Source organism: Symphalangus syndactylus, chromosome 5 (genome assembly GCF_028878055.3).
Source record: "Symphalangus syndactylus isolate Jambi chromosome 5, NHGRI_mSymSyn1-v2.1_pri, whole genome shotgun sequence".
Classification (NCBI taxonomy): domain Eukaryota; kingdom Metazoa; phylum Chordata; class Mammalia; order Primates; family Hylobatidae; genus Symphalangus; species Symphalangus syndactylus.
Window position 1 is genome coordinate 137,537,489 of NC_072427.2, and position 523,158 is coordinate 138,060,646.

At 36.3% G+C, this 523,158-nt stretch overlaps 1 protein-coding gene and 1 pseudogene across 3 annotated transcripts; both read right to left on the minus strand.

Moving 5' to 3' along the window:
* Nucleotides 1–16,669: 16,669 nt before the first annotated feature.
* PIK3C2G (phosphatidylinositol-4-phosphate 3-kinase catalytic subunit type 2 gamma) lies at nt 16,670–420,027 on the minus strand. 3 transcript variants are annotated; one of them, XM_055280504.2, is made up of 33 exons: nt 419,968–420,027; nt 400,109–400,864; nt 395,955–396,030; nt 391,582–391,739; nt 388,602–388,716; nt 363,317–363,419; nt 356,363–356,433; nt 352,359–352,422; nt 338,571–338,693; nt 333,768–333,801; nt 329,993–330,188; nt 314,556–314,678; nt 306,770–306,901; nt 296,119–296,233; nt 286,704–286,834; nt 278,424–278,612; nt 257,320–257,413; nt 254,314–254,408; nt 183,192–183,372; nt 180,262–180,369; nt 175,667–175,759; nt 174,082–174,211; nt 168,230–168,366; nt 166,195–166,364; nt 132,288–132,444; nt 124,089–124,198; nt 107,657–107,846; nt 107,050–107,171; nt 103,487–103,595; nt 75,933–76,008; nt 60,583–60,677; nt 24,519–24,644; nt 16,670–17,206 (listed from the first exon to the last, which is right to left on the minus strand). In XM_055280504.2, exons 2-33 carry the CDS (start codon nt 400,125–400,127, stop codon nt 17,054–17,056), a joined length of 3,795 nt encoding a protein of 1,264 aa, XP_055136479.2. In that variant the 5' UTR covers nt 400,128–400,864; nt 419,968–420,027; the 3' UTR covers nt 16,670–17,053. The 3 variants fall into 3 exon arrangements, with proteins under 3 accessions (XP_055136479.2, XP_055136475.2, XP_055136478.2); XM_055280500.2 differs by having other exon boundaries at nt 395,955–396,037; XM_055280503.2 differs by lacking the exon at nt 314,556–314,678 and having other exon boundaries at nt 395,955–396,037.
* Nucleotides 420,028–490,649: 70,622 nt separating this feature from the next.
* On the minus strand, nt 490,650–490,829 carry LOC129483836 (uncharacterized; annotated as a pseudogene).
* Between the last annotated feature and the right edge of the window lie 32,329 nt (nt 490,830–523,158).

A 523,158-nucleotide genomic window follows, 5' to 3' on the forward strand; every position in this document is an offset into this window, starting at 1 on the left:
CCATTTATGTATCAATGGATATTTAGGTTACTCCCCAAGCTATTGAGAATACTGCTGCTACAAACATGGATGTACAAATATATTTTCAGAAGCCTGCTTTCAGTTTTTTTGGTATATATTCAGAACTGGAATTGTAGGATTATATGGTAATTCTATGTTTAAGTTTTTGAGGAACCACCAAACTGTGTACCACAGTGGCTATACCATTTTATGTTCCTACCAACAGTACACAAAGCTTCTGATTCTTCCACATCCTGACCCTCACTTGTTATTTTCTGGTGTTTGTTTGTTTGTTTGGTTTGGTTTTTGATAGTAGCCATCCTAATGAGTGTGAGTGTTATATCATTGTAGTTTTGATTTGCATTTTCAATGATTAGTGATGTTGAGCATGTTTTTATGTGCTTACTAGCCATTTGTATATCTTCTTTGGAGAAATGTCTATTCAAGTCCTTAGCCTATTACTTAAACCAGGTTGTTTGGCTATTTGTTGTTGTGTTTTAGGAATTCTCTATGTATTCTGGATATTAATTCCTTATAAGATGTATGATTTGCTAATATTTTCTCCCATTTTGTATATTGCCTTTCTCTCTGTTGATAGTGTTTTCAGATGTACAACATTTTTCAATTTTCATGAAGTTCAATTTCTTTCTTTTTTCTTTTGTTGTTTGTATCTTTGGTGTCATGTCTAACAAATCATTGCCAAATCCAACATCATAAAGCTTTTGTCCTGTGTTTTTTTTCTAAGAGTTTTACAGCTTTTGCTGTTACATTTAGGTACTGGATATATTTTCAGTTAATTTTTACATAGTCATCCTTTGGTATCAATGTGGGATTGTTTCCAGGACCTCCTATGGATATCAAAATCCACAGACGTTCAAATCTCTGATATAGAATAGCATAGTATTTGCATATAGCCTATGCATATCCTCTTATGTAGTTTAAATAATCTCTACATTACCTATACTTGATGCAACGTAAATGTTATGTAAATAGTTATTATACTGTGTTGTTTAGGAAAAAGTGCTACATTAATTAATTCTAACAGTTTTTCTGGACTCATTAAGGTTTTCTAAAAACAAGATCATATTATCTGTGAACAAAGATAATTTTGCCTCTTCTTTTCAAATTTGGATGTCTTTTATTTCCTTTTCTTGCCTAACTGCTCTGGATAGAATATCCAGTACTATGTTGAATGAAAGAGATGAACCTGTTCACCCTTGCCTTGTTACTGATCTTAGAAGAAAAGCTTTCAGTCTTTCAACATTGAGTATACTATTCATTGTGGGTTTTTCATATGTGGCTTTTATTATGCTGAGGTAGTTTTCAATCTATGTCTTTTGACTGGAGAGAGTTTAATCCACTTATATTTAAAGTAATTTCTGATATGGAGGCACTTCTGTCATTTTTCTATTTGTTTTCTACATGCCTTATAGCTTTTATAGTCCTAATTTTTATCTTTGCATTACTGTCTTTTTGGGTTTAGTTGATTTTTTTTGTAGTTAAATATTTTAAGTATTTTCTCATTTCCTTTGGTTTTTATTCTATATGCATTTTCTGTTTGGTTACCATGGGGATTACATTTAGCATGCTAAAGTTATAACTTTCTAATTTGATTTTATAACAGCTTAACTTCAATAACATATGAGATTCCGCTCCTTTACAGCCTATACCTCATTTTTCAGTTATTGATGCTTCAAAATTACATCTTTCCACATTGTGGGTCCAGATATATAAACTAATAATTACTTTTAATGCCTTAATGTCTTAAATTATGTAGAAAACAAAATGTGTAGCTACAGACCAAAGTTACAATAATACAAATTTTTATAATTGTTCATGTATTTACCTTTACTGTGGACCTTTACTTCTTCACAAAGCCTTTTTTTTAAACTGTGTAATGCTCTTTTATTTCAAAGTGTAAGGCTACCTTTAGTGTTCCCTGCTGGGTAAATCCAGGGTCATAAATTTCCTCAGCTTTTGTTTATCTGGGATAAACAAAATTTATTTCTCCCTCATGTATTAATTTTTTAATTTCTCCCTCAATTTTGTGTTTTTTAAATATTGTACTTAAAAACCTTTACTTTAGGTTTAGAGGTACATGTTCAGTTTGCTATATAGGTAAGTTGCATGTTGCAGGGATTTGATGTACAGATTATTTCATCAGCCAGGTGATGAGCATAGTGCCTATGCTATCTAGGTAGCATAGCATAACTACTTAACTCCAATGCGTAGTTTTTCAATCTTCACCCTCCTTGCACTTTCCATCTTCAAGTAGTCCGAGTGTCTGTTGTTCTCATTTTTGTGTCCATGTGTACTCAAGATTTAGCTCCTACTTATATGGGAGAACATACAGTATTGGTTTTCTGTTCCTGCATTAGTTCAGTTAGGATAATGGGATAATGGCCCCCAGCTCCATTCAGGTTTCTGCAAACGATATGATCTTGTTTTTTTTTAATGGATGTGTAGTATTTCATGGTGTATGTGTAATTCATTTTAAAAAATCCAGTACTGTTGATGGGCACGAAGATTGATTCCTATTGTCTTTGCTATTGTGAATATTTCTACAATGGTAGAACAATTTATATTCCTTTGTGTGTATATCCAATAATGGGATTGCTGGGTCAATGGTAGTTCTAAGTTTTTTGAGAAATCACCAAACTGCTTTCCACAATGGCTGATCTAATTTCATTCCCACCAGCAGTGTATAAGCATCCCCTTTTCTCCACAGCCTCACCAGCATCTGTTATTTTTTGACTTTTTAATAATAGCCTTTCTGATTGGTGTAAGATGGTCTCACATTGTGGTTTTGGTTTGCATTTTTCTGATTAATAATGTTGAACATTGTTTTATATGCTTGTTTATCCCTCATTTATGGAGGACAGTTTTGCCAGATATAGGATTTATGGTTGACAGTTGTTTTTCTTTTAGCACTTTAAATATATAATCCTACGAAAGGTCCTTTTTATGTGATGTGCCACTTCTCTCTTGCTGCTTTCAAGATTCTCTCTCTCTCTCTCTTTTTTTTTTTTTTTTTTTTAGTTTTGGCAGTAGGATTATAATGTGTCTCGGTATGAGTCTTTTTGAGTTATCTCATTTGGAGTTCATTAAACTTCTTGGATGTTTATATTCTTGTATCTCATCATACTTGGAAATATTTGGGGTACTATTTCTTCAAATAATCCCTTTGCCTCTTTCTCTTCTTGTAGAACTCTTACATTGGGTATGTTGTTCTGCTTCATAATATCCTGCAGGTTGGTTAGGCTCTGCTCACTTTTCTTAAATCTTTATTGCTATTCCCCAGATTCAGTAATTTCCATTGTTCTGTCCTCAAGTTCACCAATTCTTCTAACTGCTCGTATGTATACCCTTCAATTCTTCTAGTGAATTTTTGTCTTCAGTTGTACTTTTCAGTTCCAGAATTTCATTTTGGCTTCATTTGGGTTTTCTATATTTTTATTGATCTTTTTATTTTGTTTATACTTTGTTTTCTTGATTTTCTTTACATCTTGCTTTACTTCTTTGACTGTCAGTTGTTTTAAACTCTTTGCATAGTAAATATTTCATCAGGTCTTTCTGAAGGACAGTTTCTCTTGGTTTATTTTTTTCTTTGAATGAGACATACTTTCCTGTTTGTTGGATGCCTTGTGGTTTTTCTGTTGAAAACCATATATATGAATCTAATAATATCATGTCTCTGGAAATCAGATTCTTCTCCTTTCCCAGAATTTGCTATATCTGTTCTGTTTTAATTGATATAGGCTTCTCTGTGCCAAGGACCAGCCTGAGGTATAAACCTAAGGTCTTTTCTGGCCATTTCTGAGTCTATACCTTTCTCTGGGCATGCACAGTTACTTTCTAATTTCCTCTATATATGTGGTTGCTTTTAATTTAATGTCCTAGTCTTTAATGTCTGGCTCTCAAAAGGGGAAAAGGAGAAAAACTAAAGGTGCTGAGGCGCTGGACCTTTAAACCCCCCTGGATCTCACTTCAGCTGGAGAGGGAAGGGCTTGCAACAAAGGAGGAGATGCAACAAAACTTCCCACCTTTGTGTGTGTCTCTGCCTTTGTGATCAGAGCATCAATCGGATAACAGAACACAGATCCCTGATATTTAATGGACAGTATCCTTATGGCTCCTGCTGGTTTCGGCAAGCTGTGTGCAAGCTGATCCAGAAATACGCACAGCTGCTTGCCATGGAGGAGGAGAATGGGGATGGATAGCCACTTCTGAGTTAAGAGCTGAAATTGACCTAAATGTACTGAAATTTACTATCCAGGTCCTCTCCTGGAAGGTGCAAGCAAGGCTTCAATAAACTCCAAGGTTCCAAAATATTTACCTCAGACAGATTATGTCAGTGTAATTGTTCTCTTGGTGGGGAGATAAATTTTTCGTGCTTCATACTGTGCCATCTTCCCAGAATTCTCTCCAACATTTGTTTTTTACATTTACTTATCTTTGGCGGTGTTCTTTATTTCTCCATGTAAATTTGAGTTAGCCTAGAGTTCTTTTATTTCGGTCCAAAGGACTCCCTTTAGCATTTCTTACAGAGTAAGTCAACTAGCAGTTACTTACTCAGTTTTTGTTTATCTGGGAGAGTCTTAATTTCTCCTTTATTTTAGCATTAGGTGATATACATAATGCTAAATGACGAGTTAATGGGTGCAGCACACCAACGTGGCACGTGTATATATATGTAACAAACCTGCACGTTGTGTACTTGTACCCTAAAACTTAAAGTGTAATAATAGTAAAAAAAAAAAAAAAAAAAAAAAAAGAATGAAGAACTATTCCATAGTAAAGGAGACTAAAGAGGCCTGACACCTAAATGAAATGTGTGATTCTAATGTAGATATCCTTTCACTGTAAAATACATTATTGAGACAATTGATAAAACTTGAAGGAAGTCTAAGCATTAAATGATAGTTATGTAATTTCCTGATTTCGATCATGGTATTTTGGATAAGAGAGAGAATATTCTTGTTTATGAAACGTCATCTCTAAGTATGCAGGGATGATAGAGTATCAGGTCAGCCACTTAATCCCAAGTGATTCAGGGAATAAAGAGTTCTTTATCCTCCAGTTACAAGCGTATGGCTGTGGGCAGGTTATTTTGTCTTACTACTTTTGTTTCCTCATCTATTGTATGGGGCTAGTGATAGTATCCATCTCTTTGCATTGTTATGAGATTAAATAAGATGGTAAAGGTAAAGTGGTTATTTAGTGCCTTGTTAAAGTTGGCTAGTTTTTGAGTACCTTTATATATTAGCTCCAACTATAATATGAGAATTATGGTTACTGTTTATTTTTTACCTTTCTCCTTTTTGGCCCACTTTTAGTGTGTCTTCCCTTCTGCCCTACTGTTTCCTGTCCATGTTGGTTTCCTTTCCATAGCAACTCTTGCCTCTCCAACACAAAGCTTCATGCTCCAAAAAGCACTGAGTCAGATGGCATGAGTTATTCCTTGCTTGATTATAATATCTTCACCAATAGAAAGAGATAATTTGTGTGAAAGGTAAATGTACAAAAAATATACAAAAATCTCATTTTTACAGGTTCCATAATGCAAATTTTTTCCATTCAAATAGAATAATTCACTTTAGAACATTTTCGAAGGTGAATTAGATTCTATTGTAGTAAATACCTAAGCTAAAGTATAGCATTCTCTCCCTTTTTACTTTCCATGAAATAGAATATGTAAAACCTTCTAAAAGAATTTATATGCATAACTCAAGCCATCTATTCCAAATACTTAAATTTTAAGTTACATGTCGGTTATGCATGTATGTAATACTGGTACTTTAATGCTATTATTTATTAAGATATTGATTTTCTATAAAAAATTTCTCCTTTATTTTTCAAAAATAGTTTTTGTCAAATATAAATTTCTTGTTTGATGGTCTTTTCTTTTAGCTCTTTGAATATGCCATATGTCTGGCCTCCATGGTCTGTGGTAAGAATCAGCCATTAATCTTATTGAGGATTTCTTGTGCATAATGACTTGCTTCTCTCCTGCTGCTTTTATGATTCTTTGTCTTTTGCTTTTGACAGTTTGATTATAGCGTGTCTCATTGTGAATCTTGTTATGTTTATCCTCGGATGTAATTCATCAAATGAATTGATGTTTTGGACCATTATTTCTTTAAATATTCTTTCTGTCCTTTTATCTTTTTATCTCTCTTATCTTCTGGGATGCCTAATATGCAAATGTTAATATACTTGGTGGATTTCATAGGTCTCTTAGGATCTGTTGATTTTTCTTTATTCCTTTTGTTTCTCAGATCAGGAAATCTCAATGAACTTACTTTCAGGTTTGCTAATTCTTCCCTCTGTCTGCTCAAGTGTACTGCTGAACTTCTTTTGTGAATTTTTCGTTTCAGTTGTTATAATTTTTTAATCCAGAATTATTTTTGGTTACTTCGTAACATCTGTCTGTTTATTGAAGTTTTCCATTTGAAGTGATATTATTCTAATGGTTCTCTTTAGTTCTTTGTATGTGGTTTCCTTAAGAGCTTTAAGCATATTTAAATAGTTAATTTAAGGTCTGTCTAGTAAGTCCAATAGATGAGCTTCCTTAGGGATAATTTCTATTACTTTCATTTTTTTTTCTGTGTATGGGCCATACTTTCTTATTATTTGCACACTTAATAATTTTTTGTTGAAGACTGAACATTTTGAATATTATAGTGTGGCAACTCTAGAAATCAGATTCACTTTCTTCCTTAGGGGTTTGTTGTTGCTGCTTATTATAGTAGTTGTTTGTTTAGTGCTTTCTCCCAACTAATTTTTTAAAAGTATGTATTCATTGTTGTGTCTGAATTCTCTTTTCTCTTAGCTTAGTGGTGGTCAGCTAATGATCTTACAGAGATTTCTTTAAACTACTGGAGCCAACAACAACAAAAAATTAGAAATCTTTCAGCCTTTGCATATGGGCTCTGTCTGAATGTTGAGGCATGCCTTCAGCACTCAGCTTGTAACCTTACTACTCTGCTATAATCTTCATTTGTGCTTTCACAGAGCCTGAGGGTCAGCCAGAGACAAGAGCTCTGGATCTTCTCAGGTATTTTCTGAGTATGATCCCATCGCTGGGCACATATATGGTCATCTAAATCCCAGGTATTTGTGGAAACTTTTCAGAGCCCTTATTCCCCAAAACATCTAATTTCCCAGTCTTTCACCCCAGGTTTTTCTGTTAGTAAATTGTTTGTTCCAACTATTATTCCTTGTCCCCAGCAGCAGTGGCAAATACATCTGCCTATAAATATTTCAAACAAATTCTCCCTGGGTAGTCACTTCAGCACTGGTAGAGATTTGAGTTAGATAAAATAAAGACAAACCCTTTGGGCTTGTTTTTTTGGGATTACTAGCCAAGTCAAAACAACCACAATTCTTTGTGGTCAGAATGAGATCTATTTTACTCTCTGTCATATTAGGACCCTATACAAAAAATGTGAGGTGTTGTCATTAGGGCCGCCTTAAAAAATTGAGCTGGGAGCAGGAGATGGGGCCAGAGAAAGTTTAACATCACACCTCTCTTACTGAAATTTAACTCTCTTTTCTTGATTAAGCATTCATTTTGTTGTTGCAAAATTTGATTGGTTTCAATTGTTCTAATAAAGTTGATTCTGACTGTTTTTGCCTGTATAATTGTGTTTTTGTTGTTGTTGTTGTTGTTGCTGTTGTTTGAGACAGGGTCTTGCTCTGTCACCCAGGCTGGAGTGCAGTGGCATGATCATAGCTCACTGCTAACTTGAACTCCTGCCTCAAGCGATCCTTCCACCTGAGCTTCCCAAGTAGCTGGGACACCAAGTGCATGTAACCATGCCTGGCTATTTTATTTTATTTTTTTTTTTTTCAGGACAGAGTCTCGCTCTGTCGCCCAGGCTGGAGTCCAGTGGTGTGATCCCGTCTCACTGCAACCTCCGTCTCCTGGGTTCAAGCAATTCTCTGCCTCAGCCTTCCGAGTAGCTGGGATTACAGGTGCCCACCACCATGCCCAGCTAATTTTTGTATTTTTAGTAGAGACCATCTTGGCCAGGCTGGTCTGGAACTCCTGAGCTCATGATCCACCCGCCTCAGCCTCCTAAAGTGCTGGGATTACAGGCGTGACCCACTGCGCCCAGCCAGCTGGCTAATTTTTTTTAAATGCTTTTTTGGTATAGACAGGGTCTTGCTATGTTGCCCAGGCTGGTCTCAAACTCCTGAGCTCAAATGATGCTTCCTCCTCAACTTCACAAAGTGCTGGGATTGCAGGTGTGAGCCACCTTGCCCAGCATGTTTGCTGTTTTTGTGGAAGAATGGAACTTTAGACTTCCCTACTTCACCATTTTTGCTGATGTCACTCTCCTTTACTGGTATTAACAACTTATATTAGAATTTGTCACAATTGATGAACCAATATTGATATACTGTTATTAGCTAAAGTCTACTTTAATTAAAATTTACTTACTTTTTACCTAATTCAAATTTACTTAGATTTTCTGTTTCAGGATCCCATCCAGGGTACCACATTGCTTAGAGTAGTCATGTCTCCTGAAGCTCCTCTTGGCTGTGACAGTTTCTCAGGGATTCTTTGCTTTTGATGATGTTGACAGTTTTCAGGAGTACTAGTAAAGTATTTGGTAGAATGTTGTCAATTGGGATTTGTCAATTCTGATTTTTTTTTTTTTTTCATGATAAGGTTGGGGCTGTGAGTTTTTGGGAGGAAAACCTCAGAGGTAAAGTGCCACTTTCATCACATCTTGTCAAGGGTACATACTGTCAACATCACTTCCACTGTTGATAGTGACCTTCGTTACCTGCCTGAGGCAGTATTTGTCAGTTTTCTCTACTATAAAGTTAATGCCCTAATCCTCTTTTCCATACTGTATTCTTCAGGATGACGTCACTATGCATAGCTCATATGTAAGGAATGGGTAGCTATGTTCTACCTTTTATCAGGTGCAACAGCTCCATAAATAATTTGGAATTCTGTGTGGACTTTATTTCTTTGTCCCTACTTATTTATTTATTCATTTATAGCAGTGTGGATTCATGGATAACCATTTTATACTTTAGGCTATAATTTAATGTTACTTACCCAACTTGTCCCAGCTTTGGCCATCGGGAACTCTTTCAGTTGGCTCCTGTGTCTTTGGGAATATTTTTTTCCTTCCGCTGGAGGACCACTGGAAGCAGGTTCTTTACCTGAAGCTGCAGTTGATGTTTCTGATACATTAGAGTCTAGTGATGATTAATATTTTCACCCTATGATCTCCAAAACTCTTTCTCTTCTTAGCTTTTAAATTTCACAAATCTTTAACAGTATTTTCCTGTTATGGTCTTTTTCTCAACAAGAAACATCAAAAGCCTCTGGTATTTTTTTTTTCTTTTATTGTTTCCATATACTTTTAAGACTGGTTCGGCTGGGTTTATAACTTTTTATTCAGCTTCTTATATGGGTCTGTTTACTTCTTTATTTCACGTAGGGATAATGTTGTTTCCCAGAAATAAGTGTCTTTTTTCTTTTTCCTTTCCCTTCACTCTCTGACCAAAACATTTGTTTTTCCAACTTTCCACTCTCAAAATTGTATCTTGAGAATGTCCCACATTAAGAGAGATGAAGCCGGTGAGTTCGATGTTTGTCACCTATCCCCTGTTCAAACAAGTCTTGATTATCTTGATCCTTATGAGTAGGAAAGTCCCACGTAAAAGATAATCTTATCAGACCAAGAGCTCATCCAGACCAAGTATTCAACTGGAATCATCTTGTCTGATTTCCCTTTAGTAAGTCCTCTCTTTGCTTTACTTTTATGTGGAAAAACAGTTCCACAAATTTCCCAAATATTTTTCCTCAGGGAACACCCGTGGCAATAATTTTGCTCCTTTGGAGTTGACACAGATGCGTTTTCATCCTTTATACTAATTTTCCTGGGATTTCGGTCTGAAATTGGACCAAATTTTCTTAACCATTTGAAAGATCTATCCCAGTTTTGAAGGAAAAGGTGATCTGATTGTTCTTACAAAAATGCTGATACTTTAAGAAGAATTTTAAAAAGCAAGTGTGATTCTAAGCCTTTCCAGGACATCATTATATCTGCTCTCCAAGGCTTTTCCTTTTTTTATCTGATAGATTTTTTTTTTTTTTAGGTACTAGCCTTTCTTTTGGAAATGGCAACAACTAAAATGTATTGCTCTTTTCTATTAGCTTCTTCAAGAGAAGTTGGACCTGAGTATATTAACTTTTTAACATTATAGTTATCTCTTCCGGCTACTAGCATTTCATTTCCCCTTCATATCTGCCCAGTCTGTGTTTTGAGATCCCAATATTTCTTTTAAGGCAGTATCTTTCTCATTACTACTCAGTTTGACACATTCTATTTTATTTTCCTTCTTCCACTACTGTTGCTCTGATCCTAAGAAACCATCAGAAAATGAGGCTCTTTTTTAAGCTACTCAGGTTATTTCTTGTTTCTTGGGGTAAATCGGAATCATGGAGCCAGAAGGCTGACAGGTATAGTCCTTTAAATTGCTTTCTCAATTTTGGGGCATGCAATAATCTCAGTCACTTATTTCTGAACCTCAGCCTAGGAAGAGGGCATTTTCTCTTTATATAAAGAGTTCCTATATTTTGCTTTATATGTTAATAAAATCCACTTCCCTCCTATGATTGCAACTGTAGTTTGAATCTCTGAACTCTAATAATGAGTGTCTTTCCGTTAATTATTAAACTCAGAGAATAGCATGCACACATACAAAGGAACATAATTTGGTGAAGTTTAGGTAATAGTCAGGTATACCTGTGTCTGGAGTTAAGAATTTTAAGCTACAAATTTACTAGAGCTTGTAACACATTTTGAATTCAGTCACTGTTCAAATATCAGGCCTGGCAGGTGAGACTTGGCCAAGAAGCCCATTGCATTGAGAGTATTCAAGATTTTGTGCTGGGAAATAATATATACATAAATTTGTAATATTTGTGTTACATCATGAGAGTCCAAGTTGCTGAAAAATTGCTTTTGTCACTGGAATTTTTCCTATGTAATATCAAATCTTCACTTTTGGCGTGGGTAATATGTGACTAATGATGGCTTCTCAATAATCCATTTCCTCTGGGAATCAACTCCTGACCCAAACCATGCTGCCAATGCTGGGAGTGGGTCTCTGCTACTGCAACCAGTTTGTTTTATGATATTAGTAGCCAGGCAATGATCTATAACCTCATTTATTTTTTTCTAGCCTGTGCTTTTTGAGATGTCTTAGTTTTTGCAGAAGTTTCGAGGCGACTTTAAGGATGAGAATGATAAGTAGGGGTTTGAGGGGGTGACTGTGTGTCCAAAGCTTCCAGCTCCCTCATCCTCACTTAGCCTAAAATCAGTGTCTCTCTGTGTGTGTGTGTGTGTGTGTGAGACAGAATATGTATATTCTGAACATATATATATATATATATATATATATATGTTCAATGTAAGATTTCATTTGAATAGAAAGATATGTTGCTATGAGACAATTGAATGTTATTACTCTCTAGAGACATAATAATTCTTTCTTTCCCACCTCATTAGGCTTCTAGTAGGGAACAAATAAAATATAAATATAAAAAGCCTAAAGGAACTTTGCAACATTGTATGAATGTGAGTGAAGACTGGGGCCTTGCTTTTCTTGTACTGGTGTGCCATTCTATCATTTGTTTAGGTAATAATTTACACATTTTAAAAAACATTGTGCCAAGTATTTGTGGGGCTGGGACAACACAACAGATGATGACCCAATATATTAGTTAGCTAGGACCGCTGTCACAAAGCATCACGCACCAAGTGGCTTAAGCAACAGTATTTTTCCCCCACAGCTTTGGAGGCTGTAAGTCTAAGATCAATGGTTGGTTCCTTGTGAGGGCTGGTAGGGAGAATCTCTGCCATGCCTCTTTTGCAGTTTGCAGTAGTTTTCTGGCAATCTTTAGCATTCCTCGACTTGTAGATGCATCGCTCTAATCTCCACCTTCATGTTTATATGACATTTTCCTTCTGTGTAGATCTGAAACCTCATTACTCCCTTTCATAAGTATATCAGTCATATATGTGACTGGTATATGGGACTGGCGAATTAGGGGACAACCTCACTCCATATGATCTCATCTTAAATAATTACATCTTTAGTAACCTTTTTTCTTTTTCCCAAATAAGTTCACATTCTGAGGTACCTGGGGTTAGGACTTCAACATATCAGTTTTGGGGAGTACATGATTTAGCCATAATACTCACATATCATCTGCCTAACTTTAAAAGTTATACATTTGGGTTGGTTCCAACTGTTTGCTATTGTGAATAGTGCCGCAATAAACATACGTGTGCATGTGTCTTTATAGCAGCATGATTTATAGTCCTTTGGGTATATACCCAGTAATGGGATGGCTGGGTCAAATGGTATTTCTAGTTCTAGATCCCTGAGGAATCGCCACACTGACTTCCACAATGGTTGAACTAGTTTACAGTCCCACCAACAGTGTAAAAGTGTTCCTATTTCTCCACATCCTCTCCAGCACCTGTTGTTTCCTGATTTTTTAATGATGGCCATTCTAACTGGTGTGAGATGGTATCTCACTGTGGTTTTGATTTGCATTTCTCTGATGGCCAGTGATGATGAGCATTTCTTCATGTGTTTTTTGGCTGCATAAATGTCTTCTTTTGAGAAGTGTCTGTTCATGTCCTTTGCCCACTTTTTGATGGGGTTGTTTGTTTTTTTCTTGTAAATATGTTTGAGTTCATTGTAGATTCTGGATATTAGCCTTTTGTCAGATGAATAGGTTGCAAAAATTTTCTCCCATTGTGTAGGTTGCCTGTTCACTCTGATGGTAGTTTCTTTTGCTGTGCAGAAGCTCTTTAGTTTAATTAGATCCCATTTGTCAATTTTGGCTTTTGTTGCCATTGCTTTTGGTGTTTTAGACATGAAGTCCTTGCCCACGCCTATGTCCTGAATGGTATTGCCTAGGTTTTCTTGTAGGATTTTAATGGACAGCATTAGGAGATATACCTAATGCTAAATCACGAGTTAATGGGTGCAGGAAATCAACGTGGCACATGCATACATATGTAACAAACCTGCACATTGTGCACATGTACCCTAAAACCTAAAGTATAATAATAAAAAAAAAAGTTATACATAAAACAAACTAACAAAGAAAATATGTTTTATTCTCCTCCAATAATAAATATAGTTTTTTAAACACCTGGAGAGATGAGCTTTTTGGAATCCTTAGAGATCCCTGCTGAGTTATGATGGAATGGAAAGAGCCGGTCCTTATCCTCAAACTCCTTCATGCCCTGCTATTTATTCCTGCCCCTGGCTCCATCCTGCCCTGTGGTCACCTCATGCACATGTCTGTGAACAATCAACTGGCACATTCCAGTGACATTCATATACCCTGCAAGGAGCCTTCCCTTGGTTATCCTTGGAGCCCAGGCATTGCTCCCATTGGTGGTGAGTCTGACTTCAGATGAACGGATCTAGAGAAAAGGCCTTCAAAGGCTGTTCAGGTGGGAAGTTCCAGGGTCCTTAGGTACCTAGACTGTGGTCTAGGATGAGAGCTTTGGGTGTTTCTGAGTCACAACTAGAGAAGGCAGGGTTCTTTATGGTGAGGACATCAGGGCAAGAACTTCTCTTGCCTGGATCTAAGTCTGTACTGTCAGTGAACTAAACTTCCTGATAGTCTTATAGCTAATTGCCTAGTGAAGGGAGACAAAGCATAAATAATAAGCAAAATACATAAGTAAATTATATAAAATGTTCAAAGGTGATAAGTGCATAAGATAAAAGTGGTGTAGAGTAGGAAAGATCTGGTGTGTTTCCAGGGACAGGGCAGCTTGCAATATCTCACATAGGGTGTTCAAGGTAGGCCCGGCAGAGATGGAGACATCTGAGCAGGATTTGAGAGGGGTAAGGGAGCTAGGGAAATGGATACAGGGCACAAAGGCACATTTTGGGAAGAAGGAGTTGGCTGATCAAAGATCCCAGGGATGAAGCGTGCCTGGAGTGTCCAGGAGACAGAAAGGAGGCCAGTGTTGATTGAATGTTATAAGCATAGGAGGATATAATAAGAGTTAAAATCAGAGAGATGAGGATGGGAGGTCAGATCACATAGGGCCTTTTAGGTTATTTTAAAGGCTTGGGCTTTTACTCTGAGATTAGAAGCCCCTGCAGAGTTTTGAACGGAAGAATGATCTAACCATTCCAATTGCTGTGTTGAGAATAGAATATAAGGAGCAGAGTAAGCACAGAAAGGAGGAGACTGTTTAGAAGGCAATTATATAATCCAGGCCAAGGATGAGAGCAGTAAGTTGGACCAGAGTATTTTCAGGTGGAGAGTGATAAGTGGTTGGTGACTGGATTTGGGAAATATTCTGAAGGTGGAGCCAACAGGACTTCCTGATGGACTGGAATAAATACACACACACACACACACACACACACACACACACATATTTATATTCCAGTTACGTAAATATTAGGTATTTCATGTATTTCAAATGAGCCCATATCAGCTCTCATATCAAGCACTCAAAATTTTCAGTAAATAAATGTATAGACTTTTATGTGTTTATATGGTTATGTAAATGAGCATACAAAATTGCTTAATTTTTTTTCATACACAGGAATACATTTAATTAGCAAGGGTTTACATTTTTTCAGTAATTTGAATGGCAAAGATTTAAAAAAATTCCTATGTAATTCTCTTAAAAAATCTGTGTGTATACACACACACTATATATATATATATATATATATACAGAGAGAGAGAGAGAGAGAGAGAGAGAGAAATTTGGGTTAGCTTCAAGTTTTTTGCTCTTAACAACTGAATGATGGATTTGACATCAACTAGGAGGGGAAGGGATGTGGATAAAACAGGTCTGGGGGAAAAGAACCCTAATATTTTCCCTGATCCCTGTGTACTTTTGGAGATACTGAGTTTGGGATATTTATCAGCAATTCAAGGGGATATTGAGTTGGCAATTTGTTACTCATCTCTGGAATCTGGGAGGTATTCTGGGCTGGAGTTATAAAACTGGGAATCATCAGTATTCAGATGATATATAAAGCCTTGAGAGATGAGATCATTAAAGGAGCTAAGCTTGATGGGAAAGGGGAACAAGGGGTGAGCCCTGGGACACTCCAGCACTGGAGGTGGCGGAGAGGAGCATGCTCCCACACAGAAGACTAAGAAGGAGAGATAAAAAGGAAACGAAGCTAAACTAAACTATAACTAAAAGGAAGCACAAGAGGATGTAGGGTATTGGAAGCCAAATGAAGAAAATATATCCAGGAAGATAGAGTTACTCATTGTATCCAATACTGTTGACAAGTAAATCAGAATAGTTCTGAAAAATAACCTTTGGATTTAGCTAATTGGAGGTCAGTAGTGATCTTGACTAAAGTAGTTCCATTGAAGTGGTGGGAGCAAATACCTGCTTGTAATGGCTCTAAGAGAAAATTAGAGGTGAGAAACCGGAGGCAGTAAAGACAACCATTTTGAAGAGTTTTGCTGCAAAGAGGAGCAGGGTAGTGGGTCAGCATTTGGCAGGGAAGTGGGGTAACGAGAAAGTTTTAATTTTTTGGTGGGAGACATAACATCATGGTTGCATGGTGTCCAGAATTATCCAGTAGACAGTAAAGAAACGATGATTTGAGTAGAAGAGGATTTCAGTAGCAATGTTTTGGAGTAGGTCAAAGGAGACGGGATCAAATGTACAAATTGGGAGACTGGTTTGGGATAGGAGCATGGGTAGTTCTTCTCTGGTGATAAGCAGAGAGGTGGAACATGGAATTTGCTTACCTGGATAGATGCAGTCGTGGCAATCTGTGGCGGTTTCTTTTGACTGATTCTAATTTTTAAGTGATGTAGGAAACAATGCCATCAGCCAAGAGTGAGGATTAGGGGAGGAGTTGCTGAGGTTTCAGCAGACAGAAGGGTGTATAATTGTCCAGCAGAAACGGAGAATAATGGACTAAGAACATACATACAGAATTAAGGGCTCACTTGACTTGCATGATTGTATATTTCAAATGAGCCCATATCAGCTCATATCACACACTCAAATAATTTTCAATGAATACATTTACATGCTCATGTGATATATAGGAGGTGATGGGAAAAAGCTTAGATTTTTTTTCATTCATACACAGGGAAACATTGAATAAGCAGGGATTTAAATTTTTTCAGTAATTTGAATGGCAAGATTTAAAAAATTTTTTGATTGTTTTAAAGAATGTGGCATAGTGCATTAAATTTTACCCACTGTGCAGGTGGAAATCTGTGGGATTGTTTGCCCTGGTAATGGTGACTATGAAAGTAGGTTCAGAAGTAGGAAAATAATGTGCACAGATAAGAAATTGGATCAGAAGGGAGAGTTTCAGAGTTGGACATCTTGGAGTCCAGGCATAACCAAGTGTAAATCATGTCTCTGGGTGTGAGAAATCCAGTGACAATGAATTGATTGGTGGTGAAGAGGGTGAAAAACTACAAAGAAGTTTCTTCCAACAATCGAATTTAAGAATTTCAGGATTTATGTTTTGGTTTTCTGATAGAAAATAATATAGCATTCTGCTGAAATATACCAATTCCCTCAATAAGTAAGATTATGAGTAGGTATAAGTATATATAATTTAAATTTTAAAAATTGATTACAGATATACCTAGATCTTGAATTAATTGATGAGGTTTATTTGACTGTCTTTCTTATAAAATACATTAAAAATACTGCTTTTAACTGTAGGCACACAAAACAAATGTAAACCTATGTTTAATTTAAAATATATTAAAATGATTTAATAAAGGTCCTTTATGATTTTACACATGAAATTTCATGCAATCAGTACTTCACTGAAGGAGAAAAGATTATGAAAAAACAATGAAAGCACGAGTAGAAAATAAACAACACAAAAGACTAATTCTTGATTGTTTTCTGTGTCCTTAATACCCTGTGCTGTCTTTGACAACAAAGATGCCTTACTTATGTGATTCAGAGGCCCAGAAGTGAAAAAAATACAAGTAGTTAATGAATAATGCATATGTTCATTGCAGTGGTCAAATTATACTGTTTCCTAATGGATACCATTTTTCTTCATCGAGTGGGACACTACAGAGTCGGATGTTAATTGCTCCCACAAATACAGTTTTACTCTTCACAATAAGCATTAAGACATGTCCTTGGAGCTCGGTGACTTCATCATATACTACCTAAAAAGGGAGAAAATAATGAAAATATAAATCAGAAATGCTTAAATACATCTCTTTTTTGAAAATTGCTTTTAATAAAAAAATTAGCTGCTAATATCTTGTACCCTGGAATAGATAGGTTAATGTCAGACTCTTTTATTTCTAACTTTTATTCTGAAAAGCTAAAGGTTCTGCTAACATAATAGAGTTTAATGACAGGCTATTTTTGTAAGAATCCTAGAATTTACTGATTCCACTAAGAATTGCCCACTCTATATTTAGAAAGATGGTAAATTACTCTCTAGGAAGAAATTTAAATATACTTCACTTTTTATACCCCATAAATATGTACAGCTATTATGTATTCATAAAAATAAAAAGAGAACATCATTCTTCTGTGTTGAAGGTTAATGAGGAAAAGCAGACCATTTTTTTTTTTTTCAATTTTAGATTCAGAGGGATAGATGTGCAGGTTTGTACCAGGGGTATATTGCATGATGCTGTGGCTGGGCTTTTAATGATCATGTTGCCTAAGTAGTGAACATAGTACCCAATAGGTAGTTTTTCTACCCTTGGTCTCCTTCTTCCTTCTTCCCTCTTTTGGAATCCCCAGTCTTTATGGTTCCCATCTTTGTGACCATGATACAGACCGATTTCTATGATTTCCCTGTGCTACTTAAATGCAGCACAATGATATTTTCTTGTACATATGCAGAAGTAATACTGTGGTTACTTTTATTTATTCAAAATTACTTATTTTTAATTATGAAAATACATGTTCATTAAATAAAATCTGCATGAAACAAAAAAAAATACCAACAAGGAAGAAAATAATTGGAATTTTCACCATTGGGAGACAATTACAGTTAACATTTTGATGTTCTTTTGGTTTTCTATGTATAATCACTTATTCAGAATCTGACTTGTAATTATGCTGTATATACAGTTTCATATCTTCTTCTTTTTTTGTGACTTTTTTTTCAAAAGGAATCTGTTCATCTGTCCTTTTATAATGTTCAGGAAGTAAGTTACAGGTCCATCAGCAACCTGCAGTGGTAAAGCAATGTAAAGGCATAGTACTGCTAAGAAATTCGTTATTTATCATGAAAGGAGGAGAGAACTGAGTGGAAATCTGGCATGGTTACCAGGGAAATGTCTTAGATCACGTTTAGAAAAGGAATTTCATATGCTGCTACAAACTTGCCTGCTTTTTACAGCCAAGTCACAAGATAGAAACTTTCTCAATATATGCCAAGAAGAAGCAGAGGAGACAACTTGAGAGGGCAGCCCTCTGAGTTCACTGGGTGGCCTCCCCTGTGAGCATGGATTTAGTTTCCAGTACTTTGTATGGCATAGGCTTACCTTTCATTACGTTATCAATGAAATTCAGTTCCAGATCAGTCTGCTAGTGGCTCTGAACAATGATTCACTTACCAAGTAAATAAGTTCAATCAAAGGGCATGAGATACAATATGATATGCGAATGCGGTCTACCCTGATCCATGTGAGTGCTTTTGGCTACCTCTTCTTCCAGAATTTTACTCTCATTCCATGCAGAAAATTATGGTTTAGTTTTCCAGTGTTGCTCATTCACAATGATATTTTCTTGTACATATGCAGGAGTAATACTGTGGTTACTTTTATTTATTCAAAATTACTAGTTTTTTAATTATGAAAATACATGTTCATTAAATAAAATCTGCATGAAACAATTTCCTTTCATCCATTGAGTTTTCCTGGGATAATAAAGGATTTTAAGAGTTGCCTTAAAAATCTCAGAACTTACCACTGTAGGTTCCACCTACACTGAATTACCACCACTGTAATTCATGTTTTTTAACAACTGGATGCCCAATGCTGCCTGGAAATCTTTCTAGGACTTCAGAGTAAACTCCTTTTCCTTTTCTCTTAGTGGGTATTTTGAGCTGTCTGAACTATTCTCCATTTTTCTTCCTGCATCATGTTCAGCTGATGAACTCCTCTCTTATTTTACAGAGAAAACAGAGAAAGGAACCCTCAAAGTGTGACTGTATATGATGCAGAAAAATGGGGATGTCTGGCTAAGGACACTGTGACACTGTGAATTGCCTGAATAAGTCATAAATTGTAAGTTTTTAAAAAACATAACAATAATTTATATTTTCATGAATCTGTTGTCAACTGTGTGTTTTCTCATTTGTATAATGATGATAATAATCCTTACCTTTTAGTATGTTAGGGAGGAAGAAATGACATAATGAATATAAGCCTTGCTACAAAGCCTGGAACATATTAGACACCAGTAAATTATAGCTGAAAAAGATCCGTCAAATACACAAAAAGGAACAGTTGTTTCTTAGTATTTTGCATCAATTGACTGGAGAAAACCCTTCCAGAGAGAATTGAGTCTTCCAGGTATTTAGCAAGCTGAAAGCTTCAAGAAACGACTTTAGGAGTTATTTGCTTTTCTGGTTCAAATACAAACATCTGAACTTCCAAAGTTTTTATTATTTAATATATTTTTTCCCTCTCCTTCATTAAGAAAAGTTATTTTCTTAAAAGTGACTGAAGTTTTATAAACCTGTAATCATTGCACATTATAGATGATAAATATCTATTCTAATTGCTTTGGTGCATCCATAATGTTGTTAAATAGTAAGTACTCTTTTTAACTGAGCAAAGAATAATTAGTGGCTAATGTTAGCGAAGTACAGAGATGATTATATTCTTTGAGACCTTTTCGTCAAAGGATTTAATATATATTCTGCATACTCAGAACAAAAAAAAAATGGTTCTGGTACATACTCAGAACCAAAAATAAATAGCTCTTTTAATTTCTTTTTCTAATAATTTTTACCTATAGGCATGAGCTAAGTCTTTACTACCTTCTGACAAATAACTAAATGTGTGGGTTTGGAATTATTACATCTAATAGAAAACACTTAAGGTAATTAATATCTATTAACATATACTGAACATTCCAAGAATTTACTGAACATTAGTTGACACAAGGGTCTAGTAAATAATTCTAAAGTGTATTTTCATGATTGAAATGAGAGAACAATAAGATAGGAACTGAAGTGTCTCTAGTGCTTGTGGAAAGTGGTAGAGGAGGCAGGATAATGAAAGAAAGAGTTCAAAAGTGAGAACAGGAGTACTGCGTGGGTGGAGACAGGAAGGAATAACACAGCATAGTGTAGTGCGGTAACCATGAGCTTTGGAATCAGGCAGTTCTGGGCTTGACATCTAGTTGTGTGACCTCTGGGTCACATTGTCTTCACTTACAAATACAATTTTCATTGTGTTGAAATTGCAATAAGATTATAACACAGATAACAATAACTATAGGTTACTGAGTGTGCCATATACTTGGCATTGTGCTAAGTAATCACTGTATATTCTGCAGGAGATTTTAAGGCATGTAAAATGCATAGAACGTTCCTGTTCTGTTCGTTCTAATTTTCCCTTTATACCTTACAACAGAATAATATATAAGAAAAGGTTACAGTATACAAAATATATTGATTATAAGCATGTAATTCTGTCATAGGGTAGAAATTCTGTATTTCTAATGAATCGTGTGAAAAATGATGGTTTTTAACAAGATGGCAAAAGTAGTGGTGTGGAAAGAGGCTTTGGAGCCCGGAATCCCAGCTCTGCTTCTTCAAGCTGTATGGCAGTTCCCTGAGCACTCACACCCCCAGCCCCAGCCCCATCTTGAGACCAGCCATGCCTATCACTGGGATTTGTACATGACGGGTTTTCAGGGAGACTGCTGATGAAGCCTATTGGGGCTCACTCTGCGAAGTGTCAAATAGACAAGCTTGGCCCTGCATCAAAGCCTTAGTATGTGAAGGGTGGAGACTCTGTCACTTGTCTATGTCCCCGACCCAGCCTCTCTCATCTCTGGATATTAAGGAGAAAGAAGGATAGGAATAAAAATAAAAAGAACTATTTTCACAAAAGGCTTTGTAAGACATTGGTATGCAATGTAATATCTTCTTTGTACTCCTGTAAGAGATTTATATAAAGAGGAGAGTGAGGTCATCCTCTCCCACTTCAAGAACAGTACACAGCTTTTACAGTTTGAGAAATCCCAGCTGTGGTGAGTGGTTGATGCAGCAGTACTCAGTGAGGTGGCAGAAGCGGAGGAAAAGTTTAAAACAAGGTAGATGCCCTGTGATAACTCACTGGGCTCTCTAGTAAGCACTGGGCTTATTGGTAAAGACATCTAGTAAGGTGTTCTTGAGGTTGCACACAAGCGATTGAGGAATTTGACACAAAGATGGGATCCTACATCGCAACTGAGGGCAAGAGAAAGTAAAATCAGAGTTAACATCTAGTGTGCTTCTTTGCATTTCTTATAAATATTCTTGTTGTGTTGATAAAGACACAGAATGAAAAAAATTAAATTAACCATTGTTGCCTTTTTTTCCTTTTGGCTCTTGGAATTCAACCAGCTTCTTTGCCAGAATTGTTTATATGATTAGAAACCTCTTACTGTCCTAATGACTACCACTAAAATCGTCACTTATACACACACTACTTCACATTTTTGCTTGATTGGACTGTGTTCTCATTGGAATTGCCTATGCGTGGACCGTGGTTTTTGAAGCAATTTAAAATGTGTCCAAAGTAGAAAGTGTCTATTCATGCGACAAGTATAGATCAATTGAGAAAGATTTGTAGTGATTTTTAATCAGTGGGCTATGGATGTGTGAGGACCTAGGTATTGCAAGCCCTCAGAAAAGTTATGTGCACAGCAAGAATTATAAAATAATCTTCCATGAATATATATTTACTACGGTTTTCTTATAACACATAAAGCTTGAAATAAATAAAACACAAGTTTATTTAAATTATTCTGAATTGTTAGTGGTTTCTTGTTATTATATGTTTTCTTATACTGAAAATGCTCACATCTAGCACAGGGTCTGAGAAGTTTCTTGATAGTAGGCATGGAGACTTGTACTCAAAAAGTATGAAAAGAAACAGTGATATGTTGTTGGGAAGTGTACACTTCTCACTGTTGACATCATGACAAATAATAGTGTCAAAATATTTTTCCTTACTAGTTTAGAGAATCTCTCTCTCTGTATATATATATGCAGTATTTACATGCATTTACATTTTACACACACACACACACACACACACAGTGTCACTTATAAAACTGCCCCGAATATTTATTACACATCTTTTTAGAGGTAACTAAGTGTTAAAAGTGTTAAAAAGGATAAGACATTTACCCCGCCCTGGAGAAGTTTATGATATACTAGAAGAAAAACCGTGTAGGACTAAAGAAAGGATTATAAGTGTGGTGTGAATCCACGAGGTGACAGTGTTTGCAGAGTTCACATCTGAGGTCAGTCTCAAAGCAGGCAGAGAAGGGCAGAGAGAGGTGAATGGTGGCATGAGTTCTGTCACAAAATCCTACAGTCCATTCAGGGAATGACAAGCTGTCTGATGTGATCTGAAAATATGGCTAAGTATGGGACAACAAAAAGATTGTAAGAACACAAATATTCCCAACTGATTTTTGACAAAGAGGCAAAAGAAATTCAGTGGAGGAAGAACTGCCTTTTCAACAAATAGTGCTGGAATAATTGGTATCCACGGTGGGGAAATAAAGAGCCTTGACTTAAACATCACATTTTGTTAAAAATTTAACTCAAAATGGATAATGTACTTAAATGTAAAATGTAAAGCTATACAACTTTTAGAGAAAAATATAAGAGAAAATCTTTGAGACTCAGTGCTACGCAAAGAGTTTCTTAGTTTTGACACCAAAGGTACCACCTATAAAAGAAAGAACGAATGGAGGAAAGCCTGGTCTAAAAGTGCCTATGAGACATTCAGATGGAGCTCCCCAGTAATCAGGCAGAAGTGTGAGAGAGTCTGGGCGTGATGGCTCATGCCTGTAATCCCAGCATTTTGTGAGGCTGAGGTGGGAGGATCACCTGAGGTCAGGAGTTCGAGACCAGCCTGACCAACATGGCAAAACCCCGTCTCTGCTAAAAATACAAAAATTAGCTGGATGTGGTGGTAGGAGCTTGTAATCCTAGCTACTTGGGTGGCTGAAACAGGAGAATTGCTTGAACCTGGGAGGTGGAGGTTGTGGTGAGCTGAGATTGTGCCACTGCACTCCGGCCTGCTTGACACAGAGTGAGGGGCTCCATCATAAAAAAAAAAAAAAAAAGCTTGAGAGAGAAGCCAGGATTTTAGGAGTAAATTCAGATGCAACCTACCTATAGGTTTTAAATAAAACTTTGTGGATCCATAAGATAATTGTGAGAGTATGTACAGGAAGAGGAGATGAGGGTGGATCATGCGACTTCAGCAAACAATAATACTTTAAGAGAAAGAATAACAATGAAGGAAAATGAGAGAGTAGGTAGAGAAAATGGAAGAGAATTAAGAAAAGGTGCAACTCAAAAAGCAAAAGGGAGGTTTTAGGAGGTGTGGTCAGTAGTGCTGCTGTATAACCGATCTAGGCACGAGAGCCTGAGGGCTCTTTGGATTTCGCAGTTAGGAGTCTATTGATGCCCCTTGAATAAAGTACTATCAATAGAGGTCAGAATCCACACTGCAAAGCATTCAAGAGTGAAAGGGAGAGATGAAGGGAAAGCAGGTCATGTGGGTTAGTTTTGGAAAAGTTTGGAGGTGATAGGGAGGGAAAGAAAATTTGCTTAGCAAGCCTGAGTTGGGGAGTCTTTTGTTTTTTTTTTTTAATATTTCTGACTGGAGGATCCTGTGGATGGGACAGCCATAAGAAAAGGAACACAAATAAGCAGCTGAGCAAGGTGCAGAGGAGATGGGAAAGGATGGAATCAAGAGAATAAATGTAGGGACTTGCCTTAGAAAGAAGTTAGGGAATTGAATGTTCAGATTGCACATTACAAATAAATTAGCTATTTATAATACACATTAACTTCCATTTGTATTTTGTATTTTTTTTTAGTTTTTCAAAAGGGATTTTATGAGATTTACTGTTATACCCAAGGTAGTATATGATAAAATTATTAGGTAATGAAAATCAGGTAAAGGAGAATAAGGTTAGAGAAAATAAGATGAAGTCAGGAATAATGTTAGTATGCAAAACAAGTCTTGGGCCCTTGCTGGAGGTTAGCCATAACTTGCAAATTGGTTTATAAGAGCTTTGAAAGCAGTATCTGTATTTTCCAGTGCCCATAGCATCTAGAAGAGGGATCAGTATACTGCGACTACTTTGGAAAATATCTTTCCTTTATGAAATAATGCTGCCAATTACTGCAAATTTTCCATATTTGGTTGTTAAGCTGAAAAATGGTAAGAAAAATACAAAATGACTGGACAAAAGATGACTCATACTTACAATTTCATTGTAAGTGGGGTCTGTACATTTTGGAACAGATTTTGTTTTCCTCCTACGAACTTCACTGGGATATGGTAAAAGATAAAATTCAACATGTGCACTGGGCGCAGAGCCATCTGGGAGATGCTGCAAAGGAAAATGGTTATAAATATTAATGCATGTTGCTATCAAAGAAAACAAATACAGAGCTACTAAATACCCAGACCAAAGGCAGGATCAGGATTTATTGCAGTCACTTTGTTGATCTGAAAATAAGAGAAAATCAAAAGAAATTCATCAATGCTAAAAGATAATTCCAAACCACAGTTTAAAAGAGTAAAGCTGGCCATCTTACATTAAGTGTTGTGTCAGAGAACTATATTTAAAGTCCATTACATATAATTTAGTTTTTTGCTGTAAAATCTAAATTTGCATTTTGACAGATATGGTCAAGAGATAAATATTAGCCACAAGCAGAGACAAAAATGTAAGTGCCTCAGGATGCCGTACACCACTTTTGAAAATTAAAAAATTCAAGTTCAGTATATAAAATGAGATGTAGCATTTAATAATATATATGTATATTATATAATATCATATTTTAAAATAAAATATAATTAAAATATTAGAGCTATAACTTTAATATACGTACAAGATTTAAAAATAGTTATAATAATTTTATCATCTAAATTACTCTAAATTATGTTGGACAATCCCTTCGTTCTATGGTGCTCCAAAAGTTGCCTAAGGAGTTGCTGAATAGCATGGCTAAATGGGTGGATCTCTGAACCTCCACTCCCCAGTTCTTCCTTAAACTTTCTCCTCCTCAGCTCCCCATCCTGGCTTCAGAACTTGTTTCCACCTTTTCCATCTTGCCTTCAAATCTGTTATGGATATGTTAATTTCTAAATAGATCATTTGAAGAATGACTCCCCTGTTTCAAAAATTTGGAAACCATCATACTTGAAAGAAATAGATTTTACCTTTGTGATCTTGACCAACTGTAGAGTAAATGGTACTAAAACTCTGAATGTCTAGTTTTATAAAATGAGAACTATTTGTATAATTTATATTTAAAGCAGATGATTTAAAAGTAAAACTTGAGGAATTAAGTTCTAGTTTTGTTTACTAATTCTATTAAATCAGTAATTTTCAAGAAATATATTTTAATGCTCTGAAATACAGTGATATTCACATGTGAAAAGCCAGTGCACCCCCATACCCAGCTCCATTAGCTTTAATTTCACATCTTTCTTCAGAACTCAAAAAAGCATATAGTAAAGCAAGAAAATATGATATATATTATTATAGGACTAAATTTTATTCAGTTCTAAATTACATATTAAAAATTATATCATTAGACAGTTTTGGTTTTTATTACAATTATTAACAAACAAGATAAAATATATCTGGACACTCTCATTTGTCAATATGTTAAGAATGAGGACCGGTACTTTAGTGGAGCTCAAGGTACACCTCTGCCATTTGATATCCTCCCCCAGGAGGGGGAGCACTGAAATCTATCAACGGTATAATGAAATCTTCAGTGACACAGAAAGAAGTTGCTATTAATATTTGGGAGTAGATTTTTTTTTTTTTTTTTTGGTGAGAAGAATGAAGTAGTAAAAGTGTTTCTGCTCTGTTTAACTCTGTCTTATCTGTTTTGGAACTTGAGGATATCCTGCCTATAATCCCTAGATACTGCAACTTAGTGAGTAAAACATGTTTCTGGAAATGGATTTTCTGATTGCAAATCTGGGCCCCCAAATTTGCCAGCTATGTGGCTTTAGACAGGTGCGATGGTTAGTTTTGTGTGTCAATATGGCTAGGTCATGGGATGCCCAGATATCTGGTGAAACATTATTTCTAGATTTGTCTGTAAGAGTGTTATGTGGCTCAAGCACTGCATAAATGACCTGAAACTTCTATGTGTGCCCTGAAGGAGACCCTTATCTCCTGTACCGTGGGGCTGAGATTGCTTAACACCAAATGCAGAATCTCAGCTTGACACTGGTTGAATTACAATGCAAGTTGAATTCCACGCTTCACAAAGTGTCTACTGTTAAAGTGAAGCATTGATGAGATTCTGTAAGTTGGATGGGGGTTGTGTAGAAAGTTGCTGATCACGTTTGGGACATGGAGCTCGTAAATTCTGATGAGTCTTCTTTTCTAGTGGAAGTGGCCTCCTTGTCCTCAGTGGTATCTCCTTCTCTACTTCATCTCCACCCTCTGAGAGCATCAGCTCTGCACTGTCTGAGCAAATAGTGATAGCCTCCTCTGAGGCAGCTGCTATGCAAGACAATTTTAATTTTCCTGAGAACCCCTTTACCTCTACCCCATCTCTCATCTCTCTCTGCTTCTAGCCCTATAACCAAACTCAAATCTCAGCTGGCCTCTAAGTTGAGGTTCAAAGTGTGACCCATGAAGATGTGTGCTACACTCCAAAAGAATTACTTGAGTTTTCTAATTCTTACAGACAGAAATCTGGGTAACAGGTGTAGGAATGGATACTAAGGGTGTGAAATAATGGTAGAAAAAACATAAAGTTATATTAAGTTAAATGTTTTTTTTGTTTTCCCGGGCTCACTAAGCAGAGATCCTTCATTTAATATTGAAGCTTGGGGAATCAGAAAGGGTTCTAACAGGGTGCTGCGTTGGCTGACACACGGACCAAAAGGTGCACAGGCTGGACCAGCCTTGATTTAATGTAGCGGAAAGGATTAAAAGCATAAGGAGAGAGGATTCGTCATATAAGACCCACACTGAGAGTCATCAAAAGACACAATTTTCAACAACACTGTGAGAAATAAATTTGTGAGGGGAGGCCCAGCATCCTTGAAAAGCTCTGTGATCGCTCTTCTCTGTAGGCCAAGCCTCACAGTAGGACCTGCAGTCACTGAATTGGGAAACCTAAATGCAATGGGGGTAATTAGACCCCAGTGTGGCAGGGGCCAAGTTGCCTTGCTAAACTGCCAAGGTCAGGGTGGGTGTGGTTACCATAGCAGACAGCAGGGCCAAAGCAGCTATCAGAACAGTCTGATTCCTGCAGTTGCATGATGTAGGCTAGATTTTACGTATTCCTTGAAGTGAAATCAATAGGAAGACTACAAATTCTTATTTCATTTTTTTGTTAAAAAAAAAAAAAAAATCTAGGTCAAGTGAATAAAATCTTACCCGAATCATAAAAACAGAGACTCAGGGCCTCTCAATTAATTCCTAGACTTGAGTCAGCTCACAGATCTAGAAACCCTTGAATGAAGGAGAGACTGGGTCCCCTTGAGGAAAGACTCTTGGATACTATCCAAAATTTGTACTGTTAATCTTTATTCAGAGGGACCTATGGGTTTTTACCAGGATAACTGTGAGCTAGGGGAAAGGATATAATCAGATCTTTTGGGAACTACTGGACATTGGCTCTCAACTGACACTGAATTCAAGAGACTCAAAATGTCACTGTGGACCACCAGTCAGAGTAGGGGGTTTATAGAGGTCAGGTGATCAATAGCATTTTAGCTCATGTCTGTCTCACAGTGGGCCCTGTGGATTCTCAAACCCATCCTATGGTTACTTCTTCAATTCTGGGAGGCATAATTGGAATAGACATAGCAGCTAGCAGAGTCCTCACATTGGTTTCCTGACCTGTGAAGTGAGGGCTATTATGGTGAAAAAGGTGTAGTGGGAGCCACTAGTATTGCCTCTATCCAGGAAAATAATAAACCAAAGCCATGTTACTGGGGGGATTTCAGAGATTAGTACAACTATCAAGGACTTGAAAGACACAGGGGTTGGGGGTGAACCCCACCACATCCCCATTCAGTTTGCCTATCTGGCTATATGGATGAATCTTGGAGAATGAGAGTGGATTATCATCAGCTTAACCAAGAAATAACTCCAATTGCAGCTGCTATACTGGATGTGGTTTCACTGCTTACACAAATTAACACATCTCCTGATACCTGGTATGCAGCTATTGACCTGGCAAATGCTATTTTTATTAATACCTGTTAACAAAGACCACCAGGGGTGCAGTGGCTCACACCTGTAATCCCAGCACTTTGGGAGGCCGAGGTGGGTGGATCACCTGAGGTCGGGAGTTCAAGACCAGCCTGACCAACATGGAGAAACCCCATTTCTACTAAAAATACAAAATTAGCTGGACATGGTGGCACATGCCTGTAATCCCAGCTGCTTTGGGGCTGAGGCAGGAGAATCACTTGAACCCAGGAGGCGGAGGTTGCAGTGAGCCGAGATCGTGCCATTGCACTCCAGCCTGGGCAACAAGAGTGAAACTCCATCTCAAAACAAAACAAAACAAAAACAAAGACCACCAGAAGCAGTTTGCTTTCAGCTGACAAGACCAGCAAGTCACCTTCACTGTCCTACCTCAGGGGTACATCAACTACCCAGCCCTATGTCATAATCTAGTTCACTTGCTAACACACTGGTCCATTACATTGATGACATTATGCTAACTATAGACTTATTTGTGAGGATTTTGCATGTCAGAGGGTGGAAAATAAAGCTGACTAAACTTCAGAGGACTTCTATCTCAGTGAAATTTTTAGAGGTCCAGTGGTGTGGAGCATGTTGATCTCTCCCTCCTAAGATAAAGGATAAGTTGTTGCAGCTGGCTTCTCCTACAACCAAGAAAGAGGCAAATGCCTAGTGGGCCTATGGGATTTTGGATACAACATACTCCTCATTTGGGTGTGTTAGCCTGGCCCGTTTGCTGAGTGACCTGAAAAGCTGCTTGTTTTGAGTGGGGCTCAGAAGAAGAGAAGGTTCTGTAACAGGTCCAAGCTGCTGTGCAAGCTGCTTTGCCACATGGGTTACATGATCCAGTAGATCTAATGGTGCTTCAAGTGTCAGTGGCAGAAAAGATGATGTTTGAAGACTTTGCAAGTCCCTCTGGTGAATTTCACCACAGGCCCTTAGGATTTTGGAGCAAAGGCCTGCCATCTCATGCAGATAACCTGTCTCCTTTTGAGAAATAGCTCTTGGCTTGCTACTAGGCCTTAGTGGTGACTGAATGCTCAACTGTGGGCCACCATGTCGCCCTGTGCCCTGAGTTGCCCATCACTAATTGGATGTCATCTCACTCATGAAGCCATAAAGCTGGGTGTGCATCACAATACTCCATCAGCAAGTGAAATTGGTATACACATAATCAGGCCTGAACTGGCCTTGATGGCGTGGCACATTAAGTTACATGAAGAAGTGTCCCAAGTGCCCATGGTTTCCATTGCTGCTGCACTGACTTCTTTCTTCCAGCCTGCACCCATGGCCTCATGAAGAGTTCCCTGCAGTCAGTTGACAGAGGAAGAGAAAGATGAGGCCTTGTTTACAGATAGTTCTGCATGATATACAGGCACTATCTGAAAGTGGACAGCTTTAGCACTACAGCTCCTTTCTGGGACATCCCTAAAGGACAGTGGTGAAGGAAAATCCTCCCAGTGGGCAGAATTTCAAGCAGTTCACCTGCTTGTTCACTTTGCTTGGAAGGAGAAATGGCCAGGTGTGTAATTATATAGTGATCCATGGGTTGCAGCCAATGGTTTGGCTGGGTGATCAGGGGCTTAGAAAGAATGTTATTGGAAAATTGGTGATGAGAAGATTGGGGAGGAAGCATGTGGATAGGTCTCTCTAAATGGGCAAAAAATGTGAAGACATTCCTGTCCCATGTGAATGCTCACTGAAGGGTGACCTCATCAGAAGATTTTAATAATCAAGTGGATAAGATGAGCCATTCTGTGGATACTCATTAACCTCTTTCCCCTGTCACCCCTGTCATTGCCCAGTGGGTTCATGAACAAAGTGGTCATGGTAGTAGGGGTGGAGGTTTTCCTGAGCTTAGCAACATGGACTTTTATTCATCAAGGCTGACCCAGCCACAGCCACTGCTGAGTGCCCAAAATGTCAACAGCAGAGACGGACACTCAGTTCCTGAGATGGCATCATTCCCCATGCCAGTAAGCTATCTGGTGGCAGGTTGATTACATTGGACTGCTTCCATCATGAAAAAGTGGTGTTTCTTCTTACTGGAATAAATACTGTGAATAGGGATTTGCATTCCTTGTGCAGTTTCTGTCAGAAGTACTGTCCATGGACTTGTAGAATGCCTTATCCATCACAGTATTCCACGTGAGGAGTACGTTGCCTCCAAAATCCCATAGGCCCACTAGTCATTGTGCCTCTTTCTTGGTTGTAGGAGAAGCCAGCTGCAACAACTTATCCTTTATCTTAGAAGGGATCTATCATCATGCTTCATACTACTGGACCTCATTGTTTATGATTATGGGACTCACATCACAGCAAAAAGAGCATGGCAATGGGCCCATGTTCATGGACTTCACTGGTCTTACTATGTTCCCCACCCTCCTGAAGCATTTGGCCTCTACAGAATGACGAAATGGCCTTTGAAGACTTAGTTACAGTTCAAGCTAGGTGGTGATACCTTGCCAGGCTGCAGCAAGATTCTACAAAAGGCTGTGTATGCTCTGAACCAGCATCCAATATATGGCGAGATTTCTCTGATAGCCAAGATTCACAGGTACAAGAATAAAGGGGTGGAAATGGGAATGGCACCACACACTATTATGCCCAGTGAATAACAAACAAATTTTTGTGTCCTGTTCCTACACGCTTATACACTACCAGCCTAGATATCTTAGTTCCTCTAAACTGAATCATAAAAACAGAGGGGAGCGTTTCCATTGGGAGGCACAACAATGATTGCGTTGAATTGAATGTTAAGACTTCCACTCAGCCACTCTGAGCTCCTCAAGCCTCTGAACCACCAGGCAAAAAGGGAGTTACAGTTCTGGCTAGAGTGATTGATCCTGACTAACAAGGGCAAATTGTTCTACTACTCCACAATGGAATTAAGGAAGGGTACTTCTGGAGTACAGGTGATCATTTAGGGCAACTCTTAGTATTACCACGCCCTGCAATTAAGGTCAACAGAATACTATAACAGCCCACTCCAGGCAGGATCTCCAGTGGGTCAGACCCTTCATGAAGGTTTGGGTTACCCCACCAGGTAAAGAAACATGACCAGCAGAGGTATATGCTGAAGGCAAATAGAATAAAGGATGGAAGTAGGTAGTTATAAATACCAACTATGACAACGTGACCAGTTACAGAGATGAATATTTTAAGTATCATGAGTATTTACTCCTTATTTTGTAATGAACGCTTAGTATGTATAGCAAATATCTTTGTTTTCTTTCCTCTTTTATTCTCTTATGTAACATGTGTTTATGTATGTATTTGTTATTTATGTTATTACATCATACTTTATATTAATATCATAGTACTTAAGCATTATTAATTATACATCATAGTATTTAAACTATGGAATGTCAAGGAGAACAGTAAACATCACTCAAGGACTTTACCTCTTTTTCTGAGGATGGCATTAGCATGTTTTTGGTTGTATGGAGCAGAGTTGTATTGTGTTTGGCAGAATTATGACATTGTTATCTTTACTTGGAGAGTAAGTACTGTTAAGGAGATATATATGAGTGGCAAGTTGACAGGGAGTGAACTTGTGATGGTTAATTTAATGTGTCAACTTGACTCATTCACAGGATGCCCAGATATCAGGTTAAATATTATTTCAGATATCAGGTTAAACACAGGGTGTGTCCGTGAGGGGGTTTCCAAAAGAGATCAGCATTTGAATCCAGAGACCCAGTAAAGTAGATTGTCATCCCCAGGGTGGGTGGGCATTATCTAATGCATCAAAGCCTGAATAGAATAAAACAGTGAGAAAAAGATAATTTATTCTTCCTTCCTGTTTCAGCTGGGACAGCAGTCTCTTCTGGTCCTCTGGGACTTATACCATTTGTACTCCTGGTTCTTAGGCCTTCAGACTTTGACTGGATCTACACCACCAGTTTAGTTTTTGTGACTCTTCAGTTTGTGGACAGCTGATTGTGAGACTGCTCCAACTCCATATGTCCATAAGCCAATTCCTCATGATCAATCTCTTTATGTCTATATTGATGTTTATGACTATGTCTGTACTCATATCTGTTTTCTATATCTCTATCTGTGTCCATGTCTATACTTATTATTGGTTCTGTTTTTCTGGTGAACCCTAATACAGCAGGTATCTTAACTTTTCAGCGGATGTTTCCTCATCTGCTAAATGAGGACAAAAATAATGCCTATCTCATAGGATTTTTAAGATTAAATAATATACCATGTAATGTGAGGACAGTGCTTAAGCAGTAAGGCTGAATAAATGTTGACATTATTTTTATTTCCTAGGAATTAAACATGAATATACTGTATGTACTGATTGGATAAGGTATCTCCAATGTATTATGACATTTATGTAGAGCAGGGTTTCTCAGTCTTGGCACTATTGGCCCGTTGGGACAGATAATTCTTTTAATTCTTTGTTGCAGGGGGCTGTTCTGGGTACCATAGGATGTTTTCACAGTGTCCCTGGCCTCTACCTACTAGATGCCAGTACTGTCATCTTCCCAGTTGTGACAACTGAAAATGTATTCAAACATCGTTAAATGTCACCCAGGATACAAAACTGACCCCAGAGGGGAACACTGATGTAGATGACTCCCAAATTAGAATCTCTAGTTGATCCCTAGGATCCCAGCCTAGAGATCTGTGAATATTTCCATCTGGATGTCTTCTTAGCATTCTTACACTCAATAAACTTCAATCTGAATCTATCTTCTATTCCTCCTCACTGTTCCAAAACAGATTTTCCCAACGAATTGGACTTTGTTAGTACTGCTACCCAGTTTTCCTTGTGCCCCCCCATCCTTGATTTTCAAATCTACTATGTGCCAAGATCGAACACCTTCTTTTTTGCTTTGGTTCATCTGCCATCACATATCTTTATTCCCTGACCTATTATAACTGGATTTTAATACTTTTTAATCTTCTAATTTTCCCACCCTTTTCCTTCATTCATTCTGTATACCATTGGTGTATTGAATCTTCCCATAAGACTGCTTTGATCATGTCCCTTTTCTTCTCTAAACATTCAAGGATTCCCCACTGTATGAAGAATAAACTCCACATTACAGAAGAAGAAAATCCATTTGTATAGAGCCTTTTCCCAGCATTAAGTAACACTCAAGGTTTGGGCTTCTATTTCCAAGTTATTAGTGTCTTTGACGAGGTCCTTGAATATTGTGAAGATTTTAGAATGATAGAACAGCACAGGTTTTAGTTGAAGTCGGGGATGCATTAGATGTAAGCAGCAGGCTTAGTTTGTCCTTTAACAGCTTTAAACACAGACATTGATTTTTCAAATCTTTAAGAGAAACTTCTCTTCCCCCCAATGTTGCTGTCTTCTCAGCAGTAATTTGTTTTTCTTCTTACTAGCATCATATCCTCTTCCTTAAATGTCTCGAATAATTTATTAAAGAAATCACTAGCTGTCTCCTCATCAATACTTCTCATTTCATCCTTTGCCCTTATGATTATGCAAATTAAATTTTACTTTAAAATGATTAAATAACCCCTACTTGTCTAAATGTCTTACGCTGCAATTTTTTTTTTTTTTTTTTAACTCTGGCTGCATTTTAGACCTTCACAAAGACTTAATACTCCCCTGAAGAATGATTAGGGTTAGAGATACAGAATTCTCAGTCTGACCCTCAATCTAAACAATGAGAAGTTTCCTTATGTCATCTAGAGGACTTCCTTACTCACGGTAGGTTGAAATAAAGTAGCAGTACTCTTTTCTTTTAGAATTCCAGCTAATAATATTACTGTGCTCAGAAAGTAATATGAAGTCATCTAACTTTAATTCTTTTTGCTCATACCAACAGTGAATTTGATATATTCTAGATTTGCTGTTAAAACATAATTTTTCAATGTTTTAAAAATAGTTTTATATGTATGTCATCTTCCTCATGAGATACAAAATTATTTAAAGGGAAGGTCTATGTTTTGTTCCACTCCTTCCCCGACTCCACATTCCCTTGGAGCTTTGCTCCATTGGTTATTCACTACCCTACTACCCTAACCCCATCCTAGATCCTTCTTTCTAAGTTGTCAATATATTTTTGAATCTTCAATTAAAATTTAAAAATTTTTGATGGAAATCAGGCTTCCTTTCATCTTATTCTTTTGTTGTTTTTGTTTATTTTGTTTTTGAGACAAAGTCCCGCTCTGTTACCCAGGCGGAGTGCAGTGGCATGATCTCGGCTCACTGCAACCTCCGTCTCCCAGGTTTGAGTGATTCTCCTGCCTCAGCCTCCCGAGTAGCTGAAACTACAGGCATGAGTCACTATGCCTGGCTAATTTATTATATTTTTAGTAGAGACAGGGTTTCATCATGTTGGCCAGGCTGGTGTCAAATTCCTGAACTCAAGTAATCCGCCTGGGATTACAGGCATGAGCCACTGCACCTGGCCCCCTTCATCTTATTCTTTACTTTCCTAGTCATGCCTTCCCTTCATAATGTTCCTTTCTTTTATAGCAAATCCTTTCCTTAACACAGTGCTTGGTAGAGGGTGGATACTAAATAGTTATTAAATGACTGAGTGAATGAGGTGTGTATTAATAATATTTAGCTCTTTGAAAGTACTTCAGAGTTATTTGTTGAATCATCATTTGTAATGTAATATAAAAGAGATATTTCATTGAAATAGTTTCTCTTCTCTATTGCAATATTTCTTATTGTAATACCAAGGAATAAAATGTCTATCATAGGGTAAAGTGAAAATATCTTGGGTTTATCCTAGGTGTTTACCCTGAACAGCTAGCCATCTGAAGGCATGTCTCTGATAGAAGTGACTTTCTCCTGCACATCATTTGGATTCTGTGGCTAATCAGGAGTAATCGTGTCAAAGTCTGCTTGTCTCAATGCTCCACTTCTAAACTTTTGGCCTTATCCTATCTCTGAGCCAATATTAGGCAATTATACGCCAACTACCCTTCCTTATCCCCCCTACTCCCAACTGGAGCCAGACTTTATTTGTAACATCATTATTCCAACTTAGTCTCAGAATTAATCCTTTGTCACCATCCTCCTCACTTTCTTTTAGAGACTTCATCTCTAATTGTATTCCTTCCTTGGGGCCTTGTTTACTCCTCTGTGATATTCCTCATCACCTCTCCAGGTTTCTCCACCTTAACTCCTTGAAAATCTAGGCAATAAGCACAAGAAGTTCTTAAAATCTCATAGGGGCTGATGATGACCTGGCCATTTCTTAGGGATCTTGTAGACAGAGACTGTGAGCTAAAGTTACATTTCTGTGCTGTATTCCTGTGCACTCTCTCGTATCTGTGCAAGTTCTCCCCACCTTGCCTCTCTGTTGTGCAGTACAAGGAAGGAACAAAAGGAAATCAGCACATTCCTTTGCTCTGGTGATATTAAGTTATTCAAAATTTATTGGAGAGGCATCGTATGGTGACCCATGGTTAGGTCAGGGGGCTGAATCCATGTTAACACCAAACATTCTCCACAGAGGGAATTAGTATGTTTCATTCAAGTTTGCTATTATTTTGTCAAATATATGTAGATGCTCTTGTTACCACAATTTTAATATTTTTAAAAGCACTGCTACATTTATAGTGGTTTTAAAAATTATTTTATATTTCTTAAATTATCAGATTTTTTTTCCAGAGACGGGGTCTCACTACATTGCCTCAGCTGGCTTCCAACTCTCTGGCTCAAAAAATCCTCCTGCCTCAGCCTCCCAAGTAGCTGGAACTACAATGCCACTGTGCCCAGATGAATTATAAGATATTAAAAAGATTTCAGTGACACTTGATAGATAATTTTCTCTAAGTTTAAAAAGGTGTCCCACTACTTGGAAAGATTGGAAATGAAGACCTTAGGATCTTCTTAGAATTCACTAGTGAGGATACTTCTTTCTCAACTGAAGAGTAGAATACAGGGGATTCTTAGCTTAGTTACTATTTCAGGTTGCAAAACTTAAAATGTATGATGCATATTAGTAATTGTTTGTTCACAATGTTGACCTCTAAATGGTATTGTTTTAAGTACATGAATAATTAAATATACCAATCTTCTGCCTTTGTTTCTTGCCCCAGATTGCATATAGCATTTCAAATGGCTTTCAATGCTACTATTGTTCTTATCACCAACAAATTAAAATTATCTTAAAAACATGGTTAATATATCAAAACAGAAAAAAAGCAGTAGCATGTTAGTACAAAAACAAAGCACATTTTAAACTGTTTTTAAAGTAAGTGAAACATCTAATATTATGGGGTATGCCAGCAATTCTTCAGTATTTTCATATGTGTATATGAGGAAAATATTTATTTTGCATTCATAGTAATAATAACAATAATAATAGCTATCACATAATGACTATTTACTATATTTAAAGAACTCTATTAAAATAATCCTCAGGCCAGGATTATCGGCTTCAGTTTATCGAGGAGGTTTTTCTATATAACCTATGTTCCTAACCACTATCCTATATTGATTCACTACAAAGAAAGACAAAGAAAGAAAGAGCACTTCTAGATCAAGTTTTACCAGGAATGTGATGAAGATACAGACGTGGTTTAAAAATATCAGATGCATTGGAAACTTCTGTAGATTAATCTAAGGCTTAATTGTATTTAATAGGTTATTATCTTTTCAATGAATAATTTATGAGAATTTTTCATCTTTTCTTTAGCTTAAGTGTTTCCAATCATAGGATAATATAAGCTTTAGTGGAAATCAACTGATGATTAAAATATGGTGGAACTATCAAAACTGGAGGTCTATACCCGAAACAAAACAACATAATATAAAAGCATTTTCTCATCTGTGTGCCTGTCACATTGCAATTTTTAAATTCAGGTTAGCCATCATGAAAAGGGTCTGTTTATAAAACAATAGTGTATAATAAAAGCACTTGCGATATGATTTGTTGTGTGCCTCAGTTAAATGGTAGAATGAATAATGGCTGAGGAGTGATGTCAGCAAGATGGGGCAGAATAGGAGGTCACCTACTTCTATCTCCTTACAACAAGAATTCTGCACCCATCCACAGGCAAAAGTCTCTTTGTGGGAGCCTTAGGATTTACATAGGATTTTAAAACCCTGGCAGACCTAGGAGGGTCATTTTGAGAGTGCAGACCTGCACCACGGTGGGAGACCTGCTGGTCATGGTCATTGGTTCAAGCCTGGAAACAACCCCATCCCCCAAAGAATTTGGCTACAGCCCTGTTTAGACTTGACCCTACAACCAAAACTATTTTCCAAGAAGTCTTGTAGGAATCATACACATTGGTGCCTTTAAAGAAAGGTTTCTATGGGCACCAACACTGGTCTCCACAGTGGAACCCAAAGTTACCCTATAAGTTGGCTCCAGCCCTCTTCAGTTGTGGTCCCAGCTTAGTACTGCTCACATGAGGAGACTAACCCATCTGAGCCTCCTGTCTTGGCTACAGTCTCTCTCTGCCACAGCCTGAGAGATATCCCACCCACACAGAGGACTGCTGGGAGACTCATCTATCTGAGTCACAGAATAGTGTCTGTCCCACAGCAAATCCTGAAGGGGCTCAATCTCAGCTCAAGTCTCTCTCATTGCAGTCAGGAAACTATCCCAAAGGAATAAAAATCTGCTGGAAGACTTGCCCAGCTGACCCTCTGAGAGAGGTTTCTGGCCTTCATTCCACAGCAGATGCTAAAAAGGCCCTATCTTGTTTCCAGCTCCTCTCTGCCACAACCTTGTAGTAATTTTGCCCATGTATAGAGAATTGCTGTGAGACGAGCCGGTCTAAGCCACTAAAGCAGGCCTGCCAGCATGTGTTCCAGGTTTGAAAAAATGAGCATGTTCCTGAGAAAATCTCAACAACCAGCCGACACTACCTCTGCCACACCAGGGAGTTTAATTAGTGCTCCCTGTGGCCTCAAAGCCCACCCTCAGACCTTACCCAGAAAGGGAGGAAAATCTCAACCATGTGTTTCTTAGTTTTTTTTTAAATTTCCATAGATTATTGGGGAACAGGTGGTTATATGAGTAAGTTCTTTAGTGATGATTTGTGAGATTTTGGTGCACCCATCACCTGAGCGGTACGCACTGCACCCTATTTGTAGTCTTTTATCCCTCAGCCCATTCCCACCCTTTCCTGCTGAGTCCTCAAAGCCCATTGTGTCATTCTTATGTCTTTGCATTTTCATAGCTTAGCTCCCACTTATGAGTGAGAACATACCGTGCTTGGTTTTCCATTCCTGAGTTACTTCACTTAGAATAATAGTCTCCAATCCCATCCAGGTCGCTGTGAATGCCATTAATTCATTTCTTTTTATGACTGAGTAGCATTGTATCATATATATATACATATGCACGATATATGTATACATATCACAGTTTCTTTATCCATTCGTTGATTGATGGGCATTTGGGTTGGTTCCACGTTTTTGCAATTGCAAATTGTGCTGTTATAAACGTGTGTACAAGTATCTTTTTTTGTATAATGACTTCTTTTTCTCTGGATAGATACCCAGCAGGGGGATTGCTGGATTAAATGGTAGTTCTACTTTTAGTTCTTTAAGGAATCTCTACACTGTTTTCCAAGGTGGTTGTATTAGTTTGCATTCCCACCAGCAGTATAGAAGTGCTTCCTGTTCACTGCATCCACGCCAACATCTACTATTTTTTGATTTTTTGATTATGGCCCTTCTTGCAGAAGTAAGGTAGTATCACATTGTGATTTTGATTTGCATTTTCCTGATTATTAGTGATGTTGAGCTTTTTTTCATATGTTTGTTGGCCATTGGCATATCTTCTTTTGAGAATTGTCTATTCGTGTCATTAGCCCAATTTTTGATGGGATTGTTTTTTTCTTACTGATTTGTTTGAGTTTGTTGTAGATTCTGGATATTAGTCCTTGGTCAGATGTACAGATTGTGAAGATTTTCTCCCAGTCTGTGGGTTGTCTGTTTACTCTGATGACTGTTCCTTTTGCCATGCAAAGCTCTTTAGTTTAATTAAGTCCCAGCTATTTATCTTTGTTTTTATCACATTTGCTTTTGGGATCTTGTTCATGAAATGGCCTACCCCAATGTCTAGAAGGGCTTTTCCAATGTTATCTTTTAGAATTTTTATAGTTTCAGGTCTTAGATTTAAGTCTTTAATCCATCTTGAGTTTATTTTTATATAAGGTGAGAGATGAGGATCCAGTTTCAATCTCCTACATGTGGCTAGCCAATTATCCCAGCACCATTTGTTGAAAGGGTGTCCTTTCCCCACTTTATGTTTTTGTTTGCTTAGTCGAAGATCAGTTGGCTGTAAGAATTCGAGTTTACTTCTGGGTTCTCTGTTCTATTGTCTATGTGTCTATTTTTATACAAGTACTATGCTGCTTTGGTGACTATGGCCTTATAGTTTGAAATCAGGTAATGTGATGTCTCCAGATTTGTTCTTTTTGCTTAGTCTTGTTTTGACTATGTGGGCTCTTTTTTGGTTCCATACAGATTTTAGAATTGTTTTCTCTAATTCTGTGAAGAATGATATTTGTATTTTGATGGGGATTGCATTGAATTTGTAGATTGCTTTTGGCAGTATGGTCATTTTTATAATATTGATTCTACCCATCCATGAGCATGGGATGTGTTTCCATTTGTTTGTGTCATCTATGACTTATTTCAGCAGTGTTTTCTAGTTTTCCTTGTAGAGGTCTTTCACCTCCTTAGTTAGGTATATTCCTGAGTATTTTGGGCTTTTATTTTGCAGCTATTGTAAAAGGGGTTGAGTTCTCGATTTGATTCTCAGCTTGGTTGCTGTTGGTGTTTGGAAGAACTACTGATTTGTGTACACTAATTTTGTATCTTGAAATTTTGGTGAATTCTTCTATCAGTTCTAGCAACTTTCTGGAGGAATCTTTGATATTTTCTAGGTAAACAATCATATCATCAGCAAACAGCAACAGTTTGACTTCCTCTACCGATTTGGATGCCTTTTATTTCCTTCTCTTGTCTGATTGCTCTGGCTAGGACTTCCAGAACTTTGTTAAAGAGGAGTGATGAGAGTGGGCATCCTTGTCTCATCCTAGTTCTGAGAGAAAACGCTTTCAACTTTTCTCCATTCAGTATTATGTTGGCTGTGGGTTTGTCATAGATGGCTTTTATTACACTGAGGTATGCCCCTTCTATGCTGATTTTCCTGAGAATTTTAATCATAAAGTGATGCTGGATTTTGTTGAGTGTTTTTTCTGCATCTATTGAAATGGTCATATGATTTTTGTATTTAATTCTGTTTATGTGGTGTATCACATTTATCAACTCGCTTATGTTAAACCATCCCTGCATTCCTTGTATGAAACCCACTTGATCATGGTGGATTATCTTTTTGACATGTTGTTGGATTCAGTTAGCTAGTATTTTGTTAATGACTTTAGCATGTATGTTCATCAGGGATATTGGTCTGTAGTTTCCTTTTTTGGTTGTATCTTTTCCTGGTTTTGGTTTTAGGGTGCTACTGGCTTCATAGAATGATTTAGGGAGGGTTCCTTCTTTCTCTATCTTGTGGAATATTATCAATAGGATTGGTACCAATTCTTCTTTCAATGTCTAGTAAAATTCTGCTGTGACTCCATCTGATCCTGGCCTTTTTTTTGTTGTTGGTAATTTTTAAATTACCATTTCAAGCTTGCTGCTTGTAATTGGTCTGTTCAGGGATTATAAATCCTTCTGATTTAAGGTAGGAGAGTTGTATCTTTCCAGGAATTTATTCATCAATTCCAGGTTTTCTAGTTTATGTGCATTGAGGCGTTCATAGTAGCCTTGAATGATCTTTTGTATTTCTGTAGTGTCAGTTGTAATATCCCCCATTTTGTTTCTTATTGAGCTCATTTGGATTTTCTCTCTTCTTTTCTTGGTTAATCTTGCTAACGGCCTATCAATTTCATTTATATTTTCGAAGAACCAGCTTTTTGTTTCATTTATCTTTTGTATTGTTTTTTTGTTGGTTTCAATTTCATTTAGTTCTGCTCTGATCTTAGTTATTTCTTTTCTTCTGTTGGGTTTGGGTTTGGTTTGTTCTTGTTTCTCTAGTTCCTCGAGGTGTGACCTTAGATTGTTTGTGTTCTTTCAGACTTTTTGATGTAGATGTTAAATTTTCATATTGATTTCCTTTTTGACCCTATAATCATTCAGGAGTAGGTTATTTAATCTCCACGTATTTGCTTGGTTTTGAAGTTTCCTTTTGGAGTTCATTTTCAGTTTTATTCCACTGTGGTTTGAGACAGTGTTTGATATAATTTCCATTTTCTTAAATTTATTGAGGCTCATTTTGTAGCCTATCATATGGTCTATCTTGGAGAAAGTTTCACATGCTGTTGAATAGAATGCATATTCTGTGGTTGTTGGATGGAATGTTCTGTGTATGTATATATGTTGTCTGTTTATTCCAGAGTATAGTTTAAATCCATTGTTTCTCTGTTGACTTTCTGTCTTGATGACCTGTCTTGTGGTCTTAGTAGAGTATTGAAGTCCCCCACTGTTATTGTGTTGCTGTCTAGACCTCATTTCTTAGGTCTGTTAGTAATTGTTTTATAACTTTGGGAGCTCCATTGTTAGATGCATGTATGTTCAGGGTTGTGAGAGTTTCCTGTTGGACAAGGACTTTTATCATTATATACTATCCCTCTTTGTCTCTTTAAACTACTGTTGCTTTAAAGTTTGTTTTGTCTGATATAAGAATAGCTCACCCTACTCACTTTTGGTGTCCATTTGCATGAAATGCCCTTTTCCAGACCTTTACCTTAAGTTTATGTGAGTCTTTATGTGTTAAGTGAGTCTCTTGAAGGCAACAGATAGTGAGTTGGGGAATTCTTATCCATTCTGCAATTCTGTATCTTTTAAGTGGAGCATTTAGGCTGTTTACATTCAATGTTAGTATTGAGAGGTGAGGTGCCATTCTATCATTGTGCTATTTGTTGCCTGTATACCTTGGTTTTTTGTTTTTGGATTTGTTTATTAAACTGTATTTTTGTTTTATAGGTCCGGTGAGGTTTATGCTTTAAAGAGGTTCTGTTTTGATGTGTTTCCAGGATTTGTTTCATGATTTAGAGCCCCTTTTAGCAGTTCTTGTAGTGGTGGCTTGATTCTCTGAGCGTTTGTTTGTCTGTATCTTTCCTTCATATATGAAGCTTAGTTTCACTGGATACAAAATTCTTGGCTGATAATTGTTTCGTTTGAGGGGGCTGAGGATAGGGCCCCAATCCTTTCTAGTTTGTAGGGTTTCTGCTGAGAAATCTGCTGTTAGTCTGATAGGTTTTTCTTTATGGGTTGCCTGGTGCTTTTGTATCACAGCTCTTAAGATTCTTTTCTTTGTCTTAACTTTATAACCTGATGACAATATGCCTAGGCAATGATCTTTATGCAATACATTTCCCAGGTGTTCTTTGTGCTTCTTGTATTTGGATCTCTAGGTCTCTAGCAAGGCTGGGGAAGTTTTCCTTGATTATTCCCCCAAATATGTTTTCCAAACTTTTACATTTATCTTATTCCTCAGGAACACCAATTATTCTTAGGTTTGGTCATTTAACATAATACCAGACTTCTTGGAGGCTTTGTTCATATTTTCTTGTTCTTTTTTCTTTGTCTTTGTTGGATTGAGTTAAAATTAAAAGACTTTGTTTTCAAGCTCTGAATTTCTTTCTTTTACTTGTTCAATTCTATTGCTGAAAATTTCCAGAGCATTTTGCATCCCTATACATGTGTTCACTGTTTCCTGAAGTTTTTATTATTTTTTATTTATGCTGTCTGTTTCATTGAATATTTCTCCCTTCACTTCTTTTTTTTTTTTTTTTTTGAGACGGAGTCTCGCTCTGTCGCCCAGGCTGGAGTGCAGTGGCGCGATCTCGGCTCACTGCAAACTCCGTCTCCCGGGTTCACGCCATTCTCCTGCCTCAGCCTCTCCGAGTAGCTGGGACTACAGGCGCCCGCCACCACGCCCGGCTAATTTTTTGTATTTTTAGTAGAGACGGGGTTTCACCATGGTCTCGATCTCCTGACCTCGGGATCCGCCCGCCTCGGCCTCCCAAAGTGCTGGGATTACAGGCGTGAGCCACCGCGCCCGGCCCCTCCCTTCACTTCTTATAGCATTGTTTTAATTTCCTTATTTTGGGCTTTGCCTTTCTCTGGGGCCTCCCTGGTTAGCTTAATAACTCACCCCCTGAATTCTTTTTCAGTTAAATCAGGGATTTCTTCTTGGTTTGGATCCATTAATGGTGAACTAATATGACTTTTGGGGGTTGTTAAAGACCCTGGTTTTGTCACACCACCAGAGTCAGTTTTCTGGTTCCTTCTCATTTGGGTAGGCTCTGTCAGAGGAAAGGTCTAGCGCTGAAGGCTATTGTTCAGATTATTTTGTCCCATGGGGTATTTCCTTGATATAGTACTCTCCCCCTTTTCCTATGGATGTGACTTCCTGAGAGGTGAGCCACAGTGATTGCTATCTCTCTTCTGGATCTAGCCACCCATCAAGTCTACCAGCCTCTAGGCTGGCAGTAGGGGTTGTCTGCAGAGTCCTGTGATGTGAACCATCTATATGTTTCTTAGCCATGGATACCAGCACAGTATTTGGGGTGTGTCCTGTGTCCTGCAGGAGCAATCTGCTTCCTTCAGAGGGCCTGTGGGTCCTTTTGAGTTTCCTGATTTATTCCTGCAGTCATTCTGGAGCAAAAATTCATGATGCAAGCCTCCACATGCTGCCCTGCCAATTGGAGTTGGAGCTCCAATCTAGTCCTGCCTCCTGTCCACCAAGATACCCAGCCCTCTCAACCATGTGTTTCTACCAAGCATAGAGGTTGGTCCATTCATCCCAATCCACTCAACCTAAATGCCACTCCTTGAATTCTATCCCAGGGCTGAACTCAAATAATACATTCCTCTGGCCAAAAAACAAGCCCTATGGTTCGTCCTGATAGGAGGTGATTGCGGTGCCCATCCAGAAGTTTATCCTAACTGCAGAACTCTGCCAGTGGTCTTGCCATACAGCAGAACCTAGCCAGTTCCCCTACACAAATTCAAAGCAAAGGTAGCAGCCCAACCGTCTAGAGAACCTGAAAGCAAGCTCTGCCTGCCCAAGGTTACTACCAGCTGACCCATCCAGAAACATAGGCTAGACTAAGTAGAGAAGGTCTATCACTGTCAAAGAACACTTGTAAAGGCCAGAAAAGTTGGCTGCCTTCACAAATGAACAAACACCAATGCAAGGACACAGGTTTACAAAAACCCAGGTAATCATGGCATCTCAAAAAGAAACCAAAAATGCTCCAACAATGATGCCCAAAGAAAGGGATATCTAAGAAATGACAGAAAAATAATTCAGAATAACTCTGTAAAATAATTCAATGAACTCCAAGAATATATGGGCAAAAAGTAAAATTTGGAAAACAATACATGAACAAAATGAGAAGTTTGAGAAAGAAATAGAAATGATTTTAAAACCCCAAAAAGAAATCATAGAGAAGAATAATATAATGACTGCACTGAAAAAATGCAATAGAAACTTTCAACAGCCAGTGAAATCACACTGAAGAATCAGTGAGTGTGAAGACAGAACATTTGAAATTATCCAAGCAGAGGAGCAAAAAGAAAAAAAAGGAAGGAGGAAAATTTATGGGAATGTTGGTACACCATCAAGAGACCCAAGCCATGAGTAAAAGGAATTAAATACAGAGAGGAGGAATACAAGGGTCACAAAGCATATTTAAAGAAATAATGGATGATAAGTTCCCTAATAATGAGGAAAAAAGCTAACATCCAAATATAGAACCGCAGAAATCTCCAATCAAATTCAGAAGTCAACACAATATATAAGAATCAAACTATTAAAAAAATCAAAGAAAAAATTCTGAGAGCAGCAAAAGGAGTCCCAATTCAACTACCAGAAAACTTCTTAGCAGAAACCCTTCAGTCTAGGAGAGAGTGGGATGATATAGTAGAAGTGCTGAAAGAAGAAAAAGCCTACCAACCAAGACTATTTTACTCAGAAAATTTATCTTTCAAAAATAAGGAAGAAATGAAAACTTTCCCAGACAAACCATGCTATGGGAGTTAATCATCACTAGGCTTGCATTACAGAAATTACTAAAGGGAGTTCTTTAAACTGAAAGAAAAATTTGTTAGCTAATAACATGAAACTTATGAAAGCATGAAATCCAATGGTACAAATAATACCAAACAACATTCAGATACTCTTAAGACTATAATGGTGGTGTGTAAAGTAATATTATCCCAGGCACAAAGACAAAATTATTAATAAGAACTATAGCTAAAATAAACTGTCAAGGAATACATATTACAAAATAATATATATTCAGACATAAAGAACATAAAATGGTGTGTGAGGAGAAAAATATCCTCACTAGCAATTCTCTAGACTAACAATGAACTTTCCAAAAAGGATATCAAGAGAATAATTCCATTTGCAATAGCTACAAAAAATATTTAGGAACAAATTTAACAAAGAGGCAAAAAACCTGTACACTGAAAAATATAAAACATTAATGGAAAAAAACTGAAGAAAACACAAATACATGGAAAGATAGCCTGTATTCATGGATTGGAATAATTAATATTCTTAAAATGTCCATATTTCCCAAAAGTGATCTACAGATTCAGTGCAAACCCTATCAGAATTCCAAATTCATTTCTCATAGATAAAGAAAAAAAGGAATCCTAAAATTCATATGGAACCACAAAAAACTCCAAATTGCCAAGGCCATCGTGAGCAAAAAGAACAAACCCTGAGGCGTCATACTACCTGATTTCAAACTATACAACAAAATGATAGTAATTAAACAGCTAGTACTGGTGTACAAATAAATATATCAACCCAATGGAACAGATTAGCGAGCCCAAGAACCCCCACATGTACAGTCAATTGATCAACAAGAGTGACAATAACATACGATGAGAAAAGGACAGCCTCTTTAATTAATGGTGTTGGAAAAACTGGGTACTCACATGCAAAAGAATAAAATTGAACCCTTATCTCACACCATACATAAAAATCAACTCAAAATGAGTTAAAGACTTACATATAAGATCTTAAACTGTAAAACTATGAGAAGAAAAGTCAGAGAAAAATCTACATGACATTGGTCTGGGAAATGATTTTTTAGATTTGATCCCAAAGCACAGACAACAAATGCAAAGATAGACAAATGGGATTACATCAAAATGAAAAGCTTCTGCACAGCAAAAGAAACAATAAACAATGCAAAGAGACAACCTATAGAATGGAAAAAATATTTGCAAGCCATATATCTGATAAGGAATTAATATCCAATTATATAAGGAACTCAACTCTACAGAAAGAAAACAATTCAATTAAGAAGTGGGTCAAGAAACCCAGATAGACATACTTCAAAAGAAGACCTATGAATGGCTAACAGATACATAAAAAAATGCTCAACATCACTAATTATTAGGCAGATGCATTAAAATTACAACGAGACATCACCTTACACCTGTTAGAATAGCTATTATCAAAAAGACAAAAGACAATTATTGACAAGAATGTGGAGAAAAGGGAACTCTTGTCACTGTTAGTGGGAATGTAAATTAGTACAACCATTTTTAAAAACAGTATGGAAGTTTCTCAGAAACTAAAAACAAGATTGCCATATAAGCCAGCAACCCCATTTCTGGGCATTTACATGAAAGATTTGAAACCAGTATGTTGAAAAGATGTCTGCACTCTCATATTTATTGCAGCACTATTCACAATAGCTATGTTATGAAATCAACCCAAGTGTCCATCAAGTAATGAACACATAAAGAAAATGTGGTATTTGTGTACAATGGAATATTATTAAGCCTTAAAAGAAAAGAAATTCTGTCACTTACAATAATATGAATAGAACTGGAGAATATTATGCTAAGTAAAATAAGCCAAACACAGGAAGACAGATACTGCATGTTCTCACGTATATGTGGAATCTAAAACAATTGAACTCATAGAAACAGAGAGTAGAATGGCAGTTAACAAAGGCTAGAGGTGTGGGAAATGGGGAAGTGATGGTCAAAGGTTACAAAGCCTAGTTAGACAAGAGAAATATGGGTTTTTTGGAGATCAATAGCACAGCATGCAGAATATCACTAATAATTGAGTACTGTACATTTCAGTATCACTAAGAGCAAGTTTATAATGTTTTAATCACGAATAGTTGAATATTGGAGGTGATATGTTAATTAGCTTAATTTAATCATTCCACATTGTGTTAAAAAATCATAGTATCACTTTTGTATTTATGTCCCCCATACATATATACAACTATAATTTGTCAATATCCAATATAAAATAAATGGTAGAATAATCTTTCCAACGTGTGTGTGTGTTGGTTGTTAATATAAAGGTGGAATAATTTCAGGTCTTTATGATTTAAATTCGCATGGTCTCGTACTTCATTTCACATCAATTTAAGCCAGTAACAAGAATCTTATGATAAATAGGTGATTTTCAATAATTATTTTCTAAAAATAAGTTTAAAAATCTAACCACCGTGTGTCTAGCACTTTGCATGATTGTAAGAGGGCACAAAAAGGAGATCAAAATAGCTTCTGCCTTCAAAGAAGTAACAAATTCACTGGTATAATAACCTTGTTATATGTATATATGTTAATAACATATATATATAAAACATGTTATACACATATATGTTAATAACATATATATATAAAACATGTTATACATATTTAATCTTTGACTTGACGAAGTTATCAACTGGACAGAAGTCACAGTCTAGTAGATATAATTCTTTTTCTAACTCAATACATACAAACTAAATTTCTTCTAAAAATTCAGCATTCTAATTAGATCCCAGATTTTGTCACTGAAGCATCTGGTGAAGTTGGGCAAGTTTTTCTATTTCTCTATTTTAATAACATGTAAGAAGTAAGGTTTTAAACTTCATTTATTTTTTAGAAGGTACTAAATACCAAACGCTGATGAGTTGTTTATGAGCTAGCAGGCAAACTCTTTGTTTTTCTTTTTTGTTTTTTGGTTTTTTTTCAAATTGCTTTGAACTGCCTTAAATGATTCCAAATATCCTGATACTCAGCCTCTATTCCCAGATGCTGAAAAAAAATTGTACAAATAAGAGAAGATGAACTATCCATTGTTAGTGATTATTGAGAAACTATACAAAACAGATAAAATACTGGAATATTAAATTCATGTATTTTTCTTACTACAGGAAGAAGACAGATTGAAAAAGAAGAATCTATTAATTTAGAGGTAAAATATAACCATTTTCTACCTATATACCTTAGATGCTTATCTTTATCCTGTACCACTAAACAGTTTTATCATGGTTTAAAGAAATATATAGGTATGCGACATGAGCGTGTCACTAACCTGAGAATGAATGTGTCAATAATGTGAATATGCTGGATTAAATAACCAAGATTAAGAGGGACTGGAATGATGAACTGTATCCAACAAGGTTAAAAATGATAGATTGAAGATAGATTGAATGTCAGTTTCTTCTTTTGGGTGTAGAAAACTCACTTTGCAAATTCAGAATATAAAAAAAAGTTGGCTTAGCAATAGCACTTGGGAAAATTTAAAGAGTTATGAATGAGTATAGGTTCAATACATGTATATGCCAGAGATTACTAGCTGCACCCTACAGTATGGTTATCTATCTATCTATCTATCTATCTATCTATCTATGTATCTGTCTATCTATCTATCTAATCATTTATCTATCTGTCATATGTACAAGAAGCCCACTTTAAATGTAAAGACAAAAATAGGTTAAGAATAAAAGAATAGAAAAGCTATACCATGCAAGTATTAATCAAAAGAAAGCTGAATTATCTATATAACTACCTGGAAAAGTATTTTGGAGGGCAAAAAATACTACTAGAAATAAAGATTTCATTTTATAATGATGACAGGGTTAATTAATCAAGAAGACACAATCTTACATATGCATGCAAGAGTGACAAATAAAAAATTAGAGGCCAGGCGCGGTGGCTCACGCCTGTAATCCCAGCACTTCGGGAGGCCGAGGCAGGAGGATCACGAGGTCAGGAGATCGAGACCATCCTGGCTGACACGGTGAAACCCCGTCTCTACTAAAAATACAAAAAAAATTAGCCGGGCGAGGTGGCGGGCGCCTATAGTCGCAGCTACGCGGGAGGCTGAGGCAGGAGAATGGCGTGAAACCCGGGAGGCAGAGCTTGCAGTGAGCCGAGATCGCGCCACTGCACTCCAGCCTGGGCGACAGAGAGACTCTGTCTCAAAAACAAAGAAAAAAAGGAGAGATTTTAATACCTTTCTCTTAATAATTCGTAGAACTAGTATACAGAGAATTAGTAAGTCTATAAAAGACCTGAACAACATAATCAATGTGACTTAATTGACTTTCATAGAACCCTCTGTTTAACAACAGATGAACTCATATCCTTCTCAATCGGACATGGGATATTTACCAAATGTGTCATGCCTGGGACATAAAACAAGTTTCAATATATTTTTAAAAATTAAGGTGCCGGGCACGCGGGCTCATGCCTGTAATCCTAGCACTTTGGGAGGCCGTGGTGGGGGGATCACGAGGTCAGGAGATGGAGACCATCCTGGCTAACACAGTGAAACCCCGTCTCTACTAAAATTACAATAAATTAGCCGGGCATGGTGGTGGGCGCCTGTAGTCCCAGCTACTTTGGGAGGCTGAGGCAGGAGAATGGCGTGAACCCGGGAGGCAGAGCTTGCAGTCAGCCAAGATCACGCCACTGCACTCCAGCCTGGGCGACAGAGCGAGACTCCGTCTCAAAAAAAAAAAAAAAAATTAAAATCATACAAAGTATGTTCTTTGACCATAATGTAATTATTAGATATTAATAACAGATACATCTCTGGAAATTTTCCAAATACTTGAAAATGAAACAGCATGTGTCTGAATAATCCAAAGACAAAGAAAAAATCAGAAGGGAAATTAGAAGAATTATAAACTGAAAGAAAATGAAAATATACCATACGAAAATATTGGGAAAACAGCTAAAGCATTACTCAGAAAAAAATTATAACACTGATTACCTATGTGATAAAAGATGAAACATCTCAAATTGGCCTTAGCTTCTGTCTTAAGAAATTAGAATGAGATTAAAATCTTTAGCTTTTTTTGTTTGTTTGTAGAGTTTGTCTGCTTGGAGCAAATTCTTTGTGTTTTTTTATTAGAATATGTATTTCTTTCTCCTTTGCTGCTGAGGATATTTTCTCTGGTGGTAGAATTCCAAACTGACAGTTCTTTCCTTTTTTCCCGACATTTTAAAGACGTTCCACTGTCTTCCACCTTCTGCTGTTTCTCCATACTCCATATTCTCTAGACTACATTATTTCATTGTTCCTCCATATACCATATGTTGTTTTTCTCTGTTTCAAGATATTTTTAGATTGTCTTTGGTTTTCAGCAGTTTTATGACAATGTGTCATATATAATTAAATAATATATAATTAAATTTATGTCTTTCACTAAGTTTCTGGCTATCAATTCTTCAAATATTTTTCTGCCCCAATCTCTTTCTTCTGTCTTTCTTGGATTCCAAAGGCACAAATGTAAGATCTTTAGATATTTTCCAACAGACTCCCAATCTTCTGTCCTCTTTTATTTCAATCTTTTTTCCTCTAGGTTCTTTAGCTTGGATAATTTCTATGAGTCTATCTTCAAGTTCACTGTCATCTTCATTCTTCTCTTGAGTCCATCCAGCAAGATTGGTCATTTTAGGTATTTTATTTTTCAGTCTTTAAATGTACATTTGTTTTGTCATTTTTAGTTCTTGCCAATAATTCCTAACATTTCATTAATTTCAAGTGTGTTTTTTTCTTACCTCATGGAGGATAGTTATTATAGCTGCTTTAAAATGTTGCCCAATAGCTCCAAAATCTGGATCACTTCAGAGTGTATCTATTGTCTTTTCAACTGAGGATTGTTCATATTTTCCTGGGTATTATATAAGCAATTTTGAGTTGTATTGTGGATATTTTTAATGTTATGTTGTGGAAACTCTGTGCTGTTGAATCTTCTGGAGAAAGTTGACATTTTAAAGTAGGCAATCAATCTAGTTATATTAGGAATATAAATTCTGTTCTAACTTTTGTTTTCTGGTGTTCAAATCTCAGTTCAATTTGCAAAGGCTTTTTGGTTCTGATATAAGTGTGTCCTGCTCAATAGCAGCTCAGGGGTTAGGCTGAGAATTGTGTAGATTGATACACAGTTAGTGCACACCCTTCTGTCTTTTATCAGGGACTTTCCTATAGTCTCTGGCAAACACAGGCCACGTTTCTTGGTTCTTTCAGTCAGAAACACAAAGTTTCTGTTGGAGATTTTGCTGTCAAAGCTGCCACTACCATCTTGCTGCTCTGCAACTAGGGTCCAACCTCAGGGCACAGCTCTACAGGCACATAAGTTAAAAAAGAAAAAAAAAATGGAAAGAAAGCGTCCTTATGTGGGTAAAATCTCCAAGTTCTGATTTCCTTTCACAATTTGCCTCCTTTTATTTATTTTTAAGGTGTCTTATATAGTTTTAAAAAATATATTTTCATAAATTATAGTTGTAATCAGTAGGAGGGATGGGCTGTGGTGGTCTTATGCCACATGCCACAACCGGAAGAGCTAATTTTAATTCTCAGCACATACATAATAGCCTATTATAATCAGCCTGTCAGAGGTTTCACATTACACTTAATATCTTTTGCTCTTTATCCTCTTTCATTTAGCTAGGGGATGCCTCCGCTATAGAGGGTGTGCCATGTACAATGTAGCCACTATCCTTGGGGATATTTCATGGATACATAAGAAGATGCTCAGGTCTCTGGCTGGAAATTGTTTTTAATGAGCCAGGCAAACATTTGAAGAGTCTTTCTGGGCAGTATCTGGCAAGAACAGGTATAGCCTAGAGGTACATAGCAGAAAAATAGACTGCTAATGCTATAATACAATCTAGAATCAAAAATAAGGGCTCATAATTGTGAAGGCTTTAGATTTCAGCCCTTAGTTATGAGATCTTAGAAAAACATTTAAACTTGCTGAATTTCAGTTCATTATTTTGTGAATATGCGTACAAAATTTTCTCTCTTTTGGTGAAACATATATAAAAGTGACAGTTCTTGGCATACATGGTATAGGCAAAAAAGCTTTTCATGATATTCATAGAAAGCAAGTGAAACTGAAGATAAAAAACCTGGAAAAGTCAGAGAGTCTATAGTTTGTATAGAAGTCACACAGCAAGGAAGGAATGTATCACGTGTTTATTTGCAGGATTCCAATGAGTTGAATGATAGGTGACACTTTTTTGAGGTAATCTCTGTGTATGCACACTTACAAATTTTTACAAGGACAAGTAACTGAGATAGGTGGTCAGTACAGGTAGACTGCTTCCTCAGATGGCAAAAATCTCCCCTGAAGGAAAACAGAATCCATAAAGCAGGAGAAAGAAGATTCTGCCACTCAGTAAGCTAAAGGGATGAGATAAAAGGACTTGAATGTTTTTGGGAAAATGAAGGCCTATCTGCAGTAGATTCGAGTTTTAACTCAGGAATTGCGTGACTCCCAGCATTTACATTTTAATATTTGCTGTTAATAAAAAGTATTTTAACTACTGGACAAAAATAAAATTTTTAAATCTCTGGAAATTATTTAATCCATTTTGTATTTTTTGCATATTCAAAATATAGTTCTAATGAAATGACTCTTTTAAAACAATTTTATAAAACAAAAATTTTCAGCTTTTTGCTATTCTCCTTAGGTATGTACTTGTTCATCAATCTTTAAAGTTCTTTATTGCTTCTTTTGTAGGTTAGAACTTTTTTAGGTCAGAATGTAAAATTGACGGAGATTTGGAGAAAGGGCAGAGATTAGGGTACAAGACTGTCAGAAAAGAACAGAGAGAGAATAAATGAAATTTTAGTCATGTGGTGACCTATCCATTGATGGCTATGTCATCTGGAGAGAAGGAAAGTGTTCAGGGTTTTTGAACATTAAAAATAAAAGCCCTCCATAAGAATTCACTTTATTTTTTAAGTGAGACGGATGTTAAGATCAAATATTTGACATTTGACCATCTTTAGTTTAGTGTCAAGTATTATAGGTAGCTGAATTCACAGATAAAACCTATTGATTTATAAATATAGCTTAAGCTTTTCTGGATTCACATTTTTCACATGATGTACACTTAAGCAAACATTTGCTTATTTAACAACTGTGTGTTAAGGGCATAATATTTTGCTAACCACTGTATTCAAAATATATTTTCCACAGTTTTTTATACTCAGCGAATTCTCAATACAATTGAAACTGCAGGATAAATTAAGATAATCCAAGTTTTAAGAGCTGAGATAAGGCAGTGAATATCAAATAGATGGTGTATATAGTAAAGTTTCCAAAGAAGAGAAAGGTCACTAGGAGCAGGAGTGACCCAGGAGCTTCAGGGAGGATGAGCAATTTGACCTAAGCCTAGAAGATTACATTGGATATAAACAGTAAATAGAAGGTAAATAGATGTATGATCTAGTCAGATAGAATGAGTCGTGTGTGTTTAGTTAACAATGAATGGTCCTTCTAGATATAAGACAAATTTTGTGTTGAGAGGTGAATATTAGAGGTAGGTTATAGCTAGATTGTATAGTACTATAAGGTATTAAGCTAAAAAATTTCAAATTTACAGAGACTCTGTTAAAAATTTTTATTGATATAGTAAAATGCAATCTTAGGATGTTTTGTGCAGGAGAGAATTAGAGAAGAAAACAAGCAAAGGAATATTATAGCAGCCAATCAAAGTAACCCATAGATGAATGAATAGAGAATGTTGAATAGGATTTTGAGAATAATAAAAGTAATCTAAAAGAAACTAAAAGGATTTGTTGATGATTATATATATGAGTAAAAGAATGAATTGAAATATAGAAAAAAAAGTAGAGCTACCATTTGATCCAGCAATCTCACTACTGGGTACCTACCCAGAGGAAAAGAAGGCATTATATGAAAGGCACTTGCACATGTATGTTTATTGCAGCACAATTTGCAATTGCAAAAATATGGAACCAGCATAGATGCCCATCAATGAACAAGTGAAAAAAAATGATATATATATGTTAGGAATATATATATATATATATATATATGTATATATATATATCACATTTAGGTGTGACCATTGAGTAATACTACCATGAGATATATCTCTATATATATAGATATATCTGTGTGTATGTAGATATATATACACATACACACACACACACACACACCATGGAATACTACTCAGCCATAAAAATGAATGAAATAATGGCATTGGCAGAAATCTGCATGGAGCTGGAGATCATTATTCTAAGTGAAGCAACTCAGGAATGGAAAACTAAACATTTTATGTTCTCATGTATAGGTGAGAGCTAAGCTATGAGGACACAAAGGAATAAGAATGATATAATGAACTTTAGGGACTTGGGGGGAACGGTGGGAAGTGGGTGTGAAATAAAAGACTACACATTGGTTACAGTGTACACTGCTTGGGTGACGAATTGCACCAAAATCTCAGAAATCACCACTAGGGAACTTTTCCATGCAGCCAAAAAGCACCTGTTCCCTAAAAAGTATTAAAATAATAAAAGAAAAGAAAATTAATTATAGAGAAGTTTTGATCAGGAATTACTTGATGATGGTGGAACAATTTATAGAAATATGTAATTCGGAATGAAAGATGGTTTCAGTGGTAAGCAGAGGACTATATTGTATAACTGTTCAGTTTAAAGAGATGGCAAGATACTGGACTGTAAATGCCCATCAGGCAGTTGGAAACATGTAAATGAAGGTCAGAGAAAGATTGAATGTAGAGATATAAATTTAGTAGTAATTCATATTATCTTTGAAGTTTCAAGACTGGATAAAATTTCTTAGGAAATTGGTTTCAAAAGTTAAAGCCCTGAATACTGGAAAATCTTCACATTTAAGAGCTAAGGGTAAAGCCAACATTTATTAAGCCACTACACATACATCTATCTTAAATTTACAAGAGCCAAGAAAGCCTCAGAAATAATGCTGTCCAAGTGGTTTAGAGAATGTGCAGACACAATTCGCTCGGTGCCAATGTCCAGTGAAGTTTCATGAAAAAGCTGGTAACAAAATGTTCAAAAAGGAAGGGCTGGTTAAAGGTGTTTGTTGGCTGTTAGAAAGAGGTCAGTGATAACAGGTTTTAGAACAATTAATGGTTTATTTCATTAAAAAATAATAGGTCATCTTTGAGGGTCAATGTTTCTTTGGCAAAAAAAGTCATGAAATGCAATAGAATATCCAGATCTGGACAGGTAATCTTCATTATCCTTTGCTTTGTATCTTATTCTTTGAAATGGTAGACCAATGTCAAAATGGGCCAACTCTGGAAGAACAATGTTTATTCATGGAATGGAGGAAAAACACATTTGATAAGATGATTGTTATTAGGAAATCATCCTTTATTTTAAAAACTGACATTTATTTAGATTGAAGTGCATCTAGGATGAAACAAAGACTAATTTCCTTTAAGAATCTAGATTTTAAAAAACAACAAAAAATTAAGACTATCAGAGGACTCAGCCAAGTTAATTTTAAAAAGATATGCCGAACATGTTGTTTTTAAATGTCAAACATTGCCATTGTCTGTGCTTTATTTTCACAACCCTCGACTGTTATCTTCACCAAGTCCAAGTGTTGTCTTTGTTCTACATCAAAGGCACCACAATTTACTTGGTGCCAAGTACCGAAATCACCACATTGTGTGTAGAGTGCCATTTGGGACATTAGGGTACTAGCCACTTGGGTTATTTTTTCAAAGTAGTCCATGAACCATTTGCACCAGAGAGCCTTCTGGAATGCTCATATTCTGCAGCAGGAGAGAGGAAAAAAGTCTAGAAATGAAAGAGACGGTAGAGGAATCCATGGGACCAAGAGATGCCTGTATTGTGCAGATGCAGATAGACCAATCTATACTTACAGAATCAAAATTACTAGGAGTGGCACCTAGAAATATGTATTTTAAAAACAAGAACCCCCAGGTTACACTCAGACACATTAAAAATGTAAAAGAAGAGTTTAAATAAAAAAATTAAAAGTAATACAGTTTTAGTGTGTGTGGGGGTTCTTGTTTGACTCTACTTCTCTCTCTCTCATGTTACTTTTCATATAGAAACTACTTTTCCCATCTTTTGTCTTATGAAAAGATTGAAGGTACCACATTTGAGTTCTCTTCTATCTTTCCTGACATTTCTTGCTCCTTGTTTTAAGAGCCTGAGAAAGTGTGGGTAGATTCAATGTCAGAAGAGAGCTTCATCCTATTGGTTATGTTTAGCACCTTCTGGAATGCGAATATTCTGGAGCAGGGAGAAGAGAGCAGCCTAGAAACTACACAGACTAGAAAAAAATCCATGAAGTCCGCAGAAAATGCATGAAGAGACATTGTATAAGTCAATGGAAGAGAGCGTTTTAAGGAAGGATACATGGAAAAGTGCTAAAGTTTTTAAAAATATTTCAAATCTAACTGTGTTTTATGTTTCTTTGTCATATAAACTGAAATCGTGTTTAAAAAAATCGTGGCCAAGCTTTTAAATACTTGCACTACTTCATCAGTCTCCGTGTGCTAGAGTGAATCATATTGTGATGCTTTGAAAGAGAAAGAATTTTAGCAATTTTATTTTAGCTTGTGATCTCACAGGAGAAAAGTAACTCTCAGAGCAAAGCTTCATAGATTTAATAAAAGATAAACAACACTTTTCATCAAAATATTAAACATAACAGAACTCTAGGCATAATGATTCATTTTAATATTAATATAAAATCAAGCACAATGTTAGTCTAATTATTTTGGTATGTGAACATACTAAAGGATCGACAAATAAATAACAATTAGCTAAAACTTGAAATTAGCAAATAAAATACGTTGAGAATTTATAGATGGATTTTTATGTCACTTATAGTAGAAAGTTGTTTTAAGCAGAAGAAACAAAATAATCATTTAAAGGAAGCTGTGGAAAATGCAATGCATAACTTTGCTGTGATGATTTTTGGAAGATGAAAACATCCTAGTCCTTAGTTTTTCACATGAGAAGTAGGTCAACATTATTTTATTTAACCAAGGCTTCACTGAGTACTTACTATATACTTGGCCCTATTCTGTACACCTTGGGTTATAGCAGTGGCACAGGGGAGGAAAGAAAATAAAGTAGAAAAGAAAGATTAAAAGTGACAAGAAAGAGGAGCAGTGTTGTAGTTTTACATTTGGGAGTCAGATAGGACTTTACTGAAAAGGTGACAGTAAAATACAAGCATTCGGGACATGTGAGATTGAGCCACGGAGAATATTGATCCATGAGCTTGGGAAGAACATTCTAGGTAAATGGAGTAGCAGATACAAAGGTCCTGGGGCGGCAACATGCCTGCCATATTCAAGGAACAGCAAAGAAGGCACTGAGGCTGGCGTGGCGTGACTGAGGGAGTCTGTGGTTGGAGATGAGATTAAGAGGTCAAGATGGCAGATTGACAGGGTCTCACAGGTCATTAACAAGCACCTTGGCTTTCACTGCAACTGATATGAGACTCCTTCCCCCAAAGGGATATGAAGAGAGGAATGACAGGATCTGACTTTCATTCTCAAAGGAACATTCAGGCTGCTAGATTAAAAAGAGATTATAAAGAAGGACAGAAGCAGGGACAACTGTTAAGAAACTACAGCAGTAATTCAAGTAAGAGATGCTGGTGACTTGAACCAAAAGTGCAAGCAGTGGAGGAGAAAGTTGGTGTGTTCCGGATTTATTTTGAAAGCGGAATGACAGAATTTGCTGGTAATGTGGATGTAGCTTGTGGGGAAGGAGAGGAGTCAAAATGACTCTAGGGTTTTAACCTGAGTAACTAGAGAATGAGGGTGCTATTTACTGAGATGAAAAAGGTGGCAAACGATGTAGGTTTAGAGGGGCAATCATGAGAAGTTTGGTGCATATTGAGTCTGAGAAACCTATTATACTAAAGGTGTTGATAGTCAGCTGTACATATAACTCTGGATTTCAAATGAGATTTCCAAGCTGGAATTGTAGATTTGGAAAAGAAAAACAAATAAGTAATGTTTAAAGCCATGAGGCTAGAGGTAGAAAAAGAGAAGAGGTCTAGGATTGAATTTTAAGGCACTAAAATCTTTCAATGTTAAGAGATTAGGGAGAAGAGAGGAACTAGCAAGTAAACTGAGAAGGCAGACTGAAACAAATATTACTACATCGTTAATAGCTCTTTTTGAGGGCATTGGTAATGTAGAAGTTCTCATGGCCCTAAGTGTTTTTTCACATTTTTAAGGGTCATTTGGTCATTTTCTGTTTACCTGTAACTTGGTCTCAATCTTAAACTCTTGCTCTTTCCCATTCACTCCTCTTATCCCTGCTTCATGCTTGCATCACATTCATTTTGAAGATCTTCATTGGTACTGTAATTTCATCTGAGTGTAAAGTGCATTTTTGAAAACTGTCAAAAGTAATTTGGTGATTCATCTGGTGAATGAAATGGGTGACTAGGTTGGTTAATACCGCTTTTGATAAAAAACTAGGAGTGACCATTGAGTAATATCACCAAGTTTACGGTGTGGTTTACATGCCCAGTCTAAAAGCAATTCCATCAGGTGTGCTCTAAAATGTTTTGAGCAGTGATAACATTACTGGAATAAATATATCATTTCTAAGAGGACTATGTTCAAGGCTAATTTTCATATATGAAATACATATATATGTTTTGTTAACTTGATTAACAATATTTCTTAATATTCTATTGTTTTATCATATATGTTTATATAGTTGCTTAAAGTCCATCAACATGCATGTAGCCATAAATAATGTCTAAGTGAATCTTCATTTTGCAATGTAAGGGTTTCTTAAAAAACTGCTATTCTCATTTAAGATGATTATCTAATGAAAAACAATGGAAAATAATTGTTTTAATTAGTAAAAGATTTGCAAGAAAATGTTAAAATATTTGCCCAGATACTACAAAAATTGCTGATAGTGAACACCAGAGGTTTACAAACATGCCTTCTTGGATGTCTGACTAATAATGAATTTGTAATGAACGTATTCTCTTCAAATTATGCCACTTATTTGTTCACCAAACAAATATTTATTGTTTTAATATGTTACGGATGCATGTCATATGGAGAAGAGTTTGCTCTTTTAGATCCTTCCAAATGTATCCTCAGAGATTTATATGCACAAAGAAGAGAGCAAAAATTGTGTTACTGACTTTCTCCACATCTGATATAGTCTCCTGGGAAGTTATACCACGTGGAGAACCCGTTTTGTCTAGGCTCAAGGAAGATTAAAATAGTTGGTGAGGTTTTATGTTTTCCTTCTATGTTTACTGCACCCCAACTCGGGTCATTAGTCACTCACCCTGTGACAAGAGAGGAAAGCTTCCTCTCTTGATGATATGGCCAAGTTACCATCATTGCCTCTGACTTGCCCCAACCTTAAGTGGCATGTAATAGAGAGTGGAACTTTTAGTTTTCTTTGGAGGCTAACTACAGATTTTGTTCTAGGTTCTGGGATGGGGAAACGGAAACAAAGATGGGGTTTCCATTCTCAAAACACTATTATTTTTTGAGGAGAAGGAAATATGCATAAGGAATTACATCACAATATAACTGTATGATGCTATAAACTCAATGTACAATGGGAGTTTGGGGGAGAACCCTAAGAGTTCTTGGTTTCAGGGAAGGTACTAGCTTGATGCAAAGAGATGGAGTGAATTCTCCACCAAGTTCAGCATGATGAGATAGTTGGAAATCATTGGGACCCCGTCTTTTTTCTTTTACCCTTCAATCCTCCAGCTAATCCTGCTTTTTCAGAGCCTTTTCCCTAGTCTTTTTCCTGACATTTTGAATAAAGTTTAATGTTCATTCTAGGACTTTCCTTGTGAAGTATTTTAGAGTCTTTACCCCAAGGATCACAATCATCCTGAGGCAAAAATATTGTAATTGGCTCATTGTTCCTTACTTAAACTTGGCTGAGATACCCATTCCTCTAGCTAATGTTGACACTAATTGCCCAAAGGAGGTAAGTGATTTCTGAATGTAGGCTTACATGTTTCTTATTATACACAATAAACTTACGATGTTTTTCATGTGTTTCACTAGTATGGTCAGCTTCATATCCTCGTAGGATATGACTAACTGCACCTTAGGCTTCTTGTCTGGAAACTTCTCACCTGATAAAAGAATAGAATTTCAGTGAGTTCAGTTGGAAAAAGCTCAGCACAGGAGAAATCAAACATTTAAAAATGAAAACAGGACCAATAAATAATAAGTAGAAGAAACATTCTTCAGATAATGTTGAAGAATCTTAATGCTCTTCAGGAGGCAGAGTTAATTAGATAGAGATGGGATTTGTGTCTAATCTTTAACTCTTCCCCTAATATTTCATATTTTGTTTTGATTGATACCATTATTTTCTCAACAACTTAAGTTTAAAACCTCAGTGTCATTTTTGGCTCCAATTTTCTCCTTAGCATTCATTATAATGAGCTTAAAGTATTAGAAGTCATGGAGATTAAAAGTGTGGCCTTTAGAAATCAGTGAACCTGGGGTTCAAGGCCCAGCACTACTATTCATGACTGTGTCATCATGACTAAATTAATCAACTTTATATAAAATGGAAATAATAGTTACTTTTTGAGATAGGTGGTTGAGATGATTAACTGATAAAACTCAAAAGTTGTCACATAGTAAGTGGTCAATTTGCACTAATCTCTTTTTTCTCATCCCATAGCAGCTAATTCAAACTCATACAAACGTTTTGCCTAAACTACTAGGACATTCATTCACTCCTCCCACCCCCTGCACAGAATCCAAATCTATTTGTATACCATTACCAATGTAAGTTTCAGACAGCTTTCATAAGATTATTTTTTGATCAAAATGCCTTTCATAGATTTCCATTGCTTATGAAAAAAGGTCTAAATTTCTCAGCCTTGTACTGTAACTTCTTATTTCTGTTTTATTTCCCACTTTTATTCTATACTTTCATTCATATGTTTAGTTCTACAAGCAGGCTCTACTATTTCTTTCTAGTAGTTTCTTATATTATTCCTTTCGATTAAAATGATCTTGTTAACCATTTTTGTCTGTTGAACTTCTACCTTTCTTCAAAGCTTAATTAAAATGTAAAATAGTTTGTGTGGTCATCTCTCCCTGAACTCTCCTAGCACAGCCCTTATCGTGAAATATTACATTATAATTATTTTATATGTCTCAATTTGTTTAGGGGATTACAATCTATCTCAGGGCTTACTTTTTACTCCTATATCCCCAAGGGGCAAAGCCAATGCTTACTCCATAATGTGCACATTAAACATTTATTTAATAACAAGAATAACCTTAATTTTTCTTTTGAGTTGTATCGCAACATCGTTAAAATGAGAAATTTAGTTTTTTTAATTAAAAATTTATTGTTTACTGCCCAAGGATTAAACATAATTTATAGTTTTACTAATATTTCCCTTATAATCTCTGGTTGTATGTTATCTGGGGGAATTTAGAGATCAATTTATTAATAACAAAGAATTTGTCAATGGTCATCAGAAAGTCAATCTTAACTTTCTAATCTTCTCTAATATTTGAAAATTATACCTGAGCAGTGTAGTTATACCTGATCAGTATAATTTTCAAATATATAACTTCTCAAAGCCTTCTACATGTTTATTTGAGTAATTTATACATAGTATGAGGTGATATTAATTTTATTGTTAATAATACGGATTTCTGACTTTGAAAAGGATGTTTTTTACAATTGCAATGGTAATATAGTAAAAAATCACTTATAATATCTTGATTACAATAACTAGGAGAGACTATATAGACTAACATAGAGATACTATGAGTTAATTCTGAGTAAGACTGAAGTAAATTGCATTTCATAATAAAAAGATGTTTGGTATAAAGGTGCTAAAAATGCTGATGACGTTTTGAGGCACAATGAACATTATATTTGAATTAAAGAGTGGAAGAATTGTTAAGTAGACATCCAATGTGTTTAATCAGAGAAGTTTTAATTCAAAGGTAGAAAATTAGCATAAATTTGTGATCGACTGCCTATGTAGTAAAAGTACAATTGCCACTTGAACTGACTGAAGATTATATTTCTCCCTCCACCTCTTGTGCAATATTAGTAACTAAAGTATCCATCAAAACATGCCAGAGTTCAGAACCCAGTGAAAATTCACATCACTAGGAATTGACACTCAGTAGTCAATGTAGTAGTAAGAGTAGAGAGGCTTAATATTTCTGTAGCTTTTCAGGCTAAGAGCTTTATGTACAGTAACCCATTCAATCATCAGAGCAAATCTATGAAATTTGTATTATCTTCATTTTACACGAGGAAACTCAGGCACTTGGTCCAAGGTCATAGAGACAATAAATGGTGCAGGTTTAAGTGATCTCCAAAGCCTGTGTTTATAAGTGCCTGGTTTATAAGCGTCATGCTGTAGAGAGTCAAGAATGGCAGCTACAACATAAGAAAAACAGGTTAAATGAACTCAAGAGGGACATTTGTGAATAGCTTAATATGTTCAAGAAGATGCTAGGATATTTTGGTCTTCTGCTTCCAGTTAGTCTGAGGGATTCAACTATGCTTAGATTAACCATTTATAGTAAACCCAAGAGCTGTTAAAATATTTTTGATTTTAAGGATGATTGTGTTGAGATGCTTGATGCATGGTACTACAGCAGCTAATACACTGCTTATTATGCAAAATATGTCCATTGGCATTAGAAAATGGTATTTCAAAATTTCACTTTTTTCAGATGATATATTCATCTGAAGAAGATTTTAAGTACACATAAAAAGTCTTCCTAACATCTATCCACCCAGTTCTTCCATCATTATTTTATTAGTTTCCAATATATCTCTCCAGAGGGATACATTTTCAGGGGGAGTTGCTTCATATTTGCAAATATGGATAAGTAATTCTATTTCACTCTTTTTAATAAGCATAGTGTATTCATCATTCTCCACAAAGATCTTGGAGATATTTTCATATCAGTAATACATATAATCTTTATTTTTTAAAATATAGGTTCTTAGTATTCCATTATATGAAAGTACTATAACCAGTTGCTAATTCATGGGCAGGTGGGTAGTTTCCAGTGTTTTGCAGCTATTAAAAATCATGTTGCGTGAATCGTTTTGTACCTGCATCATTCTGTACCTATACATAAATATCATAGGATAAACTTTGAACATCAGAATTGCAGGTCAAGGGTATTAGCACTTGTAATTTAGACGAACATTGCCAATTGCCTTCCATGGAGGTTCTAACAATTTGCATTATTACCAGCAGTGTATGAGTGTCTGCTGATTTATAACCAAGCTTGTTAATTAAATTTTTGGGGTTTTGCCAATCTGATTAGAAAAAAATGGTATCGGTGTAATTTAATTTGAATTTATCTGAGTGAGGTTGAGTATCTTTTCACTTGGTTAAGAGCCGCTTGTATTTTCTTTTTTGTAGGTTATCTTTTTATACTATTTAGTTAATTTTTTATTTGGTTGTTGATCTTTTTCTTACCATGTTCTACATGATAGTTAGGTGTTAGATAACAAATCCTTTGTCTGTAATGAATTGCAAAAATTTCACCCATTTTGTCATTTACCTTTTTATTTTTTTGACTTTGCTGTAGTGCTTTATGGCATGCAGGGGTGGTTATGGCTTCTGGATTTGGAGTCATAGCTATAGTAATTCATTTCAAGATTATAAAAGAGTTTTTCTGTTTTCATTGTCACACGTGTGATTTCATTACTTACATTTAAAATATTTCCTCCATTTGTTACTTATCCTGCCATATGGTATGAAGTACAGTATTCCAACACCATTTATTGAATTTTCCCTTACAGTTTTGGTCACATACTAAACTCCTGACTGTATTTGGCCATACAGGTATTTTTCAAAATCCTGTTACATTGCATTTATTCATCTGTTTATGCACTGACACAGCACCATTTTAATTATTGAGGTTTTATAATATGTTTTGATATCTAGTGGGCCTTGTCTTCACTCATTGCTCTGTTTTTACTAAGCTTTTCTGTTTTTTCTTTGTTTTCTTTGTTTATGAGCTGTAGAATTAGGTTATCTACTTGGAAGAAAACCTGTTAATATTTTTTTATATTTATTACATTTCAAAATTAATTGGAAATGTATGATGTGATGTCTTTAAGATGTTGAATTTTCCTACCTAAGAGGATAATGTCTATCATAAATAAGAGAATTCAACAAAAGTATCAAATACAAAATTGATATATAGATATCAATTATATGTTACATATAGACATAAATTTATTATATAAAATGTGTAATTTAGATATGTATATAACAACCATTTATTGAACAGGGCGTCCTTTCCCCCTTGCTTGATTTTTGGCTCTATGGAAGATCAGATGACTATAGATGTGCAGTTTTATTTCCCTAGTTTACATTCCCACTAGCAGTGTAGAAGTGTTCCCTGATTGCCATACCCATGCCAACATCTACTATTTTTTAATTTTTTTATTATGGCCATTCTTGCAGGAGTAAGCTGGTATTGCATTGTGGTTTTGATTTGCATTTTCCTGATCATTAGTGATGGTGAGCATTTTTTCGTATGTTTGTTGGCCATTTGTATATATCTACTTTTGAGAACTGTCTATTCATGTCCTTAGCCTACTTTTTGAGAGGATTATTTGTTTTTTTCTTACTGATTTGTTTGAGTTCATTGTAGATTCTGGATATTAGTCCTCTGTCAGATGTATAGATTGTGAAGATTTCCTCTCACTCTGTGGGTTGTCTGTTTAGTCTGCTGACTGTTCCTTTTCCTGTACAAAGGTGCTTTAGTTTAATTAGGTCCCAGCTATTTATCTTTGTTTTTATTACATTTGCTTTTGGGTTCTAGGTCATGAAATTGTTGCCTGAGCCAATGTCTAGAAGGGTTTTTCCAATGTTATCTTCTAGAATTTTTATAGTTTCAGGTCTTAAGTTTAAGTCCTTAATCTATCTTGAGTTGATTTTTGTATAAGGTGAGAGATGAGGATCCAGTTTCAATCTCCTACATGTGGTTAGCCAATTATCCCAGCACCATTTCTTGAAAGGGTGTCCTCTCCCACTTTCTGTTTTTGTTTTCTTTGTCAAAGATCAGTTGGCTGTAAGTATTTGGGTTTATTTCCAGGTTCTCCATTCTGTTCCATTGGTCTATATGCCTATTTTTGTACCAGTACCATGCTGTTTGGGTGACTGTGGCCTTATAGTATAGTTTGAAATCAGGTAGTGTGATGCCTCCAGATTTGTTCTTTTTGCCTAGTCTTGCTTTGGCTATGCAGGCTCTTTTTTGGTTCCATATGAATTTTAGAATTGTATTTTCTAACTCTGTGAGGAATGATGGTGGTATTTTGATAAGGATTGCATTGAATTTGTAGATTGCTTTTGGCAGTATGTTCATTTTCACAATATTGACTCTACCCATCCATGAGCATGGGATGTGTTTCCATTTGTTTGTGTCATCTATGATTTATTTCAACAGCGCTTTGTAGTTTTCCTTTTAGAGGTCTTTTGACTCCTTTGTTCAGTATATTCCTAAGTATTTTATTTATTTTTGGTTTTTGCAGCTGTTGTAAAAGAAGTTGAGTTCTTGATCTGATTCTCTGCTTGGTTGCTGTTAGTGTATAGAAGAGTTATTGATTTGTGTACACTAATCTTGTATCTGGAAACTTTGCTGAATTCTTTTATCAGCTCTAGGAGCTTTCTGGAGGAGTCTTTAGGGTTTTCAAGGTAAACGATCATATAATCAGCAAAGAGGGACAGTTTGACTTCCTTTTTACTGATTTGGATGTCCTTTATTTCTTTCTCTTGTCTGATTGCTCTAGCTAGGACTTCCAGTACGATGTTGAAGGGGAGAGGTGAGAGTGGGCATCCTTTTCTTGTTCCAGTTCTCAAAGGAAATGCTTTTAACTTTTCCCCATTCAGTATTATGTTGGCTGTGGTTTTGTTGTAGATGGATTTTGTTACATTATGTCCCTTAATGCTGATTTTGCTGAGGGTTTTTTTTTTGAGACGGAGTCTCACTCTTTCTCCCAGGCTGGAGTGCAGTGGCACAATCTCGGCTCACTGCAAGCTCTGCTTCCTGGGTTCATGCCATTCTCCTGCCTCAGCCTCCCAAGAAGCTGGGACTACAGGCACCCACCACCACGCCCAGCTAATTTTTTTGTATTTTTAGTAGAGACAGGGTTTCACCGTGTTCGCCAGGATGGTCTCGATCTCCTGACCTCATGATCCACCCACCTCAGCCTCCCAAAGTGCTGGGATTACAGGTGTGAGCCACTGCGCCCAGCCTGTTGGGGGTTTCAATCATAAAGCAATGCTGGTTTTTGCTGAATACTTTTTCTGCATCCGTTGAAATGGTCATGTGATTTTGTATTTAATTCTGTTTACGTGTCGTATCACATTTATTGACTTGCATATGTCAAACCATCCCTGCACCCCTGGTATGAAACCCACTTGATCATGGTGGATTATCTTTTTGATATGTTGTTGGATTTGGTTAGGTAGGATTTTGTTAAGGATTTTAGCATTTATGTTCATCAAGGATATCAGTCTGTAGTTTTCTTTTTTGGTTGTGTCCTTCCTAGTTTTGGTATTAGCATGATGCGGGCTTCATATAATGAATTAGGGAGAGGTCCTTCTTTATCTTGTGGAATAGTGTCAAAAGGATTGGTACCAATTCTTCTTTGAATGCCTGGTAGAATTCTGCTGTGAATCCATCTGGTCCTGGATTTTTGGTCAGTAATTTATTAACTACCATTTTAATCTCACTGCTTGTTATTGGTCTGTTCAGGGTATCTAATTATTCCTGATTTAAGCTACAAGGGTTATATTTTTCCAGGAATTCATCCATGTCTTCTAGGTTTTCTAGATTATGTGTGTAAAGGTGTTCATAGTACCCTTGAATGATCTTTTGTGTTTCAGTGGTTTCTGTTGTAATATCTCCTGTTTCATTTCTCCGTGAAGTTGTTTGGATTTTCTTTCTTTTCTTGGTTAATCTTGCTAATGGTCTCTCAATTTTATTTGTGTTTCCAAAGAACCAGCTTTTTGTTTCATTCATCTTTTGTATTTTTTTGTTTCAATTTCATTTAGTTCTGCTCTGATCTTGGTTTTTTCCTCTCATCTGCTGGGTTTGGGTTTGGCTTGTTCTCATTTCTCTAGTTCCTTGAGGTGTGACCTTAGATTGTCTGTGTGCTCTCTCAGACTTTTTGATGTAGGTGGGCTGGGAACTTTCCTCTTAGCACAGCCTTAGCTGTATCCCAGAGGTTTTGATAGGTTGTGTCATTATTGTCATTCAGTTCAAAGAATTTTTTTAATTTCCATCTTGGTTTCATTTTTGACCCAATACTCATTCAGGAGCAGGTTATTTAACTTCCATGTATTTGTGTGGTTTTGAAGATTCCTTTTGGAGTTGATTTTCAGTTTTAATCCATTGTAGTCTGAGAGAGTGATATAATTTCAATTTTCTTAAATTTATTAAGGCTCATTTTATGGCCTATCATATGGTCTATCTTGGAGAAAGTTCCATGCACTGTTGAATGGAATGTGTATTCTGTGGTTGCTGGATGAAATGTTCTAGGTATATCTGTTAAGTCCATTTGCTCCAAGGTATAGTTTAAATTCACTGTTTCTCTGTTGACTTTCTGTCTTGATGACCTGTCTAGTGCTGTCAGTGGTGTATTGAAGTCCCCCACTATTATTGTGTTGCTGTCTATCTCATTTCTTAGGTCTATTAGTAATTGTTTTATAACTTTGGGAGCTCCAGTGTTAGGTACATATATGTTTAGGTTTGTGATAGTTTCCTGTTGGACAAGGCCTTTTACCATTATATACTGTCCCTCTTTGTCTCTTTTAACTGCTGTTGCTTTAAAGTTTGTTTTGTCTGATAGAATAGCTAACCCTGCTCACTTTTGGTGTACATTTGCATGAAATGCCTTTTTCTACCTATTTACTCTAAGTTTATATGAGTGCTTATGTGTTAGGTGAGTCTCCTGAAGGCAGCAGATCGTTGGTTGGTGAGTTCTTATGCATTCTGTGGTTCTGTATCTTTTAAGTGGAGCATTTAGGCCATTTACCTTCAATGTTAGTATTGAAATGTGAGGTACCATTGCATTCATCATGCTGTTTGTTGCTTGTGTACTTTCATTTTGTTTTTTTTTTGTTTGTTTGTTTTAGCTTTTTAGCTTGCATTTTTGTTTTATATGTCCTGTGTGATTTATGCTTTAAAGAGATTCTTTTTGATGTGTTTCCAGGATTTGTTTCAAGATTTGGAGCTCTTTTTAGCAGTTCTTGTAGTGGTGGTTTGGTAATGGTGAATTCTCTCAGCATTTGTTTGTCTGAAAAAGACTGTATCTTTCCTTCATAAATGATGCTTAGTTTCGCTGGATACAAAACTCTTGGCTGATAATTGTTTTGTTTTAGGAGGCTGAACATAGGGCCCAAATGCTTTCTAGCTTGTAGGGTTTTTGCTGAGAAATCTGTTGTTAATCTGATAGCTTTTCCTTTACAGGTTAACTAGTGCTTCTGTCTCACAAGTCTTAAGATTCTTTCCTCTGTCTTAATTTGGATAACCTGATGACAATGTGCTTAGGAGAAGAACTTTTTGCCAGGAATTCCCAGGTGTTCTTGGTGCTTCTTGTATTTGCATGTCTAGGACTCTGGCAAGGCTGGGGAAGTTTTGCTTGGTTATTCCCCCAGATATATTTTCCAAGCTTTTAGAAATATCTTCTTCCTAAGAAACACCGATTATTCTTAGGTTTGGCCATTTAACATAATCCCAGACTTCTTGGAGGCTTTGTTCATATTTTCTTTTTCTTTTTTCTTTGTCTTTGTTAGACTAGGTTAATTCAAAGGCCTTGTCTTCAAGCTCTGAGTTTCTTTCTTCTACTTGTTCAATTATATTGCTGAGAATTTCCAGAGCATTTTGCATTTCTAAAAGTGTGTCCAAAGTTTCCTGAATATTTGATTGTTTTTTAAGCTATCTATTTCCTTGAATGTTTTTCCCTTCACTTCTTGTAACATATTTTGGATTTTCTTGCGTTGGCCTTTGCCTTTCTCTGGTCTTTCCCTGATTAGCTTAATAACTAACCTCTTGAATTCTTTTTCAGGTAAATCAGGGATTTCTTCTTGGTTTGGATCCATTGCTGGTGAACTAGTGTCATTTTTGGTGGGTGTTGATGAGTCTTGTTTTTTCATATTACCAGGGTTGGTTTTCTGGTTCCTTTTCATTTGGGCAGTTTCTGTCAGAGAGAAGGTCTAGGGCTGAAGGACATTGTTCAGATTTTTTTGTCCCACGGGGTGTTCCTTGATGTAGTACTCTCCCCCTTTTCCTGTGGATGTGGCTTCCAGTGAGCTGAAGTGCAGTGATTATTGTCTTTCTTCTGGGTTCATTTACCCAGTGAGCCTACCTGGCTTTGGGCTGGTACTGGGGGTTGTCTGCACAGAGTCCTGTGATGTGAACCGTCTATGGATCTCTCAGCCATGGATACCAGCATCTGTTTTGGTGAGGTGGCAGAGGGTGCAATAGATTCTGTGGGGGTCCTTAGCTTTGGTGGTTTAATGCTCTTGTGCCGATGGCCTCCTGTCAGGAGGTGGTGCCTTCCGGAAAGCATCAGCTGTAGTAATGTGCAGGGGGACCAGCAGTGGGCGGGGTGCTAGAACTCCCAAGATTATATGTCCTTTGTCGCCCACTACCAGGGTGGGTAGGGAGGGACCATCAGGTGGGGGTCGGGCTAGGTGTGTCTGAGCTCAGACTCTCCTTGGGCTGGTCTTGCTGCCACTGCTGTGGGGGGTGGGCATGAGGTCCCAGGTCACTGGAGTTATGTGCCTAGGAGGATTACGGCTGCCTCTGCTAAGTCATGCAGGTTGTCAGGGAAGTGGGGGAAAGCCAGCAGTAACAGGCCTCACCCAGCTCCCACACAAACTGAATGGCCAGCCTCACTCCCACCGTGCCCCCCTGCAACAGTCTGTTTCCAGGTGGAGGGTGAATCAGGCTTGAAAAGTTGCCCAAAGCTTTCCACCTCCCAGCAGCAAAAGAAAAGGGCTTTAGTTCTTCCCCTACCTGTGAAGTCTCCAAGCTGGATTCGTGCCATCCCCTGAGTTCTGGCCAGGAGGCTTCTAGCCCCATTCAAATTGTTACAAAGTTCAGCTAGAGAATTCTTTCTCCCTGTGCAGTTTTACCCCCTCCTCTGGCCACCCCACTGATGGATCCCTGTGGTGCTAGGCAGGAATGGGCTGCCTGGGGACCCAGTGAGCTCACAGGGCCTTTCGGCTGCTTCCTCTACCCCTGTATTTCCCTAAGCCCAGCTCTCTAATGTCTAGTATAGTTGAAAGTCAGGTAATGTGATGCTTCTGGCTTTGTTCTTTTTGCTTTGCTATTTGGACTTTTTTTGTTGTTGTACCACGTGAATTTTAGAATAGTTTTTTCAAATTCTGTGAAAAATGACATTGGTAATTTGAATGAAAAAAAATTCCATGCCCATAGACTAGAAGTATCAATATCATTAAAATGGCCATACTGCCCAAAGTAATTTATAGATTCATCATTAACATATTATGGTTAACTATAGTCATCCTACATCCTATGTAGTATAGAACCCTAGATCTTATTCCACCTATCTAGTTGTAATTTTGTATTCTTTAAAAAAATCTCTCTCCATCTCTCCTTTACCCCCACCTTTCTCATCCTCTAGTATCCTCTGTTCTACTTTTTACTTATTTGAGATCAACGTTTTTAAGCTTCCACATGTGAGTGAAAATATATGGTGTTTAACTTTCTGTTCCTGGCTTATTTCACTTAACATAATGTCCTCCAGTTCCATCCAAGTTACCACAAATGACAGGATTTTATTTTTTTTAATTTTTATTTTATTGGTTGTTTTATTAAGAAAGTTCATTCAATTTTATCAAATGCCTTTTCAGGGTCTATAGAGGTGACCATGTGATTTTTATCCTTAAAATCTATCAATATGATAATATGTATTATATATTATGTACAGTACTAATATTGAACTGTTCTTGCATTTCTGTCATGGTGAATTATATTCCTTTAGTGTGCTGATGGATTATTTTGGCTAATATTTTATTTAGAATTTTTCATTGATATTCATAAGTGAGATTGGTCTGTGATTTCTTATTTGCCACCCTTGTAATCCTTGAAGCTATTGGTGTAAGTACTTTATGTACATCATAAAAGTAATATGGAAAATTTTCTTTCTTTTTCTCTGCTCTGGAAGTGTTTAAGTAACTGTGAAATTGTCTGCTTTTAAAGAGTTTGGTAGAATTCCTCTGGAAATCATCTGAACTTGGTACTTTTTGAAAAATGTAAAAGTTTTGCTTGCATTTTGAAGCATTATATTGTATTTATTTGATCAAACTTAATCTTGTTAGAATCATCTTCTCTGGACCAAGTAAATTTTTTTTTTCCTTGAAAATTATCAATTTCAGACAGATTTACAAATTTATTTTCATGGAGTTGAACAGGAAGTCTGTTACTATTCTTTAGTTTCACCTTTCTATGGTTAATTCTTGCATTTCCTTTTGTATTAATATTTGCGTACTTGTATTACTCCCCATTTTTGATTAGGTTAGATAGTGACTAATTTATTTTATTATTTACTTTTTACTTCTGATTTGTTCCAGTGTTTTCTTTGTTCTAACTACTTGAAATCTACTTTTATCTTTATCCTTTTTTTGGTTTGTTTGGTTTGCTTTGTAACTTTTATTCCAATATTCCTCTGAGCATAGTTTCACCTTTCATGGTTTCTGAGATGTAGTATTTCACTATTGCTAGTCTTTAGAAATTTTGCAAATTTTTTCTGTAATCCTTTTGATCCAACAGCTGTTCAAAAGATTTTTTTTTAATTCCTAAACTTAAGTGTCTTCTAGTTTTCTGAAAATTTCCATTAAATTTTCACTTTGTTAAAGTGATTAAATGGTTAAAGAATTTCAACTACATTATTTTTACTTTTTGGACTTTATTGAGCTTTTTTGTAGTCAAATATATCATCTATTTTATAAACTTTCATAGGCATTTGAAGAGAAGATACATTCTTTTTTCAGGATAAAGTTTTGACTTATTGACTATTTTTCTATAACTCTACTTAGTTTTTTCCATTTGGTCTTTCATAAATCAAGATGTGAATTAGAGTATCCTACTACTAGTGTGTTTTTATGTGTTTCTTCTTGTGTGTTCAATAATTTCTGCTTTATATATGTTGCTGTCATATTATTTGATATGTAGTCATAACTGTGCCTATCTTTATTGAGAATTGTACTCATTATAAAATTCCCTTATTTAATTCAATGCATTTAGCCTAAATTCCTTTTTCTTCATCAAGATTGTGACCTCTGATTGAATTTTCTCTGCTTTGCCTAATATACCTATGGCTATATTTTAATTTTCAACCTTTCACAATCACTTTGTTTTAGGTGTGTTTTCACATAGAGTTATGATTTTGCATTTTTATTCCAATTTGAAAAAGAACTTCCTTAATAGATGAGTTAAGCCCATTTATACTTATTAATATAATAGATTAGTTTTCTGTTAGGTCTGTTTTAATGCTTTATATTATTATTTTTATGATTTTTAAAGAAAGTCTTTTGCTAAGTAATTTGCTTTTATTTTCAGGTATTTGTGATACCTAAGAAAGTTGTTACTTTTGTTTTAGCAGTTGCCTTTATTTAAAGCCTTAGACTTTTTATTTCTTTTGACAATACTTGTTTCATAAGTGAATAAAGGTGAAATTAGTGTGCACAATCTTTCTAACTCTATTTCATCTACCACCCAATTATATTCAATGTTGCGATTTTTCTTGGTGTTTTGGTGTTTCCCTAACACAGATACAGATTTTTTTATTGCTTGATTTCTTTGATTTTAGTTATATCCTTCACACTGAGATGTTAGAGATGAGGTAATTAGAGAAAGCCCTCTAACTCATCATTTTTTAATCTTTTTCTTCCCAGATCAAAGTAAAAGTCTAAAATATTTTTCTAATTAAAAACATGAGGTCATACAACACAGCAAAATGGCTAATATGTTAAAGCTTTCAACTGAATGTTTCAGAAACAACTTAACACAAGTATTTATTTTTAAATAGTTCTATTCTTACACTGCTTGGCCTTTCACATCATTAACATTTTAATTGAAAACCTGAGTACCATACTTCGAGCCATGGTTAATTGATCTGGGCTGTGCCAGAGCAAGTAGCTAGACCATTAACTAGTGAGACCCTGGCACGTAGATGGCATGGCCTCAAGTTCTCTTTCAAATTAACATCTCAAATGGGAGGTAGTGATATGAGGTAATGATTGAAAGCTTGTGTTTGCAATCATTTGTAATTATTAATGGTGCTTAATCATGCTCATTAACTCATCCTCTTAACCCTGACAATTGCTGTGTTTGATCGTGTTCTACTCCATTACCTATGTTATTATTTCTGTACCTTGACAAATAACTATCTTCTGTGTGTCAAAGCTATGTAGTAGTTGTGGGTAGATAATTTTATTCTACTTTTTTGTGGAGATATTATTTGGTATGTAGGCTATATTAATTTGGGGAGAATGTATAGCATCATGTCATTAGAGTTAAAGAATATACACTTAAAATAAAATCCAGCAACTTTTTTGGTTACTGCTTTGTTGAGTCTGGTATCCATAATATTTAGTGTAATAATTTGTAGTTTTTTTGTTCCAAGTGATAACTTTAAGATAATTTTAGTGGTTGGGAGGCCTTGAATTTCTTGTGCCAGGACATTTACACATGAAGTAATCAGTTTACAAAATCAGCATGATTTTGATAAGGACAAGAGAGAAAAAACCAAAATCAAAAATTATTTTACAAACGCCATGCTACCTTGATAGAGAATATCAAGGTGTCCTCCATAGTTGTTCTGTCATCAATCATTTATTCAGTAATTATTTTTGAACAACTATAGTAGGCCAGACACTGTGCATGACCCCAGGGATACAATGGTGAGCCATATGGACATGGATTATCCCCAATGGATTTCTAGTCTACAGATAAACACACAAGCGAGAATTATCACGGCAATAAGTGTTTTGAAGAAATAACATTCTAGGACTGTATAGCAAAGACCATATTCTGCTGGAATGCCACGATGAGAGTTTTGATGTTTATCCAAAGGGCAAGACCAGCTACATAATCGGTGGGGCCCAGTGCAAAATAAAACTGTGGGGATGCTTTTTCAAAACTTATTAAGAATTTCAAGACAGTGGCAGCAGAGTATTAAATCAAGTGCAAGAACTTTTTAAGCACCCTGCCCTGTGTGACTGTGCAGGTCACAAGTGGATACAGCTGGCCCTGCCTAAGGACAATCAGAAGCCAAAGAGAAGGTTTAAGTAGAGAAGAGAGATGATTGAATTGGCATTTGAAAAAGATAAATTCCTTAAATTCCTCAATTGTTCTCCCAAGGCATGTTTAGTTAGTGAGTAAAGGCAAAGAGTATTAGTATCTCCCAGATTTAGAGTTAAATATTGCTATTATTTTTCTAAGTCATATCCCTAGATACACAGGTATCTGGAATCTGCCCTCTTAATTAACTTGCAGAGGTAGTAAAATGGTGAAATCTGAGTTTTTTGCTTAATGTTTTCCTAGGTTAACCAACATTTTAATACACTCGAATGATTTCACCTTGTAATCATTTAACAACATACACTTATTTTTAACTAACAGACAGGAATAGTGCTTAAAATAAATATTGTGCTTCTTGCTTACAACCAGCTAATGTTCTGTGACAAAAGAACTAAGAATTCAAAAACATGAAAAGGAAAATAATTTGATTAGCACAAGAAGGAATAACTTCCTGCTAATCCTTGCTTGTTGTAATAATTTGCATATTGTGCTAGGAAATATGTGTTCTGTTGCTTTAAGATAATAGATGATATTTAATATGTAGCCGATAATCTAAATGTATTGAGAATCAAATCTTTTGTCACTCATAACTGCTGAAACAAATCTTGAATATTCTATGATGTAAGAAATAAAAAAAAGTTCTCAACCATTTTAGTTTTTGCAATAATAAGCCTAAATTTTTAATGTGTGCAAATGTATTTCAAAATATCTTTCAAAGAAATAATCTTATAATCAAAATAAAAAAGTTTTGACAGTTGTCTGCAATTTAATTTCTTGAAACACAGAGAAACAATTTTCTTGAGAGACTTTAGTGACAGAATAGAGTCAATCTTTCATCAAAGCCCCACACCTCTAGAAATCTACAACCTCATGTTTTATTTTTTCAAAATCTGGATTATTCAAGTTTATGCTATGGAAATCTACTCTTAAAGAGAGATTTTAATTTAAAAATTGAAAAAAATTAGTTGTGATATTTTTTGTCCAATTATTTTGAAAATCACTGTGTGTAATATAATGACAAATTTACTTACCTAGGTACACAAGTGATGATTCTTCAACTGTTTGTTGCACAGCCTCAGAGAGGAAAAAGCTAAGTACACAATCACTCTGAAAAATAAAACGAAACATAATATTTCTTTATTTCCTATATTTGTTACTCCTATTCATTATTACATAAAATTGCCATATATATCATTTTAAAATAGATAGCTGTTATAGATTCTACAAACAGAGAGAAAGTATATTAGAAAGGTTTATTAAGTCAATGCTATCATCTTACCATTAAGTTAAACTAAACTTTTGTGTGATTGGAGGTCAGATTACTTTCTATTTCTTGAAGAGGTTCAAGTGTGCTCTGCTCTTGGACCTCATCATAGATGTCCACATTCTTGAATTTTACAAATATGCATGCATTTCACATCTCAATTTTCGAAAACAAGGTGTATCCTTGGATGGCCTTTCTGAGAAAAATTACTGTGAGTGGGACACAGATGCTCACTTAGTGAGTAACCATTACTACTAAAGTTTCAATTCTAGGAATACTCGCTGAGTACCGACTACACTCAGAGCACTGAGGAATATCAGGAGATATTTCAAGACAGAAAGATGCATAAGGTATTCTCTCTCTTTAGAACACAATTAAGTGGAGAAAACAGATTATATTACTTTAATAAAAATTCTAGTTATAAATAATTTCACTATGTACAGAGAAGCATGCTTCTCTTTTAAATAGGGATAATCACAAATTGACATTTAACCTGATCTCCAAATGAATGGCTAACTGGGAAGTCTGAGAATAGCTTTTCCTTAGTAAAACTGGCACATATTTTGTTGTAAGCTACTGTATGACCAAAGTAGCCCTCTCCATGAGATCTTACATTATTATCTAAGGGGCACCAAAGAATAATTGATTATTTCCTTGGACTACCTTTCATAGGCTGATGCCATAGTAGTTGTCAAAGCTGCCTGACAGCCTCCCTGTTCTTTTCTCTCACTCTGACCAATGGTTGTTTCTACTCTTCCCCAGGAGACTTTAACTTCCAACTCTGACTCCTTCTCTGCTAATGACTATCTCTACTTCCAAGAAAATAAAAGGCAGATGGAAATTCCTACACTTCCTGCCATAAAATCTACAGACACACAGCTTTCTATCCTCTTACAATGGAAAAAAAAATGTGTCTTTCCATCTGTTATAGTTGAATTATTTCTCCCTCCCAAATTCATATCTTAAAGTTCTAATCCCCAGTACTCCAGGACATGATCTTATTTGGAAATAAGGTCATTGCTGATGTAATTAGTTAAGTTAGGATGGGGTAATACTTGAGTAGAGTGGGCCCCTAATCCAATTGACTGGTGTCTTTATAAAAAGAGGAAATGTGGACACACTCATAGAAGGAAGACAAGGTGAAGAGACATAAGAAGAAGATGATCATCTACAAGCCAAGGAGAGAGACCTGGAATAGATTCTTTCCTCATAGGCATCAGAAGGAACCAACCCTACACACATCTTTATTTCAGACTTTTAGCTTCTAGAACTGTGAAACAATAACATTGTGTTGTTTAAGCCACCCAATTTATAGTAGTTCATTATGGCAGCCCTGGAAAACCATCTAATGCTGAGCCCTTTATCTGTGTCCTGGATTCTATTAGTTCCTCCTCAGGAACCTTGTAGAAGATTCCCATCTATATTTTAGCTACTTTACCCTTCTTCCTTTTTTCCTCATCAACATAAAATATGGTCAATTCTGTCAGTTTTAAAAACTAACAAACAGGTGAGTCAAACCACCCAAAATATACTCACACACAAATCGAATTTTGTCATTAATGCCCCTTGCAAATTGTGTGTTATTTTTCTCTTCCCTGATGCAAACAAACCTATGGGAAGAATTGTCTGCGCTCACACTGGTTCCACTTCTTCAAGTTGTACTCACTTTATGATCAACTACATTCAGGTTTCTGCCACTAAATGTCCTCTGAAAAATGCTCTAATTATCTTCTCTAACAAGCCCTCTCTTAAAAAAATACATATATATATATTTCAAAACCAATGGGAATTTCCTTTGTCATGATATAGCTATTCCATTTTTAGTGAATTCTGTCTTGTCTTTGCTTTTATATTGCATGTTCTCCCAAGTGACTGTCTTCCCTTTGTCTTGCCATCACTTCTGAGACTTTTTTGTGGTCTCCTTTTCCTTTTGCTTATGATTTAAGTGTTTCTCACTTCTAGGCCCATCTCTCTTATTACTCTAATATATCCTTTCTGGGTGATATTATGATCTTTGGTGACATCTATAACGATGCATAAATCTAAACATTTATTCCAGATTTGTCTCCTAAACCTAAGCCCTCTATCTCAAAATATCTTTTTATTGGTTCACTTGACTCTTCTAAGCACAAATCAAACCACAAAGTGTACCACTAAATACTTTTTCCTTTCCTTCACCTCAATTTGTTTCTTCTCCTATGTCCATGCTCAAAATAGAGGGTACCTACTTGGACTCTCTGTTCTCCTCACCCCATACATAAAATTAATTGCTAAATCCTGTGGATTGTACCTGCTAAATAGCTCACCTATTCATCTTCTCCTTCCAGGTATACTAATATCATCTAGTTCCAACATCATCAATTCTCATCTATGTTATAGCCTTCATGCTTATCTTGGGTCGTTTATACTTATCTTGCTACCCTTTAATCCAATCCATTCTCTACACAATTGCTCAAAAGATCTTTCAAAATGAAAATCTAATAATTAACTGCTTAAAACCTGTAGTGATTCTGCATTACTCTTAAGAAACAGACCAACTGCTGAACAAAGCTTGTAAGACTGGTCTTGACTGGGATCTTGCTCGTTTCCCTATGTTCTTCTCTCACCCTTTCTCATCTGGTGCTTAATATTTACTTTTGCTGAATTAAATTTACTTTCTCAAATGTGTCATGGTCTCTCACCTCTTTGTCTTCCTACATTTTCCTTTCTCTTTCTTTTCTGCCCCTATCCACCCATTTGCCCAGGGTTTGTCATGTTCCCTTTTCTCTATTCTTGTTAATCTTAGTAAAATACAAGTACAGAGATTGTGACTTATTCACTTATGCTCCTCTTCAATAAAACAGTGTTTCTTTCAGTAAATACTAGTTAACAGAAACAAACTGATGTCTGTCTTCAAATGTAGAATACATCAGTTTCAAATGCAGATATTCATATCTGCATAGCAGTTTTTGCATCATTGTAAATCAGTCACCAGTTTTCTTCTATGTATCACTGTAAATTAGTCAATTGCCAGTTTTCATCTGTGAATTGATCTCTTGTGAACTTGTTTAATAGAAGTCTACTTTTAAGAAATGGACTCATATTCAAGGAGATGACCGAGTCAAGATTTTTTATTTTGAAAGCGTAAAATCAAACCTCAGACTGCAGAATCTGTTTAAGGGAATTTGACCTTCTTTGGCCTTTTGACAACTAGTGAATTACTTTTCTTTGGTGACATTTTGACCTCACCATCCAATGGTTATTAAACTTCGATAGTAGGCAAGAAATCTTTCCAGTTAGTGTCTGAAATGTCACTACTAGCTAATTATTCCCTTGTGTTTACACTGTCATATCCTTCAAGTCCTCATTTATAATTCTGGGTATGGTTGACTAAATACTAACTTCTTGTTATAACAAGATGATTTTCTCTCCTGGGAATAAACAAACAAGATCCAGAGTCAAGAGAGGGATAAATCAATAAAAGAGATGAAGAAGGTACAAAAAGTAATATTACTGGATCTCAAAATGATCAACTTTTAAATTTTCTCAGACTTGACCTTGCTTATATGTATGCATCCCACAGCTTTTTAGCACAGTGCACCAATAGATAGTCTGAAGATTTATAGAAATATCAGTGCTACAATTGCTCTCATTAATAACCTATGCCAGTGTTCTCCACTGGTATTGACCTCCAAGCAGTGTTGCCACATTTAGTAGTGTAGGTTGGATACTGCACAACTCTAAGGGGCCATTTTCACATAGTCTACGATGTATGCAGGATGGTTCCCCATATGTAGGGTTACCAGCTAGAGTAATAAAAACAGAGGGTGCCCATACAATATTTTGGACATACTTTTACTAAAAACTTTATGGTTTATGGAAAATTCAAATTTAACTGGGTAACCCGTATTGTATCTATCAACCCTACAATATGAGGTGTTTGGAAAGTATGTGGTCATACTTTTGATTGTGTCAAGGACTGGAGGATACGGCTAGAAATTAATGGGCAAGGTCACTTATCCTAAGTGTCCTGAAATACCTAGAAGATTCTCACATTGTGAAGAATGTTTCTTTTCTGTTTAATTCCTCAAGTGGTTGTAGTTTCCCAGGTTAAAAAAAAAAAACAAAACCAAAACTCTGAATTTAACTACTGTATACGATAAATGAGAAAGTTGGATACCAGAGAGAATAAATGATTGTTTGGAATCAGTACAAACAAAACTGGGACTGTTTGGTTACCAAGTCCAGGCTCACTCATGTGACCACTGAAAATGGACTATAGAAGTGAAGAGTGCTGTTGGGGGGCAGGCAGGAGAGAGAAAGAGAGAACTTCGTAGGGAACCTAGAGCACATTCCTCTTCTAGCTTAAGGCTAGTTTGACCTATTTATCAATGTAAAGAAGAAAAGCATTACAATCATGTTTGTTTTAAGAGAGATGAAAATGGAGCATTGTGGGAAAAAGAAAAGACAGCAATTAGCCTTGGAGAATGCCATGGGCAAAATTCCTTATGTGCTAAACAAATTGTGTTCTCTGAGTGCTCCATTCTTCCTCCCCTTTAAGTCTCTGAATTGGTATCTGTGTTCCCTCTCATTTTCTTAATAATCCTTGTCCCAGAAGAAGGTGGGGTAGGCATCCTCTTTGCATTTCCTTGCTTCTCTAACCTCTATTTTTTCTTCCTTCATAAAAATACCCTGATTTGAATAGCATGTCTACTGACTATACTGCCTTCTACCTCTTGTTAACGCACTTGCCTGCCAGTCTTAGGTCACTGGAATTCATAAAGATGCTATAATTTATTTTAATAAAGAAAAATCTTAACCTACATTTCTCTGCACACTCTTTCATCTTTAGAGCAAAGCTCCTGCAAGGATTGTTCTCTGCTTTCTATCTCAAATTCCTTGCTTTACATTCTCCCTTAAACAATTCCAATCAAGTTTTTGTTCCTAACATTCCCATCAAACTGTTTTTCTTTTTTTAATTTTAAAATCATATCTGATTTATTAATAGATCCATAAATAGATCTCCTGATTAAAACTTTAATCTTCTTTCTTTTTTTAAAAACTTTTAAGCTCAGGGGTACATGTGTAGGTTTGTTACATGGGTTCCCTGTAGTTATTTTTTCTGATCCTCTCTCTCCTCCTAACCTCCACCCTCAAGTAGACTCCAGTATCTGTTGTTCCTGTCTTTGTGTTCATGTGTTCTCATAATTTAGCTCCCACTTATAAATGAGAACATTTGGTATTTGGCTTTCTGTTCCTGCATTAGTTTGCTAAGAATAGTGGCCTCCAGCTCCATCCATATTCCTGCAAAGGACATGATCTTGCTCTTTTTTATGACTGCACAGCATTCCATGGTGTATATGTACCACATTTTCTTTGTCCAATCTGCCATTGAGGGCATTTAGGTTGATTCCATTTCTTTGCTATTGTAAATAGTGTTGCAATAAGCCTACACATGTATGTGTCTTTATGGCAGAATGATTTATATTTCTTTGGGTATATATTCAGTAATGGGATTGCTAGGTCAAGTGGTAGTTCTCTTTCTAGCTCCTTGAGGAATCACCATACTGCTTTCCACAATGGCTGGATTAATTTACACTCCCACCAACAGTGTATAAGCATTCCTTTCTCTCTATAACCTCTCCAGCACCTGTTATTTTTTGACTTTTTAATAATAGCTATTCTGACTGGTGTAAGATGGTACCTCATTGGTTTTGATTTGCATTTCTGTAATGATCAGTGATATGAGTAATTTTTCCTGTGCTTCTTGGCTACATGTATGTCTTCTTTTGAAAAGTGTCTGTTCATGTCCTTTGTCCACATTTTAATGGAGTTGTTTTTTTTCCTGTAAATTTAAGTTTCTTGTAGATGTGCATATTAGACCTTTGTCAGATGCATAGTTTGCAAGTATTTTCTCTCATTCAGTAGGTTTTCTGCTTACTCTGTTAATTATTTCTTTTGCTGTGCAGAAGCTCTTAAGTTTAATTAGATCCCATTTTTCAATTTTTCCTTTTGGTGTGATTGATTTTGGTGTCTTCATCATGAAATCTTTGCCTGTTCCTATGTTCATAATGGTATTTTTTAGGTTGTCTTCTAGGGCTTTTATAGTTTTGGGTTTTATATGTAAGTCTTTATAACATCTTGAGTGGGTTTGTATATGGCATAAAGAAGGGGTCCAGTTTCAATCTTCTGCATATGGTGAGCCAGTTATCTCAGCAGCATGTATTGAATAGGCAGTGCTTTCCCCATTGCTTTTGTCAGGTTTGTCAAAAAACGGTTGGCTGTAGGTGTGCAGCCTTATTTCTGGGCTCGTTATTCTGTTCTATTGACATATATGTCTGTTTTTTTTTAAATCAGTACCATGCTGTTTTAGTTACTGTCTCCCTGTAGTATAGTTCTGAATTTGGGTAATATGATGCCTCCAGTTTTGTTTCTTGCTTAGGATTGGGTTGGCTATTCAGGTGTTTTGTTTTGTTTTGTTTTGTTGTTTTTTTTGTTTGTTTGGTTGTTGTTGTTGTTGTTGGTTTTTGGTTTCATATGAATTTTAAAATAGTTTTTTCCAGTTCTGTGAAGAATGTCATAGGTAGCTTGACAGGAATAGCATTGACTCTGTAAATTGTTTTGAGCAGTATGGCCATTTTAATGATATTAGTCTTTCCATGAGCATGGAATGTTTTTCCATTTGTGTGTCATCTTTGATTTCTTTGAGCAGTGTTTTGTAATTATCATCGTAGAGATCATTCACCTCTCTGGTTAGTTGTATTCCTAGGTATTTTATTCTTTTTATGGCAAATATGAAAGGGATTTCATTCTTGATTTGGCTGTTAGCTTGACTTTGTTGGTGTATAGGAATGCTACTCCTTTCTGTATGTTGATTTGTATCCCAAAACTTTGCTGAAGCTGTCTGTTAGCTTAAGGAGCTTTTGGGCTGAGACAATGGGGTTTTTGAGATATAGTATCATGTCATTTGCAAACAGAGATAGCTTGAATTCCTATCTTCCTATTTGGATGCCCTTTATTTATTTCTCTTGCCTGATTGCTCTGGCCAGGACTTCTAATACTATGTTGAATAGAAGTGATGAGTGAGGACATCCTTATCTTGTGCTGATTTTCAAGGGGAATGCTTCCAGCTTTTGCCCATTCAGTATGATGCTGGCTGTGGGTTTGTTATAGATGGCGTCTATTATTTTGAGATAGGTTCCTTTGGTATCTAGTTTATTGAGATTTTTTTAAATGAAGGGATGTTGAATTTTGTCAAATGCCTTTTCTGCATCTATTGGGATAGTCATGTGGTTTTTGTGTTTAGTTCTGTTTATGTGATGAATTACATTTATTGATTTGCATATGTTGACCCAGCCTTTCATCCCAGGGATAAAGCCTACTTCATTGTGGTGAATTAGCTTTTTTACGTGCTTCTGATTTGGTTTGCAAATATTTAGTTGAGAATCTTTGAATCAATGTTATATTGGCCTGAAGTTTTCTTTATTTCTTGTGTCTCTGCCAGGCTTTGGTATCAGGATGATGCTGGCCTCATGGAATGAATTGGGGGAAAGTCTCTTCTCAATTTTTTGGAATGGTTTCAGTAGTAAGTATACAGCTCTTCTTTATACATCTGGTAGAATTCAACTATGAATCTTTCTGATCCTGGGCTTTTTTTGGTTACTGGGCTATTTATTACTGATTCAATTTCAGAGCTCATTATTGGCCTGTTTAGGGAATTAGTATCTTCCTGGTTCAGTCTTGGGATGGTGTCCAGGAATTTATCCATCCCTTTCAGGTTTTCTAGTTTGTGTGCATAGAGGTGCTCATAAGTAAGTCTCTGATGGTTGTTTGTATTTTTGTGAGGTCAATGGTAATGTCCACTTTGTCATTTCTAATTGTGTTTATTTGGATCTTCTCTCTTTTCTTCTTTGTTAGTCTAGCTAATGGCCTATCTTACTAATTTTTTCAAAAAATTAACTCCTAGATTGATTGATTGTTTGAGGTTTTTTGTGTCTTGATCTCCTTCAGTTAAGCTTTGATTTTGATTATTTCATATTATTTGGTTATTTCTTATCTGGTTACTCTTCTGCTAGCTTTGGGGTTGGTTTGCTCTTGATTCCCTAGTTCTTTTAGTTGTGATGTTAGGTTGTTAATTTGAGATCTTTCTAACTTTTTGATGTCGGTGTTTAGAGCTATAAATTTCCCTCTTAACACTGCTTTAGCTGTGTCCCAGAAATGTTGGCATGTTGTAACTTTGTTCTTATTAGTTTCAAAGAACTTCTTGATTTCTGCCTTAATTTCATTGTATACCCCAAAGCCATTCAGGAGTAAGCTGTTTAACTTCCATGTAATTGCATAGTTTTGAGCAATATTTTTAGTCTTGATTTCTATTTTTATTTTGCTGTGGTCTGAGAATGTGTTTGGTATAATTCTGGTTATTTTGAATTTGCTGAGCATTGTTTTTTGTCCGATTGTGTGATTGATTTTAGAGTATGTGCCATGTGGCAAATAGAAAAATGTATGTTCTGTTGTTTTTGGGTGGAGAATTCCATAGAGGTCTGTTAGATCCATTTGGTCCAAAGTTGAGTTCAGGTCCTCAACATCTTTGTTAATTTTCTGCCTCAATGATCTGTCTAGTACTGTCACTGGAGTGTTGAAGTCTCACACTATTATTGTGTGGGAGTCTAATCTCTGTGTAGGTCTCTAAGAACTTGCTTTATGAATCTAAGTGTTCCTGTGTTGGCTGCATATATGTTTAGGATAGTTAGGTCTTGTTGAATTCAACACTTTACCATTATGTAATGCCCTCTTTTTTTTTTTTTTTTAATCTTTGTTGGTTTAAAGTATGTTTTGTTGGAAATTAGGATTACAACTCTTGCTTTTTTTTTTTCTGATTTCCATTTGCTTGGTAGATTTTCTTCCATCCCTTTATTTTGAGTCTATTGGTGTCACTGTGTGTGAGATGGCACTCTTAAAGATAGAATACCATTGGGTCTTGCTTTTCTATCCAGTTGACCACTCTTTTTAAATGTGGTATTTAGCCCATTTACATTCAAGTTTAGTTTTGTTACATGTGAATTTGATCGTGTGATTTTGTTGTTAGCTGGTAATCATGCCACCTTGTTTGTGTGTTTGCTTTAGAGTGTCACTGGTCTGTGTACTTAAGTGTGTTTCTGTATCATCTGTTAATAATGCTTCCTTTCTATATTTAGTGCTCCTTTCAAGATCTCTTGTAAGGCGGGTCTGGTGGTAACGGACTCCATCAGCATTTGCTTATTTGAAAAGGATCTTATTTCTCCTTCACTGAGAAAGCTTAATTTGGTTCATATAAAATTCTTGGTTGAAGATTTTTTTTCTTTAAGAATGTTGACTACAGGCCCCCAGCCTCTTCTGGCTTATAGATTTTCTGCTGAGAGGTCCACTGTTAGCCCGATGGTGTTCCCTTTGTAGGTGACCTTCCCTTTCTCTCTAGCTCCTTTTAATATTTTTTCTTTCATTTCAATCTTGGAAAATCCGATAATTATGTGTCTTGAGATGATCATCTTCTGTAGAATCTTGCAGGGGTCCTCTATATTTACTGAGTTTTACTGTTTTCCTCTCTAGCAATGTTGGGGACGTTTTCAATTGATTATATTCAGAAATATATTTCCAAGTTCTTTGCTTTCTCCCCATTCCTTCAGAGATGTCAATAATTCATAGATTTGGCTTCTTTACTTGATTCCATATGTCTCAGAGGTTTTGTTCATTTCTTTTCATTCTTTTTCTCTTTATTTTTGTCTGACTGTCTTATTTCAGAGAGCCAGTCTTCAAGTTCCAAAATTCTTTCTTCAGCTTGGTCTAATCTGCTGTTAATATTTGTAATTGTATTGTAAAATACTTTTAGCATGTTTTTCCACTTTATCAGATCTATTAGGGTTTTTAAAAATACTGTCTGTTTAGCCAGGTATGGTGGCTCACGCCTGTAATCCCAGCACTTTGGGAGGCCGAGGCAGGCAGATCATGAGGTCAGGAGATCGAGACCACGGTGAAACCCTGTCTCTACCAAAAATACAAAAAAAAAAAAAATTAGCTGGGCACAGTGGCGGGTGCCTGTAGTCCCAGCTACTCGGGAGGGTGGGGCAGGAGAATGGCATGAACCCAGCAGGCGGACTTTGCAGTGAGCCGAGATCGCGCCACTGCACTCCAGCCTGGGCGACAGAGCGAGACTCTGTCTCAAAAAAAAAAAAAAAAAAAAAACTGTCTATTTTATCTGTCAGCTCCTGTATTATTTTATTGTGATTCTTATGGGTTGGATTTTGCTGTTCTCCTGAGCATCAATGATCTTTGTTCCTATCCATATCCTTAATTCTATTTCTGTCATTCCAGCCAACTCAGCCTAGTTAAGAACCCTTGTTGGAGAACTAGTGCAGTCATTTGGAGGACATAACTGGCCATATGAGTTGCTGGAGTTCCTGCATTGGTTTTTTCTTATCTTTGCATGTGGGTGTTCCTTTAACTGCTGGGCTGCCTCTGATTAAAGTGGTCAGGCAGAGGAAGGGTAGTTGTGCTGGAGTCCCAGGTTGGGAAGCCCTGCCTAGTAAGAAGTGATGACCAGGACCTGTGTGGCAAACAGCATGTCCACTTTTCTGTGCGGTGGGTGCTCTGTGCTGGGGGTCTAGACTAGCCCTGATCTCCATAGCCTCTCCAGAGCCTGGAGACAGCAGGATAAGGGCTGCAAAACAGCAGAGGTGGCAACCCACCCCTCCCACTGGGAGCTCTGTCTCAGGGAGTTGCAGAGGTGTTACTCTCTCGATGTTCCTAACGAGGGATGGCTGGAGACTCGGGCCAGGAGGACCCACCCATTGAGGAGATACAGGGCTGGGGACCCATGTAACAAACAGTCTGGCCACTTTTCTGTAGGGCTGCAGTGTGCTGGGGGTCTGCTCTAGTCCCCAGTCACCTTCGATTTTTCAGCACCTACAGTGAAGGTAGCAACAGCAAAAGCTTTGAAACAGCATAGCCTCTCTTGGAGCTCTGTCTGTATCCAAGGGAGGTATGGACTTGTTGCTGGCCTGAACACACTGACAGGGGTGGTTGTAGACCTCAGTCAGGAGATTCTGCCCAGTGAAGAGAAATAGGATTCAGAATCCATATGAAAAAGTAGTCTGGCTGCTTCTCCACAGAGCTGCTGTGCTGTGCCACGCGACTGCTCCAGCCTATAGTCACCCCGGACTCTCTAGCGCCTGAAAACAACAAGAGCTAAAGCTGTGAAAGAGCAAAGATGGCAGCCCGTCCCTCTCTGTGGGAGCTTCCCAGAGAGGCTTGGAACCACTGCCAATTAGAAAACACTGGTGAGAGTGGCTGGTGATACCAGCTAGGAGGTCCTGCCCAGTGAGGAGAAGAGGGGTCAGGGTCCCACATAAAAAAGAAAAGCAGTCTGACTGCTTTTTTCTTAGGGTGGCTGCACTGAAGGCAGTAACTGCTAAGGCTGCAAAACAGCAAAGATGGCAGCCCACACCTCCCTCTGGGAGCTCTGTCTCAGGGAGGTGTAATGCTGCTACCAGTGCCTGACTGAAATTCTCAGCCCGTGGGTCTCATCCTGCCAGGTTCTGAGGAAGCGGAGCCTGCACACCATTGCTGCTCAGCCTCCTGGATTCAGCCCCTTTCTTAGGGGTATGTATGGGAGTCTAACCTTTCGCTTTGCCAGAGTTGCAGCCACTTTTGCTGGGAAGCCCGGTATCTAAAGCTCCTGGTGCTTCGCGTGTGTCTTAGTGGCCGCTCCGCCAAGGTTCTGCGTAGCTCAGTCTGTCCGACTGCAGGCCCTGGTGGAGTGGGTCCACGAGGGGATCTCCTGACCCAAGGGTTGCAAAGATCCATGGCAGAACTGTGGTTCCTGGGGTTTGCTCACTCACTTACCGTTTCCCTGGGCTGGGGAGGTTCCCCTGTTTCTGTGTCACTTCTGAGTGGGCGGTTGTTGCTTTTCTCCATTCTCTGTGGGTTGACTTGTTTTCTTGATGAATCCCAATGCGTGAACCCGGATGCTTCAGTCGCAGGTGCTGTATTTCCTTGCGCCTTCTATTTCTCTCCATGAGAGCTGTGCACACTAGCTGCTTCTAGCTGGCCATCCTGTCCAGCCTGCTTTGAAACTGTTTTTCTTCATTTCACTAATCATATCCATTTTTGCTTAATCCAGTGGTCAGTTCTCAATTTTTGACCATCAGTAGCATTTGACACAGCTTATTATCCCTTCTTCTTTGAAATATGCTTTTCTCTGAAATTCCAGGCACCACAGCCTTCTGGTGTCCAACTGGTTGCTCCTGCTCAGCCTCCTTTGTTGATTCTCCTGTATCTCTTCAAGCTTTAAAATTGGGATTCTGCACAGTCTAGTCCTCAGACTGCTTCTTTTTCATATTTACACTCTCACCCTAAGTAATCTCATCCTGTCTCATGCCTTTCATAATCAATTATTTGCTGACAACTGCATTATGAATATTTCCAGCCTAACTTCCCTCCTAAACTCGAGATACATGAATCCGCCTTCCTACTTGACATCTCTGGAAGCCTTATGGGCAACTCAAATGTGGTGGGTTTAGATTCAAACTCCTTGCCCCACTCTCCATTCCCAAGTTTTTGCCATCACAGTAAATGTTCAGCCAATACAAGCTTGTCAGGCCATAAAGGCACATTAGTGGTTGGCAATCATCCTGACTAGGTCAGTGCTTGTGCACTAAGAGTTGTTACATATTTGGAACACTTCTCCTATGTAGAGCGTTAAATAGTTGGTGAATAAATACACGTTTGGGATTTTTCTTAGGGGATCTAAAGTTACTGTCCTTTGATATCAATGACTCAGCTAAATGTGTTAAGCTAAATGAAATGCGCTATGAGGTTTTATGTATATATATATATGTGTATATATATATGTATATATATGTATTTTTTTCACTGTCTGAGTACATATGTTTATCTAATATAGGATTTTCAATGTCTAATAATGTGCTTTTAAATTTAACAGTGCAATCAATAAAGAACAAATTTGAAACCCAATTGAATAATTTTAAATTAAAATCTTCATCGGTTTATAGTTTAAGTTCAGATATTTTGTTTGCCAATTATGTTAAGTCATTTACAATTTAATATGATTGATTTTTTGAGAGAGTTGATCAATTCAAAGTTACTTAAAACGTAAGTGCTTTTCCTATGTCATCTGAACATATTCTCGGTATCAAAGACTGCAGAGTTAAAGTACTTGCAAAGGCCAGAAGTAATGTAATGTAACAGTGAGATCAATTTTTTCTTTCTTTAAAAATAGCACATTAAGCATTCCCATTTATTAACTGGTCAGCCAATATCTAGAATTGGCTGCAAGATTTAGCTTTAGTGAGTTAAAACAATAAGCTAAAGCTATCTCTCTCAAACACGATGAAGTGCTGTAAAAATGTGAATTTAAAAATGAATTTCCATAAGAGTTTTAAATCAAAGTTGAACAGTAATTTTATTTTATTGCTTTTTTTATAAAGCAGTGTGTCAGAATGTCCAGTCTTTAATGTAGTTCAACCCACTATATTCATATTAGAGTTACATGGAAGAATGACACTATGAAGAATAGTGAACTTCTAAAGAATCCTTTACAATTCTAGTTTAAAATGTCATCGACATTTTAGTAGACTGTGTAAAGTAATCTTGGCTTTACTGATGGTACACATATGACATTTATCCTGCATGCAACATAATCTCAGCTAGCTCCAAATAAGAAAAGAGCAATGTAGTGACAAATGTAGTAATTAACATCTGGGTTTACCAAGCAGGGAACAAGAAACATATGTTCACGATTAAGATAGGATTTATCCATTTGGATTTATTTTGACATTTGATTTCTGCTTTAAAAAACTAACACTGCTTAAACCTTAAGTAATATCAATTTCTTATTTTAGGGAACTTCTGGTAATGAACAACAATACTGAGAAGAGCTAAAGCTCACAGTGAATATGGCTTTAAAAATTTTAAAAACAACAGCTGTTTGAAGATCTCAGCTAACCTCAAATATGGGTACACATTTGTTTAGGTACTGCTACCATTTCGTATTACTTTTATTACATGTTTCTATTACTCTCTTTTTTTTTTTTTTTTTTTTGAGATGGAGTCTCGCTCTATTACCAGGCTGGAGTGCAGTGCCATGATCTTGGCTCACTGCAACCTCCACCTCGGGGATTCAAGCAATTCTCCTGCCTCAGCCCCCCAAGTAGCTGGGACTACAGGTGCATGCCACCACACCCGGCTAATTTTTGTATCTTTAGTAGAGACGGGGGTTTCACCATGTTGGCCAGGATGGTCTTGATCTCTTGACCTCATGATCCACCCACCTCAGCCTCCCGAAGTGCTGGGATTACAGGTGTGAGCCATCACTCCCGGCAGTTTCTATTACTCTTTATAAAGATCTTATTTAGTCCATAACACAATTCCACCAAAACAGAGCAAAATTTAAAGAAGCAAAAGGAATTCTTGTTAGTACTACAAGAATGAACTTGAATGAACTACAAACACTGAAAGAAAAAAAGTTTAAATCCGTTTTGAGGAAAAGAGTGAAGCTAAAAAACAAGCCAGGTAGATATGGAACAAGGATGTCTAAACTGATCAACTGCATTAGAAGAGGTATTGGGATATCCATTTTCTTTTGTCAGTTGCGTGCATGTGTGAGGGAGAGAGAGAGACAGACAGACAGACAGAGAAACAGAAAGACAGAGAGATCTCAGAGATTTATAGGCATCCCTCCACCTGGGCTGCTCTTGTGTCTTTAGAACAAATCCCCAGAGACCTCTTGCCCATCTAACTTAACCAATTCTGGCCTTTAGAGCAGTCTCTTTATCTCATTCCCTTGGCAAAAGTAAGACTGTTTATAATTAAGAATTATACTAGAAGGGCACATAATAATATTTGATATTAGCAAGTTAAGGTTGTACGATTTCATGTTAAAGCTACATTTTCTACTTCATTTTCTTCCATTTTTCCACTCACTGTCATGTTATTTATATTAATGTCTGTATTTATTATAGTATTGTAAACTCAATGAGAGTAAAGTATATATTGCATTATTTTTAATCTCTAATTTCTTGTCTGCAACCAACTTAAAGCTCTTAATCAAGAGTGTTACATATAGCGTCAGTAAAAATTTAGTCTTTACAAGTTATGTAATGATGTAAAATAATTTTATAATTGTTATAAATAGATATATAACTAAAATTGGGGTGTGTTTTAGTGTAGAAGCATATAGGATTATCTTTACTTTTCCTATGTTATCATAAGACAAGCAACTATAAAATGTGAAAAACATTTTAGAAGAATTTTTCTAGAATCAGAGATGCAGATTATTCTATTATGGAAGTATTCAGCATAAATAGTATAGATTCAAGTTTAATCTCTTGTTTTATTAGCAAGAGGAAAGAAAATTTGTGAATACATGAAAACATCTTGTAAGCAGTTCATATCACTTAAAATAGTAAAAATATTTATGGCACATAGTCTACATAGATTCTAATGTTTATGTAGATAACTATGTTAATATATGTGAAAAAAGGGAGCTGTATCGGTAATACAAAATTTTAAAAATCTGAAAATAACATGATTTGGTTTGGAATTATTTATGTGATCTTTAGGCCAATAATGTTTCATTTAATCTTAAAATTATGTTTTTATTTCCTGAATATAAACAAACTGACTTAGGCAAGTGTCCATAAACATATGGAGATGCATAATGCTTTTATGAGGACCAACCTACTTGCAGATAATTAAAATCTGACTACATTATGCATCACAGAGAGCATGAGTGATTAGTTAGGTCACACTGCTTATTACTGCTGAGCAGCATCTGATGACATCATGACTGTTCCATCACAATATAACTCATATAATGAATATCATCCCAAGTCCCATAAAATTCCTTTGTAATATAGGAGAAAAAAAAATCCTAATGTGTGAAGTTATAAAAGTCTTTATGAGGCCACTGGTGCATATCAACATAGACAGAATATAGACAAAGACTGTAAGCTTCTTATGGCAGCCTTGTGTCTGATTCAGCTTCCTACTTTCTGGGGTACAGTTTCCCAGACCTGGTTGTGCATCTGAATCACTAGAATTATTGAAATACAAGACAGATACCTAATATACCACCTTCTACCTTTAGAACCAGCATGTTTAAGGATGGGGCTCTGAACAATCCTTCTAAAATCTTCTCAGTTTATTCTAAAACAATTGGTTACCAGGTACTATTTTGGCATCCCTGGCCGGAGGGTATAAAATGTAGGCAATCAATAAGCATTTGTTGAATGACTAAGACAGTGATTTTCAATGTGGCAGCTAATATGCTGAGGCTCCTCAGTGTCCACATTTAATTTTTGATGACTTGGCATCTATTAATATAGCACTACTTTATTTATTTTGTAGTCCAGAAAGGGCAAATAATAAGTGAGATGTAGATTATACATCTCAGGAAGGTATGGTACCCTAAATATTCATTATGCAAAATCAACTAAGTTAATTACCAGGATGATACCTTGGGAGAAGCTATTATATCTATAATTTTAGCTTCTTTTAGTATGAGACTATTATGGAACAAGACAGGATTCCCCTCCTTGAAACTCCAGTGTTAGAAGATGGCTGAAATATTCTCACTTGGAGTATTTTTAGGCTATGTGACTTCACAACAGTACTTCATGTTTGATGATATAAATGCCTTCTCCCATTAGATTTCAATTCAATTCAATATAAAAACAATGTAGTGCCTGGAATTTCTTTAGCCTTGCGTTCCATAAATACTGACCAATGGAGATTAAAAGAGACACAAAAGAAGACAAACACATCTCTCCTCGGGGCCTCTAGGGTAGTACTTTAATTAGCACATTTGTAAATGTGGATGTGATGAAAACTGCAAGCTATGTTTGGTGTTGGTTTTGGTCTTACGTCCCCATGCAGCAATGAGTATGATGGACAACAATATTCATTAAGCCTTGCTGTGCTGAACTACACCTTTACAAAAAACCTTCTCTGCCTGTACGTGCCTGGCTTCTTTGCTTTCTGCTCTCATGACAGCCCTCTGCTAATACTTCCATCTTAACCCATCCTGTGAGATTTCATAGCAGATACATTTAGGAGTTTCCTATTGAAAGTCTGCTGCTTCCAATATTCACCTTCTTCACACCAGTCCCAGAAATCAGATGCCTTTTTACTTTGCATTTATTGGCCTCAGCTTACATAGCCCAAACCTGACAATTTCAGCAGTTGCTGGACAGGTATTGTCTCCAAACAGCTTTATTATAATCAGTAAGACTGCCCTCAGCATGCAAAGATAACAATCCATCCACCATTCCCTCAGCACTTTCCTTTACAGTTACTGCCATATCCACAGCCCTTAACCACAGTACAAATGAACAGACGTGACCTTCAGAGATGTCAGCATCAGTGAGGGACATTAAGATGTCAACATTCTATGTGCTTCTTTAACATGCAAAAATCACTTGGAACCCAATGTGATGAATTAAGTTTCCTTGATTCTGTAGGGCAGAAGCTTTAGTCATGATTCATTCTCCACTGACTGAGACAGAAAGGCAAATATACTAAAACATGTCATATAATTTTATATTGAGAATGCCCATAAAATATCTTGCTTTCCTATTGTTTTGTTAACAATGTTTTCAACAATTATTTTATTTTACTTCTTTGTTTCCTCCTACTACTAACATCATTATACTCTCAGTTTCCCTATTACACTATTCTATCTTCATAGTGAGTGAGCACATACTGTTCATTTCTTTCCCTTTGCTCATAACAGATACATTACAAATGCGATTTGCATAATCTGAGTGATCTTTCTGGAGGACACAGTCATGACTTGGCGTGCTATTACCATTCATCCTTTCTGCCCATGGCCAGGCAATGTTTCTGGACATGGCACTAGGCAACCAGTGCAGCCTACCCCAGAGCTGGCAGTGAAGAGGATTCCCAAGATCATTCTCTACAATGCCAGAGGTCTCTGTCATGACATTCATGTGGGATTATGCACTGAAGTGAAGGAAAATATTAAAAGTACTATGAATATTTATTTTGTAATAACATTCAAATTTCTTTTTCTAAATTTTTCATTTTCTACAAGTTTTAAAATGTGTGTCACTATTTGTATAGTAGTTTATGTATAAAACATATTTAAATGAGTTATATATTTTGGAAGCATGAGCAAATTTTTTAAATAAAAACTTTATAAGATATAAGCATAAACAAGTTTAGAGACCATGGCTAATCACTTCTCAGATGCAATCTTTCAGTCCTTTAGGTTTTCAATAGCAGCAGAAGTTTTATAGGCTAATATGTGCTAATGATTTTGTTATTCATTTACTCATACAAAAACAGTAATAAACATTGGTAAGAGTATTAGTGCTAGACATGGGGTAAAAATAGAGATAAATATAGTCATTTTGTTCTTTAAGTTTCTAAACAGGAGAAAGCGTGTAACCATAATGTTTTGTTTTTGCAGTTCTCTTTGCCTAGCATGACTTTTCCCGATTTCTAGTTACCAACTGCTACTTGCCCTTTAATATCATCTTAAATGCCATACCATCGGGGATGCCTTCTCTACGTCACTTGGAATTAGTTGAGTACACCTCCTTAAGTGCTCAGGCAGTTGCCCTTTGACACAACATAGCATCTCCAGCTGAGAGTCTACCAGCCTTGAAATAATATTGCAGCGCAATGTTCTTGTATCAAAATTTGCTAAGAATCAGTAATATAATAGATTACTTGAGTACCTGCTATATTGGAGGCCAAATGACTGACCATATTTAAACTGAAAAATAAATGGGAAGATATTTATTGTCTGAGACAATGGTTCTCAAATACTACCATGTATTGAGATCTTCTGGAGGACTTGTTAAAAACAAAGATTGCTGGGTCCCACCCCTTGAGTTTCTGATTTAGTAGATCTAGATAGAGCCAATATTTAACATTCTTACGTAAGTTTCAAGGTGAGATCCCCAGCACCATGTAGGAACTATAATTTGAAAACCACCTGTTTTCTTAGTAACTGCTGAAAGAGATCTAAAAGTTTTACCTCTTCTTGCTCCTGACTATATGCAATCTAATGCAGTCCTTACTGACAACTCAGGTTTTCTCTAACAGTGCTTAGGACCCCTATAGGATTTTCTTCTTTAAATACATCTATTTATCATTAAACCACAATATTAATAAACTAGGAGGCACAGCAATAAGCCAACATACTGAATTAGTGAGCCTATTTTACACTTAGGAGGCTATTTTGTATATATGCATTGATATATTTTTTAAATTTAGTACTTTTTAAATATATACTGATTCAATCTATTATATAGAATGTAACAAAAGAAATTTAAACCACGACTTGAGATGTAATTTCATCTAAACGCTTTCCCAAGATTCAAGTGGAAAAGAAAGGTTGTTTAACTGACAGCTGAGACAAAAATAGAGCTCTTTTGCCCTTTAGTAAGTTCTAGTTATGGGGTTAGCTGTTTTCCTACTGTTACAATGCCTGTAATTTACTTTGAAATATGTCTGCATGTGCAAGATGGTATTATATATATGTCTCTTAAGTCAAGGTATAACCCAAGTGCTGCTGGCATTTAATCAAGATTGTAGAGTTGAGTCTAGTAATGACCTGTTAATGCACTAATCAAAGATGCACAATTGGGGCAGTGGTATGGGGATGGAAAAAGGAGGGGGCTTTTAGTATTCTAATCAAGAAGCCCATTCTAGATGCAGTCAGTACATGTGCTTCTGTTATTCACTCGGAACTTGATAATAGGCATTTTAGTAATTAGCAAACTGAATGTTACAGATGAGTTTTTCTTTATAAAAATGGTGGCTTATTGACTAGTCGTGTTAATATTAGAAATGGGTTCTCATGGGTGACATTAAAGTTATCAAGATCTGAGGACTAGCTAAAAATATTCTATAACTGTTCTTCACTCTTACATCAAAAGCCAAAAAATTCAAAAGGCCTTGTACTCTTTACTTTTAAGGATAATGTTTCAGATAAATCACTAAAAGATCCTGTGTCTATCCAAGAACTCTAGAATATTCTGTTAGTTGGGTGCCTCCCTATGAAATGTAGCATTCATCTCAAATAAGATGAGTCCTTCATACAGGATGATGATATGAGAACCTAACAGTAAAGAAAATTAGAGCTCCTTTTAGCATTCAGAAGTTGTATGCTCTGTGCATATATTGAGTATCTGTGTGTGTTTGTGTGATCTTAAAAGCCTTTTTTGATCCACATGTGAGATGGGACAGAATTAGGGTTTGGCATTTCCCTTCAATTTTCTAGGCTATTCTCAGAGCCACTGGTGGGTAGCAGCAAACAGCCCAGTAAGAAATCCTTTAATACTTTTTGGGCTGGAAAGTGACCACAGACTGAGGCCCTATAATAGTAACCTATGAGAGAATGGTTATCATAGAGCACAAGAAAGAGATGGAGAAGCAAAATGGCAGCTATCTCTTAAAACCAAGGGTAGCTTGGGTGATGGCTACAGTTTTAGTCTCCATTTTCTGGTGATAGTAGGTTAGGCCATTTTGTCCAAATATCCTAATGAGAATAATTGAAACAGCTGGACATTTGCTTTTTAAACTTTGCTGGAAAGTGTTAGACAGCCAACAAGATAGTGAAAAATTACCAGGGTAGGATCTGGAAGGCAGACACAAATTCAAGAATGTGGGTCCAGGATTTGGCACTGCTTCTCTGTTGTGGGTGTTTACTCACACAAGTGGGAGCAGTTGAGAGGCTGAGAAGTTAAGCAGCACTTTTGACCACTTTGCAGACACAGGAGGAAAGGAAATTGAAGCCAGGACTTCCAGGTAGGCTCCTGGTGAATCTGCCTCTCCTTGGGTCTGGACCCCAGAGGGCTATATCTGAGGAATAAGGATGAACCAGAAAGAGGCCCTCACAAAGGCTATAGCTCGGTTTCGAATAATCTGAATTGCTGCAATTGAATTTTGGCAATTTTAGATTGCTAATATCCCTATATTTAATTCTTTTCCACACTAAGATAATAGTAACCTAGGTGGTAAATTATTTCTGCAAAGTATATTGCAGTATAATATCTGGCCACAATAAAAAAGAAAATAACTAAACTCACAAGTGAACAAGACTACATGATTGAAAATCAGTAGAAACATTACACATTAGAATCATACATGCAGTGATTCTCAATAGTGGAGTTTTAAGAAAGATTTAAAAATAACTATGCTTACTATTTGCAGATATAATAAAAAAGGCTGAGATTTTCAGTAAAAATGGGGAACTCACATAAAAATGGAAATCATAACACTGAAAAACATAATGTTTGAAATTAAGAACTCAAAGAATGAGTTTAATAACATATTAAACACAGATAAAAGAGAATTAATAACCCAGAAGTTATGTCAGAAGAAGCTACTCAGAATGAGGCATGAAGAGACAAAATAATTAAAATATACAGCAGTAAGAGTAAGGAGTAGGAGGCATAAAGGATATAGTGAAAAGGTTTAACATATATGTTATTACAGTCCTAGAAAAAGAGAAGAGATGGTACAAGCAATATTTGAAGTCATAATATCTGAAAACTTTCCAAAACTGATGAAAGACATCATAGCACAAATTCAAGCTCTGAAGCTCAAGTATGATAAAAGGAACAACATTACATCTGAGCAGATTATAGTAAAAGTGCAAAAAACAGAAGCAGATATGTATCAGCAGATTATATTTATATATATCACCAGATTATATTCATATATATCAGCAGATATATGGATATAGCTACCTATATAAAGCTTTATTATATAAATTTTATATTTAATAATATAAAGCTTTATTATATATTACATATAGCTTTATATATATCACATTATATATAGCTTTATATATATCACTTTATATGTAAATATATATTTTATATAATTATAAGGCTGTATGATATATAGCTTTATATATAAATATATATTTTTATATAATTGCTATTAAAATAGTATTGTCAGCAAAAATATCCCTCAAGAATAAAAGACTAAACAAATGTTGATTATATGAATTAAAAAATAACTACTTCATCAGTTTATAGATACAGATATAAATGTACATTATTTGTAAATAATATAAGACACAAGTGGGTTAAATAGGCATAGGGCTCTAGGACCTTGTATCGTTGGGAAGTTCATCAAAATTCTAATTTATATTAGACTTAAATAGGTCAAAGACACATACTTTAATGTCTATGGTAATTCCTAACAGTAAAAGAGTTTATAACTCCTGAGGTTATGTAGGACAAAATGGAAAAATAAATACTAAATTTAAAAAAAGAATGGAAGAAAAGAGAGAGAGCATTAGGTGATAGACTTGAGTATAACATATACACATAGACACATGCACACATGTATTTATCCATGACAGTAGCAAATGTAAATAATTAAGCAGTACAAGTAAAAGATGAAAATTATGTTACTAGATTTAGAAAAAAACCCATCTGTGTGTTGCTTATAAGAGTGATCATTGAAATGGAAAAATATGAAATGATGAAAGTAAAGCAATGGAAAAAGTTGTATCATGCAGACACTAGCCAAAATAAAGCTGGCTTGGCTATATTAGTAATACAGAAGAAAGATTTTTCAGACAAAAGGCATCGTTAGAGATAGGAGAGACACGTGAACGTTAGTGAAAATTTCAATATAATGGGAAAAATATAACAATTCTCCATGTAAGTGATCCTAATAACAGCCACAAAACATATAAAGCAAAAATTAACAGGAAGATAATGAGAAGTAGTTAGATGTATAAATATAGTGGAATATTTCTCAAAACCTCTACTGGTACAAACAAACAAAAATCAGTCAAGATGACAATTTGCACTAATATACACATGTAGAACACTGCTTCTCACAATTACAGGGTGCATTCTTCTAAAGCATGCATGGAATTTTTACCTAAACTGACCATATTTAGGACGATAAAACATCACAAAATTTAGAAAAAACTGAAACTATAGGTGTGTTCTCTGACATACTTAAGCTAGAAATAAAATAACAAAAAGAGGCTAAATATGTTGAAAAAATTAAAAAGTACTTCCTAAAAATCCATGGCCACAAGAGAAATCACAATGAAAAGTTTATAAATATTTTGAAAGAATAAGAAAGAAAATATGGTATTGTATATCAAATTTGTATATACAGTATTATATAGAGAGATTTGTGGGGTGCAATCAAACCTTTACTAGAAGGGATTCGAATTTTAAACGTGTAAGTTAGATAGGTTGAAAGTAAAGTTAAGCAGCCATCTCTATAATTTTCCATATAGGTTGAAATTTTCCATATAGGTATAATTTTCCATATAGGTTGAAAGTAAAGTTAAGCAGCCATCTCTATAATCTCTATAATTTTCCATTGCCTTGGCATTCATTTTGAATATAAGTTGCACTTTCAAATACTAGAAGAAAGTCTTAGTCATCTTTGACAGTTTTCGGTTCTCTGCCTTCGAGCTCCTTGATGTGGTTGATCCAGATATTTCTTATACAACTACCTCCTGGTGACCATCTCTCTATGGGTCAGATAGATATAACCTTCTTGACTCACTCCACTCATACCCACACACTGCTTGCATTGCATAGATATGCTACAATGACTACCTTCAGTCACCGTTCAACTCTATAGAACCTGTGCCTGCTTGCTCTAAATCCTCTAATTGGAACTCCCTGTGGGAAACCTGCTTGGATAATGCCCTAAACTGCAATAAACGCTTTGGCCCACAGGTCCCTTGCTCTCTCTCTCTTGTTCTCTACCTGCTGCTTGAGTGTGTGTATTAATAAAGTGTGCATCTCAGGCAGGGCACAGTGGCTCACACCTGTAATCCCAGGACTTTGGGAGTCCGAGGCAGGCGGATCACCTGAGGTCAGGAGTTCAAGACCAGCCTGGCTAACATGGCAAAACCCCGTCTCTACTAAAAATACAAAAATAGGCTGAGTGTGGTGGTGGGCACCTGTAATCCCAGCTACTGGGGAGGCTGAGGCGGGATAATTGCTTGAACCTGGGAGGCAGAGGTTGTGGTGAGCCGAGATCACGCCATTACACTCCAGCGTGAGTGATGAGCAAAACTCCGTCTCAAAAAAAAAAAAAAATGTGCATTTTATTTATGGATAAAGAAGCATTACATGAAAGGCACATTGTAAACCTGAATAAAGGAGAAGAGCCGTTGATCATAGATCACCCCAAAAGATTCACACATTTATGACATTGAGGTAGGGTATGTTCTTACTAAGAAAATACTGATACATTTCACTTCATTAAATTAAGCATTTCTGTTCATCGGAAGACATGATAGAGCAAAGGGACAAGGTCAGAGTAGAAGAAAATTGTTTTCAATCTGTTTAAATAATGAAGAACTTCTATCCACAATATATGAAGAAATACACCTTCTAACAATTTCAACCAAGAAATGAATCAATAAATGAATGTTAAATAACTCAATAGAAAAATGGTAAAGAGACATGAACTGGCACTTCGTGAAAGAAGATATCCAAATGACCAAAAAACATAACAAAAAGTGTTCAAGCTCATTAGTAACAGGAAAACGCAAGCTAAGAGGTCAATGAGATGCACACCAACCAGAATGGCCCCAATTTAAAAGATTAAAAAGACCAAGTATAGAAAATTGGAAAATGTATTTATTGCAAATGAGAGAACAAACTGGTCATTATAAGGTTGAAATAAGTATATCCTACCATCTGGAAATTGCATTCCTGGGTGTAGGAACAACATGTGGATACTGAGTCATGCATGTGAAAGAATGTTCGTAACAGTATGGTTTGTAATAGCCCCAAACTGGAAACATTCCAAAAGTCTATGTACAGAAATATCTACAGATGAATTGTAATATGTTTGTATAATAAAATATTATACAACAACAAAAATCCATGAACCTTGGAAATGGGCTATCACTGCATTGTCGGCTTAAAACCAGTCATTCTATTATTATTTGTTAGTTCAGGTGTTTGAGAGGGCTCAGCTGGGTGTTCTGCGTGGGGTCTCTGATGAAACTGTGATCATTTGGTGGTTGGGGGATGGAGTCCCAGCTGGAGACTGGTACAGCTGCTGTTGCTTAGATATCTCTCTTCGGATTTGATCTTTTTGGTTTCTCTGCCTGGCAGACTCAGGGTAGGTCAGCTTGCAAGATGGCATCTGAAGGCTCCCGCAGTGACCATTCCAAAAGAAATTGTTAGAAGGTGCGTGGCATTTTCTAACCTATCTTGGAAGTCATAAAGGGTCACTTCCACCATATTCTATTTGATGAGCAAATGACAGAAGCCCTCTTGGGACCAAGAGGGTGGGACACAAGCTGCCTCCTCTTGACGGGAGGGTGGCAAAGAATTTTCAGACATGTTTTGAAACTACTGCACGGTTACAGGGGTGTTCTTATAATTTACCCCGGAACTGTTTAATTTTCTTTTGTGGATGTTTCTGAGTGTGTTTACATTTTACAATTTAAAGGTGAAAAAAAAATAGTAAGAAGAACAATGTGCTAGTCTAGTAAGGAGGGCCAAGATCTACCAAAGTGGTGAGGGGCATTGTACTTCACAGTGTTTTTAGTTCCTCATGACTCCTGGGATGGTTAATTTTGTCTGTCAACTTGGCTGGGTCACAGTACCCCTATATTTGGTCAAACATTATTGTGGATGTTTCTGTGAAGGTGTTTTTTTGGATGAGATTCATATTGAAATTGGTAGAGTTTCAGTAAAGCATATTACTCTTCCTAATATGGGTAGGCCTCATCCAATCAATTGAATACCTAAACAGAACAAAGACTTACCTCTGAGCAGAATGTCTTGGGACTCAGATGGTAAATAATCTCCTCTGGTCTCCAGCCTGCCAGCCCACCCTACAGATTTTGGATTTGCACCTCCACAATCATGTGAGCCAATTAAACAAATTTCTTCTTTTCTCTCTCTCTTTCTGTCTCTCACACACACACAGACACACACAGACACATACAGACACAGAGACACACACACACACACACACACACAATTTTGTTGGTTCAGTTTCTCTGGAGAACCCTGACTAACAAGCTCTCTAAGGCCTAGTTTTAGTTTCTAACAACTTGGGCTTGCGTCCAAACTCTTACCTCACAAGAATGCTGAGATCCATCAGAGCTGTGTCCTTGCACGTTTTCTTAGATCCCTGTGATAGGCAGAATAATACTCCCTACCAAAAGATGTTCATGTCCTAATCCCTGGAAACTCTGAATATGTTACCTTACATGGCAAAAGAGACTTTGCAGATAAAATTACGTTAGGAATCCTGAGATGGTGAGATTATCCTAAATTACCCAGATGGACACAATGTAATCACAAGAGCCCTTCTGAGAGGGAGGCAGGAGGGTCAGAATTTGAGCCAAAGAAGATGTGATGACACGATCAGAGGTCAGAGTGTGCCACTGTGTCGCTGGAAGAGAGCCACAAGCCAAGGAACACAAGCAGCCTCTAGAAATTGAAAAGATTCCAGAACCAGCCCACTAACATTTTGATTTTAATTCCATAAAACCTGTTTTTCAAACTTCTGAATTCCAGAACGGAAAGAAAATTGATATGTACTGTTCAAAGCCACCAAGTGCGTGGTAACTTGACACAGCAGCAACATATTTTAATTTTAAGAATACGATTTCTTTTTGGTTTTTCTCACTCATAATTTTTCTTACATTGTTGAGATACTTCCCCAGACCACCTCTGTTAAATCCTACTCAGCGTTAAAGGCTCAGCTCAGGTGCCCGCTTCTCCTTTATTATTGCATTGGGAATGATTCTTACTCCTCTAAAACTCTAGAACACTTCACAGCACTGATCGTCCATTTATCACATATTATTTCATTGAAGTTGTTTGAAGTCAAGGTTCTATACTTGTTTTGCTGCTCCACAGTTTTCAGTTCATGTATTTTATACAAATTAGGCATACATATTCATTGGATGAATGAACCCAAAGAATGTTATCATAAAATATTATTATTATTAGAGACTGAATCTGGATCTGTCACCCAGGCTGGAGTGCAGTGGCACTATCATAGCTCACTGCAGCTTCCAACTCCTGGGCTCAAATGACTCTTCTGCCTCAGCCTCCTGAGTAGCTGGGACTACAGGCATGTGTCACCGTGCCTGGATAATTTGAAAAATTTTTTGTAGAGATAAGGTCTCGTTTTGTGGCCCAGGATTGACTTAAACTCCCGGCTTTAAGCAATCTTCCCACCTTGACCTCCCAAAGTACTGGGATTACAGATATAAACCACCACACTCACATATAAAATATAAAATAGTTGATGTTTTATGTAAAAATAGAAAAATAAATTATAACATACGTTTGTAACTTCATGTGATCCATTTAATATCTGTTCCATGTAATGATTTAGATCTCTGAATCTTCTGTGATCTGAATTTGTAAAAGGTAGGTGCCACCAATGAGGAAACCTGTTTTAAGAGAAAAAAAAAGTTATCTTCATTAGTTTGAAAATTGGCCTTTTCATCTTAGGATTGTTCACGAAGTTACAGCTGTATCAGATGGAAGGGCCAACGAAAACATTTGAAAAAGTCATCGTCTATGTGATTAATCCTCAGAGTTTTATTAATATGGCTGTGGTCATTCATGCCATATTAATGGTCATTAATATTAATACTAATTTAATTTAATTTGACATTAAATTAATTTATATGTCCCTTCTTACTATATTTATGGCAGACCACACATTTTGTTTTTTAAACATATGTGGGGTCTTAAAAAAAGACTGTCTGAAGTTAATGGTTCAAAATTTTTCAAAAGGTTCAGATTGTGTTGTTTCTTCTGGGTTCACTAGAGACACCATTACATTAACTAAATTAAGCATTTTAGCAAGTGACATATGCTTACATCTGCTCTTAGCCTTCTAGAAAATAGTAATACTTTCCCAAAGAGTCTGACTACTTGCAGAATTTCCTTTGCACAATCTGATGATTCATCTTGATGGGTTGAATTTGATGAGGACCAATTATTAGGTGGGATGACCGGTAATGGGTAGCATTTGGTAACATATCTTGCTGTCTACATATACCCTTTCAGGAACTACCTAGCAGCCTCCTCTGACTCCAATCATACTGCTGCCTCATCCACACTTCTGCTTCTTTGGTAGGAACCACAGCTTGGCTACCATGCTTGGAGGGGGAATGAACATGGAGGATAGTAAAGGACAGTCAGCAAAGATACAGATGTATGTGATAATTTCATGGCACCCCACTGATTACTGTTGGAAATGTCAGGAAAGTCCAAAACTCTATGCTTGTATATTTTAACAATGAACATTTTATTTTTTAAAGTGTCTTGCAGACTCTAAGACTTAAGAGTCTTTAAAATTTTTTATCCAAATTTAATCATGAAAATTAGTACCAGTATACAATCAATTGAGCATATAGCATAGAAGATAGATAGATAGATAGGTAGGTAGAGAGATAGATCTATATTCTATATATCTATATATGCATGGTATTTTTGGGGGAGAAATGAATTTGATAAATGAGAGATTAGGCTGGTTTTAAGTATTAATTCATATGTCTGTGTGAATTTTCCTTGTTGGTAGAACAAAACAGAAGTCTACGTCAATTCTGCTACTTTGTTAATATTTTTATAGATATATGTACTAAAACATCTTATGTATAAATAAGTACATGAAAGTTGAGGAATGCTTCTATAATACTGTCATTTAATTGAAACTTCTTTGAATTATATGTCAAATACAGCAGTTATTGAAAATTACTTTTTATGATCTTTTGTCTGACAGTATCATCATATCCTCCCTCAATTTCATTCGCAACAAAGATTAGAAAACATCTAACAGATTTGATTTGATGTTTGATTATTAGAGTAATTCATTTTCTCAATACCAACACCAATATTTTGATTTGCCCTTTTGTCTGGTCCTCAGAAGTTTCTATAGCCTGATCAATGTACCAAAATAAAATTGTGGATGGTTGGGAGAAGAAAGTCAACTCCCGCCAAGCATATTACTTTTCTAAAAAAGATTATTAATTTTAAGGAATATTTTCATGTCGTGTACCCCTGGAAGTTACCCAGAAACACAAATCGCTGATTTGAAGTCCACTGTTCGATGGTATGAACTGATTAAAATTTCATTCTTCATGACTGACTTTCTGATCATGCCTTCCAGATGACATTTACATAACTCTTGTAGGGCTTCCCTCAGTAAATTTAGAAGTCATAGGGAATCTTCATCCTTTATTTATGTGCATCACTGTAAGCCTGGGTCCCTTTGTGAGTGTCAGCATGCAAACAGTGTTCAGGGAACATAGGACAAAATGTTCCTTGCCTCCACAGGTTGCTTACACAGTTTGAAAATCAATGTAAGAACCTCCAGGCAGCAGTAATGAGCAAAGCAGAATCCCAACAAAAGCTGAAAACTGAAAAGAGGCCAATTGAGATAGATTATTAGAATTTTTAAAGTTTTACAAGTTATACTGATATGTATTGGTGAGGTACAGTGTAGAATAGAGACATTTTTGAAAAAGGATAGCCATTAAACAAAGATTAACATATTCTTCTCACTTATTAATTAGTAGGATATCATGGCAAACATTGATGTTGAATGTGGTATTTGCAGCCAAACTTGAGATTTTTTTTTTTGCCTGTGTCTCTTTTTTTCAGTTATTCTATCAGATTTTTTGATAATTCTAAAACTTGATGTTACTTCTAAAAGTTTCCAGAATGACTTTACCTCCCTCTCAGTCTCTTGAGTGTGTTCTTAATTTCTGGACTTCCTGATGCTCAAAGCATCTGAATTTCAAAAATCCCTGTTACATATGCCAGTACAGTTTTTTTTTTTTTTCGTGAATGTGAACTACTCAATTTTTAATATTGTGCAATATCTCCCTATGCACTAACTTTGCTTATATTTATATTTTGGAAGGTGACTAAATCCTGAAAGCTGAGTAAAAATCCACATGTATCAAGTATGCCAGGTAAAGTATAAACAATTACATCATAAAAGGACCATTTACTTTACCTAACAAAAATCTCACTGTGGATAAAACATCTGATTAACCTAAATGCAATATCATAATTTCTGGAAAGCTCACATTTTTAAAATCAAGATACACCTTTTTTATAGACTGAAGTCTATGATCAAAGTTTGACTGCTTCTAAGTGATGAATTTTTGAAGGGTTATTTGAATAGCAGTTATTTTTATGATATTTTTAGTTTGCTTATGTTTAACATTTTTCCATTATAACATAAATGAAAATAATGATTTCCAAGATGCCTTCAAAATGAACAAAATAACAAATTCAATTTAGATAATGCAAGTTAATAATTTAAAAGTTAAAAATTAATAGCAACAAAATGAGTTAGTAATATATGAATTGATATAAATACATTTACATTTTTTCTGTTATTGAAATTAAATATATATTTAATAAGTATATATGTAATTATATATAATTAAATATGTATATTAATAAGCCTATGTATATATAGGCTTTATATTACAGTTATTTGTTGAAAAAGTAAACATATCCAATTTTCTTCTGCAATTTCAATTTCAATTGTATTTTTATAAAAAATAACTAAGAGGATTAAATTAAAAACAGGCAAATGAGACTATTTTCCCAACAATCGAAGAAAAACGATGTAGCTTTTGAAATTGTCTGTCTACAAAATCAATGACTGGAAGTAAAAATAAAATTGCAAATCTTGTTCTGTTTTATGAGACAAAAGATTCTTCACTCTGAGAGCAATTCAGACTCTGCTGGGATAGATTCAATGGCATTGGAGTCAGAATACTGTGTTGCTCACAAATAGAAAATCCCATAACCATAATTTTTCTTTTTGCTCAAGGACAAGTACTGAAGGCAAAACAATGTAAAAGGACAGTGCCTTACTCTGGGAGAGTCAGTGATGCAAACTGCTTCTGAAGTTGGCTGTGAAGTTTTGAAAACTGGTCAAATGATTTTTCTATCAGGCCTGTTTTGTTGTTGCTGTATTTCACCTGGATCAGATACAGCTGCAGAAAGTAAATAGATAGAAATCAAAAGATGGCAATATCAGCCTGTGATACATTCTAAAACACGATTTTATGTAAACCAAACAAAGGAAGAACCTTTCTGCAAAACATTATCATAAAAGCTAGGAGATGCATTTTGTAAAGGCAAAATTACCTATAAATAATATCTAAGAGTATCATGATCGTATGTGCTAGGAACAGATTGCCTAATTTTTGCTTTTCTTGTGGACATTTTAATTAGTTCTTGATTTATACTCTACCACAGGGCAGGAATTGTTCTCTTTGATGGTTCCCTACTCATAGCTCTTGTTGTTATGATTTTTCCTTGGAACATCCTCTTAATGACACTTCTGCTTAAATTGTAAATTATTTTTCGTTTGCATAGTAAAAAATTAGGCTATAAGAAAGGTTGTGTAGCATAGTGAAGAGAAGTCTGAGATAAAGTCAAGTGATACGTAAGTCAAGATGATGGGCTTTAAACTTACATTACTGGATTTCTTGCTGAACCCTAAAATTGTTGCTCTTTGAATCGACCTAGTTGTATTCAGCAAGCAGGATTCCTGAGGAAAAGTCTGTGAAGTAGATTTGGCAGGGCTTATGGCTGACATTTGTGCAAGTGTGTGGATCAAGTTATTCAATTTAACAGGGAAACACTCCAGACTTTCCTTTATTTTCCTAGAGAAATGTAAAAGAAAAGACAGTGAGTAACACTCCTCTGCATCTACTTATTTCATTTATGATCTGTTTCTTTGTGTTTGTCAGTGTGAGGGGACAAAGCCAAGAGCCATGCATGTTTATTTGGAGCCCAACTATTAAATGTTATTTGTATAAACTTCAAGTTCGCATCTGGAGTTATTAGCAAATAAATATACAAGAAACTCTTGTGATGAAATATAAAACTGTAGTTGCTATAGTGTATAACTACATTTTAAAAAGATTTTGTTGTGGCCGGGCACGGTGGCTCACATCTGTAATCCCAGCACTTTGGGAGGCCCAGGCGGGTGGATCACGAGGTCAGGAGATCGAGACTATCCTGGTTAACACGATGAAACCCCGTCTTTACTAAAAATACAAAAAATTAGCCGGGCGTGGTGGCAGGTGCCTGTAGTCCCAGCTACTCTGGAGGCTGAGGCAGGAGAATGGCGTGAACCCGGGAGGCGAAGCTTGCAGTGAACCGAGATGGCGCCATGGCACTCCAGCCTGGGCAACAGAGGGAGACTCCATCTCAAAAAAAATAATAATTTTTTTTGTTTATTTGGGGGAATTTTAAAAAAAATTAATTCCAGCTTATATTTATTTAAAATATTTACAAAATTCCAGAAGTAACGCAAATTCCAAGAAGCCTAGTAGCTATTCCCATACTTTCTACCCTATTCTTTCCCTTCCCTTATATGTAAACAGTTTTAACACTTATGGCTCAACTTTCATTGTTTAATTTTTAATTTAAATTGTATTTTTGTATTTTTTATGTTTTTCTATCTTTAAAAAAGGTAGCATACTTAAGTACTATATTGAACAGACAAGTATTTTATATAAAATATTTTTCATTCTTTGTTTTTCTTTGTTTTTGGTGTTTTTATTTTTGTCGTCTCTGCTTTTGAAAGGTTTTTTCGTATTTAAGAAAGTTTGCATTCTGATGGTATAATAATTTATTTCTATATTTTCCTTTACCTCTTCTTTTTTGTTATTTTTAATTCATTCTCTATTGAGAGCAATATCGAAATCAGCTAATAGCTTCTATTTTTATACTGTTCGTTCCCTTTTCTCCAGTATCTGACTTGTGATATTACCCTTTTAATCTCGGTTAATACCATAAAGCAAACAGTATGCTTATTCTACTTTTAATTTGTGCTTCCTAGCCCCTACTTCCTTTTTTTTTTTTTTTTTCCAGAGATAGGGTCTTACTCTGTCACCCAGGCTGGAACACAGTGGTGAGACGGTAGCGCACTGCAGCCTCTGAATCCTAGGTTCAAAGGATCCTCCCTCCTCAGCTTCCTGAGTAGCTAGGATTAGAGGCATGTGCCAGTATGCCTGTCTAAACCCACCTCCACTTTTTATTCACCTACAATTGTACAGTACAATTGGACTATATTGGATAGTATGTATACTAAACACACTTTGCAGTTTCTCTTATAACCTTCACTTAATTTTAAACTCTCTACCAGTCCTTATGCCCACGTCTCTACAATCACTTTGATTACCTGAAACTCATGTTCCAGTAAATTCTTCAAGAAGTGCTCAAGGAAATAAGTTTCTGAATTCTTGTAAGCTGACAACAGTTGATCTGTGGCCTTTATACTTGAAAGTTAGTTTGCCTGGATATGACATCATTAGCTCACATTTTCTTTTTTGAGTGCCATAAAGCTATTCTATTTTCTTCTGGAATAAAGGATTACTATTCAAAACTCTGATGACGTAGTAAATTATTTCCCATATAAGCGAGTTAGTCTTCGGCCTACATGCTTAAAGAAAGTTTCTCTTTCTGCAAAGTTCAGTAGTTTTTCTAAAACATGCTTCTGTATTGGTTTTTCTGGGTCATTTTTTTAAATAGTGCCCTTTCAATATGTAATTTCAAATCCTTTCACTTTTGAAATTTTTTTCTTAAATTATTGTCTTAGTATTTGTTAAAATACTAAATATGCTATTTAGTTTTGATATAGTTTTATATATTATTTCATTTTCTATTTTTCAGGGACTACTATTATATGTACATTGGATCTTCATTGCCTTTCTTTATTTCTTTTTTATTTTAAAAGTCCTCTCTGTTTTCACCTTCTTTCTTGAGGCATTGTGTGTTTTGTTGTGTTTGTTCATTCCCATGTCTCTTCTAGCTTATTGTTTGTAAAATCATGTTTTCTTTTATTTCTAATTCTTTCTTGGGTTCAATCACTTCCTTTCTGAGGTTTCCTGATTGTGGTCTATGTTGTTCCTTCATATATTTATCATTTGCTTAATTTCTTTTATCTCAATTAAATATAAGGATACAGTTTATCCTTTTGGTGGGCATGTCTTTCTGGCCCACTTTTTTTGTAAGGATATTATTTTGCTTCTTATTTCTCTTTTTCTTGTTGTAATTCTATATGACTTTCAACCATGGTTATTTTTCTTGTTCATTTGTATATAAAATGAGTATTCCTGAACTTTCAGGAAGGAGTAGAGGATTTTTTAGGGTCTGGGGCTTCCTTTTCTGTTGCTGTCACATAGTGATTAAAAAAAAAATGATTTTGGCTAGGTGCGATGGCTCCTGCCTATAATCCCAGCACTTTGGGAGGCTGAGGCCAGTGGATCACCTGAGGTCAGGAGTTTGAGACCAGTGAAACCCCGTCTCTACTAAAAATACAAAAAATTAGCCAGGCATGGTGGCAGATGCCTGTAATCCCAGCTACTTGTGAGACTGAGGCAGGAGAATTCCTTGGACCTGGGAGGTGGAGGTTGCAGTGAGCCAAGATTGTGCCACTGCATTCCAGCCTAGGCAACAAGAGCAAAACTGTCTCTCTCTCTATATATATATATAAAATTTCATACAATACATTCTGAGATATTTCTCCTTTGATCCCCTCCCTCCAACTTTTTCTGGACTTTGATTTTCCCTTTGCTAATATTATCTCTTGTCCACGCAATTTGGATTATATGTCCAACAGTTTCTCTTCAGTGTGAGAGAGACCTTTTTCTTGGAAGAAAGCCCCAGTTAAAGTTGAGAATTCATAGAATGCCTAATCTTTTTATATTTGCCACAGAACCCTCACCCTTGCCTGTGAAATAGAGTATGCAAAAAGTACTTCCAATTTCAACTGCTTTTCTCAAATTAGCCTGCTCAGCTTCCAACAAATAGCTGTTGACTCTTTTGGAGTCCTGCTCTCAGGTCAGCCAGAGTACCTGTGGTTTCCCTTAGCTTCCTTCTATCCCAATGCTTGTACCACACAAATCTTGTAATTTAATGGTTTGCCTCCACCTGCTTTTATTGTACGGTTCTTTGGGTATACCTTGTTGCCTAGTTTTGTCATAAATGTTGTCCAAGCTTTTGGATTTTGCTATCCTGGTTGATTTGCCTGTTATATGTAAGAGATTTAGGGACATTTAAAAACTTGGCATTTTAGCATATATAATTCAAGCAACACAGGAAAATATAAAGTAAAATGTGAAAGGTTCCCTTTTTCTTTTCTCCATGGGAGGCCAGTGCTCCTCCCCAGAAATAACCACTGTAAGAAGTTTGACATCATTCTTTTTTGAACTTTCTCTATATATTTGTGCAAACACACAGACATGCAAACACACAGACATGCAAACACAAAGACATGCAAACACACAGACATGCAAACACACAGACATACACATTGTCCTTATTCCCATTACATGCCAGGTGCTATTCTAGTGATAGGATTTAGCAATGAACAAAAGAGACGGAAGTTTTTTGCCCTCTTAGAGTTTGTATAATCTAAAATTCTGATAGTAATTAATCAAGTAAAAATATAAAATTTGATAAACTAATACATATTATAAAAGAAAATAGGAAATAGGGAGAGGAAATATGGGGGTAGATAATAGTTTTACAATTTTAAATAGGATGCCCACTGAAAAGTGCTCATCTCACTGAAAAGATGAGCTGAATGATTTGACAAAGACCTTAACTTGCCATGAAAGTAGGCCATGGGAATTCTGATGAAATGCATTTTAGGCAGAAGCAACAGCTAGTCCACAAGCTCAGAAGTAGATGAATGACTAGAGTGTTTAATGAGCAGCAAGAGGACGGCAGTGTGGCTGACACAAAGTGAGCAGAGAAAGAAGGGAATCAAAGACCTAAAGGGCACAATTGCATAAGAACTTCGACTTTGTGTGAGATGAGAGTTAGAGAAGAATCACAATTGTATGTAATGTTGCAAATTTTTTTTTGTTAACTTAATAATATATTTTACAGGGAAAAATTAATAGTAACTGGTACATAGTAAGTGATCCAAAAATATTTGTTGTATGACTAAACTACCTTTCTAATTCAGAACATAGCATTAAATCATATTTTTAAATGGCTACATGGTTTCTCTAAATATGGGTGAACAATGTTGAATGTAACAATTTTTTAAATTGCGAAGACATTTTTTTCTTTACTGTTTAACTTTGTCCAAAACCAAGGGTCTGTATATACACAAGCCTGTTTCTGGCCTCCTCATTTTGTTGCATTTATCTCTTTGTCTATCTCTGTGTCAGTATTACACTATCCTAAATAGCTGGAACTTTATAGTACATCTTGAAATCCAGAAGAACGATTATTTTACCTCATTTTCTTTAGGGGGTTCTTCACTATTCTAGGCCCTTTGACCTCCTAAATACATTTTAGAATTAGCTTATCAAGTTCCCCCACACACAAAACCAACAGGTAAGGATTTTGAATGTACTGTATGCAAATTACAAATCAATTTGGAGAATATTAACATCTCTATAGTATTAAGACATTCAGTTCACGACTGTGGTATATTGTTCTATTTAGTTTGGTCTTGCATATTTTTTGTTGGAGTTATTCTTTGGTTTGGCATATTTTGTATGGCGTAAATGCTATCTTTACTAACTTTTAATTCATATTTGATAATATATGAGTAGATCTTTAACTCTTATTAATTAACAACATACTGTGTAGTCATGTAACCTGCAAATAATGGTAGTGGCTGTTTTTGTCACTCTGCACTGCTAAGAAACTTCCACTTCAATATTAAATGGAAGTGGTGATAGCAACCATTTTTGGTGTGTTCTTGATTTCAAAGGAAAAACTTTCAATGTTTACTGTTAAGCATAATGTTTTCTGTAGGTTTTTAGCTATATGTTAATGACATTCTTTTCTATTTCTATTTTTTTCCTAAATGAATGGTTCTACATTTTATTAACTACTTTTCTGTATCTATTTAGGTGATCATATATTTTCTTTTTAATTTTTAAAGTACTGAGTCTTAAATGTTTACTTTGTAACCACTTATTTTACTAAATTCTTGTTATTTTGATTTGTTTGTGTGCGTGTGTGTGTGTTAATTCTCCGGGATTGTATTAATTATTGTATTATTCACTTGAAAAAATAACTGCATAACAAAGTTTAATTAGAGAGCTTTCTTATCAATATAGAAGATACTATCTTTTCCCCACCATTAGTGAGAATGCTTATCATTTTTAACTTTTGAAAGTATGATGCTTATCTAAGCTTGGATCTATTCTGAGTGTACTAAAATTTTCCAGGAGGAATGGATGTTGAATGTAATCCAATATGACTTTTCTGGGTTGGCATCTATCAAAGTGATCATGCAATGCCTTCTTTACAACTAATCTGCCATGTCCTCAATGTTAAAAATGTACTTCAATTATGTTTAATAATTTTCCCTTCAATTTCATAAAAATTCAAGGCCATTTATCTTGTTCTGGTCTTAAACTTTTTTGAATAAATTCCAAATTTTTCCACTATTATACATCAGTTTAGGCCAAAACTTGCTAAGAAAGTTAAAATATGACTCTGATCCCATTATTCATCCCAGTGTTCACCATTTCTAAAGACGTTGTTTGCACTTACGAATTTGCAGGTACACAGTGCAGTACAAAACATTATTTCTTCATCAGCACTTTAAAGACATGAGGATAATAATAATAGTAGGAGTATAATATTAATCATCATTTATGGAGACTCTACCATTCATTCATTGAACATTGATCCAACAAATATTTACTGAACACATTTTATTTGCTGGAGTGAAAAGCTTTAGGGTGATAGCATGTACTCACTTCTCATGAAGATATCAGTTTTAAGTTTTGTGAATCATAAATTTTAAGTTTTGATGAACTCACCCTCACAAAATCTCAACTATGCCCATACCTTATTCTTACATTGCCCAACAGTTAGGATGTAAGAAGGCTGAAAATGAAGGGTGACACTTTATGGTCAGCCCACGGTTTGGGGACAGACTTTCACTCAAATCCATCTCCTATCTCTCAGGTGTCAGACTTAACGGGTCAGACAAAACAGTGTTGTTAACTATGATTGGACTTGGGACTGGGGCTCTGAGTGTAGTAGGTTTCAGGCCTCTGTGAGCATCTAATTTATCCAAGTAATAGCTCCCTGATTTATTTTGTTTAATGGCAGCATTAGCAGGATTATGCTTTGGATTATCCTTATATTACAGGAATAAAGCAGCAGCTGGGAGGATTTTAGCTCTTAAGTTTCCTAAGGGAAGCCTCCCAGCAGTGTTGATAAACACTTTTAACCCTCCCTTGCTAGGCACTATTCTATGTGCTGGGAGGTAAAGAAGAGAAACCAGATTTCTGCCCTGAGGAAGTATATATCCCTTGGCAGGTAGTACACTAAATGCTTCATGTTAATCTTTTCATCCTTAGAGAAGAGCAGTCAAATTATTTCAGCAATAGATAAGAAAATGACCAGGAGAAGTTAAATGCATACCAAAGGTGACATCACCTAAGAAGTAGTAACTGAAGAATTCTACTCATGTTTATCTGATTCCTTAGTCTTTGCTCTCACTGTGGATTTTAAAAAGCAAACAATAATTCAATTTTGTCTTTCAGAGAAAAATAAGCCAATAACTTGTGGAATTCTCAGGTGGATCAAAGGTACTAAGACAATGATCCTTTGATTTTTACATAGAAATAACCCTTAGGTAAAAAAATGTAACATAATTCTAGCTGCCAAGGAACATAGTCTAAAGGGACCTATAATAAGCATAAAATTTCTTAAGTCTTAGGTCCTGTCTTAAAAAGTGTGTACACATTGTATTCTACTTCATAATATATGCACTTTTTATATAAACTGAGTATTTTAATTGTTTATCATCAGAAACAATTGCTTCTAATAGGTTTCCTAGCACTGTGTGTGTGAATGGGCAATTGAGTCTATCAGTCTCAGAAAACTGAGTTGAATCCAGAGCTCTGATCTTCTGTGTCAGGTTCAGCATCTAGGCAGATTATTTTTTCTCAAATTAAATATAAATTCACATTTATGTTGATATGTGACTACAAATGGCAAACATTTTTTGCTACTTTATGAGCTACATCAGACTAAGCATTGAGAAGAGATGACTGATGCCATTAGCAGTTGAACGAAGGTTCTTAGGCAACACCTGATGGAGATGTCTACGAGAGCATATTTCGATTTACAGTTTAAATTGTGCATATATTTGGCAGTTGGATAGAATAACTGTTTCAATGGTCAGTCTCTTTAATAGTCACAGGAAAATATTTCTCATAAGGCTTCTGTGAAGGAATTTGCATGAGAACATTATTTTACCACTGATACTATGAGTTTATAATATATAAATACAGGAAGAGTTGCAATTGACTCACTCCCCATGAACAAATTTCTTCATCTAAATCTCAAACTTCGTTTCATTGCAGTATTCTGGCATGTGCAAGAAACACATTACTTTGTTTTTTGTACTGAAGTTACTGACTGAGTGTCCAGCTTTACAAGTCACTCTTAATCATTCAAGGGGAACAATGAATTAATACAATTTTGTCATAGTTTCTTTTATCGCATAAAGAAAAATAGTAGTTCGGCATTGAATTTGTAATCTCTGAAATATATGACCAGTGCTTTCTCTTACTTAAGCTTATGAAGTATGCTTTCGGATAATTCCTATTTTACTACAAATTTATACTGCACTAAGTATTCGAAAACATATTTTTTAAGCAAAAAAATTTACTATTCCTACATGAGCTCAGTGACAATCATTGTTAATGTATTCTGGGTACATGATAAAATGATTCATTTCTATGCACTTTTATTCTTAAAAATTCAAAATTGCACGCATAGAGAAAAGAGCACATGATGATTTTGGTTGCACATGTATGTAATGTGTATATACACATTTGACTCCAAACTTTAAAGTTTATGTTCTAATCCTTTAAACAAAATAAGATGCTAAAAAGGATATGTCATATTAATCATTGAGGCTTTGATAGCGTGGTATGCCAGTTTGAGAAACATAGCTATAAGCATGTAGATGTTTTTCTTATGATGGTCTTTCAACTAATCTGAAGACACTAAAGTTAAAGAACATTTATATTTATCTGACAGTCAGGACATTAAGAGTTCCATATGCAGGACTTTTTTCCATATGATTTGGCATAGTTGTGTCCTGGGAAGAGCACTCATTATGCGAGGAATAAACCTTGTTCTAATCTGTACTCACTAGGTCTACCTATTGTCTCAAGAAAGTCATTGTTGAACAATTTCAGGATATTCAACTGTTGCATCTATAAAATGTAGTTGATGACTCATGCCGGTGATCTCAAGAAAGTCATTGTTGAATGACTTCAGGAGACTCAATTGCTATATTTATAAAATATAACTGATTACTAAACCATGCCATTTCCCAAGATCATTCATAGGATCAAATTAGATAAAGGAGGAAAAGTCTTTGGAAATGAAATAGTATTATGCAAATATTATTTCAGAAAATGTACTACCAATGAGTAAAGAAATAAATGCATATGAGTCTAAAAGGTAGCAAACTATACAAAGAGGGATACAAGAGAAAATGAATGTACAAATTTATTGTTAAAAGGAAACTGGGTTGTGGTGCGCTCTCGAACTCCTACAAGAGAGATATGAGGTAAGGATTAGAACAAGCAGCATCTTTAGCGTTTATTTTCTTATTTTCTTTCTTCTCCCCATCCCCTTTCTCCTGCTTTATGGTTTATATATTGGCTTAAAGACTAACAAACTTAAAGGTCTTTGTTGTTTTCCAAGTTGAGGTTTCAAGTCTTCAGAATTCATGCTACAAGTTCAGCTAGTCTTACGTAAATGTCATCACAGGCACCAAACTGCATTCAAACAAGAGTTTTGGGCTGTGGACTTGGCTGGGAGTGGATCATTCTTTTACCTTTTTAGATAGATGCCTTATGAAATTGACCAAATCAGAACAAACTGAATCAAGGAACCAGGGAAGGGTTGATGGGCTAGTCTTACTATGAATAAAGTGATATGCCAGTAAAATGATATTCCAGTTTTCAGTTCCCACTCCCAAAGCCATCTTATTTTATTAATGATATGAAAAGGAAGTTGTATGCAAAGCAAAAAAATAAATCTTAAAATCCAACAGTAAAGAAAAATCAATAGTGATAAATGGTGCTATAGTTAAGGTAATAAAAATCTTTAAAATGTGAAAAATATGTTTCAAAATAGTAAATGATTGTAGCCTAATTGCTTGTTAAATCACTGGTATATAGTAATTGTATGCAATGCGTAGGGTCAGAAATACCAATGGGGATTAACAGATACAGAGCGCTGTTGGGCATAAAACAGCTGTTGGGAAACAGCGCCATCTGGACTATTCATCTTTTTTCACTAATGATTTTTGGTACTCTTGGTGGGTACATTAAACTTTTCAAATGCTTTTAACCTTTAGACTGATAGTCTCCTGAAGAGTTTACGATATCTTTTTTCAAAGCTTAATAGCTAAGGTGTATCCTGACTTGGAATTCAGGCAATTTAGGCAAATCTCAGTTTAATTCATATAATTCAAAAACAGCATTTCCCCTACTGCAGAAATTTAGAACAGCAACCACACTATCAAACATCATAATGACTGTGACTGGGCCATGCAACTTAGGAAGTACAGATATTATGAGTGTTTGTATCTGCAGTTAAAAATAGTTTATAAGTTAATTTAGTTCAGGTTTGTTATTATAACTAAAAATAATGGGAGACTTTCACAATGAGAGGAGAAATTCTACTTGTTTTAATTTACATTTTCCTTTGAATCTGCTTTCTTATTTAGGAAAAGCTGGACTTCTTGATTGTTATTTTCTCTTGGTTCTGTGTCCCCAACTCCCCTTGGTAATGTTTATTTCTGTAGGTATCAATTGTTAAGCTAAGACAAAGGAAAACATTGGCTCTTATTTGTGGAATTATAACCACAGTTTGCATCATAGTAAAAAAAAATAAGAAAATTTAATGATAAAAGTATACAAGGATTTGCATTTCCATCTCATGTGCTATTTCTCAGCCTTGAAGAGAAACAAGATATAAAATCATTGAACTATGTTTTAAGACATTTGAGCATAAAGAGTCTTGTCTCCCACCCTAGCCATGTGAAATAAATGAGGAATGAGGGGAACAAAGAATTTCTGAAATTGAGTCTGCAAACCCTCAGTGGTGCAGGGACTCTGGCTCCTGTGTCTATGATGTGGAGGCCAGGTGCACTCTCTGGATGCCATCCACATTTCCAACGGCTTCAAAGTTGTACTTGTTGGATGGTCACTGTGCCTGTTCTCCCTAATGGCCCCTCCTAAGACTTCTCTCACAGCTCAAAGTTCACAGAAGAAGCTCTAGGCTATTTTTCTGTGAAAGGGTGGCCTATGATAGGAATACGGCTGGGCAACGAAATCAACTGTGGCTTCACATGAAGGAACTTGTCCAATAAGGACAAAGGCAACTAGTTAGGTCAAAGAGTTTGCCTCTCTCTGGAATTTACACTGGGGAATATTGGGCAATGGGCAGGGAACAATAGAATATGCTAAGCAGAGGTAACCAGAGTAGAAGGCCTGTGTGTTTCCACTAGAAACTAGCCAAGCCCTATTGGTTTCTGGGATTTGTTAGCTTACAGTTTGACTCCATGTAGAGCCTTTAATCTAAGGCTACCAGACAGGATTCTTTTGCTGTCAAAATAGCTCATGAATGCAAACAATTTGTCTTTTTGTTTTGGTTTGGTTTTTGTTTTTTGAAGTGTGAGGTTTTGTTTTGCTTCAAGCTGGCTTCAGTTTTAGCTGAAGGGCAGATCATATACTCGCTAAATGAGAATTTATATGGCAGGCCAAGTGGAATATCTAAGCTTACGTGAAAAATGTCCTCTCACTCTCTTGGAGGAGAAAATAGATAGAATGAAAAGCACTATCTGTATGTGGGAGGGGAGGTAGGCAGGGAAGTTTATGCTTAATGATCCCAGTCTGGTCTGTGAAATAGGTTAGCTCTTTACGAGGACAGCTAACCCGAGGTTTGAGAGTGATTGAAATTTCTGAAATAACCCTTTTGGACAACATTTTAACGGATGGCTGCCTTTGTTGCCTAGCAGTGGTCTCTGCAGAGATATTACATGAGAGTATCAATTTGCAGTGGACTGAGTCATGATACTTTCTTGATTCTATTCAACAGCACTCAGCTGTAAGGGGACTGGAAGAGAGTAAGGAAAACAGAGAGCAGTTGATGATGATGTGAAAAGCATTTGTGGCCAGCAAACCAATTTTACTTTCCATTTTCCCTCTAAATACCATTAAATGGACAGAATTTTTAATGCCACACAGTATGCAGCATCCCCTGAAACTCTTAAGATCAGCTCTTGACCTAGAATGGATATGTCCAGGAGTGAAGAAAAATCTTGGGTTGTTCATAAATAGAGTACATCCTCCAAGAGGCGGGAAAAAGCTGTTTATTTCTTTCTAGTCTCAAATAGGGTCAAGGGGGCAGCCTCTTAGTGCTACTATTGTAGTCATGACCAGGGCACTTAAAGTAGCCCCGTCTGTTATGTCTCAGATGGCTTGGTCTTGGCTTGGGATCCCAATCTGTGAGCCTGGTGGAGAAGGGAGAAGGAGTTTTCTTGTCCTACTTTTGTCTGTAACTTAGTAGTTGTATCACAATAAACAGTGGCATAAAATACTTTTAGCCTATCAGAACAAAGAAATAAAAAGAACAAAGAGTTTAAATATAGAGGGGCTCATATTATATGTATATAATATACTTTTAGCCATTATCTATGAATTAATGCCACTCATTGAAGCACCAAGACACCAATAATGGATCTATGACAAAATTTTTTTTTTTTTTTTTGGTAAATTATGGCAATGAGGTCTGCATTTAGTCTGCCTAAGTTTTAAAATCCATGTGATGTCAGAGAACACAGCACAAAATAACAATATTATTTACACAAAGTAAACAAGTCTACATAATTTTTAACAGTTATTTGAGACATGGGTATCCTGTTATTTAGAGTTCCATTAAAGTTGTTTTTAATTATCCCAGGCTACTTTCATAAATTCACTCTATTCATTGTTTAAGGATTTCCAAAAGTCATAATACATAATTTGTTTCAGAAATTTATAATATACAAATGATAGATCTCAGGAAACATTTCTAAATGGTAGTTACAGTTACAATTAATGGAGGCTGCTGGCCCCTCTGTAAGAGTTTGTTCATAGTGCTAGATGGGATGTGTGATAGAAAAGATCCTCAGTGCTTGATGTATATATGCTGAGCAAGAAACAGAGAAATTGAACAGATATGCTATTTGCACATGAAATCATATCTAAAAATAAAGGTATGTAATTGAGACTTTAAGATTAAAAAATATGACTGAGATGGGCTCTTGGAAGTTAGGGGATAGTGAGCCTCATGGGATATTTCTCTGAGAAGAAAAAAAAGTAGAGAAAGGCTCATGGCATTGTGGAATGGGCCACAAAAGGAAAAGGAAGGAAGGTGACTTCCAGGAAGTCAGCAGCCAAGTTGCCATTTATTAGGGGTCTCTCAAGGCTGCAAAGCAGATCTGGAACCAAACACCCAGGGGACTCCTGGTGGTAGCATAGAGATAACAGTTCCAGGAAGGAACTTCTGTTCTCTGCTGATGCTTGAGGTATTCCGGATAAGAGGATTAGTGCCTGAGAAAGGGTGAAGAATATATCTTTGTTAAACTTCAACCAATGCAGGCTCTGAAAAACCTTGAGAAGACTGTGGTCTGAATTAGAAAGCAGCACATTCCTGAGAGCCCACATATGGAAGAGGTGATTTTGAGCATAGAGAATGTTCTCTGGTAAATTATTTAACTTCCCTGGGGTCTCAATTCACTAGTATAAAAATGTAGATAAAGATATTAATACCTCATAAGATTGTTATGACAGTTAAATACATTACTGTAAGAAAAGCACTTAGAACAGGGCTTGACACACAAGAAGCACTGCATTAAGTTGTAGTTATTATTATATGCTTTTTATATACTTGATATTTGATGTTTAAATTGTATTTTCTGTTAAATAGGGCTCGTTTCATATTCAGATATTCTTGGAAGTGTGAATACATTCCCTGCTTTACTTGGGAGAAATTGATGTAGCTCATCAATATATTAATTAAAGTGATATACAAGACAGTATGTAATTCAGTAATAAATTAAGGACAGCACAAAAGACGGCATGTTTGGGAGAAGTATGGAAGAAAAGACTGGGGAGTACTGGAATGATCAGATAAGGTTTCATGGATGAGGTACTAGCTGTCCAGAATATCAAGGGATAGGTGGGATTAAAGGTTAGATCAGAATCTTCCTGTATTCCAGAAATTTTATGATTCCACTGGAGCATTTCTAGTGAGGCTAACAATGTGAGTTTGTTAAACAAACAAAGCAGGAATGAATGTACATGGAGAGAACGGCCTACCCAGAAAAGGATTCATGTGGAATAATGGAGACAGGGGGCAGTTGGTTGGATAAACCTTGACAAAGACAATCAGATTATAAGGTCCTAGGAAGTGAGAGATAGGAGATGGCACACCAAGGAAAATTATTGAACTGAGAAATGATGTGTCTTAGTTTACATAATTTGATGACTTTTAAGGCTTCAGTGGAGAACAAGTTCTTTATTCCAAAGTCGTAGAAGAAGTTTAATTAACAGAACATACCACATAACATTGGTAAGTGGGAAGATTGGCCTGGCAGAGGTATGCAGGCAGGATCACAAGGTCCGCCTCACTGCCATGAGGTTCTAGCTTCAGATCTACTTCCACATTAGTTCATGTCCTCTTGAATGGGAAGGGGAGATGAGTCACCATAGGCAAGATCATGATATCCAAGATTATGCTCTTTACAGATCTCGGTGTGTCCCATGAAGTAGAGGGATATGAAGAGATGGAATTCTGGCAGATGAATAAAGCCTACTTACATTTTTCTTTTGGCCAGGGCCTGAAAGAACTTTTTTCATCCAAATACATATATGGCTTTTCTTTTTTCAGGATGGACTAATAGTAAGCTACAGCACTATAATTGTTCTGCCCACACAATGACACATCTCGAACACAGGCCTTGCAGCCCAGCTTTGCATTCCTTTTCTCTACCTTCCCTAGCTCTCTCCATGTTCCTCCTTTGTCTTCCCAACCAGCCCCACTGACATGTCAATCATTGTGTCTGCCATGCTGCAGCCATTTTAAAGAAAAGAGTCCTACTCGGATCCTCTCCTGAAGGGATACCCGAGGGGGCTATTTTTGGTACCATGTAAACCCACCTGCATGGGATGGAGTTTTGTACTCGGGTTAAACAGTCAGAGGGGAAGGAGTAAGCTTCTGCTGATGTGGTCCCTGGAGCTGCCTTCAATTCTGAAGGACCTTCCAGACTCTGTGACAGCTGCCCTTCTGTTCTTCTTGAGGCTTTCCCTGGGTTTTCTCATGCAAGGCACCCATCCCCATTAGTTGAGATAACTGTAGGGTTCCTGATCCTTGAAATAAAGGGTCTAAAATACCTCCCCAAGTCTTCAAGCTAATGTCTTTGGCCACAGTCAAACATCAATTACTTGGGATTTTGTTAGTAGATGTAAACAAATGCTTCTTTCAGAGGTCATTGTACTATTAAAGGGCATTTTTCAAGACTAAGATGACCTGCTGGACTCCCTTAAGGGATCTCTAATGAACTAGATAGCAAGAAGGTAGGGGTTTTTTTTTGTTTGTTTGTTTTTGTTTTTGTTTTGTTTTTTGCAACAACTCGTCCTGGAATTCCATAATCGTATCATATAATTTCCAGTATAGAGTACTGGAAAAACCCAGGACTAGAGGGACCAGACACTGTTTCTTTCTACTTCTACTAATTATGGGCAAGACAGTTCTCTGTATCTCAGTTTTCTCATTTGAATGTCTATTGTCAGAATAAATAAACTATAAGGGCTCTTCCAGCTCTAATATTTTGTGATTCTGTCACATTGCCTCTTTTCAACAACAAGGGCAGCACACCCATTCAAGTTCATGAAAAAGAAATCCCTAAGCCGAGTGAAATTCCCTGAGTGTGTAAGACATCCCCAAGAAGCCGCACTGCCACCACTGGAATGGGAAGCAATTTCTTGCTGTATATTCTGGAAGGGTGAGAGAAAAAGTAAAACCTGGAAGAGGTTTTATTATAATCATGATTTTCTTTAAAGCATACATTCCACTTAAAAGAATATAATCTCTGTTTATAAATTTCCAGTGGAAAATATTAGAACAATTAAAAATTAGACTCAAGACCACAATTAAGAGGTTACAGGAAAGAAAGAATGCAGTTTTTCTCTCCTGTTTGTAGGAAAATAATTACTGCTAACATTTATTGAGCACCTAAAATTTGCCAGGAATTATATATCCATTTAAAAAGAAAAATTCAAAAAGATCTTATAAAATGTACTGTCCTTTTGACCAGATTTGGGGTCTAATTGATATTCTTCATATTCTGCCCAGATACTTGCCTTGATATACATCAGTGTTTTGCTAGACTTGTTTAATAAAAAATAGATTAAAAGTAGAAGAGAGTCACGGGTCTTTGACCAAATATCCCAATATTTGTATTGTCTTATATATGAAAGTAGTGAGTACATATCTCATCATAAATATCTTTTTCCAAATTGTTTTTCTGGACATAGTTCAAGTAGAACAACCAATTTATTTATGTCAGCTCTTGCTCTTTTCAATGACCTCTTATTGAGCAATCTGTTAGATGAAGAGGCTGGTTAACAAACAATGACATGCTGCAGAAACACTGACTAAGGCCTTCTGCTAGACATTCACATTGCTTCCTTTCTACTCTTTGGAAAAGGGAACACAAGCTTGTTCTAGAAACAACAGTTTCATACCAATGACTGGTCAACCTGAAATCATCTCCACTGTGGAACATGTGTCTGCGTACATTCATGCATGCATGCTCACACATTCATAGCTAATCTTACTTGGTAAAATGACTTGTTGCTTCCAGGTCTGTGTCTTGCGGACGAAGATTATTATACACATATTTCAGGTCTTGAATTCCACTTAGCTCAGGCAGTCCTGCATATAGCATCTTAACCACAACAAGAACAAGCAAAGCAAAAAGAAGACAGAATAAATGCAGATACAATCACGCTTACTTGATTAATTCAACCCAGAGACATCTAGACCCAAGTTTGCACGGCAATGTCTTTCAGTTTATATACACAAATGCATATATGTTCATGCGTTTTAACCTCTCCTATTAAGTAGTAGAGACAACAGCAATAACAACCGTAATAAAAGAAGCACTATAAGTGGAACATTCTTGTAGATTAATAATTCAGTTTTATTCTCATCATAAACCAGTGAAGTAAGCATGATATTATCCCCATGTGAGAATCTGTGGGCCAATCATTTAAAATCTATGTGATTTTGAGAAAGTTCCTTAACCTCTTTGAGTCTTCATTTTCTCATTTTTAAAATAGATACAAAATAAGAAAGAGGTTTATACAGTACAAAGTATTACACAAAAGTTACATAATAATACCCATTTTAGAGAAGAAAAGCTTAATCTCCAGAAAACTATAAGTGATATGTCCAGGTCAAATGATGTGCAAACATAGAGTATAAAACTCACCGCTCTGGTTTTTAATCCTATGTTCTTTTATGACTCCGTGATTCTCACTATAAGAATACAATTTTCCCTACTTAAATGGTGACTGTATTTACTAAGGCAATAAGTAATAAGGATAAATTATATAAGGTATTTTCCTGCTAATTATCAGGAAGATATTTGGTTTATGTTACAGTGTAGACTGAAGGAATTATAATCTCTTTAGTTGTAGACTACTTTTTTCTAAGAAAATAATAGAACTTTCTAAACTAAATTTGAACTTTGCAAAAAAAAATGAAGACTGTTATCAGCACTTCTATGACTAAGATGATAAATTATTTACTGCTCTGGAATAAAGGCCCTCTTACAATAAGAAGTTAAGAATGATACTATCGATCCTTAAAACAAAGGGTAAAGTGAGAATGTGGACAAAGGGTAAAGTGAGAATATGGTTTTGGAAGATGGGTGAAATTGTGATTAACTTGCTGAAGTTCAAATGAGAAAAAGAATGGTACAAAAACTATTCTTTTTTCCCACCATCCCACCCAGGCTGAGGAAGCAGCATATATAGGAAAGCAAGACATACAAAGGAAAGCAAGATGTCTTTAATGTGTCTGCAGAAGGAAACCCAGGCTGGCTTTCTGGAACTGAGTATTACGTGGGTGAGCAGCAAGAGATGGGGATGAAAGGCAGGTAGGATAAGACATTCTGGCAGCATTAAGGATTTTGTACTCTATCCTAAAGTACAAAAAAAAACAAGAAAGCTCTTTAAGTGTTTTAACATGAGAGTAAGAGATTTAATTGTGTCTTGAAAGATCATTGTGGTTACCTATGGAAAATGGACTAAAATGAGGCCCATTAAGAGGCTAGATTAGGAGACTGGTTAGGAATGAAGATCAGTCATTGGATTTTAAATAAATGTAGAGAGTAGAATTGAGAAAACTGGGAGATAGATTGGAGATATTGAGAGGGCCCAAAGCACATGCTGTAATACAGATTTGACCGTCTTTAGCATATAAATGACAATTGAAACCAAGGAGTTGGATGAGGGAGTCCTGGAGAGTTGTCAACTCTCTCTCCTCCTGGATGATCTATTAGCATCTTAAACTCATGACATCTAAATTACAGCAAATTCTCATTCTCTTCTCACATAAACTTTTCCTTCTTTTTTTCTGTTTCATTTACACTGCCACCACTGCCCAACTAACAAGAAATTCATATCTTCTTTGATTCTCTCTTTTTCCTAGGTCCTATAATCAATGACTTCATTCTATTAAAAACACTCCTCAGCAGTCTCTTGTATTCATTCCTCCTTTTCATCCTAATTATTCTTGTACGAATTCAAAGCCTCATCTTCGTTTGCCTAGATATCTTGAGTAACTTTTATCTTGTTCTCCAATCCTTATCTCTTTAATTACATAAACTCTGTTATCTGCCTAAGATCCCAGCTAGATAATGGTACTTCTTCATTATAAGCATACAAACTTCTAGTTTGTCAAGTGTCTAGGTACTAAAGTCTAAAGTCCTCATTCTGGTCACAAATGTCTTTTATAATCACACTGTAACCTATCACTCCAGCCTCATCTTCTACAGAGATTTCCATCTATGGCACAGACTGGGCACACTTGATTACCTTCATTTACTAAACATCATGCCCATGCTCAAAAAACCTCCACATATACATTTTTCTCTCAGCTGGAATTACCTTTTCTCTCCTTCTTTGTCTACTGAAATTCTTTTTCAAGGCTCAGCTTCCTCCTTGAAGCATCACTGATCCTCTTGATGAGATTTAATGACTGCTTTCTTTGTACAATCATATTTTGGTTCTACTTCTTTCACAGTACTTATTGCTTCCTAGCTTTTACTGTGTTTTGTTCATATGTGTGTTTGTCACATTAGATCTTAAGTTCTTTGAGAACAGGAACTGGATTTGTATTTAATGTTGAATTGTGTACACTGCCCAGCACGGTGCTTTGTAAATAGCTAGATTTTAATAAATGTCTGGGATAATGAATGCATGAATAAAAAAATACATGATTCAGGCTAAGGTAACCAAAGCAGCATGGTACTGGTACAAAAATAGGCACATAGACCAATGGAACAAAATAGAGAGGCCAGAAATAAGGCCGCACAATTACTATCATCTGATCTTTGACTAAGCTGACAAAAACAAGCAGCGTAAAAAGGACTCCCTATTCAACAAATGCTGTTGGGATGACTGGCTAGCCATATGCAGAAGATTGAAGCTGGACCCCTTCCTTACACCATATATAAACATCAACTCAAAATGGATTAAAGACTTAAAAGTAAAACCCAAAGCTATAAAAATCTGGAAGACAACCTAGGCAACACCATCCTGGACATAGGAATGGGCAAAGATTTCATGAGGAAGACACCAAAAGCAATCGCAATGAGAGCAAAAATTGGCAGGTGGGATCTAATTAAACTTACGAGCCTCTGCACAGCAAAAGAAACTACCAACAGAGTAAACAGGCAACCTACAGAATGAGGGAAAATATTTGCAAGCTATGCATCTGACAAAGGTCTAATACCCAGCATCTATAAGAAACTTAAACAAATTTACAAGAGAAAAACAAAAAAACCCATTAAAAAATGGGTAAAGGACATGAACAGACACTTCTCAAAAGAGGGCATACATGTGTCCAATAAGCACATGAAGAAAAGCTCAATGTCACTGATCACTAGAGAAACGCAAATCAAAACCACAGTGAGATACCATCTCACACCAGTCAGAATGGCTATTACTAAAAAGTTGGAAAATAACAGATGCTGGCAAGGTTGCAGAGAAAAGGGAACACTTACACACTGTTGGTTGGAGTATAAATTAGTTCAACCATTGTGAAAAGCAGTATGGTGATTCCTCAAAGAGCTAAAAGCAGAACTGCCATTAGACACAGCAATCTCATTGCTGGGTATATCATTCTAGCATAAAGACACATGCACACAAATGTTCACTGCAGCACTATTTACAATAGCAAAGACATGGAATCAACCTAAATGCCTATCAATGACAGATTGGATAAAGAAAATGTGGCACATATACACCTTAGAATACTATGAAGCCTTACAAAAAAAATGAGATCATGTCTTTTGCTGGAACGTGGATGGAGCTGGAGGCTATTATCCTTAGCAAACTAATGCAGGAACAGAAAACCATATACTGCATATTCTCACTTATAAGTGGGAGCTAAATGGTGAGAACTCATGAACACAAAGACAGAAACAACAGGCACTGGGGTCTACTTGAGGGGCAAGGGTAGGAGGAGGGTGAGGAGCAGAAAAGATAGCTATCAGGTACTGGGCTTAATACCTGGGTGATGAAATAATCTGTACATCAAATCCCTGTGACAGAAGTTTACCTATGTAACAAACCTTCACATGTACCCCTGAATCTAAAATAAAAGTTTAAAATAAGAGAGAAAAAAATACTTGATGCTATTAGGCAATGAAAACCTACAATTAGCAAATTTAATGCTGACTACTAAACTTAACAAAATCAACCATAGGAAGACACATTCCCGATAGCCACTAGAATCTAGATTAGGTTTTATCTTACTAATTCTGTACTAAGGGGTATAGAGACTTCCATGTGCTCATTGAGGCAGATTTCTTCTTTATCACACCATAACTGTCCATTTTCTAAGGACAGCCTTCTTCTGTAAGGTCTGAATTGCATTCCAGTTTCTCTGGATACCCTGAATTCACACCTGCTTGGTTAGAAGTCTATCAAATATTTCTCCGGAAAGTGGACCCTATACTTACTCGTTCCCTTGCCAACACCCACACACATAACCCACACATGTCACACACTAGCTTCCAAGTACAGACTGCTTCATACCAGATGAACCTATAATAGTTCTCTCCCCACCATGTATCTGATTAAAGGTAACACGTGCCAAGTTTGCCCTTATTAATGTGTTCTATTCCTTGGAGAGGAGACTTTGAGTGTTGACTCGCAAATCACGGAGTAAGGATGGCCTCTTAGCCGGGTGCACTTAGCTATGTCTCTTCTCTGACCCCTAGTCACATGGTTCAGGTGCCTCCCACTCTAGACTGCATGGGTAATAACTTTAATTGGGGCAATACCAAGGGAAAGGGAAGCTAGAACAGGAAGTGAACAGATACAGGTAATGAATAGATATGTCCCTTTTTAAAGGTCAGGAAAATTTTTGAAGTCTTTACTTCTGTTCTCTTAAGTCCAAATCTATTTTAATAGTTATGCTCAGAAAAGCAGACACTCTTCCCCATCACATAGAGAAGTTAGGAAGATTTCTGATGGGAAATATCTGATCTCACAATGGGTGTGATAAACATTTTAAACTGGGCAAATGGTCTCTGTGTTCTCTGGGAGCCTTCCATAATAGCTGATATTGATTTTTTAATGAGAGAAAAGCTGATGAAACACAGGCTTTTATTTTCGTGAACTCAGCCGGCAACACTCTTGGGTCTCCTACAGATGTTACTTTTAAGCAAGATGGGAATTTCATGGATTACTTTTTTCCCCGCTTTTCTCGGGAGTAAATAAAAAGCAATATGGATATCTGGAGACATGCTGCTCTTTACCAAGGATGAGCCATTAACTCTGTAGTGGACCCACCAAATGTTTGTGGCCCATAATCCTGGGGACTGATCATTTGCACAAGTTAGAATTTATGACCCATGTCAAGTTATTTCTCAAGTTGTAACTGGGTCATGGTAAGTAGACTGAATTCTTTTTAAAGAATTTAACATAAAAGAGTCAGGTTGAGACAGAATTAATGAATAGATTACATACGTAAGTAGAAAATAGTCTTTCACAAATTTAAACTTGGTTTTATTTTATAAGAAGCTATACCAAAGAAAGTATGGCCCTGAAACCTTCACTAAATGCTTTGATGATCTACAGAGTCCCATAAGATACACAATTGAGAAGAAGGAGTTGAATGGTAAATGAACAGAAACTGAGGTAATAACACAGTGCTGTTTTACATGTATTTGTTCATTAGTGTAATTGGTCCACATTGCTTCTGATCTCTATTTCAATTTCTGTGAGAGCCTAAATCTAAGATTATGTGTTTACTCTGGATTAGTGCCTTCCACTGCCAAATTTTCTTCCTTAGCCTAAAAGAGGTGAATAAATAGAGCATAGAAGTTTTTTTGGATATACTATATTCCAGAAATTTTCAACAACTGATTAATGATAAATTATTTTAATACTTATGAATAAAATACCATATAGTTATTTCTTTTAAATAAAATACCACTATATATTCTCTTTGGTGATTGTTTAATATATCATGAATCTTATGCTGAATGCTTTGTTAAGGTGTGTAGAAAAGTTTATTAAACAAGAGAAAAAAAGCCCACCGATAGCTTTCTGAAAAAGCTGTTCTTTCACATTATTTTAACATGCTCAGTTTTCATCAGCATAATTTTAATGTCAATGTCACCTGCGAAACAGCATAACTTATATTTGTACTTTTCTGTTTTGGGTTTATTTTTGAAATATCTGGAGCAGGTTAAAGCAGTTGTTAAAATTTGGTACTACTCCTCATATGTAGTTATTTATATCATTATAGGCATTTAGAAATGCTGGATACCTCGGTCTTTTGTGTAAATAAATTTTATCTTCCTCATTAAGTTGAAAATTTTAAGACTCTGGGTCCCATATGTGAATGTATCCTTGCAATTTCTAGCCTGTGGTAAACACTCAAGAGCTCATGAATTCATGAGCTAGAGCCTGCTAAAGTCCAAGGAGACATAGACTTGATACTACCTGGATATTTATTATTTAAATGGGGTCAGAATCACAGACTTAATCCTTGTAGGGTTTTTTGTTTGTTTGTTTGTGGTACAGACACATTATAAACCGTAGTCATCTCATACTTGCAAAATGGCATAATAGAACTGGGAGATAGAATGCAGATTTACCAATAAGAATCCTTGGCTATTACTGAAAAGCCAACTTGAAGATTTTGGAGATGAGTAGAACTTTGTATATCCAGTTTGCAGAAGAAGAAACCAATATCTTTGCATATGAAGGACATGTTTATAATATTTTTAGAGATATTTATCTTTCAAGGCAAAGTGGAGAGAAGTAAGGTGAATACGTTGTTTGAAAGTTAAAACAAGAATCCAAATCAAATCTTCCTTGCAACAAAGTCAACATTTGTTCTGTACTAAGCAATGGAACTTTTCTGTGGTGATGGAAGTTTCCTATCTGTGCTGACCAATATGGTGCCACTAGCCAAACGTGGCTACTGAGTACTTGAAATGTGATCAGTGAAATCGAAGGATGGAATTTTAAATTTTGCTTAATAAAAATTAATTTAAATATAAACAAACATGTGACTAGAGTATATTACATTGGACAGTGTCCTTATAAATTAACAAGGATCTAGTATAATAACATAAATGGATTGAAGTCTACTAAATGGCAAGTACTGTGCTAAGTGCTTTATGTTAATGATCTGTTAGGGTTGTTATAAATTTTAAATCAATTAATACACACGAAGCAATTTAAATCAATTAATGCACACAAAGCACTTAGCACAGTGCCTGGGCCGTGCAAATAATTCACTATTAGGTTATTTATTCATTAACTCTACAAGGTAGATGTTGTTATCTTCATTTAACAGATAAGGAAATAGTCTTTTGGGGGTTAAGTAACATGTCCTGAAGAATGTAGCCAGTAAAATGCCAAACTAGGATTGAAACCCAGAAAGGTCTGCCTGCCATGTTTGTACCCTTAACAACATCTGGTAGAATTATTGTCATCTGGAAGCTCTAAATCAGTTATTTTTCATAACTCCAAATCCCATGCTGATAGACCAAATGTATGTTTCCCATGTATAGTTTGCTGCAATCACTAGTGTGTATGTATGTGCCTAGAGGAATCACTATATCCCTCTCCTAGAAGGTATTTCTATCAGATTTTTCTTCCTTCATGGTATGTATCTGGTCTCCATCTCTTTAAAGTGAACAGTGGAATACAACCTTAAATTTTCCCCTGTTGGTCACAAGAGAGTGTGTAGGACCGTGACTCAGTACACCTAATGCATACCACTAAAAGCTGAGTTGCTAGCAACTCACTTTCCACTTTTGACTCTCAGTTTCTTAATGTGGGAAATTGGCAAGTGATCAAAGGTGGAGTTTGGAATGGAGAGCCAGGGAAAATTCTTGCCTGGTCTACATTATTAGGTTGTCATGATATATAAATGAGATAGTATATATAAGGCATTTTTGAAAGATCCTAATGCCCAGTATGACTGAAGGCATTATTTTTAAAATTGCTGTCCTTGAACATTAGTCAAAATATAGTGGGATAACCCCTACATGCATCAATATTGATATGAATAGGAATGTTTGAGACAATAACTATCAAGGAACATATTAAACTATTAAGAAATATGTTTATAAGCTGTACAGTGGTACTCTTAGTTTGCTCATTCCTTTTTCTTCTGAATAGCTCATTGGGGAACTCCAAGCCTTTAGTAAAAATAGACCACTGAAGCAGAGGCATAAATGAAGCTTATTATTTTTGTTTTTTTTTCCCCAAGGGACTTACCATTTCTAGCAGGTTCAAGAGCAGTTGGCTGTGCTTTCTGATGATATTATAAGCACGACAGCAAAGTTCCACAAAATCTTGAAAATGCTGTGGGTTTTTCCCACCCTCTGTAATAAAGTATTCCATCTCTGAAGTAAAAATGAAAGGAGCTCGGTCCCTATAAACCAAAAACAGTAGCAATCATTCGAAGGAAGAGAAATGGTTTGTCAGGTTAAATCAGCAGTTATAATAATTTATTTTCATTTGAATTTTGTTATTTTCTTCTCTACTGTAGTAGATAAATTTCCTTTATTGTGAGGCAGCTTGAGAAACTGCATAATTATAGGCTTTGAATAACTGTGCTGCAGTAGAGAGAAAAGGATAAGATATTTTACAATGTCAACGATATTGTCTGAAATGTTTAATTCTAAATTACATTTGGAGGGGAATATTATTCATTAAAAGTAACATAAAGGCCAATTCATAGTGAAGGTGATATTTATAGAGTCTTTATTAAAAGTGCATTTTCTGCTAAATTTTGATATGATCGAACAGATGTGTTTGACCTTATAGTATTAAAAAAAAATTCCTTATATGATGACCCTTTAGGAAAAGTTTCTGGTAAAAGCTAAGAAGCAAGCAGATGTTACCAATTCACTGGCATATGCTTAGTGAAGGAGAAAAAAGGTAGCTATATTTTATTTCACACTAGACCCAGCAAAAACACTGATCAGAAAGGAAGAATATGAGTAGACTGTATCATTATGTAAGTAATACCGACCACTATAGTCTAAGGGTGGAAAAATAACAAAAGACCAGAGAGAAGATGGTCCCATGTCCCCCACCTTTGTCAGTTTTTTTTTATCATGTCATTTAAGATATGGATAGGCCTGAGATGAAGTATTAGCAATTCTAACAGAGAATAGCAGAGAGAGGATTGGAAACATCCCTGTTTGAGGAATTATCACTCATTGAATAAGAACACAGAGTTTCGATACCTTAGGCCAATTTGACACCAATTTAGTGAAAGGTTAGACCAAGTAGCAATTTAAAAAGTCATGGATTATTGAGGGAAACTCTTATATTTTTTAAATGATACAACATAATTGTTTTCTTTTTGTTGCTATGCTTAGCTATTTTAGTAAAAATACAATGGAGTGAAAAATTTCACTAATCTGACAATTAATGAGACCTTTCAGTAGTATGGATATTTATATCAGAAAGCTACAACTTCAGCAATTTGTGGCAGGTTTGGGACGGGGTGGGCTAATTGCAGGAAAAATGTTTAAAATAAAACAAACACTCGCGTTTTTTGGCTATGATTATGTTATTTAGAAATTTTATTTTGTAATCCATGCTACCACAATGCCTGGAGGAAAGGCTGGAATACCAGTACCTTCACTTCTGTTTATATTCATTCATTTCTTCAACAAAATTTATTGAGCACATACATACACTGAGGACTATGTCTAAAGTATCATGTCTAAATTTTAAAATTTTGGTTCAAAATCCTTTTTTATTTGGCCTTCATTGACTTATCCAACCTATATTCTATGAATTATTTTACAAGTTCTTGACTTATCCAAGCTGGGAGAAGAGATGTTGAAAACATGAGATATACATAGGTTCTAATTCTGGACCTGCTATGTCTCAATCCTTTATCTCTAAAGCACCTAACTCTTAGAATTGCTGTGAGGATTAACTTAGGAAATGTACATGTACATAAATGCCTGAAACATAGGGAGGGTGGCACATTTGTGAACTGCTCACATTAGAGAGAGGCTCTTGCAGAGGCACAAACCGTGGGCCTGTTAACCACGTTTCAAATCATGGCTGCACCACTTACTATAGTAGTTCTATGACTCTGGGTGACTTATTCTCTCCATGCTGTAATCTCCTTCTTTGTAAAATGGAGATGAGAGCACTTGACTCTTGGTGTGGTAGAGAGAATCAAATGGGTCATAGCATGTGCAAGTGCTTAGAACATAGCCTAGCACGTAGTAAGCACTCACCAAATTTTAAATAGTATTGTCTGCAAACAGCCAAGTGTTCTCATAGCTGAACCTTGTTAATACTAAATTTCCTTGTCTCTTCAAAAATCTATCAGTAAAATCTCATCCTTATTCCAAGGTTTAATTTACTCTGTTACTCCATGTAACCTCTCTTGCTGCATAAACCCGTAAGTGGATCTTTGAATTTGATAGCATTTTTTTTATTATACTTTAAGTTTTAGGGTACATGTGTACAACGTGCAGGTTTGTTACATATGTATACGTGTGCCATGTTGGTGTGCTGCACCCATTAACTCTTCATTTAACATTAGGTATATCTCCTAATGCTATCCCTCCCCCCTTCCCCCAGCCCACGACAGGCCCAGGTGTGTGATGTTCCCCTTCCTGTGTCCATGTGATCTCATTGTTCAATTCCCACCTGTGAGTGACAACATGCGGTGTTTGGTTTTTTGTCCTTGCGATAGTTGATGGCATTTTTTATATATTGCTCACTCACTCATCACTATTGCCAACATTTTAGTAGAGTTTTAGCAATATCACAGATTTTCATAATCAGAAAAAAATCTTAATTTTATATATAACAGTTTTCTAATAGTTTTTCCACTCTACTTTCTATGCTGTGTTTACTATATTGAGTAGAACTTTGGAAATAATTTTGAAGAGTATTAATTTTTACAACTTCCTGAAACTTTTTCTCCTAATATGATGAGTATACTTTTCTCTTTTCAATAAGGAGAATTACGATGGATCAAATTAATTTCTCTTGGAAGGTTTCTGTAGTTATGCTCAAGTTCATGAGATAACACATTTCCTTTGTCCATGGTCATCATTATTAGAAATCAGGTGCGGAAACACCATAACAGAAATTTAAATACACAAAAGAAACATATACAAATTAAATAAAATATAAAGTAATATTAAAGAAACAAATTTTAGCTGTGCTTAAACATTATCATAGTATAAATTTTCAGTGGATTTAACAAAATAAAATGCTTTATCTTCTCTATATGATTTTCATGGCTCACTTCTGAGCAATTTTTTTTACATCTCAGAATTACCCTAAATTTGTCTATAAATGAAAAGAAACCTCACATGTGCAACAAAATCCCATCTATCCCTATAAGATGTAGAAATTTCAGTTAGGATGTAATTTATCAGTCCACTCAAATGTAAACCTATTCCCACATTATAGAATTAATGTATTGGAGTTTACCTCTGGAATTTAAGCATTACTTATAAATCTGAGGTATAAATTGGTTGTGACAAAAGGGAATATTCTAAATTTGATCTCTCATGGTCTATACCGTGATTATATTTTGAATTATATATTGAAAATCTCTTATTTATAGCTATATAAATAAACTATAGATATTTCTTGTTCTGACAATCCTGTCTTATTTTTTTCTAGATTAGTGATTTTACCTTTGCTTACCAAAGTGTTCTTGCTTCTGTATATTTTACTCATATTGTAACTACTGTTTTTTTTTTTTTTTTCGTCTCTCTCTTTCTCACCCGATGTTCTAAAACTGATTTAGAGATCAGGACCGAAAATCTTGTCTTACAAGTCTTCTCCAATTAAGCCAACTCTTGTCAGAATCAAAAGTCTTTTTTTTGAAATCCAAATGACCCATACGATTTTCAAGAGCAGAGGAAGTAGTCCACCTTCCTTTTATATAGTCTTAACATCAGAAACAATATTTTGATGTTATTCTCTTACATGCAATGAATGCAACAATAAATAAACATAGCTCATATAGTGAAGAGCTTGTGACAATTTGACATTTATTTGGGAAGGCCATAAGTACAAACATATTTGTAACGATTCTGTCATTTTTGTTGTCAAAGTTAATATTTTCATTAACTTATGACCATTTTTCCCTGAAGTTATTATTATTTTTAAATGCAGAGAGTGAATATTTTACAGATTTCCAATAGAGGTGAGAAGTGAGTTGGTGGTTTAAAAATGTATATATACTTAGAAATGTAAGATATTACAGATAATAATTATTAAGCAGACAAATAAATTCACTTGATATAAGAAATAGCAAGAGGCTGGGCATGGTGGCTCACACCTGTAATCCCAGCACTTTGGGAGGCTGAGTGGGGTGGATTACCCGAGGCTTGGAGCTTGAAGCCAGTCTGAGCAACATGGTGAAACCCTATCTCTACAAAAAATACAAAAGTTATCCAGGCATATTGGCTTACACCTGTAATCCCAACTACTCGGGAGGCTGAGGCACAAGAATTGCTTGAACCCGGGAGGGGGGGGTTGCAGTGAGCCAAGACTGTGCCACCGCACTCCAGCCTGGGAGACAGAGCAAGGCTCTGTCTCAGGGAAAAAAAAAAAAGAAAGAAATAGCAGGACAATTAATAGTTTGCTATTTATTACGTTCACATGTTCTCCTTCTAGCCATACTGTATATACAATCTCCTTGTATAGTCATTAGAATACCAAGATCATCATCATTAAGCATTTGTAGATCACCACTGAACTGAAGATACGTAGAGTTGTAGGGTGTATTTCTGTCTATTAGGTGAATTGAATCTAATCAGGGAGATATACACTATAGTTATTTATCAACAAATACTGGGCTTCTACAATAGATTTGTGCAAGGCTTGTAAGTGAGGTGAAAGATTTTTAAAAATCAATGTTCTAAAAGCAATATCAATTTATTAAATAAGAACAATAGTGTTTTGAAAAGATTACTCGGCCGGGCGTGGTGGCTCACACTTGTAATCCCAGCACTTTGGGAGGCCGAGGCGGGTGGATCACGAGTTCAGGAGATCGAGACCACGGTGAAACCCCGTCTCTACTAAAAAAAATTACAAAAAATTAGCCGGGCGTGGTGGCGGGCGCCTGTAGTCCCAGCTACTCGGAGAGGCTGAGGCAGGAGAATGGCGTGAACCTGGGAGGTGGAGCTTGCAGTGAGCCGAGATTGCGCCACTACACTCCAGCCTGGGCGACAGAGCGAGACTCCATCTCAAAAAAAAAAAAAAAAAAAAAAGAAAAGATTACTCAACTAATAATACAGAGAAGGGTTTGGAACAGGGAGAGTGTATATGAACCGATCAGACAAGAGACTTTTGCAAAAAATTTTGACCAGATATGATAGTGGCTTAGATTAGAGTTGTGGCATACAGATAACAGAGAAGTGGGAAGACTTAAAGCATATTTCAGAGAAAAAAAAATCAATAGGATTTCATGATAATTAGAATGGGAGGGAGTAGAGGTGCCAAGAAGAACTTTAACTTTTTCCCTTGTGTAGCAGGAAGACTGCAGTGCAACATTCGGAGGTAGCTCAGCTTTGAGCTTAAGTTATATTTGAGGTGCCTTTGAGACATACAAATGCAGATTAAAATGAGGATACTCATTTCTGGACCATGGAGGAAAGATTTAGGTTGGAGGTAAAATTTTGTGAGTGAAACTTCTGATTCTGGGAAGATGAAGTAGGCATATTTTCCCTTGTTCCTCCCACTGAGTCTATTAAGAACTCTGGAAGTGATATACAAAGCAAACATAAGGTGACTCTGACAGGCATAAAGAAGACAGACTACCTAGGGATGTCAGGACTCAAATAACAACATGGAGGTGAGTTTTCTGGGTTTTCTTTTTTGCCTTATATATTCTAGGCATGAAATACATGCTGCTAAAGCAGGCAATCCAAAAATCCCCAAAGAAAAGCCTGCTTTAAAGGAGCAGCTGAAAAAAAACCCAGCAAACTTTTAGACTGTAACCACTCTACTCCAGTTAAATATCAGGGAAGACACTGTGACACCACTTCTCCCCTACACTAGCCAAGGGCAAGGTGGGCAGCCAAGACTCCCACTCCTATCAGACTGTGATGTGGCACTTCAGTCCCCCACAGGGTACGGTCAGAGACAGCTCAGTAAGAAAATTGGTATTGGTGGCAGAATACACATAGGCTAATGGAACAGAATAAATAATATAGAAATAGACCCACACAAATACATGCCCAACTGATTATTTACAAAGTTGTAAAAGTAATTCAATGAAGACAGGTTAGCCTTTTGAACCGATGATACTGGAATAATTAGACACCGTTATGTAAAAATATAAACCTTGACCCAAACCTCATACCTAATACAAAAATTAAACTACAATGGTTCACAGACCTAAATATAAAATGTAAAGTTATACAACTTTTAGAAAAAAAAAATGGGAGAAAATCTTTGAGATTCAGGGCTATGCAAAGAATTTTAAAATTTCAACATGTCTGCCTTGCGAAAAATAATAAGGAGGTGAAAAGACAAACTACAGACTAGAAGGTAACATTTGCCAACCACATAGCCAGCAAAGTGCCAGTATCTGGAATATCTATTTTAAAAATTCTCAAAATTTAACCATAAAAATCAAGCAATATAATTAGAAAATGAGCAAAAGACATAAAGAGATGTTTCATAGAAGATGACTTGCAGATGGTAAATAAACATATAAAAAGATGTTCAACATTATTAACCACTAGGAAAATGCAACTTAAACCCACAATGAGATATCACCACCCACCTATCAAAATGGCTAGATAAAAAAATAATAATACCAAATTCTGGCAAAGATGTGGAGAAACTGGATTACTCATACATTGCTGGTGAAAATGTAAAGTGGTACAGTCACTCTGGAAAATCATTTGGCAGTTTCTTAAAAACAACAACAACATACAACTACCATACAACCCAGCAATTATACTTTTAGACATTTACCTCAGGGAAATACATGTTCACAGAGACTTACAAATGAATTGTTTGCAATAGCTTTATTCTTAATAGCCAGCAAATGCAAACAACTAAGATGTCCTTCAATGGGTGAATGGTTAAACAATATGTGGTACATACATATTAAGAAACATTATTTGTCAATAACATAATTTTGAAAACACAACAGCTTGAATTAATCTTCAGAGAATTATTCTGTGTGAAAAGAGTCAATCAATAGAAATTGCATACTGCATGGTTCTATTTATACAACATACTTGAAATGACAAAAATATAGGAATGGAGAATAGATTAGTGGTTGTCAGGGGATAAGAATAGAGTGAGGAAGAAGGTGAGAGGAAAGTGAATGTGGCTACAAAAGGGCAACCTGAAGAATCCTGGAGGATGAAATTGTTCTATATTTTGAATGTATTGATATTAGTATCCTGGTTGGGGGAATTGTACTGTAATTCTGTAAGATGTTACCATTGGAGGAAACTGGTAAAGGATTTATGGAATCTCTTTGTATTATTTATTACAACTGCATGTGGATCTTCAATTATCTCAAAATAAAAAGCATTATTTAAAATATTGTGAGTTATCTGGATATAGATATTGATAGAAGCCTTGACATAGATAATATATATAGATGATACCAGTTTGGTGGAAACTGTAGAGTGAGATGAGAAAAGCACTAAGACGAATCTTTGGGAAATCAATCTTTTGGTAACTTGGTAGAAGGAAATAATTTTGAATTAGATATCAAGAAAGGGAGAAAAACTAGAGGGTGACGATACATTATGTAAGGCATGTGAAGAAGATACTTTGAGGAAGAAATAGTTAACGTTGTTGAAATTTGCAGGTAAATCTAATAAAATGATGAATAAGTATTTTTAGGTCTAGTATCCTGAAGGTGTATTATTCCATTCTCACACTGCTATAAAGACATACCTGAGACTGGGAAATTTATGGTGAAAAGAGGTTTAATTGGCTCACAGTTCCACAGGCTGTACAGGAGGCATGGCTGGGGAGGCCTCAGGAAACTACAATCCTGGCGTAAGGTGAAGGAAAGCAGGCACAATCTTCACGTGGTGGAGCAGGTGATGGGGAAGTGCTACACATTTTTAAACAACCAGATCTCATGAGAATTCACTGCCTATCACAAGAACAGCAAGGGTTAAATCCGCCCCCATGGTCTAATCACTTCCCTCCAGGTCCCTCCCGTAACATTGGGGTTTACAATTCACCATGAGATTTGGGTGGGCACGCAGAGCCAAGCCATATCAGGTCATTGTTGATCTTATCAAGTAATGAAGAATAAAACCAGATCAAGTGGTCATGGATTGAACGGGAGGTAAGGAATGGAGACAAGAGTTTATAGACAAATCCTCCAGGAAATTTGCGAAGGTGAGCAAAATGGCATGAATCCTGGAGATTTTGAGGCAAGGTTATTTAAACGTTGGAGAGACAAGCTTATTTAAAAATATTATTTGAGAAGGAAAGGATAAATATTCAAGAAAAAGGAATTATTGATAGTATAATGTTCATCAGAAGGTAGGAGGAGAATGGCTTCAAATCACAGATGGAAGGACTGACTTTAGAAGGGCAAGACAGGTCTTCTATTATAAGAGAAAGGAAGAAGAGTGTGTGAGATTTTTATTGGGTAGAAAAGTAGACTCTGTTCTGATGATTTTATTTTTCTCAAGAAAGTAAGTATGGTCGTCTGTTTAAAGCAGGGAGTTGGTAGGAGTGATCTGAGGTTTATGCTTGAGAGGTTAGGGTGCCAATTGTAGAGAGTGAAATGGTGGGATGGCCACAGAAATGTGCCATTGCTGGGCCATGAGGATGCCCCATTTTAAACTAGTGACACATATTTGCTCTGTCATGTGATCTTAGAGCCCTTGGCTGCTGTGTATAGAACAGAGACAACAGATGGGTGGGTTATGGCACTTGGTTATCTTCTGCTTGCACACTTCTGTTCATAACATGTTCTGCTATAGGCTGTCTTTCCCCCACCTTTCCCACAAATTTAAGTTCAATCCTTTCTTTAAAATCCTGTTCATATTGCACTTCCTCTTGAAATCTTTCCAACAGCACCAGCCCTCACAGTGGAAATGGCCGTTTTTTAAAACACAATGTTAAAGAAATGGACAAGGATGCTAATTGTAATGAATGAACTCTGAAATAGCTGAGGAGTTGTATCCTTAAAATTATCAGCCTTTTATTTATTGAATTATTCTTTAAACAAATACATACATACTCAAAACATGAATGATGTTTGATTTTCAAGTGTTACATACATAAGCTATTTAAAAACAAAATAATTCACAGAGGCAATTTCCTCAAATGTGAATTATGCCGTCTAGATAATACCACTGGGTTTCTTCCCAACAATTCAGGGTGGTCTTCGGACGTGCTAATCTCAATAGGATAGACACTGGTAGGCTCTGAAATTAGAGTAAAATATCATAAATGTTTAACTTATATGAGCTTAACTGTACCTATTAGATTTTTTTTTTAAAGTAAGAAAAATATTAAAGGAGAGTGAGCAATTCGGCCTGCCTTTTCACTCTTGCCTGCCCAATGATGAGAAAGTGATCCTGATACTTTTACACTTGGACTTAGTTTTTGCATGCCTCTTGCAGTGCAACCACCTTTCATGACATTTAATTGTAGTTTTTAAAGGTATGAATTTAATATACATCAGGGTCATAAATGCAAGATGCTAACTAAAGAAACAGTCATCTATCCCAAATGCTGGAGAAAGCATAGGCTGTGTTGGGATTATCGAGAAATGGGAATATCACGGCATCTTCCAAAGACTCTCCCATCTACTTATTACCTACAACTTTGGACAAATTTTAACAACTAAGACTTCTCTCTGTCTCAGTTCTTCATTTGTGAAATAGAGAAAATAACAGTATCTAACTCAAAGAGTTTTTGTAAGAATTAACGAAGCTAATGCATAGCAAGTACGTATGAGACTTTAAAGGGTATTTTTGACCATTTCCTTTATAATCTGATCTTCTTCACTTGATGACGCAGCACCACGCTACAGGGCACTTGCTTTGTGCCAGGCCAGTGACAAGCTGCATTAAATCCAGAGCAATTTGAGAAGAGCTACATGTTTGATATTCGTGATAGAGGCAAGGGGATATGGAGATATGGAAAGTGGAGTGAAAAGATAGAACTCTATCAATAATTCATGATAGTAGAATTAGTCTGCTGGATTCTGTGAACATAGATATTTCTTCCTTTTATAGTTTAGTTTATCCAATATTTTATTTGAGCAACTGATAAAGTCAATAAATAAAAGTATGCAAGCTTAAATCCCAAACTGAAAGACTTGAGTGTTTGAATAATGTATTTGTACCCCAAACTGAAACGTGGGACTTAGTAATAAGGCACATTTTGTTTTTATTATTAATATTATTTGTATTCTTTGAATTTCAACTATTTTTATTCCTAGGAAATATAATAATAACATTAATGTATATTGTTTAAATATTTCTAAAAGTTGCAGACTCCCATAATAGTGAATGGGAATAGAAGTAATGACTACAAAGCACGTTGGGGAATGTTTAAGCTTATACTGTTCTTGATATCACAAATGACCTACATTTCAGAGAGCACATTTTGCTGTTCAGCAGAAAGAACACAAGCCTCTTGTCTAATATCCATGAGTTAATTGAGAAGGCAAATTTGGAATCTCCACTGGATAGGATAGAACATTAGATAATTAAGCAACACAGAAAACCTCACATGTGCAATATAATGAGAACATGAGAGTGCATGTACTATTATAGAAAGAACATTTAACACCCTGTGAGATCTCCAAGCTCTCTGCAATTGTTAACTAAAGACAGCCTTAGTTAGTCTTCTAAGTGTAAAACAATTTTTTTTCCTGGTTCAGTTTCTTGTAGATGCAATATATGTCCTAAATTAGACCCCTGGAAGTCCCTGATCATCAATAGATTAATAACTTTGGATACTAACTCTGGTTCCTCTCAGGCTCAAATACAGCATCTCTCTTATTTGATAAGGGTGGTTAAAACAACTATTACAAAATAGCAATAGTGTTAAAACAACTATTTCTTCAAAATTATCAAGTCTCCTTTCCTAAGTATAATATATTGTGTCTGAATTCATAGTAGATCAGGATTTCATGAGGACAAGAAGAGGCTGATTAGATCTTTCAACTGCCCACTTTTTTTTTCTTTGAAGTTGAGTTTAGAGGAAAGAGCTCTTTGGGGAAAGAGCACAGCTATGTTTCACATGGAATTCCAGTGTATACTTGAAACAGAAGTAGTCTAGTCTGGATATGAGGAAAACATTAACAATGTTATAACTCTTGGGTGAAATTGAATTTTAAATACACATTAGGTTCTAAAATCAGGTTGAAGGTGAAAATCAAGAACAGCCTAAGTTAGCTGTAAAAACATTTAAATAACCCATAAAGTTACCATGTGCATAATCAAAATGTATGTATGAGGCATTGAATGTACATATTATCTCTTACTAAATTGAACCCCATAGCTGTTTCCCCCAGCAACAGAAGCAGGGCACTATTTCTTTAGTTGGATACTAGATAAAGTTCTTATACTAAGCTTATGTTTAGGAGACATTTGTATTATTCTACAAATTTAGTCTAAAACTAAATTTAGAGTCAACGCTATGAGATCCTTTTATTGGCAAGCACATTGTACCTTAGACCAGCTGCGGAATCAGCATTCATGCCTTCCATCTTATGCTTGCTTTGTTCACAATGGGGCATTGGCTTACTGAGTGTGAGAGGGCAGAATCCTTACACCATGTAAGTGCATCCTTCCTTTATTCTTTTATTTCATCTCTCTCACAAACATTTTTCCCTTCTCAGTCATCCTTTACTCTTTTCATGTGAAAACCCACGAAGTCTCTCTTTGGAGAAAATTTATTTGTCTTATCAGAGAAACTGTTTTTACTTATAATCGGGGTAGATATAAGGGAGCTATTCAAAAGAAATCATGCAATAAAACAGTAGAATGATGAGGTAAAGTCAAAGAGGGAGAAGTAATAGTGAGAAAATGAGATTGATAAAACAAACTTTGTTTCTTGAAATGCTCTGTGTGAGTAAGTGAGAGTGCTTTGTAACATCCAAAGCACTATTTAAATGTGAGGTGTAGTTTGCCTAGAATGGCTTTGTGACTGGCAGAAGACTCCACACTCACATGAAGAGTAACCATCAGGTTAAAAAACAAAACCAAAACAAACAAACAACAAACAGAAAACCATTGGTAAATTTCCAGTTAGGGTTACAGAATATAGCACATTCTTAATAAATTTATATTTAGAAAAATTGTACCCTCTCAGGTTCTCGGGTCAAGGAAAGTAAATGTGATGACATTTTTGGAATGATCCTACAATCAACTGAAATTGAACCTCTGCTCTATGCTTGGTGCTTAGGCTACAAAGATACCCTTAAAACACTCACAGCTGGGGACATATTGGAAAGTATCCTTTCTAGATATTGGAAAGTTTCCTTTCTAGAAAACTCAGATGATACAAAGGCCTGCTGTGAGTAAAAAGAAACCACCATGTTTCTGAGAAAGCAATTGTGAATAGCAGACCAATGAGAATCATCTAATTTCAAAGAAAACTAAGGTAGTAATTAAAGCATGCAGGAGATTATTATTACCTATCATTTGGATCACTGTGAATATTGTACTGAAGGAGAATGATTGTAGTAAGACACAATTACTCCTTTAATCTGTTAAGGGAGTTTTTTTGTTAAAAGATAGTTTTAAATTAGGAAGATTTAGAATATAAATACTGTAATACTCAAATTAGAAATTAAATTAATTTTTTAAAAAATCAGCGGTAATTAACTATTGAAAATAATATCAAAATCATTATAAACACAGGGAATCTTTGTGAATAGTATTGGGATGAAAATGCTGAGATTAATTATAGTAGGTAATTTGTTGTCTATTGGGATAAAACTTATAAAGTGTTTAAACAATGTTGTGATAAGACTGATATATGATATTTTGATCATCTGGGTGTAAATATTTCAACAGGAAAAGAACAGAGGTTGATTTTTATTTTGCTGAGTTCTGGAATCATTTTCTATCTCTTTAAAGTGGATTTATGTCCTGTTATGCAGAGATGAATATTTAATAGCTGGCTTACTTTGTTTCCTTAGGAAAAAACTCTGATTTGTGGCATTTGCCAATTTTATGTGGTGTAAATACTCCCATTATGGCTGATTTTAGGCTATCAATGTGATGTCATTAAATACAGAATTGAGAAGAAGTACACACAATTGGCTCTTGCAAGACAGTATGGGCCAGGTACAGCATACCTCTGCTTGCATCTGAAATTGCATTAGAAGTTAGGGATGACTTGATGAAATACCTCCCAATCTAAACCTGACAAAAAGTGTGATCCAGTCTGTCAGTCAACAAGCCTCAAACTCAGAGAACTTAAAGGACTAATAGTTCAATTTATGAACTTCAATATACAGACTTTTTTTTTTTTGAGATGAGGTTTTGCTCTTGTTGCCTAGGTTGGAGTAACAGTGGTGCAATCTTGGTTCATTGCAAACTCTGCCTCCCAGGTTCAAGTGATTCTCCTGCCTCAGCCTCCCGAGTAGCTGTGATTACAGGTGCCAGCCACTATGCCCAGCTAATTTTTTGTATTTTTAGTAGGGACGGGGTTTTATCATGTTGGCCAAGCTGGTCTCAAACTTCTGACCTCAGGTGATCTGCCTGCCTTGGCCTCCCAAAATGCTGGTATTACAGGCATTAGCCACCAGGTCTGGGCCAATATACAGATTTTTTAAAAGTAGCAAAAATGTACTTAGATAATTTTAAATAAAAGAAAAAACAGTTACCCAGAGATGTAACTAATTTCTCATCACTTCATTTGGAACACTTACATTAATTGCAACAAACTTTTATAAATCCCTCACTTAGTGCTGGACACTCTTCTAAGAATTTTACTGATATCAATTCATTTAATCTTCAAAAAAAAATCTGTTTTATAAACAAGAAAACTGACGCACAGGCTGGGTGGGTGGCTCATGCCTGTAACCCTAGCACTTTGGGAGGCCAAGGCAGGTGGATCACCTGAGGTCAGGAGTTTGAGACCAGCCTGGCAAACATGGCAAAATCCTATCTCTACTAAAAATACAAAAAAAATTAGCCAGGCGTGGTGGTGGGCACCTGTAATCTCAGCTACTTGGGAGGCTGAGACAGGAGAATCACTTGAACCTGGGAGGTGGAGGTTGCAGTAAGCCAAGATTGCGATGTTGCCCTTCAGCCTGGGCAAAAAGGTTGGAACTCTGACTCAAAAGAAAAAAAAAAAAAAAAAAGAAAGAAAACTGAGGCACAAAGAAGCTACTAGTTTAAGGTCACACCATTAACATATACTAATACAGGATTAAAATAACACATTGGAAGAGTGACATCAACAAAGTGACAAAGATTTCTGTGGCCTCACTACCCCCATACCCAGAAATTCAATTAGCAACCATCCACAGGCGAGAATACCACCCTGAATATCCTAAAACTTGAGAGTGAAGCTGAGACACCCTTTGGACTGCAGAATCAAGAAGGGCCATGATTACACAGTAAAAGAAATGGTTCTCTTTGATTGTGTCACCCCTCCTTCAAGCTAGCACAGCATCATCCACAGATAATTTCCCTGGACCCACAGTTTCTACAGAGACCAATGTGAGTTGGAGGCACACATTCAGTCTTCCCACTTTTCTGGGACCCTTTGCAGGAGGCTCACTCCTGTCTTGTCTCAAAGGAAATGCTGGGAGTACCAATAGGGTTAAACCACCTGGGCTCACTTAGAGAAAAAGAATAGGACTGGGGCTCTCAGCCACCAGCACACAGATTGTGGGGGTTGCTCTTCATCTGGCCAGTGGAGGTACCATACCAGAGAGACTAGCAACAACATTGTAATGGAGAAAACATAGTTCATGGATATTTCATGGTCCGATCCTTAGGCAGCTTCCCCACACAGCCCAGATGCTCTCATAAGTCTTCCCAGGGTTGACAGGCAACTGTAGATCGTGATTGCCCATGGAGAAAGCATCCGAACTTGCTCAATCCTACCAGTGGAGAGGTAATCCCCTAAGTTTCAGTACTCAAACTTAGTTTTCCCCATACTGGGGAGGAACTGCAGATCAGTGATTATCCACAGAGTATCTGGCCCTGCCAAACTCTGGCCATGAAGAGGTGATCCAACTAATTTCAATGCTGGCATTAAGTCTTTCCCAGACTTGGAGGCAACTGCAGATTAGCAGTTACCCATGGAGGGAGCATTTGGCCCTACCCAATCCTAGAAATGAATAGGTAATCCAACTGAGCCCAATGCTCTTGTTGTCTTCCCCATGCTAGGAGGCACCTACAGATCAGTAATTACCTATAAATGAAGTATTTGGCCCTGCACAACTTCAGCTGCAGAGCAGTGATCCTACCGATGTTGCTACCAGCTGGCCCAACCAGAATTCTAGGTTATACTAAATAGTAAAGCTCTATCACCATCAAAAAACACAAACAAAGACTGGAAGAGGTGATGATGTCCTCACATATGCAGGCACCAATATAAGGACACAAGGATTATTTAAAAAATCACGGAAATATGACACTGCTAAAGGAAACTAATAAAATGCCAGTAACAGACCACGAAGAAATGGAGTACTATGAAATGTCCGATAAAATATTCAGAATACTCCTCTTAAAGCAGTTCAAGGTACTAAAAGAAAATTCAGATAGAAAATTAAGTGAAATATGGAAAACAAAAAATATATCTTACAAAGGAATATAAAAAAATCAAAAACCCAAATAAAAATTCTAGAGATAAAGAATACAATAACTGAACTGAAAAAGTTATTAGGAAGCTTCAACAGTAGACATGATCAAGCAGAAGAAAAAAAACAGTGAGCACAAAGACAGGACATCTGAAGTTATCCAATCAGAGAAACAAAAAGAAAAACATAATGAAAAAGAATGAAGAAAGTTTATGAGAATTAAGAGACACTATCAAGTGAACTAACCTTCAAATAGTAGGAGTTCCTAAAGGAGAGGAGAGAGAAAAGGGCCTAGAAAGCATATTTAATAAAATAATGATGAAAAATTTCTCAAATCTGAGGAAAGATGACAACATTCAGATATAGAAAATTCAGAAGTCATCAATTAAATTCAACTCAAAGAGGAAATCCCCAAGACATCACACTCCAATTATCAAAAATCAAAGGTAAGGAAAGAATACTAAAAGAAACAACATATAAAGAAGATATCATATTCGATGGACTACAAATATGACTTTAAACAGATTTTGCAGCAGAGACCCTGCAAGCCAGGAGAGAATAGGATGATATATTCAAATTGCTGAAGAAAAAAAAAAAACCTGCCAACAAGAATACTTTACCTGGCAAAGTTGTCCTTCAGAAATGAGGGAAAAATTAAAAACAAAAGCTAATGGAGTTCATCACCACTAGCCCTGCTTTACAGGAATTGCTAACGGGAGTTATTTAAGTTAAAATAAAAGTCTGCTAATTTATAACAAAAAACAAATGAAAGCGAGAAAAAAAGGCTCAATGGTATAAATGATGCATATCCATACTCATAATTCTCTAACACTCTAAGGGTGGTGTGTAAAGCAGTTTTAGAGAGTTGGAAGAAAAAGCTATTAAAAACAACTGCTAAAGTAAATTGTTAAGAGATACAAATTAGGGGCAGGGCCAAGATGGCCAACTAGAAGCAGCGGCTATCAGAGGCTTCCATTGAAAAGAACCATAACAGTGTGCGAATCCTGCACTGGCAATTAAGGTATCCAGGTTCTGTCATTAGAACTGACTAGGCAGCTGGCGTGACCCACAGAGAGGAAGGAAGAGCAGTATGGTGCAATGGGCCACCTGAGAGCCACATAGGGCAGGGCAGCCCTCACCCCCCAGCCAAGGGAGGCGGTAAGTGAGCATGCTTCCCAGCATGGGAAACCATGCTTTTTCCATGGAACTGTGCAACCCATGAATTGGAAAATCCCACACCACAGGGGCCTAGGGTCCCAACCATGGAGCCACACAGATTCTCAACAGCCACTCAGCTAAAATCTGCTTAAGCCTGCTGAGCTCCTGGGAGGAGAGGTGGCCAGCACCACAGCTGCAGTTGCCTGCTGTCTAAGTAAGCCCTGTGAGGCCCTTGTGGGAGAGGCGGCAGTCGACACTGGGACGGAGAACTACCTAACAAACTAAGATCCCAGGGTGGGGGATGGGCGGCAGCCATCTCTATAGCTCCAGGCTACACTCCCCATTGCTAACCCCCCACCCCTCCCGGCTGGAGCCAAGGAGGCTGGAAAGCTTGGTCTCAAGAGGTATCCCCCACAGCCCAACACACAAGCTGTGGCAGACTGTGGCCAGAATGCCTCTTCATGCCTGACCCTGACCCACTCCTACTCACTGGGCAGGGCCTCCCTGCAGGAACTCCAACAACTCCAGCCAGGGGCTTGGGGACAGAACTCTGATCTCCCTGGGTCTGAGCCCCTAAGAGGAGGGGTAGCCACAGATTCGGCAGGCCAGCAGACTTAGTCTTTCCTCCTGCTAGTTCTGAAGAATTGGGCAGCCCAGATCAGATGAGTGAGTTTTCCCCACAGTGAAGCACAGCCCCTCTACCACGGGACAGTCAAAGTGCTTCATTAAACGGATCCTGCTCCCCATGCCACCCAACTGGGTGAGACCCACCAACAGAGGTTGTCAGACACCCAATACAGGAGCATTCCTAATGGCATCAGGTCAGTGCCCCTCGAGGTCAGAAATCACAGGAGAAGGCACAGGCACCCACCTTTGCTGTTCTCCAGCCTTCTCGAGTGACATCTCCACACGTGGGAGTTACCAGATGAACAGAGCCTGAAGTGAACCCCCAGCAAACTGCAGCAGCCCTACAGAAGAGGGACCTGACCATTAAAAGAAAAACAAACAAACAAACAGAACGCAACAACAGCATCAACGAAAAAGGTCCCCACAAAAATGCCATCCAAGGGTCAGCAGACTCGAAGATCGAAACTAGGCAAACTCACGAAGAATTTGTGAGTTTGTCTCATGAAGATGAGAAAGAATCAGCAAACAAACACTGAAAATCCAAAAGGCCAGAGTGCCTCATCTCTTACAACTGATTGCAACACCTGTCCAGCAAGGGTGCAGAACTGGACAGAGGATGAGATGGAAAAATTGACAGAAGTAGGCTTCAGAAGGGGGGTAATAGCAAGCTATGCTGAACTAGAAGAGCATATTCTAACCCAATGCAAAGAAGCTAAGAACCTTGATAAAAGGTTACAGGAGGTGCTAACTAGAATAACCAGTTTAGAGAGGAACATAAATGACCTGATGGAGCTGAAAAATACAGCACAAGAACTTCGTGAAGCATAAACAAGTATCAATAGCCTAGTTGACCAAGTGGAAGAAAGGATATCAGAGTTTGAAGACTATCTTGCTGAAAGGAAGGCAGACAAAATTAGAGAAAAAGAATGAAAAGGAATGAACAAAACCTCCAAGAAATGTGGGACTATGTAAAAAGACCAAAGCTATGACTGATTGGAGTACCTGACAGAGAATCAGAGAATGGAACTAAGTTGGAAAACACACTTCAGGATATTATCCTGGAGAACTTTCCCAACCTACCAAGACAGGCCAATATTCAAATTCAGGAAATTCAGAGAACATCACTAAGATAATCTCTGAGAAGATCAATCCCAACACACATAATCATCAGATTCTCCAGGGTTGAAATGAAGGAAAAAATGTTAAGGGCAACCAGAAAGAAATGCCAGGTCACCTACAAAGGTAAGCCCATCAGACTAACAGCAGAACTTTCAGCAGAAACCCTACAAGACAGAAGAGAGGGGTGGCCAATATTCAACATTCCTAAAGAAAAGAATGTTCAACCCAGAATTTCATATGCAGCCAAACTAAGCTTCATAAGTGAAGGAGAAATAATATCCTTTCCGGACAAGTAAATGCTGAGGGATTTCATCACCACCAGGCCTGCCTTGGAGGAGCTCCTGAAGGAAGCATTAAATATGGAAAGGAAAAACCGGTACCAGACACTGCAAAAACACACCAAAATATTAAGACTAATGACACTGTGAAGAAACTGCAGCAACTAGTGTGCAAAATAACCAGATAGCATCATGATGACAGGATTAAATTCACACATAACAATATTAATCACACATAACAATAAAATTTAACAATATTAAATGGGCTAAATGTCCCAATTAAAAAACACACACTGACAAATTGGATAAAGAGTCAAGACCAATCGGTGTGCTGAATTCAGGAGACTCATCTCACATACAAAGACACATATAGGCTCAAAATAAAGGGGTGGAGGTAAACTTACCAAGTAAATGGAAAGCAAAAGAAAGCAGGGGTTGCAATCCTAGTCTCTGACAAACCAGACTTTAAACCAACAAAGATCAAAAAAGACAAAGAAGGGCATTACATAATGGTAAATGGATCAATTCAACAAGAAGAGCTAACTATTCTTATATATGCACCCAGTACAGGAGCACCCAGATTCATAAAACAAGTTCTTAGAGACCAACAAAGAGACTGAGACTCCCACACAATAATAGTGGGATACTTTAACATCCCACTGTCAATACGAGACAGAAAATTAACAAGGATATTAAGGACTTGAACTCAGCTCTGGATCAAGTGGACCTAACAGACATCTACAGAACTCTCCACCCCAGATCAACAGGATATACATTCTTCTCAGTGCCACATAGCACTTACTTCTAAAATTGACCATATAATTGGAAGAAAAACACTCCTCAGCAAATGCAAAAGAATTGAAATCATAACACAGTCTCTCATACCACAGTGCAATCAAATTAGAACTCAGTATTAAGAAACACACTGAAAACCACACAATTACATAGAAATTGAACAACCAGCTCCTGAATGACTCCTGGGTAAATAGTGAAATTAAGGCAGAAATCAAGAAGTTCTTTGAAACCAATCAGAACAAAGAGACAACGTATCAGAATCTCTGGGACACAGCTAAAGCAGTGTTAAGAGGGAAATTTATAGCACTAAATATCCACATCAGAAAGCTGGAAATATCTCACATCAGCACTCTAACATCACCATTAAATTAAAAGTGCTAGAGAAGCAAGAGCAAACTAATCAAAAAGCTAGCAGAAGACAATAATTAACTAAGAGTAAAGCAGAATTGAAGGTGATAGAGATACAAAAAACCTCCAAAAAATCAATGAATCCAGGAGCTTGTTTTTTGAAAAAATTAACAAAATAGATAGCTATCTAGAATAATAAAGAAGAAAAGAGAGAAGAACCAAATAGACACAATAAAAAGTGATAAAGGGGGTATCAACACTGACCACACAGAAATACAAACTACCATCAAAAAATACGATAAACACCTCTACACAAATAAACTAGAAAATCTAGAAGAAACAGATAAATTCCTGGACACATACACCCTCCCAATATTAAACCAAGAAGAAGTCAAATCCCTGAATATACCAAGAACAAGCTCAGAAATTGAGGCAGTAATTAATAGCCTGCTAACCAAAAGTAGTCCAGGACCAGACAGATTCATAGCCGAATTCTACCAGTGGTACAAAGAGGAGCTGGTACCATTCCTTCTGAAACTATTCCAAACAATTTAGAAGGTGGGACTTCTCCCTAACTCATTTTCTGAGGTCAGCATCATCCTGATGCCAAAACCTGGCAGAGGCACAACAAAAAAAGAAAACTTCAGGCCAACATCCCTGATGAACATCAATGTGAAAATCCTCAATAAAATATTGGCAAACTGAATCCAGCAGCTTATCAAAAAGCTTATCCACCACAATCAAGTCAGCTTCATCCCTGGGGTGCAAGGCTGGTTCAACATATGCAAATCAATAAATGTAATCTATCATCACATAAACAGAATCAATGACAAAAACCACATGGTTATCTCAATAGATGCAGAAAAGGCCTTTGATAAAATTCAACATCCCTTCATGTTAAAAACTCTCAATAAACTTAGCATTGATGGAACATATCTCAAAATAATAAGAGCTATTTATGACAGACCCACACCCAATATCATACTGAATGGGCAAAAGCTGGAAGTATTCCCTTTGAAAACCAGCACAAGATAAGGAAGCCCTCTTTCACCACTCCTATTCAACATAGTATTGGAAGTCCTGGCCAGGGCCATCAGGCAAGAAAAGAAATAAAGGGTGTTCAAATAGGAAGAGAGGAAGTCAAATTGTCTCTGTTTGCAGGTGACATGATTCTATATTTAGAAAACCCCATCATCTCAGCCCCAAAACTCCTTAAGCTGATAAGCAACTTCAGCAAAGTCTCAGGATACAAAATCAATGTGCAAAAATCACAAGCACTCCTATACTTCAACAATAGACAAACAGAGACTCAAATCATGAATGAACTCCCATTCACAACTGCTACAAAGAGAATAAAATACCTAGGAATACAGTTAACAAGGGATGTGAAGGACCTCTTCAAGGAAAACTACAAACTACTGCTCAAGAAAATAAAAGAAGACACAAACAAATGGAAAAACATCCCATCCTCATGGATGGGAAGAATCAATATCGTATTTAATTTCTGCTGTGGCTTAAGTTTTGGTGCTCTTTGTAAGTGTTCCCCAGACTGAGAAACAATGGCAGGGCAGCAAGTTAGGTCTTGTGCAGTATTTTAGTTCTGGTACTCATGATAAATCTTCCCCAGAATGGAAAGCAACAGCAGACAAATGATTATGTTCTGATGTTAAGTATCAAACCACCAAAGATCACCTGCAAAAGCTGGAAGACATGGCCAACTCCTCAAATGTGTGAGTATCAGTGAAAATATGCAAGGATTGTGAAAACTTAGGGATAGCTGACACTGTCAAAAAAAAAAAAAAAAAGGAAAAGCAAAGCAAAGAAAAAAGAAAAACATCGACAAAAGTTCCAGTAATGGACACAGAAAAATTGAAGTTCTATAAAATGTCTGATAAAGAATTCAGAATAATCTTCTTAAATGAATTCAGAGAATAACAAAGAAAATGTTTAAAAAATAAAAATAAAATTTGGAAAACCATCCAGAAATAAAATAAAAAATTTGACAAACACAGAGGAACAATTTAATAAAAAACCAAATAGGAATCCTAGAAAGAAAAAACCACAATAACTGTACTGAAAAACTCATCAGAAAACATAAACAACAGACTTGTTCACATAAAAGTCAGTGAGCTTCAAGACCAGATATACGAAATTACCCAATCAGAGAAGGAAAAAAGAGTGAAAAAGACCTATGGGAATTATGGGCCATCATCAAGCAAACCAAGCTCCACATAATAATAATTCCCAAAAAGGAGGAGAGAGAAAAAGGCCTAGGAAGCATATTTAAGGATATAATGTCTGAAAATTTTCCAAATCTATGACATTGTTCAGGTAGAGGAAGCCCAGAGGTCACCAATCAAATTTTAAACTAAGGAGAAATTCCCCAAGAAACATTATAATCAAATTATCAAAAATTAAAGACAAAGAAAGAATGCTGAAAGCAGCAAGAGAAAAGAAACATATTTTTGGCTGAGACTCAATCCAGCTTTCAGTGGGTTTCACGGCAGAAACCCTGCAGGGCCGGAGAAAGCAGGATAACATATTCAAAATGCTGAATGAAAAAAAAACAAACAAACCCGTCAGTCAATAATACAGTACTCAGCAAAGCTATTCTTAAAACATCATGGAGAGACAAAGACTTTTCTAGAAAAATAAAAACTGAGGGAATTCATTTACACCGGATCTGTCTTACATGAAATGCTAAAAGGAGTTGTTTATTCTCAATGAAAAGAATGCTAACACGTAATAAGAAAACACCTGAAGGTATGAAAATCACTGGTAAAAGTGAGTCCACAGACAAAGTCAGAATAATGTAATACTATAATTATGATGTGCAAGCCATTTATATATTTAGTATAAAGACTAAATAATTTTTAAGGAAAAAATTAAATAGAAAATTAAAAAAAATTCCTTGGGGCAAGTTCAAATGGAAACACAATATACTAGAATCTATGGGATATAGCAAAAGCAGTTCTATGAGGGGAATTTATATCAATAAATGCATACATCAACAAAATAGAAAGATATTTAAAAAACAACCTAATGTTATACCTCATGGAACTAGAAAAACAGGAACAAACTAAACCCCAAATTAGTGGAAGGAAAGAAACAACAAAGATCACAACAGAAATAAATGAGAGATTAAAACAAATACACAAGATCAGTGACAAAGATAGTTGGTTCTTTAAAAATAAATAAATAAAATTAACAAACATTTAGCTAGGCTAAGAAAAAAAGAGAAAAGACAAGTAAAATCAAAGATTTTTAAAAGGGACATTACGACTGATATCATAGAAATACAAAGGCTCAGAAGAGACTATTATGGGCAATTATATGCCAACAAACTGGAAAATCCAGCAGAAATAGGTAAATTATGTGCCACATTTTACACCATGGAATACTATGCAGCCATAAAAAATGATGAGTTCGTGTCCTTTGTAGGGACATGGATGAAACTGGAAAACATCATTCTCAGTAAACTATCGCAAGAACAAAAAACCAAACACCGCATGTTCTCACTCATAGGTGGGAATTGAACAATGAGAACTCATGGACACAGGAAGGGGAACATCACACTCCGGGGACTGTTGTGGGGTGGGGGGAGGGGGGAGGGACAGCATTAGGAGATACACCTAATGCTAAATGACGAGTTAATGGGTGCAGGAAATCAACATGGCACATGGATACATATGTAACAAACCTGCACATTGTGCACATGTACCCTAAAACCCTAAAGTATAATAAAAAAAAAAAAAAAAAAAAAATAGGTAAATTACTGGATACATACAACATACCAAGATTAAATCATGAAATAGAAAACCTGAACAAACTAATCATGTGTAACAAGACAGAAGTAGTAATAAAGACCCTCTCATCAAAGAAAAGCCCAGAGCCTGATGGTTTTATTGCTGAATTCTGCTATTTGAAAAAGAACTAATACAAATTCTTACCAAACTCTTCCAAAAATAGAAAAAAGCTGAGAATCATTCCAAACTCATCTTATGAGGCCAGCATTACACTAGTTCCAATACCAGAGAAGCACACAACAAAAAAAGAAAACCACAGGTCTGATGAGCATAGATGCAAAAATCTCCAACAAATTACTAGGAAACCAATTCAACAACACATTAAAAAGATCAGTCACCATGATCAAGTGGGATTTATATCAGAGATGCAAGGATGATTCAGCTGCAAATAAATAGGTGTGATACATCACAATAACAGAATCAAGGACACAAATCATATAATTGCTTCAAGAGTTATGGAAAAAGTATTTTATAAAATTTAACATCCTTCATGATAAAAACTCTCAACAAATTAGGTATAAAAGGAAAATACTCATTATAAAGTCAATATATGACAAACCCACAGCTAACATCATACAAAATGAGGAAAAGTTAAAATTGTTCCTCTAAGATCTGGAATAAGAAGACAAGGATGCCCACTTTAACCACTTTTATTCAACATAGGTTGGAAGTCCTACTCAGAGCAATTTGGCAAGAGAAAGAAAAAAAGAACATTCAAATAGGAAAGCGGGAGTCAAATTTGTCCGTGTTTGCAGATGACACGATCATTTATATAGAAATACTAAAGACTTCACAAAAAATTTGCCATAACAAATAAATGAATTCAATAAAGTTGCAGGATACAAAATCAATACACAAGATTAGTAGCAATTCTATATGCCAGTAGAGAACTACCTGAAAAAGACATCAAAAAGGCACTTCCTTTCACAATGGTCACAAAAAAGTAAAATAGAAATAAATTTAACCAAGGAGGTAAAAGATCTCTGCGATAAAAACTATTAAGCATTAAAGAAAGAATTCAAAGAAAACAAAACAGTAGAAAGACCCTGTGTTCAGGAATTGAAATAAAATCAATAAAGAAATATTGGATGTAGATTATACTTTAGACCAAATACAAAACATTCCATCCAATAGCAGTAGGATACCCATCCTTCTCAGGTGCACGTGAAACATTCTCCAGGATAGATCGTGTAAGGTCACAAAAGAAAACAACAAATCCAAGGTGATTGAAATTATATTAAGTATATTTTTGGATCACAATGCTGTAAAACTAGAAATCAACTACAGGATAAATTTGGAAAATGCTCAAATACGTGGAAATTAAACAACATGCTCAGAAACAACCAATGGGTCACAGAAAATATAAAAAATATATGGAGACAAAAATAAAAACAAAACAGACTAAAGCATATTGCTTGCAGCAAAAGCAGTTCCAAGTGGGAAATTCATAGCAATAAATGTCTATGTCAAAGCAGAAGAAAAATCACAAATAAACAATGTAACGTAACACCTCAAAAGTCTAGAGACAGAAGAACTACCTTAGTTCAAAGCTGGCAAACGAAAGGAAATAACAAAGACCAGAGCAAAAATTAATGAAATAAGTACTAAAAAACAACAGAAAAATGACAGTTGTTTTTTGAAAAGATAAACAAAATACAAAATACAAACCATTTACTAGATGGTTTGTATTTTGTAATAAACCGTTTACAAGACGGTAATACAAACTGTTTACTAGACTAGGAAAAAAAGAAAGACTATTCAAATAAATGAATCAAAAGTGAAAGAGGAGACATTATAACTGATGCCACTGTAATAGAAAGGATCATTAAAAAATGGGAGGCCGGGCGCGGTGGCTCACGCTTGTAATCCCAGCACTTTGGGAGGCCGAGGCGGGCGGATCACGAGGTCAGGAGATCGAGACCACGGTGAAACCCCGTCTCTACTAAAAATACAAAAAAAATTAGCCGGGCGTGGTGGCGGGCGCCTGTAGTCCCAGCTACTCGGAGAGGCTGAGGCAGGAGAATGGCGTGAACCTGGGAGGCGGAGCTTGCAGTGAGCCGAGATTGCGCCACTGCACTCCAGCCTGGGTGACAGAGCGAGACTCCGTCTCAAAAAAAAAAAAAAAAAAAAAAAAATGGAATGAGCAATTACATGCCAAAAAATTGGATAACCTTGAAGAATTGGATAAATTCCTAGACACATATAATCTACAAAGACTGAATCAGAAAGAAACAGAAAATCTGAATAGCCCAATAATGCGTAAGGAGATTGGATCAGTAATAAAAAGTCTCTCATCAAAGAAGAGCCCACAACTGTACAGCTTTACTCCTGAATTCTATCAAACATAAAAAAAAAAAGAATACCAATTCTTTTCAAACTCTTCCGCAAAATTGAAATAGAAGAAATTCTTTCAAACTCATTTTACGAGACTAGCATTATCTTGATATCAAACCCAGGAAAGCACACTACAAGAAAAGAAAATTACAGGCCAATATTTCTAATTAACATAAATGCAAACATACTCAAGAAAATATTATTAGAAAGCTGAATTCCAGAACACATTAAAAGAATCATTCACCATGGTCCAGAGGGATTTACCCTGGGATCCAAGGATAGTTCAACATACCCAAATTAATAAATGTGATACACTAAATTTACAAAATGAAGGATAAAAATAACATCATCATCTCACTGGATGCAGAAAAATCATGTGACAAAATGTAACATAACTTCATGATAAAAACTCTCCACAGATGAAGTATAAAGGATATGTACCTCAGGACAATAAAGGCCATATATGACAAACTCATAGCTAACTTTATTCTCAATGGTGAAAAGTTGAAAGCTTTTCCTCTAAGATCAGAGACAGGACAAGGATGCCCATTCTTACCACTTCTTTTCAGCATAGTACTGGAAGTTGCCAGAGCAGTTAGGCAAGACAAAAAGAAAATTGAAGGCGTCCTAATAGGAAAGGAAGAAGTGAAATCGTTTCTATTTGCTGATGACGCGATATATATAGAAAATCCTAGACTCCACTAAAGAACTGTTAGAACTGATAAAGGAATTCACTAAAGTTGCAAGACACAAAACAAACATACAAAAATCAGTAGCATTTCTATATACTAATAATGAACTATCTGGAAAAAAATTAAGAAAATCCCATTTATGGTGGCAACAAAAAATCAAATACTTAGGTGCAAATTTAACCAAGGAGGTAAAGGACTTCTATAGTGAATACTGTAAAACACAGATGAAAGAAATTGAAAAAACTTAAATGAAAAGATTTTCTGTGTTCATGGATTGGAAGAATTAATATTTTTTAAATGTCCATATTACCCAAAGCAATCTACAGATTCAGTGCAATTCCTATAAAAACCAGATGTCATTTTTTTTCACACAAATGGACAACCAATCCTTATTATGGAACCACAAATGATCCTAGGCAGCCAAAACAATCTTGAGCAAAAAGAACAAAGCTAGAGGAATCACACTACCCAACTTCAAGACATATTATAAAGTGATTGTAATCAAAACAGCATGGTCCTGGCATAAAAATAGACACATTGAACAAAAGGGAACAAGATTAAAAACCCAGAAATAAACCCATGCATTTATGGTCAACTTGTTTTTGACAAAGGTGCCAAGAACACATGATGGAAAGAAGACAGTCTTTCAATAAATTGTGTTTGATAAACCGGATATTCACATGAAGAATAAAATTAAGACCTTAGCTTACATCACCCACAAAAAATAGCTCAAAATGGAGAAAATACTTAAATATAAGACTTGAAACTATAAAACTGCTAGAAGAAAACATAAGGGGAAATCTCCATGACATTGGTCTTAGCAATTTTTTTTTTGGATAAGACCCCAAAAGCACATGCAACAAAAGCAAAAATAGACAAATGGAAGGCATCAAACTAAAACACTTCCACTCAGTAAAGGAAACAATTAGCAAACTGAAGAGATGGCCCATAGAATCGGAGAAAATGCTTGCAAACCATTTGTCTGATAATGGGTTAGTATCCAAAACATATAAGAAACTCAAATAACTTAATAGCAAGAAAACAAATAAACTGATTAAAAAATAAGCAAAGAACCTAAATAGACATTTCTCAAAAGAAGACATATAAATGGCCAATAAGTACATAAACTGTTAAGCATCACTAATTATCAAGGAAATGCGATTAAAGCCACACTGAGAAACCACCTCACATCTGTTAGAATGGGTTTATCAAAAACATGAAAGATTAAGTGTTGGAGGGGGTTTAAAAAAAGGGAAATTATGCAATGTTTGTGGGAACATAAATTAGTACAGCAATTATGGAAAACAATATGTAGTTTCCACTAGAAACTAAAACTAGAACTACCATATGACCGAATAATCTCGCCTCTGGGTATTTATTCAAAAGAATGGAAATCAATATGTTGCGGGAATGTCTTCACTCTCATATTCTTTGCAGTATTGTTCACAATAGCCAAGATATGGAAACAAATAAATGTCCATCAATGGATGAAGAGATAAAGAAAATGTAGTACGTACACACAATGAAATACTATTTAGTTTTAAAAGAGGGGAAATTCTGTCATTTATGACAACATGAATGAATCCAGAGAGCATTATGCTAAGTGAAATAAGCCAACTACAGAAAAAAATCACATGATCTCACATACATATGAAATCTAATAAAGTTTAATTTGTAGGAGTAGAATGGTGATTATCAGAGTCTTAGGGAGTGAAGAGTTGGGGGAATGGCGAGCTGTTGATCAAAGGGTATAAAGTTTCAGATAGACAGTAGGAATAGACTTTTAGATCTATTGTCCATCAGCTGACTACAGTCAATAGTAATGTATCATAAATGTAAAAATAATAGAGTAAATTTCAAATGTCTCACCATAAAAAAGTGATAGGTAGGCAAGGTGGTGGCTGTGTTAACTAGTTTGATTTCGTCACATTGTATCCCATAAATGCACACAATTATGATCTGTCAATCACAAATAACATAAATAATAACTTTTTCAAAAACAAAAATAAAAACAAAACAAAAACACATAGTCTGTCTCCAGCGTACCTGACCTTAAACACTGGTCATATTGCCCTTTAAAATTATCTAGAAAGAAAGCTACAAAAAACACTTAATGCGAGGCTAGCATCAGCAAAGCGAAAGGCCATATAGAATATGAAAACACAGTCTAGTCTAAAAAATGAAAGTATGAAATGAAGAGCTAGGAGAGCAACAAACATCGGTAATAAATGTTTTTCTCAATTTCTCCTGCTTTATAAGAGCATGTAATTATCAAGAAATTATTGAGTTGAAATTTTGAGTTTATTACTACAGTGAAATCTTTTATGCAATGAAAAATCACTCTGTAGAAATCATTGTTATAGTGGAATTGAGTGCAAAATTGTGGATGCATAATTTGTTGGCCACTTTAATTTGTATCTTGGTGAAAGAAAATTAAAAAATGAAGATAGGTCAGGCACTGTGGCGCATGCCTATAATTCCAGCATTTTGGGCCGAGGTCCAAATTGCTTGAGCCTAGGAGCTGAAGGCCAGCCTGGGCAACATGGTGAGACCCTATCTCTAAAAAATAATAAAAAAGTTAGCTGGGTATGGTGGTGCATGCCTCTGGTCCCAGCTACTTGGGAGGCTGAGGTGGGAGGATCGCCTGAGTCCAGGAAGGTAAAGGCTGCAGTGAGCCATGATTGTGCCACTCCAGCCTTGGTGACAGAGTGAGACCCTGTCCTCAAAAAAAAGAAGATAATAATTAGGCAATAGTTCAAAAGAAAAACCAACTGGTTTCAGAGAGCTGGAGAAAGTCCTTATTGTTTCCATTATAAAGATTAGCCAAATTTTCCCCAGAATGATTAAGTAATACCTCAGTTGTTCTTTGATTTAATCTGATGGTATAAATTCTCTTTATCTAGTCTCACAGCTAAAGCCAGTAAGAAGGGATCATTTGTTTATATGCAGGATGTGAAACCCTTCATAATCATAACTAAGATTTATTTTTTCTCTCTTAGAAGTTTTAAAGTTTATGGGAGCCTCAGAGTTGGTCTGAGTGTTGAAATAGAATTTCCAGATTCCTAGAGAACTGAATTCAGAGGAATTGTTCAGGGACACCTGGGCATAGATTCCAAATGAGAGAGTGGCTTGGCTGACTCAATTTAATTCAAGAGCCAGGAGAGCTCAATGTCTGTAACATATCCTAAAGAGAGTAACACAGATGCTTAGTGTGAGATATTTTGGAATGGCGATGTAAGCATGAATATAAAGGGCAGCAGCCCAGTGAGAAATGTTTTTTTCTCAAGATCCTTCTTATAAGAATATCACCTCTTTGCTGTGTTAGTTAATACACAATGAATTAGTTAATATATGTTAACAATATTTTGTAACTGGGCGCAGTGGCTCACGCCTGTAATCTCAGCACTTTGAGAGGCCAAGGCGGGCAACTTGCCTGAGGTCAGGAGTTCGAGACCAGTCTGGCCAACACGGTGAAGCCCTGTCTCTACTAAAATACAAAAAAATTAGCCAGGCATGGTGGCATGTAATTACACCTACTCAGAAGGCTGAGGCAAGGGAATTGCTTGAACCAGGGAGGTGGAGATTTCAGTGAGCTGAGATTGTGCCACTGCACTCCAGCCTCGGTGACAGAGCGAGACTCCATCTCAAAAAATAAATAAATAAAAATAAAAAAGCAATAATAATAATAATAATATTGTGTAAACCATAAAAAGTTATACAAATGGTTTTCCCTTCCATGTTTTTAAGAAATAGACAATAGAAGAAACACATGTATCTGTACATATAAACTCTATGCTTCCGGTGGGTTCAGCATTTTAATTAAAGACTATGACCTAGAGTTATTGTTGGTTGGTATTGGAGCATTATATGATCTTGTCAGACTATGGGACGTTATGACAGTCCTAGGGCATGATTTATAAATCTGGTTTTGTATATTATGGGGGGGAGTGTTATTAAACCCATTTATGCCTAGTGTTCCATTACTGGAAGGCTAAGCTTTTGGGAGTTATTTATATCCTACTGTTCAAGGTCATTGCTAAGGTCTGATTTTTCACAAAAAATTTGCAACCTCCGGCATAAGTGGGTTAATACATCTGAGTAAGTGTACAGAAACTAGGTGTGGGCTAGGTTTCTCTCTAAAAACGGGGCCTATAACGTAATAAATGTGGGACAAATAAGCATGTTCATTTATCCTAGGGGAACACAAAGGTCCTACTTATAGGACCTATAAGACTTGTAAAAGGACTTTTGCGTACCTAAAAAACAATAAGAACAAACAATGAACCTAGTATGGAAGAAGTTAGCTGTCCTACAAAACGACATTCTGTGAATTCCAGAAACTGAAAGAGCTTAGGAGGAGAAATATTAGATGCTTCCTACAATTCAAAAGATAGTGTAATAGGTATAGTTCAGTTTTACCATTAAACAAACTTAGGACAAATGTATCAGCATTGAGAAAGTAATCCAAGGAGACATTGCCGATGAGCCTCATGGGAGCCACCAGCGGACATAAAATCTTAGAAACAATAATCCGTATGGCTCATGGAGCTACAGCTGGCCTCCTTAGCTGGTGGTTAATAACTAATATTCTCAAAGGAAGACAGTGGCAACTTCATTTTCATTCATCCTATCAATAATTATTGAATGGTTGATGATTGGTTTATTGGCTGCTTAATTCAGCAGAAAATATTAAGAACCAATTATGAGTGTGGCTGTATGCTGGGCACATTTTTACTTGACCTATGATGCTGCCTAAGAAGAGTTTAAAATTGCCAAACTCTAGAAGTAGCAGTAGCTGCTGTAGCATCAACAAGCAACCAAACTGGAGCTTGATCTTGTCTACAGACCCTGGTATATGAACTTACCATACTGTTTTAATAATCTTTTCTTTACTTTTTTATGTCTGCCAGCTGGAACTTTTTCTGTAGAGCCGAAATATCTTTTTTCATTTTAAACCACTCACATGAACAATACAGAAGCCAGTGGAATAAATGAATAAGGGTACCCCAAATTGCCAGTGTACAATACATCAAAATTTAAAAAAAAGATGTCCAAACTGAATCTTTGAATTTTTAGAAAGAGGTAGAGTTCAGGAAAAAACTGTTACATGAATAAATTTTATATACACTCAAGTACGTTAATTGACATTTGTCCCTCATAAGCTAGGTATCCCTCCTCTATGACGTTCTCATGGTCTGTACATTTCTCTATCTCTGCTCTTATAACATTTTATAATAATCATTTATGTGTCTGTATTCGCAGTACTTGAAAGAGTATCCCTAACTTTCATGGTAAATGCATATTAATTATCTTTGTATCTCCAATGTTTACCACAGTCCTTGGCACACAGACCATTCCCAGTGGACATTTAAGAAGTGAATGAAGGCCAGGCACGGTGGCTCACGCCTCTAATCCCCGCACTTTGGGAGGCCGAGGCAGGAGATCACTTGAGGCCAGGAGTTCAAGACCAGCCTGGCCAACATGGTGAAACCCCATCTCTACTAAAAAAACAAAAATTAGCCAGGCGTGGTGGCACACTCCTGTAGTCCTAGCTACTTAGGAGGCTGAGGCAGGAGAATTGCTTGAACCTAGGAGGTAGAGGTTGCAGTCAGCCAAGATCGTGCCACTGCATTCTAGCCTGGGTGACGGAGTAAGACTCCATCTCAAAAAAAAGAAAAAGAAAAAGAAGTGAACGAACATGTGGTGAATTTTTCAAGGCTATGTATTAAAGAAAGCAATGTATTGAAAGTAACAAAAAGTAAAATAATCCATTTGTATATATCATGTAGTTTATGCTGGCATTTTAATGCCAGGTTATGGCCATCTGGTATAAATTCGATCACATTATCTTGTAAGAAATATTATTATTTCTTATATTGATGGGCTGTTCTCAGGCAAAAGTGACTAATTAGTCTTTGGAATGGCTTGATCCTATTTCTACCTTCATATGAAATATATTTTTAAAGATTTTCAGTGTTCAACCTCTGATTTCCTTACTTTTGGCTTAAATAAAATGAAACAAAACCTATTCATCTATCAGTATTCCTTATTTCAGTAAATAATATAATTATTCAGTCATTTCTAAGATAAAACAACCTAGGCATCATCCTTGAATGTTTTCTTTTCTTCTCTGACCTTCTGTGCCCCTCCTCCAGTTCATTAATCACAGCCAACGTCCAATTAGCAGATCCTGTGGCTCTGTCTTCAAAATATATTCTGAATCTGTTGGTTTTTACTACTTCTACTTTTACTGGTCTCACTTTATTGCAGTAGTCTCTTCACTGGTCTCCATTACACAAGGTATCAAGGAAAGCTTTTGAAAACCACTATAGTTGAAAAGTTTCTCCTCAACTTAAAAAATAAAAGCCACACTCTATATGCCCTCTGTGCCCTACCTGATTGGGCCTCCACCAAACTCTTCACCCTTACCTCCTACTGCCTGCCCCTCTCCATCCCATCTCCAGACTCCAGGTCTTCTTTCACTGGTACATGCCATGCTCATTTCTGTGCTCGCTGCTATTATATGTGCTGTTCTTTCTTCCTGGAATACTCTTCTCATGGATCTCCATGAGGTGGTCATACGGACACAGCTCTTTGTCATGTCTTCCGAGATGCCTCTTTAAAATAGTATCCCCACTCCAGTTACTTTCTATTCCATTTCTCTGCCTTAGTTTTCTAAAATAACTTCTCATTTTCTCGTGTCATTTCTTAGCTTGTAAACTTGTTTAATGTCTGTCACCCCTACTAGAAAGAGATCAGGGTTTGTGTCTGTCTTGTTTACTGTTGTATCCTTGAATAGTAGGTATTCCCTAAATATCTGTGGAATGATGTAAGGCCAGTTCAGTGTGGGAATTAAGCTAGTATTAATATGTGTAGACCAGTGATGATTTGCTATGAGCAATATATCAGATGTTTTGAGATCATCAATTCATACCTCATTGTCCATTCAAGGTTCATAAGGAAACAAAAAATATTATTTCAAACGATTCAGACTAAAACAGGATTAGCTGCTTCTCATGGGGGAAGACCAGTTTAGTCTACTACCAATTTGAGGAAATCAAATTTGTTGCATTAAAAATCTACTTTAAAACTTTTCTTCAATCTTATTAGATATATTATCATGTTTATATTACCTTGGGGGATTTGAGAGATGGGAGCAAGTCATCAGCAGGGCTTCTATGCAATTACATGTTATACATATTGCTTAGGACATTGCTTAATTACTGTAATAAACATTTGTGCACTGACCTTTTTATCCCTCCAAATGTTTGTGCATGACCTAAGAATTTTCCAAAGTCAATATGAAACATGTGGCCCGACTTTGTCAGCATGATATTATCATTGTGACGGTCACATACTCCCAGGATGAATGTTACCACGCACCAGCCAGCACAGGAGTAGAAAAAGTTCCTCAAGGCCTAATTCATTGAAAAACAATCATACAAAAATAACAACAAAAAATGAGCAAATGCATTAGCATCAGAGGTAATCATAAAAAGTAAATGATAAGCAAAATTACATAATCAGGAAAAATTTCTACATCTCAGTGGACAGAAGGGTACAGTTAAGCAGCTGATTCTTGATCTGCTACAGAAGAATATAAAACAATTGTTCTTTAGCCTAATAGATGAATGTTTTCACTGAAACTGCGGAAAATATCTCCTTCATTCGGATGCAGCTAATTTTCATTGGTTCACTAGAGAGGTTTCCTAGTGTGATTTTTCGATACCTCAAATATACAATATTGAATGATTTTTTTTCAAAGTAAAAGGAGGAACAATACGGCCCAATATTGCCTATTCCCAGAGGAATTTTAAAATATCAATGGTTGAATATTTGAAATTTTAGAATACAGAGAAAGCTATACTGAGAAATCTGTAACATTTTATGTGTATTTTACAAATAGGTCATCAATGTAGTTGATGTCTAAAGCTGTTTGTTATAGGACATATATATCAGTGAATGCCTGTGTGGGTGGAAGATAATCATTAAGTCAATTTGTGCTTATGTTTCTCTAATGAACAGACATTTCTTTCCAAAAATACACTTTGTGTCCAGAATGGTCTCCTGGGTATACATCATTTCATACTTGGTGGTGTAACCATGAGTGACTGGTTGGGACAAGGTTGTGGGTCTCCTATCATGGAGGGGCTGCCTTGATGCACTGAAGGCTAGGTCACCAAGCTGCATGCTAGGGTGCCTTAGTTCTAGGTCTCCCACATGCCTAAGCAAGTCACTTAATTTGTCAATCCAAATATTCTTCACTTAGAAAGTGAAAATAATAAAATATGTCCTTCATGTGGTGGTTGTGAAGAGCGATGTATTTGGAAACAACGTAACCACAAGGATTAATGCAAAACTGAAGTTATAATTTTGGGAATAGCTAAAAAGTAGACTTCAAGGTAATTTTATCTAATTATTTATTATTTGGCCTGTAAAGCTTGTATTTTGCTCCAACACAATGTTATGGAAGTGTGGAATAGATGAACTCTGGGGTCTTTTTTTATCATGGCCTTTTTATCATAGGTAGGGTGACCAATCATCCCAGTTTACCCAGGTCCGAGGAATTTCTCAAAATAAGGGGATTTCAGTGCACAGGATAGTACCAAGCAAATCTAATGGTGCATTTTTGCATGAATTAGCATTTAGGTGCTCCTTCCTCTGGGTGGACCCAGCTGTACTAGATAATAGCTTGGCAAGTGGAACAAGGCCTGGTTCTGGCCACACTCATCTCCTTAGCCAAGATCCCTAATATGGGGCAGAACCTGCACAACTGTACACTGCAAGCCAGATACCAGAATGAAGTAAACGTTGAGAAAAAGTGTTTGCAGTCAAATAAAACAGTACATTTGATAAAATTATGACATACATAAACTCTATTTTGCATTTTGCAAACCATTAAGAAAATGGGAGACGAAAAAGTAGAGAATGGCAGGAGAAATGTATTGCACAGAAAAGAAGGGATATTTATAGAAATTGGAGATTACTTAAAGGAGGTAATTTCAAGGGGTATTGTTTCTGGGGTAAGATTGATGTCAGGATGGCAGCTGAGCAAAAAAAAATCTTTATTTATAACCAGGAATTTCATCCAGAAACTAAATAAAATACAGAAACTTTTATGTAGTTAATACATCATTTAAACTGGGTCATTGTTACTGGGCTGATGATTGATTTAGAACTCAAAGTGCACTTAATTTACTTTTCTACAAATCAGAATCTCTAATGAACCAGAGCATATTCTTATTTAAGTACATTATTTAAAATGATCTGCAGCAGAACAAACCTTTTCATAATCTGCCTTTAAGTGGTTGTGCTGACTGAACCACTTTTTAATTGTATTTTCTTTCAATGGTCCTATCAGTCCAGAATGGCGATGAATCTTTGCTAGGGTCACAGCATCAGGTACCATCTGCACCAATCCTGGTAGACAGAAAAAAGATTACAGAGACAATTCCTTCATCACAGGATGAGGGAGCCTTAGGAAATATAACAACAATAGCTTCCAGCAGTACTGGATTACCCCTTTCCTTTTCAAATCTTCTTTTCTGGAGGAGGCTTATCTAGATGCGTCTCTTTCTAATTCTTCCCAAAATCCTGGAGAACAATGAGGCTACTTGTGTTTGGATCGGATTTATCAGAAGCAGCATTAATATTTTTTCTAGAGCTATGGTAGCAAGCCAATCTTGATGATGAACAGGGACCCCACTGAGTAGTGAATTAATTATCACATGGCCGGTGCACTCATTTACAGTCTAAGGGAGGACATTTAAGCTTGGATAACAAACATATTTACAATTTAAGGGAGCCAAATACACTCTCCATAACAAACATTGCATATGTATTATAAAAATCAATGTTCAGGTTAAAAAAGTTTCACAGTTGAATGTTACATTTCCGGGAGTGAACAGAAAAACTCAGCAGTGAACATCTAGAGAGCCACCTGCTCCTTCCTTCTCAGTCAACATTAAAGAGAAACTACAATAGTAATTTTTTTTTTTTAAAGGGAGCATATACTGATTGAACTTAAATAGGAACTTTGCTCCGCTGGCCATATATCCATCAAGGCTTTTTTTTTTATTGTGCTCGTAAGGTTATTGGAATGTAAATATTTGCAAACCTTCTGATTTTTATACTGTACAGAACAGCAATTTAGATCCAGTACCTCAAGCTCTCTCAGGGATAATGTCTACAAAACCACCCACAAAGTACAGTATTATAAGTAAAGCCATTAAAATAAATTAAAGTCTCGAGTTTATGATTTCCATAGTCTCGACAATTGCAAGAGTTGCAAACTCAAATTCCCAGAGAGACCAGGGACACAATATAACTATATGAACAGAGAGATGGTTGAGTTTTTTAAATTGACCATTTAATGATCTACCTGAAAAGCATTCAAATTAAACAACATTAAAGTAGATTATGGTGGTGATAAACAAAAGACTCAGCTGTGCTGAATTTGGTCAGGTGTAGCTAGTTTGCAGCCTTAATTTCTCTTAACATCTGATAGTCCTGTTGTGATCATTGGGCACCTACATTTGTGGATCAGAAGGAAACTTCACATCCCAGAGACAGGTCCTGGGAATATCCATAGTATCATGACACTTCTCCCTTCTCTCCTAATAGTATTCAGCTATTGCCCAGGTTTTCTCATGTGTGTTAAGGGAGACAGCAGATTTAAAACATTTAATGTCAGTAGGTGATGCTTTTTAATCCTGAAAATTTCCCTCCTCATTTTTCCAGTTCCTCTATTTAATACTTCCTGAAGGAAGTCACTTTCTACATGGTTGCTGAGCGTTTCAATGCCATCTTACCTTTGACCATGCCCAAAATTAGGATTTAGATGATTGCACCTTTTTGGATACTTTGCTGCAGCAATGTCAATTGCTTTTCCAACTACATTGATCTAGGGAGTTAATGCTTGCTAAATCCCAAGCCACTGATCACAGGCCTTGAATTGCTGACTATCCAGAAAACCTTGTACCTAATTTATAGCAATCATGGTGGCTAAATTCTGCTCATTAATTGAAATCATAAATTACATTTTATACATTTTAAGCTAATATATATCATACACTATTCAAATTCTTTGAATATAATTCTGTGTACATAGAGTAATATGTGTGGTTTCATTCTTATAGTCCTCTAATGCAGCATTTCTCAAATTTTAATGCAACAAATAACTGTGTGGTATGGTTTAGTTCTGTGTCCCCAGTCAAATCTCATCTCAAATTATAATCCCCATAATCCCCATGTGTGGAGGGAGGGACCTGGTGGGAGGTGATCGGATCATGGGGGCAGTTTTCCCCCATGCTGTTCTCATGATAGTGAGTTCTCACAAGATTTGATGGTTTTATTAATGTTTAGCAGTTCCCCATTCGCCCCTTTTTTTCCTGCCACCTTGTGAAAAAAGTCCTTGCTTCCGCTTCACCTTCCTCCATGAATGTAAGTTTCCTGAGGCCTCCCCAGCCATGTGGAACTGTGAGCCATTTAACCTCTTTCCTTTATTAATTACCCAGTCCAGGTGTGTCTGGAATTGGTGGGTTCTTGGTCTCACTGACTTCAAGAATGAAGCCGCGGACCCTCGCGGTCAGTGTTATAGCTCTTAAGGTGGCGCGTCTGGAGTTTGTTCCTTCTGATGTTCAGATGTGTTCAGAGTTTCTTCCTTCTGGTGGGTTCATGGTCTTGCTGGCTCAGGAGTGAAGCTGCAGACCTTCGTGGTGAGTGTTACAGCTCATAAAGGCAGTGTGGACCCAAGGAGTGAGCAGCAGCAGGATTTATTGCAAAGAGCGAAAGAACAAAGCTTCCACAGCATGCAAGGGGACCTGAGCAGGTTGCCACTGCTGGACCCACTCACATCCTGCTGATTGGTAGAGCTGAGTGGTCTGTTTTGACAGGGCGCTGACTGGTACGTTTACAATCCCTGAGCTAGACACAAAGGTTCTCCACGTCCCCACTACATTAGCTAGATACAGAGTGTCCATTGGTGCATTCACAAACCCTGAGCTGGACACAGGGTGTTGATTGGTGTGTTTACAAACCTTGAGCTAGATACAGAGTGCCTATTGGTGTATTTACAATCCCTTAGCTAGACATAAAGGTTCTCCATCTCTCCACCAGTGTAGCTAGATACAGAGTGTCGATTGGTGCATTCACAGACCCTGAGCTAGACACAGGGTGCTGATTGGTGTGTTTACAAACCTTGAGCTAGATACAGGTTGCCAATTGTTGTATTTACAATCCCTGAGCTAGACATAAAGGTTCTCCACGTTCCCACCAGACTCAGGAGCCCAGCTGGCTTCACTCAGTGGATCTCGCACTGGGGCTGCAGGTGGAGCTGCCTGCCAGTCCCGTGCCGTGTGCCCACACTCCTCAGCCCTTGGGTGGTCGATGGGACTGGGCACAGTGGAGCAGGGGGCGGCGCTCGTAGGGGAAGCTCAGGCTGCACAGGAGCCCATGGAGGCGGGGGGAGGTTCAGGGATGGTGGGCTGCAGGTCCTGAGCCCTGCCCCGCGGGAAGGCAGCTAAGGTCCGGCGAGAAATCCAGTGCAGCGCTGGTGGGCCGGCACTGCTGGGGGACCCAGCACACCCTCCACCGCCGCTGGCCCAGGTGCTAAGCCTCTCATTGCCGGGTGCCGGAAGGGCCGGCTAGCCGCTCCGAGTGCGGGGCCGCCTAGCCCACACCCACCCGGAACTCCAGCTGCCCGGAAGCGCCGCGCGCAGCCCGGTTCCCGCCCGCGCCTCTCCCTCCACACCTCGCCGCAAGCTGAGGGAGCCGGCTCCGGCCTTGGCCAGCGGAGAAAGGGGCTCCCACACAGCAGCGGCGGGCTGAAGGGCTCCTCAAGTGCCGCCAAAGTGGGAGCCCAGACAGAGGAGACGCCAAGGGCGAGTGAGGGCTGTGAGGACTGCCAGCAGGCTGTCACCTCTCACAGGTATTTATTTATAGCAGTGTGAAAACGCACTAATACGTTTGGGGATTTTGTTAAAGTGTTCTAATTGAGTATGGCGGGGTGCGGCCTGAGATTCTGCATTTCTAACAAGTTCCTAGGTGATAGTGCTGTGGGTCTGCGGTTCACATTTTAAGTGGCAAGGCTCTTAGGGATAAAATTACTCAAGGTGGTGTTATATGAGGTGGTGTCTTTCAGGCAAGGGTGCATAAGAAACACCTGAGCAGCTTTTTGCAATCAAACTTTGAGCCTCTCCTCCACCTCCAGGGAAGTCTGATTTAGTGCACTTGGGTTGGGGGTAGGTTGTATCTACTCTTTCCATCCCCCTATGTAATTTTTATGTTCATCAAAGTTGGAGGACCAATAATAAAATAAATCCTGAAGAATTTTTGTTTGCCCTGAAAGTTTCTCTCAGAACTCCTAGGACATTACATACAAAGTGACCATGAGAATGACACTCAACAATAATGTTGATAAAGTCATGGAAACTGGAGTTTACTCTCCTCATGGGCACAACTCTATTTAGCTCATTTTAGCATGCATTTCCCATCTCACGTTGTGACATTTCTTGAGAAAAGTAGGTATTCAATAAGCCTTGGAACCTGATTAAAAATGCAACCTAATCTTCTAAAAATGACATTTGTTTTAATGATCTCTATTTTTCTTGAAGAATTAATTTGTCAGTATAATGCCCTTTGAAATCTTACAGCTATTGAAGGTTGTTGTTGGTAGACAGAGAAGAAAAATAACTTTTGTCTTGCGACATCTGCAACTTTGGATAAGTCTATAGTTATTTCTGCGGAATTATTTTATTAACTAAAAGATCCAGCCTTGATTACATTCTATGATTATAAATAGAAATGAGATGAAATTTAAAAATTCCACTGGGATCAGTAATTTATTCAATATCTGGAGAAAAGGTGATTCATGTAACATCAAAGATCTCATCTTGGATTATGTAGCATTATTCTATTTCAGCATTTTAGGACAGGAAAGCATTAGGTCACTTATGTGAGAAAAAGTAGGGTAAGATGCAAGGAATAACAATCTCATGGCAGCAAGGATAAATGACTGTTGTAGGAACTAGAGATTTAGAAAGTATTTAGAGTGGGACACTTGGCATGGAAGTAGGAGCCCTGTTACCAGAATCAAATCAATTGGCTGGTATGACTTGTAATGCAGTCATTGTAAGGTATTAAGTGGTGAGTGAATTTGGAGGTGTTTTCATACTTAGTATCTAAAATCTCAAGTGTTGACTGGAGTATTGAGCCTGCTGATGGGACCTCAGGCAGTGAGGATCCATGGCATGACAGTTCTCTTGTGATGACAGGTTTAAATTGTAGCTCTGCTTGAATTAAAAAAAAAAAAAATGACTACATGGTCTAGATCCCCTCTCCAGTTCTATGATTTCATCTCTTTGTTTATGCACATGTATCTGCTATAATTCATACCAATTATTTTAATAAAATGCTAAGTGGCAATGGTTATATGTAAAAACATTTATAAGTTATCTTAGATATTGTTGTCTCTTTAATTTGGCATTATTGTAATTAAGTGCAATTCTACCTCTGATGTTTTAGTAATAATTTGGGTGGTCTATTGACATTATTTTCAATGAAATTGTGCATAAGTGTAATTATATTTTCATATTGATTTCTTGGTTTTTATAAAGGAAAAGAAATGCTGACATATGTTCAATATTTACATGTGTGGCCAGCATTGACTGTTGATATTTTATCTACTCAAAAGTCTTTTAGAAATTAAATTAAGGTTTATAATGTGTTTAGAATTTCCAGAACTCCTTTCAGGACTTGTAAATGTGTAGATTTTGTGTTAATAAGTAACAATTGTATTCTTTTAAAAATGAGTAGGCTTTATATTAGAAATTGAGAGAAATAACTAAGTTATTAATGAAACTAACTCTTAAAGACACATAAAATAAAATCACAGTTAACATTTGTAATGGGAAGGTCCTAATTAATACCTAAAAGCATATTATGTTTTATATAAATTCTGTTGGCTTATCATTTTTGAAAATAATTCTTTTAAAAAAAGAAGAATGTGTCTATATAGTTCTTTGGATTTTCAAACTTGTAGTTTAAAACGAAAGCCAGAGAAAGTTTTGTAGCCTATTACTAGTGGATGTGTGAAATAAATAATGTGAGCCAGCGCACTTTCTAATCTATACTGACCTTGGTCTTTTCCTGTGGATAGACATCTATAAATGATCATTTGCATATCCAAGCCTTCCTGCAGCCAAATATTGTCCATCACTTGAATAATCTGCAGAACAAGCATATCCTGACGAAGATCATCTCCAGCCTGTTAAAAACAAAATTATAGACCCTGGGTTTTTCCTTGAATTCCATTAAAAGCAGTCAAATACAGTACATGTCACTTTTCTCCTTGGATACATTTCTAGCCTTAGAGTGGTTTTAATGGTTTTGTTAGCACTAAAAGTACCTTGTGCTTCTGATAAAAATTTTTTTAAAATGAGAACTTCCCTTTAAATAATTACAGAAGCTTCAACCATCAAATTAGAGGTGCTGCTTGGAATGTTCCTTGATAATAATTTTCAATTTATTATCCACGTGCGATTTCTCAGATTCAAAGTCTGGCAAAGACAGGCTGGATAAATGTTTATTCAAATTTCAAACTTAGCCAAGAGAGATCTCTTTCTAAGTGAAACATTATTTGGTATGTCATAAATTTATGCACCGATATGCAGTTAGAATACCAAGAGCTTCTTGACTAGGAGTATAAATAGCATCCATATGATTGATTAGACTTTAAATTGGTGATTTCTCAAATTATTTTGAAGATAAAAGGTTTTCAGAGAAAATAATTTTTGATAATAATAAGAAATGATAAAGTAGTGATAGTCATGTATTGGTTAAGGAGATTGCATATGTCCAAAGGGGAAGGATAGTTCTATCCTTTTAAACAAATAAGAATTTTCGTTTTGAAAACACTTTCTAAATTATACATGGAAAATCCTGCCAAGATAAAATTTTATGTTTTCTTTTTTCCCCTTCATCAAAAGTACAGCATTGTGGGACCACTAACTCTTGAGGTGACATGACAAAGCAAAAGTGTGGGCACACTACTCATTATCCTCCAAACTAGACAGTGAGAATTCACCAAAAATTCACTCTGAGACCTTGTTGCATGAGCTTGGCTGAATAATTGGCCAAATAAACTGGAAGATGGGCATATTCTTACTTTTTACCCTTATCTCTCTCTCTGTTCCTTCTCTCCTACGTGCTTGTAAACCTGTTACTACCTTTTCTCTGTTTTTCCAGTGGGATTAGTGACGAAGACTGAAATGACCCATATTTACTTTTTTATTAAAAAAAATAACTCAAATTACTATAATCAACAAGTGCTAGCAGGCAAGAATTTAATGTTAAATTAACTTATGTCATTTCAGTTCCAGTTAATTTTGATCCCAATTTAGTATCTAGACGAAAATAAAACTTCCTCACATTCAACTTTCTCTGCCACTTAAAAGCAATCATATCACTTCATTTACTGAAATATATCCTCTTAGGTTTTGCACTGAAGTCTCTCTGGCTTTCAGTCAGTAATGTTTGATTTATTGCCAGTTGGAGTTTGGCACATACTATGTATAATCCTGTAAAAAGGTAGACTCTAAAATCGCTGAAAAACCTATGTGTTGTTGCTGGAGGAAAATAGCTACAACAATTTCTTTTTGTGAGTAATAAATCGATAGTTCTGTGTATGGAATCAATTCATGTTTTAAGAGCGCTACCATACCTTAAAAATAATGCTGATATTTTTGCCCATCGGATTAGCATTGATGAAAGTAATCTTCAATGGCAAAGCATTAGATGTAAAATATGAACATGCCTATAGGAAAAGAAAAAGGGAAAACTAGTGAGCAAAATAAATCAACCCCCAACCCCAAAAAGTAAACCTTTTCCCCAGAATCATAGCCCCTTGCAGACTTTGTTGTATAAACAAATGTAACACATATGAATAATTTTTATACTTGGGAACACAGAAACATACAAATTTTTAAAAATTTAGTCTATCAACTGGAGCCTTTACTTTGAAACCAAGAAGCCAGCTTTTTGACAGATTACAAATCTTCAACCACGTTTTTTCCTCAATGAACAGTAGTGACATGTTTGAGGTTTAAGTGAACTAAGCAGTGTATGAATATTGGCTTATTCTAGCTGGTTAGTAGATAAAAGTTAAAATTTTATTTTAAAAACTTTATTTCCTTTCCATTATTTCTACCTTGCAGAATACTTTAAGGAAAAATAGATAGAAAGTTAAGAAAGACTTGAGTTCAAATCTAAGCTTTATAACTAATTTGCTGTAAAGTGGAGAAAGTAACCTCTCCCTCATACATCTTTGTGATCGATTCATGAACTAATGGATATAAAATACCTTTTACAGTGCCTGACACTAATCAGGTACTTTGAAAAATCCTTACATTTTTCTTTATCTTTTGGTTAATGAACATTTTCTTGTTTTTATAAATAGCAGTACAACATATATTTTGTCTTCTCATTTCCTGTAATTACACCTTCCATTTGCATTTTCAGCTTTGTGATGTTGACTACTTTTCACTCTACTTTCCTTGTTGCCTGTTTTCCTCTTATTTTCTTACAATTAAGCATTGAAAAGGTGTATGTCTTTAGGCTATTCGAGAGTTCATGATGGCATTGAAGACTTAACTCAATATAAAGAAAGGAAAAAGACTCGATGCTTTCAATTTACCAACTTAATAAAATATGACATCAATGCATGTTGAAAGATCAGCTTGAACAACGTTATCTGCAAGAAGTCTGAAATTAGAAGTTGAGAGAAAATATCTATTTCTTAACTGACCTATCAACACAAATCTAACCCAATATGTTAACTAAACACAAACCCTTGCTTACTGAATCATAAGCAAGAGTTTAAGAGATGGAAAATAGATATTTTCTATTTTCAATTTGAAAAATCGAATTGATTCAGTAAGCAAGGGTTTGTGTTTGTTTAGTTAGAAATTGGGTTAGATTTGTGTTGATAGGTCAGTTAAGAAATAGATATTGTATAGCTAAATGTAGATATTTTATCTAGAAACAAAAATAGATGTTTTATAGTTTTGTGGGTGAGGATGCTTGTTAAGCAATGAAATTCTGTTGCAAAAGTCAGCAAATTAGGGATCACATGACCATATATCATGGTATTGAATTAGCAAATTCTGTATGAGGCAAGAAATGAGTGTAGATCGGTGGTTTTTAAATTCTGTTCATTGACTATGTGGGGAATCTCTTTGATTTATCCCAAGTTCAGGGAGGCCGAAGGCAAGGCTTAGCCTATCTTTTTAACTACCACCCAGAGACATTCTGCTTTTATTGTTTCACATCTTGGTTTTCATGTGCAGTATATATTTGAGTGATTGTCAAAAATATGTATTCAACAACTAGTATGCACATTATATGCTAAAAAAGGAAACACTATATGTACCCTCACAAAGCCTCATGTTTTGGTTGTATACACACACACACACACACACACACATTAAGTTGAAAATAATTCACAAGATAGTTTATCACCATTGAATGAAGCCACATTTTAAGAAAAAAATTTTCAGAGGTTAACTAGATCTTGAAGATTGTGAGGGACATAGATTAGCAAATAGGCAGAAGCAAGGGTTTTCTAGATAGAAAAAGGCAAATGATAAGATATTAGATTCGAGTGATAGCTGTAAAGTAGATTGGAATGCCCATAGATGGAAGAATTAATCAGAGTCTTAGAGGAGGATTTTATGGAGATGTTATAATAAGATAGAAAAGCTGGAAGAAAGGAAGATAGGGTCTCTGTCCTTGAGAAGCACACATTAATGACAGAGATCTAAAAATTAGTTGAAAAAGAAACCAGTAAGTAAATGAAATACCTGGTCCTTGTTTTCCCTAAGTAATGGGGAAGAATTGCATTCAGTTCCTCCCACTCTCCCAGTTGGTCCATCCTTTAGTGATTTAAAAGGAAATAGGGAATGGTTCATTGTGATTAATGGTTTGTGGGTAGGGGTGGGAGGCAAAGGTTGAGAATTTGTCTTATAAAGACAGTTTAGCTCAGACCTGAGCCCCTTGCTCTTTGCCTTTGAGAGCCACGCTTTAAGAAACGAATTGAGCCAGACCTGAGTGCTTCTCCCCAGTATAGTTGACTGATAGTGACAGAATGCTGATTAAAGGCTTTCACATGCTCACTGCATTCACAGGGCTCCTTTCCAGTGTGAACTCTCTGGTGCATGATCACTTGTGAACTATAATGGCTCACACAATCATATAACAGCTTTCACACTATCATTGCATTTATAAGATTTCTCCCCACAGTGGGTTGTCTGATGTACCACAAGACTGGCACTATAACTGAATATCTTCCCATACCCATTATATTTGTAGGGTTTCTTAACAGTGTGAATTCTCTGATGTATAATGAGGCATGAGTTTTGACTACACATTTCCATCTTATATTTATAGGGCTTTTGGCATGTGTGAATTCTCTGACACAGAATTAAGACATTTACTCAGACCAAATGCCTTGTCACACTGCATTCAAAAGGTATGAATTTTCTCATAGTCAACAAATTAAGAGCTCTCATAGATGGTTTCTCCAAACTGCTTCCATTTAAATAAGTTTTTTATATGACCCTCAGTGTGTAGGCTCTGATGTCAAATAAGACATTTACTTATTACTTAAGACATTACCTTGCCATATTCATCATGCTTATAAGGATTCTCCCCAGTGTGGATTCTCCAGTAGTTGATAAGGTTTCTGTTGAAACAGAGAGCTTTTCCATACTCATTTCAACTGTAAGGTTTCTCACTTCTTTGTTCAATGGGACTGGAGGATAGATTAAAATGTTTCCCAAGATGGTGTCACCTGGCCATGTCTGTTCTGTTCATTGTTGTACCCATAGGTGCCCAACCCTGTACCAGGCATAGCTAGTCAGAGCAAATGGAACCAGGCAGTGCCTCTACTTGGGACAGCTTCTGCAGGAAAAGTACTGCTAACCGTAGGGTGCTGTATGGAAGGAGTGTGGTCCCACCTGCAGCACTAGGGGTGGTGACTCCTGGGCAGCTGACCCCTGGCCCAGCCGGTGCACCTGCACATGCCAAACTTATATGTAATTTTAAGTGTAAAAAAAAAAAAACAAAAAAACACTCTTCTCCTTTAAAACAACAAGCCAATAAAGCAAAAGCAAAAACAAACAAACAAAAAAACAAAAAACACATGGACTCAGTGATCCCTGTTGTTCTTTCTACATTAAGGTACAGTGTCTTTGAAATGCTGAGTTCCTACATGTGCTCAGCGTTAGTCAAGAATACTACTGATGATGAAAAAGTTGGGCAATTTTTTGAAAATTAGTAATGATTTAGATTTCAGCCCAGACAGACATATCTCAGTTTAAGGAATTTGAAGACTTATTTTGTTACGTTTCACAATGTATTTATGAAGCATACCAAAAAATTTGCAGGGAGTCTTACTTGTGGCAAAGTGATAAATATGATGGTATCAAGTTTTTAGCAAAACATTTTACATTCACAGTAATAATGGTCTAATTTTTCACCTAATTATTGGGTTTGTTTTCTTGACTGTCTTACGACTTCAGTTAAGTAACATTTATTGGCCATGCATGATAGCTTAACCTCTTCACTTTTAAATCTAACATAACCATAATTTTCTCTGTTAATGTCTTTGTACTCTTGGGCTTTTGAGAAGGAAGATAATAAAGCTTATCAGGAACAAGGGAGAAAGAATGACTCTAAGTCAGAGAAGGGTGACTGAAGAGGTACCCATATGACAGAGGATTAGGAAGAGAAGGCTTAGGAAGTTGTGAGTCTGACAATGCCAAGATGGGCTTTCCAGGCGTGAGTAAAATCACAAAGTAGATGACACACTGACATATTAGAATCAATAAATTTTAAATCGAATCAAAATAGAAATGTTGTAGCTAATGATTAAGATTCGTGTACTAGGTATGGTTATGACCATAGTCTAAATAAACCGTGAAATTATACCCAGCCTTCATGGGGTCACCAAATAAATCATTTTTAATGAGTCAAGAAATTAACCCAGTGATATGTTCCTCTATGTTACTTTATTTTTTTTTCACTGAACTGATGGATAGTTTTTTTCCAAATAAACAAACCATATGATAAGGCCAATGTGATCCCAACTGGTCTTAGTGTATCAAAGTGAAAACACAATGTAAATGGATTCAATTACTTTTTCCTTAAAATAATTGCAGTGTCAACTTATGAATTCTTTTTGCCATTTCAAACATATACAGTGAACTAAACTATGTAAAACAGAAATGTTAAATTGATCTGAGGAATAAGTCGACTTACATCATGATCAATCCCTTTTATACATTGGGCAGGGTTCAGAGGAAGATGACAAGTATTTACATCTTGAAAGAACTCTTCTAGTCTGCCGATTTCTTTCTTCAGTACCTCCTGTGAAAAATCATTAGAAAAAGGATTTAAGAAAATGTTAAGAACTTGACTTTTCCTTCAAGTTACAATTTTCTTCTATTGATTAAATGAATTCTTGAATTCAGGGTTGTACACTTGGATGACTTTAGGGTCAGGCAGGTGATGTATTCAGGCATGAGAAGATAGTGGGCTAAAGGCAATAGTGCATGTTGGAGAAATGGGAAACTAAAGTATGCATGCCCTTTCTAAAGGACCTCAAATTCAACTAAAAATAAAAACCAAACAGAGCACTGTACTTGTTCAAACAAAACATAAAAGGGTTGGACTTGACCTGCGTGGCTGCCAATTTGCAAACCCTGCTTTATGTAATTATTAACATGATCCTTTTCTGATAATTTTCTGAAATCTGAGTTTGTGACTCTCAAAATTACACTCAATAGTATAGTGCATTTTACAAAAAAAATTACGTGCAATGGTAACAACAATGACAAAAATCAATTGCATAATGCTGTCAGAAATGGTAATATGCAGGAACAAATAGTTTACTGGACATCAATGAGCATATTTCTGATATTTACTCTCTCCTACACTCCAGTATACTCATGGCAGCTCAGATATCACAAACAACACCTTTAAATTGTGCATCCTATGACAAAAGAGATAGGAAATAATTACAATTCATCACAAAACAAACAAAGCTTCTTTTAGTCTACTTTCACATATACACGATGGAGTACTATCCAACCATAAAAAAGAATGAGATCCTGTCATTTGCAACAACATGGATGGAACTGGAGGTCATTATGTTATGTGAAATAAGCCAGACACAGGAAGACAAATATCACATGTTCTCACTTACCTGTGACAGTTAAAATTTAAAACAATTGAACTAATGGAGACCGAGAGTGGGAGGATGGTTACTAGAGGCTGAGAAGGGTCGTCAGTGCGGCAGGGGGTAGAGGGAATAGTTAATGGATACAAAAAAGTAGTTAGAGTAAATTAGAAAGACTTACTATTTGCTAGCACAAGGTAACTATGGTAGAAAATTTTTTTGTGTGGATTTTAAAATTGAAAATTAAAAAAGAAACTTTTTGAGCCCAATGCAGAAGACAAGGATATCATATTAATAATGTTCACTCAGCTCTCAAGAGTTTCTTAGCTTTTACTCCTGGCTTATTGGCAAATAATAGAATCCACAGCTCCCAGAATCCAGAAGAGCAAAGTGGAGAGACAAAAGCTGCGTTACTGCCCTCTGTGTGTGTTGTTCTCCTTTGCCTCATCTATACTTGGGTTTGCCTGGCAGATATCATGGAGAGGAATCTCCGCTCCCTTCATTTAAGTAAAATCTCTTCCCAGTTCATATAGTTATGCTTAATTAGTGCTTTTTTAAGTAGAAATATAGCCATTAGGAACTTAAATTGTGAGAAATTATTATTTCTTAAATTGTGAGAAATTATAAATGTCTCTTCCACCTACCTCTTCCTTTTCTTCTTCCTATTTTCCTATGTGAAGAGATGTTATCACAAAAGCAGCCACTCAAGGCAAGATAAATATATTTACCTGAGTGAATAATGTCAATATCACTCTGGTACTTGAAGCAAATGATCAAAAAAAGCGCCAGAATTATTTAACTATAATATACATCTTAAACATGTGAGGGATTTTAAAACATAGGAGATAAAGACCAAACCTTCACACAAACTTCTGTAAATTTTAAATCAATTTATTCAACTTGCCATCAACTTTTTGTCTACCATTAGAAAATAATTAATGAACTTGTAGTAACATTTAAAAAATCATAGAACTTTTTTTTGCATTGCTTATCCTATCATATGCCTTAAGGCTCCTCTGTGTACTGGAGTCTATATATCTCCCATTTAAAAATAAATTCCAAACTTTTGCTTTTTTATTTTCCATTTTCTCCCAGGAAGGTGAAGTAGCATAGTTTCTGGCACTTCTACTAAATGAATTGAGTTCCAGCAAGAAAAATCCTGGGCTGAGAAAGAATTCTGGGACACTTTGCCTACTACTATTTTTATATCATTTTGTTGAAAATTCTTGTTGATTTTAGATTATAAGTGGAGAGAAACTGAGTTCCCTTGAGGACAAAACTCATGTTTTGGCCATCTTTCTGTCCTTAACCCCTAGTCTATAGTAGGTAGTTAATTATTATTGAATAACATTATTAACACAATGAAAGAATGTCCCCTCTCTCCCTGCGTCTAGAGTGTTGAACTTGAGAGAAACTACTTAATGGTGTATATCAGTATAGGGAACTAGTGATGCAGGTAATTAAAAAGAGCAAATATTCTTCCAAGAAAAATAATAGCCAGGTCCATTATTATAAACACTGAGAAAGAGGCACATATTTTGACTAGTATCCATAGATCTTAGTATAAAAAATATTACTATTCTTAAGGCCATTGATTTATTTCTTTTAATTCATCTTATTTGTTGCGTGAAGAATGTCCTTTGCTGAGCAACAACAAAAACGTGCCCTAAAACGTCTCCTCATGTATTTCTCGATGAGTCTGAATTGTGCCGCCATATTGACACGATTAGTTTATCAGGCTTGTTTAGTCCAACTGCCTATAAGTTGGTCTTTTCAGGTTCTCTCCGTGTGTCACATGGCTATTTAGGTCAAAAAACCATGTCCTGGTGATAGACATTATCATTAACTTAAGAATAGTAGGTGGGGAAAAAAAAACTTCACTAAAGTAATTGATTTAAGTATCTTCTATTTAAGTGTAGTCAAGGAATTTGCTTTGTAAGCAATGAAATTAAAACTTAATTTAAACCAAAGTTAAAAAAATTACTACCTGAAGATTAATATTTCAACAAACCTGTCTTTGATGGTCACTGGCAGACTTGACTTTTTCCCCAATATCTCCCAGAATTTTGATAAGTTTCTGCTCCTTGGAAAACTCATCACTCAAGGCTTTACCTGCACAGAATTGGAGAGCGGCTAGTAGCTTCTGATACCAGCTTTTAAAATAAGCTTCATTTTCTGCATTCTTTAGCAGCCTGAAGGAAAGAGAGAGAAAAAAATTCTTGTATGTAAAGCTAATTTTTTAACCACGTCCAGCCAGAACAATAAGTGCATTTCAAACTAATCTGTATTTGGTGGCTTTGGGCAGTTTAACAGCCTAGAATGGGGAAAATGTTGTTTATTCTTGACAGTCATCAAGTTCCATCTGATAGTTAATGAGATTCCAAGAGTGAAGAATCAATAAGAGATCTGCCTTTCTTCATTTCAATTCACAACACATCTTTTCTCCTTCCAGTCCTCTTAATTCTGTAACACACACTTTTCTCAAGAACATGCTTTTGACTTCTTAAAAGATGCACAAATAACTTTAGAAATAGTTTTTATAAGTGACTGTACTATATGGTGACTCAAACATCAAGCCTAACTTTTTCTTGTTTCCTTCAAATGATAATATCCCCACACTGTCACAAACCACAAAAGGTGCTGCCTTTTTCCCAGCACCTCCCCTGGACTACCTGGAGGAAGGTATTGTAAAGGCAAGAGCATGGCTTTTTGTTTTCAGGCATATCTGGACTCAAATCCCAGCTCTCAAACTTACAAATTACTTAATTAGGCTGAGTTTTTATTTATTTATCTTAAAATAAGGTAATAAGTTTAATTCTATAGAGCTGTGTAGAACACAGAATGAGGCAATGCATTTGAAAGTGCTTAGCACAAAAATATTAGTTCATCCACATCTCATAGCCTTCCAAAGTCAGCTTCTGTCTCTGCTTGGAAGTCTGCTCCTATCATGAACATGGGAAGCATAAATCATGACGAAGTAAGAAAACATTGCAAGATAATGGAGCAACAACAAATGTTTGACAATTTTACTTTCTATTATACCCTTAAAACACTGAAATAGAATTAAAAAAGACTAATTTATTAGCACCTTAACTTCTCTCTAATTGATTCTTTTAACTGGTCTTTAGTTTTTGCCTTCTCTGAAAAATAATTAGCATTCAAGGAACTAAAAGATAATTCTGAGAACTAAATACTTAACAAAAAGATTTTTAAATATATAGATATGTTTTATTCTGCATGCCTAATTTTGCATCTCTGTTCAATGTATATTTTGTTAGAGATACTCTAACAAACAAATTATTTTTATTCAATATTTTCTGTTGCTACACATTAAAGTTAAAAATTAGTTGAATGAGTTTGCAGTTTTTTAAGGTAAGGGCCTGTTCCTTTGTCATTATTAGAAGGCAACTTGTCTTCCAGTACCTCTTTTATTTTCTCAAAGGAAATAAAAATTTTGTGTGAAATAATAGCTCTTATTTACTTCTGGAAAGCATTTAAACACACACACAGACACACACACACACACACACACACAAACAAATACCTCAAGGGACTAAAGATGTGTCACTGGTAAAATATCCTCTATTGATACTTGGTTCTTTTCATTTTAAGAAGAGTAGCAGTGAAAAATTTTCCTACTCATCCCTATGATGAGATTTTGAAATGTCAAGCAAGTAATAAATGGACCGCATAATTAATTACCTGGAAGCTCTAAGAAAATGCATGTTGCATGCATGTGAATGCAAAGCTGCAGATGCAGGCATGCACATGTAAAACTTGAAGATGTTTTTTGCAGAATTGTGTACTGCTCAGATTCTCACAGTGCTTTGAGCACAGTGGTAATGTACCATTTTATAGTGTGCATGGGATTCATCGAAATAGGGAGTTGATTGATGGAGTATTTCTATATTGAATATCAATGTTTGTCAGCACTTTCATACACTTTGAATATTGGGCTACTTGTTTTTTTTTTTTTTTTAAGTATTTTTAACCTGATCTAGTACATAAATATAACTCTATAACTACCCAACTGCTACATACATGATAAAAAGAAAAGTTATTTTGCACAGACAAAATCAACAATTTTTACCAAAATAATTAAAGAAATAATATATTTTAGGGTTGGAGTTATAGGGACTGTCAGAATTGTTTAGTTAATTTGTATGTATAATACTCTATTCCTTATTCTATTGAAATGAACTTGTTCACTCATGAGCAATGTATTTGCTTCTCTCTGGTTCAAGGAGGAAAAATTCAGTTTGATTCCTTGCTCAAAATAAAACTGAGCAGGGGAGAGTCACAGAGATAACATGTGACTATATCCTAAAAAACATAAAAGCTAAGAAAACTCAGTGTATTCTGTTGTGATTATTTTCCTTGGAGAATGTACCTCATTCAAACCTTGCACCCCTGCCAAGATTACATGTTCTCCTGGTGAGATCTGGTTCAAGATCCATGGCTTTTTACTCGATGTGTAGAGAGTTTGTTTTTGTGCACTGCAGAATTGAAATCATAGAGTGCTGGAGATGAACACGAGAGGTCAATTATTGTATTCCTGTGTTTTCAGGCACAGACACTTTAAATGACAAGAGAAATTAACATGCCCCTTAGCTTTAAACAACTACGGAAAAGGTTGAACTACAAAGTTTTGGGTGGAAGGTTACTCAGTTCTGTGTCAGTGACCTTCACTATAAGGAAGCAGTAAATCCTAAATATTGTAGTTTTTATCCATTGCCTCTGTCTATGAGATTGTAGAAAATAGCTGGCCACTCTCTTTTAAGGTTTACAGAAATCCTTTTCAAAAGATGCCGTAACCTGGGAGAGGCAATATTGCTTATGCCAAAAATGTTTAAAAAGAAAAAGTTTAAGGTCAAGGGACTGAGAAGTATCAAGTAAGACTTGCTATTAAAAGACGGGGCTTTTAAGATGCAGGCAATGTGATTTTGTACAAACGGTGAGGTAAATCTTAAAATGCCAGAGACCTGTTTACCCTAATGTCTGCAATATCCAGCTGTGATTCAATTTGGTATTATTTTGTACACATGCCTTAATGCTTTATAAAGTGTAAGTTATGACAACATTAAAATGAGGATGAATGCATAAAATCTAGATGATTGAAGAAGATTTTGACAGTATTAAGTGTGGTAGGCAGTAAGGAAGAGGGAAAGGAACATAATCCAGGTGACTGAGCAAATTTTTTATAGGATGTCATGGAGGTATTTAAGTTAAGTGAATTATAGTGGACTCAGAGATACAGAGATAGTCACCAACCTCAGCTAGCATAGAATGGAGATTTTTCTTGAAAATTAGAACTTTTTTACATTTCTTCATGCATGTAGCTGCTTCTGGTCACATGATGAGGGACTTGCTAGAGCCACAGGAAAAGTACAAATAGTTCATATTCCATCAGTCTACCAGCAGGACAGAACAGAGTAATCACACCATCCCAGCCCTCTTTGCCTCATAAACTCATTCAATCCAGGCCTTAATTTTAGTTTTCAACAGCAGGATATTGCACATCTCAGGGACTGTCCTAGAATTTTACTCACTTGTGTATTTTCTGTGGGTCAAGAGAGGAAACAACATCCAGTAACAGAAAAGAATTGAGCTACACAATAGAGATGAGTGATTTCAGATCACTCCAGGGCTTCCCCTTCCCATTTCATCTTGTATATTTTGCTACATTGTTTGGGCTGAGGTACGTGGATCAGGAGACCGATTTTTAGTGAGCACAGGTGGATTCCAGAATATGACTTTTTCAAGTGTATTTAGAACTCTGGGGCAAATAAATAATACAATTCAATAACTAAAATATAATTGTGAATTTTAAGATTTTAATAGTGTGGCTAAGAAATGCAAAGCATGCCTATTTAGCATTAGCAACCTTATTTTACCTCTAAGTGGCTAAGAGATTTATTTAGTATTTTCCTCAGCTGAGGAACTTGATACGTTATACAATCCTTGCAAAGATAATTGTTTTTTCTGACTAGCCCATTTTTAGAATATTGATTTGCTCTTTCAGAAATAGCAGCACTAACTGTTGAATTTTGCATATAAAGAGCATTATATGGGGCACGTCTGCAGATATGCAAATTCCAGTCAGTTCTGCAATATGTGTTTATCAATAAATTACTTCGTAACAACTCAAGTATAAAACTATTCACAAAGGAAACAAGTTCAGAAAATGATTAAATCCATACCCTAGATATTGTGTATACTTTTAGAACACTTAAATATATGAGAGGAGCCCATAAGGCATGAAACTGACTTGGTTTATACCCCTACCATAATTTATGAGTCTAATCATTCTGATAATTTCCAAAGTAATCTCTTTGGAATGTTACATATTCATGATGTTCCCACTGTTCCCACACTGTGTGGTAGATTTCATTATTGTTCCCAGCTCCACGTTTTCTCCTCTGTAGAAGATTATACATCTAGACTCTTTGTCATGTGACTTCCGGTACCTTCCTGTAGGTAGAATTTACTTCTTTATCCCTTGTCAGGTTGATCATGTGCTTTGCTTTGGTCAACAGAATGTGACTGGATGCAACCTATACTCATGTCCATGGAGACGCTTTAAATGGGCTATTGTGATTTGGTTTGGCCTCCTGTTTGGTTTAATTTTGCCTCTGCCTTCTTCCTGGAGAACAGCATGTCCCAGTAGGAGGCTGTTCCTTTAGTCCTGGAATGAGAAGACAATGTGGAGCCAAGCTGAGCATTGATGCACAGAGTCAGGTGGAGCCAGGCAGGACGACAGCAAGTCTGCAGCCTGAGTCCTACATGAATGAGAAATAAATCTTTGTTGCCATAAGCCACTGAAACTGTGGGGCTATTTGTTGCTATGGTAAAAACTAATGAATATGCCAACTTTCTTTGTTTTTCTTTTCTTTTTCCACTTGTTTGTTTGAGTTGCCTTTAGAATGGAAAGCACATTTTTTAAACATTTTCACGGGGTATCCCTGAGGATATTTTGGGGCAAATCTAATTACTGAAAATAAACAAAAGTCATCTGGAGCCAAGTCTGGTGAATTAGATGAATAGTCAATTTGAGTATAATATTTCAGATCAAAAAACTGTAAAAGTAATTAACATGTCTTTTTTCATGAATCATAAAAAGTCCCAAAAGGTATTCCAAGAATGATTTGATCCAGCTTATTTGGACATGTATATTCTGTGCCACTGCTAAAATTTTATTGTTATTTTATTACTACTAACATACTTCTTGACTCATTTAAAAGTGTGAATAGGCCTATGTACCATCTGTTGCTTTGTCTAGCCAAGTGTCTGAGTAACTGATAGGAGATGCTCTCTGAGTAAAAATGTTATAGTACTAAGTGCAACACGGCAATGGCAAACTTTTTTAGGGTTTACATAACACAGGGCTAAACAAAGGGTCTGATGGCTGAGGGCAGTGAAGGAGATGGTACATGTGGCTGTTCTTGGGAACTAAAAACTTCAGTTCTACCCTAATGGTAATATCTGAGGACTGAAATGGCTGAAAAGGGGCCAATGGCTTTGGATGAAGAAGCATCTGTATTAGCATATTGAATGTTACTTTCCCTTGTTGCCCTGGAGTTGGCTACCAAGACCAAGACTGAAGAAAAAAGATAATAGTTACCCTATATTTCAAGAGTGTCACAAAAATTGACAACAAGAAGACAACAACAAGTAAACGAAAAACCAATTGGGGGTCAGATAACTCTTCAGGGGTTATTAGGAAATGGATAAAATGGCTATGGTAAAAGAAGCATTATCGCCTCTACATATTTGCAGGTGGGGGTGTTTGAGAGTCATGAGTCATTAGCCCAGTGAGGAATAGAGTGAGTCCAGGATGTCCACTTATCCTCTCAAAGTCCAATGGGGAAGGAAGCTCAATCTGAGCCATTTATAGTGATTTGAGTGTATGCAGTAAGAGACTGTTACCCCAGTTTAGACTTCTGCTCTGAAAGAGAGTTTGTTGATTTTACCTAGGCTTCTGTGAACATGAAGAAAAAGCAAGGCCAGGATGGAGAAAAGGGATGGCAAAGAAGCAACCTGCATTCTTGCACCCCTGCAGTTTGACAAAACAAGGGTTTGTAGGGTGGATGTTACTCAAGGTTTAAATAAATTCATAAAAGGTAATTATATGTGCTCCACTCTTTGTATAGGTAGAGGTTGAGCCAGAGCCAAATCTCCTGGTGGGGAGGTTTTCCAAGGCTTCCCAAAAAACTCACCCATGGTAACCCCAAGGTAGCCAGCTTTGACTGTGAACCCACAGGGGGCCTTGGTGGAGAATCTGAGCTCACAGAGAGGGGATTGCAATTCCTGCCCTATCAAGTGTGAGGGTCACTTTTCTCTTTCTCTTTTCCTCCCACTCTTAGCTAAGAAAAGTTACAGCCAAAAGAGAGAAGAAGGGTGAAATAACAGATCATATCTTCTATTTTTAAGCTAGATCTTGGCTAGTATTGGAGTCTAGGGGTGCGAGGGTGGCGGGGGGCAGGTGGATAGGGTGAGTGAGATATCTGTCAAATTAGAGAAGAAAATGAAAAACTGGACAAGATGGGTTGAAGTTTTTTGTTGTCTAGAAGTATGTACGAGGAAACTATAGAATCTAGCTTGGTTTTAATTAGGGAATGTGAAAGGGAAAAGGTAGTATTTTTTAAATCATTAAAAGTTTTGAGACCTACTATGCTCAATCAGTTTAATAAAAACTAGCCGAGACAGTTGAAAATCTAAGAGTCAGAAAGAAATGTGCAGCTTAAGGAAATGTCCTAATTGCATTGCAGGCAAGAAAAGCCCTAAGATGCAGAATAAGGGGGATCTTATTCTGGGGCAGAAGAATTTTTGGGAACCTTGACCCAAAACTCTTGAGAGTTAGGCTGAAATCATTCTCTTTGCCTCTCTTTATTCCCTCTCCACCACTTACTCTTCCAGATCTGGGCTTATTTTGTTTGGTTTCATTTGTGGATGAGCATGGCTAAGCAATCAATTGTATTTAAAAAAAAAAACTTGTTTCTTTTGCAATAGGTTATTAACACTGCATATATATGAGTATATAGGTATATATTTACTATCACAATTAGTTGTCATGATATTTAAGTAAAATCCTTAACAGTTATGGTCAGTCACATATTTAATGAGAAGCTTAAAATTAGCCATAGATAGTATCTGTTTGTGTAAACACCTACAATGAAGAGTACTATTAGACAGCAGTGTTGCACTCAGGGTCAGCTGGTAGCTACGGAGGGAAAAACTATGTTGAGCAGGTAAGTTTCCCTGAAGTTTCCTGCACCTGTAATAAGAAATCAGAACTCCTTGCATTCATCTCACAGAAAAACATGGTCAACCCAGGAGCCTGATGCAGGATAGGTGAGCCCCCACACTGGGGCTTAATCTGGGAGGGATCTTCACCCAGGGAAGAATTCAGGCCAGGTGCAGTGACTCATGCCTGTAATCCTAGCACTTTTGGAGGCCAAGGTGGGCTGATCTCGAGGTCAAGAGATCGAGACCATCCTGGCCAACATGGTGAAACCCTGTCTCTACTAAAAATACAAAAAAATTAGCTGGATGTGGTAGCATGTGCCTGTAGTCCAAGCTACTCAGGAGGCTGAGGCAGGAGAATTGCTTGAGCCTGGGAGGCAGAGGTTGCAGTGAGCCGAGATTGCGCCACTGCACTCCAGCCTGGTGACAGAGTGAGACTCTGTCTCAAAAAAAAAAATAAATAAATAAAAAAATAAAAAACTCAAGGGTGAACCAGAGGTGTTAGCAACTTTTATTGAAGCAGCAATGTAGAGCAGCAGCAGAGGTATTTCTCCTTGCAGAGCAGGGCTACCCATAGGCAGTGTGCCCAGACTAGCAGCTCAGAGGCAGTTTTGCAGTCATATTTATACCCACTTTTAATTATACGCAGATTCAGTGGTGAATTATGCAGAAATTTTTAGAAATGATATGGTCACTTTCAGGTCATTCGGTTGTTGCCATGGAAAGGAGCAGTAACATTTGGGTGTTGTCATGGCAATGGCAAACTGACATGGCACACACACTTACAGAAAGCTTTTTCTGCCCCATTCTTGTTTTAACTAGTCCTCAATTTGGTCCAATGTCTGAGCCCCACCTCTGGAGTTAAGTCTTGCCTCCTACCTCAAGCCTACATGTAAATACATAAAACTCATTCCAGCCTACTCATATGTTAACATGTAACATATGTTCACATGTTCCAGCCTACTCACATGTTAAAATGTAACATGTTCACATGTTAGATTTATCAAATAATGGGGTTTAAGAGAAGGGACTGTCCTCTTTGCATTACAAAACACACTTACTGCTTTAGTGTAAGTTATTTTATCATTTTTCTAAATTAAGCACTCTGCTGTGAATAGCTTATAGTGACCCCTCTCTGCCTCCCCCACTACACTCCATATATGCTTGTTAATTATATAAACAAAAGAAACAGGTGGAATTTTAGCCCTGGGCACATTTTGGAAGACACAGGTACCTATGAGGCCCTCCTCTCTTTTCGCTCATTCTGGTTTTCTCCTTCCCTGACCCCCAAGAAAGCCTTGGCTCCAGCCACTTATCCTTTGTCAAAAACTCCACCTTGTTCTGCTCTCTTCTGTGGTGTCCTGGGCTTCCAAATAGTCCTTGTCCTTCCCACTCCAGCTGAACACATTCCCTGAGTATAATTATACTCATATTCTCAGTGGGATAATATTACAAGAGCATGGAGCTGAACAGTACTTTGAGGTAATTTCTCTCACCCTTACATTTATTAGGTGAGGACACTGAGTGATCGAGAAATTTGGCCAAAGACCTATGACAAGAGCCCAGTGTTCTGGACAACAACTCAGGGCTCCTTGCAAAGCACCATATTCTGTCTTCTAAAATCCATTGAAACATGGTTTGAAAGACTGTTTTCTACTTTCGCCAACTCTGGCAAGAACCTGGGTGCTTTGGTTCTTCACTTTCCTTCTCTGTCAAATGTTGGCGTTGGTGAGGTTTAGTAAGCTGCCTTCCAGTTCCAGGGCTCTATAATTTTATCCTTTTATGAAATTATCAAGCATTTACTCTGTGCCAGGTGTTTCTGAGCATTCTGCATAGGTGTGTTAGGCAATCCTTACCTCCGCTCCAGGTCGTGTGATTTCTTCCTTCTCACAGATGAGGATATTGTGATTCACGGAGGTGGAGTAAATTGCCCAAAGTCATCCACCCAGTGGACTGGGGACTCAGATCCAAGTGTGTCTGACTCCCCAGCCCTTGCTCTTTAGCCTTATGCTGTGCCACCTCCTGATGTCTTAACATGGATACTAGCTGAGGGGTTAGCCCGAGACTCTTATGCAGTCTAGGAATTATCTTCTGCCACCTTCCTGCCCTGTTTTTCTTTAATCTTTTTCTCTTACTTCCTGGTTCCTAACACTCTGAAGTCTCATGTTCTCTAGGTTGCCTTCTTTCTTTCCAAAGGCTTCCAACTTTATATGTATATATATGTGTGTATATGTATGTATGTATATGTACTTTATATGTATGTATATGTATGTATATGTGTGTATACGTGTGTGTATTTTATACATACATAGCTATATTTTTATATATGTATATATATGTATAATATATGTATATATGTTTGTGTGTGTATATAAATATATATATATATGTATTTTTTTTTTTTGAGACAGGATCTCACTCTGTTACCCAGACTGGAGTGCAGTGGTGTGATCATGGCTAACTGTAGCCTTTACTTCACAGGCTCAACTGAACCTCCCACCTCACCCTCCTGAGTAACTGGGACCACAGGCGTGCACCACCATGTCTGGCTGATTTTTAAATTTTTTGTAGAGGTGGGGTCTCCTTGTGTTGCCCAGGCTGGTCTGGAACTCTTGGGATTACAGAGTTGGGATTACAGGCATGAGCCACCATGCCCAGCCTTAAATATAACTTTGTGTGAAATATTGGTAAGCAGGGATATTTTTCTCTCCCTTACACAGCCTACTAAAATAATAGAATTGTGGAATCTATTCTGATGATGCAAATCATACACCTGACTCACTTCTCCTCCACCCCTTCTTCACTTGAGAAAGTGGGACCAACATCACAGTTTCAAAGGGTCTGGCCTCCTTGGTTTATTTAGACAAATGGCAGTGGGTGGCATTGGGGGAGTAGATGGGAGAAGAGGCCGCATTGAAGTAACACACTGATTGCATTTGCGAACCTAAGAATCTTGATGAACTATGCACAAGCAACAGATGTGCTTGAACCACCCATTTTAACTGGGCCTGGGGTTCAAAATAACTCAAAATGTAGCAAAAAAGAAATGGGAAGTCTCTAACATCAGCACGTGTGCCATAATAAAATAAATTTTGCTTGACACTAATTAATGCTGGAATCCATGCTCATGGAATTTTAAGTTAGTTCAACAGGTGTCTACAGTTTCCCTTACTCTTTGAAAATGTGGTTCTGAACCGAGTGCCCAACTCAGTCCTTTTTTTAAAAAAATTCTCTTTTTTCTTCTAAATACCCATATAGTTACTTTAAAGGCAATGTAAGCATCTTTTTCATAAAGTTTCCTTAACAAAATTTCTTTTAACAGCAAGGCAATTCCTTTGCTATATGAATGTTTCATAAGAATAGCAAACTAATAATAAAATTCCCCTTTACCCCTCAGCCTTTTGTTCTTGCACAGCCCTCTGGTGAAAGCTGGATAATCATCATATTGCGCAGTGAACAATTCATGTGTTTGAACACAGCCGGAGAGGCAGGTTTATAGGTGCAAGGCGAAGCTGGCTTTGAAATACCTAGTTTCCCTGGAACCTCAGCTTCAAATCACAGCTGGGGCAGGTGCTTCTCCCTTCATTCTTCAGAGTCACAAACAGTGAGGTTCATTCTGTAAAGGTATTAAAGGTTCCCTGGGACATTATCCATAAGATTTGGAGTTGTGTTTGATGTCCTGAGAAAATTTCTGCAACATTCTCATTCATTGTCATGAAAGAACTTGTCCCCTAAAGTTAGCTGGGACCATTTAATCCCATTCATTTTGGAAACTCAGTAAGAAATTGGTGTTGTTCTATGAGGCCTCCACAACCTACCTGGCTAATTTTCTGTTGACTTATGTTATGTAATTTACCTATCCTTGTGCTAATTTTCTGTTGACTTATGTTATGCTGTTGTTGCTATTGTTGTTCAGGTCGTACCTTATAGGCAGGTATAATTGTCCTGTTCACTCTATCACTTCATTTCAGATGCTCTCTGTGTAACTGTACAAGCAATTTAACAGTTCCAACCCCAGCCTTTCCATTTGTAAAATGATGATAATCATGTCTGTCCTGTAGTTTAATCTATGTTTTTGTTTTGAACTGAATTATGTCCTCTCCCAAAACTCATATGCCAAAGCCCTAACTCCCCAGGTGACTGAATGTAGAGCCAGGGCCTTTAAGAAGGTAATTAAGGTTAAATGAGGTCATAAGACTGGGGACTTAATCCCATAGGGCTGGTGTCCTTATGAGCAGTGGGAGACAGCAGGAGAGCACACACACACAGAGAAAGGCCATGTGAGGACGCAGGGAGAAGGTGTCTGTCTACAAGCCAAGAAGAGAGGCCTCACCAGAAAGCAAGCTTGCTGGCACCTTGATCTTGAAATTCCAGCTTCCAGAACTGTGAGAAAATAAATTTCTGTTGTTGTCACCCAATCTGTGGTATTCTAGGAAGCCCTAGCAGACTGATACAGTTTCCAACTTAGAACTCTGGTTTTTTTTTTTTCAATCCAGACCATGTTCATCTATTTATAAGATAGCACACTTAAATTTTCCTAAGGCATTTTAACCTTAACATATCTGATTTCGTCATCGTTCTCCCCAATACCTGCTTCTTCACCTGAATAATTTATCTCCATGAATAGGATGGCTAGCCTTCCATCACCCTGACTAAAAATGAGGTCGTTCGTTATCCGTGGCACTTCTCTCATCTTCATCCCCAACATCAAGTTTTCTACCATGTCCTATTTTGTTTACCTTCAAAATAGCTCCCAACTCTAGTTTCTTCTTTCTGTCATTGCTGACAGAGTTTAACTGAGGCCTTCATTTCTGGCAGTTTTCCCGTTACCTGTGGATTTTTTCCCGCCCTCTCTTCCTTTTTTACTTAGTCTAATGAAATCTAATTCTAGGGATTAAAATCACCTAGCCTTCGGGATAAATAGAAAATCCTTAGTATAACAAACAGAGCACTTCATGATTTGTCTCTCTCGGGTCTTTAAGTCTTATCTCATATTTCCAGTCATGTTCTTCTACCCCAAACATAAAGTACTACCCTTGGTAACTTGAATCTTCTCAGCTTTCTCAAACTGTAATGCTTTTGCCTTGCCCTGTCCTCTGTGTCTGAAATGATGCTTCTATACAACATCTGTGTATCTTTTAATGTTCAACTTAGGACATTTTCTAAAAAAAGCTTCCTTAGATTGCAGGCTTGGGCAGGTATGCATTATCCACCCCTGTAAGGATGAAGTACTTTCCTCTATTCATTGTTCTTATTGACAGTTATTTTTTGCTTTTTAAAAATCGTGTTTTAGTTTTTTTAAAACGTCTTTCTCCTACTAGATTTTAAATTCTTTCAGGACAGAACCGTAACTTTACACCCTTGTGGCTCAACAGTTTCTCCTTGTGACAGAGTAGGCAATTAATATTTCTTGAATAAATGAATTAAATACTACTAAATAAATCCCATCTTCCTAAAATTTCTTTTATTGATTGATTAAAATTTTGGAATATGAGCCCAAACTAACCTAGTAATAGCTTGGAAATTATAGAATCCTAAGTAATTACATTTTCACGTGCTATTTCCTTTAATCTCCTAAGAGTGCATATTATACATCTACATGCATGTACTTAAAATATATTTATTAATGTAGACATTAATTACAAACTGATTAAACTTAATTATATTTGAGAATTTTGAAAGACTCCAAGAGAATACCAGAGTTTCTCTGTCATATTGTGATTTGAGGATTCAGATCATGGGGAAAAATTTGGTGGAATTGTTACTGTTTAAAAATAATTGCAAAACTAAATGAATTTAGTTGTTGAACCCCCATCGTTGGTAAAGTTACATTAGCTAAGAATCATCCCACAAAGTACTTTTCTATCAGATAAGCCATGTCATTTTAGAATTGGACATTTTTCATCTCAGGGAAAAAATTACAAATGTAAGAAAAAAATGGTGTGTGTGTGTGTGTGTGTGTGTGTGTGTGTGTTGGGGTGGTGGGTGAGATTGAGAGATTCTATTTAGTTAAGTAATCCAAGCATTTATCTCTAAAGATTTTTCAAAAGCCTGTTGTAAGAAGTTTAGATTGGCTGCTACTAACAATGTTGGTGCAAAAAAAGTCAGACTCCAAAACCCAGTCTTATTTAAGATATAAGCAATTATAGCAATAACCAAAAAAGGTGGCAATATGTACCAAAGCTAAATTAGCCTATAACAACCTATGGGTGGCTTTTATTCCTGTTGTTATTTTCATTTTTGCTCCTCTTTAGAAAAGTCTTTTCACACTGGGCCATTAGGTTCTTGTGTTCTTATGAGATTCTCCCTTCATAATTATCCTTTAAGAGAAGTTTTAAGAGCCTTGCCTTAATGAGACTCTTCTTTGTCTCTGAAATCATCAGTAGAGGTTGGATGATAGTGCTTAAAGGGCAGATAACTGAAATGCTTTGGAATTAATTGGTTAGCAATTTTCTTTTTTTCTGATCAGAAAAAAAGGACAAGTATTTACTGTTCACATTTCTTAGAAAGTGGCATTAACTCAACCAGAATTTAAAAATCATTCATTTGAATTATGAATCAAATATTTACATGCTCTATCTTTAGAAGGATTCTGTAATACTGTTCCTAAAATAGTATTTTCCTCTATGTTAGTATTTTATGTTGGACAAACTCAATAATGCTTAACTCATCTTCTTATTTTTATGCTTTAACTTTTTTTCTTGTTTTCTTGATTTCAATTAGCAACAGAAGAAATTAACTGGCTTATTGTAGTGCTTTTCTGATTACTTTGTAATGATTTTTTATTTTCACAAATTGGGAAAATAGAGTAATGAGATGGTAAATTTTTGATGAATTTCACTTGTTTTCTTTCCCAAGAATTCTGGAAAGGTATAAATAGGGAATTCAGCAAGAGAAAGTCTCCTGTTTTTACATGGTAAATTCTGCTTCAGGATGTCTCATTACCAGTTCCGTTTCTGTTTCTTGGACTCGTAATACCTGTGTCAATTAAAAAATTCTAGTATCAGTTTTAAGGCCTTGAAATATAGGCAAAGAACAGGCTAAGGAGTTGGCTATATCTGAGTTGGAAACATGGTTGGACCATTTAAAGGCTGTGTGACTTTTGGCCCCTGACTTAACTTCTCTGAGTCTCAATAGTACCTAATGATACTCAATTGACAAGGTTGCTGTGATAATTAAATGATATAATTTAGAACAGTACCTAGTGAATGTGTGATATTAGTATCTGCTCAATAATAATAGTAGTTGTTGTTCTTGGTCTTCACAAAAATAGGCAGTTTGGATACTAGCTCAGATTGTTCCAGATTTCATAAATATTTTTGGTGTGTGGCTCATTTTACCAAAAATGTTTTGCCAAATATGACCCAATGAAAAACTTAAGTTTTCCTCAATCAAAATACCTGCTAAATTAAAAGTATTACTTATTTTATACTGTTTAGCCCACATGCTCAGTTTGACAAAAACAATTAAGAAAAATGGCAGAGTGCTTTCTCAACTGTTTAAGACAAAACTGGTTTCAAGGATATTCAAGTTCTGTACCTTCAGTTAGTTTCATGTCATTGTCAAAAGCATCAGTGAAACAACTACTGTAATAAAAATTAGAATAAATATATAATAATCATAACAACAATAGCAGTAATTGAAGTGAAGTCACCACCGTAAGAACAGTAATAGAATCAATTCAGCAGGCCCTCTACTGCAACATTACTCTTACTAAGACCAAAGATAGCTGAGCATTTTTCTTAGTTTCTCAACAAGTACTGAATGGCTGCTCTAGACACATTATTTCTACTTGATCCTTGTCACTGGGATGGTTGTTTCAATATTTAATCTGAACTGAGCAAGCAGGCAAAGAAGTAGCAGACATGAGCACCAGCCGGAAATCAATACTGGGGACTTCAGTACCATATAAGAAGGTCCACAGACTGGTCCAGATACACAGGGCGTTTTGTCTTTTGATAAGACACATGTGCTATCACTTCTAGGTTAAAGTTTGCACAGTATCAGAGAGGATAATTATTTCTTTCAGTGTTTTTCCAAGCATGTGAAATTAAACAACAACAATAACAAAAACAAACCTACAAACATAATCCGTAAATCAGACCTGGACTCTGGAAAGATCTATGGAAATAATCTAGTTTAGAAGTTTCTTTAAAACATTGTAAAAGCAGTACACATGTTTAAAGCAAAATCTTACTTAGAACCATCTTCCTTTCTCAACATGCACCCCCAGGAGAAAAACAGATAAAAAATGATTTGCCCTACTGAGAGGGCAGTAGGCAGCCTAGATCACTGCTTGTTTTGATTTCCCCTTTCACACTCTGAGAGAGCTCTAATGAACCTTGTGATATGGAGAAACACATTTTTAAAAAACATTGAAATAGGCTGCGCGACGGCTCACGCCTGTAATCCCAGTACTTTTGGAAGGTGAGGTGGGTCGATCACTAGAGGTCAGGAGTTTGTGACCAGCCTGGCCAACATGGTGAAACCCTCTTTCTACTAAAAATACAAACATTAGCTGGGCGTGGTGGCGGGTGCCTGTCATCCCAGCTACTTGGGAAGCTGAGGTGGGAGAATCGCTTGAACCCAGGAGATGGAGGTTGCGGTGAGCCGAGATCACACCACTGTACTCCAGCCTGGGTGACAGAGTGAGACTCTGTCTCCAAATAATAATAATAATAAAAATACTGGAATAGATAAACTTTTCTTTTTTTTTTTTTCTTTTTTTTTTTTTTTTTTTTTTGAGACAGAGTCTCCTCTGTCGCCCAGGCTGGAGTGCAGTGGCGCAATCTCCGCTCACTGCAAGCTCTGCCTCCCGGGTTCACGCCATTCTCCTGCCTCAGCCTCTCCGAGTAGCTGGGACTGCAGGCGCCCGCCACCACGCCCGGCTAATTTTTTGTATTTTTTGATAGAGACGGGGTTTCACCGTGGTCTCAATCTCCTGACCTCGTGATCCACCCGCCTTAGCCACCGCGCCCGGCCAACTTTTCTATTTTTAGAGGGGCAACAATTGAAGCCAAGAGAGAAAAAATTATTTGTTCTAGTTCAGGCAACTATTTTATTTATTCAATGAATGTATATAATACTAAATGCCTACACAAACCCTGACGATACAGCAAAATGACTAAGACTCTACTGATCATGAGGGTGCGCATGAGGGTGATGACCAGAGTTCATGTGGTCACAGAGCTTACATTATAGTTGGGAGTAGGGAGTGGGAGACAATAAACATACAAAAATGAATAAGCAGACAAGTTAAAAATGTGATATAACATGATTGGGACAGGACTTTTAGGTAGCTGATAAGTACAGCCAGTTAAAGAACGTCTTTGGACACAAATCCAAAGTCCAAAAAATACTAATAAAATATTTATAGATGTTTTCTTTCTAAGATGTGATGATTTTAACATAAAGATATGTTAAGCAAAAGTGAATTATAAATGTATCATTATAATCACTTCTTGAATTAATTTTGAATTCTGCTTAATCTGTTTCTTCTTTTCCTATTTTTATACATTTGAACATATTTTTGAATCAAGAAAAGCAGAAAGTCCTTTCAAATTTGAAGATACAAAGAAATTGAATTTGGTTTCCATTTTGGATAAGTTAGGTGACTGAGAAAGTTCAGTGTAGTAGTTTAAAATAATAGAACCACATTTCTTACAGCCTACTAATAGTATTCCATTCTGATTTTTGTAATGCATATCTAATTTGATATAAATGGAATCTATTATGAATCTATAGATCTTTCATTATTAATATCCAAAGATTAATAAATATTGATTATTGACTGTGGGTAACATGTTACTAGGCATTATGAGAAAGCCATTGAAGCATAAAAATTTCTAGCCCCAGAGGCACTCACACAACTTAATTGGAAGAAATAAAATATACTTAAATACACAAGATCTTACATTACAAGGATCAAATAATAGCATAAATTTTTTTGGTACAGAAAATTAATTAGGAAGAAATTACCATTGTTCAGAATAATTGTAGAAAGTTCACAGGAGAATGTGCTCTGTGAATTGAATCCTAAAAAAATAAGATATGGATGGGTAGGTGTTGGAAAAGAAATAAGTAGCAAGGAGGTTTCCAGAGATAAGACTGTCATAAGCAAAGGCTTTGTGATGAGAACAAGCAAGAATTATTCAGGCAACAGTTACCTGAAAAATTGGACAAGAGCAGAAAGTTAATGGTGAGGATTAGTGAAAAGGTTACAAAGATAGATTTGTAATAGATTTGGAAGGTCTTAAATACCTAAGCCAAAAGGTAGATTTGTTCTATAGGTAGCACCAGGGAAAGCAGTATATATACATTCAAGATTTTTGAGTAGAGAGGAGATGTTGAATTCATGTAGGTTGAGATTCCTCTAATCCTGAGTGCCCATTTTGTACATGAGAAGACTAAGGTCCATAGCAATAATTGTCTTGTCTGAGGTAGGGCAACTGGTTCTTCTGGAGCATCGCTTTGCTTCCCCTGGCATCTTTATGGCATACCAGAAAGTCTGTCAAAATGAGTGCAAGTTTTTTCATTTGTTTCTTTTCAGATAATTGCATTGCTGAGAGTGACTCTGGTACATTGGAGGGAAGAAAAATAGTTTAGAGTAAGTCTAATTCAATGCTTAGGGCATCATAAAGGTCTAAGTTAATGTTTCTTAACTTTTTAAAATCGAATCTGTCTTTGGATATATAAAATTAATCTCATGCTCTTTAATTCTTTTGGAAACTTTGAAATAAAGTAAATTAGTTTGACGATAAATAAAACATAATAATAAAACATTATAATATTTAATTTTGATTTTTGAAACTACACATTCTCCTGTTGATGTGAACTATGTCCATCTTTCCTCCCTTTCATTGACATTGATAACCACTGACATGAACATGGGTGGTGGCTGGAAGAAAGGAACAGTTGCAAGGGATTCTTTGAGGAATGAACTGTGTGGCTTACAGAACTTGAGGACCAGTTATGAAGCTGAGAGACAAGGTGGTAAGGCTCTAGTTTCCAAAGAGTATTCCTTCAAATAAAGTCAATAGGTCAAATAGGTTTGAGAAAAGCTGCAAAATTTGAACTGTTCTAAAGCACAGGCGTTTTCAGCATCTTCACATTTTAAAGTGCACCACAACTTTCTGTGGTTGGAACAAAGCATTCAGCCCTTTGCAGATTTATTTGACCAGTAAGCCCTAACCGCATGGGGCTGTGGTTTCGTGGAAGACATGTTTGGGATATGCATCTCTACATTATTAGCAAGTCTCTACCTTAAAGCTCTCTGACCAAGTATCAGAGACCCTGGACTCTGCGTCTTCCTACCTCGAACTTGTGTCCTGACTCGAACACTTTTTCTGCTAACGGGCAGCCTTGAAAAATATTCTGGTTGGCCTTGACTAACTCAACCCAAATGCTGGTCTAGATCTAGGTCAGTTATAATCTTAACTGCTTCTTTGCCAGCCACATACCTTCACTCATGATAATATTATTATAAATAATATCTCCCAAAGTGTTTACTATATTATGCCTTAAATTGGTAGTCTACCACCCACTGTGGTCAGAAGCAGAAGGATGTGTGGAGTAAAAGGGAGATATAATAGCAAAATGTAATAAATAAAGTATACTGAACTTTAACTCTCGGGTAAACTTTAGATATGACTCTAAAGCCTTTGACAAAGTTGGTAATGCCATGTCTCAGAAAGCCATGAAACCCAAATGAAAAAAAAAGAGTAGCAGGTGGCTGCATTTTGTTTTACCACACTTGACAAGTTTTAAACAACTAGTGAAGATAGCTAGGTAATAAGAGGGTGCTGATATCTGGTATTATGGTAACCAGTGTGTGTAATAAGCTTTTTTTTTAAAGAGAGACTTCATAGGTGAATTAAGCATACATTCATCTTTTGTGGCGAAAAATAAAATGAAATATCAAAAGATAGTATAAGAAACCAAATGTGGAAGGGAAGAGAAGTGGAGGGGAGAGAGAAAGAATAATTTGAGGAGTGGAAGAAATTTGGGGAAATTAGTTATTAGAAAATATTCAAAGGGTCTAAGATTAGCATCCATAGGACAAAAGTCAGAGTAATATATTTAATAGTTTAAATAAACTTCAACTACAATTTGAAAAATGATTACAAGTATAGGATAATTTGAGCATAATCAGCATGTCTTTGAAGAGGTCATAGTTTTAAATAAGCAATTTTACTGCCATTAATTACCAAGTTTATAAAAGTATTTCCAAGAAAACTTTTTCCCCCCAGCAGGGGTTCACTCCTTTCTTTCCGTAAGAAATAATCATTTCCATTTTATGCAGAGTCGAAAGCTTTGTTGCACTGAAATCAAAGAAGCTATAAACTGCTTTGTAGGTAAAAGCCTCCTTTTCAGAAATGGGTCTCTCAGGCAACTCCAAATTAGAAGCAATAGTTTAGAGATTGAGGGTGACAGAGGAGCTGCCAGTCACACTGACATAGGAAGCAAATTTAACTCTGATTTGGAAATAAAGATTGAAAATACTATACAATGGCTTTATCCAATTAGTTGATTGAAGCATTCTGGGTATATGATCAAGGAATGTATGTAATAATTTCTAGAGACCCTTTTGCTGCAAAGACGGATTATGATGTTATAATTTCAGAGGAACAAAATCATGTTGGTCTTTTTCTTCTCCCTAAGATATATTTTAGTCATTGGCTTGTTTTGTGCATTACTCACCATTAACCAACAAAATTAAGCTGCTCAGTTTCACATCAATGGTTTGACTCATTTTCTGGTCATTAAGCACATGCTTCTTCCTGTAGTCTCTTCTTCACAGGAATAAGGATAGGATTAAAATATTTTTTTAAAAAAGTAATTCACAGAAGCACTTACAGTCATTATTTTTTATGAAATTCATTCCTTGAGCAACCAATTTTGAATCATAAATGGCTGGAAATTATTTTTTAATCACAGAATATTACTGCTTAAAAATCATGAGCTACAACAGTGAATCACAATGTGGTATTTAGAGTCAATAAAGGGAGAAGTCACAGTAACTAGTTATTCCCTGTAGCTTTATAAATAATGATCTTAAACTGAGTTTAAGAAATGGTGTCAGTCAGATCAATTGAATAATAGAATATAAGGATATTCAAGAATATCCTCTTAAGCATTTAAAGTATCAGTCCATGAATTTGAAGATGATTCTGAAGGCAAGAATTCTGAAGGCAAGAAGGAAGACTACGTAGCAGTTGTGAGGTGGTGAGTAGAGCATGTCAGGAGTAGTTAAAAGTCCTTGCAAGAGGGTGGCCACCAGAACATTTGATCCTGTGATGTGTTAGTGGGAATTCTGCATTGGAATGGATTCTTTAACCAAGGAGATGAACAGAGTTGGAGCTCTGGACCAGCAATCTCATTTCTTGCGAGAGTAAACAAAAAAATTGCAGACTAACCCCAGAATGCAAGCTTAAAGCAAAGTTAATTGAAGCATAGAAATATACTCTCAGAGGGAGAGTGAACTTATTTCTGTGAAGTGAAATCAGCACCTCTTTACAAAACTTGAGGTGCTTTTATGGGGTTTCTGGGGAGCAGCTAAGGTTTGGGCTGTGTTTGAGTGACAGGATGATGTCGTTTGTTTGGCAGTTTATGGTTATGTAACTAAAATTAAACTGTGCATATTTTTACCTATAGTTTGTTTTAAAAAATGCCCACTCGGGGGAGCAAAAACCACGTGTAAATTTTATTATAATAATGGTATCATGAGCCCAGGGTCAATTCCAAGATAGAGCTTTAGGTTACTGGGCATGTGCTACTTTGGGAGATTTCCATTTGTGCTCTAGTTTCTCTTTCTATAAGATGTGCTGGATACAGACTCCACCAAAAACTCCATCTGTTAGGGTGGAGTTAGGTTGGTTCCAGAGCTGAACTTAGGTGGGCCAGATGCAGTTTTAGAGACGGCTTTTCTGCTCTCTTCCCTTACCCCTTCCCAGCTGCTAATGTCTGTCTCACTACCTAACATGAGGAGCATATTTCTGTGGATTCCCAGGGAAGGACCAAATTTATCAAAAGTGAAATGTTAATCAGATCCTTGTCAGGTAAATCTTGTCTTACATTGGTTCTTGCTTCAGGTCTACTTTGCTTTTACATAGTTGAAAAGTTTCTGAAAAAAAAATCTGTAAATAAATTTTGTAAAACAAACTATTTTAAATGTTCTGGCTGAGGAGAGCATTCCAAGTACCAACAAGGAAACCAATTGTAGATAAAATTTGAAACGAGAAATATTACCCTTTGCATGCTTGCTTTGTGGTTTTGGAGGTTAACATTTTGTGCGTTGGGTTTCTTTCCAGAATAATACACCTATACCTGGAATGATTCTAAGAGTAGGAGGAGTAGAATCAATTCTCTGAAGCTGCGTCTGTATATTTAATATTAATTTGTCAGCTTTGAGCAAACTGAGATAGTTCTAACTTGTTTGATTGAATTAATGAGGCTGTTCCATTAACAGTATCAAATTATTTGTGCATGGCTTCCTATCATTGAGTGTTTCAAGCCTAGTACACTATGAATGACAATAGTAAAGTTATTTAGAATTTATTCTTCTAAAAAATGGTAAATTCCAAAAGTGAACTCCATAAAAATAACAATTAAAGGTGAAAATTAAGAGTCCTGTTGATTATGTTTTGTTTTTAAGAAATGCACTATTGCATTTTCATATTGGTTCTACTAAATTAGAAACGTTCCAAGTGAAAAAAGAAATTAATTCTGTTTGTGTCAAATGTTATTACTTTGTTTGTGTGTGATTGAATTAGTTGTTAGCAACAGATGAAGGTTAGAGAAGGGTAATGGTGATTATCTGACCTTAGAGTCATCTTAAGAGGACTTTTTCCTGTTTGTGCTGAAGTAAAGTGGTTTGCTACTGACTTTTTCCCTATGTGCTATTTATTGAACCTTTCAAGCTTCTCTAAATAAATCATCCATCCATCTAGTCATCATGCCATCTGACAAATGTTTAAGCTTTTTGAAGGCACTCACTAAAAATATTCTTTAGAATAGACTTATCTGATTAAATGTGTAACAAATGTTTTAAACTTATGTAAAGCAATTATATGAATAAAATTAACTTTAATATATATATATATTATTGTGTGGTGTAAAACTTTCTTTTAAAAAGGGTTCTACAAGTAAGGAAGTTTGAAAATCAATACTTTAATACAAAGTCTGAAGATGTTCTGAGTTGAAGGCAGAAATTTGAGTATTTCAATATAGAATGTGATAATGTTGAGGACATTATTCCAGTTTGCTCTACAAATCAGAGTTGGTAGCAACAAAATAAGAAAGAATTAGATCCATAAAAACTTGAGCAGTTGGAATTATCAGACATATATAGAAAATAGTGATACCTAATACATTTAAATAACTTTTTAAAGAACTAAGGGGGAATAAAAAAGATGAATAAGAGCAAGACACTATAATAACAGAATAAATAATAAAAATAACTTTAATAAAAATACATAATTAAAATAAATTTAAAACTATCTCTTGCTCTATGTATAATATATACACACATGCAAATATACACACACACACATAAACACACACACATAAATACACATATACACACAGTAGAATATTAAAAGTAGCTGAGGAGAGAACAGGAATAAAATTTTTTAAAAATTATCTAGAATCTAGTATAGGAAGATAAAGAAGTATGTAGAATAACAATAAAAAAGACAGGTAAAATAAAGCGAGTAGATCTAATATATGGGATTCCAGAAGCAGAACAGGGAAATAATGAAAGAGACAGTATCCCAAGCAATAAAAGTTGAGAAATTTTCAGAACTTTAGTATGTTAATGAAAAACACTTATCTTCAAAGTCCAAAAGCCCAACTTCCATGCAGAATAAATAAAAACAAGTTGACATCCAAACACATCTAGACACAAAGAGGTCTTAAAAATGGCCAGAAGAAAATATCTAAAAAGAAACAAGTAGAATGATGAATGATTTCTCAACAGCAACAGTTGAAGTCAAAAGATCATAGAATATCTCCAAATTACCGAAAGGAAACAACTGCCAACCTAGAGTTGTATATTCACTAAACATATCTTTCAAAAATGAATATGAACTAAAGTTGTTTTAGAAAATAAAAAGGGCCAGAGTTTGCAATAACACCCTTCCACTAAGAAGCCTTTTCAGGTAGAAAGAAAGTGATTCTAGATGAAAAGACTAAAATGCAAGAATAAATGATGGACAAAGAAAGCAAAACCTATAAATATTTACTAAATAAGCAGCTACTAACGACATATTGTAAAGCTAAATATACAATAAAATAGAACTCTAACGCCTAACACCAATAGCATATAAAGTAGGAAACAAGTTGTTTGGATTGTACTAAATGTCACTAAGATGGAAACACACATAAAGTATGCTAAATTCACTAAGAAGGAAGTTTACACATAGTGTAGTTACAATAAGAACTTCCAAAAGGTTTTTGTATGTTTTTCGACTGAGGTGTTCAAAGGGCTGTAACAATTCCTTGAATGAATGACTAGATGAAGAAAGTTTCTTATTTTTCCGTCTTAAGATTCTGATAAATTAAGTGTAGATGTTACAATTTCTAACACAGCTTTAGTAGATTAGAGAGTTTACAAATGTCAAACTAGTCAAGGGGGAAATGGAATAAAAAATCCTTTAAAATAAGATAAAGAGTAAAACAGAAAATGAAGGCAATTAGAAAAGACAAAATACAATATTAGAAATAAATCCAAAAATATCAGTACTCACAATAAATATTCATGGCATCCAAAGTAGAAGAGATAAATAGTGATACATTTTATCTCTAATAAATAGTGTACTACACTAGTGTAATAGTGATACTACAGATTACAATAAACTAGTGAAAACTAACAAACTAGAATTTACAAACAAAAACATGCGTGAATTTCGAGATAATTTTGCCCCCACAAAATTTGCAGAAGACACATACAATTCTACTTATGCAGGGTTAAAAACATATAAAACTAAATAATATATTTTTGTAAGGGTGTAAGCATTAGTGATAAGGTCATACAAAAAAAGTGAATTGGAATAATTAACTTAAAAGTCATTTCTTCTTCTGACAAGAAAGATTAAATGAATATGTTTGGCATAGGTCATATAGGAGTTGTCAAAGTTCATATTTTGATGCCTCTTAAACTTGGTAGTGAATTCATGGCTGTTTGTTGTATTGTCATTCACAATTTAGACCTATTGCTACAGTCTGAATATTGTATTTCCCCCAAATGCATATGCTGAAACCTAATGTTTAATGCAATTGTGTTAAGAGTAGGGACTTTGGAAAGTGATTAGGTCATGAGGTCTCCTAACTCATGAATGGGATTCATGCCCTTATAAAAGAGATTTGAGGGAGCCTGTTTTCTCTTTCCACCACGTGAGGACACATACAAGGTACCATCTATGAGGAACAGGTGCTCACCAGACACTAAATCTGCTAGCGTTGATCTTGGACTTTTAAAATAACAGTACTTTAGGGCATATGAGGCCAGCTTTACACTTGAGGCAGCCCCTTTTCAAATTTCATTCATTCACTAAAGTCAGACAATTTTTCACTCCACAAATCCACAATTTATGATTTGTTAGTACAAATCAGTCTGGGGAAGGTAATAATAGAATTCAGTACACAGCAAAGCGTAATGATCTGAGATCAGGGCTTTGATAGGCTGGGATGTGAAGAAGAGGAAAGGACACTGAATCTCTGGGAGGAAGTGAGACCAAGTAAAGAGCAGAGTGGAGGAGTGAAGGGCCTGTCTGATCTTCGTAGATGTGGCTATTACCAGCTCTCAGGCCATCAACAAACTCATTTAAGGATAATACAAAGGTATTTGGAGTCTTCAAGCCTCTCTGGACTCCAGTTTCCTCATTTGTAAAATGTGAGTCTAGGTCATGAAGACATATGATGTCTCTCCCATTTCTTATATTCTATGCTGTGTGATGACATGAACACAAAGCTGTCTTAATTGCCTTCGTTTGCACCAGAGAATAAACGCTGATAAACTACCCGTGCTCATTGAATTCCATTCAAATTATGAACACCTGCATTAGAAACACGACCATCATATAATCGCTGATGCAGTCCACTGGTGATTAATTAGGAAGTATTATTCCTCTTGTGTAAATGTTTAACAGGAATCCTCATGTTGCTTATGCTAAGTTTATCTATGGGAGGGAAAACCTGGATTGAGGCATTAAAGGTGAAAGATTTCTTTATGGCAGAGAGGAGTCTAACAATTTATATTTTCAGAATTTTATTCAGCTGCTGAGCTACTCATTGTCAAAGGGAGGTAATGCTTTAGTTTCTTGCTGCCTTATGTAATTTCCATTAGATATGTTACTAAAATTGGTAAGCTGTACTATAAGTATGCATGAAAATCAAATAGTGAAATAGCCCATTCTATATGTTATAAAATTTTTGTATGTAGGATATACCATGACAATGAATAACTAAAGCAAATCTGATGACTCTGAAAGAATAACAGAAATGAGAATCAGATCACAGTAATTAATGCTGATAATAGTGACTATTAACAATGGAGATAAAATCAAATATATCCTTATTAATTACTGAATTATCCCATGATTTATAGAAAAACTATTTTTAAGTATATCCAATAAAGGCTATAGTATTCTTTTACAAAGAATGATGCTATGTGAAAAGAGCATTTTATAAATTACGGCATTAATTTTTTAAAAAATGTTTGTTTGCAAACCATTGAAAAGAATGCAATGCTGGATAATGTAATTTTACTAGTAATAAAGAGAGTAGATTATATTGTTGGTAAGCAAGTTAATCTTTAGGAAGCAGCCAATATTATGTGTTGAAATGAGGCCAATTTAATCAGTGAGAAGAAATTCCTGAGTCAGAAATTCAACTTGCCAAAAAACTGACATTACTTGGAATAAAACCAGAGAGTCCACATTTAAAACTTCCTCTCTTTTAAACTTGGCCCTAACTTTTAGATTCTCTTGCAGCCTAACAACAACAACAAAAATGTAGTTGTTTCATTTAGCTTTCCCATGGGCACTGGCCCAGATTTCAGAGTCATCCATGCTTTTTGACTTACCTTCTGTCAATAATCTACAAAAAAGGTCCTGAACTAAGATAGTCAAGATAATGCAAACAGAAAGGAATAAGAGATAAATGGACTGCTTACTTGATTTCACTCTGGTTTATCATAATATCGGATATAATGTGCATGTAATACCCTTAAGGGAAAAACCACATTTTTTGGTATGGTGCTCTTAAGGGCATTAGGTATATCTTTTGTAAAAGGGTTGTTTTTTTATTTTGCGTAGTATCTGTGAATAGCCAACATTTTGTAGATCCTTTATACTTTAATATTGGAATTAAATTTTTTTCAGCCATATTTTTAAGGATTAGCTAACATACTGTGGATTAAAGTAAAGGCTACACAAGGAAGAAATAAAAGTAACTTGCTATGGTAAACTGAATAATGCACCTAATCCTCCATTCATAATGTCTGCATTCCAATTCTTGGACCTGTCCATATGTAACTTACATGATAAAGGAGACTTGTAGATGTGACTAAGTAAGGATTTTGAGATTTTGAGATGGGGAGATTTTCCTGGGTGGGCCCAGTGTCATCACAAGCATCCTTATAAGAGGGAGGCAGATGGGTCAGAGGGAAGAGAAGGAGATACGACAACAGAAGCAGAGGTCAGAGTGATGCCATTGCTGGAAGGACATGAGCCAAGGAATGTGGGCAGTCTCTTGAAGCTGGAAGAGGCAAGTGCCTTAGTTCACTAAGTTTGCTATAACAAAATACCACTCACTGGGTAGCTTATAAACAACAGAAATGTGTTTTTCACAGTTCTGGAGTCTGTGGAGTCCAAGATCAAGGTGCCAGCAGATTCTGTGTATGGCCTGCTTCTGGTTCACAGATGGCATCTTCTAGCTGTGTCCTCACATAGTGGAAAGGGCTATTTAGCTTTCTGGAGCTTCTTTTATAAAGCAACTAATCCTATTTATGAGGTCTCTGTCCTTACAGTCTAATCACCTTCCAAAGGCCCCAATTCCTAATACCAGGACATTGGTGATTAGGTTTCAACATATAAATTTTGGCGAGACACAAGCATTCAGACCATAGCAACAAGGCAATAGATGTTCTTCTATATCCTCTAGAAGGAATGCAGTCCTGCTGACACCTTGATTTGAGCCTCATGAAACCCAGTTTTTGGACTCTGATCTCTGGAACTAAGCTGGCAATAATTTGTTACTGCAGCAATGGTAACTGGGTATAGTTACTGTGGGGCCTTACTGAGAAACGGAATTCTTTGGAATGCAAATGGTACAACAACCATCTTAAAACAACAAACCATTCAAAAATTAAGAAATACTAAAAAAAAGCTAATAGAAAATTATACCCAACCTCATTCGTAATTCAATTATCTCAACAATTAGACACTATTAACAAACCAAGTTAGAATACAGATATTGGTGGAGATACAGGAAACAGCTGCTCTTATTTATTGCTAATGGAAGTGTAAATACTTAACAACCTTAATAAAAGGCAAGTTGGCAATGTAGATCAAAGTAAGTAGAATATTCTCATGTGTATTCTCTATTCTATCAATTCCACCCTATGTAAATAGTCCAAAGAAATAACTAAGGACATATGCAAATGTTTAACTACAAGGAAGTTCATCTCAATGGGAATATACAGTCACAGGAAAATACTGGAAACAATATTTTTGTCCAACATTTGTTCGAATGTCCAACAACAGGGGTTTGGTTAACTATAATATAATAAATTATAATATAATCAATAAATGATGTTAATTAACTATATAATACTGGTAAGTTGCGAAAATGACATTATGAAAATATGCTATTTTTTAGAAAGATGCTGAAGGTAGGTTGTATTTTTTAAATAAAGTGAGGTATAGCACAATATCTATAATGCACCCTTTTCACTATATATATAAAATACCATGCAGATTATATACATACATACATACACATAAACACACAGTTTTGAAGAATATTTACCACCGAGGTACACTAAAGGCTAACACTTCTGTATCACAACTAGGTTCCAGAATCTGTTTTGAGCGTTTTACATGTATTAACTCATTTGATCCTCACAGCAAACTAGAAAAGTAAGTATTAATATTAGCATTCATTTTACAGCTGAGGAAACCAGACCCTAGAAAGTGTAAGGTGATATAAATAATGAGTGAGAGAGCTGGGATTTTACCCTAATACAGTGTCCAGGATCTGCATGCCTAACCCCTAGGCAGTACTACTGCCTCTCTCAACAGGGACTATCAAATATTTTATTTGATACGTATGCTAATCTGCATTTTCTAATTTTCATGTAGCAACAATAAAAAATAGCTAAGATGTATTGAGTGATTTAATTATTCTAGGCAGTGTGCTAAGTGCCATATATATATGATCTCAATCTTTTTATTTATATTTATTTATTTATTTATTTATTTATTTATTTATTTATTTATTTATTGAGACGGAGTCTTGCTCTGTCACCCAGGCTGGAGTGCAATGGCGCCGTCTTGGCTCACTGCAAACTCTGCCTCCCGGGTTCAAGCGATTCTTCTGTCTCAGCCTCCTGAGTAGCGGGGATTACAGGTGCGTGCCACCACACCTGGCTAATTTTTTTGTATTTTTAGTAGAGCTGGGGTTTCACCATATTGGCCAGGCTGTTCTCAAACTCCTGACCTCGTGATCCGCCCTCCTTGGCCTCCCAAAATGCTGAGATTACAGGAGTGAGCCACCACACCCGGACAATTAGTCTTAATTAAAACCTACAAAACAATATTTCTAAACATACTTTTTTTGCGTATTAAGTAACTGAGTCTCAGGTTTAGAAACATTTTCATAATCATACAATTATTAAGTGTCAGATTCACATTTGTATTTACCTCAGTCCAGGGTCATTATTCTTAAACACGATGTCACTCTGCCTTAATAAATATAACATGTATAAAAAAGTAATCAAGAAAAAAGAAGGGCCGGGTACGATGGCTCATGCCTGTAATCCCAGCACTTTGGGAGGCCAAGGTGGGCATCTTACTTGAGGTCAGGAATTTGAGACCAGCCTGGTTAACATAGTGAAACCCCGTCTCTACTAAAAATACAAAAATTAAACCTGTGTGGTGGCAGGTGCCTGTAATCTCAGCTACTTGGGAGGCTGAGGCAGGAGAATCAGTTGAACCCTGTGAGGCAGAGGTTGCAGTGAGCCAAGATTGGGCCACTGCACTCCAGTTTGGATGACAGAGCTAGACTCTAGTCTTAGTTTCAGAGAGCTTTAGTATAGCATTTGATGTAGTATAATAACAGTGATTCTCTGTACATCACAGACTTGGTTAATATCGAGTCTATTTCATTAAAGTGTCCATTCAATTTAGGCATAGGTTAAGCATGCAACAGATTAGATATAAATTTCACTGTAACTAGTGCATTTCCATTATCTAATCCAAATAGCGGAATTTGAATTTAATTGTTCCTAACAGGAAAGATGCCAACTACATAATATAAAGTTGTCTACACATTCACAGGGATCGATGTATAAGCAGTAGAATCTTTCATCCTTTCCTATGAATATTTATTTGAGAAATCTGTTGTAGTGAGGGAAATTTACAACCAAAATAATTGCTTCCTAACATAGACTAGTTATTAACTGGTTTTTCTGTAGGTTAATGCCTTAGACTTTTTCTAAATGCCTTAGACTTAGGTTAAGTGGCTAAAACAACTTGCAGTGGACTGACTTGTGGCAAATGCTTGCTCTTCTATATGCAATTATTTATGAATTTGTACATTATAATATTTGGGGGTTGTCTGAGGAACAGTTACACGTCTAAAAAATTTTAACTTATGATTTCCAGGTGATAAACTTCTTAACTCTCTTTCCTCAGGGTTGTTTTAGATTTTAATGAGTGTGAGTGCTGACAGTCTTCATTAGTGGCTTAACATGGCTACTTACTGGCTCACAGTTCTGTAAGTCAGAAGTCCAGGAATGGTGTGGCTGGTGCTCTGCTCAGGGTATGTAAGGCTAAAATCTGAGTATTGTCCAGACTCATATTTATCTGAAGGCTCTGGGAAAATACTCACTTCTACGCTTGTTCAGATGGTTGGGAGAATTCAGTTCCTGGTGTTTGTAAGGAGAGTCCACCCCCTCACCCCCTTCCTTTTTTTTTTTTTTTTTAAACTGGCTATCAGCCAGGGGCCACTTTCAGCAACTAGAAGCCATTGTCATGCTTGCTGCATGACCCCTACCATTTTCAAAGTCAGCCACAGAGCATCCCCTTGCATTAAACTCGGCTTGCACTTTGAATCTCTTTCACTTCGTTTTCTGCCAGCTGGAGGCAAGTCTTTGCTTATAAGGGCTCAAGGGCTCTAGCGATTAGTTGGTCCCACTCAGTATAATCTGTCCTTTGCCATATAATGTAACACAATCACAAGAGTGATACTCATCGTATTCAGCTTCTTCCCACATTGTAGGGCAGGGGATCTGGCTAGAAGGAGGGTCACTAGAGGCCATCTTAGAATTCTGCCCACTACCTCTACTTAGCATTTAGGCCACTGATCTGTTTGAAAAATTCATCCAACATTCATATAATATATACAACCAGCATCTACAAGTTACTAGGCATGGTGCTAAGCAAGACTAACCATGCAATCTACTTATTCTTCTTGTTTTAACCCATGGCTTATCATATAAGCAAGTTCTTTGGGATATGGGAATATCTTTTGCTCTAAATAACACAATATGCCGAGAAAATTATTGCTTCACACTAACATTTCTTTCATCCCTTAGAATACATAATATATTAAAATGTTTAATCCACTTTTGGAAATGAAAAGCAATTGGAAGACCTGACTGGCCTATCCCTATCATTTCTTCATTCCTTTCTGTCTATAAAACTAACCTAGCTTATGGTGGATAAGATGAAGGTAGTAAATAAGAACAGGAAGGATTAGTCCATAAAACTTAAGAAATTTAAATTTCATTTTTGAACATTGATGTAAAATAGTTAACATTAATAAGTTAATGCTAGTTTCTTTAATATTAATTAAAGAAAGAAGGTTATAAAAGAAGTAGATAATGTAGAATTTTCTGTATCTTGACTTAAAAAAAACTATTGTCACCTATTTACATATTTAGATTCTAATTAAATATTACCAAGTGTCTGATTAGGTTTTAGTTATGGTAAAAGTGATTACCCCAACTCTAGATTCATGCACAGTCCATATTATCTTTGTTCACATTGACTTTAAAAAGTCTAAGAATAGGCAGCTTACTCTACTATGGCTATCACTGGATTCATTCTGATTGAAAGAGAGTCTAGAGTAAAAGATGTGGCCTTTCATTAAAAAAAAAATCAGTGCACCTCATTCTTATTTTATAGAAATTGAAGAGTTTCAGAATCAGCACAGATGATTACAAACAGAGAGAGTGGGGAGTGCGTACTTGCTGGAAAATTGCAACACAAAGCCCAAGTGAAATTTTTGGAGTGGTATGAACATACACATATATTCCAAAATCAATGATGTGGTTAGGACAGGCAGAAAAGGGCTCACACAGAACTGAGGCCAGTGCAGGTGGCACTAAGAATGGGCTATATTTTCGGTTGTCTACAAGACAATATAATTTTCTGATGGCCAAAAGACACTAAAGAATGATTGTTAAATTATTAGTACACTGGATGTGTATTTATTTCTTATTTCCTCAATTGCCATCCAAACGGAAATTCAGAAAGAAAGAGAGGCATAATATATGACTTTGCAGATTAAAGGAAGGCACTTAACTATTCTCTATGAACATCAATTTTATATTTATATGTATTCAATAATTTCCTATGCACGAACTACACAATACAGTATAATCTGTGTATCTTCCTTCTATCCATTATCCATGGCTCCAGTTTGGTCTTGTCTCCTCCCAGCCAGTTTCTCTATTCCAGTCTGCCCTTATTGTTCCTTTTTCTATGTTTCCATTGTACTTGTATTTCACATTACAATGCTTTGAAAGTCACCATTTTTTTTTTTGATGGTTTCAAGATCATTGGTTTTGTCCCTCAAGATTACAAAGTTCTCAAAAACGGAAAACTTTTATATAAAAAGAATGGACTGTCAATCCAGCTCTGCCATTTACTAGTAGTATAAATGATACAGGAGCTAAAAAGAAATTATTTCAGCAGTTGGTGAGAGTAAGAGAGTCCTTGGTAAGGCTTGTCTTTTAACAAAAAGCAGCCCCCAAATTATTTCTTTTCTAACAAAGAGCAGCTTGTAAAATCAAGCTGCAGACATAGATAAGCAAGCTGGAAGCTTGCACAGGTGAACGCCGACAACTGTGCCAATAGGAAAAGGTTACCTGGAGGCCAGGCATGTACAACCTGGAGGCTCCATCTTCCCTTTTCTTTGTCAACCAAGTGTACAGTAAAGGAACAGGCAACATGGTGCTGGCCAGGTAGGGGACCCATCTGCATAATAAAAGATTAGGTTGGGGCAGCTAGCTTCTCTGCACTATGTAAATGACACACCTGGTCCGACCAATCTCTTGTGCCCTATGTAAATTAGACACCACCTCCGCAAGCTCATCTATAAACCCCCTGTGCATTTCACCACTAAACTGGAAGAACCATTTGGGAGCCCCTCTCTTTCTGCAGGAGAGAGAGAGCTTTTCTCTTTCTCTTGCCTATTAAACCTCCACTCTTAAACTCCAGGAAAGAGAGCTTTTCTCTTTTCTCTCACCTATTAAACCTCCGCTCTTAAACTCACTTGTGTGTCCGCGTCCTTAATTTCCTTGCCATGAGACAACAAACCTCAGGTATTTACCCCAGACAAATGATTTTGCTTCATGACCTTGGACATTTGTCCAAAATATTTAACATTTTAAAAACTTTATTTATTCCTAAACTTTAAATAGCTCAGTAAACTAACAGATAAACAATTGCCTTTGCTGAGCTCTTCTTGAGAACAAGGACTTGTGTCTTTGCTCTGTAAGGCAACAAGGGGCACATTTGAATTCTTAATAAACAGTTCTGGGACTGAATAACTTCTGGGAACTCCAGAATGGTAAAGAAAACAAGTAGAACTGGCATAAGGCAAATGTCATTGACAGATTATGAGTGGAGGCAGACAGTCTTTTTTTTTCTTTAAAGGATATAATGAATGCGTGAATGCTATCAACTGAATGTTTGTGTTCCTCCAAAATTCGTCTACTGAAATCCTAACCACTAATGTGATGATATTAAGAGTTGGAGCCTTTGGGATGTGATTAGGTCATGAAGGTAGAGATCTCATGAATGAGATTTGTGTCCTTATAAAAGAGATCCCAGAGAGCTCCTGTATCCCTTTGGCCATGTGAGAAAACAGTGAGAAGACAGCTGTTCGTGAAGCAGGAAGCAAGTCCTCACCAGACACTGAAACTGCTGGTACCTTGGTCTTGGACTCTGTAGCCTCCAGAACTGATAGAAATGAATTCCTATTGTTTATAAGCCACTTAGGTTATGATATTTTTGTTATAGCAGCTCAAATGATCTAAGACAAAGATTTTGAACTTAAAATTTATAGCAATTAAAATTCTGCAATTCAAGGGGTGTCCTAACACCCCCCTCCCCTTCCCAACCCCCTGGCATACCTTAGGTGGGAGGCATCTTCTGATGTAGCTCCCAATGATCCTACCTACTGGTGTTCATGTCTTTGTGTAAAACTCGTGCCTAAGTGTGGGCTGGACCTAGTGATTTCTTCCTAGCCAATAGATTATGACAAAGCTGATATAAGGATCTTCTGTGATTAGGTTGTAAAAGGCTCTGACTTTGGTCTTGCTGGTATATTCTTTAGCTATTGTATTTTTGCTTTGATGAAGTGGGCCTCCTGGCAAGGAATTAAATGCTGCCAGCAATCACTTGAGTGAGCTTGGAAGGAAGTCTTTCTCCAGTTGAATCTGGAGATGAGGGTAGATCCCAGGTTGACACCTTGATTACAGCCTCTTGAGAGAAAAATCCTGAGGGAGAGAACCCAGCTAAGGGGTACCTGAATTCCTGACCTACAGAAATAGTGAGATAATAAATATGTGTTTCTTAAGTGAATAAAGCTTAGTTATGCAGCACTAGATGATGAATATATCTCACATCCAATTCATCAGTAAATTCTGTCAGTTCTATTTTCAAATTAAGAATAGAAATTTCTAAAATTTTCTGAATTCTAAAATTCAGAAATAGACTAGAATCTGACTACATCTGGTACCACCTTCAGCCAATGCAATAAAATTTCTCAGCTGATTATTGCAATAACTGTTAAGAATGTGCGACTTTTCTGCTTTTGCCCTTGTCTCCTTAATTCTATTCTCAAAACAGCAGGCAAAGTGATCCTGCTAATGGATTCCATTCTCAGTTAGATGCTCAGCCACCTTACAAAAACCCTAAGACTCTGCATGATCTGTTTCCTTTCCCTGTGTATACCTCACATGACTACACTGGCTTTTCACACTTCCCTACATTGCTAAGCACACTCTAATACCTTTGAACTCACTGTTTTCTCAGCAGAGAAAGCACCTCACCCAATATCTTCATGGCTGATTCCCTCAAATATCTTTACTCCGGTGCTTTTCAAATAGTTCCTCCCCAGGTGCTTTATCTAAAATTGCACTGCCTCCTCCCAACATAGGTCCTTGTTTTGATTTCTCATGAGAGAATATTTTATGCTCCTTATTTATTTATCTTGCTTATTATTTGTTTCCTCCACTAGGATGTAAACTCCATTAGGGTGTTGAGATTTTTATTTTGTTTACTGTCATATCTCTAATGCATGGGACAAAGCTTAATATATAGAAGGCATTCATTAAATAACTGCTGAATTAACTAAAGAAGCAGATGAATGAATATGACTAATTTCTACTTGGTAAAAAAAACTAGTAGAAAAACTCTGTTTTGAAAAGAAGACGTGTATCAGATAGGTGTACAAAGGCATTTATGTGGCACTTAAAACTACAAGAAGCTTTACATTAATAAAATGCTAAGCAGAGGGGTGGAATTAAGCCAACTTTTGGCTCTTCCTAACAAACAAGTAAATTTTGGCATGGAATAGTCTAAACCACAGATAACTGACAACATTCAAATTAGGCAGTGAGTCAGAACACTAATTAAAATTTACATTTAAAAGCTAATTGAGCTGTGTTCACTTGCATACTTTTTTTTATCGCAAATTACTCTCTCTTTTATTTGAAAAGAATAAAACAAAACCAACAAAGGGTCTCTTTTTGTTGTTTAAAAATTACTATTCAGAACACCTGTGAAAGAATTCCTAAGATGCTTTACAATGTGTTTAGTATTGGCAGTAACCTCAAGATATGAGTGTTCCATTTAACTTTCATGTTGAACCTGAAGCCTAACCCCTCCCCTGCGGATCTAAAAGTCAATTATTATTTGGTGACTAAAGTCACCAAAACTTTTCATCACATACTCCTAAGAGGAAAAATTGTTGAACACCTCTCAGATATTTATATTCATTCAAGAGTTACATGCATACAAAATAAAGGGAGGGAGGAATATTTACTAAGCAAATGAAAAGCAAAAAAAAGGAGTTGCAATCCTAGTCTCTGATAAACAGACTTTAAACCAACAAAGGTCAAAAACAACAAAGAAGGGCATTACATAATGGTAAAGGAAACAATGCAATAAGAAGAGCTAACTATCCTAAATATATATGCACCCAATACAGGAGCACCCAGAATAATAAAACAAGTTCTTAGAGATCTACAAAGAGACTTAGACTCTAATAGTGGGAGACTTTAACACCCCACTGTCAATATTAGATAAATGAGACAGAAAATTAATAAGAATATTCAGGATTTGAGCTCAGCTCTGGACCAAGCACACCTAATAGACATCTACAGAACTCTCCACCTCAAATGAACAGAATATGCATTCTTTTCAGCACCACACAGGACTTATTCTAAAATAGACCACATAATTGGAAGTAAAACACTCCTCAGCAAATGCAAAAGAATGGAAATCTTAACAAACAGTCTCTTGGACCACAGTGCAACCAAAATAGAACTCAGGATTAAGAAATTCAATCAGAACTGGACAACTACATGGAAACTGAACAACCTGCTCCTGAATAACTCCTGGGTAAATAACGAAATTAAAGTAGAAATAACAAAGTTCTTTGAAACCAATGAGAAAAAGACACAATGTACCAGAATCTCTGAGACACAGCTAAAGCAATGTTTAGAGGGAAATTTATAGCACTGAATGCCCACATCAGAAAGTGGGAAAGATCTAAAATCGACACCTTAATATCAAATCAAAGGAACTAGAGAAGCAAGAGCAAACTAATTCAAAAGCTAGCAGAAGACAAGAATTAACTAAGATTAGATCAGAACTGAAGGAGACAGAGACACAAGAAACCCTCCAAAAAAATCAGTGAATCTAGAAGCTGTTTTTTTTTTAAAAAAGATTAACAAAATAGACAGCTAGCCAGATTAATAAAGAAGAGAGAAGAATCAAATAGGCACAAAAAATGATAAAGGGGATATCACCACTGATCCCATAGAAGTATAAACTACCACCAGAGAATACTATAAACACCTCTATGCAAATAAACTAGAAAATCTAGAAGAAATGGATAAATTCCTGGACGCATACACCCTCCCAAGACTAAACCAGGAAGAAGTAGAATTTCTGAATAGACCAATAACAAGTCTAAAACTGAGGCAGTAAGTAATAGCCTACCAACCAGAAAAAGCCCAAGACCAGACGGATTCACAGCCGAATTCTACCAGACGTACAAAGAGGAGCTGGTACCATTCCTTCTGAAACTATTCCAAACAACAGAAAAAGAGGGACTCCTCCCTAACTCATTTTATGAGGCCAGCATCATCCTGATACCAAAACCTGGCAGAGACACAACAAAAAAAGAAAATTTCAGGCCAATATCCCTGATGAACGTCGATGCGAAAATCCTCAGTAGAATACTGGCAAACCAAATCCAGCAGCACATCAAAAGGCTTATCCACTACGTTCAAGTTGGCTTCATCCCTGGGATGCAAGGCTGGTTCAACATACGCAAATCAATCAACATAATCCATCACATAAACAGAGCCAATGACAAAAAACCACATGATTATCTCAATAGGTGCAGAAAAGGCCTTCAATAAAATTCAACACCGCTTCGTGCTAAAAACTCTCAATAAACTAGGTACTGATGAAATATATTTCAAACTAATAAGAGCTGTTTATGACAAACCCATAGCCAATATCATACTGAATGGGCAAAAGCTGGAAGTATTTCCTTTGAAAACCAGCAGAAGACAAGGATGCCCTCTCTCACCACTGCTGTTCAACATAGTATTGGAAGTTCTGGGTAGGGCAATCAGGCAAGGGAAAGAAATAAATGATATTCAAATAGGAAGAGAGGAAGTCAGATTGTCTCTGTTTGCAGATGACATGATTATATTTAGAAAACCCCATTGTCCAAGCCCAAAAACTTCTTAAGCTGATAAGCAACTTCAGCAAAGTCTCAGGATTCAAAATGAATTTGCAAAAATCGCAAGCACTCCAACACAGCAATAATAGACAAGCATAGAGCCAAATCATGAGTGAACTCCCACTCGCAATTGCTACAAAGAAAATAAAATACGTAGGAATATAACTTACAAGGGATGTGAAGGACCTCTTGAAGGAGAACTACAAACCAATGCTCAGGGAAATAAGAGAGGACACAAACAAATGGAATGAAATTCCATGCTCATGGATAGGAAAAAATATCATGAAAATGGCCATACTGCAGAAAGTAATTTGTAGATTCAATGTTATTCCCATCAAGCTACCATTGACTTTCTTAACAGAATTAGAAAAACTACTTTAAATTTCATATGGAACCAAAAAAGAGCCTGCATAGCCAAGACAATCCTAAGCAAAAAGAACAAAGCTGGAGGCATCACGCTACTTGACTTCAAACTATACTATAAGGCTACAGTAACCAAAAGAGCATGGTACTGGTATCAAAACAGATATATAGACCAATGGAACAGAACAGTGGCCTCAGAAATAACACCACACGTCTACAACCATCTGATCTTTGACAAACCTGACAAAAACAAGCAATGGGGAAAGGATTCCCTATTTAATAAATGGTGTTGGGAAAACTGGCTAGCCATATGCAGAAAACTGAAACTGGACCCCTTCCTTACACCTTATACAAAAATTAACTCAAGATGGATTAAAGACTTAAAATCTAAAACCATAAAAACCCTAGAAGAAAACCTAAGCAATACCACTCAGGAACGTAGGCATGGGCAAAGACTTTATGACTAAAACATCAAAAGCAATTGCAACAAAAGTCAACATTCACAAATTGGATCCAATTAAACTAAAGATTCTGCACAGCAAAAGAAACTATCATCAGAGTGAACAGGAAATGCACAGAAGGAGAGAAAATTTTTGCAATTTACCCATCTGATGAAGATCTAATATCCAGAATCTACAAGGAACTTAAACAAATTTACAAGAAGAAAGCAAACAACAGTCAGGACTGGTGGCTCACACCCGTGATCCCAGCACTTTGGGAGGCTGAGGCGGGTGGATCACCTGAGGTTGGGAGTTCGAGACCAGCTTGGCCAACGTTGTGAAACCTCAACTCTACTAAAAATACAAAATTAGCCAGGCATGGTGGCACATGCCTATAATCCCAGCTACTTGGGATGCTGAGGCAGGAGAATCACCTGAACCCAAGAGGCGGAGGTTGCGGTGAGCTGAGATTGTGCCATTGCACTGCAGTCCGGGCAATAACAGCAAAACTCCATCTCAAAAATAAAAATAAACAACCCTATCAAAAAGTGGGCAAAAGATATGAACAGACACTTCCCAACAGAAGACACTTATGCAGCCAACAAACGTGAAAAAAAGCTCATCACTGGTTATTAGAGAAATGCAAATCAAAACCACATGAGAAACCATCTCATGCCAGTCAGAATGGCGATCATTAAAAAGTCAGAAAACAGCAGATGCTGTCGAGGATGTGGAGAAATAGGAATGCTTTTACACTGTTGGTGGAGTGTAAATCCATTATGGAAGACAGTGTGGCAATTCCTCAAGGATGTAGGACCAGAAATACCATTAGTGGGTATATACCCAAAGGAATACAAATCATTCTGCTATAAAGACACATGCACACATATGTTTATTGCAGCACTATTTATAATAGCAAAAACTTGGAACCAACCCAAATGCCCATCAATGATAGACTGGATAAAGACAATGTGGCATACATACATACCATGGAATACTATGCAGCCATAAAAAAGAATGAGTTTATGTCCTTTGCAGGGACATGGATGAAGCTGGAAACCATCATTCTCAGCAAACTAACACAGGAACAGAAGCTCAAACACCACATGTCTTCACTCATAAGTGGGAGTTGAACAATGAGAACACATGGACACAGGGAGGGGAACATCACACATTGGGGCCTGTTGTGGGGTGCGGGGCAAGGGGAGGGAGAGCATTAGGACAAATACCTAATGCATGTGGAGCTTAAAACCTAGATGACGTGTTGATAGGTGCAGCAAACTACCATGGCACATATATACCTATGTAACAAACCTGCATGTTCAGTACATGTATCCCAGAACTTAAAATAATAAAAAATAAAAATATAAAAGAGTTATATGCAAACAAAGCTATAATAAAGCAGTATGGTACTGACATGAAAGCAGAGACATAGACCAGTGGAACAGAATAGTGAGCCCAGAGATAAATGCAAGCATATATGGTCAAACTAACTTTAAACAATGGCACCAAGAGGACTCAATACACTGTTGGTGCAAATGTAAATTGGTACAACTATTATGGAAAACAGTATGGAAGTTTCTCAAAAAATTAAAAAATAGAACTACCATATGATCCAGCAATCCCTCTTCTAGGTATGAACCCAGAAATAAATAAAGTCAGCCCCTCGTAGAGATATCTGCAGTCTCACATTCATTGCAGCCTTATTCATAATAGCCAAGAAGTAAAAACAACTTAAGTGTCCATCAATGGTTGAGGAGGATGGATATATTAATTGTGGTGGAGATATATATATCCACCACAATTATATATATATATATATATATGTGTGTGTGTATAATATATACATATAATTTGTTTCAATATAAGATGTTTTCAATTTGTAACAATATTTCATTATATATAATTATATAAAATATTATTCAGCCTTATAAAAGGAAATCTTGCCATTTTCTACAACATGGATAAACTTAAAGGACATTACATGAAATAAGCCAGACACAGAAAGAAAAATACTAAACAATTTTACTTTTATATGGGATCTTAAAGAAAGTCCAATACATAGCATGGTGGTTGTGGGATGTGGACAGGGAGAGGAAATGGGGCGATGTAGGTCAAAGGGAACAGAGATGCAGTTGTATATGATGCGTAAGTCTAGAGATCTAACGTACAACATGAGGACTATAGTTAATAACACTGTATTGCAAATTGATCATTTTAAACATGTAGATTTTAAGTGCTCTTATCCCAAAATGGACCATAACTATGTGAGATGATTAATATGTTAATTTGCTTGGCTGTAGTAACCATTTCACTATGTACATCAAAACATCATTGTGTGTATATTAAACATATAAAATAAAAACAAACAGAAATGAATTATAAGTGTATTCTTTCCTACTAATATATTCCATTACAAAACATACACAAACTGAAATCAAATTAAAAAGAATAAGAGGAAATACTATTCAAAAATAATTTTATTGTATGTTTTAATCAAAAAAGCACTTTTTGCCCTAACAATTATTATTAATTAATACTACTTAGTGAGAGTTATGTTATTGAATATTCTTCATTACATTTTGGGACCTTAGTTTACATTTTACACTTCTGAAGTCTCATTCCAATATTTGATTTCCTTAGCTTCATTGCCAGGAAGAATCCATCACAAAGATGCAGAGACCCAAGTGGAGGAAATCCCCCATAGTCTGCATTAATGTTATTGATGTATTCTCAATGATAATACTTTTAAATAATATCATCCAACGGTTAAGGAAACATTTTTAACAATTTTGCTTAACATTTTCAATACTACTCGATAGCTATCAGTTGTTCTTACATACTAGTGGAAGCTGTTGCACCTTTATACTTTTAAATTCATTATTTGAAAGATTTTACGACAGAATAGAAAATTTTGTCTCCAAGTTTTAAAAGTACACAATATAAGATTTTTTTCAGGTAATGTTTTTACATATTTTTTATTAACAGATCCAGGTAGTTATGAAAACGTATCCAAACAAACATAACATTTTCAGAATACTCCCTCGTAACATTCAAAACAAATACTATTTGCTTTTCCATTATCGTGAAAAATTACCTTTATCTTGAAGGGGCACCTGACATGAAGTGCGTGTGTCTGTGTGTTAATAGGATATATGCCAAGTGGCAACCCACTAGACATCACAAGAAAGGCTGCAAATTTGAAACTTCTATTTTAAAAAGAAAATGCAAAAATCATTCTTAAGTTTGACAACTTGTTGGAGTATTCTGTCACAAGATAACCACTGAACATCTGTCTGGACAAAAATCTGTCATGGTTAGTTTCTATTTATTAAAAAGTCTTATGGTGTTTCTGCCATTCAAAATAACACAAATCTACCTAACTGGGCACGAGCAAAAAGGGCCACTGTCAATTGCTGCATATTGTGGAATTGCCACTCGTGGTTCGTAATATCACGTGACCCTGAGTAAGACGTGATCATCTAACACACGAACCAAATAGGGGTAACATGACTACTCTTATATTAATAATGAGGAAGTTATTACAATATTTAGTTCAATATCTGTATTCAACCTTTGAACAAAGGTGAAGTAGCATGGAGTAGTGGGAAGAAACAGAAGTATAAGATCACCACCTATAAGGAAATATCAATATATTTTCATCTCTTCTAAATAAAAGGATTTCATTGGACTCTTTTCTACTCTCTATTTTATAGTATGTGTGCCATTAAATAGTAAGATGCCTGGCAATCAAATTTAAAAGAAGAAAAAAGTGAAGGATAAAGGCCTTTGAAACCAGTAGACTGTTATATATACAGAAGTAGACGAAACAGAGTGCCCTCCATTTTGAATAAAGACACTATTTTGACATACACATTCTCTTGAAGTTAATATAAAACTCCTAACTATGCTTTTGTACATGGTTCATGCCAATGATTAAATATTCACTTTTATTCATTCCTGTATTAATTATAGCAAAACAACAACAATAGCTACTTCCTCCACTGAAACAGGGTCTAAACAGAAAATGTACCATTCAGACAACTTGAGGAAGGTTTAATGGGACTGTTAAAAAAGGTCGCAGGGAGAAAAATCACACGGTATAGGCGGTACATTGGGGCCAGTGACAGTGATACTGTTAACACTCAGGCCTGAGGTGTGGGACTTCAGGAATGAGTCAGCGGCCATGAAAGGAACAGTGAAGACACAGCCAACTGAAGGAGAGTCCCACATATAGGAAGGCAGAGAATACATACCCTGAACTCTCTTTTTTTCCCTGTAATCTCCTGCTGAGACTGCCAATTGGCTTATCCAACCAAAAGCCAGGGCAAGAGAGACTCTGGATGTTGTCCATGGAGGTGAACCTCCAGGGCAGGGGCAGGGAAACGATGGAGTGAGTCTTAAGAGGCAAACAGAAGACATCTGGCAAGATCATCTTCAAGTTCATTCCCTTCCATATGATTAAAATAATTAAGTGGCAGATTGGCAGGGTCTAAATTCTGTGTTTATATAAAAAGATATGGGGAGATTATACAGTCTGTTGCTGTTGCTCTCAAAACATGGCTAATTATAGGGTTTTCAAAAATTATCTACTTTTCTTACTCTTTTAAGTAGGCAATGTATCTAGGTTACAAAATCCGAAAGATGCAAATGAGACTACAATGAAAATTAAGTCTCCCGTCCTCCTCTCTCTGTGCCCATTTTCCAAACCTCCTTAAAAACATTGCACCTAGTTTTTTTTGTATCCATTCAGAGATGTTCTATGCAACTGCACTCAAGGTAAGTAAATAAATATTTCTTTTACGTGAATAGTAGAATATTATACACACAGCTGCATATTGCTTTTGAAATGTAATAATACATCTTGGGATGGTTTACAGTTAGCATGTAGAGTGCTTTCTAAAGTAAATAAGATTTTATTTGGATAAGTACAACAAAATCTTTTTACCAGTTCTACACTGATGAGTATTTGTTTTCATTTTTTTTACAACCAAAACTACCATGAATATTATCATACATGCATCATTTTGCACATATCTTAGATCTGTAATTAGTATTTAAAAGCAAAATTGCTTCATGAAAATACATGTATTTTAAAATGTAAAAGATAACTGATAAACCTCCACAACATTTTAACAATTAAACTTCCATCTTCAATTTGCAATTCTGTTTCCCCACATTTTCACTAGTAGGCTGCCACCAATTTTTTTTTTAATTTTTGCCAATCTGATAGGTGAAAGCCATATATGATTATATTTTATAATTCAAGTTGAATACAAATTCTTGTGTTAAGAACCATACACAGTATATATTTTTAATGGAATTATTTGCTTATATTCTTCAACCATTTTTATGGGTTTGTAGGGGTTCTGTGTTAATTAAAGAAATTAATTCTTCACCACTGAAAAGATGATATACAACACCTATTTATTAAAAAGTATTTTCCTAATATTAAAAAGTCTCTGAATTTTTCTTTTGATATTTTCATTGTTTCTCTCTTTCTCTCTTCTAATTTTTTAAATATCTGGTACATTCTAGTGGCTTGTACTAGCTTTGGATCCATTTTTTTCCCTTCAGCTGGCCATCCAAACACCATTCATTAAATAATCAATCTTTCCTCCAGTGATTTAAAATTTTTTGAAAAACTATAAATTCTTGAAGATAATCAGGTATATTTCTGGTCCTTCTATTCTGCTTCACTGATATTATTTGTCAGTGTTCTCTTTTGGCAAGTATCATATAGTTTTAATTATGGGTAAGGACAAAAACTGAACATAATTGTACTAAAATTATATGAAAGAATCCACGGTGATAGAGAATGCATATGAACATATCAAACTTAGGACATAACCTGAATGGATTCTTTGGGTTTGGCTGAAACAAAGAGACTCAGAAATATTTTTAATACAAAGAATAAATAAAAGTATCCAGTTTATGTTAGATAAAACGCCAAATCAGTTCAAGCACACTGAAGGAAAAGAATGAAAGAAAAAAATAGTCATTGTTTATATTGTTGTTATTTGTCATTGTCATCAGCAGCAACAGCACCACCACCATTTATTGACTAATTGTTATATTCAGGATGTAATTACTATTATTTTCATTCTACAGTATGGAAACTGAAGTTCAGGGAATTTAAAGTTATTCAGCAAGGAAAGGTCAAAACCGCCATTAAGTTTGTGGTCTGCCTGATTTTGCAGCTCCAATGCAATAAAATACTGATAAGTATTTACTAAATATATTAGGCTAAGTATGAGAATTCGTAAGATGCAGACATACATGTAAGACTAAAAACATACATACCAAACAATTGATAAAGACAAAATATGATACAGGATTTCAGCAGAGTTGGAAATTCTCAAGATTGGAGTTGTTCAAGTGAGACTTCATACTACTGATAAGATTACTAAAGGCCCAGGAGGTAAAGACAGGGGTGGCCATTCCAGGAAGGGGCACTGAATGCCAAACATAACATTATAGAGGGAAGATGGCTTATAGTGTGTTTGGAGGAGAATAGGCGTATAGATTTTACTGGAATGGGAGCTTTAATATTCATTGATTTGTTTATGTATTTATTTTGTAATAGAATAGTGCCTTGGCACTCTCTGATTGACAAGAAGAAAGCCAATATTTGTTTCTTGCCAGATGAAATACACTCAATACACATGAGAGCATGAATCAGGCCTGGAGTATTTGCATAGTTATATAATGCTTTATGAATTGGGAATGTTGAAGTGGCAAGTGTGTGAATAATTCTTGGGTGTCAAGGAGAAGGGTCATTACACTCTAAGATGCTTTCTATAAATATTTTGGCAATCCAATTTTTAGAGAATCTTTCTAATGTCTAAATGATTAGAGATGGCATATACAACAATTATTAAAGTTAGTGAATGGTAACAGATCAGAGATAGACTTTAGTAGTTGCTCATTTTGATTTAGCAATTGTCCATTTTCTTATTATCATGGTATCACTTTTCCATGAAAGAATTTTCTGTTCATTTGGTCCCATTCAGTTGTTCTCTTTGTTTTTTTAACCAAAATTTTAACGTTTTAATAACATTTCTTCTGATACATATAGAAGGATTTTTCGGTGATTACAGAAATAAAAGGGTACACATTTTGCTTTTCAGAAATTCTTGTAAACAAAGATATAACAAAAGAAGTGGCTTTTCATTTCCTATGTGCTGTAAAATGAAAAAAACTTTTTAAAACCATAATAGCCTATGAAATTAAAGTACAGTACATTCACATCACATTGAATTAAAGTCTCAAAATTAAATAAATATACTGATATTTTTTATTACTTATGAAAAATTATATATACATAAACATACACACATACATACATACACTCACAAACACACACATAGATAGCACCATGTACAGAGTAGGTGCTCTTATGCTTTCTGAATGCTAATTCTATTTCTTAATTTGTAAGATCAGTTTAGGTTCCAGATAATCATTCTGGAATAAAAAGTAGGATATTAGGCTGGGTGTGGTGACTCATGCCTGTAATCCCAGCCCTTTGGGAGGCCGAGGCAGGTGGATCACCTGAGGTCAGGAGTTCGAGACCAAACTGGCCAAAATGGGGAAACTGTCTCTACTAAAAATACAAAAAATCAGCTGGGCATGGTGGCGGGTGCCTGTAATCCCAGCTACTTGGGAGGCTGAGGCAGGAGAATCTCTTGAACCTGGGAGGTGGAGTTTGCAGTGAGCCGAGATTGTGCCATTGCACTCCAGCCTGGGCCACAAGAGCGAGAATCCGTCTCAAAAAAAAAAAAATGTAGGATATTGACCATACAGAGGAACTTGTAGATCGAATGATTCAGATCTAACTCAAGTCTATATAAAAATGTATGCACAAAAAGATGCATAATTTTCTAACCATTTTAAAAAAGTGTACTCTTAAATATTTTAATCAATTATAAATATTGTTAATATCTGAAGAATTATAATGTTATTACTTGGAACTCTTTCTCACATTCATCCTTACGATGAGTCCTGTTTTAGAAACATAATACAGCTACTCCTTTCTCCTTTTAGCCTCTCTATATTTGTACGAGTTCGTTCTCGGAATTTTTTCAGTTTACTCTTATCTATCATCTCCTCAAAACACTGTTTCAAAACCCCTCTTCTAAGAATTCACCTCAACTAATCTCATCCAAATCGAAAGATATTTTTATTTTTCTTTCCTTGAGGGCTATTGTAATTATCATGCCATTATTGCGATATTACATTATAAATGTTCTTTTCACATTTGATTGCTTATTTATATTTGTCTTATTCTTCTAAGAAAGATGTAAACTTTTTGAGGACAGACAATAATATTCATGTTTGTGAAATTGGTCCAGTGCATATTTTACAGTATTCCACATTCAGTGAGTACATTCATTGTCTGGGTGAGGTTAATAGAGTTATTTCTCATAGTCTTGGGGTTAATACTGTCAGTTAAAGAAAAGCTATAGTGATTATTCATATCAATATATCATTTAAATATCATTTATGCAAAAATATATTGTATATTAAATTCTCATTGCATATTCCTATATTACTATAGTACAGATCATAAATGCTGCGAATATTGGTCAATGTTTTCATCCCCTTAATAGAAATTAGTATTCAGCCTCACTACAGAATTAAAATTTTATTTTTAAAGTTTCGTATTTTTATATCTTCATTTGAGTAAGAAAAATACACAGATAGATGTAGGAAATTAAAAGAAAACAAAGCTTCAAGAACAGTTAAATCAGAAGTTTAAATAGAATGATCCACAATGCTGCATTTGACACTTGAATCTCCAGGATGCACTTCTGTCTATAGCACATTGTACCCCTACTTTTATCTTGTTTTTATCATCTGCTTTGCTGGTTTGTCCTCTGTTGTCTCATTGGGAAATCTTAGACTTCTCTATTACTGTAAGTGATTTTGAGTTTGTTGCATACAGAAAACAAAGACGCCCAGACACAGTCATGAGAAGATGACTTTGCTTCCTTCACTCTACAGGCAACTACCATCACATGAACCCACCTGCCTGTTCCAGTCCACTCTTCATTTTCTCCTCTTACTATGTATGGACTTCGTGTACCAATCTTCCTGTGCTACAGATATCACACCCTATCATTACTCAAGGATTTTGCACCAGAAATTCTTTCTTCTGTCTCATCAATGTTGCCCTCTCTATTTTTTTTCCCACCAGTATACTTAAAAAGCAATTTTTCCTATTGTAAAAGCAAAGAAGCAAAACTCTTTTCATACACCATGTCCCTCTTCAACCATTACCACATTTCTCTCTTCCCTTTCCTAGCAAAATTCCTAAAATAATTGTTTTTGATACCTCTTCTTTTCACTCTTGAATATATTCCCATCAGGTTTTACCTCTACTCAATTGAAAGTGCTTTTTTGATGACCTCCAATGACCTCTATGGTGCTAATCAGATCTCAATTTTACTTGACCTACCAGTAGCATTTGACACAGGTGATCACATCTCTCTTTTGATGCTTTATATAGTGTTACAGAATTCCATGCTCACTTGGTTTATCTTTTATATCTCTGATTGCTTCTCTTCAGTTTTCTTTTTTGGTCCTACTTTATCTCTTTGATTTTTAAAAGTTGGCATTACCACTAAATATTTGGACTTCTTTTCCTTTCTATTTGTACTCATTCTCCTTGACCTTCTCTGTTCATATGGCTTTAAACCTTACTTATATGTTGATAATTTTCTTATTTTTAGTTCTAGCCCAGATGAAGATGTTCAATAGTTACTTCACACTTTAATAGATCAAAATTGATCTCTTGATAATATAAGCCAAATTGTGCCTTTCATCTTCTCAGAGCCCTCTAATCATTTGGATTAAAGCTAATATTGCCTAGGAATTTTTATATAACCTGCCCTTACCCCTACTCTTTCCCCCTGTAACCTCATCTACTACTAGTCTTCCCCTTATTCAAGTTAACCCAGCCACCTTGGCCCCATTGTTGTCCTCCCAACACCTCAAATAGACACCTTAATGCCTTTGCACATGTTATTACTTCTTCCTGGCATCCTCTTCCTTCAGATACGTAGATGGTTCACTCTAACACTTCACTGAGGTCTTTTTCAAATGTCACCTTTTTAATGAGGCCTTTTCTTGCTTCCCCAGCTTAAAATTGCAGCTACCTGACCCTTACAGTTTTTATGTTTCCTACTTGTTTTATTTTTCTCCCTAGTACTTATCAATGCCTTACAAGTATGGATTTTATTTCTCTTAAAGCTACATAAGGAAGGACTGGGTTTTTTGTCTCTTTTATTCATTGCTATATCCCTGAAGACTACAATATGGCTTAACTCATGGAAGGTGCTCAATAAATATTTTTTTTGGTGAACAAGCTCTTCCTATGGGACAGGATTATAACTCTTACAACTCTTACAGATATAAGCCTGCATGACTCCTGGTTGAATTCACACAGCTGTCCAACGCCGTGGCCCCATACTGTATTAGTTCTTACTACAACCTTCTGAAAATAAATATTATTATTCTAATTTTTAATGCCTGAGAAAAATGAGTCTTATAAAAATTAAGTATCTTGCTTAAAGTGAGACACCTAATAAATAGTAGAAACAGGTTTGCATCCAGGTACAGTGAGGTAGATCCTAAACTATTAACTATTACTTTATGAATTAAAGAGGATAACAATATTTTCTTATGTAAAATACAAACTGGTTGCTTTGGAACCAGTTGATAATAAAGTAAAACGTATCCCGTGATTCATTATACATAGTGTGTAATTAATAAATTTGATCTTTGTACTATAGACATTGCAAAATCATTGTTTAGTTTTAAAGCAATATGGAGAATGATGTGGTATAGACAGAGACTTGAATGAGGAAGACAGAGTAAAAAAACATAGCACTAGCAGTAAGGAAATGATGTCATACTGAGTTAAAGATTTAGTGGAGATAAAGAAAGGGTACTGATTCATGAGACATTTCACAAGTGACTTGTTATATACAGAGAGTGATAAAAGAAATTACCCCAGATACATACATGAGTGGCTCAGAAAGTTGGCGGGAAAGCAAGTCAAATTATGGAGTGGTCTGATGAACTTGAAGAAGTCAGAGGTGGAGTTTCTAACACTCAACTCTATTTTAGTGTGAATAGTAAAGTCAATATAATAAGGTTAATACATTAAATAACGCTTTAAAAGAACTAAGAAATTGATGAAGACTTTTACTTGTATTTTCTTGATCTGTATTATACTAGCAGGCAGATGAGGGATGTGAGTGAAATATGTGTTGGCTGTTGAAATGCAAAAACATGTATCAACTGGCGATCTGTGACTTTTGCTAGATTTCTCTGTATGTTAAATTTCTCTGACACTAAATGACACACATATTTCCAACTTGTTCTGACACTTAGAATGTTTCAAAAACTTTTCTCAACAGGTCCATAAACTAGTTTGTTTATACAGTGATTTTTCTACTACTCCTTTTACTCATTTCAAACTCTGTTATTAAACTTAAATTTTAAATTTGCAATTAAGATAAGACAAGAAGAGCAATGCATTGGTAGGAGTCAGGAGTCAAATGTCAGGAATCTGAGATCCAAATTCCATGTCATTAGTAATCTGCGATACAATCTTGGAAACTGAAACTTTGGCGATACTTCTTATCCTTTCTAAATGACTCCAAAAACATATTCTTGAAGGTATAAATACATATTATATATATTATACAGTATATATGTTTAATAATAACTGTGTTGAGCCCAATTATATTTCTTGTATAGGTAATGAAATTGATGATCAGCGAGGTTGAATAATTTTTCCAGGGCCACCCAGCTTAGGAGAGGCCTGAGTTGAAATTTTTCTTCAAGTATGTTTTTCTCCAAATCTTGTTCTCCCTCTATTACATTATTCTATCTTTTATTGTTATTTTTACAGCTTTCATAATATGTAAGTAGATTGATGGGTACTAATGTATGAGGCACAGGATCAAATGTTGGCTCTTCTTCTTAATAGCTCTGTATACCTAGCCTCTCTGAGTATTAATATTTTTCAGAGAAATGGAGACTAAAGAATTGTTGTCAATTAATGAAGTAATATTTGAAATGACTACCATAATGTCTAGCATTAACTATACTATGTCTACCATAAGACAGTCTTGTCAAGACAAGAAGGAGTAGTCAAAGCAGAAGTTAGATGATTAGAATTCTTAGCAACACTCTCTCAGTCAGAGCCAAACTAGAGTCTACTGTTTAACCTTAAACCTTAGTATTCCTTTCTTTATAGCAGAGAAAGAACAGCAAAATTTTCCAGAAGATTATCCAAGTCACCGTCTGATCACCAATTCAGTTCTTGAAATTTCTTGATCCTGGAAAGGGGTCTGTAGACACTTGACACAATTATGTCTAAGAATAAATAATTGTTAATAAATACATTGAATTCAGGTTTACAATCCAGTCAAGGAAGACTTGAAAATCACTAAATAAAATGTTTAAAATTAATTTATTGAGACAAAAGGGTTGGAAAAATGACTCTAGTGTTTGTGGTAGCTGCCTGAAATAGCTAGAAGACTTAAAAAAAAACACATATTGCTTAATCCGTGTTTATTATAACTTGTTTATATTTTCTATTTCCTCCGCAAGAGCTATATATTATGTGCATAGTAGGCAGTCAACAAAAACTGGGAAAATAGATATTTGAATTAAAGAATGAATGAGTAACATAAAACTCTCTTTCCTCGATATGCTTCCTAGGCAGTTTCTTGCTTCTGTTCACTGAAGTCTACCAGTCTACTTATGCAGCTGTCCCTACAATATCTAGTAATTGATTATCTAGACTGCCTTGTGTGATTTTCAGCATCATCAATCCATTTATGTCAACAGTTTATTGAGCAGCAGCCTCTTTAAAAATAATCATAAATTTTAGTTGGAAGAAAACAGAAGTTCCACCATTTTGGTAAATTAATGACATTTACAGCACTCTCAGAAACATATGGGCCTAGTGCCCAATTTAAAAAGGAAAGTGACACGTACATTAGGGTTTTTCCCTTTAACAACTTCAGATAACTAAACCCAAGCAAGATAACCCAATTATCTGACATTCTGTCAAGAGTGGTTAGTGTATCAGGTAGACGGTCAAGTCTGAAAAGTCACTATTTGTGGAAGCTGTTCATTTTTCATTGGTCAAAAATAAATCATACATACCAAAGCCAGTACAAGAATTCTAAGTTATTAAATGTAACAAGTGTTTGATTGAAATATCCAAGTCTTGGTTTTCTTACAATAAAAGCAACACATATGAAGTTCTTTAGACAAGAAACAAGAAAGTAACTGTCATTTTCTTATAAATATTAATTGTATACAAATGAAGTATAAAATTGAATTAGAAGAAAAGCAAGAAAAATCCCCATTCAACATTTTCAAGGAGCAATCTTTTCATGAGCAAAGATACAAAAAATTAAGATGGAGCCTGAAAATAAAAGCCTTATCCATTAACTAATACAAAATACAGAGAACTCTGAGTCTTCACAGCCCTGGAAAACAAAATAGAAGTGGAGAATAGAGAAGCCAGAAAATATCAGAAACTGTTTAGTAATTCCCCAATGCTCATAGAGAATCTCAGTGCAGAAAATTGTATTTTAAAAGATGGTAAGTGGTTGCTTCACAAGGCCTCCCCAGAAAACACTTTTTTGCCAAATAACTAGATGCAGCCTTACGTTTTCAATCAGGGTTAAATAAACATCGTTTTTAAATCAGTACAAAACAACTCACACTATGAACGGGATCAATGTAACACTTGATACTGTTTCAAAAACCTTTATTCAGAACGTCAGGTTATTCTGTAAGTCATTTAACTCAACTTTACCCAATTCCAGAGAGCTAGAGAGTCCATTTTTTTTTTTAAAGAGAAAAATACATCTTTTGTAATATGACTTGTTCTGATTACCTGCTGTTCTAAGGATAGTAGTCAAGGTAAATTAACCTGTAGGCAATACACATGTATGTGGTGTGATTATTTTTATTCATTCGATAGGTATTGAATGAATTGTATACTGTGTGCCATGTTCTATGTTAAGGATGGATGGTTAAGTTTTGTCCTCACAGTGCAGAAGAGAAACATAGGGTTTGTCTATACCAAATCTACTCTCCCCTTCATGTCTGCAAAAAGAATCCTCTTTTATTCAGATATCAAAAAGCTTAAAGGAAGATGACCAGTTTAGAGATAAACTGTGAATATGGTAAACCAATCATGTAAGCTGAGTCATCAGATTGCGATATGGTCATATCATGGGTTCATGATAAGGGATCCAATTCTGGCAAATAATATGAGAAGTTAACTCAGCTGTGGGGTTTATGGAAAAATTTTCTAACTGAGGAAGAGACATTCCCTTTACTCTTGCTGCATGGAATCATGTATGGATGTGAGACCCATCATGTCAGTCTTCTTGTAACAATGATGTGAAGTAGACTAAGGACAAGTCAACATGGTGAGGATGGCACAGCAGAAAGATGGAAAGAAATTAGGTTATGACATCATCAGTCAGCTGCTGCAATAATAAACTTTGGAACCACACTACTTAAGAGCTTCTTGTCATGCGAGATAAAATAATTAATTCTTTATATAATTGTAAACCAGTTGAATCAGGGTTTTTTGTTGTTGTTGTTACTTGTAGCTCTAAGTATCTTCAAGTGAAGGCAGGGAAATGGTGAAGTAAAGTATGAAATATGTTAAGAACTGTATTGTAGATGCGTACAGGGGAGCCAAGGTCAGAGACATCTTCAAAGAGGATTAAATCTTGAGCTGAGTCCTAAAGGATTCTGTATAGACAGACAAGGGGACAACTGCATTTCAAGAAGTTGGAAAACTGTGTGCAAAGTCACCAGGGCATGAAAGATTTGAGAATTTGAGTAACTACTTGAGAATAATTTAAAAAAAGATTATATTTGGATGTAGAAAGGCTTACAAGATGAGGTGGGAGATAGGCAGAGTGGAAACTATGAAGCTCCATTGCCAAGTTGTATTAAGAGAGAATGGATTTTCTCTCTTAACGTGGATCTCATAGTCTAATTCTAAAGTCTGTCATAAGAAAAGAGGAAACTGGAATTAAGAAATTATGCTAACCAGCTGGAGGTTACCCATGGCCTGGAGCCGACTTTATGAGTTTGGGATCAAGTTATTACATGTGTAGATTATTCTGAGAGCAGTGTGGAGGATGGATGGACTGGGGATAGGTAAGAATGAAAGTGAAGGAAAACAGCCTGGAAGCAGTAGTGATAGTCCAAGTAGATGATACCAAACGTGCTAGCTATAAAGTAGAAAGGAAAGGGCAAATTAAAGACAAATTTATGAGAAAGGAGAATCAAGACTTAAGAAATAAGTAAATGAAGATTATTGGGTAAAAAATAATGTTTTCTAGATTTTCTGTGTTGGATATCTTAGTAATGGCCGTAAACTAGGGCACTGTGTATTTTTAAACGTTTGGGAATGGTGGGTGAAAGAATTGGAAGGGTAGAGGGTAGGAATATTGAATTCAGTTCTGAATTTCTTGAGCTGAGATGCCAGTCATATACCATGGCTACGTAAATATCTTAATAATGAGCCCTCCAGAAAAAAAAAAAAAAAACTGGTTACAAAATGTACCCATAGGTTAAATCTCTTGGAATTATTTGTGAAATTTTTGGACAAAAGTCAAAGATATTTTTAGAGGATGTCTATTAAAATGATGATTCTTACTGGAGTAGTTAGCTGGTAATCTTTTTTCGTCTGTTAAGACTAATTTTGGTTTTTGAGAAGAAAGCCAATTAATATGTGGAAAGGTGGATATTGGCTTTTCTTTCATGCCCTCTTCCTCTACCACTTTATGGAGAGATTTCTTGAATAATCTATGCTGTTTTACTTGTATGGCAGAAACTGCTACGGGTTTACCAAATTAAACTGCATTTTGCTTCTGTATATATACAAACATGGACCACTTTCCTTTGCCACCTTGCAGTTAGGTGGGGGCGTTATTACTGACTTCTGGCCTATGGAATATAGACAAAAGCGATGTCTGCTATTAGCATGTAAAAGCATCTCCAACATGATGCTATGATTCTCTTGCTGTGGTTCTATGATTGTATGCTATGATTCTATCTTATTTGGGTCCAGGTTCAGGGAATACATTTGAGAGTTCCAAATTAGGGGATGTGATGGTTTCAATGCGTTCCCTTTAAAAATTTATGAGCTGGAAACTTAATCCCCAATGCAACAGTATTGACAGGTGGGGGTCTAATGGAAGATGTTCAGGATCCATTCACTCATGAATGGATTCATGCCATTATAAAAAAGTCTCCCAAAAGTCGGTTTGCTTTTCTTCACTCTTCTATAACATGAGGAACAACACTCCTTTCCTCTGGAAGATGCAGTGTTCGAGGTGCAATCTCGCTTAATCTTGGATTTTTCAGCCTCCAGAACTTAGAGAAATAATTTCTGTTGTTTATTTCTCAGATATTCTGTTATTGCAGCACCAGTGGATGAGGATAGGGAATGACTGAGCCATAAGATGAAAGGATTCCGGCTAAGTCCCATCAATGAGCTGATGACATTCAATTTTCCGTCACCATCCCAGATCTTTTCCCTGTCCTTCAGGCCTGTACCCTACTGCTTACTGTGTATTTTTAGTTGGAAGGAAACCAAACACTCATTTGCCTACATTTTATTATTGTCATGTTCTTTCCTATCCTAGAGGGATTTATTTTCTAACTCATTTAACTTGATGAAATGGATGACTTAATTGTATTAGCATAATTGGTAGTTGCTTAATTAAACAGTGTTTTTGAGAAAACTGAGAAAGTCTTGGTTTTATGAAATAGGTGCTGAAAATAAGTACAAAGTGAGTCTACTAAGTAGATTACTCAGTAATATTTAGTAAAACTAAAAGAGCACACTTAATGTTTTATTTTTATTTATTTAATTTTTCGAGATGGAGTCTAGCTCTGTCACCCAGGCTGGAGTGCAATGGCGTGATCTCGGCTCACTGCAACCTCCGCCTCCTGGGTTCAAGTGATTCTCCTACCTCAGCATCCTGCCTCAGCCTCTGGAGTAGCTAGGATTACAGGCACCTGCCACCACGCCCAGCTAATTTTTGTATTTTTAGTAGAAACGGGGTTTCACCATGTTGGGCAGGCTGGTCTCAAACTCCTGACTTCATGACCTACCCTCCTCGTCCTCCCAAAGTACTGGGATTATAGGCATGAGCCACCACGCTGGGACACATTTAATATTTTAAATATCAATTAGACACTATAAAAGAAAGATTCTGGAAACAATCTACTATCTACTTCAAAGCTCCTTCAAGGATACAATTTTAGTGGGCTTATTGTATATACCTACTCATTAACATTTACAACTGACAGCACTTGTGAGTCATGCCGACAACTAGGGGCAACAATTTTGAGCTTTTAAATATCTCAGTTTGCAATATGGTTTTCATTTCAGTTTTGCTCTTAAGTTAAAAAAGTCACATCTTCAGTACTTGAATGAGTTCCTAATTGTTGATAGAAAAAACAAACATTTCATGAATTCTTCAAATTACCCTTTTTTGAAAGTAGATGTTGAATTAGAAAGAAATCTGAATTGGGCATGAGATATCATAAACATTTTAATTTCAGTTCTTTAATCAGCTAGATGATTGTCATTGGAAAAATCACTTAACATGTTGAGATCCCTTTCTGGGATAGCAGATGATCCTTCAAGTCCCATTTGACTTCAAAATACTGTAACTATGAATATCTGTTAGTATATTCCTTTTGGATGCCAAATTCAAATATTATTAGAAGACAAGAATAATTTCTAAACAGAATGCCTTTTTGCCAACCATATTTGTTGTTGGCTAGAGCAAGTCTGATTGAGAAACAATAAATAATTAAACACTACAATACTGCTTTTCGAGGACTTAACCCAAATCCCTAGTATAAACTATGACAGTGGGGGAGTAACATTATTATAGGGAAACCAGATTACTATCTAAGGAAGCAGTGATGTAATTGGATGTGGTTATTATAATGAAAAATTGCTGGACAATGGATTAGGAAGCTCAGTTCCCAAAGGCCTGGGTGGGTCCAAGTTTCAACATTTGAGTTCATTATGTATATACATAATGTTCATTTCCATAACTCGTCACTTTTTCTTAACAAAATAGAAGATTTTGAGGGAGAAATGATTTAAACCAGTGATACATTGATGCTGGAGTTCTTTTCTTGGCTTTTGCCTTGATTTGTGGTAGAAGTTTGTATAAGATTCTATTTTCATAGGTATTTAATAGCAGTAATAAGGCTTAAATGACACCAAATTAATTTAAAGATTGTATGGGTATTTTAAAAATCTTTTTATTAAAGGAACTACTTAAAATATCTATTGCATAAAATAGAAACAAAACAGACAAAAACAACTGTTGCTGTATTATGCCTTCACTGGAAAACTATGCTAATGGATTTTACAGATTATTGTGTACAAAGGAAACCTTGTTACCACTATCTGCCTCTTTTTCTTCAGGTTGGTTGGGACAGAGAACAGTTACTTTTGGTTTAAGCAAGTTGCTGAATGTAGGGATTCTGTCCTATGTATACATTTCTTAGGACAACAGAGTGGAAAGATGATTACAGCAGATCAATATTAAAAGTCAGTGAGACATATCTTTCCCTAACAAAAGATGAAGCAATAATTCATTATTTATTACATCGTAAAGGTAAAAAAATAAATTATTTGCAAAATAATGATTCTCAAAGGTAAAGGGCTGAGGCTTTAAAGCCGCCTATGGATTCTGTATCATGTGTGCTCTATTGCTCTGCAAGACCTCCCTGAAGTACAGCTCTTTCCCTTTGCTTCAGGGTGTGTTCCAGACATCAAAGCAGGAAGAGAGAGCATTTACCTCCTTTGTGTATTCATTTGTAAGCCTTTATCAGTATTTAAAACTGACAGAATGGGAGCACACAGACTTTTTTATTCACTGGATGTCTGGCCTTGCCTCTCTGCTTTTATTTGGAAAAGGTCATAGGCAAAACTGTAAAATGGACAAAATTTGTTGAGTTCCCTCTCTCTACTCTGTCCCTGCCATGTGGCCAGTGGGCTCTTTCCTCCTGCCTGGATGCCAATGTTAGCCCTTGAGCTTCTTTAAGGCAAGGATCATCCTTTGTTTTATCGTTAATAGTTCAACAGTGTCCATCATCTTTATGTTTGTCACATTAATGAAAAAATGATAAACTAATTCCCATAATCATTTGGTTCAGAATATATATTTTTTCATATTAGAAGAGAATTGCTGGAAGAGAGCAATACTTAACCTCAAGGAGTGACTTGCAAATGAGAGAATTTCAGGCATTAGGGGATATGTATTGTGGAGAGGGGGGCGAGAGAGACAACTGTGACTTTGAATCGCATGATGCCAAATTTCCACATCTTTTTGCTTTATTTAAAGTCATCTGTGATGTGAGAAATTGCCCCCAAATTTTAGATAAAAGAGTTTAGGGAGGATTATTTTAAAAAAATAAATGGACAGATTTTTACATCATCTCAGTTTTATGGATAGCATATTAAAGTCACAGGATATGGTCATTGAATACCCTGTACCAGAGACAACATTGGCTTAATTCATTTCGTGGTTTTCTCAGCTGGTACAGAAGATGCTGCTCCATCAACTTGTTCTTAGGCCCTAACTCCTGTCTTGGTTTGTCCTGGACTTCTGCTCACATTCTCTCTCTTCCCCAGTTTTGGCTTCACTAGTGATATCCATTGCCTCGTTTCTGATCAGGTCAATCTCCTGGAATTGCTTTAGCCAGGCCAGCTCTTAGTTGACCTCTGAAGCAGCTCTCCTCCACCCCCTATTGACATAAGTCTGCATGTGCACAGCTGGGTCCAGGAAACTTAATCCTATTCATACATTGAATAGTAAATTATTGAATGTCTATAAAGTGCCAATTACTGTTCTAGGTACTTGTGAGATATCAGTGAATAAAGCAGAAAAAAGATCCTTACACTGATAGAGCTTGCAAATGGGAGCCTCACCTCAGGTTATCCCCGTACTTGAAAGGAACACTTTGAGGAGGTTTTTGCATTAGGTGCCTTAAGTGACACTTTATAAAGGAGCTGTGTTATAAAATGGCTTCCTACCAGACAGTTTTTCATTCCAATTGGTTCTCTCTTGGAGTTTGTTCAATCAGACTTGGTAGGAGGAGTGGGAAAGACTGCAATACTGCTGTTCTACCTACCTACCTATATCCCATAGCATACTGATGCTCCAATTTCTAAAAACACATATTTAAATTCTTTATCTTCCATAAGGAATACTTATTGTAGGTCAGGTTCTCTAGAACAGGGCGTGAGACAGAATTTCACTGTTTGTGATTTACTGAAGAAGTGCTCTTCAGGAAAAATCTTGTGAGAGAGTAAGAGCAGAATTACAGGGAAGGGAAAGGAATTAACAAGGATGAGATCTCGGGTCAAGTCTAACCTTGATCTGATTTATGGGGAGGCTCTGGAATGTAAATTGTATCTTAGAGATTTTCCCACTTCGTAGGCCAGGGGGCTAGCTATGGAATCAGAGGTTAATTTTCCAGTGAAGGGGCCGTATTTTGTTAGCAGTCACTGCAGCAGATGGGAGTGGGTGCAGCAGCCAGGTAAAGGCGCACAGCAGTGCCTTTGACAGTGCCCAATTTCGTGTTCCCTGAGTACCATGGAATTTCCAGTATTGTGTGTGAAAATATTGATGGCCTTACAGACACTTCTGTAGATTCATACTTTTTAAAACATTTTTTGAGTATCTACTGAGTTTCAGATACTGTGCTGGATTGGCACATGGAAGAGTGTGACATGATTACTGTCTTGTGCTACTCTGTGGACTAAGAGGGGGAAGGGACAGGGCAGCAGGGGTGTCAAGGGAGTGTGATATGATGTCTGGCAGAGTCATGAACAGTATGCTGTGGGACATGATGTGGAAGCAATACTCAATCCCAGATGGTGGCTGGGAGAGGGTCAGGGAAAGCTTCCTGGATGATGTGACATCCTAGGCAATCGACTCAGAGCCTTCATAAAGTCTGTTATATTATTTTTCTGTGGCTGCCGTAATAAGTTAACACAAACTGGTGATAACAGAAATGTATTCTCACGGTTATGGAGGCCAGAAGTCCAAAATCAGGGTGTAAGCAAGGCTGTGCTCTCTCCCAAGGCTCCAGGGGAGAACCTTCCTTGCCTCTTCCAGCTGATGGTAGCTCTAGGCATTCCTTGGCTTGGGGCTGCATCAGTCCAATCAGTGCCTCCCTTTTCATGACCTTCTCTCTGTGTGTCTTCTCCTCTTCTGCCTCTCTTTAGGTCACTTGGCATTGGATTCAGGGCTCACCCTGATAATCCAGGGGGATCTAATCTCAAGATCTTTAATTAAATTCTATCGTCAAAGACCCTTTTTCTCCCTAAGGTCACATTCACAGTTCACAGGTTTCTGAGGTTAGGCTGTGGACATACCTTCTTTGGGGCCACTGCTCAACTCAGTACTTCACTAGTGGTTAAAGTGTTTCCTATTCCAAATGGAAAGGGGCACTACATTTAAGCTTTTGTAATTAATTGTTACATAATGGGGGAGGGGACTCCTGGGCATAAGCTCCAAACGTTATGGTTCCCATTTATAGCCACCTTTTAGGATGCAAACTGTGAGGTAAAGCTTTTAAATTCAGACACAAAGCTTCTAGTTAACTCACTTGCCTTGGAAAATAGGGGCTATTCATCCTGCATTCACTCTTCAGTGGAAGAGACTCAGGTGAGCCTAAGTCAATTTCACCTCTCAGAAAGGCTACCCACAGTGATGCCAAGTAGTCAAGATGGTTTTCATTCCAATCTTACTTATTCATAGCTCAATATCTGGTGAGGCAACTTTCTGATCACTGATAGTGACAGGTGGAAGTTGTGGAGCAGGGAGCGCTGTTGAGGATATATAGAGTTATAGGGCTTGGTGAATAATTGGTCATGTTAGTGAGAAACAAGGAAGACCTCAATATTGTGTGAGCAAGACAGAATATTTAGTTCAGTGTTGAATACGGTGAATCTGAGGAAGCAGTAATTCATCCACGTGAAAAAAAAAATCTCATTAAACTCATGACTGATGGGTTTCTAGTTTTTTTTTTTTTTTAAATAAGACTTTTTTTTAAGGAAAGATATTTTGGGTATTTTTTTTTTCATGAATCATGAGATGCGAGCTGCAACTTTAAAGTTTTAACACAAACATTTTGCACAGAGGCAATCACTCCCTAAATATGATGCTAGGCTTGAGCTATTTTTTAACTCTGATATATTTTAAATATAATTAATATTATTTTATGCTTGGTGCATGTTGCCTGATTCTTAATTTTTATTTGTTTTAAGGGGAGGAAGGCATTTTTGAATCTCCCCCCTTAGAGGATCAGGAACAATAACTAATAGGTCATAGGCTTAATACCTGGGTGATGAAATAATCTGCACAATAAATCCCCATGACACGTGTTTACCTATGTAACAAACCTACACGTGTGCCCCTGAACTTAAAAGTTAAAGAAAACTCCTTCCTTGTTTTTATTTCTCTTTTTTCATATTCTTACAAACAAAGCTCTCAAAACAAACAGTCCATTTATAATTTATATTCTTTTCTATTCCTTCTTAGTTTCTCTTTGAATCACTGAAAGGAAAAATGGGCTTGATATTTTTTTTCAAAAGGATGAGAATTATACACAAAAAAGCTTCTCTTCCAACCTTTTTGGAAACAGTGACGTAATTGTGTTTACATGAATATGCAAGTATGACATTGATCTACCACTTTGTGTGCACCCATTGTTGCCTTTCAAATGACTCCACTTTTCATACAACTTTAGCAAATGAAGAACTTACTGAGGTGGTGCAAGTATTTTAACAATCGTTAGTCAATTAGAATAAGTCTTTAATATTTTATTATATTTTTAATATACTTTTAAAACATTGTTTTTTGTTGTCATTGTTGTTTTTGTTTTTTGTTTTTTTTAATGGAGTCTCGCTGTTGACAGCCCAGGCTGGAGTTTGATGGTGCGATCTCGGCTCACGGCAACCTCCCAGGTTCCAGCAATTCTCCTGCCTCAGCATCCTGAGTAGCTGAGATTACAGGCGCCCGCCACCAGGCCCGGCTAATTTTTGTATTTTTAGTAGAAATGGGGGTTTCACCATGTTGGCCTGGCTGGTCTCGAACTCCTGACCTCAGGTGATCCACCTGCCTTGGCCTCCCAAAGTGCTGGGATTACAGACGTGAGCCACCACACCCGCCTAAAACGTTGTCTTTTATATATTTTATACTTTATATATATTTATATTTTTGTTCAAATATTAAAATAAAAATTGTTATCTGGCTATGTTACTTTTTTAATATGCATGCATCTTAATAATGCATGCAAAAAACAGTAAAGTTTTAAGGGAATTAAACATTGAGTTTAATGGAGTCCTACATTTAATACACAAAGTGTATCCACTTAACTTTCCTTTGCCCCAAAGTAGCTTTCTGAAAAACTGAAGAAAATAAGACTTCATTCAGAGATTTAATAAGAGTCTGTTCATGGAAGGGCCTCATGCCAGTCAGTGTATCTTATGCTTTATTATAGTAACATGCTAGAGGAATTGTTCTGCTTTTTCAATTAGGCATTTAAAATGAAAATAAGCATCAAATCAGTCTCTGCCCAAGTTCCTGTGTATCTTCTTTGCTACGTCTTCTTGAGTGATTTTCATGAGAAGAGTGATCTCATTATGAGTAACATTTCTTGAAGCAGAAAAATATGACACTCCAAAATGATATTGACTTGCTGTTTTCCTGTTATTTAGTGGTCTTAACTATCAATCAAAGCAACTAAATGATGCCTGTCCTACATTCATGAGAGTAAAACATAGATCTAATTTTATCCTTAGGTCATTGAAACTTATAATTGTTAAAACTTTGTCCTGTGAAATTAAAATTGAATCAACAAGGTTAATAATACAAAGAAAAGTAGGAAGAACAGTATGCAAAGAATATTATGTTCAATAGGATCAAGTGTAGGTGATGATAGGAGAGATCTTTTTTTGAAAACAGGGTTGGAAACAAAATTTGTTTTTAATAAGTGAGTTTTTAACATTAGAAGGATTTTATTCTTTTTTTTAAAATTTATTATTGTACTTTAAGTTTTAGGGTACATGTGCACAATGTGCAAGTTTGTTACATATGTATCCATGTGCCATGTTGGTGTGCTGCACCCATTAACTCGTCATTTAGCATTAGGTGTATCTCCTAATGCTATCCCTCCCCCCTCCCCCCACCCCACACCCCACAACAGTCCCCAGAGTGTGATGTTCCCCTTCCTGTGTCCATGTGTTCTCATTGTTCAATTCCCACCTATGAGTGAGAACATTCGGTGTTTGGTTTTTTGTCCTTGCGATAGTTTACTGAGAATGATTTCCAGTTTCATCCACGTCCCTACAAAGGACATGAACTCATGATTTTTTATGGCTGCATAGTATTCCATGGTGTATATGTGCCACATTTTCTTAATCCAGTCTATCGTTGTTGGACATTTGGGTTGGTTACAAGTCTTTGCTATTGTGAATAGTGCCACAATAAACATACGTGTGCATGTGTCTTTACAGCAGCATGATTTATAGTCCTTTGGGTATATACCCAGTAATGGGATGGCTGGGTCAAATGGTATTTCTAGTTCTAGATCCCTGAGGAATCGCCACACTGACTTCCACAATGGTTGAACTAGTTTACAGTCCCACCAACAGTGTAAAAGTGTTCCTATTTCTCCACATCCTCTCCAGCACCTGTTGTTTCCTGACTTTTTAATGATGGCCATTCTAACTTGTGTGAGATGGTATCTCATTGTGGTTTTGATTTGCATTTCTCTGATGGCCAGTGATGATGAGCATTTTTTCCATGTGTTTTTTGGCTACATAAATGTCTTCTTTTGAGAAGTGTCTGTTCATGTCCTTCGCCCACTTTTTGATGGGGTTGTTTGTTTTTTTCTTGTAAACTTGTTTGAGTTCATTGTAGATTCTGGATATTAGCCCTTTGTCAGATGAGTAGGTTGCGAAAATTTTCTCCCATTTTGTAGGTTGCCTGTTCACTCTGATGGTAGTTTCTTTTGCTGTGCAGAAGCTCTTTAGTTTAATTAGATCCCATTCATCAATTTTGGCTTTTGTTGCCATTGCTTTTGGTGTTTTAGACATGAAGTCCTTGCCCATGCCTATGTCCTGAATGGTAATGCCTAGGTTTTCTTCTAGGGTTTTTATGGTTTTAGGTCTAAGATTTAAGTCTTTAATCCATCTTGAATTAATTTTTGTATAAGGTGTAAGGAAGGGATCCAGTTTCAGCTTTCTACATATGGCTAGCCAGTTTTCCCAGCACCATTTATTAAATAGGGAATCCATTCCCCATTACTTGTTTTTGTCAGGTTTGTCAAAGATCAGATAGTTGTAGATATGCGACGTTATTTCTGAGGGCTCTGCTCTGTTCCATTGATCTATATCTCTGTTGTGGTACCAGTACCATGCTGTTTTGGTTACTGTAGCCTTGTAGTATAGTTTGAAGTCAGGTAGCGTGATGCCTCTGGCTTTGTTCTTTTGGCTTAGGATTGACTTGGTGATGCGGGCTCTTTTTTGGTTCCATATGAACTTTAAAGTAGTTTTTTCCAATTCTGTGAAGAAAGTCATTGGTAGCCTGATGGGGATGGCATTGACTCTGTAAATTACCTTGGGCAGTATGGCCATTTTCATGATATTGATTCTTCCAACCCATGAGCACGGAATGTTCATCCATTTGTTTGTGTCCTCTTTTATTTCACTGAGCAGTGGTTTGTAGTTCTCCTTGAAGAGGTCCTTCACATCGCTTGTAAGTTGGATTCCTAGGTATTTTACTCTCTTTTAAGCAATCGTGAATGGGAGTTCACTCATGATTTGGCTCTCTGTTTGTCTGTGACTGGTGTATAAGAATGCTTGTGATTTTTGTACATTGATTTTGTATCCTGAGACTTTGAAGTTGCTTGCCAGCTTAAGCAGATTTTGGGCTGAGACAATGGGGTTTTCTAGATATACAATCATGTCATCTGCAAACAGGGACAATTTGACTTCCTCTTTTCCTAATTGAATACCCTTTATTTCCTTCTCCTGCCTAATTGCTCTGGCCAGCACTTCCAACACTATGTTGAATAGGAGTGGTGAGAGAGGGCATCCCTGTCTTGTGCCAGTTTTCAAAGGGAATGCTTCCAGTTTTTGCCCATTCAGTATGATATTGGCTGTGGGTTTGTCATAGATAGCTCTTATTATTTTGAGATACGTCCCATCAATACCCAATTTATTAAGAGTTTTTAGCATGAAGGGTTGTTGAATTTTGTCAAAGGCCTTTTCTGCATCTATTGAGATAATCATATGGTTTTTGTCTTTGGTTCTGTTTATATGCTGGATTACATTTATTGATTTGCATATGTTGAACCAGCCTTGCATCCCAGGGATGAAGCCCACTTGATCATGGTGGATAAGCTTTTTGATGTGCTGCTGGATTCGGTTTGCCAGTATTTTATTGAGGATTTTTGCATCAATGTTCATCAAGGATATTGGTCTAAAATTCTCTTTTTTGGTTGTATCTCTGTCTGACTTTGGTGTCAAGATGATGCTGGCTTCATAAAATGTGTTAGGGAGGATTCCCTCTTTTTCTATTGATTGGAATAGTTTCAGAAGGAATGGTACCAGTTCCTCCTTGTACCTCTGGTAGAATTCGGCTGTGAATCCATCTGGTCCTGGACTCTTTTTGGTTGGTAAGCTATTGATTATTGCCACAATTTCAGAGTCTGTTACTGGTCTATTCAGAGATTCAACTTCTTCCTGGTTTAGTCTTGGGAGGGTGTATGTATTGAGGAATTTATCCATTTTTTCTAGATTTTCTAGTTTATTTCCTTAGAGGTGGTTGTAGTATTCTCTGATGGTAGTTTGTATTTCTGTGGGATCGGTGGTGATATCCCCTTTATCATTTTTTATTGCATCTATTTGATTCTTCTCTCTTTTCTTCTTTATTAGTCTTGCTAGTGGTCTATCAGTTTTGTTGATCTTTTCAAAAAAAACCAGCTCCTGGATTCATTAATTTTTTGAAGGGTTTTTTGTGTCTCTATTTCCTTCAGTTCTGCTCTGATTTTAGTTATTTCTTGCCTTCTGATAGCTTTTGAATGTATTTGCTCTTTCTTTTCTAGTTCTTTTAATTGTGATATTAGGGTGTCAGTTTTGGATCTTTCCTGCTTTCTCTTGTGGGCATTTAGTGCTATAAATTTCCCTCTACACACTGCTTTGAATGTGTCCCAGAGATTCTGGTATGTTGTGTCTTTGTTCTCATTGGTTTCAAAGAACATCTTTATTTCCGCCTTCATTTCATTATGTACCCAGTAGTCATTCAGGAGCAGGTTGTTCAGTTTCCATGTAGTTGAGCGGTTTTGAGTGAGTTTCTTAATCCTGAGTTCTAGTTTGATCACACTGGGGTCTGAGAGACAGTTTGTTATAATTTCTCTTCTTTTACATTTGCTGAGAACTTTACTTCCAACTATGTGGTCAATTTTGGAATAGGTGTGGTGTAGTGCTGAAAAAAATGTATATTCTGTTGATTTGGGGTGGAGAGTTCTGTAGATGTCTATTAGGTCTGCTTGGTGCAGAGCTGAGTTCAATTCCTGGATATCCTTGTTAACTTTCTGTCTCGTTGATCTGTCTAATGTTGACAGTGGGGTGTTAAAGTCTCCCATTATTATTGTGTGGGAGTCTAAGTCTCTTTGTAGGTCTCTAAGGACTTGCTTTATGAATCTGGGTGCTCCTGTATTGGGTGCATATATATTTAGGATAGTTAGCTCCTCTTGTTGAATTGATCCCTTTACCATTATGTAATGGCCTTCTTTGTCTTTTTTGATCTTTGTTGGTTTAAAGTGTGTTTTATCAGAGACTAGGATTGCAACCCCTGCCTTTTTTTGTTTTCCATTTGCTTGGTAGATCTTCCTCCATCCTTTTATTTTGAGCCTATGTGTGTCTCTGCATGTGAGATGGGTTTCCTGAATACAGCACGCTGATGGGTCTTGACTCTTTATCCAATTTGCCAGTCTGTGTCTTTTAATTGGAGCATTTAGTCCATTTACATTTAAAGTTAATATTGTTACATTTGAATTTGATCCTGTCGTTATGATGTTAGCTGGTTATTTTGCTCGTTAGTTGATGCAGTTTCTTCCTAGCCTTGATGGTCTTTACAATTTGCCATGAATTTGCAGTGGCTGGTACCAGTTGTTCCTTTCCATGTTTAGTGCTTCCTTCAGGAGCTCTTTTAGGGCAGGCCTGGTGGTGACAAAATCTCTCAGCATTTGCTTGTCTGTAAAGTATTTTATTTCTCCTTCACTTATGAAGCTTAGTTTGGCTGGATATGAAATTCTGGGTTGAAAATTCTTCTCTTTAAGAATGTTGAATATTGGCCCCCACTCTAATCTGGCTTGTAGAGTTTCTGCTGAGAGATCCACTGTTAGTCTGATGGGCTTCCCTTTGTGGGTAACCTGACCTTTCTCTCTGGCTGCTCTTAACATTTTTTCCTTCATTTCCACTTTGGTGCATCTGACAATTATGTGTCTTGGAGTTGCTCTTCTCAAGGAATATCTCTGTGGTGTTCTCTGTATTTCCTGAATCTGAATGTTGGCCTGCCTTGCTAGATTGGGGAAGTTCTCCTGGATAATATCCTGCAGATTGTTTTCCAACTTGGTTCCATTCTCCCCATCACTTTCAGGTACACCAATCAGACGTAGGTTTGGTCTTTTCACCTAGTCCCATATTTATTGGAGGCTTTGTTCATTTCTTTTTATTCTTTTTTCTCTAGACTTCCCTTCTCGTTTCATTTCATTCATTTCATCTTCCATCACTGATACCCTTTCTTCCAGTTGATCGCATCGGTTCCTGATGCTTCTGCATTCTTCACGTAGTTCTTGAGCCTTGGCTTTCAGCTCCATCAGCTCCTTTAAGCACTTCTCTGTATTGGTTCTTCTAGTTATACATTCATCTAATTCTTTTTCAAAGTTTTTAACTTCTTTGCCTTTGGTTTGAATTTCCTCCTGTAGCTCGGAGTAGTTTGATCGTCTGAAGCCTTCTTCTCTCAACTCGTCAAAGTCGTTCTCCATCCAGCTTTGTTCTGTTGCTGGTGAGGAACTGCGTTCCTTTGGAGGAGGAGAGGTGCTCTGCTTTTCAGAGTTTCCAGTTTTTCTGCTCTGCTTTTTCCCCATCTTTGTGGTTTTATCTACTTTTGGTCTTTGATGATGGTGACGTACAGATGGATTTTTGATGTGGATGTCCTTTCTGTTTGTTAGTTTTCCTTCTAACATACAGGACCCTCAGCTGCAGGTCTGTTGGAGTTTGCTAGAGGTCCACTCCAGACCCTGTTTGCCTGGGTGTCAGCAGTGGTGGCTGCAGAACAGCAGATTTTTGTGAACCGCAAATGCTGCTGTCTGATCATTCCTCTGGAAGTTTTGTCTCAGAGGGGTTCCCGGCCATGTGAGCTGTCAGTCTGCCCCTACTGAGGGGTGCCTCCCAGTTAGGCTGTTTGGGGGTCAGGGACCCGCTTGAGGAGGCAGTCTACCTGTTCTCAGATCTCCAGCTGCATGCTGGGAGAACCACTACTCTCTTCAAAGCTGTCAGACAGGGACATGTAAGTCTGCAGAGGTTACTGCTGTCTTTTTGTTTGTCTGTGCCCTGCCCCCAGAGGTGGAGCCTACAGAGGCAGGCAGGCCTCCTTGAGCTGTGGTGGGCTCCACCCAGTCTGAGCTTCCCGGCTGCCTTGTTTACCTAAGCAAGCCTGGGCAATGGTGGGCGCCCCTCCCCCATCCTCCCTGCCACCTTGCAGTTTGATCTGAGACTGCTGTGCTAGCAGTCAGGGAGACTCCGTGGGTGTAGGACCTTCTGAGCCAGGTGCGGGATATAACCTCCTGGTGTGCCATTTTTTAAGCCCGTTGGAAAAGTGCAGTATTAGGGTGGGAGTGACCCAATTTTCCAGGTGCCGTCTGTCACCCTTTTCTTTGACTAGCAAAGGGAACTCCCTGACCCCTTGCGCTTCCTGAGTGAGGCAATGCCTCACCCTGCTTCGGCTTGCGCATGGTGCACTGCACCCACTGTCCTGCTCCCACTGTCTGGCACTCCCTAGTGAGATGAACCCAGTACCTCAAATGGAAATGCAGAAATCACCTGTCTTCTGCCTCGCTCACACTGGGAGCCGTAGATCAGAGCTGTTCCTATTTGGCCATCTTGGCTCCACCCCCAAGGATTTTATTCTTAACTCTTAATTATATAATCACAAAAAAAATCAATGTTTCAGGAAAACACACTTAATCCTAATAGAAAATTCATGTCACTTATCACAAAGTTAGATAGTCAAGTGTATTAAGGGGAAACAAAACAGAAATAGTAATTTTAAACCACATGAGACATTGCGAAGAATTTTTTTGTTAATAAACAACCCATAAATACTTTTACATACTACATTTCAAAAATGATGCATCTATGAATAATATGATAAAGGTCATAGTGTTGAAGACTTTAAATTCAAGGTCATCATGTTGAAGACTTGAAATTAAATTCAGGGTTGTAGTGATGAAAAATTCAATGTCAAGGTCTTGATGATAAAGACTTTAAATCCAGGGATATATTGTGTAAGAAAGGACAAACCACTAGCATTTATCCAATTAGTTCTCTGTGAGTACAAAATATAAGAAATCACTAAATGGATTGGCCTAATTACAGATTTTGTTTCATTTATAAATAACTCTCAACTTCAGGAAATCTTTTCATAGAATTATTCAGTTACATGGTATCTATCTACCCTTGTGTAGGTATTTCTACTACACTTTAAATCCTTATTGAAAACAATTCCCTTTCCATTTGTCTATGTTTTTAAGCATAAAATATTTTAAAAGAAAGAAATGTCGGCTGGGCTTGGTGTCTCACACCTGTAATCCCAGCACTTTGGGAGGCCAAGGCAGGCAGATCATGAAGTCAAGAGATGAAGACAATCCTGGCCAATGTGGTGAAACCCTGTCTCTACGAAAAATACAAAAATTAGCCAGGTGTGGTGGTGCGTGCCTGTAGTTCCAGCTACTCGGGAGGCTGAGGCAGAAGAATTGCTTGAACCAGGGAGTCGGAGGTTGCAGTGAGCCGAGATTGCACCACTGCACTCCAGCCTGGTGACGAAGTGAGACTCCGACTCAAAAAAAAAAAAAAAAAAAAAAAAAAAGTCTGTCCCTTAGCTAGAGAAAAAAAGCAACCTATTTCCTTCTTTACGTCAAAAACACAAACCAAAACAATCCAGTTCCTAATGTAATGTCATACAGAACCCAGGGCCTGGAACAATATTTCATTCTGGTTTTCCTGCTATATGCTGAGAATAATTTAGTTATTTACATTATTGAGAAATCTGTTTAGCAGACCAGAATCATCCCAATGCTTCCATCAGCAAAAGGCTTGCTAAAAAAGGCACAAGCAGTGGCATCTACGAATGGGAACATCGAAGACTCTACTCTGTCTTTCTCCTCATCTTCTTCTGATTCATCCATATCTGCTGAATCATCATCCTCATCATCATCATTTTTTCTCCTCCCCCTCATCTTTCTCTTCCATCTCTTCATATTCATCAGGACCCATTTCCATTCATACTATAGACACTCTGAATGTTGGACATGCCGTATGGAATTGGAGAATGGCAACATTAAAGATATTTAAAGTAAAGGAAATGGTAGTTATAATACCCTTCCATATATCCTGGTGTTGTAGAGAATGTGGTACAGCTGCTGTAGTCATACGCCCAACCTGGGCTGATGATTGGAAATTCACAAGCTAATCCAGGTCCTTGAACTTATTCTACTTCACTTTTAGCATTCGTTAGTCTCCACTAGCAACCGTCCAACTGACAAGACTTCGCAGGAATAGCATCTTTTGACAATCTTAATTCGGTATGTGAAGAAATAGTGGGGTGAATGTACAGAAGCTAAGTTCCGGCAGAAACAATGGGGAAACTGAAATGCTAATATCCTCAGGTGTTGCTACAGAAATTCTGGCATCTCATGAATCAGTCTTATTTCAAAAATTTCACTAATGATATTTCAAATTTATGCTTTGGGAAAAGTTTAGTGCTCTAGAAATTTTCAACAGAATGAGTATACATTAGCCTTTGGATTTTATGGTTTATAACTAATATTGCACAGAAAGTACTTTTATACCACATATTCTTCTAAAAACAGTCTCATAACTAGATTTTACATTAAAATCTTCAAGGAGTAGATATACAAATTGCACTTGTCATTTAAAGCTACAAGAAAGGCATCATTCAGATTTGAAATTCTGTTTGGATTTAACTTCCTGATTAACAGTAGCAACTGTCCAACTGGTAGATTTTGAAAATGATGACAAATTATCCTCTTAAATAAAAATGACATTGACAAAGACTCAAAACTGCCTGAATTTTATGTTCTGTATCAATTATAAGGTAAAGGAATCTTCTGCTTCCTCTAAAGCTGCCCCATAGAGAAGTTGGCACTTAAAAAGGCATCCTTGCCTGTTTTAGTTAATCTTACCAGTAAAGACGATGGGCAACCTGGATGCTTTGCAAGGAGCGGTGGAGTAGAAGTTGCACTAAAGGACTCTCAAGGTTCCATTCAAACTTGACAGCCTGAAGTAAGAGACACAATTACTTTACTTCTCAGTAACAAAATTATAGCAGAATACAGAGGGACTTCAGAGGCTTGAGAAAAGACTAGAGAAAACAGCATGCACATTTTAACAAAATGCTAATAACATTCAATGATTTTATGAGTCGGTATATGACTAATAACAAAACACACATACATTACACCATTTGGATTTGTGTAGTCTTGCTTCCTTTCCTTGTATATGGATAAGAAATAAGGGCAGGTGGTTGGTGGAGTTCAACCATGTGCCAAGGGAGAATACTGACACAAAAATTCCTGGATTATTAAATACGATATTATTAAGCCACAGATATTTTTTCCTATTTGGAGATGAAATTAATGCACACTGAAAGCCTTAACAGAAATCATCAACTGGTGTATTATTATTAACCTCCAGGCCTTGAGGTTTTGCTTAAAATTTCAAAACTGACTGTTCCTACCATAACTCAGTCCCAAATCCTTTCTTTCATCTCCACTGTGAACAACTCTTAAGTTTTTTAGGATACTCAACTGAGTAGAAAACATAGATAACAGTGGCAGCCCCCACTATCCTTAGGGAGCTAATTTAGGGCTTCACCTGTCCTCTGCAGGGACTTCACTGACAGCAATCTGTAGCTGAGCTGCTATCATCATCCCAGGAATCTGAATATATGAAAATGAAAACCAGGTTCTCATAAAAATGCTCATTCCTGCTTGACAGACAAAGCTTATATCTTTAGTTGTTTTATAAACCATTTAAGTCTCTCTCTCTTACACACACACACACACACACACACTCTCTCTCTCTCTCTCTTTCTCTCTCTCTCTAAAAGCTTCATAGTCTAAGCCAGGCTTTATACTACAGTACAGACAGCAGGAAAAAATAAGTACAATATCCAGTCATACATACACTTGAAGAAACACCTCAATATGCTAGCCATCCTCAAGAATGGGAAAGTTTATAAATTCCTAAGGTGTGAGGGTGCTGAAGATGAGTTCAGCAAATTTGCATAAACTCCTGATGCTGTCTGACTGTAGAAGGACAATAATGTGTGCTGTCTTAAACTGTAGCCATGGCACTCTCTCACTTAATGTGCTAATGCTGGACTGACTAGGTCATGGGTTTTATTTATGCCCTAATAGTGAGCATATTATATGAGCATATGAGCAGGAGATATGTTTCAGAATTACCTACATGCTTGCCTTTTTAGATGTCTGCCCCATTATTTCTTCTTGAACCCAATGTCTATTTGTTATCCCTCGCTTCCAAGCTTCCTGCTTTACTCTGTCCACTGATACAATTTCCCCCTAAATCCTGCCTGACCATCTAGAATGTAGACAATTTTTCTGGTGAACACCACATTATTTGAAGTGGTTTGCAGTAACCCCTGGGTCTGGGTCCTATTTGACTCTTAGCTATGAACTGTATCTTCTGTTTTGTTATAGCCTTAGGGTCCTTTCTTACAGCTTTTATATAGACTGCATAATTCTCACATGATAATACATAACAAAATAGCATGATTCCAGAAAACAACCAATAGGTTAGGATTTTTTATGTGTTGGAAAGTTTGAAATTCAAGGTAGAGTATAGAAGTCTAAGGACAATGAATGTTTTGAAATTCTTCCAGTGGTTTTTTTTTTTAATTTTCTAGTCACATTATCGATTTCTTTCCATCTCAGGACATTTTATAACTTTCCTTTTTAATCATAACATAGTTGAAACTTTAATTTTGCCTTCTGTGTATTTGCTGTGTTAGATTGTGTGCACCCCGTCTTATACATTTGGATTTGCGGCAATATGGGTCTCAATGACATTCCTGATGCCAAGTGTACTTAGGTAGAGACTCAAATGAGTTTAATGTCTACAGACTTTTGTGAAAATGTATTCTCCCGAATTGGGCTAGAAATAGCATGTTGCCATACCCATGAGTCATGAGATGAACGGTGAACTTGTAAGTTAGATTAACCCTTATTTTCAAGAAAGATTGGATTGTACTCTATGGTACAGCTATTTCTAAACCAGCTCTCTTTTTTAAGAAGAACTTCAGAGAAATTCATAATCTCTGTGCAGTCATACTCTACTAAAGTTTATTAATATAGGCTCCTTCTACCAGTTTCCAGTCACTTTTCAAAACCTGAGGCAACTGACATTCAAACTAGCTGTAACAACCTGACCTTTCAGATAAAAAAAAAGCTGGATTAAAAACAAAACGAAGCATAAAAACCACAAGTTTAGATCTGTTTAGCTCTCAGCATACAGTCATCCTGGAAAAAACAAAAATAACTTACCTTTGATTCTGTATCTATTGGATATTCTGCTATTTACATGGTCATGTGTGGCATGTGTAATTTACTTGTTACATTTCATCATATTCAGACTAAATCAGTCTTTGCTTACATTTCTAGATAACTTTATATTATTTTCTAAAATTACTCCAACATTGTGATATTTGATGTTACTAAAATGTACTATTTGGTGGCAAAATTTGGCTATTAGAAATTACTATGATAAAATTTATTATCAATATTATAAGCCTCTAAAGAAGTGCAAGAAACTCATAAATTATGAAAAGCTGCCTAGCAAATGATTATTTTCTACATAACATTTATTTGGTAATTTTTGTCATTTTATATATACATATTTGTAAATTTTTATCATCAGCATGTCTATTTTTTCATGTTCTAATAAATGAAATAATTTTTAAAAATTTTTCCTTTTTGGGATTAATGTATTTTATAATTGTAACAATTTCAGATAGAGAATGTCTTCATTACCCATGCTGACATCATTTAGTCCCTTGGGTGGCCAAATTGCAATATCACTTCTGGATAGACTATTGTTGATTCATTGGGAACCTTTTAGAGATAATTAGTTAAAACCCTGGGTTTCCTTAGCAACTCTGCTGTTCTTACCTGAACTAGCTGTGGGAGATATTCCAGTAGTTCATCATTCAAGAGGTTGTCTAATTGTTGAACTGCCACTTTACGAATTTCTTGATCTGGAAAACTAATACACAGTAAATATATCCACTGAGCTGTTAATGGTAAGGAATAATGCATAAGACATGTCAGGGAGAACAGAGAATGAATTCTACCCCCAGTGCATCAGGTAAAACAATTATCCCACAATCGATTAAGGTAATATTAGCACCAAATAATTCTTATTTTTCCATATTCTATACTATCATGTGGACTGCAGTAGAAAATCCTTTCAACTAGACTTTGGAAATGTGGTTTTAAGTCTGATTCCTGCCAGCTTTCTTATCTATAAAATGTGTATTATGGATAATCCAAAATCTTTTCTAAAGTAGTATGAAAATCTTTGCTTCTTATTTAGCCAAGCATTTGATAAATAAGTTATTACCAACTGGAGATCTGATTATATGATTAAAAATGGGATCTAATATTTTTAACCAGTCTTAGCCAGATCTTACCACAAACCAGAAATTTAAAGTTCTTTAGAATAAATAAACAAAAATAATTAAATACAGCTAAATCTTACTAGACTGTGAAGTTCTTGAAGGAAACTGTGCCTTGTTCGTTTTTGGATGGCATTTGCCTGTTGTAAGATTTAGCACCCATTAGGCACTTAATAAATGTTTTTTATTTAAATAAATTTGTGAAGGTATTTAGCATTTGAAGTCCTGTTCCAAAGACAATTTATCCTGAAATGGATTCCTCAAATTGTCATCTTGCTCCATCAGAAGAAATAGATTCAGTTACCTCAAAGTTCCTGGGAAGTGCTTGGAGACAATTTTGGCTCCATATTGCTTTGACATGATTAGATATTACTAGGGCTTTGGTAAGGAGAATTAATTTTAAAGAAACAATTTTTTAGAAAAAAAATCAAGCATAATTTAAAACATGAAGGAATTGCTTATAGTAATTTATTTACAAATAAATAAACAAACCAAAAATTACTTTTGTAGACAACTAACTGAATGCTTTTCAACCAATCAGGTGAGGGCTCTAAAGACTGGCTTCCAGTAGGAGATTAGAAAACTGTAAAGTCTTTAATGGTCAGCGTTTTCTCAGCATATCAGGTTACTGAAGGGTAAAATGGGAACTATGCTGCCATCGAGTCAAGTAAACAATGGTATCACACAACTCAACTGTCCTTGATGGCAGCTTCAAATGGAGTGCTAAGCAAGTTACATATTTTTTCTTCATTAAACTGAGCATTTTAATCGCAACGAGAATTTTACCTATAAGGTTAGTCAGTCAAAACTCTTATTTCTGACCTGCAAGTACATTTCCAGTATTTTTCTCCCTTGGAACGTTCTAGCAACGAGACCTACTGAGAACTGCACTCCAGACACATTTGGTGAAGTATTGCAAAGGTCAGAAGATCTCAGCATAACGTCATGCACAGGTGGAGCGCAGAAAGAGTGCAATTAAAATGCAAAGCTAGAAGCAGTTCAGCTTGTTTTAGTACGTTAAGACTTTAGATTATCCTAACTAAATGTGATTGACTCTAATTTATTGATCTCAATTACTAAACCATTTGTCTGAAACTTGTAGACTCAAAGTCAGTGTGAGGACAGTTTGAAGTCTTGGAGGGAATAGTTACTAGGTAAGTTTTGTTGCCTAAGTGATGACTTGTTAAGTTAGCTATCAGTGGCCTATGCTTCCCTGTGTGACTATTTTACCTTATTGATAGAAATGACAAAAAAGGAATAAAAAAGGAACATCACAACAAAACAAAGCTATTTGGTGAACACTATACCTTTAACTATGTATTTATTTCCACTAGAATGCAAATTCCAGAAAAGCAGTAAATTTTTATCTCTTTTGTTCATAGATGTGTCCCCTAATGCCTTCAGATTTGTAGGCACTCTCTACATATTTCTTAGAAGACTGTTGAACCTGAACTCATTGTCATTACACCTAAACATCTTTACTACCACACTTCCTCACTGTAGTCTGTGTTACCACCTTTCTCCAATTACATAGGCTTAAAATGTTAAAGGTAATATTTTGCCCTTCTTTATTACTTTTTTCACCTTTCCCATCTGATGGAATTCTATTCATCCATGAACTCCAAGCTCAAGCATCAATTTACCTGTGAAGCTGTTCCAGCAATATTTTAACACCTTGTGAAGTTGACAACTCCTTTCTCTATAAAATTCTATATTATATACATCACTGAGGGCAGGCTCATTTATTTATGATTCCCTAGCCCAAGCGCAGTTGAATAAAAGTTTGTGGAATTCTTAGTATTCTCTTATCTTTACATCTAATCAGTTGCCGAGTTCTGTTGACTTTTCTATCCTAATGGCTCTAGCCTTTAATTTCTTCTGCTGCTATCTAGTCTAGGCCATAATTACCTCATGCTAGTACTAACATTTTTAATAGTAACACCTTATCAAATCCCCTAAAGTATTTTAAGTTTATTTCTCATAAAACATTAAATGGTTTTCTGTATCCAATAAACCTCCCTTTAGTACACACTGCAATCTAAATATTCCAGGCTAGCAAAACACTCTAGATTTTTCTTCTACCATTAATATTCACTGAACCAATCTGGCTCATTGATATATTCTCCTCTGAAAATACATGTGCATTTTCACCTTTGTGCACACTGTGACATCTGCTGGAAAACCCTCCCTTAGTTCTTTAAGTTCTGGTCCTCCTTCAAAATGTAGATCAAATTCCCTTGAAGGTGCCTCTGTTAGTCCTTAGTAATCACTTCTCTGAATGCCAAGGATATTGACTGGTTGACTCCCACTTAAGATATGACAGTGTGTATTTATCTTTTTACATATGTGTCCTCATTCCTCAACTACTGACTAATTCAAGTGAAGATGAGGATTGTTCAATATTTTCTTTTTTATTCCTAGGATTTAGCAACTTCCTCCATATATGGTTGCAATGAATAAAAATGCATTGATCATAATGATAATAATTACAAAAATCCTACTATAAAGTCAATTTTATTTCCTTCTGTGTTTTGAGATAGTTTCCATTGGTTGAAATAGGTTTAATTTTATAAATGCCACTCATATAAATTCCAGATCTTTTTTTCTCTCAGTCAAAAGCATAGGAGAAAAACAAATCTGAAAGCAATGAAAGAGAGGGATGTATAGGCATACCTCAGAGATATTGCAGGTTTGGTTCCAGACCACCACAATAAAGTAAATATCACAATAAAACCAGCCGCACATTTTTTTTGTTTTTTTTCAATGTATGTAAAAGTTCTGTTTATATCATACCGTAGTCTACTAAATGTGTAATGGCATTATGTCAAACAAATCATTAAATTAAAAACTTTTATTAAAAATACTTTGTTGCTAAGAAATGCTAACAATCAACTAAGCCTTCAGCAAGTTCTAATCTTTTTGCTGGTAGAGGGTGTTCCATCCGTGTTGATGCCTGTGGACTGATCAGGATGGTGGTTGCTGGAGGTTGGGGTGGTTGTGGTAATTGCTTAAAATAAAGACAACAATGAAGCTTGAATCGATTGACTCTTTTTCATGAAAGATTTTTCTGTAGTATGTGATGCTGTTTGATAGCATTTTATTAACAGTAGAACTTCTTTCAAAATTGAAGTCAATTCTTTCAAGCCCTGCCACTGCTTTCTCAATCATGTTTATATAGGATTCTAAATCCTTTGTTATCATGTCAACAATGTTCACAGCATCTTCACCAGGAGTTAATTCTATCTCAAGAAACCACTCTTTTTTGCTCTTCCATAAGAAGCAACTCCTCATCCCTTCAAATTTGTCATGAGATTGCAGCAATTCTGTCACGTCTTCAGGCTCCACTTCTAATTCTAGTTTACTTATAAGTTCTACCACATCTACAGTTCCTTCCTCCACTGAAGACTTGAACCCCTTACTGTCATCTATGAGGATTAGGATCTACTTCTTGAAACTCCTGTTAATGTTGATATTTTGACCTCTTCCCATGAATCACCAATGTTCTTAATTATATCTAGAATGGTGAATCCTTTCCAGAAGGTTTCCAATTTACCCAGCTTCATCCAAGGAATCACTATCTATGGCAGCTGTAGCCTTATGAAACGTATTTCTTAAATAATAAGACTTGAAAGTCAAGATGACTTCTTGATTCATGGCTTCAGAATGGATGTTGTGTTAGCAGGCATGAAAACAACATTAACCTGCTTATACATCGCCATCAGAGCTCTTGAGTGACTGGGTACATTGTCAATGAGTAGTAATATTTTGAAAGGAATCTTTTTTTCTGAGCAGTAAGTTTCAATGGGGGGCTTAACATATTCAGTAAACCATGCTGTAAACAGATGTGCTGTCATCCAGGCTTTGTTGTTCTATTTATAGAGTACAGGCAGTCACTTTAGCAGAGTTCTGAAGCACCCCAGGATTTTTGAAATAGTAAGTGAGCATTGGCTTCAGTGTAAAATCACCAGCTGCATAGCCCTATCAAGAGAGTCAGCTTGTCTTTTGAAGCCTTGAAGCCCAGCATTGACTTATCTTCTCTAGCTATGAAAGTCCAGGTAGCATCTTTTTCCAATAGAAGGCTGTTTCATCTATACTGAAAATCTGTTGCTTAATGTAGCCACAGTCTTCAATGACCTTAGCTGGATCTTATGGATAACTTGCTGCAGCTTCTACATCAGCACTTTCTGGTTCACCTTTAGGTTACAAATATGGCTTTTTTTCTTGCTTTCTTTCTTTTTTCTTTTTGAGATGGAGTCTGGCTCTCAGGCTAGAGTGCAGTGGTGCAATCTCAGCCCACTGCAACCTCTGCCTCCCAGGTTCAGGTGATTCTCCTGCCTCAGCCTCCTGAGTAGCTGGGATTTTAGGCGCCCCCCACCACGCCTGGCGAATTTTTGTATTTTCAGTAGAGACAGGGTTTCTCCACCTTGGCCATCTGGTCTTGAACTCCTGACCTCATGGTCCACCCGCCTCAGCCTCCTAAAGGGCTGGGATTACAGGCATGAGCCACTGCGCCCGCCTGGCTTTTTTTCTTAAACCTCATGAACCAACTCTGCTAGCTTCAAACTTTTCTTCTGCAGTTTCCTCATCTCTCTTAACCTTCATGAAATTGGAGAGAGTTAGGGCCTTGCTCTGGATTAGGCTTTGGCTTGAGAGAATGTTGTGAGATTTGATCTTATATCCAAATCACTCCAACTTTGTCCCTTGCAGCAATAAGACTGTTTCACTTTCTTATCAGTTCTGTCTTCACTGGAATCGCACTTCTAATTTCCTCCGAGAACTTTTCCTTTGCATTCACAATTTGGTTAACTGGCACATGAAGCCTAGCTTTTAGCCTATCTCAGCTTTCAACATGCCTTTCACACTATGCTTAATCGTTTTAAGCTTTTGATTTAAAGTGGAAGACATATAACTCTTCCTTTCACTTGAATACTTAGAGGCCATTGTAGGGTTATTAACTGGCCTAGTTTCAATATTGTAGGGTCTCAGGGAGCAGGGAGGCCCAAGGAGAGGGAGAGAGACAGGGAGCAGCTAGTAGGTGGAAGAATCAGAACACACACAACATTAATGGATTAAGTTCACTCTGTACTGTGGGTGCACCTTGTGGTGCCCCAAAACAATTGCAATAGTAACATCAACAATCGCTGATCACAGATCACCATAACAGATATAATAATAACAATAATACTTGAAATATTGTGAGAATTTCCAAAATGGGACATAGTTACACAAAGTAAGCACATGCTGCTGGAAAAACCTCACCAATAGATTTTCTTGACTTAAGGAAGCCACAAATCTTCAGTTGTAAAAACACACTATCTGTGAATTACAGTAAAGTAGAGCACAATAAAGTAAGGTACGCCTGCATTATTTTTTCAAAAACAGGAGAACAAAAAATTAGTAATACAGTACCTATATAGTATAGTCAAAAAGGAAAATTGTGTATTTGTATCAATATATGCAAATGTTGGGAATAATTTTTTGCACTTTAATGGAAATTGATGTCTCTATTTATTACTATTGCTTGAAGTTCAAGAAGAAGCTGAAAGAGAAATAGCTATAAAACTAACCATATGACATTCTGAGATGTCACTAAGGCCTAACTTGACATTAAAACATATCCGAACATAGCTTGCGTTTGACTGTTTTAGGAAGTGTTGGCCACATTAAAAATGATGCCAGCAGTACTGCTAAAGTTCCTGGAACATGGGCTCTTTCATACTTGTTGGCAATATAGGTCAACATGTATTAAAACAAAAACAAAAACAAAATTAAAGTGTGCCTATTTTTTTGATCTATCTATTTGCCTTTTGGGAATTTAAGAATTTGATGAGTGACGTGTGTGAAGATATGTGTATGCAAACAAAATTGGGAATATATAAATGTCTAAAAATTAATAGTTAAATTAAATATAACTATGTGATGGAATATATGCATTCCTTAAAAATAGTAAAAAAGTTTAATGAAATAAAAATACTAAGAGCCATTTTTTGTAGTATAATACCATTTTTAAAATATGTGTATGTTTCTCAATATGGTTAACAAAAAGATGAGAAGGATGAAAACATTAATACCAAATATCTGAATGGAGGTGTCATAGATTAATTTTCTTTTTTAAGCTAAGTTTTAAAAAGTTTTTCAAATTTTCTATATGAAAGTTTTATTAATTGCTAAGAAAACGAATAATACTTTTTAAAAGTAAAGCTTGTCCAACTAGTTAATGACTATATATAAATAATTACAAACTCATGACTAACACTAGAAAAAAGCTTCAAATCATATGCCCTTTTAAGAGTATACATTGTTGTGTGAAAGAACAAGCATTCTACTTTTTAGTTGACTCAGAATTTTCTTCTAACATAGGATACCTCTGGAGAATTTATGCTTAACTTGATACCTTTTCAAAAAGGGCCCCTGAACTCAGGTGTAGATCGATGGACAAATATGTTCCACAAATCCTGGCATTTCTTTTCTGTGATATTATCTGAAATTATTTAAACACTCTTTTGGGATATAGTTGTTGGCATTTCATGCTCAGTAACTTGATCCTCAATGAGGTGAGAGCTACCCATTATTTCTCTGGCTTTGGTGTGATATTTACAGACTGAAATGTCATATGTAACAGAAGAACTGCAACCTATTTTGAATTTTCCACAAGCCAGGTTATCCTGCTTTATTAGATTTGCTTGAAAAATGCACATATAATTCCTGCATGTCATACCAGGAGACACTCTTTAGCAATTCTGCTAACCTTGGAACTACTAATTACTATCGAAGTGAATATTACACTTTGAGTATGGGAGAGAAACAAAGTACTGCTAGAAGATTCATGAGGCTGATGTCAACTAGGACCTTAATTACGTTTATAAGAAACTTCCTTATAATCAATCATAAAATAGATTATTACAATGTAATAAATGGACATCTGGCTTGAGATATAAAAAAGATAAAGGTCAGTAAAATTTCATTATTTCTTGGGAAGCAGATCATATAAAGCAAAAGAAATTTTCATTTATTATGAAAAAATATTTCTGAAAATTAGGCTTAACAAGAGTTCATGTACAATAATCAATTAAGGTTATTCATTATTCCCTAAGTGTTCACCTAAGCACTTTATGTTACTTAATTTACCTTCCCAAATGTGTATTAATAGGGAGGAAACACAAATCACTCTCTCTCTGTTCAGTATTTAATCGGCCTCCAAGTTGAGCTAAGAATTGAGTCTCTGGAATCTGTTAAAGGACAGGATCTCATCACTAAGATAAATATAACTCTGTACATTAACCATTAAGAAATTATCTACACTTGAACATGGGCCATTGTCCAATGAAGACATTGAGAGACAAAGAAAAAATTGCTCCATGTAGACTAAGATTGTAAGGGTTAATAAAAAGAATCAAAGACACGTGGCTAAAAACTCAGAAGGTGGAAAATGTATAATTAAAGCAACTTCATGATTATTTTCAAAGGAACTTCAGTGAAACAGCAACTCTATATCTTGCCCACAATGTAGGGTAAACACAAAATGGAGGGCCAAGCAAAGGATTAAGTTGAAATGGTAATGCTTACATGTGCAGGGAAGGAAGAGCACCAAGTGTTTAGTTAACTCTCCAGCTCAAGGTGGAGGTAATAAGTGACCAATGGTTAGGATTTGTTGTACAACAGTGGTTTTCTAATGTTGGATCTCAGGACATTTTTACATTCTTAAAAATTATTGAAGACTTCAAAGAGTTTTGGTTTATGTGAATGATATCTATCAATAATTATATTAGAAATAAATTCAGGACATTTAAGAAATATAAATTCATTTGCAATCACTTTAATAAACCCTTTTATGTTAACATAAATAATATATTTCTGACAAGAATATTTCCAAAACAGACTATTTGGTGAGATTAGTAATATTGTTTTACATTTTTGCAAGTCTCTTTAACATGTGGCTTAATGGAAGAGAGCTGGATTATCTTACTGCTTCCATGTTAAATCTGTTGCCTTATTTTAAAACACGTGGGCCCTGGAAAACTCCACTCTACATTCATGAGCAAATTAGTCTGACAAAGGCAAATGGCATCTTAGAATTATTATGGAAATTTAGCCTCGTAACACCCCGTAAGCATTTTGGGGATTTCAGACCTCACTTTTAGAACTTCTGATGTACACAGCACAATTTGGCATGGGTCATTGTTATGTGGCCATAAGTTAAGGAATTAGCACTTGTGGTCTGTTTCTCAGCCTGTATTTTCTCTGGGCTCAAATTATCTGTGAAGTCATCTGACCAACATTCAGACTTGGGAATCGTCATTACTCTTCTCTTTTCTCAAACATTTACAATTCCTCTCATCTCAGAGCACTGTAGGAATATCCAGAGGATTTAGGGAAATGTCAGTAGGGCCAGTGGAGTCATGAAATAAAATTTCAACAGAAAAATATATTTTTCAAGTTCTTCCATTTGACAGTAAAAAAAACGCTTCTATTCCTTTTTTAGATTTTCTCCCCTTATTGTTTTTTTTGCTTGTTCCTCTTTTTCTAGTTTGAAAAGGATATAGGGAAAATATCTTACTCAAAGAACTTTTGAAGTGATGGGTGAAAGCCAAATGCGATGTAACAAATGTCAACCTTTTAAAAAAGCAACTTTGAGTAAACTGAAAAGCAAAGAAATCTGAGATCAAATTTAAGTGTAATGGAAATGTCAGACTTCAGAATACACAGCAAGAATTCATGCAGAATATGCCATGAGGCTATTCACAGCTAAAAGCCCCAATGTCAGGTTAGAATTAGAAAATCATCAGAAGTGCAGAACTGTTTCTCCAACAGATTTTGAGTCTGATGACACACTCAGCATCAGCTTGGAAGAAAAATGTCAATACGAATATCTTTGCTATTTTTCTAGTACTAAAAATGATCAGATGTGACAGAAGAATATTTTTTTTCTAGCAAAGTGGTGAATAGGATTTTTTAAGATGATTGTAAATGTCTGTCTACTGAATAATTCATGTTCTTTCAAGGATTTTTATATGGTTACAGAATATTAGAACCCAAAGAAACTTGAAACCTAGTTTAATCGCCTTATACAGATGAAAAAACTCAAACTCGGAGTATAAGCAGTTTTCCCAACACCATTTGTTTGTGTCACTGAAACTATCATCCAGATACTCAAAACACTAGGCCAGTAGGCTTTCTACAGTATCACTAGCAAGGACCTTTCATTTTTTTGACTGGATATTTTTATATATACTCATATAAAAATCACAAGATTGTCTTGGGTATATTATTTATTTTATTGCATTCTAAATGGATCAATAAAGATATTTAATAGTAAGCAATGTAATCTGTCTAATAGGATTGGGGTATTGGCCCAGTGATGATCTAAAGGGAATAATAATGAATCTCAGACCAAAGGAGACATGGAAGCCATACAGAGATATTTCCTGATGGATAGTATATGGACTTGCATATAGAAATTGGGAATTAACTAGATGGTCATTGTATTAGTGAATTAAAATTACTATTTACAATTTAAAAGTATTTATTGATTTCGCTCCTCTTATATAATTACACATTGATTTTACATGTAGCTAATCTTAAAAACTCACTGTCATAAAACCAGTAGTGTATTGAAAGCACCATGTAGATATTATATTTGGATACACTAAACATAAACACTATATGTAAAAGTAACATGATGCACTGAAAAGTATAGAAATTTTGAGTTTAAACATCAAGACTGTTCTTTTATTACCTTATGTTCCCTCTCTCTAAGCAAATTCATCTGTATCTTTCACTTAATTCACATCCTTCTGTGGATGATTACAAAACAAATTGGAGTCTCTAGCTTAGATTTTTTGAACAACCAAATCTGTAAATGCAACCATTTCATAACACCTCAAAGCCAACGGATCCTAATCTGAAAAATAATCTTTTTTTTTTTTTTTTTTTTTTTTTTTTTGAGATGGAGTCTCACTCTGTTGCCCAGGCTGGAGTGCAGTGGTGCAATCTTGGCTCACTGCAACCTTCACCTCCCGGGTTCAAGTGATTCTCCTGCCTCAGCCTCCTGAGTAGCTGGGACTACAGGCCTGTGCCACCATGCCTGGATAATTTTTGTATTTTTAGTAGAGACAGGATTTCAACATGTTGGCCAGGGTGGTCTCGAATTCCTGACCTCAGATGATCTGCCAACTTCACCTCGGCCTCCCAAAGTGTTGGGATTACAGGTATGAGCCACTGCGTCCGGCCTGAACAATAAGGCTCTTCTAAAATTTGCTTGTCATCTAGTGTGCCCCATGTTGGTGAATGTTTCTATTATGATCTACTTACATAAGTCAGAAACATAGAACTGAGCCTTGATATGGTTTGGATTTGTGTCCCCACCCAAATCTCATGTTGAATTGTAATCCCCAGTATTGGAGGTGGGGTCTTGTGGGAGGTGATTCACTCATGGGGGCAGATTTCCGCCTTTGGTGCTGTTCTAGTGATAGAGTTCTAATGAGATCTGGTTGTTTAAAGTGTGTGGCGCCTCTCCCCATCTCTCTTCCTCCTGTCCAGCCATGTGAAGGTGTGCCTGCTTCCCCTTTGTCTTCCACCATGGCTGTAAGTTTCATGAGGCCTCCCCAGCCATGCTTCCTGTATAGCCTACAAAACCATGAGACAATTAAACCCCTTTTCTTTATAAATTACTCAGTCTCAGGTATTTCTTTATAGCAATGTGAGAACAGACTAATACATCCTTGACACATCTCTTTTTCACAGCCCCTTCCCATTCAATTCTGCCATTTTCATTCCCATTTTCTCATTCTGTTCATTTAATTACATCATTGCTGCCACCTTCCTAGGATGACTGCCATTCTCTGACATCTAAACTACTTCCATTGCTTCTTAACAGGAAGCTTATTTTTATTTTTTTATTTTTTTAATTATACTTTAAGTTCTAGGGTACATGTGCAGAACAGGCAGGTTTGTTACATAGGTATACACATGCCATGGTGGTTTGCTGCATCCATCAACCCGTCATCTACATTAGGTATTTCTCCTATTGCTATCCCTCCCCTAGCCCCACACTCCCCAACAGGCCCTGGTGTGTGATGTTCCCCTCCCTGTGTCCATGTGTTCTCATTATTCAACCCCCACTTACAAGTGAGAACACTTGGGGTTTGGTTTTCTGTTCTCATGTTAGTTTGCTGAGATGATGGTTTCCAGCTTCATCCATGTCCCTGCAAAGGACATGAACTCATCCATTTTTATGGCTGCATAGTATTCCATGGTATATATGTGCCTCATTTTCTTTATCTAATCTGTCATTGATGGGCATTTGGGTTGGTTCCAAGTCTTTGCTATTGTGAACAGTGCTGCAATAAACATACATGTGCATGTGTCTTTATAGTAGAATGATTTGTAATCCTTTGGGTATATACCCAGTAAATGATTGCTGGGTCAAATGGTATTTCTAGTTCTAGACCCTTGAGGAATTGCCACATTGTCTTCCACAAAGGTTTAACTAATGTACGCTCCCACCAACAGTATAAAAGCATTCCTACTTCCCCACATCCTCTCCAGCATCTGTTGTTTCCTGACTTTTTAATGATCGCCATTCTAACTGGCCTGAGATGGTATGTCATTGTGGTTTTGATTTGCATTTCTCTAATGACAAGTGATGATGAGCTTTTTTTCATATGTTTGTTGGCTGTGTAAATGTCTTCTTTTGAGAAGTCTCTGTTCATATCCTTCATCTTCTTTTTGATGGGGTTGTTTGCTTTTTTCTTTAAATTTGTTTAAGTTTTTTGTAGATTCTGAATATCAGCCCTTTGTCAGATGGATAGATTGCAAAAATTTTCTCCCATTCTGTAGGTTGCCTGTTCACTCTGATGATAGTTTCTTTTGCTGTGCAGAAGCTCTTTAGTTTAATTAGATCCCATTTGTCTATTTTGGCTTTTGTTAAAGACAATCCTAAGCAAAAAGAAGAAAGCTGGAGGCATCATGCTACCTGACTTCAAACTATACTACAAGGCTACCATAAGAAAAACAGCATGGTACTGGTACCAAAACAGATATAAAGACCAATGGAACAGAACAGAGGCCTCAGAAATAACACCACATATCTACAACCATCTGGTCTTTGACAAACCTGACACAAACAAGCAATGGGAAAGGATTTCCTATTTAATAAATGGTGTTGGGAAAACTGGCTAGCCATATCCAGAAAGCTAAAACTGGATCCCTTCTTACACCTTATACAAAAATTAACTCAACATAGATTAAAGATTTAAACATAAGACCTAAAACCGTAAAAACCCTAGAAGAAAACCTAGGCAATACCATTCAGGACATAGTCAATGGCAAAGACTTTGTGGAAGCTCATTTATTTTTGCTTTCCTCACCAAATCTATGCTTCACTCAGAAACCAGAGTGATCTTTAAGAGATGCAAACCTGTTCAAAATATTCTGTTACTTAGAATCATTTATGCCTTACTGTTGCTGCTAGTATAAAGGCCAATTTGCCTAACTTGGTCCTGCTTTAGAAGTCCTCAACATGGTCTTCTAGTTTGACCTTCAAATGCCAGTTCATCTTAAATCATATACTCCTCCCCTGGACTTCAGCTACACTATCTCTCTTCCAGTTTCCTATGTGCAGTTCCTGTCTCAGGACTTAGTCATATTTAAGTTCTTTCTTCCCAGGAAATCATTCTCTTAATCTTTCCGTTTTGTCAATTCATTCCCACTCATCCTTTAGATTTGCGCTCGAATATAACTTCCTTGGGGAAGACTTTTCCCCTTTGAAGAAAGGTTTGGTTCTTTTGTTGTATGTTATCATAAGATTATGTAGCTTTTATTCAGAGTTGTGATAACAACTGTTGTTGTACACTCATAATTTGGTAACGGCCTATTATCTATCTCCAGAAGATTGCAAGACCATGAATAAAGATCATGTTTCTTTTTGCTAGTTTCAGGGCCTAGCAAAGTGCCTAAGGTTAGTAGGCCATCAATATACATGTATTGAATAAATGAATAAACAAATGGGTTTCAATGTCTTCATCTGTAAAATGGAGATCAGTAAAATGGGAGAAATAGATGTTGGGACTAATATTAAGAAGGTTTTTCTGTATTTCAAGTCATGTATTATAAAGTGCTTTGTAAATTATGTCCTTCAATTATAAAATATTACTAAGATGCTAACTCTTTTTATCATGTAAGTTTCAACAAGTGTGTTTACGTCATTTGTGTTTAATAGAAATTAAATATTTCTCGTGAATTTATTTATATTTAACATTTGGCAATGAAAGAATCTAAAAGCTTGAAATTGTCTTTAAAATGTAATTATAATGAAGGATTGATGATAAGAATGTTTGGTAGCATTTACTGGATGCTCTCATATGTACCTTACCTTATTTGTTCCAGACAAGAACCCTAGGAGGTACATAATATTACTCTTTGTTTTAAAGTTAAAGAAACTTGCCCAAGGTCATTCAAGGAATAACTGGCAGAACCAGATAGGTCTGATTTCAAAGCTTATGTTATCAACTGTGAAATCTGGAAATAACTCAAGAAACTCCAAAAGCATACAAAGACAAAATATGTATCTTTGTGTTTATATAACTCCACCTTCCTCATTCTCACCTTCACTCTTCCTTGACAGGGAATACTGAAATTTCCACATTTTTCTCTTCTGTGTCCACACTTATCTATAATTGTATTCATATTTTTCCTTCCCTCTCACCTGAGAGGAAGAAGTTACACTCTTTTCCTTGGATAAAATTCTTGCTTGAACTTTTGTTCCAGGCTGTTGGCTGTTAGTACAAACATCCCATTTTGCTACTTCACCTATCCATCTCTTTGCTGATCTTCCCTTCAAATATCCTTCCTTTCACCTTGTAAGCATGCTGGAAGCTCTTTTATTTGAAAAGGGATACAAACCCCAAACATCAAACATCTTTTTCTGACCACTTCCAACTTTAGCTATCTTTTTGCCTTTATCATCAATTCTATTCCAAGAGGCACCGTTTATAGCTCTTCTATTCCTTTTCAGGAACTTGAAGTATGGAATCTAACTTCACTATTAAAATATGACCCAGTAATCTCATTTTTGGATATATATCCAAATGAATTAAAATTAGTATGTCAAAATTAGTATGTACCCCCATGTTCATTTAAGCATTATTTACAATAGCCAAGATATAGAAGCAACCTTAGTGTCCATTAAAGGATGAATGGATAATGACACTATGGTATACAATGTAATGCTGTTCATCCTTATAAAGAAGGAAGTTCTGTTATTTATGACAGCACGTATGAACCTGGAGGACATTATGCTAAGTGTAATAAGCCAGGCACAGAAACACAAATATTTTAATAATCTCAATTATATGTGGAATCTGAAAAAGTCAATGTCATAAAAACAGAGTGGAAAGGTGGTTACCAGAGGCTTTGGGGAGAGGAGAAATGGAAAAAGAGGAGATTGTGGTCAAAGGGTACAACGTTTCATTAGCTTGGAGGAGTCAATTTCTGTGATCTATTGCACTACATGGAGACCAGAGTTAATAACAATGTATCATATATTTTGAAATTGCTAAAAATAAATTTTTAACATCTAAACACAAAAATAAGTTTGTGAGATGACGACTTTGTTAATTAGCTTTACTTAATCTTTCTACAATGTATATGTAGATCAAAAGATTACATTGTACCACATAAATATATACAATTATTATGTCAATTAAAACTAAATTTAAAAAACTGCTCTCATTGATATCATCAGTGACTACCTGATTTCCAAATTCATTGATCTGTTTTTAGACCTAATTCTATTTAATACTTCTTTAAAGCCTTTGAAAATCTTTTTCAAGAGTTCTAAGATACCACCCTTTTCTGGATCTCCTGCAACCTTTTGGTCACTTTTTTTTCGGTTTATTTTCCTGGTTTTTCTTGCTTTGCACTGCCCTTAAAATTTTGCTGTTCTTCCGGGGAGGCGGAGGTTGCTGTGAGCCCAGATCGCGCCACTGCACTCTAACCTGGGAGACAGAGCAAGACTCCGTCTCAACAACAACAGCAACAACAACAACAACAAAAATGTTGCTGTTCTCCAGAGTTCCATCTCTGGCCTCTTTCTGTACTTCCCCTCTATAGCTACACACAGTACTTGTCACACATCCTCTACTTCTGTGGCTTCAACTACTGACTGAAAGCCAACAACTCCCACTTTGTTTTTCTAGTTTTGATTTCTCTGCTAAGATTCAGACCTGTATACACAACTGCATACCAGGCATCTTCTTCTGTGTGTCTCGTGGGTTTTTAAAAATGTGACATATCCAGAATAGAGCTTTTCAGCGTTCACTGTGTAAATTTGCTCTTTCATCTAAAACTCTTATCTTGATGAATGATGCATTTATCTATCAAGTTTCCCAGGTCTGAAAGCTTAAAGTCTTCCTTATTTCTTCTCTCTTTTTTACTTTCCTCTGAAACTTCTCTCAAATCTGCTTTGTGGGTTCCTACTGCTTAGACTTCTTAGTTCAGTCCCAGACCATTTTTCAAATGGATTATTTCAGTGTCTATTATCTATCTAATATCCTTTCTCTCATTTTCGTCTTTTTTCAATCTGTTCTTTATACTGATGCCAGATTTATGCACATATAACATAAATCTGATTTTATGACTCCTGTTCTTAACAAAATTCCATGGTCTGCCATAACAAGTTCATAGTACCTACCTGGCTCACTAGGCCCAAAACAATCTAAATTGAACCACCATTTTCAACTTTGTTTCCTGATACAATTCTCTTCTAATGTTATATAAAATGACTCACTATTTTCTGAACCTCTTTAACCATGCACACACTAGTCTTCCTTCTTGGAATGTCATTTCCCCGCTTCTCCATTCAGAAAATTCCTATGAATATTTCAAGTCAGAATCCAATTTCTTTGTGAACTTTTCCTTACTTTCCTTGAAAGAATTTTCCTTTCTCTCCTTTGGGCTCGTAGAGCACTTAATACTTATTTTGGTGATGGTACAGAGCACATTGCCTGGCAACCCCTAGCTTGAGTCTCTCCCTATAAATTGTACCTTGTTTAGAGACAGTCACTATGGCTTATTTCTCTACCTCTTTGATTCAGTGCCTACCAATTTGTCTGTACACATATTTTTGTTCAATAAATAAATGGAAAAGATACACTATCATTCATAATTTAATTATTCAGTCAAATGTGAGAGTTTTAACTGCCTCCCTATGCCATATTCCATTCTTTCTACTTACAATGTTAGTAAACAATGGCATCAGTATAAATTAAATGTACAATAAAGAATGCAATGGTTTAGAGAAAAAAATTTTGGAAATATTTTTCCAAGGAACCTAATTTTGGAAGCTAAGGCACTGTCTGTTAAATATTGCTTTTCTTCTTGCAAAACAATGATTTTATATCATGTGGGATGGCAAGTTCTCGTACCTTGTCAAATTTTTATTTAAGCTTCTGATGTAATCCTCTGATGCCAATTCAAAGTTACTATTTTTAAATGAATACTTTCCTTGAACTGACTTTTAATTCCTTGGGTAATTTTTGCTTGTTATTAGCAGTTGAATAGTTGTGCCTGGGCATGAGGGTTCAGGAAAATAGCAACCATCTGCCAAGAACCACAGACCTTGGTCTCTGTTTTCCTGACAGCACCGCCTTCTCTAATGGAAGTTATCAGTACCCAGGGAGCTCTCCGCTGGCACTCAGTAGTAGAAATATTAACACTGTATGGCCTATCCTAGGTAAATTAAATTTCATCATGTCTCTTGCTAAAAATAAACTAAAAGGAGATGGTGAACCTTTGGACAGATTAAGTAAATAGCAATATTAAAAACTCCCCAAGCTGGAAATGGAGCATACCAGTTCTCAAGAGGTTAAACCATTTAAAAAATAGATTGTTCAAAGGAGGAAAAATATAGATCTCTCAAGAACTCACTCTGACAACTCACTTAATAAGCACATACTGTTTGTTCTCAGAAAAGTCAGCTTTTTAATTTAGAGGAGTTGAAAGGTTCATTTCTGGAAACAGCTTGTCCTCAAGTTTTTTAATAGTTCAGTAAAACTGAGAGTGGGAGTCAGAGGATGAGTACAATGGAAATACTCCAACCTTTGCAGTGACCTTATTTAGTGCATGATAAGAAACTTTCCAGTGTGTAAATAAATCAGGATTCTACTAAGTTGCCTGAATGAAGTTTAATAAACACCCTCTACTTTAAAATCAGTCCCCATAACCTCTAAAGATCTTATTATTCAGAAAATAAGAAATTACACAGTGAAGTAGAAACATCTGAGCATGACTGAGATAGCTAAGTGCTCCTATTTACAATTTTAAAAAACTGTTTAGGATAGCCAAGATATTTCATATGTAAATAGCCTAGCATGTTTATGCAGGAAGGCTTTAAGCAGAATGGTTCAGATTATAAGCTCTCATGAATGCCTGGATTTGACTCCCAGGTTTTCAACTTACAGGGCACTTGGGGCAACATAACCTCTATAGGCCTTAGTTTCCTCATATGTAAAATAGGAATAATAATAGTATTTCCATCATAGGGTTATGATGGATGTTAATATGAGATAGTACTAAGGGGCACTAAGTAAAAATTTTATCTGGACACATAAAACATTGAATGAGCCAAACAGATTTTGAAGATCTGTTTAGATAAAGAAGACTCACGAAGCATAATTCTGCTTAGTTATCAGGGATCAGAGGATATTGAAGTTCATCCAGCTAATCCTCTTATTTTATAAGTGAGTAAACAGCAGTATTACAATCTTCATTCTATTAAAGATTTTTCTAAAAAATATTCCGTGAACTTTAAACTTTAGAAAGTCATCTTGTTAGAAAATTATTCTTTAAAGATATTATAGAGATTCATATATATTACCTTCACAATGATTTTCTCAAAAATTTTAAACACTTTTACTGAGATATTATTGAAATACTATACAATCCACCCCATTTAAAGTGCACAATTCAAAGGTTTTAGCATGTTTCTAGATTTGTGCAACAATTATACCAATTATAACCACAAAAGGAAATCTCATACCCATTAGCAGTCATTCTCCATTTTCTCCCAACTTGCCCTCTGCTCTGGGTTACTGCTAATTTACTTTCTGTCTCTACAGCTTTGCCTATTCTGCACATTTCATACGAATGGAATCATACCATATGTGGTCTTCTGTAAGTGGCTTCTTTCACTTAGCATAATGCTGTCAAGGTCCGTCCATGTTGTAGCATATATCAGTATTCATTCCTTTTTATTATCAAATAATACTATGTTGTATGGATAGATCACATTTTACATATCTATTGATTAGTGGGTGGATATTTGGATTGTTTCTACTTTATGGCTATTGTGAATAATGCTGTTACAAACATGCGTGCATTGAGTTTTTGAGTGGGCATATTTTTAAATTTATCTTGGGTATATACTTCATAGTAAGATTGTTGGGTCACATAGTAACTCTGGGTTTAACACTTAAGAAACTGCCACACTGTTTTCCAATTGACTACAAGATTTTGCATTCCCACCACAGATAAATGAGGTTTCCAATTTCTCCATATCCTCATCAACACTTTTTATTTTTTGTCCTTTTGGTATTTTTTGATTATAGCCAGACCTAGTGAGTATGGTATCTTAGGTGTTAGGTGATTTTCATTTTTATTTCCTTAATGGCTAATGATATTGAGCATATTTTCATGTAAATGTTGGGCATTTGTATATTTTCTTTGGAGAAATGCCTTTGCAGATCCTTTGTCCATTTTACAACTGGGTTATTTATCTTTCTGTTGTTGAGTTTTAAGAGTCTTTATATACATGACCTTGAATAAAATTTCCTTGTCAGATATTTATTTTCTCTTATTCTGTCAGTTGTGACTGTCACATTTTGAATGAACTCTCTATTAGTTAATCAACTCAAGAATGACAAAATAATAATTGTGCTAATAGCCCAAGTCTAACTTCAAAAAACAGCTAGAATTTAGCATAACAATTTTACAAATTTTAGCTGTTCTTACATCTAAACCAGAAAAAGGGGTTAGGATTATTTTGGAAATGAGACCTTTTTTCCAAAAGGATCTTTAAACACTAGCATGATGAATTGTGAATATCCCAATGAAACCAATCAATTGTTAATTACCATATAATTATTTTATTAACTAATGCAACTGTACAAAGTCATGTGGGAAATAAACAATAACGATAATGTCCTCAAATTGCTTATAATTTAAACTACTGTAAAAATAATAATAATGCATCTTAGAAAGTGATTGGTTCAATACTGAGGAATTAATATGTCCTAGGTAATACTAAGCCTTCAGGAAACAGAAACATTGAGATGATCTGTTTTGCCTTGAGTAGCTCTGAGTCAGATGTGAGTGAAAATATACACATTTTACATGTTGCATATAAACACATTACCATAAAAGGCAATGTGTAAAGTAATAGAGCACTGTACTAGTCCAGGAGTGATCAATTCTACATGGCAAGGTCAGAGAAGACCCCATACAAGAAGGCTTATAAATAAGAAAAAAGTTGCAAGCTCAAATAGAAACAAATATAAATATATATATTCCATTATATATATACAAAGAAAGAGGTAGGCATCCGAGCACACGTCAGTTAATGAAGAAGCCATAAAACTAATAAAATCTTCAAAGTAAGGAGTACAAAAATAGTATGTAAATTTCGAGCTTGGGTGACTGAGAAGCTAGTAACTTTTACAAATAATAGGAAAAACCCACTCTCCCCTTTACCTGCCCCAGAAGTTTTCTGAAGGACACTAATTGGTAAATAAATCTTTAAAAGTCAGTTTAGCTTACATGAAGAAAGTTATTCATGTAACTCCCTTTCCCACCTTTCTCCTCCTCTTGGGTTCTTGAGAATGGATTCTGAATAGAGCTGGGTTTCACAATTTTTTGCCTGGCTCAAGAGATTGCAGACTTTCTTCATGGCGTCAGTGAGCTGATGCTATCAGGACAGACTTAAAATATCTTTTCTTGGCTTTGAATATAAAAGGGAAGCCAAGGAAGACTTGTTTCTCCTGGACCAGAGCCAGCTACTACAGTTATTCCTACAAGCTTCTCCTTAACAAGAAGACATCATTAGCCCTTTCCTGGTGCTCCATGCATTTGATTCTGAGTCAAGATCTCAAGGACATGCAAGGAATAGATTTTTTTCTTTTATTCCTATCATCATCGTTATCATATTAATTGTACAACTACTTTACACAGGGCATTTTGCTAAACTTTGCATATTTTAATAGTACAAAAAATGATCCTAATTTTTAAAGACATTTTTAGTTTGAGAGAAGAAGTAGGGATTTTTATTTTTCCCTGCTTAATTAAATTATTTCTGTAAGAACTGGACTCCTCATTTAAGAAACTTCTACCATTTATTATACTACAAGCTTAGGGCAGAAGACATGATTATAGCTTAGATTTGTTTAAAATTTATATTCATAGCTTATATTTATCGAAAATTAATATCCATAACTATCAAAATTGAGAACAAACAGAATAGCTATTGAAGTAATTATATGGTTCTATATTTCTCTTCGAGCAAGTTCTTCTGAGTCAGTAATACCATGCTTGTTATGCAATTCTTACCTGGAAGTCAAAAGCCCAAGAGCCTCTAAAGGTAGAGAAAATGTCCATCTCCTCAAAATGGTATGCATTTCTGAAACAGTCCTTTCATCCCATCCAGGGGCACTACCCAGGACTAAAGGAAGGGAGCAGTTTTCATTATTGCAGTAGAAGCGATAAAACCATAAATATCTTTTCTTTTCTTCAGAGAGTCTGAAAAACCAGATTGGAAACTGTAATTTACTGGAGTTTGCTGCACTAACAAATGTTGCTATAAATATGCAGTACAAAACCTTACTGTAGTTCTTTGAATTTTATTTTAGTTTACTTTTAAAAATGTCTTTTACCTTCTTGGGATAGTTTCATAGGTTATTTCATCAGTTTACTTTCCACTAACTTTATTCTTTTGTATTATTATTTTGAAAAAAATAACATCAATTCAGATAACTCACATTTATTTTTGTTCAATCTTATTCGTGTTTTTTTTTTTTTTTAATGTCATTTTGGTTGGCAAAATCTCTCTCCTCTAGGGAAAACCAAGTTTTTCTGAATCCTGCGACACATCCTATTTAGAACAGAGGTAATCAACCATTTACTTTCTTATGTTTTTTATTTTTTATTTTTTACAAATTAACTGAGATCCAAGTGGGCCTCTGAAAAAATGGCATATTTTAGTAATGATATTTCTTCATCTCAAAGCAAATTTTATCAGAGTTAAGAAATCTTTGCTGTTGTTAACTTCAAAAACAAAGATCTCAGTTCATCCCTGGATTATGTCTTTAAATGTTCAGAGTTCATGCGAAGTTTGGCGTGAAAATGTCAGTGATGCTAGTTTCTTAGATGCTCAAGTATTTCCCCCTGGAGAGTAGTCTGAAATAAAAGATCTAAATCTAGGACTAGGGCCTTGACTTGCTGACAATTTGTCATGTTTTTCTCACACTCCAGTAGAAGTTTTCAGAACCACAGTTCAATTGGAGGACAGCTTCCCTCACACGACAATGGCTTTTGAGCATTCTCTCCTCCAAAGTGACACTGAGCTTGAATCTACTGAAACTCCCAAGAAAGCTAATGAAACATAAAAAAATCTTTTAAAGGTCTATGTTTCTCTATAATTCATCTTAAAGTTTTCCTCATCTGTAAAAAGAAAAGATTGGATTATAGGTGATTTTGAAGGTGTGGTTAGGTTCCTTTTTTTATATTACGCTACCACCTTTTCCTCTGAAAAGCCCACAGAAGAAAAAATATCCATAGTAAAATTACTAAAACATATTTGCTCAGATTAAATTTTTTTCCTCAATACTGAATAATGCTTTCTTTCTTTTTTTTAGCTCCTTTTTTTAAAGCAAATTCACATTCAAGGACATGCCACAGCTTCAGTTCAATAAATTTTTACAAATGCATATACCAGATAACAACCATATTCCTATCAAGATATAAAATAGTTTTTTTCATGTCATCAGAAGCAAGCACTGGTATCATTTCTTTCTCTCTCGATAAATATTAACCTTTTAGAACCTCATATGAGTGGAATCATAGAGTAAATATGTTTTTGTTTATGGCTTCTTTCACTCCATCATATAATGTTTTTGAAATTATCCGTATTAGTTGAGTTTGTCAATAGTTAATTCCTTTTAATGAATGAGTATTATTCCTTTGTGTAACTATGCCATAATTTACTTATTCACTCTCCTATTTGATGGACATTTGGGTTGCTTCCTTTTGGGGGGTATTATGAATAAAGGTGCTGTGATCATTTTAGCACAAGTTTTCATATGAATGTATTTTTCATTTCTCCTAGGAAATATCTATGAGAGGAAGGAAGTGGTTATATGTTAGGTATTTATCTTTACAAGAAATTGTGAAACTGTTTTCTGAAGTAATTGTAAAATTTTACATTATTGCCTGCAGAGTATGATAGTTCCATTTGTACCACCTTCTTGCCAACTCTTGATTTAGTCTGTCTTTGCAATGTTATCCATTCCAGTGGGTGTATAGTGGTATTTCATTGTGCTTCTAATTTATATTTACTTGGGATCTAGGCAATTTTTCATATACTATTTTCTTATATCTTTTGTTTGAACTCTCTGCTCATGTCTTTTCCCAGTTTTTTTGTTTAGATTCATTTGCATGATTTCTTTATATACTCTGGATAGAAAAATTTTGCCATATAAATGTTTTGCACACATTTTTCTCAGAATGTGGCTTGCCTATAGATTTCTTTAATGGGGTCTTTTCATGAATAGTTTTAAATTTTGATAATGTCCAATTCAGAAACTTTTAAATGGTTATTACTTTATTTGTGTAAGAAAACATTGCCTATCTTAATGTTGATTCTTGTGATTTTTTCTGAAGTATTCTGAAAGCAATATTTTACTTGCTGAAAGTACTTTTTTCATTTATGGCATGGATGGCCTTGTCAAGAATACATTGAACATACAAATAGGTCTCTGGCTCTCTATTCTATCTACATTGAATTGTATTCCATTGATCTATTTGCCTATCCTTGGGCAATATCACATTATCTTAATTGCTGTAAATTTATATTACATGAACCCATACAAGTTATGAAGTCAGCCTTTGTTCTTTTTTCATGATTGCTTTGACTATTCTAGGTTCTTTTGCATTCCACGTAAATATTGGAGTCAGCTTTTTAATTTCTGCAAAAACCTGCTGGGATTTTCCTTGGGATTATATTTTATTTATAGATGAGTTTGGAGAGAATTATCATCTTAACCATAGGAATCTTTCAATCAATAAATACAGTATATTTTCTCATTTATTTAGATTTTCTTTAATTTTCCTTAGGAAAGTTTTGCACTTTTTAGTAAATAAAATTTTAGTAAATAAAATTTTGATACAGTAAGTAACATTTCAAAACAGAATTTATTTTATATATATTTTTACTGGAACACAATTAGATCTTGTACATTGATCTCAAATGCTGTGACCTTTACATAATCATGCTATGTGAAAATAGTCAGTTTTATTTCTTTCTTTTCAATTTTTACCTTAATTTTTTTTTTACATTGTGTGCTGGCTAGGATTTCCAATACAACATTAAAGAAATGTTTAAAGCAGACATCATGGCTTTGTTTCTAACCTTAGGAGAAAGCATTCATTCTTGCATGATTTAACATGATACTAACTATAAACTTTTCATAGATCACTTTTCAAGGTTGAGAAAGTTTCATTCTATTTCTAGTTTTGTGAGTTTTTATCATGAATGGGTGCTGAACTTTACCGCTTTTTTCCCCAGATCTAGCAAGGTGATATGATTTTCCTGGTGAATATTATTCTTTTAATCTAGTTGCTTATATATAAAATGTTTAATCTAATTGCTTATATATAAAATGTTTAATCTAATTGCTTATATATAAATGCTTATATATAAAATCTAATTGCTTATATACATGTTCCCGTAAACAGAATAAAATTATATATTGCTTTTTTGATGTAGGCTGACAATTTCTGCTTTTTAATTTGAGTTCTTAGTGCATTTACATTTAATGTCATATTGATATGATTACCTAACCATACCAATGGCTCACTGTACTGCTGTTAGTTTCTATGGGGTGTTTTTTTCTTTGTTTGTCCAAACCATTTCTTGGTCCCCTTTTTTCTTCTTTATGTTTCCTTTCAGATTTTTTTTCCTGTTATATTTCATTTTTATCTTCTCCTTTGTTTTTAAATATACCCTTAAAATGTAAGGGGTGTGGTTTTCCTAGAGATTAAAATATCCTTTGTTTAAGCATATTACAGCCAACCATGAATTAATATTATGCATCCTTACATATAATATGAAAAACTTGGAACAGTTTACTTCCATTTTCCATTTTCATTCTTATTGAAGTTATTATAAATTTTATTTTTATATATTATAAACCAGAGTACATTGTGATTCATTTTTCTTTAATCACTTTTTAAATAAATTAATAAATGTGTAAATGAAACTATTTTTATTTATTTACATATTTTGGGATATTTTTCATTTCTCCTTACCAATTTGAGTTTCCATCTAGTATCATTTTCTTGCAGCTTGATGTACTTCTTTTACTATTTTGTATAGTACGGATGAACTGATACTAAACTAACTCAGCCGCATTTGGTTGAAAATATCTTCATTTGGCCTTAATTTTTGTGACATAATTTTACTGTTTATAGAGTTCTAATTTGAAAAAGTTGCTTTCATCTTTAACAAAGATAGTATTCTATTGCCTTTTGTCTTGATATTTTTTTGGTGAGAGGTCTGTATTTAGTGTTTTATATAGAACATCATAATATTAATATTATGGTTGTTTCTCTATATGGAATTTATTTTATCTGATGTTTCAAATTATTTTTATTTATCTTATTTTTCAGCAATTTCTCTATAATGTACCTGGGGGTGTTTGTTGTGTGTGTGTGTGTGTGTGTGTGTGTGTGTATGTGTGTGTGTGTGTGAAAGAAAGAAGGGAAAGAGAGAAAGAGAAAGAAAGAAAAAGGGAAAGAAAGAAAGAGGGAGGGAAGGAAGGAAGGAAGGAAAGAGAAAATGAAAAGAAAGAAAGAAAAAGAAAGAGAAAGAAAGAAAGGAAAGAAAGAGAGAGAGTATGTATTTGCTTAGGGATTACTAAGCCTTTTACTTCTTATATTTGTAGGTTAATTTTTTTTTTTAATCAAATTTGTAAAATTTGGCCATCTCCTTAATTATTTTTTGCCTCACTATCTTTCTCCTTTTTGGTGTGTCCAATACACACATATTGTTTGATATTGTCCTTCGGGTCACAAGGCACTCTCATTATTTTCAAGGTTTATTTTCTTTTTGTACCTCAACATGGGGGATCATTCCTATTGCCCTGTCTTCAAGCTCACAGTTCTTTTTTTCTTGCATTTCGCAATCTATTAAGCCCATTTGCTGATTTTTTAAACAAATATTTTATGTATTGTGTTTTCAGTTCTTAAATTTCCATTTTTAATAAGATTCTTCATTTGTTCATTCATATATATCTTTTTTAAAAATCAATAAACATCTTTATAATAGCTGTATTGGAATTATTATTTGCTAATTTAAAACTCTTTGGATCTGTTTCTATTAACCACTTCCTCTCCCCAGGCTATGTTTATATTTTCCTGATTCTTTCCAATTATTTTCCTAGTTACTGATTGTATGCTAGACATTTTCCAATAGTTTTCTCAATTACTGATCATACGCTAGACATTTAGAAAAGTACATTATTGAGAATCGGCATTCTGCTATTTTTCAGGTGTTGGATCTCATTTTTTTTAGTAGATAGTTCAATTACTGGAAGATCAGCCTAATTTTTTTGAGACTGTTTTTTATGATTTCTTAGGTTGAGTCTACCACAGTCTTTAATCTAGGGCTAGAGTGGACTTAATCCTAACGTGCATCTTTTTCGTTTCTTTATCAAATGTGAGGGATGGCCTGTGAGCTTTCTCCATTCTTACTGGTCAGAATTTCTATGTCTCCCAGCATTGTGTGTCTTCTCAAATCACATTTATTTTACATCTCCCTGAAGCAGTTCTCTTGTAGGCCCTGGAAAGTTTCCACCTGGAAAGTTGAGTAGTTTAGCACTCAACTAAATATTTAAGAAGACTCCAGTACAGATTTCTGTAGCTCTCGTCCTGCTCTCCAGTATGATGCTCTGAAGATGCCAGCTGCCTCAGCATCACTGAACTCTAAATTCTGCCTTTTTAAAAATATCTCAGCAGGAGCTGCATTCTCTTCTTATATTCTACCTTCGCAAGTCATGTGGGAGGACCCAGGTATAGAAAGTGACTCCAGGCTGAAAGCCACTTTAATCCCAAGGCTTACCTCAAGTCCTGTCTGTTTAATTTACGAAAACAGTTGCTTCATATCTATTTTTCTCTTGTCATAATTCTGTCAGTCGGGGGATTAGTCTTCCACTAGGTATTCTTCATGGTAGATGTAGAAGTACTAATCTATTTTAGAACATATATTGTTATATATTTCATTCTGGGGTCTTCAGATTTGGAAGCATTTTTTGGTTGACATCAAGAAGATTTTTTTTTTCAATTTTTATTTTTTACAAATATCACAGGCATATTTTCACTGAGTTTCATTGAGTCTGAACTTCCTCACTCTGATTACTTTTGGTCAGTTTGAAAGAAGGAATAATTAAGTCACCAACTAAATGATAAAATGTGATATTGGGAAACTGAGGTTAATCTAATTCTAACACAAGTTTCATCACATTGAAGGCTGTTCTCCATCTATTTTCACAGTCCAGAATGTAACTGCACCGTATCGAACATTAATAATTGTATTTGAGTGGGTGAAACAGAGGAAAATGTTGCTTATTTTATGAGTGTTATTAGCTTAAATAGAAACTGAAATATAAAACAAGTAGAATCCACTGGGGTTAATTTAAAAACACAAACCTTTGATATTTAAAGGGAGTTACCACGATTGTTATTTGTTGGTTTTGACCGCTTTTTGTTTGAATATATTTAAAATTTCAAGGCATCTTTTTCATATTGAAAACCTCTAAGCATAAATATGCTAGCCTCTTATTTGTGGCACACTTGTTGAACACATGGTTTTACATTTTCAAGTAAGACAGAAAAAGATGCTTCATCTAGTTAAGATGACAATAGTCTAGTGTGACAATGGATTGTCAATATATGTGTCATGAAGACTATGAGAATCTTCTGTCATCTTCAGTTCTTAAGGCAACTTTTTATACTAGAAACTATGCAAGGTCAATTCAGTCCTTATAATCTATTTATTCACACACATTGTTATCCGTGTATAGCACTAGAAATATAGTGATAAACAAGAAAGACAGGTTCCTTGCTTTTTCCAGTTCTTGCAAATTAATGAGGGGGACAAGAGCTAAACCCATGAGTGAGCAGGGTAGTAGCTTGTGTTAAGTGTGATAACATAAAAGGTAATATGACAGAGAGTGAGGGAAAAAAGGCTTCATCACATAGAGTGGCCAAAGAAGGACTTTTTGAGGTGACATTTAAGTGAAAGCCTAAAGGATGAGATAATTTAGTAATGTGAAGAACTTAGGAAACAGTTTTTCAGGCAGAGGGAATATCAAATAAAAAGGCCTTGAGATGGGAGCAGGACTAGCACATTTGAAGTTTAAAAAGGAGTTTGATGTTACTGGCTTGAAGTGGATGAGAAAAACAGTAATAAATATTGAAATTAGAGAGTAGGAAAGTAGCAAGATTACTCAAAAGAAAACTCCTGATCGCACTCAACGCCCTAGTATAGGAGGGCTCAAACTGATTCCTCCTCCAGAAAATGACTACCATCTGCCCAGTTAATTTGGACTCTCTCTTGACTTCACCTTGATTCTTTAATTTCTTAATTTACTTACTTCAAAATTCTAATTAATCATCAAGTTATGTCTTCTCAGCTGCCAAAATACGTCTCCCAAATCTAGCCACTTCTATGAATATCCACTGCTATCATCTTAGTTCTAGCCATCATGACCTCTTGCCTGAACTGTTACATTCATCTCCTTGCTGCACTGCTTGCTTCTACTGTCACGTCCACTCCAATCCATTCTTCAACTTGTGGTCAAAGGTATCACTCAAGATTTTTCTGGTCACATAATTCCCTTGTTCAAAACCTTTACATTAATTTTCACTCTTGGAGTAAAGTCTGTTATCATGTTATATATCTTATCTTACCTCTCTCTCTCTCTCACACACACACAGAGAGAGAGAGAGAGAGAAAGAGAGAGAGACTTTCTTAGTTTGATGCCTTTGGCTTGTTATTAATGAGCATGATCAGCTGTGACATGCATTTTGCCAAGGAACAAGTACAAGTGCCACTAATTCCCTAATAGTTCTTCCTGGGATTTTGGTTCTATTCAAAGAATTATTATTTTACAAAGTACTCCTTAGTCACTAATTTGTGCTGTTAAAACAACACTTATTTCTTTTCTGCTCTTTTAAAAATCTGCCTTAATTAAATGTTGCTTTTCCCTGTTGACTAAAACAACTTTCTACCTCCTGGAAGGAAGATTGAGAGATGGTTTATCACTGCTATGTGCTGATATATGTACGATCACTTTCTGCTTTGTTATTTTGAACTGAATAACTTCCAAACTTTTTACTTTTCCTTAAGACCACAGGAAATAAATCGTTAAAAGCAGATAAAATCACTTATTTATGTCCTAAACATTAATTAACCATCCAACAAGCATGTCATTAGGAAATGAAACGAGTTATGTAGGAAGGAAGGCTCACTCTTTGAAGATATCATGCCTCAAGAATGATTGAGGAAATCATAAACAGCAGGCAAAATTCATTCACAAGACCTAGGTCACTTACAGTAGGGGAGTCTGTTTCTGTGAAAGTCTGGCAATATGTTTTATACACTCCTTTGGTGGCTCTTCAAGATTACTTCTATTCTCTTCAGAATCAGGTTTCATATACTCCCACCCAGTAGCTGGAAAATCAATCTGAAAGAAAAAAAATGATTTGCCACATGTTGAAGGTGTCTCAAAATCCATTACTGATTTAATACTCCTATCTTAGATTTATAGAAACTAAAGAACAGAATAACTTCTATTTTTTCTGTGCTATTTATAATTTTAAAATAATTTCTAAAATAATTATTAGAGGTTGGACTTAGGATTTAAATATACAAGGTATTTAGCCAATTATTTATACAAATGGTATAGATGGGTCACCTGTAATGTTGTCTGAGGGAGAATGAGAGAAATAATAATATACAGTCTCTCCATAAAGATTAATATGTTATATTTTTGGTTAATGCTGACATTATATCCTTTTTGCATTTTGGTGTTAAAATGTCTCCTTATGAAATGATGAAATTTAACATTGGTAATTATGCTTTTTTCATGTAACCCGCCTGAGAAAATAGAGTTAATCTATATTGATCTCTAGTTCATGAAATTTGCAAGTCTGAGAATCATTTTGTACACATGAGTGAGCTCTTCTTTGATAAACAACTGTTGTGTTGCTAAAAGATCAAATAGAATATTTCTGCTTTGGTTCTGTAGTTCAGATTTATAGACAGTTCTAGAATCTGGCCTCCTTTTTTTTTCCTGGCTCAGTCTACTTTCTATTAAACCATGTTTCAGTGATTCAGAATCTGATTCTAGTAAACAAAATTACAGTTAACAAAAAGACAGTTGCAGACTATGTAAATAAGCTGGATATTTTAGGGCTCCATAGGTTTGCTTAAGGTTATCACATATACTGGGTTTTTTTTTTTTTCATTTTAATATTAGAAATCCCACAGACATTATTTTTCTCTGCTGAATTATGTTAGGTTGGAATCTCAGAGAAAATTGAGGACCCTTACAAAGTAGATGGTGTGAGTTTCAGTTTGAAATACAGTTTAATATATTTAAGCGCTTATTTATTTGAAAAAGTTTTAGTAATTTCATTCTATAACCTCTAACATTTGTTATAATTTTTGTTTTTGATATAATCTGTGTTACAATGTATCAATTACTACTCCAACATGGTAAAATAAGCAAGTAAGATATCAGCTTAACTGAAATATTACAGCAAAGTTGGCCTCTTGACAAAGATTAATCTTGAAAGATGAACTTTGGTACCTTAGAGGGAAGGGCATCCAGTACGAGAAAGTGACGTGCTACTCTTTATATGGACAAATATTTTTAAATAGCTCTTAATGAGTTAGTACAGTTTTATGTTGATACTAAGTAAATGGCATGGTGGATGAGAAAACTGAGAAGGGTAGATGAGCATAGAAAAGAACTCCTGTGTACAAACCTATAATAAATTATTTGCATATATTTCACTTAGGAAACAATTTTTATTTCTGATACATGAGTGAGATCTTTTATCAAATTGCATCTTTTCATAAATTATGAGGCTAAATAGCTACTGATTCTTGAGTTACTGTAGAAAATATTGGAATTTTTCCTAGTTGCCTTTTGTACTTTTTATAGGAGAAAACTTCCCTAAAACTATGCTTTAATGCATTTGCTTTAGAACACTTTTAAGCACCATACATAATGAAAGTATAAGTAATATCTATTATTTTCTGGTAACTTAAAGTCTAATTGAGGAGAAAAGGCACACACATTAACAATTAAAATAGGGAATAATAAATACACAGCACCCCAAAGCTGTGCTTCATTGTTGTGCTTTCAGTACGGACAAACACTCAACTCTGTTCTTTCTCCTTCTATGGCTGTGGCTGACCAAGCCTGGCTTTGGTCTCAAATTTCTTTTTTTTTTTTTTTTTTGAGACGGAGTCTCACTCTGTTGCCCAAGCTGGAGTGCAGTGGCACGATCTCGGCTCACTGCAAGCTCCACCTCCCGGGTTCACACCATTTTCCTGCCTCAGCCTCCCCAGTAGTTGGGACTACAGGTGCCCGCCACCACGCCCGGCTAAATTTTTGTATTTTTAGTAGAGACGGGGTTTCACCATGTTAGCCAGGATGGTCTCGATCTCCTGACCTCACGATCCACCCGCCTCGGCCTCCCAAAGTGCGGGATTACAAGCGTGAGCCACTGCACCCGGCCTCAAATTTCTTTTTAAAGGAATGCTCCAGGAGATCTACTCAAATGTCAACACTGCATGCGCCATGACATCTATTTCTCATGTTCCTGGCTAAGTCTTGAGGATACACTCCTGATATTAACAACAGCAACAACAACAACAGCAACAAAAATGTGTTTTTTTGTGGGGGACAGGGGAACATATTCAAGCCTGGTTATCCTCCCTTCTAATTCACAGCTCCTTACACATTTGGATATCAACTTCTTGTGTTCCATTTATCCATCTTGCTTCACTTCTGCTCATCCTTTGTCATTCACACTTGGCCACCATCATTTCTACTATGGCTTCACTACTTGGCACTGCTCAAGGGAGCTATTGTGAATGTCCCTAGTGTCTATGCCCCACAACCATACCCATAAGGTGCCCCTGGGCCAATTTTGGGTTCCCATGATTCTGTCAGATTATTCAAAGAACTTCCACTTGGACTGTGTGTAGATTGGTATTATAAGACACACGTGCTGGGCATGGTGTCTCATGCCTGTAATCTCAGGACTTTGGGAGACTGAGGCAGACAGATCACTTGAGGTCAGGAGTTTGAGACCAGCCTGGCCAACATGGTGAAACCCTGTGTCTACTAAAAATACAAAAATGAGCTGGGCATGCTGGCATGCACCTGTAATTCCAGCTACTTGGGAGGCTGAGGCACAAGAGAGAATCGCTTGAACCATGGAGGTGGAGGTTGCAGTGAGCTGAGATCACGCCACTGCACTCCAGCTGGGGTGACAGAGTGAGACACTGTCTCACAAAAAAAAAAAAAAAAAAAAAAGAAAAGAAAAGAAAAGACATACGCATGTTATACCATGAGTTCTATTGCAGTTCAGAGGAAGGAAGGATAACTGCTAACTGGGTGGCAATTGTGGTGAGTCTGAAAAAAGGAGTTGTAAAAGAGGGATCCATATGGTGGTTTTGGAGTGAGAAAAAAAAAAAGGATCTCTGTTACATTAGAAATCAAAATATAATGTGTTCTAAAAACTTTGTATCAGTGATAAGACTGGTGCTTCTTCCTAACACTGACGATAATGGAAGATAAGCATGTACTAAAATGTTAGAAAAAGTAAAATACTTTGAATGAGTGAGTAAGATCTGTGGTTTAAGGAGATGTCTCGCTTAGATAAAAGGAAGAGCTAAACATTTTGGTATTCAGGTTCAGATAAGTGGACCAAAGGGCTAAATTGAGACATATGTGTGGGCAGTGTTTTTGTAGTCATCAGAAATAAGGATGCATATCATTAATTTAACAAAAAAATTATTCCAACTACTGTGCTAGATGTTTGTGATATAATACCTTCAATGGCATCAGAGATCAGTCAGTGGAAAGGAATATGATGTGATAAATGTATTGATAAAAATGCTATTGGGTATTACGTGAACATAGAAGAAGGGCACTTAACTCTGCTTGGCGTGAGAAGAGTGGAGGGGATAAGGGAGAGATTTCTAGAGGGTCCGTGAATGGAAAAAGATGAATCTCATTTCCACAGAGTCAGAGGAGGGGTGGACAGTGGAGGGTGAAGAGGCGAGGGCACATTACAGACAGGGAACAGTATTCATAAATTCATATAAGGTGAAAGCAAGACAGTGCATGTCAGAAACAACAACATTTTCAAAGTTGTTGAAGCTTGAAGTGTCAAACAGGGACTGGCAAGAGAAGCGATGGGACAGGGGTCATGCTACAGAGGTTGGCCTTAATCCTCTGGGTAGCGCTGAGTTATTGAAGAGTCTAAGCAGGGAACTGGCAGGTTCAGATTTAAGTTTTAGATGAATCACCCTTGTGACTGCATGAATTTTGGATTAGAGAATGACAAAACTAAAGCCAAGGAAACCAGCAGATGAGGTGAGGAATTGAGAGGATAGACAATAAAAATATGGAAGATAAATTGGCAGGATATAGCATGGACCGGATATGAGTAGAGAGAAAGAAGGAAGGAGACAAGAAAATCAGGTAGGTGTATGTGGGGCATGAACAGATATAAAGAATTCAGAGGGTGAAAGTAATTTTGGAGAGGAAGTGGGCACCGTTTGGGGCGTGTTTCGTTTGAAGCTGCCAATAGAATATCCAGGTGGGGGTTTCAGCAAGTATGTGGTTATATTCGTCTGAAGCTTGAGGTGTGAAGAAGTCTGAACTAGAGATACAGACTCAGAAGTGCACTTACGTAGATATTGAGACAAGAACCTTAGAAATGTATGAGACCCAGTAATTCCATGGCTAAGTATACATTGAAGAAAGATGAAAACATATTTTCACACAAAAACATGTCCATACATGTTCATAACAGCAATATTCTTAAGAGCTAAATAGTAGAAAGAATCCAATGTACATTGACTGATAAATTAATAAAATATGGTATATTCATATGTACATATTACAATAATGTAATATTATTATATAAAAATGTATATGTAATATAGAAAAAGGAGTGAATCCCAATCGGGGCTACCACCTGGATGCACTTTGAAAATATTATGCTAAGTGACAGAAGCTGGCCACAGATAAGATCACACATTGTATGATTCCATTTAAATGAAATGCCCCAAACAGTAAAATTGATAGAGATAGAAAGAAGATTAGTGGTTGCTTAGGATTGGGGGAATAGGAGGTGAGAGCTAAGGGGTATGGGATTTCTTTTTTGATGTGATGAAAATGATCTGAAATTGACTGCGGTAATAGTTGCACATATCTGTGAAAATACTAAAAACTACTGAATTGCACACTTTAAATGGGAGGATAGTATGGTATGTGAATTACATCTCAAGAAAGCTGTTTTTTTAAAAAAGAAAATAAAGGAATGAGAGAATCCAGGGAGAATATGTGCACTGTGCTTGGCAGCGGGCTGCAGATTGAACCTTTGAGAATTGTCCTTGGTGAGAGCCTGGGAAGGAGACAAAGGATGACCAGAGAGCAGTGGAAGGAGATAACCGAGGGCAGTAACACCAAAGCCAGAGGAGGAGGCAGTTTGGTTCTGTGGAATGAGGAGGGAGAAAGTTCAGTCTCTTTGAAGAAGAGGAGGGAGTTCAGTTATGGGGAAGTGACAGACAATGCCAAGAAGAGCAGAGGGAGGGCTAGCCTGATGAGGACTGAAAACCATCACTGGGTTTGGCACCTAGGAACTAGCAGGTACCTAATCACAGTTAAGAGTGGTGGCAAGCCAGAATACAGTGATTTTAGGTACAAACGGGGAGGTGAGGAAGTTTCGAAACATAGATCCCAGCACTTTGGGAGGCCGAGATGGGTGGATTACCTGAGGTCAGGAGTTCAAAACCAACCTGGCCATCATGGTGAAACCATATCTACTAAGATACAAAAATTAGATGGGCATGGTGGCACACACCTGTAATCCCAGCTACTTGGGAGGCTGAGGCAGGAGAGTTGCTTGAGCCCAGGAGGAGGAGGTTGCAGTGAGCCGAGATCGCGCCACTGCACTCCAGCCTGGGCAACAGAGTGAGACTTCCTCTCCAAATAATAATAATAATAAAGAAACATAGACTAGAACAAGAACCACATGAATTCCTATGAAACAGCTCTGCATTTAGTGCTTAAATATGTGACAGAGCTGTTCCACTAGATTGCATTCGGGGAGAGGCAGGAAGTTGAGGGAGATCCAGGCTAAGTGAGTCAAGCAATAACTTATGTATTATCTGCCTCCATTTCTTAACTAAAATCTATTTCACTCTGTCCACTGCTTCTGTTCGGTACATCAATCAACCATAGGACCTGAAAAAAGTATTGACTGGAAGTGATCACATCTGTGTCATATCACATCCCTTGTCATACTGGAGTGGCTGCAGCGTGGCAGTAACCACCATCTAATCAGGACAATTGGAAAAGTGAAGTTAGGTAGGCTTAGTATAATCTTTTCATTATGCAGAGGATAAAATAGGTTTGGTGACTTGTTCAAGGTCATAAAGTTTTCTGTAAAAGGAAGACTGGAATCCCGATTTTCTAACTCTCAGCCAGATGTCTTTCCCCGAGACTCATACTAACTCCCTAACGAAACACTGGATGCAGAACTTGGTTGTAATTTCACCATCTCATAATCTTTAGATTTAAAGATTCTGCTCTAAATTTAGCTGACTATTTAATTAAACTAATACTATTAAAGATTTTGTCTTTACTACCTTAATAACTCTTATTTCATATATTGCATCACCAATTAAAATCATGCTGAGAGGCTTTTAATGTATCTATACAATTTGAAATTATTTTGTAAAAGTGGGATGGTTCAACTTTTGCATACTGTGGAATGATTTACATGCCCCTCCTCCACTTATTTTTAAGATGAATTCTATTATGGATCCAGATCTTTGCCTGGCAATCTGTGCCACTATTGAATATCTAAAGTTTTTCTTCAGATTCCACTTGCTAAAATCTGTGTTGGTAAAGAAACTATTCACCTCATCTGAGAAGAATCAAGGATAGTCTCATCTGATAGATTTTATTCTCCTTCTTCTACCACCATCACTCTTCTCTGCCCCATAGAACCTTAAAATCATGAATTTATATCCATAAAACTCTGACAATGGTCATACTTGAAAATTTTCATTAAGCTAAGGTGGTTTGGACCTGTCAAGAAATAGTTTGATAGAAAATACATTTGTCTTCTTAAAGAAAGATCACTTATATCTTACACACCCCACAGGTCCATATAAAATGCAAGGTATCTCAAACTGAGTTCATCATATTACTCTGTTGAAGACTGTCTATCCTTTCTCTGTGTTCATTCTTAAAACTGAAGATACTGCTATGAACTCAGGAACTCAAGTTTCTGTCTCTCTTTCCCTATATATTTCCTTCATATAGTTGCACCCCTTTCTGTTTAAAAAAAATTTCTAAAATCTACCATTTAATTGTTTTTTCTTAGTTTTTGGCCCTATGATCCTTAACCTAGATCACTAAAATATTCTTCTAATATATGTCCAGGCTGGGTGCAGTGGCTCACACCTGTAATCCCAGCACTTTGGGATGCTGAGGCAGGAGGACTGCTTGAGGTCAGGAGTTCAAGACCAGCATGAGCAACATAGTGAGACGCCCATCTCTACAAAAAAATAAAATAAAAATAACAGGGCATGGTGGCATGCAGTTGTGGTTCCAGCTACTTGGGAGGCTAAGATGACAGGATCATTGGACCCCAGGAGGTGGAGGCTGCAGTGAGCTATGTTTATTCCACTACACTCCAGCCTGGGTGACAGAGTGAGCCCCTGTCTCAAAAAAACAACAACAACCAATAACACACACACACACAAACCAAACCAAAACAAAAACAAGTGTTCACATACCCGATCTTCTTGTTTTTTAAGGCATTTTCTACAACATTGCTACAACTACTTTTTGTGACTTACTGCCCAGATAGTCATGTCCAAACCTGGTACACAATCTAGTGCCCTAATGACTTTCCACTTGTTACCACTGTTCCTCACATAATTTATTCTTTCATCTTAACTAACTTGCCATATTTTGAAACTGCCAACTCTTTTCTGAATCTGTGTGTTTGCATTGTGCATTCCTTTATGACTGGATAATCCTTCCCACTTAAACTCGTTAGTGAGAATTTACTCATTCTAGAAAGGGCATTCAAATGTCATGTCCTCTGGGTGTCTGTCCCAGACTTGTTACATTTCTTTACTTTCCCTCAGAAATATTCATTGCTATTTTCGCTGTGTTAGTGTCCCTACAATGGCTATAGTATCTGTCACATTACATCAGTGAGTGTGAAAGTCTATCTCTCCAGCTGGGTTTTGCATTCCTTGAATTCCTGGCTTAGTATTACTTATTCGCTCATTTTTGTAAGAGTGTTTACCATAATGTTTGGATCATAGTAGTCATATATAAAACATGAATCAAATGTGATTGAATTGAACCTCTAGCATTTTGCTATTTTTCTTCATTAGTAGGATATGTTTACCGGGTTTGTGATGAGTCTCTCCTCTTTATTCATGGATATATTTATCTTTTTGTTCTTTTAAAACAGAACAAGTGCTAATTGATAAGATATCATGTGTGGAGTGTCCATGATGTTGTGCCAAGATCTAATCTGAATAAGCATTCTTTTTTAACATGTCCGCAGATTAGAAGTGGATCTTTAGGTGTCATCTGATGGAATCTTCCTCTGCAAGAATGTGATGCCATATTTTTATTAGTATTAATTTTTCCTTTCCATGTTAAATATTTTTCTGCGCATCTTTCTCAACTCTACGTCCCAAACCCCTCACCACAAGCCTGGAAACTTAAGAGCCTTCTTAACTCAAAAGACTCTACTAACTTCCTCTAGAGCAGTGATGTCAGCTGAGGAAATCCTTTTCTCAAATCACATTTGACAATATCTGGAGACATTCTTTGATTTTCAGAACAAGAAAGTGCCTCAGGCATCTAGTGGAAAGAAGCCGGGGATGATGCTAAGCATCCTGAAATACACAGAACAGCCCCCACAACAAAGAATTTTCTTGTCCAAAATGTCAATACTGGTAAGGCTGAAAAACTCTGTTCTAGAGGGTGCTGCCCAGAGAGCATTTTCTAATTTTTCCTATAGAGATGGAAAGTTCATATTCCATGCATTTCTGTGTATGAGACGGTGCATGCCTCACGTTTCCAACCAATCTGACGAACTACAATCAGGAACCCATAAGGAGCTCTCAGCAGTAAGGACCAAAGGCTGAAGCCATTTACCACCTTTCTTTTATGATCACAAATCACACAGAGTAGAGAGACTTTAAGAAAAAAAGAAGGATAATTACTTTGCAGTTTTTTTTTTTTTTACTACTCAGTTAATTGCTAGTCATTTTAAGAAACATATAGCAGAAGAGATTTTAAAGAAATATGACACAAAGCAGAGGCAGGTGTGAGTAGGATACCAAGTTAATAATACATACCAATGACTGTTTTTAGACAATAGAAAGAAAATGAATGCCCATAATGAGTATACTAATGGCAGCACTCCATGGTTCTCCAACATGACCTTGTAGGATGGAGAATGGTTTGAAATTGCCATTATATAAGCTGGGAGAAAAGTGCTTTGAGAGTACTGTACATAAAATAAAAGCAGTAGAGGTTTCACAAATCCCAGAAGGCTGGAGGCAGAGAAGACTATTAAAATGTGTGATCCTGGAAGAAATTGTTTCTATAATTGACAACAAACTACTTACCAACCAATACTTGCCATGTGTACTTTAATCTTGCAGCCTGGCACTTACCTGCAGGGTCACTGGGGATGGCTGACTTACATCCCACACTCCTGGAGCTATCATTTCTATGGGAGGCTCACTCTGTAATGTCATGCTGGACAGCATAGACCCGAGAATGGATTTTCTGCAAAAGACAACACATACAGACAGACAGGAGTCACTTCATGAGGGAAGTTATAATTATCTGTAAATGTTTTCTTTTGGAATATAAACATAATCCGCTCTTACAGGGGCTTTATTCAGTTGCTAGAAAAGAAATGAGATAGTCCACCTGCCTAGACACTGATTAACAGTTCGTTTCTAATATACCACATGCTTGGCTATTTTCATAAATGCCTACATTTATTTTGCACATGAGAAAATTATTTACCCGCAGTGGTTTCTAATGGGTAGCATTTATTTTTAATTGCCATCAATGGTGATTATAAGGTGGGACTAAGAATTTCAGATTTATATTATTGGAGTTACAACTGCCTTAAATCAATAAAGATGTCAACTCTTCAGAACATACTTTGCTCCATGGAGTGACTAAATCCCCTGGGAAACTTTAAAGATACAAGTTCTAAATTTATATATAAAAAAGATTTAAATTAGCATAGCATATGATCTGCAGAATAAAAATAGTTGTGGGGCTTCACGGAGGAAACGCTTCCTTACACATAAATAGAAAGATTATTCATGTTCTAAATGTTTAAAAATTGGTGGTAAATTACCATAGTAAATGAGAGTGCATACAGGAAAGGCTTTAAACAGGGAAGAGTTTGTGGATGGTTTTAACAGCTTCAGTAACATCCAAATCCATAGATCCTTATGTGAATTAAAAAAGAAGTTGTACCTGGCTGGGTATATGAGTCAGAATATCAGTAAAATGTTCCAGTGATCATGGAAAACAGTCTTGGATTTTAATATGCCAAATTGAAAGTGCAAAACCGAAAGTCAACAAAATTAAATTTAAGTTTATCAAGAACTTTGATGCATCCAGTGAGCTTTTCTAAAAGCAATATACAATTCCATCTTGCCATTTAACAGATCTTATGCAAAGCATGAGGAAGACATTCAACAAATAAAGCTTTCTTTAGACCTTTAGCTTTCTGAAGACTGCCTCTTTTATTATTTTCTCTATTTAAAGATATTGTCAGCACTTATCTGCCTAGAGGAGTATAATGTGCTTTATTAAAATATGGGCAGATGTTTTATATGACTTAAGAATATTCTTGTAGCAGGATGAATTTCGAGTCTTCTTTGTTTCTTTGTTCCATCCCTCCCTTACCTAAAGAAAATCTGTCTTGGTGTAACAATATCAGGGGTCCAGTATTAGTAAGGTATGAATTAGTTTAATAGAGGTAAAGATTAGAAAATTATTATTGTAATTTTCCCCTTTGCCTTTCAGAGCATAGGACCTTCACCCCAAATGGTCAAATCCCCATCTGCCTTAGAAAAGTTTTGGATTAGTGTTAGGCAGAATGCAAGAGGAGGAAGAGACATGTCCAATGCCAAACTTGGAGGTCATATTGTTCTCCACAGCATTTAGAGAAAATGTTTCTGTGCATCGGAAAGAGTCAACAGAGGTGAGGAGGGAGGAGGATGTGCCATACTGGATAGGAGAACATGACGACAGAAAAGCCCATCACTTCCTGGGAATTTGGGAGGGTGAGAAGTAGAAGGCAGAGAAAGAAGGACCCGAGTAAGCACGGCGGACATAGGCGTCCCAGTTTGCCTCTCCTCTGCTTTGGCAAGCAGATGGGGAGAAGTGTGAGATCAGTGAGCAAAACATAATGCTGAAGGCAGAGGCACTCCTCTTCTCACTCCCTGTTTCAGATCCTGGAAGGAAATCACCTCTTGAGAGGTTCTGCACTGCCTGTGGCATGGCCATTAAACTTGGCGTCATGTGATTAACAGGCAGGAGGAACTCATGAGTTTAGGTTTTGTGGGCCTTCTTTTGTTTCTCTGTAGATGAGATGGGATCTGGAAATATCTAAAGATTTTCGAGAGAGAGAGTTTCCAGAGTTTCCCTGGTGGGGATAAGGGCTTCTGTAACAAGGGCATCTGATAAGACCATCCAACCTGGGGCCAACTGGGAGTCGCTGGCAAACCTCAAGAGGGTCTATGGTGCCTGTGAGAGCCTGAGTCACCCAGGGCTTTCCAGGAAACCCTGGCCAAGCTGGGGGAGCCCCAGTCATGAGCTGCAGACTTCAGCGGTAACAAGCATCTGTCAGCTTAAAAAGGGGCTTTGATTTGTATGTCGGAAGTCAACAGGGCAGAAGATCTGCTTTTATGATTTTGTTTTCTCCTTTTCTTATATATCCTTTCCCCCTCTTAGGAAGAGAGCCAGGGTGTAAGAAATTTATCTGAGTGGCCCAGCATTTTTTAAAATTTTCTTTAAGTTCTAAGGTACATGTGCACAACATGCAGGTTTGTTACTTATGTATACATGTGCCATGTTGGTGTGCTGCATCTATTAACTTGTCATTTACATTAGGTATATCTCCTAATGCTGTCCCTCCCCCCTCCGCCCACCCCATGACAGGCCCCTGTGTGTGATGTTCCCCTTCCTGTGTCCAAGTGTTCTCATTGTTCAATTCCCACCTATGAGTGAGAACATGCGGTGTTTGGTTTTTTGTCCCTGTGATAGTTTGCTGAGAATGATGGTTTCCAGCTTCATCCATGTCCCTACAAAGGACATGAACTCATCATTTTTTGTGACTGCATAGTATTCCATGGTGTATATGTGCCACATTTTCTTAATCCAGTTTATCATTGATGGGCATTTGGGTTGGTTCCAAGTCTGCTATTGTGAATAGTGCCGCAATAAACATACGTGTGGATGTGTCTTTATAGTAGCATGATTTATAATCCTTTGGGTATATACCCAGTAATGGGATGGTTGGGTCAAATGGTTTTTCTAGTTCTAGATCCCTGAGGAATCGCCGCACTGTCTTCCACAATGGTTGAACCAGTTTACAGTTCCACCAACAGTGTAAAAGTGCTCCTATTTCTCCACATCCTCTCCAGCACCTGTTGTTTCCTGCCTTTTTAATGATCGCCATTCTAACTGGTGTGAGATGGTATCTCATTGTGGTTTTGATTTGCATTTCTCTGATGGCCAGTGATGATGAGCATTTTTTCATGTGTCTTTTGGCTGCATAAATGTCTTCTTTTGAGAAGTGTCTGTTCATATCCTTCACCCACTTTTTGTTTGTTTTTGTTGTAAATTTGTTGGAGTTCTTTGTAGATTTTGGATATTAGCCCTTTGTCAGATGAGTAGATTGCAAAAATTTTCTCTCATTCTGTAGGTTGCCTGTTCACTCTGATGGTAGTTTCCTTTGCTCTACAGAAGCTCTTTAGTTTAATTAGATCCCATTTGTCAATTTTGGCTTTTGTTGCCATTGCTTTTGGTGTTTTAGACATGAAGTTCTTGCCCATGCCTATGTCCTGAATGGTATTGCCTAGGTTTTTTATCCAAAAGAGACTGCATATTTCTAAAAGGACTATTTAAAGTTACTGAACTAATACTTTATCTTAGATGAAACTTTATTTCTTCTCATTAGTTACAGGGGGGGACTCATGAGGAAGAGTGTGATATATGAGTTGCATTATTTATTCACACCTAAGTTGTGGAATGTGTTATATTTGTGTCCTTACCATATTTTTATGTCTTGGCTATGCTTTACTGTAGAAATCTGAGTGATCTAAGCTGGTCTTGACAGAGGATGAGGGGACTCAAGAATTTGATGGTAATTATTGTCCTTGGATAGAGTCTTGGATGTATTAACAGTCACCATGGCTTTAACCCTGAGGCACATGTGGCAGAGTGAAGTCAGAACATCTGACATAGATGTGTGTATGGGGCAATGTATCAACAAATGGTGATGCATGCCTGTTATCCCAGCTACTCGGGAGGCTGAGGCAGGAGAATCACTTGAACCTGGGAGGCAGAGGTTGCGGTGAGCCGAGATCACGCCATTGCACTCCAGCCTGGGCAACGAGAGTGAAACTCCATCTCAAAAAGGCTAATATAATATTTAACTTAAAGCCATATATATATATATATATATATATATATATATATAAAATATTTATAACTTAAAGCCATATATAAGACCAGGCAAATGGGGACCACTGGTCATTTTTTAAAGTATTACTCCTGTGAAAACATTTATTATGTTAGTTAAAATTAGACATTTTGAAGGCAGGAGACACAAAAAAAGAGTTTCATATAATGGAAAGAACACCAGAGTTTGTGTCAGGATATCTGGAGCCTGTCTTTATTACCTTCTCTTTATTAACTTAACTTTTTTGTGCTTTTTGGACAAAATCATTGGTCTTCAGAGCTTACATATAGCTTTGAGGTTCTGCTGGTAGTTGAGGGGAACTTCAGAAAGATGGGAAGATGTCAATTAGGCTGGGCTATGGTTTCTAAATTCTCGTAACACAACCATGTGAATGGATGAACACATCCATGGAATCACTCTTATACTTTGAGACTTTTTAATATGATGCCATTAGAAGAAGGACTACACTGCTAAACGTAGTATTTCAAAATATTTGTTCTGGAGTATCCTTAAGAATATTTTCAATTTGAATATATCATATAAATTCATTGACTAGAAAAGCCAACACAAAATTTGTGACACCAGGAGAACAGACGGGCTGGTTTACCCTCTTTGGGCGCATTTCCTCAAACAACAAGATAAGGTGTTTAAATAAAACAATTATCAATTTTAGCCATAATATTCTATGTGCCCATTGCTGGCATCCTGGAGCCAAAGAATCTGTAGCTGGCAGGACCAAAGGATCTGATGTTATAAAATTCTTTGGGCTGCTGACTTTATTATGTCTAATAGGTTTCATGTGCAAGAGTAGAGCCCAGGAAAGGCTGAGCTGGAACCCTGTTGTGTTAGGCTATTCTTGTGTCACTAAAAAGAAATTCCTGAGATTGAATAATTTATTAGAAAAGAAGTTTACTTGGCTCATGATTCTGCAGGCTTTACAGAAAGCATGGTGCTGGCATCTGCTCAGCTTTTCAGGAGGCCTTAGGAAGCTTCCAGTCATGGTGGAAGGCAAAGGGTGAGCAGGTGTCTCACATGGTGAGAGCAGGAGCAAGCTTTGAAGATGTGCCACACACTGCCAACCAACCGGATCTTGCAAGTACCCACTCACTATCTCAAGGACAGCCACAAGCCATGAAGGACCCATCTCCATGATCCAAACATCTCCCACCGTGTCCTACCTCCAACACTGGAAACTACAATTCAGCACAAGATTTGGAGGAAACAACATCCAAACTATATTATTCTGCCCCTAGCTCCTCAAATCTCACATCCTTCTCACACTGCAAAATACAACCATGCCTTCTCAATAGTAACCCAAAGTCTTAACTCATTGCAGCATTAACTAAAATGTCTGAAGTCCAAGTCCAAAGTCTCATCTGGAGATCAGTTCTTTCCACCTATGAGCCCATAAAATCAAAACAAGTTACTTACTTCCAAGATAAAATGGGAGTACAGAAATTGGGTAAACATTCTCATTCCAAAAGGGAGAATTTGGCCAAAAGAAAGGAGTTACAGGTCCCACGGAAGTCTGAAGCCCAGCAGGGCAGTCATTAAATCTTAATGCTCCAAAATAACCCTTGACTCCATATCCCACATTCCGAGCACACTGATACAATGGTGGGCTCCCAAGACCTTGCTCAGCTCTGCCCCTGTGGCTTTTCTATGCTGAGATTGTAAGCTGCTGGTGGCTCTACCATTCCAGAATCTGGAGAGTGGTGGCCCACTTCCCACATCTCCACTATGCAGTGCCCCAGTAAGGACTCTGTGAGGAATCCAACCCCATATTTATCCTCTGCACTTTTCTGTTAGAGGTTCTCTGTGAGGGATCTGCCCCTGTAGCAGGCTTGTGCCTGGGCACCCGGGCTTTCCAAAATATTCTCTGAAATCTAGGTGGAATTTGCCAAGCTTCCTTCACTCTTGCACTCTGTGTGCTTGCAGGCTTAACACCTTGTGGAAGCTGCCAAGGATTGTAGCTTTCACCTTACAAAGTGGTGGCCCAAGCAGTACCTGGGCCCCTTTAGTCTGAGGCTGGAGCCAGAGCAACCTGGATGTGGGGAGCAGTGTCCTGATGCTGCACAGGGCAGCAAGTCCCTGGGTCTGGCCCCAGAAACCATTCTTTCCTCCTAGGCCTCAGGTCCTGTGATGGGAGGTGCTGCCTGGAATATCTCTGAAATGCCTTCGAGACCTTTTTCACATTTTCTTGGCTATTAGCACCTGGCTTTTTTTCAGTCATGCAAATATGTCTAAGAAGTGGTTGCTCCAAGTCCGTTTCAACTTCTCTCCTGATAATGCTTTTTCTTTCTCTGCCATATGGCCAGGCAGCAAATTTTCCAAACTTTTACAGTCTGCTTCCCTTTTAAGTACAAATTCCAATTTTAAGTCATTTCTTCACTCCTGAATCTGAGATGAGGCTGTTAGAAGCAGCCAGGCCACCTCTTGGATGCTTTGCTGCTTAGAAATTTCTCTTGTCAGATACCCTAAGTCATCATTCTTAAGTTCCAACTTCCACAGATTCTTAAGGCATGAACACAATGCAATCAAATTCTTTGCTAAGGCATAACAAGAGTGACCTTCGCTTCAGCTCCCCATAAGTTCCTTATTGCCAACTGAGACCTTGTCAGCCTTTACAGAGTCTATATCACTATCAGCATTTTGGCCACAACTATTTAACTAGTCTCTCAGAAATCCCAAACTTTCTCTCATCTTCATGTCTTCTTCTGAGTGCTCCAAACTCTTTCAACCTCTGCCTGTTACCCAGTTCTAATGCCACATCCACAGATGTCTTCACAGCAATACCCTACTCCTGGTACCGATTTTCTGGGTTAGGCCATTCTTGCATTGCTGTAAGGAAATACCTGAGACTGGGCAATTTAAAAGAGAAGAGTTTAATTGGCTCACAGTTTTCCAGGCTTTATAGGAAGCATGGTGCTGGCATCTGCTGGGCTTCCGGGGAGACCTTAAGAAGCCTACAATCATGGCAGAAGGCAAAGGAGGTGCAGATGTCTCACATGGTGATAACAGGTATTAACAGGTGATAACAGGTGCCGCACACTTCCAGACAACCAGACCTTGTGATTACCTAGTCACTATCTCGAGGACAGGACCAAGTCATGAGATCTGTTCCCATGACCCAAACACCTACCACCAGGACCCACCTCCAACACTGAGGACCATAATTCAATATGAGATTTAGAGGGGACAATATCTAAATTATATCCCTCTTGTAGGGTAGTGAAGTGTTTACCGAGTGTCCATGGAGTAGGGCATGGCACCTGACAGCAGGAAGGGAGGTGGCTTAAGGTAGTTAAACCTCAGACCTGCATTCTAGTTCTTGTTCTATTCTAAGTAGTCTGGTAACCAACTGCTGGTTTTTCAATCTTCCTTCATCATAGAGTTCTTCACCTGTAAATGACATATTTGGACTAACTGAGGGTCTCTTGGATAGGAGAGAAAAACAATAAGAAATTCTCATCCACAGTTTTTTTTTGGTTATGATTTTGAAGATATATCTGAAATGACTTGACACAGTGGAGTCAGGGTTGGCTACTCAGGCAATTGTCTAAGGAATCTAATTGTTTTGAGATTAAGGTTTATTTTAGGCCTTTTTTGAAATTATGAAAAACATCCTGATTTTTCAAGGTTTTAAACTCACCTTGGGAGCTTTGAAAATACTGGTGCTCAGACCAGGTCACAGACCAATTAAATTAGAATCTTTGGGCATGCTAGGGCTTTGGGTTTATTTTTAAATCTCCTCAGAAAATTCTATTATTTAATCAGGGTTGAGAATCTCTGTGCTGAAGTAGCTTACCACAATTTAGAAATGCTAAGTAACTACCATGCTATTAATTTTGAACTTGAATGGGGAGGAAGCTCATGGAAATTGCTGAGGTGAGGATAACACTTTCTTGCTACATTGTGGCGACATTACAAATGTAGATGCAGTGGAAGCCTTGTCTGCGAAAGACAGTATTATAAAACTTCTGTGGGCTAAATTTACCTTTGGACTTGAGTCTTTTTTTTTTTTTTTTTTTTTTTTTTTTACACAGAGTCTCGCTCTGTCGCCTGGGCTGGAGTGGAGTGGCACCATTTCAGCTCACGGCAAGCTCCGCCTCCCAGGTTCATGCCATTCTCCTGCCTCAGCCTTTTGAGTAGCTGGGACTACAGGCGCCCGCCACCATGCCCAGCTAATTTTTTTGTATTTTTTTAGTAGAGACGGGGTTTCACTGTGTTAGCCAGGATGGTCTCGATCTCCTGACCTCGTGATCCACCCGCCTTGGCCTCCCAAAGTGCTGGGATTACAGGCGTGAGCCACCACGCCTGGCCAAGACTTTTTAAAATAGAATTGAAGGCAAGTTTGCATGCTTGAAAATGTAGAAGTTTATTTTTATTTTCCGACTTTGTTGATGCAGCCCTAACTGATTTATCTGAGTTTAATCACCATTGGTTCTTCTGAAATCCACTTCTGGAAACCACAAAGCGATAGGAAACCTTTAATTCTGCATATTTTCAGTTGATACATGTGTTGGAAAAAATAATGACATAAGCGCTCATTATAGTTCCACGTGGCTAGCTATGGGCAATTTGAACTGTAATAAAAGACAGATTCAATACCAAATGTTTATGAGCAGGGATTACCCCATGAAAGGAAATGAAATTCAGTCACCAATTTGCTGTGATCTGGAAATATCTGCATCAAATAAATTGGGTTAGAATCTTTGTAACTTGAAGCAATGAGCAAAGTGGAGTCTTTGCAGCCTCCCAATTGCCCCATGTGATGTATTTCTGGTTTCTTAAAAATATCTTTATTTCCTTAAATTGTCTAGCACAGGAGAAAAGCAGATTTTCTGATTTTTCAGGAGAAACAGGGTTTTTTTAAAAAATATTTAGAAATCCTTATTGAGTAATTGTTGAAGTGAGTTGTGTTTTTTGACGTCTCATTGTCTACAATTTTGAAGCATCCCCTTAAAAAATACCACCTAGGATCAGTCCCAGATGCCATCTTTCACAAATGCTCATCTTCTGTGACCATTCGCCTGTAACATGCTTACCAGTGGTAAATGACATATGACAAAACAACATGGAGGTGGTATTTTTACTATCATAACCATCTGGAAAAATGCCTTGAAGATTAAAGACAAAAATATTCCTAAATTCTTATATGTTTAGTGTTTATTGATTGTTACGTGCAAGTAGTGTGTTACATGATGGGAGAGTAAAATGGACTTAACCTTTTTTTATTTTCAGTGACTAGCTAGAAATATTCTACAAAAAATGGTAGATCTTACAAATACTGCTGGTAAAACTTTAAGGAAACTCACTTATGAGAAGGAAGGACACTTGTATAGCTGCTCTTAGTGAGAAAGAAAATAAAGTTCTTAGTGTACAAATCATATTTTTGAAATGTCTGCTAACGGCAGTAGGTATTGCTTTTAGGTATTGCAGTAGGTATTGCTTTTAGGGATAAACTGTTTCCTATAGACCTTGAAATCCTATTTCATTCTTTATCTCCTATGTAGGGACTGTTTTTTTCCTCAATTCAATTTAGTAAACAAACTTGTATTGATTGCCTATTTATATGAGGTGCTACATTAGATGATAGATATGACAAAGATAAATACATTCTCTGTCCTCAAGGAACAGTGGTATAGAAATGGGCTAAAGCATGAAAACAAATAACAGAACAACACACACACACATGTGCACGCACACACACGCGCACACACACACACAGAGCTTACATCAGAATTAATCCAACAAAGAAGATTTGAAACATCTATTATGGTTGCTGATAATAATTTTTTATATTGATTATGTCTGGGAAATAAAAATTAATAAATTAAAAAAATATTTTTATATCACCGTATCTTTCTAAAACAGCAGAGGGAAAAACATACTTTATAAAAATGTTAACATTACAATATATTTTCTGATTTTTTTAAAGTCCCAAATTTTATCATTTGATTCTGAAGCAAGACTAGGCATGTGAAAAATGGTTGATTTTTTAAAAATATTTTTTCCTTAATACCATAGAACATCATGTAATTGACTTTATCAAGTATTCTGAATATTAATATTTTCCAAGATTTATGGTTAATTCAACACTTCATTTTGCAACGGTCATTAGTTCTGAGAGAATATCTGAACTTATAATTGACCTAGTTTTCTGAAAAATATCACCTTAAAGTTACTAAATATTTCTTCTTCACAAGAAAAGGTCAGTAAGCCAGTCACCTTGTATAATTTTACTTTAGCCAGAATTCCATGACTTACATTCCTTCTAAATGACAGTATTAATCCAAATCATTTTGAATTACTAATTCCAAAGAAATCAGTTGGTCAGAAAAGAAAAAGTAATTGAGATTGGTCATGCCAATACTTTTTCATTATAAATGACCCAGCTGACAAGTTCAGCATGAGTCCTGTTTTGAAAGCCATTTCTACAATTTCACTTATCAGTTCTGCTTTCAGCAGTCATGATTTATATTGAACTGTGTCAATTTTAGAATAAAATGTCTTGATTTCCTCATTATGCCATATACTCCAAAATATTTACTTCTAAGAATGTTTTATTGAAATGATAGGCTTATTACTCACAATTGATAACTTACTCTTTTGGAAACAGTGGAAGACAAGTCCACGCCAGTAAATTTGCATTATTGGTTGCACAGGCAATCCCAAACAGTTTTACAGTGAGCATGGATTCCCTTGGAAGAGACTTTATTTCAAGGGGAAAATTGATCCTAAGAATAAAAGAACGAAGTAGCATTACCTACCCAATTTTACTGATATTTTAATGAAAATGTTCTTATAATGTACTGGTCTGGGACAAAGATATTTAACTATTTGAATTGAGGCTGCCTCTTGAAATTTTTTGTTTAATCTTGTAAACATGAAAATTTAACAGAAATGTGTAGAATAGTGAGATTTTGTTAATTGATGAAAATTATTCCTGATAATGTTGACATGTAGGTGTATTTTTAAAAGTTACAATAACTTGAACATTTATTCTTAAGCTGTTGCAGGCACAGATGAAAAACAGACTTAGAAAGACACTGTGTTAGGGAGTTGGAGGAGGCAGGAAATAACTCAAAATGATTCTGAAAGATTAAGTTAGCTATAATGAGATGGAGATTTGGAAAAGAATATTCCAGAAAGAGGAAAAAGCACAGACAAGGGCATATATGGATGAACAACTAGGTGTGTCTGATAAATGATGAACAGTTCATTATGGCTATAAAAAAAGATGCAGTCAAGCTGATAGGGAAAATTGTAGAGGATGTAATTAGAAAGATAGGTGGTTGCCAAAATGCTTAAGGGCTCTACATGCCGGGCAAAAGAATTTGAACTTTTCCCTAAAGTCAAAAAGAAATATTTGAAAGATAGAGCCAAAGTGTAGAGAGTTTTTTGCCATTTTAAATGTGGGCCATTCTGGATCATGATGAGGTCCCAGGAATTAGGGGGATGGTCACTGAAATGTAACACATATACAATCTCTGGATGTGATAAGGTCAAGACTCTCCGAGCTCAGATCCTGGATAGATTATAGATACTAGCAAATAAAATTGGCTAAGAATAGACACAGGATTTTTAATAGTGAGAAAAACTCGAGTTTGGGTTGAAGGCATCAATATATATAAGGAAGTGTCCAGAAGGTCATAAATACTACTATAAGACTGGGTGGGATATACATGGGTGGCATGATTGTTTGAGAAAGGGCTTTTGACAGAAAGTTGAGATTGTGATCTAACATCCCTAATAGGGGCAGGGAGACGTGTACCTTTCATTCTTTTCTGGAGTCATCTCAATTGTATAGAATTGTATGATCAGGTTCTCATATATGATCATTATATGGTCATATGTCAATTATATGATCATTATATGATAATGCCTCAGAGAAGCCTGGTATTTAGGAAAGAACTATTTAGGAGACAAGGAGATGAAAGAAATTTTTTTCTAGGAGCTGAGATGAGGAGATTTGTTTACTAGTAGGTGAGAATGCTAAAGAGGAATGAGAAAATTGGAACAAAGTTTGGCAGACAGGGCCAGAGTCATGGGAGATAAATCATTGATGGATGGGAAGGATAAAGAGGAAAGAGACTTGAAGAGTGACTGAGCAGCTTTGTGGGATGATACCTGATGGCTATGAGGTGTGAGGGAAATACACAGAATCTACTGGCCTTGTCATTCCCAGTTGAACTTTGATGTTAAATTGTTTGAGCAGTAGGTGATTATTAGAGTACTGATGATGACCAAAGCCTATTGTCCAACTGAAAGGCGCTCACTGAGGTTCACCCAGCTGAGGCCTCAGGTAATATTAAGCATCTTCTTACACTAGGAGTTGGCTTTCTAATCTGGAGACCAGGGAGCAGTTTTTACCGAGGGTTTCAAATCGAACATTGGTAACTCCTTTTTTTCAGTGCCTGTACAGCATCCAGCCTTGGGGATAAGGAGAAGTTAATTTAATTCAATGACCATTATTGACTTTGAGGAAGTAAGTCTCTCTCTCTCTCCTTCTCATGGTGTCCACTGAGATAATCAAATCCAGATCCAGCGTGGTTATAGAGCAGCTAACAGGATGAAAGATAGAAGAGCTATTTTAGAAGTAAAAGGCATAACTAATACCTGACTGATGGCATACCAGTGGAATAAGACAATAAAGAATTAAAGACGAATTCTAGTTTCTAGATTACAACAGATATTTTTAACTGATAGGGAATACAGAAGAAAGAGGAAATTGGGATGGGAATAATTAGTATAGTTTAGGGTATGATGTTATTGAGTTAATGATAATTGTGAGATGCCAATATATAAACTGTCTGTGGAGAAGATGGGTCCAAGTTTGGATTTGGATATATCTATGCTCAAAAAATGACCTTATTGACTAAGATGGATTTAACCTTTCTAAGTAATGCATTTAACCTTTCTAAGTCTTACTTTTCCTTTTTCACAAAATGGAACTGCTATTATATAACACAATATATGGCCAATTGTAGGTGGTATGCCAGCATTATATTCATTTATTCAATAAGTATTATAATAATTTATATCCACCATTATGCATTTAATACACTGGTTTGTAAAAAACACATTCCTTATAGACAGGTGAAATGTAAATTGATATGATTTGGCTTTGTGTCTCCACCCAAATCTCATCTCAAATTGTAATCCCCAGGTGTTGAGAGAGAGACCTGGGGGGAGGTGATTGGATCACAGGAGCAGTTTCCCCCACATTGTTCTCATGATAGTGAGTGAGTTCTTAGAGATCTGATGGTTTTCTAAGTGGCAGTTTCTCCTGCTCTCTCTCTTTTCCTGCCACCTGATGAAGAAGGTACTTGCTTCTCCTATCCCTTCTGCCATGATTTTAAGTTTCCTGAGGCCTCCCCAGCCATGCGTAACTGTGAGTCGAGTAAACATCTTTCCTTTATAAATTACCCAGTCTCAGCCAGGGGTGGTGGCTCATGCCTGTAATCCTAGCACTCCCACCAAGATGGGCAGATCACCTGAGGTTGGAAGTTCAAGACCAGCCTGACCAACATGGAGAAACCCTGTCTCTACTAAAAATACAAAATTAGCCAGGCGTGGTGGCACATGCCTGTAATCCCAGCTACTCGGGAGGCTGAGGCAGGAGAACTGCTTGAACCCAGGAGGTAGAGGTTGCAGTGAGCCGAGATCATGCCATTGCACTCTAGCCTGGGCAACAAGAGTGAAACTCCATCTCAAAAAAAAAAAAAAATTTACCCAGTCTCTTGTAGTATCTTTATGACAGTGTGACAACTGACAAATACATAAGTCTAGCTAGACTTAATGGAGAAAAATAAAGAAAAGACTAGAGTGAGAAGAATCTTCTATTGTTAAGGATTGTCAAATTTTAGATTAAAATATTAAATTGGATACCTACATGTTTAGGTATCCAAAACTAAGTCTTCTCTTTGTTTTCTTTCAAATTCTTTCACACTTGTCATATTCATTTAAGGTAATATGGACATATTTCTCAGCTTAAAAGAAGCTCTGAAACTTGACATAAAATGCTGATGATCCTGTGGAATGCACAGCAATTTCTTTAATGTTCTTTCTTTTACTTATAATTGACTTTCTATTCAGCTTTCATATTTCTGTGCTAGGATGAAAACCATAATTTCACTTTATTTCTCACAAGGTCTAGAATGTTCCTTTTTTCCCATTAAGTCTGGCTTCTTCATGTGTAACTTCACTTGTTAGTGAGTTTTTTTTTTTATAACAAGAATGAAAGAAATTATATAAGTTACAGTGGATAGTTACTGCCAATCTCCATTCTGACATTTTTATTAAGAAAAATAAATTCCTTTAGGATAAGAATAAGTGCTTCCCAAGTAGTTATTTATCCAGTCTTTAATACCTATGAATTTTTAAAGCCAGAATAATCTCACCTTCACTGAAAAATTTTTTAACTTTTGTATGGCTACTTAAAAATCAAAGGAATGAACTTCCAGACAAAAAAGGAAAAAAAAAATAAGAGACACATCAGTAAGTGGAAACAGATTGCTTTTTTTTTTTTTAAACCGAGGAACAGGTATAGTATAGATCTCAAGTTTTAACCACATGTTTGCCTCACCATACTATTTAAGAATGAATAATCACTACAAGTTTTCTTAAAATTGTTTTATTGTATATGAAATAGTTTTGCTTAAACCAGAGTAAGCTTCTGAGAGTGAAAAATGAGAGATTTTGAAAGCTACACTTTTAATTTTTAATTAATTTATTTTTTTGAGACAGAATCTCACTCTGTTGCCCAGGCTGGAGTGCAGTGGTGCGATCTCGGCTCATTGCAACCTCCTCCGGTGTTCAAGCAATTCTCCTGCCCTGATCTCCCGAGTAGCTGGGATTACAGGTGCAGGCCACCACGCCTGCTAATGTTTGTATTTTTAGTAGAGATGGGGTTTCGCCATGTTGGCCAGGCTGGTCTTGAACTCCTGACCTCAAACGATCCACTTCCCAAAGTGCTGGGACCACAGGAGTGAGCCACTGCACCTGGCTGAAAGTACATTGTTTAGCACTCTCCTATTAACACTGAAACAAAATGAAAACACTAAATAGTAGACCATTGCAAGTACTTTATCTTTTCACTGAGTGAAATGGGGTGCTAGTTCAGGATTTTTAGACAGAAGAATGACATGCCTTGACTGATATTTTAAAGAGACGACTTTAGCTGTTGTGCAAGAAGAACTATAAAGGTGTAAGAGAAGTAGGGAGACCATTATAAAGCTATTGTGGTATAGAGAGGAGAGATGATGGTTGTTTAGACCATTGAAGGTGATGAGCACATATTCTGGATATGTTTTGAGAAGAGAGCCATTAAGATTTTCTGAACATAGGGTCTGAAACAAGATTCAGGCTAAGGATTTTGATCTAAACAACCAGGATTATAATTGATTATACAGAGTGGCCATCCATGGGTGGAGTGGTTTAAAATGTAAGATCAGAAATTTAGTTTAGGATATATTGATTCTGTAAGTGTGGAGTTTGTGACTGATGCCTGGGTTGGTGATATAAATTTGGGAGCTGTTGGCATTTAAATTGTATTTAAAGGTATACAACTATAAGAGAAAAGTGAGGGAATAATGACATATACAACAGAGAAGAGGGTTAAGGTAAGATCATAATCAGTCTGGGAGAAGAAAAGGACATGGAGAACAAATGGCCAGTGAGGTAAGAGTCAGCCATGTGGAAAGCAAATTTCAAGATGGAGGGTGAGATCAACAGTGCCAAAAGAAAGCAAATTTCAAGATGGAGAGTGAGATCAACTGTGCCAAAAGCTTCTGATAGGTCGTGTAAGATGAGGATTGAGAAAAAAACATTGGATTCAGCCATGAAGGTTACTGGTGACAATTTCAGTGGAGCAGAGATGATGAAAGCCTGATTGGAGTATGTTATAGAGCAGAGAAAAAAAAAACTGAATAGAGTGAATATAGATAGTTATTTGGAAGGTTTCAATACACAGCAGAGAAAAGAAATGGGGTAGCTGCTGGCAGGAGGATGGAGTAGAATAGAGGTTGTTATTATTTTATTTCTTAACTTAAAACCTGAATACTATTCATGGGATGTAAATACTCTTGTCAATATTTTATATGTTGTAAGGAAAAGTATGTAAGTCACAGTAAAACCATCATCTTAGGAGTCACAGTGGGTCAAATGCTAGCCTTGATGCTTTCTGGTTGTGGGAACTGGGCCAATTTAATCAGTAAGTATCAGAACTAGCATTCAGAATTTTTTCTTTGAAATTGAGTTTAGAATTAGATTTTTATCTTGAATTATCTATATGATCGCATAAGTGTGTGAGTTGAAAATAAATCTGATGTTTTAAAACAACCAGAAATTACTTTTAATTAAATCAGAAGAAAAATTTTAGGGATTGAACTGATTAATGTTTTTTTTAGACTTGCTCTGTAGCCCAAGGTGGAGTGATCTCGGCTCACTGCAACCTCTGCCTCCTGGGTTCAAGCAAGTCTCCTACCTTAGCCTCCCATATGGCTGGGATTACAAGTGTGAGCCACCATGCCCAGCTAATTTTTATATTTTTAGTAGAGACAAAGTTTCACCATGTTGGCCAGGCTGGTCTCAAACTTCCGACCTCAAATGATCCATCCGCCTCAGCCTCCTGAAGTGTTGGGATTATAGGTGTGAGCCACCGTACCTGGCTTGGTTAATAACTTTTTAAAGGAGTCACTTGTTATACAAAATTTATTAATTTGCCCAATAACACTTACTGGATTCTTTGTCTGGTGCTGCTTTAGCTGCTGGCGACTAAATAAAATTAAAAAAAAAAATCTTTGTATTATTCGGTAGGAGCATACAGAAATCTAAACAAACAGTAGGTACTATAAGAGAAATTTACAGGTTAGACCAAGCAAGGGAAGAGAAGATGGACAGTTTTGCCCAATGATACAGGAAGAGTTTATACAGGAGGTAAAAGATGCATCCTGAAAGATAATTATGTGTTTCCCAGATGGGCGAGTGGAATACTGTGTTCCTGACACATGGAGGATCCCTGGCAGAGGCCTGACTTCTCAGTTCATAGTTAGGGTAAATAGATCAGATGCAAAGAATGACTGGTGGACAGTCAAGGGATAGTTAGGTAAGTAGATAAGATGCAAATGACTGGTGGATAGCAACAATGGGGAATGGGGTTAATTCTAGAGGTAAAGATGCAGAGATAGGTAGGGGCCACACCACAAAAGGTCTTGTGTGCTTTGCTAAATGATTTGTACTTTGCCTTATAAGAATTGGAGAGCTACTGAAAAATTTTACAAGCAGAGTTGATTCTATGAAAGAAAAAGGGATATTATTATTGAATATCAGGTCTTTGGTCAAAGGAATAAAGAACCTTACCCAAAGAAGGGGAGATAGAGATTGTCATGGTCCTATAAGAAGGCAGATTTAGTTTGGAATGGGAGGGGCCGTGAGGTATGTGAGAATTGAAGGTCACATGCCGTGTTTCAGGACACAGTCTCCATTGATTGTGGCAAGAGTAGAATAGATGGTGCTATCTAACCATCCTCTTCTACAAATTCTGACACGTATTTATTAATGGAAAAGCATCATACTGGTAGTCAAATTGTCTTCTAAGAAAGCCAAACCATCTGAAAGAGCTGAGGGGAAGTAGGCTGGGGAATTTTCTTCTGCTTGAGGTGGGAAGAATATTGATCTGAGTGAAGCAATAGAGACTGCAGGGAAATGACTGAGAGCAAGCAGGCAGAGCAGTGAGGAAATGCAGCAGTAACCATGGAAAAGCTGTGAATGAGGCTGATGAGCCCCCTGGGGTTCTGAGTAAAGAGAGGGCTTAAGTTGGGTGCGGGGAGTAAAAAAGTGGAGAAAGACAGTGATAATGTTAGGAAAGTATTTTATCTTCTTGATTTAACAAATCTTTACAGAAGAAGGAAGTGGGAGCCCGTCACCCCAAATTAAGCTTACACATCTATAGATGTTTATTGTCAAAAAACTTGATTGTTTAAATAAATTTGTACTTCAGCTTATGTGAGAAAATGGAGATTACCCACATTATCAGGAGGGTTATCTTTTCTTTGTTATACCTGGACTCCCTCCACTCCTGCCTCAAAGAGAGCATATTCCTGATATGCACAGTGTGTGAATGATTAATAAGTCTTCTTCTTTTTTCAATTTCCCTTTTTTCTCAGTTCAATAATGTGAATTGGACACTTGTCTAGGTTTCTAAATAGACTTTTAGTCTGTTGAATTGAACAGTCAGTTATCTATTAGCCCTAGCCTATTTATCATACCACTGAATCAAATCAACTGGCAACATATTTTTTTAAATTACATCCTTTGCTTTTTTAAAAAGGGGGAAAATGCTGACCTTTATTAGATAAATGATCCAGACAGAGTAAAGATTAAACTTACGTTTCATTCCAATTGACCAAGAAAAAAAATAATTTCTTGACTGGAATATTTCTGTAGTTTCTCACTTGGCACAGCTTCTTTCCAGCATATGTAAGCCAACAGGTAAAAGAAAATGCTTTGTAGCTAAAAAGAAACAACATCAATTCAATATGCTTAGCACTTTAAAGAAAACAGCTTTCTATGTGGGTCAATTATTTTTGTAGTCAAAAGTCAAATGATAAAGTGATGACTGCTTCCATAAAGCATGCTTTAAGAATTTATGCTGGGTATGTCAAAAAGACTGTGGAATAGGAGGCCCTAAGACCTTCCTTTATTCATGGAGAGAAAAATTCAACAATATGCTGACCGATTCCTTTTGTAAGAAAACCAGAAACCAGTTAAGAGGCTCCTGTATCCCAGGTGAATTCAAAACCAGCCACGTCAAAGTTGGTAGAAAAGTTTGTGGCACTCACTTACCACAGCCTCTTCCCTGGCACAGAAACTCTCAACTTCTGGCTTCCCACCAAGGAGGGAAAGAGAACACAGGAACATACATCTAACACTTAGACTTAGCACCATCAAGGCTACCCAAGGAACTAGCTTTTGTCTTTCCTGAATATAAATGCTGACAGAAAATGTCACCAGTTTAGGGGCCACCGAAAACAAAGATGATGGTTTTTACTATCACATACTTGCTATTGCTTCTCTCCATAATTCAGCATAGAATGATTTTTTTTTAAAAACCCAATTTATGGCTTCTCATTGGGTAGGAAACGAGTTGATTCGTGTGTCCAACATTCCAGTTTTGGGGCTACTATCAGAAGGACTAGTTTCTGTGTTGTCTGTCTTGGAGCACTGACAGGACCCTGCATACCCTAGATGCCTGGAGACTGTTGAGAACAACAAAAAAAAGTTGGGTGGCTTCTTACGGTTCCAGAGGTCCTATGGTACAGTGGACAAAGCCTATATACCTTGTCAGCCACTCCCTGGTCAGGGAAAGTGATGGGGAAGAAAGGAGCATATGTCCAACACTCCAGCTTTTAAAGAGATTGCCTGAGGGACTGGTTTCTGTCTTATCCAACTAGAAGCACTGATGGGATGCAGCATAATTTAGATCCACACTACTGAAAACAAAAAGATCTGATCACCTCACAGAAATTCCAGAGAACCTGCAGTACCACAGACAGACACCAGAAAAAGCAAGAAAACATGAGCTCCACAAGACAGAAACCAGCAAAATCCCTCTAATTGGGAATTTACAAGTACAAGCAGAGTGAAGATGTGCTCATATGAAAGGTTTGGAAGGCACCCAGAATCTCTAGCCAGGCTTATTTTTGAAGCTTTTTTTTTTTTCAGTGGGAAGCCAGACAGACCATAAAGACTGAGAGAGTTAGCTGTTTTTGCAAATGCACATGTCTCAACACAAGGTAATAAGGCACACAAAGAAAGAGGGGATCATGACCTAGCCAAAGAAGCAAAGGAACAGAACAAATCAATTCCAAGAAAATAAAGATATATAAATTACATGACAAATAATTCAAAATAACCATCATAAAGATACTCAATGAAAAATTATGGATGAATAAAATGACAATATCAACAAAGATATGGAAAATATTGTAAAAATAACCAAATAGAAATTTTGGAGCTAAAGGATACAATAACTGAGTTGAGAAATTTACTACAGAGATTCTGAAGCAGAATTGATAAAGCAGAGGAGATAATCAGTGAACTTGAAGACAGGTTATTTGAAATTATCCAGACAAAGAAGCCAAAAATGAAAACAACAACAACAACAACAAAAACCCCACAATGAACTGAAGAAAGCCAAAGAGAATAATGGGCACCATCAAGCAGGCCAATATATCAATGTATCATTATGGGATTTTCAGAAGGAGAAAAAAGAAAAAGAAAAAAAGAGGGAGGAAAGCTCATTTGAAAAAGTAATGGTGAAAAACTTCCTAAATTTGGGGAAGAAAATGAACATCCAGATTCAGGAAGCCCACTGGATGCCAACTGTGAAGAACCCCAAGAAGACCCCACAGGGACATATTAGAATCAAATCATAAAAAGTCAAAGATGAAAAAGACCATTTCACAAGCAGCTAGAGAAAGTGACTAATCATGTACAAGAGAACATTCATAAGATTATTAGTGTATTTTTCAGCAGAAACTTTGTAAGCCAGAAGGGAGAGAAATAATATATTCAATATGCTGAAAGAAAAACAAAACTGTCACTAAAGAATACCATATTTGATAAAATCATCCTTCGAAAATGATGAAAGAGAAATACTTTATGAGGTGAATAAAAGCTGAGGGAGTTCCTCACTACAAGTCCTGCTTTGTAAGAAATGCTAAACACTATCCTTCAAATTGAAATGAAACAATGCTATAGAGAAACACAAAAGCATATAAAACTATAAAACTCACTGGTAAAGGTAAATGTTTAGACAAATACAGAATACTGTAATGGTGCTAAATAAATTACTTTTAACTCTGGTATAGCATTTAAAAGATAAAAGTACAAAAATAGCTATAACAATATATTAATGGATATGTAATATAAAAATATGTAATTTGTAACATCAATAACATAAAGTGTGGTGGGAGGAGAAACAAGTACAGAGTTTTCGTATGTGATTGAATTGAAGTTAACAGCTTAAAGAAGGTTGTTATAAATATAAGATATTTTGTATAAGACTCATGGTAAACACAAAATGAAATCTATGGAAGATACACAAAAAACAAACAAAAAAAATCAAAACATGTCACTACCAAAAAGATCAAAGCAAGTCACTACACCCCCCCCCAAAAAAAAATCAGTGAACACTAAAAAAACACAGCCAGAGAGCAAAAGACAAAGAAGCTACAAGACAGAAACAACAAAATGGCAATAGTAAGTCCTTTACTATCAATTACTTTAAAAGTAAACAGATTAAATTCCCCAATCAAAAGACATTATCCATTTAACCAACAGCATGGCTAAATGGACAAAAAGTATATAAGATCCAACTAGATGCTACTTACAAAAGACTCAATTCAGATTTAGGGACACAAATAGGCCAAAAATGAAAGGATAAAATAGCTATTCTATGCAAATAGTAACCAAGGGGAGCAGGGGTGGCCATTCTTACAACATGAAAGTCAAGTTTAAGTAAAAAACTATAACAAGAAAAAGAGAAGGAGATATAAGGACCAGGAAGATATAAGAATTTTAAATATATCCGTTCCCAACATCAGAACACCCAATATATAATGCAAACGTTGATAGAGCTGAAGGAATATCAAAACACCCAATATCAGAACACCCAACATATAATGCAAACACTGATAGAGCTGAAGGAATAAATAGACAGCAATACAATAATACTAGACATCAATAACCCACTTTTAATAAGTAGAACAACCAGACAGAAGGTAAGTAAACAGAGGATTAGAACAACACTATAGACCAAATGGACCTAACAGATATATACAGAACATTCCACTCAGCAGGAGTAGAATACATATTCTTCTGAAGCAAACAGGAAACACCCTCCAGGCTAGATGACATGTTAGGTCACAAAACAAATCTCAACAAATTTAAGAAAATGGAAATAATATCATATAGCTTTTCTGACCACAGGAGAATGAAATTCAAAATCAATAGCAGAAAGAAATCTGGAAAATTCACAAATAGGTGGAAATTAAACACACTCCGGCAAAACCAACAGTTCAAAGAATAAATCAAAAGGGCAATTACAAAACATCTCAGAATTGGCAGTGCTTACAGCTTGAGGAGAGCATCCTGGCCAGGTGCAGTGGCTGCCATTGAGATCCACCTGAGGCCTTTTGCCTTCAGCCTTTTGCCTTCAGCCTTTCAGCACTCCCAGGCTGCAGCTCCTGCACCTGTTCAACTTGCTCACTCGCCCTACCTTCCCTGTAGCCTGCTGCACCATGGAGTTGGCATTAGTGGCACCAGTGGCAGTTGAGCTGGTCTGCAGCAGCAAGTACCAACATTTATAGAATGAGGAAGAGCCTGAGGAACCTGAGAAGGCTTCAGGTGAGGTTCCTCCACCTTATGGCATCAACTCTGCAGAAAGTATGGTATATTTGACTACACAGATGAGTCTAATTTTCCAAAGTCCTCATTTTACAGTGTGGTTGCAAACGTTACCAATTTATAATAAAGTCATGAGAATCAAGGCTGAAGCTCTTTCTTTGGTTCCTGGAAGAGATGAGGATTTTGTGGGACAGGATGATTTTGATGATGCTGACCAGCTGAGGATAGGAATTTTTTTTTGATTAACTATTGTCCTGGCATTCTTCTTAACTGGGTTAAGTTTTTTTCCTGTCTTTTTGCCTCACTGTTTCAGTGGCAGAAAGGTATGACACCATTTCAGAATTTGGTCTCTTTCTAATTAAGTGGGTCCTGAGAGTCAGATTTCTAACCTGTTTTCCTTGATACTTTGATGGTCAGCACTGCTGCTGTGAGATGAACCAAATGCTGAGTTAAGGTGCCTGATCCAATGTGATGATCATAAATTATTAGACATCTTGGGGTTGAAATGATCTCAAACTATCCTTACATTTTAAATGGGTAAGAATCCCAGCTTGCTGGCATAAAGCCAAGTGTGGGATACAAGTGCCTAGTGGACTACTTCTGGTAAGCAGAACTGGCAAATGTTAGTTTGGTAAATAAACTCAGCCTAAAGTTAGCAGAAGAAAAGAAATAATAAATATGAGAGAAGAAAAAATGGAATACAGAATATTAAAAATAGAACTACCATATAATCCAGCAATCCTACTTCTGGGTGTTTATCCAAAAGAACTGAGTTAAGATCTTGAAGAGCTATCTGAACTCCCATGTTCATTTCAACATTGTTCACAGTAGCCATGATGTAGAAAGAATCTAAGTGTCCACCATTGGGTGAATAGATGAAGAAAACATGGTGTATACATACAATGATATATTATTCAACCTTGACAAGGAAGAAAATCCTGTCATACTACAACATGGATAAATATTAAGGACATTATGCTAAATGAAATAAGCCAATCACAGAAACACAAATACTAAATATACCACTTCATGAAAGCAAAAAGTAGAATGTTGGTTACCAGGGACTTGGAGATAGAAAAGGAAGAGGAAGAATTTTAGCCATGCCAGATGAAAAAGTTCTACAGATCTCCCACACAACAATGCACATGTAGTTAACATTACTGTACTTTACAATTAAACTTTTTTAGTAGGGTATATTTCATTTTCTGTATTTTTACCACAATTTTTAAAAGATTGAAAAAGAAAAAACAATATGCTAATGTTCTGGTAAACATAAATTATTTAGCACTAGATTTTTGTATAAACCTCTAATGTGAAATTCAGCATTGGAGCCAAAGTTTCTAACAATACTTATTCACTTTGTAATTTTAACTTGAATGAGAATTTGTGTGCATTAGATTTTTAAACATTTAATGAACTCATAGGATAGCTAACAATAGTGCTAATATTTCACAGCAGTTCTGGAAAGTACATACTGTGTTTGAATATTTTTAACTTAAATGTAAAACATGTTTGTACACAATATCTGATGAGCTTTCCAACATTAAACACACACACACACACACACACACACACACACACATCTCCTGACAAAACTATAAAATCTTGCAAAAAAGTCTTAATAAGTAAAAGCAATATTAATTTAAACTATCATATATGTATAAATAGAAATTCTCTGCAAGTAGCAAATTTTCCCACATATCTAAACAGCAAACAGGTCTTTCAAAATAAAATGTTCTTAACATTTTGAGATGTGATTTTTAGTTTTTATAGCTGTCATCTCTTGATCTTTTATATGTACTGTTGCCTAACAATTTAATGTGATAATTAGAATGAAAGAGTTTGGTATTGATACAGACAAGAGGCAGGGAAATACTAGACAGAAAAGGGTGGGGTTCCTGGCAAAGCCTCACCCTCAAGCCTGGACCTGAAGCCCAAAGTGAGGGCATGTCTTCCTGTTTTCCTGCTTGAATATTACTTTTTGGCCCACCCCACCCCCCATCCTATAACCATAAAAACCCCAGGCTCCAATGACAGATGGGCAGCAGAGAAAGAAAGAAGAGAAAAAGCAGTTTGAGGTCAGCAAGAAGCAGCTTGACTTCAGAGGGGCAGCTTGACAGCGGGACCTTTCAGAAGATTTCGGCCAGGGACGGCCAAACTCCGGGGAAAGACCACCTTCCCACTCCATCTCCTTTCCAGCTCTCCATCCCACTGAGAGCCACTTTCATTGGCAGTGAAATCCCCCACATTTACCATCTTCAATTTGTTCATGTGACCTAATTCTTCCTGGACATCAAGCAAGAGCTCAGGATACAGAGGGTTGTCACACTGAGCTGTTAGACACTTAAGCTGTCTGTGGATGGCAAAGCTAAAAGTGTACTGTAACACATGTCCTCTGGGGTGCCAGGGATTGCACGTACCCCCCAGATACTGCCATGGGGCCACATGGAGTTCTACTCCTATCAGCACCCAGAAGCACTTGTCCTGGCCCATACACCCAATCACCAGCGTGCTCCCCCTCCTGTGAGGGGTTGAGAGCTATGGATTGAGTAAATGAGCCAACCCCTTCATGAATCCTGTGAAGGGGTCAAGGGAACTATCCCGTTTCATCTGGGGGCTTGCCCAGGATACTTCAGAATGGTAAGCAAAATGTGGATTTGTCTCTCCTTGTCCTCAGACTTTCCTCTGAGCTATGCCATTTGCAGGGGATAGGATGCAACCTGCCGTCTCTCTCTTTCTTTTGGGTAAAAGGAATGTTGGCTCTGTTTCCCTTCATGGAGGTCTAGTTGTCATGTGGGACTGGAATAAAGTCCTGGGGAAACTGAAGGCCTCTTGCCAAGGCCACTCCTCAGTATTGCCGGAAGGCCACGAGACTGGACCTGTTCCCCAAGTGTCTATCAAGGTGTCAGCCAAGACCCCCAGACTTTTCCTTTGATATCCTTCCTTCTTTCTTTTGTGGTTTGAAATGGCTCCTGGCTCTTCTTTTATAATGTTAAGGGTTCTACTACAAACTGCAGCAATGATACTAGGCAGAATGTGTGTTTGGTCCAGCCATCAGATATGCAACTCAGAACAATACAATTTCCATATGTTCTTAGAGGTATGACCTGAAACCCCAACGGCCACAGGTGTGTGAATGGGATAGGCAGGTGAATGGTGGTTCCCTTCTCATCCCCTCCCCTCTAGGCTTGGGTGCCTGGGCATGTCCGTAGCATGCATGTGCTGTGCCCAACAGCCAAGTGGGGTGGTGGGAGCTAGCGGTGCATGCTGCCCAGGCATGCTGCCCAGGGTAGTCTTTGGGGCCAGGGACCCCATGCAGCCGGCTGGCCAGTGCTCTCTGCATGCCATCCCCTCCTGCCACAAGCCCATAGACTCTTTCCTCCCCTGGCAAGGAGTTCAGCCTTGTTGGAACTGGGGGAGAGATACAATGATTAAAGTAACCTATTTGTAGAGAGCAAGGGGTTCTTTCCCTGGACCACCCCCATTTGCCCTTTAAACTGTTTTTGTTCTTTTTTCTTTTCTAAGTGAGAGGTTTCTTTTCCTGCCTCAGCATTCTGCTTACGATAGGGAGGCAACAGAAGAGTGAGCCCTGCTGGCTGATAACTGCAAATTTGGCAAGGCCCATTTGGGATTTAATCTAAAAGGACCCTGAAATACCTTTTGTTCCCAACCTGATTCCAAGCTTCAGGTTGAGGCCTTAGGAAGGAAAACCAGATCTGAGGGATCCAAGCAAGGAAACAGACACAATGTAAATGGGCAGGACCAATTTCTGCTAATTAACCCTCCAAGTCATGGAAGGAGGCCATGCTCCATGGCACAGATAAGGCCCGGGAAACCCAAAGGTTGCTGACAGTAGGGGGAATGGAGGCATGGCATAAGTGAATGTGGATAATTCCTATTCTCTAAGACCTCCCTGTTTCATGGGTGCAGGCTGCAGTGGCACCTGTGGGTGGCGTCTGTCTAAGGTCACCAGGACTTGAGAATAAGAAGACAGAAGAGAAAGGGGCGATGCCTGCTTCCCCTCCCTCACATCCGAGTTTTTGCTGAAAGAAGGAAGGGAAATGAGGGATGCCTATTTCCTTGTCTTTCAGAATGGGCAACCAACTGTCTCCACCATCACCAGTTATACTCTTCTGGAGTGCATCCTGAATGACTGCGACTGCTTTGACCCTCAAAATCTGGAGGAAAAATGCCTATTAGCCCCTTGCACAAAGGTTTGGCCAAATTATGAGGACTGGCTTGGTCTCAGGAAAGAACCATTCATTTTGATATCATCTGGCAGTTGGAACTTTTCTGTAAATGCAAGGACAAATTGTCTGAGACCCCATATGTGCAGGCTTTCTTTACCTTGCAGGGCAATCCAGACCTTTGCCAACAGTGTAGAATTGATCCACCCCTCCTATTGGCCATCTCAGGAGAGGCTGCAAGGGGCAGTCTCAGGGAATTAAAGAAACAAACCCCAGAGGCACCTCCTACAGGGGAGCCAGCTCCCTTCAGCCCTGCTCCTCCGGGTTCTCCGCATCCTCTCTCCAGCTTGCCCCCTCCTAGAAATACTCACCTTAGACAAGCCCCAGTCTCACTCTTGCCCCTCCAACAGACGCCTGTTGAATTTGGCCCCAGTAAGGTCCAGGTCCCCTTCTATCTACAGGACTTAAGGCAAATTAAGGGAGATCTTGGCAAGTTTTCAGATGACCCTGACATATACAGAGGCTTTCCAGAATTTAACCCAAGTATTTGAACTCTCCTAGAAAGACGTTATGTTACTTTTAAAGCAAACCCTGACTAACACTGAGAAGCAGACTGCTCTGCAAGTGACAGAGTGATTTGGTTATGAGCTTTGTATCACATATAGCATCAGGGAAGGTGCCGAACTTTATCCAAATGAAAGAGATGCAGTACCAATGGATGACCCTGGAATGGATCTCAATGATGAGATGGGAGAATGGAAGAAGAGACACTTTCAGGTGTGCATAATGGAGGATTTATGTAGGACTTGGACCAAGCCTCTCAATTATACCGAGCTATTTATGGAATACCAGAGATTTGATGAGAATCCCACTGCCTTTCTGGAAAGGCTGAGAGGCCTTGGTAAAGCACACATCTCTATCTTCTGATTCTGGTGAGGGATAACTAACCATGAAGGATAAATTTATTACTCAGGCAGCCCCCGATATAAGGAGGAAGCTGCAGAAACAGACCCTGGGAACAGATACTACTTTAGAGGACCTCCTGAAAGTGTCCAACTTGGTTTTTACAATAGAGATGGGGGGACACAAGAAAGAGGCAGAAGCTTTAATGGCCACCATGCAAGCCTACAAATCCCAGAATTCTCAAGGTGCACCTGTTGACTGCTACAGATGTGGCAAGAATAGTTTTCTCTCTTATAAAGTTTAACTGCTCCCATACAAGGTTTAATTTCTTTCACCAAAGTGAAATGGCTTGGGGTACAATGTTGTTAGCTTATTTCATTTCTTATTTCTGTAATCTTTGGCACTAGATTCTTCCCTTGTATAATACACATGTTTGACCCATGCATACGTAACCTTGTAAAACTTGGGGATTTTTTTCCTCATGTGCCTAGAGGCCATCAAACTCTGAACAGTCAGGCAACTGGAGCCTTGGACAATGGCTCCCTTTTGCTAGGGACACTTAGGTAGACTTTAGGGAGGAGTCTGACTGCCATTTTCCCCAAAACAATGCCCCCTGTCAGCAGGAAGTAGCTAAGATTGGTCATCTCCCATATTTTAATGGCACTAAGATGTGCCTCTTCAGAGAGGGGAAGTGATATGGACAGGAGGCAGGAAAATATCAGGCTGAAAAGGGTAGGGTCCCTGGTGAAGCCTCACCCTCAAGCTTGGACCCGCGGCCCAAAGTGAGAACATGCATTCCTGTTTTCCTACTTGAATGTTGCTTTTTAGCCTGTCCGACCCAGCATCCTATACCCATAAAAACCCCAGGGTCCACTGGCAGAGGGGTGGCAGAGCAGCTGAGTGGTGGAGTGGCAGAGTGGCAGAGCAGCAGAGTGGCAGAGAAGGAAAGAAGAGAAACAGCAGTCTGACATCAGCAAGATGCAGCTTGACTTCAGAGGGGTGGCTTGACAGTGGGATCTCAGAGAAGAGTTTGGCCAGGAATGGCTGAACTCCAGAAGAAGACCACCTTCCCACACCATCCCCTTTCTAGCTCTCCATCCTGCTGAGAGCCACTTTCATCAGCAATAAAATCTCCTGCATTTACCATCTTCAATTTGTTCATGTGACCTGATTCTTCCTGGATGCCAAACAAGAGCTCGGGATGCAGAGGGCTGTCACACTGAGCTGTTAAACACTTAAGTCATCTGCGGATGGCAAAGAGAGCACTGTAACAGATGCCTTCTGGGGATCCAGGGATTTTGAGTACCCCTCCTAGACACTGCCATGGGGCTACACAGAGTTCTACTCCTGCCGGCACCCAGAAGCACTTGTCCTGGCCCCTGCACCCACTCACCTGCATGTCCCCCCCTCCCATGAGGGGTTGAGAGCTGTAGGCTGACTAAACAAGCCAACCCCTTCATGAGTCCTGCAGAAGGGTCATGGGAACTGTCCTGCTTCAGAATCAACTTTAGTAACCAGTTAAGGATGAAGTATACTGAAGTATGCTCACTTCTGCTGTGGTAAACAGAAGGGACTTTAGAGTAGAAAGACAACATCTGGAGTTGTCATAGATTAGTTCTAGAACTGTAATCTCTTCATCTGCAAAATGGGTATGATAGTGCTCTTGTGTCACTGGTGTAAGGATTAAATAAAACAGAGTTGGTCCTCTGTATCCCTAGGTTATGCATCTACAGATTCAACCAACCACAGATCAGAAATATTTTTGAAATGACAATAAAAATAAAACAAAGAGATATATTGTGAGAAATGCATCATTAGGTGATTTTATTGTTATGCGAACATCCCAGAGTGTACTTACACAAACCTAGATGGCAAAGCCCACTACACATCTAGGGTATATGGGATAGCCTATTGCTCAAAGGCTACAAACCTGTACAGTATGTTACTGTCCTGAAGACTGTAGGTGGTTGTCAATATTGCCTCACAACACATTTCTCAAAACATAACTCCCCAAGTCATAAGCTATGCATGAGTGTATTTACATAGTTTACATTGCACTAAGTATTATAAGTAATCTATAGAAGATTTACAGTATACAGGATGATGTGCATATGCTATGTACAAATACTATGCCGTTTTATGTAAGGAGCTTCAGAATCTGTGACATTTGTTGTCTCCAGGGGTCCTGGCACCAATCCCTTGCAGATAACAAGGGACAACTGTAATGCAGGTAAAGTATTTTTCCCAGTGCAAAACTCATAGAATGTGCTCAGTTAATAGTAAGTACTATGATGAGGATAAATCAGAGGATCTAGGACTTGTTTGTTGTTCTTCTGCCAGAATGCTGGTAGAAGATTTTTCTTCCTCTTTATTATCCTTGATTTTTATAAGCTGGAAAAAACAAAGCAAAATGGCATAGAGGAAATGGTGACATGATTGCTACATTAATTTTTAGTCTTTTATTTCTAATTTATAATGTGAGGCTATATTTTTCACTTTAAGAATAGCTTTGACCATATTCCATATGTTTTATTATATATTTTTATTACCTTTAAGTTATAATGTTTTCTAACTCCTTGATTAATAAAATTAAAAGTACATACTTAAATTTATGAATATGTTTATTTTTTGTTGCTGTTTTCTAAATTGCATCTCAGAAAGTAGATGAGATCTTTATTATATAGGTTATTGGAAATTTGCCTACCTACTATTTAATATTTGGTCACTTAAATATTATATATGTGCTTGAGAATTTGTATTTCCAAATTATCTTCTGCAAGTACAATATATATTTATTGGATCAAGCTTATTAATTATATGCTCACTCCTATATTCTTCCTAATTTCTCATTAATGTATTAATTCCTGAGAGAGGAGTAGTGTTATCCCCCACTATCATATTGGCCCCATCAAACTCTCTTTGGATTTCTGTCAATGTTATTACTTTGTTACATCTTTCTGGCGAATTGAATATTTCAATACCATGTCAGGACTAATTGCTCTGGACTCACTTTCACTGATGCTGGCCCTCTTGACCTCAGGCACTTAGCTTTGCACCTCTATTGTAATATTTTCTTGGCTTCCTTGGAATATCTCCTGGTCTACCTTCCTGTATGGTCATTGCTTCTTTATAGTTTTCAGCTCAGCTTACATTTTTGTCCTCAGTAATAACCACGACATGGACTACGTATTCCTGCTGTCAAGACCCATGTAACAATTTCACAAACCAAGTATGACACATTTCTCTATTCAAGGGATTTTGTTCAAACATTTTTAACAAATCTTTATCGAGTGCCTACTGCATGCCAGGACATGTTTTGGGTAGCAGAGGTTTTTAAAAACTATAGTCCTACATACAAATGTGCATGGTCACACGGATATTGTAAAAGGACTTGGGGGAGAACTAATAATATGCTATTATTAAGATAATGAGCATCATGAAATATATACACAAAACGATAAATTTATCTTTGAGTGAGATAAAGGCACTTTCAATCTATAGAGAGGATAAAGTTAAGTAATTAAATTTCTATTCTATATGATGAGAAATTTAGGATAAGTATGAATGAGTTCTTAGTATAATGCATCAAGGAAATAATTTGTTTAATCAAATTATTCTAAGTAAGATACATTCTCATTTGTCTTTGATAGCTCGAGTGGGGTGTTCCCTGAAGGCATCTGTGGAGTAGATGATAATTCAGTTTCAAATCCTCAGATTTGATAGTGAATGTTTCACTATTTTTTATTGTAGAGTCCTGTACCTTAACAAATTAGTTTCACTTGCTGACATTAATTATGGTCCTTTTGACTAAAGCCATCTAGAAAGTTGTCACTTTGTTATTTTACGCCCTCAGTTTGTCAGTACCTATGCTTCTGGAAATACCTCTGGCCTGGTTTCTTCCCAGGGGTCTTGCCTCCAAGATAGCCCCCAATGATTCTGTCTCTTGGTATGCGAACCTTTGTATCATGCTTTCCCACAGGGTACAATATGGCAGAAGTAGTGGTATACCACTTCCAAGATTAGATTACAAAGATTGTCTCTTCTGTCTCTGGTGTTCCTTTGCTCATGGACTCTCTCTCATTCCTTGGATCATCTGCTCTGGGAAAAGCCAACTCTATGGCCTGAGGACATTTGTTGAAAACTCTGTGGCAAGGAATTGAGGCTCCCACACCTATACACCATGGGGAACTGAGGCCTTTCAATAACCACATCAGTACCACCTTAGAAGTGGATTCTTCAGCCCCAGTGAACTTGAGATTACTGTGGTCTCAGTCAACAGTTTGACTGCAACTCATGGGAAACCTTAAGCCAGATCCACCCAGCAAAACTGCTTCCCAGATTCTTGAGCCTCAGAATGTGAATTCATCAAAGTTTGTTGTGCTAAACTGCTAAGTTTTGGGGTAATTGGTTATGTATTAATAGATAACTTATATACTAGGTCCCTAGGAAAATCTACAATAAAGATGTAGTTTGTCATGTGGTAAGATCTTACTGGAGCCTCTTCCCAAAGAATTTTGACTGGTCCATGGATTCCTTAAGACAGGAATAGCTTCATGTTTTCCCTTGTGTCTAGCCCTTTATAGTTCGTTCCAGTAATGAATGGCTGGGATGATTTTGTTTCCTTCATCAAAGCCCTAATTTATTTATTGATTATAGGAACGTTTGCAGGAAAGCATTATTTTATATTTATAATTATATGTACATATGTACACATCTACCTGTATATAACAATATTAGAAGGTGCTCTGTTTTTACTCTGCATGTAGGTACTATGTAGAGACAGATAAAGGAGAGTTGGTTAGATCATTCATATGCGCACACACACACACACACATGCGCAAATGCACACTTTTATATTCATATGCATTTTACATTTGTACACGCATGTATATTTACACACGTATATATTTTACATTTTGCATTTACACACATATGTATATATTTATATATATATTTATCCTTGTCTCTCTACATATAGACACACGTATATAAATGCATGCCCTATACATATAGCTTTATCTGTATTTATCTGGCTATAGAGATTTTCCATGGGAATTCAAACTAAGGAGTATTTATTGATGGTTAGAAAATTAAAAGAAAACATTAATTAGAGTAATAATTTATTTTACTATACATCAGCCCTTTAAAATTTTTCATAAAATTAAAAAAGGAAAAAGAATAAAAAAATTTTATGGATTCTAAACAAATATGTGTGTAGATAGTGTTTTTTATATACATAGGTAAAATTTCCTCTTTACTCTATGAATATTTATACAGTTTATTTTTTTTTTAAATACAGATCAAGATAAAAACTGAATTTTTTTTTTCGTTTTCTTTTTTTGAGACAGTCTCACTCTGTCCCCCAGGCTGGAGTGCAGTGGCACGATCTCGGCTCACTGCACACTGCAACCTCTGCTTCCTGGTTTCAAGCAATTCTACTGCCTCAGCCTCCAGAGTAGCTGGGATTACAGGCACGCGCCACCATGCCCTGCTAATTTTTTGTATTTTTAGTAGAGACGAGGTTTCACCATTTTGTCCAGGCTGGTTTTGAACTTCTGACCTGAAGTAATTTGCCCGCCTAGGCCTCCCAAAGTGCTAGGATTACAGGTGTGAGCCACTGTGCCCGGCCAAAAGTTGAATGTTTACTGAAATTATTTATTTCAGTTTTTCCTTGAGGTGCTAAATGCAGTAAGTATAATAAATCCATTACCAAATTACTATCTTATCAACTTTAATTAATTATCTCTATATTACTGTAATTATGTTATTGAAGAAAATACTACATAGTAGAGTCAACTTAAAATCTGATGATATTCCATGCATAATTGTCATTCATTTCTATTGAAACGCAAATAATTCTTGGCTAATTCTCATTTTATCAAGGTACAATTCTTGCAAAATACCACTGAAACCTGGTGGGGATCAGAGTGATTTTGTTTTTTCTATTTTTAAATTCCCTCTGTCTCTCTGCATGTGTATATGTTTTTGTCTTCCTATGTTTTCTTAACTAGCATTAGCCATTTAAACCCAAACATGAAAAAGAAAATTTTAGAGGAGCCACTAAATAGAATTAGTATTTTCTATATCCATAACGATATATTGGCAATGATAATTATTTAAATATGGGAAATGGAAGAAGAAAGAAAATTAAATATCCATTTTGAATCTAAGCATTTAAAATGTGATTTTAAGAATATGGATAAAACTATGCTGATTAATTCCAAAATTGTATGAAATTTTTGCTCCTGCATATAAGAACATGACAAATTGCATTCTACTTAGAAGCTATGTAAAAATCAACCCTTTTGTGAAAAACACACCACTCACCTGTGCACCCAGGTTTCTGGAATGTTGTGTGCCGCATACACTGTGAAGCTGAGGTGGGAAGGAAGCCCAGGATTTAGATAGGAAATGCATCTAGGTACATTTACAGGCTGAAAATCTGCATAAAAGCTGTTACAATAGACATTGATTAGCTGGTAGATGGATGTGGATAGTTCAGTTGTTATCTTCTCTATCAAGCCTAGAAAGGAAGAGCGAGAGATCAAGTCACTAAGAAGAGCCATATTTATCATAGGCCATCAATTACAGCTTTGAAATTTCTTATAATACAATTTAAATAATTTTAATTAAAGTGACCCTTTACCAATTGAAGAGAATTAACTATCTGTACCTCTGAATGCAACCTGGTTTAGTTGCTGCTAGATTAGATATCAATAAGCTTTCCAGTCTTCAGCTGCAGAAATCTTGGAAGCATGGCCTTTTCATCACAATTTGGAATTTAAAAAATTATGAATTTGACATTCTGATAAACTGTAATTTGCATAATTTTTGTTCTGATTTGTGATTGTTTACAATTAATTTTCAGACAAGGAATATAGATGGCTTATAAGTTCATCAAACAAATTCCATCTAAAGAATTAATCATAATAAATTTGATGATGCTATCATGTTTACCATTAACTGAACACTAATCATACAATGCACTGATATTAAAAAGAAAATGAAAATAGTACAAGGCTAGGATTTAAAACCAGCTTGAAATGAAAGATTTATGATGTTTACTGTATCTCTTCAAAATCAAAGCCTTTGTTGAGTTTTGCCATTAGTTATTTAAAAGGAGTCTACTGGTTATTCCTAAAAGTGATGTGTCATGAAAGAAGAAAAATGAAGAAAAATTACTGGGTATAGGGGCTAATAGTTTTCCTCTGGCAGCTAAGTAGAAATTGAGAACAAGTAAGCACATCATCAGAAATTGTGTTCTTAAGATGATTCCATGTGCTAAGTTAGTCGATACAGTTGTTTATTCAAACACATGCAATTCTTTGTAAGTTGTTTTTAGAACATGCAATTCCCTATATAGTAGTTCAGTCTTAACAGTACTTTCGTTTTCCACAGTTTCAGTTACCTTAAGTAAACTTAAGTTAAAAAAAAATTAAATGAAAATTCTAGAAATAAACAATTTGTAAGTTAAAAAAGCATGAATTGCCTTTTGTTTCTAATTGTTTGGAAATGAAAATAGTGCAGAGATAGATATTTCCTTTGATAATCCACAGTATTCCAGCACACAGGCAGCTGGATGCTTCAGGAAAGGGGCCAGCTTGACATGGAGCTTCCTCCCACATCCTGTCTGTGCCTCAGTAGCTCTCTCTATAATTAAACATTTTTGTTGTTAACACATGCTATTTTTCACTTAGTTATTCATAAATCTGTACAAAATATATAAGGTAGATTAATTTTCCTTATTTGTTATATTTCTTAAATTGTGCCCTCTGTTGAAAAAGCCTGGGGGGGACAAGCAGAGGAAATAGAAAATCTGTAATTAAAATTCTCTAGAAGTCAGCAGTAGCAATTAATGAAGCAGAAGAGTAAAGCAGTGTAAAAATAGTCTTAAAAGAGCCCTCATCAAACTCTGGAGGCCAACCAACAGAGATTCTCCTGAACAGCAGGAGGCAGAGAATTATAAATTTATGGAAACATCTTGTTTCTTTGTCTCCAAATTATACTTTCGGTATGCTGAAGCAGGAAGCACAAACTTCTTTTCAAGAATTCCCAACATTGTGCAAATGAACACACATCTAAAATAAATCATAAATTTGATTTATTAATTTAAGTTCTAGCATATATTTTGGGGGAAACTTAGTCATTTGGTTAATTACTCAAACTCTACTTTTTGCTTTTCCTGCAGCAACATGGTTCTCGGATATTGCTACTTTAAGTTTGCATAGAGATGTATGCTTGTATATTATGTTTTACTTCCTGAACTCTGGATGAAGACTACATTTCAAATAACATCATCAAAACATATTAAGAACCCAAGACACAGGGCTTGGTGGTGAAATATGGTGGGAAAAGTGTTTATGGCACCTCATTTTACTCTGGAAAAGAGTTATAGTGCCATGAAATTAAGAGGCAAGGACAATCTATGTGCAATTTAGACTCAATTAAAATCTGTCATGATTTATTATAGAATATAAGTCTCCAGGAACATTTCTGTACAGTTTTGTGGGATCTCATATTCCAGTCCCCTGAGGAATATGGGGGAGGAGACCTCATTACAACACTCCTGATAGAAAGGGAGAATCAGTTTCATGCAGACACACCTCTAGCTTGCTCACTCCATGTATGACCACTTAGATTCTGTTAGTAATACTGTCAGGGAGTGTCCATTCCTTCCTTCCCTCTATGGTGTTCTGTAGTTTTATGAACACCTAGAAAAGGGGCTTTTGTACTTGCACAAGTTTCTTTATACCCTCTGCCACCCTATTTTCCTTTTTAATGTGGGATAGGGGAGTTCCTCAAACATATTTGAGTGTCTTCTTTTGCGTGGTGGGAATTAGAGTTGAGAGGATATACTTTTGGACGTGACTCTTTACTGCAACAGTTAAGGGTGTGGAGGGCAGGTTAGGTTTTCATTCGCTTTCCAATGGATTTTTCTGAATCCAGGGGTGTTAGTTGAACATCTGAGGGGCAGACAGTTTTCTTGCAGATACTCAGAGTATTCCTATGCCAAGTACCATCTACAACCAAGAACGATCCTGACCAGATCCTGCACATTAAATCCTATTATATTGTTTATGCATATTAGGATAACAAGATCAAAGAGTTTAATCTCGAATTACAGACTGTGAAAGCAGAGTCTTTGATTCAAAACCAGTTGAGATTTGAGTTGGGAGAGTTGAAATTCAAAACCAGTTCTGCCTGATTCCAAAAGTCAGACTCTGCTCTATCCCACGCAATCTCACACCTACTCTTTTCTATAGAGGCAAAGTCCTCCCATGGCTTGCAATTTTATAGACTCAGATCCTCCATAAACACTAATTATTCCAGAATCAAATCCTCCTACCTGTTATATTAGCTTGGTCTTTCTTTTCTTTTCTTTTTTTTTTTTTTTTTTGAGATGGAGTTTCACTCTTGTTGCCCAGGCTGGAGTGCAATGGCACAATCTCGGCCCACTGCAACCTCCGCCTTCCGGGTTCAAGTGATTCTCCTGCCTCAGCCTCCTGAGTAGCTAGGATTACAGGCATGCACCCCCACGTCCAGCTAATTTTGTATTTTTAGTAGAGACAGGGTTTCTCCATGTTGGTCAGGCTGGTCTGAAACTCCCAACCTCAGGTGATCCACCTGCCTCGGCCTCCCAAAGTGCTGGGATTACAGGTGTGAGCCACCGTGCCCAGCCTGGTCTTTCAAACAGAGCTGGAATTTAAATTTGAAGTGGGTGACCTTGCAGACAGACATCTACTACTTTTCTAATTTTTCTTACATCAAAATATAATTAAGTAAATGGTAAAATTTTCAATGTCTTGGAACGGTTATAAGATATTTTCAGTACTTTAATTTTTATAGATCTTTTTATTTTTCTCAGTATTTTAAAAATATCAGGCTAAAAGTTCAGAGTGTGGATTTTTATTCCCTTGCAGAATAATCACTTCCATTAATAAAAAGAATTTTAGAAAAGCATCTTTCTCCTCAAAAAGCTCGTGTGTGTGTGTGTGTTGTGTGTTACCACAGTATTTGCATAAAAAAATTGAGAAAAGTATTTTGGATTCTATAACTTATTTTTTTCTTTATTTCAAAATACTTGAGTACATGTATGTTTTACCTTTTGCTGAAGTCTCTGAACTTTGATAAAAATTCTGAAAAAAAAAGTAAAATTATACTTGTTATTCACACAACAAATTCACAAAATAATCAAATGGTAATGTCCAAAATCTAAACATTATAATTTCTTTGTCATAGTAAAACAACAAAATATTTCTTGGCATCATATATCAATTTGCTTATTAAACAGGATGAATTTAAATTGTATGATGAAATAAAAACTTTCTAAATATTGTAATAAGCAATGTAGGTTTTTTTTTTAAGAAATTAACACAATAGATTGTCTAAGCTCAATCCCCCTTACATAACAGTGACTAATTTTTTGATAAAAGTGCATTTCTAATTCTCTCTGTATGCCGTGTCCAGCTCTTATTCCTAGCAGTTATTCAGCAAGCTTTGGACAGCACCAAAAAGAAGACTGAATTGAAGTGGACAAAATCAGTATAGATTCACTAAATAGTTTTCTTTCTTTTTTTCTTTTTAGGGAATTTTTAAAAATCTGATAGTCAAACACTTGAAAAAATAAAATATCTTGAGTCATATCTTAAATAAAAAATACAATCTGAAATCCCATTTTTTTTTGTTTTCATTTTCATTATTCTTTAAGTTCATGTCCATTAGTGTGGTGGCCTTCCTTATTTATTTATTTTATCCTTGTTAGAAGCCTAGAATTACTTTGGTGGCTTAGGATTTGCTGGTTGTAACTAAGCTATCTGAAAACTGTATAAGGTGGTTTACAGGCATCCTAAAAAATGGTTTCAGCCCAAAAGGAAATATAATTTTTAATAAGATCCATTTTAATTGACATTAAAATTTTTTAAATTTATAAACTCAAAATTTTAAAAAGTGAAAATAAGAAAATAAAATTTCAAGTCTTGCATTTAAGGAAATACAATTAGTTAAAAGCCAGGTTTCTCAAACAAATAAATTAGAGAAAAATTGTTTTTCCGTAACAAAAAGTTTGTTACAGTATTCCTTTAGAGAGAGAACATTTTGATCATGTTTAAAATGTCATTACATTTATATGCAACTTTTTAATTAAAAGCATCATTCGCATGAACCTTTTCAGAAGCATTTCTATTAGGCAAAATATTTCATTAGAGTATAGTATCAGTTGCTACTCTTAACAACTACATATAAGATCTCTACCCTATCCATGTGGGTGAGACTATTAAAAATGTTAGCCTTATTTAACTAGAACTCAATTTATTCAGAAATATAGACCTATATTAGAAAATCACCATGACATCCACCTACACCATGATGTGAAAGACCATATTTTCACTTTGTGGTTTGCCTATTATGTAAGCATTTAATGGAAATTAAATTATGTGAGTTCTGGAATATAATTTGAAGGATGTAAATTGTTTCCAGTGCTGGGTCAGAGAATAAAATAGAGTACAAGTACGTTTGTCATATAATTCTTCATCTTGCCAAAGCTTACATTTAATAAACACCTAATGACTTCTCTGTATGGCAGGGAATAGTCCTTTGCATGTTGACCAAAAATGCAGCCAAGAAAAAGAAAAGCTTCTGAAATTTCACAGTTTGTTGGCAGAAGACCTGTATTTGTCATTTCTTCAATCTTAAGTTCATGGTGGGTGGATAGACTGCTTTGGCATTGTTAACTGTAGCTGGTTACTGCACAAATTCTGTAAAATGTACTTACTATGTGTGCCAGTATTCCTACATAGGTGGCTCACAGTTAAAATGGGATGGAAAAAGAGATGAACAAAAGTATAAATGCAACTGATGCAGAATAAATGAGCTTTCAACAGTCTGCTCAAAATAAGTAGGACCCAGTTTTTACAGAATATTTAACTATTTTGTCTATTGACACATATTAAATAAAACTCCTTATTGTCAATCCTTTCTTAATTTCTATGCATGAAAATCATTTGTCTTATCAAAATATAGGATAAATATTTAGACATTACGAGTTTAAAAGTTTCAAAGAAATATCACACAGAATTTTGTGTTTATACTAGTACATAAGGAAAGTGAGATGTGAAGATGATTTTTCTTGAGTATTATAACTGTTTATGGCTTTCCTATGAAATACCCAATTCCTTTGTGAAGAATTCTTTTAGCTTCAAATATTGTAAGTTTGATATTTCTGAAAAATTGTGATTTTGTTCTTTTAGGGAGTTTCAGAAAATGAGTGTTTTGAAGATAAAACTTTTTATAACTAGCAATACTTTAACATCATTTGAAATGCCTCATCCTAAAATTATATTTTCCTTGTTGTTTGATCAGTTGTTTGTCTGCCAGTTTGCCAAGAGCTGGACGTAAAAGTCGAAGAATAACCAAATAGTCTTAGCAGATGGGAAGATGTGTCCACATCCACACATCTGGTCTCCTCCTCTGGCAATGGCTCATATTTGTCAGGAGGCTGGCTGTAATCGATGGCCATGAGATGACAGGGGCCAACCTTCCTGGTGCTTGTGTGAATTAAAGCCTTCATATTGGCCTTGTGGGAAAGATTCTCCAGAACTAGCACCAGCACCATCCTTAATACCTCCATTAACAACAATGATCTCATTTAAGCTACACGGTCCTCCGGGCCCTTTATTAACATTATTTCCCATACTCACAAGAACTCTGGAAATTCTTTTATTTTTCTGTTTTAAACATGAGGAAAATTAAAACTCCAAAAAGTTAATTAGTTTTCCACAGGATATTTAGATAGAAACTGGTAGATCTTAAATCCAATTCATATTTGCATTATCTTATCTCATGTATTTTATCAGCTCTTGGAGCTTGTAATGTTTCTAAAATGTGACAATTTAAGAGAAATAACTGCTTGTTCAAAGTTAATTCTCACTACCTTGTTATACTGACTTAACATCACCAATTAGAAAGCCCTTTTTCAGCATCATATAATTCCCAAGTTTATAAGCTCATCAAAATAGTTATTTTCAAAACATACTGGTGAAATGCTTTTTAAGACTCTAATACAAGCTTGTCCAACCTGCGGCCTGTGGGCCACATGCAACCCAGGATGACATTGAATGTGGCCCAACACAAATATCACAAATATGTAAACTTCCTTAAAACATTATGAGATTTTTTTTTTTTTTTTAGCCTATCAGCTATTGTTAGCATTAGTGTATTTTATGTGTGGCCCAAGACAATTCTTCCAGCGTGGCCCAGGGAAGCCAAAAGATTGAACACCCCTGCTGTAGTATACTTTTTTCACTCTGACGCAGAATAGAAAAATATGATTATATTATATGTGATCAAATCAGATTGTTTTACTTTGTTGTTATTTGTAAAGGCCCTAGGTCTTAATAGCTACATACAAAAACAGTTTTGGAGACTACATAGTTATTCCCTTTCCTTCTATAATTGGAAAGTAAAAGATAAAGTGTTTCCTTGTTAAGAAAAATTTAGGGAAATAAACACAAATCTGTCTTCGATATTGAATTGCTGGATTTATTGATTACATTATTTAAATTTTGATTAATGCTTTGCATTTTAGCTTTTCAGCAATGTTTATCTTTAAAATATTTTTGTGGTATACCTCTATGACTCATCAAAATCGTCATTGTCATTGTTCATGTAAAGAACGTATTTAAATTTCTATATTCAATTTTTTACTGTCTAATCACACAAAACTTTGGATTAAATAAGATCTAGAAAGCTCAACATTAAGAAACTACTGAATTTTCATACCCACTTATCTATTTGAAACAATAAGCAGTAAGCATGATTATTTCTATGTGGTAATATGATTATCTACATTGTAAATCAATCTTTTGAAAATTTCAAGACTGGCATATTCAAAAGTAATAGAATCTCTCTAGTTCTCTACCATGCAGATAGAGAATGTATGTATTCACTCTGTCTTAGAAAGTTTCACATACACTGTAATGTGTATAGAGGCCCAGGTTCAAATCTGTATTTTGCCACTTACTAATTCTGTGTACACACACACTGTAAGCGTTGAGTTTTAATAGTGAAATGAACATTAAAATACCAACTTTATGACATTGCTGTGAGCATAAATTGAGATAAAATAAAAATTAAATTCAATGAGGTAATGCATATGTCAAACTATTTTATACATTACAATAGACTAGCAAATACTAGTTATTATTATCATCGTATCTTTCTGCTTTATCATCTGCTAAACTAATAATAAGATAAATGAATTTATTGTAACCAGATGTCCTAATATTTTTCTTGGAAAATAATCACTTACAGGTCTACATCAGACTTCCGATAATTCAAAAGAAAATCACATAATGCCCATTTTTTAAGCCCACCAAACCATGATGTGGGATCTGTAGAAAGTCACACAGAAATCATGGAAGAAGTATGCACTGCAAAATTTGCAAAAGATATCACAAAAATGGATTTTTTCTTTTTTATAAATATGCTTATCCATACAAACATGACACTTATGCCTGTATACACTCGTATACGTGAGAACCATTAACAAGCTATACAAACACTTACATGTGAATATTATATAATTACGTTCATTTAGGTAGGATTGTAGGATTGATTTCAGTATCACCTGAAGTTATAAGGTGGTTACAAAATTCAAAGGTGTAATCAATGTCCTTATAGTTTAAACAAATCTATTTGGCATAATAGACTCAAGCTGCCAATACCCCCAAACAATAGAAATATACTGTTTGGCTGCATGCACACACACACACACACACACACAGATACACACAAAATCACACACAAACTACACATAGAAATATAATTGTTAGTAAAAAGTCTTTCACTCTCCTTAATTAAGTATTGAACTCAGGTTTAAAACTACTGTGTAATAAATGAATATACTTACCTCTGCTTTTCTCTGAAGAATTAGACTTAGTTCATTTACTGCATCTGTAATTTGTTTGGTTTCCACACACCCTAGAACACTGCATATTTTTTTAACTTCTTCAATAATATTATCCATGTTTTCCTGTAGATAACAAGATTCACATCTTACAATCTATTGAAATAAATGAGGGGACATTAACTTATCCTCAAACTTCTTCTTTTTCCATGAGGAGCAAGTGGAATAAAATATGCTTGTTTGCTTTCACATAAAAAGAAAGTTCTCAAGACTCTGGTTATCCTGTGACTGGGGCTTTAATTTTCATTGCGCAAATGTTCAGAATTAGAACTGACTTAACACTAACTTACTAACTTAACTCTAATTTAACATTACTTGAAACAAAATGAGAGAGAGAGCTAAAAGGAGAGGAAGTGGTAAGGAAGAGGGAGAGGAAAAGAGAGAAAGAGAGGGAGGAAGAAGTGTGGGGAAAGCAGGGAAACTCAGCCTTAGACAAAGTCTGTGGTTTCCACAAAACACTGAAAACAAAGTTATGATGGCTGACCCCAACAGAGTTTCAAAATACACCTATTGTTTGGAATCAGTGTATAGTTGGGCAAAGAGCAAACTTACTAGAAAATCAGATTCACAGGGTTCGGAACAAACTCTGGACAGCCAGTTGTGGTGTTAAGGTGTTTGATAATCATCTGATTGAACTATCCTTGAAGTGACTGATTTTTCAAAAAAATCGCTGATGAGAAATATAGTCTATTGATATAGTTTGGTTGTTTGTCCTCTCCAAATCTCATATTGAAATATAAGCCCCAATGTTGGAACTGAGGCCTGGTGGGAGGTGTTGGGTCACGGGGGCGGATCCCTCTTGAATGGCTTGGTACTGTCCTTGCAATAATAGTGAGTGAGTTCTCACAAAATCTGGTTGTTTAAAATTGTGCAGCACATCCTGCCTCCCTCTGCTCCAGCTCTCGCCATGTGAGACACCTGATTCCCCTTCACCTTCTGCTATGATTGCAAGCTTCTTGAGGCCCTCACCAGAAGCGGATGCTGGCACCACACTTCTTGTATTGTCTGCAGAACCGTGAGCCAATTCAACCTCTTTTCTTTATAAATTACTCAGACTCAGGTATTTCTTTATACCAACACAAAAATGGCCCGATATACCTACAGCAGTGACAAATTCTTAAAATCAACAATGCAGGCTGGCCTTAAGATAGATAGAGATTTTATGGTCACCATTCTAAGAACTTTTCATTAGCCATTCTATATCTCAGATTTGCACATATTCTTAAATATGCATTTATTTTAAAGAAATCTTCTCTGTTTTGACCTTACTCTTTTCCATGTTTTGCCATTAACTATAGTGAAAAATCTCTCTTTTCATTGATTCTGTGTGAATCATGTTTCACTCTACAATGTTTTTATATTCTTTGTCTTTATCATTAACAATTGTGGTTTTTCAAAAAACATTGGTTTTGTCACCAGCACCACTGTCATTTCAATGGAGAATTACAACAGTTTATTTGAAGATGAGATGGAACAGAGTTTTTCCTTTTATTTTCACACAAAGATATGTGTTCACAGCATAAAAAGATTTTAATTCTCCTTATTCTAGGGCATTTTCTTAACAAAGTGTCAATACAAAGACACAATACAAGTTTTATATAATGGGATAATACTTTGCTTCTTTTGTGGAAAAATAATATGTACTTTTTAAATTTGTTGCCAGTATCTCTGATATGTAATTTTACAAATCCAAAAACCAATGACAAAAACCTGAAGAATAACTAATACTATAAAAGACAAAATGAGGATTCCAAAAATTGTCCACAAATTTTATTAATGAGCTGAAATAAAAAGATGCAACTTAGTTGAGATCTATTTTAAGTCTTTCATGGATTAAAAAAATACATCTGCTCAATAATAACATGGGGAAGAAAAATTTATGAGTCATCCAAATGGAAAAAAAATCATTTATTTCACTTATATGAGAACTCAATGTAAGTCAATATCGTGATGTGGCTACCAGATCCAGTTCACTATTAAATTGAATCAAAAGACACATGCTCTCTATAACTAGAAAGTTAGTTCCACCATGTTTTCAATGTATATTATCCAAACTGGAGTTTAGTTTGGGTACTAGATTTGGGAAAATACTTAACAAATTGGAAATTACCAAAAGACAACAACCTCACTATTAATATACTGTTAATACAGTATTCATTCAGAATAGCATTATAGACAATATTGTCAGCTCTTGAGTCAAGATCTGTTTGTTTACACCCTGGTTCTGCCCCTTTCTACCTGTGGCCATCATCAGAGTATTTAACTTTCATGTCCCTAGGCTCCCTCTTCTGTGAAGTGAGAACAATAATTAAGTTTCTGTAAAGATTAAATTAGATAAAATATGAAATATGGTGCCTGGCAGATAATGAGGGCTAAATTTTAATGTTTAATTAATTGTATTCATTCACACCAATCTTTCAGTTTATAAGAGAAATGAAACACTGTATATGCAGAGATAACTAATAGAATAAAAATTAGAAAATCATAAAAAACTGAAAAGTCATATTATGTTCTATGTTTTTTTCCATTCATCTGTTCTAAGTAAATATGTGCGATACATGAGTTTGTGAAAATTCATAAACATCACTAATTGAAATACTAATACTGGGTTGACTCGGGTCACTAGGTAGCTTGTAGCCGATTTATTCAATCTATTACTCCAGTCTTGCAGTACTTCCTATGTGATCTACTTATCTCATTTAATCTTCACATTCTGAAGATAATCATTATATTCATGCATAACTGAGATTGCCAGAATATGTGAAGTAAAAGATTGCAATTGTAAAATTGAGTTGGTGATTAATTGGATATGAGAACCAACAGAAAGTCTGGATTTAAGATGATTCCAAAGTTTCATTTCCAAAGTTTGGAAACTAAGAATATGGGGTGCTATTCATTATGGCAGAAACACAGACAAATATTTCTGGTAGAATCATGACGTGAGTATTTTTTGATACATAGACTTTGAGCTTCCCAGAGGAAATGCAACGGAGTTCTATCTCTAGCAACTGTTGGACTGAGAAAATACAGACACACTACACCACACACACACACACACACACACACTCCCCACATGTTCATATAAAACATTAAACAAACTCTAAGAAAGGCAAGATAAATCTCAGGGTTGCAGACATTTAGAGGGAACTTCAAGCCTGAGCAGTAGCTCCAACAGTGATGCTGTAATGGCCTGGAGGAAATACCAGACTAGATGTAGACCCTCAGCTGTAGGATTGGTGTTTATTGCTAACAGTGCGACAAGTGCTGAAATCTTAGGACTAAATCACTTGGTGAAGGTAGGGGGAAGGGGCAGAACTGGAGCTAAGATCCTCGAATAGTCCGTAGACATTGGATAGCAGCCACCTGTAAAAAGTGGGAGAAGAAAAACTATGCCTACTGATCAGAAACACTTTTGATGAAGCCTCTCTCTACTCAGCCCTCGAGTAAGAAAAATGATTATCTGAGAAACTGAACCCTAGTCTGTGCTCTGTGTGTCTCTGGAGTATTAATTTATACTACTTATAATAGGAATTTATGTTAAAAATTACACTAGGCTATTGTGACTTTTTTGGACCCAGGCAGAAGTAAATGCACAATCGTTGTATAAAAACACTTTTCTGTACTGACCTAGAGAGTTTCTCCCCAGATACACATACATATACAGATGCGTGCACACACACATGCACTCATACACTAGAGTACAAGGGGAATATCAGTTTAAAATTTACAAAACCTGTGATGGCTGATTCGCAATATGAGATCCCCTACAGACACAAAATGCAGTAGGGTGATTACCCTCTTTCAAGAAATAACAAAGGTAGACTTGGGCAACATTTTCATGGAGGTTATACATAGACTAAAATTTGAATATGATTGTCCCGAGAGAGAATGTAGATAGAGAAAAAAAAGTTGAACACTGGGTGCATAACATTTCAGAACATTTAATATTTTAATGATGAAGGAGAAAGTTTGGGTCACAGATGGAGCACACAGTGTAGAGACATAAGCCAGAAGACTACAGCTTAATAGACATCAACGTGAAGGTAGTTGATGGTATTACAAAATTTTAGCTTGGCAAAAAAGAAGAAAAATAAAACATTAAAACCATTTCGGCCGGGCGCAGTGGCTCATGCCTGTAATCCCAGCACTTTGGGAGGCCGAGGCGGGCGGATCACAAGGTCAGGAGATCGAGACCATCCTGGCTAACACAGTGAAACCCCGTCTGTGCTAAAAACATACAAAAAATTAGCCGGGTGTGGTGGTGGGTGCCTGTAATCCCAGCTACTCAGGAGGCTGAGGCAGGAGAATGGCATGAACCCGGGAGGCGGAGCTTGCAGTGAGCCAAGATAGCACCACTGCAGTCTGGCCTGGGCAAAAGAGCGAGACTACATCTCAAAAAAAAAAAAAAAAAAAACAACCATTTCAAGTATTTTATGGTCTTTCAGGTAAAAAGAGGATTAGATTTATTGTAAGTAGCTCTAAAATGATAAATGAGAACAAATGGTTGCACACCTAGAGAAGTTCTTTTGACTCAATATAAAAAAATTTTTTCTTAAAGTTATTTGTCCGAAAACTGCGTAGGCTGCCTTTTGAGTAGAAAGGTGCTCCAGATTCAGGTATATGAGCAATTAGGGATATTTAGAGAAGATTTTTGCATTGCATAGGAGTTTAGACTAAACTGCTTCTAAATTCTTTCTAATTTCTTTGAATTAATGAAAACTGAAAACAGCACTGTGATGTTATTTTATGTAGAATATTCCAAACTTATCTTTGGAAATATTGGATGTATCCTGGACTTTGAAGGAACCATATGCTAATACTTTAGAATTAATTAATCATACTTGAAAAATGTTTTGAACATTTGAAAAGATGGGTAACAACCTTGTCTCCCCTGCATCTTTCTGGAAAACCAAACAAAACGGCATAAGTGGTTGATTATTCTCCTCTCTCATTTAGCTGTGATGGAGACCAAAGCAGTATGCATTTAAACAGCCATGTAACAGCTTACCATTTTCCAGATTTTATATAAACTTTAATGAGTTTCTATTTATATTAGACATAGTGAAAATTATCAAATTCAATTAATGAGTTTGGAGACAAATTGAAAATTTAGAATGCTTTTCATTCCAGGTTCAGTAGTTAGTGCCAGTATGAATTATTTTTTCCTTGAAGATTAAAAACAGCTTTGAAATGCAGGTTGGCTTAAAATATAAAAAAGGATGAGTTCATGTCCTTTGCAGGGACATGGGTGAAGCTGGAAACCATCATTCTTAGTTAGCAAACTAACACAGGAACAGAAAACCTAATACCACATGTTCTCACTCATAAGTGGGAGTTGAACAATGGGAACACATGGACACAGGGAGGGGAACATCACACACTGGGGCCTGTCAGGGGCTGGGGAGCAAGGAGAGAGATAGCATTAGGAGAAGTACCTAATGTAGATGACAGGTTAAAGGATGCAGCAAACCACCATGGCACATGTATACCTATGTAACAAACCTGCACATTCTGCACATGTATCCCAGAACTTAAAGTTTAATAAACAAACAAATGAAAATACAGAATATTGATCTCTCTGCAACAATGAAAAATCCAGATAATATACAAAATTATAACTTTTGCTGAACCCTGCTGAGATCTAAGGTCACAAAGTGACCAAGTAAACCAAACTATACAGTGAAAACTGCTCCAAAGAGAGATGGGGCACACAAAATGTTCAAACTTTGGCAGAGCGCAGGAGAAAGAGGTGGTCACCATATCTATGAGTAAGAATAAATTAGCTAAAATTTAACAGATTTTTTAAAGGCCAGGTGTGAGCTAGCCTGTCAGTTTGGAATATCAGGAAGCCCAAGACACAAGGGGAGTTTACAATCTCCTGCAAGCTTTTTTCCATGGACACCTACCAGTTTTTCGGGGAAAATACTGAAGGCTGTGCAGGAAACTGAAGTCATATTCTGTGGTGCAGGTGTGTAGGTAATCAGCTGTTTCTGGGAGACAGTGATGGGGCTCTGTTCACTTCTGTGGATCCTTTTTGCATAAAAAGCAAAACTCTAAGCTGCAGGGGGAAGAGCAGCAAACTGTGTGTTTCCCTGAGCCCAGGCAAAAACCCCTTGCTTCTGGAGAAGTAAAAAGCAAAACAGTCTTGTCTCTGGGGGAGAAGTAGGACATAGATGAGAAGCTCCTTTGCTGTTGAAGGAAGGATAGAAGCAAAAGGCCTTTGCTTCTGGGGAAAGGCCAGGAAAGTTGTCTTGGGTCCAAGATCTTACCTGGATACCAATTAGAGGTCAGGGACAAGGAGCAATAAACTCTCGTTCACTGCGAACGACGCAGATATAAGGCAGAGTTTGGCTGCCATGTGGAGGAGGCGCAGGAATGCTCCAAGAGTCCTAGTCCTGAGACTCAAGTACACAGAGTCTGCCTAAGGCTGTGATTGGTTCATTACAACACAGAACTCCTCTTGTCCCCACTGCCAAAATAGGTCTAGCATTGAGTAATAAATAAGCAAGGGTGGAGTACCACTGGGAGAGCGACAGTAGTGTTTAGAGAGACCTTCTCTTTGGCACAGACAAGCAGGAGCTGTCAAAAGCTGAGGATGAAGCAGGATCCTACATGGAGGGAAATGTCATGGTACCACAGGCTCCACTGTAAGCTCGGATAATAATAGCTTCTCTAATATTTTATGATTCCAGCATTACTCTTATACCAAAATCTAACAATATTATAAGAAAATAAAAACACAAATTGATGTCCCTCATAAATATAGATGCAGATATCCTAAACAAAATATTAGTTAATTGAAGTTAGAAATATATGAAACAGATTATAAATTCTTAGTAAGTGTAATTATACCAGTAATACAAAGATTTTTAAAATTTGAAAAGAATAAAAGAGAAAAACCATACGTGCGTTTGTACATATGCACAAAAAGCATTTGACAAAACTCATAATCCATTCAAGAAATAAGCTCTTAGTAAACTATAGAAGGAAGCTTTTTCAACCCAGTAAAATATAACTAACTTTTTATATTACAACATAACCTCCAAATAACTTTACACTTAATGATAAAAGACTGTAAAGTTCTCCCTCGAAATAGCAAGGTGGGGATTCTGTTCTTATGACTACTTGTAAAATCCTATTGGAGACTCAGTAAGTGTTAAATAATAAGGCAAGTGAAAAAATAAGAGGGCTATAGACTAAAGAGGAAAACATAAAATTATTTCACGGATGACATGATTGTATATTTAGAAATCCTAAGGAATCCAAAAAATAACTCTTAGATATAAAAAGTGATTTCAAGAAGACACAGTATATAAGGTCAGTATATGAAAGTGAGTTCTACTCCCACATATTAGTAACAAACAACTGGAAAATAATATAAAAATATTATTTAAAATATTAGACAAAAACATGAACTAATAACTTTAATAAACTATGCATAATCTCTATGCTAAATTATAAAGCATTGCTGAGTGATTTAAGAAACCTATGTAGATGAAGAAATAGATCAGATTAAATTGATCTCTCATGGATTAGAAAATATAATTTTTTTAAATACCAAGTTTCCTTACATCAATCTATATATTCAGTGCAATTGTAGCAAAGTACTTAGAATAGCCAAATATTTCTTTAAACAGGAATGATTTTGGAGAACTTACATTGCCTGATACCATGACTTTCCATGAACATATGGTAATTAAGGTAATGTTGACTGACATTAGGATAGACACAGATTTATGAAACAGAACAGGGAGTCTAGAACTACAACTATAACTTGAAATGGATCATAGAACTAAAGAACAGCTAAAATTAAAAATAGTATTGAAAAATATAGTATGCAAACTTCTGTAGGCAAATCTTTATTAAATATGATAAGAAAGCATAAACTGTAAAGTAAAAATAAACCTGGACTTCACAAAGATTAAAAGCTTCTGCTTTTTGAATGGCACGTAAATGAAATAAACAAGCAAGCGAACAAACCAACAACCAGTCACAGACAGGGAGACAAAGTTTTCAATACATATGTCCTACACCTCACAATGAACTTCCTTCTGGAACATATTAGAATGATTACAATTGCAGTTAGTCGTGTGCAGGAGGGAGTTCACTGCTCCTTGTCCCTGGCCCCTAATTGATATCCAGGTAAGGTTCTGAACCCTCAGAATTTGATAACAAGAGGATATATAGTTCAACTTTAAAAATAGACAAAAGATTTGAACAGGCACCTGACAGCAGAAAATATATAAATGAGCAGTAATTCCATGAAAAGTAATTCGGCATCATCAGCCATTGAGGAAATACAAATTAAAAACTGAAGGAAATATTGCCATATAGTCACTAGAATGGTTAAAATTAAAACACTGACAATAACAGGTGTTGGTGAGGATGTAGAACCACAAGAACTCTTACATAGTATATGAGATTCCATTTATATAAAAGTCAAGTAAAGGCAAAAGAAAACCAAACTGAGAGCAAATAAATGTTTGGTGTATGAAATCTGGGATGAGAGAGATTTACTGTAAAGAGGCAGTTGGGCATTTTCTTTTGTAATGGAAATATCTTGTATCTTCATTCCAGTTGTTGTTACCTAATTATATACATTTTGAAAACTAGTCAAACTACCCACTTAACATGGGTGCATTTTATTTTATATAAATTAAACTTTAAGAAAAGCTACTTAATAAATAAGACATTATAATTAAAGTGAAAAACCCCTAAATGGCAGAAGACATTTACAATACACATAACTGAAGGAAGGGTGAATATATAAAGAACTCCCATAAATCCATTTGAAAAATCTACAGAAATGTGGAAATATCAGCAATAGTTTGAACAGGTAAATTATAAAAGAGGGCAGTTGAATACTACATTTTTAAAAAAGGTAAAGACTCACGAATTTATGAGTTTAGTATGAATTTGTGAGTCAGAAAAATCAAAGTTGATACAAATATAGCATTACATATACCTAATGTTGGAAAACATTTATAATTTGGACTGTACTATAGGTTGGTGGGAAAATGCAGCAATAGGAACTCTCATATATTGTGAAATGGGTAAAACATTAGAAAAGTGTTTGGTATTGCCTTGTAAATCTATGTCCCTAGCTATGTGCTCTAGAAAACCTCATGATATTATTTCAAATATACACCAACAAGTGAGATAGATAAATAAATTGAAGTCCAGTCTTTTAATGGAATTATTACACAACAATGAAAATGAACTAATAACAACCACATGGGAAAAGGTGGATAAATCTCACAAATAACACTGAGTGAAAGATACAGGGCTCAAAAAGCGCATATAGTTTGATTCCATTCATGGAGACCTTAGAAAGAAAATCAACACCTTATATTGCTAGTAGATGCAAACTTTGGTGATGAAATGATAAAGAAAAGCTACAAAATCCTTTTCATCAAATAGGACCTTTTACATAGAGGAGAGGAGACATGAAGTGGCAAACAGGTGTGTGATACCAAAAGTATTTTGTTCCTTAATTTATTAATAAGAGTGGCTTTTCTATTATTATTCTTTACTTGTGTGTTCTTCATGTGTTATATAATTTAGTACATAAATCACCAGTACAATGTCAGATCATGTTATTCCTTCACACAAAACCTCCTAGTTTTCTCCATCTCATTAGCAGCACAAATTATGTTGGCTAGTGATTGTCTTCTATTTTGATAATCTACTTTTAATTTTTTTATACTTCTTCAAGTCTGAGAGTGTTCTATAATGATAGCTTTGACTTTTAGTACAATCTGCCCTGTATTTCTTCTAAGGTGAGTTTCAATTCTGCAATTGTGCTTCATTTTCCTGTGCTCTGACTTTATTGCCTTTATTTCCTTGACTTCTTTTGCAACCTTGCAACTGCTCCTTGTTACCTCTTAATTTTATCCAATTTTCTTACACTTTTTTTGCTCATTTCCCACCTTTTCTTATGTTCTATTCTGAATGCAAATCAATTTTGTGAAAATTTTCTTCTGGATCCTATACAGTCCTCAACTTGAATAATAGTGATAGAAACGGTAGCAGTAATAGCAATAAAGTAACACGGTTACTTATCTTTTCTTAAAAACGTTTTATCTTCCATCACTATATTATACTAAGCCCATTATATCCATTGTTTCATTAATTATTTAAAATATCATTATATTTATTATCCTCACTCTAGTGATGAATCGTATAAATCTGAGGAAGGCTGAATACAAAACTTCCGTAGTGGTGGAGGGTTGACTTCTACATTTATCTGACTTTGGAATCTCTGCTCCTAAATTTTGTCTTAGACTACCATTAGGCTTACATTATGTTTGAAATTGGAACTTCTGAAAATCTAACAATAGATTTGCTTGTAACCAAGAGAGCTTCAGTTTAAAAGAAGCTAAATATAAAATCCCTATGTGTCCTCTTTCTTTCTACTCATATATGGAATTTTCTTTCTCTCTCTAGATGAATACAGTTAGATTTTGGTCTTGAGCAAGTGTTAAATAAGTATTATTTTGCCCTCCCCACTGAGTTACTTAAACCTGAACACTAGAGATGTCATATTCTCCTGGTTATCTACTTGGTATAGCCTCTGAGTCATGGGCTAGATGGTAGAAGGACTTAGGGGTTCTCAGTTATTTTCTGACCAGATAGATGTTTCATGAAGCTAAACCATATTTTGAAGCATGAATTGATTTTTCCTCAACCCTGGTTCATCTAATTTACAATAAATTCAACAATTACTAGATTCTAGTGTAAATTTGTCATTCATGGTAGGGATCTCCTACCATGATCCTGACTGGCATTTTAATAAAGAATTTTGGCGACAACATATTAGAGACTACTAGCAAGAAGTGGTTTTAAATCAGAAGTTGATTCTTTCTCCAAGGCAACGATTTGGTTTTATACTGCTTTGCTCTGTATAGACACCATTGTGTATATTATTTATGTGGATATGCTGTCTCTCCAACTAGATCATCGGCAACTTCAGAGTATGGTTTGAACTCCCATTTCTCTTGGTTTCAGTGAGTAAATAGTTTCATAATTTGCATGAAGTAAGCATTCAGTAATATCTTGGTGGGGGAGGATTCTCTTTTTTCTATTCTTAATTTTTCTGAAATTCCTATTGAATTCATATTATTCAATTTCTATGAAATTAAAAAAACATAGAATGAATTCAAAAATATTCTCTATAGTTCAGGGTTTTAATGGAATAGAAGAGAGGAAAAAATGTCCAGTGAAAAAGCTCTTTGTAAATTACATACAAAACTAGCCATTTGACATAATAGCCAGAATGCCTGGCCTAAAATGGTTATCATCTAAAATATGTTGAAATAATAATTGTCAAGAAAGAAAATATTTGATACTTTAAAATATTCGTATTATTCAATAATATTCATGTCTGACTTATTCAGCTGCATGCTTGTTATTTTTTCAAATCATGTGTAATAATCCAAGTTTGGGAGATAAGAAAAAAACATTATTTTTCCAATTGACACTGTTTTGGACATGATGAAATGCTACTTAATGTATTTGTCAAATGAATAGAAAGCACAAAATTGTGAACTGATAATATCATAGTCTGTCGTCATTTCTAAGATATTTACTATTAATGCTTCATAGGCAAAAATATCATTTAAAGAACTCATTGTATTGGATTGAGTTCATCTGGAAAATCACATACACTGTGACCTATTTATAAAATAATTTAGCTGTGAGTGATGATTGCTATTTGCCAGTGATAATAGAAAGACAGTATTTATTTGGTATTTTGCCAACTTTTAAGTCATATTAGAAAAATTTACAATAGTCAATCATTTCTTTCAAACTAGAAATATAGGAGGCTTCATACATAAGTAATAAGATCAAACTTCTGAATTTGGAAATTAAGAACTGTTATAAATTATCAATAATTTGTGTGTGAAAAAAGATGTCTATGATATGTGAGCAGTGCTGAGACATTTAGATAACTATAATTCATTCATAAGTAGGTTACCATAACCTCAAAAGTATTTCTACACATAGTAAAGAGACAAAAATACTCTAGGAATTAAGTCTTAATATATCCTGGTAACCTGGTAAGTTTCACATTCTACATGAGAAAGAATGACTCTCACAAGGCTGATTAGAGGTACTAACCATAACACTTTTATGAGACTTAAAACAAGCTAATTGTGGATTCTTTTCACATTCCACATTTTAAACTTCCAGACTCAGACCAGGCTGGAGCAGAAAAAATAGAATTAGGGTGAGAGGATTACACTTTAGGGAGAAACGTAAGTCTTGTATTTGTAGTCTCCATGTCTTTAGATATTTATGCGGAAGTCACATATGATTTCAGTATCCACATCAATAAGTAGAATTTATTATTTTCAGATATATTTAGTGTTTATTGATATTACAAATAGTTATTATCTGAGTTATGTACCCTTTTATTTATATCAGGAATCAATTATTTAACAGAAATAAAGAAGTCACTTGTTTAAAAAATGTTCCCTGACTCACAATATTCTGTAATAATATGATGTTTTATCTGTGGAAGGCTAAACCTTCCCTGGAAGAAGAAACTGTAAGAAATAATCTGCCTAATGGAGATCACAATTTCAATGCCCAATAGGTGACCAGATTTCAGTAGCCTTGTAATGAATCCATCATTCCCTCTGCCATGCTACCTTCTCTCTTCACTATTATAGTGAATGGATGTCTCCACGGAGTCAGCACTCCGGAATTTTGAGTTATTCTAGGCACATAGAATTTCACCAAATCATGTAAATTGCACATTTTCACTTCTTATGACTCTGTCCCCTCATATCATCCCTATAGTAGAGTGTTTATCCATGCCCTCATCATCTCTTTGGGCTAATGAAATGTCCTTCTAATCATCCATCAGTCATTCTACTACTCTGCCTAATGGCTCCATGTCATCAGCTGACAAAGCAGAAAATCATAAAATTGGCCATAAAAGGTCCATAAGATCCTACATAATTTGGCCCCTGTCTGCTTCTTTCATCTGATTTTTTTCCAGCCTCTAACTTTGAACACTAACTGCAGCCATTTCAAATGTCATAGTTTCCTAATCACACCAGGCTGGGTCCTGACTCTTTTCTCTCTCTCTCTTTTTTTTTTTTTTTTTTTTTTTTTTTGAGACTGAGTCTTGCTCTGTCACCAGGCTGTAGTACAGTGGCCCAATCTCAACTCACTGCAACCTCCACTTCCCGGGTTCAAGCGATTCTCCTGCCTCAGCCTCCCAAGTAGCTGGGATTACAGGCACCCACTACCATGCCCAGCTAATTTTTGTATTTTTAGTAGAGATGAGGTTTCACCATGTTGGCCAGGATGGTCTCGATCTCTTGACCTCGTGATCTGCCCACCTTGGCTTCCCAAAGTGCCTCTGTTCATGTGGTACTTTGCCAAAAGTTATCTCTACTCCCCACCTTCCTTCATAATGCCCGTCTCTGGCTGGGAGACACATACAGTACTCATTTGTCAACATTCAGCTCAAATGGATAAAACTGACCATTCTTTCTTACGCATCTTGTGTACATACAGTCTTTCCTCAGCAGTTGTAGCACTTTACTGCATATGGCTTTCTACTTGTCTATTTTTCCAGGTTGAAATGAAAGCCTTTCAAGTGTAGATCCTCTGTTTTATTCATTTTTGTCATCTTCAAAATTTGCAAAGTTTTAGAAAAATAGTAGATGCTTTAAAAACGCTTACTGAATTGATGGATAAAGTAACAAAAGTCAATACCTGGGTTTTCAATAGGTATTTCAGGTGGAAGTCATATTTTTTGATGAGTGTTAAGAGACATTGTCTGGAAAATAAAAAATAGAAACTTTGTTTAAAATTGGGTGGGAAAACTTATATTACCTTTAGCACAAACATTTATCACAAATTCTGTTTTGCCCATGATACTATCGTAGGCATGGCATAAAAAGGATTATTGTTGACATAATTTTAAAAACATCTCAGAAGGGTGCCTTATAAAGTTTGTATAACTTGATAGACAACAAACATATTTGAAACTGTTAGAACTCCAAAGAATTCATGATAAATTAACCAAACCTCTCAAAGGCTGATCATTATATAAAACTACTCTTAATTCAAACCGTAAGTTGCAAAGGGATTCATAAGCAGATAATGGCATATATTAACATCAAGAAATATTAAGTATGGCATATCTTGTAGAGAATTGCATTTGGAATTAATGGCTTATATTTATAATAGATGGGGTTGTCTCTGACACCAAACCTCTGCATTTTTCTTTCCTAAGCTTCTCTTACTGCTCCAGCTTTATTGATGCTTAGGTGGAAGACATGCAATTTGAGCAGAAATTCTTCTGAGCTTCGCTGTTCAAAAATTATTTTCCAAAACATTATTGACTTTACCTTCTTATTTGTCTTGAAAACTCCTGACTTAAATTGAATCACAAGTCACAGAACTCAGAAACGCAACATTAAAAAACACACCATTATTTTTACAGTAGCTGCATTCTCATTTTTTTACATTATCACTTTAGTTGGAGTCCCTCTGTCAGTTCAAAGACAAAATGCATAGAATATGTAAAAGTCAATGAAAGGGGAGGAAAATAATAACTAAAGATTTGGGCAATGGCAGTGTTTTTGTTTTGTTTTGTTTTGTTTGTTTTTGTTTTTGTTTTTGTTTTTTTGAGATGGAATCTCGCTGTCGCCCAGGCTGGAGTGCAGTGGCGCGATCTCAGCTCACTGCAGGCTCCCCTCCGCCGGAGTTCACGCCATTCTCCTGCCTCAGCCTCCCGAGTAGCTGGGACTACAGGCGACTGCCACCTCGCCCGGCTAATGTTTTGTATTTTTAGTAGAGACGGGGTTTCACCGTGTTAGCCAGGATGGTCTTGATCTCCTGACTGTGTGATCCGCCCGCCTTGGCCTCCCAAAGTGCTGGGATTACAGGCGTGAGCCACCGCGCCTGGTCAATGGCAGTGTTTTTATATAAAACCTGAAACTATTAGTACCACCAAGAATGCACCCACTTCAGCACTTTGTTTTTGGATATTGTATCTATTTTACAGAAAAAAAAAACACGGGGAAGTAGTGAAGGTGAGTGATTTGCTCAACTTCTAAGAAGAAGTTGAGTCATAAAAGAGAAGGGCTGAAATCAAAGCCCTTGCCATCCAGTGCTTGATTTTTTTTGATGATCCAATACGGTGTTCTGAGGAGGGCAGGCAGGGAAGCATTGAATCCCCAAGTTCTGCAGTGGCCTTTATAAGGCTGAGAATGTCTCTGTGTTAGACACCCTTTGAGAAAAATAAGGGGCGAAGGGTCAGAACATAATGGAAGTGGAATAAGCACTGATTGAGAGTTAGATACTTGGTTTTAGTCATGGCTATGAGATTAAATATTTGTGTGATGGTTGCCAAGTTTTTGAACTTGTGTTTTTAGTTTCCTTACCACAGACGAAATAGCACTGGGAGATGGCATCACCCCAGACTGTAATCCACTCCCCTGGGATTGGAGGGAGGCGTGGAGGAGTAAAGTCTGAAGCTAGGCTGTCCCAGACATGTTTCCTCTACTCCTTGCTACAGCAGAACTTTTGCTTTGTCCTGAATTAACCCTCTGGACTCCTGCAACTGCACACTGGCCATCAAATGTCTGCTAGGGGGCAGGCAATGGCAGGGGTAAGACAAGAACAGAATGAAAGCCTCCTTCTCTCACTCTCTTCTCAGCCTTGGCTTGCCTCTCTGTGCCCCAGGTAGTGGTGACTTAAAAGGTGCAACAACCCTCCACCAACCCAACAATGTCCTTTGTGTCCCAAGGATTTCCTGCTTTTTGAAAAACTTCCCATATTTGAGGTGTATGTGTGTTTCTTTCCCTTTCTCTCTGTTCCCCCCACCCTTGGGTAGATTTATTTTGGAGAAAGGAAACTACAGACCTTGTTTGTATGTTATACAACAGAAATCTATAGCAGAATCATGTAATTACCTATAAAACGAAAATTTGTATTAGATAGTCTAAAATCCTTTCTAGTCCTAGCCATTCTATGATTTTATGGAGTGAAGATGGATATTTTTAGGGGGAAGGGTGGCAGAGAAGGGCAATGGAAAAACACAATAGTTTAATGAAAGAAAATGTCCTTTGTAAATTTCAGGCAGACCTGATTTTAATCCTGACACTGATGACCAGAATGGTCTTAGGTGAATTATTTAGCATCTCAGAACTTCAGTTTCTTTAGTTTTGAAACAGGATAGTACATACTATCACAGAGTTTTAGAAAGAATTAGATGAGATAATATATGTAAATATATAATAACTTCACAAAATCATTACCCAACATAGTCACTAAAAACAATTTTAGCTCATGTTTTTATTTACTTTTTAAACAATTTTATTTTATTATTATTTTAAAATTAATTAATTTTTTTTTTTGAGATGAGGTCTCACTCTGTTGCCCAAGCTGGAGTACAGTGGCGTGATCTCAGCTTACTGCAACCTCCACCTCCTGGATTCAAGTGATTCTCCTGCCTCAGCCTCCCAAGTAGCTGAGACTACAGGCACATGCCACCATGCCCGGCTAATTTTTGTGTTTTTAGTAGAGACTGGTTTCACTGTGTTGGCCAGGCTGGTCTTGAACCCCTGACCTTATGATCCACCTGCCTAGGCCTCCTAAAGTGCTGGGATTACAGACATGAGCCACTGCACCTGACCAATTTTATTTTAAGTTCTGGGAAACGCGTGCAGGATTTGCAGGTTTGTTACATAGGTAAACGTGTGCAATGGTGGTTTGCAGCACCTATCAACCCATCACCTAGGTATTGAGCCCTGCATGCATTAGCTATTTATCCTGACGATCTCCCTCCCCCACAACTCTGATGGGCCCCAGTGTGTGTTGTTCCCCTCCCTGTGTCCATGTGTTCTCATTGTTCATCTCCCACTTATAAGTGAGAATGTGTGGTGTTTTGTTTTCTGTTTCTGTGTTAGTTTGTTGAGGATAATGGCTTCTAGCTCCATCTCTGTCCCGCAAGAGACATGATCTCATTCCTTTATATGGCTGCATGGTGTATATGTACCATTTCTTTATCCAGTCAATCACTGATGGGCATATGGGTTGATCCCATGTCTTTGCTATTGTAAATTTAGCTGATATGTTATATCAGCCTTTACTTTAGAGATTTATGACCTGTACCTCCCACACTACATTTTCTACTGGTTCAGCTCACAACAACCTTAATTGCAGATATACCCAAACTCGCAGTTTAGCTACCCAATAAGTCTATTCTTCCAAATATAATACATGCATACATTTAGATATAAGAATGAAGTAGGATATGTTCATTTGTTGTCAATCAAGTTTTCCAATTTGAATTTACACTCCTGTATTTATGATATGCCATTTATTTTTAGGGAGTTTCAGAAACAAATTAAGTAGGAGACGGTTACCTTTGAAGTATTAAAATTGTTTTACAAAGAGCTTAAGTGACATATGCAAACCCAAATTCACAAAATTAATAAGGAAAACAAGTCCTTGAAAATGTAATAACCAGCAGCAGAGATTTTTTTAAATGAATGTTAGAATGTTCTGGGAAGTGTTAGCAGCTCTTCAGATATGTCTGAATAACTTTGAAGAATGGATAATTATTAACAGAATTTGCCTATTAAAAGTACAGTAGCTTCCACAGTCCAGTGAATGGACAGTTTTGACAATCAACTGAAAAATACTGAGATTTGACATTTGAGAACTCAAACAGAAAGTAGTCTTGGAACAAATATAAAATGTCTTACCTGGATACTTTCCAAATATGCATAAATTCTAGAAGTTGGTTCAGATAAAACTGACTGTGGTCCTCTTCATGCTGTAGACAGCAGAATATATTAATATTTATAGAGTGAATAGGAATGAGTACCAGATAAAAATAGGTCCGTAACTTCCTGCTGTCATTTTATTCACCTATTTTGATAACCCTCATTCATCACTTTTATATTTTGTCTGAAAGACCTTACAAGACTCTCCTTAACTATATAAGCCTTTTCAAAAGTAAAACAGAAAGCTTACCTTTGGTTGAGAATAAACCTGAAATACAGTTGAAGAACATCGTGGCATCACCAAGGTCAAACATTAAATTCTCCTACTAAGTATGAAGGCAGATTTTTTGCCACCAGTTCTCCCACATACATGCACATTTTGCTTTCACATTTAGGCCATGAGTGCCATGGCAGTGTAAAGCCTGACATTTTGCCAGATGGGCGGGCAGACACATAATCAACTCCTTCATTTTTCAGCTTCACCACATCTTGCCGCCAAAATGTCAGTGTAAGAGAGTTTTCCATTTCATGAGCACTAAATTATGCTAATGAATGACAATTACTGGTAGGTATAAATGTTAGGAGTCAGTTGGCATTTTGTTTTCTTCCTACATAAGCACGAACTGCTTATCTTAAAATATGCCTAAGGCCCATATGTGTGTGCGCACACACGCACACACACACACGCATACCTTAACTTCTTGACTAGTTCTCCTGCAACAGGGCATTCATGAAAACCCTTTGCAAGTATGCAGAGAATACAGTATGTCTCATCATAATTGCACTATTTCACCACACGGTGGCATTAAGATTGAGATCTGAGTGGGTCCCTTAATGCCTAGGGTGTATGTAATCTTGTATGTCAATACACACACAATCTATTTTTAAAACTGACTGTTAGAAATTCGGACAGAAAACATCAGAAGGAAAACCTTTATATGGCCCAATGTCAAAGGTAAATTAATTTTTATATTGGTTTGTTTTGTGAACAGGAAGAAGGAAGCTAAGTTAGATAGAAAGAATAAGGTCACTGTTATAAAACAATATTTTGACTACATGCTGTGAAAAAGAAACACTGTAGAATGACTGAGAAACGAAGATGTGAGTCTTACTTTCTAGAAATTTACATATAAAGTCACTGGGACAGCTAAAATAAAAAGTGTGATAGTGACAAGACAATTTTTTTCTGCGACAGATAAAGCTAAACTGTAGTCATGAAAAGTATAGTAAGAGGGAAAATAGGAAAGTGAAAAACAGTAAAAATAAAAAAGTAAGATTTGAACTGTAATATATGGCACTTGTCTTCTTTCAGAAGTTAAAAACCGAAGCAAGAATATAAAGAATATACTTATTTACATCTTTCTATGAAGCATAATCATATTCATTTAAAAACCAATTTATTTGATTTCCAGAAATATTTTCGGTATTAGTCATAGTTCCTTTTGCTAGAAAAATTTTTAAATTTAAATACCTCCATAGGCTGGAGGAAAAATAACTTTGTAAGGTACATGTATTGGAAACATTTTTTTTTGTTATAATTATTAACAGATCTTGAAAAAAACAAAAGCTGGAGGAAAATTCCTGTAATTGTCCATGAAAGGTAGTGTGCACTTAACTTTTCCTTAAAAGCTGAGGCCATACCTTGGCCTTAAGGAAAAAGGAAAAAGTTAAAATTTTTTTTTCTCATGCAAAAATCTATTGCTGTAAATGTTCGTGAATGTTCCCCTGAGCTATAAGAAAATCTTAGTTTTATGATTAATATCTACAATGTTGGCAATACTTTTGATCAAATTCGAGATAGACAAAAAAGGAAACAAATTTTAAAATATTAATTTATTCATAGCTAATCAAGGTAGCAGCTTTAAAATGTTGAAACCTTGGATGAATTCTAAAGATCATCAAACTGCTTTTTATTAATTAATTAATTTATTTTTTGAGACAGAGTCTTGCTCTGTCACTCAGGCTGGAGTGCCATGGCGTGATCTCGGCTCACTGCAACCTCCACCACCAAGGTTCAAGCGATTCTTGTGCCTCAGCATCCTGAGTAGCTGGAATTATAGGTACGCAACACCAGGTCCGGCTATTTTTGTAAAGATGGGGTTTCACTATGTTGGCCAGGCTGGTCTCAAACTTCTGACCTCAGGTGATCTGCCCACCTCGGCCTCCCAAAGTGCTGGGATTAGAGGCCTAAGCCACTGCTCCTGGCCTGCTTTTTTTTTTTTTTTTTTTTAGAACAACTTTCTTGTTCTCTTTAAATGAGGATCAAATTATACTATTTCAGTATAATATTATCAAGTTTAAAATAAAAATATTATCTAAGATGAACTGAGCTTTGCACAATTAGAAAGCTCTAAAGTATCTACTGCGAGGCAATGGTATCAATAAATTTAATATAATGATGATAGTCATATTCCTAGTATGTGAAAAAGAATACTATCAAGACAATTTTACAGTTTTATTAGAAAGATTATAATTGTTCATAAATGTTTTACTTAGAGCTGAAATCCTGAAAATCACAGAGAATTTTGACACCACTATAAAAAATAAAACTGAGAGAACGTTTGCTATCTCCTTATGATGTATGTATAAAATTAAATATACAAATCAAGGGTTACTTATTTAAAAAAGGGCAATTCAGATAATGAAGATGAGACACAAGTTGATGAACTGTTTCAGTTATATTAAGTTAATCAATAAATCATATATATCTTAGAAAGAAAATTTTATAAAGCTTACCTCAAAACCAAACCAGTTTATTTTTATTTTCTTGTTACATATAGAAATTTCAATTAAGACTAAAATTTATCCTGCTCTATGAGTATGAAAACTTACAAGAAAAACTGTGATATATTAAAATTGTTGATATATCAACAAGTCATGATACTGCGGTGTATATACTGTTTTGACATAACACACAAATGTCCATCTCTCTCAATATTTCCAACACAATGAGTAAATTTCTAAATGTTTTAATGCAGATTAATGTTAATATTGTTTTAGAATTTTTAATTGTAAAGGACCAAAATAGCACACAGTGAAACATCCAATTTTATGATGTCAATGGCTAATACTTAGGTAGTCATACTAGGTACAGGCACTGACTTAAGCTCTTCATTTATATTTCTCAGTTGAGTTCTCATAATAACCACATTAAGTAAGAACTATTATTATTCACATTATTTGATGACAAAATTAAACGGAGAATTTAACAATTTGCCTAAAAGTGAACATTTGAAATTGAGCAATATGAAACCAGAATTTTTGCTTTTTTATAGAAGGCCAAATGAACAAATTTAATATTCCTCATTTCTAACTATCAGCTATGTGCTCCAGGATTTAGACAGAAAAACAAGCACTATCACTAGCCTATCTTACCCATCTGCATTAGGTGCTTCTCTCAACTTTTAGAGCTGGCTATATTTTCTTTCAGAGCACATATCTCCATAGGACTTCATTATATATATTTGTTTATTGTCTGTCTCTCAACTAGGATGTGAACTCTACATTCTAGAAAAGGCAAGTACTATGAATGGCATGTAACAAGTTTTATTTGTTAATCTATTGTTACTCGATTGTATATACTGTATAAAGTACTTATCCCAGTTCCTGGAAGTAAATCCTTAAAGTTTTAATAAAATGTAATATCTTTCCCTTTGAAATGTAATGGAAAAAAAATCCTGAAACTATCAAGAATTGGACCAGGCGCAGTGGCTCATGCCTGTAATCCCAGCACTTTGTGGGGCTGAGGCAGGTAAATCACGAAGTCAAGAGTTTGAGACCAGCCTAACCAACATGGTGAAACCCATCTCTACTAAAAATACAAAAATTAGCCGGGCATGGTGGCACGTGCCTGTAATCCCAGCTACTCAGGAGGCTGAGGCAGGAGAATCGCTTGAACCCAGGAGGCGGAGGTTTCAGTGAGCCAAGATCACGCCACTGCACTCCAGCCTGGGCAACAGAGCGAGACTCCATCTCAAAAAAAAAAAAAGAATCAAGACTTAGAGAAATGGAAATATGGAATGCCTTTTTCATATTCTGCATGGAAGTTACCCCTGCTTTTTAATTGGAAATCAGTGCCAGTTGCATCCCCTGAACCCCTGAGGGCTGGGATCTTACTGATACTGCTCACTACTCTAACTACGCATTAGTATAGGGCCTAATACACAGCAGTTACATAGCAAATACTTATTGCATGAATGGAGGATACGCAAATATACAAATACATTTGCCATCAGGTGTATTATCCATTATTTTATTATTATTATTATTATTATTATTTTGAGACAGAGTCTCGCTCTGTCACCCAGGCTGGAGTACAGTGGCGTGATCTCGGCTCACTGCAACCTCCGCCTCTCGGGTTCAAGTATTATCCATTTTAAACAACAGCATCAATGTTAGCAAAAGTTGTGGATGAGAAAAGGCATTTATACTCTTTTCCTATGAGTTGCTGAATTATCCAAGAATTAGTGATATTTACTGTAGGATGGATAAGCTTGTAAGTTGAACCATGAAGCATCAAAATGAACTATGTAACTTAATTCCCACTGTGATCCAAATGGCATATGGAAAAACAGGCATTTCTGATGAGAACTACACATTCTACACCCAGAGATAACAATATGCTTGTCCCTGGACATGACAACAACGGTGATGACAGCAATATGATTATCTCACCTTTCTTTTCCTCAACATTGAGGGTAATTTGAAGAATCTTAAGTTTAATATTGACGGAGTCAGCTACACTATGTAACTGCGCTGGCTGACATTACCATATAGTGTGATCTGTAGCCAGATAGTTTTGCTCTGATCTCATCACCCTTATTTACTAGCTGTGCAACTTTGGATGATTTAAATAATCTCTTTTCAGTTCTTTTATTTTTATAAGACAGAAAAATAGTTGTATTTATTACTTCTTTGCTCTTGGGCTACTGTCAATTAACTCATTTAGAACACTAAGAACATCACTTGGCACCTAATATATACCATAATAATATAATATATGAAAATATATAATATGGTTAGTTATTAATCACCTATCATGCCCCAGACTTTGAGCTACATGGATATTGCTGTGGAAAAAAAATTACACACACACACACACACACAAACGTGGATGCATAAAGCTAGAATTTTGACCAATTACCCTGAAACACACATCCAAAACCTTTGAGAATATACTGCAAATTCTGAGTATATTTCCTATATAAGTTGGTAGGAATGCATGGGCTCTGAAGACTCACTGACTGTGCTCAAATCTGTACTTCTCTGCTTGTCAGTTTCATGATTTTAATCTTGGGAAAGTCTTGATACCTCCCTGTGATTCAGTTTCCTTATTTTTAATAGTGTTTACCTTATAGAATTATTTAAAAGATTAAATGTGATAGAAATGTTAAAGTCTCAGACATGTATGTATGCCCTGTATCAGAATAATAGAGTTACATGAGTTTTTAAGCAGACCTTAATTAACATGAGTCTGAAATGTTAGTGATTTGTTAATTACTACCAGTAAGTTATTATTTTAGCAGCATCCAAATTAGAATCATACATTTTATCTTCTTCCCCCATGCTCCAATGAAATATGATGAATTCAGCTTTTTTTTCTCAACATTGAGGGCAATTTGAAGAATCTTAAGTTTAATATTGACAGGGTCAGTTGCACTTTATAACATTTTTTTCCTGGAGATTTCAGATGTATAGCCTTGGAGCTGTCAACAGTAGATAAGTTGAGCACAAGATCCAAAAGATATTTCTAAACAACTCTCTTTTGGCCTCATTATGTTATGTCCCACATTGATATATTGCAACCTAATATACTACCTGAAATTTTCTTATGATGAAACACTTCATACCAGAAAAAAAGAAATCGTCCACTGGAAATCTGTTACCTAATATAAATGACAGGGTGAGAGGATTTTTGCTTAAAGCAAGTAATTTGAAGATTCTACAGATAAAAACTGCCATAATATCAAAGTTCACTGCATACTGTGCAATTTAAATTGGAAGTAACTCACAACATGACACAGGGAATAAAAGTCACATCTAATAGCATGAAACTATCGTTAAAGCACAGTCATCCTTTTCTAGGTAGCTTTATTATATATATATTATGAAAGTTTGTCTGCCCCAATTTAAGCTGTGTTGACATAAACAGTCTTCACAGAAAACAAGTTATTTTTCTGCCTTCAATGATTCCCCTTTACATTTTCTATTTCATTTACTTCTACGAAGATATGTGAAAAGTATAAATATGATAACCTTAATAAGTGTCTTACAAATGATTTTTGAAAGAAACCAACAGATTTGTTATACTCAGTGTATTAGTCAGCCTGGGCTACTGTAACAAAATACCAGAGACTGGGTGGCTTAAACAACATACATTTATTTCTCTTCGTTCTATAGGCTGCAAAGTTTATAATCAGGGTCAGAGCCCTTTTCCTGTGTGCAGACAGCTTCCTTCTTGCTGTATCCTAACATAGTGAGAAGAAAGAGAAAGAGGGAGTGGTAGAAAGAGAGGGAGAGGGAGGGAGAAAGAGAAAGACACAGAGAACGCTCTAAACCCTTTTTATAAGGGCACTTACCACCTCATCATAAGGACTCTGCTTTTATGACTTCATCTACACCTAAATACCTCCCAAAGACCTCACTTCCTAATACTATCACCTGGGGCCTCAACTTATGAATTTTGGGGGTACACAAACATTCAGTCCATAACACTAAGATTGCAGTAATGCGTTCATGTTATTTCATCAGTTCAAATCATTAACAGGTATTTATATTTAGATAAGATATTTCATCCTGTTTCAATGAATATATTTAAATAAACATGTATTAATTTAGCTGTATAATTCCAAGTTGGCAATAGTTCAAAAATTAGAAATATTGTCCTTAAAACTGTCAGTTTGCTGATTGGAACCAATGCTAAGAAAGTCTTACCTTTCGAGATAGCTTTCCTGGAGCTTCCCTACTTTTCTGCAGGTGGAGCTGAATAACAGATTTATCTTTTTGAAACATTCTGTGGCTCCCCAGACAGTGATCGCTGAAGGAGAAAAAATGAACACAATCATATCCTCCCATAATATCCCCAAACACATGTTTTCCTCTCTGACTTCATTTTCTTTTATTTTTGGAACTTAGTTTGGTAAAGTAAGCTGAGTGTGTGTGTGCGCACGCACGCGTGTGAATATATATGCATTATATATTTTTGTGTATAAATGAATAATATGAGAGGAAATATATAGATATAGATGATGAAACGTGAAATTATTTTTATGTGCATTAATAAGTTAGAAATTGATTGAATGATTAGACACCTTTAGAATTATCACAATAAATTTTACCAAATAAGACTTTGCATATTCTAAGTTAGTTTTACCTAGCCATCTCAGAGTTCAAAGCTGATGACAGCATGCTTCTGGGTGGTCTAACTGATGCCGTATGTCTGTGTGGGGACCTTGTCTCAAGAAAGCATTGGGATGTGGTGAAAATGTCATGAGCTTTAGAGACAGATTTACTAGCTCGATGACCTTAGAAGGCCAATTAAACTAAAACTATCTGAAACCCAATATTTTCTCTTTTAGAGTTGGAATAGCAATGTCTACATCAAAGGGTTAGCAAGCAGAATAAACAAAAAAATTATACCTATTTCAGAAATTTCTACTGTCATTGTTATGTTTCTTTGTCTTCCTTCCTTTCTTTTTTTGCCTATAAATATTTACCAAGCAGAAATTAACTGAAGAGCATAATGAATTACTATTTTGCAACATTTTTCTTATAAATACAATTTGATTCTTCTGTGAAATGAAGGGCTTCTACTATATAAGTCCCTTTACAGCTTTAAATTTTGATATCTCTGGTGACTTTTAGTCATTGAGAAAAAGATGAGTTATGTTAATGCACATTGTTTAAAGGACCTTAAACATGAAGGATTTCAGGAGAAAAAAATGTATATTAGATACTTGTAATCTTTAAGATGATAATTTTACTTATATGGAAAATTCAGTAAATATTTGGGATAACTTGTTTCCAACAATGCCAGACAAATAGACCATTAATCTGTAAAATGAATTAACACAAATATATAGAATTATGTAGAATAATTATATAGAATTTACTATACTATATAGTAAATTCTTTTTAAATGTTTCTATTTTAACGTTGTTTTTAATAGTTAAAAAAACTTAGTACTTATCTGCCTGCCAAAATGGTGAATGTTAGTGTGTTCATGACATATGGTCAATGTCTATTGCTATCCCAACTGTTAGTCTAACCTGGATTCTTGTCCCTGGGGTGTCCATAGGGCTCTTACACTGTTCCCTGAGTTGTTTTCATGGCCAATCTAGACGAAAGGCATGACCACTGCTTTTCTTCACTTGTTCTTGGAACTACTGATTTCTCCTTCCTCCTTCCCAAAGGTCTGCTTCAAGGGTCAGCCTCACAATCTATCACATGTACTCAAGTTTCTGTCCTTGCATCTCCCTCTGCTCAACTCTTTTTTCCATGCCAAGAGCTTTGTTTTCCTGTTCCTGCTGTGGGAAGTGACTTAAGAATAGTGGCCCATCTTGCTTTCAAAGATTCCTTTTCTCTGTATGTTGAAGTCTTGATACTGTACTCTGGACACCAGTGCAATGACTTCAGCCTCATGTATGGCTACTGCATGCTTACTTAAACTGACTTTCTTTACTTTATCCACCTGTGTGTATACTTCTTCCTAGAATTGCCAGATAATATGCTTGATGTCTAGTGTGATGGTTAATATTGAGTGTCAACTTGATTGGATTGAAGGATGCAAAGTATTGTTCCTGGGTGTGTTTGTGAGTGTGTTGCCAAATGAGATTAACATTTGAATCTGTGGATTGGGCAAGGCAGGCTCATCCTTAATCTGGATGGGCACAATCTAAACAGCTGCCAGCATGGCTAGGATAAAAGCAGGCAGAGAAATGTGGAAGGACTAGACTGGCTTAGCCTCCCAGCCTACATCTTTCTCCCATGCTGGATGCTTCCTGCTCTCAAACATCAGATTCCAAGTTCTTCAGCTTTGGGACTCTTGCACTTTCATCCACAGACTGGAGGCTGCATTGTCGGCTTCCCTACTTTTGAGGTTTTGGGACTCGTACTGGCTTTCTTGCTCTTTAGCTTGCAGATGGCCTATTGTGAGATCTCACCTGGTGACAGTGTAAGTCAATACTCCTTAATAAACTCCCCTTTATATATATATATACATCTGTCCTATTAGTTCTGTCTCTCTAGAGAACCTTGACTAATACATCTAGTATCTATAAATTACAGAGAAACAATGAATGAATATTTTTAGTATATATTTCATGTAGTATTTGATACATATTTACACTAAAGGTGTGTGTATACATGTATGTACACATATACTGTAGTATTAAAATTTATTTCCACCTGTTTCTTTGTATATTTTCATACACACACACACACACACACACACACACACACCCATTTATACCATATAGGTGTATATATGTGTGTGTCTCTCTATCTATATATATATAGATAGAGATATATAGATATAGATAGATACATAGATATAGTACCTTAATACTGTTTAGGTGTGTGTGTATATGTGTGTGTGTGTGTGTGTGTATATATGTGTATATATATATATACACACATACATATATACACACACATATATACCTTTAATATAACTACATATAAAATACTACATGAAACATATACTAAAAATATTTATGACTTGGAAATAAAACTGGATATCCTATATTTTTATTTGCTACATCTGCCAATTTTACTGCTTTCAAAAACTAGGTCTTAGTTCTTTCCTTACCTTTGCTTCATTGTTTATGTCCTTGTGTGTGTGTGTGTGTGCCTGTATGTGTGTGTATGTCTGTATGTGTGTGTATATAGTGGAATCTGGCACCATAATTATCAGATTTGGGGTAATAACAGATGTTGAAAGAGTATTTTTCCCCTATAATTTTTTTCAAATTACATTATAGGAATATATTCTCATGGGATACATCCAAATTGTACTCAACTCTACAAAATAAAAGAGATAAGAAAAATTCTTCCCTTTCCCGTTTTCTGGAAAAACAATTACCAGGAGCTTATTACACTTTCTTTGTAGGCTGAAATAAATAGGTAATACACATATTTCCGTTATAAATGAGACAATCTTATTTTAGTCATGTCTCTAGCCTATAAATTCCTTTTAATTCATTTTTGAGACTTTGACTTTTAATCAGAGAAGTCTCAACTATCCAAGTTATAGTAATGCCTTCTGCTATATTATTTTCAGTTTATATTAACTATATATTTTTTTCTTTTAGAATTATTTCCTTTCATGTATTGGGATTATTTGAGCCATTTTTGAGTCTCTTCTTTCTCTATCTTTAGAGGCTTGAGATTCATAAACATATTTTTACTTTCTGGTGGTTGCCTTTTCTAAAGAAAATGAAACATATCTTAAAGCTTTTCTATTGCAATCTCAATTTAATTACTATGTGACAGACACTCTGAAATAAAATTTAGAGCTTAATATGACTTCAATTCAGTTTTCTCTTAGAACCACAACTGCTCAAGTAGAGATCACTTCAAATATTAGCTCCAGATTCTTTTATCACTTACTTGATGAAATATAAAAAGTAGTAGATTAATTGATCAAGAAAGTTAAAGTTGGGAATTATAAAGAAGACAGATATCTTAAAAATAGTTTATTTTTAAACTAAACATAACTACATAGCCTCTCACTAGCCAAAGTTCTGATATTAGCATCAAGTCTTTGCTATTGGATGAAAGATCAGTTGATAACAACTGTGTCGTCTTTCTGATATAAAACACATCTATGAGTAATTATCTTTAATTGCGTATTCTACTTTCTTAAATGTGGAGCAAATTCTTTTTTTTTTTTTGAGACGGAGTCTCGCTCTGTCGCCCAGGCTGGAGTGCAGTGGTGCAATCTCGGCTCACTGCAAGCTCCGCCTCCCGGGTTCATGCCATTCTCCTGCCTCAGCCTCTCCGAGTAGCTGGGACTACAGGCGCCCGCCACCACGCCCGGCTAATTTTTTGTAGTTTTAGTAGAGACGGGGTTTCACCGTGGTCTCGATCTCCTGACCTCGTGATCCGCCCGCCTCGGCCTCCCAAAGTGCTGGGATTACAAGCGTGAGCCACTACGCCCGGCCAATGTGGAGCAAATTCTTACAGTCAAAGAACAACTTGAATAGAAAATCATTTTAGATTTCTATAATTATTTTTCTAGTCTAAGTTATTTCCACTACACTGAATTCAGCAGCAACAGATTTTAATGGCTCTCCTTTATTAATTATCTTTTAAAAATTTTAACTTAATTTTCATAGAAACACTGACTTTCTTTGTTTACCCATATTTTATCCCTCTGTAAATACTTCATTTACTTACCTAAATAAAATAACAATAGAACTGGTATAAAAAGGTTCAGGAATAAACACAACTGACTCTAGGTACATTTACAACTCAACTTACAGAAGCAAAAGTGCATGGGCATAATATACTTTATAGTAAACTATTATGCTAGAGAAGTAGTTATCAAAATGTTGTCTACAAAACCCTGGAGCTATAAGAGACACTTCCAGGTTGTACATGCACTTGCAGGAAATAAAAATCAGTGTCACTTAAAAATATCCTCAATAAAATGGTAAAAATTATTAATTTTGTTAAATCTAAATCCTTAAATACCTGTGTCTTTAATTTTCTATATGAACATATAGGAAAAACAGTTAAAGCATTTCTGCATACTATAATATAGAAGTTGTCTTCAGGAAAAGCCCTCTTATAATTGCTTGAGTGGAAGATAAAGAAGTAACTTTTTTCATTAAACAATTTTATTAGATGAGAGAATCACAGGCAAACTGTGGTTATTCAGACAGGTGTTTGGCAGTCAAAAATAAACAAGCTAAACTTGTCACTTTAAGGAAAACAACTTCAGAAATAAGAATTTTGTAAAATTTGTATTTTCCACTATGAGCTTGCCGGCTAACCAATACTTACAGACTTTTCTGGTGAGAAAAATGCTAATATTAAATAATGGACTTTTTGATATTTTATGATAAAGTATGGCAACATTTGGAAGATCTGCAGAATCCAACGAACATATTTGTCTAAATGACAATCCATGATGCTTCAAATCTTGCATGGGTAAAAAAAGACTTATCAATAGGGCAAGACAGACCAATGGACTCTAAGTAGCCTAGTGTGAAAATTATTGATTTTTTTATATTCCACATTGTAACTAAATTTTAAAAGACTATTACTTGTTGATTTTGATATAGTATCAAAGAAAGATGTTCACAATTATCTGAAAAGACTACTAAGGCTTCCTTCCTTCCTTCCTTCCTTCCTTCCTTCCTTCCTTCCTTCCTTCCTTCCTTCCTTCCTTCCTTCCTTCCTTCCTTCCTTCCTTCCTTTCTTTCTTTCTTTCTTTCTTTCTTTCTTTCTTTCTTTCTTTCTTTTCTTTCCCTCTCTGGTGCAGGCTACAATCTACTCGGCTTGCTGCTGCCCGCGCCGCGGACTGCCTGGGACTGCCGGCGCGCGCCACCGCCCGCTTTTTCTCCTTTGGATGCAGGCACGCGTTCGCCATCTTGGCCACGCTGGTCGCCAGCTCCTGACGCCGAGTGCTCTGCCCGCCTCAGCCTCCCGAGGTACTGGGACTACAGACGGAGTCTCGCTCACCCAGTGCTCGGTGTTGCCCGGGCTGGAGTGCGGTGGCGTGGTCTGGCCTCACAGCAGCCTCTACCCCCGGGCCGCCTGCCTTGGCCTGCCAGGGTGCTGGGATTGCAGCCCCTGCCCGGCCGCCGCCCCATCTGGAAGGTGGGGAGCGCCTCTGCCCGGCCGCCCCGTCTGGGAGGTGAGGAGCACCTCTGCCCGGCCGCCCCGTCTGGGAAGTGAGGAGCGCCTCTGCCCGGCCACCCCGTCTGGGAAGTGAGGAGCGCCTCTGCCCGGCCACCCACCGTCTGGGAAATGAGGAGCACCTCTGCCCGGCCACCCACCGTCTGGGAAGTGAGGAGCGCCTCTGCCCGGCCGCCCCATCTGGGAAGTGAGGAGCGCCTCTGCCCGGCCGCCCCATCCGGGAAGAAGTGAGGAGCGCCTCTGCCCGGGCGCCCCGTCCGGGAAGAAGTGAGGAGCGCCTCTGCCCGGGCGCCCCGTCCGGGAAGAAGTGAGGAGCGCCTCTGCCCGGCCGCCCCGTCTGGGAAGTGAGGAGCGCCTCTGCCCGGCCACCCCGTCCGGGAAGAAATGAGGAGCGCCTCTGCCCGGGCGCCCCATCCGGGAAGAAGTGAGGAGCGCCTCTGCCCGGCCGCCCCATCCGGGAAGAAGTGAGGAGCGCCTCTGCCCGGCCACCCATCGTCTGGGAAGTGAGGAGCGCCTCTGCCCGGCCACCCACCGTCTGGGAAGTGAGGAGCGCCTCTGCCCGGCCGCCCCGTCTGGGAAGTGAGGAGCGCCTCTGCCCGGCCGCCCCGTCTGGGAAGTGAGCAGCGCCTCTGCCCGGCCACCCCATCCGGGAAGTGAGCAGCGCCTCTGCCCGGCCACCCCATCCGGGAAGAAGTGAGGAGCGCCTCTGCCCGGCCGCCCCGTCTGGGAAGTGAGGAGTGCCTCTGCCCGGCCGCCCCGTCCGGGAAGAAATGAGGAGCGCCTCTGCCCGGGCGCCCCGTCCGGGAAGAAGTGAGGAGCGCCTCTGCCTGGCCGCCCCGTCCAGGAAGAAGTGAGGAGCACCTCTGCCCGGCCGCCCCGTCTGGGAAGTGAGGAGCGCCTCTGCCCGGCCGCCCCGTCCGGGAAGAAATGAGGAGCGCCTCTGCCCGGGCGCCCCATCCGGGAAGAAGTGAGGAGTGCCTCTGCCCGGCCGCCCCATCCAGGAAGAAGTGAGGAGCGCCTCTGCCCGGCCACCCATCGTCTGGGAAGTGAGGAGCGCCTCTGCCCGGCCACCCACCGTCTGGGAAGTGAGGAGCGCCTCTGCCCGGCCGCCCCGTCTGGGAAGTGAGGAGCGCCTCTGCCCGGCCGCCCCGTCTGGGAAGTGAGCAGCGCCTCTGCCCGGCCACCCCATCCGGGAAGTGAGCAGCGCCTCTGCCCGGCCACCCCATCCGGGAAGAAGTGAGGAGCGCCTCTGCCCGGCCGCCCCGTCTGGGAAGTGAGGAGTGCCTCTGCCCGGCCGCCCCGTCCGGGAAGAAATGAGGAGCGCCTCTGCCCGGGCGCCCCGTCCGGGAAGAAGTGAGGAGCGCCTCTGCCTGGCCGCCCTGTCCAGGAAGAAGTGAGGAGCACCTCTGCCCGGCCGCCCCGTCTGGGAAGTGAGGAGCGCCTCTGCCCGGCCGCCCCGTCCGGGAAGAAATGAGGAGCGCCTCTGCCCGGGCGCCCCATCCGGGAAGAAGTGAGGAGTGCCTCTGCCCGGCCGCCCCATCCAGGAAGAAGTGAGGAGCGCCTCTGCCCGGCCACCCATCGTCTGGGAAGTGAGGAGCGCCTCTGCCCGGCCACCCACCGTCTGGGAAGTGAGGAGCGCCTCTGCCCGGCCGCCCCGTCTGGGAAGTGAGGAGCGCCTCTGCCCGGCCACCCACCATCTGGGAAGTGAGGAGCGCCTCTGCCCGGCCACCCACCGTCTGGGAAGTGAGGAGCGCCTCTGCCCGGCCACCCACCGTCTGGGAAGTGAGGAGCGCCTCTGCCCGGCCGCCCCGTCTGGGAAGTGAGGAGCGCCTCTGCCCGGCCACCCATCGTCTGGGAAGTGAGGAGCGCCTCTGCCCGGCCACCCATCGTCTGGAAGTGAGGAGCGCCTCTGCCCGGCCACCCTGTCTGGGAAGTGAGGAGCGCCTCTGCCCGGCCACCCCGTCTGGGAAATGAGGAGCGCCTCTACCCGGCCACCCATCGTCTGGGAAGTGAGGAGCGCCTCTGCCCGGCCTCCCATCGTCTGGGAGGTGAGGAGCGCCTCTGCCCGGCCACCCCGTCCGGGAGGAAGTGAGGAGCGCCTCTGCCCGGCCGCCCCGTCCGGGAGGAAGTGAGGCGCGCCTCTACCCGGCCGCCCCATCCGGGAAGAAGTGAGGAGCGCCTCTGCCCGGCCGCCCCGTCTGGGAAGTGAGGAGCGCCTCTGCCAGGCCGCCCCGTCCGGGAAGAAATGAGGAGCGCCTCTGCCCGGGCGCCCCATCCGGGAAGAAGTGAGGAGCGCCTCTGCCCGGCCGCCCCATCCGGGAAGAAGTGAGGAGCGCCTCTGCCCGGCCACCCATCGTCTGGGAAGTGAGGAGCGCCTCTGCCCGGCCACCGACCGTCTGGGAAGTGAGGAGCACCTCTGCCCGGCCGCCCTGTCCGGGAAGAAGTGAGGAGCGCCTCTGCCCGGCCGCCCCGTCCGGGAAGAAGTGAGGAGCGCCTCTGCCCGGCCGCCCCGTCCGGGAAGAAGTGAGGAGCGCCTCTGCCCGGCCGCCCCGTCCGGGAAGAAGTGAGGAGCGCCTCTGCCCGGCCGCCCCGTCCGGGAAGAAGTGAGGAGCGCCTCTGCCTGGCCGCCCCGTCTGGGAGGTGAGGAGCGCCTCTGCCCGGCCACCCATCGTCTGGGAGGTGAGGAGCGCCTCTGCCCGGCCACCCATCGTCTGGGAGGTGAGGAGCGCCTCTGCCCGGCCACCCATCGTCTGGAAAGTGAGGAGCGCCTCTGCCCGGCTGCCCCATCTGGGAAGTGAGGAGTGCCTCTGCCCGGCCACCCATCGTCTGGGAGGTGAGGAGCGCCTCTGCCCGGCCGCCCATCGTCTGGGAAGTGAGGAGCGCCTCTGCCCGGCCACCTATCGTCTGGGAAGAAGTGAGGAGCGTCTCTACCTGGTCGCCCCGTCTGGGAAGTGAGGAGCCCCTCTGCCCGGCCGCCCCGTGTCTGGGTAGAAGTGAGGAGCTCCTCTGCCTGGCCGCTCCGTCTGGGAGGTCTACCACGGAGGCCAGAAGCAATGTGGGGGCTGGACGTGGTGGCTCACGCCTGTGGTCCCGGCACTCTGGGGGGCGAGGCGGGTTGATCACTTCGGGCTAGGAGTTCGAGACCAGTCTGGCCAACTTGGCGAAACATGAAGAATACAACAGACAAACCAACCAACCAACTCAATGACAACAAAACAGGTCTACCCTGGAGTCATACTCTAATTTTTTCTATTTTCCTCCCTTTCTGATCCTTTATCCCACTTTCTTTTTCTTCCTCTTCCTTCTCCCTCTTCTTTGTCAAATAGAGGATTGAGTTATTATCACTGATCCATATAAAGTCCCTCTCTCATTTATTTTAACTCCCACCCCCATTTCTATTCCCCGACTTCCCATGTGCAACCTTCCTAATATGTTTGATACGCATCTTTTTGTTTGTATGTATTTTTAGAAAATGTTTATTGTTTTTGTATGCACAAAAAATTAATAAAAAAGAAAAGAAAAAAAAAAAAAAAAAAAAAAAAAAAAAAAAGACTACTAAGATATTTATGTTTTCTGCAAACTATGTTTGTGTGAGGTTAAATTTTCTTTATATACTTCCACTCGATCATCATAGTGCAACAGACTGAAGGGAAAAGCAGCCAATGGTCTTAATTAAACCAGACATTTAAAAGATTTCTAAACACATAACAATGCTACATTCCTCACAAATTATTCTTGTTTTGCAATATATAGTATTTATAATAAAATTATTTTATGTGTATTTACATGTAATAAATTTATCATTATTTTTAATTCAAATAATAAATGCGTACTTTAAAAATTTCTCAGTTATAATTTCCATCAGGGTAAATATTGATAGACAAAGTCCACACAAATTATTTTTGGGGTACTCAACAATTTATGAGTTTAAAGGGTTCTGAGACCAAAATGTTTGATAACTACTCTTCTAGAACAAACAATGAATTATGGGCCTTAATCATTCTGTTTTGTAAAGGAAATAAAGAGTGTTAATACAGCAAGTCAAGCAAGCAGAGATAGATAAAGGAGCCTCTACTAATTTCTTTTCTTTTTTTTAACTATATTTTAGAACTTTTTAAGTAATTATGTTAACCATTGATCTATATTCCATAGGGCTTCATTGTTTATTTTGTTGAAGTACATCTTCAAATAATTTTTTAGAGAGATAATTTATGGGCATAAAGTGTTCTTATTTCTGAGAGTCTATTTTTACATTGTCCTTGAATGCTGGCTTATTGTTAGTTCTAGAATTCTAGGTCAAGTTATTTTCATAATATAATATTGTACTAGAATTATCAGTTAAGATTAAATCTCTGCTGTTGTTTAAAGGACATTAGAGTTTGCAGTAACCATCACACTTTCTAAGAACTGTGAACTACTCCCTTTACCACTATATGTGGCAAGACCACAATTTTGATCAGTTTGTGTTTAATGATATAGAGCTATGCTGTCTAGTATAGTGGTTAGTGAATACAAGCAGCTACTAATCACTTGCAATGAGGCTACTTTTAATTAAGATATGCTATAAATGTAAAATACACACTAGATTTTCAAGACTTGTCATATTAAATAATGTGAAACATCTCAATGATTTTCTTTATTTTGATTACATGTTAAAATGATAATATTTGAGGTATATTGAGTTAAAGAAACTGCAGTATTAAAATTTATTTCCACCTGTTTCTTTGCATATTTTCTTAGTGTGGCTAGTAGAAAATTTAAAACTCTTATGTGGCCTACATGATAAATTTGTTAAATGGTGCTATTTAGAGAAAATGAAAAAGAAAAGAGAGAAAAAGCATTAAATAATGGAAAGAAGGGTGGGAATTTAATAAGTAAGTGCAATAAAAAGTGAATTTTTATTTGAGAATTCTAGATATCAAAAAGGGTAAGAAGAAAGGTTACCATACCAAGAGAAAGAGAAATGAAAGGCACGGACTGTAAGGTGGGTGGTGTGGAGAGAAGCATTGTGCTCTAAGAAAAGGCCACACTGGGAATTACAATGCTTATAACATGAGCACAGGAATTATCCATTTAAGGTTGTATACACCAGGTGTTTTTCTCAGTCTGGTAACATTCCAAATATGAGCACTACCTATGTTTTATTTAATAATCGTCTATAAAACTTCAGCTGTTAAATGAACTGAATGTCTGTGATACAATAAAAAGTTTAGGCTTTTTCTTCCCATATCCTAGGAAATCAAACTTTCTGTATATTAATTATTTATTCTCTCTACACATATTTGATTCCATCTATCTGCTAGTTACTATCTTAGGAACTATTATGAGTATACTTGTCATTTAAGATGAACACTAAGAGGCTGAATTCTTGCACATAATTACCCTTATTTCCTATTCCTAAATAGCTCATGTAATTTTAAAGTATTTTTGAGGCAATATGTTTATATAAAGAGAGATTAATGACCTTAACACCAAAAAGTGATAAGTACTCAAATTTGTCTTATGAGCAGCTAAGCATCCTGAATAACATTCAAACTATGAATATTGATTCTCATTGCCCTAGCCGCTCCTTGTAAACCCACATTTAAAAGCGATGCTCTTTCATTGGAATAAATACTTATGCTTGTTTTATATAATTTGAATTAAGCTAAACTGTTCTTTATTTTTACATGTAAGAAGTAGTCACAGAGGTGTATTGTGAAATATTAAACTCATGTATAGAAAATAAACGATTTCTATTTGATTTTGTAAATATTGAAAACCAGGATTGCTGACAGCTTCTGAAGGTATTTCTTTAAGAAAACTCAGGAACTAAGCTGGACTTAAAATCTTTGGGATAACTAAGTCAGAAATGTAAGGTGAATATAACAAAATATTAAAATAATATTAGTACTATAGTGCTGCTCAGAGTATTTTTCAGATAGTTATGTGTATGTGCACACTTGGAACATGTACACACATTTGGTATGTGCCCCTTGAAAACTTCTACAGTGTTAAATCTGCCATATCCTTAATTGGAGTAAACTGGTCTTTGCAACTAATAAAATAGCCCTGGATTTTGTGCTCAAAGTGGTATTTGGAGCTGACTCAGCATAGATAAAGATCAGTGATACGTTGTTTCACTAAACCAGTGCTCCTCGAGTTTATTGTTATTTTGTCTTCAAGTGAGCTATGAGTAGGAAAAGTCAAACTTTATGACTTTTGAAGAGACAAGAATAGGTTCAATCCTAAAACTAGGGCTTTTAGGCATGAGGTGGTTAGTAGAGGAGGGTCAAGCTTTTGAACAAAAATCCTGTATGGAACACAAATTGATACCAACAGCTAATACTCAAGAGGGATTTGGACCAAGGAGATCTGAAACTTTCTATTCAAATGCTCTATTTTTCTTAAGACTTCCCACAAGCCTATAAAAAGGCAACTATCCCTAATGCCTCCTCACTCAAATATGGTTAGTTTTCTTCGTACATATAGTACATATGCATTTCTTAAAATTCAAAAAATGGAACATTCTGAAAAGAAGTTTTTTTTTTTAATCTGGAAAAAAGTTTTATAACAACTCTCAAGTTTGCAATGCTCTCCCTACTAAGTTACACAGTCACAAAAGACAAGTAGTAACACAACTATATAAATGAAGTTACTAAGAAAGTCAGTAAAAAAAAAAGATAACAATGGTGAAACTGTAACTTTCTTTCTTTCACAAAAAAATCTATACTGAGCCCCAAGGAGCTCTTTTTGTGGGGGGTATGGTATGCGAAATTTATAAAATTTAGTAATTATACCAGGAGATCAAATATGCAGACTTCATTGTATCCTAAGGTTGTATTATATTTTTTTCCCACAAAATCTCCAGAGGAGAAACATCCTACTACAGACTTTACAAATAAAAAACAATAAATGAGTAATGTTTTGTCTTATTAAGGTGATTTCAGCTAATTTGAAGTAATATGTAATTCAAAAATTCTCTAATCACTTTATTTAAGTAAAACAGAGCATTGGGTCATTTAAACTTTTATTAATTCAAAATTGGGAAGATTTAATAATTCTTAGCTTCTAAAAATAGTGCTTTTGGGTAACAAAAATAATGTGACAGCTGCATTTTGGTATTATACATCTTTAATAATATTAAATTATGTACCTACTTTCACATGTAATTTGCCATGTCTTCTTGGAACACTCATGCAACAACTTTGAGATTCCTTTGACCAAGTTTATTAGTTAATGATGCTTGTGCAATTCAGCTTTTTAAAAAAACTTGGGGCTGAAATATGCTGTCATTTTTACAAGTAGCTTTTAATCATAATAAACAAACTTTATTTAGCACAAGGTCTTTCTTTGAGATTTCACTCTCAAGTGAAGGTATATACAGAGTATCTACATATGAGGACATTTGTTCTAGCACAGAGTTACTGAATTAAGACCAAATGCAGGTTTGTATGATGTGCTATTTTTGTGGTCATTAGCTATTTACTGAAGATGTAAACCAAAGTTAATTATAGAATATTAGGTGAAGCACTATGAAGGAGATTAAAAAAATTAAAGTCATTGAAGAAACTCTTACTGAATGATTTATTAACAGAACACACTTTTTTACTGTGTGTGAGATAGCTCAAAGTTATGATATGTTCCTTTCTATCCTCCCACATGGTTCTGTGATTTTATAAGTGGAGGAGTAGAGTTATGTAAAAGAGAAATGCACTTTGTCTATTTCTTTGCTCAAAGTAAGTCTTAAAAGTTGGAATGAATTTTAATATTTGAAGTCTTAGGCTGTAACAAATTTGCTGGAAGTAATCAATTTGTTCAAGTTTGCTAAGTGAAATCCTTAATTTCACCGAGAAGAAAAAAGACTCCTCTTCCCCAGCAATATATACAATGCAGTTTTACTGCTAATGAATGTAATCTATTACTTAAAACTGTATATATTATGACTTAGTCTTTTTCTCACTGGTAATTAATAGTTTTATTTTTACTCTGAGTACAAGACTATTTCAATTTACAATCAAATGTTTAATGAACAAATTAATATAAATTGGGCCGGGCGCAGTAGCTCACGCCTGTAATCCCAGCACTTTGGGAGGCCGAGGCGGGTGGATCACTAGAGGTCAGGCATTTGAGACCAGCCTGGCCAACATGGTGAAACCTCATCTCTACTAAAAATACAAAAATTAGCTGGGCATGGTGGCATGCACATGTTGTCCCAGCTAATCAGGAGGCTGAGGCAGGAGAATTGCTTGAACCCAGGAGGCAGAGGTTGCAGTGAGACGAGATTGTGCCACTGCACTCCAGCCTGGGTGACAGAGTGAAGACTCCCTCTCAAAAAAAAGAACGAATTAATATAAATTGTCATGAGATTAGTTAGAACTTTTTTAAAAAATAGAAGTTTTTTGAAAAGGATTATTTTAGAATTTTAATTAAAAGGATTTAATTTTGTAAAACTATTTTTGTACTCTAATAAAAGGAATGCATCATCTCTACTAGGAGAGTCCCAGAGAGTAAAACAAGACTCTCAAGTAGATACGAAGATCATTCTAATCAATGTGGGTGATGAAAAAAGAGGTAAATACTACCTTCTTAATTTGATTTTAAAATATGTAACTATTTCCAAGTAAAATTTTTAATTACTGTAGAATTTCTTTTTTTTTTAAGAATATGTTTTCAGCACTCAATTCTAACATTCCTTGACAACCGTCGAATAATAAAAAAATTGTTTCATTTAAATCAAACATATAAAATTTGACCATCCTGTAAGCAATTGGCCCAAACAGAATTTTTAAAAAAGACTAGTATTTTCTCAGGAGGCACTTCTGGTTTACTACTGACAATGCAATGATTATTCAGCAAAAGCTTTTAAGTACAGTAAATTTTATTGTTTTACATAGAAGCTAATGAGAATTATTTTTAAGTTAAATTACACAGAAAGAGTAAGATTTTTGAGATAAGACATTACTTAGGCTGGGTGTGGCAGCTCATGCCTGTAATCCCAGCACTTTGGGAGGCCAAGGTGGGTTGATCACTGGAGATGAGGAGTGAACCTGACCAACATGGTGAAGACCGGTCTCCACTAAAAATTCAAAATTAGATAGGCGTGGTGGTGCATGCCTGTAATCCCAGCTACTCTGGAGGCTGAGGCAGGAGAATTGGTTATAACTTGGGAGGCCGAGGTTGCAGTGAGCCAAGATCATGCCACTGCACTCCAGCCTGGGTGACAGAGTGAGACTCTGTGAAGAAAGAAGGAGAGAGAGAGGAGAGAGAGAGAGAGAAGAAAAAGAGAACAAAGGAAAGAAAAGAGAGAAAGAGAAAGAAGAAAGAGAGAGAGAGAAAGAAAGAAGGAAAGAGAAAGAAGAAAGAAAGAGAAAGAAAGAAAGAAGGAAAGAAAGAAAGAAAGAAAGAGATGGAAATAAATTACTTAAATCACATAGGTTAGGCCCATCTACCACAGCCTGCTGCATCTGTGTGCACCACTGGGGGGTCTGAGGACAGGCCTGCTCTGGTTAGCACTTCCCCTCCACCCCGTACCCAAGCCTAATGTCTGGGACCCTGGGAATCACCCTGCTTCGTCTGCCACCCAGCCATGCATGTGCACCAACAGGAGGCCTGACAAAAGACTTAGCCTGCCTGCCACACAGCACCCAAACATATCCGTGGGGCTGGGGATCACTGCATCCTGGCCATCACAGCTTGTACTCCTAAGTACCATTGGGGACCCTGAGGACAGTTCTGCCCTATCTAGTGCTACACCCCTAGTGCCCAACTACACTGCCCAGGTCCCTGGGAATCATGCCACCCTGTCTATGCCTGAACCACACCAGCAAAACATCAGATGGCCTGACAAAAGACCCACCAGGACCCAAGCATGCCAGGTGGGAACCTGGGGATTGAGCTGCTCTGCCTGCTGCTACTGGTGCACATGAACACCATCAGGGAGCTACAAAACAGGCCCCAAATGCCTGTCATCAGTGCCCAAGCACCCTATCCAGAGCCCTGAGGATCGCCCTGCCCACCCATAACATTGTACTCCTGTGAACACCATCATAGAGCCTGAGGACAAGCCTGAGTTGCATGGCACCACCACCACTGCTGGAACCCATTCACACAAGCCACTGGGGGACTAAGGGATTGGCTTGCCCACCTTGTCACTGCCACTGCTAGTACCAGTGTGAGCCTCCTGGGAGCTTGAATGTTGCTTCTTCTCTGCTACTTTCATTGTTGATTGTAAGCGCACTGCCAGGGGCCCCAAAACCTGCCTATCCACTCGGCCCTCTGCTGTCACTGCTGGCACCCAAGGAAGTCACCTGGGAGCCCGAGCATCAGTTCACCTGAACTTGCTAAATCCAGTGCCCACATAGGCTACCCAGGAGCCCAACGACAGCCATGGTTGGTCCACCACTACCACACTGGAAGCTGAGGTTTAATTCACCCAGTATCCTTGTCTCTAGCAAAGCCTCACCACAGCCTGAACTAACAACTGTAGCTTAAGCCACTGAGGGAATTACAGAAATCATTGATGCTGATTACAGCTGAAGGAATCACAAGAAATCACTACCGTATTCACCCAGAAAGAAAGCTGAAGTTCTGTACCCACCCACACTATTGATGTATCTATAGGAAAAAGTCTTCCTCTATGAAAGCCTATCCAAAAAAATTGGAAGAAGTGACTATTACAGTAATAGCATATATATTTTGTGTAAAGACATAAGAAATATGAAAAACAAAGAAATATGACACTTCAAGAGAACACAAAACTCTCCAGCCACCAATTCCAAAGAAAAGGAAATATATGAGATAACTTTTTTTTTTTTTTTTTTTTTGAGACGGAGTCTCGCTCTGTCGCCCAGGCTGGAGTGCAGTGGCGCAATCTCGGCTCACTGCAAGCTCTGCCTCCCGGGTTCATGCCATTCTCCTGCCTCAGCCTCTCCGAGTAGCTGGGACTACAGGCGCCTGCCACCACGCCCGGCTAATTTTTTTTTGTATTTTTTAGTAGAGATGGGGTTTAACTGTGTTAGCCAGGATAGCCTCGATCTCCTGACCTCGTGATCCGCCCGCCTCAGCCTCCCAAAGTGCTGAGATTACAAGCGTGAGCCACCGCACCCGGCCGAGATAACTTTTTAAAATAATGATATGAAAAAAACTCAGTGAGATACAAGAGAACCCAAGCAAACAGCACAAAAAATCATAAAAACAATTCAGGATCTAAATAAGAGAGTAAAAAAATACAAATAATAAAAAGGAACAAACAAAAATTCTGGAACAAAAGAATTCAATGAATGAAATAAGAAATATAACAAAGAGCTTTAACATTAGACTAGATCAAGCAGAGAGAATTTCAGAACTTCATAATAGGTCTTTTGAAATGACCCAGTCAGAGGAAAAAAAAAGAAAAACAATTTTTTTAAAATAAAGAAAGCCTATATGACATATGGGATACCATAAAGCAACCAAATATTCACATTTTGGGTGTTCCATAAAGAGAGGAGATGGGCAAAGGCATAGCAGATCTATATAATAAAACAATAGCTGAAAAATTCCCAAGTTTTGCTAGGGATGTAGAAATCTACATATAGGAAGTTCAAAAATCCCCTAGTAGATTCAACTCAAAAATGTCTTTTCCATTGCACATTGTAGCCAAACTGTCAAAAGCCAAAGACAAAGAGAGTATTATAAAAAGAGCAAGGGAAAAGCATTGAGTCACATGGAAGGAAATCCCCATCAGCCTAACAGCAAATTTATCAGCAGAAAGTTTACAGGCCATGTTAAGAATGAGATGATATATTCAGAATGCTCAAAGAAAGAAAAAAGAAACCACTGTCAACCAAGAATACTCTACCCAGCTAAGTTATACTTGCCAAATGAAGGAGATATAAAATTGTTGCTTGGAAAGCAAAAACTGAGAGAATTCATCATCACTAGACCAGACTTACAAGAAATGCTTAAGGAAAGCCTACATCTGGAAGTGAAAAAACAGTATCTATCATCATGAAAGCACATGAAAGTATAAAACTTACTGTTAATGCAGTCACAAAAATGAGAAAGAAAAAGAACTAAAATATTACCACTGCAGAAAACCACCAAATGGCAGTGCTAAATAATGAAAGAGAAAGAAAAGAACAAAAGATATATGTAACTAGAAAACAATTAAGAAAATGACAGGAATAAGTCCTTACCTATCAATTATAACCTTGAATATAAAGAAATTAAATTACCCACTTAAAAGATACAGTTTGGTTGAATGGATTTTAAAAAATGACCCAATTATATGCTGTCTACAAGAAACGTCACCTATAAAGACACATATAGACTGAAAGTGAAGGGATGTAAAGATATTCTGCATAAACAGAAACCGAAAGTAACCAGAAGTAGCTATACTTATATCAGATAAAATAGACTTAAGTGAAAAACAATACAAAAGAGACAACTAAGGTTTGTCTCCAATAACAGTGGGATCAATTCAGCAAGAGTATATAACTATTCTCTTTATATGTGAAATAGTGCATACATATTTATATGTATCAAATAAGCACATACAACTTATCAAGATTGATTCAGGCTGTAATAGAAAACCCAAATAGACCAATAATGAGTAATAAATAAGACTGAATCAGTAATAAAAAGTCTATCAGCAAGGAAAAACTCAGGATGAGATGGCTTTATTGCTGAATTCTACCAAACTTATAAAGAAGAACTAACACAAATTATTTTCAAACTAGTCACAGATTTGAAGAGGGAGGATTATTTTCCTAATTCATTCTACAAAACCAGCAGTACCCTGATACCAAAACCAGACAAAGCCACCACAAAAAATAACACTACAGATTAATGTCCTGATAATGAACATCAACACAAACATCCTGAAGAAAATATTGGCAAACTGAATCCAACTATACATTAAAAAGATAATACACCATGATCAAGTAAGATCCTAGGGATGCAAAGATGGTTCAACATATGCAAATCAATATACATGATACATCGTGACCACAGAAAGAAGAAAACCAAATGCTCATCTCAATAGGTACAGAAAAAGTATCTGATAAAACTAAACATTCTTGATAATAAAAACTCTCAACAAACTAGGTATAAATATACCTCAACATAATAATATGACAAACCCACCATTAATATCAAACGGAATGAAGAAAAGCTGAAAGTCTTTTCTTTAAGAACTAGAACAAGACAAGGTTGCCTACCTTTAGCACTCTTATTCAGCATAATAATGGAAGTCCTACACACAACAATTGGGCAAAATATATAAATAAAAAGCAGCCAAATTGGAAAAGAGAAAGTCAAGTGGTCCCTCTTTGCAGATGACAGGATCTCATATTTAGAAAAACCTGAAGATTCCACCAAAAAACTCTGTAAACTGATAAACAAATTAAATAAAGTTGCAGGATATCAAATCAACACACAAAAATTAATAACATTTTTATGAACCAATAACAAACTAACTGGAAAAAAAATTAAGGAGGAAATCCCATTTACAACAGCTGCCACACACCCTGAAAAACCCTAGGAGTAAACTTAACCAAAGGGGTAAAAGACCTCTGCAAGGAAAACTACAAATCTCTGATGAAAGAAATTGAATAGGATGCAAATAAATGGAAAGACATCCCATGCTCACGTATCAGAAGAATTAACATTGTTTTGACCATACTACCCAATCTACAGATTCAAAGCAATTCTTATCAAATTACCAATAACATTCTTCACAGAAATAGAAAAAAATCCAAAAATGTGTATGGAAGTAAAAAAGAGCCCAAATAGTGAATGCAATCTTGAGCAAAAAGAACAGAGCTGCAGACATCACACTACTTGCCTTCAAAATACATTACAAAGTTATCGTAACCAAAGCAAAATGATATCGATATGAAAACAAACACATAGGCTAATGGAACAGAATTAAAAAACCCTAAAATAAATTCATTTATTTATAGCCTACTGATTTTTGACAAAGATGTTGAGAGCAAACCTTGGGAGAAAGACACCCTCTTCAACAAATGGTGCTGAGAAATCCAAGTATTCATATGCGGAAGAATGAAACTAGACTCCTATCTCTCACCGTATACAAAAATCAACTCAAAGTACATTAAAGACTTAAACCTAAATCGGAAATTATAGAACTTCGGGAAGAAAGCATAAGATAATTGCTCCAGAACATTGGTGTAGGCAAGTTTTTTTATGGCTAATACCTCAAAAGCACAGGCAACAAAAACAAAGATACACAAATAGGACTATATTAAACTAAAAAGCTCCTGCATAGCAAACAAAACAATCAACAGAGACAATCTGTTGAATGGGAGAAAATATTTGCAAACTGTTAATCTAACAAGGACTATTATGCAGAATATAAAAGAAACTCAACAGCAAAAAAAAAAAAAAAACTAAAAACGAGCAAACAAATAATCCCATTAAAAAGTGGGCAAGCAATCTGAATAGACTTTTCTCAAAAGAAGACATACAAATGGGCAAGAAGTATATAAAAAATGTTCAATCCCAGCACTTTGGGAGGCCGAGGCGGGCAGATCACGAGGTCAGCAGATCGAGACCACGGTGAAACCCCGTCTCTACTAAAAATACAAACAAAAATTAGCCGGGCGTGGTGGTGGGTGCCTGTAGTCCCAGCTACTCGGAGAGGCTGAGGCAGGAGAATGGCGGGAACCCGGGAGGCAGAGCTTGCAGTGAGCCGAGATTGCGCCACTGCACTCCAGCCTGGGAGACAGAGCAAGACTCCGTCTCAAAAAAAATAAAAAATGAAAAAAAATAAATAAAATAAAAAAATAAAAAATAAATAAAAAATGTTCAAATCACTAGCCATCAGAGCAATGCAAATCAAAACAACAATGAGATATTGTTTTACCTTTGTTAGAGTGGCTGTTATAAAAATAAGTAAATAACAAATGCTGGCAAGGATGCAGAGAAAAGGGAGCTCTTATACACGTTGGTGGGAATGTAAATTACTACAACCATTATGGAAAACAGTATGGATATTTTGCAAAAGACTAAGAACTACCATGCAATTCGGGAATCCTACTTATGGTATTTATCCAAAAGAAAGGAAATTAGTATACCAAAGGGATACCTGCACCTCCATGTTCATTGAAATACAATTCACATTAGCCAAGATATAGAATCAACCTAAGTATTCATCAATGAATGAAGAAAGAAGGAAAATGTGGTATACATACACAATGGAATACTTTTCAGTTATTTAAAAAAGAATGAAATGTTGTCATTTGCAGCAACATGGATGGAACTAGAGGCCATTATGTTAAGTAAAACAAGCCAAAATATTCTATATATATATATATTTTTTTTTTTTTTTTTTTTTGAGATGGAGTCTCGCTCTGTCACCCAGGCTGGAGTGCGGTGGCGCGATCTCGGCTCACTGCAAGCTCCGCCTCCCGGGTTCACGCCATTCTCCTGCCTCAGCCTCTCCGAGTAGCTGGGACTACAGGCGCCCACCACCACGCCCGGCTAATTTTTTGTATTTTTAGTAGAGACGGGACTTCACCATGGTCTCGATCTCCTGACCTCGTGATCCGCCCGCCTCGGCCTCCCAAAGTGCTGGGATTACAAGCGTGAGCCACCGTGCCCGGCCCAAAATATTCTATGTTCTTACTCATATGTGGGAACTAAAAATGGTTGTCTCACGGAGTTAGAGTGTAGAATGATAGTTATAAGAGGCTTGTAAGGATATGGAATGGGGAGAGGAGGAAGATAGGTGGGTTAATACATATAAACATATACTTAGATAGAATGAATCAGTACCAGTGTTTAGGAGCACAGTAGTTTGACTACAGTTAACAATAATTTATTGTATATTCAAAAAAGCTAGAAGAGAAGATTTGAAATGTCCCTACTACAAAGAAATGACAAATGTTCGAGGTGGTGGATATTCTAAATATCCTGACTTGATCATTATACATTCTATGTAGATATTCAAATATCACATGTGCCTCATGAATATTTACAGTGTATCAATAAGAAAATATATCACACAAAAGAAACCACAGCTGTAGAGAAAAAAAAAACAACAGGAGTGCTTTTTTGGTTAGGATTGAGAAACAGAAAAACCTGCGCTCCTAGTAAATATTTGGCTAGAGAGTAATAAGAAAAAATTATGAAGATGCATTATACTTCATATGTTATCAATATAGTTATGAAGAAAAATACTCATGTGAGATTGTTACAAGTATAGGTGAAGGTGCAATTGTTACTCCCTGTCAAAAAGAGAGATGCAGGGACAGTCTAGGAAATAGTTTCATTTTCTAGGACCTGGTATCTGTGCTACATTCAATAGGAAAGAAAAGAAATAGTTCCTGTCCTTGAGCTCACTGGAAAAGCTGACTGGGATCAAGCTATTGGACAAGAGCATGGAAAATGGGATTATCAAGGACTCTTTGCTCCATGGTAGTTAAACCGGGAGTTGAAGAACAGGAACATGATGAAAGATTTTAATATTTTTTGAATGAAGCAGATTTCTTTTCTTCTATAATTTATCATATTGCAGACAATTTTGCATCAAGCTTCCATGAACGTATGACAAAATTGATAGTTCATGTTCTGATTCTTTAATTTGCTCTGTGTTCATTATATATTGTATTATTTAAAATCAGACAGGGAGAGTGAGAGTAAGAAAGTGAGAGAGAGAGAAAACTAAAGTGAGAATAAGAATGAGTGAGTTGGGATATTTTAATTGAGAGAAAAGCTTTTATGATACTAAATTAAAATGAATGTTAAATAACGTGCAAAACTAGTATAGTTGATATATGAAAAGGGAAATTTTGATTTGCTAGGAAAATTATCTTTTTAATTTTGCAATAGTACAAGGTATAAACATCTTTATTACTTTGTTGATTAGATCTAGTTTTTTTACCATGTACTGTTCTGGAAAAGAGGATAATTTTTGGAGAGTCTGAGTTCTTAAGTCATTACCATTCTAGGCTTCTAATATCTCACTACCTGACATGTGGACTGTAGACTGGCAGCGTAGGCATCACCAGATGCTTGTTAGAAATGGAGAGCCTCAGGCCTCATCCAGACCAACTGAAATCAGAATTCTTTTTCTAACAAGATCCTCAGGTAACACTTTAAAGTTTGAGAACACTGTGTTAATATCAGAATAATTTTGAATTTTCTATATGCATTATATGGGTTCATAGTCATATTTATTTACATTTTCCCTTCTTCAGGATTTTATGTAATAATTCACTAACCCTGAGAAATATAGTCTTAACTAATATAGCAATATAACACTGCTATGTTTGTAGTCATATGTTTCATGATCTATTTGACCATTATTTTGAAGTATTATCAGAAAATTAGTATTTTCCCCAACTGAATACTCCAAATGAAGTGTAATTCTATAAGTTTTAGAGTCTAAATTTTTACTTATTGCACTTTTAACTTATTACATGCTACCTGTGTTCTCTGTATAAAGAAGAACTTTATGAACAGATTTCCAAGTCTTTAAGGACATATTTTTTAGACAAATTACACAGGAATACACTAAAAGTAATATTTGAATGACTAATATATATTCCTTTAGATACTAGAAAAGTAATAATTATTCTGCACATTAAAATAAGATCTATCAATACAAGTGGGCTATTACGCCTAAATAATATGCAAATCCTTGACATACACAAATGTTTCAATGTCCATTAGGGAATAAATGAGTATATTTAACATATATTAATATTTGGCAACTTTCCTATCTTAATAAAACCCAATTAAATAAATTTTAATATGATTAAATGACTGAAAACATTAAAATGTACATTTATTAGTTAAATATTGAGCCATCTACTTATGAATAATTTACCTATTTAAAACAGTGATTAAATCAAGATGTGTAAATTTTCTCCACATTATACTTTTCAAAATTTCTGTCTCTTTAATACAATTGCTTTCTGGATGATATTTTCTAGTGCCAAAACCCAATGCAAATATTTGACAATGTTTTGCTCTTTGGATCTAATGTTTTGGCATGAAGAAAAGTCCAGATGTACATTTGGAAAACTATATTTTCAAAAGATGAGTTTTAATGAGTATTCAATATAAGGTTAAATTTACTAAAATACTTTCCTGTGCTCATTGGATTTACTGTCAAAATTGTATGTTGGGAGAGAAGGTAGCAGACTAGTAATCAAGTGTGTTAATAAGTTCAAATAAAAAGGGAAAAGGGAATATCTCTGAGCTTAGTGCAACAAAACATATGTAATTTCATATAAATACTTATTATTTTATTATGTATAATTATTTATTATAAAATAATAATTATAAAATGTTATGGAAATATTTTAATACAATGTATTTTGTTATTAAAATAATAATAAAATATTATTTTTCCCACAAAAAGGAAAATAATTAGTCTTAAAGGCCATTCACTGTTAACACTGCACAATAAAGAACTGGATTTACTAATAAGAATATCATCAAATTTATCAAACTTCCCAAAAGATAATTTCAAGCACATTCATGATGGAATAATAATGACAGTGACAATGAGAATTTCAAAGAAATACATTTTTACTTCTATGAGATGGTTTTCAATCTTTAGATACTTGTAGAGATGCAAAGGGGATATATAAATAGGAATCTACTGTATTAAACATTTTAGTTTTTAATACTTTACTGTTTAGAATAACTGTGCAATACCAGCAGATAAATATTTATTTTCTTAAAGCTCTGTTATTTGTTCAAGACTGGTATGTAGGAATTTCAGGCAAATGGTTATTTTGGTAAACTAAAAGATTTTTTTTTATCAAATAAGTATTTGAAGTTGATATACATGAGGACAGGCTTTTCCAATTGTTTCTGGTGAGCTGCCTCAATAAAGAAATGGTGTTTTAGAACTTACTCTTCCATAAAAAGTAAGTTACAATGCTTACACTTAAGGCCCCTGTGATTAAAAAAAAAAATCAGTATTTAATCAACGTGCAAGTATTATTCTAACCAAAAAATTACTTATCACCAAAGAATTTATTTACTTAGCTGTAATCAGTTCTAATAAGCTTTATCACAGGTAGGATGAGCAACTTGTCCTAGTTTGGGGCTTTACTGGTTTCAAAACTGAAATTCCCACATCCTGAGAGCTACCTACAAGCAAACTGAGATGGTTGGTCACCCTAGTCACAGGTCATTTAAGTATTTGTTTTCATAAATAGTCACAATATAAAATCAAGAAAAAGATTGTTAATATGATTTAGAAAATTTCAAATTCACTGCAAAGGGGGTAAAATTGATTTAATTATATACAACTATAATGTTTGTGTAAAGTCTGTTTAAAACAAAACCAAAAACAAGTGGTAACTTAATATTTACAGATTATAATATAACCAAAATTTTATAAAATACTTACTTTTGTAAAAATTCTTCAGAGCCACATACACTTAGAATATGATCTTTGGGGAGTAGCTGGTCATTTTTACAAAAATGCAGAATTTCTGCAATTAGATCTTTGACAAGATAATTAGCTAAAGAAAAAGAGGAATAATAAAAGTCAATAAAAGTGTACCATATACTAAGAAAAGTTTTTGAGCACAAAATATGACCAACACATTATGAAGGATTGTAACTGTCTAGCTTCATCAAGGGGAATTAAATTGAGATTCATCTCACTTATCAGGCTGGTTAGATCTAAAGATATTTGGGGAAAATGTTGTTTGCAATTCCTTTGATCAGTTCTGCTTTCATGTGATAAAACAAAGCTAGGTATTGTGTTTCTCATGTTAAAGCCCTTGGTACACTGTAGTTCTGCATAAAAATCTACTGCAGTTTCTCTTAGGGACTTGGGAAATACACTTAGGAACTTGGGTATAGCCAGGCAAAAGTTCCAGGGAGTATTTGATTCTTTCCATTTTCAACCTAAGTGAGACATATTGCTCCTTCTAAGGGTATCAGCAAGATAAAAGATTCTGAATTAACTGCAATAAATATTTTTAGGACATTTATACCAGTTAATATTCATATTCATGTCATGACATTAAGACAATTCTGTGATCATTGAGATGTTCTTATCAATGTTCTGTCACTGAGACATGAAAATAATACAGATTTTTCATTTTTTAGTTGATTTATGTAAACAAGTTATTTCGCTTTTTTGACCTAGTTTCTTCATCTGTTAAATAGGGTTTATAATAGCACAGTTTATTTTCTTCAAGAATCTGGTGCGAAGCTATCATAAAAAAAATAGACCAATGTGGTCAGTAAATTTAAAAGTGTTATGCCGGTTATATTCACTCTGGGATATAATGTTAGTATTAATATTAATAATAGCTATATTTTACTGAGCAGTTACTCTATTAAGTGCTTTACATGTCATTTCTTGATTATTGTACCTATTATATAGGTATTATATCCCAAGTTTCAAAGATGAATGGACTGATTTTCAGGGAAGCTGTGCAACTTTGTAGAGATTACACAGTTAGTGTTAAGTGTCACACTTGAACAATATCTGTTTACTCCAAGGCCTGTGCCCTTAATGACTGTAAGTCTCCACAGTTGGTTGTTCTCTAGACTCTAAACAAGATCTGGCAGACTCCAAATCCACCGTTGGTTCTTCTTCCTTTCCCATGTAGTAATTACTCAAGGTTCTAGCTTGAACAGCTATATTATAGAAACTTTAATGAATATCTACTCTTTCTCTCCACCTTTTCCTTTGGAATTCAAAATGTAGACATGCTATAGGGTAAAGACATTTGTCTTCTCATGTTCACATATCATAATCCCCCCTTTTAAGTTCTTACATGAACATGCTATTTAATAGTGGCCAGCAACTGAAGACAACATGACCTAACCTACGGTCTTTCTGATTGGATCAAGGTGCAGCATCATTGATCTTGGCTGAATAATCAGAATCTGGCTTTTAGGAACTGGGAGTTGGATCCCATAGAGATAGTGAGCTGTCTGTAGATAGCCAGCCTAGTAGCTTGGCTTCCCACTTGTTTTGGATAAGCAAAGGAAATGAGTGACCAGAAAGTGAGAGGAATATGAGAAACAATTATATGAAATGAAATGAGATGCATACAGGAATTTTGGGCTGCTTGGTTATTTGTGTTTTTCATATATTCCTAATTGTCTGCTGAAATTCACATACTTGAATTCTATAATAAATCCATATATATATATATATATATATGTATATATATATATTTTTTTGAGATGGAGTTTTGCTCTTGTTGCCCAGGCTGGAGTGCAATGGCGCGATCTTGGCTCACCGCAACCCCCGCCTCCCAGGTTCAAGCGATTCTCCTGCCTCAGCCTCCTGAGTAGCTGGGATTACAGGCACGTGCCATCAAGCCCAGCTAATTTTTTTGTATTTTTAGTAGAGACGGGGTTTCTCCATGCTGATCTCGAACTCCCCACCTCAGGTGATCTGCCTGCCTCGCCCTCCCAAAGTGCTGGGATTACAGGCATGAACCACTGTGCCCAGCCCCTATATTCTTTAAAACAATTTTTTTTTGCTTGAGCTAGCAGGAATTGGTTTCATTTCCAACCAAGAGGGTCTTAACTAATATACCAATATAACACTGCTATGATTGTAGTCATCTGCATTAGCTGAGAACCTTGAATAGAGTAAGAAAGAAGCACAATAATAACAATAATTAATAAATAAAAGAAAATATTTAATGGATCATTATGTGTCAGGAAATAGTTTCCTGTTGATATGTAGAAACTCACTTAATAAAGCAATCTAAATGTTTAAAGAGCTAATACTGTTTTGCAAAATAGTGGACTATAACAATGAAGTAAGATACTAAATAACTTTACAGATATTCTAAAACTTTAGAAAAGTGAAAATCCTCAGGTGAGTTTGATAAAATATGAATTCCTGGGTGTCACCCCCAGAGACTGAATCAGTAGGTTTGCTAATTCTGATGGAGGTATGTTATACCGTGCTACTAGATTCCTCATTATGGAAATAGAGATTCTGTGTAACAATGCCTATTCTACCTCACAATTTATTTATATTTCAAGGAAATATTTGTTCCTAATAGATAGAAGCAGCCATTTTTACTTTAATACCATCTTTATCTAGAATCTTTTTGAAATTCATTTTTTAATATATTAAAAACTTGCTATACTTGCTATTAAGCATTTTATAGCAGGAAGATAAAATATTGTCAGGTGAGCTATGTGAAGATACTTCTTGAAGAAAATAGTTTTGCTTTCCTCCCTTAAATATTAACAAAAGGCTCCCTGATGTTTTCTTCTTATTTCACTTCAGAGAAATACAGTAGCTAATATTATTTTTTAATAATTTCAGACTTTGAATTCAAGGCTACGTCGCCAAAAACAGCTTTGCATAGATTTGTAGACTTATTTGCAAGGTTGCTTACCACATGGCATAAAATGAAGAGGTTGTGTTGAGTTATCAATAAAAATACGTATATTAAACTTAGTCTTAGAAAAGAGCTGATACGGAAATGCTGTAGTAGTGCTCCAGATCTTCCCAGAATTGAACTTAACATCAGCTGCATGATATCTTTCTCTGATTCTGAAAAATATATGTTAAGAATAATACTTAGGACAAGGCCTGCAAGACACAGTTTAAAACATATTGCCCACAATATAATTTTAAGAAACTTCATGAAGTGTTTTGCTATAAAAGACTTAAAAGATGAAAGCTATCAGTAATTGATTTGTGATGCAGTGCATTTAGCTAGTCCAGATTGGTAGAGATTGCAGTTATACCAAAAACAAGTGTAAAGGACTGTTCTTCAGGCTTTCCCAGGAGCATCTCATTTGAAATAATTAAGAATTCATTGTCATAACATGAAACGTGAGGATTCACGCTGAATATTATTACTTGCTTCATTTACATTGTTTTTGATGTCAGAGTTCTTCCTCTTGGATTTCTTTGATGCCTAATTTTGTCAAGCTGCAAGTCATTCATTTTGATTTAGAAATTTTGGCAAATAAATTCTCTTGATCTTGTCAAGTTTGTAAACACTATTCTTGTCTCTCCATTTTCTTTAAAATTTTTGGATACTACAGAACTACTTGAATTTTACACAAATATTGGAGCCTAAAAGTAATTCTTATATTCTGAACAATTACTTACACATAAATGAGTCAAAGAATTGCAAAAACAGTTTATCCTTGGAGCCAGAAGCCTTAACTTTGAATCCTGGCACTTTCATTTAGTAACGTTATGGCCAGAGGCAAGTTATTTGACCAGTTTTTTTGCACAAGCGAAGATATTAATATCTACCTCAAAGGTTTACTGAGGTAGATACTAATATCTACCTCAAAAGAAAAGACGTGTAAAAGATTTACAGATTATAAAGCAATATACACATGTAAAGTATAATTGTCATTATATGTTACCATAGCTTGATTCAGGGATCAATGTTTTCTGCCCACATGTAGAATATAACATGAAGATATGTTCAAGTAGATATTTAAAATGTTTCTGAGAGTGAATATGAAATCTTGTTTTTTTAATGTTAACTATGCTGACATCTAAACTTCATGGTTCTCTTCCTAAATTGCAGAAACTGCGGTTAATTTTGCACAAACCTAATAGCTATTTGTGTAGCACTAAAGCTTTATTCCATGGAAACATCTCCTCCATCAGGGGCCTGGCAAATGGGTAAGTAAATACACATTCACCCAATGGCCTGGCATGCATCTGTATCCACTGGTGTTCTGGATCCCATCCCCTTAGTTTCTGATTCAGTAGATCTGTGGAGGGTCCCCCAAACTTGTCCTACTAACAGTTTCCCAAGTAAGCTGCTGCTGCTGCTGCTCTGGAACTGCAGTTTGAGAGCCACTGCTCAGAATAAGGACATGGGCCACTCTTCACTGTTATACTCTACCATAAAGGTCTAGAGTCCAGTTAGGGATTGAGGAATCTTATGAATTAGCACTTATCATATAAGACGACACTTCTCAAAGCGTCCATGATTTCAGCTTCTACCATTTTAAGAAATTAAATTTAAAATACAAATTGATGATTCATTCTCTCCTAAACCTTTGCTGAGCATCTACCATGACCCAGAAACTTCTTTCATATGTTATGGCATGTTATCATATTTGTTACAAGAATATGGCATATTTTTTTTGAAAGATGTGGCTTTAAAGTATGTTACAGTGAGAAATCAAAGTTTTGGAGAACCTCTTTTGAAACAGCTCTCAAATTCCATTTGATCTTCTTTTGAATTAAGTGTGCTTGCCACATAGTAGGTCCTCAGACATACTTATTTTTGAGTAAATATCCTGTTGTGTACAAAATAATTATGCATGTATACATTTAATCATTTTATAAATATTTGCCAACAAACAAATTATTGAAAACAAGGAAAGAGTGTGTGAATATAACTTATGGCTTCTTTTCACTACTCTAAAGTTATTGTTTGGTGTATGTTTTAGTTTTCATGACTATTACGAAATAAACTATTTAGAAAAATTATATTAAAGAGCTTGGAAAATGCACTATAAGTCACTGGAAAATCATCACATAAAGTATTTTGATGTCACTACTGCATCCACAAAAATATTTCATCTAAGAATATGAAATTGTGTTTTAAAAAAGAGAGTTGCTGGAGGAGCTAATAACGTGGTCTGTGAGTAGAGTTATTCAGAAGAGTGCTATCTTTTTTTTTTTTGAGACAGAGTCTCGCTGTCGCCCAGGCTGGAGTGCAGTGGCGCAATCTCGGCTCACTGCAGGCTCCGCCCCCCGGGGTTCCCGCCATTCTCCTGCCTCAGCCTCCGGAGTAGCTGGGACTACAGGCGCCCACCACCTCGACCGGCTAATTTTTTTTGTATTTTTAGTAGAGACGGGGTTTCACTGTGTTAGCCAGGATGGTCTCAATCTCCTGACCTCATGATCCGCCCGCCTCCGCCTCCCAATGTGCTGGGATTACAGGCGTGAGCCACCGCGCCCGGCCAGAAGAGTGCTATCTTAAAGTATTAAGAGAGTTCTTTGCCATGCTTAGAAGGTAAAATAAAAATTAACCATATTTTAGACTGAAAGTAGCAAGTTTCTAGCTACGCTTATCATATTGTCACAGCAAGTAGCTTATTCCCGAAAGAATAGATGTTGATAACATTAAAGACCTTAATTTAGGAATCCTAAGAACTATTTAGAATTTTTTTTCCATAAACTAGAGCAAGAAATTAATTAAAGATTGAACATTTTCGTGAACTTGAGGTGATTTGTTTTGTATCTTTTTGTGTAAGCCTTTCAATCCTTCTTACGGTTATAGGTTTTATGAGGCAGGGACCTTGCTTTTTTGTTTACTTGTTTATTTTAAATTTGAGTATCTCTCATGCATGAGCTAGTTATTAGACAATGAAACAGACTTTAAATGAATGATTAAATAAATGATTCAAACATTTAATTTCAAATAATCATTTGGTAGAAAGTGAAAGCTTATAAAAATGTATAGTTATTCTATTTCAAACAATAGCCAAAACTGAGTTAAAACTAAAGAATTAAAATATGAATGCATTAGTTTTTCTTCTCTTTTTTTGAGACAGAGTTTCCCTCTTGTCACCCAGGCTAGAGTGCAATGGCGCGACCTCAGCTCACTGCAATCTCCACCTCCCAGGTCCAAGTGATTCTCCTGCCTCAGCCTCCCAAGTAGCTGGGATTACAGGCGCCTGCCAACATACCTGGCTAATTTTTATATTTTTAGTAGAGACAAGGTTTTACCACGTTGGCCAGGCTGGTCTCGAACTCCTGGCCTCAAGTGATCCACCCACGTTGGCCTCCCAAAGTGCTGGGATTACAGGCCTGAGCCACCGTGCCCAGCCTATTTTTTTTTTCTTTTTTCAGACAGAGTCTCATTCTGTCGCCCAAGCTGGAGTGCAATGATGTGACAGCTCACTGCAAGCTCTGCATCCTGGGTTCAAGCAGTTGTCCTGCCTCAGCCTCCCAAGTATCTGGTGTTACAGGTGCACGCCATCACACCCAGCAATTTTTTTTCTTTTATATTTTTAGTAGAGACAGGGTCTCACCACTTTGGCCAGGCTGGTCTCAAACTCCTGGCCTCCAGTGATCCACCTGTCTTGGCCTCCCAAAGTGCTGGGATTACAGGCGTGAGTCACCGCACCCAACCGAATGCGTTAGTTTTTCAAAACTTTCAGAAACGCTAGCAACAGAAGAGGTAGAACTATATAAATTTTAATTGCTAATAAGAAATTGGCCTTAAAGAAGGAATCTATGTTTATATCATAAATTCATTTTTAGATTAACAAAATATCAGTGATTTTTTTGGAATATCTGCTAGTGATCAAATTCATTTCTCAATGAATTAACACACACACATTTATTCAATATTCTGCCAATCCACTCAAGATAAGATTGAACTATGCTGATTCTAAATAGACTGTCCCAGGTAGGGAGGATAAATTTGTGTTAATTTGGGGGTTAGCCAGAGGAGTTAGTCACTTATGTCATTAAACAACAACAACAAAAATTCACTGCAAACCAAACCACCAACAAACAACAAGTGCATGTCCAAATTTATGAAACATTTAAGTTTAACCAAATTTTTAAGAGAAAAACATCTATTTGACTATAAACAAAAACATTAACAGAAGTTGATTATTGAACTAATTTGTCAAAAAATTTTATTTTTTAGTGTGTTCTGAAATTACAGGACTTTGACTTTTATATACAAAATTAATCAGTTCAGTGATGTCAAAATACACAAATTTATTCAGGCACAAAAATTTCAAAGTTTAATGAAAAACCAATACTCACTTTTTTACTTTGTTGCAAAAAGAGGCCAGACTCATATTACTGCTTTGAGGTACTTCCACTAGCTGAATGGAACAACCTATTGACTTAAAATAAAAACTACTAAATTAATATAATTTGGAGAAGAGAAAATATTAAATAATTCTACAATTTTATCCTGTTTCGAAGTTTCATTCAGATTTCATTTTTAATTTTTTTTTAGATTTTTAAAAATTGAAGTAATATTTACACATAGAAAAATGCACAGATCTTAAGTATATAATTTGAGTTCTGTGGAAGGCATAAAACTGTGCTATCAGTACCCCAATGACAATATGGAACATTTCTTTCATTTTAGAAAATGTCCCCGTATCTTTTTTATATACATCTGCATATCTATTTGGTATATACTGTTCTTTAGATTTCTATCACCATAAATAATGTATATGCATTCTTTTGTTTGTGGCTTCAATGTAATAATACACATATTTTAAAATTATTTCTACTATCACACATATCAATAGTTTATCATTGTTATTGCTGATTAGTAGTATTCCATTGTGTAACTGTTCCACAGTTCGTTTAGTCATCTTCCTATTAATGAACCTCTGGGTTGTTTTTAGCTTTTTGGTATTGTAAAGAAAACTATTAATGCTCATACACAAGTAATTATATGAATGCATGCTTCATTTATTGGGAATATATGCATGAATAGCTTGGGAATATATGAATGAATAGCTTGGTCAGAGAGTGCATGTAGGATTGAAGAAACCATTTTTGCCTTATGCATTTTAAAACTGTTATTAGGTACATACACATTTAAATTTATTATCTCTTCCTGATTGACCATTTTAGCATTACAAAATGATCCCTTTTTTCTCTAATAGTACTCAGCCCTGAAATATACTTTTTCTGACATTAATAATCATACAAGCATTGTTTTTCTGATTGAATGTTAAGTCTTTTTGTTTCTATTACTTTCAATCTATCTCTGCCTTTGTTTCTTGTGTCCCTTGTAGACAATAATTGAGTCCTTCCTTTTTTATCTCATTTGTCAATTCCTGCCTTTTGTTTGGAATGTTTATTCTATTTACATTTAGTATATTTATGGAAATTGTTAGATTTAAGAGTGTCTTATTTATATTTGTTTCTATTTGTCTTTATTTTATTCTGTTCTATTTCTCCTGACATGTTTTATTTTATTTTATTCCTTTGCTGCATTTTTAGATTTTCTTCTTTCTGTTTTTTTTTTTATAATTCATGGTACTAGCTCTAGGAGTTGCAATATATACCCTTAATATATCTCAGTTTACTTAGAGTTACTACTGTACCATTGCATTTAATATGTAAGAATTTACAATAGCAAAATAACATTTAACCCCCTTCCACCCATTATGTTATTATTGTCAAATAGTTTTTATCCACATACACAATAAATCCTACAATAGTATGCTTTAGTACATTGTCTTTCAAAAAATTTAAAGTAGTCGTTTGTATTATTCAACGTATTTACTATTTCTATCACTCTTCACTCTTTCCTAGATTCCATCTGGTGTCATTTTCCTTGTACCGGAAGTATTTAATTTGGCATTTCTCATGTGCCTGCTGGCTGACTAATTTCTTTCAGCATTTGTTTATGGTAATGTCTTTATTTTGTTTTTGGTTTTGAAACTTAATGGATATAGAAGTATGTTTTATTTTCTTTTAAAGAATTTAAAAATGTCATTCTATTGTCTCTGGCTTCCATTGTTTCGAGTGACAAGTTTTCTTTCATTCAGATTGTTGTTCCACTGTGTGAAATCTTTTCTTCCATTTTTGCCCCCTTCCATAATTTTCTCTTTTAATTTTCAGATGTTTGAGTATAAAATGTCTATATGTGATTGTCTTTGCATTTATTCTATTTGGGTTGTGGTGAGCTTGTTAGATCTGTAATTTGATATTTTCTATCAAATTTGAATAATTTCCTGACCATTATTTCTTCAAATTAATTTTGCTCCCTATTTTTCTTTCCTGCTGTTAGCATTCCAGTTGTCCACATATTATGTTTCTTGTCTCGTAAGTCTCTGAATCCCTACTCATGTTTATGTCATCCCTGTGTTTTCTCTACTTCAGTTTGGCTAATTTCTACTGTTTTGCTTTCAAATTATTATTTTTTCCCCTATTCTTTCCTATCTGTGGTTAAGCACATGGAGTAACTTTTTTATCGCCTATATTTTGTTTCCAGCACTGGAGTTGGCCTTTGTTTTTGTTTCTTTGTTTCTTGATGTTTCTAATTTCCTGCTGAGATCATCATTGGGCTAGCCATTATGAACTTCTTTATCTACTTGAACATACTTTTAATAACCGATTTAAAGTCCCCATCTGTTAATTCCAACATCTGGATTATCTCAGAGGCTCTTTTGACTGGTAGAGTTATTTTCTTGAGCGAGAGCCAAAATTCCCTGCTTCTTTACATATCTATGTGTTTTTATTGTATGTTGAATTTTGTAGATGGCACACTATGAATCGTTGTTTTTTTTCATTGGCAGGCAGTTAAAATCCTTCTTGTCTTATTTGCCTTATTATTCTGATTTTTTGCTGTGGTTAGGCCACATCTATTTTGGTTGATGTAGCATTGATTTTAGAGTAAGAGTTTTACTCCTAAGACATGGCTTTGTAGCTTCATTTGAATACCTGAAGTGCTCAGCTCAGTCTCTTCTCAAATTTGGCCCAAATTTCTGCGTTGTAACTTCAAGTCTGTGTAGTTAACACAATCCTATCCAATTCTCAGTCAAATGCTGCCATTATCTACTAAGCCTTGCAAGCACATCCCAATACTTGGCCAAGCAGTAAGTCCTCTCTCTACTTCTTACCCATGCCCATTTCATAGCTACCTCTTCTTTAGCACTCTGCTTGTCAAATCATAGCTGCTTCTGCAACTTGGAACTGCAGGCACTGCCTTCGCAGTCAGTGATACTGCTGCTCAAATTGGGCTCCACCAGCCTGCATAGCAGCATGAAATTGCCCTCAGGCACAGACTGAGATGATCACAGGGCTCGCTTTTCTCAAGGATTTATGTTCTGTACTGCCTATTCAACACCTTCAATCACCTGCTTCACTTATTTCGTCTAACTGTATGGTTGTTTTGAGGAGTAGGGAAAGTTTAGTAGTTATTACACTATTGTGATCAGAACTAGACAGCCCTAAGATTTACTGAATTTTAATTTAGATCTTTTGAGGTGCTACTTCTTTTGCAAGTGAATTCAAATGAAGTAGAATTAGATGTTTCTTTTCCTATGCACTTACTCCACCTGTTATTTTACTATCTGCAATTATTTGTTTGCAAGTTAACATGAGCAATATGGTATTCCTGAATTCAAGTGTCATATCTATTCTTCTTTGCATTCATTCTGGATAGCATATCACAATATGTTTTAAGGATTTGATAAATAGTTGTTGAATAAATAAAGAACCCTTCTGCCTCACCCAGGAAACTGCAGCTGCAATAATGTTTCTTCTTTTTTAAATCGGAAATAAATATTATTTACTTCTGATTTTACTTGTGTCTAGACTCAAGCAGAGAAATAAGTAGAGAAATCTTCAAATACAGAAAAAAACTCTGGTTACTAAAATGATTGGAAAGCTAGTAATAAAAGCACTAAGATGAGTCACACGATGAATACTTAATTTCCTACCCTTGGAATGATCTCAATAGAAGTTGCCTGCCAATCGTATAAATTAGGAGACTCTGGGTAAAGGGGCATTTTTTCCTACCAATAATGATATAAAGTTCCAAATCATTACAACGTGACTCAAAATATAAATGTAATGAAACGTATTTGTGTTTGTGTATGTGCATTAAACAAAAACCAGAAAATATTATCAGTTAAACCTTCAACTCTGCTATTTTTATCAATGAAATGAAAGTACCATAACTAAAACTAAATAAAATTTTATAATAGTTTTGATGAAACTGGAACTGGAACTTTATAGATGATATTTTTTTTTTAATTTCCATTTTTTCTCAGAAAAAAAATCATTAATACAAGAACACATCATTTGTGAAATTTTTTTTTCAAAAGTAAGATGAATAGATTTCCCTATTTAAGGTTAGTTATCTTCATTACCAAATTAGCCCAATACATTATTGAATGATTCTTTCAGATTCATATTTTTAGATTGACATGTGTTATACTTACGTCTGTATTCTTCTGCCATGTACTTTCCCACATTCCGGGTTGAAGAGAGCCTTCCAAAAGCATCAAAGAGGGTTCCACAGCGTTCACATGTCCACTCCTTTTATTCTCTTCTTTTGGCATGACGTCACTTGAGAAGGATGAATTTGTAGGAGCAATGCTACTTTCAAATCCTATATGGTAGTTACGATTTTCATTTTGTAATTCTTTCTGTAGATTAATTTTATCCAAACTTGTGAATGATGGAGCTGAAATATTGAGTCTGGAATCATCAGCACCATGATGTTTTCCTATGGGGCTTCCCCAGGAGCATTCTTTATTCATATTTTGAGGTTTTGGTAACACAGAAGGACTAAAACCAATTGCCGGTGCTTTCCTAACTTGATGCCAGGAGAGTTCACGGCTTTTAGAAGTGAATTCATTCAAGGATATTTGGTGTGCTTCATTTAATGAATGCCCTTTTGAGTCCCATTTTGGTGCAGTGGGCACAAAAAAGGTGTTTTCATCAATTTCACTCTCGTAGTGTGGAATTTTGCCACTTATCTCATCTACTATCTGATCAAAACCCAGACTGACTTGGCTAGAAGAATGGGGTTGATTTACAAAGAGAAATTCTTGGTGTTCATACTGCTTTTCATGTGATTCATTAGGATTTGGATCCGTTTGCCAAGAATATGCCATTTTTTATTTTATGTAACTGAGAGGGTTGAGTCTGCTCCAAATATCTCCTTGATAATACAAAAGAAGACAGAAATTTTCCTAGAAAAAGCATAAAATGAAAGAAAAAATATTTAATTTGAAAGAAAAGATCTTGTAAGACAGATATAGGATAAATAACTATAAACAAGTGTTTTGTGGGCTTCTTTTAGCAAGTGAAATAATTGCTTAAGTAACTATAAAACTCTATCAGCTTACAACATTATAAGTCTGAAAGGAAAGTATTGACTTTGGATAGACTGACAAAACTCCTGTGATAGAAAAATAAGTTCACTTCAATTATAATGAAAGTTTCATGAATCGATTCAAAGTCAATATTCCCTTTTTCTATTGAATATCCACTTATCATTTGAGTACAGAGGGAAATCTATAAGCATGTTGGCATGCTAAAGTATCTTTCTTATTAGCTAAACCGTCTCTTCTTGACCAGAAATTACCCCATCCATAGACATAGTTTTAACTCTTTTCTACCCACCGCAACAAATCACCTTAATATGGTTAGCTAGACTTTTTCTTTTTTCCCAAAAAACTCTAAATAATTGCAAAGCCTTTTATACTTCCCTAAAACTACTAACATTAAGTTCATCAATTGACTTTATGTTAGTAAATTCAAAAGACAGTTTTCAGTCCTTTTTGAATTTATCTCTTCACAGGATTTGATACTGTTCACCATACTTATAATTTCTTGCTTTCTCACTTTGGCTTTCCATGACACTGAAATTTCTGAGTCTTTCCATGTTTGCTCTTTCTCAAACACTGGCTTTTTTTTTTTTTTTTTTTTTTTTTGCTTATTATGCATTTTCCATCTTATCCTTTTCAGAGCTTTTTTTCTTCCTTGTTATTCTTTTATTGTAAATTATTTCATACCTCCTGTGGTTTAAATTACCATCCCATCCATTTGTCAATGACTTTAACCTTGGCCACTCTTCTTATTACTTAATCAATAGCTCCATTTGGATATTTTTTAAGTCTCCAAGTGAAAGTCCAAAACCAATCATAATTCACCCAAGAATCTGCTCTTATTCCAGTGTTCTATGGGGCAAAAAAATGACCCAGTTATTCACGCAGTTGCTCAAACCAGAAACCAGAGTTTCACCTTTGAATCCTTCCTCATCTTTCTTCTTCTATATCCAATAATCCACCAGTCCTTGTAGGATTTACTACATAAATATATCTTAAATCTGTCTTCCCCTCTCTGTCTATCACTACCATAGTTCTCATTTAAAGCTTTCATATTTTCACTTGAAATATTGTATTGACTCTGGGACTCCTTTTCCATTTTCTGCAGTTCATTTTTGTGTCCTATATAGGAATCCAATTATGTGTGTTTTATTTAACACATTAACCAAATATCTCCACTGGTTATAGTTTTTCAGTGGTTCCCTATTATCTCAGGATAACGTTTATAATTCCTCAGTTGACTTGGAAGCTCCTTAATGACACGTGACACTGCACACTCTCTAGGTTCACCTTATGCTACTCAGTTTCATTCTCTCCTTTTCATCATCCTGGCCTTCTGGCTCCTCAAAAGGACTTGATTTTTGATAACTGACATTTTCCCAGGATGTTATCCTGGACACTCATCCTGCTTCTTGCCTTGGTAATTCTTTTTCATTATTCAGGATTTAATTGAAATATTACTTATTCAAATAAACCTTCTGAATGCCCGGGAAAGGTAAAACTACTGTATATTTTCTACTGTTTACACTTCTCATTGGGACTAATAATTACACCTGTAATTACATATGTACCATTTCACCTTTCCATTAGATCATCAGACCATATATGTTTTTGGTTTTTCTTATGTATAACTCAGTGCCTAGTCCATTGCTTCACTCAGAGTAGATGCTCATTTGTTGACCATATTATTTAATAAACTTTTTAAAACCACACAGGAGAAAAATGAAGTTGTGAAGTATTTGGTTCACTTTGATGGATTTATTAATTCTCTTAACAATTATATGTGCATGTGGTAAAGACAAAAACAATTTTTAAAGGATAATTCTGGTAATGACTATCAAACATTTCTCTATCAATCTTTTTTTGCAATGCAATTTGATTTTTATTATATTGGCATTTAAATTTTTTTCCAAAATCATAATCACCTAAGGAATAAATGAATTAGATTTATTATACTTTATATATTCTGTAAAGTAATTGAACTAACTGATAAATTTGGGAAAGATTTTCAAGAGATGTATGTAAATGGTGTATAAAGTGTTAACCAGAAAATGAATCTCAAAATATTATTTAAAGCTATTATAAGAATTCATGAGTCACATAGCTATATCATTATCTACCCGAAACGCCCTTTTCAGGAATGGCAATTTTCCTCTTTATGTTTGTAGTATAAGCTATGTTTCATTGGAGCAAATTGTACTCCTTCAACCGTCTGTCTTGGAACTCAGAATTTGTAGCAGGTGTGACTTTAATTTTGATGACAAAACTTAATATTCTGTTCCACTCTTTCTTAGCTTGACTTGCTCCTTGTAATTTATTATGGCAAATGTAGCTACATTAAAGTGATTTTTACAATTTTTGATGCTTTCAAAACCTTGAGTTTTTTTAACTTTATGGAGCCACAGGAAGGTCTTTAAATAAGGTATCATTGGTCTGATGCTGCAATTAGATTCCTTTAGGCTGGACCATCTGGTTATTGTTAATGATACCTAACATTTTTTGAGCACCTACCCTGTGCTAATGCTTCATATATGTAGATATTTACATGTTTTAACATGTTTATTTCTCACTTCAACCCGTCAGATATATAATATTATTACTACCACTGAGCAAATAAAGAAACTGAGAAACAAAAAAGTGTATTAACCTACCTAAGGTTTGAGTTTATGTTCACAGATTTATTATAAACAGGGATTAAAGGAGGCACATGGGTGAACATGACATACTAGTATAATATGTAGAGCATGCCTGGATTTTGGCCCTGAAACAGAGTATTCACTCAACTCAACTATCGCCACTAAAAAGGGTTAAAAACTTCTTAATTTTTATTAACAACAACATTTTTTTCAAGTACTTCTCACAGCAAGCTTGAAATGGGTTAGAAGCCTGTCTGAAAAAATTTCATTATCATGAGATAAAGGAGAATGAGAAATATCTTTTCATATTGAAAATGTAATAAAAATACAACCTCTTCCAGATCCATTTCTAATATTAAATTTGGTTGTTTTAAGAAATTTCTAATAATTTTCAATCTTCTTTTTACCATCATATTCTAGAAGCTATAATATTTCGTAGTTTATAAACAAACAAATGAAAATGTTATTTAGTTCCAGCCAATAAACGTTTGCATTTTGCATTATGAAGTAATGTATAAAATAATTAAAAGTCATACACTTCGACTTTGAAACAGAACTACACATGTAGTTTAAGAGCAATTGTGACATATTTGAGAAGGCATGTCTAAGAGTCCCTTATTTAAGTAAGACTGCGGAACTATAGAAAATGTATTTCATTGACAAAACTGTGTCCCCTCAAATATTCCCATGTTTTGATCCCTGGAACCTGTGACCACAGTAAGTTACCTGGCAAAGAGGATTTAAAGCTGCAGATGAAATTAAGTTTCCTAATTAGCTGACCTTAAAATAGATTATCTGACTGGACCCAGGGTAATCACAAGGATCCTTAAAATGGGAGAAGGAGGCAGAAGAGATTCAGACTGCTGTGATATAAGGATTGAACCCACTTCGCTGGCTTTTAAGATGAAGAAAGGGGCCACATGGCTAGAAACATAAGACATCTATAGGAGCTGGAATAGTCAAGGGATCTCTACCTTGGAGCCTCCAGAAAGGAATACAGCCCTGATGAAATCTTGATCTTAGTACAATGGGACCCATGTTGGACTTCCGACTTACAGAACTGAAACATAATAAATGTGTTGCTTTAAGCCCCAAAGTTTGTGACAATTTATTACAGCAGCAATAGAAAATAAATACAATATATAAATTGAAAGGTATTTCCTAAATTAACTGGAAAATCAGAGACTAGAATAAGTATAGAAGACCACACACACACAAAAGCTCTCTATTATTGGTTGGAAAGTTCGGCTTAATTCAGTGATATTTGAAAGGTGATATTATCAATGACAACTCCTTAGTGTACCACAATCGCTTACAACCTTGTATTCAGTTCAACTTGCAAGAGGTCAGTTTCTGTTGAGGATTAATTACTTATCTGGCTTCAAAGAGAAAGTACAGACAAAATTTCGGCACCTGTCAGAAAAAGGACAGCCCCTGCCAGCTGCTTCTATTTTTTAAATCTACAAAGGTGTAAATATCATTCAAACAACTCCAATGTTCAGAATAGGAACAAAAATGTTTATTTTACAAAAGAACAACAAAAAAGGAACCTTTCTGAGAATGTTTGTTCTTGATCCAAAAACTCCTGGCCACATTACTAAGAATATCTACAGGAGGAAGATCAGAGGAGTGTGGAAGAAATAAATTATTAGACTAAATAAAAATCTTTATTTCAGATAACAAATTTTAGGAATATAAAATTTACCAGTGTTTTAATTTATATAAATGTCATGGGAGATAGAGATTGTGCCAAGACAGGATGTGTCAATGTCTAATGAGTTAACCATCTGTATTTTTAGTGAAGTGGAAGGGAAGTCTATAACTATGGCGGCTGACCTGGTTACTGAGAGGGCTCTGAGCTGGAAGGATATTCTGAAATTCGCAAGCCTCTCTTCATTTGCTCAACCAGTTCCCAAGTATCTCCTCACTTGCTGAGCCAAGTGTATGTATTACATAGACACACACACAGAAAATCATATTTTAGCAAGACATAAATCTGACCTTCCTCAGTTCAATTTGGTGTATAAATTCAGAGAAGACAATAACTAGATAGATAGATCGATAGATAGATCGATAGATAGATAGATAGATAGATTTATCTTTTATTATTTACATTATCTCACTTTTTTCATTTCTAATTTGGAATTGAATGATAAGGTAAACATTTTACTATTTACATGAGCTCTGATACTGTTTTTATTTAAGTGAAGACAAGAGGTGCTTGGGGAAAACATTAATCTTTACACAGTCTTGATTAGCTGCCCTTTTAATGCGAACAATTGATGTTTTCTTATTCACATATAATCTTATAGAAGTTTCACTTCCTATTAAACTGCCTAAAGATTCTTGCATATGGAAAATTCAAAGCCATCATTTATTCTCACTTTTGAGAGATATTGACTTGAATAAATACATTTATTTATTCACACACCTATTACTCATTTGCGCATTTGTTTATTCAGTAGCTGTTTTTAAGTATATATGTCAAGCACTGTACAAAACACTTGTAATACAAAAATGAATACGAAAACTATAAAATACAGCTCTGGCCTTCAAGTAGGTCATAGACACAAATTTATATTACAGTGCAATATAGGAATAACTTTAATAGACACAGGCTCCATTTTATTTGTAGGATTTTATATAGAATATTATTAAGCTTATATTGCCTTGGAAAAAGCAAAAGTAAAATTCATGAAGAACATATTTGAGGTTTATATATTGGGTATGTTTTTGTTCAGAATGTGCAGTATGTCAAAGACAATTTTGTGCAGGACATTGAGACCTGGTTTCAGGAATGTTTGGTTCCTAAGCATTGCTAAATTTTCAACCTTAAATGTAATAAAGCAGTTGAATCAGTAATTCATTCAATGCCTCTGAGTGTGTCTTAGGAGTAAATAAGACAATAAAAAGTTAGCCTCCTATTTTCACATAACAACTTTGGGGTAAATGATTTGTAGGAATAAAGTTTGCTTCAGGGGAAGACATGGAGAGTGAAGGAAACCTACAGACTGAATCCTGATAGCCTTTGAAATATGACACTTGCTGGGGGCTGCATGAGTACAACCTAGTGGCATTTGAGGAAGAAACAATAATGATTCAATTATTGTCAGACAAATCTAACCTGAAGAGAATTCCAGGACAATGAGAATGCTTACTGATCAGAAGATGTGGCTGCTGTTTTCTTTGTCTACTGCAACAAATACGCAGATCCCCTTCCTCTGTTTAAATCTTGTTTTACTGAGTGTTCTCTTAGTAATGAAAGAGGACTGGAAAATTATTTTCAATAATTTATTTGCTGCTCAGAGAAATTTTTTACATTAAAACTGTGAGCAATGTCATTAGGAAAAGAAGATTTCAGCGTGTCAAAGTGAGTGGGTAAGATTTCAAGAATAGAAGATTCCTAAGCTAACTTGAAGGAAGTAACAGTTTTTCTGACAGATTTGAGAAGAGGAAGAGGAGGTCTTTAAATTGTTTTCCATACAGAGGATATCAATTTGGCAAAGTCAAGGCCAAAAATAAGAAGAAAGAAAAAACAGGAGTAAGAAAAATAGAAGATAGGCCAGGCATGGTGGCTCACAACTGTAATCCCAGCACTTTTGGAGGCTGAGGTGGGTGGATCACGAGCTCAGGAGTTCGAGGCCAGCCTGGCCAACGTGGTGAAACCCTGTCTCTACTAAAAATACAAAAAATTAGCCAGGCGTGGTGGCGGACGCCTGTAATCCCTGCTACTTGGGAGGCTGAGACAGGAGAATTGCTTGAAACCGGAAGGCAGAGGTTGCAGTGAGTTGAGATCACCTCACTGCACTCCGGCCTGGGCAACAAGAGCGAAACTCCATCTCAAAATAAATAAATAAATAAACAGGATAAAAAAGATGTGGAATATAAAGCAGAAAGATGAAGTGAATGAAGAAAGGTGAAGACATGAGAAGGCACTTTGTTACAAAGTACTAGGTCATGAGTCACAGCAGTGAAAAAGACCAACATGGTCTTACAATCTTATGGGAAGGAAAATTATCACCAGACTTTTTGGCAGCAACACCTTGTGACACAAGCAAATAATGTGATATATTTTAGATATTCAAGAAAAGAAAATTGAACCAAGGACATAATCGGACTTCAAAATTAAAGCTTCTCAAACTGTTATGACCCCGGAACTCAGGAAACATGCAGGAACCAGGAAACATTGTTCTTACAGACTTTTTAAAACAAATACTGGAGAATAAGCTTCAGACGATCAAAATGACAGAGATAAATCAAAATAAAGACTGTTGGTGAGAATTAAATATATCACGTGTTTTCTTAGAGACCTCAGACAGATGAGGGACATATTGAAGACAGTTTAATATGGCTATCTGAACTGACAACATAGACACAGTTCAACTTTAATAAAAGGTGGAGGACATGAAAATAATATATGCATTTTTAAGAAAACTCTTTTTGTTAATCATATAAGTGACTGTATTAGAATTTTTATCCTCATAATATTTTGTGTGTGTAATGCTGGATTTTAAAAATGAGTAATTCTAGCATCCCCAGCGTCTCTCTCTTTCTCACTCTCTCTATCTGTGTGCATGTGTTTGTGTGTCTATGGGTGTGTGTGTGTGTGTGTGTGTGGGTGGGTGTCATTTCTTATAACTTCATTCCTTAGAAGGCCTAGAAGTAATGTTCATTTCAGTACAATGAGCATTCCTCACATTCAGATTGTGGTACTGAAACATCATTACCTAGTAAAGAAAGCAGGGTTGCTTGGTGGACCAGTTGATTTCAGGTTTGGGTAGATAATGTATACGATGAGCTGGGATGTCCTGTGACTCTAGTTAGCAAGAAAGATATCAAAGAATATGAGAGTACATCAATAGAACCTGTGAGCTAACTCAGGGAGGCTCTTACTGGCTAATATCGAATATGTTTATTTATTTTTTTTGTTTGTTTGTTTTTTGTTTTTTGAGACAGAGTCTGGCTCTGTGGCCCAGGCTGGAGTGCAGTGGCACCATCTCGGCTCACTGCAAGCTCCGCCTCCCGGGTTCATGCCATTCTCCTGCCTCAGCCTCCCGAGTAGCTGGGACTACAGGCGCCCGCCACCACGCCCTGCTAATTTTTTTTTTTTTTTGTATTTTTAGTAGAGACAGGGTTTCACTATGTTGGCCAGGATGGTCTCGAACTCCTGACCTCGTGATCCACCCACCTCAGCCTCCAAAAGTGCTGGGATTACAGGCTTGAGCCACCGCGCCCGGCCTATCGAATATGTTTATATCCATGAATTCACATGACACACATTCATGCACAATGAATTAATTGTCTTTGTACAATGCAGGGTTAATAAAGTATACAATGAAACATTTATTTTGTCATTGTTAAAATAAAGCTGTCACTGGATAACTAAGTAATAGATGAGGCAAAATTTCTCTTTGTAGAAGAGAAATAAATAAATGAAGAAAGTGATGAAATTGCATTATCAATATTTTACAGCAACTAATGAATTATAAAAACTAGGCATCAAGCATTGGTGACTGCTAATATCACAAAAAAAGAGGCAGCCAGGTGTTTTGTGCTTCCTGATAAAGAATTCAAAACTACCATGAAGAAGTCTTGCCAAAAATTCTAACTTGAATATATTTGATTAAGCCTCCAGATTTAATTACCAATGCCCAGGAAATATAGAGGACAGAGGAACATGTTAAACTAAATTAGGTGGAAATCTGTATAGAAAAAATAATATGGTTTCTTTAACAAGTAAATTTCTAGAAAAAAATAAAGGGAGCAGAAATACATTAATTAAAAAATACTTAAAAATACCTACTCCCCCCAAAAAAGGGAAAATAAAGCCATGCAATTTAGGAATAAACACTTGCTTGAAGAAATTATATAGAAAAGTACAGAAGTGATATCAGAAGAGTGTTTACTCATGGGGAGACAAAGGGCATTGTGTTTGGGAGAGTAAGCAGGGCTTTCCGGATGTTAGGAAATTTCTAGACATGGGAGGTGATTACAAGGTTGTTCAATCTCTAATAGCACATTAAGCTGTACCTTTATTTTGTGTAGTTGCTAATATCATCAATTTAAAAAGTATTAGGTAGCGTGATTCATTGGATGTATGAAACTGAAGGACTTGTACAAAATCTACACGAAGATGCCAAATAAGCTGTTGTTACATGTGGGTCTTGAATTGAGGCGACATATCTTATGGTTTATTCCATAAGCCTTGTTTAAAGACGGTTAAGAGATTAAGAAGAGGTATCAATATGAGAATAAAATCTCAGTATAAGAGACAATCAGTGTATAATGGATTGACCCCAAAAAGAAAAGTACAGAATAGTTTGAGAGGTAGGAGAAAAATAATAAGCCACTGCCATCTCACTTTGTCCACTTGTGGTCCTGGTAAGAGGAAAATAAGTGAAAAGCAAGCTCCTTCCTTTTAAGGACCTGATTGAGAACTGCATATATCACTTCTGCTCACATCTCATTGCCCTGAATGTATAACAAAAGGAAGGCTGGAAATGCAGTCTCTTATTTTGTTTGCCATGGGCCTAGGGAAAAACATGAGTATTTTATTACTAAAAGGAATCAATGACCTTGTTTAGAAAAATCATGATTGAATGGCTTTGAAGTTCTCTGGGAAGCCTGGAGTTAGAGTGTGAAATGAAAATGCTGAGCCAAGTGTAACTAGCAGGCAAGTCTCTAACAGATGTGGAGGAACAAGGTGAGAGGAGGTCAGCAAGTAGAGGAGACATGGGGCAGTAGAGAAGGATGTCTGGGGACTCTAAGGAGTGGAATTTTATACTGTGTTGAAAAGGAGTGGCCTGGTAGTCAACAGCCGTATAGAAGAATGTGGGCCTGTCTCCTGTTCCTTGGTATGTGGGGCATGGGACCATGAACAGCTTCCACTAGAGTGTCACAAAAGAACAGAGTCCTAAGGGAGAGCCAAGTCTTCCTTACAAAAAGAGGGTAAAGGAAGCCTAAAGTAATCAACAAAACATCTTGCACAGATTAAATCTCAAGTGAAAGAATGTATCCCACTGTATATTTTACAAATTGAGATTCTGTCACTCCTCTTGCTTTTATGAGAAAAAATATTAATCAATTCAGATGTAGTTCTTAACATTATATTTTTAATTTAAATGCCTTTTAAAATTTATATATTTTAATAATAGAAGGAGTTGGTATGTTAGTAAACAACTTCAGGCATGTCAAAGTTACATTTTGAGAATATGAAACTGTTCCTTAAGAGGATTTATATTTATAAAGCATTATATCTTTTAACCATAAAGTACCCACAGTAGACTGTTTTCTGTTATTTTAAGTTGTCTAGAATTAAACTATAGATCATTGTATAGCTAGCCTACATTTTATAGAATACTGGTCCAAAACCATTGGGACTGGTTTAACTGATAAGTTTTACCTCACTTGGGAATTAAGACACTGCATATTTTCCTGGAAAACAGTAGTAGTCCTTGGGCCACATTGAATGTTATTCCCTAAGCTCAACATAACTCTACAAAACTAAAGCGGAATTTCAGCACCATTTAGTCAAAGGTAACAGGGGTTAATGAGAAAAAGAAAAAAGATGGGCTCAAGAGAGTTTCATCTTCACTCTTCATTAATAGCTGCATAACTTTGAGTAAATTAATAAACATTTCTAACACCTCAAATTCATTATTAATAAAAATAAAGATATTTATAACTACCTTCCGTAGTGTTAATAACTATTATATAAGGAAAAACTTGTTGGGCTGTGTGCAGTGGCTCACGCCTGTGATCCCAGCACTTCAGGAGGCCGAGGTGGGTGGATCACCTGAGGGAGTTCGAGACCAGCCTGGCCAACGTGGTGAAACCCCATCTTTACTAAAAATACAAAAATTAGCCAGGTGTGGTGGCTCACGCCTATAATCCCAGCTACATAGGAGGCTGAGGCAGGAGAATTGCTTGAACCTGGGAGGTGGATGTTGCAGTGAGCTAAGATCCTGCCACTGCACTCCAGCCTGGGTAACGGAGCGAGACGTCATCTCAAAAAAAAAAAAAAAAAAAGGTAACTTGGCAGTGTCTGACAAATAGTAGCCACATCATTTTATAATTGCTATTTGGATGTATCCCTTAATCCATTAATTTTTGTCTATTTTATTTAACTGATTCTATGTATTTTAACTGATAATAAAATAATGTATATTGTCATCTTTATTTCCATTTTGCGAAAGTATTATTGTTAGTTACCAATGTAATGCAGCAAAATTTTCCACTCATGCAAAAGGTTACCCTTGTTTTTATGAGTATTTGACTGTGAATGGAAGTAAGTAGCAGAAACAAATAATTCCATAACAGTTTCTTCTTTGGAAAACTCTAATATTATTCTGAAACCAAAGTAGTAAATAGTTTTAGCTCTTAAATGAAATCTCATTACATGGTAGTCACTTTACAGGACATGGTTTGAGAAGACTTGTTTGGGTGAGGAAAACCTAGGGGAGGTAATGTTTCATTACTGCCCTCTGCCCAGATGCAGAAGATGGGAGAGAAACTACACATACCCCAATGTATCTATTGCTGTTCTAGTGGCTAGAAACATGTGGATGTTCTTCACCAAAAAAAAAAAAAAAATTTATAGGTGAATTAATTATACAAAATATCAAAAATATGAACAGATACCTACTTAAAGATGTTTAATATTAACGTAATTGTTAGCATGAGGATATAGGTTCTTAAGAAATCGAAGTTTCAGCTGGCACAGTGGCTCATGCCTGTAATACCAGCACTTTGGGAGGCCGAGGCAGGAGGACAGACTTGAGGCCAGGAGTTCGAGATCAGCCTGGCCAATACGGCAAAACTCCATCTCTACTAAAAATAAAAAAATTTTCCAGGCATTGTGGTGCACGGCTGTAATCCCACCTACTTGGGAGGCTGAGGCATGAGAATTGTTTGACCCCGGGAGGGGAGGTTGGTGCACTGATATGCACCACTGCACTCCAGCCTAAGTGACAGAGTGAGACTCTGTTTAAAAAAAAGAAAGAAATCTAAGTTTCGACTGAATCTTTGACAAAGTTATTGTTATGGTGAATGATATATTTGATATGAATGTGATTTAGAGAAAGATCTAGAAATTTTTTGAAAGGCAATTGTAGGTAAAACCAATGATAAGTTGAATACATTGATAATTTTAATGCTTCTGAGAACACAGCACACACAATGATAAATACCACATAAAATTACTTTTTAAAATATAGCTAATATGCACTGTTTGAATAGCCACATTTTATTTTCACTATTTAAAACAAGTATCTGAATTATGTCATATGATTCACTGCATAGGAAGCACAACAGTGGGAATTCATCTAAAAATCAATGTAGTGTAAGAGTTAAATGAATTAGTTTGGGAAGGCTGAATGAAAGACCAGATAGGTAGAAAAATTCAGAAAACTTTGTAAAAACTTGAAAAAGGTTACAAATTATAAAATTAAAAGCTGGTCAAATAGGCTGTGGTTTTGGGAAATAATATCCTTAATGATATCTCTAATCTTAGAAGAATAATAATAATAACAATAAAAATCAAGGTACTTAATGTCAATACAGTTCCCTTGCTGTAGAATGGCATCTGGCTGGTAACATAACTCAAAAAATTAAGCAAATATTTTATGAATTGAGTAAGCAAACAAATTCATTCATAGTATAGCATTACCAGCCACAAAGACTGACATCCATTCAGTCAACTAAATTTTTATCATATATAAGTCAAAACAGATTAAACAGAAATGGAAGGAAAAAATCCACACATACTGGCTGGCACTTGCTTTGTATCTGGAGGAGAATAAATATCCCAGCCTGAAAAAATGGTAAAGAGATGGTTCATTTTCCTGTTACTGCTGAATTGGGAGATACAGAGTCGGATCAATTCCCTCCACCACCCTAAAAAGGTTGCTCTGTTGCACAGCAACACCTTTCAGTAGAAACGAGGGCCACCTGGCCACTTAGCTTTCTATATGCTAAGACTAAAATTTGCATTAATGCAAAATGTCGCGTCTATGGTGCCTGTGCATTTGTTTTGCCTCATGTAGGAACGGGGGATAAATATTTGGGATACAAAAAAATACCATGAGAAAGTACAAAAACAGTCCACTTCTGGCAAAAGAACTATATATTGGCTAGAATTATCTAGATATGTATACCTTCTCAAAACAGTCAATAGGACATGAAAGCAATATAGATGAAGTCCAGAATTTAGAGAAATTAAGGGACTGCTAGTGACCAGAAATCAGATGAAGTCTGTTCATATTTACCATCCTTTTAGTTGAAAATCTGAGAAACATGCTCTAACAGGTCAATAATGAGAGGAACCAGGCAAGACAAGCTGCAGATGTTATTTATGAGTCATCAATGGAGAGAATTCAAAGGATGAGTAATTGAAAAATGTGTTAATATAGATGTGGAAATATTCTGCAAGAAATAAAGTGAATGCTTATCAAGACATAAAAGAAGATCTTCTGAAAAAAATATGCTATGTATAACTATTATAAAAACTAGTTATATGTGATTTATAAAATTAAGAAATCATGTGTTAAATAATCTCTAAAATTAAAAAGTAGCAAAACAAAATGAAAAAAAGAAGAAATTGAATAAGAGGGAGACGTCAATAAAATGGAGCTTAATAAGATACTGAGATGTGAAGAACCTGAAAATTCAGTCGCATATTTAAAATATTCCTCAAAGCAGAATTGATACATCAGAAAACTAAATTTTGAATTAAAAATTGAGAAATACTATGAATACAGAATAAGAGGAACAAGTGATAGAAATGTATAAGATGTGATACTACAGTTGTAACATTCATAGAAAGGAGAACTGTCTCTATATTATGGAAATCCTAAAAATAAATCAGAAAAAGTAGAAACAACCAACATTGAAGATGGCAAAAAAGAAAACCCTGAATATGCATATTACATCTCCATATATATATGGCACATATATACATAACCAGAAAATATATGTATATTGTGATATTTTGAAAATGAAGCATTTACCCAACACGAAAAAAATGAAGAAAAAGACGAGAATGAGGAGGAGGAGGAGGAAGAAGGGAGGGAGGGAGACAGGAAGAGAGGAGGAAGACAAAGGAGGAGGAGAAAGAAAAATCTATCTGGACATACAGTTTACTTTTAAAGACAAACTGCCTTAAGATAATGGAACTATGTCTACATAGTTCTAAAGTAAATATGTTCTATACCAAGCATTCAGTTTGTCTTTTGTGTGTGAGAGCAGCTAAAACATATTTGAACATATGTAAGTGCTCACAAACCTTTGTGCACTTTTAATGAGTAATGTTCATCAGGCCACAAAATTTTAATCAAAGTAAGAACTCAATAATAGGGAACTAATAGTAACTCTTTAAAAATCAGTTAACATTGACTAGGTCTAAATAATGATTGCAAATATAATTTAATAATTTCAAAATTTACTCCATATTAATTAGCAAGGTGAAGAGTCTTAGATTATATTTCAAGTAAAACTGAAAGGCATGTTAAATTTTCTGTCTTACTAGAGGAAAGGGGATAAAATATGCTGCTTTGTTTCTATCAATGTTTTCTTTAAAGTTCATATATATTTGTTTGCATATAGAGAGTTATTAAGTATTACAGACCTATTAGTTGGAGAAAGATATCGTCCATATTTTCCAAAACACTAGAGGAATCAAAATGTGACAACATTTACATTATATTCAGCCAGGAATATAGGAAAATAAAAGTATGTTTTAAGAATAGCAAACAGAATGGGCCCTGTAGGATCACTGACATCTAATAATGATAAATATAAGCAGTTAATAGGATTAAGAACATTATGCAGATATAAATTTTCTATTGCATAGTGTTGTTTTTTTGTTTTTTTGTTTTTTTTTTTTTTAGATGAAGTCTAGCTCTTGTTCCCCCAGGCTGGAGTGCAGTGGCGTGATCTGGCTCACTGCAACCTCCGCCTCCCGGGTTCAAGCGATTCTTCTGCCTCAGCCTCCTGAGTAGCTGGGATTACAGGTGCCTGCCACCATGCCTGCCTAATTTTTATATTTTTAGTAGAGATGAGGTTTCATCATGTTGGCCAGGGTGATCTCAAACTCCTGACCTCAGGTGATCTGCCTGCCTCAGCCTCCCAAAATGCTGGGATTACAGGCTTGAGCCACCACGCCAAGCCTATTGCATAGTTTTTGTAACAAAAACACATAAAAAAATTAAAGCAAAGTTAAAAGTATTGCCAAATATATTACTCAAACATACACACCTACACAGACACACACACACAGACATGCAAAATGAAGCAAGAAAGGCAATATTAGTAACAGAAAACTGTAGGCTAAAAGCATCAAGGCCATTTTATTGCAATTTTTACGTAAGTTATAATAGATATAGGCATTTATGAATCAGGTAAAAGTGTGTGTTTTAAGATGAATTAATGGAAACGTCTGGAATTTTATAACCAGCTCAACTTATTAACTAATGTTAACTTTAAACTATATATATTTAGTTTTTCCATCTGCTAAAGATTGAATCCTTTTATCAACAAATCATACAAAAAGATTTGTTTTGCGTTGAATTTTGTATTTATTCACGATTTCTTAAATGATGAAGCATAAATGAACATACTTAAAATGTAAAAAGTAATTTTCTCACATCAGAAACCAAGTATCAAGGACATATTTGAGAAGGAGATTTAACCAGAGCCCAAGTGGCAGAAGTACAGATTAAAGAAAAATTTGCCACTAATTATTCTGGGGAAGGCTTTTCTCCTTGGAGTATGAATAAGTAGCCACGTACATGTATACACAGAAATATAGAAACACACACAACCATGAAATAATCAAGCTGATGCTTATAAAATTATTTCAGTACTATGAGAGGAGAATGTTATCATGAAGACTCTAAGGAAGAGAATTCTCAAAATCATTGAGGAAGAGGCTTGCTGAGTGAGCAAGCGTTCAGATGCCCCATGCAGGCTTTTACGGCGGGTTATTAGTCTGGTAAGACAGAGGAGAAAAGAGTAGTGTCGCTGATCTCAGTCTGCAGAAGACACTGTGTGCACTGTGAGCCAGGTAGATGGTTTTTCTCCCCACGCCCACAGAGAGTTTTCTCAAAACATTGAGTGTTGATGAGAAAGTGTTCAGAAACAATAGATCTGAATTCAGCCTGTCTGCTCACATAGCTCATTTTCGTCTTTTGTTCTCACATACAATATTCCAAAAAGTAGCTGTCTCTGGAAAAAAAAAAAAAATTACTCCTATTCTAAGATGCCAATGACAAGAAAGTAATCATAATGGGACCTAAGCAAAAAATATCACAACAAAGGAGGAAGCCAACATGATCTCGGGGCAAAAAAAAAGATGAAGAATATAAGCCAATACTCAACAAAACAGCATTTTGAAAAGCAGAACAAAGTAAGAATGTGTTCTCACAACCTGTTTATCTCTAGAACATTACCATTAATGGAAATTTTTAAAGAATGTGCTTAAGAGTAGAAGGAAAATTATCCCAGGGAAGGTCTGAAAAATACCAGAAGGGGAGGTGAGTGAACACGATAGTAAATATGTGGATAATTCTGAACTAACGTTGACTATATAAACAATAATAACAATTTCTAATCTGGAAAGCAAAATAAGTAAGATATAATTAAATACTAGACTATAATGCTATATAAGTTGGGGTTGAGCAACCCAACTTCAAAAAATTTTTATATTGAGAAAGTACAAATATAAATTTTGATTTTTGAAGAATGCATGTTAAATTTTTAGATAATAAATGTATATTCAGATAATAGAGGGTATATTTTCTACCAGTAGAAAGCAAAGAATGAAAACAACAATAAAAACAATAAACATCAATCAGGTTGGGAGAAGTTCCGTAAGTGAGAAGATGAGAAAAGGGTGGCACTGATTTCAGTCAGCTGGAGACAAACAATTGCCTTGTCCTGTCTTCAGCTGAAGCCCAAATATAAATGTTCTCTAAGATGAAGAAATGAAAAGGTGTATATCAGAAACACATCAATGTAAATTGTCTGGTTATGTCATATAAAATCTATAGATTGTTACATTTTGTTAAGAAAAAAAGCTAAATGAAATTTGTTATAGATATACCAGAAATTAAAGGATAAGTATTGCTTAAAATTAAAAGAGAAGTATTGTTTAAAATTAAAAAGACGAAAAGGTACCACAGGCAATTTTTAATAATATCGACAACAACAAAAAACTGATGTCATTACATTAAAAAGACAAAACAGATCTATTGGAAAAAGTAATTCAGGAGGTAAAGAATAACACTTTATAAGGTAAAGATTCAATTCACCAGGTGCATGTCACAGGTTTATACTTAAAAATAATTCATTTGAAATTTAAATGGCAACAGTTTATACTGCTACAAGGAGAAACGGATATAGCCACATTTATAATGAAAGTAATAGTAATCTCACATCATTTGTAGAGTGATCAGTCAAAAATATATAATTAACAAGCTTAATTCAATGAACACATATAAGATACTGTATCCAGTATTGGAATTTACACCTTTATAAGGACAAGATGTCTTATGAGAATTGATTATATATTTGGCTAATTTTAAAATAATTCAAAGTCAGTATTATAAAACTGTTTTCTCTGTCCCCAATGTAGTCAAAATCAGTAAAAATAAGATAACTTACAGAACTCATGTTTTTAAACTTAAAAAACATTTTTAAATAACTTGCACAGTGAAAAACCACAATAAAATTAGAAAAACTTTGAGATAAAAAATAAGGTTGCCAAGAAAAATACATATTTTTGCATAAGAAATTCAAAGATACACATCATTCTTATTCTATAGCTGAAAAACTCTTGAAAATATTTCAGCCAACAGAAAAATAAATCATAATAATTTAAAATGCAAGAGTTTTGTCATAAAAGGTCTATTGCTAAGAGCTGATAACAGTTAAAATGGATTTATGCCTAAACAATTTAATCATTTTTTTTTTGCTATGATTATCTGTATACCATTTCATCAGATCATACATTTGGAAAATAGCAATAATTTAGTTAGAAATACAATACAATGCTTTTCTAGATTGGAAATGATTACTTCATCACGTTTTCTTCCTGAGCTCTAAGAGAATTGTGCCATGTTTTTCTTACTTGAAGAGGGCTTCCTCATGACCAAAATGATTCCGGCTCAGGCAGAAGAAAAAGTGAAATCATAGCCGTGGGGTTCACAATGGCATCACAGGATCTTGTTTATTTAATGAATCAGTGAAGACTCACCTACTTACTATGAACCCTTTCTATAGGAGGTAGAAGTTATTATTATTTTTTTTGCCAGCTCACTCATGGTTAGCTATTTTCTTATGCTCACTATTTTCTTATGCTCAATTCACAAACTTGCTTTTTACTGGTTCAGATGGCAGATAGACATGCGTGGAGAATAAATAACATGTCATGGAAAGAGCCCTCGAGTTGGAATAAGAAAACCTTGATTAAAATCCAAGCTCTTAATAACATTATTAATGACATGAGTGGTATGTGTTCTTTAACCTCGCTCTCTGAGTCTGTTTCCTAATATGCAATAATTACATTAGCTAATGCATTTAAAAAGGTGATCACTATGTACAAGTTATATATTATGATTAGTTTGAAAGAATGGGGTATATCTTATCTCTAACTTTAATCCCAAGCTTCAGAAATAAAATTGTTCATCAGACAAGAACATAAGGGGGCAACTGGGACACACAATAGGTTCACACTGGCCTCAGTGAGCTACGAATAAAGAGGTAGGCACACAGCAGAGAGACGGAGCCCAGCACAGAGGGAGGAAATGGAAACAACAGAGCTTCTCTCTAGCAGGAGTTGCTTCTAGTTTGGATCCCATATGTTAAGAAATTCCACCTTCCATTTAACAAGAATTTCCTCTGGGAGCAATCATGGGGATGCCGTCTACAGGCTAGTGGCACGAGCTTCAAGACACTAAAAGTGTACACTAAGAAAAATCTACCAGCAGACATGAATAAAATAATTAGCTCAAGGCTCTGATGAAATGGTATGATATCAAATGCAATCTGTGGTGTCAGCTAGCTGGAGAGAAAGAGGCAGAGGGAGGGGGAAAAGAGAGAAAGAATAAGTTTATTCAGGAAAGATCTATCTTCTGGTTGTAGGTTTTGGGGAATATTTACAAGCCGGATATCTCTGTTTCAAAATATGGCACAAACTCACTCTGATTTTAAATTCATCTACCATTTTTGTATCACAGTATAATTAAAGAGCTATTTTGCCTCAATGATATATTCGAATCAAAATATCATGCTATGTAGTTAAGTATAGGAAGTTTATTTGTTTTAGTTTCTTACCTGACGCATGTATCTTCCTGAAATGAAAAACGATCTCATTTCGTTTCAAGAGTCAAACACACTCACACAAGCTAAAACACTTCTATTTCAAGGGAACGTGATGCTTCCACTGGAAGCTTTTATTCCTGTTTGGCAGGTTGGGCATGTTTGGAAATCTATTTTTCATCAAACCCTGAAGGGTTATATGGAGAAAAAAAAAAAGGTTTGCACTGACATCATGAATAGAGGATTTAAGCCAAAAACCTAACAATAAATTAGCTTCTCTGTGCTAAACAGAATTCGGGCCAAAGATACTAATCAGCAATGTACAAACGAAAATATATTTTTAAAAAAATGTGTAAGGCGAGCATATTTCCCCTCAAATTACAACTAAGGTTATTATGCATTTAAACATGGAGGTGGTTGGATGTGGTGAAACCAGTGGTCTCAATTTGCAGGAGCAGAGGTGAGCCCTTGAAAAAGGTATTCTAGCCATTCTCTGAGTTTCACCTATCGAGGTATTTTCTTTATTTAATTAGAATTTAATAAGTTCATTTTTTTCTAATTTAGAAAGATATTAATTTTTTGTTTAATCTTAGGATGCATAGTAAATTTCAATTTAAATATTTTTAATCTAATAACATTTGAAAAGAAACAGCAAAATAAAACAATATTTATAAGATTAGCAAGTAGATGTGGGTAGTTTATTGTTTTGGTATACTGCTCTTGAAATTGAACAATGTGTAGAGACTCTGAGACAACACAAGAAATTATATAATTAAATCCAGGTAAAATAGGATCTGCCAGAAGTAGGCCTGCTTTACTGGGAGAAAGTTTTAGGAAATAAAAATAAATTGGATTACTCTTGTTTCTAAAATATGTCATAGGATCCTTTTGTTGTTGCTGTTTTTTTCTCTTCTTTTTAGATTTATATCAGTTTTCTGTAAGAATGATTTCTTACATGGAAGGGTAGAGAAGAGAAAGTTGAGAATTATATCACTTTCAGGGCTACTCATGGAAAGATATTTATAGTATTGAAGGTTCACAATTGTACAACACCATCCCCCCCACCCTTGTACCCCTTCTGTTCTAAAGCTACAAAGGTGTGAGAGGTTACAGAAAAATGGGAGCTTGACCTAGATATGGAGGGTGATGTCACACAGGAAAACAATCATACCTTTATATTTTAATAATAACCTGAGCTGCAATTCTTAGCTTTGGAACTCTGGGGAGATAGATGACTTTAAAAATAACTTTACATGTAGTGATTTTTTCCAAATACATTTAAGCTAAACCCTTAAAAATCTCTTTAAATTAATTCCTAAAATGAGCCACTATTTAAGAAAAATAGTCCCTTCAAAAATTGAAACATTTTGGATCTACAAATCTCTTACCACACATTAAAGTAGGCTCATACATTTTGCAGGAGGACTTATGAGAGCTGGACTGGGTTGAAAAGGAACAATCTAATCTTGATAAAACTGAAAGATTAAGGTTAGAACAGTTTGATAGTCATTATTCATTAACAAGAAAGGGTACAAAAATGTACCCTGTACTTTGGTTCCTTTGAAAATATGTTCTTCAATATTTTTTCTTTCCTTGCTTAACATGTACGCTTACCTATTTTAGTAGCACTTTTAATTAAAAGTAAAATCCAGAGAACAATTAAGCTTCTTCTAAAATTTACTTTTTTCATGGCTATGTCCTATGTCTAAAATTTAAACACCCAAAGCCTTCTGTCTTCCCTGGTAGTAGTCTACTCCATTTTTTAGGCAAAGTATTTAAGACATAATGATCAAGCTTCAACAATGAAATGCAAATTTTATTTGAAATATCAATCTTTACAGTGCAAGTTTATTTGATTCCCTATCTATTGTGTTAATATTAATTAAGTTATTTTGTTTATGCATTTTATTGTAAGATGCAAAATTTTAAGTGTCATGGTGAACAGCCTTCTAAAACTTTCTTGCTTGTTACATTAAGAAATCAATGTCAAATTATATATAACCTTCTATTTTTTTCTAAATAGGCTTATTTCCCCCCACTCTAAAGCAAATGTAATTTCTTTGTTTAAAATTCCTCAATTTTCAGAACAAACACTACAAGATGAGTTCTACAAGTGTCCTTACTCATCTGCCTGTGGTCTTGCTCAAAACCTGGGAAAGATTTTTCAACACTCACTCTGCCAGTAGGTAGAACTTAGCAGAGTTGTCTTTAAAGTTTAATATTAAGAGTTGTGACCCAGACCCCAAAGCTGGCTACCTGCATATTTCATACATGCTCCACATTTTCCATGTCATTCTCTTTTTAATGTTATTTGTATATACCCATTTTAAAGCAGGATCTCACTTTTTAAGTCAAAAGTTCTGATAGAATATCTACTGGGTACTTAGCAGCTGCCTAGTACTGGTTATAATGTGGTGAAAAAGACCGACAAGGTTTCTGCTATCATGAAGATTACAAGAGCAACTTCCCACCCTGTTGCTTAGTAGAGTGACCCGAACCTAGTTAGTACCTGGGTGAAAAACAAATGAAGGCAGATACAGGTAATAATGCAGCTACTTGAATATTTCTATTTCAAATATAGGAAACTGCCAGAGACAGGAAAATGTTCTGATCAAGTTATTTAGAAATAAAGTGCTAGCTGCATTGCTGTTCTATTAAAAAGTAAATTGCTTATTCATTCACTTTAAGAGGGAAAAAATGAATCAATAGAATATGAAATTCTTTATAAAGATAGAACTTTTAGACATTCCAAAATACTATTTGTTTAATGTCTAGCATAAACAAAATATTTATATTGATATTTCTAAACCTTATACAACCTGAGCCTCAACATTTTGTACTAAACTTGAACCAATCCTTTTATTTTAAGAGAATATTCATTATCAAAGAATCAACATAGATGAAAGATTCATCTACTGCTATATAAGTAGAATGAGTACATATATATAATAGAATCCTCTTCCGCCCTTAAAAAAAGAAAGGAAATCGTGACATTTGCGACAACACGGATGATCCGGAGGGCATTATCTTGAGTAAAATAAGCTAGACATAAAAAAAGAAATACTACATTATCTTACTTATGTGTGAAATCTTAAAAAGTTAAATTAATAGGAGCAGAGAGTAAAATGGTGGTCACCAGAAGCTGTGGTAGGGAGACCGGGGAGATGTTGGTCAAAGGATACAAAATTTCAGTTAGACAGGAGAACTAAGTTCAAGGGGTCCATTGTACAACATAGTCATTATGATTAATAACAATGTATTATATACTTGAAAATGTGTAAGACAGATTTTCAGTGTTCTCACTGCAAAAAAAATGGTAAGTATGGGAAGTAATGTATATAGTAATTAGCTTTATTTAGCCACTCCACAATGCATATGTCAAAATATCATGTTGTACACCATAAATATATACAATATACAAGAGTAGATTGAACAATCATCTGTCGTTTTCATTATTCATTTGGAAAAAAAAAAGCTTTAATAATATATGCTCTTCTGTGGTGCCCATTGTTCAGCAGGAGCAGAGGTGGATGTTTTGACCCTCTGCCAAGTGGACGTGCCTGACTCTAGATTCCGAAAAGCTAAAAATGACACTTCCCATATGCCTTTGCAGCTGAGAGTCAGGATGAGAGTTGGTTCTACCAAGAAGTTGTATTTGTACAAGGTAAAAGGTACAAGCAAGGAGTATTTTTCTTTCTCTTTCTCTCTCTTTCTTTCTTTTTCTGTCTCTCTTTCTTTTCCTTCTTTTCTCTCTTCTCTTTTTCTTTCTTTCTTTCTTTTTTCTTTCTTCCTTTCTTTTTTTCTTTCTTCCCTCCCTCCCTTCCTTCCTTCGTTCCTTCTTTCCTTCCTTCCACCTTCCTCTCTCCTTTCTCTTCTTTTTTTTTTTCTTTCTTTCTTTTCTTTTCTTTCTTCCTTTCTCTTTCATTTACTGGCAAGGAAGATCTTGTTTTTCAAAGCAATACTGCAGTGTCTATTCTTCACTTCCCTTGGTGTTGAGAGGCAGCTGTGGCAAAAGTAGTGGTGACGGCTGATTCCCAGCTTTCTAATTTTGAGATTGCTTTTATAGTGGATTGTTCATCTGCAATAGTTCCAGTGGTGATCTCAGTCCCTGGGTGTGTCAGTTCGCCTGTGCTGTGTTCCAGTCTAGAGCCCACAACTGTGGCTCTTCCTATCATTATTGCGAAAAGTAGTTTATTCTCTGTGTTAAATGAATCTTTCCTGCTTTAAATATTTAAATTTGTTTCTGAATAACAGTATTGCATCAAACCGACAATTGTCACACCGTATCTTTTCTTAACCTGTTTCCACAATAGAGTTTCAACTGGTCACATGCCCATCCAACTTAAGACTTCCTTTTTCAGCCTCCCTTTTGAGAGGCAGGACCATGTGTCTAAGCTCTAGACAATGGAATTTAAACAGAACATATTTGGTACTTCAGGCTTTGTCCTTAAAGATTAAAGCATGCAATATTCTGGAAGCTTTCCATCTTTCTGATAGTTGTGTCATGCATGGCAAAAGCTGTTTCCCTGAATCCAGAGACAGAAGTGACATATTGAGAATGGAAGAGTTGTCCTGTCCTGCGAACGACAAGCAACCTACCACTTGATATTTAGTGAGACATAAATTTTTATCTAGTATAAAATGCTGTGTTTTAGGGTCTCTTCGTATGTTTTAATGACATCTAATCTTAAATGAAACATGACTTGGTTACTAGAAGTGTACTCTAGCATAATAAAAAAAATGAAGCTTTGGTCTAAGGATTGAGAGTGGGAAAGAACACAGATATTGCAGGCTAGAAAGTTAGTAATTCTCATTACTTTATGATAAAGCATTTCATAAAACTGTCATTTGCAGTCCTTAAAAAGGGAGATTACTTGCCAGAAGAACACATAACCTCTGTGAACCACTGAGGAAGATTCTTGTGCAAAGTTCTGTGACAATATGTACTCGGGCTAGAGGTGACTCTGAAACAGGAGGGCTGGCAGTAAATAGGCCTCTATCTGACTTTTTCAAGTGCCCACATTAAAACCTCTCAGTTAATTGAAGTTCTTTATAGTTTCAAAGGTTAGGCTGAGAGTGATGCTTTCCTGCCTAAACTAATATTTTCAGGTAGCTTCAAAGTAGACACCCATAAATTGAAGGAGAGCAGAATGTGCTAAGCAAAGAAACCAGTGAATAAAAGAAGATAGTCTGTACGCATAGCAACACTGTCTGGGTTAGGTCTTTGGGTATGATAATTTGCCCATGGATCTGACTGGAAGCGACTAGACCAAAAGCAGACTAGGGTTTTGAGAGAATTGCATGGATCTGCAGAAGCCAATATGTGTTTGACTTTTAAAGTATCTCCCATGCCCCACTACTGGTTTTGCAGCATATACATCACAAAATATGTGCAGCTCCAAGGAGAGAATATTTTCTTTTTTTTTTTTTTTTTTTTTTTTAAGACAGTCTCGCTCTGTAGCCCAGGCTGGAGTGCAGTGGCGCAATCTCGGCTCACTGCAAGCTCCGCCTCCCGGGTTCACGCCATTCTCCTGCCTCAGCCTCTCCGAGTAGCTGGGACTACAGGCGCCCGCCACCACGCCCGGCTAATTTTTTGTATTTTCAGTAGAGACGGGGTTTCATCGTGGTCTCGATCTCCTGACCTTGTGATCCGCCTGCCTCGGCCTCCCAAAGTGCTGGGATTACAAGCGTGAGCCACCGCGCCCGGCCGGAGAGAATATTTTCTAATTCTTTCTTACAAAATAATTTTAGGGTAATTAAATAGTTCTGAGAATAAAATGGATACATATTTAGAATAGATAATTCATTTATTGAATGCTTACATTACACCAAAACAATGTTTTGATTACTATAGCAGTAATGGACAAATAATCTCATAGAGAAATGAAAATAGGAACCATAAGTAATAAGGGACAATAAATTCCTCCAAGATAACATAATTCTTCCTCGATAATCAAGGAAATTATTTCACTGCCATAGCAGAAGAGGTCAAAAATCTTATCCAGTGGTATTTGATCATTGCCTTGAAAAATGACAGCTGTGCTTTTCCGTATACCTGGATATTTGGGTAATGGACTGCAAGTTGTTCCCCAGTATTCTTTACCGTCTTCTTTCCTGATGATGGCTAACTAGCCGAAGGCCATCTTTTGAAGCCTTTCTTTCAACTAGATGTGGGCAGCTTACTGGTTGTAGTCAATGAAATACGGAGAGGAACAATGCCTGATTATTCTAGTTGTGCTCTTAAAAGAATTATCTGTGCACTCTCCTATCTGCTCCCTCGCCCTCAACATACACACCATCAACTAGTTGGGAGACAGTGAGGAAACCTTGCACTGAACATGGCAAAGCTGTATTATAGGTTCTCACTGTCATCTTAGATATAAAAGAAAGAAAGTAAAAACACAAATGAGAGAAATTTTATGTTGTTTACACGACTGCATTTTGGGTACTTTTGTTATAGATTTAGATTAAAACTGTATTAACTCCTACAGTAGCCATAAATTCAAGTAATTATTGTTCTTAAAAATTTGCTTATAGAAAATAGAATCGGAATAGACTCAAACTGACTATTTCTTTTCTTTTCCTTTTATTTATTTATTTATTTATTTATTTATTTATTTATTTTTGAGACGGAGTTTCACTCTTGTTGCCCAGGCTGGAGTGCAACTTTGCGATCTTGGCTCACCGCAATCTACACTTCCCGAGTTCAAGTGATTCTCCTGCCTCAGCCTCCCAAGTAGCTGGTCAGGCATGTGCCCAACTAATCTTGTACTTTTAGTACAGACGGGGTTTCACCATGTTGGTCAGGCTGGTCTCAAACTCCCAACCTCAGGTGATCTGCCTGTTTCAGCCTCCCAAAGTGCTGGGATTAATAGGCGTGAGCCACTCCGCACGGCCTGAGCCACTGTGCCCAGCCCTCTTTCTTTTTTTAAATTTTTAAGTGAAAATTTAAATTTTTTAAATTAAGAAATTATTATTATTATTATTTTGAGACGGAGTCTTACTCTGTCACCTAGGCTGGAGTTCAATGGCACAATCTTGGCTCACTCCAACCTCCGCCTCCTGGGTTCAAGCAATTCTCCTGCCTCAGCCTCCCAAGTAGCTGGAGTAGCTGGAACTACAGGCGCATGCCACCACGCCCAGCTAATTTTTGCATTTTTAGTAGAGACTGGGTTTCACCATGTTTGCCAAGATAGTCTTAATCTCTTGACCTCATGATCCACCTGCCTCGGCCTCCCAAAGTGCTGGGATTACAGGTGTGAGCCACCGCACCAAGCCCAAACTGAGTATTTTTAGGTGCAGGTCCAAAATAAGAATATTACAAATATTACAAAAACTTGATATTAAAAAATCATAATAAATTATATATGTTTATAACTGTCCCCAGAGAATATGAAAATAAAGAAGTCATCTATTGAATATTAATGCTACTAATCATTAATTTAAATAAACATTCTTTCGCAGATTCACATCTTAGAGATTTCTACAGCTCTCCACATGGTTTGGTAAAGAGCCAAGAAACAGTGGTCATAGATGGACCACTGGAAACGTGATTTCATAAAGTCTAGGGTTCCATTCTGAAAAGAGAAACAAAACAGTAAGAATGGAAAGCAATCTACCTTATATCATTAAGTGAGTGTAAAGTTAATATTCAACAACTAATACAAAGCACACAAAAATAGAGGATTGGTTTTTAAATTCCTCTAACTCTTTAAAAATAAAATAAGAAAAACATGTATTCTTCTATTCTCAAATCTGTTGATTAAAGTAAACTGCTCATGTTTCTCCACTTTAAGCAGTAGGCTCTTAGGATGCTTTTTTTTTTTTTTTCCTTACTCAGGTTTGTCTCTTTGGAGCAGCCTCAGAAAATGGTCACTGCTTTATGGCTTATAGGGTTGCTGGAGTGAGAGAAAAACTGAAACATGCAATCTGAGGAATGAGATGCAGAAGATAAGGTTTGACTAATTGCTGTCTTAAAATGAAAAAAAAAAAATTAGTTGAAGCCGCCAGATTGGTTATTGGCTAGTTTCATCACTAATCATTGTGTGTTACCATAATGGCCAGATAATTAGAATATAGAACATAAGAGATAGTGATGATCAAGCTGGAATTACTTTGTGGACATTTGGGAAACACATAAATAGTTATAGTCCTTCAAGAATTTCGTTGTGCTACAACTCCAGAGCGTGGCGGTCACTGTGCTGGTTTCCTTTATGCCTATTTTTACCTTTTAAGGTTTAAGTTATTTAGATAAGACCTTTTTAATAGCTTCTCCTGTACTTCTGAAATTGCATTGGTCTTTATCTAAACAAATCTTGAGGTATTTATATCTTTCTGACTCGTATGATAATATGTGTGCATATATATACATATACACACACGTTTTACTCTCCTACTGTAATATAGAATCGGTGTTTTATTCACATACCTTTGCTTCTTGATTATAATAGGCACCAATTTTTTTTTTAACAATTGATTGTCAATAGATCTTGATCCTGCTTCTGTGCCTTTTGTATTTCCACTTCTGTTTTGTATTACTTCTACCGTGACTATATGTGTTACAAATAAGTTTTTTTAATTTATTGGCTTATTTATTTGTTTATTCATTTTCTTGCCCACTGGAGACAAAGCTGATGCAACAAGGAGATAAATTTTCCTTCTTTTCCATAACATTTTGTAGCACAGCTTTTAAAAATGTTCTTTTTAAAAGATCTGTTCTTTGAATATGATCATTTTTCTTGAGATATAGTTTATACACAGTGAGATGCATAGATCTAAGAGCACAGCTTGATGAGTTTTGAAAAGTGCATAGACCTGTCTAATCTTGTCAGGATATGGAACATTTCCATCATCCCAGGGAAAGTTTCCCCAAATGTCTTCCAAAAAAAGTGCTACCTTTCCTCCCAGAGGCAGTCACTGTCCAAATTTATATTAATGGACTTCAGGACATGCTACCCCAAAATATGGCATTTTGGCATTTAAGGAAAGAGCAGAAACAGGAAACTTACTCTCTGACCTTCTCCTGCCCTTCTCCCCTGAAGCAGGTTGTAAAAGAATTCTCTGCCTTTCTTCCAAACTAGGTCATAAGACTTTTCTTTGGAGAGGTACCCTCCTCATACACAGAGAAAAGAAATGTATATGTTTCTGAAGACACAGGGACACAGTCGAATTTGAACAAACAGGCCTTGCTAGTTCCCCCAAGTTTATTACCATTAGATTATACATATCCTTTTGTCCTTCAACTACATTCCTGCACGATTAGCCACTTCTTCATTGAATTTAGCATAAAAATACACAAGTGTCTATTTCTTTGGGTTTTCATTTCTGAAGTCTCCAACAGCACACAAAACTTTTATTCAATACATTTATATGCATTTTGTTAATCTTTTATTATAGGTGACTTAGCTATGAGCCTTGTGATAGGTGAGGAAAAGATACTAGTTTTTCTCCTCCACATTATTGTCATATATTATTTCCACCTTTATAGATTTGTTGGATTATGCTGTCTTGGGTGAAGAGTAATTTGTCTGACAGAGAGTATACTGTTGTGTCAACTTGATAATATTGGGCTTGATTACAGTAGGGTGAGAGACTAACCTTGCTCACTGAGCAAAATTGTGTCAAAGATTTGCACTATATTAGTTCTATAGTTTCGGTTATATCCTGTACATAAGTTGTTATACTCAGAGAATTGTAATAACCTATTTCTATATTTGCCTGAGAAGTAAAAATATTGATATGACTCAGAATAGTTGACCTGCTTAATTTCTAACATTAATATTTGAAAAATTTATGTCCTGTAGTTTTTTAACTGAATGTTCCTTTTCTGAATATGTCTTTTCTGGAAAAAACTAATTTAAGAATTTACAGAATAAATGTCATTTACACATTTAAAAATACTTGAGTAGAGTTTATCGCATTCAGAGATGGTGTATTAGTAGAAACATGAATATTACAAAGTGTCACGTGTCATTTTGGTGTCTTCATTCCTTTCTTCTTAAGATAAATTACTGGCTTAATTTGCAGACATCCTCCCAAATCCTGGAAATGACTGTGGTATGCGTATTTCTATAACACATTGTAAATTGAGATGATAGAAAAGCCTTAATTTAACAAAAATCAAGCTATGGTTATTAATTTTTAAGAATCCAAATATTGTGTTACGTATTTCAAGAAAAACAGATTAAGTATAATAGTATGACTCTTCAAATTTTAAGTGATGGATCTGTGACTTCCATTTCAACAGATATTTTAAACCCTGGTGCATCATAAAGATAATTTCATAAAAGTAAGAGTGGAACTCATTGATGTATTTGTGATGCTACAGGCTACACTAAATACATTATACATGATGAATTTCAAGCATATTCATAGTCATTGTCTACTGTTATCATGTGCTTAGAGTTTTACTAGAGATGCATTTGTAGTTTGTGTGATATAAGAACTGGTAAACAACAAGACTCAAATAGACAAAAATAGCTCCCGGTATATAAATCACTATGATTAAAATTTCCAATTATTCCAAAAAACTATAAGTTGACAGTTTTAAGTGGACTTTCCCTTCTAAATATAACAGTTTTCATTTGACCACTGAATAGGTTCTTGTTGCTTACATAAATAAATAAACGTGCTATAAATACTCACAATCTCGGGCAGCATCACAAATGTTCTCCATCTGTCTTTGCATAGAAAACAGATCAATTTACTGTAGTCGAAATTTATTACATATCACGCTACATATGTTTTACTAGGCAAAGATTTCTAAAAACTCTAGAAAATTCAAGAATTAAGGAATTCTCTCTTTTCTGATTTCTTTGCTCTTTCTTCAGTTTCCCCATACACTTATTAAAGCCTAAGGTTTTTATAATGCCAGAAATATTTTAAATAATCACTAGAAGATCCATGAATTTCTATAATTATCTGATTTTGCACATGAATTCTCTGATTTTACATATATTTTGAGTATAATACAATTATATGGCATGAAATGTTATTCAAATACATTTATAGATAAATTTTATTAAAAGTCAGAGCAGAAGTTGGTACTTCTGATGTAAGCCTGGCCTACTCTTCTAACATATCCCTTAATATTTTTGCCTATTTTGTTTTTAATATTGCACTTTCTAAATTGTTATACTGCTAGTTTGCCTAGACAATTAGGTCGCAGACATAAGAAAATAGTGAGTTTAAAATGTTAGCAAGGAAAGGGCAGTACGGCATTTATTTAATTTGAATACTCTGTTTTTAAAATTGCAGTTAACTTGGATGTTAATGAAGGAATTACCTGCTTTGTTTCTGAGGGAAAGCAAATCTGCGTTTTTAACTATTCTACAGCGCCACCTTCTGGAAATGAAATGCTTCTCTAAATGTCAAGAAGCTCCTCGTGATTGTGGCTAAAAGAATTAGGACATGAGAAAAATCATGCCTCATGAGAACTATATATTATTTTCAATCAAATATGTTTTTTCCCTTCAGGAGAATTAAAAAGGACAATAATGTATGGCAAATTCATAATAACAAAATGTTTTTCGACTGCTATACTGGGAATAAAATTCTGTCAATTTCACTTTTTTTCTGTTGGTACAACTAAATAATTAAATTGTTCTGCTTCCATAATATGTGCCATTTTATATTACCTAGATGTAGTATATAAAATGTATAAATCTATTTTCAGCATAATAAGAACAAGCTAATCTTTAGCAGTTGCAGTCGATATTTTCTCAACTAGTGAACTTAACATTTTGTTTGCTTGAGACACGAGAAAATCAGATTTTTCTGACTAATTCTAGTTACACTGAGTGAGCTAAACTTATAATTAGTTAGAGTTAAGATTTGTGTACCAGGCATCCTCCATTTATCTCCTTCAAGGAAATATTATTTTCACTGTGATATTATTAAAAGGCTTTTTTTTTTAAAGGAACTATTAGTATTTCTTTATTAGTTGGGAGCTTATTTGAGTTAAGATGGGTTTGTAAAGAAAAGTAAAAAGGACAGTTTTATTTCTGAAATTTTAGCTTTGTGAAACGTAAGATGTTTCTGAGTTTTCACTTTTTTAATGAAAAAAAGTTAGCAGAAGGTTTTCAATTTCTAATTTCTGTTTAATTTATAATTCTGGTTGCTAAACGACAATGTAGATATATACTGGTCAAATAATATTAATGGTATCATACAAATGTTTGGCTAAATCTGGAGGAGCAAATTTATTTAGTAGTGAACGGTCACTCCTGCCCATTATAGATATTACTAATTGATCTTGGCTCTATTTCTCACTTAGCCAGGAAGCTGTTTATATAATACTTTGCTTTAAAGTGCTATTCAATTTAATTTATGAAACATGGTTTATGGATTAACCAGGGCCTAGGAGGACCATGAGTAGGATGAAAAGGAAAATACTTGTAGTGGAAGTCAGGGAGAAAGAGAAGCAAGTAACATCAATTTTAAAGAAAAAGTGAAAACGTAGTTACTTTATCAATATAATTTATGTTGGAAATAGAGTTTATAGTACCAAACTATCTTCAATTAAATTCCACCATTAGATATTCATTCTTCTGAAAGTAATTCTTTTTATTCAACAGTAAATACCTTTGAAAGGTCAAAAACATAATGCTATCCCAGTCACTAACAGTTTTATTAACTTGATTTCTTAAAATAACAGTCACCTTAGAAACATCTTTTCTTGAGTAAGGGTGGTGGCAGGGAATGAAGTGTAACATATTCTAGCACAGTGTACAGTCCAAAAAGAGCAAATACCATAGGAAGAGAAAATAACAGATTGATGATATTGTCTAAGAAGAAATCCAACAACTTTCAAGCCAAATACTGTTTTGTGTGTTTAGGATAACGAGAATATGCGCTAGAGTCCTAATAACAAAAAAAGCACCTTACTGGGTCAGAGAAATATGCATAAATGGAGATGTTTGGAACCTTCTCATTTAATTCATTATCATGCCTGGAAGTAGTACAGAGGGTAAAACAACCCACAAATAAAACACATTTATGTGTTTTATGTGTTGCCAGTAAAACACATTTATGCTGAGTAATACATTTAAAAACAATGTATAATGGGTCAGAGCAGAGAGAAAATAAATCGCCCCAAAGAGATATAAGACAAGAGCACGGCATGCCCATAAGTGTTGTTCATATATAGTTAAATGACTTTACATACATAAGAAATATGATGACCTTAAGGAGTATTGTTTAGTAATAGAAACGTATAAAAATCAGCCACAGGTGCAAAGTTGAAGAATTCTTTTTTTTTTTTTTTTTTTTTTGAGATGGAGTCGCATTCTGTCGCCCAGGCTGGAGTGCAGTGGCACCATTTTGGCTCACTGCAGGCTCCGCCCCGGGTTCACGCCATTCTCCTGCCTCAGCCTCCCGAGTAGCTAAGACTACAGGCGCCCGACACCTCGCCCGGCTAATTTTTTGTATTTTTTTAAGGAGAGACGGGTTTCACCGTGTTAGCTAGGGTGGTCTTGATCTCCTGACCTCGTGATCTGCCCGCCTCGGCCTCCCAAAGTGCTGGGATTACAGGCGTGAGCCACCGCGCCCCGGCCCTGAAGAATTCTGTTCAAATACTGCCCATGTTAATAGGTAAAACATATTTTAGTTGCAAATTGGCTTAAGGAGGAGAGAGGGAGAGAATTTACGTATTTCTAGGTTTATAGAAATTTAAAATTCAAGTGTACAGTTGACTTGAGACACTGCTGGAGCTCAGAATTTAATACCATCTCCAGAAATTGGTTTTTCTTTCTCCCTGTCTCACCTGTGCTTTTCTCTGTGTCAACTCCATTCTCAGGTACCGTTGGCAGTTCTCAGGTACCATTTCCTTGGTTTACAATCCAGGTAGGTAGTTTCTGCTTCTCAACAATTCTCAGTAGTTTGAGTCTCACTGGTACAGGAGTTAAGAATAAATTACTTAGGCAGATAGTAAGGGTATGGTAGTCCTCGGTAAGGCTTTCCTTTTTAATGAAAAGCAGTCCCAAATCATTTTCTAACAGAGCAGCCCGTAAAGTTGAGGGGCAGACACAGAGAAGCAAGCTGGGAGCTTGCACGTGTGAATGTGGCAGGAACTAAGAACTAGACATGTTCAAGATGGCGGCTCCATATTCCCTTCCCTTTGTCAGGCATATGTACAGTAAGAAGCAGACAAGATGGTGCTGACCACCTGGAAAGTCCATTTGCATTATAAGATTAGGGTGGAATGACCAGCCTTCCCCTTGCCTGCACTATGTAAACATCATACCTGATGGAACCAATCTGTGGGCCCTATGTAAATCAGACACCACCTCCTCAAACCTCAGACCATAAAATCCTATGCATTGGCCACCAGCTGGTCACTTCGCTAGGAGACACCTCTCTCTATAGAGACAGCTGTTTTTCTTTCTCTTTCTTTTCTCTTCTGCCAATTAAACCACCACTCCTAAACTCCTGATGTGTGTCTGTGTCCTAAATTTCTCTGGCACGTGACAACAAACACCAGGGTACATACCCCAGATAACGTAGCTGCTTCATCAGTGACTCTAATTGTCCTGTTTTTCTCTTCCTATAGATGTTGGGCATGTCAAAATAGAGATGTCCACACATCTATCTTGGGAGAAAAAACTGGAGTCTTTTAAGTATTATAATTCCATAATCCAAACCTGGTTCGCTATTTCTGAGAGGTATTAATAGATGTTCTGCCTATTTCTCCAAAAATTCTATTTAGGAAATGGGACTTACGAGATTTTCCTCTTAGACATCAATAATGAACACTGGCATATTAAAATCTGGGAGAAGTCTTGCAGTGAGAAAAATTTATAGAATTTATTGAGAACATATTATGTTTTATACAACATATGATTTTCCTTCATCAGACCATTGAGATATAGTTTGGGAAATTATAAGACTGACTATCTCAAATGTAAACATAAATTATTCTTGTTATAATATAGTCTCTTGCCATTAAATATTTAAATGATAATATTCCTCTTCTTATACACCAGAATCTGCCAGGAAAACATTTGGTTATAGTATGAGTCTCCAGCTAAGTCTACTGGTGAGGAGACGTTGTCCTAGACCTGTCCACAAGACAATTCCAGTCTGAATGACTGCCGTATTGCTAATGGTGAATTACAATACTTCCCCATTTGAGGCTTCTAAAACACAGATGCCCACATAATCTCTTAAAGTACTTTTCAGTTCACATGCTTTATCATTTCATCCTCACAAAAATTCTGTGAACAGATTGGGTGAATGAAAATACATCTTCTTTACAGCTGAAAAATTGAGAGTCAGAGGGAAAATGGAACTTGCTTGGAGCCACCAATAAAGAATTATAAATCTGGGGATCTAACCCAGATCTTTGACTGCAAAATAATATTTTATAATAAGCTTGTTTTTGAAAATTGTGATTTCTACCTTTTAAAACACCAATATTATAATCTATAATATATAAATTGGACTCAGTATAATACATCAGATTTACAGCCAGAAGTACTGTGTGTTTGCTTATGAGAAATGGATTCACTTGTGATGGGCTGAAAATATCAGCTTTCTAAGTCTGCAATGTAGTTAAGTTTTGACCCTGAAATTTGGTATATTTAATCAGCTATGCTTCATTGTGAAGCCACCTAGAGGCCAGCCAGCTATCATGTTTTGGAAGCACCCAACTGTCCTTTTTTTTTTTTAATTTTATTATTATTATACTTAAGTTTTAGGGTACATGTGCACAACCTGCAGGTTTGTTACATATGTATACATGTGCCATGTAGGTGTGCTGCACCCATTAACTCGTCATTTAGCATTAGGTATATCTCCTAATGCTATCCCTCCCCTCTCCCCCGACCGCACAACAGTCCCCGGTGTGTGATGTTCCCCTTCCTGTGTCCATGTGTTCTCATTGTTCAATTCCCACCTGTGAGTGAGAACATGCGGTGTTTGGTTTTTTGTCCTTGCGATAGTTTGCTGAGAATGATGGTTTCCAGTTTCTCAGCCAACTGTTCTTTTAAGAATTTTCTCTGGCCTTCAGTTTTGCCCATTGTGGGTTGGTTTTGCACAAGACGATCAAGGTACTGTTCTTAGAAGCTCAACGAATCTTATGGAGGGCTCAAATTGAGATAAAAATACTTCTAAAGCTTTGCAATTAAAATTTATTTCTCAGCTAAAAGCTTAACTTCTTTTAAAGGGCAATATATTTTATTCTTGATAAGCTACCAAAAATTTTAAAATCATGAAAGCCAATACTAATGAGGTTTTGCAAAAAATTGTGCAATATTAGACTAGTGGCAATGGTAACATTGCTCTAGGTAGTCCATAAAATGTTTAGGTGCTCTAACTCTAGAAACTCAAGTCGTGAATTTATAAAGAAAAAAATATGGTAATGAAATGGAAAAACTTACAATAAATATTTTAGTATGAGAGTGATTTGTAACAGTGAAAATTCATGAGCAATCTTATTACCAAACCACAAAGAGATGGTTAAGCAAATAATGCTGTATTAGATAAAGGGAAAATTCTGTTATCACTAAATTTGAATGTATAAAGACTAGTAACCTTAAAAATTGTAAGTTAAATATGCAGTGCATCCAATTGTGTATTATAATGATAATTAATAAAATGTGTAATTTAAAAAAATTTAGATGGGAACATTGAAAACTGGAAGACATTATTTCTGCTTGTGAGGAAGCAGTAGATTTTTTTCCCTCTCAAAGCACTCGAGTAATTTTTAATACAAACTTTTTAAATGAAGTAACAGAATGCTGTAAAAATATTCAAAGGAAATCTAACAATTTTATGATAAAATATTGAGATGTAAGTAAATCTTTCACTATGGAGTAGGTTTTTTCCCAGTGTTTAATTATATCACACTGACATCAAAATGTGTAAAATGCAGCACTGACTGAGTTAAAATTGGAATTCACTGGAAATGAGAGGTTCTAAAACATGAAGGGTCGAACGTTGTTTCTGAGTAAGAGATGCTCCCAAACATGAATTATATAAAATAGACTATGACTTGTTTATTTTTTATTACGAGTTTTCCTATTTTTTCTGACTCACAATAATTCCCCAATTGAGGCTTCTAAAATCCAGATGCCCATGTAATCTCTTAAAGTATTTTTCAGTTCACATGCTTTATCATTTGATCTTCACAAAAATTCTGGGAAACAGATTGGGTGAATAAAAATACCTCTTCTTTACAGTTGAAACATTGAGACTCAGAGGGAACAGAGAACTTGCTTGGAGCCACCCAAAAGAATTATAAAGCTGAAAATATAACCTCGATCTTTGACTTCACAAATAATATTTTATAATAAGCTTGTTTTAAAAAATTGTGCCTTCTTCTTTTTAAGATGCCACCAATATTATGTATAATCTATGCTAACTCCATTTTGCCATACATTGCTTCTGATTTACTTCTGAAATTAATGTTCATTGTTATAAAAATATTATAAGTGTCCCCAGGACAAGACTGGGTCTTCCCTTTAGTTATGCTTCACAGTTGGAAGCAACTTGATAGCATTGCAGCAGTGCCTAAGACGTACCTGATTAAATAATAGCTGGAAATTGTAGTATTTTCCTGATTTGATTAACACTTTACTTGTAAATCACTTTTAGAGATAGTGTAAAATGCAGAGAAAATGATTGGATTTGTGGATCTCCTGGATAAATGTAGTTTTGAGACCCAGAAAGCGGGTATGAGATAAGCTCAGAATTCTACCAAAAGTAAGGAAAAATTTCTTGTTTACTAAATTTTCTGTTTTATTATACCTTTTAAGCAATTTATCAAGAACCCCTAGGATTCCACTTTATTAAACCATCTAACATATTAGATTCTATAATTTATTTTCTACTAATGGTTTCAATAGAGCTCACTATACTAGAATTATCTTTGTATTCTTTTATTTTTATTTTAGGCTCTGCTGTTAGCTGACGGTTATTTTACTACCTGTACTGACTGGCAGTTAGATTTCTATCCTGTTACAGATTATAGAATTTGGGGTAAAATATATTTTTCTTCTAGACATTTTCTTTAGTGAATAAAATTATTTTGCTTGATTCGGCATTTTCAATTTACCAAGATCACTTTGACAACTAATGTATTTTTAATCACTATTTTATGCTGTACTCATGTAATATACCCTCTGTTCTCATAATTATTATCACACTGTACCTGGTGCTTAATTGTCCCTTCTTCTATTACTGAATATAAGCTCTGGAAGGCAGGGACTCAGTCTTAATTTTCTTGGTATTCTTTTGTCTGTTATAATACCTAGCACATAAACATCCTCAGGTTGTTCAATAAATTAGAGTTTATAAATGCCTTTTAAATATCTTTAAAAGTTTTCTGTTTTTTTTTCTGTTGTATTTTCTAGAAACCTAATTTACATTATTAAAGTAGCAAATTCAGTGTGAAGCCGGGTGTTACATTTAGAGTGTCTGAATTTGAAATTCTATTTGAAAATGGAGGAATTATAGGAAATGGGAGTACGCATTAAAAATGAAAGCCAGTTTCATAAACTAATAGCCAAAAAGAAATCTAAATTGATGGCTCCATAACAAGCACTTTATTTTCTCACCACTTGTTTCTTCAGGGCTTAGTGTCTACTCTCACTAATAATTTTTCAACTACACATGCTAATTGTGATTAAAATGTTTTTAATTATCTGTGTTTTTAAAGTTTTTAATTTACCCCCTTGTTTTCTTTGAATTTGAATTGTACTTTGGGCCAGGTAGAAGTCAGAAACTGACCTTTAACATATGATTTAACCTTTCTGGGATGGTGCCATCTCTAACAGAAGAGTTTTCAACCAAGATCACCAACAATTTAATTATTGTAGTAATTATTATTTAAAATTTTTTTATCTGAAAAAATTTTTACCCAATACCTGCAGATGTAGTAATTATTCTTGCTTTACTCTATTCTCTCAACAATTTGTTATCCAGGAAAACTATCATTGAAATTAAAATACACACACACACACACATGCACAGACACACACACACACATGCACAGACACACACACACACACACACAACGACTTTATAGGATTTAAACTTTATTTATGAATTAATAATTTTATAATTATTTAGGCATTTCTGATTACATAAATCAAATAATCTTGATACTGAAAACTACATTTCAGGATACATTTCACAGTACAGTGTACATTTACATTACTTACCTTATATGTTCTTCTTTAAGTTGTATTTCTCTGGCCAGTAGAAATGCCAGCAGGGCAAGGTCAGAGGCTCATTTCGTGTTTAATGATTCACTATAACACTGTGAAAGGAGTTTTGGTCTCTGTTGATTTTATCTTATCAGTTGCTACACAAATAAAACTACGTGTTCCCATGATCCATTTGAGCACCTTGAGTGACTGGGAAAATCAGTTTTTCCAATCTCTTCCATTAACACTTACTATTGACACACTTAATTCATACAACTTAACTGTTACTGTATTAATTTAATTGTTTAAACTTCACTCTTTCGTTAACTTCCAAGAACTAAGATAGGGGATCAGTGCTATAAAAGGGCTTTTATAAATTTATCTTAGAAAGTTTATTATTTGAAATTCTCACCTTATTTTGCTGTTACCCACCTAAGATCTAAAAGTACCATCGATGACTCAGCAGACTTGGAATGAAAGGTGTATGTTGCTGCTTTGTCGTGTATCTCTTCTCTTGTAAGAATATATTGGCTTCATTTTCCTCTTAAGGCATGGAGTTCAGTCTATACAGCCCTTCCCAAAACTTTTTGGCCTTGGGCATCTTTTATACTCTAAAAGATAAAAACCCCTGAAAAGATTTAAGATTTGCCACATTAGGAATTAAAATTCAGAAAATTTTAAAATACGTATTTAACATTTTATTTTAAAACAACAATAATAAACTATTGCTTGGCAAAATAAATCATATATTTAATTTTACAAGTAGTTATTTAAAAAAATAATAATGCGAAGAGTTTTTTCACATTTTTGCAAAACTTGTTTGTGTTTGGCTTCATAGACAAATGGATTCTGACATCTGCTTCTGAATTCAGTCTGCTGCAACATACTGTTTTGAATCCAGGATCACTCAGATATGTAGTTGAAAAGAGTAAGTATTTTTAGATAATTGTGGATATTGTTATTTGGTATTTCACCAAAATTCGTTAAGTGATAGTTTTTCAAATGATAGTTGCAATATGGAAGCTCTAACTCTACTAACAAACTTTTCCTAAACTATTACATTAAAATTCATCTTGCAATGGATGTTTTACTCATGCATTTTGTAATTTTGTAACATCAAGCATATTTTATTTGGAAAATACTGATTTACTAACTTATGCAATGTTCCAAATGTTGACACATTTTATTATACAATATCAAAAAGCAAATCACATTTGTTAATGTAACTGCTGACCTAAATCTTTAAGTATTAGGAACATATAAAGCTCAGAGTGGTGGGTACAGGCTTCACAAAATTCAAATTTTTACTTCATGGATTTTATTTTGCTATTGGCAATAATTATAGTAAATTGTTTTCCTTGAGTAACAAAGTTACTTTCTTTCATTTTTGATAATACCAGATACCTCATACCCAAGTCTCAATAGCCATGGTATCTGCTAGTCATTTCTTCAAGAGGACAGCATTACCCAGAAAGGGAGTTAGTTCAGTTTTCAATTAAAATAAATGAACCTTAGCTTTTTCTAGACACAATCATTATCCTTTGATATGTAACGAAAGTACTTTATGTATAAGTCCCACGTAATTACACAGTGCGTTAAAACAAGATGCATTCAAAAGTTGAGATTTTATTAAAGATAATGATTATACTGCTTCATATAAAAAGTATTTTTACTGCTTTCATTCTTAATGAAACTGACTTAAGAAAAAAGTTCCTGTGCACCAGTGAGGAAAACAGTAACTACTAGAAAAATCTGGAGCCACTTCCTTGATTGGTGCTAGCAGCTTTACCACAATGGCATTTGTACTTTCAGTGCAAATATCAACAAATTGAAAAAGGCAAATAACATTTTGTATTTTTATGAAAGTAGTTTTGACCTCAGGGACCTGCTCAAAGGATGTCTGAGACTCCTAGATTTATAGGGACACTGAGAATTACTGGTCTAGTAAAAACAACCTCTATCTAGAGTTAGGAGGCCTACTTAGGTAGCTTGGCTTTGCTGGAATTATTTTGTAATTTGCTAAATTTTTTAAAATTTTAACCTCTTAATCTCAGTTTACTCATCTATAAAGTCCACAAAAATTATAAGATTAATGTGTGTGTTTGCATAAGCATGCACCTCATTAGAACTAATGAAATGATTGATTTACCCTATAGCCCACATAGGAATACAGTGTGGTAACAATACCTAAGCTTAATTAAAGAATCTCACTTTTTTTGTTAAAATGTGATGGTGGGTATTACTGATAATTTTTTAAAATGCATGAAGTTGCAAGAAAGTTAGTGCGGTGTGAGTTTGTTACATTTATATGGTAACTCATTATATCAATATAGTAATTAGAAATTGGATTACATTATATTAGAGTGCTATGCTTTTCAATCTTTTATTTAACTGCAAATTCAATTTAACTATTTTTAAAACATATTGAAATATTGCTTTAAAAAGTAGTACTAGCACTTGCAAGTTAACTATATTCTATTGCTAACTGTGGATTATAATTTAAGAGAATTCCTAAAACTTCTGCACTTATGTTTTTCTCTTTCACAGATCAATATGAGAATCATTATTTTCTCTTTTGTAGGTTATTATAACACAGTAATTCAGCACCATCATTTGGAGTCATTTTTTAATTACTTTAGAGAGCTATACTTAGTCTTGGTAATGAAGATTGACTTGAGCTGTCAATCATATGCCTTATGGAGATATACAAAACTCTACAGTATGTCTGTAAATATTCCACTTTCAAAATCCTGATGTTGGCCATGCTTTCTCTATTTTGTACCATGTCCACCCACATATATGTTTCAGCACATTCCCCATTTTCCATTAAAATTCACTTATATCTAGCTTTGTTAGTATAGTAAATAACAACAAAATCTCTTTCCATAAAATTGCCATTTAAAGTGATGCAAAAACCTTTCTTTTATCTCTACAAGCAAGTGGAAGCACTGAATAATATGGATGAATCATCTGTGTTCTCACGAAAGATAAGAAAACCCCCTGTGGCACAAACAGAAAGGGGACAAAAGCTGGGGTTAGGAGCAAAAGCTGATTCTGTGTTCACTTTAGGGGTGTGAGTTAAAACAGACTGCTACAATAAATCTTGAAGCTACAAAGGGCTTCTCAAAAGATAAAAGAATATTGGATATACCGTGACCTCCAGCTGCAGCAGAAAATAAAGTAAAAATTTTATGCTGATGTAAATTTAGGTGAGGAAAAAACGTCTCCCTTTGAGAAATCAAGACCTTCAGCCTGTGCTTCAGATGATATTATATGTAACTATACCTCTCTCTGTCCTGCAAAAATTCCCAGTTCAAGAGGTTAAAAAAAAAAAAAAGTTGTCCTCATCCAGAGATACTCTTGGAAGTAAGTAATACCACCCTAGAACGACCTTCTTAAAGTCCAGGCTGTATTATATTTGGTATAGGAAAAAAATACAAGCTTTATTTTGCTAAAAAGGAACTTGCAATTACAAATAGATCATAACAGAAATCAGTGAAAAAAGTACCATGTATGAATCATCAGTTATAACAAAGAGAAAGAAAACTTGGGATAATAGAGCTAGATCAAGACTATAAAACAAATCTAGTGTGTATAAAACCTGTAAAACTATAAAGGAAGGCATAAAAATTACCACAAAAGGACAAAATGTAAGATAGAACAAAATGCTATAAAACAGGAATGAGGCAGAAATACAAATATTTGGAAAAAGCAGATTGAAAAAACAAAATTACCTATATTTGATATTTAAAAATATAATTGAAATAAAATATAAGCACTCAATGTGTGGATTAAATAGCAGATTAGACTCAGCTAAGGCTAGAATTAGTAATCTGGAAGGTAGTTGTGAGGGAATTGCCCAGAGTGGCAGCACAGAATTATCAAAACATAAAATAGAATAAAAAATCTGGGACAGTTAAGAGACCTGAAAATAGAATCTGTCTCATAAGACTTTCCAAGGAGAGAACAGAGAAGTTCTCAGAAAATTTTCAAAAACATAATTTAACTTAAAAAAAATGGCTCCATTGTGAGAGCGCAGTCATCACGGGACTGCTTCCTACCCTGGGAACCATAGCCCCTATATCTCTGCATGCTGAGAGCTCCTACTGACACATCCCAGTGTCCACCCAGAGGGCTGCAGTGGCAGAGCACTGGCTGGACCCGAAGATGCCATGTGGTTCCCATTACTCTAGCCCACAGGGAGTACTACTCCCAGGTGAAAGGACAGTGCAGTGCACACCAAAAGGCAGACCCTGGGACAAAAGAAACCAAAGTGTATGTTTCCAGAGCTTGAGGCCTCCCTATTTGAGGCTGTAAGAAGTGACTCCACCCTACCAGTGGCAAAAATTCTGTGTTTAGCCTTGCAAGCAAATAGTGAGATCCCCTCTGACAGACAGAGTGACTGCTGCCTTCAGGCTCATGCATGGAAATTAGGACCTCTTCTATCCCTCCACGCACCACTGCAGACATAGCGGCTTCTGCTGCCATCAGACACTGGAGCAGGCAAACCAAGGACTGCCTGTCTGGGGCTGTGAGTGGTGACTGCATCCCCACTGGTGAAATAATCTTCATGTCCGGGGCTATGTGTGAAGCATGAGGTCTCTCCCCATATCTGGGTGGCACTGTAGCACTGCTGCAGAATGTGGGAGAGTGTCTGGGGCTATGGATGGAGACCCTGCACCACAGTCATTGCCAGCAACAGTATGTATCACTCAGGACACAGTTATCTCACCACTGCTACTACCATCACACCATGCTGGCAGCCTAGACATCCAATAATCTGCTCACCAATCTGGCTCACCACTGGCATCAGAGCAAACCACCTGGAGGCTCAAGAATCAGTCTGCTGGTCCCACTAACACCAGTGTAAGCCATATGCTGCCTTGAGGCCTAAGACGAGGCATGTTTTAGCCCACCACTACCTCCACCAGGGTCTGAAGACTGGCCCAGCTTGCATCTCTGTCTCTAGCAAAACTTCACCATAGCTTCCCCTTATAACCATATCCAGACCACCAAGGAAATCACAGGTCCCACTGATGTTGTCTACAGCTAAAGAAATCATAAAGAGACTATGCCACTGCACATTTATGCAAATAAACTAGAAAATCTAAAAGAAATGGATAAATTCCTGGACACATACACCCTCCCAAAACTAAACCAAGAAGTTGAATCCCTGAATAGACCAATAACAAGTTCTGAAATTGAGGCAGTAATTAATAGCCCACCAACCAAAAAAAGCCCAGGACCAGATGGATTCACTGCCGAATTCTGCCAGAGGTATAAAGAGGAGCTGGTACCATTCCTTCTGAAACTATTCCAATCAATAGAAAAAGAGGGACTCATTTTATGAGGCTAGCATCATTTTGATACCAAAACCTGGCAGAGACAAAAAAAGAAAATTTCAGGCCAATATCCCTGATGAACATTGATGCAAAAACCCTCAATAAAATACTGGCAAACTGAATCCAGCAACACATCAAAAAGCTTATCCACTATGATCAAGTTAACTTCATCCCTGGAACGCAAGGCTGGTTCAACATACGCAAATCAATCAACATAATCCATCACATAAACAGTACCAATGGCAAAAACCATATGATTATTTCAATAGGTGCAGAAAAGGCCTTTGATAAAATTCAACACCCCGTCATGCTAAAAACACTCAATAAACTAGGTATTGATGGAACGTATCTCAAAATAATAAAAGCTATTTATGACAAACCCACAGCCAATATCATACTAAATGGGCAAAAGCTGGAAGCATTCCCTTTGAAAACCAGCACAAGACAAAAATGCCCTCTCTCACCATTCCTATTCCACATAGTATTGGACGTTCTGGCCAGGGCAATCAGGTGAGAGAAAGAAATAAAGCATATTCAAATAGGAAGAGAGGAAGACATATTGTCTCTGCTTGCAGATGACATGATTGTATATTTAGAAAACCCCGTTGTCTCAGTCCAAAATCTCCTTAGGCTGATAAGCAACTTCAGCAAAGTCTCAGGATACAAAATCGATGTGCAAAAATCACAAGCATTCCTATACATCAGTAATAGACAAACACAGAGTCAAATCATGAGTGAACTCCCATTCACAATGGCTACAAAGAGAATAAAATACCTAGGACTACAACTTACAAGGGATGTGAAGGACTTCTTCAAGGAAAACTACAAATTACTGCTCAAGGAAATAAGAGAGGACACAACAAAAGGAAAAACATTTCATGCTCATGGATAGGAAAAATCAATCAATATCATGAAAATGGCCATACTGCCCAAAGTAATTTAGAGATTCAATGCTATTCCTATCAAGTTACCATTGACTTTCTTCACAGAATTAGAAAAAACTACTTTAAATTTCATATGGAACAAAGAAGAGCCTATATAGCCAAGACAATCCTAAGCAAAAAGAAAAAAGCTGCAGCCATCATACTACCTGACTTCAAACTATACTACAAAGCTACAATAACCAAAACAGCATGGTACTGGTACCAAAACATATATAGACCAATGGAACAGAACAGAGGCTTCCAAAATAACACCACACATCTACAACCATCTGATCTTTGACAAGCCTGACAAAAACAAACAATGGGGAAAGGATTCCCTATTTAATAAATGGTGTTCAGAAAACTGGATAGCCATACACAGAAAACTGAAACTGGACCCCTTCCTTGCAGTTCATACAAAAATTAACTCAAGATGGATTAAAGATTTAAACGTATGACCTAAAACCATAGAAACCCTAGAAGAAAGCCTAGACAATACCATTCAGGACAAAGGCACGGGCAAAGACTTCATTATAAAAAAAAAAAAAGCAATTGCAACAAAAATTAAAATTGACAAATGAGATCTAATTAGACTAAAGAGCTTCTGCACAGCAAAAGAAACTATCATCAGAGTGAACAGGCAACCTACAGAATGGAAGAAAATTTTTGCAATCTCTCCATCTGACAAAGGGCTAATATCCAGAATCTACAAGAATCTTAAACAAATTTACAAGAAAAAAACAACCCCATCAAAAAGTGGATGAAGGATATGAACAGACACTTCTCAAATGAAGACATTTATGTGGCCAACAAACATATGAAAAACAGCCTCATCATCACTGGTCATTAGACAAATTCAAATCAAAACCATGATGAGATACCATCTCACACCAGTTAGAATGGTGATCATTAAAAAGTCAGGAAACAACAGATGCTGGAGGGAATGTGAAGCAACAGGAATGCTTTTACACTGTTGGGAGTGTAAATTAGTTCAACCATTGTGGAAGACAGTGTGGTGATACCTCAAGGTTCTAGAAACAGAAATACCATTTGACCCAGCAATCCCATTACTGGGTATATACCCAAATTATAGATTACAAGTTATTCTACTATAAAGACACATGCACATATATGTTTATTTCAGCACTATTTACAATAGCAAAGACTTGGAACCAACTCAAATATCCATCAATGATAGACTATATTAAGAAAACGTGGCACATATACACTGTGGAATACTATGCAGCCATAAAAAGAATGAGTTCATGTTCTTTGCAGGGACATGGATGAAGCTATAAACCATCATTCTTAGCAAACTAACACTGGAACAGAAAACCAAACACCTCATGTTCTCACTCATAAGTGGGAGTTGAACAATGAGAACACATGGACACGGGGAGGGGACCATCACACACCTGGGCCTGTTAGGAGTTTGGGGGCAAGGGGAGGGATAGCCTTAGGAGAAATGCCTAATGTAGATGATGGGTTGATGGGTGCAGCAAACTACCATGGCACATGTTTACCTATGTAACAAACCTGCACCTTCTGCACATGTATCCCAGAACTTAAAGTATAATTAAAAAAAGGAAAGAAAGAAAAAGAAATAGCCCAGTAAGGCAAAAATAAAGAAAAAATAAGAAGAATGAACAGTCTTTCTGATATATGGGATAGCATAACGTGACCAAATATACAAATTATTGCTATTTCCAAAGGTGACAACAGAATACGCGAGTTTGAAAACCTTTTTAAAAAATAGAAGAAAACTTCTCAAGTCTAGCAAAAAATTTAGACATCCAGATACAGAAGGTCCAGTGATCCCAAATCAGATACAGTGTGGAAAGGTCTTCTCCATGGCACATTATAGTCAAATTATCTAAAGTTAATGACAAAGAGAAAATTCTAAAAGCAGCAAAAGAAAAGCATCTAGTTATCTATAAAGAAGATCTCATTAGACTAACAATAGGCTTCTTAGCAGAAACCTTATAAGACAGAAGAGAATGGGAAGATATATTTAAAGTATAAGAAGAAGAAGAAGAAAACCCTGCTAATCGCCACCCAAGGATTTTGTATCCAGCAAAACTATCCTTCATAAATGAGGGGAAATAAAGTGTTTCCCAAATAAACAAATGATAAGGAAATTTACCACCACTAGATATGAATTACAAGGGAGTTCTAAATCTGGAAGTGAAAGAACAACCATTACCATCATGAAAACACATGAGAATATGAAACTACTGGTAAAGCAAACACATAAATGAGCAAGAGAAAAGGCTTACATGGTACCACCATAGAAAATCAACAAACCATAAGGACAATCAATAGGATAAAAAGAAATGAATAGATAATATACAAAGCAACCAGAAAACAATTAATAACATCACAGAAATAAAACCTCACATATCAATAATAACCCCCAATGTAAATAAATAAAATTATTAATTTAAGAGATATACACTGGCTAAATGGATTAAAAAACATGAAACAACTAAATGCTACCTACCAGAATGTATTTTACCTGTAGATACATGTAGACAAAATTTAAGGGGTAGAAAAACATAACCCAAGCACACAGAAACCAAAAGCGATAAAACTTGTATCAGCTAAAACAGACTTTAAAGCAAAAACCACTAAAAAGTCAAAGGATATCATTATATAATAATAAAGACATCAATCCAGGAAGATAATATAACAATTCTAAATATATATGCACCCAATACTGGAGCATCCAGACTCATAAAGTATATTAGTCCATTCTCATACATCTAATAAAGACATACTCAAGACTGGGTGATTCATAAAGGTAAGAGGTTGGCTCGCAGTTCAGCATGGCTGGGGAGAACTCAGGAAGCTTACCATCATGGCAGATGGGGAAGAAACACATCCTTCTTCATGTGGCAGCAGTAAGGAGAAGTGCTGAGCAAAAGGGGGAAAAGCGCCTTATAAAACTGTCAGATTTTTGTGAGAACTAACTCACTATCACAAGAACAGGATGGAAGAAGCCACCCCCATGATTCTATTATCTCCCACCAGGTCCTTCTCATGACACATGGGGATTATGAGAACTACAATTCAAGATGAAATTTGGGTGGGGACACAGCAAAACCATATCATAAAGTAAATATTTGTAGATGTAAAGAAAGAGACTACAATACAATAGAAATGGGGAACTTTGTAACCCACTATTAGCATTAGACAGAGACAGAAAATCAACAAAGAATCATTTAGACTTAAACTGGACTTTTACCAAATGGACCTAGCAGACATTTACAGAACATTTTATCTAACAGCTGCAAAATACACATTCTTCTCATCCACACATGGAACATTCTCCAGGATTGACCATTTTTTTAGCCACAAAGAAGTCTCAACATAGTTTTAAAAAATCAAAATTATATCAAGTAATTTCTCAGACTACAATGGAATAAAACTAGAAATTAGTCCCAAGAAGTACTTTGGAAACTATACAAATATGTAGAAATTAAATGACATGTTCCTAAGTGACCATTAAGAATATTTTTTTGAAGCAAATGAAACTGGAAAAAACAACATACCATAACTTGTGGGACCCAGCAAAAGCAGGCTAAGAGAGAAGTTTATAGCAATAAATACCTACATTAAAAAAAAGACTTTAAATAAACAATCTAACAAGGCACCTCAAGGAACTAGAAAAGCAGGAACAAACCAAACCCCAAATTAGCAGAAGGAAAGAAATAATGAATAAGCAGAAATAAATGAAATTAAAACTTTAAAAAATACAAAGATTAATAAAATAATAGGTTGTCTCTTTGAAAAGGTAAATAAAATTGGTAAACTACTAACTAGATTAACCAAGAAAAGACCCAAATAAACAAAACCAGAATGTGAAGAGGACATTATAATTGATACCACAGAAATACAAAAGATCATCAGAAGCTATATGAGTAACTATATGCTAACAAAGTAGATAGCATAGAGGAAATGAATAAATTTCTGAACACATACAACTTAACAAGATTGAATCAGGAAGAAGTAGAACACCTGAACAGACCCATAATAGTGGCTAGATTGAATCAGTAATAAAAAGACTCCCAAGAAAGAAAAGCCAAGTACTGAATGGATTCACTGTGGAATTCCACCAAATGTATAAAGAAGAACTAAAACCAACCTACCTCTAATTACTTCAAAAAATTTAAGAGGAAGAAACTCTCCATAACTGATTCCGTGAGGCCAGCATTACCCTCATACTCATTCTGAATGAGGGAAAGTTGAAAGCCTTTTCTCTAAGAAATGGAACAAGACAAGAGTATCCACTTTGACCACTCTTATTCAACATAGTACTGTAAGTCCAAGCCAGAGCAATTAGGCAAGAAAAGAAAAGGCATCCAAATTGGAAGTCAAATAGTCCCTCTTTACAGGTAATAAAATCTTATATCTAGAAAAACCAGAAATTTTCACTTGAAAATTCTTAGAACTGATAAACAGATTCAGTTTATAAAACAACCCATTTCATGAGGCCAGCATTACCCTGATAACAAAACCGGGCAGGAACACAGAAAAAAAAGAAAAATATAGGCCAATATTTCTGATAAACATAGATGTAAAAGTCCTCAAGAAAATACTAGAGAACCATTCCAACAGTACATCAAAAGATAATACATCAAAAGATAATGTATCATAATCAAGTGAGATTTATCCCAGGGATAAAAGGTTCATTCAACACACAAAAATAAATCAATGTGACACATAATATTAGCATATGATTATCTCAATAGACATGCAAAAAGGCATCTGACAAAATTCAATACCTCTTCATAGCAAAAATTATCAACAAACTAGGCATAAAAGAACCATACTTTAATAATGGCCATAGATGACAAACCCACAGGCAACATCATACTGAATGAGGGAAAGTTGAAAGTCTTTTCTCTAAGAATTGGAACAAGACAAGAGTATCTGCTCTCACCGCTCTTATTCGACATAGTACTATCAGTCCAAGCCAGAGCAATTAGGCAAGAAAAGAAAAGGCATCCAAATTGGAAGTCAAATAGTCCCTCTTTACAGATGATATAATCTTATATCTAGAAAAAAAACTGAAATTCTCACTTGAAAATTGTTAGAACTGATAAACAGATTCAGTAAAGTTTCAGGATACAAAATCAACATATAAAAATTAGTAGCATTTTTATACACTAGTGACAAACTAGCAGCAGAAGAAATCAAGAAGCCAATCCCATTTACAATAGTTACAAAAAAGAAAAAAAACAACCTAGGAATAAATTTAACCATGGTGGTATAAGATCTGTACAAGGAAAACTAGATCTGTACAAGGAAAACTACAAAACACTGATAAAAGAAATTGAAGAGGACACAAACAAATGGAAATTCACCTCATGTTCATGGATCAGAATTAATACTGTTAAAATGACTATACTGCTCAAAGTGATTTGCAGATTGAATGCAATTTCTATCAAAATTCAAATGTCATTGTTCACTGAAACAGAAGAACTATCCTAAAATTTGTATGAAACTAAAAAAGATCCTGAATAGCCAAAGCAATCCTGAGCAAAAAGAAGAAAAGTTGTGACATCACACTACCTGACTTCAAAATATGCTACAAAGCTGTAGTAATGGAAACAGCATGGTCTTGGTGTAAAAACAGACATATAGACCAGTGGAACAGAATAGGAAAATCAGAAATAATTCCATGTGTTTACAACCAATTTATCTACACAAAGCCACTGAGAAGATACAATGGGGAAAGGTCAGTCTCTTCAATAAATGGTGTTGGAAAAACTGGATAATCATATACAGAGAAGAATAAAAATTGACCCCTATCTCTCATTATATAAAAAGTCAACTCAAGATGGAATAAAAAACTTAAATGTAAGGCCAGAAACTATAAAACTACTAGAATAAAACATAGGTGAATTGCTTTAGGAGATTGATCTAGCCAACAATAAGGTTGGCTAATACCTCAAAAGTACAGGCAATAATAACAAAAATAGACAAATGAGACTATCTCAAATGAAACATTTTCTGCACAACAAATGAAACAATCAACAGAGTGAGGAGACAACCTACAAAATGAGAGAAAATATTTTCAAATTACTCATCCACCAGGGGACTAATATCCAGAATATATAAGGAATTCAAACATCTCAACAGTAAAAACACAAATAATCACATTAACAAGGTGGCAAAGCACATGAATAGGTATTTCTCAGAAGGAGACATACAATGGCCAACAGGTATATAAAAAAATTCTTAACATCACTAACATCAAAATAATGTAAATCAAAACCACAACGAGGTATCATCTCAGTTAGAATGGTTACTATTAAAAAGACAAAAACAACAGATACTGGCAAGGGTGTAAAAAAAAGGGAACCCTTATGTGTTGATGGTGGGAATGTAAATCAGTATAACCACTGTGGGGAACAGTTGACAATTTCTCAAAAAACTTAAAATAGAACTACCATGTGACCCAAGAATTCCACTACGGGGTATCTATCTAAAGGAAAAGAAATAAGTATATCAAAGGGATACCTACACTTGCATGTTTATTGCATCACTATTCATGATGGCAAATATATGGACATCATCCTAAGTGTCCATCAATGAACATGTTGATTCCATCACTTTATGGATTCCACAGTGAGTCCATAAAGAAAATGTGATAGGTATACACCATGGAATACTACACAGCCATAAAAAATAAAATCATGTCACTTGAAGCAATATGTATGGAAATGAAGGTCATTATGTTAAAAGAAATAAACCAGGCACAGAAAGACATATACTGCATATTCTCACTGACATGGGAGCTAAAGAACTTGATCTCATGGAGATAGAGAATAGAACAATAGATTACAGAAGTGTGAAGTTTGGGGGGTGTGTGTGGGGGATGAAGAGGGGTTGGTTGTGGGTACAAACATATGGTTAGATAGAAGAAATGAGTTCAAATGTTTGATAGCAGACTAGGGTGACTATCCTTAGCAATAATATTGTGCATATTTCAAAGTAACTAGAAGGTAGGTCTTGAAAAAATACCAGCACATAAAACTGATAAACACTCAAGGTGATGAATATACCTATGCCCCGACTTGGTCATTATATATTCTTTGCAAGTAACAAATGTTCACATGTACCCCATAAATATGTAAATTATTGCATATTAATAAAAAAAGAAGAAAGGAAATAAAGAAAAATCAGGTAAAATGGGAGAAGAAAGAAAAAGAATAGATAAAAAAGTGTTTTAAAAATTATGGCAAATATTGCACATATAACATGTAGAAATAAGTCCACATTTTTGGTAATTATAATAAATAACAAATAAAATATCTTCCAAATTAAAATAAAATGACCCTGAGTTTGAATTAAAATATAAAGGTGTCTATTTAAATGCAATTTGTGAAATATATTATGAAAAATTTATTCATGGTATCTTTTGAGAACCTACTATATGCCAAGCATTGTTCTAGATACTTTTAGTAAAACAATGAATCAAATAAAAATTTCTTTCCCCAGGAAACTCAATTTCCAGAATGGGAGACAAAATAAACAGTAACGAAATATACTATATGCTATGTAAACAATATAAAATACTGAACATATCTAAAACAGATGTTTTAGAATTTATATAAAAACGTATGTCAGGTGATACTTATCAAAAGAAAATTGAGATATTTATATTAACATGACAAAAATAAAGTGAAGGCAAATAGAACATTATTAGCAAATAGGGATATTCTAGAGATACAGCAAATTTTCAACAGAAGGGAATATCTATCCTAAATCTGAATGAACCTGGTAATATAACCTCAAAATTTACAGAACAAAAGTTAAAGTAATTAAAATGAGACACTTAAAAATACGCAATAATATTTTGAAATTTTGAAGTTTTTAACCCAATCCTTTAAAAACTGCTAAAGAAAACAAAGATTAGGATATAGAATATTTAATCAACAAAATCATGAAAACTAGCATGATCAAAGGCTTCCAACATAGAGAAGTTTTTTAAAAAAATTCATTTATGAGCTATACAAAACATTGAAGGAACAAATACTTTTTGCATATAAACTTATGCAGAGTGGAAAATGGTGGAAACTAACTATTTTGTGAGGTTATTATAACTTGGTTTGCCAAAACAAACAAAGACAAAGGAAAATTATAGTTTAAGTTTATTTTTGAACATAAAAACAAAAATCCTAAATGTAGTCTTTTAAAGAGAAAACGGGTAGTGTCTCATAAGCAGGTTGATTTTAACCTAAGAATGTTTTACCATTGGAAACATATTAAGATTTATTTACATTTTAACACTCAAATGAAGAAAAAAAGCATATGACTATCTCAGTATACATAAATATTTTTAAAGTTACAATTTTACACTAATTCAAGATAAAAAGTCTTAGTAATCTTGGAATGGATGAGAAAATTCCCATCCTAATAAAAATTATCTAACATAACTAGAAAGAAAGAAATATCAATAAAATATAAACAGAAATACCTAACAAATATGATTCTTGGTCTAAGATATTTAAAACAATTACAGTCATAATGAATTAAAGAGGAGAACTACTAACACTATTTCTATTCAACATTGCACTGAAGGTACTAGCCAATAAAACATGACAAGAAAAAAAGTAAATGATAATAATTGGAAAGAATAGTTGTCATTATACTTTGATGATGTGATAATTAATATGGAAAAGAAAGTTGCCAAGGTAGTTATCTGAAAGTAAAATAATTATGTTTTAGATAACTACCTTGGCAACTTTCTCAAAGATGTTTGAGGTTATATTGAGGAATTCATTGAAATTTTTTTGTAACATTAAAAAGCAATAAATGGCTAACAGTATGCCAATATCAGGGATAAATATATCATGGCTTACTCATAAGACTGGGCACTAAAGAGCAACTGCAAATTAATGAACTAGATCTTTACATATAAAAATAAGAAAATATTGAGTGAAAAGTAAAATATCTTCATAGTATAACAAGTATATGAATTCTGATCATTAAGCACAATAATTTGAGTTACATATACATACACATATGTACATATGGATATAATCATATTCAAAGTGTAAAAAATATTTACAGGGATATACACACTGACTTCAGAATAACAGTTTCCACTTGGGAAGCAGGATGAGGGAAGAATATGAGAATCTGCTTTAACTTTATTTAATTATTTATTTAGAAATAGGGTCTTGCAAGGCCGGGCGTGGTGGCTCACGGCTGTAATCCTAGCACTTTGGGAGGCTGAGGCTGGTGGATCACGAGGTCAGGAGATCGAGACCATCCTGCCTAACACGGTGAAACCCTATCTCTACTAAAAATATAAAAAATTGGCCGAGCATGGTGGCCGGCGTCTGTAGTCACAGCTACTAGGGAGGCTGAGGCGCGAGAATGGCTTGAACCTGGAAGGCGGAGCTTGCAGTGAGCGGAGATTGCGCCACTGCACTCCAACCTGGGTGACAGAGCAAGATTCCGTCTAAAACAAACAAACAAAATAGAAATAGGGTCTTGCTCTGACACCAAAACTGGAGTGTGGTGGCACAATCATAGCTCGTTGCAGCCTCAACTTTCTGGGCTTAAGTGATCCTCCTCATTCAGCCTCCTGAGTTGCTGGGACTACATGTGCACACCACCACATCCAGCTAAGTTTTAAAAGTGTTTTGTAGAGATGGAGTCTTGCTTTGTTGCCCAGGCTGGTCTTGAACTCCTGGGCTCAAGTAGTTCTGCCACCTTGACCTCCCAAAGTGCCAGCCTAACTATATCTTTATTTTTTTACATAAAAGAGACATATAAAATATATATATTTTTTTACATAAGAGACATAAATGTGGCAAATATGGTAATGTTTGTTATTCTTGGGTAGCGTGCCGACTTGTATCTACTATATAAATTACCTATTATCTGCACGCCTGAAATATTAAAGAAATAATTTCTTTACTTAATAATATTTTAGTATCAGAAGGAGGATTCACATTGCTGCAACCTCTCGGGGGGCTCTTTGGCACTTCCTCAGCATTGATAATTTCTGCTGCTCCCCCATCTGATATAGTACCAGTGGTAATCCATTTTTCTGTTCCTTTTGTTTCCAATATCTTTTTTCCTTTCCCTTTTTTTTTTTTTTTTTTTTTTGAGACAGAGTCTCACTCTGTCCCCCAGGCTGGAGTTCAGTGGCGCCATCTCGGCTCACTGCAACCTCTGCTTCCCAGGTTCAAGCGATTCTCCTGCCTCAGTCTCCCGAGTAGCTGGGAACACAGGCGCGCGACACCACGCCCGGCTAATTTCTTTGTATTTTTAGTAGAGACGGGGTTTCACCATGCTGCCTAGGCTGGTTTTGAACTCCCAAGCTCAAGCAATCCACCCGTCTTGGCCTCCCAAAGTGCTGGGATTACAGGCGTGAGCCACCGCGCCCGGCCTCCCTTCCCTTTCTAAGGAGCAAGAAATAGAAAAATTCTCCCTTTTTTCATGTAGAGATTCTTAAATATGATCAGTTTTCATGTTTGCCATCACCCCTACACCAAGCAGCTGAATTAAATATTTTTCCATGCCAACATGGTTCTTCTCTAAGAAAAACTTTGGTATCATATTTGAAGATAAAAATTTCAGCTCTTTACAGTTATTTTAGTAAATTCTTGAGGGCAAATGCTTTCTGCTAATCTGCTTTATCATCCAAGACTTCAAATGCAGAAAATCATGCTGGCATGTGAGGTAAAAAGCCATCAAATCATTAAATATGAATTCCCTTTTCCCAGAATTTGCCTCAGTGCCTAGAATGATAAAATAGCAAAAGCAATTTTGATGATAATAATAATAAATTATCATGTGAAACAGTCATTATGCATTCTCTAAAATTAAGAAAGTTTAAATATTTAAAATGACAAAGATAAGGAGGCCTCATATTTTCCTTTTCCTGTACTAATTATCTATTTTTAACCTGTTGATGCTTTGTGGTGCTATAATAATTTTGCCTTGCCATCCATAATTAGTGCTTTGGATTTTCCCATTTCAATTTACTTCTAATAATTGATGATGGCAATTTACAATTTTACCTTATTTCTGGGATACTAATATAAAATTACAATTTACTTACACTAAACTCTGAAGAACTTGCCAAATGAATACCAAGAAGGAAAATTCAGAAGATCATGGTTTTGAATTCTTGAATCTCAGTTCTTTACTGTTTTCTCAAGCTAAATATCCTTTTAAATGGATAAGATATTTTAGATTATATTAAGAATATAATATGTAAATATTAACAGGTGGCCTAAAATATTAAAAAGTGTATGTTTGTTGATATTTGCAGTCATGGGTATAGTGTCAGCTTTTAGCATCACATTTAAACAAAAGGATACATTAATATCTACATAAGATTAAAATGTTAATTTACTTTTTAAAGCTTGTATTTCAATTCATCACGTCCACAGCCTTCTATTTCCCTGTTTCTTCTTATCCTTTCAAATTTCCTGCAAAATTCCTCTGGAGGGCACTATTACCATAACTAATACAGTTAGCTCCAGATGGTGAGGTAGAGAAAGGCACTGGGTCTTTCTTAGTACTGTTTATCTCCTTTCAAATCTTAGTCTAATCATGACTTTAATTTTTTTTTCTTCTTAAGGGAAAAAATAAACTCATCTGCCTATCCCTATTAAGAATTATAGAAGTTATCCTCAGTCACATTATATAACATTATAATCCACTTAAAAACAAACACTATTGCTGCCCTCTTTATTATTTCTTAATACAACTCCAATGAAGTGCTAGCATGAATAGTTACTTCTGCATAGACATTTTCTTATTGCTTTAATAAGAGGCAAATAGAAATTTGAGTAGCAGTAGAAGAATCAGTTAAACATATAATTATATCTAAATTAGTTTTCTTCAGCATAATCCTTTGCTTATAAAATGAGAATTTAAGACAACAAAACAACACAAAAATCCTCAGAGGTCAAAGAGTCAATGTCATTCAGAATTCTAGTTGAAAAGAAATGCTTTTCATTGAAAATTGATTGAGATTACATATATAAATAACACCTGGGTCACTGCACTTTGTAGCAGTGTCTTCTTGGGTATCTTTTGTATACTTTGTATCTCTGAATCTTTTTCATTTACTGTTTAAATGAAAAATCAAAAAGTATTTGGAGATTTCATAAATTCCTAAATAACAACCAGATATTAAAAACTACCTCTTAGATTACTGAAAGTTCTCCAGAAGTACTCTTTCATTTTAATATGTGTAACATAATAGAAATGCAGCAAATATATTTTTTAGCATTTAAAAACAATTTGAGAGGGAAAGAAAAAGATGCATATAGAATGCAATTAAAAACAGAGAAAATATCTTTCTTAATCTCCCAAAATAGTACATATTACCTAAGTATATACCACATCCATCTATATCCATTTCTCAACGATTAGAAAACATTTTAATGTTTACTTTAACATCGGCTACCCTATCTGAAGCAAATCACTGCATATTGACATTTATAACAGGTAGTTTCTTCTTTTCCCAAAGAAAATAACTTTTTTTTTTTCTTGTTCCCAGTAGGTTATACAATTGTGTTGCTTAATGGCTAACTCATCATGGGCATTTGCTCTAAAATGATGGTAGGGAAGGAAGCTCCAGGAGTGAGTGTTCTCTGCTTCTTCAGTTTCCTGATAGTGTATTCCTGATAGAGTGATCCCATACAGTGTGAAATGTCTCTGAAGCCTTCTGTTGTCTTAAATAGACATGTAGTCGTATCGTTTCGCATGTTACTTTATATAAATCCATGCTCATTTTAAAAGAAAGAGGATATCCAAAATACTGTGCTATGTTTAGCCCTGACTGTAGCACCCCTAGGATTTCACAGCCAAAATCATGTTTGAGAAACAAATGGAAGAACATGGTATTTGCAATTAAGTGCTGGTTTCGATCTTAAGTTTATTGTTCACTGTTATTGGACCTTGTATAATTTATTTAATTTCTCTAACATTCAATAACTCCCCTGTAAAATGGAGTTAATATTATATGGAACCATGTGAAAATTGCTGTGTATGCAAGTTTAAAGTAGTGGAATACTAAACATTTCTTATGGTTCAAGCTTACTTTTCCCACACATATATAAACGAATGTGTGCAAAATTCCCAGTAAAGTGCTTGACACACAGTAATTTTAATTATGCTAAGAAAATTGTTGAGGGCTCTATGCTAGCAGTATAAATAAAAGTGCTTTTTCTATTACAAATAAAAATGTTTTCTATTTATAGTGAGAAGGCCATAGAATTAGAAGTCACAGTTACATTTTTTATCTTTCATTAACTGTGAGTAAAAAAATCAACATTTTTACTTTTCAAACAGCTAGTTCACATGGTTGTTAACACGATTGAATGAGATAATATATGTTAATATGTGTGTCATGTGTATTTATTCATTAAAGAAAGAGTAAACTAGTATAAATAGGTACTGTGTAGAAATAGTACAAACAGGTACCATACTAGGTGCTGCTCTAGATGTCAGTAAGACGGCAGTTAATAAGACAAAGTCCATTCCCTCTGGAAGCATACACACTAATAGGAAAGAACTGATAATAAGCAAGTAGATAGATTCAAAAGCATAATTTTATGTAGTGACATCAAATAAAAAACAGATCTTAGCATGCAATAGGTGCTCAACACAGATTGTTAAAATTCAAGTATTTTTTTCATAATTGTATATCCATGCCATTTAATCTGGCCCATAATTGTTTTTTCTGTTGCAGCTTAGTGATATGTGATAAGAGGGTCCAAATATTTGGGCAGTTTGAAGAATTTCTAATGATTAGCTTCTCTGGATAACAAGCATTCTATTGAAAAGCTTCTCTCCTCCTTCATTAATCCGTTAGCAATAATACTTGCTTCTGTTTAAAAGGTAGTAGCCATAAAATTTTAAGGCTAAATGTAGTCTAGGTTAAGAAATACGGTAATTGTTACCTAGCTGTCTGAATTATATTTCCCTAAATAACCAGCTTTCCTAGATGAAACATTTTTATTTCACCTTCTCTTTTTATAGCTGCATCCTTTTGGAATCTTTTTATCATTTTATTGCATTTGAAGAGCTTTCTTTTTTGGGAAAATAAAAAGAACGATTTGAACTTTACAAACAGATATAAATGGAAAGGAAGAAGAGGAAGGTCAGATTTTGAGTCTGCTAACCTTGGCAGTGTCCTTTGAAAGTAGTCCCCAGGTAGCGTTAACTTCTGCAAGCTCACGTGAGCCTAAGATCACCCCCGGGCCTAGCCTGCTTGGCAAACTGACAGAGGTCACATTTTCAGACAAATGAACAATTTCCCTGATAAAGTGAAACCGGTACTTAAGCACAAGCTCTAATGAGCAGCCCCCTGTCTTTAGCTCCCATTTTAAAGTATCCCCAAGGTTTCCAGTACAATTTCATTTGACCTTTAGCTAAAGACCATATTTTACTAGATCACCAATTTCCCCAAATCCCTGGAGTGTTTTCCTATGTCAGCACTTATGAGAAAGCCACACTACACACAAGGCAGGTGTTCATTATTCGTCTTTAAGAACAACCAGCCCCTCTTCTCGCCCATTTCCCTTGATTTCCTATTTCCCCTTTGACAGGATCATAGAGGTTTCCAGACTGCATTTTCAGATCCCCCCAAACAGCAAGCTTTGAATTTATGTATTTTTGTCTGATAGTAAGATATGATTATGGGCTATTAACTGCTATTATTTTTTGAACAATCCAAAATCTGTGTGAATTTTCTTTAAGGTTATAGTAAGCACAGAGTATTTATACTATTTATATTAACCTCAAATCATTTATGTTAACTTCCTCTTGTCTTATTTTGTTTCATAATTAGGATAGTATAACAATTAATGGTAGTAATTGATCATATTGCTATTTGGTTGTGTTAGTAATTTCCTTTAATCTTACATTAATGGTATTACTAAAAAAGCACAAATCCTTTTTGAATCGTCTGATGTTCAAATAATACCACAGAGGTTATTAGGGACGGGCGCTTTTCCCCCACTAATATATGCATAAAAGTGAGAGAATTTCCATGCTGCTTTCTAAAGGGAAAAGCTTGGATGGGACACCTTCATATTTTTACACTTTCCCACTCTCTCATGCCAAGGGAATAGAAGTGAGTTATTAACTCAGTGTCCTGTGGGTATTGAACAGACAATGTGATCTGCTATTCTTGTGATATGATAACCGGACTTGGATAGGCTTTGTCTGTATAAGGATGAGGCCTACAGTTTGGGAGAATAAGTTAATTCTGGAATGAGAGATTATTAAGCACATTGTAGCTATACATGGAAACTATATGCATCAGTCTGGAAAGCTGTATGTTGATCTTCGTTTGTCTCCATCATGCGTACATCTTCTGGTCAGTTGTAAATGTAGGAGAGAAACTAAAGATGGAATTTATTAAAACCCTAAAGCCACAACATTTATAAATATAAATATAAATTTTAATCTGAAAAATGATGTTATTACAATTACCATTATTTTTTCCATCCATTTCAATAAGTAAAATTTGAAATATCTAACTTGTTTTGGATGGAACAAGTTCAAAACCAAAATCAAAACTAAGTTTGAATGTCCTTAGACATGCTTGTATTACTTAGTGTTCTCAATCCCCACTATTCCTTAGTATCTAATTCATTCTACTTAATAAAATTTGAAAAAGCTAACAGTTTAATTAAAATTTAAAGTGGTTATTCATGTTAGATCTGAAAATATGTAAGTCATAAATGTAATGATAGATGTTTGAAACAGAGGGAAAGAAACACTGCATGTTTTGTGACCTTTTGGATGTAAACACCTCTGCAGCCATTGGAAATACAAATTCAAAAGAAATAAATGTAATAACTACCGTAACTCATCAAGATGGTGCTGCATGATATTTACGGTACTAAATGTTTAATGAAAAATATTTTATTTAGCCCGGGCGTGGTGGCTCACTTCTGTAATCCCAGCACTTTAGGAGGCTGAGACAGGCAGATCACAAGGTCAGGAGTTCGAGACCAGACTGGCCAACATGGTGAATCCCCATCTCTATTAAAAATAGAAAAATTAGCCGGGTGTGGTGGCGCATAGTCCCAGCTACTTGGGAGGCTGAGGCAGGAGAATCGCTTGAACCTGGGAGGTGGAAGTTGCAATGAGCCAAGATTGCGCCACTGCACCCCAGCCTGGGCGACAGAGCAAGACTCGGTCTCAAAAAAAAAAAAAAAAGAAAAGAAAAGAAATATTTTATTTAATTCACAGAAATCTAGATAGGTAGATATTATTATTTCTGTTTCACGGCTGTGTAAACTGAGCTACCGAGATGAGAGGTAAATTTTTTAAGTTTATATAGCTAGTAAGTTGGAATTCAGATTTATATCCCAATTGTCAATCTCTAGAACTCACTCTGTTGACTGTGTTTTCTTGCCCTCAGAAAAAGTTATGGCTTGTGTCTTACAGAAAACTTTTTTCCTCCCTCAACTAGTGTGGCAGAAAAAGATGACTGTTGTGTCTCTCAGCTTCAGAATAATTTTATTTCATTAATGTTACACATTTTGGAAGATTGAGTTTTATAGATTAGTCTATTATTTACTAATACATATCCCTAACAGTTATATGCTATAAATATATACAGATATATATTTTCCCAGGTAACATTTTTAACCACACAACTAATGCATTTCTTAATTAGCAATGGAAAATTATCTGACAATTTGAATAGATCATTTAAAGAGTTAAAATAAACACCTTTCTTCAGAGTAAAGAAAATAAATTAATATATAATATAGAGGGAATAAGAATTTCTGTATGGCTCATATATCTAGGGAGAATTTAATATATTAGGAACTAGAATCTAAATTTCAAGCAACAGCTACACTGCCCTTAGATCTATCCAGGTTTACTTATCCGTATCAACAGCAGGAACGTATACCCAGATAAATTTCTGCTTCCTCCATTCTATCAACTAATTATTGACCAAAGCCCTCCCATTGAAAGTAAATATGCCTTCAATAAATCTGTATTTTTCCAGACCAGCAACTCATGATTTGACATTTGAATTCTTTTCTGAAGTTCGTTTAATTTTTTTCTAAAAATAAGTTGTTACTTTGTGAATCGAGGATGTGCACACACACACACACACACACACACACACACAGAGTCAATAATTAGATCTTGGGGGAACAAACAAACAAATGACAAGCAATACAAAAAATGTATAAAGATCTATTAAAGGAAGCATGAATACTGCGCAAAAGGAGTCCAAGGCTGAAAATAATTGATCTTGTTTAGGATATTAGTAGGGTGAACAACTTTCTTGGTTTGCCAGGGACTGAGGGATATGTCTGCATGCTGGACTTTCAGTGCTATAATTAGGACAGTGCTGAGAAAACTGAGAAGGTTGATCAACCTAAAATGTAAAATTATTCAATAAGAAGATACATTTGGGGGCAAGTGTTTAATCATAACAACAATTATATTATCATTATTTCTAACATCCACTGGCCTTACCGTGTGCCAGACTTTGTTCTAAGGCAAATTATGTGGTTGTTCACTATCCTCTTTATATAATTGAAGAAACAGAGGCATGTTGAAGCTTGAAAGGGAATATAAACTTGAGAATCAGGACACAATAGGTACTCGGGAATAGTAAAGATTTAAGGACACTGAAGAGTAAAAGCATGTCTAAAGGCATTAAAATTTTAGTTTTGATGTACTTTTGAAAAAAACAAGTCACATCTGCAACTGTGTCTGCTCAACAGCTACCAGTTGGAAGCTTCTGGGGGATTAATAGAATATGTTCCACAGTGAACATGGAGAAGACAGTTTGCCATGACAAGGAACAACAGGGTAAAAGACCTAGGTGCTGAAATATTTAATATAGCAGGAATATTGGTTGTTATGAAAGGGGAAAAGAGATATGGGTGTTGTTAAAATAGATTAGGGCCAGATTATGAAGTATGTGTCATTTTTATTCTGAGCAGTGATCCTTTGTCATGGGCTTTTAAGTAGGAGCATGACCCTATTTTACCTATGTTTTTCAAAGATGAATTTGGTGCAGCATTAACAATCATTTGAAGAGAAGAAATGGAGAAAAAGAGCAGTTGAGAGTTTATGGCTGTTGTCTTCTAAAAATTCATAATGACCTGAAGGAAGTCAGCAACAGTGAGGTTGAGGAGAATAGTGCCAAACACATATGGGAGGTAAAAATGAGTATGCTCAGTACGTGACTAAATATGGTAGTCAAGGAGAAGCAAAATGTGAGAATGATTAGGAGCTTTCTTGCATGAATGGATGAATAAAGTGTGATTCATTATGAGTGATTTGAAAATGCAGAAAGTGGAGCAGAATTGACCTGGAGAGAATCAGGGAATATAGTCGTATTTAGTTTGAATATGCATGTGACTTTCTGCTCTACAATGAAACACTGAGTTGGAAAATGGTTTTTATCATTTTTAATATTATATCTTAAGTCCCTAAGGTAAGCATTCTGGTAGAAATGCTACAAACTTGGTAGAATAAGCCTAGCTTGAAAATAAGGTATACGTGCTGGCAAATGGCATAGTGGAATGCTGCCAAATAGGTTAATGGTTCTGAAAATCATTTTACCCCAACATGGATAAAAATCGTGTCTGTATGTGAGCGTGTTGTGGGAGGGATTAATGGACTAGCAGCCTTTACTTTTGACTTCAGAACAAGTCATATTTCATAGTCCTATGGGATGCTACTTAGGGAATAATTTATCAGGTTAATTCATCAATATTAATTATTATTTATCGCAAGTCCACAGTGTAGCACATTTTATTCTGTAATTTGTTAGATATGGACAGACACAATTCATTTCCAACAAGGAAATAGGAGATTATATGCAGAAGATAAACTCCAAAAACCATTATCAATTATGTGTGACTTTTGAAAATGATAATTAATTGATTAGAGCCTAATGAAGTCATATTCACTCCAACATACTCTCTCTCTCTCTTCCTCCACTCCCCCACTCCAGGTCAAAATATTAGAGAAGGTTTTATAGAGCAAGTTATAAAAAACAATTCAATTCAATAAACATTTATTGTATATCCATTCTATGAAAATCTTTGTCCCAGATACTGCCTTGTGAAAAGTAAAGATGATTATCTTCCTTTGCCTTCAAAAACTATTAATAATTTATGATGGTGGAAATTTAGATGCCTCTTTTTAACATATTATCTCATTTGATTTTGACAAATAACTTACGGAATAGGTAGGGAGGTATTTTCCCACATTTTACAGATAATGTAATTGTATCTTATAGATAAGGCAATGTCATGTCTTTACATGTTTTAATAAAGAAAGTTGTTAGTTAAACAAATTGACATCAGAAATGGGCTATAAAAATGAGGAAAAATTTAAATTGAAAAGAGTTTGTGGTCTGGAGTGAACAGTTTAGATCAGTATCAGCAAACACACGGTATTTGTGAGAGACTTGTCATTCCCTCCACCTCTGAGAACATCACTAACCAACCCCAGAACTGTTTTCTACTAAATTGGAATTGGCCTTATGACCCCTCTCTACCTAGCCCTTCAAGCAGCCATTACAATCCATTGCGAGTGGCATTTGTCATGAAACCTATTTCCACCTAGATAGAAAAGAGGAGACAATTGAAAAGGCATATCAGTGAAGGAAGTAAAGATAAAATGTTGCAAGAAGAATTTAGAATAATTTTTTTTTCTGTAATTGTTTTGAGAAGAAGTATGTGGTATAAGCAGAGAGGAGATAATTACAACAGCAGGTGTTATTTGTGTGATAGTAGATTTACAGAGAATTATAATTCTACATAGAAGATGAGAGCAGAGCTGATGAATACCTCTCCTAGATGGACCATGACACCTATGTCCTGTGCAACAGTCATTCTCTTGCTCCCCTTCGCTCCTCTTTCACCAAATTCACAGAGACACAAAATTTCTTCTTTGGAGAAATTGAATGGAATATACTCCTGGACCCTCTGACACTAAGCACTCAGATAGACTGTAATCACATTTCTGCTGCCAGAGAAGAGGCAGCTGGATGCATGTCAACCCCTTTCTATTTGTCCTCTCCCAGACAGCAAATGGAGGTGTCCTTCTCTGAAAAAACTGACTAGTCCTGAAAAACAATCTATCCTCAACCTGCCTTGGAAGAGTGGCCCCATAAAATTCCTCTCACCATCTGCCAATTCTAAATTAGGCCAATGATGGGAATGTCACTTCCTTATACACTCCAATCAATCTTTTCATCCCTCTTAAAGATGAAAACAGACAAGTTTCAGAAGGAAATTCATTAATGTCACGAAAAGAAGCAAAAACATAAGATTGGAATGCAAAAATTCAGAAAAGAAAAAATTTTGAAGAGACACACATAAAATAGAAGAACTTCAAAGACAAAAGGTCTCCAGTTGATACTATCAGATGAATAAGAGAAAACATTGCATCACCCAAAGAAAAGCAGAGTAATATTGGCAAGAAATGATTAAAGAAAAGATCAAATAAAAGCTTTGAAAATAAAAATGTGATAGTAGAAATGTAACATTTAATAGAAAGCTGAAAGGGTAATGTCAATGATAACTTCCAAGAAAGTAGAACAAAAAAAACAAAAGAGACAGAGAGACAGGGACATATGCGCACATGTGCCTGCGCGTGCACACACACACGGGAGAGAGAGAGACGAGAATATAAGATAGAAGATCAATTTCTGGTTTTAACAACTTTAGAAAAAGATAACAAAAACAATGAAAAGAAAGTGTTATCCAAGAATTGAAATAATGAACAAATTCCTAAAAAGAGGAACATGAATTTCTGGTTTATTATTATTCATTTAATTACATAGGTATGTAGGTATGTATGTGTATATTTTTTTTTAATTCTTCCGGCTTTATTTAGGTATAATTGACAAATACAAATTGTATTTATTTATGTGTACAACGATGATTTTGTATAAATTGTGAAATGATTACCACAATCAAGCTAATTAACATATCTATCACATCACATAGTCAACTCCCACATTTTGTGGTGAGAACACTTAAATTTATTCTCTTAGCGGATTTTAAGTATACAATATATTATTATTAACCATTGTCAACATGTTACACATTATATTTATGATGAACTGTGCTTATATACATATAAGTTCATATGTCACATAACTGAAAATTTGTACCCTTTGAGTAAGATCTTTCTATTTTCCCCAACCCCAGACCTTGGTAATCACCATTCTACATTCTTTTTTTACTTTTTAAGGTATAAGTGAGATTATGCAATATTTGTTTTTATATGTCTGACACGATATCCTCCAGATTAATTCATTTTGTAGCAAATTGCATGATTTCCTTCTGTTTTAGGGCTGAATGCATTCCATTGTGTCCATATATCACATTTTCTTTATGCTTTATCTATCAGTGGGCATTTAGGTTGTTTCCATATCTTGACTATTGTGCATAATGCTGCAGTGAACATGGGGAGTTCAGATATCTCTGAAAAATCCTGATGTTAGTTCCATTGGATATATACTCAGTAGTGAGATTGCTGGATCATAATGTAGTTTTATTTTTAATTTTTTTGAGAGACCTCCATAATGTTTTCCATAATGACCATATTAGTTTACTTTTTCATCAATAGTGTACAGTGATCCCTTTTCTTTACATCCTTGCTAACATTTATCTTTTACTTTTGGTTTTGATTTGCATTTCTCTGATTGGTTATGCTGAGCAGATTTTCATATACCTGTTAGACATTTATATGTCTTTTTTAGAAAAATGCCTGTTCAGGTTTTTTGTCCATTTTTAAAATTGTGCTTTTTTTGTCATTGAGTTGTATGAAATCTTTACATATTTGAAATATAATCCCTTATCAGACATATGGCTTATAATTTTTTTGCATTCCATCAGTTACTTTTTTACTTTGTTGGTTGTTTTATTTGCTGTTTTCATCAAATAGTAACTTGATGTAGGTCACTTGTTTATTTTTGCTTTTGTTGACTTATTTTTGATGGCATACTCAAAAAATTTATTGCCATGACCGATTTCATGGGTTTTCCACTACATTTTCTTCTAGGAGTTTTATGGTATTAATTCACATGTTTAGGTCTTCTTGAAGACTTAACTACAGCATTTGAGTTGCTTTCTGTGTATAATGTAAGATAAGGATCCAAAACTGTTTGTGGACATCCAGTTTTCCAACATTATCTATCGAAGAGACTATCCATTCCTCATTTGGTATTCTTGGTGCTTTTATCGAAGACAGTTACCTACTCATGTGTGAGTTTATTTCTGAGCATTGTAATCTGTTCTATTGGTCTATATGCCTGTTTTAATGCCAGTACCATACTTTGTTGATTACTATAGCTTTGTAATATTATTTGAAATTGGGGAATGTGAAGATCCAGCTTTGCTCTTATTTGTCAGAATTGCCTTAGCTGTTCAGGGTCTTTGGTGGCTCCATACAAACATTAGTTTTTTTTTTTCTATGTCTTTGAAAAATGCCATTGAAATTTTAATACAATTACACTGAATCTGTAAAGAACTTTGGGCAGTATGAGCATTTTAACAGTATTAATTCTTCCAATTCATGAACATAAGGTATCTTTCTATTTTTATGTGTTTTCTTCAATTTCCTTCATTAATGTCTTATAATTTTTAATGTACAACTCTTTCACCTCCATGTTTAAACTTATTCATAAGCACTTCATTCTTGTTGATGCTGTTGTAAATAACATTTTCTTAATTTTATTTTTGTATAGTTTGTTGTTACTACATAGAAACACAACTAAATTTTGTACATTGATTTAGTATACTATAATATAACTTTACTAAATTTCTTCATTAGTTCCAATAGCTTTTGTGGTAGAGTCTGTATGGTTTTCTATATATAAGATAATGATATCTGCAAACAGGGACAACTTACATTTATATTTCTTTCTGATTTGGATGTCTTTTATTTCACTTCTTACTTTTGCCTAATTGCTCTATCTAGGACTTCCAGTATTAGGTTGAATGGAAGTGGAAAGAGTAGGCAACCTTTTCACATTCAGGATCTTAGAGGAAAAGATTTTAGCTTTTCACTGCTGAGTAGAATGTTGGCTGTGAGCTTGTCATATATAGCCTTTATTACACTGAAGCATACGTATCTTTAATTTGTAATTTGTTAAAAGTTTTGATCATGAAATGATGTTGAATTTTGTGAAATGCTTTTTATTCATCTTTTGAGAAAATTACATAGTTTTTATCTTTCATTTTCTTAATGCTGTGTATCACATTTGTTGATTTGCATATGTTGAACTATCCTTGAATCCCGAGGATGAATCTCACTTGTTCATGATGTAGGACCTTTTTGATGTGCTTTTGAATTCAATTTGCTGATATTTTGTTTAGGATTTTTGCATCTATGTTCATTAGGGATATTGGCCTGTAATTTTCTTATATTGCAGTATCCTTCTTGGCTTTGTTATAAGGGTAACGTTGGATTAGTAAAATTATTTTCAAAATGTCCCCTCCTCTTCCAAGTTTTTGAAAGCGTTTTAAGAAGGGCAGGTCTTAATTCTTTTTTAAACATTTAGTAGAATTTGTGAGTGAAATCATCTTGTCCTGGGCTTTTCTTTTTTTAGGAGATTGTTGGCTACTGATTTAAGCTCTTAACTTGTTATTGGTCTATTCACATTTTCTACTTCTTCAAGATTAAATCTTGGTAGGTTGTATGTGTCTAGGAATTTATCCATATTTTCTAGCGTATCCAATTTTTTGTATCTAATTATTAATAGTAGTCTCATGATCCTTTGCATTTCTGTGATATCAGTTGTGATTTCTCTTATTTTTGATTTTATTTGAGTTATCCCACTTTTTTCTTAGTGTAGTTAAAAATTTATCGATTTTGTTTATCTTTTCAAAAATCCAACACTTTTTTTTGTTGGTCTTTTCTATTGATTTTCTTGTCTCCTCTCTTTCATTTATTCCTGCTCTAATGTTTGTTATTTTCTTTCTTCTACTAACCTGGACTATTTTGCTTTTCTTTTTCTAGTTCTATGAGGTATAGAGTTAGGTTGTTTATTAGAGCTTTTTCATTTTTCTGCATGTAGACATTTGTCACTACATACTTTCCCTTTAGAATAGCTCTTGCTATATCTCATAAGTTTTGGTATGTTGTGTTATCATTTTCATTTGTCTCAAAATATTTTCTGATTCCTCTTTTGATTTCTCTGACACATTGGTTATTCAGGAGTGTGTTTTTTAATTTCCATGTATTTGTGGATTTTTAAAATTATTTTCCCTGTTATTGATTTCTATTTTCATACCATTGTGATCAGAAAAGCTATTTGATATATATTCAAACTTCTTAAATTTTATGACTTTTTTGTGGCCTAACATGTCTATCCTGAAGAATGTTGCATAAATTTGATAAGAATATGTATTCTGCTTCTGTTGGATGGAATGTTCTGTATATGTCTGTTAGGTCCATTTGGTCTAAAATGTATTTCAAATTCAATATTTCCTTGTTGATTTTTTATTGGTGTTATCTTTTCATTGTTGAACATGGGGGTACTGAAGTTCCCCTGCTATCATTATATTGCTATTTATTCCCCCTTCTGATGATATAATAATTGTGAATATATATACGCATCCAACACTATAACACCTAGATATAAAACAAATATATCTAGGTGTTATAGTGTTGGATGCGTATATATATTCACAATTATTATATCATCTTGATGAATTGATCTTGTTATCACTATATAATGACCTTGTCTTTTTTTATAGTTTTTGACTTACAGTCTATTTTGTTTGACATAAGTGTAGCCAAACTTGCTCTCTTTTGGTTTTGATTTACATGGGTTATTTTTTCATACCTCACATAACCCTATATGTGTCCTTAAATCTAAAGTTAGTCTCTTGTAAAAAACATATTTTGGATCCTGTTTTTCTTCATTCACTCAGCCACTGTATGTCTTTTGATCAGAGAATTTAATTCATTTACATTTAAAATAATTATTGATAAGTAAGCATTTAACATTGGCATTTTAAAATTGTTTTCTGTCTCTTTTGTTGTTCTTTTGTTTCTTTTTCCCTCTTTTGCTGTCTTGTGATTTTATGATTTTCTATTGTGGTATGCTTTGATCCACTACCATTTATCTTTTCATATCTGATATAGTTTTTGTTTTGTTGTTGCCATGGGGCTTACATAAGATATCTTACAGTCATAATAGTCTATTTTAAGCTGATATTAACTTAACTTCAAAGGAGAGCGTGAAGCACACAAAGTGTCAGGGGCACCTGTGGGCCACTTTGTGGGGAGAGTCTGCAGGAGAAGTGTTCCAGGCAACTCATAGAAAGGCCTCCTGATGGAGTTCACAAAGAATTTAATAGGCTACATGGCTCTTTGTCGAGTTTTAAGCCATTATTATTGTTAGTCTCTGCCTCTTTTCTTTGCTTCCAGCTTCTCCTAGCCATTCAGCTATGCTGATACCCTCACTATTCTGGATGTGGTTAGAAAGAGGTGGGCCTCTTGGGCAGTACTTCACACAGCTGGAACAGCTGGACAATCACTCTCTATGTTCTCATTTTCTCTTGTAAGAAAAATCCTGGACAGAGGTGCTCTCTCCAGTACTGAGCTGTGATGCCTTGGGGTGAGGTGACATGGCTAAAGTGAATTATTTTTCTTATCGTCCCCAATGTGTCTCTTCTTGGATATTTTTGCTCCCGTGGTGTGGTGGAACTTCTCTGCTGGACTCTTGGACTCCCTCAAAAGTACTCTCATCTGTGAGTGGCTGTTAAAATCATTGTGCTGTGGGAGGATGATGGTAGAAAACTCCAATTCCACCATCTTGCTTACATCACTTTTTGAGATTCTGGTTTTAAATGTTTTTTTATGTGACCAAATATCTGAATTAGAGAAAAACCTATATTAATCCAGAAAATTATGAATATTTAGAACACTAGGTATTATGGTGGACATGATAAAAGCTTTAAAAAAATATAAGGAATTTATATTAAGAAAGTATTAAAATGGTAAGTGTATTTTAAAAAGTAACATTTACATACTAAAAGATAATGGACAAAGTTTTCAAAATTCTTTATATCAACCTACAATACTAGATCCAAACAAGGGATTACTCAAATGTGATGTTAAAATAAAGGTGTGGACATTCAAGGACTTTGATATGTACTTTTCCTCTACCTACACAAATACTTACAAGGGTACTATATATAAGTAAAGAAGTAAACAAAGAAGAAAATAAGAACTAGTGAACAGGCAGTCCAATACAAGAGAACCATAAAGAGAAATCTCAGCATTATAAACATGCAGCAGGTGTTGAGAGTAATTTTTCCAGATTTAAATAGGAGAAAGGAAAAGTAATAATTATCTAATGAGTTTGAATGTTCAGGGGAAATAAATTTGATAGGTCTATGCTGAATATGATAGGGCAGCTAGAGAATTTACGGATAGGTTTATAGAAAATTGAGCAAGAGAAAAATGAATCAGTTATTAACTCTACAAAATTAAGTTGTACAAGAAAGGAAATCACAGGTACTGTTAACTATGTTTCACAAGGAAAATTATTATCCTAGTTGCAAATGAAATACAGACTACCTATCTAAGTCTTAATTCAGAATTATTTTATTGTACTGTTTAAAGTTCAAATACATTTGAGGGATAATTCAAATATCTGTTGAATATATTTATTTGTAAAATATTTCTGTGACAATTTTAAAAAATTATGAAGTAAAGCAATGTTATTAAGTCTCTAGTAAATGAAATAAAGCTCAGAGTGTATTTGCAGTAATTTGGTGAGAAGAAAAAGGTCCAAGGGATTTGAAACAGAGTGTTGTTTCAGTAATATACTAACAACAAAATAGACAAAAATTGTATGACACAACTTCTATAATATTTTGGATAAACTATAATGGAAGAGAATTTACTTAATTCTACTCATTTCAGAATATGATTAACACTGATATTCTATAATTCATTTAATGTTTAAAAAATCTTTATATTCTATAGCTCATCTAATAGTTTTTTGTTGTTGTTGTTTTGAGATGGAGTCTCGCTCTGTCACCCAGGCTGGAGTGCAGTGGCGCCATCTCGGCTCACTGCAAGCTCCGCCTCCGGGATTCACGCCATTCTCCTGCCTCAGCCTCCCGAGTAGCTGGGACTACAGGCACCCGCCACCACGCCCAGCTAATTTTTTGCATTTTTAGTAGAGATGGGGTTTCACCGTGTTAGCCAGCATGGTCTCGATCACCAGACCTCGTGATACGCCCACCTTGGCCTCCCAAAGTGCTGGGATTACAGGCGTGAGCCACCGCGCCCGGCCTTATCTAATAGTTTTTAAAAATCTCGTCTCTGTAAACCCAGCAGTATAATTGGAAATATGTTGATTTTTCTTAAATTAACAAGGTTGTAGTATTATGCATGTCTGAAACCTAGGTCAAGTTGCACACCTGAGTTCCTTGGGTAACCTCCATTATTGTTTGCTCTGATAATCTTCCTGGGCAAGTGGAAGAACTATAAGAATTGTAGGACATAAATGAACTTATTCAGTGATGATCTTAAAATCTGTAGCTTTTCACAGATCACTTTTACAGTGATTTATTTCCTATCATGTTCCAGAGGATCACAGAAATCTTTAATGTTTTGATTTCAAAGGAATATTTATTAGATTAAGTAAAATATATAATTATAGTTTATTAAATTGCTTTAAGGACTGTAACATGTTTTCTGGAAGTCCATGTTTCACCAGTCTCTGAAGACTGCATCACCCCTAGACTCTTCTGAGCATAATAAAAATAACATGAGATGTTCTTATTAACGTTAAATGGTGAATTGCAGTAATCATTTTTCTAGATTCTTATTTTGTCATCCTATTCTATTTAGGAGAATAGAATGTGAGAAGAAAATCTGGGATGACAATGTGGATGATCTAAGTTTTTCAATGTAGAACCCTCAACAGCAGAGAAGTGTATCCCCGTAAGACTGTATAGGCACAGACTCTTCAGTATTGAAATAAATGCTCATTTATTGTTTGACAAATATAAATTTGTAATTTATTTCATACTATGCCCAAATTTGTTTAAAAATGAAACTATATTTATATTATATGACAGCTAATTTACATGGCATGTTTCCCCTAAATATATCATTTTAAGGCATTCCTTATTTTACTTACATCCTGGCCCATCAAGCATTCTGTGACCTATGAATATCATGATTTGAAAAAAATAGCATTAAGAAATAATGTTAGACTTAAGCCACAAGTCTTGGTCATCAAGACACAATTTAAGCTTTCAAGAAGCTAACAGTCTCATGGCATAGGGTTCTATACATGAAACTGATGGAAAGGAAAATAAAAATAAGTGCTTGCTATTCTGGAAATAAAAGATATCTAATGCAGTCAGTTTTGTGATTGGAAACTGGCTTTAAGATAATGGCTTCTGGAGAAAGTGAAATCTAAAATGAGACTTGAAAGATGAATAAAACTCATTAAGGAACAGTGGAAGAGCATGTACAAAAACATGTTGATAATAGACCTGAATGAACTCCAATGTGCTTTGAACTAATGTAAGCCGTAATGATGATGATAATGACAGTGATATTGTTGTTGGTGGTGATTTGCATGAGGTAGGTTAGTGACAGGATTGAGAGACAAGTAGAAGCTAGACGACAATGGCTTTGAATGGAGACTTCCTAGTTATTTTACTCTCTGTAAGGCTAGTAGAGATAAGGATTATAGCCTGTCTCAGACTAGGAAATATATTTATATATTTACTTATTTAATTAATTTACGTTTTTTGAGACAGAGTTTCGCTCTTGTCACCCATGCTGGAGTGCAATGGTGTGGTCTCGGCTCACTGCAACCTCTGCCTCCTGATTTCAAGTGATTCTCCTGCCTCGGCCTCCCGAGAAGCTGGGACTACACGCATGCACCACCATGCCTGGCCAATTTTTATATTTTTTTTAGTAGAGACAGGGTTTCACCATATTGGCCAGGCTGGTCTCAAACTCCTGACTTTGTGATCTGCCCACCTCGGCCTCCGAAAGTGCTGGGATTACAGGCGTGAGCCACTGCACCCAGCCGGAAATATTTTTATTTTTAAAAGAGTGTTCTATTCGTGTAAGAAATGGATTGCTGGAAAATAACTAGAGTCAGGAGGAAAGCTAATAAATTGTGACAATAACAGAAATGAAACATTCAAATAGTAACAGGGTTTTCTCGTTAAAAAAAGAAGTTAAATTTGATAGATGTTTTTCTTAAAAAGGTTAAGATATAAAGTACTGATTGGAAAAGGGAGGAGTCAAAGATGGTTTTCAAGTTTGCAGCTTGAGTGGCTGGGAGATGATGGTATTTAGAAAAATAGCAAATGGAGTGAAAAAAGCAGGAAAGATAATGAATTCAACTGTGGGTGTTGGAATTGACATTTTCCATTTTTTTCAAATGGTTCAGGAAACAGAAGTGATGTTGGCTCCAATAATTTCCGGCAAGGAACTTTGATTCTACTGCTGGAAATTCAAGCAACCAGCAGTGAAATTGATCCCTTTCTTTTTCTTTCTTCTCTCAAGTAGTAGAAGTATTACTACTAAGAGTAGTAGGAATAGCAGCAGCAGAAGTGGTAATATTAGTAGTAACAGTAACAATAATAATAGTCATAGTGGTAGAAACTGCAAAATGGTTTTCCTACTGCAATAGTGTTCAGTTTTGATGGTAGAGGTTCCTTCACTGAAATAATTTTACATCACAGTTTTGGTAAACTATTCTTAACTATTTTGGTAACTATTCTTAACTTTTTTTTTTTTTTTTTGAGACGGAGTCTCGCTCTGTCGCCCAGGCTGGAGTGCAGTGGCGCGATCTCGGCTCACTGCAAGCTCCGCTTCCCGGGTTCACGCCATTCTCCTGCCTCAGCCTCTCCGAGTAGCTGGGACTACAGGCGCCCGCCACCACACCCAGCTATTTTTTTTGTATTTTTAGTAGAGACGGGGTTTCACTGTGGTCTTGATCTCCTGATCTCGTGATCCGCCCGCCTCAGCCTCCCAAAGTGCTAGGATTACAAGCGTGAGCCACCGCGCCTGGCCTATTCTTAACTATTTTCGTTCGATTTATGTTCCCTAGCCATTTCAAAAATTTTATTGAACATTTAAATTGTCTAGAGTCAGCAGTGTTGCTTGCAACTAGAAATTCTTCCTCAAACTAAGAGGTTGAATTTAGGTGACTTTAGAATACACAATTAGAAATATCAAATAGGACACATGAATGCATGGGTCTTGGTGCCAGAAAAAAATTCAGAGCTAGAGATGTAGGTTTGGCAATGATTGGTATTTGGCTGTTAGTTGAAACGGTTAGAATAAAACCCCTGAGATAACAGGTTGTGAATCTCAAACACAGGTGAAGGATTATCCTCAGGCAAGCTATGGATACCTCATTCCTTAAGACAAGAAAAGAAAGGAAAAAAAAAAAAAAGCACACCTAGAGATTGATTTTCTTTCCTTAAAGTCTTGATGTTTTGTAGTCACAAGACTTTCTCTTGCAACCCAGGATTTCAGCACAAAGAATTCTTTTTCACCCAAGCATTTAAATGTACTTTTCTGAGTACCTTGTTAATGTCAAAGTGAGGCCAGGCATGGTAGCTGACGCCTGTAATCCCAGCACTTTGGGAGGCCGATGTGTGCTAATCACGAGTTTAGGAGATCAAGACCATCCTGGCCAGCAAGGTGAAACCCCGTCTTTACTAAAAAATATCTAAAAATTAGCCAGGTGTAGTGGCACGTGCCTGGAGTTTCAGCTATTCAGGAGGCTAAGGCAGGAGAATCGCTTGAACCTGGAAGGTAGAGGCTGCAGTGAGCCGAGATGTGTCACTGCACTCCAGCCTGGCAACAGACCCAGACTCTGTCACAACAAAAAGTGTCAGGCCGGGCGCGGTGGCTCACGCTTGTAATCCCAGCACTTTGGGAGGCCGAGGCGGGCGGATCACGAGGTCAGGAGATCAAGACCACGGTGAAACGCCGTCTCAACTAAAAAAATACAAAAATTTAGCCGGGCGTGGTGGCGGGTGCCTGTAGTCCCAGCTACTTGGAGAGGCTGAGGCAGGAGAATGGCGTGAACCTGGGGCGGAACTTGCAGTGAGCCGAGATTGCGCCACTGCACTCCAGCCTGGGCGATAGAGCAAGACTCCGTCTCAAAAAAAAAAAAAAAAGTGTCAAAGTGAAATTCACACTTCCTCTTATATCAGAGGTAGGTCTGTATGATCAGTAAAATACTTGATATTTTCAGAGGTCTTAAACAGCATTTATGATAAGAGATCTTTCCTCTGCTATACACCTGACCTCAGTACTATTTGATAACTGGATACGATACAATAAACCAACATTTAGTTTCAAGCAAATACAATAATTCAAGGAACTCCAAAGTGTCAAATACATTTTTTAACAGAAATTCCTGTGAATAGATTGTATTTGACAGAAACAAAAAAAATTAGGATATTGAAATAAATATAGATTATTAAATGGTGAATTGCAGTAATCATTTTTCTAGATTCTTATTTTGTCATTAACTTTCCTCAGCCTTTATTTCTTATCTTTAATAATATATATAGGTTTATCTCTAAATATTAAGACTTTTTAAAGGTGACTTTTAAGGTGTTTAAGGTGACTGTTTAAGGTGACTGCCTGCTTTTATCTTAATAACAAATTCTTTTACAAAGGAAAAGAAACTTAACATTTGAAATGAAGACAAACATATTCCCACCAATTATTTTGGCCCCATGGTTCTTTGCTGATATTTCCTCTATTGCCCTAGATTGTGTTTCCAAGATCTGTTTTCATGTTTCTCTACTTTTTAGATTTAAGATCCCCTACAGGGCAGGGACCATGTCTTAATAATTTTTATAAATCCGTAAGCTAATGTAGGATCTGACAGGCTAATGTAAGAAAGCAATAGACTTCCAATGTATATTTGTTGAAGGAGAAATTGAAGTAATCATGACTCAATCAGAGAGAAATGTTGCTCATAAGGACCTTGAAAGGAGATACAGTCTATTAGAAAAAATATTTCATGAATAGAATTCATTTTTAATAACACATGTTTACTAAGAACCTCATACAATGCCAGACATTGTGAATACAAAAAAAGTGATAAATCTCTTTTTGTAGGTTACATAATAGGGAGAGGAATATTTGAGAGATTGTCAGGAATATTCAACCCCTACCCTCACAATACATTTAGAAAATTGCACACATTTCTTAGTATAACAAAAGCATTTTTATTTCATGCTTGTGAGAATGGAATGATAAGAAGGAAAAAATATATTCTTACAAGACTTCACTAAATGAGTACTTTTTGAGCAAATTAAGATAACTTAGGCTTTGGAAGCATTCCCAGACATGAGAAATAAGGCAAATAACATCTGTTTTGCAAAGTATCCACCTTCTTTGTGAATATGGATTCAGAGTAAATAAACCATAGCTCTCCTCACTTCTTGTTGAGAGATAAGAATTGTCTCTCTTAGAATCTTTACTGATTCCATATGTTGTTACAAGGCTCAATATAAATTTAAGAATTTGTGTAAAAATACTTTGTAAATAATATCTGTGTATAGAATCTATTTGAACTTAGCAGGTGTCTCTAGAATGATTAGATGAAAATGCTAATTTTATGATGCTTGTATCCTGCTGTTCAATGGTTGATTCCAACAATTTTGTAATTAATTTTTTCCCATTTGTTAGTTTCTAAAGCCAGGGGCATAATTTATACAATTAAATAAAACCTTGATGTTTCTAATCAAAAGAGCAAAACACTTGAAATAATATGGATCAGACCCTGTGAAAAAAGAAACTTGCTGCTAATCTAGCCACTTCAATACTTACTATCAGATTTAATTTCAATTAATAATATCCTTAAAAAGATTCAAGCTTTGATAATTAGTTTGGACCACACCAAATTTATTTAAGTGAGAAATCAGCTTTCAAAGAAAAAACATACATAATTTTAGAGGTCTGCTTTTTAAATTTGTAAACACTTGGCTGTTATTTTGAAAAATTTTGATGCTCAAAACATTGAATGAACAGGAAAATGAGCACCTGAATACTCATCATAGACATTTATCAATCAGTAATGTCCTATCAACCTGCTCTACATTTCCCACTTTCTCCAAATAAATGCTGCAGACATCAACACATTTTATTTCTAATTACTTCAGCATGTATCTTTCAAGATAAGGAGTCACACCCAGATCTCTTCATTGTATAGGGACATTTTCTCCTTGGTAGTTAATAAGTAACATGTGAGTGATACTCTGAGATCTTGTAAATATCTTTTTATCCAACACACCAGCAATGGTTTTAAGTTTTATTGATTACTCTTTCTGAATCATTAAAACTGTATTAGCAGATATAAGATAATGACTTTTTTTTGTTTGTTTTGAGACAGAGTCTTGCTCTGTCTCCCAGGCTGGAGTGCAGTGGCACGATCCTGGCTCACTGCAAGCTCCGCCTCCCGGGTTCATGCCATTCTCCTGCCTCAGCCTCCCGAGAAGCTGGAGCTACAGACGCCCGGCTAATTTTTTGTATTTTTAGTGGAGACAGGGTTTCACTGTGTTAGCCAGGATTATCTCGATCTACTGACCTCGTGATCCAGCTGCATTGGCCTCCCAAAGTGCTGGGATTACAGGCGTGAGCCACCGCACCCAGCCAAATAATGACTTTCTAATTTTATCATTCCTTAGGATATGCTTCCTTCAACCTCATATATTTTTTTCCTTTCCTCCTTCTGTGATACCCTACTTTGTTGTAACCTGAATTTTTCATGCACACACATGTGAAGAGACCACCAAACAGGCTTTGTGTGAGCAATAAAGCTTTTAATCACCTGGGTGCAGGCGGGCTGAGTCCGAAAAGAGAGAAGGGAGATAAGGGTGGGGCAGTTTTATAGGATTTGGGTAGGTAAAGGAAAATTACTGTCAAAGGGGGTTTGTTCTCTGGGGGGCAGGAGTGGGGGTCGCAAGGTGCTCAGTGGGGGAGCTTTTTGAGCCAGGAAAAGGACTTTCACAAGGTAATGTCATCAGTTAAGGCAAAGACTGGCCATTTACACTTCTTTTGTGGTGGAATGTCATCAGTTAAGGCAGGGCAGGGCATTTTCACTTCTTTTGTGATTCTTCAGTTACTTCAGGCCATCTGGGAGTATACCTGCAAGTCACAGGGGATGCAGTGGCTTGGCTTGGGCTCAGAGGCCTGACATTCCTGCCTTCTTATATTAATAAGAAAAACGAAACAAAATAGTGTTGAAGTGTTGGGGCGGCGAAAATTTTTTGGGGGGGTGGTATGGAGAGAGAGAATGGGCGATGTTTCTCAGGGCTGCTTCAAGCGGGATTAGGGGTGGCGTGGGAACCTAGAGTGGGAGAGATTAAGCTGAAGGGAGATTTTGTGGTAATGGGTGACATTGTGGGGATGTTAGAAGAAACATTTGTCGTATAGAATGATTGGTGATGGCCTGGATAGGGTTGTGGATGAATTGAGAAACTAAACAGAAGATACAAGGTCCGAATAAAATTAGGAGAAAAATGGGTATTAAAGGACTAAGAATTGGGAGGACCCATGACATCCAATTAGAGAATGCCCAAGGGGGTTCAGCGTAATTACTTGCTTGGTTGGCAAGTTTTTGGGCTCTATCCTTGAGTTTTTTTATGTTGTCATACACCAGGCCAGATTGATTTAGGTAAAAACAACACTCTTCATTTAAGAAAATACAGACTCCTCCTTTTTCAGCAGTGACTAAGTCAAGGCCTCCGCGGTTTTGGAGGACAACTGCAGCTAAAGAGTCAACTTGGGCCTGGAGGACTGAAAAAGTTTGTGATATGTCTGTGATGCTAGCAGAGAAGTCATTAGAGACGCTATGGAAGTCGTGACAGAGGTTGAAATGCCTGCTATTCCAGTACCGAGAGCAAGAGTGGAGGCGGAAAGTCCTAAACTGACCAGCAAGGGAATTAGTGGATTAACTCTTTTTTGTCGTGTCAGTGTCATGAGGGGAACAGCAAGCTCTTCGGTCCCATTTGCAAATTGAATTTTGGGGGTAAAGAAAACTAGTGTGCATGTGCCTGTCCAATGAGCAGGTAGACACATGTAAGTAGAGGATCCACAGAGGAAGAAGAGACCTTGTTCGAGGACTGCATGGTGGTGCAGAATATGAAAGGCATATTTAGAATCAGTATAGATATTGACACGTAGTCCTTTTGCAAGAGTGAGGGCTTGAGTTAAGGCAACTAGTTCGGCTTGCTGAGAGGTAGTCGAGTGGGGCAGAGCAGTAGCCTCAGTGATAGATGTGGAAGATACTATAGCATAGCCTGCCTTTGCTGGTGAGTGGCGATTAGGCCTGGTGGAACTGCCATCAATAGACCAATGTGATCAGGGTGAGAAACAGGGAAGAAGGAAATGTGGGGAAATGGGGTGAACATCAGGTGGATCAGAGAGATGCAGTCATGAGGGTCAGGTGTGGTATCAGGAATAATGTGGGAGGCTGGATTGCAGTCCCGGCCAGGAACAATGGTAATTGTGGGAGACTCAACAAAGAGTGAGTACAGCTGAAGGAGCCGGGGAGCAGACAGTATATGTGTCAGGTGTGAGGAAGAAAATAGATTTTGGAAATTATGAGAACTGTAGAGAGTGAGTTGAGCATAGTTTGTGATTTTGAGGGCCTCTAAAAGTATTAGGGCGGCAGCAGCCGCTGCATGGCGACATGATGGCCAGCCTAAAACAGTAAGGGTCAAGTTGTTTGGACAAAAAGGCTACAGGAGGCGATCCAGGTCCTTGTGTAAGAATTCTGACTGCACAGCCATGCACTTCAGCTGTGTGTAATGAAAAGGGTTGGGATGAGTCAGGGAGAGCTAGAGTGGGGGCATTCTCTAAAGCTGTCTTCAAGGACTGGAAAGAGGAGTGGGGAAAGGATTTAGGATCTATGGGGTCAGCTAGGTTTCCTTTTGTGAGTTTATATAATGGTTTTGTTAGGATGGCAAAACCAGGTATCCAAAGGCGAAAGCATCCAACCATGCCCAGGAAGGAAAGGAGTTGTTGTTTTGTAGAAGGGGTTGGGGTTTGAGAGCTTAGTCGGACACGATCGGCAGGGAGAGCACGTGTGCTTTTATGGAGAATTATGCCGAGGTAGGTAACGGATAGAAAAGAAATTTGAGCTTGGAGGGGGATACCCGATGTCCTTTGATATCTGAAGGAGCAGAAGTGTGTCTTGTTGAGAAGATTCAAAGGAGGGGCTACAAAGAAGAAGGTCATCAATATATTGAATTAGGTGAGAAGCGGAGGGGTGGAAAGAAAGTAAATCATGAGAAAGAGCTTGGCTGAAGTAATGAGGGCTGTCCCTGAAACCTTGTGGCAGTTCAGCCCAGGGAAGCTGCTGGGACTGATGGGTGTCAGGGTCAGTCCAGGTGAAAGCAAAGAGAGGCTGGGATGAGGGGTGCAGGGGAATAGTGAAAAAAGCATCTTTAAGATCAAGAATGGAATAGTGGGTTATGGAGGAAGGTATTGAGGACAAAAGAGTACAGGTTGGGCACCACAGGGTGGATAGGCAAAACAATTTGGTTGACAAGGTGCAGATCCTGAACTAATCTGTAAGACTTGTCTGGTTTTTGGACAGGTAAAATGGGGGAATTATAAGGAGAGTTTATAGGTTTTAGAAGCCCACGATGTAGCAGGCGAGTGATAACAGGCTTTAATCCTTTTAAAGCGTGGTGTGGGATGGGATATTGGCGTTGAGCGGAGTAAAGGTGATTAGGTTTTAATGGGATGGTAATGGGCATGTGATCAGTTGCCAGGGAAGGAGTAGAGATGTCCCATACTTGTGGTTAAGGTGGGGGGATATGAGAGGAAGATGCGAAGGAGGCTTTGGATTGGGAAGAAGGGAGGCAATGAGATGTAGCTGTAATCCAGGAATAGTCAGGGAAGCAGATAATTTAAAGTGTCTCAGCCTAATAAGGGAACTGGGCAGGTGGGGATAACTAAAAGGAGTGCTTAAAAGAGTATTTTCTAAGTTGGCACCAGAGTTGGGGAGTTTTAAGAGGTTTAGAAGCCTGGCTGCCAATACCCGCAACAGTTATGGGGGCAAGGGAAACAGGCCCTTGAAAAGAAGGTCATGTGGAGTGGGTAGCCTCCATATTTATTAAGAAGGGGACGGACTTACCCTCCACTGTGAGAGTTACCTAAAGCTCGGCGTCCATGATGGTCTACGGGGCTTCCGAGGCGATCGGGCAGCGTCAGTCTTCAGCTGCTAAGCCGAGAAGATCTGGGAAGGAGTCAGTCAGAGAGCCTTGGGCCAGAGTTTCAGGGGCTCTAGGAGTGGCTGCCAGGTGAGTTGAACAGTCCAATTTCCAGTGGGGTCCCACACAGATGGGACACGGCTTAGGAGGAATCCCAGGCTGCGGGCATTCCTTGGCCTGGTGGCCAGATTTCTGGCACTTGTAGCAAGCTCCTGGGGAAGGTGGTTCTGGAGGAACACCTGGCCCCTGTGGTTTAGGCATTTGGAAGTTCTTGTGTGCTGGAGATGTGGCTGGGGTTTGTCTCACAGTGGAGGCAAGGAATTGCAACTCAGAAATATGTTGTTACTTGGCTGCATCTATTATTGTACACCTTGCAGGTGAGGTTAATTAAGTCCTGTTGTGGGTTTGAGGGCCGGAATTTAATTTTTGGAGTTTTATTTAATGTCGGGAGCAGATTGGGTAATAAAATGTATATTGAGAATAAGACGGCCTTTTGAGTTTTTAGGGTCTAGGGCTGTAAATCTTCTCAGGATTGCTGCCAAACAAGCCATGAACTGGGCTGGATTTTTATATTTGATGAAAAAGAGCCTAAACGCTATCTGATTTGGGATAAAGAAAAAGGAGCATTAACTTTGACTATGCCTTTAGTTCCAACCACCTTTTTAAGAGTAAATTGCTGGGCAGGTGGGGGAGGGCTAGTCAGAGAACGAAACTGTAAGCGGGACCAGACCGGGTGTGAGGAGGGGAGGTGATAAAAGGATTATAGGATGGAGGAGGGGAGGCTGAGGAAGAATTGGGACCTAGCTCAGCCTGGCAATGAGGAGAGAGGTCAGATGGGTCTGTAGAAAAGGAATATTAGAAAGACACCTCTGAAACCTGGGTGAATAATCAGAGAGGCATCCCTGCAATGATTAAACACCAAGGGAAGGCTGCCTTCCCTAGTCCGTGACTGGCGCCGGAGTTTTGGGTCCACGGATAAAACGTGTCTCTTTTGTCTCTACCATAAAATGAAAGGAATTGAAATTAAGAGAAGGAGGAGATTGAAGTGTGGCACCAAGATTGAAAGGAGAAAGAGGTTGAGTGATAGTGAGGGAGGTTGGAGAAGAGAGTAAAAAGAGGCCACTTACCGGATTTGAAATTGGTGAGATGTTTCTTGGGCTGGTCGGTCTGAGGACCTGAGGTCGTAGGTGGACCTTTCTCTTGGAGCAAAGAGCAGGAGGACAGGGGATTGATCTCCCAAGGGAGGTCCCCTGATCCGAGTGACGGCACCAAATTTCATGCACGTCCATGTGAAGGGACCACCAAACAGGCTTTGTGTGAGCAATAAAGCTTTTAATCACCTGAGTGCAGGCGGGCTGAGTCCGAAAAGAGAGTCAGCGAAGGGAGATAAGGGTGAGGCCATTTTATAAGATTTGGGTAAGTAAAGGAAAATTACAGTCAAAGGGGGTTTGTTTTCTGGTGGGCAGGAGTGAGGGTCGCAAGGTGCTCAGTGGAGGAGTTTTTGAGCCAAGATGAGCCAGGAAAAGGACTTTCACAAGGTGATGTCATCACTTAAGGAAAGGACCGGCCATTTTCACTTCTTTTGTGGTGGAATATCATCAGTTAAGGCAAGGACCGGCCATTTACACTTCTTTTGTGGTGGAATGTCATCAGTTAAGGCGGGGCAGGGCATTTTCACTTCTTTTGTGATTCTTCAGTTACTTCAGGCCATCTGGGCATATACCTGCAAGCCACAGGGGATGCAATGGCTTGGCTTGGGCTCAGAGCCCTGACAGAATTGACTCTCCTTTAACTAAGAGAGCCAGACAGACTCCATCTTGGCTCCTTCACTTGGAGCCCCTTACCCACCCCCTTCCTCAAGGACTTAACTTGTGCAAGCTGACTCCCAGCACATCCGAGAATGCAATTAACTGATAAGATTCTGTGGCAAGCTATATCTGCAGTTCCAGGAATTTGCACCCAGAGCCCCCACATTTGTGTCAGGTTGATAACACCCAAAGCCCCGCGTCTATCACCTTGTGATAGATTCAAAGCCCCTGCACGTGGAACTGTTTGCTTGGTTGTAACCATTTATCCTTTTAACTTTTTGCCTACTTCCCTTCTGTAAGATTGTTTTAACTAGACTCCCCGACCCCCCCCCCACCCACCTTTCTAAACCAAAGTATAAAAGACAATCTAGCCCCTTCTTCGGTGCCGAGAGAATTTTGAGTGCTAGCCTTCTCTCGGTCGCCGGCTAATACAGGACTCCTGAATTCGTCTCAAAGTGTGGCGTTTCTGTATAACTCGCTTGACTCACTTGGTTGCAACACTTCTTTTCAGTATCACTGTCGATCCATGTGTATTTGTTTTGATTCTTTGTGTTATTATCCATTGATTTCATTGTCCATTTTGATTCTGAAATTGACCCAAATTTGGTGAGTGGAATTTACTTCAAGCCAGTTTCTATTTCCATGTATCATGACACTATTATTCTTTGAGCACTTCCTTTTTGGACAAAAAGATGTTCCAGCCTCAGTTTTCTCTTCCACAGATCTAGAATCAATTATTTCTTCAAAGAACACTCTCCTTTGAAGGCAAGATCTGGGCACTAGGTCCGTTTTTTGTTGTTGTTGTTTGGTTTGGTTTTTTAACCAACCTTTATGTATAATTGCTATTCTCCTTATTTTTGTTAACTAGGATTTCTTGTAAAATGTTAAATAGGCTGGGTGCAGTGGCTCACGCCTGTAATCCCAGCACTTTGGGAGGTCAAGGTGGGCAGATCACCTGAGGTCGGGAGTTGGAGACCAGCCTGACCAACATGGAGAAAACCCATCTCTACTAAAAATATAAAATTAGTCAGACATGGTGTTGCATGCCTGTAATCCCAGCTACTCGGGAAGCTGAGGCAGGAGAATCGTTTGAACCTGGGGGATGGACATTGCGGTGAGCCGAGATTGCACCATTGCATTCCAGCCTGGGCAACAAGTGCGAAACTCCATCTCAAAAAACAAACAAACAAAACTTCAATAGAAGTAGAGGCAGTGGTCATCCTTGTCTTTTTCCTAATCTAAGAGGAGAAGTGTATGTTCACCTGTGAATATGATGTAAGCTGCAGAGATTGGTAAATACAGTTTTTCAGATCAAGCAATATCCCTTCTACTCCCAGAATGTGGACACTTTTTATCTTGAATGGGTGCTGAGTTTTATCTAAAGCCTTTCGACACCTAATCAATCTTATGGTTTCTCTCCTCTTAATGCTATCATAGATCAAGTTATTTGATTTTTTAAAACTTTTGGAAGTGATTTCAAACTTACAAGAACGTTTAAGAATTAAAATGCTTCAAAGAGGCTGGGCCCAGTGGCTCACACCTGTAATCCCAGCACTTTGGGAGGCCAAGACGGGCGGATCACGAGGTCAGGAGATCGAGACCATCTTGGCTAACACGGTGAAACCCCGTTTCTACTAAAAATACAAAAAATTAGCCGGGCGTGTTGGCGCGCGCCTGTAGTCCCCGCTACTCAGGAGGCTGAGGCAGGAGAATGGCGCGAACCCAGGAGGCGGAGCTTGCAGTGAGCTGAGATCACGCCACTGCACGCCAACCTGGGGGACACAGCAAGACTCCATCTCAAAAAAAAAAAAAAATGCTTCAAAGAACACTTACCTATTCTATTTGGTATAACTTAATGTTAATATTTTATTTCATTTCATTATTAAAGCATGCACACTGTCTCTATAATATATACATATTTTTTGAACCATTTAAGGTAGTTGAGGTATGTTATAGCCCTTTGTCCCTAAATACTTCAGTGTCTATTTCCTATGAATAGAGATATTATATTACCTATTAAAAGTACGGTTACCAAATGCAGTACATTATCATTATTTATAATACTATTATTTAATATACTCTTTCTACTCTAATTTTGTCAGTTCACTCTATAATGTCATGTCTTCCCTCTAGTACACGTGGCAGTCTAGGGTGAGGAACCAGTTAGTGATCATGCCATTTGAACTTTTAAAATTATGGAACATTTCTACAATTTTACTTTGCCTTTTGTGACAATACTGTTGAAGAATACAGCTCTTTCAACCTTTATTGATAAAAGTTCCTGATTTGTTTTTTTCTTGATGCGTTCTTGCCTGAAAAACTGCATAGAGGATATTATGTCTTTCACAGTGTATCACATCTGGAGAAACATATTTTCCATCTGTCTCTCACTGGTGAATTAGTTTAGATCATTCTCTTAAGGTGTTGTCTGATTTTTCCACAGTGATATTACTGACTTTATTCTTCCTTGCAAGCAACAGTTTATAAGAAAACATTTTAAGAGCATGCAGTTATTATTGAAGTATGACATTATTACTGTGAAGAGTAGGTTTTAGCCTACGTTATGGCTAGTGTACTTCAGCTTTTCTTTGCTCCTAGGATATAAACCTTCAAAGACCTCAGCTGAAAGCCTAGGCTTTTACCAGAGTCTCTTGGTAGGTTGTGAACACAAACTTCTGTCTTCTCAGAGCTCTACATCTGTAAAAAAAAGTTCTGCTCAGCTCTTTAGCATCCCAGCTGCTGCTTTCTGGTGTTTTTCATTTGTATAGTTTTTTTTTTTTTTTTTTGAAGTGTGTCCTTCCTGTGGGCATCTTCATCATTCAAACTTTCTGAAGAAAAATTTCATGCAAAATTTTGGGTTCAGTTTTCAGCAGTTTCCTTCCCTCCATTTCTAGCCCTTTGGAAATGCTAGATTGCAAACCTCTGTTTCCTCAACACAGGTGGATTGGGGCTTTATGTTCATTTGCTGTTGTCCTAGACTTAAAATTGGCAAATATTCTTAATTTCTAATCAAAAGTGAATATGGAGCATATTATGACTGTGTTGGCTGATCTACAATGCATTTGAATGGGTGTTTTATGTATTTTGCATTGCTTTTATAGTTGTTTTGGCAGAAACGTTATTTAAGCATGAATTATTTTGTAATAGCCAAATTGGACATCTACCCACTGTCCTTTTAACAATGGTCTAATCCCACACATTCAGCTTCTGTTCCTTATAACCTAAAATGTCACCTAATAAAAAAGTAAATTAAATGAAAATATTAATAGGTGTAATAATTTCTTTATTGGACTTGGTCAATAAGAGAAATTGGAAAATGTGCTGACTATTTATTTCCCTATGCTCCCAAATCTAGATCAATTATCTGCCATTTTTTTCATATTCTATGCTTTTAGGACTTAGTTCTGTGGATTATATAATCTGGAGTTTTAGTGTCAATTGGATTTGGGTTCAGACACAGGGAAAGTTAAGGGGTAGATTGAAAGCCATTAGGACAGAAAGAGTGGGCATTTTTTTCTGGACTTCCACTCTCTCCTAACAGTCTGGCAATGCTTGTATTCCTCTGTGACTAGGCTTATAGCTTTGATGGGCTTCTCTTTCTTTCACAGCTTTAGTACTTACTGATTCCAATAAACCATTGCCTTCCCTTGTCTCTTCAGGCCTAAGATAGTAAGACCTCCCTGCTATTACTTTTCACTGGGTGTTTCACCACATCTTAATAATTTCCTTAGACATTTCCTTGTTTCTATAAATGCCTGACCCATTAAATATCTTTAATTAAATTCTTTGAAGTATGCCATCACTTTGTTATATAGACTTTCACTAAAAAAGTAGATTAGTAGTTAATGAGGAACTCTTCTAAAGAAAAAAAGATAAAAATATACAGAGAGGAATATTTAAAAGAGGATGGATTGAGAAATTTTAACATTTGTCTCATTGGTGTTTACAAGTCAGATTTAACTAATTTACACCTAAGTAAAACTGACTGGAATATTCGCAATAAAAATAATAAACATTGAGTTCTCATTCACAGAACATGTGCATTGAGAGTCAGTTTGTCCATGTTTTCCTTCCTCAGCAACCCAAGTTGATAGACTAACTCATCTGTAAGACACTATTGATCTTATGTCTATAAAAAGTACGATAAAACCATGTCATCACTTTTAATACTTCTGGTTAGAATGTGGCACTTGTCAATCTTACTCAAATTTTGTTGAACAAAGCAAGTCACATGGATAGATAAGCCTGATACATTGCAGGATGCATTAGTAAGCCTTCCACAGCAGGTAGTAGCTAATATTTTGAGCAAAAATACACCGTACATGAGAAATCACAGAAGAAGAAAAAGGAGCAAAAGAAGAAAAAGGAATACATAAATGGATGATAATTTAGAATCTTGTATAATTGAAGGAATTGTAAATCCCCAAATCAAATGTAAACTTTGTATACCAAGACAATCAAGTAAATATGAAAGCATACTTAAAAAATGAGAGTATAATAGTAAAAAACTAAAAGTGAAATAAAAATGTTAACATGTATCAGAGAGAAATGACATTATCTATAAAAAATGATAATTAGATTGAAAACTTTCTTCTCATTAACAGTGAATGGCGGAATACTCTTAACATGGTATTGTCTACATTTGGGGAAACAGACAACCAAGTATTTTATGATAGTTAAGCTGTTATCCATGCGTAGAAACAGCAAAGATGTATTTGTGAGTAATAAAACACTAAGTGAATTTTGACTTTTAGACTCTTACAGAAAAAAGCTGTTTAAGAAGATAATTGATCATAAGAAAAATAAATCCAAAGAGTCTGTGTAGTGGGAGGATGGGGAAGCATTAGCCAAAAATTCCAATGTTGCATAATTAAGACAAAATTGATGATAAAGATTACAACATAGAAGTCAAATGAAGAATCTACAAAAAAGACATAACATTTGTGAACTTGACTATATCTAATTACATGCTTTTGATATTTAAAAGTCAAATCTGAAAAAATTAATAAATTGTTAATTTCAGAGTCATGGGAGAGATTTTAATAAATTTTTAATAAAAATCAAGAGATAGGCCAGGCGCGATGGCTCATGCCTGTAATCCCAACATTTTGGGAGCACGAGGTGGAAGAATCACCTGAGGTTGGGAGTTTGAGACCAGCCTGGCCAACATGGTAAATCCCCTTCTCTACTAAAAATACAAAAAATTAGTTGGGCATGGTGGCGGGCACCTATAATTACAGCCACTCGGGAGGCTGAGGCAGAAGAATGGCTTGAACACAGGAGGCAGATGTTGCAGTGAGACGAGATGGCACCATTGCATTCCAGCTTGGGCAACAAGAGGGAAACTCCCTCTCAAAAAACAAAAACAAAACAAAACAAAACAAAAATGAGATAAAGAAAACAAGAATACAAATAAAGATTTGAGCAATGCTTGTATAATAGAAATGTGTAAATATCTGAAGCCTAATATAGAGAACATATTATATGCAAATAACATATTTACAAATAAAGAACATGTACTTTTTCACAATGATGCTTCTAGACATTTCAAAATTAAATATTTTACAGACCGTGTTACTTGAGATAATGCAGCTAAATGAGACATGAACCAAGAACAAATATAGCCAGAAAACACTGTATGTTGTAACCTTTATAATTATCTAAAAAAGAAAGGCCAGGCTTTTGAGGGAAAAAAGTAAATACACTTTGAAAAATAGAACTAAATGGGCTGGGCGTGGTAGTTCATTCCTGTAATACCAGCCATTTGGGAGGCTGTTGCGGGTAGATCACCTGAGGTCAGGAGTTCAAGACCAGCCTGGCCAACATGGCGAAATCCCAAGTGTACTAAAAATATAAAAAATTAGCCGGATGTGGTGGTGGATGCCTGTAGTCCCAGATACTCAGGAGGCTGAGGGAGGAGAATCACTTGAACCCAGGAGGGTATGTTGCAGTGAGCCGAGATTCTGCCATTGCATTCCAGCCTGGACAACAAGAGTGAAACTCTGTCACACACACTCACACAAAAGAATCAAATGATAATGAGTGCATTAATTTCACATAACAAAACTTTGGAACATTTCCAGCCGTAATTACATTTGTGTTTTCAACAAGAACAAACTAAAATTTTATGAACTAAGAATCTAATGTAGGCAACTTAAAAGAACAAAAATTAGCCAAAGAAAATAGAAGAATGGGCATAGTAAGTATAAGAACAGAGGTTAATAAAATGTAATATAATAAAACAAATATACGATCTATACCTGAGTGTCATCCAAACCAAGGATAAATTCTCTAGAAAGGATAGTATAATAGAACAATCTTTAGCAAGGCTGATTAGGAAAATAAAGTAATAACAAAAAATAATATATTAAACTGATGAGAACAGATGCTATACTTGATCATAGCCAAAAGGCCAATAAATTATGGGATGACCCACTAATATGTGGATCAACATCAAAAAAGGAGAAATAATTGAAGACACAATAGAGAGTGTGTGTGTGTGTGTGTGTGTCTATGTATAATGAAAAAGTTTGTCAGTAAATTTGAGAAATTCTATACAAAGAATTATTTCATATAGTAATATAAAAAATAAAAATTATTTCAAAAAAATAGATTTAAAATTCACAATGCACTAAAACTTTTAACTTTTTTAAAAATTATTTTAAGTTCTGGGTTACATGTGCAGAACCTGCAGGTTTGTTACATAGGTATACATGTTCCAAGGTGGTTTGCTGCACCTATCAACCCATCATCTAGGTTTTAAGCCCCACATGCATTAGGTATTTGTCCTAATGTTCTCCCTCTCCTTACTCTCCATCCCATGACTGGCCCTGGTGTGTGATGTTCCCCTCTCTGTGTCTATGTGTTCTCATTGTTCATCTCCCACTTATGAGTGAGAACATGTAGTATTTGGTTTTCTGTTCCTGTGTTAGCAGAGAATGATGGTTTCTAGCTTCATCCATGTCCCTGCAAATGACATGAACTCCTCCTTTTTAATGGCTGCATAGTATTTCATGATGTATATGTGCCACATTTTCTTTATCCAGTCTATCATTGATGGGCATTTGGGTTGGTTCCAAGTCTTTGCTATTGTAAATACTGCCACAATAAACATACGTGTGCATGTGTGTTTATAGTAGAATGATTTATAATCCTTTGGGTATATACCCAGTAATGGGATTGCTGGGCCAAATGGTATTTCTGGTTCTAAATCCTGGAGGTATCACCACACTGTCTTCCACAATGGTTGAACTAATTTACACTCCCAACAGTGTAAAAGTTTTCCTATTTCTCCACAGCCTCACCAGCTGTTGTTTCTTGAGTGTTTAATAATCAACATTCTCACTGGCATGAGATGGCATCTCACTGTGGTTTTGAGTTGCATTTCTCTAATAAGCAGTGATGATGAGCTTTTTTCTTATGTTTTTTGGCCACATAAATGTCTTCTTTTAAGATGTGTCTGTTCACATTCTTTGCCCACTTTTCGATGGGTTTGTTTGTTTTTTTCTTGTAAATTTTGTTAAGTTCCTTGTGAATCCTGGATATTAGCCCTTTGTCAGATGGATAGATTGCAAAAATGTTCTCCCATTCCGTAGGTTGCCTGTTCACTCTGATGATAGTTCCTTTTGCGGTGTGGAAGTTCTTTAGTTGAATTAGATTCCATTTGTCAATTTTGGCTTTTGCTGCAATTGCTTTTGGTGTTTTCATCGTTAAGTCTTCGCCCATGCCTATGTCCTGAAAGGTGTTGCCTGGGTTTTCTTCTAGGGATTTTATGGTTCTAGGTTTTACCTTTAAGTCTTTAATCCATCTTGAGTTAATTTTTGTATAAGGTGTAAGGAAGGGGCCCAGTTTCAGTTTTCTGCATATGGTTAGCCAGTTTTCCCAGCACCGTTTATTAAATAGGGAATCCTTTCCCCATTGCTTTTTTTTGTCAGGTTTGTCAAAGATCATATGGTTGTAGATGTGTGGTGTTATTTCTGAGGTCTCTGTTCTGTTCCTTTGGTCTATATATCTGTTTTGTTACCATTACCGTGCTGTTTTGGTTATTGCAGCCAGACAGTCTTACTTGTGAAATGTCTAAAGTTTCAAAGCACTGATAAGATCTATTCTATACAAACTTTTCAAAAATTTGAAAATGTTGAGTGCAAACTTGATGAAGCTCTGTAATACTAACATCAGAACTAGATAGCAAGCTAATAAAGAAAATAACTATAGAACAAGTTTAATTTGCTTAGATGAAAAAATACTAGCAAATAGTGTGACATGTTATAATCATGTAGAGTTTAATTAGGCATGCAAGAATAGGTAAATACCTGATAATCTGTCAATATGAAACTATATGTGAAAAGTTATATAGCTATCTCAAAAATTATAGCAGAATAGTTTGAATAAAATTCAAAAAATATAAAAGCATCAGGCCCAGAAGTTTTCACTGATAAATTCTACCAAACATTTAAAGAAGAAATTATACCCATTCATGGCAACTCTTCCAGAAAGTAGAAGCAGATGGAATAATTTTTAAATTATTCTGAGGCAAGCATTATCCTAATACTGAAACCAAATAAGGGTATGTTCACAAGAAAGTAAAAAAACAGACCAATCTCTTATGAACATATGTGCAAGTATCTTCAATAAAATAGTAGCAGATCAAATCCAACATGTACAAAAATAATTATACATGACAAAGCAGCATGTATTACAAGTATAAAAAGATTCAACATTCAAAAATCAACTAATGAAATTTATTGTGTCGACAGTCTAAAGAAGAAAAATCGTGTATGTCAACAGATGCAGAAAAAGAGTTTGATAAAGTCCAACACATATTTATGATAAAAATTCTGAGTAAACTAGGAATAGAGAGAAACTTCATAACCATGATTTTTAAAAGAATTTACAAAAGTTGGCCAGGCGCGGTGGCTCACGCCAGTAATCCCAGCACTTTGGGAGGCCGAGGCGGGCGGATCACGAGGTCAGGAGATTGAGACCATCCTGGTTAACATGGTGAAACCCCGTCTCTACTAAAAATACAAAAAAAAATTAGCTGGGTGTGGTGGCGGGCGCCTGTACTCTCAGCTACTCGGAGGCCGAGGCAGGAGAATGGCGGGAACCCGGGGGACGGAGCTTGCAAGTGAGCCGAGATCACGCCACTGCACTCTGGCCTGGATGAAAGAGCAAGACTCCGTCTCAAAAAGAAAAGGAATTTACAAAAGTCTACAGTTAGTATCATACTTAATGGCAGGAAGGAATATTGCCACCTTTAGAATAAGGCAAGACACCCCCTCTCTGCAGTCTTAATCAACATCGCAGATAATCCAGTAAAACAAGAAAATAAAATGTATACCAATTGAAAAGGAAGCAATAAAACTTCTATATTCTCAGATACTATGTAAAAAATGCCAAAGAATCAACAACAAAAAACCTCATGGAACTAGTAAGTGACTATAGCAAGATTATAGGATACAAGGTTAATATACAAAAGTCAATTGTTTTCCTATATACCAGGAGGGAACAAAAGAATTTGACACTAAAAACACAATATCCTTTATATTAGCACCAAAAAATTAAAATACTTAGGTATAATTCTAACCAGATATGCATGACATATATGAGAAAAACAACAAAACTCTAACAAAATAAATTTATAAAGAACTAAACAAATGGAACTGTATTCCATATTTTGAGTAGGTAGACAATATTGTTAAAGTACCTGTTATTTCCAACTTTATAGAGTCATTATACTTTCAATAAAATCCAAAAAATTATTGTGTAGATATTGACAAACTTACTCCAAAGTTTATATGAAAATGTTATAGATCCAGAATAGCTAATACAATACCCAAAATGAATATTACCCAAGATTTAGGATAAAGCTCTCAGTATGAATCAGTACAATGTGATAGTGATGAAAGACTATACAGGTAGATAATGGAATAGAATTAAGAGCCCAGGCCGGGCGCGGTGGCTCACGCTTGTAATCTCAGCACTTTGGGAGGCCGAGGCGGGTGGATCACAAGGTCAGGAGATCGAGACCACGGTGAAACCCCGTCTCTACTAAAACTACAAAAAAATTAGCCGGGCGTGGTGGTGGGCGCCTGTAGTCCCAGCTACTCGGAGAGGCTGAGGCAGGAGAATGGCGAGAACCCGGGGAGGCAGAGCTTGCGGTGAGCCGAGATTGTGCCACTGCACTCCAGCCTGGGCGACAGAGCGAGACTCCGTCTCAAAAAAAAAAAAAAAAAAAAAAAAAAAAAAAGAGCCCAGGAAGAAAAGTCCACAAATATAGCAAACTCATCATTGATGGAGTAAAGGCAAGTCAAGGGAAGAAAGACCGTCTCTTCACCAAATGGTGCTAGAATAGATGTAAAATGGTGAAAATAGATCAGATGTTACACATTTCACAAAATTTACCTAAAAATGGATCATAGACCTAAATGTGAAATACAACATCCTATAACTTCTAGAGGATAATATGGGAAAAATTTAGGTTGAATTTGGTGACCAGTATTGGTTGACCTTGAATTTGGTAATCACTTTTTAGATACAACACCAGAAGCACTATCTACAGAAGAAAAATTTGGCAAGTTGAACTTTATTAAAATTTAAAAATTCTGCTCCATGAGACACTGTTAGGAGAACAAAAATATATACCAGAGACTGGAAGAAAATATTTGCCAAACACATAGCTGATAAGTGAGTGATATTCAAAATATACAAAGAACTCTTAAAACTCAACAATAAGAAAAGACCCCACTTAATGGAAAATGGACAAAATATCTAACAGATAGAGACGGCACATAAGCATATGAAAACAAAATGCTCAGTATCAAATGCCATTAGAGAATTGCAATTTAAAATAACAAGGAGACACCGTAATACTAAATGCCCCTTAGGATGGCTAAAATCTATTAAAAAAAAAAAAGCAAGACTGAAAATATACAATGCTGGCAAAAAATGTTGAGCAAAAAGAATTCTCATTCATTGCCAATGGGAATGCGAAATTATACAGCCACTTTAGAAAAGAGTTTGGCAGTTTCTTACAAAGCTAAACATAATCTTACATATGATCAATCAATCATTCAGTTAGATACTTCCCTGAGTTGAAAACGTATCCACATCAAAGCCTGCATAACAGTCTTTGTATTACCTTTGTTAATAACTGTCCCAAACTTAAACAAAATAACTTTCAATAGATAAACAGACTATGGTACATCCAAACAATGGATTTTTTTTAGCTATATAAAGAAATTATCAAGCCACCAAAAATTTATGAAACTTAATAGTACATTACTAAATGATAGAAGCCTATCTGTAAAGGCTAATGTATGATTCCAGCTACATGACATTCTGAAAAAGACAAGACTATACAGACAGTAAAAGATCAATGGTTGCTAGTGGTATAGAGATATAGGGAGGAACAAATAGATGAAGCAGAGGATTTTAGGACGTTAAAACTATTCTGTATGATAATGTAATGTGAACTCATGCCTTTACACATTTGTCAAGACCCATAGAGCTTTACTAAACAAAAAATTAATCTTAATGTAAACTATGGATTTAGTTAATAATGATGTATTGATATTGATTCATTCATTGTAACACACATATCACACTAATGTAAGATGTTAATTATGTGTGAAACTGTGAGCACGGAAAAAGGTACATGGGAACTGTATATTATCTGCTCAATTTTTCTGTAAATTCAAAACTACTAAGTCTACCAAGTAAGATTCCAATACTAGTTTGTATAAAAAGCATAGAATAGGATGGAGAAAGCTGGAACATGGTACTGAATGAGGCAAATAAAATATATCCAGAATTTGAGGAGGAATTTGCTTCTTGATGTCAAGATCTACTACAAAGCTGTATCAATTCACATAGGTTGGTACTGACACAGGGAAAGGTTAACTGGAACAATTTAATTCACGAAAATTACAGAAACAGACTCATGGACAAACGGAACTTCAATCCCATGAATTGGGAAGAATTGCAAATCAGTGAACAAAGAATGTATTATTCAATGGTGCAGGAAATAATGCTCTCACATGTGGAAAAACATATTAAAATTCTACCTGATACAGAACATATTGAAAGTAATTTCTGATGAATAAAAGAGATATGAGAAAAACAAAGTTTAAAATCTTTTTTAAAAAATACATAACAATGGCAGTGAAGCATTCCTTAAGTAAGACTCAAAGTCTCAAATCCTAAAATAATATTTGTAATAATTTGGCTATATTAACAAATATTTTCCTGAAGGATACAATAAACCTTAATAGAAAAACTGCAGACTAGGAGAAAATAATTACAACACTATATTTGACAAAGGACTAGTACACAGTATTTCATAATTAACATGAGAAACTCAACAACAGAATAGAAAAATGAGCAAAATACGTAACAGAAAATCTGAGTGACTTTTTATGAATAAATGTTCAATCATTATTTAGAACATTTGAAAAATTCAAAATAAAACAACGATACTGTTTTGCACTCATTAGAAAGGCAAAAGGGAAAATATTTGCTAACATTAAGCTTTGGTAGAATTATGGAGAAACACACATTTCTAAACCATGATAATGGGAGTATAACTGGTACAATTTGGTAAATAATTTGATAATATGCAGTAAATTTTAAAAATGCACTTTTTTACTCAAAAATTCCACTTGATGCTAAAAATATTACTATTTTGTTATTGTTACATTCTTGTTAATATGTATGGTTTTGTGTGTCCAATATAGAACTCTAAAAATTCTATTTGTTGTAAAAGTTATATTTTATTTTGACTTTGTATCAGGACATTCACCCAGCAAACAAAGCACTGGTCATTGGAAAGAAACACATATTTCAAGCATCGCCTTCAGTCTATTCAGAAATATAACTATTCAATAGTATTATTATAACTCTTCAAAGAGAAGATAATAGAAATCGTTTCTTTTAACTTACTAGTGAAGATCAAACTTATCTAACTCTTTATTTGGTTTGTTTTTCCTCTCAAAAGAGAAAATGGTTTTGAAGGACAAATCATATTTGATACTTTTTGAGAATTCTGGTTCATAGACAAATATCCCACTGGTATTTCCATCATTCACAACAAGCTGACTGCATTTTACCCTTTGTGTGGGCTCTGACAATATAATGATTTTCTAAGCCTTTTATTTCTGATCTTGAGCAAGAATCCTGGTGAGCCTGTCAAGATTTTAAATGAAAGTGAAAAGAAATTATACACCATGATGCCAGCAAATGAAAGGCAAATGTATAATTTGAAGTGTTAAATTTTAGAAAGACTAAAAGGAATTTGCTATTTTTAAGAACGTTTACTAGGAATTTACGAGAAAAAGACCTAAATCAATATATTTCTAACAGCTGGATCATAAATATAACATCAATTCTTATATTGATGCAGTAATAACCAATATTTTTTATACCACCTTTAGGCACTGCAGACATTACTAAAATATGTTTTTTTGATTATTGTAGTCTTTATCAAAATTTACTTACTTTGTTAACATTATGTTGTGACAGTACATTATTCGACTTAGTACAAAAATAAGGAATAAATTTATTTTGAAAGTTTCATTAATTATGAGTTTAAAAATAGATTTATGAAAGATACTAATCCAAAGTGAATATTCAAATGTGATATTTATTTCCTCTTATTACATTATTTCTATTGTATGTCTGACTTTCAGGCATAGAATTAAAAAGCATTCAGTTTAAATATTTTTGGCATCTTAAAATAAAACTTTATTAAATTTTACTGAAACAAGTTTACAGTTGCTTAAATAATACATATTGTGTTTTAACTGTAAGTAATGTGTTCATTTGCTTGACACATAACATTGTTTTACCTTTTCATACTGTAAGCAAACTTCTGAAAATAACTATCCAAGCTAAGAAGAGATACCATTTTCCTTGAAGTGTTATTTGTATTTCCCCTTGAGAGGAAAAACCTCCCCTTGAGAGGTTTAATTAGGCTAAAATTTATGGTGTTAAGAAATTTTTCAAAAACACTTCAGTTAAATTTTGGGTTTAAGGAATAAATCCTACAGAAATTCCTCTTTAAATTATTGTGAAAAATACTTCCCTTAAATTCTAAATAGTATTTATTTATTATCCTGATAACATGCAATTCATATACATTTTAAGGTTATGTTTGGAAATTTTCTAATATTATTACTCTAAAGCAAAACAATCTATTTCAAAATAATTTTTTCTTTCATGTTCTTAAAGACAAACAGCTATTTTAGGTATTAGTTATTTCTATTTTGTCTGATTTATTTATTTTCTTCTCAGATGTTTTAATTCTTCTTGGGAAAGGGCCTAGCAGGGCAACTTCAATAGTCTAATGTCAGAAAGCTGAAAAGAGAGAAGAAAAATGTTATAATTGCTTTTAGGTTAGCAATTATTAATGACATTTATTTTTATGATTAAATTTATAAAATGCTTTTATATAAATATTGATGTTATATTTCATTGAGAATTTACTATGTGTCAAGCACTCTGGTAAGTAGTTGACCCGGAATATCTTATTTAACCCTCAAATGACCCTACACATCATTAGGTACTGCTATGATTCCTATTTTATGAAAGCAAGACTGAACTTTAGACAATAGAAAATCACATAACTATTACAGCAAAGCTAGTAAGTGGTACAGCTACTATAGCATATTATCGCCGTCTCTCCCCTCTCTCTGTCTCCATCTAACTACTGATTTTCTGTCTGTTTGATCTGTTTATTACTGACAAAAGGGACTTCGAAGACTGCAACTATAATAAATTTGTCTATTTCTCCTTTTAGTTCTATCAATTATACTGAAGATTTTTTCATGATTTCCCTAGAGTTTACAATATACTTTTTAAACCAACATAAGTCCACCTTTAAATAACACTATATTGCCTCACGTGTCTACCTTATACCGGAGTATTACCAATTCTACCATTCCACTCTTTGTGATGTTTTTCTCATGCACTTCACTTATCTATTGACTATAATCACACAATTCATCACTACTACTATTACTTTAAGCAAATGTTTATATTTTAGGTCAATAAATAATATGAAAAATAAGAGGTTTTATATTATCTTCATTTATTCCTTGTCCAACACTCTTCCTTTCTTTATGAGGATCCAAATTTCAGACCTATATTATTTTCTTCTCCCTCAAGAACTTCTTTGAATGTTTCTTGCAAGGCACATCTACTGGTGATAAATACTTCAAATTTTGTTTTCAAAAAATCTTTATTTTTTCTTTCATTTTAAAAGATAATTTTACTGCTTATTGAATTCTAGATTTTTTTTTCAATATTTTAAATACTTCGTGTTATTATCTTCTTACTTGCCCGGTTTCAGATGAGAGGCCTATAGAGGAACAATATAAGGTGCCTTTGTAGGAACTATAACAATTACAGTAGAGTTCTCATCTGAAACTTGTCTCATCTCCCCCCTGCACACTGGATTCTATCAAGATTTTTCCTTTTCTCTGGTTTTATACAATTTGAATATGATATGGCTAGGTTCAGTATTTATCCTGTTTTGTGTTTTCTGAGTTTTGTGGATTTGTGTTTGATGTCATGAATTTTTGAAAATTTTTGACCGTTGTTACTATAAGAATTCAAGTATTTTCTAGGCTTTGTCTTTTTCTCTTCTCCTCTGGTATTTAAATTAGATGTATTTTATAACTTTTCATATAGTTCCACATTTCTTTCCTTGTTTTGTTTTTCTGTTTGTTTGTTTGTTTTGTTTTTCTTGAGACAGGATCTCTCTGTCACCCAGACTGGAGAGCAGTGGCACAATAATAGCTTACTGCAGCCTTGAACTCTTGAGCTCAAGAGATCCTCCTTCCTCAGCCTCAAGAGTAGCTAAGACTACAGGCATGCACCGCTGTGCTGAGCTAATTTATTTTTTATTTATTTATATTTTTTGTAGAGATGTGGTCTTGCTATGTTGTCTAGGCTGTTACTGAACCTCTGGCCTCAAGTGATCCTCCTGTCTCAGCCTCTCAAAGTGCTGGGATTACAGGCATGAGCAATTGTGTCTCACCCCACATTTCTTGTATGTTCTGTTTTGTTTTGTTCATTCTTTTTTCCCTTTGCATTTTATAATCTTCAGCCTATATATCTGTGTTTTAGTGAGTCTGTGTATCTGGGCTGTGACCTTCTAAGTATTCTTCCAATGGTACTATGGTGCTATTTTCTTTTCCCTTGTTCCTACTTGCTTCCCTATGTGTAGTATTTTCAATGTATACCCTTCAAGCCCTGACCCCTGTTAATCCCACCACACCCCCACCCTCAACCTCCCTGTAACTTAGGTGAAATAGGAGGGCTAGAGGAAGGAGTGGTGAGAGGAATGCTTTTCTGCCTTCTGCAGTAAGGCTCTGGCCAAGTCTTTTTCCTGTGGAGTAAGGCTTTGATATGGAGAAGGCTCTGGACATGTTTCACAGTGGTGTCTCTTCCCCCCCAATTGCCTGCCCCTCTCCCTCCCCACCTCCGCCACCCAACAGAACCAGCTCAGAAATCTTCTTTTGATCTTCACAGTGAGAAACTCAAGTCTGTATGTCTCCGAAGACTGTAGCTCCCAGAAGTTTTTCCACTCTACATTCAGTGTCTAGCAATTTGTAAAAATTACCATGAAAGTATTTTACCAATGTATGATCCCAGCTTCTGTTCCATGTACATAGATCTTTTCTGTGTCTCTTTAGATTTACCTGTCCTTCCATATTTTAGTGTGAAAGTTTTCCCTGCAACCTCAACTTACTATTTTATCCAAGTAATGGATTTTTAGCTTCTCTGGCTTTCTTCTTCTTCTTCTTTTTTAAAGGACATCAGTTACAACTTCCATTCTTCTATATCGGAGATGAAACTGAAAATCCAAGTGTAATCAAAGACTCAGATAAAAGACATTAATTTAGAGTCTTGCACCACAGTTACAGTTATAAAATGTCATTGGTGGGCTTAAAAAGTCAAATCTTCTTGTGCAAATCAAAGACACCTTTTGCTATAATACATCTTACTTCTTCTCATTTTACTGTCTTTCTTTATTATAGGTTGGGTCATCTGGCATAAAATCAACTGCTTGTAGCTTTTGTGTTTCCTTGGTCTATAGAGATACATATATATCTTCCTATTAACTCCAATTAAGAGTTGGTGCAAGTTATTGCAGTTTTTGCATTGATGAAATTTGCCGTTTGATATTGGAATACATTCTTAAATAAATGTGGTTATGTTATACTGTTACTGGTGGAGGGTGTCCAGGTTCTTGGCATCTTGAACAAAGAATTGGACAAAATGCACAAAGCAAAGAAAGAATGAAGCAACAAAAGCAGAAAGTTATTGAAAATGAAAATACTCTCCACAGTCTGTGAGCAGGTCTAACCATAGCAATTCAAGGGCTCCATTACAGAAATACCCTCTAGAGGATTCCATTGGTTACTTGGTGTACACCCTATGTAAATGAAGAGGATTAAGTAAAGTTACAAAGTCATTTACTTAGTGTATGTCCTATGGAGAGGATATTTCCTGTCATAGCTAAAGAGTGAATCTGCCTTACATTCTCTGCCTCCAGACCCTATTTTCCTGCCTCATTTCCCCCCTGAGAGAGGTAATCCCTATAAATCTTTATGGGAGGCAGTGGGACCGATGGCCTTTCTTCTGTAACTGCTTCATGCTGGCTAACCTTTTGGGCATCACAGAACTCTCACCCTGCTCTGTTTAGTGGAGGCAAGGTAACTTCTTGAAGGCCAGGGGTGGTGTTTTCACTTGGAACTAGCTGGAACCTTTGTTGCATGATCATCTGAAGCTTGATGGTCTCTAGGAGAGAGGAAATGAATTTGGTTAAAAGATTTAATGGAAAATTCAGGGCACACATACCTATTGTTATAAATAAAGTTTCAGTGCCACAAAAGAAATAGCACTCGAATATAAAATTTTCTTTTTAATTCTCAGCAAAGCAATGTACTTCTATAGAAGGGTGCACCCTTACAGATGGAGCAATGGTGGGTGCACACTTGGACAAGGGAAGGGAAGGGGTTCTTGATGCACATGGCCCCTGCTGCTGTGTGTTACCCTATTGGCCAGGGTTAGACAGCACAGGCTAAACTAATTCCAATCAGCTAATTTAAAGAGAGTGACAGGGTGAGTGGTTTGGCGGGAGTCAGGGTGGAGCAGGTAAGGGTGGAGCAGGTGATCAGAATGAGTCAGGGTGGAGCCAGTAATCGGAATGAGTCAGGGTGGAGCAGGTAATTGAAATGAGTCAGGGTGGAGCAGGTGATCAAAAAAGGTTGCTTTACGAGGAAGTTAAGTTTAAAAGTAGGAGGCAAAGAATTGAACATACTGACATGTTGATTCTTTGAAGAGAAATTTAGAACTTATATCTAATAATTCCCTCCTCTTGCATTTTCCTTACAGCTCTTTCTCTTCAAACTTCTTTAACATGTCCTGGCTTACTTGTTCTGCTTGATTTTCCAAAACAAGAAGCTTTTCTGGGTAAGGTGGAGGATAGTTAAGGAAGGTTTTAATAAGCGCCATTTCTATGAGCCACTGCACCAACCCATGGATGCATGGTATGACACAGCACCTGACAATAATAAGTACACCCATTACAGCTGCGAGGGAAGTAAGAATTGAGGCTATTATTCCTTTCCATTTACCGAACCACTTTTCTAGCCATCCTGTAAAGGGGTCATTTACCCCTGAGTTGTTGGCTAACTCATTGGACAGAGCAGTCAGACCTTGCAATGCCTTTGTTATACTTCCATCAGGGGCAGTGTTGTTTGGGATGAAGGTACAACATTGAGTTTTAATCATGATGCAAACTGCCCCTCTTTCTGCTAATATCATGTCTAAGGCTATCCTATTTTCCCAAGCCATCTGGCTAGCAGCTCCTAATTGCTCAGCTATTCCTTTAACAGCATCTCTAGTGTAGTTAATAAATCACTGTTGGTTGTAGTAGATGTAGTTTATCCAATTTACATTTTTATTAATTATCACCCACCAAAATATTGACTCAAATTCTGCAGCTATTTGATTTCAGGCTTTAAATTGATCTGGTATTCTCTGTGGGACTCCAGTTGCATTTAAATAGATGTGAGAGTTGAAAGACCCATAAGGGGCTCCTCTCACTTTATGATGCCTTATTTTCCCTTCCTCTGGTTGATGAAATGCCAGGGTGAAAGGGATAGCCAACTGGACTAAAGCACAAGTGCCACTCCGGTTATTTGGCAGAGTGTGCAGTAAAGTTCCACCACAATACCACCACACATCCACTCGGGGATGAACAAGGGCTGACTGATTGATAAGCTCTTGAAAATTCTTGCCCACTGCATCCCTTCAGGTCTCCAAGGAACACTAAGTTTCCTGCCTGTTGTGAGAGACACGAACTGAACTTAGTGTTGGGAGATGGAAGCTGGATGTCCCTCGGGCGTTGACCCGCAGGGTGCCAGACTTTGGGATATAGCAGAGAGAGAGCTTGGCACGACTTGTTACTCCAGGCTGTAGAATCCTGGAAAAGAGCTATCATGAAGCCCATGCCCGGTCGACTGGAGGACCACCTTAGTGGAAAGTGGAGAATCTGGGCCTCTGGCCTGCCGTGTGCACAAGCATAACAATTCCTTTTGTTTAACGTGCAGATGGAATATTTGATCCATTCCAACCAGGCATTTGCATCTTGGTACCTGTCTTAATTGTCAAAGTTTGTTTTAAGTCTTTAACTTCTACGATAGCTATCTTGATCTTGTCATTAGATGGAGGAGGAGCAATTGTTCCATTGTGAAAGGTTTTGGAAGAATGCTTAGAGGAAGGTGCAGGCAGCAGGGGATCGAATAAACACATTTCAAAGAATCCAATAGGGTCTGTCCCTGAAACTTCAGCCCCCATACCATAAAACCGGCTTAAAGAAGGGAAGTGGCCTAGAAAAGGGGAAGAACTTTGAGGGTTCAAGATAATAACTTGTATAGGATTGTGCTGGTTTAGCTGACAGTTGGAGGGAGTGGTGCTCTCTCTCTAGTAAAATGAATGTATGGTTTTAGGAAGTTACAAAAACCAGTTGGGACAGTACATCCTTGCTCTTTAGTGGTCCACAGAATGTTGGAACAACTATGGCATAAAAGCTCTACATTGAGGTGGGGGCAAGACTCCTGGTTGACGCTGGGGTCTTTATGGAAATTTCCCGGATTAAATGGTCCCAATTCACTAATGCCCAGTCTTAGGAGAGTCAAGGGGGACAGAGGTACTTTTCTGAAGTAGAGAGCTGTCTTTGACTTGACAAGTCCCCACAGGGTATAACAAAGCAAGCATCAAATGCAATAGTTTGAGGTGAAATTGACTTGGTTATGTTAATAACTAGATGGTCAGCAATAGAGTGAGGAAAGAAGAAAGAGTAATAGAATAGATGAAAGAGAGTTAAATTTTTCTTAGCTTTAGTTTGGTAGGGTTTTCCCCTGGGACTATGGCCCACAAATCTGAAGGGGCAGCAGTTTCTTGACTCGGGTGTGATGAGTCCATCCCCTTTCCACTGTATGAACAGCAGTCTCCGTGGTTAGCAGCACAAGGTAGGGTCCTTCCCAGGATGGTTCAAATTTTCCTTCTTTCCACCCTTTGATGAGAATGTGATCCTCAGACTGGTGCTGGTCTACCAGAAATTCTAGGGGTGGTACCTGTGCTAAAAGATTTTAGTTTTGAGGGAAAGGAAAGTGTAAGGTAAACCAAGTATATAATTTCTGAGAAATTGATCTTTTGTTTTAAACGTGGGGACATCAGCAATGGAGTTTGTAGTCCTTGGTGCCTTCTTACTGAGAAATTTTCTTTAGCACTTATTTTTATTAGTTTTTCGACCAAAGAAAGCCAAACACCATTTTATATTTGACAGTGCTTCCTGTATAATTTTTATTCCAAATAAGCTAAATTTCACCCTTTTATCAGTGTGTTACTAATGTTAAATGCAATTTTAATAAAACCTTGTAGACATATTTATCCAATTTTAACGTCTGACCATAAGGTAAGATTTTTATAGACTCTCTTTAATCTTTTATAATTTTTGTTAAACAGCAGGTTAGTGCTTTAAGAAAAACCTGTTGTGCTTTTATTTTAATGTCCAGTTCACAGAAAGACTACATGACACCCCTTTAACTTTAGCCAATGTTTACACACAGAATTTCCTTTACAATTCACATTTTACAGTTTGCTTAAACCTTTAAAACAAAATTTTTTAACCTTTTAATGTAGGTAAAAATCCACAATCTTATGCCTCCTTATAATCCTTTTTCCGAAAGTATATTTCACTTTCCTTGCACACCTTGCACATAAACTGTTTCTTTAATAGTTTTACCATCAGGAAAAATTACTTTTAAATTATACAACATTTCTTGCATAAATTCCCTTTTATAACTTTTTTTTTCACAACTTTCACAATCTTTGACATGCCTCAACCTTCTGACTTGTTGCAAACATCCGTTTCTTTAAACAACCAGTTAATTTATTATAGGACAAGAATTTACCATATAACATTCTTTTTATATAAATTATTCCCCTCTCCCCCTTTCTTCCCCATTCTTCTCCAGAGTGAACTTCCTTCATGTCTGTGGACTAGACTGCCTAAGGCCACAAGATTAGAAGTTAGGGTAATACATGTTACACTGTTAACTTTTAGCAAACTTTACTTTTGCTGAAAACCTTGTAAGTTTGGGATTTCAATTATCCTTTGCTATTAATAAGACCTCGTTTGGTCCAAATTAGCTTAGAATTGGTATAGATGGTTCCTTCCTGGTTCTGTAAGTACTTTAAGGCTTGGCTGAGTGCAAGCAGCTTGCACGTTTCAGCAGAACAGTTATTAGGCAATTTTCCTAACTCTGCCTCTACAAGAGTTTCCCTATCAATTACTGAATACCCATTGTGTCTTTTGCCCTCAATCATCCAGGAGGAACCATCTATCGTCCTGTCCTGAAGGGAGCTCCTCCTATGTCTGGCCAGACCTTTGTATAGTAGTTAATTAAGATTTAGATCCCCTGTTAGGAAACCTGCTGGATTAAGGGAATTTTTGTGGTTAATGTTGAATCATCTTTTTTTTTTTTTTTTTTAATAGAATAGCGTCATACTTTCTTCTGTTAGCAAAGCAGTTGTTGCTACAGATTGAATGTATTCAGGCCATCCGCGTGTTACTGGGTTAAGGTTTTTTTTTTTTTTTTTTTTTTGAAACGGAGTCTCGCTCTCTCACCCAGGCTGGAGTGCAGTGGCGCAATCTCGGCTCACTGCAAGCTTTGCTTCCCAGGTTCACGCCATTCTCCTGCCTCAGCCTCTCCAAGTAGCTGGGACTACAGGCGCCTGCCACTACGCCCGGCTAATTTTTTTTTTTTTTTTTTTTTTTTTTTTTTTTTTTTAGTAGAGACGGGGTTTCACCGTGGTCTCGATCTCCTGACCTCGTGATCCGCCCACCTCGGCCTCCCAAAGTGCTGGGATTACAAGCGTGAGCCACCACGCCCGGCCGGGTTAAGGATTTTTGATTAGGAAGGCTATCGGTTGTCAGTGGCCTCAGTGCTCTGGGGCTATGCCCCTGTTTATACTGACAACAAGGTGGTATTGGAGTGTTATAGGGTCATGGAGAAGACCTTCAATGATCAATTATAGGTTTTAAATTTACTCTGGTTTTTAAAGGAATAGGGTACACTGTTTTCTGTTTACTACTTCTATCTCTCTCTCTGTTTGACTTTCTGTGTCTCTCTTTCTCTTTGACTCCCTCTTTGTCTCTCTGTCTCTTCCTCTCTCTCTGCCTCTCTCTCTCTCTGACTCCCTCTTTGTCCCTCTGTCTCTTTCTCTCTCTCTCTCTTTCCTCTCTGCTGATCTTTACCTGCCTCTGCCAGCTGCTTACACTGCTGTTCTCCCCTCTTCTTCCCCTCCCCCTTCCCCTAGAGGAGGGACCAGCGGGAATGGAGATACTCTTTCTTCCCCAGAGAAGAAACAAAAGGGGAGGTTGTGTGAGGTTCAACCCTTGAAATTAGTGGAAGTCTCAACCCCTCAAACCAAGGATGTCTTGCCTTGCCTTCCCTGGAAGTCTCAATCCCTCAAACCAGGGGTGTCTTGCCTTGCCTGCTCTGGAAGGCTCAACCCCTCAAACCAGGGGTGTCTTGCCTTGCCTGTCCTGGAAGGTTGACCTGTTTCCCCTCTTTCTGTCTCTTAAGGTCCTTTGCACACTTCCCACTCATGGAGAGAACCCATTCACTCCATCCAGCAGTAGGACTTGTCACTATCCACAGGAACAACACTGTAAGCAGGGTTGTTTGTGATCATTCACACACACACACATTCAGCCCTCCAGAATTTGACCACCAAGGAAGTACTTTACCAGCCCCTGTGGCTTCTCTTTCCTTGGTCTGTGCACAGAGTCGTCGCTGCAGTATGTGAGGATCCTTTACCCTAGGTTGCTGGCCAGTTTCTTTTCACGTTGCTGAGAGCTCAAGTTATTCTTCACACTGGGTGGGTCCTGATTTCTCACCTCTGAGGCTGCCATAAGGAGGCGGGGCATGCCTCCTCAAAAGAGAGAACCAGAGACCACCCCCAGAGGGGAATGTGATCCCAGACGAGCCCCCAAATTCTTATAAATAAAGTTTCGATGCTGCAAAAGAAATAGCACTCAAATATAAAATTTTCTTTTTAATTCTCATCAAGGCAGTGTACTTCTATAGAAAGGTACACCCTTACAGGTGGAGCAATGGTGAGTGCACACTTGGACAAGGGAGGGGAAGGGGGTCTTATCCCTGGTGAACGTGGCCCCTGCTGTTGTGTCATTCCACTATTGGCTAGGATTAGACCGCACAGGCTAACTAATTCTGATTGGCTAATTTAAAGACAATGACGGGGTGAATGGTTTGGCGGGAGTCAGAGTGGAGCAGGTAAGGGTGGAGCAGGTGCTCAGAATGAGTCAGGGTGGAGCCAGTAATCAGAATGAGTCAGGGTGGAGCAGGTGATCGAAAAACATTGCTTTACAAGGAAGTTAAGTTTAAAAGTAGAAGGCAAAGTATTGAACATAGTGACATTGATTCTTTGAAGGGAAATTTAGAACTCATATCTAACACTATGTTTTCAGGAATGTTTGTTATAAAGATTTGCAGGAGAAAAAAAACAAAACCTGGTCTGTTCTAGAATTTATGTGTTTCCTTAAAGTCTTAGCAGAAGCAACTCCATTTTTGGTTTGGTTTGGTCTGTTGGGACCTATGGCATGAGCTTAGTCCAAAACCATGGTCTCCCAGGATTTTCTTTAAAGAAATTCCCCCTTGTTGGTCAGGTTCTTACTTAGGTGACAGTGTGACCAAAATGTAGGGCCTTAGCACCACTCTCAGTTACCATAATTTTGGGTTTATAGTCTCAGCATGTTATTATAGGTTATGGTGTCTTCATGGTTGCACATTTCTTTCAGCTCTTGCCATTCCATTTGAAGAGAGACCATTTGACTTTCTAGAGATGGCTGCATGCAAGCATTTAAATCCTTGAGAGAATATAGAGCACCAGGGAAACTATTATTATGACCATTGGGAGGATAAGAGCAAGAGTTCAGAGTAGGCTCCTTACCCAAGATCCCCATGAACCAAACCTTCTAAAATCAAATATATCAAAGAATGAGCTAGATAGAGTTTACTCACTTAAGTAAGCACTCTCTTTGTTAATCCCCTACCACTGAATTTCTATAATCTTCATTTGATGTATTTCTCCACAGGCCACAAGTGCCAGCAGCTGCACAGACACTCTTCTGTTCAGCCAATTCTATCATAACTTTCACAAGAGAATTCAAAGTGTGTTGTGTAACTGTAGCCTTTACAGTAGATTTGCTATAGAGCCTATCATGGAGGATACGTTTGTATTCATTGCTTCTTTTACTCTAAACCATCGAAAAAGGACCTAACAAATGATGCCCTTCTAGAAGACTGGAGGCCTCCTGGCAATGTTCTCTTTATCCCATGATATGGGTTAAAAGTAATGAATCAATGTTTTGTTTCTGACAGATTATGAACCAATGTATGTACCATAGTTTACAAATGTTGGAGAAAGTAGGCAGAGAGAGAGAAATATGACTCAAATTCTGTTTGTGAGAGCATACTCGACACACTTAAAGTATGAAGAAGCTTAAAATCCAAAAAGTTAGTTTAAGGTTTAAAGGCTAGTGTGCTCCATTAATTTCTGTGGGCTTCAGAAAGGTAGCTTAGGAATTTCAGATAAATGAAACAAATGATGGCTTGCTAGAAATGCATAGGGAACAAAAAAAATATTCACAGAACAAAATAAGAGCCTTATATTTTTTAAAAAATTGCCAAATTGCCAACGCATTTTTTTCAATACATCTTATTTTACTTTAATTAAAACTAAGAGCTTTAACTATGAAGTTGTTAATTAGCCAAATGTCTATAATTCTATATCAGCTTTTAAAAAATATTTTATTATTTAAACTTTTTCCACATCTTTCTCTCCTAAGTGGTTCCTTACTACATTCTTTCATAAATAACCTTTTATCTGTAATTTGAACTATCTTTTGGATAATTTCTGAATTAGACAAAATGATTTCTCTTTTCACTAATAACATTACCCTTTCTGGCATATTTTATACACAGAATTACATTTTAACTAAAATTCTTATCCTTAGTAACCTAAAACTTTAGTAAAACCCTAAAAAGCAAGAAATCCTGAACTGTCAGATATGGGCATTTATAGATTAGAAAAATTCCACAATCCTTTCTTAATTGGAAATGACTCATAGTAAATGAGCATAAAAATAACTTTAAGATTTTAATTTAAAAGACCATAGAATGGTAGAAATTGAGTTCTTCAGCAACTTCTCCCGTAGTTAGAGGATCAGCTTCGATGATTGCTCTCAATTAGTCATAGTCAACTTCTGATGGCTGGCCACTACACTCCTCCTTGTCAAAGCTGATCCTCCTACAACGACAGGAGAAGTTGCCAAAGAAATCAGTATCGGCCATTCTGTGGGCTTTTAGCATTTGAAGCAAATTGGAAATGTAAAAAAGCTCGATAAATGGGTGCCTCATGAAATGAGGAAAAATTAAAAAAAAACGCAGTTTTGAAGTGTCATCTTCTCTTATTCTATGCAACAACAATGAACCATTTCTCGATTGAATTGTGATGTGCAATGAAAAGTGGATTTTATACGACAACCAGTGATAACCAGCTCAGCGGTTGAACTGCGAAGAAGTTCCAAAGTACTCCCCAAAGCCAAACTTGCACCAAAAAAAGGTCATGGTCACTGTTCAGTGGTCTGCTGCTGGTCTGATCCACTACAGCTTTCTGAATCCAGGTGAAACCTTTACACCTGGGAAGTATGCTCAGTAAATTGATGAGATGCACCAAAAACTGCAACGTCTGCAGCCAGCATTGGTCAACAGAAAGGGCCCAATTCTTCTCCATAATACCCAACTACACATTGCACAACCAATGCCTCAAAAGTTGAACGAATTGGGCTACAAAGTTTTTCCTCATCCATTATATTCAACTGAACTCTTGCCAACCGACTACCACTTCTTCAAGCATCTCGACAAGTTTTTGCAGGGAAAATGCTTCCACAACCAGCAGGATGCAGAAAATGCTTTCCAAGAGTTCATCAAATCCCAAAGCATGGATTTTTATGCTACAGGAGTAAACAAGCTTATTTCTTGTTGGCAAAAATGTGTTGACTGTAATGGTTCCTATTTTGATTAGTAAAGATGTGTTTGAATCTAGTTATTATATATTGATTTAAAATTCATGGTCCAAAACTGCAAATACTCTTGCACCAACCTATAGGAATAGGAAGCCAACTGAGGTTTAGAGAATTGAATTTAAGAAACTGAGTATGGCTTATCTAAATACATCCATATCTATATGTATATGTTGTAAGCCTAATTTTCCACCCACAAAATTAATGTATTCAAGGTTGCCTGAAGAGCCTTTTACAATTTCTCATTTTTCTATTCCATTCCACCTAAGTCATTTAGGAAACTCTCTTGAATATTTACTAGCACTTAGAATAAATCTTTTCTTCAAGTGACTGTGCTTTTGAGCTCAACTTTCTCAGTAGGTATTCAGAGCTATGTAGAGCCATGGTGAATTGAAGCACTCAGATAGAAGGAAATTTTTTATTTCACTAAAATATGTAATTCAGTCTTTCTATAATGTGAGTGAAGCTCATGAATACATTCTAGTTCTGAACAAAAGGACAATACCAAAGTTGATAATTTAGTATTACATCAAATAATTTGGTGATAAAATGAACATATATTATTGTCTGTGCTTTCAGATGCAAAGATGTTGAGGCCTTTTCACATCTCACTGTGATTTCTGCAGCAGTAACCCTACGTTTTCTGTTCTCCAGTAGTAGATATTTTAGTTTTCCACTACTTAAGTACACAAAATTTTTACGGTGAATTGAATATTAATGTATTAATGTAGGATATAGTAATGACAATTATAAGAGTAACATCTTAAAACATCAGCACTTAATTTAACTCAATGTTATTAAAATCTCAAAGAAAAATGTCCAGATTTCATTTTTGAGAAAGAATATGACAAAGAACAAAAATTATTTTTTCATCAGTAGTAAACTTTTCAATTTATCTTAATGTGACAGTTTTGCTAGAAAAAAAGCTTCTCCAGGCCAAAAAAGTAAGATACTCTCCATACTGCTTCTTTTTGTAAAATAAATATTGTTATTCTTATTAACTCCAATTAACAGAAGTCAACTGAGGGTTAGAGAGTAAGAAACTCTGAGGATGGAACTCTGGCATCATCCATGACTGTTTCCAGCCACATGGGTTAAGTCAGGTTGTAGCAAGAGAGAATAAGTACAGGTAAAGGGAAGAGACAGAGAAATGGGAGAATACATGCAGGAACCTGATTTGGCAAGCTTCTCTCTTGCTTTGTCCATGGTTTGTTTCAGCTGTATAATTTTTATGTAACATATAAGCATACTGGTAAGAATCTAATTTCAGTCACTGCAACATATAGAGGCCCTAAATATTCATGGATTAAGCAAATAAAAGTTTGTTTCTTGACTGGCTCTGCTCTGAAAAGTTATAAGGGACCCCTTCTTTCCTGTATCAAATCAATGATTAAGAGGTGAAAATATAAAGGAAAAGTAGATTCAGATATTTGGGGCTGTGTGAGTCTCAGCAAATCAGATTTTAAGTTTTGCAGGCTTTAGACACATATTCATGATGGTGAGTAGGGGCTTAACTCTCCAACTCAGAAAACTGAGGCTCTTAGAGGCAAAATAACATGCCAAAGTTTGTATTCTCCCCATTGCAAGCATATAGACAAAAGGTAATCAAAACTCAGGTTATTCTTACCCTAAGAAGTCCCCATATGCTTTATATTCTCACAGTGAACTGAACCATTGAACAATTAGTTCAATTTTGATAGAAATAGGAAGAAAGATAGCATTACAGGCAAGGTTAACAATGTAAAAAATGATTGTAACAGTCATATTTTCCACACCTCAGTGACGTTTTTAGACATGCAGCCTACAGAATCTGGTACGATTCCAGTTCTGAAGTAGCAAAAAGCATAGTAGGAACATTTGCAGTTTGAGAAAAAAAATTGTTTAAATTAGGAAACATCATTAAAAAAGCATATTTTGCCCTGAAGCTATGTGAAATTATAGTGCTTGATGGTAGTTCATGAATCCATCTACTCACATATTCTAGGTCAGGTGCATATTTCAGGGCCTGCTACATATTTTATTTTGCCTGTTTATAAAATAAGAAAATGCCAAACATATCTTTTAAAAGGTTTTCATTGCCTTGCAGAAGTAAACTTAAGATTCTCTGGAGGGGAGATATAATGTAAATCTGTATTTCTGAAATATCGTAGCGTTGTTGGAAGATCAAGAATTGCTTGGTGCCCTGGCACGGCTCTGATTTACAACTTAACAATTTCATTTTCTAGAAATAAAGTGGAGATTTGTTTAAAGGCTGAGATATTCCTGTTTTCTCTGGATATCAGTAATAATTAAAATTCATGACTTCTGTATTATTCATGCAGCCCTTTTTTTTTTGAGACAGGGTCTCACTCTGTCACCCAGGCTGAAGTGGGATGGAACAATCTCAGCTTACTGCAACCTCTGCCTCCTGGGTTCAAGCATTTCTCCTGCCTCAGCCTCCCGAGTATCTGAGATTACAGGTGCTTGCCACCACACCCGGCTAATTTTTGTATTTTTAGTAGAGATGGGGTTTCTCCACTTTGGCCAGAATGGTCTGGAACTCCTGACCTCAGGTGATCCACCCACCTCGGTCTCCCAAAGTGCTGGGATTACAGGCATGAGCCACTGCTCTCAGCCATGCCCAATTTAATAACAGTGTTTTTTATGTTCAGTGTTTATGAAGGGTATGCCTTAAGGGTACACCGAGCTTTATAACAAACAGATGCTAGAAGTAACTACCTAGTGTGATACCCATATGAATCAAAGCCTAAAATATATGTTTTTAGTAATCTGAGTACAAGAAAGAGAATATTTTTCTTGAAATAAGGAAAATCTTGAAAAATTCAAACCTTCAACACAAGTATTTAAAAAGGTTATTGCTTACTTTACAAAAGGAGTTTCATCTTTATAGTGGGAGTCATATTTTAGAAATTGAGGTATGTTGATAGTGGATTTCTTCAATTATGGCATAACACATTTATTATAAACTGTTTCAGAAAATAATACTAACTAGGAAAATACTCGACTGGGAAAAATATTAAAGCTTTTAGACATACCATATTATTCAGTAAGAAAATATGGCACCTTAGGATGCAATATAAGTGCAAAATTTTATTTTAAATATAATACAAAAATCGCTATATAAAGAGTAGGGGACATGAATAGAGGTATTGCATGTCTATTACATAAAGAGACAACTCCTTTATAAAATTATGCTTGTAGAACATTTAAATGATGACAGTGATTTTTATTTATATGAATTTGGTATTTATATCAAATTCATATAATTGGTATTTACATTCAAATAGTACATATTAGAGAGATAATATATGCCTGTATTAATGAGTCATTAAAGTTATACAAATTTCACTGTTGCCATACTGTTTCCTCATTTAATTATTAAAAAAGTTAATGAGGTATCTTTGAAGGAACATGATATTAAAACTGCTATTGATAGATTAGATTTTACTTGGAATATGCTACTTATTTTCAAGAAGAAACTGGTTTTTAGAAATAATTTTGGAAACTCTTTTTAGCTGTTCTCAAATATATCTGCTCAAGAATATCTGCTTGTTTAAGATTATATTCTGATGAAGGTGAAAGTGGTTAAGGAGTAGTTATGTGAAAGATTTCTGGTAACTTTCCAAAGGCTGTGAATTTGGCAATGTTAAATGTAGTTTAAAATTGAAATTTAATACAGCTTAATTAAGCAAAATACTACTACTACTAGTAATAATAAGATTTGAGAATCGGGTGTCCCCCAGAATCACAGTAGATTCAGAGAGACTCCAAGGATGCCACATGGTCAAAGCAAATTTATGAACAGAAAAATAATAGTGTTGTACAGAAAATGGAAGTGACATACAGAAACAACCAGATTGGTTATAGCTCAGCATTTGCCTTATTTGAACACGGTTTGAACAGTTGGCTTTCTGTGAATAGTTAAAGTATGGCTGCTGGGATAGAAGCATACTCCTCAGTTAGGAGTATGCCTATCTACCAAATTAGGTTAGAGTTCATCCATAAGGACTCAAGAATAAGAATACTTGCTCAGGCCAGATTTTAGTTTGGTTTAACAATCTACTCCTTTTGCTCAGCTTCTCAATTTGGAGAGAATGACCAAACTTTAGGCATTGACTTTACTCCCTGTCACCTCTGTAAATGACTTATTTTGTCTCAATATGAAATTCACAAGTGTTCTATAGTCTTAGTATGAAGTTCACAAGTCTTCTTTGGTGTCAGCATGGAGTTCACAAGTCACAGCTTCACATCAGCTGAATGATTCATTCTGTTCTTGCTGACCTAGTCAAAGTGAAACCATTTAACTCTCAACAGATGGCTGCACACAAAACATTTAAGACGTTGAGAGGCTATAGAACACAAGAGGGACTATTATCATGACAATCAAAAAGATAACATCAAAATACAAAGGTGTATTTCTTAACAAGAGTTCTTATGAAATGAACCAAACCATGTTAAACAAACCAAAGCTCAGGCAATGTAGGCAGTTCAACAGCATTAGTGTCTAATTGGTCATAGTCATTATTTGCAGTATGATAGAGATTAAGAACCATGGTTGTAACGTGGTCTGATTTAAAGAGGTATCCATTTTCATTGTTACCCTGGTAACACAGGTCATAATAACCTGGAGACCTAACTAGAAAAAAAAAAAAGATTAGAAATCTTTGGAAATCCCAAGCTTGCCATCCATTATTTAAGATGTTTGCAAACCAAATGCTAATTGCTCCTGTAAACACATCATGTGTTCTTTTCTCTTGGGAGGTTTCTTTAATGTGTTTGTTGGCAGTGTCTAAGGAAACAGCAGTAGCAGCCACATTTTTATTAATAATTAAGTTTTCTGTAGTAACAAAATCAGGGCAGAGAGAAGTATAACATTGAGTTTTGTCAAATGCCAAACATAGGCTCCTACCTTGAGTAAAAAGAACTAAAGCTGAATGATATTTAAGTGTTTCTGTTGAACACATATGTTACTTTCTATCTTTCAGAAAATGGCTTCTACCCACCTGAAACTATGGGAGGTTTGAGTGGCTGAATGATATGGTTTGGCTGTGTCCCCACCCAAATCTCATCTTGAATTGTAGCTCCCATAATTCCCATGTGTTGTGGGAGGGACCAGTGAGAGGTAATTGAATCATGGGCTTTTCCCATGCTGTTCTCATGACGGTGAATAAGCCTTACTATTCACTATTAACCGTTCTTGTGACAGTGAATAAGTCTCACTATAAAATCTGATGGCTTTATAAAGAGAAGTTTCCCTGCACATGCACTCTTGCCTGCTGCCGTGTAAGATGTGACTTTGCTCCTCATTTGCCTTCCACCATAGTTGTGAGGCCACCCCAGCTATGTGGAACTGAGAGCCCTTTAAACCTCTTTCCTTTATAAATTACCCAGTCTCAGATGTGTCCTTATTAGCATCATGAGAACAGACTAATATACTGAAAATCCAATTTTTCCCAATTTACGGATTAGCTTTAAATTTTTCCCAATTTACAGATTAGCTTTAAATTTCATACAATTGGTACCCCACTACTCCAAGAGCGAGCCCCCAGAAACCTCCCTAGAATCTTTCCTCAGTGGAAACTAGCTTATCTTTGTCTATTTCCATGCTACTGATAATTTTGGTTATTGACCGCTTTGGCCTCTGATCATAAGACTTGCTATTCAAAAGCTATTCAAAAGCAGCAGTGAGCGAAGTCAAATAGTAAGATCCAAACCAAAGAGGAAGTAAAAAATGAAATATGCAGATTTTCTGCAGATCCAATATAGGCCCTCAGAGACTGGAAAAGGGTCACCTAGTTGCCTTTCAGCAGGGGTCAGTTAGATTTGTTTGCCCATAAATCTGCATAGTTCTTGAACAAGGGCCAGTAGGAAATTCGCTTTTCTATGGCACCCTATAAGTGTTAGGGTGTAAGTGCATATGTATATGCACAGTAAATGTGGATATATATATATACACACACATTTATATATTCCTCTATATATACATATATATATTCCTCTATACGTGTATGTCTCCACATTTATGTGTGTGTATATATAGAGAGAGGAATCTATATATATATTATATATATATACACACACACAAGACCATATATATATATATATATATATGTGTGTGTGTGTGGAGATATATATCTCCACATTTAGTGTGCGTGTGTGTGTGTGTGTGTGTGTGTATATATATATATATATATATATCTCCACATTTGGTAAAAAGAGACCCAACTGAATTTAATCCAAGCAAATAATTGTAACCACATAGATGATTCCAAAATCTTGAGTGTGTGATGCCAGGAAGCACAACATACCTTTTGCAGGCATCACTTGGATTTGTTTTCTGTATTATTTATTAAAAAATAATAGAGTGCTATTTTTAATGAATGCAGGAAAGCAAGTAGCAGCAATGTTTAGAATATCAAGGATAGCTTTTTATTCTTCCCTTGGAGTTTCAAGGTGATTGTCATTGTGAATGTTGAGAGGCATTGGCATCAGTGCAATTGTTTCTTGATTTTTTGGCATTAACCAACTAACCCAACAATTAATGGTTTTGTGTTAGAGCATAATCTTGAGCTAAAGCCATCCACTGCATATGGTCCCATGGATTTTCCTGCAGGGAAAAGGAAAAGATTAGAGCAACAGAAAATAAGAAATAAGAAAAAAAAAGCACAAAAAGTTTTCATGTTCACAGAGAAGTTTGATCTGTGATCTTAAGAAAGAAGCTCATGACTAGGATTCTATCTGCTTTTATGGAGAGATTTCCCTGGTCAGCTTTACCTTAAAATCTCCAACAGGTGTACAGTTCCAGGAGTCTGAAGGGGCGCTTTTGAGGTGTGAGATGTAGATCCAACGTTCAAGGTCCTGAAGCTTCTCTGCAGTGTGGGTTGTGAGAAGAACTTGGTATGGCCCCTTCCAACAAGGTTCAAGAGCAGCCTTCCTGTGATGGCATTTCCAGAAGACCCATTCTCCAGGTTCTAGACTGTGGAGGGTTTGATTGCCCTCAGTTGGTGGATCTCAAAAACCTTCTTTACCTGGTGAAAGTACACTTTGGCATAATGCATTAAAGCCTTGCAATATTCAGTCATAGCAGAGTTTAGGGGAGCAGGACATGCATGAAGTTCTATTATTGGGGGTTCTATTATTAGGCCTTCCAGTGTCTATTTCATAAGGGGTAATTTATGTTTTCCAGTGAGTGTGGACATGATTGCCATTAAAGCCAAAGGTATTACTTTGACGAAGGCAACCCAACTGATTCCATTAACTTTGCCAATTTCAGTTTTAATATACCTTTTTTTTTTTTTATTTCAACCCTTTCCAGAAAACTGAAAGTGACTAACACCTTATTTAACTGATTTGTAACTTACCCAGTAAAATATGTTTCCCGATCACTGGAGATTTTTCCAGGAATGCTCCATAAAGGAGACATATTTTCTAATAATTTCTTAGCTACTGTCACAGCATCGGCTTTTCTACCCAGGAAGACCTCTGCTCAATCAGAAAACATGCAAATGATTACAAGAACTTACCTGACATCTCACTAAGGGTGGCAGCTGAATGAAGTCCATCTGTAAATGTGCTTTGTTCCATCAGGTAGTGGAAATACACTACCTAAAATTTTAATTATTTTTCCAGGATTATGAGTTTGACAAGCCAAACGTTGTTATAGACCATTTTAGCAATTTTGGAACAATCACCTCAACTGTACTTATTTCATAATTTAGATTATTTTGTCTGTTTAATGATAAGTTGTGGAATGCAGAACTTTTAAGAATAGAAGCTTCAAAAACTAAGGAAGAACCAGGAGGCTGTCTGGGCCCTCTGTGAGCCTGCACTTAACATTAAATTTACATTTTTTAAGATACAAATTTTGTTTCTTCAAATCAGGTACATTGCACTGCTTATTAAATAGGTCACCACAAGGGAGTTGGCTTGGATTAATCTTATGGAGTTTATTCAGATTGCATATCCAAACAGTTTAAGCACTAGCAGATTTAGCATAAAAATGTGATAAATCATTCCCTGAACCAAAACAGGTTCAGATCTATAGGTATCAGCTTCAATGTTAGTAACAGTGATCTATTATGGTAACAAGATAGCAAAAATGAGTTTATCTACTTGGAGTCCATTTGTGATGGGATTCCTGCTAAAAGTGAGAAACTCATAGTTTTCATATTATGTCTACATTGTGAATTACTCCAGAAGCATATCTGCCATCCATATAAAGATTTACTCACTTGTATTTACTTACATGACAAGCTTGGGTGAGGGCAAAACGCTCTGCAGGTGGAGTTGACTTAAATTGAGGAAGAATTCCATTCCCTATTCATTTATTATAAGTGGCAACAACACACTCTGCCTGATATTTTTCTTCTGAGTTTTTGGCATAGAACACATGAACAAAAAGTTTTAATTCAATATTACCCAATGGAGCATCTCATAAGTCAACATGAGAGGTAACTATTTCTGACACTACCGTTACACAATTATGGTCTTCATCATTGTTAGGCAGAGGTAGGAGGGTTAAGTGTACTGACCATTTTAGACAACGATTAGGAAACTGGAGAAGTATTTTATAAGATGTTAGTCTACTTACTGAAAAATGCTGGGCTTTGTTGGAATTTAGTAGACTTGCCACAATATGTAGGATTTGCAAATTGCGTTCATTTCCTAAAACCAGATCAGATGAAGCTTTTACAGCTTGGCTGCTGCTGCTACTGCTTTTAAATAACTAGGATATGCCTTAGCTACTGGGTCTAATTCTGGGATATAATATGCAATTGGCCTATGTTTTCCCCCATATTCTTCACTAAGAACTCCTAATGCCTGACAGTTATGTTCATGAATGAGCAAGGTAACAGGTTTAGTGTAATTTGGAATTTCCAAAGCTGAAGGCGGTTGTAAAGTCAATTTCGCTTGGCTAAAAGACTGCTCATGACTGTCTTCCCAAGATAAAGCCTCTGATACAGCATTTTTAGTGGACTCATACAATGATGAGGCCATTAAGAAAAAATTTGGAACTCAGAATCTGTAACATCCTGCAAGTCCAAGAAAACCTCTCAATTGTCTTTTGGTTGCAGGTTGACGAAAACTGAATAGTTTTTACCCCCTTAGGTGAGAGGGAAATCCCTTTAGCAGTCAAGTCATGTCCCAAATAGTGGGATCTTTCTCTGAAAACTGAAGTTTTTCCATAAAAGCCTTGTGACTTTTATGTGAGAGTTGCTATGAAAGGCAAACAGTAAATTTCAGAGCACTCTGTTCTTTAGTGGGGGAGTATAACAAGAAATCACCTACCTCCTGAATGAGAGTAGGATTTTGAGGAAACTGTAGTGTAATTAAGTCTTGATGCAATGCCTACGAAAAATAGGAAGGGGCTTTGGTAAACCCCAGTGGCACTATAGTCCAGGGGTACTGCTGATGTTTTCTAGTAGGCAAACAAGTGTTGATGCTCTTTATGAACGAGTAGTCTAAAGAAGACTAAGCAGAGATCTATTGCCGTGATCTTGGAGATTTGCTCAAAATTTATGGGCAAGCAATAAAATTGTAATACCAAGTTTTTCTGTAGTCCAAAATCCTAATACTCTATCATTTAATGTACCCACTGATTCCACGATCTCTTGACCTTGTGATGTACCCGCCTTGGCCTTCCAAAGTGCTGAGATTACAGGCATGAGCCACTGCGCCAGGCCCTATACAAATATTTTCAATAAAAATTCTTTGTATGTACCATTTGATTTTATTTTATGTGTTATAAAATTAAAACGCATCCTCAAAAAAATACAGAAAAATAAAAAAAAGTAAAATAAAAAATTTTCTCAAATATATAGACGAGAGAAATGTTTACACATAAGTATATAAACATCACAGTTTTATGCGCTCGTATATGAGAATGAACTTACACACACTGAACAATCAGGGCTACACTGATTGCAGTAATAGTCATACTGCATACCCCTAGACACATTTCACACCAGGAACTAATAAAATATCCCTTTATCACTCTTCTATTTATTTGTGCCGTTTAGTGCTAAAGCAAGTCCAGCAAGAAAGGAGAGAGCACTTAAAATTCCCTGCTACTTGAAATTTCTTAATTTTTCTCCTTTCTATATGTACTATTTGTACATTTTTTCTTTTCTATTTGTAATGTAACTTATTTGTATCATAACTCTTTTTTTCTTTATTTTACCAAAAGTTTAAAATCAGGTTTTAATTTTTTAAAAAATTTTCCTACTGTTCTTTTAAATTAATTTATACTATTTGCTTTAAATATTTTTCTTTCATTTTTAAGTTTAAATTTACTCTTGTTCTTTTTCCAAGCTTCTTGTGTTGACTACTTAATAATTTTCCAGGCCGGGCGTGGTGGCTCATGCCTGTAATCCCAGGACTTTGGGAGGTCGAGGCGGGTGGATCACGAGGTCAGGAGATCGAGACCACGGTGAAACACCATCTCTACTGAAAATACAAAAAATTAGCTGGGCGTGGTGGCGGGCGCCAGTAGTCCCAGCTACTTGGGAGGCTGAGGCAGGAGAATGGCGTGAACCCGGGAGGCGGAGCTTGCAGTGAGCCGAGATCGCGCCGCTGCACTCCAGCCTGGGTGACAGAGCGAGACTCTTGTCTCAAAAATAATAATAATAATAATAATTTTTCAGGGTGTCTTGTTTTATTAATAAACGCATTTGCAATTTTACAATTTTCACCAAAAATTATTTAGCTGCATTCCACATCTATTGCTATGCAATGCTTCTATTGTCTTCACTTTTGAAGATTTTGGGTAAACATTATCTTTTTTTTTTGAGACAGGATCTTACTCTTTCACCCGGGCTGGAGTGCAGTGGTGTGATTACTGCTCACTGCAGCCTGGAACTCCCAGGCTAAAACAATCCTCCCAACTCAGCCTCCTGAGTAGCTAGGACAACAGGTGCATGCCACCATACCTGGCTCATTTTTATATTTTTTGTTGAGACAGAGTCTCACTGTTACCTAGGCTGGTCTGGAAGCCCTGGGTTCAAGTAATCCTCCTGCCTTCGGCTCCTAAAGTGCTGGAATTACAGTCATGAGCCACCACACCAGACTCATTTTTTTTTAAGCCATGAGAGCGGGCAAAGAGCCAAACTAAAGAACCATGCATGGGCTTTCGATTGCCTCTGCTCAGAAGGAACACACATCTCTCATGCTCACATTTCATTGATTAGAATTAATCACAGAGGAGTGACTCACTGTAGAGGGGAGAAGTACAAACTTCACAGTCCAGAAAGACAGGATCACCAGCTACCTGTGAGCACCAGTGAGCCCACTGCAATGTTTGAATTATGCTTTTTATTGTTATGTGCTGTGTCTATTCACTTCTCTGATTTTTATATTAAATTTAAATTTGCCCTCATTTTAAAGTTAATATGTCAGTTTTCTAAATTGATCTATGTTATATGTTATTATATTGACTCTTAAAAATTATTTTTCTGGATTTTTTGCTGAATATTTTTATTTTTCAGTTTTTTCAATGAGATGTAGATTTACCATATGTCTTGATTAGCTAGATTTATCATTTGTCTTGATTCAGATTAGGTCTGAAGTTTTATTTTAATTTTCTTATTTAAATAGATAAATACCACTTGTTTATATTTGTTGTGTGTGTATGCACACAAACACACACATATTTATGTTGTGTTTTTTATTTCCCAGTTCTATTTTTTAAATTCCTCACTTTCTTTTGTTTTATAAATTTGTTTGGACAGAATATGTATTCTCACTCTCTTTCTCATCCTTCTGTTGTTTTAGAAGTGATAGAGTATCTATTACAATACTTAGCTTTAAGTGTGGAACGTACATATATAACTAAGTTCTTTAACACAACTTAAAATCTTGCAACATTATTCTCTCACATCTTTAAAAGACAAGAAACATCAGTCCTTTAACTCTGAACCATTCCCCTCCCGATAGTACTAATTACAATCTTAGTTTTGTCATTTATATTTTTTAGTTTCCAATTAGCTATGCTATGTTTCATAAATCAATAACTAATTCAATTTGCCATTTTACATCTTAATATTCATATGACTACTCCTTCTATCTATCTTGG

Bases quoted from the DNA above. Each gene is read 5' to 3' on its own strand.
- PIK3C2G (XM_055280500.2), bottom strand. From the start codon at position 400,786: ATGGCATATTCTTGGCAAACGGATCCAAATCCTAATGAATCACATGAA. The intron at 306,902-314,555 runs GTAAGTTTAATC...TTTTATTCTTAG, and splicing joins TTGGTCAATTGGAATGAAAC to GATCAATTTTCCCCTTGAAA. The intron at 103,596-107,049 runs GTAAGGCACTGT...CTCTTAAAACAG, and splicing joins GCATCACTGACTCTCCCAGA to GTTTCCTCATTGGTGGCACC.